This window comes from Amphiura filiformis, chromosome 4, assembly GCF_039555335.1.
Source record: "Amphiura filiformis chromosome 4, Afil_fr2py, whole genome shotgun sequence".
NCBI lineage: Eukaryota > Metazoa > Echinodermata > Ophiuroidea > Amphilepidida > Amphiuridae > Amphiura > Amphiura filiformis.
In genome coordinates, this window is record NC_092631.1 from 27,270,587 (window position 1) to 27,803,017 (window position 532,431).

At 37.2% G+C, this 532,431-nt stretch overlaps 9 protein-coding genes, 1 long non-coding RNA gene and 2 pseudogenes across 11 annotated transcripts; 9 read left to right on the top strand and 3 right to left on the bottom strand.

The window, feature by feature from the left end:
- Positions 1 to 4,693: 4,693 nt before the first annotated feature.
- Positions 4,694 to 42,253, top strand: LOC140150759 (ATP-binding cassette sub-family B member 6-like). Its single transcript, XM_072172861.1, has 20 exons — positions 4,694 to 4,805; positions 7,233 to 7,932; positions 10,513 to 10,717; positions 13,068 to 13,166; positions 16,406 to 16,505; positions 25,438 to 25,527; positions 26,192 to 26,313; positions 27,131 to 27,240; positions 27,855 to 27,920; positions 28,347 to 28,472; positions 30,180 to 30,256; positions 31,290 to 31,353; positions 32,360 to 32,445; positions 33,490 to 33,547; positions 34,153 to 34,257; positions 36,580 to 36,653; positions 37,752 to 37,852; positions 39,543 to 39,655; positions 40,692 to 40,855; positions 41,371 to 42,253. The coding sequence occupies exons 2-20, from the start codon at positions 7,285 to 7,287 to the stop codon at positions 41,507 to 41,509; spliced, it is 2,547 nt and encodes an 848-aa protein (XP_072028962.1). The 5' UTR covers positions 4,694 to 4,805; positions 7,233 to 7,284; the 3' UTR covers positions 41,510 to 42,253.
- An 11,039-nt stretch (positions 42,254 to 53,292) lies between these two features.
- LOC140150095 (zinc phosphodiesterase ELAC protein 2-like) lies at positions 53,293 to 81,892 on the bottom strand. Its single transcript, XM_072172100.1, has 24 exons — positions 81,428 to 81,892; positions 80,939 to 80,989; positions 80,264 to 80,337; positions 79,764 to 79,828; positions 78,769 to 78,823; positions 77,927 to 77,995; positions 76,691 to 76,834; positions 76,132 to 76,193; positions 75,493 to 75,554; positions 75,114 to 75,174; positions 73,616 to 73,667; positions 72,445 to 72,505; positions 71,547 to 71,645; positions 68,487 to 68,655; positions 67,010 to 67,086; positions 66,122 to 66,343; positions 64,450 to 64,591; positions 63,003 to 63,041; positions 60,975 to 61,090; positions 60,174 to 60,276; positions 58,134 to 58,254; positions 57,524 to 57,602; positions 55,346 to 55,490; positions 53,293 to 54,746 (listed from the first exon to the last, which is right to left on the bottom strand). Exons 1-24 carry the CDS (start codon positions 81,778 to 81,780, stop codon positions 54,591 to 54,593), a joined length of 2,577 nt encoding a protein of 858 aa, XP_072028201.1. The 5' UTR covers positions 81,781 to 81,892; the 3' UTR covers positions 53,293 to 54,590.
- A 4,960-nt stretch (positions 81,893 to 86,852) lies between these two features.
- Positions 86,853 to 98,087, top strand: LOC140150760 (uncharacterized). The gene is made up of 6 exons (XM_072172862.1): positions 86,853 to 87,007; positions 89,647 to 89,759; positions 90,136 to 90,243; positions 90,914 to 91,050; positions 93,158 to 93,309; positions 94,625 to 98,087. Exons 1-6 carry the CDS (start codon positions 86,995 to 86,997, stop codon positions 94,663 to 94,665), a joined length of 564 nt encoding a protein of 187 aa, XP_072028963.1. The 5' UTR covers positions 86,853 to 86,994; the 3' UTR covers positions 94,666 to 98,087.
- Positions 98,088 to 102,429: 4,342 nt separating this feature from the next.
- Positions 102,430 to 119,688, bottom strand: LOC140150762 (electron transfer flavoprotein subunit alpha, mitochondrial-like). Of its 2 annotated transcripts, none has more exons than XM_072172864.1 (9): positions 119,529 to 119,688; positions 117,910 to 118,059; positions 110,949 to 111,113; positions 110,406 to 110,505; positions 108,980 to 109,090; positions 107,184 to 107,288; positions 106,087 to 106,238; positions 105,233 to 105,379; positions 102,430 to 104,564 (listed from the first exon to the last, which is right to left on the bottom strand). In XM_072172864.1, exons 1-9 carry the CDS (start codon positions 119,571 to 119,573, stop codon positions 104,526 to 104,528), a joined length of 1,014 nt encoding a protein of 337 aa, XP_072028965.1. In that variant the 5' UTR covers positions 119,574 to 119,688; the 3' UTR covers positions 102,430 to 104,525. The 2 variants fall into 2 exon arrangements, with proteins under 2 accessions (XP_072028965.1, XP_072028966.1); XM_072172865.1 differs by lacking the exon at positions 108,980 to 109,090 and adding an exon at positions 109,127 to 109,237.
- Positions 119,689 to 121,319: 1,631 nt separating this feature from the next.
- LOC140150761 (dynein beta chain, ciliary-like) lies at positions 121,320 to 210,921 on the top strand (annotated as a pseudogene).
- Positions 210,922 to 215,156: 4,235 nt separating this feature from the next.
- Positions 215,157 to 307,358, bottom strand: LOC140150763 (dynein beta chain, ciliary-like; annotated as a pseudogene).
- Positions 307,359 to 321,075: 13,717 nt separating this feature from the next.
- LOC140150764 (dynein beta chain, ciliary-like) lies at positions 321,076 to 464,144 on the top strand. The gene is made up of 65 exons (XM_072172866.1): positions 321,076 to 321,817; positions 360,716 to 360,924; positions 361,544 to 361,733; positions 362,499 to 362,598; positions 365,671 to 365,882; positions 371,397 to 371,627; positions 371,834 to 372,001; positions 373,257 to 373,373; positions 374,013 to 374,281; positions 380,571 to 380,585; positions 381,285 to 381,353; positions 382,163 to 382,289; positions 383,434 to 383,934; positions 384,587 to 384,772; positions 385,383 to 385,529; positions 386,929 to 387,183; positions 388,685 to 388,854; positions 389,445 to 389,667; positions 391,259 to 391,576; positions 392,479 to 392,766; positions 393,174 to 393,419; positions 395,228 to 395,544; positions 396,163 to 396,289; positions 397,714 to 397,866; positions 398,588 to 398,821; positions 399,753 to 400,045; positions 400,510 to 400,666; positions 401,082 to 401,186; positions 401,404 to 401,561; positions 402,120 to 402,258; positions 402,682 to 403,047; positions 404,106 to 404,238; positions 405,032 to 405,159; positions 406,130 to 406,278; positions 407,514 to 407,647; positions 409,061 to 409,209; positions 409,826 to 409,999; positions 411,382 to 411,586; positions 412,181 to 412,281; positions 412,547 to 412,714; positions 417,690 to 417,929; positions 419,487 to 419,648; positions 420,386 to 420,582; positions 421,175 to 421,337; positions 421,658 to 421,924; positions 424,492 to 424,653; positions 425,817 to 426,050; positions 427,257 to 427,517; positions 429,221 to 429,364; positions 430,853 to 431,134; positions 431,349 to 431,544; positions 432,189 to 432,301; positions 432,986 to 433,344; positions 434,146 to 434,350; positions 435,236 to 435,541; positions 435,907 to 436,077; positions 437,140 to 437,262; positions 439,323 to 439,516; positions 440,904 to 441,180; positions 453,930 to 454,113; positions 454,498 to 454,733; positions 456,221 to 456,340; positions 459,281 to 459,523; positions 460,691 to 460,879; positions 461,256 to 464,144. The coding sequence occupies exons 1-65, from the start codon at positions 321,443 to 321,445 to the stop codon at positions 461,871 to 461,873; spliced, it is 13,452 nt and encodes a 4,483-aa protein (XP_072028967.1). The 5' UTR covers positions 321,076 to 321,442; the 3' UTR covers positions 461,874 to 464,144.
- A 14,034-nt stretch (positions 464,145 to 478,178) lies between these two features.
- On the top strand, positions 478,179 to 487,697 carry LOC140149760 (uncharacterized). The gene is made up of 8 exons (XM_072171812.1): positions 478,179 to 478,330; positions 479,226 to 479,350; positions 480,608 to 480,906; positions 481,461 to 481,778; positions 482,342 to 482,469; positions 483,016 to 483,316; positions 485,946 to 486,244; positions 487,638 to 487,697. The coding sequence occupies exons 3-7, from the start codon at positions 480,786 to 480,788 to the stop codon at positions 486,152 to 486,154; spliced, it is 1,077 nt and encodes a 358-aa protein (XP_072027913.1). The 5' UTR covers positions 478,179 to 478,330; positions 479,226 to 479,350; positions 480,608 to 480,785; the 3' UTR covers positions 486,155 to 486,244; positions 487,638 to 487,697.
- Positions 487,698 to 491,645: 3,948 nt separating this feature from the next.
- LOC140149761 (uncharacterized) lies at positions 491,646 to 493,657 on the top strand. Its single transcript, XR_011858726.1, has 3 exons — positions 491,646 to 491,846; positions 493,235 to 493,294; positions 493,603 to 493,657. It is a non-coding gene; the product is annotated as an uncharacterized lncRNA (long non-coding RNA).
- A 1,570-nt stretch (positions 493,658 to 495,227) lies between these two features.
- On the top strand, positions 495,228 to 504,224 carry LOC140150096 (uncharacterized). The gene is made up of 12 exons (XM_072172101.1): positions 495,228 to 495,379; positions 495,737 to 496,015; positions 496,138 to 496,404; positions 498,506 to 498,544; positions 499,033 to 499,086; positions 499,183 to 499,227; positions 499,999 to 500,054; positions 500,183 to 500,245; positions 501,347 to 501,544; positions 502,110 to 502,240; positions 503,408 to 503,502; positions 504,073 to 504,224. The coding sequence occupies exons 1-12, from the start codon at positions 495,310 to 495,312 to the stop codon at positions 504,222 to 504,224; spliced, it is 1,449 nt and encodes a 482-aa protein (XP_072028202.1). The 5' UTR covers positions 495,228 to 495,309.
- Positions 504,095 to 508,149, top strand: LOC140149762 (uncharacterized). Its single transcript, XM_072171813.1, has 5 exons — positions 504,095 to 504,404; positions 504,955 to 505,181; positions 505,943 to 506,104; positions 506,445 to 506,767; positions 507,441 to 508,149. Exons 1-4 carry the CDS (start codon positions 504,395 to 504,397, stop codon positions 506,481 to 506,483), a joined length of 438 nt encoding a protein of 145 aa, XP_072027914.1. The 5' UTR covers positions 504,095 to 504,394; the 3' UTR covers positions 506,484 to 506,767; positions 507,441 to 508,149.
- Positions 508,150 to 510,923: 2,774 nt separating this feature from the next.
- Positions 510,924 to 511,856, top strand: LOC140150097 (octopamine receptor beta-2R-like). The gene has a single exon (XM_072172102.1). It carries the CDS (start codon positions 510,924 to 510,926, stop codon positions 511,854 to 511,856), a length of 933 nt encoding a protein of 310 aa, XP_072028203.1.
- Positions 511,857 to 532,431: the final 20,575 nt, after the last annotated feature.

Here is a 532,431-nt window from a genome sequence, read left to right on the forward strand (position 1 = left end):
ACCTACCATGGTTGGATCATATCACATATTATTGTAGACTGTAATAGTAAACACTTATGAATTATATGACGGTCATTAACATCCTGAGAGATGCTAAAGGACCTTGTGGTAAGATGTAACTTCATCCAAATAAGGTTAGGTTATGTATCATGCACAAGAACAAATAATAATGGGGAATAATTACTTCTTCTTCTTCTCGGATACTGCTTAACGTCCCAAGTGGAATAAGGCAAGCAGGAATTTGCGCATGCGTGTGATTTTCTTAGTCTCTTATGTTGCTTTCCTTTGCTTTGAAGAAGCTGTGTAGTGCTTCCTTGAATTGTTCAGTGCTGGTGATTTCAGTTATGTTGTGTGGGAGGTCATTCCAGTCTCTCACAGTTCTCGGCACAGATGAGTACTTGTAAATGTCGGTGCGTGTTTGGTGCTGGGTGAATGATCGTGAATTAGATCGCCGAGTAAGCCGTTGAGCCGGTAACAAATACGAGTGAACTGGCAGTGCCAGGTGGCCCCCTCATGATTTGTGCAAGATGGATAAGCGTTGAATCTTCCTGCGTGTCGACAGCATCTCCCAATCAAGTTCCTTCATCATGTCCGCCACACTAGATTTCCAATCGTAATTATTGGAAACCATACGCTGCTGCACGCCTTTGTATCTTGCCAACCTTCTTTATCTGTTCAGCGGTGTAAGGGTCCCAGACCCCAGAACAATATTCTAGGGTGGGTCTCACAAGTGCCTTATAGGCAGCTACCTTGGTGTCTTTGGTGCATGAACTAAGGTTCCTGCGTATAAACGCTAAAGTTTTATTTGCGGAGTTCACGGTTCTGTCAATGTGGGTATTCCATTTTAGATCCTGGGTGATATCCACGCCTAAGTATGTGTGAGATGAAGTCTCTTGAAGTACTGAGCCCCCGAGAGTGTACTGAGTAACTAAGCTTGACTTTGAAGCCGGTATCGTAGCACATAACATTTTGCAATATTGAAAGACATTTTCCATTTCTTTTGCCAAGAAGACAATGTGTTGAGGTCTTCTTGCAATGACATAGAATCAGTTTGTGAGTGTATGGATTTATAAATAATACAATCATCCGCAAATAAGCGGGTGGTACACTGGAGTTCATCAGGCAAGTCATTGATATAGGCAAGGAACATCAGAGGTAAATAAATACATTATAGGAAAGAGTAAACATTTAAAGGAGCATTTTGTGATCCACAGCCTCATCCCCCCCCCCACTTTTCTCAACAAAAAAAGATAGATATACCCCTGGAAACCTCTGGCTACATAATGTTTACGTACAAACAATATCTTGCAGATTAATTTGTTTAGCAAAAATATGGTCAAATTTGAATTACGTAGAGCAGTGCAATACACATAATCATGGATAACTCGCAAACACAAAATTGGAATCAACTGAAATTTTGCGAATAAGCTTTTTTTTTGGGATATCTACTGAAACATGTCATAAAAAGAGGATGCTAGGATCACAAAATACATGTACTCCTTTAATATATAATATATTCAGTTACCTCTTGTAGTTGTAGCAAGCAATCATTCCCTATTGTGAAAATCAGAGCATTTTTTCAGGGTTCATGAAAAACTGCCAAACTGTCGCTATCATTGTGCTTATTTGTGACGTGTCATGTCAAAAGGAGACACTTTTGGGCAGGATCGTAAATGGAGAAATAGCCAAAAATCTGCCGGTGGGTGATTTTTTCACAATTTAGGTTTGTTGCGAATTAGTGATGTTATTAATGTTAAAAATATTGTCTGATAGTTTCAGACCAAAATATAACTGGCATCTTGTATTTTTGAGCCATTTTTAAAGTTAATTCCTACTCTCAACATTGCCAATAATAATTTTAAAGGCCGATATCTCAATTTCCAATTTTGTAATACCATAACTTCCGTACTCATTGTGGAGTAAAATATCTCTATATTTAAGATATGTAAAAACCTCAAAATTGATAACCTGCCCAAAAGTGTCTCCTTTTGACATGACACGTGACGTCACATTTGTTCTTGTTCGTAACCACATTACTTATTTGATTAATGCTGGGGTAAAGATTTTAATCACAATCTATCAGTGTAAGCTGGTAGTCTGGTTCGAATCCCATGGCGTCACATTTCCTTGCTTTTTTCAGTTTGGTTGTGCACCGGCTGGGATTTCATTTTTATGTTGCCCAGTTTAATTGTAATACTTTGGGTTGGTTAACTTTTCTCTCTTCCAATTAATTCTTTTTGAACTAATTACTAATTACATTTTATCATCTGTATGTCATTTTATAGGAACAAGCTTCTTGGTACAATGTAGAGTGGAATAAAGTTAATTTATTACAGAGTGTGGATGTGTAAACTGAGAAGTATCATTTTGTTGTGACTATTTCAAAGTGGTACATGAAATCAACAGAGCTTTTGTGATGTGAAACGTCGGGTATTATTAAATAATATAAAATGTTTGCCTTCAATGAGTCTGTTGTGCCTTGTGGCCTGTTACTTAACGCGGCTGTGTACTCAAGACATTGTTTCTTTCGCGAAATTGAGCTTTTTTGAAATGTATTTACTTTGTTATGTTTTTTATAAATACAAGGAAAGAAAATCCAGATTTGTTAACTCTAACTGCTTTATTTTATGGATTTTATCTTACTATTTCACTCGCTTCCGCAATTTAAAAGGAAAGAAAATCTTTGTTGTACCACCGGTTACACGCTAAGCAACAACGCATCGCATTTTGTAGTCACGCAATTTGTTAACGCACAGATACGCTACGCATACGCAACGCTTATCTGCATGCGCGGCGCATCTTATGGAAGCACCACGGAAGCACTGATTTCACAAAAACCTAGCGGTCAAATGGCTCCGTTTTAGCTGATAAAATGTGAATTTTTTCAACTTCTTTCCCCCGATTTAAATATGAAGATATAAAAAGATTTCGCCCAAACTTCTCAAGGGGCTGTGGATTTACCCGATGTTCACGTAATGTAAGGTAGAAAAACGAGAAATGCCGCATTCTCCTGTGAGCTTCAATCAAAGTGCAAAATGTAACCACTTTAAACTTCAACGGCCTTTATTTCAATGTTCATTTTCTCGGTAAAATGACGATTTAGGTACACGATAACTCAATAAATACAGCATCTATAGGTAAGCAATTATGCTCATCATAAAAAGCATGATCGACTTAAGAAACGGTTTTCTCATTTTTTTTATATTTTGGTCTATTTCCGATTTTAGGCATCATTTTGTGCAAATAGGCGTTTGTGAATTTTAAAAAGTTCATTTTGATGCCTTATATGGTCAATATCTCAAAAAATAAGGCCAATATCAAAAAACTAAAAAAAGGTTTTTGGAATGGTGCCTCAAGACTAAGATAAAAACAAAACAAACATTTTTGGAAAAAGTATTTTTTTTGTTATGATGTACCGAACAAAAATTCACCTTTTTGTGATTTTCTTCATAATTGTTGTTTTTACATCAAATCTGTATTTATATTGAGACTCATTGATGTCTTGCCTTTATAAAAATGTATACTTTTATACGTCTTGCGTGAATAATTACGAAGTTATGGCACTTTTACTACATGCATGTCTGAGAGTACACAGCTGCCTTAAGATTTGCAGTCACAGGCTAGCACTGATTTGCCTACTTGCCAGTGGGAGGGAGTGATCGCTCGACTTTAGCATCCACTGGGCCTTGCCTTATCACATACGACTGACACAAGCTATCAAGAAACCTTTTTTTCAGGCAAAACCCCCAAAATCACATAAATTTCCACTTTTTGCTGCAATTGTCGCTGGAATGGTAAAAGCTCTTCAATGATATTGGTTGATGGTAAATATTGAATGTTATCAACCTGAGCTGTCTGCTTGATGAATAATAACAATCCCAGATAATGCAGGTATGAAAGAATTAAATTAACAATAAAATTCAATAAAAATTATCAATAAAAATCTTCCTTTATGTCCTAATTGGTTATGAAAAAGATTGGAAAATGTGTTTTCCAAAAATTAGAATGCATAACTTGATCAAGTCTTTGGGCTTGACAGTGGCGTAGCTGCCGGGGAGCAGGGGCACGATCGCCCCCCACTATTTGGGTCCCCGCCTTGTGCAAGGGAAAAGGAGGAGAGAGAGGATTAAAAGAGAGAGGGAGAGGGGGAAAGAGAGATATTGGAATCCATACGATATGCAATACCATACGATTATTATCAATAAGCCTGGCAAAATTGTCTATTTGGGCCCCTGCCCCCTAGTTTGGGCCCCTGCCCCATACAGGCTTGCCCCCCCCTCCCCGAGCTTGATTGTCACAGAATACTGAAAAGGTCGAAAAACGCCCTAAAATGCATGTTTTTGGCCCTTATTTCCAAATATTGACCAAATATTAAAATTTTACTAGCTTTTACTTCCAGTTAGGACTTTCTAAAGGATTAGGATTTAGCAATGTTTCATTTGGTAAAACAGGATAATATTTTTTAAATCAAAAAATTAGTTCTGTATTTTTCTGGGATGGGGAACAGGCTGAGACGAATATACCTAAAGGTACCTTAGGTATATTCGTCTCAGGGAACAGGGGAGTAGATCACAGCACTGAGATCCTTGAGCAAAAGAGCATGAATACTGTATATAAATCTGCAGGGCCGGTCTAAATAAATAGAGGGCAGCAGATCAATTTTGCGGTGTGATTTGTATCCAGGGCTTTGTATAGCAAGTTGAAGGTCACTGAGTGAATTCGTGTTTTTGAGCATAGAAAGTAATGTTTTCTGTAATTGCAAGCATTTCTTTCGCATAGTGGAAGTGCTAGTTATTCGATGTGAAGTGAGTATTTTTTTTCAAAGGAAAATCAAGGTATGGAAATACATTTTCAGCCTTGTGTGTTGCTGTAAATTTCATAAGCTTACTGACGACAAATGTTGATACAATGACCATGATGACATGCATGCATTGACATTGACAATCAATCAGACATGGCAGAATCATTCACATGAATATGATTCTACAATGTAATATTTTGTAAACCATTGAAGAGCTAAGTTAATTCTTTATAACTCCGTGGTCCGAGCTGTGCGCCAAGCGTAGACAAGCGTACACACAGAAGAAATAAACAATCCCGCTGCGCTGATTGGCTGATCAACGGACTTGACAACAAGCTGGTTGACCCATCGGTCGTCGGCGTGGCGCGTAGTAGGCAACCTTGTCACTTTTACGCGATCGCAATTCACCAGCGCGTACCCAGACCACGGAAGTAATAAAAAATTAACTTTAGATGCCCACATGATCATCAAACTTTAGTATCGTCAGCACTTTTATTTTCTACTATCATACTGATGATACAATGTTTAAAATAAATTCAAATACACTTTTTTTTTTTTTTTTATTATGTTATATTGCATTAAAAAAATGTATTAGTATGGTATGATATCCCGGGGGGTCACTCAGCTACATTGGTGTGCACATGCGTGAACAAAAAAATGTGTAAAAAGGGGTCTTTTTTTTTCGACGAACGCGTAACGCGCGTTCCGTGTTTAGGGGTCTAAAACACTCAACGGTGAAAATCAGATATATTTACCTTAAAAGTCCTGCCAAAAGAGTTATTTTTGTGATTTCAGTCATTTTAAAAATGTTGTAAAGAAGCAAATATAGCAATTATGACCCTGGATTTTTAATATTTGCATAAAATGAACATTAAATAAACAAAAACAATACACCTCGTGTCTTCTTTGGCTTTATTCCCACAATTATCACTACGTGAAATATGCAAATTTATGACAAAATCAGGATTTTCCTAAAAATGGGGTAAAAATAGCCAATTTTGTGAATCTTTAAAAGGCTGTATCTTCGCAACGGATTGTCCGATTGAGTTGATTCAAAAGGTTTTTTAAATCATTTTGCAGCAGGAACAATCCTGACAGAAAAAGTAATTCCAGGGGTGGGTTTGAAATTTTCATGTGACCACCCTATTACTATATAGTATATTACCAATGAATAACCCTAACCCTAATCATAACTACACCACATTTCGCCATAATTCATTCTAGAAACGCTTGCTGTTAGAATAAGAAAACTTTTAATGCTAAATTTTTGCACATTCTAGGGAAGCGTGGTTACCGTTTTGCAATAATCGAGTGAGAGGGTTTTCAAGAAAATATTTTTCCTGTCAAAACTGAAGCATCCTCTGTATAAAAGAAAATATGAATATTAACTGCACATCATATATAACGATTCGTGATACCCAATTGTGGCACATTTGATGTCGTTTATGAGGCAGAGAATTTTATTTCAATTTTATATACGCCAAAATATTTTTTAATTGAGCAAGAATAAGGATGGAAAAACGTTGAAAATTCTATGTATAAATAACATTAGACCCGCAAAAGATTACTGTTTCGTTTTTATGGTAATCTAATCTTTTATTTCCTGAAAAAAACATTAGGGGTCTAAAATGGATTTTTTATGTAATTGATAAAAACATCGAACGACATACAAGAAAAATGGTAGGTTCCTCTAGATAGTATTTTACTGACCATGCTAATGTACTGACACCGTGCGAGCACATGTCAAAATCGATATAATGTATTGTCCATATAGACGCGCATTTATCACGTTTATTGTCGGATTAACAACAATTGAGCGCTATTAATACACATTAATGTTTTTAGGAAATAAAATAAAATATGGTACGCTTTTCTGCTTTTGCTTGTCACGTGGTAGGCCTATATTGAAGTTGCGATTATATCTTCAGATAAGTTTCAAATGGATTCCATCAAGACAAGTGGCCGAGTGGTCTAAGGCGCTAGGCTCATAGAGCGTATCCAAAGCGGCGTGGTGCGCCGTGAGTTCGAACCCCGCCTCTGCCAAACTTTAAGTAAAATTAAAATTAAATTTTAACTTTTTTAAAATTTCATATTGGGGAAATGTGACTGGGAGAATTTATGTATGGCGTGGAGTGGTGTGAATCATAACCATAACCCTAACCCTAATGCTAACCCTAACCCTAATCTTAACCATAATCCTAACCCTAATCCTAGCCCTAACCCTAATCCTAACCCTAATCCTAATCCAAACCCTAATGCTGGTCCTACTGAGCTGCGCCAGGCTGAATAGGTAAAACAGGCACCTGCTGAACACTTGCAAGCAGGTTAGCCAGTGCTAGCGCTTATAAGCGATAAAAAGTGTGACAGCAGGGTGTTGGGTACCCAGACACACATTTACCTGTTCTAATACATTTTCTATTCTTAACTATAGATTATCAAGTGAAATTCTACACAGACCAGACCAACACTGACAGATCTACAAGATGGCAGTCGCACCATATTGCCCAGCCAACACCACCATGGCAAATATCTGGATTGACAACGGTTTGTCCAGATGCTTTCTAGAAACACTGTTTGCCTCCTTTCAAGCATTCATCATGCTTGTTCTCGGAAGCATCCAAATCCTTCTCTTCTGGAAAAGGTCCGTTCAAATCGAAGACCGCTTCAAACCAGGTCCATTGTGGTCTCATATTCAAATAGCTGTAACAGTACTAATGATCGTGCAGTATGTCGTGCGTATCATCTTGCTTGCAACGATAGGTGATGAAGAAATTTACGGCTACATAGAGCTTAGTACATGTTTCTACATAGCAACTTACATCCTCTCTGGGTTTATAATATACATGGAAAGATCCTGGACCTTCCTATCCCGACACGCTCGTGGTCACGGCACCATCATTCTTCTGTTTTGGTCAGCTGCGTTTCTGCACGAGAACCTTGCGTTTATCTCGTGGAAGAGCCCTCATTGGTGGTGGAAATTAGACAGTGAAACTCACAAGATAGAGTTTGGATTGTGGCTGTCTCGTTACGTGTTGACATTGTTCTTGTTTGTGGTAGGGTTGAGGGCGCCGGGACTGCCGAAGAAGAGTTACATGTTGCTGGTAAATGAAGGCGATGGAGAACAAAGGGTGGTGAGTAGTAGGAAGAGGTTAAATACCAATTTAAACTAAGCCATAATGTATAATTTCCATCAAATTTTAATTTTGTTATTCATTATTCAAAATGCTGAAATATTAAAATAGTAATTTAACTGTCAGGAAAGGTTTGGAACTGTCCATTTTAAGTCAAAATAACAAGGTAAAGTAAAAGGAACCCTACTGACTCTTTTGGCTGTTTAACATGTAATTAAAGAAGTTCATCCGGTTAATTGTTAATTAATCAGATTTTGAAAATGTGCAATTTGCGCATGAAAAGTTTGAATTTGCAATATTTTAACAAATTTTGCTTTTTTTTCTTCTTTATTTTCTTGCAATTTTGTGCGACAGCCTATTTTTTCATACTTTATGATTGTGTTGCAGATCATTATGGATTCTTTGATATTAGTGAAAACTCCAGGTTTTTGGAAAATGAGTACTTAAAAAATGGTTATTTGTGACCATCCATCTCAAACCGCTCATAAAGTCGGCAAATTGTATTTCGAGTTACAGTGCAAAATGTGCATAAAGGTTGTATTCATAATGTTCCTAATGTTTGTCCTACATGTTTCTCATTTTAGTCCAGTCAAACACCAATCTTTAATCCTATTGTGAAGAGGATAATAAGCTTACACTTATTTATATAATTAGTAAATAGCTTTAGTCTTTGTTTGCTTTAGCTAAATCCTGCTCAAGTGGTGGGTTAACCAACAGTTAACAATGAGAGGACATTCCTGAACCTCGTTGACTTGGGGATGATTTGAAGTGATCGCAAATTATGACCATTTGATATTTAATACCAGCAATGTAGAAAAATAATGTAGCACCAAAATAATGTACCCTTTTACTGAAGGTGCAAAAATTAACAAGCCATAACTCCGCTTCTATATCGTTTGAAGAAAACAAATTTGACCAGGGGCCGACTTTACAAGCATTTTGCCGTGGACGGTCACATTTGTGGATAAACTTAAAATTCGCGGTTGGACCTAAAAATGTGTAATTTTACCCAAAAGGCGCACATTTCATCGTTTTTTGTGCATTATGCATTTTCCCTGTCCTTAGTCAAGACTATAATGAAAAACTTTTCTGCTGACAGTTTCACTAGAAACCTTCTGGTTTTCTTAAAGCATCTATATAATAATACGCTATTCTCTGTTTGTCTGTAGATCTGTTTGTCTGTCTGTGACTGCTAATGTGAGGCCACCGTGGGTCGTGCACGGGCTCAAACTTGGTGGTGGGTGCAGCTTGGTATGAGGAAGAACGAGTTTATATTTTTTAAGGTCAAAGGTCAAGGACGGGGTCAAGTTCAATTGAAGTCTAATTTCAAATACTTAAAATGGCAAATCCAGCCATGCCATTGTGTTGACCTTGGACTATCAAACAAAAGTTTCCACAGTGACCTTTTTGTTAGACCAACGGTTAAGAGGTCAAAGGTCAAGAAAGGTAAAAATTTCAAACTGCCCCTATGAAGCTCAAACTTGGTGGGTGGATGGAACTTGGAATAACAAACAAACGTTTCCACGGTGACCTTTTTGTCAGACCTACGGTTAAGAGGTCATAGGTCAAGAAAGGTAACAATTTCAAATTGCCCCTATGGAGCTCAAACTTGGTGGGTGGGTGTGGACTTTGGACTAACAAACAAAAGTTTCCACGGTGACCTTTTCATCATACCTACGGTTAAGAGGTCATAGGTCAAGAAAGGTAACAAATTCAAATTGCCCCTATGGAGCTCAAACTTGGTGGGTGGGTGGACCTTGGACTAACAAACAAAAGTTTCAACGGTGATCTTTTTCACAGACCCACGGTTAAGAGGTCATAGGTCAAGAAATGTCAAAATTTTCAATTGTCCCTATGGATCTCAAACTTGGTAGGTGGGTGGACCTTGGACTAACAAACAAAGTTTCCACGGTGACCTTTTCGTCACACCTACGGTTAAGAGGTCATAGGTCAAGAAAGGTCAACATTTCAAATTGCCCCTCTGGAACTCAAACTTGGTGGGTGGGTGGACCTTGGACTAACAAACAAAAGTTTCTACGGCGATCTTTTCTTCAGACCTACGGTTAAGAGATCAAAGGTCAAAAAGGTAAAAATTTGCCTATGGAGCTCATACTTGGTGGGTAGGTGGAAATTGGACTAACAAACAAAAGTTCCATTGTGACCTTTTTGTCAGACCTACGGTTGAGAGGTCATAGGTCAAAAAACAAAGATTTCAAATTGCTCATGGAGCTCAAACTTGGTCGGTGGGTGTAACTTTGGCCAAGGAAGCCCAGGTTTGAGATCTGCAAAAGCCAATAACTATGACAGCCGAGAACCGCGAAATACGGGTAACCGCCTAGTTGATAATGTTATTGATCCATCTGCTTGAAGCAGGAACATTGACCAGATGTTTTGTTTTTCCTGGAAGTGGTATTCCTGTCTCCAGCGTTATGCCAACAAACTATGAAAAAAAAAATTTTTAGTTCACCAATTGTTGTACAGATTTGACACCTTTTGGCATCAAAGCTGTATATCAGGATGGTTATTTTATCACACTAATATTTTGCATCAAAACATTGTTTTGTTTTTAATTTTTTACAGCCCCTATTGAACGAAGATCTCAATAGCAGAGACGCACTCACCGAGTCAGCATGGGCAGATTTCTTCCATAAATTCTCCTTAATTTGGCCATACGTGTGGCCAAAGGGTCAATATTTACTCCAAATACGAGTGGTGGTGTGCTTGTTGATCCTAGCAGCCGGTAGAGTTATCAATGTGTTTGTGCCACTGCTGTATAAAGAAATCGGTTAGTATCAAGGACAGTGTTGGCTGGTGGGTTTTTTGAAGTGGTGGGGCTAATTTGCGCATTAGCACCCTTTCGTGCAAAGTGCGAACAGGGAGGTGTCTGAGGGGGATGTGCCTCCCTCAGAAGCAGAAAGTTTTTAATTTTGTAAACTAAATTCATGCAATTTGGAGCATAATTTTGGACAATATTTTAATGAAAATGTGCCATTAAATACTTTTTATACTCTAGGCCCATTTATAAAAGTGGTGACATTTAGAACTCGCTTAATGTCTACGAGAGCTATAAAAAGCCAAAAGCAGACATGCCAACTACTATATTTTGTATGAAAAATATGACAAAATATTGGTGTATGGTTTTCTTTTTAAGAAATATGGTTTTTGCAATAAAAATATGCGGACCTGAGGACTGCTTCACTGTCTAATAGCTTGATCAAAAAGGTCTAGCCAGTCAAGCGCTGGTGAAGCATGTTATCAAGTATCATTTTCACAATCTCTCTTACAAAAGTGTAAATCTGCGACCATCAACTCACAGAATCTGCAGTAATTGGTTATGGTTTTTTTCTTGAAAATATGGTTTTTGAGGTGTGAAAATATGATTTTGTGTTTTTCAAATGGTTAGGTTTAGGATTAGGTCAGGCAGGTTTCCAGATTAGGATAAGGATTAAGAGGTTAGGGTTAGGATTTTTAAGTTGCTCCAAAATATCTTCTTGTTATTTTCTCTCATTCATAATATTGTGTAAAATCAAATTAAGGGGGTACTACACCCCTGACCAATTTTGTGCCTATTTTTACATTTTTCTCAAAAATTATAGTGCATTGGTGACAGGTAAGATATGTATATTATAGGGGCAAACACTGCAACTACTGCACTGAAAATTCAGCAACTTAAGGCAAGTAGTTATTGATTTTTTGATCAAATATTGGTTTTCCCTCATTTTTGACTGTAACTCCACAACTGTTGTCTGTGCTGAAATAAAATTTCCAGTGCAGTAGTTGTAGTCCTTGCCCCTATAATATACATATCTTACTTGTCACCAATGCGCTATAATATTTGAGAAAAATGCAAAAATAGGCACAAAATTGGGCAGGGGTGTAGTACCCCCTTAATGTAAAAAACAATTTTACTATTAAACTGTTCGCCATCATAGCAGCTGAAAGGAGTATCCCATCATGCATTGCAGTATATCAGCAACCTCCATAGCAAATGTATACAAAATATAAACAAGAGCCGCTTCGATATTGAGAGCTATTGATAGATTCACAATACTTTAGGGATGATATTTTTTCAAACAAAAGTCTAAGCTCCCCTGCTTTAAGCAAGTAATTGAAAGTTAAAGTGTGGGGTTTTGTGTACATTTTCTAATAGCACATTCAGTTCTGTCATGGTACCGCAAAGCATAATGGGATACTCCCTTCAGCTGCTGTGGTTCGCCATAGAAATAGTGATATAACAGGATTAATTACCATAGCAATAGGTGAAATTTTTTTTGTATGTATTGCCCTGCACTAGACATATGTCGTAACTCTTTATCGCACCATTGATTATCAAAGAATAGGCATAAAGGTCTAGATCGTAATCTATGGAATTTTCAGTGTACGTCTCACTCACATTGTGTATGATTAACCCTAACACCCAAAAATCTTACAAAATCTTACGATGAAAAAATCTGCGCATGCATGAATCCCAGGGTCTGCGATGGCGCGCAATCACCCTAAGTGTTATATGCAAGCACGGAATTGCTGGCGGGCAGCAATAACCCGTGTAGCTACCGGTCCGTGATCGTGTGCTTGGCATGCGAGGGTCAAAGGTTCAATCCGGGGTGCCAAGTCAAAAATTCTTCTTCTCCTTGACTTTTTCGGATCTTCTTTGACTTCCGATCCCAAAAAGCAGGGTCCAGTGTTAGGGTTAATGTCTTTGAAAAGAGCAATATTATATTCAATCTATGATTGCACACAGACACAGACATGACAGGTGATGAGTGCAGCCTACTTAAAGTGCAGGCAGGGTAATACATGCAAAAATTGTTTTCACATATACCGTAAAACCCCGTCTACAAGCATATAGTGTGCTTCTGATGAAAGCTACATTAATCCAGTCGCCATTATGGAGTTTGAGCAAATAAATTACGGATCCTAGCATATACAAACAAGTATTATTTTAAGACTGATCTATTGTATTGGTATATTAACGCTTGCTTCGAATTAATTAAGCTTTTATAAAAAACACTATATATGCTTGTAGACGGGGTTTTACGGTATCGCTATGGTATTTAATCCTGATACATCACAACTTTTACGGCAAATTCAAAGTGACTTTATGTTTTATCACTGATATATATTTTTGCTTACAGTCAATGCTTTGACGCCACAGGATGGCAGTAAAGTAATATTTCCAGCCAAGCTGATTGGTTTTTATGTGTTGGCTAAATTTGCTCAAGGAGGTGGCTTTGGTAAGTGTGTGTTTGTTTGTTTGCACATGTTCAAAGAACCATTCCTGGCATACTCGGCAGTCCACGCTTTTTAATGTGTGCCGGTTCGAAATTCTGAAAATTGGTAAAAGCGTGGAGGTTTAAACTTTTTGGGTAAAAAGCGTGGAATGGTATAAAGCGTGGGAATAAAATAAAAAGTGTGGGCTTGTTTTAGCTTGCAGTATATTTTTATTGAATGTTAAAACAATCATAATTCCAAGAAAAATCGCCAAACCTGCGCAAGATAAAATTCCATTTGATGCAGGCCCAGCGCCTGTTTACGTGAGTCCAGACCAGCACAATATCCTCCCCGGAAGCCCTTCCGTGATATGCAAATGTCTGATTTTTTCCATGACGTGTTACGATGTGTGGTAGATAATTCTTTACATCGATCGTATGTATGAGTGACGTCATTAATCATATGCATAATTGATTGAGCGAAGAAGGGTAGGATATAAGTCACAGAGCGCACGCGAGATACGAATCAGTTCATGACAAGAACAACATTTGGACGCCAAAAAAGTACAGTTATGCATTAAAATGTTTATTGTACAGTACAGTAGTAGCTTTTCACATAAAATTTGCATTGTTCACATAATGTACAACTTCATGGAGAGAAACACATCGGACTAGCATGTGTGAAATAGGTGCAGAATTCGGCATACTTGATTTACTTCAAATTGCGTGTGACTTCATCAATGGATACAAAAAGTGGTGGGGTCAGGAATTTTCACTATAAAGGGTGCCTCAGTAAAAAGCGTGGGGGTCAGGAATTTTCAGTATAAAGGGTGCCTCAGTAAAAAGGGTGGGGGTAAAATAAAAAGGGTGGGGGTCAAACCCCACTGCCGAGTATGTTGGGAATTGGTGGGACACATTAGTACCATGTAGTGAAATCAGCCCCTTTTTCACACACTATGGACCACAATAGCCTCATCCCAATGGCATAGTTCAATAACCTCAATTAAATAATCAGAGTGCAAAATTTGACATCAAGTTGCAGAGTATGAGTTTTTGTACCCAAGGTCATTCAATGAATGTATAAATGTATTGGGGTTAAAGAACTCTGCATTACATGTAATAGATGAGAATGTTTTGGATCCTAGTGCCATGTACACTATAGTTTGGAATCTTATTGTTAGTCCCTTGAACAGGGATGTAAGACTTTCGGAAATTTCCGGAATTCAGGAAATGGGGCCAAAAAAAAAAAAAAAAAATCCGAAAATGTAAAAAAAAAAAAAAAAAAAAAAAATCAATTTTTTTAAATAATTTTTTAATTGGATGATGATAATTTGTCATAAAAAGAGTAAAAACATTTTTTGTGAGGGGGGGTGAACGCCTACCCCCGTTGCATGTCTCGCCTTCGCCTCGACTGATTGCCTTTGGCTCATGTGATTTTCAGGAAGTGGATCATTACCCCCACTTACATCCCTGCTTGAACATTGCATGGGCTGTTCCACTTGAATTCTGCCATACTTTCTGGAAGATTTAAGAAAAGTCTTCCATAGAAGGGGTGTGTTTTTCAAATGGAATTGGCTAGGGTTTACTATTTTGAAACCCATACTCCCCCTGTATATAGCTTTATACCTATCTCTTCCACAACTGGAGTATTTCAAATGGAAGATATTCAATTGATTGTTCTATTTGAAACTCATACTCCCTCTGTGGAAGAGTTTCAGCTAAATCTTCCTCAGGGGGTGTGGAATTCAAATGGAATAGTGCAATGGTGCAGGTGGAAAGGGACACCCCCTATGGAAGACATGACCTTAATCTTCTACACAGGGGAGTATAGATTCCAAATGGAATCGCCCATTCAGGTAATCTTTGATATTCACACTCCCTATGTGGAAGATTAAGGTTATGTCTTCTATATGGGGATGTATGAATTGGAATTGGAATAGCCCATCTATTTTTTCACCCCCAAATATTTTTTCCCAAATGTATATAATGTGTTTGGGTATTAACATGTTAACCTGCAAGTGAGGGCACGCACACACATGACGAGCACCATCTGGTTTTGCAGTCTGAGGTCTGTAGTAGGTCCCAATTGCATGTCAAATGCATTTGAGACATGTCCACTATTGTGCATTAAAATAGTGACCTGGTAGGTTTATTTTCTATTGTATGTCATACACACAAAAAATCTGCCATTTTGGTCCTCTTTTTGGCAATTAAGTGTTGATTCATAACCTCATTAATATACGCGAAGCCTGTAATCCAATCAAAAGAAATTGATTGCCTGACCGTGCACTAATTGCGAGGTCATTAATAACTCACAATGACTCCGGACGCGCAACAATGACTTCTGCGCATGCGTGCGTGTATAAGATACGCGTGACGGCAACGCACACGCCTACGCGATGCCGTTGCGCTTCTGTGATTGGTAGCTCTTGTTGTCGGGCGCGAATGTTATATTACGCCTGGTTGATTTTTTTTTGTAGGGTAGGTTACAACAATGATTAAAACTGGTTATATTTAACAGCGTTTTATGGCATAAAATAACATAAAATGTCATTTTGATTTCTTCAAAATATTAGATACGACGGTAATGAATGACAATAATAACTTTGCACCATCTATTTTGAGGTAATTGTGTGAAATTGTCGGGTTTTGTTTTGGGCCTCGGTATTTAAAAAAATACCTCAGCCCAAAACAAAACCCTCCGATTTCACACATGACCTCAAAATAGATGGTGCGCAGTTATTATTGTCTAATTAAGACGCCCGTGGTGGTTGGGCTACACACAATAGTGCAGGATAATTTATGCAATTTCTTGTCACTTAAACCTCAAAACATACCCATTTCCCCATTTCTCCAAACAAATTCAGTAACAAAAACTTATTATTTTGTACATTGTACCTCATGTTGTCGTCTGCATCACATAATTGCCTTATCTCAAAAGGCTGCCTTGTATGACTTTTTTCGTAGTGTCATCTAACTGGGATGAGATGCACGGTAAAATTAAATTGGTATATAATTTTTGTGTCCATTAAGAAGAAGCATATTGAAATATAAATTAACAATATGAAATACTGAACAAATATTAATCTTTCCCCAAGTAGGCAAGTGCACATAAATGTTGAAAAAAAAAAAACCAGTATAATAATTTTCAATATGAAATACTACAATGGTAATACAAATCACACAAGGCAGCCTTTTGAGATACGACAGTATGTGATGCAGACAACGATTTATCCAACCACTCTACACCATCCTCATCACAGGTACAAGTTTTCTCAACAACATCCGTGTATTCTTGTGGATCAAAGTACAGCAGTTTACAACAAAAGGCATCATGGTGCAGCTCTTCTCTCATCTTCATAGGTAATACATTCTCATCTGAAAACTAAAAAAGTGTTTCTGTTTTGTTTTCAGATATTGGCATATGTTGTGTTTCTAGTTTATGTTGGTGTTTATAGTTTTTATTCCATTACATATGTTACTTCAATCCATAGATATATGTGACGCGATCAAGAAAAATCAGTCGGAACTCGGAAATATTAAATTTTCTGTTTCTTATAGGATATTAAAAAGTATTTACAAAGCTGGATTTTGTAGAAAACCCCATTTATATTTCCAAAACAATAGGAAACAAAATGAAATATTTCCTTTGTTTGGCTATATCTCAAAATCAATATTTCCGAGTGCCGACTGATTTTGCTTGATCGCATCACATATTGAGAAGTAGATTGGACCGAAACCTGTGCATTATTGATGGGGACCAATTGTCACGTAAAGTGTGTAAGGGCTCATATTGAAATACCCTACCATGCTTTCACACAGAAAGAAGGCAGGATTCCCCTCGCTAATTATAAGCGCATGCCTCATGAAAGCTCGGTCATAAAACGGATGGATTATATGCATCAATGATACACCCTGCCTTTTGAAGTGGTCTGGTGACAAGGATTATAATAAAAGTTTATCAAAGACTGGCAATTTTATTGATTGTTGAACTAATCGGCTCATCGCACAACCCAGGAAAGCGCGCTCCTAATTTAAATGTCGAAGGTTTGCCATGTTGAAAATAAGGTTGGCTGTGTTGAATATGACAAAAGGTTTGCTATGACGAATATGAAATGAGGTTAGATGTGGTTAGGGCTAGTGTTATGCTGGTTTCACATACTTTCTGCCGTTTGCGCAGCATGACGCTTCATCATGCAGCTTGTACTTTTTTGCAAGCGGAGGGGCACACCGCTTAGTGGCAGCAGCATGACTATGAAAGCCAATGTGGCCGTTCAGCACTGCTCCAAAATCGTATTTTGTTCTCATACGTCAGAGCGGTACCGCTCCGAGTTGACTTGAATTCAACTTTTAGCGGTGCTTCCACCGCTGTGAAGTGATCAATATATATCTGCTTGCCGCTGGTCACCGCTAGCTAGGGACAGTATGGCAAAGCGGCAGGACAGTATGAAACCAGCATTAGGACTAGAGTGATGGCTAAAGCATTTTCCACCCTGATGTGACGGTGACGTCAGTGCACATTTCATTGGGCGCAGCTATAAATCGCTAGTGTTCGCTCAAAGCTTAAGATGCCTCAACGCTTTGACGTCACTACCACATCAGGGTGGAAAATGATTTGGGGCTAGGATTAGATTTGATATAGCAAACTTTCGACAAAGTGCATGGGCTGTAACAGAATCTAATAGATGGAGTATAAGGCTATTCCAGTTGAACTGGAAGACATAACCTTAATCTTCCACACAGGGAGTGTGAATTTCAAATTGAGTTACCTTGAATGAGTTACTTCATTCAAAGTCAACACTCCCTGTGTGGGAGATTAAGATCATAGGAGATGTATGGGTTTCAACTGGAATAGCCTATTGATGCTAGATGGCATAGCAAGTGAAATTCAGTGCTGCACTAATGCACCTTGTGTTTTACCTCTATTCCAGTTCAAAACCACAATTCAGGTAACCCCATTTGAAAGTCACACTCCCTGTGTGGACAATAAAGGTCATGTCTGTCATAGGGGGTGTGTGGGTTAATTTCAACTGGAATAGCCCAATGGTCCTATGTGCTTGTGGTACACAGGAGATTTTGTTTTAAACATGTTCAGGGCTCGATGACACATAGGAGGTTTTTCCTGCCCAAAGATTACAATTGATCAAATTATGACTTGAAGCATAGAAAACAAGTGCAAAGGTGTACATGGTTATGGTTAAACATTCTAGAGATATATCTATTAATGATTTTTACAGGTAGTATGGGAGTGTTATCTAATATACGTACGGTAATGTGGATCAAGGTGCAACAGTACACTACAAAGTCCATCATGATCAAATTGTTTGGACATCTCCATAGGTAACAAAATCATAATTAGTGTAACATCTTCATTCAGTCAAATCATATGCAATCTAATTTCAGTAGCTTCAAATTAAAGCAATAATGTGCAATTTCAGTAAAGAAAAGATTCATAATTTGTTTTTCACAAAATGTTAGTTTTCACCATCATATCCATGTATGTCCCCTTTTAATTTTGAGCCGAACAAATCGGAAAAACAGAGAAAATCGCTATTTCATTCACATGCCTATAATAAATGGTCAATATGTGTATTAGCTCACAACTTGTTTATTGAGCGGATTGTTTATTTTATTCCCAAAAGACCTAAAAACATTTTGCGAAAAAATGTATGTCTTCAACAGGAAAGGTCAAAATTTTCAAATGATCCCCAGCTACACACACTTTAAGTACGTATTATTAGATTTTTAAAGTTTACTTTGAGAACTGCTAAATGTCAAAAATTTCAATTTTTAATAATTTGCCAGAAATTTTGTATTATACAAATTTAATAAAATCAAAATTATTTGATATCATCGGGACATTCGTCATATTCAGAATGCCATTTTGTGTGTCTCATGTGCTCTCATGTGCCACAAAAAATACTGTGCACACGTTGCTATCTGTCCCCTTAAAGGAGTATTTTGTGATCCTAGCATCCTCCTTTTTTGACATTTTTCAATAGATATCCACCAAAAAAGCTTAGTCCAAAAATTTCAATTGATTCTGATTTTGCGTTTGCGAGTTACGCATGATGATTTTTACACTGCTCCATAGGCCACTGTGTTGAATTACGTTATGGTACACCAGTGGTATAAAAATCTCAACTTTTTTTAGATAAGGGCAGGGAGAATGAGATGGTCGATCAGGAAATGCCCTTTTAAAGCACTTCAGGCTTAGTCTTTCACATGGTATTTTCGTATACCATTGGACATTACAATCCTGCAAAAAGAACAAATTCAAGTAAAATTGAGGAAATCACACATAGCTTTAAGGAAGGCAGTCTTCAATCTTTAACTGACTTCTACTGCTGTTGCCAACTCTCAACAAAATTGCAGTCAGTTATGAAAAGAGTTATGTAGCAGCTTTAAAATAAGGAACACTGTTTCAATCTTTTATCTGATTCCTAACGCTAATGTAAATTTTCAACACCAAATTGCAATCAGTTTAGAAAAGATTAGGCATTTTGCACGTTACACATTATAGCTTTAAGGAAGGCAGTCTTCAATCTTTAACTGACTTCTACTGCTGTTGCCAACTCTCAACAAAATTGCAGTCAGTTATGAAAAGAGTTATGTAGCAGCTTTAAAATAAGGAACACTGTTTCAATCTTTTATCTGATTCCTAACGCTAATGTAAATTTTCAACACCAAATTGCAATCAGTTTAGAAAAGATTAGGCATTTTGCACGTTACACATTATAGCTTTAAGGAAGGCAGTCTTCAATCTTTAACTGACTTCTACTGCTGTTGCCAAATCTCAACAAAATTGCAGTCAGTTATGAAAAGAGTTGTGTAGCAGCTTTACAATAAGGAACACTGTTTCAATCTTTTATCTGATTCCTAACGCTAATGTAAATTTTCAACACCAAATTGCAATCAGTTTAGAAAAGATTAGGCATTTTGCACATTACACATTATAGCTTTAAGGAAGGCAGTCTTCAATCTTTAACTGACTTCTACTGCTGTTGCCAAATCTCAACAAAATTGCAGTCAGTTATGAAAAGAGTTATGTAGCAGCTTTAAAATAAGGAACACTGTTTCAATCTTTTATCTGATTCCTAATGCTAATGTAAAATTTCAACACCAAATTGCAATCAGTTTAGAAAAGATTAGGCTATTAACAGAGAGCTTTGAGATGTTTGGCACTATCTCTTTACATATTCCACAAAATGTGATTTTTCACTCTTGGATAGACCCTTTTAATTCTATCATTGCCATTTAGGGTTGTTTTGTGGTTTCATTGGCTTCTGTCATTTTTTGTGCTTTGCATTATTGAATACTAAGTAGTGGTAGCATTTCTTCTTAATTTCATAGGCAGAGTGCAAGACCATCGTAAGTGCAGTAGAATGTAATAGCTGCCTTATGTAAATCACCTGTTGTTTGCCGCACAACCCACTCATTGTGAAGTGTTGATGTTCTGTATTACTTTTCTGATGGCCTCTAAGCTAACCCAATATATCATCTTTTCATGTAGTTGGGGTTCTTCATGTGTTTTTGATCAAAAATAAGTACATCCATTAAAATATAGCAAATGGCAGCTATTACATTCTACTGCACTTACAATCTTGCACTTTGCCCACAATTTGAGCTTAGTCATAGACCTAAACAGGGCCTAGATTTCATCTTGGTTTGTGAGAATCAAAATCCATCATAGTCACTGCACTTACTGACTGTATGATACAATGAGAGAAGTTGATTTTTGCATCCAAATATTACAAGAATCATTAAGAGAATTGAATACCTGAGTGGAAGAAGGGCCCAACTCCAATTTGTTTACAAAAATGAGTTAGACCCAGCATTTTATTGCCAGCAGACTGTTCTTCCTTGTGTGTAAAAGATGAGCCAAAATACACTCTCTAAATAGTCTTCCACATACACTTAATCATGGTTTTCATGGAAGAAAGGCCCAACTCCATGGAGTTGGGCCCTTCTTCCACAAATTGTGGGTTAAAGAGGAATTTTGTTCATCCATGAAATCTGCTTCTCATTACAATAATCTTTCTTGCTAACATATTACATGCTTCTACTTGTGCAGTTAATAGATAATTTCCACATTTCTGTAGCTAATTATTACACATCTGCTTACGGAACTTGCACTTGCAGTATATTAGTGGAAGAAGGGCCCAACTCCAGCTCGTATTAAGACCTGTACCGTTGCCATTGAAACAATATATATGATTTCGAATGTATGTAATACTGTATGTTCATGTATTAAAGGTCCCCTGAAGATGAAAAAATTCTGTCTATAAAACTTTTCCAAATATTAAGTTTTTTCTTAATATCTCAAAAACAGTTCTGATGGAGTTGGGCCCTTCTTCCACTCAGGTATTCAATTGATTTTGTAATTCTTGTCGAAATCTAGGGCCTGCTAAACAAAAAGTTCATTATAATTGTGTGACTTGAATGTATGAAACTCTTGAGATGTTGAATTACATTTCCAGTTTTGTTGGTCATAAAATTGGTGATGAACCCTTTAGTAGCAAAGTTACTGGCTATGTGGGAATCAAATAGGATGTTTAGTAAATCGACTATACAGGGTGAGTAAAAAAAACTGCAATAGAGCAAAGATCAATATTTATATAAGAACCAAGTTGAACTTTCCCATTATTGAAAGTTTCTATAAATGCCACACTCAAAAGTAACCTTCTGTGAAAAAAAATGAAGTGAATCTCAACTACCGTTTAATTTTTATGAGTCCTTTTGCTGCGTTACCCAATTTCATTATTTGTCAGGTATCATGTATTTTGAATAAGAGCACACAATGCACGATAAAGGCACCAGCTTTGAAACTGACTTTAACTTAAATAAGGTTGATTTTTGTGTTATTTTAATTTCTTTTTTTTTTCTGTTCAAACTTTCTAACATTACTTTAAGTCCTCCATACCTCACTTGACTCCAACTCCAGTTTTTTTAATCCCAATATGTCCAACTTACTGGATATTTTGTAATTCACTCCACTTCAATTTGCGCGCATTTCATTTCGACATTTGTAAAGCCCGCCTACAAATTTGTATGTTATTGATAGAGAATAAACATCTTTAAAGTAAAGTTAAATGAAAATAATAATAAATAATGTTTCTTCTCCTTAAACAAGACCAAGGGCAATAACACTTTAGGTGCTCCATTTTATTTCAATTGCCATTCAGGTTAAGAAAATGGCAGTTGTTCAAAATGTACCTTACACAGAGTTGGCTGACATTCAAATTTTAGATGTCTCTTGGACAAACATTAAAATTGGGTATCGCTATGAAATGTGTCATAAAAACAAAACGATAAATGCTAATTCCTTGAATCTTTCACACAAGGTCACTAACGGATATATCATTTATAAAATGTTTTAAAACCTGAAAGGTTCAACTCGGTTCTTAAATAAAAATGGATTCTTTTCTCTATTGCACTTTTTTTGACTCACCCTGTAGTAAAATGGTGATGGTTGACCATCTGTGTCCCCAAAGAGCATAAAGAACTTAAAAGAATGGAATATTTGACCAAAAATGCAGCAAAATTTAAACCATTACATCCTTGTAATTTGTTGAAACTGTTTCATAATAGATAGTAATAAACCCATTTTGTCATCCTCATAACATACTATTGAATCACTGTATCACTGTTGTGGTACATATGGTCGCATGTCATAAGTTGGGTATGCAAAAAGGGTGGAGGGATTACACTTTTCTGAAAATTGTGATACAAATTTGATTGGCTTTCCGTAACCCCATATCCTACAGCAGTGGTTCATACCTCATTTTAAGCCTAATTTTATACTCTTTCAATCTACTGAAGCATATAATTATACATTATTCAGTAAAAAAATCACATCAGTTGAAATGAAAAATGCCAGGGGTGGAGGAGCAGGCGGATGTGGAGCAGGCGGATGCGGGAGTGTGCAATAGGGCCTATGTGAAAATTCACATGTCAGCATGTGAAAACTATTGGTTACCTTTTCAAATCTAATGAGGGTATGATGTATTGACAGCTTTGAATGTTGAATTTATACAACTAAAACAATTACTGACTACTTAAGGTGGTACTACACCCCCTGGTAAATTTTGTGACTAATTTTGCATTTTTCTCAAAAAGTAACTACAAAATTACTACATTTTGTGTACACACTGGTAAAGAAAGTTATGTATAATATTGGGGCAAGGAATCCAATATACTTCACCGAAATTTCAGTGATTCAAGACAAGGAGTTCATTATATACAAGTTAAGAAATGAGGTACATTCTAGCGGTACCTCTTTTATCATAAATAAATTATACCGCTTGTCTTGAGTCACTGAAATTCCAGTGTAGTAACTTGATTCCTAATACCCCTATAATTTACATAACGTTTGTTACCAATGTGTTTTTGAGAAAAATACAAAAATAGTCACAAATTTAACAAGGGGTGTAGTACCACCTTAAATGGTGTTATGTTCCATTTTTTTCATTTTTCATGAAATCCTAGTTGAATTTCAGTATTTGTAGCAACATGCTAATGTATATGTACATTTCTCTTCTTGATATATTCATTTCCTTAATAATAGAATACCGTAACTGTCTCGCTAATTACTCCTAAAAAGGTCATTGACCTTCACAATGTAATTAACATACATACAATTATTTTAAATAGTTCATTTGAAGCATTAATGTATTGAGACCATATCCTCCAAATCTGATGACATTCTTGCATAAATTAAATTTTTACAAAAAGTAGGTAATGGTGAATCCAACGGACGAGGACACAAAACACATCAAGGATCAATAAATGATATAAGAGGATACCTTGAATAAGAACAACAGGAAAGAAAAAAGCAATTTTTACAGTCATTTTTGTAATTGAAGTCCGATTTGAGAAAAACGCATTTGAAAATTGAGATTTACATAGACACCTGTGTATTAATTAATTAGTAATTAAGCATTATCTCAAAAATTAAGCATGTGATAAGGTTAAAAATGGTGTTAATTATTAGAGGTTTTCAATGTACACAACATATCAAAAATTTCATTTTTTGTCATTTTTGACCATGTAATGGAAATTGTACCCAACTTATGACATGCGACCATATATTAACACATATTACAATCCTATATCCATTCATAAATAGAAGCATGCTGAAATATAAAATAACAATATGAAATACATCATTGATAATATAAATCACACAAGGCAGCCTTTTGAGATACCACAGTATGTGATGAGGACAATGACTTGTGAGCAGATGTGTCTTGAGAGTTTGTATATTTTGCTTGCACCATGCATCTGTGTCACCTCTTCCTTTTTTTGACCATTCCTTAATATGTTGTACAGACAGTAAAAGAATTATAAGGTGCCAGTTATTTTCACCCTAAATATCCTAAACAAAGACAGATATGTCATAATTAGAACCAGCAGCCAATAGCTGCATCTTTTAGCTCGGATTTAAGACATCATTTGTTGAAATCAGTCAAGAAATATAGACACAGTAATCCAAAATTCAAAAGTTGCAGATTGGTCCATTGGATGCCCTATTCAGGGGCATAGCAAGAGGCGCAGGGGCTCATAGATAAGGAGCAGTGCTGGGTGCTTTTAACATCTCTTTTATCATTTCCTCCTCACCCTCCTTGGGGCCCTGGAATTTTTCCACCCTGTTTACCCACTTGCTATGACCTTTGTCCCTATTGATTTGTACACAAAGCCTTCTCAAACAAAAGAACTAGTGCTGTGATTTCCATTGATTAAAACATCAAAATGCAACTTTTCATTTTGTTCAATCACCGTTTCTTTAATTCTCAACCGATTTCAACAAATGAGACCTTAAATCAGAGCTAAAGGATACAGCTATTGGCTGATGGTTTTAATTTTGACACATTTAGTCTTTGTTAGGATATACAGTGGTAAACATAACTGGTACCTTAATTATTTTGCTGTCTGTATAATTATGTGCATGTTGGGCACAAGGTTACCTTGAACTCAGAGAAGAAATCTTGTACTTCCCATAATGCATTTCTTCCATTTCAATTTTCTGTACTAATTTGCTATCTAGCGCAATATGGGTCGATAGTGACAAAAAGTTCCTCAATGAACAGAGCACATCCAGAACTGGCAAAATATGTTTATTTATTTCTAGTTGTTAAAAATTAATACAAAATATTTTTGACTCAAGAAGTTTTTTGTTATGTGATCTGAAAAAATTTGGGCAAAAAGAGTGTTTGGGATTTTCTCGAAAAATGAGAATTTTTGAGAATTGAATCCACTTGGTTTATATTATAATTTGCCATCATTTTTGTTTCAGTTTGTCTCTTGGCTGGCATCTGAACAGGAAAACGGGTGAGATATTGCGTATGATGGACAGGGGCACAACTAGCATCAACAGTCTGCTCAGGTAAAGTCACACAAATCACCCAACATTCAATTTCAGCGGGTATTTTTGAAGCAAAATTCAGTAAAATTGGGCTAAAATTTAAGTTGTTCTTTTCAAGGCCCAATGTTGCTCAAAAGTCATGAACAAAGGTGGATGGATGAAGGAGTTCAATGATGTACAAATGTGATGGTGCTTGTCTATGTACAGCACGATATATGAGGAAAAAGCTTATGAGTACTGAATTATAATGCCCGTATCATTCTAAGCAATCACAAGGAGCATTGCATTTTTTTATGACTTGGTCAGGAAAGAGACTGCCGATATTTTAGTCAGATGTGGCTAGCATGCACTAGCCTCAAATCATAACTATTTGACTTCAACTAAACTTTCTATCAACATCGCAAGGCAGGAACACTACCTAACATGTTACCATTTTTACCAGCGTTTAAATCACTGGTATATGTTACAATTGATTGTGTAAAAATCAAAATTTTGAAAAACATTGAGGACTTCCTCCTCATCAAATGTTACAATGTGACTTTAAATTCTTTATTCTCAACTTCTCATACAAAAAATGACCACTAAAAAGTAGCATTTAACAAATATAGTATATAAACAGGTAAACAAGCTTGGATTGGGCAAATAATAAGTAAATAATTTCCCTGACTCATTCTTTTTTCAACAGTTACATCGTATTCAACATCCTTCCTACACTTTTTGATATCATCATAGCTATTGTGTACTTCATCACTGCCTTTAATGCATGGTTTGGGCTCATTGTCTTTGTGGCTATGGTTCTATATCTAGGTGAGTCTTATAGGGTGTTTCTTCTTATTACCCTTTGTAAGTAAATAAATGTTGACATTTATACAGTGCCATTCACATGTATCAAAGTGGTTTACATTTATTCAGCTGTTGTTAGAATGTAGGGTGTTTCTTCTTATTACCCTTTGTAAGTAAATTTATACAGTGCCATTCACATGTATCAAAGCGGTTTACATTTATTCAGCTGTTGTTAGAATGTAGGGTGTTTCTTCTTATTACCCTTTGTAAGTAAATAAATGTTGACATTTATACAGTGCCATTCACATGTATCAAAGTGCTTTACATTTATTCAGCTGTTGTTAGAATGTCAGATGCCATACAATGCCCAAGGCAAGCTCATACCTTTGGGCAGCAGTCAATGGACAATATTCCTAACAGCTCCCCATTTCACCCCTGGGTAAAGAGAGGCAAGTGAGGTAAAGCGCCTTGCCCAAGTGCACAACGCAATGGCACCGCCAGGGCTCAAACTCGCAACCATCCGATTGCGCGGTTGAGCCCGTACTGCTGCGCCACCATGCCCCACATCCTTGTGTTGACACACCACTTAAAATCTGTATTATATATGTACTCCTCATTTAATATTTATGACATAACATAGGCAGATAATATTTTCTGTAGTACCTTAGGCTTACACAGATGTATACGCAACATGACACATGTGATATCGTAAGACTTAGTCATACTTCACACGATTTAAATGGCAGGAAGAAATTGGGCCAACTTTTCAGTAAGAGGTGTTTTGCAATGTTGCTATTATTTTTGCCGTGATTTCTAATGTATTAATGTCTCCGAACTGCAGGTGCTACCATTGCTGTAACTGAATGGAGAACCAAGTACCGTCGTGAGATGAATCTGAAAGATAACTCATGCAAGCAAAAGGCTGTGGATTCTCTTCTCAACTTTGAAACGGTGAGTTGTGCAAATTTTGACAAATGCACTGACCATTTAAAATCCATACTCCCCCTGTGGAAGATTTTGGAAATATCTTCCACAGGGGGAGTATAATTCAAACGGAATGAACATATTAGGTGGCTCCATTTGAATTTCATACACACTCTGAATAAGATTCAACCTGAATCTTCTACTGAAGGAGGGTGAGTTTCAAATGGAGCTGCTGATGTGTTCATTCCATTTGAAATTCATACTCCCTCTGTGGAAGATATTTCCAAAATCTTCCACAGGGGTAGTGTGGATTTTAAATGGAATAGCCCAATGCACTAGATTTTACAAAGATGCAATTGGTCATAGCAAATTGTATGACAGTCTTTATTTAATAAGTGTCTTTCTCTTCATCATTGTGATGATTGGAAGTCACATTTATGTTTACAGTTTATGGCTATGCATCAGTATACACATCACAAGATCTAGTTTTACTAAAAAATCTTTGGGGCCCACCTATACAGAACCCCTGCTGTATAGTATCTGAAGATAGAAGCTTGATAGTTTTTCTGCTTGATATAATTTTGAGTAAAAACAGAAATGTTGAAGTGTACTAATGTAGTATTATGATATTGCCTTTATAGGTTAAGTATTATGGGAATGAAGAGTTTGAAGTGGACCGGTATGATGAGGCCATCACAGACTACCAGGTATGTATGAAGAGTGCTTAGTTTAACCCCCTGGACACTAACTGGTCATCTAACAACATTTCTGATGGGTTGATAACTTGAAATGCGCATTTCAATTGCCAATTATGACTAGGCTTTAAACTATTTATAGTCAAACTAGATGATTTTATTAATACCCTCCTTGATTAGTTCAAAATTGGTCACAATATTCATTTTGGCCAATCGGCAGGTAGTTCTCATGGAGTTAGGGAAGAAAGTTTATCTCAGAAGAAAATGGGAGAAAATCCAAGCAGTTTACGATTTAAAAAAAAAAAAAGCAAATAGATAAAAGGTCACAGCCAAAAACACACAACCCAAAACCTGAAAAAAAGTTCTAGTTGAGTTTATTTGTGGGCACAGAATTTTTAATTTATGATAATTGTTCTTTTTTTCTCTTTCTCTCATCAGAAAAGCGAGTGGAAGTCGTTGGCCTCACTGGTGGTATTGAATTCATCCCAGAATGTAATCATTAGCTCTGGCCTGCTGGTAGGCAGTATGTTTTGTGCATATCTCGTTTCAAAAGGAGAACTTACTGTAAGTAGGAATAAGAATACCATCAAACTTATTTTCACATTATTTTTTCACATTTTAACATGGACATGAGAGCACGCGGTGCAATGGACTGGTCACTTCACACATCAGTCTAAGGACATTGATGGCTCATTTGACCATGAGTGGACACTAGTGGCAGTAGCAAATTTCTGCTATTAATTGTCTTACGCTATGGCGGTGGCTTAGGAAAATACAGGTTTCCAAAATAATACAGTAATATAATAACTTTCATTCCCAAAGATATTTGCCCAAGCCACCCTCTTTGCTATTGAAACAGCTCAACATAGTGTTGCTCAAGCCAGTGATATCCTTGCAATACAAAACTTAAATCTTAAAATTACAACTGTTGAGTTAGGCAATTATTGTAGTAGGTGACGATATCATCGTTGGGCAGGAAAAAACCTCCTATGTGTCATTGACCCCAGAACATGTTTAAAGCAAAACCTCCTATGTATCCTGTTGGCAGTTTTGTTTTACACATGTTCAGAGGCCACAAGCACATAGGAAGGTTTTCCTGCCCAAGGACGATATATGGCCACATAAAAAAATAAATTCGTTTCGCGTCCACCTGGTTTTGAAAAGTGAGGAGGGAGGGAGGTTTTTTGTTTTGTTTTTTTTTCCTTCAATATAAACCATGTCTTTTTCGGATGATAGCCAAATGCTGAAATAACCATCGGTTCAAGTGTCAGTAAATACCCAGAGTACATTCACTCTGTGCTTTTATTACGGTACCATTCCTCTCAGTGTGTATCAAGGAATTGCCTCAGGAAATAATTTTACATTCTATTTTGATGTATTTAATAGAGGCCGTCAGCCTTTCGCCATCTTGTGGGTACAAATGATACGCGTGTGCATGCGTTGGACACTAAGCGCAGGGCGCAGCTTGCCACGCAGCTGTTATCGCGCATCGACACAGTGATTTTGCTGTTCACGCATGGAGATCGAACGACCATCGCAGCGTGTACCCACAAGATGGCGGCATATGACGTCACGCTGACGGCCTCTATTGTATGTCACAGTGAATAAAACGCAAATTGAATACCGGTACACTGTAGGCCTATCTGTCTGAATGGTAACGGCACTACAAAATAAAGACGAAAACAGCAAATTTCTCACCATTGTCTACATGTACATGTAGGCCTATTGTATTCTTTTTTTTCAGGCTGTGTATTTTATAATACTGCAAATCATTGATACATCTAAATACGTTTTATTTAATACGTTAAATTCTATAAAACATAATAATCAAAAAGGAAGAATTAATTGACCTGAACCAGTCATCACTGAGTAGTAGGCTAAATGTTAAATTCTATGCATGCGGACTGCATGGTACTTCGATATCGTATTTTCATTATCTAATTCCCACGATCCAGACACGCATTGATCTCGACTGTATTAGGCCTATAGTGTTCTACAATAGCGTAGAGGGTATACTGGATTTAGGCTAGTAAGAAAAAGATCGTCTCAAGCTTCTTCAGAGGTGGCTAGACATGACTTATAGGGTTTTTCCCGTATTTTTCAGCATTTTATCGTACTTTTTGGAAAAAATAAAAAATAAAAATAAATCCATGCGGGCCCAAAACCCAGGCGGGCGGTGGACGCGAAACGAATAATTAATTTTATGTGGCCTATAATTGTGAGTGAAACTAGTGCAGTGTGACTTAATCATTTTATTTATTATCTCTTCAGGGTGGTGACTATGTCTTATTTTCAACCTACATCATTCAACTGTACGGCCCATTAAACTTCTTTGGAACATACTATAGGTAAACTTCAGTTTCTTTCTCTACCCATATCGCTCGCACTCTGTACCCCTTTCGCCTTTCTCTCTCCTCCTTCTCTTTCTGTTTATATCTGTCAGACTATCTGTGTGTCTCCTTTAATAATTATTGTATGTTATATTATTACACCTCATACATATTCATGAGAAAATGACACCAATTCATTGGTCAATCACATCTGGACACAACCCAGGTAGATTGACCTATTCATATGAGAAAATAGGAATTTATTATAGCAACAACAAAAATGGCAGTGTCCATGAACAGATTAAGTACTTCACTGTCCGAAGCAGATATTGCAGAACTAATTCTGCACAAGGATGCTTGAAACAACCAATTTATGATTCGGAAAGCTGTGAAGGAGAAGGGAATCATGTGTGCAGAGCTTAGAAAAGATCTTGAATCTGAAGCTTAACTTCAAGTTAAATAGGTAATTTCCCATAAGTGGGTAGCGCCTATTTTCTTTTTAAATGTTACAAATATTGGTGTCATTCTCTCATAAATATGTATGAAGTGTAATAAAACAAATACTACATGGTATTTTCAGGGAAATAGGGCCACTATTTTTCCCTCGGGATTGACTACAGGCCTACCACTCCTCACCCTTTCGGTTCAGGGTAGTAGGCTTGTAGCCAGTGCCTCTGGTAAAATAGTTTCCCCTATTTCCCTTCAAACCATGTAGTATTTGTACCTAATTCCTAATTGCTGCCACCCCAGAGGTACACTGCTGGGCAGCTACTTTGTGGCTACTCAAAGAGTATCAGTGCAGCACAAGTTCAGTTCCAACACAGGTACTCATAGTACCAATGAAGTAACTGTGCAGTAGCTAGTGTACCACTGGGGCCGTCAGCAATAAAAAAAACCCTCAAAATTACAAAAATTTCCACTTTTTGCTGTAATTTTGTGCAAAATTTGTTGATTTTGCTTCCCCTGAAATTCACCATGCCCCTACCCCCCCCCAAAGAAATTCCTGGCACCGGCACTGATTGTTGTATTGAATTTGTGTGTTTGTTTACAGAATGATACAAGCTGCATTTGTTGATATGGAGAACATGATTGTACTGATGGAAGAAAAGCAAGATGTAAGTGATGAGACTTAAGTATATCCCCTTTGAGTACAGTATACTGCTGAGAATTTGAAAGTGGACCCATCAATCTACCAATTTTTCAAGAAATTTGGACCCAGCGATATAGAGAGCACACAGTGCAATGGACCGGTGACTATTTTGGTGAAATTTCAAAAATCTTGGCTACAAAATTGGGCTATTTAAAAACACCTTTCACAGAACTTGACCTTTGCTCTAGTACTAGAGGTCTGGCTACTTACCCCACTGGGGGTTTATTGTACTAAAATTGTAAAATCAAGAAATGTATTTTTGTTGCTTTGAAAAAGTAATAAATCTGTCAACAGATTGTTTTAGGTAAACATATTTCAAAGCATTTTCTTATCACATTTTTATGCTATGCATTTCAAGAATTGTGTTACAATTAATCAAAAACGAGTAGCATTTTGCAATGCATCACGGGGTAAAGCGAACACTGATGATGACAACGATAATGACGATGAAGTTGATGCCAAAGAGAAAGATGGCAATGACAATCAAATGACAATGATGACAAGAAGAGTGAAGATGATTATGATTAGGTAAAAAAAAAAAAGTTTGTTTCCTGTAGCGCGATTTCGTTTTTTGACGGCTTTTTTATGCATTTAGATTTTTTTTTTTTCACTTTTGAAAAAAAACGGAAAAAAAAAATCGCAAAAAAATATTAAGCATTACTGTAGTAAACATTTACACATCACACAACAAACAAGCTTAGTGAAAAACTACTGGAGAAAACATCACACATTTTTTAATACTTTTTTAATCTGCAGGTTGAAAGGGGATCATAAATATTATTGAACATGTTGAATATGAAGAAATATGATTTTTTGTGTGTGTGTCGGAGAGATCCCCTGTAAATTTTCGTTCCAATTTTTTTTCATTTGAAGATATGGATTATAAAAAAATTTGACCTGCTACAGGAAACAAACATGTTTTTTTTTTGGCCTTAAACTGATATGGTTATACCATATACTATTTATTGTAGGTAGCTGATTCGGGTAATGCAAGAACACTGGAAGTTGTCAAAGGCAGAATAGAGTTTGATAATGTCAGTTTCTACTATAATGAACAGTAAGTATGCAAATGAAGGGGTCACAAGGTCTAAGTTAGAGTGGCAAGTTTTCCATGTCACGGAAAAACAGACAAATTCACGGAATTTAAGAAAAAAACGGAAATTCACGGAAAACGCATATTTTTTTCCTTGAGAAAAATCAAAATGAAGAACAAATAATGAAATGTGAGGTTAAAATAATGAAAATGAAGTCCGTCTTCAAAGATATCAGGCTTAAAACAACTAAAAATATAATGCAAGAAGTACCTTCTTTTTACCCCGATGTGAACATTACATAACGGAAAATCACGGAATTTAGTATTTAAAACCACGCACGAAAAATAGCGGAATTCAGTGTTTTAAATCACGGAAAACTTGCCACTCTAGTCTAAGTCCCCCAAAGACTTTTTAGAATCACTGGGAAAGTTTTCTATAAAATTAACAAATTATAAAAGTATTTGGTAGTAGCACATTTTGTTTTACGCAGCTGGTCATATTTACAATGTGTTTGGTCACAATGGCTCATGTGAGAAAAAAATGCAGTTTTGAAAGTTGCACTTTGGTCCATTCAGCTCTCAAACAATGCATGACGTACTGTACATTACATTCTGCATTTTTCGGCCTGTGTGAACACACCGATTCGGAGTGATCTGTGTGCAAATGCAAAATGCAGAGCCAACACAAAAGATCTGTTTGTCTGACACACTGTGACCTGCGCGTGTGACCATCATGTGACATGCTTTGTGCTCGTTCTGCCACACAATGTAAATAAACATATGATGAAAATGAAGTGTCAAAAAGAGAATAAAACATTTTCATTTATTTTCCATTTTATAGGCTCAAAACCAGTTTAAACAATGTGGACCGCATTTGAACAAACCATGTTGTAAAAATTGAGGCGAAAATTAACAAAAATTTATGAGAAATTATTTACATCTAGAACTACAGGCTGTCTTTTGGTCCAAATTTTGATGAATTGTGATGTCACAGAAAAAAGCCTGCTGTATCTTTTGACAAGTTCATGTTCCATATCATAATTTCATTTCATAATTCTTTTTAAACAGAAAACCAATCTTGAAGAATGTCAGCTTTACTGTTGAGCCAGGACAGACAGTTGCTTTTGTAAGTACAAGGCAATTTATACTTCAAAATAAGCGGAAAAAAACACCCACTGTTCTACAGCCCCAACTAACCCAGTTTTGGAGATATATAACTTATGTATAAATATATAAATTATATTTTATTTTTAGCTATATGCATGTAAAGTTAGCTCTTTTTTATTTTAAGTATAACAATGGAAACTTGCGACTCATCTATGAATTCACTGTTCTTATAGGAAATGAGTCACGGAATATATAATCACATTTATATTTCCATTCCATAGGTCTTGCTGTTCTTGAGTTAAGGTCAACAAAATGTCGTTGAGCAGTATAAACCTCCTACATGTATGTGTCATTGGCCCCTGAACATGTTTAAAGCAAAATCTCCTATGTAATCTGTTGGCAGATTTGTTTTAAACATGTTCAAGGGCCACAAGCAGGCGGTTTTTCCTGCCCAATATCAAAATGGAGAGAAATGACACACCTTATATTAAGCATTGGGATCGTCTATATGGGACCCATATCATTCCTCTTGTGCATCAGCTTTATTTGTCTCAATATTTGAGTTTGTACCATATTTGTATGTTTGGTTAAATTTTATTGGTTATTTTATTGTATTTAATGCAGGTTGGTCCATCAGGTGCTGGCAAAAGTACCATCATCAGACTGATATTCCGATTTTATGACATCCAAGGTGGACATATATTTATAGATGGACAAGATATAACACAGGTTAGTGATTACTGGAAAAGAGACAATTTTTGCGAACATTACCTCCACAATTCAAAGTTACAGTTGACAATGTTGACCTTAGGCCAAAAAAAAAAAAAGTTTGTTTGTCCACGTCCGACCGACCGTGTACTCTGGTCCCGACCGTGTCTTTTTTTATCTTTTTGTTTTAAATTTGCGTTGAATATGCTAGTAAAACAGTGGTTAGTATAAATTTAAAGAAAGAAAATGTAAAGAAAATGAACAGTATAACATGTAGAACCATCTCAAGAGTTAAACCAGTAAAGTGCTGTGTGTTTTGACTTATTTACCAGTCTTCAAATTGTCAGTTTCAAGTGCAATATCTGTAAAAAAATATATAAAAAAATCCGACCTACCGACCCAACTGTTTCATAAGCCTCTATGGACAAACAAACTTTTTTTTTTGGCCTTATTTATACGTGTGTGGTCATATTTGTTAATTTAATAGAAATCTTGGAATGCGTCAAACCCTGGAGAAATGGAAATGATTAATAGCATCAAAGGTAGTCATAAAATTGGTCAACAACACTCACTTTTTCATCTGAATATTTTAGAGAAACCATTTTTCATTACCAGTGGCGTGCGCAGCACATTGAAAGTGGGGGGGGGGGGGGCAGGTTTTTCAGTTCCCCGAATGGAGTCTGATTAGGAGTGTAAGGTTCTTGGTTCTTGGTTCCATAATCCTTAAAAGCTGATCTCACCTATACTAGGATGAAAAGTACATCAGACGTCGACAGCCCGTGGACGTACAAAAAATAACATAGGGTGCGAAGCATATCCAAATAATCCAACGAAAAACAAAATGGTGCGCTATATACAAGGTGCGAATTCATTTAAAGGATATGTAGTCCATAAAGAGGCTGCATCTCCCTTATTGCTGGCGCTGCAACACTCTTGAAAATGGGCACAAATGGTGCGATGTGTAGAACTGCTGCTGGTGGTAGCCTGTTCCAAACTGCAATGGCTCTTGGGTAAAATGCATATTTGTTTGCATTTATAGTAGGAATGAGCAAGTTGACAAATTTCAATGGGTGATCAGTTCTTGCTGATATGTGAGTTGCCCTTTGAATACAAGATGGGGGAGTTATGTGCAGTAGTCCATACTGGATCCTGTAGAACATGCAAGACTGTTGGATTAGTCGTCTAACATGTAGTGAGTCCCAGTTGAGTTTGTTTACAAGAGGTGACACATGTGTTTCTCTGCGGTAATCAGAGAAAACAAATCTGGCTGCATTTCTTTGAACCTGTGCCAGTCTATTGATTTCGTGGTTGTACACGGGTTCCAAACTTCACTTGCGTACTCGATTTGTGGTCTCACAAGTGTTTGATACGATTTGTCTTTGACATCTGTTGAACAGGGGGACAAAGTTCTCCGCAGAAGGCCTAGTGTAAGGCTGGCTTTATTGATGACTTTAGTACAGTGGTCGTTCCAGTTCAGGTTATGCGAAATAGTAACACCTAAATAGTCATGTTGTTGGACTATATTCAAGTTATAATACAGGGTTTCTTTTGCATGTGATGTTTAACACTGCACACTTCTTGACATTAAATTGCATTAACCACTTGCCAGACCATTCAGCTAGGAAATCAAGATCTTTCTGTAAGATTTCTTGATCATCTGAGTTCTTTATCTCTCTGTACAATATGCTGTCATCAGCAAAAAGCTTGATTTTTGATTGTATGAGTTCGTTAATATCATTGATGTATAATAGAAATGAGACAGGTCCAAGAACCGACCATTGCGGGACACCTGAGGTAACATCAACCCAGTTGGAATGAGTTCCATTAACTGAGACAGCTTGTTTCCTGTTTGAAAGGAAACTATTTATCCATGCAAGGGTGCTGTTTCTGATGCCATAGTACTCTAATTTTGAAGAAAGATGTTGGTGCAAAACTTTATCAAAAGCTTTACTAAAATCGAGTAGGATTGAGCAAGTTGACAAATTTCAATGGGTGCGGGCGTAGCCCTCACTGCCAGCGGAATGACTGATTTCCCCTGAATGACCAGCAAAAGTGGGGGGGCCTGTGCCTCCCTGCCCACCCTTTGTGCACGTCACTGTTCATTACCAATGGTGTAATGCTGTTGGTAGACTGACTGATGATCCTGTGGTGTTTCTAGATATATATTAGCAATGTCACTTTTGTCCTTTGTGATGGTGTTTCTTGTTTTTGCCCCATCCCTACTTATCAGTTTCATCTGTTTTCCTTACCAGAAAGTGCTTCTAGATGTTTTTGGTTGTTTCTTTTCCACTGCAAATAAAATGAATGTAGCTATTATATACTGTTCTTCATTATTTTTATCAGGTTTCTCAGAGCTCCTTGAGAAAAGTGATTGGAGTCGTGCCACAGGACACAGTACTATTTAACCAAAAGATCATGTAAGTGTGCTTTAAAAGCCTTAATGTACGATCTTTTTAAATTTTTAGATTTTTCCTTTTTTCTTCCAAAATGATAATATGCAATCATTATGAAAGTTCCCAATACATTTGGACGCGAGAAACAACATCATAAACTTCACCTCTATCACTCGAAATATCTCGCACTATATTTGGATTAGGACAGCGAGTGCGGCCTCAGAGTTAGTCTCCTGACTGGCCAGCCAAAGTTTAGTTCGCTCCTCCACATGTGGAGGGAGCGTAATCAAACTAGTTTTGTAGGAGACTACGGTTTATGATCGTGGCCGACATAAAATCATAATCTAAAAAATTATGATTTTATGTCGGACCAACAGAAAATCATCCCGTTTTACTACAAATAGGGTGAATATGACTGTTTGCCCATAGATTTAAGTTAGAACATGTGTAAGTATTACAAATATGCCAAAAAATCAGGTTTGAAAAAAATAAAGGTAAATTCTGATAAAAGATCGTACATTAAGGCTTTAAGTTGGGATAATTTTGTATCATGAAAAATTATTGATTAAGAAGTCTATTTCTATCAGTAGTTCAGTGTTTAGTAAGTTCTTCCGGTATTTGTAAATGGATGTGTGTGTGGAAAGGGGTGGGGGGGGGGAGTGGGAAGGCATCCCCAAATGTAGAATTACAACTTTACCATGTATATATGTCAAAACTACTTTTAGAAAAAAACATGTTTGTTTGTTTGTTTGTATTATTTCTTCTTTAATCTGGGACACTCAATCAGTTGAAAACACAATTAATTCTCTGTTCTTTCCTTGAGGGTGTTCCAAAAGGCCCAGCATGTTCAAAAAGTGTCAGACAGGAAAAAAAACAGCCCATGGGTGATAGGTTAAATGACATTCATACACAACATCCATGGATGGTGCACAAAACGTCCATAGTTAGATGTTGGAAACATTTATGCTTCACCTTTAGTGGGGCTTAGAGGTAGGTGGGCATGTGTATTTGCCATCAAACAAGGATGAAATCCTACATGAAACAGGTGCAGTCCATGAACCACACACCATAGTCACATTCATATGATTTCTTCAACTTTCAATGTATTTCCTTCTGCTTCAGGTACAACATCAGATATGGTAAAATCAACTGCACAGACCAGGAGGTAGAAGATGCAGCCAATGCATCAGATATCCATAAAAGAATTGAAACATTCCCTGAAGGTAAGATTTGATGAGATGAAAAAATTCATTAGGTTTGTTCTCAAATAACAATTTTCGCTTGACAAAAGCAGATTTTACTTACTAACCAGTAAGGTCATTGGAGGAGTTCATGAGATCTGAACAGCTAACCCACTTTCCTGGGAAACTGGCTGCTTCCAGTTGGGTGTAGTTTCTATTCCAGACTGAGAATATACACAAATATAGTCCAGACTTCAAAAGTGGGCCATATACAGGGTGTCCCAGAATGATCTATACCGGGAAAGATGGAATTTTTTAGGTATGAAGGGCATGTTGAATGGTCATATTGTTTTGCCTTTTAAGTTTGACATACATTTAGCTTTCTCAGATTTTTTAGATTTTAAAAATTGGACGTTTCTAGTAGAAGTTATAGAAGATTGCGTAAAAATGGTGAATTCTAAGTTTTGACAACGCAACCTGGAAATCTGTAACATTACTAACCGTTCAGCACAAAGTTATTTGGAAAAAGTTATGCAGGTATTTTAGTTGTGTCCTGTTCATATTTCCACTAAATAGCCGATATAAATCTATTATTTATGACGTTACGAAGCAATCATTATATGGAATTATGGATTTGTGGCCTAATCCCATTCTCTCTTTGGCGGTAGTTTTAAATATAGTTATTGTGGTGTGAGGTCCATGTCATTTGAAATGCTTGCAGAGATCGAACCGGTTGTGGTACAGAAAAGACGGCTCCTCAATTTAATGCACAGCAGCGTGGATTTCTTTCAAAAACTTACTGGCAAACCGGCAGCTATGTTGAGACGCAAAGAAGATTCATTAGACGATAGTGTATAACGTAAAGAATAGAAGTTTGACGAGCACAGAACTGTCATGAATCGGCAAAGTGAAGCTTCAGGTGCTCGTAAGACTGTAAGAACTAGAGCGAACATTGCAGCTGTCCGGCAAGCTTTAAGGCGCAACCCCAACAGTAGTTGTCGTCGAAATGCTGTGCTAAACATCCCACGTTCTTCATTTAATCGTATCGTGCCATTTTTCAAAGGTATGCGAGTCGTTTTTCATCGATTTTACATTATTGCATGCCACGCCAAAACAAATAAAGGTAGCGTGCTGGGAAATTAACAGAATACGTGGAGACATGTCCAACATTATAATGCTGGTATCAAAAATAGATATACTGCCCGTCTTCTATTTTTAGTTATTTTTGCAAACACGGTACAAATCATTCTGGGACACCCTGTACTAGTATGGGACTTGGGGAACAAGTGCCTTCTTTTGTATTCTTGGATTCAGAGATCGGCTGCCAAAATCTCATTTATGTTTGTGAGACCATACCCCTCGAGGATGATTTTTGGAATTCCAACCAAATTCAACAGTTTAAATTATTTCAGATCTAACCATTTTCATCCATAATAAAAGAGGAAAATGTGTGGAAGATTTTGGAATTCAAAATTGTCAAATTTTATGCCAAATTGTGCAAAATTTAACAGGATTTTACAGATTTCAATAATTTTCAAAAGGAATATAAGAAAACAAGCAACAATTTCTACCTGAATTGAACATCAGGTGGAGCTGGAAATGAGATGGAAATATATAAGCTTCAAGATGGGTGTGGATTTTTAATGGAATACCCCATTTAAAACTATTATTGTCTTTGAAACCACTTTTCCTCAAAAGTTTAAACCACTTTATGCTTTGTATATTTTGTCAGGTTATAATACAGTTGTTGGTGAGAGGGGACTCAAACTTAGTGGGGGAGAGAAACAGAGAGTAGCAATTGCACGAACAATTCTCAAAGCGCCTGAGTTTGTTCTATTGGATGAGGTAAGTGATATATGTTTTTCCTGTTTGTTCTCATCAAAATAAATTATGCTTACAGGGGCTGGACTCTGCCATGTTTGCAAGTTGCTCATGGAAGGCAAAAGAAATTGTATCCAGATTATTTTGCCATGACATCGTTGGGCAGGAAAAACCTCCTATGTGTCACTGGCCACTGAACATGTTTAAAGCAAAACCTTCTATGTTACCTCTTGGCAGTTTCGTTTTAAACATGTTCAAGGGCCACAAGCACATAAAAGAGGTTTTTCCTGCCAATGACAATGTGCCCAACAATCTTTTGTAACATATCATGATTACCAAATCTTTTGTCCTTCAAAAACACATCTTTAACCTTCAAAAACACATCTTTAACCATGTGTTTTCTATTGATATTTGTGACACGATCAAGGGAAATGAGTCGGATGTCGCTAATATTGATTTTGAGATATTGGCAAACAAAGTGTTAAAATTCTTTTGTTTTATATTGTTTTCAGCGATTGATAAATTCATGTAACTTTGCAAAGAAAAGTTGTGTCAACATGGGGTTTTCAGTTTCAGAAAGCTCCAAATGTCCTCTTTAGAAACATATGTAAAACTCATTTTCGACCAGGGTCGACATGTGACTCATTCCCCTTGATCATGTCACATATCCATGATTACCGAATCTTTTGTCCTTCAAAAACACATCTTTAGCCATGTGTTTTCTATTGATTTGTGTTTATTGGACTGTATCTTAAATAAAGCCTTAGTGACTTTTTCCAAGTTTTGTAGTAGCAGGTCTAATACTATACAATTTTGCACTTTCGCCGCTAAATGTTTGAATTTCAATATTTAACACCCATCATGCATATTTTAGCCTTTGGTTGGGTTGAGACACAATTTATGAAAGAATTGATTATTATCATTATTATTTTGATCCACACATGCAGCCTCTGCACTTGATGCTCCACTTTCACACCAAGTGGACCAATCATATCACTTAAGTCAGCTCTTTTCAAAAGTTGTTTACTGTAATCTAATTCTATTTTTCTCTCCTACACAGGCAACCTCAGCTCTTGATACCAAGACAGAACGTAACATCCAGGCTTCTCTTTCCAATGTGTGCGCCAATCGTACTACAATAGTCGTCGCTCATCGGTTATCTACCATCATCAACTCTGATATGATATGTGTGCTACGAGATGGGGAGATTATAGAAAGAGGAAGGTCAGTAATACACCACAATCATTATAGTCTGTATACTTTCCTCCAGTCAGTAAAGTAAAATCAAATTTTGAAATTTTCTCAAAAAAGTGGGGTGGGGGGTCAATCCCCCCAATATTTTGCCAGGAGGGGATGGTCCATACACTCATCCCCCATGCAATGTTGACACCTGTATGTGGGTTTCTGACCAAAATAACCTCATATTTGGCCATTTTAGCCCCATTAATTTTGCTTTTGACCCATATTTCACCAGTTTTGCTTCAATATGGCAAAATGTTTGTGTGCTTCATGCGCATTTGTACCTTATTTTGTCGCCACAAGATGCTGGATTCACATTACTTCAAGAACTTTTTTCCAACCCCGTCTCCCCCAATGTCAAAAAGAAATCTACGCCACTGTTTGGTTGAGCAGTTGGCTTGTACAGAAAAACTGATTTTCCTTCAATTTATTCATTAAAAACAGTTCACATGATTTTGTATGATGTTAACACCTTCTATTTTTACCATTTTCCTTTACAGACATGAGGAATTGCTAGAAAAACAAGGCATGTATTCTGAAATGTGGATGCAGCAACTGATATCTGAATCCGAGGAAGGCTCTAATGGTAATGGCGAAACATCAGGTGTGAGCAATATGGAAAATAAGGATAAGCTATGATTTGTACAAAAATATTGTGAAACAAAAAACTATTTGGTTTTATACATGATGTATATTGTATAAGCATCAGTTCAACTCATGGTGTATATTACTTTTTTTTTAATGATTGTCGGATACAAAAACACATACTATTAATGTACAGCCAACTCACTGCCATCGGTTGCTTAAATGGCAACCAGCACAATTAATTGGAATGCTGCATCCAGTCTTCGAATTAATTTTGTTACCTTGGGGTGTGTTTTTGCACCCCATTTTGAAAGTTGTGGTTCAACTCATGGTGTATATTATTTATTTTTTTAATGACTGTCGGGTTCAAAACACATACCATTAATGTATTGCCAACTCATTGCCATCGGTTGCTTAAATGGCAACCAGCACAATTAATTGGAATGCTGCATCCAGTCTTCGAATTAATTTTGTTACCATGGGGTGCGTTTTTGCACCCCATTTTGAAAGTTGTGGTGTAATTTTATCTGACGCAGAGCAACTTGAAGTGCCGTCTCGGACAATCAACACATAAAGCCAGTACAATCAATGTGGTATCGCAACAGGTGAATTTTGGGGTGCAAATTACGCTGCGATAGGGCTTAATATCATGGTACAAAAACTACCATGTTGTGCTAAATGTGCATTATATATGTACTATGTCATGTTGGATCTATATATAACAGCTAGAAATGGTGATATGCATACTGATGCATGGTTGAAGATGTAACCGCCAGTTACATCGTGTAAGCAAGTCTACTAAATATAAAATGGTGACAAGAAATGACACCCTTTCGGGCAAAATTACAGCATATGTAGGCTTGTAGCCAATCAGCAAACCAGAAGAAATATTTTCCGGACATATCAGACGATTATCTCGGCTATATGGATACTTTACAATATACGTTTCTAATGACATGCCATTGTAAACACGTATGGGTATTAATAATTAAGTCAAACCAAATATGGAGGTATTCTTATTCAATGGGTGCGTCTTGTAAAGAATTGACGTAATTTGATTGGTTTTCTGGTGATAGTGATATTAGTCAGTGTGCGCGCCTCCACGCAACGGCGGCATGCTTGTTGCTTCTCAATGATCGCGCGATATTGCGTTCGCGTAATACAAGTGCGAGAACTAGGAACGCGATTCGGCGGCTTAGATATTCGTGATGGTTTCGTTCATTTAAAACAACAGGGATGTCCTCACAAAAACAACAAAGCAGCTTTTCTCGCAAAATTTACATTAAAACTGAATAAGAATGAGAATAAAAGATAGGATTTTGTCTTTTGCCTATCCAATATCGTATCATAATGGATGGGCTGGCCAATATTTTTATCGTAGTACCGGCTGCCGGCATCCACTACTCAAAATATTGGCCAGCCCATCCATTATGACACGATATTGGATAGGCAAAAGACAAAATCCTATCTTTTATTCTCTAATCGAAACGTATACTAATTAGACAAGGTTCAACAAATCAAAATACGATCCTGGTATCTAAAATTATGTAAATGGGTTGAAGAAGGTGATGTGAACATGGTTCAGTAGTTCACCTTAAGTTGCCAGTTCTTTGGGCTGATATACTCTGATTGCAATTGCAGTGCCAAATATAAGGGATTGTTAACCAGCAAACTTGTCACTGTCAGAGCCTTGTTTTTTGCCCTGCACTGCCCACTTTGTAACTGCCAAGATGTACCACACGATGTGTTGCTCTATATGCTGGTTGAATGGTTCTTAAATTGCCGTACCAAGGGCATAGAGTCACAAAGGACGAATTATTCCTAACCCGCCTGCATACTACAAAATACTACTTAATATATGCGCTGTTCGTGGGTGCATCCCACGTGGTGTGATAACGCAATCGCCCTAAGTGATATATAGGCACGGTTTCGCTTTCGCTGGCCAGTGAAGCCCAAGACCCGTGGCAAAGTGTCGCCGACCGAGTGCTTGGCATGCGAGGGGTCTCGGTTCGAATCCCACCCAGAGCAAACAACTTCTTTCCTTCTTTTCTCTTTATTTTTCCTTCTTTCCCATCCCGTCGCCAAAAAGGTTGGGGTTGGGTTACCACTATCGAAACTCAGTATAGGCTTCCTTAACCCTAACCCGCCTGCATACTACAAAATACTACTTGATATATGCGCTGTTCGTGCGTGCATCCCACGTGGTGTGATAACGTAATCGCCTCTAAGTGATATATAGGCACGGTTTCAGCTGGCCAGCGAAGCCCAAGACCTGTGGCAAAGTGTCGCCGACCGAGTGCTTGGCATGCGAGGGGTCTCGGTTCAATCACACCCAGAGCAAACAACTTCTTTCCTTCTTTTCTCTCTTTCTTCTTTCCTTCTGTCCTTTCCCGTCGCCAAAAAACCCCTAGGCGGTTAGGGTTAGGTTACCACTATCGAAACTCAGTATAGGCTTCCTTAACCCTAACCCGCCTGCATACTACAAAATACTACTTGATATATGCGGTGTTCAACAAATTTTGCAACGAATGAAAATATTCTTTCCATTGCACGAATGAAAAAACATTCATTATTTGTTTTATATAACATCTAAGTAGATCTTTGTCATTTGATTATCATGATTGTAATGCCTTTACATGAGTTTAAAAAATATTGTACTGAATCAAGATGAGTACGATATTTTTAGCAAGTGCAATTTATTCTTGTATCACCCAAAAATAAGCCATTCAATATTATTATTATAAGGGCCTATTATTATTTACTATACTATGCTATGCGGTAAAATAGAATTTCAGTTTACCTAGCCACCGGACCTAACCCTGGCCTAACCAATGCTTATAGAGGCCGTCAGCGTGACGTCATATGCCGCCATCTTGTGGGTATACGCTGTGATGGTCGTTCGATCTCCATGCGTGAGCAGCAAAATCACCGCGTTGAGGCGCGGTAACAGCTGCGTGGCAAGCTGCACCCTGCGCGTAGTGTCCGACGCATGAACACACAGATCATTTGTACCCACAAGATGGCGAAAGGCTGACGGCCTCTATTGTAAGCTTACCTTTTCACCTTTTTGTTTTCTACTTTTTCTTAGTAAACAATACTCCATTTTGATTTGATGATTAAGTGTCATTTTATGCAGTATTTTGCACTTCAAACCAGCTAATGTGTCACACATATCACAAAGGGATTCTTTTGCCTCTAAAAAACAAAGTATATGATCAGTATTAATTTTGAGTGATGACACACACACTGGCAATGGAATGTGTGAAACAAACCATCGTTGGGCAGGAAAAACATCCTATGTGTCATTGGCCCTGAACATGTTTAACACAAAACCTCCTATGTAACTTGTTGGCATTTTGTTTTAAACATGTTCAGGGGCAAAAAGCACATAGGCGTTTTTTCCCATGTGAGATTGCATAGGCCTAATAATAAAGGTCATTATCTATAATGCTCATAATGATCAGTGTTTGTTCAACTGAAAAACAACATTTTTGAATCGTTTATATTTTATTTTATTTTCAATCAAATATAATGACAATCGTGAAATAACCCTGAACTTGCACACCAATCATTGACCATGTTAGTTAAAATATTATTGATTGATGTTTCTTATACATTGCGCATGTGTGTCTTTAAATGTGAAATTGGACTTGAACTTGAAACATATTGAACAGCAAGTGACATTTGCACTGTTTATTACTTTTTATTCTTCCTTTTATTTTAATGGCTTATTTTCCTTTTACTTTGATTTTTTGTTTTATCTTCTTTTATTTCATTTTGGCATTTTCTTTCCTATTTTGTTTTGGTTTTGTTTCTTTGTTTCTTTGTTTCTTAATATCTTTTATTATTATTTTTGTTTTGTGGGGGGTCTTTAATGACTTCTTTTTCTTTTTCTTTGTTTTTGCTTGAATTCCTTGAAGTTTACTTTTATGGGGTCGGGAATTACTGGTTTGGAAGGAGAAGTTTGGCAATGCATTGGACATAGGGTGGTAGATGTCGTTGCATTATTTTGCTATCTACTGCAGATAGCATTGACAAATTTGCATCCCACATCGGTGTGATGTTTGATTGACGGTGCCCTTAGTGTTCTAGCAAATATAAAAGATGGTCCATGATTGTCCAAAAACATTGTCAACTTTTTAGCTATTCAAATTGCTATGTTTTAAAATATTTGGGGATATGTATAAGGTATTCTACGTCTTATTTGACTTAACTTATTCAAAATATGATGAAAATATATGTTTAAAGTGACCGATCCCTGAAATATTTGTTTATTGCCTGTGTTCCTTATTATATATAAACCAACATGTCCGAGTTTCATTTAAATCGCTCTACTGGATCTGAAGTTATGATCCCAAATGTGAAAAAGCAAACACTGATTTTAGAACTCCTCAGACAATCTTAGAAAAAATTGTTCGAACACTTTAAAGGCCTTATTGGAAATGGTCCCCCTTCTACCCCCGTACAATGTTGGCATACCCAATATGCTCATCTTCACCATATCTTCTCCCAATATTGATTGGTGGGGAAAGGGGAGGGGATATGCTTAAGATGAACATTGAGAGAACTCTATTATAATTATTAGTTTCCAGTGACTCATATACTAGCGTGTGCACTATACTAAGACGAACGTGGGAATTACAGTGGGTGTTCGAACACATTTTTTCCGGGATTGTGGTTTTCCGAACGTTTCCACTGTTGATTTGAAAATGTGAATGCAGTGTGAAATATTGGGCATCAATGAAGTGAGTTTGACAACCATTTGCTTGTGATTGTAGTTTCTTTCAAGTTAATATATCGAGGGGTCAGATCCAAAAGGCCCTAAGTACAAAAACACCATTGAATGATACAGGCGTTTTTGTACTTACGGTCTTCTGGCTCTCGCACATTTCATGCATAGTGTTGCACTTAGGGCTTTACATTTTCACTGATAACAGTTTCTGTGGCTACATCTTCATTATGGCTATACAATCATAAGGTGCCAAGTGTTGTAAGAATTATTTTGGTACCAAAATCTCATTTTGGCCGAAAATGCACTTAGGGCCTTTTGGCTCTGACCCCTCAATATATATTGGCAATATTCCTAATGAGTTTGGCAATAGATCACATTAATATCTAGTAGAGATCTGGATTTAATACAGTTCTCTGGTATGTGTGTGATATTTAATTGTATGCAATGTATATATATATGGAATGTGAATATGCATGTGGAGAGGTGCAAGTTCTGTACATAATTTTGCCTGGTAATTTGTTTTTCCAGTATATCGGTTAAAGCCATATTATAACATTTGCTGAGGAAGATGCCCTCACTGAATTTTTAAAATTCCTTTTTTTACACGATTTTAATCGTGTGTAAAAAAAGGAATTTTAAAAAATTGTACTTTATTAAACCAATATAACATGCAAAAATCAAGACTCTAGGTGCTGTAGTTTTGTCAAAATCCGAGATTTTGAATAAAACGCCGAACCGGGCGCTTTATTATTACGATGGAATTATTAGTAGAATGCATACACGATGTTCATAACACACAGTACGTACACGGCGTGCGGGACGGTGATATACACAACAAAGGGTCGTACCACATGACCGAAGGAGTGGTACGTATTGGCGACATGTGCGCTGGTAGTAAATTCCAATTTTCTTTGCTTTGCCGTAGTTGTTCGGCTCAAAAATAAAAGGGGATATATCTGACAGTAAAAGCTAACATTTTATGGCAAATAAATGCTAATCTATTTTGTTTGAAAATGTTATTATATGGCTTTAAAGAGAAATTTTTGATACAGTTCATTCAGACTCTGGGGAGTAGGTGATTTCTTGTAGGCCAAGGGCAAGTTAGTGCATTTTAGATGTTTCAGTTATGAAAATAGGCATATACATGTAGTGTAAAAATGATCATAAAAACATGGCTTGATTTGAAGCATATTCTATAAAATAAAAAGCAAAATTGACATTTTGCAGCATGTTTTGGGTTTGAGTTAGAGACATTTTAGCAGTAGAGATGTGCATTCAAATACTTAGCTTAAAGGAGGATTTTGTGATCCTAGCATCCTCTTTTTATGACATTTTTCAGTAGATATCCACAAAAAGCTTATTCCCAAAATTTCAGTGGATTCCGATTTTGCGTTTGTGAGTTTGCATAATTATGTGTATTACACTGCTCCATAGATCACTGTTGTAATTTCGTTCTGGTATACCAGAACAAAATTCAAATTTGGCGATATTTTTGCTAAACAAATTAATCTGCAAGAAATATTTGGTACATAAACATTATGTAGCCAGAGGTATCCAGTGGTATAAAAATCTCAACTTTTTTTGAGAAAAGTGGGGGGGTGAGGCTGTGGATCACGAAATGCCCTTTTAATATTTATTATACAAATTGTTATTGATAATATTTCTAAGACAGTCTTTTGTATCACTACATTCCTGCATTTTTAGCACCCTTCCCAAACCATGTGAACTTTTTCCAAGTTACATCTGTTGAAGTCCCCTATTTATCCATATATTTTGTGCATTATTTTGGTCAATAATCTTTAATTATAAGGGTTGTGAAATAACGTGGTACCCCAGGGGAATGAAAGGCAGAGGAATTGTCACTCAAATTGATGTTGAGATGTTTAAAAGATTTCAACTTGTGAAAATACCTCTTGAGTCCAATTTAGTTTTCAGCATTTTGTGCCCTGTTAAATGGGTTAGAATATTTGATAGAATGAAAAATTATGAATGAAATATTATGTAATAAACTACTCTATTTGGTTAATCATGTTATGTACACTAATGGTGAAAACTGGTTTATTACACAATGTATATGGGAATGACCATCAACATCCTGAAGATTGCTAAGTACCTTGTGGTTAAGATAAATTGGTTTAACCCTAGAACTACGAAGGGGGTTGTACCAATCACCCCCCAAGATTTTTTATCTGTCATAAAAAATGTGTGTGTTTACACCCAAACGACTTTAGCTAATTGTAGATCCATCCTTTGCGCTCATTTTAGTGATAACATTTTTACCCAAGCACCTTACATGAGGGTAGGACTGGCCATCAAAAATGACCGGGGAGGGGGGGGGGAGGCCCACCATTGGTTTCTACAGTAAAATCCATGATTTTCATTTCGCTCTTGTTAAATTTTTTCAAGAGCTACTGACTTGTTACCTGTTAGTTAGGTTGAAATAGTGATTTCCTGTTATATTAAGGAGAAAATTCAGTGAAAATTGCATGTTCATGGAATTTTTAGTCGAAAATCAATTTTGCCTATACTTTTGTACACGGCCAGAATTCCCCAAATTTGCATGGGCACGCTCACATTATGACGTCATATACAGGCATGAGAATGATCATCCATGAAAAACCCTGAAAAGTTTGAAAAAGCCTGAAAAAGCGCATGAAATGAGGCTAAAAAGGCCAAAAACGGGCTGAAAGTAAAAGAAAGTGCGGAAATGTGGACTACAAAAAGCTGGAAATCCTGCAAAAGCAGGAAAATTCTCATGCCTGCATATAGCGACATTATGTGGGGAAAGTTTGGGAACAAGTATTTCTATTATTTTGGTTGGATCATGTCACATATTATTGTAGACTGTAATGGTAAACACTGATGAATTATATGACAGCCATTAACATCCCTAAAGATGCTAAAAGACCTTGTGGTCAGATGTAACTTAATCCAAGTAAGGTTAGATAATGGGTCTACGCATCCTACACAAGTACAAATAAACACAATGGGAAACAATTGCTCGGAATGCTCGCTACAAGAGGTAAATGCAATATATTCTGTTACCTGCTTTTGTAGTTGTAGCGAGCATTCGTTCCCCATTGTGAAATCAGAGCATTTTTTAGATGTGATGACACTGCTAAACTGTCGCTATCATCATCCCCATTATGTTTGTTCTAGTGCGGATGCGTAACCCCATGACTTACCTTATTTGTTCAATGCTGGGGTAACAATTTTAGCAAAGCTTTATCAGTCGAAAGTGGTAGTCTGATAAGGTATTGGACTAGAAGCTTGTGGGTTTGAATCCCATGCCGGCACATTTCCTTGCTTTTTGTCAGGTGGGTTGTGTGCCGGCCGGGATTTCATTGATATGTTGCCTAGTTTAATTGTAACACTTTGGGTTGGTTAACTTTTCTCTCTTCCAATCAATTCTTTTTGAACTACTGTATAAGTGGTTATTTTCGCGTACAGTTATTTTCGCGAATTGGAGTGAGAGAGACATTTTTGGGATTGTTATTTTCGCGATTGCCTAGTCTTGCCCTATACTTGCAATACATTTCTACATATATTCGCGGATGGCACTACATTCGCGAAATTCGCGAAAATAAAACCCTCGCGAAAATTACCACTTATACAGTAATTACTAATTACATTTTGTTATTTGTATGTCATTTTGTGGGAACAAGCTTCCTGGTACAATCAATAGTGGAATAAAGTTTAATTTATTGAAAACAGAGTGTGGATGTGTAAACTGAGAGTATCATTTTGTTTTGTCAATTTCAAAGTTGTCCATGAAATCAACAGCTTGTGTGACGGGAATCAGAGGATGTTTAAATACATTCCCATAACCCAATCGGGTTTATATGTCTGCATTTTGTACACATGTACAGTTGAAAATACCTTGCATTGGGATTGTGTGCAAATATCTGGTGTTTTCATCCTTTTATTTAACATTCAAAACATTGAGACTGCAGTGGGACATTATGAATGTTTTCTATAAGAAAATCTAATTTAATTTGATAAGTCTCGACTATCAGCTCGTTGGCTGCAATTTTAAAATTACCATTTTGTGTGTGTGGTAATGGGGACTTTGCCTTTAAATTGATCAAATTTCCCAATCATAGTGCATTGTAGGAATGCCTTTAAGCCTCCTCTGGAATAGTCTGGTATTACTTTGTCTTCAATGATTCTTGTGCCATGTGGCCTGGGACTTCACAGGCAGTCACAGGCTATAGTCAAATGCAGCAAACCTTTGATGGGCGCGACTACCGTGATGTTGCAAATTCGGAGCTAACAACGCGTACGGCGCACATTTCATTCATAAATTTCCACTTGGCAACAGCAAATCGCCTCAGCAGCCAATCAGAGACATGTGCGTCCAACGCAGTAAATATGTGATGTATACGTGCTCGTCAAAGGTTTACTGCATTTGATTATAGCACTGATTTACCTACTTGCCAGTGGAAAGGGATTTCTTGTTGACTTTCTCATCCACTGGGCCTTGCCTTATCACACACAAGCTATCAAGAAACCTACAAATTATATATATATATCTTGTGGATTTTACAAGTATGTACTTGCTATTTATTCAGAATCTTTGTAAAAATCTTCAAATATTGTTCACTACTCCATTCCATTATCAACCAATAGTTTAAATAACTTATAAACTATCAATATTTTTAAATATTGATTTTATAATTATGATAATTGCAATAGAAGTATATATGTTCTGAACAATAGAAAAAATAACCTTGTATAAAGTTCATAAGGTGCTTGATATTCTCCTCCACAAAATCAGTTGAGTTTTTATGTTCAAACATACTACTCCATTCTTTTATCAACCAATAGAGGCCGTCAGCGTGACGTCATATGCAGCCATCTTGTGGTACACGCTGTGATGGTCGTTCGATCTCCATGCATGAGCAGCAAAATCACCGCGTTGAGGCGCGATAACAGCTGCGTGGCACGCTGCGCCTTGCGCGTAGTGTCCGACACATGAACACACAGATCATTTGTACCCACAAGATGGCGAAAGGCTGACGGCCTCTATAGTTTTAATAACTTAAACTATCAATATTTATATATTTTTAAATATTGATTTTATAATTATGATAATTGCAATAGAAGTATATAATATGTTCTGAACAATAGAAAAAATAACCTTGTATAAGTTCATAAGCTGCCCAATATATTTCTGCATAAAATCATTTGGATTTATATGTTCAAACATATCTGTGATTAATTTAAAGGCAAGCATAAACAATAGTATGAAAATATGTTGGCCAGCTCAGTGTGACGATTGCAAGATAAACAAATTTACTGTCTATGAGTAATGGTTGAAATAATTATAATACGAGTTGAAAGATGGATTGTTCCCTTTTTACGAGCTGGTACTGGGAGTGAAATGGAACAAACCTTTTTTCCCTAAGTGATTATAATATTTCTACCATTAGGTCCTACACAAATTGTGACCCATCACATCGAAACACGGCAGTTGTCGGAAACCCACATATAAAGATAATAAAGAAAATGTGCCCCGAAAAATAAAGGAAGTAATAAGGAAATTGAATTCATTTGTCCCATAAAATCAACATTCTACATGTGACATCAATGGATGAGGTGTCATTTTAAAGCTTAAAAGCAGTCATTTAGTCTGGTAAAGAAACCTGTAAGTTCATTTTTGACGACAACTGCCGTGTTTCGATGTGATGGGTCACAATTTAAGACAGTTAATATTTGTTTTATATCACTCATAAATACTATAAATTTTCCATAACCATTTCACTTCAGCAGAATACCAAGTTTTGTCATGACATAATTCATACTTACTTAACTACAACTAAATCAGAGAGTCATGCATGCATACGGCACTCCAAGAAGCAACCTCTTCCCTGCTTGTGCACATCACACATACTAATGGTGTTGGTTGATGGTAAAAATTGAACCACCACCCAACAAATTAAACTGTCTGTAATTTATTTATGACCCCATGAGTGATATAAAAAAAATGGCCAAATCTTGTAAAACAATCACAGAATTATTCAGGTATGTACAATGTATGAACAGATATTCAATTAAGAATAAAATTTGGACAATCTTCCTGTATGTCCTATTTTTGCACCCATAATTAAAAAACAACTTTAACTGACCTGAGTTAGTAGGTTTATTTGCTGTAGGAGTAGTGACGTAACAGGATTAATTACCATAGCAATGGTTCAAAACCATTTTGAATGTATTGCCCTGCACTTGACACACAATGTACCTCTGCATCGTACCATTGATTATCAAAGAACAAATTTGTGAGGGCCCTCAAACATTTAAGATCATGGGCCCAAATAGCCCTCAGAAATTCTGGCTTATTTCGAGGCCTGGATATAATGTTCTGTTTCTGATGTACATGAATATATTCGTAAATTGCTTCCCCAATAGAGACCCGATATAGATGTAATTGATAGCCCATGTTTGCAACTGCTTTTACAGCCATAAAAGCGACCATCGGACCATATGTGACCGTACAGCACGAATGAGCCGTAAATGTCCTCAATTGTATTCTGAGTTACAGTGTAAAATGGGCATGAAGGTCGTATTCATTGGTACCTCAATTTGGTGCTACGTGTACCTCATTTAATGAGATACACGTAGCACCAAATTGAAATACCTATGAATATGACCTTCATGCCCATTTTACACTGTAACTCGAATACAATTGAATATATGAATACAAAAGCCACCTAAGTCCATACTTAAACCAAATTGAGTTAAGCATGGGAAAGTGTTCCTTTACATAGGCCTGTCATATGTATGAAAGAACAACTCAAATTCATCCTCTGTGTCTATTGAGCATGTGAAAAATAGCATGTATGAAAGAATCACCCAATTCCATGATTTGAGTCTTGTAACGCATTGATTAAAATCCAGTATGTATAAAAAGTCCACTTGTAACACATTCATTGCTAGAGAGTGACATTTGAAAAAAAATGGGTTTAATAAAGGAAAGTGTGTGGTTTATATTACATGGCAGAATGCTTATCAACATTATACATACCTGTGCGCTTTATTTTGTATTATCTTACTAGTGGTAATCTCATTCTAACATTGTTGTCTTTGTATATGATTCAAAAACCACCTAAGTCCAAAATTTAAAATGAACCCCACGAAGTCCCTGAAATGCTAATCGTCATACCTAATACAGGTTAATCCACTCATTTGCACGTAAAACTTACCATATTGACCAGGTAAATCTAACTGAAGGAATTAAAATGATACACAGGTTTTTCTCTCAAAATCACTTCCCATGGACTTAGGTGGCTTTTGTATTCATGTATTCAATTGAGGACATTTACGGCTCATTCGTGCTGTACGGTCACATATAAGAAGGCATCATAATAATGAGTAATTTGCTGCACAGAGTGATTTTCATTTACTACTTTTGTATATTAAGTCCGGAGTGGGGGGGGGGGAGCACTTTTATTCCGAGATAAATCTCATGCTCATTATGGACTTTCAAAATATATCCTAAACATGTATTTTCTCAGGGTTGCCATATGACCCAAATAGTATTTTGGTAGCATTTTACTAACCAAAACAGCAGAAACAAGGTCCTGTCAAATTCGACCTGTAATGCAAAAGTTTTTTTGACACCCTAAACAATGTATGTGCATAAATCAATCAATCAATCAATCTTTATTTTCATCAATCTCATTACAAACATTATAGCATTATTATATACAATTATTGTGTATTAACAAGATTTGATGAAGGTAGGTACATCACAAAGGTAGGTACATCACAAAGGCAAATCATTTGCCCATGAAAAACTATACCCTTGCATGAGCATTGAGCATGGTATCCACCTCAGAATTCAAGTGACTCTTTGCTGAATAATTTATTAAAATTGGGAGTTTCTGATACGTAAATATTGTTACATTGACCTCTTTTAAAAAGGATGTTTCTTGACAAACAATACATTTTACGCATCACACATGTACACTGTATTTGCACCTACAATCAACTGCACACTGGGTAGTTTAGTAGTGAGGTGCAACTTGCTGTGCACTCACAACAGGTTACACAGACTTGTGCTTATGAATATATTCACATGATCTTTGAACAACGATGTTCACATTATGCAACTTGACTCCTGATCATGAACCAACACCGAATAGACGGTATACAATACAATGTCACTCATGACAGACTCATCATCATTTAAATAATATTCTATCCTCAAGAAGGCATCAACAGGGAATTGCACATACAACAAGCATGTGCCATGTGGTAGGTACAAATGTGATCTAGCACCCTATCTCTGTCATTAGAGACTCAACATGGCTGTCATTTCAATTGTTATACCATTCTGGTTGGTTTATTGCATAGGGTCTATAGCTTCTGCCTCTTTGAGAATGATCAGTATATGGATGTACTTTAAGATGACTTTTCAGCCAGCTTGGCCAGGTTTTCTAGGTATTCCCTCTCTTCTTTCTTATGTCTCTGTTTCATCATGTCACTTATCTTGTCAGCAAATAAATGGTTTAAGACTGGCAGGAACTTGGGTAAGATTGGTAGCTCTGAGAAAGAGACCTGTACATGACAAAAATGAATGGTTATGATTGGTAGGAACTTGGCCAATATTGGTAGCTCTGATAAAGATACCTGTACATGACAAAATTGGACGGATGGTTACATGTAATAGGGCAAAATTGAACTATGCCCAGAAAATACAGTAGTAGATTAATCGATAAAACTGACCGACTAATTCACCAACTGACTGACTAACTATTTGAGGATTTGGCTGTCTGACTGATTTGCTGATTGATTGATTAAAATAGGGAACATTTAGATTTTCTTAACTTATACTCAAAACTGCATGAATCATCAATAAATAGGATTGGCTGATTGATTAGTTGATTGTTAAATTGATAGGGCACAATTAAATATTCTACACAGAAAATACATGAATCTTTGATTGATTGGATAATTACTTGTCAACAGTATACCTAGATGTTAATTTTGATACATTTAGAAGTTCTTACTTCGCTATAAACTAGCCATAATAAAATAAATCATATAATAAAATTTGTTTTTGCAGCCTGCTCTTAACTGGCACAAATCAGGCCTTTAACAACATTTATAGATATATGTAGAATACAAAAAATACATTGTACAGCAGTTTCACTTACTCTCATGTTATCATATGTGATGCCAACTTGCCCTTTGACCTCAGATTTGAAATATGGAATCCTCATATAGCGCTGGCTGAAGTGAGTTAGCAATGTAAACTTGGCATTCATTCTATTACCAACATCAATTGCTTCTGATATCATGCTGCAAATAGAGGATAACAATAACAACATTAATGATAAAATTATTGCAAAAAGTCCAAATCAAAGCAAAATATAGACAAGGGTTTTACACAGGTTAGCTCAATTTTTTTTGCTGGGCCCTATATGGGATGTTATTTATTACTCACTCATGCATTGGTCTTGAGCAAATCTAGGTCACTAAGTACATGTACATAGCAGCCTCAGGCCCCAAACTTGAGGGCCCTTCATGATCTGGTGATAGTTTCAGTAGAAAGGTCAGGGCTCTTCATGATCCAGTGGTAGTTTCGACCCCAGAGGTCAAATGTTGAATGAAACAAGATACGAATAAAGCTCACTATAATGAAAGATAAAAAGACTAGTTTGCGTCTGACGTCATCTGTCAATCAAACTCCGAGCACGGTTTGTTTACAAGTGTCGTGATGATATGAGTTGCTGAACACGGCAGTAAAACCGGTCATTTATTGTTAATTTTGCACCATCAAACATACAAACCATCTCAAAAGTTAGGTCTTTATAGTAGGAAACTTTCTTAACCGAAGGCACCATGTCCACAATGCCTAGAAAAGCTGCTTTTTGCCTTGTAACAGTACGTAATTTTCAATTTTTCGCCATTCACTGCTATTCCTTTTCTCCGATCAGCACCAGCCAGATGAATCGACCTTACTTATACACGCTATTAGCCAATCAAGGATCGTAGAGAATTTTATTGACAGTGACGTCAGACGAAACTAGTCTTTTTTATCTTTGTCTTTCATTATAAGCAGCCTCAATAAGCCTCAAACTTGGCAGGCAGATACATGTGTCTTGGGGGCACTTTATGATCCACTGGTAGGATCAACAGGCAGATAAGAGTGAAAGCCTTCATGTTCAAGCCTACTTTGTAGTCCCTTGTTGATCAATAAATATATATGCCCCTTCTGCACCATCCCACAAAACACAACACATCCACAGTGACTGCTCTCAACCCAGGGTCCAGCTCCAACAGAATACTGGTCTTGTTACATATACATGCAGTAGTATACTGCGCCAATAAAGCATCCTTACATTCGGAAAAATATTCACAGTTTCAAAACTGAACAATATTGGGGTAACTTTGGTGTTTTTTTAATAGATGCATTATCTAATCCTGCACATTATGACATCGCATTGAATCCAATGTGACCTTAAAGGGGCACTTCGTGATCCACAGCCTCATCCCCCACTTTTCTCAAAAAAAGTTGAGATTTTTATATCACTGGAAACCTCTGGCTACATAATGTTTATGTACAAAATATTTCTTGCAGATTAATTCGTTTAGCAAAGATATCGTGAAATTTGAATTTCGCTCTGGTGCACCAGAACGAAATTACAACGCTTTGTCTATGGAGCAGTGTAATACACATAATCATGCATAACTCGCAAAGCGCAATATCGGAATCAACTGAAATTTTGGGAATATGCTTTTTCGTGGATATGTACTGAAAAATGTCATAAAAAGAGGATGCTAGGATCACGAAATACTCCTTTAAGAAGTAAAGTTACAAGCAATTGAATAGACGAATGTCCAGTTTTAAAAGTGACAAACTGGCCTATACAATGCGCAAAAAGATTCCAACAAGGGCAACAAAGAGACAATACAGTTTCTTCAATGAAGCGTTATTTAAAGCTGTTTTTTACTTTTTTTACTTCTCTGTACTTTTCATAACTTTCATTTTATTTGTCAGTTCTTTTGTTTCAGTTTTCTTTTTTTCCTTTTAAAGCCAAACACATAAATTAGCCATTCACCACTCTGAAACCAGATGTCTAGTCTGTGGACTTTTGAATAGGCCAGATTGTCACTTTTAAAACTGGACCTTCGTCTAATCAAATGCTTGTAACTTTGCTTCTTGAAGTCACATTGGATTTTTTTGTAGTGTCATAATGTGCAGGATTAGATAGTGCATCTATGAAAAAAACAAATTTACCCCAATATTGTTCAGTTTGGAAATCATTGGATACTTTATTGGCGCAGTATATCATTCAATTATATATATAATTTCCCTTCAATATTATTACCTGTGTCTTTTTTCAAAGGCTTCTTCATTCATGCCGTCTTCTAGAGTTGCCTCGTGGATTAATACATCAGCATTTTGACCTGAAAACAAACCAAAATAGAATATGCAAACTATAACAACTGGACAAAAATAATAGAAATTTGATGAGGAAAATTGTCCACTTATAAAATAAAATGCTAACACAGTTATAGTGTATTAATCCATGCCCCTTATAATCTGGCCCATATTTTTGCGAAAATCCATAAATTGCACAAGAAAAAAGTTCATGCAGATGTTGCAGTCTAAACTTGCATGTTTATCTTGCACAAATGATCTGACATGAAGGTATTTGTAAAATATTCTGATATTGCAATAGGCTGTTTACTGTGCAGTCTCCTGACTAAGCACACTTCCAACCTAAGCTCTATGTTGAACTACAATATGGGAATTAGTTATGAACAGAGATGAGGGGACATAACAGCTTAGTTACTCACCTACTTGACTAATTTAAGTGATGGCATGCAGTCTCCTGAGTAAGCAAGTTTCCAACCCGAGCTATGGGTTAGTACCATGGCATGGGAATTATTACTTATGAACAGAGATGAGGGGACAAATCAGCTATAGTTACTCACCTACTTGGACTAATTTATGTGATGGCATGCAGTCTCCTGAGTAAGCAAGTTTCCAACCCGACCTATGGGTTAGTACCACAGCATGGGAATTAAAACAGTGACGCACTGGAACTGTGTCAAACTGAAAAATTTACACCACAAATAGAATTTTAATGATTACTCTGAAAACTTTTATTTGCATCCTCACTCTCAGAAGAATGTTTGAAAGTTCACTGTTAAAGCCATATTATAACATTTCTGTAAAAATAGATTAGTATTTATTTTCCATAAAATGTTAGCTTTTATACTGTCAGATATGTCCCCTTTTAATTTTGAGCCGAACAAATGAGGCAAAGTATAGAAAATTGGAATTAACTACTAGAGCCCATGCATGGTAATCCCGCGGTTGTAATACGGTACAATCCTTGGGGTGTGTGTGTGTATCCCGCACGCAGTGTACGTACTGTGCATACGTGTTCAACTTATAATTCCATTGTAATAATAAAACGCCGGTTCCATCGTTTTATTCAAAATCTCAGATTTTGACAAAACTGCAGCACCTAAAGTCTTGATTTTTGCAGAGTATCTTTATTGACTATAAAGTACATTACAATCGTGTAAAAACCAGAATTAAAGAATTTTTTGAGGGCGTTCTCCTCAGCAAATGTTATAATATGGCTTTAAGGGATCTAAAATGGCGTTTATTAACGTTTTAACAGTATTTTTGTGGGACATGAGAGCACCTCAGACCTATCGAATTGCATTCTGAATACTGAAGCATGTCTTTCTGATATCAAATAATTTTCATTTTTGAAAATCACAATATAATACAAATTTTATGACAAATTATAAAAATTTGATATTTTTTTCAAATTTTGATATATAACAGTCCTCGGTAAATTATATAAATCTAATGATATATTCTTAAAGTGTATGTAGCAGGGAGAAAAAGTCGACGGTCAATTGAAAATTTTGACCTTTCATATTGAAGATATGGATTTTTTGGTGTTTTGGTGTTTTGGGAAAAAAAATCCATATCTTCAATACGAAAGGTCAAAATTTTCAATTGATCGTCGGCTTTTCATTCCACATACATACACTTTAAGTATAAATCATCAGATTTATAAAGTTTACTTCAAGTACTGTTAAATATCAAAAATATCAATTTTAATGATTTGCCATAAAATGTGTATTAAATTGCGAATTTCAAAAATGAAAATTATTTGATATCAGAATGACTTTCTTCGTATTCAGAATGCAATTCGATATGTCTGATGTGCTCTAATGTCCCAAAATAAATACTGTCCAAACGTTCATACCCCAGCCCTTAACTAAACTAAAGCAAAGTGATACATAAAAAATACAGATTTAAATGAAATGAACACAATAAATGTTCGAACTAGTTGAACTATGATAATCCCTATTCATTCCTCACTGAATAGATTCATCAGGTTTGTAGATATACAGATTAAATAAATTTCGTTTGCACAAAACCAGAAATTTACTCACGATTGACGGTTTAGTCTATCATGGGCGATAGACATCTTCAGAATGATGATGGTAGATCCTCACCACTGCCGGTTTGCCGGATCCCGACCGTAGATGGTGTATCAGCCAGGAGAGGATCATATACGTGACTTAACCATCATCATTCTGAAGATGTCTATCGCCCATGATAGACGAAACCGTCAATCGTGAGTAAATTTCTGGTTTTATGCAAACGAAATTTATTTAATCCCTATTCATTCCTGTATAAAGCAGGAAACTAACTATCCCATTACTCAGAATAGCAATTTAGCAAAAATATCAAGGTATCATTTACAAAATAATCCATATCTTGAAAAGTATTGATGCTATGTATATAATTTTGGTATCATTTTGAAGCTTATTGACCTGTGTTTACATTTTTATTCAAATCACGGAATGTCAAAAATGCAACTTGTTCCTGGTTTTGTCAGAATGGGTCACATATTCAAAATTGGAAAAAAATGAATAATACTTGATCAATTGAAATATTTATCCAAGATGAAATTGGTCACCAATAAGGTTGCTGTACATTACCTGTGTCAGGCCCAATAATTCCAATAATGATTTCACATGAGGACTGGGAGAATTCCTTACAACATCATTCTCAAAATAGGACAAAGCTCTCAAATCGATAAATCTGAAGAGCAAAACAGAAATGGAAGCTTACAAACAAGTTATGTTTTTGACTGTATTAGCTAATTTCTGATAAATTTCATATAATATCAAATGTCTCTTTTATGTGTTTACAAACGATTAATAGCTATGATGAATTTCATTGGATCCAATTGACCGCTGAGAAATGTTTGAGGGCATTGGAACCTATACCATTGATGCAGAACAATATTAACATAACTTTAGTCCTGGGTTCTATGGAGATCAGTGCTGCGCATTGAATTGAACAAAAACAAAAAAAGAAACAAATAAATGAAATATTACAAAAACAATTTAAATAAACAAATAATTTTTTTTAAATCTCATAAGGTGACATTATAGAGCATGTTTAGGCTTGTGTCAAACCGCTATGCACAAATTGCATTTTGCTCTGTGATTTTTACCATCACTAAATCAACTACCAGCATTTGTCTCTCAATTACTGTAACTGCTATAACGATACATGCATTACTCTGAACTTGTTTCACTTAGGACTATGACACATTGGGCTATTATGACACATTAGTGGGCTAATTGACATCCATATATTTAATCTCTCACACAGGAGGTGCGGATTTCAAATTCGGTAACCTCATTTGAAATTAGCCCAATTTTTACATGCTAAATAAGATTATAACTATTACACACTCAAAGCCAATATATAGAGTTACTTTTCATACATACTTGATACTGCGCCTGAATCTTAATGGTTCACACTCGGCATCGTACATAGCCAGCCAAGGTTTCAACGATGTTGGCCCAACGATGATCAATTTTCTGTCGGACTCTCCCCTCTCATCCTGAAAATAGAACAGAAAATTGTACAGAAGATTCTAAATATTTAGTTGCCGATCTTTTCCCTTTAGACCACCCTCGCTATATAGGGACTAAAATATTACTTTTGCATCAAGGTTTACCTTTGCATCAAGGTTAAACAGTTGCCAAACACTTTGGAGTCAAGGTTTAGGGTATTTCAAGGAGGGCAGGCCTTCAATAAATTAGGGAAATTATGGGGTAAAAAACAAGGTTAAAACAACTTTTTGAAAACAAGTTAAAACAGTTATTCTGCTAGTAAGTTTTTGTCGCAAAAACAAAAATAATTGGAAATGCAAAAAACATACCTTCATAAAATCAGCATCACTTCTGTCACATGAAAACATGATTAGATGAGTGGAAAATGGCAAAGAATTCGCCATCTTGAATTAATGTGGAATTGCGTCACACATTAAAAACTAAATGCGCTTGAAATGCACAGTACGCAAGCATAAATTACTGTCAAAACGAGCGTACATCAAGCACTCGTGCTAGGGGAACGTTTCGGAGCAGGCATCACTTTTTACTATGTACTTTTTACTAGGTCTATTTACTTTGTACTTCTAGGTGGACAGACTATAGCACAGACATCTTCTATTGGGCTATTCCAGTTAAAATCCATACGCCCCTATGGAAGACATGACCTTAACCTCCCACACAAATACTAGGGAGTGTGAATTTCAAATGGGGTTACATGAATGGTTGACTATTTGAATTCCACATGCCCTGACCATGACCTTAACCTCCCACACAGGGAGTGAGAATTTCAAATGGGGTTACCTGAATGTGAGACTACTTTTGAATTCTTTATGGAAGATTAAGGTCATGTCTTCTATAGGGGATGTATGAATTTCAACTGGAATAGCTCATTGGTTTTACAGCTTTATTCCGTAAACTGCTAAATTCCTCAATGGAGTCTTATACTTGGAATGAACACAGCTGTACTTGATCCAACCGTGATCATATATCGGGTATTTCAAACTACAATGCGAATGCATGACCTTGGATACAATGCTAACCAATCACGATTGTGTTGGATTCACTTCCGCGTTACACGCGCACAGTCGCACACACTGGCATACATCGCACAGTACAGGCAATAGGATTTTGCCTGTGTACAATGGCTCTTAAGGGCTGGGGTATGAACGTTTGGACAGTATTTATTTTGGGACATTAGAGCACATCAGACATATCGAATTGCATTCTGAATACGAAGAAAGTCATTCTGATATCAAATAATTTTGATTTTTTGAAATTCACAATTTAATACACATTTTATGGCAAATCATTAAAAATTGATATTTTTGATATTTAACAGTACTTAAAGTAAACTTTATAAATCTGATGATTTATACTTAAAGTGTATGTAGGTGGGATGAAAAGCCGACGATCAATTGAAAATTTTAACCTTTCGATTGAAGATATGGATTTTTTTCCCAAAAAACCAAAAAAATTAGGTCTTTTGGGAAAAAAATCCATATCTTCAATATGAAAGGTCAAAATTTTCAATTGACCGTCGGCTTTTCCTTACATACACTTAGATTTATATAATTTACTTGAGGACTGTTATATATCAAAATTTGAAAAATATCAAATTTTTATAATTTGTCATAAAATTTGTATTATATTGTGATGTTCAAAAAATGAAAATTATTTGATATCAGAAAGACATGCTTCGTATTCAGAATGCAATTCGATAGGTCTGAGGTGCTCTCATGTCCCACAAAAAATACTGTCGAAACGCAATAAACCCTCATTTTAGATCCCTTAACTGTTTTTCTTCTTTAATTTACATATTAAAACAAAAGCAAAGCGAATCTTATAGATCCAACACATTTTTTAACAGCCTCTAAAAACAACTTACTTATCATGGCATAAAAATGAATAAATAATACTCACCATTATCCTGTTCCATTCAAGTACAATTTGAATTAAACCCTGGAAAGAAACAAAATCAAGAAGAATCAAGTTGATTCCAAAAGTTGCACAACTGTGACAAAGTTGCTACAGTAAAATTAAGTATTTCTTTGCCAAACTGGAACACTATGAATGCTATAAACACACGCACACAAACACGCCTTACATTGCGTATACGCTTAATATGCTACATGGACGCAACGCGTATGTTCCAGTTTGGCCAAGAAATACTTCATTTTACTGCCATGATAAATATACACACATAAAGTGGATATGACAAAAAGATGAAGCCCCTATATAGGGACCTGAGTGGGGACCTTAGTGTGTGTGTTTAAAGGAAATCTGTACCATAAACTAATGGCTATATAGTTGCAGTAATAATAAAAAACAGTAAAAGTCCTAAGCTTATATACGTCCAAATAAAGGAGAAATTCTTAATTCCTTACGACGATCAGCGGTCAGTTTGCAATCCATGGTGGCTGCCATATTGATACCCGATGTATTTTTTATTACGCTGTAGCGGTACCCCGATTTTGAAACCAGCGAAATCTGTGCCACAAGCCTCGTCCCTCGTGAACTTTGGTGACACAAAGCGAATACTACCGAAGTTCAGATTCAACATTCGTTCAAAAGAAAACACGACAATTTTTACCCATAAAACTACAGAAAGAACATAAAAAAATGTATTTTAAGTAATATTTATGATCAACAATGTCTTTTGAGAACGAAAAGTGTAAAAACAGCACTAAAAACCAAAATTTGCTGTGGGGGTCGCAAATGCCACACAGCAACACACAATTGATTTGCCCGTCAACGAACCCCAGTGGGTCTGTGTGAAAGGTTACACTACCGTTTCTGGCAGAAAGGATTCGCAAGCAGCTATCATGGCGGCTTCCTTGAATCGCAGAAACGAAGGATTAAAAGTGCTTTTTCTTTGTTAGGAATATTCCGAAATTCATATAGACAGTCTGGAATGTTTAATTTAGAGGTATATAACTATATTAGCCATTGATTAGTTTATGGTACAGATTTCCTTTAATTAGGGATTCAATCATGTTTCACCGTTGTTCATCACCGATTGACAACGATGCGTCTGCATTGTCTGCGTGGTTTACTTCACGGGGGCAACTAAAGCCTGATGGAAGAAAACCATGCAGATGCACCGGACGCGAGTTTGTCATTGCCACTCAACCTTATCAATGCTTTCTCTGTTGATATCAGCAAAAAAAGTAAAGAATAAAGTTGCTGCTACCGCCAACATAAGAGAGTTTTGTACGGATAAGTTCTAGGCATGACGGATTTTAAGCGCTAACGTTGTGTTTGCATTTATGCTACTAGACTGTGGATTCATCACCGATTAACAACGCTTGGCTCCTGTATGTACAAACATATAGGAAGATTTGTTGAACATAATATTACAACTACTTACACTATGGTGATCCAAGTGAATATGAGACACAAAGATGCACTGGAGCTTGGCAATGACATCATCAACATGCTTGCTACCATAGAAACGATATAACTGTCCATAGGTCCCATCTCCACAGTCCAAGAGAAGAGATTGTGTTTCACTAAAAAACACATGAAAAAAGAAATTATAGTTTCTAATAAATACGTACATGCCAAACAGGGGTATATAAACTAGATAATTCCCTACCTTTTGGCATTGAAAAACATGTCAAATCAGGGAAATATACACATCTCTTGAAAATTGAGGTATGGACAAAACAAACCCTTCTGTAAACTATATATATACCCCCAGATGCCAAGAGCTATGACATATTGGGTTTACAGAATTATAAAGTACTAGATTTCGCGGTTCTCGGGTTGGGCGGTTCTCGTGATAGGCCTAGGCTTATCTCTAACTACCCAACACCCGTTACCCATAATAACTGTCCTGACCTTCCAATCTACTACGATATACGTCTCTCAATGATTAAGACAGAACTTACTCAACTCTGTTTTGTAGCTGTGACGCTTACTTCGGTACCTATAATCTGGTAACCCACCGTTCACCTCTTCCAAGCCCTGTCCTGCTACCACATTGGAGGACCCAAAAATACCCAGAAATTCTAGTAGTGTCTGGATGTAGGCCGTTTATTCAATCGGGAGAAATGTAAGGCAAACGGGTTATATAGGCCTTACCATAACTGATGGTTTTATGTTAATCATGTCTTGAAAATAGGCCTATTGGTCCGATGAGATGCACCTGTTAGTCACACTGTAATGCTTTCCGATGCGCGATGCGGTACTCTGCGCACACCCAGTTGTAGACTGCGCTGCATTCCTTTTTTTTTTTTGATAAACAATTCATACGTTTCCATACATGAAACCATTTAAAATCTGTGAGTGGTGTTTAAAAAAAGGGAAAATTTATCTACCAATTCCAATGCTATTTGTGCTTATTGTGGGTTGAGGAATAAGGTTATGTGGTATTGGGGTGGGTTAAGTGGTGTTAGAATGGGTTAGCTAAGTCATGGTGTGTTATGGCGGGTTAAGGGGTGAGAGTTAAGGGGTGTTAGCTTGGGGTCATGGGGCATATATAAACATATCAAAAAAAGTAACTAACCCCCCTTAAATGATGACCATTATTCAAAAAGGGGCTATTGTATTACAAATCTGTCAAATGTGTTGGAAGCAGAATTTATTTTTGCGCATTGTGACACCTCATTTAATACGATAGCCCAGAAAACAATAAACCACCTGTCAATTTAATGTAGTGAGGTCCAGATTTGAAAGTTGCACTTACATGCAAATTTTTACAATACAAAAACACTCAGATATCATTGCACAGATTTTCTTCCATTATACTGAATACAAAATCAATACAATTTACTGCAACTTTCAAATCTTGGGTTACATTGATTTAAATGTACACTGTGACGTCAATATTTAGTCAATTGCTGCAAATGAGGTGTCAAAATGTGCAGAAATACATTCTGCTTCCAACGTATTTTACAGATTTGTAATACAATCGCCCGTTTTTGAATAATGATCATTATTTAAGGGGGGTTAGTTACTTTTTTTTTGATATGTTTATTTGTGTTTGCTCAAACACAGCTATTAAAGCTATTGAATCTAGCCTTATTTAGGTATCTCACCTTACATTAAGCAGTATGCCGGTCACATTTCTGTCTCTCATAGGGACAGCTGATCCAGTACCAGTAAATAAAAGTTCAGGATATTTGTTGTCAATATCACCATGGGAACTAGGCAATATTTCTAAACTATTCTTCAAATCCTCGAGACTGCTATGAAATTCCTGTGGTAACTCTTCCACTTCCTTCAAATATTCCTTGACATTGTCTGATGGTACATGCTCCCTGGAAAGAGACAAGAAATTTCTACAAAATTATATCTTTGTTTAGATGTGTATATGCTACATTTTATATTTCTTGTTGATAAAGTTTGTGTGATTAATTCAGAGGGTGGTGTCAAACTCCATTAACTCAAGAATGCCAACAAGGTTTAAAAAGTACTTTTTTTGTCTATCAAAATTTTGAGAAAATGTTGCCCCAAAAGAAACTTTGCCCCCCCCCCCTTACTACTAGTACCCATCAAAGTCAATTACTTCACTAATTTGAAAAATCTTTGTGCTTGGCACACAAGTCCTTATATTATCTAAGTGGAGATATTTTGTATATACATATATACTGATATAAAATTGGATCGGTTGAGCCCACATTTATTGGTTGAGCTATGAGTTTTAAAATATTGGACGAGACATAGGCGAGTCCAATATTTTACAACTCATAGTGAGACTAATAAATATTGGGTGTAAAGCATCCAATTTTATCATTATTATGTGTTGGATCCAATATTTTCACACCTGGATCCATCAAAACATAATAATGTCATAAACTGCCTTCATTATAACTTGAACTGTACATACCAGCTAGTCAATATCCATCTTTCAAGCAACGATTAAGATTGATTTTATGTGTGAATTTTTCAAACCATAACTCACAGACAATTTTGACCAAACTTACCTGGTCCAGCCAAGGTCAGGTCGTAGATGATACAACATAAATGTCTCACCTTGTTGTAATCTAAACGAGTCATCGCCCTGAGAATTAAAGGCAGAAGGGGGAACAATAATTATTACAGATTGTGGTTCTATCTCATTCTGCCTGTTACCATTTGTTATGTCATTCAATGTTCCCACTAGATTCTGATCAGCTCATAGTAGGCGGGACTCATAACATCTTGGATTGATATTGAATGGTGTACACACACTTGGGCGCAGCACCTACGCAAAATGCGCTTTGCGCAAGGCATGACCAACATGCGCTTTGGTTAACTTATGCGGGTGTAAATTTGGACTTTATTGACTCGTGCAGTAACAAAAACTAAAAAATTCTCGCCTATTACGAGCTGATCATAGTATAAGGATATATGGCACATGAGTGGTATATAGGACTAAGCTTTAATTGTGGCCAAAAATCTCAATGGTCATATTGAGTCAACACCAAAATCCTTAGGGCCGGTTTCTCAAAGCATGGCTAGTGGCCAGGCTTCCTAAGCCATTAGGCTTAAGCCTAATTAGTCCTATACCAGTGCTTACAATTTCACATCGTACATCACCTAGAAATATAAATCAATAACTGGATCCACATTTGTAATGCTAGGCTGCTGGCTTATTATTAGGACGCCTAACCACCAGCCAAGCTTCGAGAAGTCAGACCTTAGAGGGAACATTGATATTCACTGGAAATAAATTTGAATTGAATTCAACTGTTCTTGTTGAAAGTCAGGTCACTCACGAGTCGCGATTAGATGTCAAATTTGGCTTGGTTGGAAACCCATGAACTTATATAATTGATTCTTGCTCAGTGGTTGTGATTTAGCTTGTTAGCTGTAAATTTGATTGGATCCTGGGTATCGTCTATGAGGTCATAGATGATAGTGGACTAGTTTTTAGCGATTAAAATAAAATGTTATCAAAAATGAGAATAAAACATACAAATTCCAAATGATCTTGGGAGACATGAGAAAGGGTAATGGAACATTTGACTTGATCATTGTTTGAAATAGGGAACATAATTAACCTATTAAAATATTATTGATTTCTTCCTAACTTTGTGATAGAACTTCTGCATATAGTGTGTAGTCAATGAGCCCCTCAAATGATAATAGCACCCTGACCAAAAACACAGATTACACTATAAGATTCCTATTGGGGCCACCTGCACAGGTACACCATCGCCAAGGTATGCCAAGTACCTTGGCTGGTACTGTGCAGTACCAGGGGAGTACCAGTGTAGTACCAGTACAGTATCACTGCTGGTGGGTCCTGTGCAGTAACATCATTGGTACCATGTAGGTACTTTGTGTGCACAAGTCAGGTACCTTGGCGACAGCGTACCTGTGTAGGCGGCCGCAATAAGAATCTTGTAGTATACTCCAAGAGAATGTGGAATGAATAATAGGTAACCTGTTGAAAGGGAATCTTGTAATGAACCTTACTTGGTCTGTAGGAGCACACGTCTTGTGCTTCTCTGTACTCGCTGTCAGTACCTGTGGAAATATTCCCTGATGGAGAAGGTTGAGTTTGGTTTGCAGTCTGTGAGCTCCAAAATGGATAGGAGACTTATTGCTTCGGTTTAAGACTACATGCTCTGTTGATGGGCCAAATCTAAAATAAACAAGTGATGGTGAACATATGTCAAAGTTGGTTAGGCTCATATCCAATGATGGCTAAGTAAGTTGAGTTTTAAACACAAAGCAAAGCTCTAGTAAACTGATATAAATTAAGAAACAAATAAATTTAGAACCTGTACACTCAAGAATTCTGGTACAGCACTCATTGAACTACAGCAGATTTCTGGTGAATCTTTATTGGTAGTCATGATCACTTCCTCTCTCAAATATGCCAGTTCCCCCTAACTTTCCTTTTTGTTTAATTATGATTACTGTCTCGGCCCAACATTAAATGTACATCGTAAACATGCACGCACAAAGATTGTTGCATATATGTGACCCGGCAGCACAAATGAGCCGTAAATTCCCTAAATTGTATACTGAGTTACGGTGTAAAATGTGTACGAAGGTCATATTCATCAGTAACTTAAGCTGGCCCGACATCCATCTCATTTCGATAGTCAAAAACTAATCAATTATCCTATTGTTGAAGTGGATAATAAGCTTCTACCTTAGATGGCTATAGAACTTTTAATAGCTCTGGTCTTTGTTTGCATATATTGCTAAATCCTGTTCAAGTGGTGGGTTACCAGGCATTGTATTTTGTACAGGTATGCATAACCAACAATTAACAATGAGAGAACTTTCTTAAACCTCGTTGACTTGGGGATGATTTGAAATGACCGCCAATTATGACTGTTTGAGATTTATTGCCAACAATGTGGAAAAAGAGACACATGTAGAAAACAAAAAAGCTATAATTTTGTTGAAGGAGCAAAGTTTAACAAACCATAACCCCGCTTCTGGATATCGTTTGAAGTCAAATGATATACCATTTTAAGTTTATGATGTTTATTTTTAAACACGAAATAAAACAAAATTGACCGGGAGGAATTTACGGCTCATTCGCCGTGGACGGTCACATATGTGACTCCTCGCCACAACTGAGCCGGATGTCGCCAATCATCATTTTTGAGATATTCAACCAAAATATTCTGCTTGAAATTAGCTTTAAAATGATGTATATCATGTCTATAGTACTTGACATTTAAGTAGTGAAAAATCAATAAAACAGTCAATAAATCCTTTCTTTCCTATTGTTTATTGTTAAGTTTGATGGAGCATATCTCAATAGTGGCACTGGCGACATCCGGGCTCAGTTGTGGCGAGGAGTCACATATGGCAAATAAAAAATTCCTCTTCCTGTGCAAGACACCTACACGGTCGAGTCTGGACTCTCCTAGTCCAAGTAACGACATTGGTTTGCAGTCAATAATTCACCTGGAAATAACTTTCTCACCAATTACTATAACAGGTACCTAACAATCCACATACCCCCTATGGAAGATAGGACCTTAATCTTCCACACATGGGGTGTAGATTTCAAATGGCATCATCCATTCAGGTAGCCCTAATTGAAATTCACACTCCCTGTGTGGAAGATTTTAAGGTTATGTCTTCCATAGGGGGTGTATGGATTTCAACTGAAATTGCCCGATATCTCTGCACAATCTGGTAAACTTGAAAAGATAATGGGTTGATTCCTAGAAATTGGGTCACAAATTCAAATGAAGCACCTAAGGTAGAGTCTTTCATCTTGAAGTGTGCCCAACAACCCACTTGACCAAACAAAAGAGAGAAAGTTTCCTGCAGTCGCCTACAAGAGGGCACGGTGGCTCAGTGGTTCTGCCTTGGACTCATAATCTGAGAGCTTGCTTGGCGTGCGTGGGTTCAAGTCCCGTCCCGCCACCGTGTTGCACCCTTGGGCAAGGCGCTTTGTCTCGCTTGCCTCATCCCACCCAGGTGCAATGGGAAGCTGTTAGGGGTAGTCACAGTCGTTGTACTGATGAACCCTGCGCCATTTGTAGGCAGCAAACGTGGTTCCGACATATTCTAATAACGGCAGAATAAATGTAAAGCGCTTTGAGGCTGTTTACGGCATAAAGCGCTATATAAATATCTACATTTATTTTATTTATTTATTTACACATGCCCTTCTTCATGGAGTAGTTTTGGCATTCAACAAACATGTAAAACTCTACCGGATGATTAAATATTATACAAATATTTACTGCTCATGAGGGATCTGGTGGAATCTATTGTCCCCGAGGTGAACTGGAGACTGTGAGCCTACTATTTTCCCGAGACCGCCAGGTCGAGGGAAAATAGTAGGCTAACGGTCTCCAGTTCACCGAGGGGACCAATAGATTCCACCAGATCCCTCATGAGCAGTAAATATTTGTTTTATATCCTTCATTAATATATTCTTTGTTCATTAATTGGTTAAAATATTAGAAACGCAAGGCCTTTATCATAGTCATAGGCCTTGGTATAAATCTAGGCTAGGCCTAGTCAAGGCTAGACTGGCCTCGATTTGTTTTGATTGAATGCACGTAGGCCTACATGCACAAAACACGCACATAGTTGAGTGGCTAAAGCTTACCGTGAAAATGTTGTAACCTCTCATATATCTCCGTGAAACGAGTAACCATGTTTTCTGTCAGTATTTTGCCGTCAATATTAAGATACTAATCCTGATGTAACTCAGATTATGGCATGAAACCGCCGTATTTTAGTTGCTAAGACAACATGACTTATGACACATTAATACCCCAGAACCGGCTGTGCTATCCCGCGTATGTGGCGAGTTGCACCGACCACTAGGAACTGCGACGCCGGATATGATGTCATACGCGCCAGAGGAGATAGTAAAACTATTTCCGGGAGATAGTACTTTGAATAGTACCTCGTTCCCTCATCAATCGGCTTTTTGACTGTTTTGTAAAATAGCAAAACTATTTTTGGTCACATGATACTCGTTTAACCAATTAACGAACGAGAATATATTAATGAAGGATATAAAATCTGATATCTATTTCTACTTACTTCTTCATCCATTCTTGATATGACGAGTTGTCAATTACCTCTTGTGGACTAATGTGGAAAACAATTTTAGCTGTGCCACTGTCATTCCCTGCATGATGTCTGTGAGAATGACAAGAGAACAGTCTAATGAATAAGTATAAAATATATACATATTTTTTTTATTCACTATATTTCTCCATTCTTTATTACTTTATTGACAGGGATCCCATACCAGGTTATCCCATTCCTCCATGTTTTGAAAACCAAAGTTACCAAAAATACCGCTATAATCCCATCTCACAAATTTTGACTCAAACCCCAAAGTTTGGTCGCAATCTTGCACAAATGCAGGATTTTGGGTTGCAGTATATTGTATGCTTATCTTTGGGTAGACTAGGTATTGTTGGTCAAAGCAGCCCCCCAAAAAATCAATTTTCATTATCTAAATCAATATATTATTGAAAATAACACTTTGATGTTTTGCAAAAGTTCATTCTATCAATCATATACTTTGAAAACTTGCTTGATTTATTGTTGTTATAATGAGTTATGTACGTTTTATAAAAGTGCTGTTGTTTCAGCCCTCTTTACAACATAACTCAAGAACCACAGAACCTTAAAAAGTATACCTGTGATATTTAAATTCTTCTAAACACCAACTATAAAATGAGCAATGCAATTTTTGCCAAAGCTCACTACCATTCGCAAGATGCTGTGAACTACCAAATCGCAACAGTTTAAAATAGTGTTTAACCTTAATGTGATCAGTGACATGTTTCCCAGCATATTTACACCTGAAGAGTCGCATATTCCGTTGGATCTGTGCAGTATGTAATCCCATCCCTATAATACTGAAACATTTACAATCAAAAAAAGGAACTATACCCTGGTCAGTATGGTACAATACTCAATTCCCTACCTTGAAAACACCTCATTTGTGGTCACAGCTTCTACGTAATCTTCTGAAGGGCACTCTAACACTGAAATTACCAAACATAATCATCAAATAATTACTTTGAATCATGCAGCAAATTCAGGTTTGATAGAACATACAAATATGTCTATATAGACCTTTTCGGGGTGTGAAGGGAAAATGATAAATAATGATATTTCTATGATGATACTACAGTAAAGTAGTCATTACAAACTTGTTAGAAATGAGCTAATTTTGGGATTCTGTGTGCTCTCTGTCTAGGCTTAGCAGGTTACATGAATGAAACTATGATTTGTTTAAACATAGAGACAAAACAAAAACATACGGATTCTATACCATACTGTTTCTTGTCTATTGACCAAATGGTGGCAGTGACGCCGAGAGCCATTACAGGCCCGGGGATAACACAAATGTCAGGGCCCCCTTTTTCATGCCCCTGAGGCTTCTTTTCTTTGCTTTTATAGGCCCATTAAGGTATGTTTTCTTTATTTTTTACAGGCCCCTAGGAACCCCGGGCCCAGGGGTAATGCACCCCTTAACCCCCTTGAATTAGAGAATAACGATAGGAATTTTTATTTTGCCTATCCTCTACCGTGTGATAGATGACAGGCAGGTCCAATATTTTGAGTACCGGCTGCCGGCCACTACGATAAAAATATTGGACCTGCCTGTCGTCTATCATAGGTAGAGGATAGGCAAAATAAAAATTCCTATCGTTTATTCTCATTCTTAGTCAGTTAAATATTATTTTAATAACTGTAAACAAATTTTTAAGCAAAAACTAAGTTACCGTCATAAAAACTCCCTCATTATAAAATGAACGAAACTTGTTTACAACTTCACGTATTCTGTTGCGAGTATTGCTAGCGCGTTCGCGTATTCCGCACTAGTCTACGCATCCAGCGCGATACATACGCGCACCTCTACACGCGTGTTACGCAATATCAAGACGCATGATGACGTGGGGTCGTCTACGGCCTGATAGATGGCACCCGAAATCATGCGATTGTCCAATCAGAAATGTGTCTACGAACTAGACCACTCCCACTGACTAAGAATGGTGGCTCTAAATAGAGCTGTTTATAATAAGTAAGTACTTTGATAGGAGTTGCTATTGTAATCCATTGTACCTCCTTGAAATTTGTTACTATCTTACCTATAAAGTATATTGCAGGCTCAGATGGACCTAATACATCTTCAGGCTTCACCTACAAAAAAAACACATAGGCAATTGTTTTTTGTATATAAATATATATATATGTATAACAGGATAATGGTGAGGAAGATTTATTCATTTTTATGCCATAAATCTGCTGTCGTAAAGACTTGATATAGTTAGAACTTTTGCTGTTGTGAGTGGTTATGACATGATATCAGATAGCTGTGTTTAGTATGGTATGTGTGAGGTGAAGGTGAAGTATGGTGTGGTATAGGGTTCAGTACAGTATAGATATGGTACAGCATGGAAAAATATTTGTATGGTATGGTGTAGCAGTGTGTAGTATTTATTGTTTGTATTTACATGAGTGTTGTTGCATCATTACGCAAATATTCATAATGAATAATGATATTATCACAATTAACAAACATCAATTAACTGATTTCATATTTAAACTGAGCTCAAAAAGAAACTTATAATTTTTCACAAGGTCATATCTTAAAATCCTGTCCATCAAAATCAACCAAAATTACACACAGGATTACTTCAATACTCTACTCTAAACACTGGTCAGTAACTAAACAGTTATCCAACTGACACAACAGCAAAATGCACTGACATGGAACAGCTTCCTGGACCACATTCACAGCCCAATAATTGGCACCCAGCAAAAGAAATCTGTGAGAATGAGTACAAAATCCTTGCACATGTGATAAGTCCCAAAGAGTAAGTGGAATAGTGTGGAACAAGACCTGTTTCAAGAAGAAAGTGTGTGAAAAGAAAAAAGCAGCACTGGGTACCAAATATTGGGCTGTGAAAGTGGTCCAGGAAGCTGTTCTGTGTCAGTGCTTTTTTCTGTTGTGTCAGTTGGACAACTGCTTGGTTACTGACATGTGTTTTGAGTAGAGTATTGAAGTAATCCTGGGTGTAATTTTGGTTCATTTTGATTGACAGGATTTTAAGATATGACCTTGTGATTCACAAGTTTTGAAAAATTATAAGTTTCTTTTTGAGCTCAGTTTAGTAAGGATTGACCAAAAATTGATGGTTGATTGAAACATCAAACCAATTTGGTTCTATTGCCTTAAGGGGGTACTACACCCTGTGGTAAATTTGTGACTATTTTTGCATTTTTCTCAAAAATAATAACACACTGGTAACAAAAGTTATGTATATTATTGGGGCAAGGAATCCAATTACTACACTGAAATTTCAGTGACTCAAGACAAGCGGTTCAGTATATATGATCGAAATGAGGTACATCCTAGCGTTACCTTATTTCTTATCATAAATAACAAACCGCTTGTCTTGGGTCACTGAAATTCAAGTGTAGTAATTGGACTCCTTGCCCCTATAAAATACATAACTTTTGTTCCCACTGTGTTATTAGTTTTTGAGAAAAATGCAAAAATAGACACACATTTATTGAGGGGTGTAGTACCCCCTTAATTGTATGAAATCATACTTATGATAGGATGTATTGTGTAGGACTTACCACTCTTCCATCTTCTGTTGTATGTGGTATCCCTTTCTTCAAATCTGTGAGATGTGGACCACTGAACAAATCAAATCACACAAAATCCATTAAAATCATACTCATCTGCCGATATATAGTCAGGATCTTTTGAGTTTGAGGGAGGGGGTTGTCAGGTTTCCTTTGATGGATCCCTTTGAGAGTCAATTTGAGAGCACATTTTAAGATTTACGCCAGATTAAGTCAGCACCTGTTTGCTTCAATTTACACTGTTAATGGCACAAATAAAGTTGGAGGTACAATAAAATGGCTGCCACTGTCACATATTATGATTTTGTTTCGTTGAGGAGCTATCCCAACCCACTCCCTGGCCACAACCCACGCCCTGAACACTACTTACTGTGGTCTCACACCAAACTCCTTAATTTTGTTCATCAGAAGCTTCCCTGGTTTGCTATGCAACTGAAAATAAAATACATTGATTGATTATTTTTAACTGGGACATTGTAACTAGGACATCTCACCTCCCTCCACCACCTACCCATCAATACATGTATATTAAAATTACATTCCACATATTAGAATTAGCATATAACATAGAAAAAAATGGAAAAAGAGAGAAAGAGAACAAGAGATTGAGAGAGATTGAGAGTGGGAAGCAAGGCAAGAGAGGAGGAGACTGACAGGGACATGGGGAACAGAGATAAGGATGAGGGATGAGGGTTCTATGGTATTATGGGAACTTTTGAACACTCATACAAAACATCAGCTTTTGACAGTCTTGAACAATCAGACTATCGGAAATGGAACATGGAAAAAGAGAAAGAGAGAAGGAAGATAGGAACAAATGGTGAAGGAAAGAGAGACGAAGATGGGGGTTTACAGTTAAAGATGTGAATACTCCTACAGAGCATATCATCTGCTTTTGACAGCTTTGAATTTGGACTATCCTAGTATATTGTAACTTCTGAATTTGACAAGATTACAAAAAGTATGTTAATAAATAGACCGTTTCATATTGTTTCATAATTCTACTTACCTTACAAACATATGCAACAGTCAAGTTAGGTGTGGCTACCCTCCTCCTTTTCTTGCTGGGTCCTAAAAATAGAAATTTTAAATAAAATTAGTCAGTGTTATTATGTACTAATAGTCTGATTACAAAATTGGAGATAAAAATCAATAACATTTGTGAAAATCACTGAGGAAACTTACAACATTTCTAGCTATGCAGCAGTCAAATAATCTATATATTACACACACACCCCCACACACATTTGTAACTTGTTGCTCAACTTCACCACCACCACCAGGATGACTTCAAAGAATTTTGAAAATTTCACAAGCCTGTTGGGCTAGTCTACCTAGAAATCCAGCAGTCCATTTATATTTCATTAGCCCTGCTCAGCTTTGGTAGACCATCATCATAATTGACATCTGACAGCCAATATCAGATGGCTGTCAGATGAGCTGGGGCTGAGGCTTGTGGATCAACGTCTAGGCGTTGTGCCTGTGCGTAGCGCACTATAAATCACTGCGCTTTTCTTTTTTTTTTTTTTTATATCTAGCCATGCCACCTTATTACCATGACTACTTACCACTAGGTTTGTCAGACCTCACTTTACGTTTGTCTGTTGCATCTTGTCCCATCTCTGGCTCACTGTCATCACTACTGGCACTACTACTACTCGATTCTGAAGATGCTGCATCACTTGTACCTTCAATTTTTGTCCCTGCACTTGCTAAATAGAAAACAAAAGAAGGTGACCATGAGCTACTGCGGGGATGGCATTTTCTTCCATAGAGCCTCAAGTATAGTAGTATTGAAGTATAGTCTAAGAAGTTGAATAATTGTTGATAGATACACCCCCAGACACATGACTTGTGATGTCATAAGGTTTTGTTCCTTTGGGCAACCTATCGATACATGAAAGCACCCATAATGCAGCTATGACCTAAGTTTGGTTGCAATAGGATTTGAACTGTTCATATGACACCCAAATGTTAACCAAAAGCCTTACATAATTGTTGACGGACACACACACTAAATGACATTGTTGTTGGACACTCACACAGACACACAACTTGTGATGCCATAAGGTCTTTTCCTTCGAATGACCTAAAAAGTCAGGTATTAAAAGCGACTGGTATCTGTGCAGTACCGCGTGCTTCCGCTCACAGTCCCGCATGCGGAACTGCACCTTCCGTCACACACTTCCGCATGCGGTACTGCACATCCCGACGTGCATTCCCGCATGCGGTGATGCAGGTCGGGATGTACAGTACCGCATGCGGTAGTGCAATATTTTTGGTGTATTTCCGCATGGTGAACTGCAATATTTTTGGTGTTTATCCGCATGGGGATGTGTAATATTTTTGGTGTTTTTCCGCATGGGGAACGTGCAATATTTTTGGTGCATTTCCGTCTATTTTCAAATCAAATTTGAGTGTTTGAAGTTTATTTTGAGAGTTTGTAAACAGATGGTTGACAAAACACACATACTTAAATTGGATCTATGCAGATACACTCCTGTGAAGTAAAATCAAATAACACGAACGGAGATGGGAAACAGTTATATTTTAGCAAATTTTCGGTACCAAGCACACCTTCTTCAGGCTTGAAGAAGATACGCTTGGTGCCGAAAATTTGCTAAAATATAACTGTTTCCCATCTCCGTTCGTGTTATAAGTTTATTTTGAATCATGTTCTGCTCCAGGTATTGTTTATGTTAATTAGAACGAGAATCCTAATTACACTGTAAATGCCCTTGTATTCCTTAAAATGAGGATGACTTAAAAATAAAATACATGTATTTACAAGTGTAATGACTCACCAAACAAGGGCACTGGTGTTATAACTCCTGCCTCAATATCTATGTCTCCATCTGTGTGTGGCCTTGTCTCTGCAATGATTAAGATCAATAATGTTTATTGAACAGAGCCAAGCCCAAACATTGTGTTGTGTAACACATACTCCTTGTGTAACACATGCTCCTCAAACATTCATGTTGTGTAACACATGCTCCTCGTGTAACACATGCTCCGCTCCTCTCTTCTCTTTTATCTTCTCTTCTTTTCTTTTCTCTTTTCTTTTCTCTATTATTTTTTTTCTCTTCTCTTCTTTTCTCTTTACTTTTCTTTCCTTTTTTTCTCTCTCTTCTCTTTTTCTCTCTTCTCTTTTCTTTCCTTATCTTTTCTTTTCTATTCCTTTTCTTTTCTTTTCCCTTTCCCCTTTTTCTCTCTCTTCTCTTCTCTTTTCTTTTCCATTTTTTTTCTTTTCAGACTTTTTTCTTTTCTTTTCTTCCATTTCCTTCTTTCTTTCCTTCCTTCCTTTTTCTTTGCAGTAATGTTGATTATGATCTTTTGCATGTCTTCCCCTTTGCGTTGCGTTAGGCGTCGCACTTTCCACTTTTTGTTTCCCCTCACTACTCCTCGCGCATTTCTCTGCTCATATCTTCCTTTGTTTTCCGGCACGCAAAAGGTCCTCACACTTGACAAAGGTTTATGACCGAAAATTTGTGTTTAAATAAATTTTATGTGGTTTGACACCAACTATTTCTCTTGGACTTTATTATCGTTGGGTAACCTGTTGGGTTAGATAAAAAAACATCAGGTTTTTTACTTTGTTTACATTTTTTTAAATGTTGTAGTACACTATCATAGTGTGCATACTTACCAACATAAAGATTTTCATGTTTGACAATTCTCTGAAATGCTTGTGTAAACTGTTCCTGTAAATGATTTTAACATAATTAAGCTAGTTAAACACATTTTACTACATAAAATATTACACTTTTGTATATAATAGCATCACTTTATCAAGATCAGCATTGGGTTCTCCATCCAGAATGGTAACCTTACAGCTAGTGCACATGTGTCTTTGAAAGATGGGCTAAGGTGGAATTGTTTTGTTGACTTTTTCACCATTTTTCATGTTTTACTTGACCAGTTTCTACTTCAATTTCTTGTTTTATTGACCCTATTGATCCTATTGACTTTTGACTTTTTCATCTATCTCCTTGTTTTGTTAACATTCTATTTTTTTATCTTTTTTTTTCTTTTTTAACTTTTTTTATGAATTGATTTATACTGGTAATAGAAATGAAATGAACAAAATTCATTTAATTTGATCCAACATTGTTCTATCACATTGCTATCACAATAAGGCTATGACCTATCGGGTAATGACGTATTCGGGTACCCGAGGTAAATTTCGGGCGGGTAACTGGGTACCCGTATCAAACATAATGTAGTGTCCCTGGACCTAGAGCTAAATGCTAGGATCTTTCATGGTTGACATATTCAAAAAAAAAATTGTAGGCCTATGTGTTTTGAATAAATTTGTACTTGTGTCATACTCTATTAATGATTTCAAAATGGATACAAATTCAATGCATTTTGAAATCATTAAAAGAGTATGACATGAGTACAAATTTATTCAAAACACATAGGCCTACAATTTTGTTTTTGAATTCAACAATAATGATCCTAACATTTAGCTCTAGGTCCAGGGACACTACAAAGTCAAAAAATAAATAACTTTAAAAAAAAAAATCAAATTTGGGTAATCCGTAAATGGAATTTATACCCGGGTAGGGAAAAAACGGGCGGTACCAGAATATCCGGGCTTGAGTCACTGTGCTTTATATCACAATGTAACATTTTACTTACCAGCTGTGGTGGGCCATGTAGGCATACTTTTGGAACTCCCATTGCTTTCAGACCTATTGCCATGCCTGAGGATGAAACATAAATTAAATTTTAAAAAATACTTCAAATAAAAAACTATATGTTTATTTAGAGTTTAGATAGCTATAGAGTTTCAATTTTTATCAAAGCTTTTAATGAAGATAAAACTTAGAATGGTTATAGTGAGATGAAGCCTTAATGAAGATAACATTTAGCAGGGTTATAGTGATCCTGAGGGTAATCTTTCCAATTAAAAGTAATGTCAGCTCTTTTGGAACCAGGATGTGTAAAAGTATTGCCTGGTAGAGTTCTGCATTTTATTATACCAGCATTTAAATTATGTTGCAGTGCAGTACAGGAAACCCTAGTTGCTACTAAAACAGATCACCCCCAGGTAATATCCAGACATGCAGCACACAACTGTCCATCTTGCCATATTTTCATACCTTATTCAACAAAACAATCCAAACACATCAGCTTACCTATAGTGCCACCAACATTGTCCCATGTCAACCTTGTGAAGAATAAATGTTGAAACTTGGACATGCTCTTTATGCTATGAAGAGAAACAAAATTAAGCACAAATAGATCAATCTTGCGTGCAAAATACAATGAAGTTTAAGCATCAATTTTCTTCATACAACTCTCAAATCAAATGTGACATAATATAATAATAATAATATAATAAATTTTATATATATATATGATAAAATTATTATATAAATGTGACATAATCTGCTCCATGGGGGCCAAAGGAGGCATTTTTGAAAATTGAATTACTATAATTATTATCTTGTAGTACCGGTAACATTAGCCTATCATATACTGAAAACCCTAAAGGTCTAGCATACATGTACTTGGTTCTAAAGTTATGAGGTTTTGTGATGTGTATTTTCTTATGTATCTTATTGTTTTTTACTCCATATTTTTGCCTCTATCTCAGTTTCAAATTTGTCGCCTTTGGCCCCCATGGACCAGATTGTGTCACAAATATGCTTTCTCATAATATTCAATTTAAAACTTATAGAATTTTGCTAAATGACACAACAAACTGCTTTTTTATAATTAAAATGTAATAATACATGTATATTGTAATCAATACTCTTCCAACACATACACACAGTCACTAGGATTGCACAAGTTATTTTTATATTTACCCATTTTCCAATAGCAGCCTCTGCATACCTTCTCCACAATTAAATATCATTCTGCGAAATAATCAAAATTAAATAAATACATGTCATCAAGTTTTTAAAATTGTTATCTACATATTTATGAATCCCCATAAATCATGAAAATAATGTTCCTCCTTAAGTTTTGTAGAGAAAAAGGCACAACTCATTTTTAGGATTTTGAATTGCACATTATATTTAACTTGGGACATGCATTGGTTGATGTATTATTTCACATGCTCATTTACTCACAGCGAAACCATGTTCTCTCCAACACCAAAAAAATGTTAGTGCCACGTAAATTTTATATACTTTACGAATTTGAGAGAGAATGGCAGATTGTTGTCTTTCCATTATTTTGGATGCAATTGCAAGAAATAATGTAACCTGAGGTTAATATTTATTATTGGTGTGGCAGACCAATCACATGTATAATAATACATCATAGGGGTTTTAACATTCAAAATACTTTACCTATTTGTCCCAGCAATTATCATCACTGAAGCTGTACTATCTTTAGTTCCGCTACCAATAATCTGTAGCGAAACGGTTGGCCACTTATCACTGCCATATTGCGATTTCTTCTCACGAACACGGACCACCCTCAGCTGCGGCTTTTCACCTTTCTTCTTCCCACTGACAGGAGAAGCCATTTTAAAGGAATTGTTATGAGTACCATACAAACATCGTAAGTTCTGTCGCAGCTTGATTTGCTCAATGAAATTGTCACCAAAAACTTGAGTAAGCTTAAAGTTGTTGCACTGTGTTACGACATATTTTGGCCTGGAAAAAAAGACAAGACACTTTCCAATACTAGTCCTATACATTTGAATATATTTCTTCTATAAATTGATTGTTTTCATGGTACACAATTAGAAACAAATCAATATGAGTGATGAAACTTTCAGAAATCGTGAAAATATTTTTCGCATGCCGAAAACTGGATATCCAGAGCCCGTAGGACCAGGTAGAACTAATTACACGACAAAATTCCTCACTTCAAAAAGAACAAGGTACCTGTTGGGAAACCCGTATGTGGCTGCAGAAAAGCCTGTGGCTGAGTGACCCCAATGGAAATTTATTTATTTATTTATTTATTTATTTATTCTTTCTTTATTGAGGGTAATACTGCTTCAGTGACAAACACTGCTTTTCAAGCAGGCCCTCATTGTATACATGTTATAGCAACAAAATATAGGGTAAATTGGGGTAAATGGAACGGTGGGGTAAATGGAACGCTGAGAATACAATTCCCTCAATCAAGAAAAAAATTGGGCAACATCATACCGACTGTTCCATTTACCCCAACGCCATACGTTCTGCTTTCGTTTCATACCCCAAGTGTGGGTTTACTCGGTATTTGAGTGGAAGAAAATCTCAAATGTTGTCACTGACCTTGAAGTGGTGCTACGGTTCAGTGAACATTACTAATTTAAGGGTATTGATTCCTAAATATTTGAATGTTGTGCTGAGAGTTGTCTTACAATATTGGCAATATGTTTGTTTTCTACAATAACATAAATGTTTTAAACAATAAAATAGCAGATTTTAATGATGAAATTATGCAAATTAATATGCTAATTAGCTAATTAATTAGTTTGGTGTTCCATTTACCCCACAACAGATTTACTTGGGGTAAATGGAACACGGTTGACTGACTTCAAATATATATAACATGTTAATATTTTTTTTACTAATTGGTTTAATTATTATGAAATTATATACTACAAATAACTAATTCATGGTAGATTAGGCCTCCTATTGATTTTTTAAAAATCTGAAAACCATTTTTTCTGTTATGTACCGAGAGAAAGTGTTTTTTTACGTGGTATTTTACCATGTTTATAAAAAAACATGAAAACAAAATTATTTTTGTTAATCTTTTGTTTAGTCACAAAATATTATGTTAAATAAAATATTCTGATGTCTTTTCAATGTAAATATAGCTATGAATGTAGGCTCCTTGCAAGTAATGCCCCTTGTTCCAATTACCCAACCCACTGTTCCATTTACCCCAATTTGTTGGGGTAACTGGAACACCATGACCATGCATGTATTTGGACCGATACAAGAAACAAAGCCATAAAATGGGAGTTTATCTGTTAAAACAAGTTGTAAAAACATATTATCTAGGCCTACTTATTGAAACAAACAAAAATCATATGTAGTTTCATATGTAATTATAGTTGTATTGTGTATTAACCATACTGTATGTTCGGTAATTGTTAATAAAACATTCTGATTCTGATTCTATATGGATACCCTCCTGACCACAGAAAGTGATTTATTGCTTAAGCGTTCCATTTACCCCAATTTACCCTATTATGATACACAATATTTACAAAAATAGCATACAGTATTAACAATGTATTTACAAAATACTAGTATTACAAATAAGTATAATGGTATCATCAACTACAAGATAATTATAAAAACCATGATTCAAAATACAGAAATACAATAATTATATTTATACAAAAATCAAGCAAGCAAATGAACAAAATGTAGATATAAAGACAGGCCTAAATTTCTTTAATTTTTGACTGAAATTGGCCTAAAGTCATATTTTCCATCTCAGCTCTTACTGTCGGTGGCAACGAATTCCATGCATAGGCTGCCCTGACGTGAAAAGTACGTTGACCTGAATTTGATTTAAATTTTGGTACAATGTATTAGAAGTATGATTTCTAGTTATATGATTATGGTTATCATGAACAAAATCAAATTGAGAAGATAAGTATGATGGATATTCATTCTTTAAACATTTGAAAACAGTCATTAATAGAGTATTATGCCATCTTTGATCAAGTTTAACCCACTGCAATGTATTCATTAAATCATTAGTTGGTGTCCTTATATCTGCTGAGAGAATTATTCTAGCTAAATTATTATGAAGTACCTGAAGCCTATTATGGTACTCTACACTAAAATTTGACCAGACCATGCTTCCATAATCAAAGTGGGGAATAACAAGAGCATTGGATAACATTACAGTGGTTTTGTATGGAAGGAAATACTTTATACGTTTTATTATTCCAGTTCTTTTGGAAATTGTTTTACTAACATTATCAACATGAGCTGACCAAGACAGCTGCTATCAAATTTTACACCTAGATATTTAAACTCATCTACTCTTTCAATGTCATTGTTGTTATATAATAAATGTATATTGTTGAACTTTTCAAGCATTTTGTTTGTACCAAATATCATAAACTTAGTCTTTTTAACATTTAAAGTGAGTTTGTTTACTTTGAACCATTCAGCTACCTTACTTAGACATGACTCCATTTGAATTTTAAGATCAGATTCATTTTTAGCTTTACACATTAAAGAGGTATCATCTGCATATAGTTTTACATTCAGACACAGCATTAGGTAAACAATTAACAAAAATGATAAACAGTAAAGGACCTAAAATTGAGCCCTGAGGAATACCAATATCAATTGGCCTAAAGTCAGAAAAAGTTGAGCTAGCATTAACAGTTTGTTCTCTGTTGTTTAAGTATGATTTAAACCATAATAATTCATCCCCATATACCCCATATTGTTTAAGTTTACTAATCAGAATATCATAAGCTTCAATAGAGGCTTTCTTGGGTTATCCAGGGTTTATATCAAAAACCCAAACAAATCACGGGGTGGGATGTACAGTGTGAGTGTTCCAGCCTTGTGGCATAAAATATTCATTTAGATCTGTGAACATCTCAAAAAGACCTACATTTTCACTCAACCAAACCCCCACCCTTTTGGGAAAATGAGCTGTTTTTCAGTTGTTTGGGGGGAAATTAGGCTATTTTTAAATGGAATCCTCCGGCCTTTCACGGACACCACTAGCCCGCCCCCCCCCCGCACTCCGTGCATCTGCGGGTATTCATGCTCGTCAAAAATTTCGCGAAATAAGGGGTGCTTTTCAGATCATAAGAAATGCGATTCGCGAAACACACAAAAAAGGGGTAACCACATTGAAAAAAAGGGTATCGAAATATCACTTCTCTTGCTTTAGAGGTAGCCTAATATTTTATTATATCTTCTGTGGTACCGTAATATCGCAGTTTCAAAATTTTCCGTTTGGCGCATCCGGTGTGCACCCGGCCAAGTGATTGCCATTTAGCCATATGGGCCTTTGAGCCAACCCTACAAGTTTTTGCCAGAAAAGGGTATATTAGAAATATCGTTCGCGTTTTAGCGAAAATAGGGGGATTGTCGAAGGGCAAATAATTTGTGAAATTGCTAAAAAAAGGGGCGTTTTTCCCCTGAAAACTTTGCGAAATGAGACTCAAAAGGGGGTGTTTTAACTGAGTTCACCAACAAGTATGCCTACCTGCCGTCGGATGCATGGAGTGCGGGGGCCGGGACCACTAGGCCTATATGTGGACCAGTGCAGAAGCACATTGCCAGGCACTCATTGCATATCAAGTTGTCTTGAGCAGAAAATCAGTGTGCATAGGCCTAGTTGTATTTAGGGACCGTTCACAAACACTTGTAAGGGGGGGCCTGGTGCAAAAAAATTTCATCACGAAAATTTTTCGGAGCCCCCCTTTACAGACCTCAAAAATTGCAGGCCCCCCCCCCCTTTTGACATGAAAATTATGGGTCAACCCCATAGAAAAGCATAGAAACTCAATTTTCCAGGAAAATTTGTGGTCATTTTTTTCAGGGCCCCCTTAGGAAGGTCAAACATTTTCAGAGCCCCCCTTTTTGCATCAGGCCTCCCTAACAAGTGTATGTGAACGGTCCCCGGCTACAGAAGCGGTATTAGGGACCGTTCACAAACACTTGTAAGGGGGGCCTGATGCAAAAAGGGGACCCTGAAAATTTTTGACCCTCCTAAGGGGGGGGGCCTGAAAAAAATGACCACAAATTTTCTTGGAAAAATTAAGTTTATATGCTTTTCTATGGGGTTGACCCATAATTTGTCAAGTCAAAAAGGGGGCCCTGAAATTTTGAGGTCTGTAAAGGGGCCCTGCAAAATTTTCGCGATGATTTTTTCAAGTTGCATCAGGCCCCCCCTTACAAGTGTTTGTGAACGGTCCCTTAGGCTACAGCAGCTGCTGCCCCCCCCCCCCTCTTCATGGTACAACTGAGTGGATGCCTGTATAATCCCCAGGGTAAACCCTCTACCAGTGCCAGTGGAGGTGCAGAGTTTGATTTGCCCATTGGTAGTCAAGTGATTTTGCCCAGGCCCGTACGCAGGGGGGTGCACCCCCAGGTTTTTTATGCTTTTTGGGGCAAAAAAGTCCAGATTTTGGGAAGAAATTCCACTTTCACAAAATTGCAGTCTTGAAAAAGTCCCCTTTTTCTCCTGCGTACGGGCCTGATTTTGCCCTCGATTGTAAAATGGTTCGGGGAACCTACGCATATCATTCAATTGTCTCTGAAAATCTGTAAAAATCTGTTCTTAAAGCATTTTTTGGGCCTTTTTAAAATTGTATACCGGTAAGTTATAATTCACTTTAATTTCAGGACTTTGTCTTGTAAAAATATGAGGGGAAAATGACCTGTTCTACTGGCTGACTGACCCAGCTTTTGCTTTTTGGAGATTTTTATTTTAATTCAAAATATTTTGAAAATGTGTAATTTTGTGATTTTTCAAGTGTTCAATGAGTTCTTTTTTTCTGTTGTTGTTATTATAGGCTGACTGAGCAAAACTACTTGAAAAGTCTGTCCGGGTTGTTTTTCCGTCCCATTAGTGAAAATATTACATTATTGTGTATAAACGCCGAGACATACTTTTTTACCTATGCTGGATTGGAACAAGCATCGGTACCCCTCTGACCCAGACCTGAGGCTATCTTTGGGTACCTGCGCTGTACCCATAGAGGTACTTAAATTCAGTACCGATTTGCTCATCATCGTATTTCATCATCAAATGTATATCGAATTGCCCATGTTATTAATTTCGCAATAAATTGATGTTGTTGTGTACGGATTGTACCGGGAATTGCTGTTTTCGTGTAATCAAATATTATATTTATTAACACCAAAATATACTGGTGTCAGTTTATTTAGAGGTTCATTGTTTCATTTCAGCGTTTATCAACATGTCTAAAAGAGGTGAGATAATTACTTCCTTGGTGTAAGTTTCGTGTTTTTTCTTTGTAACTTTTTTACGCGAGGAGTAGAATTCGGCAGGGATGCATGGTGATTCACAATGAAGGAATTCAGGAACCATTGGAACAGAAGCAATATGACCCCGGGAATATGACAACTGACTACATGATCACTTATACATGTATACCCCTGTCCGACTTTCCTGCCACTGCGGCAAGCAGCATGACGTAAATAACTATCAGCCAATTAAACATGTAAATGATATGATATTGATAAAAGAAAATAACTTATGATCATCAAATTTTCAAGTATGATATTTCACATTGAAATTGTTTTGTTTAGAAAGGTGATTATTTAACTTAAAAATGAGGGGTCAACCATGTCTGTAGGACAAAAATTAGCGAAGTTATGAGCAAATGTATACCTTACAATCATTCATCTCATTGACATTGTTGACAATCAATGGTCAATTTATATGAATTACTGTACAAAACAGCAAGTACATGCAACATTTTCAGCACGGCGATCCATTTTACAGAAAAGCTACTAAAAAAAATTACTATCACTGTTTGATAACTTCTGTATCAGGGTTATACCAATTGACACTTTTTGACTTTCTACGTAAAGTTTCTGGTGTCCAAAAATGTCAAATTGTTGTATTTTCCTATGGGGATTACAGCCATTTCTGTGGTCACAAGTAGGAGTTGAATGAGGCCCTCTATAATATTAAAGCAATGTGGGCATACCTAACTTAATACTCAGAATTAAAGCCTTGATTCTGTCTTCGCCAGGGGTGTCTGCAGTGTGTGTCGGCATGTGCACGTGTGCGTCATGATCACGCATGCAGCATGACAGTATGAAACCAGCTTTAGTGTTGAGCTTAACAGGAATGATTGCATACTATAGACTAGTAATTTCAATTGAAGGAATGCAGCTTTCAACAGCTAGCTGTACTCAAATTACAACGCGAACACGCACAACCTTCCAATCACAAGTGCATTGGCATAGATTCACTTGCATGCTACTCGCGCACAGTCGCACATGCTGGCATACATCGCGCAGTGTGCGCAAAAAAGTCCCCTATTGAAAGCTGCGTTCATTCAATTGGAATTCCCAACCCTATAAGCTATTATACCTTGAGCTGTCAAATCACTGTGTAAATTGCACAATTTTGTGCCATGCCATGGCGTTCTTGATTATGCATAACAATTTTGGGGTTCATTAATAAATAGAATTGCCCAGAGGACACTTTATAAGTTTTTGCAGAATTCCTTATTATATACAAATTAAGCGCACTGCTAACCATCCAGTGGGTATTATTTTCCACAAGTGACAAGATCCTGTGCACACGCTTGATGTCGCACATGTGTACGCAATGGTTAACGCATAAGAGGGACTAAAACAACTGATGCACAGTCATTAACCTCTAGGCGAATTTGCATTTTGTAATAATTTATGTGTAGATAATAAATCGGGAAAAAAAACAGGGGGTGCCGGACCTCACTTTTGAGCTACAGCCGTTTTAAAAGAGGTGTACATTTCCAAAAATCTCTGTACACTTCAATGGCAAAATCAGCAATTTGCCCAAAATATACCACCTTTTGCTTTGTATAAAAAAAATTGTCGAGACAAAATTTTTTAAATTTTATATATGCTATGAAAAAGAAAAAGCTCTGTAAAATCGCGCAAAAAAAATTGGGGGTACCGGACCTTGTTTTTTCGCGTAATTGACCAAAATAGGTCAAAAAGCCTTTTTCTGCGACCCCATGTGTAGTTAATTGCGTACATGGATATTTTGGTGCTTACCAACGCGTTGGTATACAAGCGCGATCTGATACCGGATCAGCGTCCGTTTACGCATATGGCCACAAAAAAGGAATTGTCTGTTTACGCAGGAAAGTTTTCACTGTAAAAAAAAGTTACCTAAGATACATGTACTTCTTAGGCTAAGAAGTGTCCATATTAAATTGGAACAATTATGATGATGTCGACTATAAAAGACTTATAAATCAAGCCTTAAAATTCTTAGCCTAATTCTAATTCTTGAATATGATAACTATTATCAGTACCGGTACCCATGCCAGTCCTGAGTGACTATAACCGAAAACTAAATAGTGCTTTGCTTTCAAATAAAATAATAAATCCTTATTGATACAACCAAATATCGGTGTCCGACTCTAGTCCACAAACAAGGACGAGTTATAACTTACAAGTGGGGGAATTGCCAGAATTGTATCGCATCAGAGATGCCACTTTTCAGGTTTTAGCCTGAACTCAGGTTTTTTGCGAGTCCAAATTTCTGTGTTTTATTTATTTTCAGCCCGTTTTGGGGCTTTTTCAACAAGGCTCTGCCTGGAGCACCGTAGTGGGAGCGCCACCTATATTATTCCACTAAAGGCAACCTCGAAGCCACGCCTAGGCGCTCAACTCGCGGCTTCGCCGCCCGCCGCCCTAGGATCGCGAGGTCTTTGACAAAGACTAGCTTTTTGGCCATGCATTCACTTGCTTTTTCAGGTTTTTCTCACCAGTTTCGGTTTTTGAGTGAAACTGAGTGGCATCTCTGTTGCATGGAGGACCGTACCCCTGCGTCTGTTCCCTTAGATAATAAAACCCTGTTTACATTTTTTTTTTTTTTTTTTCAGGAGGCCGCGGTGGAGGACGAGGTGGCAAGAAGAGTCACAAAGGAAGAAATAGGCAATTCAATAATCCTGAGGAAATGGAAAGGCAACTAAAGGAAGAACGGGACAACTGGAGGGTATGTGTAATCATGGAAGCAGGTTGTATTTAAAGCCATAATGAACGTCAAATTCTGTCAAATTTTAATTATAAAGTAGCTTCTAAGCAAAATTTTAATTTTGTTATTCTTTACCATGTACCGAAAAGGATGAAATTAATAATACTTTCAGGAAGGTTTGTCCATTTTATGACAAAATAATGGGGTAAATTGAAAGATCCACACTTGCTATCTTAGCCGTTTGACATGGAGCTCTATGGGAGATTTCATATTGTAATTACAACAACAATAAGTCCAAATTGCTCTGTACTCAGGCTAAAGAGGATGAAAAGCAATTACGAACAACAAATACAGATACTTTGGAATCACTTGTTCACCCTTTAACATTTTTTTCCAGGAACCAAAGAAAGATGGTGAAGAAGAAGATCAACCAGCTGCTGCAAGGCCACAAGTAGGAGACCTACCACCATCAGATTCAGATTCAGAAGAATCATCGTCAGATGAGGTCAGAAAATAAACCCTGATGGGCTGGAATACTGGAAGTTCCTTCCTGGGAAATTTTGGCATTTGAAGGGAAAATGGACAATAAATTTGAAATAGAATCACATTTTTTTTAATCACCAGGGATCCTGTCAAAGTGGGAATGCGAAATTTGCACTTAGAAAATTTTATAAATGGTCTGCAAACAGTTGGGTGTTAGTGGCAATGATATATAGTGAAAATACCTGCAAAATATTTAATGTGAACAGCAGTTTGAGTTGACATTGAACTCTGGCCTCTTGTAATTGGATTTTATGGCTAGGGACCAAGTTTATCAACTCATCAGTGCCATTTTCAGGCTTTCACACAAACTAGGCCAAGGAAAGGCTTGTAACTGTATAATGATCAGGTACACCTACAGTAGAAATTCAGTCCTGTGTAAGTTTGGATAAGGTTTCAGGGGCCCCGAGCAAAGGCGAAAATCACATAAGTGCTGATAAAGGAGCCATAAAGGGCCCGCACTGCTCCTTGTCCATGGGCCTCTAGGCTCTTGCTACGCCCCTGAAACTGAAAAGCCAGCTTGGTACTTCCAGAAGAAGTTACCAGCATGACAAGCAATATTAATACTGATCCAACATTTTCAAAGAGAAGAAACAAGTTACCTTTTTTTATATATGGTGTTTATTTGTTTGCAGGAAGATAGCGGGAAACCAAAGGGTGTATCACATTTAATAGAAATCCAAAACCCAAACAGAGTAGTATCAAAGAGTAAAAAAGCTACACAAGTAGATGTCAACCAATCAGGAACTCAAGCACTTACAAGAAGAGAAAGGTCAGTAATAAATCAATAATTATAGACCACTTGACATCATTGTTTATCAACAATGGTGAGGGACTGGTCTATCGATATGCTTGAACGAACCGCTACACTGTTCAATGGCTTTCTTGTACTATTTGAAATATGGTGGGCGATTTAAAATGCACGTGCCCTGAGCAAACTACTATGTGTATGCACATTGCACACTGCAGGGCAAAGAACAATGGAAATTGCCATAATTTGTGCGCATATTGCCGGGCAATGACGTTACAAGTGGTTTATAAAGATAATATACAAAACCCAAACAGTAGTATACAAAATTAAACAGCTAAACAAGTACATGCTATGTCTACCACAGGCAGGCCTCAAAATACAGGGGAGGCCACCAAATTTATCCTTAGGCATGTTAATTGTTTGGTACTCTTAGACATGTTTGGCATCCTTAAGGGATCTAAAATGAGCGTTTATTAGCGTTTAGACAGTATTTTTTGTGGGACATGAGAGCACCTCAGACCTATCGAATTGCATTCTGAATCTGAAGCATGTCTTTCTGATATCAAATAATTTTCATTTTTGAAAATCACAATATAATACAAATTTTATGACAAATCATAAAAATTTGATATTTTTCAAATTTTTGCTATATAACAGTCCTCAAGTAAATTATATAAATCTAATGATATATTCTTAAAGTGTATGTAGCAGGGAGGAAAAGCCGACGGTCAATTGAAAATTTTGACCTTTCATATTGAAGATATGGATTTTTTCCCAAAAAGACCCTAATTTTTTTGGTGTTTTGGGAAAAAAATCCATATCTTCAATCTGAAAAGTCAAAATTTTCAATTGATCGTCGACTTTTCATCCCACCTACATACACTTTAAGTATAAATCATCAGATTTACAAAGTTTACTTCAAGTACTGTTAAATATCAAAAATATCAATTTTTAATGATTTGCCATAAAATGTGTATTAAATTGCGAATTTCAAAAATGAAAATTATTTGGTATCAGAATGACATTCTTCGTATTCAGAATGCAATTCGATATGTCTGATGTGCTCTAATGTCCCACAATAAATACTGTCCAAACGTTCATACCCCAGCCCTTAAGCAAGTTTGTCACCTCTCAATTTTAAACCATTCTTGGCACTTTGCTCACATACTGTTGAAAAAGACCTACAATCAGGTTCTCAACTCTTCTTACAAGAGGAGAGAGGGGAGTGAGTTATAAAATCAAACCCCAATAAGTAGTACACAAAAGAAAAAAAGCTAACCAAAATTTAAGTACTCAAGCGCTTAATAGACAAAAAGGTTAAGACCCTCTGTCCTTGTTTTGGGCTCATTAATTTTGATACTGTGCACTGCTTGATGTCTTGTTCTAACCACCTGTGGTCTCTGTCCACAATCTGGACTTGGCCTATGTTCACAAAGTTAACAGCAAGGGACAAGTTCAAATTTCCAGGTATTTACGAGTCTGTGATCAAGACTAAGGTTAAAAAGATAACAACCTGATGATAAAGATTAAATTCACTAATAAAAGATGGAGTACCCTCTGAAAATGTCACGGTAGGACTATAATTGAAGACCGAATTAAAAGACTAGTTTGCGTATGACGTCCTGTCAACTAGACCAGAAATGCCATACTGCGCAGGTCAGCAACCAATCACGTCGCGCCTCTAGTCTTTTTAATTCAGTCTTCAATTATAGGAATACATTTTTTGTGCTTGGATCAAAAGTTTTAAACTTCAGTCATTAATTATACCAACATTCCAACACATATGAACTTAAAAATGATGACTCACAGAGACCAAGACCTCAACAAAACAACATGTTTGCTGAAAAAGCTATCCAGATCTTTAGACTGCTTCAGAGTGCTCCATAGTGAAGTTGAGTTTTGTTGCTATTCCAACATCCTCAATCATTGCTCCACAGTGAAGTTAAGTGGGGAGTCTAATTAATAAGAGTTTTGTTGCTATACCAACTGTACAATTGGTATTGTGTACATGTATGTTTGATAATTGCAACAGCTCAGGTTTTTCAGGTTTTGTTACTCAGAAACAGAAATAAAAAAATGATGACATTGTTTTAATGTTTGTTTGTTTGTTTGCTTGTTTAAAATTCAGGGAACAAATAGAGAAAGAGCAAGCTAAACAACGGTATTTGAAACTTCATCAGGAAGGCAAAACAACGGAAGCACAAGGGGATCTAGCAAGATTGGCACTTATAAGGAAACAAAGGGAGGAAGCTGCCAAGAAAAGGGATTCTGAAAGGAAAGGTAAGAGGCAGGCCCGATGGGGTACTCAGTATAAGTGTCCATACAGGGATGTGATGCAAACATTGGTCTCATTTTCACGCCATTTGGTATATCAATGATCCCTTTTTTAGGCCAATTTTGATATATGGATGGGTAATTTTTTCAAAATTTCTCATTTTTTTCCAAAAATTTTGCCTAATTGGAACCAAAATTTTCAAAATTCGCTGAAAGTGGATTCACTTTCAAAATCTCAGCGACACATCCCTACCCAAACCAAACTCGAAAACTGTTATCCCGCATTGAGGACAGCCAGAGGAGAATTTGGTATAGAAGAAAGCTCATATTTTTCTCATCCCAGTGATATTTAACGCCCGGGATATTTTTCATTTAAATGGTGTGAACAAAAACAGCAATATGTAGTAACCACACCAGAAGTGTATGTACTATCCTATGGGACATTGTTATGTATACACCTTCTTGCTTATCATATCAAAACCGCTGGATCAATACAACTCAAAATTTGGAAACATATTGTGATAATGGAAGGGCCTCAATCTAAGATTGGACACATTAATTCTTAGCAAAATATAGCTATTACATCACTTCATTTGTCCCAATAAAAGTATACTCACATGTTGAGTCATGTTCCTGCGCACCTCCACTGATTTTCCTGTTTAAAAAATCCCAGTGGAATTCCCCCTGGGGGGATTAAAGTGAAATTTTCCTTTTTTGGCCACAGATTCCATATTACTTACAAACTTTTTACGGGAAAATCAGCAGAGGTCATTTGTGATGTTCTTGAACGATTTGACACCATTCCAATATTTATTTGGACATGTGCAATTTCAACCGTATGAGGGCAGTATCCAGGTCTGAAATTTCTCGGGTCCTGGAGAGCAATAATCAGAGGAGGTAGGGTGCTGAAAACACTGAAATTTAAAAAAAAATAATCTTATTTTGTACCAAAGATGAAAACGATCCATAGATCTTTAATTTGCATTTAAAACCACCTTAACCCTTGTAGTCACAGATGGTGACAGGAAAGAATGCTGATGTGAAAATTAAGTAATTCGCAGTATGATTTACTAATGAACAATATTTATTTTTAAAACAGCCAACTAGTAAGTTACCTATGAGTAGCTTTCTGCTAGCACCTCATTCAGCCCGACTAACCAAGTGAGGGGAGAGGGCACTATGATAGTTTATTGGTAGGTAACCTCACTGCAGAGAGAGAACACCTTCAGTCTGTGTTAGTTGTCCCATGCAGTAGTGACTTGTAGGCTGCTTATTGTGAATTAATCTTACACCCATCTTTTGTACTCTCTTTTCCCAACAGCCAAAGAAGCAGAAGCAGCAGCAAAATCGAAGAAGAAATGATGCCGTGCCACTCGTAGTCAATCATGTAGTCATAGCAGAATGTAGAATTGCAGCAATATTCAGAGATTTTGTCAGCTACTCCATGAATATTCAAAATAATACAGCACTAAATTTTCAGGGTTTAAAAAAACCCTAAGAATTAAATCATAGATCTTGCACTGGAAAGTAAATATTTGACATTAGAGAATGAATTTGGAGAATACCTTCTGATAATTACAAACACTCGCTGAGCAGCAAGACCTTCCCTCTAAGCTTTTAATCCGATAAGCTGATTATCTATCTGTTTTCATGAAATGGAAGACATTCTTTGATGTATTACTGAGCTCAATCATCTGAAATTACTGGAGCGTGAGCATAGTATTTATTAACATAAGGTTTTCTCCAAATTCGTTTCCTAATGAGTTTGACCTAAGTCGGAATAAAAATTAATTTAAATATTTGGTCAATTCTGGATAGGCGCAAAAACCTGTAAAAATGTTTTAACAATAACTTGCAAAATCCAAAGAAAGCATTCAATATTTTGAATATTGTGTATTGTGTATATGATATTTCACCTTTTCTGCTTACTTATCATTATAGAGTATTACTGAGACAAAAAAATTATCAGAGTACATATATCGAAATTATTCTTGTACAAATCCTGTAACTGGATTGTTAGTTATATTAAAGGAGTATTTTGTGATCCTAACACCCTCTTTTTATGACATTTTTCAGTCGATATCCATGGAAAAAGCTTATTCACAAAATTTCAGTTGATTTTTGTACATAAACATTATGTAGCCAGAGGGTTCCAGTGGTATACAAATCTCAATTTTTTTTGAGAAAAGGGGGGTGATGCTGTGGATCACAAAATGCCCTTTTAAAACTGGGTTTGTTTGGTTTTTCATTTGATTATGATATATAGATTCTTGACTTTTTTTCTCAGTTAGGTCAAACTAAAGGATTAGGAATGGATCAAGCTATTTTTGTTTCATCTGAATGAATAAAATTATGTTCTTTCTAAATTCACAAAATTTAGCGCTGAATTTTTCGGAAATCTGGAGTCGATCCAATATGGAACATGTATAAAAGTGGCTATCCTACCAGCTAGTTGATAGTTACATAACAGAATTATAAGATCATGTATTACAAGTAAAATAACCTCAGTCAGGCACTTTGTAGTGGTTGAAGCTTTAACTCGTGTAAGGGGCTTAGACCTTTGATATCTCTGCTTTCATTTTGTGTGAGTTTCCTTGTACTATGCTTCAGTGGTCATGACGGCCAATAGAGAAAGGACTGACTATCATTGAAGACTGAGTTCCGCAGTCTAGTAAGGGGCGGTAAGTTCAAACCATTGTACAAGGCCACGCAGCTGGCAAACAATTTGTAATGGAATTTAATGCATGCGGTGTTCTTACATTCCGACGATTAGTGATTCTATAATGATCACCCTGACTTCAAAATGTATGAACGGTGTGCATCAATATGTAGAGTCGATTTCATTGTGACAAATCTACCTCATTCTAGCACTTAAGCCACCAATATTTTGTAGCAAGTTGACATGTATTATTTCACTCATACACAAATTCTAGACTGTCATTGGTTGATTGCCATTTATCATTTTTACCATCAGCATCTTTGTGTGATAGTCTTGACCATCACAATACTGTGCTATAGTATGTGTGCACCATAGGCGTAGATCCTGGGGAGTACGCCTGTATGTGGTTTCTGACCAAATGAACCTCATATTTGGCCATCTTAACCTAAAAAGTGCCAATTTTTGCACACTTCACACAAATTTATTCCACTTTTGTGCCATATTTCACCAGTTTAGCTTCAATAGATTACTAGATTCACTTTACTTCAACAAATTATTTTTCAATCCCACCCCCCCCCCCCCATGTCAAAAAGAAATTACGCCACTGCTTAAGACTTCCCAATTTAGTTATGGGATAGACCCCAAAATTTGAAATGTGTTTCCTGCCTAGGTAAATAGTATTTTCAAGTAACAGAATTGATGTATGAGTGATATAAAGCAAAACAAAACAAAAATATAATCACTTGGTGATTATGTTAAAACCATCACACACATAGACTGTTGATATTTGTATATTAATGATATTTCCAATAATGATACTGGGTTAAGTGTTAGTGTGAGAAAATCACTCTGAAAGTATGGTTGTAACTTGTAAGGCTACCATGCTTCACTGTATTACAGATATTGGCATATGATCAGCGTACATTATATTCTTGACTATGCCACGTCACACCACCTATACCACAAAAGGTTCATGTCATCGCGTAAGTCATAATTAAATCATGCAATCGATCATGTGTGACTCTGTATTGAGATATATTTGCCGATTTTGCTCACTAGGGGCAAGGCATTTTAGAGAAAGTTTTCTGCAAAGTGCTCAGTTTATTTTAAACCAAAAAAAACCTCAAAATCTCTGAATATAACTAAATATTATGTAATATTTGTCAGCAATGTAATTATGTACAGTATTATTTTACAAATAATACAAAAACTTACTTTAGTTGCAACTAATGTACAGTCTGGTTCTTACTTAACTTGCATGATAGGGTAATACTTGGTAAAACATGATTGGGTTATTCTATTTTAAATCCACACACCCTGTGGATGACATGACCTTAATCTCCAACACAGAGGGTGTAGATATAAATGGAGCCACCCATGTATGTAACCAATTTGAAATTTACACTTCCTGTGTGAGAGATTAAGGTCATGTCTTCCATAGGGGTGTATGGATTTCAATTGGAATAGACCATTACAACAGACTATTTTTTGTTTTCTTCTTCTTGTATATCTGTAACTCTAATGATTTGGTAGTAATAAAATAATGTACCAGTATGAATGACAACTGTACAAAATTGATACAAGAAAGCCATAATCAATTTTGATTATAATTTTAATTATTTCACAAAAACAGTAACTGTCAGAAAGGTTTTCTAGCCATTTAAACCAAAATAGTGAGGTAAAATGAAATAAATCAACTTGCTATCTTAATAGTTGAACTGTGGAGCTCTAATGTAAGATTTATTATGCAGTTATGTATTCCCCACAACCTTAACAGATTTTGCTGATTCCAATTAAAGGCACGATGTACGATCTTATAATATGAAATTGGTTAATTTTTTTCAAACCTGATTTTTTGGCATATTTGTAATGTTTGCATGTATGTCCCAACTTATGAATTAGCCAAATTCAATGTGTTTGTCAGGTCAACAGAACACTTTCACATAATGTTGTATTCAGACATATATTCCCCATAGAACTCCATGTTAAATTGCTAAAATGGCCACCAGGGCTTCTTTCACATGACCTTGTTATTTCAGCTTAAAATGGACAGAAACCTTTCCTGACATTTATTACTAATATTATTTCAGCAGTAAAGTATATCAAAATTAAAATTAAAATTTGATGGAATTTGTCACTGTGGCTTTAAGGGATCTAAAATGAGCGTTTATTATGCGTTTACGACAGTATTTTTTTGTGGGACATGAGAGCACCTCAGACCTATCGAATTGCATTCTGAATACTGAAGCATGTCTTTCTGATATCAAATAATTTTCATTTTTGAAAATCACAATATAATACAAATTTTATGACAAATTATAAAAATTTGATATTTTTCAAATTTTTGATATATAACAGTCCTCAAGTAAATTATATAAATCTAATGATATATTCTTAAAGTGTATGTAGCAGGGAGGAAAAGCCGACGGTCAATTGAAAATTTTGACCTTTACAGTATTAAAGATATGGATTTTTTTCCCAAAAGACCTAATTTTTTTTTGTGTTTTTTGTAAAAAAATCCACATCTTCAATACTGAAAGGTCAAAATTTTCAATTGATCGTCGACTTTTTCATCCCACCTACATACACTTTAAGTATAAATCATCAGATTTACAAAGTTTACTTCAAGTACTGTTAAATATCAAAAATATCATTTTTAATGATTTGCCATAAAATGTGTATTAAATTGCGAATTTCAAAAAATCAAAATTATTTGATATCAGAATGATATTCTTCAGTATTCAGAATGCAATTCGATATGTCTGATGTGCTCTAATGTCCCAAAATAAATACTGTCCAAACGTTCATACCCCAGCCCTTAAGTGTGTAAACATAACACTAATCAGGTATGAAAACAATTAATTAAAAATTAAGACTATATTGTGGCTTTTAATTCTCGGCAACTAAGCTGTTAGTATTAGGGTGGACTTGTGGTTTTCAAAAAGGGAGAGCAGATTTTTTTTTTTTACTTCCAGCCAAATTCAATCTTTAAAATAATAAATTATTATATGGTGACCTCTCAGAACAGCTGGTATTATCACAGATTTATTAAGTGCCATAAGTCCTCAATACGTAGATCCTGGGTTTCTCTACCAGAAGTCAGTTTGAACAAAATTCCTTCCCACAATAAGTGTATTGCATAACATTAACAAAGGAAATGGACTAATCTCAAAGCTGTATCTATTGTTATGCAATATGGCTATTATTATTTTAGGCAGGAATTTTGGTCAAATTGATTTCGATTAGTGAAATCCAGGATCCACAAAGCAGCATACTTAAATTTTTTTTAAACAGAAATAGAGAATTAGTTTTGAATATGACAATATTGTCAGTCAAATTCCCCACACGATACTAACCAATGACAACAGGCCTTGAAATAAGCTGTTTACAAGCAGGGAAATTGTGGGCTATGGGCTAAATCTGTCATTTCCAAACTATATCTTTTGGTGATGGGGTAATACATTGAAAAGGTCATTTGGTAACCGACCCTTGAAAATTATTTCGGTGACACGATTTAAATATTATGAAATATTATTGTTCTATTTGTTGCAAATAAGGACTTACTCTTCCAGAAAAATAGGGTCATTGGGTGATAGGTGTTACTAAACATGGGGTCTTTGGATGACTGTATAGGAACGGTCACTAAAAGATCCATCATTTTGGACAGGGAATTTGCTCCTCAAATGATGGGCAAAAGTAATGACTTTGACAGGTGCTAAATTGTATTTATAGCTGTTGTAAAGTTTTATTAATCTCAGAAATAAATCAAATTGTTAAATGAAGGCCATAGCCAAGTCAAATGGTGGGCAAATGTCAATATCTAGCTTAGGCATTGAAGTACACTGTGAAAATGGTTTTATATCTAATCCTTACAGAGCAAATGTAAACATTTCTGGTAAGTACTGTATGAGTGGTAATTTTCGCAAGGGTTTTATTTCTGTGAATTTCGCTCCGTGAAAAATAACACCTCGCAAATATATGCATTAATGTATTACAAGTATAGGGAGGACTGGGCAATCACGAAAATAACATTCGCAAAAATTTCTCTCTCACTCCAAATCGTGAAAATAACTGTACGCGAAAATTACCACTTATACAGTATTCATTATTGCACAGTATGCTAAAAGACCAAGGTGTTAGAAGCATAACTACTGCTGCTGTTTTTACAGTGGCGTTACTTGAAGCTGTAGATCGTGACTTGGTATGAATTTTTGAAATCTAATGTCATTCTCACTGAAATTTCCAAATTCATTTCAAACTGGATTGTAAGTGAAAACTTGTGCTCAATAAAAACTCAATGGATTCTTAACTTTGTATAGTACATAATACAATTATTGTGTGTTGTTTTGTTTATGTGTGTTGATAGTGGCAGCAACAGAAGGAAATTAGTGACTTTTTGGAACTTTTTACACCTCCCTAATACTTAGTATTGGCGAAGGTCAATCTTAGAGGATAACCAAACGATTGCCAGACCTATGAATGAAACTACAGTGGAAACTCATTATAACAAAGTTGTCAGGGACAGAGAAATTAGTTCTTTATATCCAAATTTCGTTACATCAGGGTTGTAAAAACAATAAATAACAAAAGAATTTTGTATCTTGGTTCTGGAAAAATACTTCTTTATAACAGGGTTTTTCTTGTATCCAATTTCGTTATAATGAGGTTTTACTGTAGTTTCATTTGAAGAAGGGACAGTTGATTTGTATTATCTTTAAAATCATGTGACCCACTGCCAATTGTGATACTTCCAAAGTTATGCGTGGAGGGATGGGCAAGCTTAGTAACAAAACTAACAGTTTTTTATTATTTTAGGCTTTATTCTAATCTTTTTTTATTCCCTGGTCACCAGGCATGCAAAAGAGAAAATCACAGAATGCATTTTACATAAAGCAGCAAATATTTCACATAAGATGATCTCGCCCTTGCACATCATGCTTCATGTTGTTTTCACACATTCTGGCCTGCAATCATAATTTGATGGGGGAGTGACTCAGTGGAAACTTCCCAGATTTTTAAAAGCCCAAGATCGGAGGTGGAGGGGGGATGATATGGGCAATTCCAAGCGCATCATTCCGCAACGTGACCTTTGCATACAAATTTCTTTTAAATGCAGCAGCCAAACATGTTGGTGAAAAGCATAATGGAAACTATTTTTAATAAGCGAATGGTTAAGGGACTGAGGGGTTTGGACAGTATTTATTGTGGGACATTAGAGCACATCAGACATATTGAATTGCATTCTGAATACAAAGAATGGCTTTCTGATATCAAATAATTTAGATTTTTGAAATTAGCAATATAATACACATTTTATGGCAAATCATTAAAATTTATATTTTGATATTTAACAGTACTTGAAGTAAACTTTATAAATCTGATGATTTCTACCCAAAGTGTATGTAGGTGGGATGAAAAGCCGACCATCAATTGAAAATTTTGACCTTTCGTATTGAAGATAGGGATTTTTTTTCACAAAACACCAAAAAAAAAAAGGTCCTTTTGGGAAAAAAATCCATATCTTCAATATGAAAGGTCAAAATTTTCAATTGACCGTCTGCTTTTACTCCCTGCTACATACACTTTAAGACTATATCATTAAATTTATAAAATTTACTTCGAGGACTGTTATATCTCAAAATGTGAAAAATATCAATTTTTATAATTTGTCATAAAATTTGTATTATATCGTGAATTTCATAAAATGAAAATTATTTAATATCAGAAAGACATTCTTCGTATTCAGAATGCAATTCGATAGGTCTGATGTGCTCTCATGTCCCACAAAAAATGCTGTCGAAACGCTCATTCCAGTTCCCTTAAGGTAAGACACAGTTGTTTGATGGCATGTAAGACTACATCTTTTTTAAAGTAAAAGTGACCACTGATGGTGCTATTTATCTTAAATCGTGTTTTCATCTTTACAAGTGGTAGACACTGGTATAATGGCATTAAAACATCAGAAAAAGAGCAACAATTAGCAAGGAAATTTTCAAAAACTTTTTATAATGAAATGTAAGGAATAACTTAAATTATTTGGCATAATTTAATTTAAAATAATAGCGCTCTCAATTTGCACACAAATATACAGTTAATAGAATAAAAATTGCCACAAAAAAGCAGAAAAAGATGAATAAGTTAATTAAGAAACAAAATCTTATGTTAAAAATAGCTAGAAATGTATGCATATATATTAATGTGATAGGTATCGGTAGTTTCCAGGTCTGGAATTGAACATTATATATTTTGTTAGAAAATTTAATAAATGACCACAACAAACACCAGTGAGGAGAAACTTTTCCAAACCACCCTAATTTCCAAATTGAATATGCAAACTTCGCATTGCGGAATGATGCACTTGGAATTGCCCATATACCCCCTGGTGACACAAAATGTTAAAACAATGATATGTGTTGACATACCTTGAGGAGAAACAGGCTAATAAAATTCCACATCACAAGCACTAATTCATAAATACATCACACACTTTTTCTGTGTGCTAATTTATTCACTTTCCACCCTGTTCATGACATAAACATGCTTTACTGGAAGCAAGTTCACAACAAATAATATAAATGTAATGAAAATCATATCATGTTATGAGTGTATCACTCTTTCTTAAGATTTTAAAGAGCAAAACAAATCTTGCTGTGGTGAAAAGTTTTGTAACATTGATACAGAGCAAACTCTTGTATTAGACTTTCTTTTCTTATCTATTCTCAATTTTGATATTCCATTTTTCACCCTGATGTTGCAGTGATGTCAATGTGTTGAGACAACTGTTTTGCGAAAATTTACACGCATGCATCTATGTGGCGTCTTTAAGAGTGTGATTGTGTATGCCAACACTGTAAGCGACCTCTAACGATTTGAAGCTCCAGTGGCGATTTGAAGCTGACCCCAATATAAATGCGCACTGACGCCACTGCCACATCAGGGTGAAAAATGGTATAGCAATGTGTTTGCTAATCAGTAAAAAAGACATGTCTTTCCATTATTTTTCCATTTGATCTGAATCAGAGTGGATTTTATAGAGGTTTACTGTTGACTATTGAGTTGCAAGCAGATTTACTACATGCAGACTTGTGCAGGGTTTTCAACACTTTCAGTTTATCATAATGACAAGATATAGATTATAATTATTCAAATTTCAGGTCACATACTACAGTGAGACCAACAGCAAACATGCTGTACTCACAATTCCAATTATAAAATGAACACAATATGCTATTTTAAACATGTATATAATTCCACATGTCTGCTGTGTCCCATAACCTCCCTGCAGAACTCGATGGGCATTCATTAAATTGAATTGACCTTTTTGGTAATTCGCACAAACCTTTGCGGGTAGACCTAAGAGTAAGATGTCGTCATTTGATGTCACAGTGTGACGATCACGCTGATGTGCACATCGTTTAGCGAACATCGTCACTACCCATTTCTAAGCCGTGAAGCGTGCAGTAACGATGTGCACATAAGCATCAACATCAGAGGTCCCCAGCAAAGGATTATGGGATTTACTGAAAAGGTTAATTGCAGTTTATAATGCTATCCCACATTGAAAGATATAATCCATTGTCAGCATAGCTCATAATGTACTTTTTCCAAATATCCCATCATGCACAATTCTCATCTCTGAACATAAGTTTAAACAGGGTGTGGGAAGTCAAATGTGGAGAATGAGAATATTGCCAGCTTAAGTAACCCCTGGAATGGGGCTTTGTGGAATTTATACGTAAGAAGGTCTCTGCAGGGCATAACCATTTATTATTTTTTATATGTCTGTTCACCTGGACTTAGGCAGTGACATCAGTACTTTTACGTAGTTGTGCCCCAAGCGTGCCCACAAACTGCCCTTGTATATGTGTATATTTGCTTCGCATGGTCAGGTTAATGCAACCAGCGAAATATGCGTGTATGTCCAACATTTCAGACAATGCTCAACATTTAAGACAAGTGCTGTGCAAATTATTGATAATTCTATACAAAATACTGATTTTTTTTGTTGGTGCTACACATTTCCACACTAAATTATGTATAATTATTGTCTGTGTCAATGCAACAGCTTATTCCAATATTCCATCGTTCAAGGCAGACTGACAATGTGACCGTCCACCACAAAGTGGTAGTAAAGTCGGCTCTTGAGCATTTTCTGTTTCTTGCAGATTTAGAAAGAATGCACTTTCAGCTTGAAAATGACACCTCAACCAGCTTCATCAGACATCTGGAAGTGATGTTATGGTTCATCAAAGTTCAAATTCCTAGTATATTTTACATAGAAATCCATATACTATTTTTGATTGTATCTCAAAATGGAAAATGCCGACTTTACGACCAGTTTGTGGTGGATGGGCACATATGTATCATAAACATTAATATGAAATCTGTCACATGACCATAATCTAATAATCATGTTTCATTATGTCAAAATATTGTCCATTCAATATCATTTAAAATCAAATGTTTTGCATATACATGTATACAAAATCTGTATTTTTGTCCTAGGCAAAAATCCCCTCCTCTCATAAGTCAAGTATTTCAATCATATGAATCAGTTCCACATTTACTGCTTGTCCAAGATTGCAGTCATCTCTGGAACAGCCTGTATAGAGAAGAAACAAAATGGAAGTGAGTGAAAGGAATCATCAGGTAGGTTAATTATAGATTGATAAATGCGTATCACTTATTGCAAGTGAAATTGGGCAAAAATAATGCACACGTACTGAGATATTGATCCCCACAGGAAGGAGTGCATAATTAGATGCATCAACATCGTCAAAATTATCACTAAACATCGTCATCAACATTGTCAAATTGTCACATCAAAATTGTCACTAAAATTGTTGGAAAATACAAGTAAAATATAAATGCATCAATCCGCAAGAAAATGAATGCGTCCAAAAGCATTGTGTGTAGTACGTACAGTGCACCTCTATGAATTCATTGCATTATACATTCTAACATTTGCTCTGATTGGTTCTCGCTATTTAAGAGTGTAATGAATCAATATTAAGGTCACTTGAGGAAAAAAAATCAGATGATCCAATCAGTGTTATATCAACCCCACACTACTGCTCTCCTGAACCCCACACATTCCCACATCTTGGATGTCTAACCTGGAGCAGAGTGCTTGCAAACTACACATAGGGTATCTCCATCCAAACCACTCGGATAAGGTTAGTTATTAAGTTGTCTACTTCGATTATAGGGGACATCTTACCTAACATATGATACTTATCACAATACTATTGTGAAGTTAAAGCATCTTACCTTAAACAAATCAGCCACTAGTCCATAGTCGGCTACTTGGAAGATGGGAGCCTCTGGGTCTTTATTTATTGCAACAATAACTTTGCTATCCTTCATACCAGCCAGATGCTGAATGGCACCTGAAATGCCTACTGCTATGTATACTTGCTGAAATGAAACATAATGAAGACATTTGCTTTAAAAAGTGATAAATATTGTAGATTACCAGACAATATTGTGGAAATGTTCTTCCTTAAATGGCTGAAAACCTAACCTTCCATAAAGGATAAACTTAGCAATGTATCTGACACACATGTATGATTCAACACAACTGATTCATCAGCATCAGCATCATCATTATAATTACTGCACTTATCAGCTCCTAATAGGCGGGACTCATAATTTTGTGGATTGATATAGAATGGCATACACACAGCTGGGCGCAGCACCTAAGCCAACTGCACTTTGCGTACTGTGTGACTGATGCGCTCTTTTGTGAATTTACGCGGGCGTAAGTTGGGACTTAATTGAATTGCGCAGTAACAAAAACTGAATAATTCTTGCCAATTATAAGCTGGTTAGGATATATATACATAGAACCCCAGAACAGCTTAACTTTACATGCAACTTGATCATTGGTCAGGCAAAATATCGGTAGAGCGCCCACTCTTTCGACTTTGCCCCCCTTCCCCCAGTCAAAGTAAGAAACTATGAAAATGAACCATTTTTAGGGGGAATATGACAAATTGTAGACAAATGTTTAGATTGATTTGTGCCTTCCCCAATTCACTTCCCCCAAATTTGGTAGCCTACACCCCCACCCCCAAATTTGGTACTGCCATTGAATTTGAAAATGGATGAAATCCCACACTTACTGGTGCCACAATCTTTCCAGTCTGTCCAACCTGCATGTCATTAGGGACAAATCCAGCATCAACAGCAGCACGGGAGGCTCCTACAGCAGCATTCATGTGATCAGCAAGATCGTACAGCAGCTGGAAGTTCTCGCCATTCTTCATACCTCGACCTGGAAAATCAACAGTGTGATAAATTAAATAAGGAAAATGTGTATTAAAGGAAGTAGGGCCACACAGTGTCATCGCCCCGATATCTTCATGGCAGAAATCGCCATGGTAGGTTGAATCCACAGCCACGCATGGCCATTTTGTTCCAACATTTGAGACGCATAATGAGCCGAGGGACATCCGACTAAGGCTACTGACAATAGCCTGGTAATCGACCTCTCTGTGTGTGAGTGAGCATGTATACGCCATGATGAGGTCAATGGTCATCTGCTTTTAGACTGCTTCCACAAGTGAGTGGAGCCAGCCTATACGCTGCGCTATAGTTCGGCACATATAAAATCTGAATTTTTGTAAGTTTTTGAGTTCAAGACGCAAGCTTCTTTCTCAAGACGCAAGCTAACGACTATCATATCCGTTCAACACATAAGTGCAAGGAACAAAATCTGGCTTCTTTAGACTAAATAAATTACGGGAGATATTCACCATTTTCTACCCTGGTATTTATTGTCTGAATATCAAATTGTGCATAGCACATTCACATGTATCGATCCTGGGTATTCATTTTAATGTCTCTACTGTGTAATGTAATTATTAACCGGGCGATGTCGGTGTGTGCCATAAGGTCTCCCTTCGGACAACCTAAAAATGTGCATTTGAAGCCCTATAATTGGGACAACCCACTTGCATTTTGGCTTACAGAAAAACATATATTTCAAACCCTTTATCTCACACAGAGTCATTGAGAAAGAAATTGGTTTACACTGGTAACAAAATTTGTATTATGATGGACAATAAGTAGGCATGATCTAGGGATAAAGATAAATCAGATCATCCTTCATAGCTATTTCAAATCCTAACTTGATTTTACTTCATGGAAAAACAGTGGCATGATTTTACTTCACCTAATTACACATGCATCTTGCATACTGACTCTCATTCAGACTTACCTCCTGATATGACAGCATCGGCACTGGTCAGCTCAGGACGGTCACTCTTAGTCAAGGCCTGACCAACCCATGATGACTGGTCATTGCTAACTCCTGATTCAGGGGCTGAAAATATCAGTAATATGAGTCAACACCAGTGTATTTTAGACAGAATCATATCAATGTCCATAACATAAGGCTGAACAAAAATGTTTATGTGTTTCCAGTAACATATGCTGACCAATGAACAGTCTGTGGCTCGGCTAAATATTTTATTTTACAAAACATATATTCCCATGAATTGTAATATATTAGCATGAAAACAGTATTACATTAAAGGGAGTCTCCGGCAATCATAACATTATGCCTTATATTTTAGAAAAATAATTATAAATCACAAATCACAGGGTTTTATTTAAAACAAACTCATGTTGACCATAAAAACGAATAAAAACAGTCGGCTCTCAAAACGCGATATTCAAAATTCCCGCACCGAAATTGTGCAATGACGTAATGGTTATTTGTGTTCAATTGTCGTCAGCCTTCATTGTAATACTGGGACGTCATTGCACTCGACAATTTCGGCGCCCGGAAAGTTTGAATATCGCGTGTTGAGAGATGGATGTTTTTATTCTTTTTTATGGTCACTATGAGTTTGTTTTAAATAAAACCATGTGATTCGTGCTTGATAACTATTTTTCTTACATATAAGGCATAATGTTGTGCTTGCCGGAGTCATTCGTTAAACATATTTTGAGGTTGCAGGTTTAACCTTCATTACATTTTAAGCAAAACCAATTATCGGACATCATTTGGCAATTGAACCTCTCTATATTTGAGTAGTCATGGATCAAGGAAGTGATACAGATATCATTGAGTGTACTAACATTTTCTGTACTATACTGGTTGAGCAATCACAATGTATTTTAAGAAAGACTCATGTCATGACTTACTGTAAAAGTAGAAATTTTCGCGAGGTTTTTATTTCGCGAATGGACATAAAATCGCGAAAATAAAAACTCGCAAAAATAACCTTTTGCATTAGGTTTTATTGTATCAATATCAAAATCGCGAAATTTAATTCTCGCACAATTGACAAAATCTTCAAAATCGCGAAAATATCTTCTCATGAAAATATTGACTTTTACAGTACTTTAAAACACTATAGCAACTAACTTGGCAAACATTTATAACCATTATGATTTTCTTACACACATTTTGTTTTCAAATGTCAAACTTTCATGAATAAAAGAAAGGTTGTTTGTTTTTTGGTGTAAAAAATATATACACGTACATGGAATCAATACATCTACTATTTTCCCAAGCAATGAAGGTCCAAGATTACACCCTATTGACCCTTACACAATCATCTCAAAGTCTGTGTTGTGTGCATACTGCTATCAAGCAGATGCTTAAATTACCATGTACGCTTGTAAAGTGCAAAGGGGAACATTGTTTTGATGGCAAGATGGCAAATCCATGGAAAGAGTCAAGAGCATCAATAATGTGACCAGTCCCTTACCTGCTTTTGATGCAGCTGAGCCACCTTCTGCTGCTGAAGGCTCAAAAGATGTCCCCCTTACACTAAACACCTTGATTGCATCCTTGGAACGTACTTTAGCAATGGCATTACCAGTAATTGTAACTTAATATGTGACCAGTCCCTTACCTGCTTCTGATGCAGCTGAGCCACCTTCTGCTGCTGAAGGCTCAAAAGATGTTCCCCTTAAACTAAACACCTTGATTGCATCCTTGGAACGTACTTTAGCAATGGCATTACCTGTAATTGTAACTTAATAATGTGACCAGTCCCTTACCTGCTTCTGATGCAGCTGAGCCACCTTCTGCTGCTGAAGGCTCAAAAGATGTTCCCCTTACACTAAACACCTTGATTGCATCCTTGGAACGTACTTTAGCAATGGCATTACCTGTAATTGTAACTTAATATGTGACCAGTCCCTTACCTGCTTCTGATGCGGCTGAGCCACCTTCTGCTGCTGAAGGCTCAAAAGATGTCCCCCTTACACTAAACACCTTGATTGCATCCTTGGAACGTACTGTAGCAATGGCGTTACCTGTAAATGTAATTTACAACAGAATACTGAATACAGAGGAACAGATTATGGTGGAACGTCTAGATTATATGTCTTTGTAGCAAAACCAAAATAATGGTCACTGATCAAAACCGGCTTTTAGACCCTCTTATGGTATATGGTATGGAGGGTGAAAAAGTCTTCCAGTTCATCCATGGAGCAACCAGAAAAAACAGTTCATTCTACAAATCATATACGGTACTTTGAAAACTTGCTTGATTTATTGTTGTTAAGGGGGTACTACACCCCTGGCCAATTTTGTGCAAATTTTTGCATTTACCTCAAAAATTATAATGCATTGGTGACAAGTAAGATATGTATATTATAGGGGCAAGGACTACAACTACTGCACTGAAAATTCAGCAACTCAAGGCAAGTAGTTATTGATTTATTGATCAAATACTGGTTTTCCCTCATTTTTGACTTTGACTCCACAACTGTTGTCTGTGCTGAAATAAAATGTCCAGCGCAATAGTTGTAGTCCTTGCCCCTATAATATACATATCTTACTTGTCACCAATGCGCTATGATTTTTGAGAAAAATGCAAAAATAGGCACAAAATTGGGCAGGGGTGTAGTACCCCCTTAACGAGTTATAATATGCACGTTTTACAAAAAGGTTGTTGTTTCAGCACTCTTTACAACATAACTCAAGAACCACAGGACCTACAAAAGTATATCTGTGATATTTGGATTCTTCTACACACTCGCTATGAAATGATCAATGCCAAAGCTCACTACCATTCGCAAGATGCTGTAAACTACCAAATCACAACAGTTTTTATAGTTGCTAACCTTAAAGATGCAAATTATCGGAGGTACACTATTTGCCCTCCATGAGCGACAAACCAATAGAGCGGATTTACCCAGGACCGCGACACTACGGAAGAAAAAAATATGTGACTCTTGAGCTGGTCTCCTGCACAACCGGTTAATTATGTGGTCCTGGCGGTATGAACGACGAGTGTCAGTGTGGGAGACTAGCGCGAGAGTCACATTTTCTGTCCTTACATCGGTATAGGCCGTTTGCACGTAAATTGTACGGAGTGCCGCTTCTCTATCTTCTTTTTCTCTGATTTACCTTTGCATTACACAAAGGTAAACTTGAATCAGTACTCTTTGGATATATAATCTCTTTGGATTAACCTACCTGCATAAATAGTTCTAACAAATGTCTCTGCGTCTTCAATACCAATAATATCAGAAATAGGAGCAACATCTAGTTTGGCTGCTAACCTTGGTAACAGCGACTACGCAACACAAAAGAGAAATAATAACAATGTGTTAGTCTTACACAGAGTTAAATAACCATTTCAAGTTGACATTTCGACTGCTCAGTGCCAGAAGTGGGTAAGTGCAATAGCTCTTGCACTTACCCACTTCTGGCACTGAGTAGTTGATTTGTGCGATTTTCATCCTTGCACAGGACGGTATATCTGATTTAGGGTGCGCTAAATACTTATCTAAACCCACAATGTCTCTGAATAATTGACATATGCAATAATGCACACATGAAATGCCTCCTACATTCAGTATGCTTATAATGTTATTTTTAAATATAAGTTGAGAGGCTTTCACAACGAGACTCCAAAAGAAGCAACAAGGTATCAACCGTTGCTAACAAAGCTTGACAATGAATTTTTTTAAGCTTTTACACTGAAAACATCAAAACTTACATGTCTAATTGGCTTACCTTTCCAAATGCTGTAGCACCTGCTGTTATATGTGTGAAATTAAATTGCTTCTGTGTGGCCAGTAAAAGCGGTGTTATAGCTTCTGGTAGAAATCCCTTGTAGGCTTCATTATCTGCTACCAGGATCTTAGTGACACCGGAAACCTTGCTTAGCTCTTCTACAACCTGAGATGAGATGAAACGAGAAAATTAATAGTATACATACTTGTAGAAATCAAAATAACTATACTTTAACTCACCCCAAGTTTGGTATAGAGAGGCAAAATAACTAATTCTCGATCATGAGAGCTACTTGGGTCAGCACAGCTATTTGTGTTGAGCGTACTACGCAAAACCACATGCTTATGGAGCAAGCACGACTTTGTAGGATTGACCAATCACAGTCTTAGGTCGCGCAATCGTGTTGCTTCACGCAACAGTACACAGAAGGTACATCCTCTCAAGATCGAGAATTAGATATTTGACCTATAGTGACATCTGCTTTAGTTTTATCCATATTATATTGCGACGAAAGCGCGGCGGCATTAACTTGCCTTGCCCGGTTTGATACTGGGATCAGTAAAATATCGGCTATGTAACAACCAAATTTAAGGCAAAACAAAGTTACTCGTAAGCTGAACATTTTATTTTTGGATATTGGACGCTATATCAGGCGCTATAAAATGAAACAGTCAGATGTGATGGGTTGCCAGTCAGATGAAACCACTTTTGAGCATTGAACATTGAAACTGTAAGATTATGATATATACACTAACTTAGATAAATAATTTCATATTCGTTTTATCATATTCATTTACTTCCATCATAAAAACACAACAAGTAAGCACAGCAAAAACAAAAAGAACAGATGGGAGAGTGCAACTAAAAGCCAAGAAATGCCTAAAAGTTCTTCTTTCGTATACATATCAAAATGTTTACAAACTTATTATACTTTTTTTAATACTATTTTTCATCTAGGCCAGTTTAAAAGCAACATCCCAGCAAACACATGACCTTAAAATAACCTGACGTTTATAAATGTTATTGTATCGTTTCGACCAAAACCCGAAACATATCACATGTTTTAAAACATTACAGGGGACATTTACATTACTGACAAGTTGTTACATAAAAAGGAAGGTGCCCCAATATATTTGGAAAATGGAATTCTTTAAAACTTACGTATAAGTATAGGGACCCCTAACATAAAATGTTGTCCCTTTCAGTTTCAAGCATTCATGCAAAAAGAACACATAAATTCTCCTTGTTAAGGAGGCTGTGTACTCTCCGACATGCATGTAGTAAAAGTGCAATAACTTTGTAATTATTCACGCAAGACATATAAAAGTATACATTTTTATGAAGGCAAGACATCAATAAATCTTAATATAAATACAGATTTGGGGTAAAAACAACAATTATGAAGAAAATCACAAAAAATGAGTTTTTGGCAATATTTGTTAGGTACATCATAACAAAAAACACTCTTTCCAAAATATTTTATTTTGTTTTAGCTCAATCTTGAGGCTCCATTCCAAAAGCGGTTTTTTATTTTTTGATATTGGCCTTATTTTTTGAGATATTGACCATATAAGGCATCAAATTGAACTTTTAAAATTCACAAATGCCTATTTGCACAAAATGATGCCTAAAATCGAAATAGACCAAAATATAAAAAAATGAGAAAACCGTTTCTTGAGTCGATCATGCTTTTTACGATGATCATATTTGCTTACCTATAGATGCTGTATTTATTGAGTTATCGTATACCTAAATCGTCATTTTACCGAGAAAATGAACATTGAAATAAGGGCCGTTGAAGTTTAAAGTGGTCACATTTTGCACTTTCATCGAATCTCACAGAAGAATGCGGCAGTTTTTATTTTTCTACCTTACATTACATAAACATCGGGTAAATCCACGGCCCCTTGAGAAGTTTGAGCGAAATCCATTCATAACTTGATATTTAAATCGGGGAAAGAACTTGAAAAAAAACCCATTTTATCAGCTAAAACGGAGCCATTTGACCACTAGGTTTTTGTGCTTCCGTGGTGTTTCCATAAGATGCGCCGCGCATGCAGATATTTGGGCGTTAACAAATTGGGCGATACGCAACACGATGCGTTGTTGCGCGCGTGTACCCTGCTGGTACAACAAAGATTTTCTTTCCTTTTCAATTTCAAACACGAGTGGAATAGTGAAATAAAATCCTTAAAATATTGCAGTTGGAGTTTACAAATCTGGATTTTCATTCCTTGTATTTATGAAAAACATAACAAAGTACAAACATATCAAAAAAAAACTCAATTTTGCGAAAGAAACAATGTCTAGAGTACACAGCTGCCTTAAAGGGGGGTAACCCTATCGGTTTAGGATATGGATTCTCTTCAAACTTATGTATACAATGTCAAATATTGTCCCCTTTATCAATCTATGTGAGAAAACGGGAACAATTTCAGCATAGATGTGAATAATTAGCATATTAGCAAGCCAATACGCTGGTACGCGTGAATTGCATTCTGGTCAGGCATCCCGAAACAACGGCCGAGCGCATGTGCCGGTGGAAACAGGAAGTGTTCGCCTTGGCACTGAAAACCGGCTCGCCCCTGTACACTTTTATACCCTCTATTCATACTGATTAATCTTAAACAAGAGCACCAATGGCGCTGTGGCTCTGCGCTTTTTGGTGACAGTAAAAGTAATTGTTCTTGGAGTCGTTTGTGCAATGTGACAGATCACATTCAATGGGTACATCTGGTTGGTTGGTAGCTATCTCATTTGCAGAGCATACGAGAATACATCAATCAATTTAGGGAATTACTATTTAGCGACATGGATCGAATCTGGTGGAATTGAATAGAAATGGGTCCAAATGGACCGAAACTGATCAAAATGTATTAAAATACATAAGCCAATGTCAAGAATAGTGTTGTCTGAATAAGGTTTTGGCTATAATTAATTAGTGACTGTACCCACCAAGTTTAATACCTATACGACAGTTTATACTAATTTGATCTCAGTTGACCTCAGGTGACCCTGAAATGGCCTTCCAAAACTTTGGCTCTAAATAGTGACTGTACCCACCAGGTTTCATGCCTATCCAACAGTTTTTACTCATTTGACCTCAGATAACCCATGGTGACCCCAAAATGACCTTCCAAAAATGTGACTGCAAATGTTGACTGCATCCACCAAGTTTCATGCCCGTCCAAATGTTTTTACTAATTTGACCTCAGATGACCCCTGGTGACCCGTAATGACCTTCCAAATGTTGACTGTACTCACAGTTTCACACCCATATGACAGCTGTTACTAAATTGACCTCAGATGACCCATGGTGACCCTGGAATGACCTTCCAAACATTTGGCTCTAAATGTTGACTGTACCTACCATGTTTCATGCCCATATAACAGTTTTTACTAATTTGACTTTAAATGACCCCTGGATAACCTCAGGTGACCCTGAAATGACCTTCCCAAAATTTAACTCCAAATGTTGACTGTACCCACCAAGTTTAATGCTCATCCGACAGTTTTTACTAATTTGACCTCAAATGACCCCTAGTGACCCCAAAATGACCTTCCAAAAATTTGACTCCAAATGTTGACTGTACCCACCAAGTTTCATGCCCATCCAACAGTTGTTATTAATTTGACCTCAAATGACCCTGGTGACCCCAAAATGACCTTCCAAAATTTGAATCCAAATGTTGACGGTATCACTATGTTTCATGCCCATACAACAGTTTTTACTAATTTGACCTCAGATGACCCCTGGTGACCCCAAAATGACCTTCCCAAAATTTGCCTATAAATGTTGACTGTACTTAACAAGTTTCAAGCACATATAACAGTTTTTACTAATTTGACCTCAAATGACCCCTGGATGACCTCAGGTGACCCTGAAATGACCTCCCAAAATTGGGCTCTAAATGGTGACTGTACCCACCAAATGTCATGCCCATCCGACAGTTTTTACTAATTTGACCTCAGATGACCCCTGGTGACCCTGAAATGGCTTTCAAAAATTTTGACTCCAAATGTTGACTGTATCCACCAAGTTTCATGCCCTTTTGACAGTTTCTACTAATTTGACCTCAGATGACCCCTGGTGACCCCGAAATGACCTTCCCCAAATTTGGCTCTAAATGTTGACTGTACCCACCAAGTTTCATGCCCATACAACAGTTTTACTAATTTGACCTCAAATGACCCTGGTGACCCCGAAATGACCTTCCCAAAATTTGGCTTTAAATGTTGACTGCACCCACCAAGTTCCATGCCCATACAACAGTTTTTACTAATTTGACCTCAAATGACCCATGGTGACCCCGAAATGACCTTCCCAAAATTTGGCTCTAACTGTACGGGCAAGTTTCATGCCCATACAACAGTTTTTACTAATTTGACCTCAGATGACCCCTGGTGACCCCAAAATGACCTTCCAAAAATTTGACTCCAAATGTTGACTGTAGCTACCAAGTTTCATGCCCATCCGACAGTTTTTACTAATTTGACCTCAGATGACCCCTGGTGACCCTGAAATGACTTTCCAAAAATTTGACTCCAAATGTTGACTGTATCCACCAAGTTTCATGTCCATCCGACAGTTTTACTAACTTGACCTCAGATGACCTCTGGTGACCCCGAAATGACCTTCACAAAATTTGGCTATAAATGTTGACGGTACCCACCAAGTTTCATACCCATACGATAGTTTTTACTAATTTGACCTCAGATGACCCCTGGTGACCCCGAATTGACCTTCCAAAATTTGACTCCAAATGTTGACTGTACCTACCCCAGTTTCATGCCCATACGACAGTTGTTACTAATTTCCGGAAGCAATCGGGTCAAATTTTTTTTTTTGGTAACTTTTTTCTGATTGGGGAATTTTTTTTAAAAGTGATTCCCCCCCCCCCGGGTGTCATTGATTGCTTGACATTCCTTTTGATTTCTCTCAAAAACTTAACTCATGATTAATATTGCACAGCCTAGAGTAAAACATTAAACATGGCAACTTTCAATCAACATGATCAATGATTTCTGAAACCACTAATTTCAGTCACATTTTAATTCAATAATTATGTACATTTTATTTCAACTTTTCTATTTCTGCCACCCCCCTTATGAATTATTCATTCATAACTGTGATGACCTTGGGACCGTCCAATCAGAATCAACATGATCAATCAATGCGCCGTAAGGTCATGACCCTTGTGTGGTGAAACCAAAATAAACAGTCAAAAATGGCGAGATTGGTCGGCACAGTCGATGTCAAATAAACCGTGGTCTTGAATTTCTTAAGAAGTCCTGGCCTAAAAACTATGTTGTTTTTCAGGAGAAAACATATTAATCTTTGATATTCTGAAGTATAAAATTGTTGGGCAAAGTGGAACATCATTTATTTAGACTGTTTTTGCTATAGAAAAATACAATTTTGCGAAGAGGGGTAAATCCCATTGAAAATATAATTTTTCCTCAGAATCATGTCCACAATATGGTTTATTTTACTGTTTTTAACTATATTCTAACAATTAAATCTACAAAGAGCGTGATGAAATACGAACAGCTTGCATGACTTTTCGGTCCGTGTTCAGATAACAGGTGCCAACTTGCCAAAGAAAAATAGTTCAATCCGACTATTTCCGTCATCTTCTCACAACTTAAATTATACAGACCAAAATAATCTCTAGCACACACAGGGAACCAAGCAAAGCGATTGAAATTGCTCGTTTCTCATGACGATTTCGGACTTTTCTTTCATAAAATAACTACTTTCCCACCTCATTTCAACCCAATATGGAGTGCAATCGATTGAAAAATAACTTTTAGAAAGTTAGAACTCAATTTTAAAAGCACATATCGCACACAGAAATAACCTTAGCATAAAAAGCACCATTGAAGTGGTAAAAATGAAGCAAAATACACCGTCCACTTAGCGCGATCACGATGGCTCGTCAAGCAAGCTTGGAGCCAAAAACATTACATATCACTGCGCTCATTATCATTCTTGACAAGATAGCCCATGCTGTATTTACTTCACTTAATTAATTATTTCTTTATTTTTAGCTATATGATGCACATTTTCACATATTTATGATTTTTCTTTGTTTTATTTTTTAACTAATTTTTTAATGGGGGGGAGGTGCTCTCATAATTTTTTTCATATTCCTCGTATCATGCTTGACAATATAGGTCATGTTTCCTTATTTATTTCGCCTCTTATGTATTTCTTTATTTTTGTTTTTTGTTTTATATCATTATAGCGCCATCTATAGTTTGACATTAGTGGGGCTATTTGATGTATTTTTGCGGACGAATTGGTACTGGGGTGAAGTCATCCGAATCTATTCCGATTTCATTCTATGACTACCCAAAACTCCCGTGTCGTGTAAAATGCGAACAACTGGTAGCCTGTAAAAACCGCTGTGTTTAATGATTTCTCCGGAAATACATCGACTTGGAGCGTCAAATTTCAGAATAGTAATGAGAAAAATAGTATCTATATTGTGATACCAAAACCTCATCAACAATGAAAAAATCGGGGGGATGATGCTGTCGATCGGGTTACGGACCTTTAATGTGACTTATTTCCTTATGGAATTACTGACATACAGATACTGGTAGTCTGTCAACAGCATTTTATTACTAATAATTATATAATAAATTGATATCAAATGAAAGATCCTATTTTTCTCATTAATTAACATAATTATATTGAAATTAGGAGTTCCAATTCATTGTATTTCCAAAGATATCATCAAAAAACTGTCAAATGTGTCTCAAACGTGGTATTGCGTAGCACAGTGAAGACTAATTCCAACAGTTTCTTGATGATTTCTTTGGAAATATACTGATTTGGAATGCCTAATTTCGATCAGGTCACCCACCTTTAAGTTGTTACATTAATACGCTTGTAAACATTCATTGAGATTGTCTCATCAATGATCTTACCCGTTACAGTATGGTATATACCTACCTTACTACACTGTGTCCCAGCAACAAGACATGATACCTCACCACCAATCTTGGATGCAGCGTTGACAGCGCTCAGTGTGATGGGGGTCAGTTGGTCATTGTTGTGTTCTGCTACCACTAATGTGCTGCTGTTACGACTCGCACATGCAATCTGTTTGAGGAAAAGAAATAAAACAAAAGAAATAAAATCTACAATTGAATGCATTTTACTATCCAGTAATGCAAAATTACCATCAAACATCCGCCGAAATTCTGCACTGTTGCAAAGCCTTGTGAAGGATGCAGAATTCAGGGAATAAATATCTCCAATCTTTATATGATCCAAAACACAGAATTACAACTTTGGGAAAGAAACAATTGCCCATAATGCCCAACATCCAACAATATACAGAATAGAACATTCACTGTCAACTTGTCAAAACATATTGAAGAAAATTCATAAAATACATGTATGTACAAAGTTCATAATACAATTCTCATTAAAAGTTAACGCATGGGAGACTGAGAGGGCCCATTAAAGGATTTCTCAACATATTTGTTGATTTCATGCTACCTTCATGACACTGAATAACCCCATGGCTGTGCAAACATGTACCTCTAGGGTGGTGATTCCTTATGGTCTGGCAAAAATTGCCCCCCTACCCCCCCCTCTGCTCTGCCATTTTTGGTCATGCCAAAAAGTCTTCCTCTCCTGATGACATGCCAAATATTCTTTTTGACCTCCTCCTTATGACATACATGTGTCAAAAAATCTCCCCCCCCCCTATTTAGGAATGAACTTTGCGCCAAATGTGTTGTTTCTCTCTGACTAGTCTTAGCAACATCACGGTAGTACGCGCTCATCAACAAAGATTTACTTTACTCAATTACGGTACTGCAAAATATTATCATTTTTTATTTAAGTTCAAAACCTCGGGATACCAAGTACAGTGACTTCTGCTTCAACTTTGTTCATGTGTTCATCTTCTCTCCGTTTCGTTTCTTTAACTTCAGACAGCAAAAAGCAGTGTCCGAGTTAATTGATTGGAAATAGCCCGTGAAATAGCTAGCTGGTATAGCATATCAGTGGCGTAGCGTCATAGGGGCACGTGGGTGGGTGGGGGCCTATAGTCAAATGCAGCAAACCTTTGACGAGCGCGAATACCGTGATGTTGCAAATTCGGCGCTAACAACGCGTACGGCGCACAGTTCATTCATAAATTTCCACTTGGCAAAAACAGATCGCCTCAGCAGCCAATCAGAAACAAGTGCGTAACGCAGAAAATACGCTGATGTATCCTTACAATACGCGCCAAATCAAAGGTTTACTGCATTTTATAGGGCACATTCCCCAATCGATCTGGAAAAAAATAGGAAAATTGCCTGAAAAATGGCTTGTGCCCCCCATCAGACCTGCCTGATGCCCCCCATGTGATGACCCACGCTACGCCACTGTACATGTACTGTAATTAATGATAGATTGGTGCGTATGCATCAATCATCATGCATGCATCATCATGATCATGTCATTTTTCAGTAAGCTTATAAATAAAAAAAATTATTTTGTTCACCGACATGCCAAAACATCACCACTCACAACTTGTTGTGAAACACTCATGACACTGCGATTTTTCTTCTTACCGTTTGGGCAAGTCGCCTTGTCGGTCTGGATATTAGTCCAAACATCTTTGGTCTTCACAGATATTTTCTTTCTGTATAAAACACAAACTTTCGCCAGCGTTATGTATCTGCAAAATTTTTCTCTACGTAACTGACCCTGACCAGCCCTGACCTCCACGGCGCACGCCGACCGGATATTGAACTCAGAGTTGTCAGAACCGGAACCTTGACTGTGACCTTTTTACAATGCGAATACACAGATAGATTCCTCCAGCAAAAAATCAGACAAGAACCAAATGTGGGACATAAGCCTAATAAACAAGCACTACTCCCGATTCTAGAAAAATGCAGCTTCCGGGGTGGGGTGGGGGGGGGTAAATGTACCAAATCTTCAAGAAATTTGGACCCATTGATATACCAAAAGTCAAAATTTTCGGCCGTACCTTTTTAGTGGTTTAAGATAGGTAGGCCGGCCGTAAACGTGCCAAAAATGGCTTGCCCCCCTAAAAAAATATCCCCACCCACCTCCAAAAAAATTACCCTTCTAGGCCTAAGGGGCTGTGCAATAATTAAGAGGCCTGGGGGAGGGTAAAAATTGGGGGGGGGCAATTTTTGGCAAGCCGAGAGGGGGGGAAAGTGATTTTTGGCACACATTCTTGGGGCACCTTTTAAATAAAATGCTAAAGGCTTAGGAAAACCGACCCCCCCCCCAATTTTGGCATGTGCAGGGGGGCAAAGATTTTTTGGCGGACCGAGACTTGGGCAAGCGATTTTTGGTGGGCTGGGGGGCTCAATTGAACAGCCCCTAAGTGGTCCATTTGAAATTCAATTTTTAATTGATCTAATTAACAACTATTTAGACCTATTTTGGTAAGGCGACGAAAAAAAACAAACCCTGTTCTATGGGCGGAACGAGTACCGTAGGGTCGGTCGGTCGGCCCATTTTTTTTTTGGAAATGACCCAAAAATCACTAAAATCTGTAAATAACTTGCAATTTGAGAAAATACAAAACAAAATTGATCCTGAAATTTCCGAAATTTGGGTCGGCATTCATTTGTACAAGAAATTTTTTCCCAATTTGTTCAAAATCTGGGTCGGTCGGGGCCGTAGAACAGGGTTTAGTTTGAATAGTTGGGCGAAAATTTGCTAAAATGTTCTTTACCATGAAAGCAAACAAACTTATCTTTCCATTCACAAACACTTGTAGGCCTAACGGGCGGGGGGAGCTGATGCAAAAGAATTTTTTTTTTTCTGGGCTACCCCCTACCCTTTTGGATCTAAAATTATTATAGGGCCCTACCCCATGCCAACGTAAGTGTGAAATGTTAAAAATGCCAAACCGAAAGATCAACTTTGACCAATATTTTAACTAGTTTTTTTTTACAAATCCCCCCATTAAGACTTTTGTTCAAGACATCGAACTGTTGGTTTGTTCCCTTACAAGTCAATCAATCAAGAGTATCGATCACTCAAGAATCTGTGCGCCGCAGTCGCAGACTCACCCGGGGGAGTCCTACTCATACGCAGCAGTACATTTAAAAAATACAAAATTATGCCTAATTTTTAATAGTTAAAATATAAAGTAAGATTCGTTTGACATTTAATTTAAATTGTTTATAATTTCATGCTAAAAACAACTCAACTTGTCTACGTTTTATCATATTTAGGCGATTTCGAGAGTAAAATACATTTTAGGTATTGAGTTTCCCCGGGCCAATCTGGCTGCGCATTTTTGATGACATTCGCAACTCCCTAGCAACGATATCGGCTTTTCTCACCAAGTATCGATTTCTGTTTACACAGCGAAAGTGGCGAGCGTAGCGGGGCATTCGAGCGTTAAAATAAACTTTATTTGTCGGTTTTTAAGCAGATGGATATGTGTGATAGATTTACAAGAAAAGCAATGTTTTCAAGGAACGATTACGGGTGGTAAAAGTGTCGGTAGCTGCAAAATAAAGGCTGGAATTAATGTTTAGTTGCATGGTTGATAAGCTTAAATTTGCACTTGAACTTCCACTCATGCACGGTCAACAAGTGCACGAGTGAAGAACTTTCTTTCAACTCAGAATGGCTGAAGTAAAAGACCCTCGGATTGACTTTATTGCAGATTACTTGCTGAAAAGCTACAAGTTGAAACCAGACAAGTGGGCAAAATGTATCGGAGTTGAAGAAAATAAGACTCTTATCTTGGAATTTCTTGAGAAGGCCGACAATCCACAGCTTGTTTTTACAGTCAGCTCAGTTGGTTTGATAACTCCGTCAATTGAATTTCCAGGATCGTTGAAAACCAACAAAGCAATATATTTCATCAAAAGAAATAAGGAGGCAATTGGAAAAGAAAATTACAGTAAAAACCTAGTGTATGGCGATCTCTCATATTCACCACTTGAACAACTTTCTGCTCTTGTGGACGAGGTAAATTTTTCTCTACTAATGCAAATTCGTTGCTACATCATATGTATAGCTAAAATAATAATTTCTCAATCATGAGAGTATGAATGTACTGCGTGCACTGCGTAATGTCGCAAGTTTAGTGGAATGACATGATAGCGCGATTGATTGTGCACGCACAGGAAATGCAGCGCTACCGTGTGTGGTAGGCGTTGTACGCCGACGCAATTGTCATTGCGTGCCTATTGAGCTCTTATGATCGAGAAACTATTATTTAGCTATATAGTGTTTCTCGAGCAAGAGGTAGGTAAATAAAAAAAAAGGTTACCTAAGCTAAAAAAAGGTTACCCAAGCTATATAAAAGGCTAAGGGCTCTACTCAAAATTTTATCTTGCAAAATTTACAAAACATAGAAAAGCAAAAACTAAATTTGTCTAAATTAGGGGTTCAATACCTGGTCATACCTGGTCATGGCATTTACTAATAGCTATAGCTAAAATAATAGTTACTCGATCATGAGAGCTCAATAGGCACGCAATGATAATTGCGTTGGCATACAATGCCTACCACACACGCTTTTTGGGTAGCGCTGCATTTCCTGTGCATGCACAATCAATCAAAAAATAACTGATGCAAAGTCATTAACCTCATTCATAACCGTCACTTTTCACTTTTTAAAATTTAATTTACGTCACATTTTCTTCTTTTAATTTGAAAAAACACAATTTTAACTTTAGGCCAAGTAAAAAAAATAACATGTATATCGTCCGGACTTTTTCAAAAATCGGTGAGGGAGGTCCTTATTATTTGTTATTGTGTTATTTTTTTACCATTCATTTCTGTGTAAAATTGCAATTACAAAGTGTTTGTCAACCCATCATCAAATCGGGGAGGCCCCCAGATATTTTTGTTATTTCCCCAAAGCCCCACCCCTAGCTTGAAAAAAGTGTTTGCAATGTGTTTATAAATGATAACCAAGAACTTCTGAACATGTGTTTTCATCACAACAATTTTAGAAATAAAGTAAGGGAGCAAATAGGAAAAATAACAAAAATATTTGAAAATCTCCAAAAATCGGTGTTATTTTTGTTACTTGGCCTTATCTGTCATTTTCCCTGTAAAAAATCGAATAGCCCATAAAGGGAATACCACTAGTGCTGTCGTCGGCACCGTTTTTTGAATGTCGTATACCGACGTCGACACAAAAAAATTGTAAACAAAAATATTTTTGGCCAGAAAAGCAAGTTATAGGCCCAAAATGACTTGTTATTCAAGGTTAGAAATCAGAGAAATACTGCTAAAAAAAATGCCAATTTTTTTTTACAAAGTTGGATAAAGTAAAATGTACGGTAGGCCTATTTATGTTTTTTATAAATGCAAGGAAAGATCCAGATTTGTTAAAGCTCCAACTGCTCTATTTTATGGATTTTATCCAAGTACAAAAACTATACATTTTTTAGAATGGAAACAAGTCAAGGAATCATGGTAACAGTAGATTTAATTTTAAGGGGGTACTACACCCCCCGGTGGGGTCACTCCTAGGCAGGGGGGACACATAGGACCGTTACCACAAGTACAAATTACCCCCTTTTGCAGTCGATTTCAAGGACAAATCATGAAATTTTACCCCCTTTTTTACTCTAAAACAAGGACAAAATGGTACTCTGAAACACCCCTATTTTTTAGATTCCGAGGACACATTTGCTATTTTGACCCTATTTCAACATTTCAAGGATGAGGATTTTATGAATAGTTTTTTTCATCACAAAATTCCAAGTACATATATGTAGTACCCCTCGCATATAAATTGGCTATTGCAAAATTTGGGGTGAGTACGAAGTAGGAAACCAAATTTATTCCTTATTTATCTGGCCAGCTATCCACGTGATTGGGGGAAAACAATAAGAACCCCCTTTTTTCAATTTCGTGGACATTTGTGCGATAAAACACCCCTATTTTTCCAATTTCACAGACAATTTTGTCCTTGGACAAGCCCTAAAAATGACCCCTTTTTTCCGTGATTTTGGTAACGATCGTGCGGTCAGTATTGCAAGTTGAGTGACCCCACCGGGCTACACCCATTGATTTTTTTGTGCATTTTTTTGCATTTTGTGAAGAAATCACAAAAATAATTGGACAAAGTGGTATGCAAAATGAAGGGGCAAATCTTCTCGTTTTATTGGTGGCATCGGTATCAACGTAGCTTACATGCTTTTAAAAGTAGAAGCCAAAAGGTGGTACATCACTGATGATTTTTAAATTCACTTCATTTTGGAAAGCTTACTATCAACGGATTTCGTTAAAATTTTGGATATGTGTTGCTAACACATTAGGGAAATAAAGTTGATATATGTAAAATGGGAATAAGTGGTTCCTGATTTCTTTTATGACTTCATGAACTTGGTGCTCCACAACTATCAAGAAAGGAACTGGTTAAAATGCTTCTATTTTCAATGCTGAGCTATATTTTGTATTTTTAACTTGCGACATTATTTCACAGAAACTTAATTAAGCCATAGGTAACAGGTTACCACAACCATACTACAGCAATGTTGAAAAAATTGTATTTCTTGTCACCTATACCACCATATTGGGTCGTTTTCCGTAAGCTTAACTTTTGTGATTTTGGTAACTATTTTATATTTATTTGTGAAATCCATCTCGACTAAGCATTCTAAATTGTACTCACCATTTACATCCCAAGGTATATTAGTATTTCCACCTTGCACTTCTCGATATATATCCAGTTAAAGACAGAATCAGGGGTAGCGCTAGAACTAAACACTCCAGTGTCCGCAGGGACCCCCAAACTTGCAGAAAATTAAAAAGTAGGGGGTCCTGAGTAGAGTTTGGTGAGTCCGAGTTGCACAAATGCAGCATAAATGGTATGTCTGCAATAGTGCTAGATGGAAAAATCGGGGGTCTGCAGGGACCCCTGAACTTGCAGAAAATTGAAAAACAGGGGGTCCGAACTCTATTTTGGTGGGTCCGGGACCCCAAAAAGCGACCTAGCGCTACCCTTGGACAGAATATCAAAATTATGCCTCATTATGATATCACAGACTCTCACATGTGTATTCAAAATTGATGCTTAAATTTGACCTGAACCAATTGACCTATAACCTGACATACGGTGACCTAATAGCCTTTTCTTCTCCTCACAACACATTATAGTATTGACTAATGACTATGCATCCATTGTGTAAGTGTTTATTTAATTTATTCAGTGTTAATATTAACTGTTATTTTGCATGCACCACTGGATTTTCTATAGAGAGTATAACAAAGGATTTAAATGTATTCTATTCATGTACCCTACTTGAACATGTTGAATGGAATACATTATGGTTTGTTATGAAACAAATATCTGCATACTCGGCAGTGGGGTTTGACTCCCACCCTTTTTATTTTACCCCCACCCTTTTTATTGAGGCACCCTTTATACTGAAAATTCCTGACCCCCACGCTTTTTACTGAGGCACCCTTTATACTGAAAATTCTTGACCCCCACCACTTTTTGCTTTTTCCGCTATTTGTAAACTGACAAAGTCACACGCAATTTGGTTCAAGTATCAAGTACGCCAATTCTGCACCTACACGCGTGAGTCCGATGTTTTTCTCTCCATTAAAAGTTGATACATTACGTGAACAATGCAAATTATATGTGAAAAACTACTACTGTACTGTAAAATAAGCATTTTAAAGAATAACTGTACTTTTATGGCGTTCAAATGTTGTTCTTGTCATGAAACTTGACGTACGCTATGTTCAGCGACTATATCCTACTTCTTCCGTGCTGCTTCGCTCAATCAATTATGCATGATAATGACGTCCACTCATATACGATCAATGTAAAGAAAAATAACACGTCATGGAAAATCGGACATTTGCATATGACGTAGGTGTTTTGGCAGGGCTTCCGGGAGGATATTGTGTACATTGCACTGGATTCACGTAAACAAGCGCGAGCCTGCATCAAATGGAATTTTATCTTGCGACATAGTGTGCAAGTTTTGGTGATTTTTCTTGGAACTATGATTATTTTATCATTCAATAAAAATATACTGTAAGTTGGAAGAAGCGCCACGCTTTATATTTTAATCCCACGCTTTATATCAGTCCACGCTTTTTACCCAAAAAGTTTAAACCCCCACGCTTTCACCAATTTTCAGAATTTCGAACCGGCACGCATTATAAAGCGTGGACTGCCGAGTGTGATCTGAGTTACTAGGATACAGTAAACAAAAAATATATAGGGCTAAAATGATTTACTAAAATAGGTTTAAAAGCACTTTGTATGTAGATATATTTTATAAGTTCAGGACATGAGGTGATGAATATATTTATGTACTTTATAAATTTGCAAGAAAAAAAAGAAGAGGGGGTACTGATGAAAATCAGGGTATTATTCCCCCTTAAGCAAAAATGTTCAGTTTTTGACAAAATCACAAAAATGCAAATTTTTGCCCCAAAAATTTTGTGACAAAAAAAACACCAACAGTTTTGAGTAGAGATGTGAAATTAGGAAAGGTTTTTTATTTTTTTTAAATCCACCTCGTTTTTCGAAATATTGAGAAAAAAGCAATTTTGTCACTCTACATGTATTTTTCATAAATCTTTTGACTGGCTTGTCAGACATGTATACCAATTTAGTTTGTTTTAACCCCCTCTTCACATTTCCAGGTGCTTGTTCCACTGCTTTCTAACCCAAGGAATCATGAACAGTGGCCCACAGTTGTATCCCATGATGTTCTAAGGCATGTCCATCATCTAAAGAGCAATGTCTACGTTGTGGCTGGTCAAGTCAAAGGCAAGACTCTTCTTCCATTACCAGTTGGATCAGAAAGATGTGCTGAAAATGGAGCGTCAGTGGAGGAAAAGTAGGTGTTTTTCTTTGTTCGCAGTTCATAATATAGGCTAGACTCATTCAGGCCTGTATGTGGGATTTTTTTGGAGGGGGGGGTGCTAGTTTTGAAAGAGTTGACTTTTTTCAAGAGGGAGGAGGAGCGATTTTGTGAAAAGTGGACATTCTTTCCAAAATTTGGACTTTTTGACCAAACAAGCGTAAAAAATGATTTTTTTGCTTGGTACGCTCGCAAATTGTGATATTTTGGGACTTTTTGTATACTTTTGCAAATTTGGGGGAGGGGGTGTCCTACGTATGGGCCTGGACTCATTACATTGTAGATTGATATATATATAGAATGGTGTACATGTATGTACACGCAAGTCGGACTCAGCACATACACAAGGTGTGATTTACGTATGTGATCATGCTATGCGAGCGAGTAAGTTAATTGGACTTCATCTACACACACAATAGCAAAAAACAAATAAACATAAATGTGTACATCCATATCAAAACAATGCACTTGTCGGCAGCTACATGTGTCTCATTTCACATTATAGTTAGGAATACAAACCAGACTCATCTCAAGTGGAGTTCACTTCAAATCATCCTCAAGTCACATGGTTTATTAATACTGAGAACATTCCTAAACCATGTGACTAATTGGGGATCATTGGAAGTGACCTCCACTTGAGATGACCCTGGTATTTATTCCTAGCTATTATGTGAAATGAGACACATGTAGCACCCGACAAGTGCGTCGTTTGATATGGATGTACACAAATAAACAAAAACAAATATGCACCCTGAATGTTTTTCTAGGGCTGCAGGACTGAACCTGGACTGAATCTGAAATCATGCCTGCAGAACTACATCTATGTAATGTACCCAAACATCAAGCCTGGAAACAAGCAGGCGCCGAGCGATTTTTACCCTACGGTTACCGAGTTTTGACGCCTGGATCCAACCAGAATTACACGCCCAGGCGCCAGAGAAAATCTGAATTTTGCGCCCGGTATTATTGCTCCATTTTGACAAGTTCAGTGCAGGAAATGACCCAGTAAAACTTCGTCAGGCAAGCTCATTTCCACTCAAAATATCGGCCATTTCCAATGTATTTTCAACAAAATGCAGTGCCAAATCTTATCTTTTACCTAGTATTTTGCCAATTTTCCTTGATATTTGCCTTCAGGGCTCATAATTTTGGCAGTATTTTGCCTTGTTTTCTGGTTAGGTGATCGCGATGATCGCGATCATGAAGGCGGCCATCTTGAATTTTGCCAATGTGTTTCTAGATATTGTTTTTCCTAAAAAAAGACAAAATAAAATAAAATAAAATAAAAATTAAATAAATAAAATTAAATTAAATTAAATTAAATTAAATTAAATTAAATTAAATTAAATAAAAAAAAATCAAAAAATCAAAAAATCAAAAAAAAAAAAAAAAAAATCAAAAAAAAAAAAAAAAAATTAAATTAAATTAAATTAAAATATAAAATAAATAAAATAAATTAAAAGTCTGTTCAGATAACATCTCAGGTGAGCATCGAAAGCTGTAGAAATAACAAAAATAAGCATTTTGAAACTTTCAGAAAAACGACTCCTGGCTCTTTAAAAATGGCTCCTGGTTTGCTAGAAAATTACAGGACCAGGAGCCGCTTTTCCAAATGTTTGGCTCCTGGTTCAGACCGACTTATTTCCAGGCCTGCCAAACATAATAATTGAACTTGGTGCACATCCATCTTATTTCCTGCAGGGATGATTCCTATGATCGCAGCCTTGTGCACGCCATTGAGTCGGTTATCATCGATTGGACGCATCAGATCCGAGATGTACTCAAAAGAGACTCCGCCCAACCGTTGTTAGAAGGCTTGAACCCAGGACCTCATGTGGAGATCCAGTTCTGGAAGGCTAAGAGTGAAAATCTGGACTGCATCTTCCAGCAGCTGAGGGATCCAAAAGTACGGAAGATGAGGGAGCTTCTGGAAAGAACAGAAAGCAGCTATTTGCCATCTTTCAAGAACATTGAAAGAGATGTGGAAGCTGGTGAGTGTTGAATAGCAGAATTTATAATTTTCCTAATCTTAACTTAATGTTGTATAGAATGGTAACAGGTTGTAATATGGATGTACTTGGGACCATACCACTTATACATTCCCCTGTACAATGTATGCTGTTCTGTAATGTGGCAGCTATTCAAATGCAATTTTCCTTGGCTACCAATTTTCTCGGCTACCAACATACGCAATTGCTCTTACGTCGTGTGCTAGGTTATTTTATTTAGTGGTGTGGACTCACTTGCAGTTTGAAGAAAATTATACTTTTTACATATTTGTATACATGCTGTGCCCTGTTATGCAAGAAGAACATAAAGTTCATTACCCTGGCCACTTTATTGTAATTTAAGGTCTTTCAAGTGACATGTTTCAACAAATCACAGTGTGCAATTATTTTGAATAATGGGTCATAGAGGTAATAGAATGTTATTTATTGAAAAGCATAACTTCTTCCAAATGTAATTTGTTAATGGTTCCTATTCAAATGACAAGACCTTTAATAAAGTATTATTTACAAATTTGGTGAATCTTATGTTGCATTTTAATGTGATAATCTTGTCCACACAAATCAGTGGAAACTGATGGCTACCAATTATTGATATAGCCTGTAAACTATAGTGTGCATTGCCTACGATTCTGAATGCAAGTTGAGAATCTTGAATCGCAACTGTCATAATCTATAAACCTCCAAAGGACCACTATTTTTCCTAATTTCCACATTGGAAAAAAGAACCTCACAAGAGTTCACAGGTCTTTCCTGAAAATTTACCAGTGTACTATAGTTACCTAAAAAATGTTACCTTTTTATCTGCATAATAGCACTGACTGAAGCACAGGACATCAACATCCATCTTGCACCTCTACAGCGTTTCATAGATGAGCTGGAGCAGTTGGATTTCCCTGAGTTGGTTAGATACTTATCTCCCATCATGCATGTCATCTGCCTGATCTGGAGTAATTCTGAGTACTACAACACTCCACCAAGAATCATTGTGCTACTTCAAGAAGTTTGCAATCATATCATTGAACTGGTAAGTTATGTGCCCAATACACAATATAGTGATCCTTTCAAAAGCAGGGCTGCCTTTTGAGGGGAGTAAGAACAATTGCTCACTCTACTGCTCTCCTTAAATTTGATATAGGAGAGTGATTTTAGCTCTCCTTGGTTGACCATTCTCTCCTTACATTCTATTGTACATGCTCTAAACAGCTCTCCTTGAAGGCTCCAGAAGAGCTATTTAAATAATGCTCTCGGACTGCAAATTCCCTGCAAATGATCACCACCAACAAAATTCATTACTGACTTTCCTTATTTACATTCATAAAATAAGTACGTATTCATAGGGTGAATATTTTCAGGTAATCCCAGTTGAAATTCATACACCCACTATGGAAGACACAACCTTAATCTCCCACATAGGGAGTGTGAATTTCAAATGGGGTTAATAATCTGAATGAGTGACTCCATTTGAAATCTACACCCCTTTTTTTTCGGAGATTAAGATCATATCCATAGGGGTGTATGGATTTAAACTGGAAAAGTCCAATTTTATGGTACCTGTGAGTCTGCAGCCAACTGGTATCATAATTGTTCTGGTATGCACTTGTGATCACGACTATGCATAGCACATAGAAAACCCGATGTGTGTGAAAAATATTAGCTGGGTGAAAAAGATGTTGTACACATGCGTACATTGTAGGTCCTGCACAATGCACAGCGAATAAATCTGAACGGTTGTGAAAATATGTTTAGTGAATGCATACATGATATGATAAGCCCATCTATTTTGGCATTAAAACTTTTCCAGTGTACCACCTTCCTGGAACCAGGAGAGATCTTCAAACTTGAGCCAGAGGAATCCCTGGAGAAAGCCCACAGTGCTCTCACTGTCCTACATGCATTCAAAGATATCTACCATGAGCACAGGAATAAACTCAAAGATTACTTCACTGATGGCAAGGAACCAGTGGAATGGGAGTTTGCATCACCGCTGGTGTTTGCTCGGTTGGATAAATACATAGAGAGACTGGAAACTACAGAGGTAATATACTGTAGTCATTCCATTAACTGCTCAGGGCACTTAACAAAGTCATTTTGAGTGGATGCTTATTTTTTTATATTGTTAATTAATTGCATACGTAAAAAATGGCCCAAAATATAGATTTTATGTGTAGATAGTTCCATGTTTGATACATGTGTAGTTGGATCTTGCACATAATGATAGAGGATTTAAGTGAAGTAAAGTTGCTGGGTGGGCGCTTCGCCGCTTACTAGGGCATAGAGGATGGTAGTTTAACTTGATATCTAAGTTGAATGAGTGTTTTATTTCCATTGACAAGATCAAATTGTTTTAATGAGCAATGTATTGTGCAATTAATTGGAAAACAAATAATGTATTAATCATGATAACATATTATTTTCAAATGCTTCTTAGACAGTTTGATAGTGAATATTTTGTTTTTAAAAAGTTCTAAAAAAAGTGTAAAGTTGAGCACATTTGCTGGGACATTAATGATTAACTTATATGTTGATGAAAATTAAAAAGTAACTGCGCCAGCGCTCAAAATAAATGGGGCTAAGGGTGATTTTCCCCCGAAAATGTCAAAATAGCTCTCGAAAATTAAATTACGGGTTCGATTTTTAATAGAAAGTAGCCCTAGAAAGGAAATTATTTTGAAGCTTGTGGCTCAAAGTAAATATGGATTTTGGGTATTTTGGGGTTTTTAGCCCCTTCGAAATGGTGAAAGTAGCTCCCGAAAGTCAAATTACGGTGGAAATATTTTGAGGCCTAAACTGCACCTCTTTTTTGGAAGACACTGTTCATTCAAAATAGCGCTATGTTAACATTTGTTAGTCTATTGATAGTATTGATACAATTGAGGTCCATGTGTATCAAAATAATTATGCACAACATATAATTTGGGCTTCTGTTTGTGAATTCAGTCAGGAAAGATTGTTGTTTGAGTTGTCATCTACCTGAAAAAGTAGTTTTTATTTTTATAAGCAGCAATAGGACCTAAATGCTATATATTTACTATTGGTAGGTAGTATTATGATTAGGGATTCAATCATGTTTCACCGTTGTTCATCACCGATTAACAACGATGCGTCCGCGTCGTCTGCGTGGTTTACTTCGCGAGGGCAGCTTTAGCTGCCCAAGCGAAGTAAACCACGCAGACGCACCGGACGCGAGTTGTTAATCGGTGATGAACAACGGTGAAACATGACTGAATCCCTTTCAACAACGAAACAAGCTAAAGATGTCTAATTTACATAATTCTTTCATTCGGAATGTCTGTTTGTCATTGCCACTCAACCTTACAAGAAGATCGCGATATTTCTCTGTTGATATCAGCAATAAAACTAAAGAATAAAGCGGTAATATTTAGCTGCTTCCGCCAACATAAGTGAGTTTATGTTTACGCATACGTTCCAGGCATGACGAATTTTACGCGCTCATGCGTAACGCCAGCGTCTGCCAGTAACCTTGCGTTCACAGTATACGCTATACGCTTACTGCAAAAGTGTGTGTTCATCACGGATTAACAACGGTTGGCTCCTGTACAAAAGTATAGGAAGAGTTGTTGAAATATGATTTAATCTGGTGGTGTTTGTTTGTTTTTGTTTTAGAAATTATTTGAGACCACAGTGGAATTCAGCAAGCTAGAGAAGACCGAGATGGGCAGCATGAAAGGCAAAATGTTGAGTACTCAGGTAGAGAAGATCCACCAGGAGTTCCTGGATACAGTCAAAGTGTTTGGAGAGAGAACATACAATGCACTGGATCCACAATGTCAGGTATGTATAACAGAAGGAGAACATGTCGTCTGTGATTCGTTGTAGTACTTTTGCATATGTGACCCCTCAGCACAACTGAGCCCGGATGTCGCCAGTGCCACTATTGAGATATGCTCCATCGAACTTAACAATAAACAATAGGAAACAAAGGATTTATTGACTGTTTTATTGATGTTTCACTACTTAAATGTCAAGTACTTTAGACATGATATACATCATTTTAAAGCTAATTTCAAGCAGAATATTTTGGTTGAATATCTCAAAAATGATGATTGGTGACTTCAGGGCTCAGTTGTGCTGAGGGGTCACATATTACCAATTCTATCTATCTGCTAGGAAATTTAATTGATACTATTGGTGCATAAATCATGAGGTACATATAACAATCATGTATATTAGTGAATAATTATGTTATTTACATTGACATTGGCCTAATTTTGCCAAAGAGCAAACAGCAATCAAATTAGTAAGAGTAAAACCTTGAAATGTACAAAGAATAAAAAATTTCAAAACCAATCAATTTTTCAGAGTCCACCACAAAGTTGCAAAGTGTTCACAAGGCTGTGCAATAAGAAATTAGGTCTACAGGCTTTTGCAAAGATCTTTCGCACAAAAAAGAACTAGGTCATGACTGCGTCACGCGATGCTACGCAGATTGTAATGATGATGTGATTCAATTGGCCAATGAGAACGCAATTTTATATTTACACCGTAAACTGCGCCGGGGCACTGCGAAAGGTCTTTGCAAATGGGAGTAGAAATGTGACCCAGTGTATTTCACCCATATTTTATGATCATTCCCAGCTGATTTGTAGTATGGTTCATTCACTAACATTAACAAACCACTACACAAGAATGTAATTTTGTTACGACATGTTTTCCTTGTTTTCACAGGAATTTGCTGATGATTATGACCATTTTGAGAAGCAGGTATTTGATCTAGACCGAAGACTGGGCTCCATTCTGTGCCAAGGATTTGATGATTGTGCTGGCTTGGAAAGTGTCTTCAAGGTAGGAATAGGAGTGAAACTATACTATGTGATAAACATGTACTGCAGCTGTGTAGGCTGTTGTACAAATGTAGTGTGTATAATTGCATAAAAACGGAAGTGAGTTGACTGATGATTGAATATCATGAAATGCTGGCACTGCATTAGCTTAACAAGCAGCAAATCATAAGGTATAAACAGGGTATGACACGTCAGAAAGTGCCGTACTTCTCTAGCAGCATGTGTACAATTTTGATGTCCAGGATGACTCTGCCAATCACAACATTATGCATTATATATGTTAGACAAACAATTATCAAGCACAAATCACATGGTTTTATTTGAAGCAAACTCATATTGACCATAAAAAAGAATAAAAACAGCCGGCTCTCAACACGCAATAATCAAAATTCCCGCTAGTGCAATGACGTTATGATTACTTGTGCTCAATTGTTGTCAGCCTTCATTGTATTGCTAGGACGTCATTGCACTGACTCGACAATTCCGGCCACGCAGCTTTTTATGTACCATATTTGTTCCATTAACTGCCCATGCCCGTATTAAGTGCCCACCCAGAGACTGCTACACAAGACCCTCTATCATTATGTGCAGGATCCATGCAACTGTAGCTGTGTATCAAACACAGAACCATCTACACATAAAATCCATATTCTGGGTTATTTTTTACATACAAATATGTAAAAAATATTTAAAAAATTAATGCCTACCCAAAATGACTTTTGTAAGTGCCCTGGGCAGTTAATGGAATGAATACAGTACATGTTTGTGGAAAACCAGAAGACAAGTTCCACAAACTGTTGTTAAGTTTCTTTTCATTTGTGTCTTGATATTAATCTCTTCTTCACCAGATGCTGGACTGCTATGGTCCAATGCTAGACCGTCCAGTCATCAAGGATGATTTTGAAGACAAATATCCACAGCTTCTAGTCATGTACGGTGGTGATTTGGACAGTGCTAAGGATATCTATGATTCTCAGATGGCTGCTATAGAATCTTCAAGTGGTCTACCACCACTCAACAAAAATATGCCAGAGATTGCAGGGGCACTTAAATGGTCCCAGCAGCTGAGAGCTCGTATCGAGCATCCAATGTCGTGCTTCAAGCACTTGGAATATCCGTAAGTATTTATGTCATGTATATAGTATGTTTTGATGACAGGAGCATACATGACATTCTTAGAAATTGTAAGTAAACCTTCTTTCCATAACCCGTGTGAAATCCATAGATCATCATGCATTCATACCTTTTGAATACCATTTGCAATGTGCGATGAAATACAGTAACTGTTGTCATACAGATTAATAACTTTATAAAAAAAATGTTTAAAAATACATCACTGCTTTTGCTGTCTAAAATAATCTTTTGCATATTTGTTATGCTAGTATTCCATAATGTGAATGTGCACGTACAGATTAGGTGTTAATAGCAAGATATTGCTGGATAGCTGATACATGATATGTTAACATATGCAAAAGAGCTGCGATAGAGATTGTACATACACTTGCATGATCTTGTGGCTACATGTAGCATTGTGTGCATTTTAGAATAACCATTTTTTCTTTTCTTTATACTACATGTTCTTTATCATGAATATGAATTGAATCTGAAAAGCTCACTGAACTATATCGTTGTTGGGTAGGAAAAACCTATGTGTTTGTGGCCCCTGAACATGATTAAAACAAAACTGCTAACACTTAACAGACTAGTTTTGCTTTAAACATGTTCAGGGGCCAATGACATATCAGAGGTTTTTCCTGCCCAACGACGATATATAATTCTTGTGTGATGTAAATAATAAAGAAACTTATCAGACTACAGCAACAATTTAACCATACCATAATAATCTATAGTTTTCAGCAACGTTCTTCAGCGGTCTGCCGATTTGGTGCTGTTTACAGCATAAACACGGAAGTAGGTTTCTGATTGGCAAATTGATCATCATTACATCTGCACCTCATTCGCAGAACAATCCGTGTAGCATCGCGTGACCCAGTTCTTTATACGCGATCATCAGGAAGAGCAATCAGGCACTGCTGAAGGAATACTATAATTGTTCAATATTGTACCATCTCATTTTTACTATGACTTGTCGTTTCACCATTGCATGATTCCTTATCTCTTCTGTCATTTTTTACATCCCATGCTCATATTTTTGCAATCGCCATCATCGTCGTATCTTGCCAATGATGCTTTTCTTACCACATAGAACTGGAGTCAAGAGGTAACAGCTTGTTTCTGACTTTTAATGTGATGGGAACAAACTATATAATGATTGAATTTCTTTGGGAATATTAAGTATAGAATAACCTTAGCATCCTCTCCTAGTCTTATGTAGCTCTAATCATGACCATAACCTTGACAAACTTTGATCTTTGACCCTAAAACACAGGATACAAAGGTAATTCTATACTTTTCTTAGAACAAGAATCTTTTCAAGCATTAATTTAGTTTGTTCCTAAAACATTAATATTTAAAATAACACACCTGCTTTTTCATTGTAGGTTGTATACATTTTCGAGTGGATTTCTGTTAAACTAACCATTTCCCTGATTTATTTGACTCAAGTTGTATTAAAAACAGGGAAAATATGACACAACATCCAATGGGGGAGTAACACAATAAACAAAGGGTTTTTAACTTTGTTTTTTGTGTTACTCCCCATTGGATGTTGTGTCATATTTTCCCTGTTTTTAATTTTATCCATTGCTAGTATGACACTGTTGTATCCTTTTGGATCCATCCTTTGGTTCCCTGCTGGTCAGTTGGAACATATTTTCCCTGTTTTTATATCAAGTTGTATTGTTGGAGAATGGAGGTATATTTAGGAGAGGTTTGACACATCTAGGGCATGTTTTCAATGTCTTTAAATGCCTGTTTGTTTTTGTGTTTCTTTGTTTGTTTAAATCAAGTGATAGGCTATATAGGTGAATGATTATTTTTACAAAATTTTATGTTGTAGCAAAACATGTTTTATTGTATTAATTTATTTCTTGGGGTTTTAACTACTTTTGCAAATCACAAAATACAATGAATTTATTCTTGTTATTGATCTAAAACAGTTTCTTACAATATTAATTTCATCTGTAATTATAATGGATCATACATTTTAAGTGGTTTTCATTGGTTTTATGTTGTGTTGGGATGGGGGGGGTGTGTGTGTAGGTCTGGTGAGGTAACTCTCTTGTAATGATTTGATTAATGATATATTGTATTGTTTGATGAATTCACAGGGTGATCCAAACAGACGATGCAAAGGGCGTATTTGCCAAGTATGAAGAAATGATGGAACTGTTATCAAAGTAAGTGCATACTCATTTAGTCACTTAGTGTTTCATAATCATATGTATGCATGTAAAGGGGATATTGCTTGAGGGGTGGTGCTTTCCTGTTTCATGTAGGTTTTCAAAACTCAATGATCACATCACATTTCAAAAAATCTTTGAGAACCTGCTGGGACAAGAGTGTCTATGAAGAAAGGCAATGCATGTCAATCCCTATATCTCATTTAGAAAGAAATTAATCTCTTTTTATAATACTGTAGGCCTATAGGTTAGCAACCAGTGTTCGAAATAAGCACTGATCCTCTTGTCCTCTTGTCCAAAAATCACTGGGGACAACCATATTGAGCTAAGTACTTATCCCCTGGACAACCACTATATTTTACCTCCAAAAGGATGACACATTTTGGGGACAACCAAAATGTAGTGAGGACAAGCAGAATTTATGCTTTAGTTATCCTCAGGATAACCTCCATATTTTCCTTATTTCGGACACTGTAATAGCAACTATTTTAAACTATTGCGATTTGGTTTGGTAGTTCACAGCATCTTGCGAATGGTAGTGAGCTTTGGCAAAAATTGCATTCTTAAATTTTAAGTCACATGCATTGACTGTAATATCCTTTCAATTCCATGATATGTAAACAAGCCATCTATGTGAAAGACAATAAATAAAGCCAATCAAGCAGTACTTATTCATATTTTTAAAATTTACGAGATTCATTTATCACTTTCTCTCTTTCTAACCTCTTTGTCACATAATAGGTATGAAGAGAATGTATACAAGGATTGGATAGCCACGGTAGATGAAACTTGCGCAACAACGCTCAATTTCCCCCTAATCATAAGAAATCAAGAAACCAACCTCATTGCTGTCAACTTTGACCCCAAGGTAAAGGGTTATTATTGTTTTATTACTGTGTACTGCTGGCTTACTTCAAAATTTTTAAAATGTTTCAGCAGGAATACTGTCCAACACTCCAGATGAGGCAGTAACATGAATCCTGCATGGCCTATAAAATAAGATTTTAAGGGACTAAGCCAGCTGCAGGTTGCTACACAGGTTAAGCCAGATGGATATGGTTGATGTGCGCATACAGATATTAGGGTTAGGATTAGGATTAGCTTAGGGATCCTTACACAAAATATTACATGAAGGATTGACCAACTTAGCGTTTGAACCTGAATTTGAATTTGAGTGGTATTGTGGTGGGGTAGGTTATTCAAGTCTATTATGGTTTTTTTGGGGTGGAAGTAGTCTTTGTTGGCAGCTATGACTAGACAAGAGTTCTGATGAGAGTACCTGGAAGGATGTTAGAGTGGCAAAAGAAGGTAGTTAGAGAGCAAGCCCTAGAGACAGTTTGTTTTGTTATTAGTTAGCTTTTGTTTCTTTTAAAAGTTTAGGTAAATAGATTTTTTGTTTTTGAAGCTACAAGGTGGTGGTTGACACACTGATTAGGCCTAAAAATAAAATAAAAAATTTGATTAGCGTAACCTGATAGACCCTAAAAATAGGCCTGACCCTAGACTTTTTTTCTATTTTTTTTTGGAAAAAAAAAATATAAAGAAAAAAATTAATTAAAATTAAAGAAAATTTATCATATGCAATTTATAGCTTAAAATATATGTAAAAAAATGCAGACCAACCTACCCTAATTTTTTTTATGTTACACCAATCATACAATTTTGTAAGCCTTACTCTGAAAGGTCTTGTTGAATTTTAACATATATTGTTATTGTTGCTTTTGCCAGTTGGTAGCTGTACTTCGTGAAGTCAAATATCTGTTGATCCGAGGCAATGAATCCATACCTGAAAGCGCCAACACACTCTACACCAAACATGAAACCCTGCGAAAATATGTTGCCAACCTCGACCTCACAGTGGCGTGGTATAATAAGATCCGCGAGACCGTCCTTGAGGTGGAATTCCCCCTCATAGATGGTCAATTAGCGAATATAGATAGAAACCTGGAAAGGGCCGAAAAACATCTCAACTGGAACGGTGACGGCGTGTGGGATTACATTCAACAGATACGGGATCAGGTGCGAGATTTGGAGAAGAGGGTCCAGCAGGCTAAAGACAATGTGGATATGATTAAGAAGATCATGGAGACATGGGCCAAGAAGTCTTTGTTTGACAGGAAGGAGATGAAGGAGCAAGCCCTTCTTGGACTGGATGATAGGGAGGAAAGATTGGCAAAGAGGTACAAGGAGATCCAAGAGTCTGGAGAGAAGATACATGGTCTTGTTAAGGTAAGATATTGAATAAACCTATCATGCTGAACTTGAGACTGAATCTAACTAATCGTGAAACATTTTCATAATCAGGGTTTGGTTTACTTTGAAAAAATTGCATAGCAATTTTTTATCAAAAACATTATGTTCTATGATAGTATCATACATGTTAACATTGTAAAAAAATTACTATACAAGCTGAAATTCGTGTAACAGGTTGTCCAAAATAGGTAGAATTTTGCTCTGCTACACCAGGTAAATCGAACGTTGTAATCAAAATAATCAAAATTTCTTTATATGTAAGATGTTGAACCGATCTATCTTGGTGAAAATGAGACTAAAACTATCTCTAATTGTGAAATATTTTCATAATATTTAATAATATTAAATATTATATAGGCAAGATATTGAACAAAAATCTATCTTGGTGTAAATAAGACAAAATCTATTTCTAATTGTGAAATAATTTCATTATAATATCAAATTTCATATAGGTATGTAATTAAATACTGAACAAATCTCTATCTTGGTGAAAATAAAAACTAATGGTGAAATATTTTTGTAATAATAGGTAAGATATTGAACAAATCTATCTTGGTGCAATTGAGAAGAAAATTGTTCTTTTTTCAAACTTGCAATGAAAACCTAGAACAAAGACCTGCCACTGTGTTTTACTTTATCCAATATGCACAAAAGTACAAACATTTGTTATCTAGATTTTGTATTTGTGACTTGCTCCCACGAAATGAATGTTAAGTTGCAAGTTGGTAGTTTCGAGACCTTCTGGCCACTGAGAGGATGTTCTTTGTTTGATCTGCACCTGTACAAGCCAGTCCATGTTCTTTGGAATGCCCATTGCGACCCATTCATTAAGGACATATTACTCTACTGGTGTGTAGAATGGCCCATTCACAGGGAAATACTACTGGCTTGTACAGGGGTGCTTCAAACAAAGAACATCAACTCAGCAGACAGAAGGTCTCAAAACTATCAACTTGTGACTTTACACTCATTCCATGGGAGCTGGTCACATGTGTTCATTGAAATTTTTCTTATGTCTATCTAACCTTGGATTTTACACGTACAGAAGGTCAGTAAAATTTTTGTCACTTGTTTTTATTACTGCTACAATTTTTGCACTTTCACTCAAAGTAACATTGTAAAACAAGGGAGTAATGAATAATAGAGGTTGTGCATATGACGTATCATACCCTAAATATGATGGACTACTCAAATGCATTCAACAAAAGCATGATTGCAATCTATCGCGACAGTTCGTCTCACACACATAACAAATGCACTACGATCAAATAAGTTGATGACAACATTTGATTGAATGGACTGCACTGCGCCATGATTACGGTGAAGACCACCGGTTCAAATCCTTTGTTTGGAGCTAATCAATAATTTCACGCACAACCTCTATATATGGGATATGTCGGCAGTAGGTAAATAAAGCCATGTACAATTTATAGTCATGATTATTGGATGCTGGGTATGCACGCTTATTAGTTAGCATACTACATCCAGGTATTCACCAACTGCTATGCACGCTTAGTTGGCACCCTCTATATTAGTATGCTATCGGGACTCCCACACTGTGCCAAGTTTGTGTTATATATGCTATATATGTCATATTGGCACCAATATTTTTCAATCGCCATACCAAATTTGGGGAATTTTACAGGCATGGTTAAACGGCAAATTTGCACAGATAGATCCTGGTAAAACCCATTTTCCATGTTGATACACATTTTACAGGAAAACATGCAGTTGTTTAAAGCAGACGCCGCAATGGACACATGGAAAGCATATGTAGATTACCTAGATGATATGGTGGTAGATGGTTTCTTCAATTGCATCCACTGTAGTCTTAACTACCTGCTGGAGAACTCTGATGTCAAGACGTGTAAATCGCCACTATTTGAAGCCAAGATGGAATTACAGGTAGGAAAGAAATGAGATTATAACATTCTTTTGGTTCGTTAAAGGGATAGACGGTCATGTTGCTGGCAAAATAGATTTCAATTTTGGCATTCTCCAATGAAACCCAAACCTAAAGAGCATTTCACATCAAAAATTTCACAAGTTAATTCAAAGAGAAAGGTGAAAAAATTGCATGTGTATGATGGCAGACTTATACTAAACACACTATGGCACAGTCAGGCACACATGCCATTTATCAGACGATCAGCTGGATCATGTCATATAATTATGGTTCACTTAGGAAGTGTGACTCAAGATATTTTTCAGAACTGGAGAGGATTGCCATCTGTGTTTTTATGCATACTGTATTTTCACATTTTGTTAGCTAGTGAAATCCTGAATTATAATATTTTAGAGAAGATTTTCTTTTACAAATTAAGTGTACCGGTACTGCTAACCGTCCAGCGCGTATTATTTTACACAAAGTCCTATGCACACGCTTAATGTCGCGCGCGTATACGCGATTGTTTACGCTGAAAAGGAACCTTGCAAATGATTATAGTATTCGGACTATATATGATATTTGTATCAGAAAGAATAGGCCTATATAAGGAAAAGGATGTATATGACAGGATGTATAATATGACCCTGAGCATGTCATGAATTCTTGTGAGTGACGTAGATTCACAAAATTTCCACGGTTGCAATTTTTTCTTTTTCCAATAGGCCTTTAAGGCCAGAGTAAGGGGAGACACATTCGTCCACACCCGAATTTGAGATTTCTTGATATTTATCAACACTAAGATGTATTCTTTCACTTGAAACTGACAAAAATACAACTTCCTAATATGTGTACATCCATATCAAAAGGATGCACTTGTCGGCTGTTACATGTGTCTCATTTCACATAATAGCTAGGAATAAATACCAGACTCATTTCAAGTGGAGGTCACTTCAAATCAACCCCAAGTCTTATGATTTAGGAATACAGAGAACATTCCTTAACCATGTCACTTGGGGATGTTTTGAAGTGACCTCCACTTGAGATGAGTCTGATATTTATCCCTAGCTATTATGTGAAATGAGACACATGTAGCCTCCGACAAGTGCATCCTTTTGATATGGATGTACACATATTTACTTTTATTTTTGCTTGATTTATTTCACTCTTTTCAACTCTAAAAAGTCACATGGCTCAAGACAGCTTAGTAAATTGGCGGGAAATAATGAGTCGGCAATGCGCGAATGCGAAATATTGTGATTACGCGCGCGATTCGCGTTGCGTGACCTGGCGCAACTCTGCGCGTATGCCCAACGCAGTCAAGGCGCATTCGGTATGTTGTTAACGCCAGCAAATATGATGTAAACAAAACAAAAATTTGCAGCGAAAAAGCCACTTCGATTTTTTAATTATTTTGCATTTAGGCGCACTAAAAGCAGACATTATAGATTCATTGGTGCAAAAAGATGCATATTTAGACCATGCACCAGATACAGCTTTTACAAGCGTGAAAGTCTTGCCGTTTTAAAATATAAGGACGTTTTGTGCATAATTTTGACATTTTTTACTAAAACATCGATTTCTCAGAGTTCATTTTTAACAATATTGTACGATTTTTGTGACAAGATAACTCGAAAAATATGCAAGCAAAAGGTAAACCTTTTGCACTATCGTTTAGAGCACATCAAAGTCTAGGGAAGGTTTTCTCATTTTTTCAAAATATTTGTTTTGAACAAAAATATACACCATTATGTGCAGTTTTAGCTTAATAGAGTGACAAAATTGCTTTTTTCACATGTTTTTTGCAATATTTCGAAAAATAAGACGAATTTCAAAAAAATTCCCTTCCCTAAGTTCATGTCTTTTCTCCATGAAAAACTAACTCAATTTTGTTTACTCCGAACGGATTTTTTTTAAAGTTGTCACAAAAAAATTGGGTTAAAAAAGTGCATTTTTGTGATTTTTTCAAAAACTCGAGATTTTTGAACAAATCTGACGTCACCATGGGATTCCTTGACTCATTTCCTTTCCAAAAATGTATAGTTTTATATACTTTGGACATACAATTCAAAAATAATGATGCTCGAAAAGGTCCGTGTTCTCTCCCATTACTCTGCCCTTAAGGTGGTACTACACCCCTTGATAAATTTGTGACTATTATTGCATTTTTCTCAAAAACTAATAAAACACTGGTAACAAAAGTTATGTATATTATAGGGGCAAAGAATCCAGTTACTTCACTGGAATTTCAGTGACTCAAGACAAGTAGTTATTGGTTTATTGATCAAATATTGGTTTTCCCTCATTTTTGACTGTAACTCCATAACTGTTGTCTGTGCTGAAATAAAATTTTCAGTGCAGTAGTTGTAGTCCTTGTCCCTATAATATACATATCTTACTTGTCACCAATGCGCTATAATTTTTGAGAAAAATGCAAAAATAGGCACAAAATTGGCCAGGGGTGTAGTACCACCATAAAACAATGTATCAATTTTGTGAAAATGTACACACCACAAAAATAATGGTCAAGTTGCAAAAATGTTGTGTTGTGAAAATATTGTGCTTTACAATTTGCTACATAATTGCCACCAAAATACAACATACTTAATTTGCTTGAGGGTAAATAATGATAACAAACACTTTGAATTGATTTATATATTCTTCTTTACTAATGCTTCAGCTTCCAGATATGGTGTTTGTGCCATCATTGGATTATGGAGTCTCTGATGGTTTCTATGATTTACTTGAGATGCTCGTAAGTGACATCTACAAAATGGCGTCATTGGTGAAGAGACTGGCAGAACACAATGGCGTGGAACATTATCAGGTAACTTGTTTTAGGCATGACTAGGAAGCTAAACTTATAAATGGGATTATTTTAATAACACAATGCTTGCTGTGAATGAAATTTAACAAGTGGAAAATATCAGTATACAAAAAAATGGATGAAGCCATTGATGAGACTTTCTGGAATGGGCTATTATTCCATTTAAAGTCCACACTATCCCTGTGCAAGATTTTGGAAATATATGCTACATGGGGGTATGAATTTTAAATGGAATGAACACATTAGGCAGTTCCATTTGAATGTCATACACCCTCTAAAAAAGATTCAACCTGACTCTTTCATAGAGAGGGTTAATGTGATAATTCCATTTGAAATTCATACTCCCCCAGTAGAAAGTAATTCCTAACTTCCCCAGGGGGAGTGTGAACTTTAAATGGATTAGCCCAATTACTGAAATGGTCTATTACTTGAACTATGATCTGGATGAATTCTCTTGAACAGACTGATCTGGAAGATATGTTAGAACTCTCAGAGATGCGTCAAGAACTGATGGACAGAGTGCAGACCATCATGAGCAAAGCCCAAGAATACCGTAATTCCTTTGACAACTACGCCTATCTGTGGGTGGATGACAGGAAGGAATTTATGCGTCAATTCTTGCTCTATAATCATGTGTTGACGACAGAGGAGATTGAAGCCCACGCTGAGGAAGGAGTTCCTGAGTGTCCGCCTACGCTGGATCAATTCAAGGAACAGGTAAGAGTGATGGAAAGACACATGCAACATATGTTACATGATGTATTTTTTATTTATTTATTTATTTATTTATATTTATAACAATAGGCTAGAAAGCCTAGACAAGCCCAATAGTGAAACCACTAAATTGAAGGGATGCCCATTACATCAAAACAATAAAAGAAATACATTTTAGGACAAAGGACAGGTGGAATGGGGAAATAAAAGGAGACCAAACGAAATGAAAGAAGGAGACAAGGCTACATGAGCTGATGACAAACAGCAGATATTTAAAGGCTGGTAGGGAGGTGCATTTCACAACATCCTCAGGCAGGTAGTTTAATTTGAATTAAAAGTCTGTACTTTAGAGCAAGATCAAATTTCTTGTTGGTGACAATTGCAGCAATTGTTGAATTTCCACATTTGGGTTTACATGATATAAAAGTAATATGTGTACTATTCTGTAAATGTGCCATCATAAAGTACAATGAAATGCAATCACATTTTGTAGAATTATGTACATCAAAATTGAGACAGTGAAAATGCAGACAGTAGCATAATCAATTACTGTACAAGTGGGAATTTTTGCGGAACCTTAATTTCCATGCTTTCAACGTTCAACACAGCTAAGAAACAAAAACTTGCAAATATAGACTGTGTATTGCTATAGCTAAAATAGTAAATTCTCGATCATGAGAGCCAACTTGGGCACGCACTGATATTTGCGTCGAGCTCCAGCGTCGAGCGTGATTCATAAAAGACCACACGCTTCGGAGCGAGCATGGCGTGACTGGAAAACAGCGATGTCCATGACCTCTCCTGTGCATGTACAATCACTCTGTGCCTGTTTGTGCTCAAACGCAAAAAAGCTCCGATTGTACGCAACACGTTGACAGCCTGAGTGAAATTACCGTAAACCACCAAAAAAACAAAACATGGCTCTGCACGTCGGCTGCTCTCAAAACAACAACAATAAAATTACACAATTAACTATCGTTTTTGTACTTCCTATCCACTGTTAAATGAAATAAAATATGTAATGTTTCAATAAAATTCATTATCCATGTGTCCATGTGTGTTTTATTTTAAAGATATTGAGCAAAGGTGATTTAAAACGAAGTTTAAGCAATATTCATGTTAATTGAGCGGCAATACTCCGTGCAAAAAGTACCAGTAACCAAGGGCGAGAGATGACCGTACTGAGTCGCCGCATCTCCCGGTAAACCAGCAGCTTCAAAAACTGGTTTGCTGTGGGTTTACTTTAGTCGCATATTGATGCGAATTTATAGTTTGAAAATACATTTTATTCGTATTTTTAAAATGCCTCAAGGACAAGGTATATCATACAGCCGTCAGGCTAGAGAAATTATCATCAACGTTTGGAATTTCTTCGCAAATAAGGAATATCATGAACGAGCAGGGACGTCAAGACCAAATGCCAGAAAGAATACGCTAGCCGCTACAGGACTCAAATCTCGGTCTCACGCTGTACAACTTGAGAAAAAAATGGACCCGTTTCCCCCAGGAAAAGAGGACCCAAGTGTAAGCGTGTGATAGATAATGTAGACTCTTTTGATCGTGGAGTAATACGTCGATTAATTGCCTCAATGTATGAGCAAAAGACATGGCCTACAATTGCGTCAATTCACAAAGAGCTTAAATCACAAATTGAATTCAAAGGTTCACAATCAACCCTGAAGAACTTGCTCAAGGATATGGGCTTCAAATATGGTAAAAGGCCGACAAGAGACCTAGTAAAGAACGCCCTGACATCGTGCAAAAGCGGCACGATTATTTATCTAAAATAACGAAACTACGACCTACCGGTTGCCCGTTTATCTACTTGGATGAAACATTCCTCAATGCTAACCACACCGTCAGCAAATGCTGGCTAATTGGAGGTGTAGGTGGTTTCAAAGTGCCAACCGGTAAAGGCAGCAGGCTAATAGTTCTGCATGCCGGCTCAAAAGATGGATTTGTTGACAATGCTTTATTATGTTTCCAATCAAAAACTCGCTCGTCTGATTACCATGACGAAATGAACGGTGAGGTTTTCACTGAATGGTTCAAGACGCAACTGCTTCCCAACATTCCCCGACATGCCGTTATAGTTATGGATAACGCTTCCTACCATACAATGCAAGAAGTTAAAATTCCAACCCTTAATTCCACGAAGTGTGTAATGCAAGACTGGCTCACAGAAAACAACATTCAATGGGATCGTAAGATGATCAAAGTGCAGCTATACGAACTCATCAAATTAAATAAACCCAGATGCACCAAGCATGTCATCGATGAATTGGCCCGTGCAAATGGTCATTATGTGTTGCGGTTGCCCCCGTACCACTGCGAACTTAACCCGATCGAGTTGATATGGGGGCAGGCCAAAATGAAGTTGCAAGAAAGAACGACCGTTCAATATTAAAGACGCAAAAATTGCTAATTAAAGCACTCCAGAATGTAACACCGGCGAAGTGGGCCGCAGCTGAACAACATTGTATTAAACTCGAAAATGAGATGTTCGAGTCTGAAGTTCGCCTGGATACAACCCTTTCTGAAGAAAATTTGGACACTTTTAGATTCCATATAAACGACAGCGATGCTGATGATAGCTCCGAGATATCCGATTCTGACATGTCTGATTTATCTGATGACGATTATGACGATGATGATGATTATCACAGTTATGACATTGACAGTATCCCTGAGTTTCCACAGTGGTCAGAACCTTGATCGGTAAGTTGATCATTGCAATGATGACATATATTTCCAAGTATTAAATTCCCATTTCGTTTTGACAAGCGACCATCCATCCAGCATGCGGTGCAATGTACTCGTGTATAAAATTCCATGTACTGTATGCATCATCACATCACTGCATAATAAAGATTGTGCCATCCATGCATTTCAAAGATATTTGGCTGCATTTCAAAGCAATTCAGCAACGTAATCCAGTATTCAAGTATTCCACTATGATCTACGATGTTCCATGTCACATGCCAGTATGATGTCAAGCTGATAAATTTGTTTAAAACCCCGATTTTATGGAAAGAAAATGCTTCTTTCTTGTCTAAAATTGGCACAAAACGCACATGTGAAACACATGTCATGCATGCAGTTCAACTGTACATGCACGTCGCCGTACTCAGTTAGCAATGTAATGTGCATAGCGCCAATGTACGGTAAACAACATTCTGATCTGACCAATCACGGCCTTCAGGGGCTAGTGTCGTCAGGCAGCTGATTTGAGGTCATGGACATACATCACGCTAGCGTGTTATTCCATGAAAAATGCGACATACGCAGTGCACGCAGTAAGTAAACAAGCTCATGATCGAGAATTTACTATTTTAGCTATAGGAGTGGGCAAGTGCAATAGCTGCCATGTGGAGGTGCCATGTGTAGATGAGTACAATATACTGTTTGTAAATTGCCAATAGCAAAAATATTTAATGCCCAAAAGCTCTCAACTTTCTTGTTTGTACCTTGATATACTATAATAATAATTTAGCTCTTTCTTATATGTGATATTATCCCATTAGGTTGATTCTTACGAAAAGATCTACAGTGAAGTTGACGAGCTTGGTGCAATTCAAGTATTTGATTGCTGGTTCCGAGTTGATGGGAAACCGTTCAAGCAAGCCTTACTTAACATCATCAAGAAATGGAGCTTCATGTTCAAACAGCATCTAATTGATCACGTCACTAATAGGTAGGGTAATCAATTATTTCTGACATCATTTGAGCAGAGTGCCCCCGATAAAAAAATGGAAGAGGAAAAATGCCCCTGACAAAAATAAAAGAGAAAATGAGGAAGGCAACAGCAAAGAAAACGGACACAGAGCCTGTTTTCCACCAAAATTAACTCCGATCATGGGCCAAAATAGTGTTATTTTACAAATGTTTGAATGCTGCATGCGGACATTGTCCCAATAAAGCCCATTTTACAGTGATACAGTCTCTCTATAAACAGTGGTATATATATACTGCGCCAATAAAGTATCCTTACAGTTAGAAAAATAATCACCATTTCAAAACTGATCAATATTGGGCTAAATTTGTTATTTTAATAGATGCACTATCTAATCCTGCACATTATGACACCACATTGAATCCAATGTGACTTCAAGAAGTAAAGTTATCTATTAAAAAAACTGATTATTTTTCCAGGTGTAAGGATACTTTATTGGCGCAGTATATATCCCACTGATATATAGGGTGAAAATGATATAACCAGGAATTTCTTTGCCCAAAAATTTGTTATCCCCTGACCAAGAAAGCTGGCTAGGCCCCTGCAAGCAAGCAACATTTGGTCACAGTCTTTCAACTTGTGAGTTCTTCTTTTTTTTTCTCATATAGCTTGAGTGAGCTTCAAGAGTTCATCAAAGTTGCCAACTCGGGGCTGACGAAGGAGGTAGAAGAAGGTGATTATATTGGTCTGGTGGACTGCATGGGTCATCTGATGGAGGTTAAAACTCGGCAATCCAGCACAGATCAGATGTTTGAGCCACTTAAACAGACTATAGAGCTCCTCAAGACATATGATCAAGAAATGTCAGAGGAGGTCCACACTCAGTTGCAGGTGAGAATTCTGCAGTTGCATCATTTTGCTATGAAACTTAAATAAAGAGTGAACAGATTTCAAGCGACATTTCATGATTTTAGCATCCTCCTTTACCGTTCAATAGATATTCATGAAAAAAGCTTATTTCCAAAATTTCAGTCGATTCAGATGTCGAATTTGCGAGTTATGAGTAATTGCTTGTATCACAGTGCCCCATAGTCCACTGTGTTGTAATTTCCATCTGTCGACAGACGGAAAATGGACAATGTCTTTGTCAAACAATTGCAACCAACTCTCTAAGAAAGTTTATGCACACACACATCACATAGTCCTAGGTAAATAAATCTCATTTCTTTGCAGTAAGTTTGGGGTGAAGCTGCCCCTTTAGTTTAGCATGTTCAAGGTATCATAGTATAAACAACTGGATAAGCATATTATGGCCTAGCTGCTCTTGTTATTGCAGAATGCTCTAAGCCAGTTAAAAGATGAGTCCGAATTTATCAAATGATGTTTTCTACCTTACATAAAAACCTATCAAATTGATCCAACAGTTTTGGTAAAACAGAGACACACTCTTGGGGTGGTAGACCACCTTGCTAGATCTTTTGTCCATGGTCACATAATAATCTGTATCTATTTCTTTAATTTTAATTTTTTTTTTTTTTGCTTTAATTTACCATGGTAGGATCTACCTGAACAATGGAACAACACCAAGAAGATCGCCATCACCGTCAAGCAACAGGTGGCGCCGCTGCAAGCCAACGAGGTGTCCATCATCCGTCGCAACTGCACCTCGTTTGATGTCCAGCAGCACACGTTCAGGGAGAAGTTCCGCAAAGAGGCTCCATTCATATTTGACTTCGATGAACCGTATGTCACCATAGATAGATGTCATGCAGAGATTTTTGCCATGGAAACCGACATGAATAAATTACAGGATTCGGCTGGACTGTTTGAAGTGAATGTGCCAGACTATAAACAACTCAAGGCATGCAGAAGAGAGGTAGGTCTGATTAAAAAACAGTATATGATTTGTTATTACCAGTAAATACTTCATTTTACTATGAGAGTAGTAAAATGTAAAACAACAGTCTCCGTTGTGCTATTTTTTACATACAGTATGGGAGCACAAATTGGCTGTGCTCTGACAGGGTGGCTCAGCTTTGTTCCTGTTATTCTATTTAATCCTGGCTGTGCGTTCTACCTGCGACAGTTCCCAGGTTAGCTGCAACCTGGGTGGTCAATGTATTGTGAAGGCTGCAGTCAGAGCGGGCCATTTGGTGTTAGGTCACATAAGGATTATATCTGCTTGGGTAAATAATGTGGTTTGCATATTTGCTGTACAATACTAACCATTATTATGTTTTCAGGGTTATTAGGAGTTAAGAAAACTTAATAATGATAATATTGGATGGCTTATTTCGCATGATACCATAACATATCGGATTCGTCATACAAATATCGAACTCGCCGTTGGCTCGTCCGATATTTTTATGACTCATCCGATATGTTATGGTATCATGCTCAGCCATCCAATATTATATCATTATTCTTATTGTCTACTTTGTAATAATGTTCTGCGTTCCTCCAGATTCGCCTCTTGAAAGCACTCTGGGACATGGTCACAATAGTGCGATCAAGTATAGATGACTGGAAGACCACACTCTGGCAAGACATCAACGTAGAACAGATGGAAATGGACTGTAAGAAGTTTGCCAAGGACATACGGACGTTGGACAAAGAAATGAGAGCATGGGATGCATATGGTGGGTTGGAAGGCACTGTCAAGAACATGTTGACGTCATTGAGAGCTGTGAGCGAATTGCAGAACCCTGCCATTAGGGACAGGCATTGGCAGCAGCTTATGAATGCCACTAAGGTAATTATTGTTGATGTGCATGTGTTCGAGGTTCGATGTTAAGATGTCTAGTGTGTTTGACTGCCTGATGTTAATAGAAAAAAATTAAGTCCACATTTGATCTGATAAGTTATGTTTCAAGTATATGAAATATGTCAACCTACAAGATTTAAATTTTTTTTTTATGAATGAACCTAGGTGAAATTTGCCATGGATGAGAACACCAACTTGTCAGATTTGCTGAACCTCAACCTGCACAACTTTGAGGACGAAGTCCGCAACATTGTAGACAAGGCCGTCAAAGAAATGAGTATGGAGAAGGTGTTGAAGGAACTGGACTCTACGTGGACAACAATGGAGTTTGGCTATGACAAGCATCCTAGGACAAGTGTTTCCATGTTGGTTGCCAATGAAGAGTTAATAGAAACACTAGAAGATAATCAAGTAAGGCAATATCCTTGTAGTATTGTCACACAGATTTATAATACTGGTTGTACATCTTTTCAGGAGGACTTTTACCAAAAAAACTTTTATGAAAAACACTGATTGTGCCCGACCATCAAAACATACTCAACCAGCCAATTGCTGGCTATTTGAGTGTGTATTTGATTACCATATCCAATATGGTGTGTCAAGTAATAGCAGGGTTATACATGATTGGTGTGAACAAGCATACCACACGCCCATAGCCCACATGTCCATCAAACAAGCTATCGCCACTAACCAGTATGTGATCGTTGTGGTTTTTTTTTTTGCTGCACACGACTGCGTCAATATCTTTCCGAACTAAGTGAAAAAATTTCCGATTAGCTGTTAAAATATTTTTTAGTTTATTCTATAATCATCTCTTATTGCTATAGTCCAAGCCACCCATGTGTGCCTGGACATAGTGATGCAGTGGTACAGGATTCAATGATCAGAAGGTTGTGGATTAGAAACCCGGCAATTTCATTGTGTCGTGGACATCACCTTACCAGCTGCCAGAGGGAATGGGGAAAGAGGGACATGAGCTAAACGGGGAAAAGGGGACAGGTGAAACAGGGAAGAGAAACGAGTGGAGGCGATGGGAACAACAAAGAAGAAGATGATACTGTCTTTTTAAATCAAATCATTTATTAGTCTTTGTAATCTCATTCTAACAGAGACTTTTTTTGGAAATAATATCTACCCATTTACAAACTGCCAAAAACATCATCTGACGCAGTTATTGCGACATGTGTATTTTAAGCATTTTTTGCTCATTTGGACTTTAATTGCTAAGATTGAAAAAAATGAGGTGAATATACAGCGTAACTGGGTGAATGATTAGCTTTGCAAAAATGCAGTTTTCAAAAGCATCACCACTCTTCAAGTTTTTATGACGGAAAGTTTTCCAACTCCGTTATTTATTATAGATTCGGTAATTATTGTGTTAAAATGAAACTTTGTACTTTAATTTGTTTTTGACATAACAGGTTCAACTGCAGAATTTGATGACCTCCAAATATATTGCCCATTTCCTGGAAGAAGTATCTGGTTGGCAGAAGAAGCTGTCTACAGCTGATTCTGTCATCTCCATATGGTTTGAAGTACAAAGAACATGGTCACATCTTGAGAGCATTTTCATTGGGTCTGAGGATATCCGTAACCAGTTGCCGGAAGACTCCAAACGGTTTGATAATATAGATACAGATTTTAAGGTATGTATGTTTCTTGTTCACCTATGTATGCTACCATCTTAATTGCTACCATCTCCTTATATGGACATGCATGGGTGGATGCCTATAAGTACGCTTCATGAGCACCCTAATATTGACTCTTTATCACCCTGTGTCCATGTATAAGCACAGGGCTGTATCAGGGCATGGCATCCTAGTATTACGTAACAAACCGGAAGATGTAGTTTAAGTCTAGACAATAGGCGGATTAGCGGCCATTTTGTCTTCTACATGATTTTATTCACGTGTCCTTATACTTTAGTACACAAGTATATAAGTTAACATGTTTACAATTTTACAATTATATTTTGTGTATACAATTATATTCTGTAGTAAATCGATCAAATGACGGTGATTGTTCAGGTATTATATGCTTGATAGAATTAAATTGTCTGACCAGCTAGTATTCTCCTCCGCTGTCATTGTGATTCCAGTCACTCCACGTACCGTGTTGCGAAGGTGGAGGAGACTAAAGCTGTATTAATGGAAACGGAAGGGGTTAAAAATGATGTAGTTTAAGTCGAACAATAGCGTGACGTAGTTTCCGGCATTGTTCCTATGCACTTTCACCCTCCTGGCTGTATGTAGGATTCATGGAATTCCAAAATTGAGGACCTCCCCCCCCCCAAAAAAAACAAACAAACAAACAAACCCAACTTTCATGCAAAAAGTGGACTTCACACCCCACAACAGTTCAATTAATGTGAAAAAGTGGTCCCTGGACGTTTTTATCCTGAAGAGTGGACCTTTTGAGGGAATTTGTGGGGTCCCCCCCGCTAACAGGCATGTATATGCATGCTATGGCAACTGCTATGCTGTGCCCAAGTATGTACAATATGATGTGCTTAGATACGCTTTGACTGCAGTGCTATATGCACAGGATGCATGTGGTATTGTTAACAAGCTGTCATCAGAGCCTTGCTTGCTTACATATCTTGGCCAAATTGTAACAAATTGAGAGTGATGCATGTTTATTGCAGAAGTTTTGAAATGTTCAATTTTGTTGTTTGTCTATATTTAGGAATTGTTGCTTGATGCTGGAAAGACACCCAATGTGGTGGAAGCAACCAATAAACCAGGCTTGTATGACAAATTAGAGGGTCTACAACACAAGTAAGTATTATAACAGGGCTTCAAGCAGCTATATATTTCCTATTTTCCTATATTTTTGAACTCTTCATATATTTTCCTCTATTGTAACCAAATGCCTCATACTTCGTATATTTTTTCAGAATTTACAAAATTAACATATTTTTTTCAATTGCACTAGTAAATTTTATGTAAAATTGACAAGTCTTGTGTGCTGTTGTTATAAGTTGTCAGCAGGTAGATTTTACTGGCCTCTGTTTTTCGCCCAGTATATGTGACGTGTCATGTCAAAAGGAGACACTTTTGGGCAGGTTATCAATTTTGAGGTTTTTACATATCTTAAATATAGAGATATTTTGCTCCACAAGGCCCCAATGAAATCAGACATTCCTAAGCGAAGATATTGAGTTTGTAAATTACAGTATTATAAAATTGGAAATTGAGATATCGGCCTTTAAAAATATTTTTGACAATGTTGAGAGTAGGAATTACCTTGAAAAATGTCTCAAAAAATACAAGATACCAGTTATATTCCGGTCTGAAACTATCAGACAATTTTTTTAACATTTAAATAACATCACAAATTTGCGACAAACCCAAATTGTGAAAAAATCACCCCAGGTAGATTTTTGGCTATTTATCCATTTACGATCCTGCCCAAAAGTGTCTCCTTTTTGACATGACACATCACTTAGACATCATACCAGTCTAAAATGATACATGCATTATGCAAAAGTATCTTTAGGACTTTACCACTGTATTTGACTTTCGCTGTCCAATATGCTTGAAGCCCTAAAGTATAGGCACAGAAAATCATGCAATTTTAACACCTTACAGCACACAATAGAATTCATTTGCAGCCATTTGAAATGTTTTTGATATTTATAACAATTTGTGAGTACTATGGAATATTTATAGCATTGTTCTATTCATGGTTATGTTTTTTGGCTCATAAAATTTAAGAAAAGCTTTCTTGAGAAATCATAAAAAATATGATACTTGTTTTGAAATATGTGTGTATTCATTATTGTGATCAATTTAGTATTAGTGCACTGAATAGGTATGATAGATCTAAAGAGGAAACCAAATCACCTGCTGTTGTATATAAACAAAAGGCATGTCCTTGACATACACAGCCAGAACTCTTGTTTGCTTTCATGCTATCTTTTGAGTATGTTTGAGTACCCATGGTGGGCTTCTGCGGCACCCAATGTAGTACCCCCGGGGTAGTACCATTGAGTACATCAATATTGTGATTGTTTGACTTCATCCGTTGGTTGACCAATTATAGTAGGTGGACTGCAATGTATGTAATCCAAATTCCAGAATAATAGTTACTATTTTTTCATATTCAAAAAGTATTATCCTGTTTTTGTTAAATAAAAACGTAGTTCAATCCTTACTGGCAATAAAAGTCACATTTTATATTTGGCAATTTTTCGGAAATATGGGCCAAAAATATGCATTCTTAGGATGTTTTTTGTTTGCTGTGACAAATGTTGTAAATGTCTAATAACAGTCTATGCACTTGAATTTTGTGACTGCAATTGGCCCTTATTTCCAAAAATTTGCAAGATATTAAAATTTGACTTTTGTTGCCATATTTGGTTCTAACTACAGGATTAGGATTGAAATATATTTTTTTGTGGCAAAACTGAATAATATTTTTTCATCCCCAAAAATTAGTAGTGTATTTTTCTGTGATTGGGAGTAAGCACTGAAGGATAGGCGTAGATACCTCACACCTGATTTCCAGTAACACAGAAGTGATTTTACCATATTATATAGCTTATAACTACTGTAAAAGTGGAATTTTTCATGTGATTTATTTTTTTTGCTTTGCCAATTTTGAACAGTTTCCCTTGTTTTTAAACTTCACACAAAAAAGAATATATTCGCGTGTTGTTATTTTCACGGTAGCAGCTTGGAAAGCGAAAAGTGCGCAAATTAATATACACAAAAAATTGCACTTTTACTGTACCTTTTGAAGAATAGTGGGGTTGTAGCAATATTATCTATGCCCATAAAACATATTGTGATTGACATTGTAATGTGACAATTTCTTTACAGATACATGACCTATTGCAGTGGTGATGTATTTTATTACAGGGTGTTGCCAAAAAGTTAGTTTTGGTCAGCATATCATGCATATCATGCCTAATCATGCATTCATCAATTTATACAGACATACTGGTTCATTGTACTGCATCCATACTCAACCATGTGTGACATGATCTGATCTAATCAGACCAAAGTCAGCAATAATGAAATTGAGATATGGGCAAAAATAAGAAATAGTTGTAGTAGCTTGATTGTCAAAATTTCCAACTTTGGTTTGAGTAGATCATTGATTAGAGGTTGATGATTGTGCATCAGTTGATTTGAGGGTATTGTGAAAAATCAAAATATTTTGCTTTGGGACCGAAAATGTGCCCTGAAGGATATATTCTGAGGTCCAAGCAAAATATTTTAGATTTTTCACAATATCCGAAAAATATCTGATTTAAAGTCATTAATCTCATTCATAACCGTCAATTTTTAATTTGTGTGATTCCATCTGTACATATTATCATATTTTTTTAAAAACAATTTTAATACAATTTGAACTTGATCTTTTATTTTCTCTTAAAAAATTGAATAACCGACATCTGCTAGTGACAAATAAGAAATTGATCAATCATATGAGCTTCAAATACGGTAGTTGCATGTGCAAAAATTGTACATTAGCGTAGGATACATATGCTTGAAAGCAAGCATGCGTAGGATACGCATGCTTGAAAGTCCTTATAGTGCATATTTCCGTACTACGCTTATGTGGAAATCATTAATGTTAAGTGGAGGCCCACTGTTGTTTATTTATTAGTAACTGCTCATCACATTCCCATTTTGGCAGATAATACCATGTAAAACAATATTATTATTTTCACATGGTGATAATTACCCATCTTGCATTCTGATTTTCAAATTCTGTAAAGAAGTATTATAATCATAATGCAGTGCTGACTAATACTTGTAAGCATTCGCTCATCATTGTATCATTATTATCCATCCATAAATGTACCATAATTATAGCATATCCATGATATTATATGAAGATTTCACTCTTTCACTCAAAACTTGTTTCATTCTAGGGAGCATTTTATTAAAACATTCTAACCAACATGAACTTATATGACCTTGCTTTTTAAACACATGAAAGGAACATCATAATATATGTGCCCATCCACCACAAACTGGTTGTAAAGTCGGCATTTTCCATTTTGAGATAAAATCAAAAACAGTATGTGGATTTCTATGTAAAATATATTAGGAATTTGACCTTTGATGAACCATAACTTCACTTCCAGATGTCCGATGAAGGTGGTTGAGGTGTCATTTTAAAGCTGAAAGTGCATTCATTCAAAATCTGCAATAAACAGAAAATGATCTAGAGCCGACTTTACTACCACTTCGTGGTGGATGGTCACATATTATATTTGCAACCTCTACAACCTGGTAGCTTTGACAACACTCATTCAGCCTTTAATGTACATCAGTTTTGTATTTGTGGTACCAAGCAAAAAACCAATTATTTGAACCTGGGACTCAAGAGGTTCAATTCCTGCTCAAGGATAATATTTCTTTGTTTGGTTAACTAGAAGGAAAGAATTAGTTGAAATCATACCATTTATTCTAAGGCCACTGAAAAAACCTTGTTCTGCTGGTGAAAATATTTCTTTCTGGAAGTGGCTTAATGACCTTAAGAAATCAACAAAAGCTTAAAAAATCTGAAAACTTTTTTGCAAACATGTTAAAAATTTCTGATTTTTTTTTCAAAATATATAGGTCAAAATTAATTCACTTAGACCAAAAAAAACAGCTGTTTTTAATTTCTTTCAGCTAAAAAATTCCACACACAATCTGGATTGGTAGGGTTCTTTTTGTCACAAAAGTACAAAATAATCCTCCCTCACAGACCTATGAAGGTAACAGTATTGGTACCATAAAAACCCATTTCTTAAACAAAATACTGTAACAGTGGTCTTGCTGTAACAGTAAGTTTTGTCCAATTATTTTTTTTCGTGCAGCAAAACTTTTACAAGAGCTCAAAATTTGCCTCTAGCTTCTATTGAATCAGATCAAGTTACCTATTATTAGATATCACCAACATTTGCTACTATTACATCTTGTAATTGTCAGTCATTTTAAAACTATAAATAGTAAGGGCATTAGAGTATTCGCCTATTGCACGGTTCCGCCATATGCGAGGAGAGCCTCGAACTGGCAATAGACATGAAAGGAAGTATTACGTAACTTTACGCAATGTTATATGACTGGTTCAATTCCCATTCATGCATGCTGCCAGATCGAGGCTCTCCTTGCATATGGCGGAACCGTGCAATGGGTGAATTGTGTTAACTGACATTAACTTTTGATTTTGACCCTTGAGAAATTTCACCAAGAAAGAGTAAACAATTTTGAAAAATACATGAAACTTTCAGCTTTCCCTTTGGTTTTTAACTCTTGAAGATTGTATTGAGTTTTATATTTATGACCAAAGGTATTGTGTCAACTTTAAAACAAAATGAAGTTCAGTATTTTATGTGTATCTCACCATGACTATTTTGTTTCTTTGTAGTTTGACAGTATGTGAGAAGGCCTTGGCTGAGTACTTGGAAACCAAGCGGTTAGCATTCCCAAGATTTTATTTTGTATCGTCTGCTGATTTGCTGGACATTTTGTCTAATGGAAACAACCCATCAATTGTAAGTAATATTTGAAGCCAGTGCCTCCTTAAAATGACTTTTCTCTTTTGTCTAATGGAAACAACCCATCAATTGTAAGTACTAGTACATGTACTTGTTTAACTTTTGAAGCCAGTGATTTCTTAAAATGACTTTTCTCCTAGAAATACCCTATCCTTTGCTTCTGTTTTATATAAGCAGTCCAGGTATTATTAGTAAACACTCCTGGTGGTGTGAAATTTTTCCAAAGGGGGGGGGGGGCCTTGACAAACCTGGGGATATAGGTAATAACTCTTGCAGAATGAGTTCACTTTTGTGATCAAAATTATGCTTATTGATCATTTGGGGGAGTAGTTACGCAAAAAATATTGTACAGAAAATCTGACTGTCCACTTTAAAAAAAAGAATGACCATACTAAGGCTGTGTTAATAAAGTAATCTTGTTTTGCATAAAGATGACTTCATTGAATAATACTTCTTCCAATATGTGTTCAGACTCAACGCCATTTGTCCAAATTATTTGACAACCTGGCCAGGTTGGAATTCAAGAAAGATGATGAGGACAACGACACCAAGGTAGCCCTTGGCATGTACAGCAGTGAAAACGAATATGTAGTATTCAATGAGGAATGCGAATGCTCCGGTCAAGTCGAGGTGTGGCTTAACAGGCTCATGAACGCCATGAGAGAAACCACAAGGAATAACTTTTCAGAATCGGTGGTGTCGTATGAAGAGAAACCAAGAGAGCAGTGGCTGTTTGATTACCCGGCTCAGGTGGCGCTGGCTGCGACTCAGATCTGGTGGACTACAGAGGTTGGGATTGCCTTTGCCAGACTGGAGGAAGGTCATGAGAATGCGCTGAAAGACTACAATAAGAAACAAGTATGTATAGGGACTCAAATTTCATGCCCAAACTTGATTTAGTCAAGTAGGAAGGGAGTAGGCCCCCCCCCCTCTTAATTCAGCCCAGTACTGATATAATATTGGATGGCTGAACATGATACCATAACATATCGGATGAGTCATAAAAATATCGGACGAGCCAACAGCGAGTTCGATATTTGTATGACTAATCCGATATGTTATGGTATCATGCGAAATAAGCCATCCAATATTATCATTATTAGGTTTTCTTAACTCCTAATAACCCTGAAAACATAATAATGCTATATATTTACATGTCTGTGCAAGCCAGGGGATATGTTTCCCTCCTGTAGAACATCTTGCCTGCCTGTGGGATGATGGCCACCAAATGTTTTAGATTTTTAGGCCTTTTTGGACCATTTTCATCAAATTCCCTCTCCCCTGAAAATCACCTTGCTTCACTTGGTCCCCTTGCAAAAAATCCTGGCTATGCCACTGGCTCTATGTACCGGTACAAAGAGAAGATATACATTAAGCATGAAGACTGTACTTGTGGAGGAAATGAACTGATTCTGATTGTAACCCGTACGAAACTCGGGGAGCTGATCCTGGTTGCGATGGTTATTTGTGGAATGCCTAGGGTGTGCGCTCTTGCAGCAAAGTCCCTGAAATGTTGTTTAATGGTTTGTGGAATGATGTGGGCCGTCCCTGGCTGAAATTTGATACACTTTTGATACACCACTTTTGATGCGTGTGAAAAATGTATGAAATAAAAAGTATTTGAATTGGAACCCTCATTTCATACACTTTTATGTATCAAAACTGTATCAAATTAACATTGCATACACATTTTATACATATCAAAAGTGTATCAAATGCCAAGATAATGTATCAAAAAGTATCAAATGAAATGTATCCTTTCATTTCATACATATTTGATACATAATTATATCAAAAGTGTATCAAATATGTAACTGTATCAAATCAGGGTTCCAATTTAAACTGTATCAAATTAGCATTGAAATTTTTATCCTTTCATTTCATACACATTTCATACATATTTTATATCAAAAGTGTATCGAATATGTTACTGTATCAAATAAGCGTTCCAATTTAAACTGTATCAAATTAGCATTGAAATTTTTATCCTTTCATTCCATACACATTTCATACATAATTATATCAAAAGTGTATGAAATGTGTAACTGTATCAAATCAGGGTTCCAATTTAAACTGTATCAAATTAGCGTTGAAATTTTTATCCTTTCATTTTATACACATTTCATACATAATAATATCAAAAGTGTATGAAATATGTAACTGTATCAAATCAGGGTTCCAATTTAAACTGTATCAACTTTATGCTGAAATTTTTATCCTTTCAGTTCATACACATTTCATACATAATTTATATCAAAAGTGTATCGAATATGTTACTGTATTAAATAAGCGTTCCAATTTAAACTGTATCAAATTAGCATTGACATTTTTATCCTTTCATTCCATACACATTTCATACATAATTATATCAAAAGTGTATGAAATATGTAACTGTATCAAATCAGGGTTCCAATTTAAACTGTATCAAATTAGCATTCAAATTTTTATCCTTTCATTTTATACACATTTCATACATAATAATATCAAAAGTGTATGAAATATGTAACTGTATCAAATCAGGGTTCCAATTTAAACTGTATCAAATTAGCATTGAAATTTTTATCCTTTCATTCCATACACATTTCATACATAATTATATCAAAAGTGTATGAAATATGTAACTGTATCAAATCAGGGTTCCAATTTGAACTGTATCAAATTAGTGTTGAAATTTGTATCCTTTCATTTCATACACATTTCATACATAATTTATATCAAAAGTGTATCGAATATGTTACTGTATCAAATCAGCGTTCCAATTTTAACTGTATCAAATTAGCATTGAAATTTTTATCCTTTCATTTCATATACATTTCATACATAATAATATCAAAAGTGTATGAAATATGTAACTGTATCAAATCAGGGTTCCAATTTAAACTGTATCAAATTAACGTTGAAATTTTTATCCTTTCATTTCATACACATTTCATACATAATTTATATCAAAAGTGTATCGAATATGTTACTGTATCAAATCAGGGTTCCAATTTAAACTATCAAATTAGCATTGAAATTTTTATCCTTTCATTTCCTACACATTTTATACATAATTATATCAAAAGTGTATCAATATGTCACTGTATCAAATCAGCGCCCAATTCTAATGCTGGCCAGCGGGACCGCCCTATTTTTGATACATGCCATTTGATACACTTTTGATATAGTTTTTTGATACACTTTTGATACAGTTTTTGATACACTTTTGATAGTTTTTGATACACTTTTGATACAGTTTTTTGATGCACTTTTGATAGTTTTTTATACACTTTTGATACAGTTTTTATACACTTTTGATACAGTTTTTATACACTTTTGATAGTTTTTATACACTTTTGATACAGTTTTTTATACACTTTTGATACAGTTTTTCAAATATCAAAATTGGTCCAATCAAGCTCAAATTCAACAAGAATTATCCTTACATGATCTAAACATATTTGCAAACATTAATGACCCCAAAGCTCAAAGTGAAGGGGTCAAAGGTCAAATTTTGAAGTCTAATCAAGCTCAAATTCAACACTGCCCTCTACCACGGAATAGGCCTGGAAGCGGCGCTAGAAATTAGCATGAAGCCGCATTCATATGTAAATAGCGTATTGTTATTTAAATTTGCGGCCAGACGTATTGAGGGCGACAGTCATGTTATCCAGACAGAGAATGTCTTGATGCGCCAGGCATGTCAAATTGCTGAGTGAATGTGTATAAATCCCTTTCTGTATAGGTAATAAGCTAGTATATTTCGTGTTCCAGTTTGTTATAACAAAAAATAAGTATTATATTAAATATATTAAGTGTATAAACTTTAAAATTGACGTGAATTTGAAATGCAGAGCTCCAAATCTAGCTAAATCGTGTAGTGTGAAATTATGCTGTGTGACCCCCTGTGCGTGGTAGAATTATATTCATAAAACATTGAATTTAACATATAATATGGGCAGCCAACCACGATTTATCAGCATTTAAAAGATATATTAATTAATATTAATTAACAAAGATAAATAATCAATAGTACAAATGACAATTTAACTAGTAAACAAGTCTGAAATCTTAAAATGTTGCCACGTGATTTCCCGAACATGTGATATGTCTACATGTGACCATTATTCAGATTTACCGAAGTATTCTTCTTCCTTATAAGTGCCTCCCTCATATGTATGAGTATTGTCGCACTGCGTACAGACAAGCTGTACTTATTTTTTACTCTGGAACCTAGAGTAGATGAGTGTATTTTGAAGTACAGTCAACATGACCGGGATGATCCCCTGCTCTTTTCGAATAGCCTGTGACGTTCTTTAACGTGCACACTACATTAATGTGAGAAAATATGCATGTACATCGGACCGACAGCTTAAAGTGCCCTCCAAGCACTAAGCAAGTAGAGTGAAGTGTCTTGCTCAAGGACACAAAGAGCCGGACCTGGGATTCGAACCCTTGACCCTTGGGTTCACAGTCCTATGCCTTACCCGCTAGGCCACGCTCTCCTCGAAAGTATTTAGAGTATGGTGCACGGCTTGCAGGCAACTGTGTATTTCTTTACCTCCGTATAAAATCAATAATTCATGCTGGGAGCCAAGTAACATTCTGTCTGCTTAGTGCAGTTTGGTATTTTATTTTACTTGAGAGCATATAGAAATACATAAAAAAGCGAATAAGGCGCCATGATGGAAAGCTATGGAAGGTCAGGTCGGGTATCAAAGGTTATTTTAACTTCAAATACTACTTGTGTTTCACACCTTGCCTCTGTCACGTATTTCCTTCATATTATTGACCGCAAGTCCTAATTTGGACTTTGCTATTGCAAAATGTCATTTCATATCAAATTAGTAACAATAACTAAAAAAAAAAACATATCACTGGTGCCCGATGGGAATATCCATCCGCCATTTCATTAAACTGGATCGTTTTACCTGGTTTGTGCCCAGATGTATTGGGGGCGCTTATACTCTCATTGAACAGGCAAAGTTCGCAAAACTAACAACGTTGTTATTTGCCAATATCAATTAACATGATCCAAGGGGTCGAACATGAATTATTCATAACGGATCGATAACTGGCCTCACTTTCTAGATAGTAAACCAGCGGAATTTTTCATAGGTTTTGCGTTGCTAATAGAACAACCGTGAATTTAGTGTCGCCCCCTTGCCTCTACTAACAATGCTGACCTCTGGCACTTTCCCCCATCACGGAGCAGCTCAATGCACTTTCCCCTATCAACGTTCAAAATTACAACGCAATACGACAAATGTGTGAGAAAGTATTGCAAAAAAGAAGCAAAACCCAACCAAAATGGAACATACATACATCAGAGGGCCTGCTTGGAAAGTTGTTACCCTCAATAAAGAGACAAAAAGGCTACCAATAACAAAAAGATTCAGCAGGTTTTTTTACTATACAGGCATGTGCTATATTCATGCTTAATACATATACATAGAGGCCCTATATATAGTAAGCTTACCTTATCAGAACAAAGTCAATAAAATATCCTCTTTTATAATCACAGTCCCTGATTACAACTACATTGTAAACCTAATGTGCAGTCTACAAGCATGTTTGTATCTTCATCATGATAAATAAAACACCATAATTTGCTCTAAAATACAGTACATTTCCAAATGCAAATCCTGGTGTAAACTGCATGCATGCCACATGGGCAAATTTGAAAATGATGAGTCATTATCTAGACATGTGACCAGTTATTGATACAGTTTTGATACACTACAAAAGGTCAGTTTATGAAGCCCAATTTGATACACTTTTGATATACCTCTAGCCACCAAAAATTAACTAAGTTCAATTTGATACACTTTACATACACTAAAAAACAGGCAGAGTCCAATTTAATACACTTTCGATACACTGTAGGCAGCCATAATTTGACTAAGTCCAATTTGATACACTTTACATACACTAAAAAACTGCAAAGTCCAATTTGATACACTTTTGATACACCAAAATCATGGCCAAAATTATCTAAGTTCAGATTCGATACACTTTTGATACATTTTTGATACAGTTAGGTGGTATTTGATACAGTTTTGATACCCTATATTTTCAGTTGATACATTTTCAATACACCCTTTGTATATCAAAATTGTATCAAATTGCCGTTTGATACAGTTTTAATACACTTTGATACACTTTTGATACACTTCTTGCTGTATAGAATTTCTGCTAGGGGTAGTGGTCAGCGACAACCTGTAAAGTGTGCTGAGGCGTGTGGATCAACGCTCTAGGCGTTGTGCCTGTGCGTAGCGCACTATAAATCACTGCGCTTTTTTTTTTTTCTTTTTTTTTTTTTTCTATATAACAGAATTGCTTTGAGATGTGTACCACACTTCATGTACTATGAATGTAGTATGTGTGTCTTTCAAGTCAGAATTGAATAATGTTGAAAGTCAGAATTGAATAATGTTGAAAGTTCCGCAGACTTATTTCTCAAATGAAATCATTTACTGTGATACTTTTTCTTTACTATAACCAAATCATCCCAGATTCAACAACTCAACACACTCATCAACTTGTTGATTGGCAAACTCAACAAAGGTGACCGTCAGAAGATCATGACCATCTGTACCATCGACGCACGCCGTGATGTGGTAGCTTCTCTCGCTTTTAAAGAAGATTGACAGCGCCCTCGCCTTCCAGTGGCTGAGCCAGCTTAGACACAGATGGGATGAAGAGAAAGGGGATTGCTTTGCCAATATTTGTGATGCCCAGTTTAGGTATTCCTATGAATATCTAGGAAATACACCTCGTCTAGTTATTACCCCACTCACAGATAGGTAAGATTTGAAAAAAGTAAATGAAATGACTATGATTAACTGTCATAGAGTGTGTTTCTATTAGGACAAATTATGCCCTTGAGGCTTGAAACTTTGTAGCAACTTTTGAGTGCCACATCCCTCCCTTTGGTGGAGGCATCACGGTCGACGCTGTGGGTCGAAAACCGCAACATCCAAGAATCGCCGTCCATCTAGTTCTACTAGAAATATAGTCATAGTAGAAAAATACAGCACTAATTTTGGATAAAAACAATAGTATCCTGTTTTGCTGAATAAACATAGCTCAATTCTAATTCTTTAGTTGGCAGTAACTGGCAATAAAATTTGAAATTTTAATATTTGGTCAATTTTTGGAAATAAGAGCCAAAAACATGCATTTGTAGGGTGTTTTTGTATGCTACGACTTGGCCTAATAATAAACTATGCACACACATTTTCTTTTGTATTTTAACTAATCGATCATTCAAATTTAACATAAAAATGGTAAGATTAAGAGTCGCACTGACTTTCGGCGGCTCCAAAAATAACGTATATAGTATACGCCGCAGCTTATATTCCGAAAATTACGGTAATACCTTATGCTGGTTTCATACTGTCATTCCACTTGCTGCTGAGCGGCATGACGCACACGCTTTGCAGACAAACGCACACAATCAAGGCTTGTCATTGACTGATATGTCATGCCACTTGCTGCTGAGCGGCATGACGCACACGCATTGCAGACAAACGGACACAATCAAGGCTTGTCATTGGCTGATATGTCATGCCACTTGCTGCTGAGCGGCATGACGCACACGCATTGCAGACAAACGGACACAATCAAGGCTTGTCATTGGCTGATATGTCATGCTGCAAGGGGCATTAGCCTCTACTTAAGTTCTGAATACGAAGACTTGTGTCAAGTCTTTGAATTTTGTGAATTCAATTGTAAGAAAACATGCCAAATTCCTAATACCAGTAATAAACTTCCAACGAAAGGAAGGATTAGGATTGGGTTGTCTCTTTTTTGGCAAAATATTAATGAAAGACAGAGATAAAAAGACTAAATCGCATCTGAAATTCTGAAAACTAGACAGAAAATGCTGTACTGGCAAGGTTGGCAACCAATCACGGCGCGCCTTTGCCCTGACATCAGACGCAAACTAGTCTTTTTATCCCTTTCTTTCATTATAGGATATTGTTTCTTTAATCCCCCAAAATACATGTAGTGCTGTATGAGTAGGTAAATTATTGTGATAATTATAAATATATAGAATCCAAATATATGATTTTTTAATTTTGTCTTGTCCAGATGTTACATCACCCTGACACAATCGCTTCACTTGGTGATGAGTGGCGCCCCTGCTGGGCCAGCTGGGACAGGCAAGACAGAAACCACCAAAGATTTAGGACGTGCACTGGGAATCATGGTGTATGTCTTCAACTGCTCGGAACAGATGGACTACAAGGTAAAGGAATATGTGTTAAGAATTTTATAAGAATTTTCTTTATATTATTATAAGTGATATAATTCATTAGTTTTTGCAATGAAAACAGGGTTCAAAGCCGCCATCTATTACTGATTTTCAGTATTTTGTACTGAATTAAGTAAAAAATACTGAAACAATATGGAGGAATACCGAAAATGCTAAAGAATGCTGTTAAGGGGGGTACTACACCCCTGTCCAATTTTGTGCCTATTTTTGCGTTTTTCTCAAAAATTATAGAGTATTCGTGAGAAGTAAGATATGTATGTTATAGGGGCAAGGACTACAACTGCTACACTGGAAATTTTATTTCAGCACAGATAACAGTTGTGGAGTTATACAGTCAAAAATGAGGGAAACCCAATATTTGATCAATAAATCAATAACTACTTGCCTTGAGTTGCTGAATTTTCAGTGCAGTAGTTGTAGTCCTTGCCCTATAATATACATATCTTACTTATCACCAATACGCTATAATTTTTGAGAAAAATGCAAAAATAGGCAAAAAATTGGCCAGGGGTGTAGTACCCCCTTAATACTATAGTATGAAAATACTGATATTGTGTGAAAAATACTGATTCTTATTCATCTTGAGAATGCTGGAAAGGTTGTCTCTTCCCTATTGACACTTTTCAATAGCTGTCACTCGTAAATTTGTACCTTTAGAGCAAAATGGTTCAAAAATTTACCTCTTGGGAATAAAGGTAATATCTATTTGAGGTACTGCATTAGGGAACAAACCAAAAGATCGATGACGTCCTATAAACGTACGTTTAGAGGGGAGGGGGTAAAAATACTTGATTACGTTTGTGCAAAAACATCTGTCTGAAGAATGCGTCATTATTATTATCAATATTTCAACATTTTCAACATTTCGTTATTAAGTTTCTGGCAGGGAGGGAGGGACAAAACTAGTTACGCTTATAGGATGTCATCGATCTTTTGGTTTGTTCCCTTAATAACAGGATGCAGGAAGATGAATCATGCAGAAGATATGCTCTCTACACCCCCCATTACATGGTAAAAGGAGACTTAGAAGGCAAAGAACATCCTACTTGTCTTAGGTGCAAAAACTGTTGGGGGAATTTGACAACTTTTTACTGCCAGATGTTATTGACTCTTTCACAGCCGAATGAAATGAAAATGAAATTAATAACAAGAAAAGGCCGAGTTGTGATAATGGCCAGTATGTGTGCCAGAAAATGACTAGCACTACCAAAAATGGCATTGGTAGCATGTTACTGTTTCAACACATTTAATTATTCATTCCATTTTACACCTTTTCCTCCACAGTCCTGTGGTAACATCTATAAGGGTCTGTCTCAGACTGGAGCATGGGGATGTTTTGATGAGTTCAATCGTATCTCAGTAGAAGTGCTCTCAGTGGTGGCAGTACAGGTGAGTACATGGAGGATAAGTACTGAGATGCAATTGGAAGTCCATCTTTGCCTGTCACCCATTGCCCTATTGTTCACAACATCCTAGAAACAAGGGCATACCAAGTTTAAGGCGAGTAGTAACTTTGGGTTTATCCTTCGTCTAAAACTGCACGGAAATTGCCTAGCACAGAAATCTTCTATCAAAGGATTACACAGCTTTATTCTGTAAGCTGCTTAATTCTTCAATCAATGGAGCCTTTACACTAGGCTACCTCATGAATATCTTACACCAAGGACACAGCTAACGTTGGCTAATTACTTAAATCTGAGACCCATTGACCAGATCTGGGCTAGCATGTATCCCCCCCCCCCTCCCACTATCATAAGTGAAATTTTTGAATAATCCCATCGGAACCTGCAAAAACACAGATTCTCCTCTCGCTCAGGCTTGGTGCTCCTTCCTGAATTGAATGACTCATCATACTACACCTGTTATCATTGCATAGTTGTCACTCTCCCATCTAGTGTGTGGGTATACACCTGAGTGGAAATGGTACACTGATCATCTCATCTGATGCAGTCTCAAGCTCCTGTTTTAATTTCCTTCATGCTTTGTTGCTTTTCAGGTGAAATGTGTTCAAGATGCCATCCGTGACAAGAAGTCCATCTTCAACTTCATGGGTGAGGAGATCAACATGATACCCACAGTCGGTATCTTCATCACCATGAACCCAGGATACGCTGGTAGGACTGAACTACCAGAGAATCTTAAAGCACTCTTCAGGTAAGAAAAAAATGATGTGTTTCATGCTAAAACTACTCAGTGATGTGATTTGCTTTAACAAAACATCTATTTTCAGAATGTGCGTGTATAACAAAGAGATACACATACAAAGATGCAGCAAACAATTTGTTTTGTTAGAGTTAATTAAGTTTTGAAAAACTTACGCTGAGGATACTATTTTTTCAGTCCTCGGCAAGGTCCTGTTACACAGTTGCCAATGAGGGCGCTCTGTTTATCGTGTGAAGGTCATGTCAGGGTCACCTGTTGCTATGTGGCTAGTTCAACAAATGAGGTGCCTATATTTCATGACGTAATTTAATCAGCCAATCAGGACCCCTCTTCCGTGTATTCAGTACACTCACAACATCTGCAAGATACTGCAAATGAACTCTGCTGAAATGTGTTAATACTCAAGAAGTGATATTTGAAGGTTAGAAAGTTTACCCCAAACCATGAACCTATAAATATTTGTAGAACATTTTGTTATTTGCAAAGTTTAAGACAATATCTTTCATCACAGGGGGAGTATGTTTTTCAAATGTAATTGGTCAGGGTTAATCATTTTGAAACTCATACTCCCCCTGTATTGTTGCTTTACCTAAATCTTCCACAACTGGAGTGAGTATTTCAGATGGAAGTTACCCAATTGTCTATTCTATTCAAAACTTATACCCCCTCTGTAGAAGACTTTAGTCAAATCTTCCACAGGGACAGTGTGGATTTTAAATGGAATAGCCCATTTCAACTGAAATAACCCAATTGAGTAGTTGCAATTTCCTACACCATGCTAAGCCACTTACTATGCGTACACCACTTATATCAATTCAAAACCACTCCGTTGTGACTGATTTTCATTGATTCAACTGTCGTATGCATAAGGAATTAGGCATTAGAAGCCTAACCTCTCATATACGAAAAAAAAGTAACTTTCATCATTCTTTTCATTGTTTATATTACAGGCCATGTGCTATGGTTGTCCCTGACTTTGAGTTGATTTGTGAGATTATGTTGGTTGCTGAAGGCTTCTTGGATGCAAGGCTTCTAGCTAGGAAGTTCATCACACTGTACACCCTGTGTAAGGAGCTGTTGTCGAAACAGGTATGGTCAGCTAATTTAAGCAAATTCAATAGTTTTGATGAACATAGTGCATTGTGGGCAATATCCTAGTTTAGTGCATTAGGTGTTTTTTTTTTGGCATCTTATGTTAATATTTCATGTATCAAATTAATGTGTAAGCTAATAAAGTTTTCTGATGGGAAACAGTTAGACAACACTTTTGACCCCACGCGGAGACACTGCCGGGTCGTGCTTTGTCAGACCGGAATTTCCCAGGCAGCGGGATTGGCAACATATTTCGGCCAAAGAGGGCGGTCCTTTCTGCGACGCAAGGTCACTCAGATCGCTGATTTTGTCATTGCTTTTGTTGACCAGCAATCGGGTCGACAAAAAATTCATTTGCCACCCACCTCTCCCATTTTAAAGCTGGATACCCAACTTTTTCCTATCAAAATGCAGGTTTTGGTATCAGGTAAAGCTCATATTTTTCTCATTAACATACTGAAATTAGGCGCTCCAAATCGGTATATTTCCGAAGAAATCATCAAAAAACTGTCAAATTAGTCTCCTGTGGTATACCACATTATTGACTAATTCATCTGTTTTTGATGATATCTTCGAAATACACCAATTTGGAACTCCTAATTTCAGTATGTTAATGAGAAAAATAGGATCTTTCATTTGATATTAATTTTTTACATGATCATGATGATTATCATTAATAAAAACACTGTAGACTACCAGTTTTACGCTGACTTAAATGTCAGTAATTCCATAAAGAATTAGTTGCATTTACAAGGAACATTTACATGATCTTTTTCCATGCTTGAAAGGGACAGCATTTTATGTTATACGTAAGTTTTAAAGAATTTGATTTTCCAAATATATCAGGTCACCTTCCTTTAAGGGAGATTATTGTGTTGCTAGATGCCTTAAGGCAAGGACATGTAGGCAAGCAAGAGAATTATAAAAAAATTGTTATTTATGAAAGCAAGTACTGCTGTTCAACTGCGTGCAATGACGCAACACACAACTGGTGTTAGTGCGGCCCAAGAACTGCGTAGATGATGACCCGCTTTTTTAAAACGGGTCATCACTTTGGAAAACTTCGATATGAAAAGGTCTATTGTTTTGGGCTGTGATCAACTATTGAGTCTTTAGATCATAATCCCAATATCATTTGCAAGAATGGTTATATAGGTGATTCAAAATGAGCAAACACAATAAGAGAAAGCTAACCGTCTGATGCCCATTTAAAAAGGTTTTTTTCAAAATAATGCTTGTAACAAGTGAGATTGAACCTTATTCCTGTAGATTTCAATCTTTCTTCTTCTCCAGAGTGCCTCTTGTTCAGATGGTTAAGGTCGCCAGTTCGAATCCGTCTCGATGTACTGTTTTTATATTCAATGTTTTTGGTGCTGGCTGCTCTGGGTATAAATTTATTCATCCTATCAACTCGGAGAACTAAGTATAATAATTTTAAGGAATGGATCGATTATATTTCAGGACCATTATGATTGGGGTCTACGCGCCATCAAGTCTGTACTTGTCGTAGCTGGTTCACTAAAGCGCGGTGATCCCGGCCGTCCAGAAGACCAGGTGCTCATGCGTGCCCTGCGTGATTTCAACACACCCAAGATTGTCTTTGATGACATGCCGGTCTTCATGGGTCTTATCGGTGACCTGTTCCCTGCACTGGACGTACCACGTCGTCGTGATATGGACTTTGAGAAAGTTGTGAAGCAGTCAACGCTGGATCTGAAACTGCAAGCAGAAGACAACTTTGTGTTGAAAGTTGTCCAGTTAGAAGAGTTGCTGGCTGTCAGGCATTCTGTATTTATCATTGGTAATGCTGGCACTGGCAAGTCACAGGTCAGTACACAAGTTCAAATGATACATAGAGAGTACAATACCTCTGTGAATTAAGGGGGTACTACACCCTGGCCAATTTTATGCCTATTTTTGCATTTTTCTCAAAAATTATAGCATATTGGTGACAAGTAAGATATGTATATTATAGGGGCAAGGACTACAACTACTGTACTGAAAATTCAACAACTCAAAGCAAGTAGTTATTGATTTATTGGTCAAATATTGGTTTCCCTCATTTTTGACTCTTACTCCACAACTGTTGTCTGTGCTGAAATAAAATTTCCAGTGCAGTAGTTGTAGCCCTTGCCCCTATAATATACATATCTTACTTGTCCCCAATGCGCTATAATTTTTGAGAAAAATGCAAAAATAAGCACAAAATTGGGCAGGGGTGTAGTACCCCCTTAAAGAATTGACCGGTTAAAATGGTCCTCAATCAGTAGTAGTAGTAGTCACAAGCCCCATGGCATTTGAATATCACAGAATTATGGTGCATGAAATCTTTGAAAATGGAAGAAACCAAAGAAGCATTATTATTTGCACCAGAGAAGTATTATACCTGTTAGCAGTCCTAAGCCATTCTTATAGATACAGGCCTGTGTACAGGGGGTGTAGTACACACTCAAAATTTAGAAAGGTCCACTTTTTGATTTTCTTTTTCAATAAAAGGGTCCAACAGTGGAAGAAAAATTCACAAAATGGAAGAAAAATTGACAAAAAGTCCACTTTTTACAAAAAATCTGCAATACACACTTTGAAAAAAAGTGTACTTTTTGGAAGTCCTGCATCCCTCCAAAATAAATCCTGTGTACATGTCTGCTTAGGATTATCTTGGTTTCACCACGTTCTATCGTTCCACAGGATATAAAACAGACTCAACTGCAGGTTCTGGCAGTGCACAGGTGGTTGGGTTTTCAAGCCATCCCTTAAACAGATTTTCAAACTAACATTCTTTTATTTTCCTCTATCTGTAAATAGGTTCTGAAAGCATTGAACAAGACTTATGCCAACATGAAACGCAAACCTGTCTTTGTGGATCTCAACCCAAAGGCGGTCACAAACGATGAGTTGTTTGGTATCATTAACCCAGCTACCAGAGAATGGAAAGATGGTGAGTAACTATACCTGTTTCAACCCTGATGTGGCAGTGACATATCAGTTCGCATTTCATTGGCGCAGCTACAAAGCACTTAGTGTTTGCTCAAAGCGCCGGCATATACACACACACGCTTAAAGATGCCACATAGCACGTGCATGATGGGTAAAATCTCTAGAAATAGGAATCCCCCAGAAAGAAAATCGTACCAAACTGACTGTTGACCTATGCATAAAAACGATATATACTGTGCAACTAGTGCACCTATTTGTAATAACTCGTTGAAATAAGGCCTCGGCACATACCATTTCAATAGTGATAAAAACTGTTCAGTGCCCCTCATTAAGCCATAATTTATCTTTTTGTTTCATCTAGGTCTATTCTCTGTAATCATGAGAGACATGGCTAACATCACTCACGATGGACCCAAGTGGATTGTCTTGGATGGAGATATTGATCCTATGTGGATTGAATCACTCAACACTGTTATGGATGACAATAAGGTAAGGACATATGGGATGTATGAGAGAGGGGTTGAAGGGAAGGAAGAGGAACATAGGATGGTATTGTAGATCCTATGTCAATTGAATCAACACTGTCATGGATGACAATAAGGTAAGGACGTATACTCCGTTTACACAAAGGAAATCGCTTCATTCGATGACAATGATTTGAGAGGTTTTTTCTGATGTAAACACATGTCTCTTCATTCGATCTTCATTAACTAATGAAGATCTAATGAAGCTCTTCAAATGCATATTCGAATGAGCTGCATGGCATTTGAATATCACAGATTCGTGTTATGGTACATGAAAATGAGTAGCCTTACAGCTGTGTGTTTCCACTTTGAGTGCTTTGTTACTCAGGTAACACGCAAATGCATTAGTGAACGGAACCATAACTTTATTCAGTCATCATGAAATTTAATGTAAATTATCTAATGACATTTTCATGAAATGAAGGTATTTTCTTGTGTGAATGGGGTATTACAAGGGAAGTAGGGAAAATGGATCAAGGACAGGGGAATGTATAAAGAGAAAAGGAATCTGTGATGGTAATGTACATCCCTAAATATGCAAATAAAGTGGCTAATTTGCATATACCTGCTTTATTGGACATTATGTCTTGTGAAGAGCATTCCACAGCTATAATGGGATAACTGAATTTATTGATAGATTTTATTAGTTTATTCATCCACAAACTCTGTCATCAAATATCCATATTATAAAGGAGTTAAAAACTGTAAACCATGTTTTAACAATGCCCCACAAATATTTTTTTTTTTTTTAAACCAAATTCTTTTCACAGGTGCTGACGCTTGCCAGTAACGAGCGTATCTCTCTCACCCCAGCTATGCGTCTTGTGTTTGAGATCAGCCATTTGAAGACTGCCACTCCTGCCACCGTGTCTAGGGCTGGTATTTTGTATGTTAACCCTACTGATTTAGGATGGAATCCGTAAGTTCTAATTCTTATTATAAACTTGATAAGCCTTACGCAATAAACCAACCAGAATGGTAGTAACAATAATTCACATGGCAGTCATCTTGAATTGATATAGGCTGCATTTCAGACAGTTGACAATTGAATCACCTCTTCAAATGGTTACTTTCTGCTAGTCCTAAGTTTTGCTAGTCCAAAGTTTCACTAGACCTAAATTAAGACTTGTTAGTCCGACAAAAGGCTTGCTTGTAGTCCAAAAGTTACTTCTAAATTTGAGGTGAAGCACAGTATAGAAATGGTAGACCGTTCAAATTGTGCCTGATATATTGTTCACTGGAACCCATCTTGGAGGACATACATGTATACTTAACACTGGTTTGTATTTTATATATACATGTCACACGGTCTGGTACAGTCAGACCAAAGGTGGTAATAATGAAATTAAGATATAGGTGAAAATAAGGTGCAAAAAAATAATAAAAAAACATAAGAAAATGGACATATGATAAGCTTATAACTTGGCAACCAAGTTTGACACAGACTTCAGAGATTTCAACATCGGTAAACTTGGGTACCAAGCAAGTTAGAAATGGAATGTATAACTCAATTTCCTCTGAGTGGATCAGATTTGTGTCATATATACTACACCCAGCATAAGAAAATAACAGATGAGGATCAAGTTGATTATTTTAAAGCAAAACTGTTTGACCTGTCTCTGTTATGATGTTCTTATTTTCTATAGAGTTGTGACCAGTTGGATAGACACTCGTGAGGTTCAATCTGAAAGAGCCAATCTTACCATTCTATTTGACAAGTATCTGCCTCCTGTATTGGATACAGTCAGAATTAGATTCAAGAAGATCACTCCAATTACAGGTGAGAATCAAAGAACATATTTTTTTCAGTTACCGTATTGTCTGTAATAAATGCCCCGGGGGCGTTACATTTTTCCAAAAGGGGGGCATTTATTGGAAGTGAATTGTCTGTGAAAAAGCTTAAAAATCTGGTTTAATTTCCCACTCCTGCTGAAAGGAGGGATTTACGACTATACTAATACTACATGATGGCAGCGCCCACGGAAAATGACATTTTTGTGGGAAATACAACAAAATTACACCTGTAAGTGCATGGAAGTAGTGAAATTCTACCATACTTTAGGCAATGAAATGGATGTGAGTTGAGTCATAATAGGTTTTGTCCATGCAATTTAGCGATTGTGACTGACATGACTGATGCAAGTTTTAAGCTTACCTACACGTTATGGCATGGAAATGTTTGCATTTTTGACAATTTTCACTGAAAAATTGGAGGGGGGCATTTATTAGAGGGGGAGCGTTTATTACAGACAATACGGTATGCAGAATTCAAGCCCCAGTTGTGTCAATGTTCAGCATGTATCAATGTCGAATTTCGTTAAATTAACTCTTTACTTTGTGAATAATTTTATTTTTCAGAACAAAGTCAAGTTCAGATGTTGTGCTATCTATTGGAATGTCTTCTAACTCCAGAGAATACTCCACCAGACTGCTCCAAGGAGCTCTATGAGCTCTACTTTGTGTTTGCCTGTGTCTGGGCTTTTGGAGGTGCCATGTTTCAAGATCAGGTAACATCCTTTGAGTCTGATTCTGCAAGTATCAGGGGCGTAGCCAGCCTTTTTGGTCAGAGGGGGCAAAATAAATTTTCGGGGGCACAGACGGAAAAAAATTGGCTTTATTGGGACGATGTGCACGTGCAGCGCGCAAAAATTTAGTCTTTTACACTATTTTCGTCCATGATCGGGATGAAAAGGGCTTTATTGTGACAATGTGCGCGCACAGCTTGCAAAAAAATTTGAATTTTACACTATTTTGGCCCATGATTGGAATGAATTTGCCCCTTTTCTTTTCCTTTGCCCTTCAGATTTTCTCTTTTATTTTTTCAGGTGGAACTGTTTTCTTTCATTTTTTATCAGGGGTGCACTCTACCCCCTGCCACCCCAGTGGGTGTAGTTTAGTTTGTAAACATTAAATTTAATTGGTTCCTGGGTGTTGTCTATGAGGTGATAGCCTAATGCAGGGACTACCTTTTGAGGAGAGTGAATGCAATCGCTCTCTACTGCTCTCCTTAAATCTGATTTAGGAGAGTGATTTTTAGCTCTCCTTAGTTGACCATTCTCTCCATACATTCTATTGTAAATGCTCTAATCAGCTCTCCTTGAAAGCTCCAGAAGAGCTATTTAATGCTCTCCTGCAAATTCCAAAAGACAGTCCCTGCTAATGTTTGGTAATAATTATAGTAACTCAAAAATGCCTCCTGTGGCCCCCATGGAACAGATCGTGTCACATTTTACACACGGCATAATAATTTACTAATCTACCTGTTCTGTTATGTTATAGCTGGTGGACTATCGTGTTGAGTTCAGCAAATGGTGGATAACAGAGTTCAAGACAGTCAAGTTTCCAAGTCAAGGCACTATCTTTGACTACTTCATCGATACAGAGTCAAAGAAATTCTTGCCATGGACAGAAAAAGTACCTGTATTTGAACTGGATCCAGATATGCCATTACAGGTCAGTGAGCCAACATATTTGGTTATTTTAAAAAATGTAGCTGATAGAGTACTAGAAAAATGTAATTTTTTGCACATTTTGCTAATTGTTGAATGAGCTTACACTTGATGTACATTTTGATTAGGTAAAGCATGGCAATTAGGCAGTAGCATAACCAGGACTTTTTTTCAGAGGGAGGGCAAGGGACAAGGAAACTTTCAAGGGGGGGGAAGTTGACAAAACTTGTCAAAAATGGGCTGAAAAGTATTTTTAAAAAGGCCTGAAAATCTTAAATATCAGGGTGGCTAGCATTCCACAGAGAGGGCAAGAGGGGGAAAGATTTCTCACAGGTGGTAGCTGACCCCCTTCCCTCTTGGCTATGTCATTGCAATGAGGCTGTCAATCTGGTGAAGCACCTTTAAAGTGAATTAAAGTTTTAACTTCAACACTACACTATTTTTCGCTCACCTGGAACGTTTTCACTAGTCCGACTAGCGTCTTCAGCAGATGCTGATGCTGCGATGACATTTTGTCTACTATCGGGATATCTCTCACTGATGAGAAAAATAGTGTAGTGTTGAAGTAATTCATTTTATCTACCACTACGTATGAATATCCACTCGTACACCTTTAAAGTGTATCTTCTCTGAATCTCTGCATACAGGCTGTGCTTGTCCACACTGCCGAGACAACTCGTGTGCGATTCTTCTCGGATTTATTGATGGAAAGAGGGCGTCCCGTCATGTTGGTCGGTAATGCTGGTCTTGGCAAAAGCGTATTGGTTGGCAACAAATTAGCAGAATTATCGGACGCCTACATGGTGACCAATGTACCCTTCAACTATTACACCACATCTGAAATGTTGCAAGGTGAGTAAAATGTCCCTGATCTTCAAGTTTCTCTTTTTCGCTTTTGACCCTTTGTACGGTCATCTCAAAACATGGTTCTACCCCAAAAGTGGGTATTATGTGTTTGTACACCTTTCATATGCATGCGTAATTACCGCTGACACTTTGCAAAAGCATTCTGGCATGTTGATAAAGCACAAAAAACAAAAATGCTCTTTTTGCTCATACGTTTGCAGGGAGAACCTTGTTTTGGGAATAAGATTGGAGATCTGTGCATAGGGTTAATGGTTTCAAATAAGATCAATAGAATATCAAACAAATATTTCCAGAGCTTACTTTGAAAATAAATCCCAATATTACCAAAGAGTAACTGAAGAAAATGTTCCAATATTACCAAAAGTTATTTTAAAAATATGTCCCAATATTGCAACAATTACTGTCATCATTATATTAGTGTCATAATTCATAGCTTCTAACACTTTGCTTTGTAGGAGTGCTAGAAAAGCCGCTAGAGAAGAAAGCTGGTCGTAACTTTGGCCCACCAGGCACCAAGAAGCTCATCTACTTTGTAGATGATATGAACATGCCTGAAGTTGACACATACGGCACAGTACAGCCGCACACACTGATCAGACAACACATGGATTACAGCCATTGGTATGACCGTACTAAACTCTCCCTGAAGGAGATCCACAAGTGTCAATATGTGTCCTGTATGAACCCTACAGCTGGTAGCTTCACCATTATGTCTAGATTACAGGTAAGCAAACAGTGTTGGTCTAGAGTGTATTTTTTCAAGGCTAATCTAGGCATTAATGAGTAATTAAGTAACACTGATGGAGAGGAAACTCCCAATGCTTGGCTTTGGCCCAGTGGATGCCTATGATGCAATTATAGGGAGTGTGAATATCAAATGGAATCACCCATTCAGGTAACCCCATTTAAAATGTACACCCTGTAAGATTAAAGTCATGTCTTCCATAGGGGGTGTATGGAATTCAACCGGAATAGCCCATTGATTCTTCTCCTCCTTAAGTTCTTGGCAAGATTCTTTCGCACTGGCAATGACTGGTCCGGCGCACTCATCCTGGGTATCGCCAAGATTTCATGACAAGATTCATTAGCCAATCAGAACTCCACTTTTATGTTTACACTGTACCAGTTCAGCGGCGTAGCTAGGATTTTTTCCGGGGGGGGGCAAGCCTGTATGGGGCCCAGGGGGGGGCGGGGGCCCAAATAGACAATTTTTGCCAGGCTTATTAATAATAATCGTATGGTATTGCATATCGTATGGATTCCCCATCTCTCTGCCCCTCCTCTCCTCTCTTTTTTCTTCTTTCTCCCTCCTTTTCCCCCATTTTTCCTTGCACTAGGGGGCAGGGGCCCAAATAGGCAATTGCCCCTCCCCCCCCTCCCCCCCGGCAGCTACGCCACTGTACCAGGTACAGTGTACCTAAATTTTTACACACTCAAATTGGAAACAGGTATAAAAGAAAACTGATAAATAGTGAAGCTGAAACCATTTTCAGTCTTATGTTGCAAATTTGTACATCGGTGAAATGATATTAAAATTGTCTAGGGTTGAACATGCGATTCATAATCAGTTGACCGTAGAGCTCATAAATAAAAAGATCGCTAGATGCTGTCAAGTAGTTAAGGCTCTTACCATGTTTACCATCAACTTAGCTCAGGAAAATTTAGAAGTTATGAAACCTTTTCCTTTGACTTTTAACCCAGATCCAACTCTAATGTAAGATCACATTATATATGATACGCTATTTTTATCTCTCTTTCCACAGCGTCACTTCTGCGTTTTCGCCCTTAGTTTCCCAGGAGCCGACGCCTTGCATACCATCTACCACAGTATCATCTCACAGCATTTGGAGTTGATTTCATGCCCCGCTGCCATTCAGAAGCTTGCTAATAACCTAGTTGGGGCAGCCTTAGACCTGCACAAGAAAGTCACCCAGACATTCTTACCGACAGCTGTCAAATTTCACTATGTCTTCAATCTCAGGGACCTCTCCAATATCTTCCAAGTAAGATGTGATGATGATCACTGAAAATGTGTAATATAGCTAACATGTTACACTTTAAAGGAGTATTTTGTGATCCTAGCAACCTCTTTTTATGACATTTTCAGTAGATATCCACAAAAAAGTTTTTATTCCCATAGTTTCAGTTGATTTCAATATTGTGTTTGCAAGTTATGCATGATTATGTGTATTACACTGATCCATAGGTCACTTTGTTGAATTGCGTTCTGGTATACCAGAACGTTTGTACATAAACATGTAGCCAGAGGTTTCCATTGGTATAAAAAACATTTTTTGAGAAAAGTGGGGGATGAGGCTGTGGATCATGAAATGCCCCTTTAATATAACAGTATCATGCTAGCAAACACCCAATTGTGCAATAAGCTTGCAGCAATTCAGTGGTGGCAAATATAACCAATGATCAAGCTGACTTAAAGGCCCATTCAGTGATTTGCTCATCCGGACGATCATAAAAATCATCAAAATTCAGATTTTGGTATCTTTGTCATTGTCATAGATGTGCTAACACAGCCTGCGAGTGGTTCAGCCGAAAGCCGTGTATTTAAGACAAAATAAGACATTTTACACAAATCTGTAATTTAGATACTGACAGTATCTTAATTAGCTACATGTATTTGAATGGGGCTTCAACTTCGCCAGAGCTGCTGTTTTCTTAGTTTTCTGCCAAATTTGTCATTTCAAAAATACCAAATGACAATTTGAATGACTTATCCTTCACTTTTAAGCAATTTATAAACAATTTTAATTATTTTACACTTGGGCTGGGATCACTGAATGGGTCTTTAAATTCAGCTGATAGCGATTTGACACTGGACTTGCTAGAAACTGTATTGCCTAGCCAGTTTTGTGATAGAGTGAGCGAAAAATGTCATCAAAATACACTACGCTGGTAGTGGCTGCTAAGTATGATACAAACTTCTTGAATGATTTTTATCTCTAAACCACAAATTTGTCTGAATGTGGTAGTATAAGTTCACCCATATAGGTCATTTTGATAGTGTGACAACGGTAGTGTTTGTGGGTTGTAACCCCAGACAAACAAGAACCTAGACCTATGACTTTGGTTCGCGTAGTGAAGTCAACACTGCTTAGCAACAACTTTGACAAGGACGCATACCCGGACGCAAGCAAGCAGATATATTCGCGTCTACGGAACATGTCGCATTTGATGCGGGCGATAACGGCGCAGCAATCACGCAAACGAACGCATCAGACATGTATGCGATATTCTCCGCGCCTAGTAACCCGTCAATCCGTCAATATCACCTTGGATACGGGGCTTCACCTCCCGCTGTGGTAAGGGATGGGCAGTAATAGGTCTAGGTGGTATGTCTATGGTTGTAACGTTATAAGCAAAATATCTAATTCTCGATCATGATAGGATGCACCTTCTGCTGTTTCTGTAATGTTTCGTCGAATAACACAATTGCGCGACCTACATGACTGAACCTCGACCTTTCTTAACGACGACCATATTCAAAGGCTGTGATTGGTCGATTCTCAAAACCTTGCTCTGTAAGCGTGTGGTCTTTATGTAGTGCGCTTGACGCAAATATCTATGCATACCCAAGTTGACTCTCATGATCGAGAATTTTGCCTATAGTGCAGGTTAACTGTGAGCTAACACAAATTAAATGCCTCCACAAGCAGTTTTCATTCAAATTGAAATAAAACAAGTAAGCTGTTTCTGATTTATTACAAGCATTTTAATAATTGTAATTGACTAACAAAGGCTTTGTCTTCCATTATGAATGTTGTGTACATAGGGCTTGCTGTACTCCACAGCTGATTGTATCAAGACTCCAGTAGATTTAGCACGTCTATGGATGCATGAGTCAGAGCGTGTCTATGGAGACAAACTGATTGAGGAGAAAGACACTGAGACATTCAACAAGATGGTCGTGGACTTTGCTAAGAAGTCATTTGAAGTAAGTATATTATTTTTTTTACATTTATAGTACACCTTTTCCAATGGCTTCAAAGTAAGTATGTTTTTTTTTACGTTTATAGTACGCCTTTTCCAATGGCTTCAAAGTGCAAAAAAGCAACATCAAAAATGATCAAATACAGAAAACAAAACCAACAATATTATGGAAAAAGATATGTCTTTGATATGTATTTGAATGATTCCAGAGTAGCAGCATTCCTGATATGAACTGGTAAGGTGTTCCACAAATATGGAACTGCCACTGAAAAGGCTCTATCCCCAGCACCCTTCTTGGAAAGAGGCACCAAGAAGGAAATACTATCTGCCGAGCAAGTCTTCATTGCCCTCTGGGATGATCTTTTCACAGTGAGGCAGTTACTTATATACTGAGGAGAGAGCCCATTCAGGGACTTAAACACATAAAGCAACATCGTATACACAATCCCCTTACTGACATTGAGCCTATGAAGTTGACTCAAGAGAAAAGAGGGTGTACAGGCATTACCATGATCAGAACTGGCTGCAAGGTCTTTGTCATTCACTGCATCTGCCCCACAATGCAGTAATAGATAGAGTTAAGGCTCTGAGTGAGTCCCGGGAATTCGAGTCCCGCCCGATAATCCTATTACCCGGGCAGGAAATTCCCTGCCCGGGTACCCAAAATTAAAAAAAAAAAAAAAAAAAAAAAATTTAATTTTTTTTTCAAAGTTTTTTTTTCGGTTTTGTAGTGTCTCTGGTCCTAGACCTAAATGCTAGGATCATGGTTGACCTAAAAAAAAAAAATTTTTTAAATTGAATTTTGCACATTGTTTTGTGTTCATTTAATTTTAGGTCAATTGATAGCATTTAGGTCTAGGTCCAGAGACACTACAAAACCGAAAAAAAACTTTGAAAAACAAAATTTAAAATTTTTTTTTTTTTTTGCAATTTTTTTTTTTGTTGCAATTTCGGTACCGCTTTCGAAAAAAAAAGTTCGGTACCGGGAGCCCGAAAATGAGAGCCTTAGATAGAGTGGATAATAAATTTTTTTTAATTTTGCCTCCATTGGAAATTGAACCAAGGACCTTTTGCATCAGAGTAAAAGATCTTAACCGCTGGGCCATGTTGCTCTCCACGCTCTATCTATACTTATCTACAGCAATTATGTGTCAGTTCAGCAGTTTACACTCAGCGCCACACTGCCTTATCTCCTTTTTGGCAAAATTAGATTTTTGATACCAAAATATTCAGAAAAAAAAACCAGTGATAACAAAGACCAATAAAGCCACAGACCAGTGAAACATAGCCTTATCTCCAACAGGCCTAAGTTACTAGTGCAATAATTCGGACATGCAGCAAAATGACCAACGTGAGAAAATGAGGTAGTATTTTCACTGAGCCCTCAACATGTTTGTTGAATAATATGTGGTGATGACCAGGACCGGTTAATGGTGCATGTACAGTTAGTGGCCAATGGTCACAATTTGAATGAAAAAGTGTTATTACCCATTTGAAAACCAGATATGCTGGTAGTCATAATCTTCAACAGATTGATATGATTGTAATTATATGCAACTTCATGTTAAATATATTTGGGTGTATGGTGTTTGACAAAGACTGCAGCTTCATGTAATGATGTAGAAAATGTATTAGTGTTGAACTGGATAAATTTTTGCAATCGCACAAAATATAGGGACAATATTTTGTGTATTCCTGCATAAAACTATTAGATATGCCATACCTAGATTTAATGATATGTAAGATTAAGCTGGTATGATGCATCTCTCAATGGGCTAATCAAGTTTAAATCCATACACCCCCTATGGAAGACATGACCTTCATCTTTTATATAGGGAGTGTCAAATTCAAATGGGATTACCTTGAATGGGTGATTCCATCTGAAATCTGCACCCATGTGTGGGAGATTAAGGTCATGTCTTCCATAGGGGTGTATGGATTTCAACTGGAATAGCACAGTGCAATAGTATATTATGGCATTAGATGAATGCATTGCATCAAACTGCACATTTTGCAAAAATAATAATATGAGCTACCGTACTGGAAATAGTTGGCTAACAAGTACTTCACTTTCAAATTGTGTGTGTTTTGCACTACAGGACCTGGATGAAGCTGCCCTGACTGCAAAGCCTAACATCTTCTGTCACTTTGCCACTGGTATCGGTGATCCCAAATACATGCCCTGCAATGAAGGCTGGGGCGAGCTTAACAAACTGCTTACAGAGGCCTTGGATAGCTACAATGAAATCAATGCTGTCATGAATCTGGTACTGTTTGAAGCCGCTATGGAACATGTGTAAGTTGTTAACTGATTTTTTGTGTTATGATAGCGTTAGCAAGACTAGAATAATTGCTGCCATTCCAAGAGGTTAGGATTAGGGTTATGTTTTGAGGGTTAGGATTAGGGTCATTGTTAGGGTTAGGATTAAGAGATCAGGGTTAGGATTAAGAGATCAGGGTTTAAGATCATGGTTTTGGTGGTATTATATGTTGCTCCATTATGATTCATTCAATCTGTAATGTCAAGTTGTTCAATCAATCTTTATTGACAAAGCAAGCAAAGTACATACAAACACACAAGCAGCCCAAGGTTGTGCACCAATGCCCAGGTCATGTACCATGGTTAGTAAAGCTGACCTGGAGTTCGGTGCAGGGATGCACGCAAGACAACAAATACCTATCATAATGAATACAAATGCCTAACAAAGCTTTAAACAAGAATGCAAGAGACAAATGAACAGCAAAACATGTTAAAGCTTGAGATAAGGTTGACCAGAGGATCATGTCCTATGTCGGTTCATGACATGCATTCTAGATAGTGGAAAGGATAACAAGTTTGCTTTGGTCCTTGAGTGATCTGGGACAACGGAGAAGATGGAAATCCTTTTGATAGTACCAGGTGTAACTAAACCATGTGACCCGATTTCTATTACTCTTTATAAAATAGAATATGGCATCATTATGCATTTCAGAGCAGGCACCTCAGATTCTGTATTTTTGTTTGAAAAAAAAACATCTATGATTTCAAATGAAAAGGGGGAAAATCAAGATATATTTGAATAATTTTGTCATCTCCCAACATTGATCTAAAAGAGTGAAAGTATCATTTGATACAACGAGTAAAGTTATTCTGTATTTTGTTCCATTGCATTCACCCAGCTTATTATACCTTGTTTATAACCCAATTTTTGAATGGGCCCAAATATCTCCATTTTGATGTCATGGAACAAAGAGGCAGAAATATCTTTCAAAATATTCTAAATTTTTCAATGTTCTCATTAAAAGAAAAAAAATTGTTTACCGGGGTGTGTTGTTTTACAGGAAATGGTGTGTGATTAACGATATGCTCGAACATAAAAATAATAATTTGCTGTTGTTTATTCCAGTTGTCGCATCAATCGTATTCTAGAATCACCTCGCGGTAATGCCCTGCTGGTAGGTGTTGGTGGTAGCGGTAAACAGAGTCTATCCAGATTAGCCGCCTATATCAGCAGTTTAGAAGTCTTCCAAGTCACACTCAGGAAGGGATATGGTATACCAGATCTGAAGGTGAATATAGAATTTAGGTTGATGGCGCTGGCATGGTATTTTGTATTTGAGTTCAACAGTCTTGAATGCCGGACCAAGTATTGATTGATCAGTGGTTTATCTGGGAAAAAGGTCCATACCTTTATTGCTGGCTTTGTTATGTACAACATATAGACAGAAGAGGGTTGTTTCTGTTTTGCTAGAAAAAATATAAATTTGTTTTGTGACCACTTGTTTCCCTTGTTTTCTTAAACAGCTTGATCTTGCCAGCACATGCTTGAAGGCTGGTCTGAAAAACATTGGTACCATGTTCCTGATGACTGACGCTACAGGTGTCCGACGAGAAATTCCTGGTGCTCATCAACGATCTGCTCGCATCTGGAGAAATTCCTGATCTGTTTGCAGATGATGAAGTGGAAAATATTATATCAGGGGTCAGAAATGAGGTCAAAGGTCAGGGATTGGAAGACACCAGGGAGAATTGCTGGAAATTCTTTATTGACAGGCTGAGGCGACAGTTGAAGGTGGATGCGGTAGTTTATTGTTGCATTTCTGCATACGGATGAATACCAGATTGGGGTATTGCAGGTCAAATCCATACATCCCTATGGAAGACATGGAGTGTGAATTTCAAATGGGATTACCTGAATAGGTGACTCCATTTGAAATCTACACCCCCTGTGTTGGAGAATAAGGTCATGTCTTCCATAGGGGGTGGATGGATTTCAACTGGAATAGCCCATGTCTGTGTATAACCTGTGAAGTGCCTTGTGTGATCAGATCACTAAGCACAAATATGGCAAATACAGCTTCACACTCCTAAATTGATGGTGATAACCTCGTACACAACATGATTTTATGATTGATAAAGTTTTGATTCAAACCGAATTGTCCACATGGAAGTTGTTCACTTAGAGAATAAAAGATAGGATTTTGTCTTTTGCCTATCCAATATCGTGTCATAATGGATGGGCTGGCCAATATTTTTATCGTAGTGGATACCGGCTCATTCTTATTCAGTTTTAATGTAATTTTTGCGAGAAAAACTGCCTTTTTCAGAAAAAAAAAAGTTATTTTGTGAGGACATCCCGTTGTTTTAAATGAACAAAACCATCACGAACATCTAAGCCGCTTGAATCGCGTTCTTAGTTCTCGCGCGTGTATTACGCGAACGCATTATCGCACGATCATTGAGGAGCAACAAGCGTGCCGCCGTTTCGTGGCGGCGCGTGCCCTGACTAATAACACTATCAACTATTGTGAGATATTATACACCAGAAAACCAATCAAATTACGTGAATTCTTTACAAGACGCACCCATTGAATAAGAATGTTACTTCAAACCTTACAACAAAGTTTGATCAATATATTAATTAGATTAGGGGTTCATTAGTAGAAATAAGAGCATGATCGACTGTTTTATGCCTGAGACAGAGCCATGGGCAAAATCAATGATCATTACCTGAATTCTATTAATGAACCATTGGTCATACATTTGCCAACATTCTATGTTGGTGCCAGGCATTAACATTGTTAATACCCAACTCTCGGCCGTCTGTGTGGATGTTTGAACAAACTTGAGCAAAACCATTTGAAATAAGCACATCTCTGTGTTCAATAACTGAGTATAATATAAACAAAAAATGTTCCTTTTTCCACAGGTTGTTTTGTGTTTCTCGCCTGTCGGTGTGACTCTTCGTGTACGTAGCCGTAAATTCCCAGCTGTAGTCAACTGTACCAGTATTGATTGGTTCCACGAGTGGCCACAAGAAGCTCTAATTTCTGTCAGCAAACGGTTCTTGGATTCAAATGAACTGCTTCCTGTAAGTTCAATAAAGCTGTAGGGGCACACTAAGCTAGACCACCTATTTAAATAGTGGACCTTACATCCACTGGTTACGGCTTATGTTATAATATCAGGAACCCTTAAATTGAGGGCAGCCTAGATGAAAGTGGTAGTAATAAATGGCCATGAGAAAAGGTACAGCCATATCATAATTTTTCTGGTTGTTAAAGAAGATAAATGGAAAGAAGCAATATTTGAACAAACACTACATTTTGTAAACATTTCTGTACATAACTTGGACTGACTGATTTTAAGACTAAGTTGTTTGTGCTCATATAAATTTTGCTTGTTTTGTGAAATGTTTAACACAGAATGACCTAAAAGGCTCCGTCGCTGAGTTCCTGTCTTATGTGCACACCAGTGTAAATGAGACCAGCAAAGCTTATCTGACCAATGAGAGGAGATATAACTACACCACACCCAAGAGTTTCCTGGAGCAGATCGTTCTCTATCAAAATCTGCTGAAGGTCAAGAGTTCAGAGTTGACTGCCAAGATGCAACGTCTAGAGAATGGTCTGACCAAGCTGCAGAGTACTGCCCAACAGGTGAGTTAGTTGTTTGCAGTTCATATTTGCGGGAAGGTTTTTTTAAACTACAGTTGCTGTAAAGCATCCGAGTCCCTTTGTGCAATATTTGCAAAAGTAATTTACATATGTCACTGTAAATCAGTCATTGTATAAAGCTGAGATTGTACTCAATGTTTATAGCAAAGGGAATCACACGCATGCTCACTGTGCATGTGTGGGATTCAATTTTCTGAAAAAGCGATCAAGTATAAATTCAGCTTTAGAAATGATGGACGAATGCTTGTTCTCAAGCGGATTCTCAAGTGACCTGACACAAACTGTATTAGTTCATTCAAGCATTCTTTTGTATTGATTTGTTCAAGAATTCCATCCCATATTTTGAATGGAAAGTGCCTCTGGCCTTAGTAAAAGTGAAACGGTTATGTTTTCTTCTTTTTTCAATAATTTTTTAATGAAATATTATTATGGCTTAAAAAAAGTTCAGTAAAGCAAATATCTTCATTAGATATCACTCTTGTAGCAGGGATGAAATTCTTCCTCTGATTTAGAGGAATTCCTCCTTTTTAAATTTTTCTTCCCTGTACAAAAGTATAAGAGATTAATTAATTTTCCCCCTTTTTGGTGCTTTTCCTCTTTTTTTTTATTTGAACCTCTTTCTCATGCTTGTAGGTGGATGACTTGAAAGCCAAGCTTGCTTCTCAAGAAGAGGAGTTGAAAATCAAGAATGAAGATGCAGATAAACTCATCCAGAAGGTTGGCGTGGAAACGGAGAAAGTCAGCAAGGAGAAAGAGTTTGCAGATGGAGAAGAAAAGAAAGTTACCAAGATTAATGAAGAGGTGTCCAAGAAGCAGCAGGATTGTGAGAGGGATTTGGCCAAAGCTGAACCTGCTCTTCTTGCTGCACAGGCAGCTTTGAATACCTTGAACAAGGTAAGGGCATTATTTTATTTTAGACCTGGCACGTACTGCGAGCTCGTTTGTGTATTATTATAGAACGTGCTACATACTTGCACTTCAACAACATGTTTGCTTCTGTCTACCGTGTGATACAAAGCATGCAGAAACCAATGAAATTCAGTGCTGACAATCAAGCCACAGCCACTGACTAAAAATGTGTGATTTCGGATCCACTATTTTGAGTAGTGGATACTTGTGCATATTTATTCTCATTCTTTAGTCAGTTAAATATCATATTACCTAAACCCTGTTCATCAAAAATTAAGTAACAGTCTCTTTATTCTGAATGAACTTGTTTATTTACCATTTTAGTTTTGCTTATTGCAGTCTTTTGCTTACTGTGATCTTGTTTGTGCATTACACTCTACAACACGCTACATGAGCGTGCCTTGACAAGCGTGTTCCGCTACAATGTGGCCGATGCCATCCACCGTGTGGTAGACGACATCCTAGAACCAATGAAATTTAAAGCTTACACTCTAAACCATAGTCACTGACTAAGAATCTCAGATCACCTTTTTGCACATTTGCACGAGTCACCTTTAAGTATTGGCCTGCCCTACAACTGTCAATCACCAGTGTCGGAATTAAGGGTAGAAACTCAGCGGTAAAAATGTAAGAACAAATCTTGTGTTAACATTTTGTATTTCTATTCTTTGGTAAACCATTAACTTTGACATGTCATATATATATTTGAATCTATAGGGTAACCTGACTGAATTGAAAGCCTTCGGCTCACCCCCTGCTGCTGTTGTCATGGTTACAAGTGCTGTCATGTGTCTGATGGCTCCAGGAGGCAAAGTTCCTAAAGATAAGAGTTGGAAGGCTGCCAAGGTCATGATGGCAAAGGTAGGTTGCAATATTGACTAGATATGGCTCCAGGAGGCAAAGTTCTTAAAGATAAGAGTTGGAAGGCTGCCAAGGTCATGATGGCAAAGGTAGGTTGCAATATTGACTAGATATGGCTCCAGGAGGTAAAGTTCCTAAAGATAAGAGTTGGAAGGCTGCCAAGGTCATGATGGCAAAGGTAGGTTGCAATATTGACTAGATATGGCTCCAGGAGGTAAAGTTCCTAAAGATAAGAGTTGGAAGGCTGCCAAGGTCATGATGGCAAAGGTAGGTTGCAATATTGACTAGATATGGCTCCAGGAGGTAAAGTTCCTAAAGATAAGAGTTGGAAGGCTGCCAAGGTCATGATGGCAAAGGTAGGTTGCAATATTGACTAGATATGGCTCCAGGAGGTAAAGTTCCTAAAGATAAGAGTTGGAAGGCTGCCAAGGTCATGATGGCAAAGGTAGGTTGCAATATTGACTAGATATGGCTCCAGGAGGTAAAGTTCCTAAAGATAAGAGTTGGAAGGCTGCCAAGGTCATGATGGCAAAGGTAGGTTGCAATAATGACTAGATATGGCTCCAGGAGGTAAAGTTCCTAAAGATAAGAGTTGGAAGGCTGCCAAGGTCATGATGGCAAAGGTAGGTTGCAATATTGACTAGATATGGCTCCAGGAGGTAAAGTTCCTAAAGATAAGAGTTGGAAGGCTGCCAAGGTCATGATGGCAAAGGTAGGTTCGAATATTAAAATGTGTATGTAGGGTCTCCATTAAATTAATATTTGCATGAAAATTATTCAACTTGAAATATCTGAATGTGTATTGAAATTTAAACTATATGATTAGTAACATTGCTTGTGCAAATTATAAAATAATTATTTATAGAACAAATTTGTGCGAAAAATTATTCAATTCAAAATCTCTGAATGGCTCTTCAAGGTTGTTATTTATATATTGCTTTCCAAATCTTGCCCTAGGTTGACGCCTTCTTGGATGCTTTAATCAATTACGACAAAGAACACATCCACGAGAGCTGCCTGAAAGCCATCAAGCCGTTCCTTGCCGATTCCGAATTTGAACCAGAGAACATCAAAAGCAAATCGTTGGCTGCTGCTGGTCTGTGTGCCTGGGCAATCAACATTGTCATGTTCTATGAAGTGTACTGCGATGTGGAACCCAAGCGTATTACTTTGCAGAAAGCTAACGATGAGTTGGCTGCCGCCCAGGAGAAATTATCTGTCATCAAAGCCAGGATTGCTGTAAGTGGATTATTATCATAATTATGTAATGTGGAAAATGTTGGCAGAGTTACTTATGGTATGCAGGCATAGTCGTAAAACTCTTTCAATCATTTGAACTTTCTTTTACTCATGTACATCATATACCAGTATTTCCATATTCATTCTATTAACTGCCCAGGGCGCTTAACAAAGTCATTTTGGATGGGTGCTTACTTTTTATATTGTTTACATAATTACATATGTAAAAAATGGCCCAGAATATGGACTTTGTGTGTTGATGGCTCTGTGTTTGATACACGAGTAGTTGCATGCATGAATCATGCACATAATAATAGAAGATCATGTGTAGTAAAGTTGCTGGGTGGGCACTTATAGGGGTATGGGTGGTTAATGGAACAAAAATACGGTACATGTATTTAGTTTGAGCATGGATGACAAAGTTGCCCAATTTTGCCAAAAATCATGTTTTTTTAAAAGAAAAATGATGCTAAATAGTTCTCAATGTTACTTTTGACCATCCAAATGAAAGAGTCTTTTATTTGTGATGGTGGGACTTGTATTTACAAAAATATCAACAATTTCCAATTTATACAAAGTGGGACTTTGATGTGGAATTAACCTCTACTCCTTTTGAAACTGACTGTGAGGTAAATGTTATGGCTCTCTGTACATGTGACTGACAGCTTGACGTTCCCTCCAAAGGACGGGAGTACTCTCACCATCTCATGGTTCATTTGCCCAATTCTAAATATACCATGGGGAGAGCAGAAATCTGAATTCAATCTACAGATGTTGCCAATTAAAGTCAGGCTTTGCAAAGAAGTTGGAGTACCAATTGACCTTTTTGGTAAATCCCATAAGCCTTTGCGAGTACACTTGAAATGTCATCATTTGATGTCATGCCGTTCTGCACCGACGTGCACATCGTTTAGCGAACGTCGTTACTGCGCATTGCAAATCGGCGTGACGTCAAATGACGAGTTCTCAGGTGTACTCGCAAAGGCTTATGGGATTTACCAAAAGGTCAATTTGTATCTGTATTTCTAACCATGCAGGAATTGGATGCTAACTTAGCCGAATTGACAGCGGACTTTGAAACAGCTACAGCTGCTAAGTTGAAATGTCAACAAGAAGCTGAATCCACTCAGAAAACCATCACCCTTGCCAATAGGCTTGTGGGGGGACTGGCTTCTGAGAATGTACGTTGGGGAGAAGCAGTAGCGGCATTCAAGGAACAAGAGAAGATGTTGCGTAAGTATAGCTGTAATTTTAGCACAATTTGATCTTTTAAGGTTAGGAGAACATTGGATGAAGTTTTGTAACTAGCTTCAATTATTCTAGTATTTTTTTAGCATACCAAACCACTGTAGGATATTCAGTGGGTGGAGGGGCAGGCTTTTACAGAGCAGTCGGAGATGCAACTTTTCAGGAAATTTCTGAAATTCAGGAAAGAATATATATTTCAGGAAATCATTTCTAATTGAAAGCACTTAAAATTTTGCATTTGTCATTTTTGAATAAAGCAGTTTTGAGTACACTACAAATACAATTGTCTTAAAATAGTTAATTGTGGCAGCTCCCTCCCCCACCCACAAACTGAGGTGTTTTCCACTGCTCCTGCTGAATAATCGGATACCAGAGGGATTTTCAGGGTATGGACAAACAACTTTGTTACATTCCTGAACATACACATACACATGTATGTAAATGGTAGAGTATTCTAAAAGATAACCAATTATTGAATGTACTGCAGTATACCTCCCGAGACAAGCGATTTGCAATATTTTGTTTTCTTTCTTTTCATTTTTCAGCTGGTGATGTGCTGTTGATCACAGCATTTGTGTCCTATGTCGGCTCCTTCACAAAGACCTACAGATTAGATTTGATGGACAACATGTGGCTACCATTCATGAAAGGCCAAAAGGTAAAATTATACTAAGTAAATATTTTGACACTTGGTATTTATGACTGATTTAATCATGCATGGTTCTGAATGTTTTTGGATGATAGGTCAAATCAGCAAAAAGTCACCCAATTTTTGGCCTCACAAGAACATGTGTTGTGTGGGGCTTATGTTATTGGGCAGATGGTTAACTGTCCGGTACTCTCGCTGGGCGGGAGGAAGCAAAATCCACTGTGCAGCCTACACGCAGTGACCAATTAACTTCAAATTTGGTAGGGTGTTAGAGTATGATCACCTCTGTGTGGTATAGTGTGTGTCATGTTATTTGCTTATTTATGAATTTTACTGACATCATTTGCATATTCTTTGTATTTACAAGCCTTTGTTCTTTACAAACCATTGTTGTGGAGCCACCGTAATAATTACAAACCACATAATTCTTGTTTTCTTAATCATCAGTTTTTAATTGGGCTCCTAAATCACTGGTTTTACCTTGAATGCCAGCATTTATTTATTTATTTGTTTGTTTGTTTGTTTGAACAAGAACTTGATGATATTCAGAGTTAAAAAAGGCACAGATCTATGTGAAGAAGTGTAATCTTCCCCTTGACGTGATTAATCTGTCATCTATTTCTATTCTATTTATTTCCCAGGTACCCGTTCCTTCAACAGAAGGCCTAGATCCTCTGACCATGCTGACTGATGATGCCACCATAGCAGGATGGAATAACGAAGGTTTGCCGAGCGATCGCATGTCAACAGAAAACGCCACCATCCTCAGCAACTGTGAGCGTTGGCCTCTTATGATTGATCCACAGCTTCAAGGTGTAAAATGGATCAAATCCAAGTATGGGAAACTCTGTGTGTGGTGCGTATTGGACAGAGAGGCTATTTGGATACCATTGAAAGAGCTATCTCCAATGGTGATACTGTGTTGATTGAGAATATGGAGGAATCTGTTGATCCTGTGCTAGACCCAGTGCTGGGAAGAAATACCATTAAAAAGGGCAGGTATGTAACTCTACAGAAGCTCTTTTTTACCAAAAAAGCAAAATCATTTTTATGCAAGATACATTATGTACACATTGCTAACTGTGGGTGGGTTGGGGTATGTACTTGTAGAGGTGTGTGTAAAAATCAGGTTGGTCATTAGCATCTTCTCCGCTAAGAACCAGAAACATGTTAATGTATGTACAAGATGATTTGTTAGGAACTGCGCAATAATTGTCTCTCCTTCTGAGCATATAGGAACTGCGCAATAATTGTCTCTCCTTCTGAGCATATATTTCAAATTGGCCTGCCAAAAAATGCTTGCCCTCCCCAGCATGGAAACAAAACTTTGCCCCACTCAAGGTGCTCCATAAATATTTGTCAAGAATTTCTTGCCCCCCTTTTTTGACTTGCAAAAAATCTCTTGCTCCTTTTTTGACCTGCCAAAATTGCCCCCCCCTGCCCTTTTGTCATGCCAAAATTTGCTTGCCCCTCATTTTGTTCAGGGGGCAGATAATTATTGCATAGCCTCTTAAAAGTCTTGACTATTTAAAGCCACAATGTACAATTTTCATCCAATTTTAATTTGGTTATTCTTTGCTCAAAATGCTGAAATAATATTAGTGATAACTGTTAGGAAAGGTTGTGGAACATTTGGATTAATTAATTTTGAGCATTGTCTAGACACTCAAGGTTACTCGTAGATTGTGGATCAAGATAAATTAATCAGCCTCAATGACACATTTTTCCCCTTCAAAATTAAAAATCCATATTACTATGTTGTCCTTCACAGATACATCAAGATCGGTGACAAGGAAGTGGAGTACAACCCTGAATTCCGTCTCATCCTTCACACAAAGTTGGCCAATCCTCATTACTTCTAAGTAAAATAATCCATATTACAATGTTGTCCTTCACAGATACATCAAGATTGGTGACAAGGAAGTGGAATACAATCCTGAATTCCGTCTCATCCTTCACACCAAGTTGGCCAATCCTCATTACAAACCTGAGATGCAGGCACAGACCACTCTCATCAATTTCACTGTCACAAGAGATGGTTTGGAAGATCAGTTGTTAGCTACTGTGGTAGCCCAGGAAAGGCCTGATCTGGAGAAGCTTAAGGTATGATGTCATTTATTTATGTCAATTACCTAGCCAATCTGGCAGAAAGAATGATTCTAAACAATTAGGTCATGCACACTAATATGTTGTCCGGCCACAGAATTAATCAGGAGAACCAGGACTCCCTGTACCACCACATGCATGCAATAGCATGGTCAGTTATGGGGACAAATTTAGGGGTAATTCAGGTCCTTGCCAACAGTATGTAGAAACTAACAAAAACAATTCTGTGTGAAAAGCACACTATAACACATTGCGCCGCTCCTTAGACGCAGTCAGTGTGTCGTGTCATGAAGCGTGTCTAGTATCGCCCACAAGCACTGATTAGTTTCAGGGACATTTCAAGCAAAAAATACAAATACCTCCAGTTTTTGCCCCATGTGTGTATCAAAATGGCGGTCAAGTAACCGATTCTCTGGTTTTAATGGGTACAGCAGAAAACACCATTGCTCATCTGATCCACTTTCCCGGGAGATGGGTTTCTGGTGATGTTTAAGACTCATTTCCAGTCTTTAGAAGCAGATCATATACGTGGCTAAAGACATAATTTCCTTAGCCACATATATGATCCGCCTCTAAAGACTGGAAATGAGTCTTAAACATCACCGGAAACCCATCTCCCAGGAAAGTTGGTCAGATTACCATATCAGTCATACCTGATAAAGTCCTCCGATGTGAAGGACAAAATATTGTAGTGAATAAAAAGTCACTTGGTTTGTCAAGCTAAAATGTCTTTTTGTTTAGGATGATATTGTTTGTAGACCTAATTGTCATCAAGTTTATTGTCTTTGTTTTTCAGCTTGATCTGACTAAACAACAAAATGACTTCAAGATTATCCTCAAAGAACTGGAGGACAACCTCCTCTCACGTCTGTCTTCAGCAGAAGGCAACTTCCTGGGAGACACCGCACTGGTTGAAAACCTGGAGACTACCAAGCGTACTGCTGCAGAGATTGAGGTCAAAGTTGAAGAGGCAAAGATCACAGAGGTCAAGATCAATGATGCACGTGAGCTGTATCGTGCGGCTGCAGCAAGAGCTTCTTTACTATACTTCATTCTCAATGACTTGAACAAGATTAATCCTATCTACCAGTTCTCACTCAAGGTTAGTAAATACTTGAGATTTTCATCATGGGTGTGTCTTCTATTTACAATACTAACAATTGTACAAGATTAATCCTATCTACCAGTTCTCACTTAAGGTTAGTAAATACTTGAGATTTTCATCATGGGTGTGTCTTCAATTTACAACACTAACAATTGAACAAGATTAATCCTATCTACCAGTTCTCACTCAAGGTTAGTAAATACTTGAGATTTTCATCATGGGTGTGTCTTCTATTTACAACACTAACAATTGTACAAGATTAATCCTATCTACCAGTTCTCACTCAAGGTTAGTAAATACTTGAGATTTTCATCATGGGTGTGTCTAACAATAGGCTGTTCCATTTAAAATCCACACTACCCCTGTGGAAGATTTTGGAAATATCTTCCACAGGTGGAGTATGAATTTCAAATAGAATTGACATTAGCAGCTCCATTTGAAACTCACTCTCCCTCAGTGGAAGATTCAGGTTGAATCTTTCTCAGAGGTTGTATGAAATTCAAATGAAGCTGCCTAATGTATTCATTCCATTTGAAATTCATACTCCCCCATGGCAGATTTTTTCCAAAATCTTATACAGGGGTAGTGTGGATTTTAAATGGAATAGCCCAATGTACTTCTTTTTGACATGGTTAAGGTTAACTTTTCAATTTTACTCACACTTGGAGATTAAAACAATATTACTGTTTTTTGCCATTAACTGTAGGGTACATACTTTAGCAAAGGAAAATATCTCCCTCTCAACTTTGTTCTATAACCGTTAAGGTATAGGACATTTTTGTTTTTGCTATAGCCCCCGAATGAATTGTATTTAATTATGTTCGTACTCACTCAGGTAGCATTGTGTGTGAATTTTTGGCCCCCACACATGTGTGGGGATTATGTTTTTGTCCAGATGGTTCTTTGTTTGGTTGTTCAATTGTTTGTTTGTCCGGGCGGAAACAAAACCATCAATCCACTCTGCAGCTCCAACGCAACAACTGATCAACTTTAAACTTGGTCTGGTGATAGGATATGGTGGCCTGATATGCTGTATAGTTTTGTGTCATGTTATTTGCATATTTATGAATATCTATCTGTGTGCTTATTTGTATATTTTGCCTACATTTTCATTTATCCACTCTGTAGCTTAAACACAATAACCGATCAACTTCATTATTATGTTTTCAGGGTTATTAGGAGTTAAGAAAACCTAATAATGATAATATTGGATGGCTTATTTAGCATGATACCATAACATATCGGATTAAATCATACAAATATCGAACTCGCTGTTGGCTCGTCCGATATTTTTATGACTCATCCGATATGTTATGGTATCATGCTCAGCCATCCAATATTGGTGGCCTGATGTGCTTTATAGTTTTTTTATGTCATTTTATTTGCATTTGGATAGAACTTAGACTGGTCAATGCGGCAGTTGAAATGTTTATTGCAAAATCAAAATGAAATTTATTTTCTGTGCTTCGTAAGTGAAATCAATTCTGACGGAGTGACGGTGCATTCATAGTCATGTGTTTGAATAATTGATACTTTGAGCTTTAAAAATTTACCAGCTAGCCAGGCCTGAAACTAGATTGCAAGTTGGGAAAGTAGCCAGCCCACAGCCAAAAAGTTACAGGCCAATGGCAGGTGGACCGGTGCCATTTCGAACACTGCCGGTACCCATTGATAAACACCTGGGTGGAGAGAGACAATGGGCTATTCCATTTAAAATCCACCCCCCCCATGCAAGATTTTGGAAATATTTTCCACAGGGGGAGTATGTTTTTCAACTGTAATTGGTCAGGGTTAATCATTTTGAAATCCATACTCCCCCTGTATTATGATTTTACCTATATCTTCCACAACTGGAGTGAGTATTTCAAATAGAAGTTACCCAATTGTCTATTCTATTCAAAACTCATACTCCCCCTGTGGATGATATTTCCGAAATCTTCCACAGGGGGAGTGTGGATTTTAAATGGAATAGCCCAATAAGAGGTTATGAGCCTTGTCTAAGGGCACAACACGATAGTACCACCATGTACCGGGGTTAGAACCCGCAACCCTCTCAATTATGAGTAAGAGCCCGCTTGTATGCCACAATGTGCCCTTATACCATACCATAGGTAAAATTGTCAATAATATGCACACCAACTTCTTTTTTCATATTAATCTTATTCTATAGGCATTCAATGTGGTGTTTGCCAAAGCCATAGCAAAGGCCGAGCCTGCAGAAGACATCAAGGAGCGAGTAGCCAATCTAATCGACTTTATCACCTACTCAGTCTTTATCTATACCACAAGGGGCCTCTTTGAGGTGGACAAACTCATCTTTACTACACAAGTGGCCATACAGGTAAGTTGATAAGCAGTCAAAATCAAATCTCAAAGCAGTGCAGAGTAGGTTAGACATACAGTTAGTCTACTCTGAAGTACAAAGTACAGACGCGGACGCACACATTGTGTCGACATTGAAGGCACGCATACCTGCAGCAGAGACGCAGCACTACGCACTGTTAACGCGCTGCATACGCGCGTGTTGTCACTTTGTACTTCAGAGTGGACAAACTGTAGTTATAGATTATAGATTGATTTTTATAGGATTTATTGATTTCATATTGCATAGGCCTATAGAAGAAAAATGTATGAAAAAAAATCTTTTGAAAAATATTATTTATTTCTAAAATTAAAAAAAGAAATGCTGTTTATTGTGCAGTATATGTGGCAATATTTACATGATAGACAGAACCAAGAGATGTAGAATCAAAATGTAAAATATTTTAGTGTTAAAATATTTCTTCTTTGCCATTTTTCCTTTATAGCAGTCAAGTTAGCTCAACCGATAAGGCGTTCGACTATGGTACGAGAAATTGCGGGTTAGAGCGCCTCGTGGAAGATTGAGTAAGCTTGAAATTCCCTTGGACAAGGAACTTACTGCTAATTGTCTCGTTGTAACTCGTACCAAACAAGGGGAGCTGATCCTGGTTGCGAAGATCAATTGTGGAATGTAGGGTGTGTGCTTCTAAGAAACAAAGTCCCTGAGTTGTTGTTAAATGGTTTATGAAATGATGTGGGGCCGTAGTTGTCAGTGACAACTGGTAAAGTGAGCTGAGGCTTGTGGACCAACGTCTAGGCGTTGTGCCTGTACGTAGCGCACTATAAATCACATAAAAGTTAACTTTCTCATCTGGTTTCTTTCTCCTAATCAGGTGATGTTAATGAAGAAAGAGATAAACCCTATCGAGTTGGATTTTTTGCTACGCTTCCCGTCTCAGCCCAATGTCACCAGTCCTGTGGATTTTATTCCCAACTTTTCTTGGGGTGCTATAAAGGTAAGTGTCACATGCCTCCCACTCACTATCTATTATATTGTATGTTGTAAATTGTCACTCAGGGCCCCCTTGGAGATCAGTACCAGTACTGAAGGGGCTACCCTGGTTAAAGAAAGAATAAATAATAAAAAAAATAAAAAAAATATATTTAATGCATAGATTAATCAAAACCTTGGTCCTTTTTTTTCCTTTAAAATAGATTTCATTCTGTTATTTTGTTCTGTTTGTAAAATAAAATGGCACAAAATTTGTTTTTGTTACCAGTCCTTAGCTGCCATGGAGGAGTTCCGTAATCTAGATCGTGACGTGGAGGGCTCGTCCAAACGATGGAAGAAGTTTGTCGAGAGTGAGTGTCCAGAAAAGGAGAAATTCCCTCAGGAATGGAAGAATAAAACTTCACTTCAAAAGCTGTGTATGATGAGAGCATTGAGACCCGACAGAATGACGTATGCCGTGACGTAAGTACCAGTTAATAACCAAATATATATCACACACACTGGCTAACACCACCAAATGTGGTTGTTGTTATAATATATTTTCTTGCCATTTTTGATCTAGTAACACTGTCCAAGATCTGTGGACATCTGTTGCTCTTGTGTATCTGCTGTTACACACAGATTTCTGATGTGTGTATCCTTGTTTGCTGGTATTTACACATCCCCCAAACAAATTGTACCCCTACACACATTGCTAACTATGTCAACACTTTGTCCCTCTCTCTCTCCCTCCCTCGCCAAACCGTAATAGTAGGGACATGGCCAAAATTTGCACAAATTTGGTCTCCAGAACACGCTACCCATAGGTCCTAGAATGTTTTGATGCCACTATTCGATAGAGCGCCCCTATTTGACATACCCTCTCTTTCACCCCGATATACAGTATGCTTCTTTAAAAAGTTGAGTGAGCAAATTCATCCACAAATAGTGGGGATTAGTACTTCTCATCTGCTTTATGAGGGCTTTTTGGATTGTCTCCACTTTTTTAATATGCTCCTATCTCCAAACCCCTCTCCAAAATCACAAATTCCAGTTAAGAAGAAATTCAAAAAAGCAGTATCACACAACTACAGAGAAGAAAAAGCAACCAACAACTAATAAAAGCAGTATGGCATCACCTGCTTGTTTGACCCCTTTCAGGGGTTTTAGGCAGTATAGAACCAGAGCCCTCTCTCTACATGCACGTAAAACGACGAGATAAGCGGGACCCCCACCAATAATAGTCCCCACCATTAAAAACAGCATCTTTATCATTCTCTCACCTACCGTAACTTTGTTACAGCAGCTTTTCACTGATGTCTGGTAATGTTTTTGTTTCAATAGGGCATTCATTGAGGAGAATATGGGCAACAAGTATGTAGAAGGCGGATCTATACCATTTGCCAAATCATTTGAGGAAACCGGTCCTGCTACTCCTGTGTTCTTCATCCTGTCTCCTGGTGTGGATCCACTCAAGGATGTAGAGGCTCTAGGAAAGAAATTAGGCTTCACTTTTGACGACAAGAATTTCCACAATGTGTCTCTGGGACAAGGTCAAGAGATTGTGGCTGAGCAGAGTATGGATTTAGCTGCCAAGGAAGGACACTGGGTCATTCTACAGGTATTTACATTTCCTAGAATATTAATAGTTCTTGTTTTAAACACTCTTTTAAGAATTGGCCATTGAGCCTGGTTTCTATTGTTTTGGAACAATAGAACGTGTTAAACCATAGGTTCTGCCAGTGTTCCTGCAGTCGACCGATGGTCAGGTTTTGAACCTATCCCTTATCACTAGCTTAGTTTGATGAGTGCTCCTTGAGTGTGCTTCAAGAGGTTTCCCATTCTGACAGTATTGCAGTAGTAAGCTAGTAGTAAGCTAGTCACAAAGATAATGAGTTATACATTATGTGTCAAAATGTTGGTGTAGTTTAACAAGAACAGTCGTATGTAAGTTTTGCCGACTGGCACAAAACAGGAATTCTACGTTGGGCTATTCCAGTTGAAACCCATTCAACCCCTATAGAAGACATGACCTTAACCTTCTACACAGGGAGTATGAAGTTCAAATGGGATTACCTGAATTGGGGACTCCATTTGAAATCTATACCCCCCCCCCCTATGTGGGAGATTAAGGTCATGTCTTCCATAGGGGTGTTTGGATTTCAACTGGAATTGCCCATTTTACTTCCCAAGCAGCTACAAAATATATACCAACCAGCTCTAAATTTAAGGCTAGCCACATCACTGGCAGACAAGATGTTAACACCACGTTTCTGTCTCTGTCACTCCATCCAGAACATTCATTTGGTGGCCAAATGGTTGGGTACATTAGAGAAGAAGCTTGAATCAACCGGTATAGGCAGCCATGACGACTACCGTGTGTATATGAGTGCTGAACCTGCTGGCACTCCTGAGAATCACATCATCCCACAGGGTATTCTGGAGTCTTCTATCAAGATCACCAATGAACCTCCAACTGGTAAGGAAAGGGCACATAATAATAAAAAAGACAATGATTGCGGGTTGTGGGTTAGAACCCTGGCGGTACCTAGTACGCTCTCATGGAAAAATTGAGTTAGCTTGAAATTCTCCTGGACAAGGAACTGACTGCTAATTGTCTCATTGTAACCCTGATCCTGGTTATTTGTGGTATGTCTAGGGTGTGTGCTCTTGTAGCAGCAAAGTCCCTGAATTGTTATTAAATGGTTTATGGAATGATGTAGGGCCGTAGTGGTCAGCGACAACCTGTAAAGTATGCTGAGGCTTGTGGATTAATGTCTAGGTGTTGTACCTGTGCGTAGCGTACTATAAATCATGCTTTTAATGAAATAAAACACACAGGAGAGATGATATACAGGAACCAATATGAATATCTGTAATAAATCAGGTAGTTGGAAAGCTTTTGCAAATTTCATTTTTGCAATGCTAATCATGCACTGAGTTACGCTGCATATTCACTTCATTTTTTTCAATCGCAGTAATTAAAATCCAAAAATGAGGAAAAAAATCATAAAATCAGAGATCCATGGTAATAAAAATAGTGTACAGTTACTAAGCTATCGCGTATATCTATGTGTCACTATTTGCTTGTGTATTTACACAATGGCTGTACTTGCACTATACTAAAATGCAGCAAACCTTTGACAAGCGCGACTACCGTGATGTTGCAAATTCGGCGCTAACAACGCGTATGGCGCACAGTTCATTCATAAATTTCCACTCGGCAACAACAGATCGCCTCAGCAGCCAATCAGAGACAAATGCGTGCAACGCAGTAAATACGCAATGTATCCTTACAATACGCGCTCGTCAAAGGTTTACTGCATTTTAGTATAATTTGCTTGTGTATTTGCGATTGACTGCAGTTGCAATACTCCCATTGTTAAGTCTACATTAATTGCATCATAATAAAATGAGAATATAGTAAAGAAAGTGGGTAGAATGTAAACGGAGGAATATCAAAATGAATGAGGAAAGTGGGTGCCATAGGGGAAGCATTGTCGCCATCATTTTACAATTTTACCAAATTATGTATCTTTTGTAATCTCAGTCCAACATAGACAGGTAGAAATGAATATAGCAACTTTTTTCAATTGCTCCTTTTACATTTACATACCGCTGCAAAAATCATCAATTTATTCAATTATATCATTTACGAATCACGAAAGATGGGCGATTGTTAGTTTCAAACGTAATTATGGTTACTATTATTATCTTTTCACAGGTATGTTTGCTAATCTTCACAAGGCATTTAACAACTTTGACCAAGACACGCTTGAGATGTGCGCCCGTGAAGCTGAATTCAAAGCCATCCTGTTCTCTCTGTGCTACTTCCATGCCGTGGTGGCCGAACGACGCAAGTTTGGTCCTCAAGGATGGAACCGTGTGTATCCATTCAATACCGGTGATTTGACCATCTCTTGCAATGTGTTGTATAACTATCTTGAGGCCAACTCCAAGGTGCCATGGGAAGATCTCCGTTACCTGTTTGGTGAGATTATGTACGGAGGTCATATCACTGATGACTGGGATAGACGTCTATGCAGGACTTACTTGGAAGAATACATGCAACCTGATATGGTGAGTGTACTAAATCTGTTTATCAAGCAATGGGTTTGGACTGATTGAGCTCTGCCATCAGATTGACGTTTGACCTTGTTTTCCTTGGTGATGTGATGGGGGAGGGGGATGGTTCAGTGTAGTGGTTCTATCATCGCTTTGCACCACTGAGGTCCCAGGTTTGAGCCCCAGCCATTCCTAGATGACTTAACATGTTTCCAGTCCATTTATTTTTCTTGTTTAAGAAAATGTTTGCTTGTTGCTGGTATTTTGATGAGTTACAAAATGAACATTATAAATGGAAATATTATTTTGTGATGCTTTGCCTTAAATTTTTCCCATAACATTCATGTGTATTATTTTTCACCATTTTCAGCTGGATGGAGAAGTCTACCTAGCACCAGGTTTCGTAGTACCACCAAATTCCGACTATAAAGGCTACCACACATACATAGATGAAATGCTGCCACCAGAAAGCCCATATCTCTACGGTCTACATCCCAATGCTGAGATTGATTTCCTTACCACGACATCAGATAATCTATTCAAGACTGTATTGGAAATGCAGCCAAGAGATACCGGTGCTGGAGCTGCTGGTGGGGCTAGTAGGGAGGAGAAGGTAGGAGCATCTATAACAAATTACCGAGTTGCAAAACTTTTCGTGATAAAAACTCGAACGATGGTGATGCAACTGCAAATTTCACTTTTGCAAACCTAATCATTCACCGAGTTACGCTGCATATTCACCTCATTTTTTTCAATCTTAGTGATTAAAGTCTAAAATGAGCAAAAATACCTTAAAAATATCCAGGGACCTCAACATCAGTTACTATGTCCGCCTAACAACTACATCGCGTCAAACAAAAAATCTTGCGTCTTCGGCGTATCAACACGCCACAATCAAACAAAAAAATGCGTATCATCGCAGTATCAGCACGCTGCCTCTAAAGCAAGTGGGAGTAATAAACACGGGAAAATCAAAATGAGTGAGGAGAGTGTATTGGTGCCATGGGTTGGCGATATTATTGAACAATTGGCGATGCATGGGTGACGATCAAACTTTGCGAACAAATTAATAGCCGTTGTAAATTATTTGTTTGAGCATAGGACCTACCTATACTGACTTAAAAATTGTACTTTTCACTAATTTTTTAGCAGTTGAATAGGAAGAAGTATACTAAAACCATGATACTAGGGACAGATAAGAGGTAGAACCACATGGTAGAACGGATAAGAGGGAGAAGAGGGATGTGCGCTAAAGGGGGAACAGTAGAAAGAATGGGAGGATATGGGACAACACGAGGGGGAGGGGAACAAAGAAGAAGTTGATTAAAATGAATTAAATGAAACGACCGATCAATCGGTAATAAATTGCAATAAAACCTCGGAGGGTGGTGTTGCATTTTTAAAATTGCATTTATTTGCAAACCGCGAAAGACGGGTGACCGCCAGTGTTTATAATTCAAGACCGAATTAAAAAGACTAGTTTGCGTATGACGTCCTGTCAACTGCACCGAAAATGCCGTGCTGCGCAGATCAGTAACCAGTCATGTTGCGCCTTTGCTCTGATGTCAGACGCAAAACTAGTCTTTTTAATTCTGTCTGTGATAATAGTTGTTGGATTTGTTTAGGTTTTATTTTGTGTTCTCCCTTTTTTTCCACTAGTTGAACGTATCAATGTTAAGGTGTTATATATTTTGATTTGTTTGGGTTTACAACCCAGAATAACCATTAAAATCATTAAAAACTCAGCTTTGTTGCAAAGGAAATCTTTTAGTGAAGTAGAGGCAACAATGGTAACACATCAACCGTGTAATTGAGCTGGTAAAATCAATACCCAATTGCCATGATTACCATTTTCTGTGTTTACTAACAGTGTTCGTTTACTAACTGCTCCCGTTTACTCAGCCAATGGGGACCTGTTAGTTTATCCTATATGAGGTCCCGGGTTCGATCCCCAGCGGTGGAAAAATTGCTGGGGTATTGACTTTGAAAAAAAAGTTTGAATTCAATTGACAACATCTGTACAGTGTATTAAATACTCTCCCCATGGTTCATTTAGAATTTGGGAAACAAACCAAGACAGTACTCACCGATTCCTTGAATAGAGTCATACCTATAATACATGTATATCACAGTCAGTTGATATTTCATCAATTAAAAGGATCCATCAAGCATCGCTTGTCGATCAAAAGATCAAACAAATTTGCCTCTATTGCCTAAGTTGAAGAACAAGGTGCATAATATTGTGTGACCCAGTTCTTTTTTACATGATAAATAGGGTTGTGGTGTCGGCAAGTCCTGAATATCCTTGGTAAACAGTGTATGTGTCCATTGTATTATGATCCATGTAACCTTCAAAGCAGTGGGTTACACTGTACCAAAAATACCAAATATGTGACTCCTCGCCACAACTGAGCCCGGATGTCGCCAATCATCATATTTGAGATATTCAACCAAAATATTCTGCTTGAAATTAGCTTTAAAATGATGTATATCATGTCTATAGTACTTGACATTTAAGTAGTGAAAAATCAATAAAACAGTCAATAAATCCTTTCTTTCCTATTGTTTATTGTTAAGTTCGTGGAGCATATCTCAATAGTGGCACTGGCAACATCCGGGCTCAGTTGTGGCGAGGAGTCACATATAACAGTGAATTATTTGGTGGCAAAATTAACGATTTGTAAATGTATTCTGATTTTGTTTTGCAGCTCAAAGGTATACTGGATGAATTTCTTGAGAAGTTACCTGAGGAATTCAACATGATAGAAATAATGGCTAAGGTAGAACCACAAGACAGGACACCTTATGTAGTGGTAGCATTCCAGGAATGTGAACGTATGAATATGCTGTCATCAGAGTTGAGAAGATCTCTCAAGGAGTTGGATCTAGGTCTTAAGGTATGTTGGGTGGGCAATTAAGACTGTAGAATATCTGCCTCCACCTCTTGCCTCCCCTCCAGATTAGGATGAAAGTAGAAAGCAATATTCTCTCTAAAATAATTGGCATTCTTCAGCGTCCAGCAACTAATTTCATATTCTATTACCCCCACGACCCATTATTCAAAATCGCGCACTGTGATTTGTTGGAACGCGTCACGTGACAGACCATTAATTGGCGATAAAGTGTCAAGGGCAACGAACTTTATGTTCTTATATCATCACAGCCTTTGTAAGCGCACAGCACACCTGCTTATGTAGGGAAGAATGGAATGCCAGGGTGTGTTATTGTATGTGCATACCTGCTTATAGGGAGAATGGAATGTTAGGTTGTGTTATTGGAATGTGCATACGCTTTGGCTACGTGTAGGCGCTACACCTTGAGGTAAACAACTTGAAATAGTTGGGCAAAAAATGTGATATTTTCTCTTTAAATCGTACTATTTTGTGGTAATAGAATAGAAATAAAGGGTGCAGCATTATCCTTTACACGCAAATAATGTGTCCTCGGCAGTAAAATCGTTGAAATAATGGGTTCGCTGCGCCTCACCCATTATTTACGCTTTTACTGCCTCGGACACATTATTTTCGTGTAAAGGATCATGCATTACCCTTTATTTCTTAAATCAAACCTCTTGCCTCCATCTCCAGATTAGGATTAAACTAGGAAGCAATATTCCTTCTAAAATAATTGGCGTACATAATTACGTAATCAAACTTTGGGAACTGAAAACTTATTTTTTGGCAAAATTGCGGCTTCTGAACTAGTGAATTGAACTAGGGCCAAATTATAGCTTGTGGAACTAAGAAAATTCAAAATATTTTTCAAATTTGAGCTAAAGAGCTACAATTATTGGCATTTTACTGAAAGTGAAGCCAAGAATTGGAGGATGCCGGAGAGCCCTCTGGGAACATATCTTGAAATGTTGTAACTTTTAATGAACTGTTTTGCATACTAACTCTGTTGTAACAATTTTCTATATTTACCTATCAGGGCGAGTTGACTATCACTACCGACATGGAAGAATTGGGCAATGCACTGTTTTTGAATCAAGTGCCTGAATCCTGGACTAAACGTGCCTATCCTAGTCTCTACCCATTGGCCACATGGTACGGTGATTTACTCAATCGTATCAAGGAACTTGAAAGTTGGACAGCTGATTTTGCCATGCCAAATTCTGTCTGGTTAGGTGGTTTCTTCAATCCTCAGAGTTTCCTTACCGCCATTATGCAGTCCATGGCCCGTAAGAATGAATGGCCATTGGATAAAATGTGTCTGCAATGTGACGTTACCAAAAAGAACAAAGAGGACTTCGGCAGTCCACCTCGTGAAGGTGCGTACATCAACAGTCTGTACATGGAAGGTGCTCGTTGGGACACACAGACCGGTTTGATAGGCGATTCCCGACTGAAAGAACTTGCGCCAATTATGCCTGTTGTATTCATTCGGGCCATTCCGGTTGACAAGGCCGATGTGCGTAATGTATATAATTGTCCAGTGTATAAGACAAAGCAGCGTGGTCCAACATTTGTGTGGACCTTTAATTTGAAGACAAAGGAAAAACCTGCTAAGTGGACTCTGGCAGGTGTTGGGTTACTACTGCAGGTGTAGATAGAATTGAGGGTGTCACAAGAATTATTAACTGGAGTGGGTTATAGAAGAGGAGAGTGATGTTTTAAAAATATCGATGCAGCTTACTTGTTCATAGTTTTATTAATTGACCATATTAGGTATTTCCTGAAATACTTTTCAAAAGAAATCCAAACGTAGACATCATGCTCCATTAGTCAAGTATACGCATTGACGATGTTGCACAGAGTTGACCCACAACATTGTTTAACATAACTGTAAAATGTACTAATGTAACTCTAAATTGCCACTGGCAACTCTAACTCTAAATCAAAGTCTAACATGTAACTTTAAATCGAACTCAAAGTACAACTTTAACTCTAAAATACAACTCTATTTCTAAATCAAACTTTAAAAATGTAACTCTAAAATGCAACTCCAACTCTAAATCAAACTCTAGAATGTAATTCTACATCGAACTTGAAGTACAATACTAACTCTAAAATACAACTCAAACTCTAAAATGTAACTCTAACTCATAAAGAGTAAACGCTCAATGATAATATAGTTTTCAGTTTTCTAGGAATTCTGGGAAATACAAAAATGGTCAATTTGCAAATTGCAATTTAATATATATATTTAAGGGGCTTAAGAAAGAATATCTAAAAGGAAAGGCTAAAAGCAGATAGGCCCCTTACTCACCTTAGGCGAAATGTAGAATGCTTGAAATAAGAAAATTAATGAAATAATGGTAACTATTGGACTTTGGTCTTCATACTATCAAGCTTTACATGATTTGCTGCATGCCTTATCTTAGCCATATATTTATTAGCTTTATGAGCCTCAAGATCCTAATGATCTTGGTGTAGATTTCAATTATTTACTATTTGCGATATATCTTGGCAATATGTATCATACTACCGTAATTGTGCTAGAATTACTCTGCCGTCAACAAATTAATAGATTTAAACTTTGTCTTAATGTCAAATAAAGAATGCAAAATTGTTATATTGCTTCACAATACCTGTAAATGTATATATTATATTCACAATCCATGGTCACTCTTATTAACATTATGCAAATGAATGTTAAAACTGTAATGTAAATTCAAAATTCATATTGACAAGAAGCAGGAATATTGCACAAGAGAAGGGCATGCTTTCTGTTCATAGGACTCGGGACTATATAATCAGTATAGCATTGCAAATGATATTTCATGTTATAATGTAAAGAGGTTAACTCACAACCATTATAAAAGGGGTACCCCTGTAAATTAGGGTACTGTCCCCTTTAAAATATGTGATGTTGAAGTTGTAATGAATGTTTTTAAGAGATTGAAATTTCCATTTTGAATAGTTAATGCATGTACTACAGGAAGTATATCTGTTCATGATAATTGATATGCTGGTCAGCTAAATAGTATATATCACCACATTGTTTTCAGAACATCACACCAGGAACATGCCAAATAACTCCCAAAAATGCCAAATTATTCAGAAACCTGTAGTACGTTTTGTGATTGTATTGAGATGTTTTTGTCCAATTTTGGAGTTTAGTACAGTATAATTGTGGTGCTTTAGACATGTGCTTGTTTTTAAATTTGAAAATGAATCTTAAAATTATAAATTGTAGATAATAAATTGAGAAAAATACTTGTCACTAAACAGGTGTGCAGAGAGATGAAATGAAAACCATTGATTTTTACCAAAAACAAACTTTGTTCTTTCACAATTTGAGAATTTGTTGAAATAGGGTGCAATTAACATAACTTTTTCAGTGTAATGATAGATATTCTATGTATTGGTACTGTGTTATAATAGATGCATGAATCCATCCATATTCCATAGGTGCTTTCGTTTGACAAATCAAAAAATGTGTTGTATTTTAATGATTTGTATGTATAATTAGAATGCTTATAACAATCCGTCCAAAGATTAAGCAATATTCCTAATTATAAATTATCTGTATTATTTTAATTTACTTCCAAATGACACGTCCGTCCAGAGATTTTAATATGTAAAATATTATTATATTTATTATAATACAATAATAATCAAATTTCACCTTGCATTTTAATATTGTAACAAATATTGAGCTTGGAATGAAAAAGGTATACAATTCGTCGTCTGCATCACATACTGACGTATCTCAAAGGCTGCCTTATGTGAATTTTATTATCGTTGTTGTTTTTCATATTGTTATTTTTTATTTCAGCATGCTTTATTTTATGAATGGACATGAGATTGTAATATTGCGATAATACCTCAAAATTATTATAAAAAGTTAATTTGACAGCGTATCTCATCACAATTGAATGACAATAGTAAAAAATCACTCAAAGCAGCCTTTTAAGATACGACGGTATATGGTGCAGATGACAAATTGATCTGTTTGTGGATATTACAGACTTGAGTGTGAGTGTATATGCAGGGGTAGGGGTGCATTTATTTTCATCAAAAACGTGGACCCACCTATGACATTTCACTCAAATACGGACCCAAGGCAACTGTGGACATCCAAGGTCGTAAGAGAGCGGTAGAGGGTGCTAGATGCCATTTTAAGTACCCCTTTGTAGGTGTAATATCGGGTCCACAATTTGGAGGTTATCACAAAAGTCCACACTTTCAATAGTGAAATGTCAGTGCATAGAGGTCCACGGTTACGCTGTTTACTACGTAGGAGGCTCATTGGGTCCATGTTTGTGAAAATGTGTAGGGGGGTGGGGGTGTGTATGTAAAGGGGGTGGGATGTGCATGTAAAGACCTACAAACAAGGACATGCACCTGAAAATATATAGCATGATAACCAAGGACACGCAGCAACCAAGGATGCCCACGGTTCACTGTCCATACCAGCATATTGCAAATAACGTATACAAATGCATATAAGACCATGCCTCATGGTAAAATAAATTTTTAAACAGTTATCTCATTTGTTTGCCTGTGTATACTGGTATCTGTTGGATAGTATAATTAGGTCCATAGTTTGGAGCTTATCTTTGCAAGGTCCTCATGTTAGGTTGGAATAAGTTATAAGTGTATGTGTGTTTGTGAAATGTTTGTGTTTGTTTGAAAAATATGAGAGAAAAATTAATTAAGTCTCTGAGTATTAGAGTACCCTCCGTCCATCCACCAAGCATTCTTGGTAGTATATACCAAATACTAAAAGTAGTAAATGAATTGGAACTATTTTGAATGTTAGTTTGTAAAATTTGTTATATAAAAGATGAATAAAGAATTTATTTGAGCTAGAAATAGCTTTTACAGTTAAATGATTGTGTTTTTGGTCATTTTGTCAATTTATGTGTTAGTGTGACATGTGAAAGGCCCAAATTGGAAATGGTTGCTCCCAGGAAAACACCAGGCCATCAGACCATGGCCAGACAAATATGGGATAACTTTCCCCATGGCCATCCAATATGCCATGAATTAATAGGACTACAACTGGTCAGTTTATTTTCACATCTGTTGTTTCATTCTGTGCAAATGCCCCTCCCTGTGCAATATCTCAATTGACCTTTTTGGTAAATCCCATAAGCCTTTGCGAGTACACCTGAGCTGTCAAATGACGACATATTGAGTGTACTTGCAAAGGCTTATGGGATTTACCAAAAAGGTAACAAAATATATTCAAACTTTCTCAATTTCTCTGTATTTTATAAATAAATACTTTCTTGAGTAGATAGCGGAAAAACTAGCAAACAAACAAAAAAACATCAAAACAAACTTTCCTGACAGACGCTTTTCTAAATTCGTGATTTTTTTTTTGATTTTTTTTATTATTTCTAAATGCTATCTTCAGAAGATAGCTGTATACGCGTTCCAAGAAATGAATGCAGGCCATAAGTGGGCTATGCTCGTGTGTGTTCATGCATGTCATAACGGGCCTATAATGATTGCCAAATCGCACCGTAAATGCTATCTTGAGTAGATAACAAACAAACAAACATGAAATATAAAAAAAATATGCCAAATAACCTTTCTGACTCGTCTCATGCTAAATCTATATATGATTTCTTTCTTTTTTGTATTATTTCATTAGGTTCAAAATGCTATCATCAGTAGATAACAAAATATATTCAACCTTTCTCAATTTCTTTGTATTTTATAAATAAATACTATCTCGAGTAGATAGCGGAAAAACAAACAAAAAACATCAAAAACAAACTTTCCTAATAGACATAAATCTATCCTGAATACATAACAAACAAAGAAACAAACATGTAATATAAAAAATATACCAAATGAAATATAAATCTATGATTTTTTTAAAATTATTTCAAAAGGTTCCAAATGCTATCATCAGTAGATAACAAAAAACATAAAAACCAAACTTTCCTAACAGACGTTTTCTAAATTTGTGAAATATTTTCTGTGTTGATTTATTAGGACCGCAATGCTATCTTCAGAAGATAGCTGTTTGCGCGTTCCAAGAAAATGATGCAGGCCGAAAGTGGGCTTTGGGCGTGTGTGTTTGACAGCAGATGATGCATGTCGCAAAGGCCTATAATGATTTGCAAATCAAACTGTAAATGCTATTCTGAGTAGATAACAAACAAACAAGCAGGCAAACAAATAAACAAACAAACAAAAATATACCAAATGAAATTTCTGACTCGTCTCATGATAAATCTATGATTTTTTTAAATTTATTTCATAAGGTTCCAAATACTATCATCAGTAGATAACAAACTATTTTCAATCTTTCTTACTTTCTTTGTATTTTATAAATAAATACTATATTGAGTAGATAGCGGAAAAAACAAACAAACAAACAAAAATATAAAAAAAACTTTCCTGACAGACGTTTTCTAAATTTGTGAAATATTTTCTGTGTTGTTTTATTAGGGCCGCATAATGCTATTAGACTAAATCCCCAGTCCTTCAACATCTACACGCACGGTCATCGGGTACTTGAGTAGATACGGGAAAAAGAAACAAACAGAAAGCATCAAAAACAATCTTTTCTAATGGCCGTTTTATAAATTTGTGAAATATTCTCTGTTGTTTTATTAGGCCCGCAATGCTATCTTTAGAAGATATCTGTTTGCACATGCCGAGAAAATGATGCAGGGGGTAAGTGGGCTATGCTCGCATGTGTTCACAGAAGATGATGCATGTCTCAACGAGCCTATAATGATTGCCAAATTGCACCGTAAATGCTATCCTGAGTAGATAACAAACAAACAAACAAACAAACATGAAATATAAAAAATATACCAAACTAGAACTTGTGAATGTGATCTCTACTAATTTGAAAAGAAAACGCAAAAAATTTGAGTGATGTTTACGATGATGAGCGCATGAACACACGAGGTCAAAACGCTGTTAGCAGTCGGACGTGAGACACGGGAAAATCGGGCCTTTTATATAGCGCTAATTTTCTCAAAAAGTAGACAGAAAATGTTATGTCATTTTCAGATATGTTATGCAGAATTTTGTTCTGATTAAGATGATATCAAATATATATTTCAAAGTTAGAGGTAACTCGACTTATGGCCTAAAACGTGACCCCTATTTTGCACGTTACAAAGTCTATGGAAAGCTATTTTGTGTTATGTACCCTTTATGTTAATCATGTCTTGAAAATAGGCCTATTGGTCCGATGAGATGCACCTGTCACACTGTTATGCTTTCCGATGCGCGATGCGGTACTCTGCGCACACACCCGTTGATACTCCACGATAGGACACCGCGCGATTGGATATATCGCGGACAGAGGGACGGACGGACGGACACGCCATGATTAGTATTATGATGACCTTTCGGACTCGTCTCATGCTAAATCTATGATTTCTTTCTTTTTTGTATTATTTCATTGAAGCTATCATCAGTAGATTACAAAATATATTCAAATTTTCTCAATTTCTTTGTATTTTATAAATAAATACTAACAAACAACTCACAAAAACTGCATTTTTCAACTCAAATGTACCAGCCCACATCACTTCTCAGAAATGTCAGCCGGGTGATACAGACAGATGTGACTCTATTGATTTATTCTAACCCAGCTGGCACCTTTGTCTACAAATGTTTGTCTGAAAATTAACTAAGTACTGTCTGTTCAATTAGCTTAGATTATATTTTTAAGGTATTTGAAAAAATTAATTGTGGTCAGTCATCAAAGAAAGGTGTTAGCACATCCTTAGACCCAACGTGATTTATACTTTTCAAATTCCAGAGTGCAATTTGAAACCAAATTTCTTTTCAATGTTGGTCTTTTCCCACGATATTTTTTTATAAAAACCCGTAGAACGTCGGGTACCATAAACTTTTTAGAACCAATCCATTTAGTGCAATGGGGACGAATGTCAAATAGTTAGATGCGCTGAGATAGTATTTATTCGACCATCCACATCAGAAAGTATTGTCCAGCAAAATAGCTATATTTGCCAAAAATTGTTGTTGAAACCCCACTGTTGAAACATTACATTATTATAAAAAAATGTGAAGATGAACTAAGGTTTTCAGAATAGGCCCAGCTTATATAAATACATTTCTTGTGTGTATTTATTTATTTATTTATTTATTTGACCACAATTTTTTATTTTTTTCAAATATCTTAAAAATACAATAATCTAAGCTAATTGAACAGACAGTAGAGCAGATAGAGCGATGTGGCCTGGCTGGCGCTGCTAATATGGGCACAGAGCACAGTTAGATATACTTCCTCCCACCAAGCAGCATCTCTGCATTCAGGTCTTAGGGGTCCTCAAATACAGCTTTGGACAGAGGGACACTCGCATGGACGTATGGACAGACAGAAAAGTGGTTACTAAGTCTCATTCTGAACATGGTTCAAGCGAGACCAAGAGCCCATTCCAAATGAATCTAGCAATTGAGATAATTATTGCTATCTTTAAAAAAAAAGATGCACATGGGGCAGCATTTGACAATTCAAATATTTACACACTTAAAGGAGGATTTCGTGATCCTAGCATTCTCTTTTTATGACATTTTTCAGTAGATATCCACGAAAAAAGCTTATTCCCACAATTTCAGTTGGTTACGATTTTGCGTTTGCGAGTTATGCATGATGTGTATTACACTGCTCCATAGGCCACTGTTGTAATTTCGTTTTGGTATACCAGAACGATATTAAAATTTGCCGATATTTTTGCTAAACGAATAAATCTGCAAACAAATTTTGGTACATAAACATTATATTATGTAGCCAGAGGTTTCCAGTGATATAAACTTTTTTTTAGAAAAGTGGGGGGATGAGGCTGTGGATCACTAAATGCCCTTTTAACATGCAACACTTATAAATAAATTGACAAAATTACCAAGAACACAAAATCATTTAATTGTGAAAGCTATTTCTCACTCATATAAATTCTTTATTCATCTTTTAAAATATAACAAATACAAACTAATATTCAAAATAGTTTCAATTCATTTACTACTTTTAGTATTTGGTAATTTATGCTACCAAAAATGTTTGGTGGATGGACGGAGGGTACTAGACTTAATTAATTTGTGTCTCATTTTTTGTTTAAACAAACACACAAAATTCCAACTTCAACATTTCACACAAACACACACACATATCCGCACCCCTGCAATGAAGACCTACAACATTTACCTATCTAACCTGAGGACCTTGCAAAGATAAGCTCCAAACAATGGACCCAATTATACTATCCAACAGATACCAGTATACACAGGCAAACAAGTGAGATAACTGTTTAAAAATTAATTTTACCATGAAGCATGGTCTTATATGCATTTTTACGTTATTTGCAATATGGCGGTAGGTACAGTGAACCGTGGGCAACCGGAGTCTGTGGTTATCATGCTATTTTCAGGTGCATGTCCTCGTTTACAGGTCTTTAAAAACACATTACACACCTCTTTACATACAAACCTACAGGTATTTGCCAGCAAACAGCGACTCTGTTCTTAACTATATCCAAATGGGGACATATTTTTAATGATTTTCTCCACCTAACCGGGGATGTTGACTTGTTTTACACAGATTATACACAATGGAATTTAACCTATCAGCCGGGGACTGATTTTTATATCAACAATAGGGGATGCACTCTTAAACGCATTATTAGGCTGTTTGCAGTCAATGAGCTCATCTCAGCTAAATGGGGATGGTCCCCGGTTGCAGTAACGTCCATGGTTGGATTGTAAAGTTTCATAAAAACATCCGCGTTTGCCAGCAAACACATTATGCTCACACACCCCCTCGCATACATTACACACATTCCTAAGTATGTTATGTGACAAACAGATATGTGATGTGACAAGCAAAATCAGTTGAAACTCGGAAATATTGATTTTGAGATATAGCCATACAAAGGAAATATTTCCTTTAGTTTCCTGTTGTTTTGGAAACTATTTAGTTGCTCTTATCTTTGGAACTGGTTGTTCAGTTGGGAATTTTCTGCAAAATGCAGCTTTGTAAATGCTTTTAACTATCCTATAAGAAACTGAAAATTTAATATTTCTGAGTTCCGACTGATTTTGCTTGATCGCATCACATATACATTTATCATTCCAATTTCAATATTTGTTACAATAATAAAATGCATGGTGAACTTTGATTATTATTATTGTATTATTATAATATAACTATTTTATTAAGTATTAAATCTCTGGACGGACGTATCATTTGCAAGTGAAATAATACAGATAATTTATAATTAGGAATATTGCTTAATCTTTAGACGGCTTGTTATAAGCATTCTAATTATACATATAGATCATTAAAAAATGCGACACATTTTTTGATTTGTCAAATGAAAGCACATTTGTAGGAGTGTGGCGGATTCATGCGTCTATTATAGCACACTACCAATACTTATAACATCTATCGATACACTAAAAATGTTATTGCACCCTATTTCAACAAATTTTTAAATTGTGGAAAAATAAATTTTGTTTTTGGTAAAAATCATGATTTTCATCTCTGCTCATATTTTATGGGGACTCAACATTTCAAAACCTACTTGTCTTGTTTCTTAGTTATGAATGATTACTTGATTTATTATCTACAATTTAAAGATTCAGTTTCCAATTTCAAAACAGGCACACTTGTCTAAATCACCCCATTCATACTGCACTTCAACTCCAAAATTTGACAAAAATATTTTGATCCAAATCACAAAATGTACTACAGGTTTCTGAATAATTTGGCATTTTTGGATGTTATTTGTAAGCTTCATCAATAATTTTAAAATATCAGTCTCCCCTCCTATAAACCACTCCAGTTCAATAATTATTGTGACACCCTCAATTCTATCTACACCTGCAGTAGTAACCCAACACCTGCCAGAGTCCACTTAGCAGGTTTTTCCTTTGTCTTCAAATTAAAGGTCCACACAAATGTTGGACCACGCTGCTTTGTCTTATACACTGGAGTCTGATACACATTACGTATGTCGGCCTTGTCCACTGGAATGGCCCGAATGAATACAACAGGCATAATCGGTGCGAGTTCTTTCAATCGGGCATCACCTATCATACCGGTCTGCGTGTCCCAACGAGCACCTTCCATGTAGAGGCTGTTGATGTACGCACCTTCACGAGGTGGACTGCTGAAGTCCTCTTTGTTCTTTTTGGTGACGTCACATTGCAGACACATTTTATCCAATGGCCATTCATTCTTACGGGCCATGGACTGCATAATGGCGGTAAGGAAACTCTGAGGATTGAAAAAACCACCTAACCAGACAGAACTTGGCATGGCAAAATCAGCTGTCCAACTTTCCAGTTCCTTGATACGATTGAGTAAATCACCATACCATGTAGCCAATGGGTAGAGACTAGGATAGGCACGTTTAGTCCAGGATTCAGGCACTTGATTCAAAAACAGTGCATTGCCCAATTCTTCCATGTCCGTAGTGATAGTCAACTCGCCCTGTTAGGAAAATATAGAAAATATTACAACAGAGTTAGTATGCAAAACAATTCATCAAAGGTTGCAACATTTCAAGATATATATGTTCCCAGGGGGCTCTCCTGCAATTTTGAAGCCCTGCAGTTCTTAGCTAGCTTCACTTTGAGTAAAATGCCAATAGTTGTAGCGCTTTAGCTCAAATTTGAAAAATATTCTATTGAATATTATTGAATATAAAATGAGCATTTGCCATTCTAAAATGTATACTTTTATATTCTTTAGATCAACAATTTAGCAGTTATGTGGCCCAAAAGTTTCCATAATTCCAGGCCTAGACCACCCTTAATCCTAATCTGGAGGATGGGAGGGCTGAAGTCTTCCTTTAGTCTTGCCTACCCAACATACCTTAAGACCTAGATCCAACTCCTTGAGAGATCTTCTCAACTCTGACGACAGCATATTCATACGTTCACATTCCTGGAATGCTACCACTACGTATGGTGTTCTGTCTTGTGGTTCTACCTTAGCCATTATTTCTATCATGTTGAATTCCTCAGGTAACTTCTCAAGAAATTCATCCAGTATACCTTTGAGCTGCAAAACAAAATCAGAATAGCATTTACAAATCGTTAATTTTGCCAATAAATAATTCACTGTTATATTCAGTATTTTGGTACAGTGTAACCCACTGCATTGAAGGTTAAATGGATCATAATAAAATGGACACTTACAGTGTTTACCAAGGAAATTCAGAATAGCATTTGCAAATCATAAGTTTAGCAAACAAATAATTCACTGTTATATTTGGTATTTTGGTACAGTGTTACCCCCTGCTGCATTGAAGGTTACATGGATAATAACACAATGCACACTTACAGTGTCTACAAGTGAAATTCAGGACTTGCCTACACCACAACCCTATTTATCATGTAAAAAGAACTGGGCCACACAATATTATGCACCTTGTTCTTCAACTTAGGCAATAGAGGCAAATTTGTTTGATCTTTTGATCGACAAGCGATGCTTGGTGGATCCTTTTAGTTGATGAAATATCAATTGACTGTGATGTATTATAGGTATGACTCTCTATACACAGGATCGGTGGCTTAATATCCCCTCTGAAGGACGGAGCACTTTCATGGTTTGTTTACCCAATTCTAAATGAACCATGGGGAGAGTATTTTACACTGTACTGATGTTGTCAATGGAATTCAAACTTTTTTCCCAAGTCAATACCCAAGCAAGTTTTCCACCGCTGGGGATCAAACCCGGGACAGGTCCCCGCTAGCTGAGTAAACAGGAGCAGTTAGTAAACGAACACTTTTAGTAAACGGGGGAAATGGTAATCATGGCAATTGGTATTTACCAGCTCAATTACACGGTTGATGTGTTACCATTGTTGCCTCCACTTCACAAAAAGATTTCCTTTGCAACAAAGCTGAGTTTTAAATGATATTAAGGTGGTGTTAAAGGCAAGGTTTAGGGAAATCATGAATTCCAACATTTTTGCAAATATCTCCAAAACCTTTCATGATACAATCTCAAGAGAGTTTGTACTTATGTAGGGATATGTTGGCCATGTTATGAAGTTAATAAAACCGTTGCATGGTAACCAAGCAGTCGCTATTGGCTTCTGACCAATCACATTGAAAGTTGGTTTTTTCGCAAATCACTTCATTTGTCCCAATAAAAGTATATGTTGAGTCATGTTCCTGCGCACCTCCACTGATTTTCCCGTAAAAAAATCCCAGTGGAATTCCCCCTGGGGGTCAAAGTGAAATTTTCGTTTTTTGGCCACAGATTCCATATTACAATCATTTTAATGTCCGTTGATGAAACAATATTTGTGGGTAACTTTCTTTTTATTTATTTGGACATGTGCAATTTTAACCGTATGAGGGCAGTATCCAGGTCTGAAATTTCTCGGTCCCTGGAGAGCAATAATCAGAGGAGGTAGGGTGCTGAAAACACTGCCGAAATTTTTTTAAAATTATTATCTTCTTCTGTGTCAAAGATGAAAACGATTCATAGATCTTTAATTTGCATTTAAAACCACCTTAATGGTTATTCAGGGTTGTCAAACCCAAACAAATCAAAATATATAACACCTTAACATTGATACGTAACAGAACAAATGCTCAACTATTGACAGAAAGGGAGAATACAAAACAAAACCTAAACTACACCACCAACTCTTACCTTCTCCTCCCTACTAGCCCCACCAGCAGCTCCAGCACCGGTATCTCTTGGCTGCATTTCCAATACCGTCTTGAATAGATTATCTGATGTCGTGGTAAGGAAATCAATCTCAGCATTGGGATGTAGACCGTAGAGATATGGGCTTTCTGGTGGCAGCATTTCATCTATGTATGTGTGGTAACCTTTATAGTCGGAATTTGGTGGTACTAAGAAACCTGGTGCCAGGTAGACTTCTCCATCCAGCTAAAAATGGTGGGAAAATAATATAATGCACATTAATGTTATGGGGAAAAATTAACTTAAGGCATCACAAAATAATATTTTGATTTATTACCGTATTGTTTGTAATGAATGCCCCGGGCAAGTTGCATTTTTCCAAAAGGGGGGCGTTTATTGGAAGTGAATTGTCAATGAAAAAAACTTAAAAATCAGGTTCAAATTCCTGATGGTGCTCCTGTAGAAAGGAGGGATTTACGACTATACTAATGCTACTACCATGGCGCCGCCCACAGAAAGCGAGTGAAAAGGACAGTTTTGTGGTAAATACAACAAAATTACATCAAGCAAGAATCTGGTGAAATTCTACCATAATTGAGCAATGAAATGGAGGGAAGTTTGAGTCATAATAGGTTTTGTCCATGCAATTTAGCAATCGTCACTGACATGACTGATGCATGTTTTAAGCTTACTCTCACAATATGGCATGGAAATGTTTACATCTTTGTCAATTTTTCATGGAAAATTGGAGGGGGGGGGGGCGTTTATTAGAAGGGGAGCGTTTATTACAAACAATACAGTGTGTTCATTTTGTAACTCATAAAAGAATTTATAACAGTAACAGCAAACAGATTCTTAAACAAAAAAGAAAAATACATGAACTGGAAATATGTTAAGTCATCTGGGAATGGCTGGGGCTCAAACCTGGGACCTCAGTGATGCAAAGCGATGATAGAACCACTACGCTGGTCCTTAATTGTTACTTGACAAACAGATTTAGTGCACTCACCATATCAGGTTGCATGTATTCTTCCAAGTAAGTCCTGCAGAGACGTCTATCCCAGTCATCAGTGATATGACCTCCGTACATAATCTCACCAAACAGGTAACGGAGATCTTCCCATGGCACCTTGGAGTTGGCCTCAAGATAGTTATACAACACATTGCAAGAGATGGTCAAATCACCGGTATTGAATGGATACACACGGTTCCATCCTTGAGGACCAAACTTGCGTCTCTCAGCCACCACGGCATGGAAGTAGCACAGGGAGAACAGGATGGCTTTGAATTCAGCTTCACGGGCGCACATCTCAAGCGTGTCTTGGTCAAAGTTGTTAAATGCCTTGTGCAGATTAGCAAACATACCTGTGAAAAGATTTTTAATAGTAACCATAATTTGAAATTAGACAAGTATAATTGAGAAGTAACACAATGGACTAATCCATTTAAAATCCACACTACCCCTGTGGAAGATTTTGGAAATGTTCCACAGAGGGAGCATGAATTTTAAATGGAATTAGCACATTGGGTAGCTCCATTTTAAACTCGCCCTCCCTCTGTGGAATATTCAGGTTGAATCTTTCTCAGAGGGTGTATGAAATTCAAATAGAGCTACCAAATGTGCTAATTCTATTTAAAATTCATACTCCCTCTTTGGAACACATATCCAAAATCTTCCACAGGGGTAGTGTGGATTTTAAATGGAATAGCTTTCTCTCTGTGGAAGATTCAGGTTGAATCTTTCTCAGAGGGTGTATGAAATTCAAATAGAGCTACCAAATGTGCTAATTCTATTTAAAATTCAAACTCCCTCTTTGGAACACATATCCAAAATCTTCCACAGGGGTAGTGTGGATTTAAAATGGAATAGCTCAATGGCTCTTGTGTATCATCTTTCCCGCATGTTTTGTTTCATTGTCTTCCCCATTGCTTTGTACCAGAACGTTTCATTGTCTCCTGCATAGAGTTTATAATCAGCAAAAAATAGGCAGGATTTTTTTATATTATTTCTCTGTACAAAAGTAAACTGGGCTTAGGCACGTTACTTTGGTATATACGGTACTGTGCCTGTTTCAATCATGTTCGGTATCAATTGTTTCACCGTTGTTCATCACCGATTAACAATGATGCGTCTGCGTCGTCTGCGTGGTTTACTTTAGATGCCTGAGCGAAGTAACGCGAGTTATTAATCGGTGATGAACAACGGTGAAACATGATTGAATCCCTTTCAACAACGAAAACACGCTAAAGATCGTCTAATTCACATGATTCTTTCATTCGGAATATCCGTTTGTCATTGCCACTCAACCTTACAAGAAGATAGCTGATTTCTTTGTTGATATCACCAATAAAACAAAAGAATAAAGCGGTAATGTTTAGCTGTTACTTTAATAACATATTAAGAAAGTGTTTACGCATAAGTTCCAGGCATGACGAATTTTACACGCTCACGAGTAACGCGTCACGTAACCTTTTGTTCGCGTATACGCTACTGGAAAAGTGTGGATTCATCACAGATTAACAACGCTTGGCTCCTGTACAAAGGAATAGGAAGCGTTGCTGAAAATAGGTTTATCATGCTTTCACTGTATTCATCCTAATTAGTGCCTCTCTCTAATTAGCGATTGCAAGAAAGGGTCTCATTTACTCAGTGGCGTAGCCAAGGGAGGCAGCTCCCAATGCACCCTTGAGAAGTCTTGCCCCACCCCCGAGATGCTGGCTGCCCATATACCATCTTCAAGCATAATGCCTCTAAATAAGAGTTTTTGATAAAAGAGACAAAGGCAGACACCCTCCACAAAATATTATAATAGATTGGTCTTACAATAATACATGTTTGTACAGCTGCCTGTATCAGTAATATAATTGCTCAAACTCCAAAATTTGTGTTTGTAGAGGGTGTCTGCTTTTCATCTCTCTCGTCAAAGAAACCTCATTTAAAGGCGCATATGTGATTAAGATTTTTAGGTGCCCCCTTTTTTTGTACTTTTTAGCCCATTTTTGTCAAAGTTTACTCCCCCCTGAAAATTGCCTTGCCCTGACCTCATCTCAATAAGTCCTGGCTACACTCCTGCATTTACATAAAAAGAAATAATTACATTGCTTTGAATTCTTTAAGATGCTTTGCCATTTCCAAAATCCCCTTTCCTTACCAGTTGGAGGTTCATTTGTGATCTTGATAGAAGACTCCAGAATACCCTGTGGAATAATGTGACTCTCCGGAGTGCCAGCAGGTTCAGCACTCATATACACACGGTAGTCGTCATGGCTGCCTATACCGGTTGATTCAAGCTTCTTCTCTAATGTACTCAACCATTTGGCCACCAAATGAATGTTCTGGATGGAATAAAAGAGAGAGAAATGTGGGGTTAACATCTTGCTCTAACATAATTACCCAGTAAAACTCATGTACCTTCCCCTTCTTAATAACGTATTAAAAGAACTATCACTATAATTCTATATTAAATTAGTATAAAGAAATGGTAACTAATTACCTGTAGAATGACCCAGTGTCCTTCCTTAGCAGCTAAATCCATACTCTGCTCAGCCACAATCTCTTGACCTTGTCCTAGAGACACATTGTGGAAATTCTTGTCGTCAAAAGTGAAGCCTAATTTCTTTCCTAGAGCCTCTACATCCTTGAGTGGATCCACACCAGGAGACAGGATGAAGAACACAGGAGTAGCAGGACCGGTTTCCTCAAATGATTTGGCAAATGGTATAGATCCACCTTCTACATACTTGTTGCCCATATTCTCCTCAATGAATGCCCTATTGAAACAAAAACATTACCAGATATCAGTGAAAAGCTGTGGTATCAAAGTTACAGTAGGCAAGAGAATGATAAAGACACCATTTTTAATATTATTATTGGTAGGTATTTGTGAGAGAATTTGTGACATGATCAAGGGGAATAAGTCACATGTCGACCCTGGTCAAAAATGAGTTTTACATGTTTCTGAAGAGGACATTTATAGCTTTCAGAAACTGAAAACCCCATGTTGATACAGCTTTTCTTTGAGAAGTTATCAATCGCTGAAAACAATATAAAACAAAAGAATTTTAACACTTTCTTTGCCAATATCTCAAAATCAATATTAGTGACATCCGCCTCATTTCCCTTGATCGTGTCACATTTGCTCTCTCAACTTTTTAAGGAAGAATATATCAGTGTGAGAGAGGCCTATGGTTAGTGTGTTCTGGGGACCAAATTTTTGGCCATGTCCCCACTATTACAGAGAGAAAGAGAGACATAGTGTTGACAAAGTGAGTAATGTGTGTAGGGGTATAATTTGTGTGGGGGTGTGGTGTGCAAACACCGGCGGCAAACAAGGATACACATAGAAATCTGTATGTAACAGCGGATGCAATAGAGCAACGGATGTCCACAGATTTTGGACAGTGTTAATAGATTAACAGCATAAAAATATATTATAAACAACAACCACATTTGGTGGTGTTAGCCAGTGTGCGTGCAATTTATTTGGTTATTTACTGTTACTTACGTCACGGCATACGTCATTCTGTCAGGTCTCAATGCTCTCATCATACACAGCTTTTGAAGTGAAGATTTATTCTTCCATTCCTGAGGGAATTTCTCTTTTTCTGGGCATTCACTCTCAACAAACTTCTTCCATCGTTTGGACGAGCCCTCCACGTCACGATCTAGATTACGGAATTCCTCCATGGCGCTAAGGACTGGTCACAAAAAGCAAATAAAATTTTGTGTCATTTTATTTTACAAACAGAACAAAATTAAAGAATAAATATATTCTATTGTAATAAAAAAATGAAAAAATGAAAAAAAGATAATTGAGGACCAAAACTTTGATTAACTCATGCTTTAAATATATTTCAGCAAAGTTTCAATGAAAAAAAAAATCAATATTGTTTATCCCACCCTTCAAAATAATATCTATAGGCGGACGCGGACATCCGGGTGCTTAGCAACAAATTGAGCTAATTCCCTAGCAACAAGTGAGTCAAAATAAAAACATTCCATGCACGCACTCAACTGCGCAATGTGCAGTGGCCTTTATTTGATTATTTTCATTGGCATGACGTAGCTCCGCCCTTGGCTTTATGCTGTAACTACAATAGCAAAGTTTTAAATGCAGAGAAAAATTAATATGCCCTTTTTACTGATTATACAGTAATTAAATTGAAAAGAATCCTTTTTTTTTTCAATTTGAAGGGTTAAAATGAAGTATTAATAACCAAAAGCTTGCACTGGTAATGAAACATTTGATAGTGAGTGGGAGGATTGTGACACTTACCTTAATAGCACCCCAAGAAAAATTGGGAATAAAATCCACAGGACTGGTGACGTTGGGCTGAGATGGGAAGCGTAGCAAGAAATCCAGCTCGATAGGGTTTATCTCTTTCTTCATTAACATTATCTGTTTAAGAGAACAAAAAGATGTGAAAGTTATAACTCTTAAAAGGCCAAAAAAATAAATAAAAGGTTTGTTGGTTTTACCAAGGATTCATGTTTGTATAAATTCCTGGGGATTAAGATGTACAAAGGGGAACATATAAAAAGTAAATGGCAAACAATGATTCTGCCCTGAAGAATGCTACAGTTTGACTATAATATCTCTTGGTTCTGTTTACTAGGTAAAGAAGGTAAAGATTATACCGCATAAATATCACACTCATTTAGTTTTTACAGCAATTACCAGCATTTCATACTTTTCTTTGAGAAAATAAAAGAATATTTTCCAAAATATTTTTCTTGTACATTTTTTTCTTCTACAAGCAATACTGAAATCAAAAATGCCTATGAAAATCAATTTATAATTTTCCTAAAACTATATCTAACCTACTCTGCACTGAAATGACATTAAAATATTCGGGGCATATATTGAGGAATATATTATCATTAAAACTAAAAAATATAAATAAAAAAATTAAAAAAATTTGTATTTTGGTTTTCAGGTCACCTATGAGAAGCAAACTTTTTTTAAATTTTTTAAGCTTAATGTTGGGATTGTGATATTGTTAGACCAAGTAAAATAAATAACATGTATATCGTCCCTGCCCTCACCGATTTTTGGAGATTTTCAAACATTTTTGTTATTTTTCTTATTTGCTTCCTTACTTGTTTCTAAAATTGTTGTGATGAAAAGACATGTAAGAAGTACTTGGGTATCATTTATAAACACATTGCAAACAGTTTCTTCAAGCTAGGGGTAGGGCTTTGGGGAAATAACAAAAACGTTAGGGGGCCTCCCCGATTTTATGATGTGTTGACAAACACTTTGCAATAGCAATTTTACACAGAAATGAATGGTTAAAAAAAAACAACATAATAACAAAGAATAAAGACCTCCCTCATCGATTTTTGAAAAAGTCTGAATGATATACATGTTATTTTTTTACTTGGCCTTAAATGTATAAACAAAGAGCTACAAAGTGAGTCAACAAATAAAATCACACGGAAAAATTGAAGCATTGATTTTGACTGCTTATCAACTTACCTGTATGGCCACTTGTGTGGTAAAGATGAGTTTGTCCACCTCAAAGAGGCCCCTTGTGGTATAGATAAAGACTGAGTAGGTGATAAAGTCGATTAGATTGGCTACTCGCTCCTTGATGTCTTCTGCAGGCTCGGCTCTCTCTATGGCTTTGGCGAACACCACATTGAATGCCTATAAGATAAGATTAATATGAAAAAAAATTGTCCATATTATTGAAAATTGTATGTATGGTATGGTAAGATGGCAAATTGTAGCCTACGGGCATGCTCTATTCATAATCAGGGGGTTGCAGGTTTGATTCCTGGCGGTGGTGCTATCGTGTTGTGTCTTTAGACAAGGCTCTTAACCTCTATTGTCTCCCTCCACCCAGGTGTTTATTCACCGGCGTAGTGTACGTTAGAATATGACCGTTACTAGGTCAACTGGCTCATGCTTTCTTTGTTACGAACCACTGATCGAAATGATTGCAACACAAAGCCTATGGCATATCAAAATTTGGAACAGGTGTATGAGCCCAGGCTTGAACCAGCAACTAATGGCTACTAACATGCACTATGGCAGCGAATAAATAGGTACTGGTATAATATAGTACTGGGATGGTAGAATAGACTTGTATGGGAGGAGTGGCAAATCCCCACAAGAAGTTACTTCAGGGGAGTCTGATCTAAATACTATATAATGAAAAAGATATGGGTACTTTGGCCTGTTAGTAATGCTCCAGCATGACTTTACATTTACTTTACAAACCAAAGAAATGTAAAGCCAGCCCTTAAGGGTAGTCTTAAGGTTGGTCTGAACCCTGGAATTATGAAAACTTTCGGGCCTCATAACTGCTAAATTATTAGTCTAAAGAATATAAAAGTAAACATTTTTAGAATGGAAATGACTTGATGAATTCATCTGTGAGGTCCAATTTGGGCCAAAATGCTCATTTTGGAGAAAATCACAAAAACTGTTTTTTTTGGCCCAAATTTTTCGTGCAACGTAACAAAAAAATAGTCTGGCCAAAAAAAATGTTTTTATTAATTTTTAAAAACTAGATAAAAATATCTAGGGACCGTTTTTTTATTTTTTTGAATTTTGACCTACTTTGAGAAATTTGCACCAAAATGGTCAAAAATGCAAAATTTTCAAAAAATCATAAAAAAGCCTGATTTTCGCCCAAATTTCAAATATTTCATATGGAGGTACACTTTTTTGCATTTTTTCATCTCTGCTAACATAGCCTTCGTCCGTAGCTTTTGTCAACTTTTTTAACGACATGGTAAAAGGCTTGTAAAGACAATAACAGGAAGATACAAAAAACAGTAACATTGGGCTATTCCATTTAAAATCCACACTACCTCTGTAGTAGTTTTAGCTAAAATCTTCCACAGAGGGAGTATAAGTTTTGAATAGAATAGGTAATTGGGTAACTTCCATTTCAAATACTCACACCAGTTGTGGAAGATATAGGTATAGCCATAATACAGACGGAGTATGGGTTTCAAAATGATTAACTCTGATCAAAAATACATTTGAAAAACATACTCCCCCTGTGGAAGATATTTCCAAAATATTCCACAGGGGTAGTGTGGATTTTAAATGGAATAGCCCGTTGTACAACCTTTTTTCCATTCCACAAATTGAAAAGTCAACCTTAACCATGACAAAAAAAGTACAATGTTAGTGTTAAAAATAAGAGACACACCCATGATGAAAATCTCAAGTATTTACTAACCTTGAGTGAGAACTGGTAGATAGGATTAATCTTGTTCAATTGTTAGTGTTGTAAATAGAAGACACACCTATGATGAAAATCTCAAGTATTTACTAACCTTGAGTGAGAACTGGTAGATGGGATTAATCTTGTTCAAGTCATTGAGAATGAAATAAAGCAAAGAAGCTCTTGCTGCAGCTGGGCGATACAGCTCACGTGCATCGTTGATCTTGACCTCTGTGATCTTTGCCTCTTCAACTTTGACCTCAATCTCTGCAGCAGTACGCTTGGTAGTCTCCAGGTTTTCAACCAGTGCGGTGTCTCCCAGGAAGTTGCCTTCTGCTGAAGACAGACGCGAGAGGAGGTTGTCCTCCAGTTCTTTGAGGATAATCTTGAAGTCATTTTGTTGTTTAGTCAGATCAAGCTGAAAAACAAAGACAATAAACTTAATGACAATTAGGTCTACAAACAATATCCTACATCAAATTCATCTACTTTGCTTACACCACTACTTCTACACTTACCCATCATAAAATCTTCTACACTTACCCATCATAAAATAAAAAGGGTAACAAAGACATCAAAGACTATAAGAATAAAAGTCATAGATAGGTCAAACATTTTCTGAATCTGTGTGACAAGAGAAATTTTTATCCCTATGTAAACTTTGACCTTGAAAAATTTTACACCCTCCTGAATCTTATTTGTACCGGTAAAAGAACAATAATCAGCAAAGAAACAAACTGTAACTGACAAGACCAAATAACCCCCCAAAAAAGGTGATTTCTGCTGTACCCACAGAATTAAAACCAGAGAATCAGTACTTGACCGCCATTTTGATACACACATGGGGCAAAAATTGGAGGTATTTGCATTTTGCTTGAAATGTCCATGAAACTAATCAGTGCTTGTACGCGATACTAGACACGGTTCATGGCACGACGCACTGACTGCGTCTAAGGAGCGGCGCAATGTGTTATAGTGTGCTTTTCACACAGAATTGTTTTCGTTAGTTTCTACATACTGTTGGCAAGGACTTGAATACCCCTAAATTTTTCCCCATAACTGGCCATGCTATTGCATGCATGTGGTGGTACAGGGTGTCCTGGTTCTCCTGATTAATTCTGTGGTCGGACAACATATCAGTGTGCATGACCTAATTGTTTAGAATCATTCTTTCTGCTAGATTGGTTAGGTAATTGACATAAATAAATGACATCTAACCTTAAGTTTCTCCAGATCAGGTCTTTCCTGGGCTACCACAGTAGCTAACAACTGATCTTCCAAACCATCTCTTGTGACAGTGAAATTGATGAGAGTGGTCTGTGCCTGCATCTCAGGTTTGTAATGAGGATTGGCCAACTTGGTGTGAAGGATAAGACGGAATTCAGGATTGTATTCCACTTCCTTGTCACCGATCTTAATGTATCTGTGGAGGACAACATTGTAATATGGATTATTTTTACTTTGAAGGGGACAAATGTGTCATGGAGGCTACTTAATTTATCTTGATCCACAATCTACGAGTAAACTTGAAAACTTATCACTAATATTATTTCAGCATTTTGAGCAAAGAATAACCAAATTAAAATTGGATGAAAATTGTACATTATGGCTTTAATAATCAAGACTTTTAAGAGGCTATGCAATAATTATCTACCCTTGAACGAAAAGAGGGGCAAGCAATTTTTGGCATGACAAAGGGGGGGGGGCACAATTTTTGGCAGGGTGAAAAAGGAAGCAAGAGATTTTGGAAAGTCAAAAAAAGGGGGGGCAAGACATTTTAGGCACACATTTATGTAGCACCTGGGGGGGGGGCAAAGTTTTGTTTGCATGGTGGGGAGGGCAAGCATTTTTTGGCAGGCCATTTTGAAATTTGCTCAGAAGGAGAGACAATTATTGCACAGTTCCTAATAAATCATCTTGTACATACATTAAAAATGTTTTTGGTTCTTAGCGGAGCAGATTCTAATGACCAACCTGATTTTTACACACACCTCTATATGTACATACCCCAACCTACCCACAGTAAGTAATGTGTACATAATGTATCTTGCATACAAATGATTTTGCTTTTTTGGGACAAAAGAGCTTCTGTAGAGTTACATACCTGCCCTTTTTAATGGTATTTCTTCCTAGCACTGGGTCTAGCACAGGATCAACAGATTCCTCCATATTCTCAATCAACACAGTATCACCATTGGAGATAGCTCTTTCAATGGTATCCAAATAGCCTCTCTGTCCAATACGCACCACACACAGAGTTTCACCATACTTGGATTTGATCCATTTTACACCTTGAAGCTGTGGATCAATCATGAGAGGCCAACGCTCACAGTTGCTGAGGATGGTGGCGTTTTCTGTTGACATGCGATCGCTCGGCAAACCTTCGTTATTCCATCCTGCTATGGTGGCATCATCAGTCAGCATAGTCAGAGGATCTAGGCCTTCTGTTGAAGGAACAGGTACCTGGGAAAAGAATAGAATAGAAATAGATGACAGATTGATCCCGTCAAGGGGAAGATTACACTTCTTCACATAGATTTGTGCCTTTTCTCTATGGGACAAATCATCAAGTTCTTGTTCAAACAAACAAACAAACAAACAAACAAACAAACAAACAAATAAATAAATAAATAAATAAATAAATGCTGACATTCAAGGTTAAACCTGTAATTAATAAATAAATAAATAAATATAAATATAAATAAATAAATAAATAAATAAATAAATAAATAAATAAATAAATAAATAAATAAATAAATAAATAAATAAATAAATAAATAAATAAATAAATAAATAAATAAATAAATAAATAAATAAATGCTGACATTCAAGGTTAAACCTGTAATTTAGGAGCCCAATTACAAACTAATGATTAAGAAAACAAGAATTATGTGGTTTGTAATTACGGTGGCTCCACAACAATGGTTTGTAAAGAAAAAAGACTTGTAAATACAAAGAATATGCAAAATATCATTAATATTCATAAATGAGCAAATGACATGACACACGCTATACAACACATTGGATGACTTTTTGCTGATTTGACCCGTCATCCAACAGACATTCAGAACCATGCATGATTGAATCAGTCAAAAATACCAAATGTCAAAACATTTGCTTAGTATCATTTTACCTTTTGGCCTTTCATGAATGGTAGCCACATGTTGTCCATCAAATCTAATCTGTAGGTCTTTGTGAAGGAGCCGACATAGGACACAAATGCTGTGATCAACAGCACATCACCAGCTGAAAAATGAAAAGAAAGAAAACAAAAAATAGCAAATTGGACTTTTCCACTTAAAATCCAGGAAGATGTTAGAAATATGTTCCAAAGGCTAGGGAGTATGAATTTCAAAAGGAATGAACACATTAAGCAGCTCATGGAATGAACACATTAAAGGTGGGTAACCTGATTGACAATCTCATCCCCCACTTTACCTCATCAAAATGCTGATTTTGGTATCAGATGAAAGATCATATTTTTCTCATAAACATATTGAAATTTGGCGTTCCAAAGCGGTATATTTCCGAAGAAATCATCAAAAAACTGCCGAATTAGTCTCAAATATGGTATACCATATTTGAGACTAATTAGGTAGTTTTTTGAAGATATCTTCGGAAATACACTGAGTTGGAACTTTTAATTTCAATATGTTTATGAGAAAAATAGGGCCTTTCACTTGAAATCAATATATTACATGATCATGATGATTATCATTAATAAAAACACTGTAGACTACCAATATCACGCTGTATAAATGTTGGTAATTCCATTAGGAATTAGTCACATTTACAAAAAAACATTTACATGTTCTTTTTGCATGAGTGCTTGAAAGGGATGACAATTTATATTATATGTAAGTTTTAAAGAATTTGATTTTCCAAATATATCAGGTCACCTTCCTTTAACGCGGCTGTGTACTCTAGCCATTGTTTCTTTCTCAAAATTGAGTTTTTATGATATGTTTGTACCTTGTTATGTTTTTTATAAATACAAGGAATGAAAATCCAGATTTGTAAACTCCAACTGCAATATTTTAAGGATTTTATTTCACTATTCCACTCGTGTTTGAAATTGAAAAGGAAAGAAAATCTTTGTTGTACCAGCAAAGGTACACGCAGCAAGAACAACTCATCGCGTTGCATATGCACCGCGCAATTTGTTAACGCACAAATCACGCGACGATACTGCCGACGCTTATCTGCATGCGCCGCGCGATCTTATGGAAACACCACGGAAGCACTGATTTCACAAAAACCTAGTGGTCAAATGGCTCCGCTTTAGCTGATAAAATGTGGGTTTTTTCATGTTCTTTCCCCAGTTTTAAATATCACCATTTTAATTGATTTCGCTCATACTTCTCATGTGGCTGTGGTTTTTCATGATGTTCACGTAATATAAGTTACAAAAAACGAAAACTGTCGCATTCTCCTGTGAGATTCGATGAAAGTGCAAAATGTGACCACTTTAAACTTCAACGCCATTATTTCAATGTTCATTTTCTCGGTAAAATGACGATTTAGGTACCACGATAACTCAATAAATACAGCATCTCTAGGTAAGCAAATATGATCATCGTAAAAAGCATGATCGACTCAAGAAACGGTTTTCTCATTTTTTTATATTTTGGTCTATTTCCGATTTTGGGCATCATTTTGTGCAAATAGGCATTTTTCATTACTCGTTGACTGCCGATAAAACGCCCAATAAAGACTTAGTCACCGGACCGCGCCGGCCAGTTAAAGTACATGCCCTATCACACCACTCCACACCATACATAAATTCTCCCAGTCACATTTCCCAAATATGAAATTAAAAAATTCAAATTTTAATTTACTTCTTTTAAAGTTTGGCAGAGGCGGGTTCGAACTCACGGCAAACGCTTAGTATTCTATGAGCCTAGCGCCTTAGACCACTAGGCCACTTGTCTTCTTGTTATTCATTTGAAACTTATTTAAAAATATAATCGCAACTTCAACATAGGCCTACCACGTGACAAGCAAAGGCAGAAAACGTGATTATATTTTGGAATTTTATCTGCTTAAAACATTAATGTGTATTATAATAGAGCTACCATTATTTATATTGTTGAATTAGCAGTTTATAGAGACAATTAATCTGAAAGGTCCTATGATACATACACAATACATAAAATCGATTTTGATCTTCGGCATTACTCGGTGACCTCCGATAAAACGCCCAATAACGCCGGTCAGTTAAAAAAAATGCTTAAGTACATGCCCTATTGAGATAAGCAATCCTTTTGTGATATGTCCATTCATCCATATAATAATAGCAATCAGATTTTTGGATGGATGTTTTACACAGTGATTGGAGAACACACCACTCCACGCCATACATAAATTCTCCCAGTCACATTTCCCCAATATGAAATTTTTAAAAAGTAAAATTTTAATTTTAATTCAAGTTTGGCAGAGGCGGGGTTCGAACTCACGGCTCACCGCTTTGGCTAGTATCACGTATACCATACGTCCAGCGCCTTAGACCGCTCGACCACGAAGAACTTGATAGTGTCATCGTGAAAATTTATACATATAATATTAATAAATCGCAACTTCATTACTGCATCATATTTTGGAATTTTATCTGCTTAAAACATTAATGTGTATTATAATAAAGCTACCATTATTTATATTGTTGAATTCTCAAGCGCATAGAGACAATTAATACGAGGGTCCTATGAATAGGCCTACATACACAATACATAAAATCGATTTTGATATCGGCCACGTGCTCTGCTGTGCATGTGGTTTCCAGATGGCGGAAGTTGTATTACGAAGTGCATCCGAACTCCATTTTGAAGCAAATTATTTTGACAAGGCATTGGAATGTTCCAGTTTGCATCCTAAATCCACATTAGACCCCTAATTTTATTTACAAAATCAAAAGATTAGATTATCATAAACAACAAAGCGGTAATCTTTTGTCGGGTCTAATGTGAAAATTACATTAAAAAAATACAGTTTTTACAGAATTAATTTTCACTTAATTCCAAAAAAAAAATGGCGTATATAAGATTGAAATAAATTATCTACCTTCTATACTAGATCAATTGTGACGCAAGTTGTTATCAAAAATTGTTGTGATAGATGTACAGTTAATATTCATATATTCCATTACCTATCTGATGGTACAGTTTTTACACAGAAAATATTTATTTGAAAAACCTGCCACTCGGCTTTTTCCGGAAAGGTCACATGGTCGCCGTGACCTGTGCAATAATTACAATTAAATTTTTCTTATTCTAACAGCAAGCGTTTCTAGAATATATTATGGCGAAATGTGGTGTAATTGGAGAAGAAGCTATGTAAATAATCAAAAGTACATGTCTACAAATTGACAAGGACAACTCCTTTTATCAAAATTGTTTTCACCTATTGCTCAGTATGTTAATTAATCCGATTAATTACGTAATTTCGCCAGCGTATGATATATCAGTACTAATATGTAGGCCCAAGGAGGTTAGATATAGAAAGAAGAGGAAATAGATTACGTATCGCATATTGGTCCTTTGTGCCTATTAGAGTTTCCGCCAAGGGAGGAAGAAAAAAAGGAGGAGGGGGGGAAGGAGAGAGAGGGAGAGGAGACCGATGGAGTCATAGGGCTCTAAATTACATAGGCGTAGATCGGGGAATAAATGCCACAATATTTTGCCAGGGGGATGGTCAATATAATCACCCCCCCAATATTGACGCCTGTGTATTGGTTTGTGTCGAAATTAACCTCATATTTGGCCATTTTATAGCCACAAAATGCCATTTTTAGCGCTTTTCTTGTGCGAATTTATTCCACTTTTGTCCCATATTTCACCAGTTTAGTTTCAATAGGCCTATGCTAAAATTTTCACAAGATTTGTACCATAAGGTTCACTGTACTGGGTACTTTTAAAAATCCTAACCTAACCTAAACATAACTTTAACCCTTAGATTGGAGCTCTACTAGAAGTAAAAATATAGATAGTGAACGAATTTAGTATTTCTATATCTATGTGAGAATGATACAATAGAGGCCCTGCATTGATTGGCTCCAAACAAAGGTTTTCAACCGGTGTCCTTCACCGTAGTTATGGTGGAGTGCAGTCCATTCAATCAAATGTTGTCATCAACCTATTTGATCGTAGTGCAGGATTATGTGTGTGAGACGAACTGTCACACGGTAGATTGCAATCATGCTTTTGTTGAATGCATTTGAGTAGTCCGCCATATTTACGGGATGATACGTCGCATGCAAGGCCTCTATATGACATGATGAACATAGTCATTGATGCATCAGTTTTAAAATAGACTAGGCGGTTACCCATATTTGGCGGTTCTCGGCTGGGCGCGATTACCAGGCTGATGGTGACATGCCCATATGACAATTTTTACTAATTTGACCTCAGATGACCCCAGGGTGACATTGGATGACCCCAAAATGACCTAAACTTATAACTCTAAATGTTGACTGTACCTACCAAGTTTCATGCCCATATATGAGCTTTTACTAATTTGACCTCAGATGACCCGTGGTGACCTTGGATGACCCCAAAATGACCTTCAAAAAATGTTGCTTTAAATGTTGACTGTACCTACCAAGTTTCATGCCCATACGACACCTTTTAGTAATTTGACCTTAGATGACCCCTGGGAGGGGACCCCGTGGTCAGATGACTTAACGAACATAAACATCTTCTTGCCAGCACAGAACTATACCCACCCACCGAGTTTGAGCCCGTACGACCTAGTTTCATGCCCATATGACAGTTTTAGTCATTTGACCTCAAATGACCCCTGGGAGGGAGCCCGGGGTCGGACGACTTAACGAACATAAACATCTTCTTGCCAGGACAGAACTACACCCACCCACCGAGTTTGAGTCCCGTGCGACCTAGTTTCATGCCCATATGACAGTTTTTAGTCATTTGACCTCAAATGACCCCTGGGAGGGACCCCCGGCGCCTTACAACTTAACAGCCATGAGCAGCGTAAGGCCCTGACACAACGTGGCCCACGCACCGAGATAGAGACCAGTACGACCTAGTTTCATGCCCATATGACAGTCTTTAGTCATTTGACCTCAAATGACCCCTGGGAGGGGGCCGGATGACTTAACGAACATAAACTTCTTCTTGCCAGGACAGAGCTACACCCACCCACCGAGTTTGAGCCCGTGCGACCTCGACGGCCTCACATTAGCAGTCACAGACAAAACCTAAATCTACAGAATATATCCATTACTCGTCGATACTCGAAAGAGCTCAAAATAAATAACTTAGAAAATTTTCTGGATGTCCTTTAACATGTTTTCATAGTTAACCATCGTTAGCCATGGAAATCTATCATGAGAACTGACCGGTGACTAAGTCCGATTTATTGGGACGCGTTTATCGGCAGTCAACGAGTAATGTGAATTTTAAAAAGTTCATTTTGATGCCTTATATGGTCAATATCTCAAAAAATAAGGCCAATATCAAAAAAATAAAAAAAACGTTTTTGGAATGGAGCCTCAAGATTGAGCTAAAACAAAATAAAATATTTTGGAAAGAGTGTTTTTTGTTATGATGTACCTAACAAATATTGCCAAAAACTCACTTTTTTGTGATTTTCTTCAAAATTGTTGTTTTTACCCCAAATCTGTATTTATATTAAGATTTATTGATGTCTTGCCTTCATAAAATGTATACTTTTATATGTTTTTGCGAATAATTACAAAGTTATTGCACTTTTACTACATGCATGTCTGAGAGTACACAGCCACCTTAAGCAGCTCCATTTGAATGTCATACAAGCTCTGAGAAATATTTTTCCTGAATCCTCCACAGAGTGCAAGTGTCAACTAAGAGTTGGTTAATGTGTAAATTCCATTTGAAATTCATACTCCCCTTTTGGTCAATATTTCCAAACTCTTTCACTGGGGAGTGTGGACTTTAAATGGGTTACCCCATTGCTTGTCTCAGTAGGTACCAAGTAGTACATTCAATAATTGGTTATCTTTTACTGTACTCTACCATTCACATACATGTGTATGCACTCTTCAGGGATGTATGTAGCAGAGTTGTTTGTCCATTTCCTAGGCATTGGAAAACTCTCACTTTGAAGGTGGGGGGGGGAAGGGGAAGTTAAATCGCTGACTGTTCTATAAAGTCACCATTGAATATACTAGTAAGTAGTTGGGTATTCTGAAAGAATTCAAGAATAATTAATTAAAGCTAGTTATGTAGGACTCCCTATACCGCCACGTACAATCGCGCAGTCAGTTATGGGTTGAAAATTGGGTGTATTCGGGTTCTTCCCGAGGATGTGCGGAGACGAACAAAACTCGCATGCAGGTCGCATCAAGTGCATCTCTCATGACAACAAATGCCTCGAGCGTATTCCAATGTTAACCGAATACCCCCGATTTTTACTCCATGCCTGTATCAAGATGGTGATTGAATCCAGGTTCTCCTTCACTAATTCTGTGCGTTGTACTAAAATTACAGCTATACTTACGCAACATTTTCTCTTGTTCCTTGAATGCAGCTACTGCTTCTCCCCAACGTACATTCTCAGAAGCCAGTCCACCCACAAGCCTATTGGCAAGGGTGATGGTTTTCTGAGTGGATTCAGCTAAAATTACAGCTATACTTACGCAACATCTTCTCTTGTTCCTTGAATGCAGCTACTGCTTCTCCCCAACGTACATTCTCAGAAGCAAGTCCACCCACAAGCCTATTAGCAAGGGTGATGGTTTTCTGAGTGGATTCAGCTAAAATTACAGCTATACTTACGCAACATCTTCTCTTGTTCCTTGAATGCAGCTACTGCTTCTCCCCAACGTACATTCTCAGAAGCAAGTCCACCCACAAGCCTATTAGCAAGGGTGATGGTTTTCTGAGTGGATTCAGCTAAAATTACAGCTATACTTACGCAACATCTTCTCTTGTTCCTTGAATGCAGCTACTGCTTCTCCCCAACGTACATTCTCAGAAGCAAGTCCACCCACAAGCCTATTAGCAAGGGTGATGGTTTTCTGAGTGGATTCAGCTAAAATTACAGCTATACTTACGCAACATCTTCTCTTGTTCCTTGAATGCAGCTACTGCTTCTCCCCAACGTACATTCTCAGAAGCAAGTCCACCCACAAGCCTATTAGCAAGGGTGATGGTTTTCTGAGTGGATTCAGCTAAAATTACAGCTGTACTTACGCAACATCTTCTCTTGTTCCTTGAATGCCGCTACTGCTTCTCCCCAACGTACATTCTCAGAAGCAAGTCCACCCACAAGCCTATTAGCAAGGGTAATGGTATTCTGAGTGGCTTCAGCTAAAATTACAGCTATACTTACGCAACATCTTCTCTTGTTCCTTGAATGCCGCTACTGCTTCTCCCCAACGTACATTCTCAGAAGCAAGTCCACCCACAAGCCTATTAGCAAGGGTGATGGTTTTCTGAGTGGATTCAGCTTCTTGTTGACATTTCAGCTTAGCTGCTGTAGCCGTTTCAAATTCCGCTGTCAATTCGGCTAAGTTAGCATCCAATTCCTGCATGGTTAGAAATACAGATACAAATTGGTATTCCTACTTGTTGGCAAAGTCTGACTTTAATTGGCAACATCTGTAGATTAAATTCAGACTTCTGCTTTCCCCATGGTACATTTAGAATTGGGTAAATGAACCATGAGATGGTCAGAGTACTCCGTCCTTAGGAGGGAATGTCAAGCTGTCAGTCACATGTACAGAGAGCCATAACATTTACCTCACAGTCAGTTTCAAAAGGAGTAGAGGTTAATTCCACACTAAGGCCAAAAAAAAAGGTTTGTTTCACATTTGCTAAAAAATGCCAAGTGCTATGTGATTTTAAAATTTATTATCGAAAAGAGTTATGTTAATGCGATTTTTTTTCCCTCCAGTCGGCGAATACTATTTTTTGTAAAGGAAATCGCACAACATAGTTTGTATTGAAAAAATGTATTCCCACTGCTGCCGTCCAAAAGACGCTTGACTATGTCACTCAATGTTGCGTTCCCCAACACTTTATGCAGAGCCAAATTCCGTAATATTCCACGCCCCCTTTTCTGTGATTCTAACCCGTATGATCATCTTCCCAAATGTGTAATAAAAATGACAAAAAATACAAAATTTCACCCATACTATTACTCAATACCGCATACAATGTTTACCAATGCTGTCATGTCAAATCTAATAGACTCATTTGCATGCTTGGTTGCTTGGTTTGTTGTGATGTATATGTGACCAGTTCCAACAAAACCTGGAACAAGTCGCCAGGCATGTTTTTGAGTTATACGCCTTTAAATGTGAATTTATTTTCATGGTATTTGACCTTGGGACTGAGTGGACTTTCAAATCCTTGAAAGTTCTTATTACAAAGAGGATTATTTAATCAATAATTGACAGTTGAACTATGATAATCCCTATTCAATCTTGTGTAAGGCAGGAAACTAATAGAGGTTATCCGTGTTCTATAAGCTGCATATCCTATCAGCGACTGCTATACCTTGTTTAGGACTTTAAAAAGAAGTACCTGAATGTGCAACCATAACTGTTTCAAAATAGCCGGCCAAAGTCATGCAGGTAACTCCAAGGTCATACATTGAATTGGTTTGAATGAGGAATACTACGGGAACCAGCGCCTTTTGTTAGAAGTCACACATGAGTGAAGTGGATAACCTCTATTAGCACATTACTTAGACTAGCAATGTTGCAAAAATATCAAGGTTTTATTTACAAAAGTATTGATGCTATGTATATAATTTTGGTATCATTTTAAAGCTTATTGTCCCGTGCTTACAATTTTATTCAAATCATGAAATGTCAAAAATGCGCCTTTAATTGTTCTTGGTTTTGTCGGAACGGGTCACATATGTACTGTCCTGCGAGTATGAGGATATGATCCTGTGTCATATACTGGGGTACCCAAAAAGGGTGCAAAAAATGTGCAGCTTGGATATCAAAACACTGTCTCTTGAGTATTCCTTCACTTAGAAAATTCAATTAGGTCTTAAATTGAGGCTAATTTATTCTAGTTTACTCATGTTTTTATCCTGTTTTAAAATATTTTAAAATTATTTTCTTATGACGTTTGGCATGAAATGTGCCAAGGGTGGCTGAGGATTAGGGGAGGAGGATTAGGGGAGGATTCATATCAGTAAATTTGATTTAAAACCCCATTAAAAATTTGAATCTAGTAAAAAAATATCTAAATGGACTCCCAGACATCTAAACCAAGTAAATAAATCCAGAAGTTCATTTAAAAGACCAATACTTGCTCAGAATGATTGTAAATGTAGCAAAAAGAGGTGGGGTTACATCCTCCCTACTTTGTGATTGTTTTTGCCCGCACTCTCTCATTTTTTTAACCAATTTCCATAAAAAATGTGTCAAAATGCTCAGGAGGATGAACCACTTCAAATGAGATGTGTAGGTAAAATGTTTGAACCATTTAATTTTTTTACTATGTAACACAAAGGTACCCCAGGTTGTGACACAGGACCATATACAAAGGCGGTGCAAATGACTAGGCATTGCGATGGGCTTTGTAAATTTACCATACCACAAGTAAGTCTGCCAACATTTTGCACATTTGTGGGAATGGGTCACATATACATATGATAATAATCCTACTTACAGCAATCCTGGCTTTGATGACAGATAATTTATCCTGGGCAGCAGCCAACTCATCGTTAGCTTTCTGTAATTGAATACGCTTGGGTTCCACTTCGCAGTACACTTCATAGAACATGACAATGTTGATTGCCCAGGCACACAGACCAGCAGCAGCCAACGATTTGCTTTTGATGTTCTCTGGTTCAAATTCCTTATCGGCAAGGAACGGCTTGATGGCTTTCAGGCAGGTCTCAGGGATGTGTTCTTTGTCGTAATTGATTAAAGCATCCAAGAAGGCGTCAACCTAGGGCAAGATTTGGAAAGAATATATAAATAACAACCTTGAAGAGCCATTCAGAGATTTTGAATTGAATAATTTTTCGCACAAATTTGTTCTATAAATAATTATTTTATAATTTGCACAAGCAATGTTACTAATCATAGTTTAAATTTCAATACACATTCAGATATTTCAAGTTGAATAATTTTCATGCAAATATTAATTTAATGAAGACCCTACATACACATTTTAATATTCGAACCTACCTTTGCCATCATGACCTTGGCAGCCTTCCAACTCTTATCTTTAGGAACTTTGCCTCCTGGAGCCATATCTAGTCAATATTGCAACCTACCTTTGCCATCATGACCTTGGCAGCCTTCCAACTCTTATCTTTAGGAACTTTGCCTCCCGGAGCCATATCTAGTCAATATTGCAACCTACCTTTGCCATCATGACCTTGGCAGCCTTCCACTCTTATCTTTAGGAACTTTACCTCCTGGAGCCATATCTAGTCAATATTGCAACCTACCTTTGCCATCATGACCTTGGCAGCCTTCCAACTCTTATCTTTAGGAACTTTACCTCCTGGAGCCATATCTAGTCAATATTGCAACCTACCTTTGCCATCATGACCTTGGCAGCCTTCCAACTCTTATCTTTAGGAACTTTACCTCCTGGAGCCATATCTAGTCAATATTGCAACCTACCTTTGCCATCATGACCTTGGCAGCCTTCCAACTCTTATCTTTAGGAACTTTACCTCCTGGAGCCATATCTAGTCAATATTGCAACCTACCTTTGCCATCATGACCTTGGCAGCCTTCCAACTCTTATCTTTAGGAACTTTACCTCCTGGAGCCATATCTAGTCAATATTGCAACCTACCTTTGCCATCATGACCTTGGCAGCCTTCCAACTCTTATCTTTAGGAACTTTACCTCCTGGAGCCATATCTAGTCATTATTGCAACCTACCTTTGCCATCATGACCTTGGCAGCCTTCCAACTCTTATCTTTAGGAACTTTACCTCCTGGAGCCATATCTAGTCAATATTGCAACCTACCTTTGCCATCATGACCTTGGCAGCCTTCCAACTCTTATCTTTAGGAACTTTACCTCCTGGAGCCATATCTAGTCAATATTGCAACCTACCTTTGCCATCATGACCTTGGCAGCCTTCCAACTCTTATCTTTAGGAACTTTACCTCCTGGAGCCATATCTAGTCATTATTGCAACCTACCTTTGCCATCATGACCTTGGCAGCCTTCCAACTCTTATCTTTAGGAACTTTACCTCCTGGAGCCATATCTAGTCAATATTGCAACCTACCTTTGCCATCATGACCTTGGCAGCCTTCCAACTCTTATCTTTAGGAACTTTGCCTCCTGGAGCCATCAGACACATGACAGCACTTGTAACCATAACAACAGCAGCAGGGGGTGAGCCAAAGGCTTTCAATTCAGTCAGGTTACCCTATAGATTCAAATATATATATATCTCAAAGTTAATGGTTTACCAAACAATATACAAATACAAAATGTTAACACAAGATTTGTACATTTTTACCACTGAGTTTCTACCCTTAATTGCGACACTGGTAATTGACAGTTGCAGGGCAGGCCATTCCTAAAAAGGTGACTCGTGCAAATGTGCAAAAAGGTGATCTGAGATTCTTAGTCAGTGACTGTGGATTAGAGTGTAAGCTTTGAATTTCATTGGTTTCTTGATGCCGTCTAACACACGGTGGATGGCATCGGCCACATTGTAGCGGAACACGCTTGTCAAGGCACGCTCAAGTAGCGCGTTGTAGAGCGTAATTAATGCACAAACAAGATAGCAGTATGCAAAAGACTGCAGTAAGCACAACTAAAATGGTAAACAAGTTCATTCAGAATAAAGAGACTTTTCATAACAGTTACTTAATAATACACAAACGAGCTTGCAGTATGCGCCGGGTCTAAAATAAAATAAGAACCCTTACCTTGTTCAAGGTATTCAAGGCTTCCTGTGCAGCAAGAAGAGCAGGTTCAGCTTTGGCCAAATCCCTCTCACAATCCTGCTGCTTCTTGGACACCTCTTCATTAATCTTGGTAACCTTCTTTTCTTCTCCATCTGCAAACTCTTTCTCCTTGCTGACTTTCTCCGTTTCCACGCCAACCTTTTGGATAAGCTTGTCGGCATCTTCATTTTTAATTTTCAACTCCTCTTCTTGAGAAGCAAGTTTGGCTTTCAAGTCATCCACCTACAACCATGAGAAAGAGGTTCAATAAAAAAAGAGGAAAAGCACCAAAAAGGGGGGAAATTAATTAATCTCTTATACTTTTGTACAGGGAAGGAAAATTTAAAAAGGAGGAATTCCTCTAATCAGAGGAAGAATCTCATGCCTGCTACAAGAGAGATATCCAATGAAGAAATTGCTTTACTGAACTTAACAAGCCATAATAAAAAATATTTCATTAAAAATTTATTGAAAAGAGAAGAAAACATAACCGCTTTTACTTTTACTAAGGCCAGAGGTACTTTACATTCAAAATCTGGGACAGAATTCTTGAACAAACCAATACAAAAGAATGCTAGAATGAACTAATACAGTTTGTGTCAGGTCACTTGAGAATCCGCTTGAGAACACACAATTTTCCGTCATTTCTAAAGCTGACTTTATAATCTATCGCTTTTTCAGAAAAGTGAATCCCACACATGCACAGTGAGCATGCGTGTGATTCCCTTTGCTATAAATGCTGAGTACAAATTCAGCTTTATACAATGACTGATTTACAGTGACATTACTTCAGCAAATATTGCACAAAGTGACTCGGATGCTCCATAGCCACTGTAGTTGAGAAAACCCTCTCTGCCACAAAATAGATATGAACTGCAAACAACTAACTCACCTGTTGGGCAGTACTCTGCAGCTTGGTCAGACCATTCTCTAGACGTTGCATCTTGGCAGTCAACTCTGAACTCTTGACCTTCAGCAGATTTTGATAGAGAAACGATCTGTTCCAGGAAACTCTTGGGTGTGGTGTAGTTATATCTCCTCTCATTGGTCAGATAAGCTTTGCTGGTCTCATTTACACTGGTGTGCACATAAGACAGGAACTCAGCGACGGAACCTTTTAGGTCATTCTGTGTTAAACATTTCACAAAACATGCAAAATTTTTAAGAGCACAAACAACTTACGTCTTAAAATCAGTCCAAGTTATGTACGCAAATGAATGTTTACAAAATGTAGCCTTTTTTAAAATATTGCTTCTTTCCATTTATCTTCTTTAACTAGAAAAAATGATATTTATTTTGTTTCAATATGGCTGTACCGTTTCCCACGGCTGTTTATTACTACCACTTTCATCTAGGGCACCCTCAATTCAAGGGTTCCTGATATTATTACATAAGCTGTAACTATCTACAACCTACGTACAATAATATATAAACCTAAATTCGTAAATTTTACACCTACTAGACGCTACATAAGTTCAGATAAATATCCAAGATGAATTGATAGGTACAGCTTAGACACAAGAAACACATTTATTTGATCTTTTGATTGACTGTCGATGCTGCTTCGATGCTTGTTATTAATGAACTATCGACTAATTAATCAGAATTAAAGGTAAATTGGTCAGACCATTCATTTAGGTAAAAGTAAAGGAATCAAACCTGCTTTTTTTAAGAACACAGTGTCCATCTCTCTTTTGTTAGCAGTTAGGCCAGACTCCACCGTGAAATGTTGCTGTGGGGGAATCACCACACCTCCTCCACAGCGAGTCTGTTACTTTCCCAGCATTTAAAAATTTATACACTTGGGTGAAGAGAAGTAATTGAGATAAAGTACCTTACTCAAGGGCACAACACAATGGTGTTGCTGGGGCTTGAACCCTCAATCTACTGATTATGAGCCGAACCTGTTCCGCTCGGCCAACGTGTACCAAATTCTCTGGTAATATTTATCGTAATAATAACCAGTGGCTGGATGAACCACTATTTAAATAGGTGGTCTAGCTTAGTGTGCCCCTACAACTTTATTGTACTTACAGGAAGCAGTTCATTTGAATCCAAGAACCGTTTGCTGACAGAAATTAGAGCTTCTTGTGGCCACTCGTGGAACCAATCAATACTGGTACAGTTGACTACAGCTGGGAATTTACTTTCTACGTACGAAGAGTCACACCGACAGGGAGAAACACAAAACAACCTGTGGAAAGAGGAATATTTTTTGTTTATATAAAGATGTGCTTATTTCTAATGATTTTGAAGTTTGTTCGAGCATACACACTAAGGGTTGAGAGCCGGGCATAAACAATGTTAATGCCTGACAGCTTTAGCATATACTAAAGAAGAAAATGGCATTTTGGGGAATGCTACAGAGTTTTTGTTGTTATTTAATTAATACAATCACCAAAAGTTGGCAAATGTATGAAGAGGGTTCATTAATAGAATTGAGGGTATGATCGTTGTACATGCCCCCGGTTCTATCTCAGGCATAAATAATCAATTGTGCCCTTTATTATATTAATGAACCCATAATTAATGAGATGATCATACTTTGTTTTAAGTAAGTAACAGTGAGCATTTATAACTTCAATGTGGATATTTTGGTTTGAACCAAATCTTTGTTTAAATCATTAAATCATTGTTGTGTACAACATAATCAACATCATTTTGGGAGTGCAAAGCCGTTTTTGCCATATTTGTCACCCATGCTCAGTGAACTGCACAAGGCACTTCACGGGTTATACAAGGACAGTTGATAGCAATGGGCTATTCCAGTTGAAATTGTGATGTGCCCTCAGTAATTTAATTATTTAACTTGTTTACAAGCTGAAAGTATGTCATGAGAATTATGAGACCAGGGGAAGCACCTTGGAAGTGATCATGCAAGAGTTTGTGTGTTATGGCATGTTCTGGGGGAATTCCCTTTCAATCATCAGGTGATCAAAACAAACTGAATCAGAGTTATTAATATCATAGGGGATTTTCCATAATACTCAATATTCTGTGCACCATCAGAATATTCTGTGCACCATCAGGGGGAAACCCTTGGATTGTGAAATTGAGATCATTTTGGAAAGTCCCTCCAGGAAGTAAATGTGACAAAGTAGTCTATAAATAGATTTTGGGTTTTCTGGTGTATAAAAGCTGGAGGCTTGAGTTTGGACTTTACAGAATGTCATGGGGGATTGTAAACTCCACATGTGTGTGATGGTCTTTGTGCTTCAAAAAAGAAGTACATTTTAACCTGTTTATATAGCCAATAATTGAGCTACTTTAATACAGCAACGAAGGAGATTGCGAGCACACAAAAGTGCTCTTCCTCATCAAAAGAATAAAGTTCTTCTGTCGAATTGCTGGAGTTTGCTGGGTTTGTGAAGGCCACGCATCTGTCAAAACAGCGGAGCTGTGTTAAAGAAACTTGTTCCCTGGAAAAAGAGTGATTAGTGAAAGAAACACCATTTTTGGAGAAAGCAGCGCAAGGAGATATATTTTGGAGAAAGCAGCGCAAGAAGATAAGTAATAGGAGAAAGCAGCATCATTTTCGTGTGAAGATTTCATACGCAAGGATATTTATAAATGCAAGTGTACACTGGACTTCGCTGATTTTCGCAGGACAAGTGAATAAGGATAATTATATTACATCAGTCATCCAGAACATTGCAAGAACTCTAGGATCACCAACAAGAAGACCGCTGGTTAAGTACCGATAGAATAAAACTGATTGTGTGATTTTATTGTAAATGCAATATTGTTGTTATATGTACCAAGCATACTTTGTTTTCAATTAAAGATTTTGTTAGCTTAATCAAACAGTGTATTTGTGTTGTGCATTCATGTGAGTTCGGGTAAAAGGTGATTTTGGCCTTGAGTCGGTACGACTCGTAACAAAATCCATAAACCCACTCTATAACACACACCCCTATGGAAGACACAACCTTAATCTCCCACACTTGGGGTGTAGATTTCAAATTGAGTCATCATTCCGGTAATTCCATGTGAAATTTGTATTTCCCGTGGGGAAGATTAAGAGCATGTCTTCCATAGGGATGTATGGATTTGACCTGCAATACCCCAATCTGGTATTCATCCGTATGCAGAAATGCAACAATAAACTACCGTACCCACCTTCAACTGTCGTCTCAGCCTGTCAATAAAGAATTTCCAGCAATTCTCCCTGGTGTCTTCCAATCCTTGACCTTTGACCTCATTTCTGACCCCTGATATAATATTTTCCACCTCATCATCTGCAAACAGATCAGGAATTTCTCCAGATGCGAGCAGATCGTTGATGAGCACCAGGAATTTCTCGTCGGACACCTGTGCGTCAGTCATCAGGAACATGGTACCAACGTTTTTCAGACCAGCCTTCAAGCATGTGCTGGCAAGATCAAGCTGTTTAAGAAAACAAGGGAAACAAGTGGTCACAAAACAAATTTATATTTTTTCTAGCAAAACAGAAACAACCCTCTTCTGTCTATATGTTGTACATAACAAAGCCAGCGATAAAGGTACGGACCTTTTTCTCAGACAAACCACCAATCAATCAATACTGGGTCCAGCATTCAAGAATGTTGAACTCAAATACAAAATACCATGCCAGCGCCATCAACCTAAATTCTCTACTCACCTTCAGATCTGGTATACCATATCCCTTCCTGAGTGTGACTTGGAATACTTCTAAACTGCTGATATAAGCGGCTAATCTGGATAAACTCTGTTTACCGCTACCACCAACACCTACCAGCAAGGCGTTACCACGAGGCGATTCTAGAATGCGATTGATGCGACAACTGGAATAAAAACAACAAATTATTCATTCATGAGCATATTGTTTTATACAATTCATTTCATGTAAAATAATACAAACTGGTAAATAATTTGTTTTGTTTATATCTTTGACCCTTTCAAAAATTGGCTGATAAACAAAGTGTGAGCTGTGTGAATGGAAAGGAACAAATCGTTGTTGGGCAGGAAAAACCTATGTGTCATTGGCCCCTGAACATGTTGAAAGCAAAACCTCCTATGTAACCTGATGGCAGTTTTGTCAGAGGCCAAAAGCACATAGGAAGCTTTTCCTGCCCAGCAACAAAATTATACTTTTACCCTAGTAAGTAAATCAATGTTGGGAGGTGACAAAATTATTCAAATATATCTTGATTTCCCCCTTTTCATTTGCAACCATAGATATTTTTTTCAAACAGAAAATACAAAATCTGATGTGGGATACTGCATACTCCGACATGAAATGGATTTCCAATATCTATCGTCTGCTTTGTCAAAGCCAAACCACCCAGATCACTCAAGAAGGACCTAAGCTATCCTCTCCAGTTATACCATTTGGAATGCCCGTCATGAACCCACATGGGGCTCATCTGGTCAACCACATCTCACGCTTCAAAATGTTTTGCTGTTCATTTGTCTCTTGCATTCTTGTTTACAGCCTTGTTAGGCATTTGTATTCATTGTGATAGGTATTTGTTGTCTTGCGTGCATCCCTGCACCGAACTCCAGGTCAGCTTTACTAACCATGGTACATGACCTGGGCATTGGTGTACAACCTTGGGCTGCTTGTGTGTTTGTATGTACTTTGCTTGCTTTGTCAATAAAGACTGATTGAACAACTTGACATTACATATTGAATGAATCATAATGGTCATCACTCAAACCATAACCTAAAGTTACACCCAAATCTCTTAATTCTTATCCTAACCCTAACCACGACCCTAACCCTCAAAAAACCTAACCCTAACCTCTTGCGATGGCATCAATTATTCTCAAGTCTTGCCAATGCCATCATAACTTACACATGTTCCATAGCAGCTTCAAACAGCACCAGATTCATGACAGCATTAATTTCATTGTAGCTATCCAAGGCCTCTGTAAGCAGTTTGTTAAGCTCGCCCCAGCCTTCTGCGCAGGGCATGTATTTGGGATCGCCGATACCAGTGGCAAAGTGACAGAAGATGTTAGGCTTTAAAGTCAGGGCAGCTTCATCCAGGTCCTGTAGTTTTGAAATTTCAAAGTGAAGTACTTGTTAGCCAACTATTTTAATACAGTAACACATATGATTAATTTTGAACAATTTGCAGTTTGATACATTGCATCCATCCAATGCCATTGAATATCATATCACTCATACATGAATTCTAGACAGTTCATTGATTGATGGCCATTTTTTACCATCAGCCTCTCCGTGTGATAGTTTTTACCATCATAGTGCTGCGCCAAGCCGTGCGCTGACTCTTGGACTCGCCAATTTAGTTATGGGGTGTACCCCAAAATGTGAAGTATATATATCACGGCAAAACATGGTGTTATGTTGATGAAAAAATGTATTTTAGTAATAGAATTTATGTACGAGTGATATAAAACAAATATTTAACTGTCTTAAATGTGTGTAATTGTCGAAATATAATCACTCGGTGAAAGAAGTATTGTTCCATTCCACTCGCCGTTCTGGCTCGTGGAATGGAGCAATTCATCTTTCACCTCGTGATTATATTTCACCATCACACTCATAGACTGTTAATATTTGAACACTATTGCACTGGGCAATTCCAGTTGCAATTCATACACCCCTATGGAAGACATGACTTTACAGGAAGCGTACAGCAATCACAACATGATGTCTCATATGTTAAAAAATAATTATCAAGCACGAATCAGTTCCAGTTTAAACAAACTCATATTGACCATAAAAACGAACAAAAACTGTCGGCTCTCAACATGCGATAATCAAAATTCCTGCACCAAAATTGTCTAGAGCAATGACGTCCTGATAATACAATGAAGGCTGACGACAAATGAGCACAAATAGCCATGACGTCATTGCTCTAGACAATTTCAGTGCTGGAATTTTGAATATAGCGTGTTGAGAGCCATCTGTTTTTATTTGTTTATATGGTCAATATGAGTTTGTTTAAAACAAAACCATGTGATTCGTGCTTGACAATTATTTTTCTAACATATAAGACATAATGTTGTGATTGCCATACACTTCTTTTAATCTCCCACAAAATATCAAAAATTTATTATCTGCTCTATCCATTACTGCTTGAATTGTGGACCAGATGAAGTGAATGACAAAGACCTTGCAGCCAGTTCTGATCAGGGGGTCAAAGGAAAACAGAGTCTGACATTGAGTGCTTTTTGCAGATTTGTCCGCATTAGGAATGTTCATTATTATTATTATTATTGAGCTATTCCAGTTAAAATCCATACTACCCCTGTGGAAGATTTTGGAAATATCTTCCACAGGGGAGTATATAATTATTAATGGCAAGAACACACTTGGCAGCTCCATTTGAATTTCATACACCCTCTGAGCAAGATTCAACCTGAATCTTCCACAGAGGGTGGGTGAGTTTCAAATGGAGCTGCCTAATGTGCTAATTCCATTTGAAATTCATAATCCCCTTGTGGCAGATATTTCCAAAATCTTCCACAGGGGGAATGTGGATTTTAAATGGAATAGCCCAGGTTCCAGGTTAAATAAGAAATTAAAAAACAAATAAATACTTACTTCAAATGACTTTTTAGCAAAGTCCACGACCATCTTGTTGAATGTCTCAGTGTCTTTCTCCTCAATTAGTTTGTCTCCGTAGACACGCTCTGATTCATGCATCCATAGACGTGCTAAATCTACTGGAGTCTTGATGCAATCAGCAGTGGAGAACAGCAAGCCCTATATATACACAACATTGATAATAAAGACAATAATTCACGTAAGACAAATACTTGGATAGTCAAAATCAATAATTAAAACGCTTGTAATAAATCAGAAATTGCTCACTTGATAAACATTAGTTTAATTTCAATTAGAATAAAAACTGCTTGTGGAGGCGATTAATTTGTGTCAGCTTACAGTTAACCTGCACCATAGTCAACGTATCTTAATTCTCGATCATGAGAGCCAACTTGGGTATGCACAGACTTTTGCATCAAGCATACTATGCAAAGACTACACAGTTCCGGAATAAGCACAGGTTTTGAGAATTGAATTTGAATACGGTCATCGCCAGGCAAGGTCGAGGTTAGGTCATGTACAGGTAGCACAATCATGTTATTCCACAAAAAGTATGCCGATGCAAAATTACACAGAAGATGCATCCTCTCATGACTGAGAATTAGATATTTTGCCTATAATATAACAACCCAGAAACACTACCGTTGTCACACTATCGAATTGACCTATATGAGTGAACTTATAATTCAGCAAAAATTGTGGTTTAGAGACAAAAATCATTCAAGACTTCAAGTTTGTAATCATACTTAGTAGCCACTACCAGCCTAGTGTTTTTAGATGATGTTTTTTGCTCGCTCTATTAGACTAGGCAAAATTTCAATTTATAATTCAGGTTTCGTAAGGCAGGGAGTAAGCGTTATTTTAAGTCTACATCCCACAAAATGACCCTAGAAATGACCCCATAGGGTTATACAGGGGTCAAAAATTAAAGATGCTCCGATTTCACTCATTCGCATATCAAATTAACCAATATATACCAGCTGAATTCAAGTCGACTTGATCTTGGGTTATTTTTGCCACCACTGAGTAGTTGCAAGCTTTTTGCTCAATCAGTGTGCAGTTTGCCTCTTGATGGCTTCATCTGCTAGTATGATGCAGTCATTATGTAACGTAAAAAAAAAAGTAAAGGAGACGATCCTGTATAAACAGTGATCGGAGTGCCCATCTCTCTTTATTGGCGATTGGGCCAGACTCCTCCATGTAATGTTGCTATAGGGGATCGCTACACCTCCTCTACAGCGAGTCTGTTACCTTCTCAGCATTTAAGAACGCCGGTACCCATTTAAACACCTGGATGGAGAGGAGTAATTGAGATAAAGTGCCTTACTCAAGGGCACAACACGATGGCGTCACCGGGGCTCGAACCCACAACCTTCCGATTATGAGTCGGTGCCCGTTCCGCTAGGCCACCGTGCTCCCATTATGTAACGTATTATTCATATTCACTTTGTTTTTCATGATCATTATCATATCTTACTTGGAAGATATTGGAGAGGTCCCTGAGATTGAAGACATAGTGAAATTTGACAGCTGTTGGTAAGAATGTCTGGGTGACCTTCTTGTGCAGGTCTAAGGCTGCCCCAACTAGGTTATTGGCAAGCTTCTGAATGGCAGTGGGGCATGAAATCAACTCCAAATGCTGTGAGATGATACTGTGGTAGATGGTACGCAAGGCGTCGGCTCCTGGGAAACTGAGGGCGAACACGCAGAAGTGACGCTGTGGAAAGAGAGATAAAAATAACACATAAATAATGTGAGCTTACATTTGAGTTGGATCTGGGTTAAAAGTCAAATGAAAGGGCTTCATAAGTTCTTAATTTTCCTGAGCTAAGTTGTAAGATGGTACATCACAGACAAGAGCCTTAACTACTTGACAACGTCTAGTGATCTTTTTTACTTATGGGCTCTACGGTCAACTGGTTATGAGTCACATGTTAAACCCCACACAATTTTTACATGTATGTTTTACGCAAAGCACCAGAACTATTCACCCAGAGCTTCATACAGTTGACCCTCGCCTAAGGCGCTCTATCAAATCTCATAACCTTGGTAGTAAAAATACTATAGTCCGACTTGAACTCTGACAGAAGATCATTTGTCTCATACTCTGCAGGCATATGGAATGCCCTGCCATCACATATAGCTTCAAATCAGGATTAGCAGAGCTAGGAGGAGGTTAAAACCTATCTAGGTACCAACCGGTCAGCGTTACCTAACTGGGCTATTCCATTTGAAATCCACACTACCCCTGTGGAAGATTTTGGAAACATATTCCACAGAGGGAGTATGAATTTTAAATGGAATTAGCACATTAAGCAGCCCCATTTGAATTTCATACACCCTCTGAGGAAGCTTCAACCTGAATCTGTCACAGAGGGAGCATGAGTTTCACATGGAGCTGTTATGTGCTAATTATATTTAAAATTCATACTCCCTCTGTGGCAGATATTTCTAAAATCTTCCACAGGGGTAGTGTGGATTTCAACTGTAATAGGCCATTACTTGTTAATTAGCCTTGACATAAAAAACAAATAAATCAAAAAATACGCTCTATACCAACAATGTTTGCTTACCTGTAATCTAGACATAATGGTGAAGCTACCAGCTGTAGGGTTCATACAGGACACATATTGACACTTGTGGATCTCCTTCAGGGATAGTTTAGTACGGTCATACCAATGGCTGTAATCCATGTGTTGTCTGATCAGTGTGTGCGGCTGTACTGTGCCGTATGTGTCAACTTCTGGCATGTTCATATCATCTACAAAGTATATGAGCTTTTTGGTGCCTGGTGGGCCAAAGTTACGACCAGCTTTCTTCTCTAAGGGTTTTTCTAGCACTCCTACAAAGCAAAGTGTTAGAAGATATGAAATATAACGATGAAAGTAATTTTTGCAATATTGGGACATATTTTTAAAATAATTTTTGGTAACATTGGGACATTTTCTTCAGTTACTCTTTGGTAATATTTGGATTTATTTGCACAGTAAGCTCTGGAAATATTTGTTTGATATTCTATTGATCTTATTTGTAACCACTGACCCTTTGCAAAAATCTGCTATCTTATTCCCAAAACAAGGTTCTCCCTGCAAACTGTATGAGCAAAAAGTGCATTTTTGTTTTTCATGCTTTTCCAGCAACATGCCACAATGCTTTTGCAAAGTGTAAGCAATAATTGCGCATGCGTATGACAGGTGTACGCACACACAAAACGCACTGAGGGTAGAACCTTGTTTTGAGATGACCGTAAAGGGTCAAAAGCGGAAAAGAGAAATTTGAAGATCAGGGACGTTCTACTCACCTTGCAACATTTCAGATGTAGTGTAATAGTTGAAGGGTACATTGGTCACCATGTAGTCATCCGATAACTCGGCTAGTTTGTTGCCAACCAGTACGCTTTTGCCAAGACCCGCATTACCGACCAACATGACAGGGCGCCCTCTTTCCATCAATAAATCCATGAAGAATCGCACACGAGTTGTCTCGGCAGTGTGGACAAGCACAGCCTGTATGCAGAGATTCAGAGAAGATATGCTTTAAAGTTGATTGACCAGATTAACAGAGTCATTGCAGTGGCATAGCCAAGGGAGAAGGGGGTCAGCTGCATCACTGTGAGAAGTCTTGCTCCCCCCCCCCCCTCTTGCCCTCTGTGGAATGCTGGCCACCCTGATATTTAAGATTTTAGGCCTTCTTTTATACTTTATAGTCAAAGTTTTGTCCAATTTTGCCCTACCCCCTTGAAAGTTGCCTTACCCCATGCCCTCACTCTGAAAAAGTCCTGGCTAAATATGCTACTGCCTCATTGCCATGCTTTACCTCATGAAAATGTACATCAGGTGAAAATTCATTCAACAATTGGCAAAGTGCAACAAATTAAATGTGCAAAAATTTCCATTTTCTAGTACTCTGTATCATCTACATATTTCTTACATGTTGGCTTACTTATCTACAAGCTACATATATTTTACATAACCAAATATGTTGGCTCACTGACCTGCAATGGCATATCTGGATCCAGTTCAAATACAGGTACTTTTTCTGTCCATGGCAAGAATTTCTTTGACTCTGTATCGATGAAGTAGTCAAAGATAGTGCCTTGACTTGGAAACTTGACTGTTTTGAACTCTGTTATCCACCATTTGCTGAACTCAACACGATAGTCCACCAGCTATAACAGAACAAAAAGATTAGTAAATTATCGTTGTTGGGCAGGAAAAACCTTTTGTGTCATTGGCCCCTGAACATGTTTAAAGCAAAACCTCCTATGTAACCTGTAGGCAGTTTTGTTTTAAACATGTTCAGGGGCTGGCACATAGGGAGGCTTTCTGACTTTCATGGTTCTTTTAAAAACATAAAATGAATAAAATAAATAAAATAAAAATCCAATAAAAATGAAAATAATAGCAAAATGACCTCAAGTGACCCCTATATGACTTTTGTGGTTCTTAAGAAAAATAACATATTTGCAGAAAGTGACCCATTATGATAGATGACCTTTGTGACTTCACACCTGTAGACATGATTACAATAATGGTGTCAAGCAGTTATTACACCAATTTATTAAAATTCTTGCAGAATCAGATTCAAAGGATGTTACCTGATCTTGAAACATAGCACCTCCAAAAGCCCAGACACAGGCAAACACAAAGTAGAGTTCATAGAGCTCCTTGGAGCAGTCTGGTGGAGTATTCTCTGGAGTTAGAAGACATTCTAGTAGATAGCACAACATCTGAACTTGACTTTGTTCTAAAAAATAAAATCATTCACAAAGTAAACAGTTAATTTATGAAATTTGACATTAATGCATGCTGAACATTGACACAATTCAATCCTGCACAAACAGGGGTCGAAATAAGTGATAGCTCAATCACCAATGCTATCAAGTTTTCTGTCGCGCTATAAGATTTTAAGCCCATGTAGCCCAATGTGCTATTGATACTCAATGCCATGTTTAAATTTCACATGCATGACAATATTTAAGTAAATGACAATTTAAGTAAAATGTGTGTTTGTGTAGTGGAATAAGACAAATAGAATATGTACACAAATTATGTGTTACTCATTTCGACCCTAACTGAATACTTGGTGAACGCTTGGTTCAAATAATTTTGCGAACACAAAGTCTTTTCTCTTGGGATACTTTTGGCTAGATAGCCCGGATGGCTATCAGAGAATGTTACCTTATTTCTACCCTTACAAAAATTATGTTCTTTGATTCTCACCTGTAATTGGTGTGATTTTCTTGAATCTAATTCTGACTGTATCCAATACAGGAGGCAGATACTTGTCAAATAGAATGGTAAGATTGGCTCTTTCAGATTGAACCTCACGAGTGTCTATCCAACTGGTCACAACTCTATAAAAAACAAGAACATAATAACAGAGACAGGTCAAATAGTTTTGCTTTAAAATAATCAACTTGATCCTCATCTCACTGTTATTTTCTCATGGTGGGTGTAGTTATACAACACAATCTGATCCACTCAGAGGAAATTGAGTTATACCATTTGTAACTTGCTCAGTACCTAAAGGGTACTGATGCTGAAATATCTAAGTCTGTGTCATACTTGATTGCAAAGTTATCAACTTTTCAATTACGTCCATTTTCATATGTTTTTCTGCAGCTTATTTTCACCTATATGACTCAATTTCATTTTACTGAATTTGGTCTGACTAGATCAGATTGCGGATACACTCTAAGTGTACATGTATGGCAATGTAATCCTAAAACCTAAGTGTACATGTATGAAGGGGTATCCAAAAGTTTTTGAAATCACCCAGCAGGCCTACTGCTCATCTAGCGCCACCTGTAAAGAAAGTAAACATACTTATGAGACCATTTTTGGACCATAATGTACATAAGGACCAGTGATTACAATGACAAAATTTCATCGATATAGCTCTGCCACTTCTGGGTGATTTCAAAAACTTTTGGATACCCCCTCGTATGTCCTCCAAGATGGGTTCCAATTAATATATCAGGCACAATTTGAACGGTCTACCATTGCTATACTGTGTTTCACTGTAAGTTCAGTAGTGACGTAGTTATAAATTTCACTGGTTGCCGTATCCAAGTAAAGCGTACATGCACATGTACCAGGGTGGTTTGTCGCAAAAAAGTATTGAAATCACTTCAAAACTTGAGGTAAACCACAGTATTATTAGTTCTAATGTCCGCTAGTACCAAGGTACACTTGTGTGAAAAGTTTTCTAACCCTAAAACCTAACCTACCGACTAGTGAACCCTTTTTAATTTTCGGACTAGCAAACCTTTTTTCGGACTAGCAACTAGCAAGCCTTATTTTTGGACTAATGAACCTTATGACTAGCAGCAAGTCCCCATTTAAAGAGGTGATTCAATTGTCTGTAATACATGCAGCCTATATATATAGATCCAAGATGGCTGCCATTTCAATTACTGTTCTAGTTGCTTCATTGCATAGGGCATAAATTTCATGATAATAATTAGTACTTACGGATTCCATCCTAAATCAGTAGGGTTTACATACAAAATACCAGCCCTAGACACGGTGGCAGGAGTGGCAGTCTTCAAATGGCTGATCTCAAACACAAGACGCATAGCTGGGGTGAGAGAGATACGCTCGTTACTGGCAAGCGTCAGCACCTGTGAAAAGAATTTGGTTTAAAAAAATTGGTGGACCATTGTTAGAACATTGTTAACAGTTTTTAGCTCCTTACTAGGGACAACAGATGACAGGATTCGTGGATGAATAAACTAATACCATCTATCAATAAATTCAGTTATCCCATTATAGCTATGGAATGCTTTTCACAAGACATAGTGTCCAATGGGCTATTCCATTTAAAATCCACACTCCCCCTGTGGAAGCTTTTGGAAAATCTGCGCCAGGTGGAATATGTTTTTTTAATGTAATTGGTCAGAGTTAATCACTTTGAAACCCATACTCCCTCTGTATTTTGGCTTTACCTATATCTTCCACAACTGGAGTGAGTATTTCAACTTTCTATTATATTCAAAACTTATACTCCCTCTGTGGAAGACTTTAGCTAAATCTTCCACAGGGTAGCGTGGACTTTAAATGGAATAGCCCAATAAAGCAGGTATATTCAAATTAGCCACTTTATTTGAATATTTAGGGATGTACATTTCCATCACAGATTCCTTTCCTTTTCACATTCCCCTGCCCTTGTTCCCTTTTACTTACTTCCCTTGTAATTAAGACCCCATTCACACCAGAAAATGGCCTCATTTGATGAAGATTATTTAATCGTCATTAGTTAATGCACATTACATTAAATGATGATTGAATGAAGACACAATTCCATTCACTAATGCAAAAGCACGTTATCAAAGGTTGTTTAGCAACAAAGTGCTTGAACTGGAAACACACAGCCATTGAGCTACTCGTTATGTGGTAATAAGCTTAATCAAATGAAGCTTGCGTTCACACAACAAAATCGCATTGTGTTCATATCAGGAAAACACCCTTTTTAATCTTCATCAGATCAAGCGATTTCTCCGGTGTGAAGGGAGTATATGTTCTTACCCAGTGGTGTGTCCAGGGGGGTGCTTTGGGGACTGAAGCCCCCCACACTTTGTTAAAAATCATGTAAAATCAGCTGTTTTTTTGGCAATTTTAGCCATTAAGCCCCACGCATAACTCTGAAAGCCCCTCTGAGCCCCCCGCAGGAACAGATCCTGGACACGCTGGTGTTATCTTATTGTCATCCATGACAGTGTTGAGTGATTCAATCCACATAGGATCTACATAACCATCCCATGTTCCTTTTCCTTCCCTTCAATCCCTCTCCCCTACATCCTGTAAGTCCTTACCTTATTGTCATCCATGACAGTATTGAGTGATTCAATCCACATAGGATCAACATAACCATCCCATGTTCCTCTTTCCCTCCCTTCAATCCCTCTCCCCTACATCCTGTAAGTCCTTACCTTATTGTCATCCATGACAGTGTTGAGTGATTCAATCCACATAGGATCTACATAACCATCCCATGTTCCTCTTTCCTCCCTTCAATCCCTCTCCCCTACATCCTGTAAGTCCTTACCTTATTGTCATCCATGACAGTGTTGAGTGATTCAATCCACATAGGATCTACATAACCATCCCATGGTCCTCTTCCCTCCTTTCAATCCCTCTCCCCTACATCCTGTAAGTCCTTACCTTATTGTCATCCGTGACAGTATTGAGTGATTCAATCCACATAGGATCTACATAACCATCCCATGTTCCTCTTCCTTCCCTTCAATCCCTCTCCCCTACATCCTGTAAGTCCTTACCTTATTGTCATCCGTGACAGTATTGAGTGATTCAATCCACATAGGATCTACACAACCATCCCATGTTCCTTTTCCTTCCCTTCAATCCCTCTCCCCTACATCCTGTAAGTCCTTACCTTATTGTCATCCATGACAGTGTTGAGTGATTCAATCCACATAGGATCTACATAACCATCCCATGTTCCTCTTTCCTCCCTTCAATCCCTCTCCCCTACATCCTGTAAGTCCTTACCTTATTGTCATCCATGACAGTGTTGAGTGATTCAATCCACATAGGATCTACATAACCATCCCATGGTCCTCTTCCCTCCTTTCAATCCCTCTCCCCTACATCCTGTAAGTCCTTACCTTATTGTCATCCATGACAGTGTTGAGTGATTCAATCCACATAGGATCTACATAACCATCCCATGTTCCTCTTTCCCTCCCTCCAATCCCTCTCCCCTACATCCTGTAAGTCCTTACCTTATTGTCATCCATGCCAGTGTTGAGTGATTCAATCCACATAGGATCTACATAACCATCCCATGTTCCTTTTCCCCTCCCTTCAATCCCTCTCCCCTACATCCTGTAAGTCCTTACCTTATTGTCATCCATGACAGTGTTGAGTGATTCAATCCACATAGGATCTACATAACCATCCCATGTTTCTCTTTCCCTCCTTCAATCCCTCTCCCCCTACATCCTGTAAGTCCTTACCTTATTGTCATCCATAACAGTGTTGAGTGATTCAATCCACATAGGATCTACATAACCATCCCATGTTCCTCTTTCCCTCCCTCCAATCCCTCTCCCCTACATCCTGTAAGTCCTTACCTTATTGTCATCCATGCCAGTGTTGAGTGATTCAATCCACATAGGATCTACATAACCATCCCATGTTCCTCTTTCCCTCCCTCCAATCCCTCTCCCCTACATCCTGTAAGTCCTTACCTTATTGTCATCCATGCCAGTGTTGAGTGATTCAATCCACATAGGATCTACATAACCATCCCATGTTCCTCTTCCCCTCCCTTCAATCCCTCTCCCCTACATCCTGTAAGTCCTTACCTTATTGTCATCCATGCCAGTGTTGAGTGATTCAATCCACATAGGATCTACATAACCATCCCATGTTCCTTTTTCCCTCCCTTCAATCCCTCTCCCCTACATCCTGTAAGTCCTTACCTTATTGTCATCCATGACAGTGTTGAGTGATTCAATCCACATAGGATCTACATAACCATCCCATGTTTCTCTTTCCTCCCTTCAATCCCTCTCCCCTACATCCTGTAAGTCCTTACCTTATTGTCATCCATGACAGTGTTGAGTGATTCAATCCACATAGGATCTACATAACCATCCCATGTTTCTCTTTCCCTCCCTTCAATCCCTCTCCCCTACATCCTGTAAGTCCTTACCTTATTGTCATCCATGACAGTGTTGAGTGATTCAATCCACATAGGATCTACATAACCATCCCATGTTCCTTTTCCTTCCCTTCAATCCCTCTCCCTACATCCTGTAAGTCCTTACCTTATTGTCATCCATGACAGTGTTGAGTGATTCAATCCACATAGGATCTACATAACCATCCCATGTTCCTCTTTCCCTCCCTTCAATCCCTCTCCCCTACATCCTGTAAGTCCTTACCTTATTGTCATCCATAACAGTGTTGAGTGATTCAATCCACATAGGATCTACATAACCATCCCATGTTCCTCTTTCCCTCCCCTCCAATCCCTCTCCCCTACATTCTGTAAGTCCTTACCTTATTGTCATCCATGACAGTGTTGAGTGATTCAATCCACATAGGATCTACATAACCATCCCATGTTCCTCTTTCCCTCCCTCCAATCCCTCTCCCCTACATCCTGTAAGTCCTTACCTTATTGTCATCCATGACAGTGTTGAGTGATTCAATCCACATAGGATCTACATAACCATCCCATGTTCCTCTTTCCCTCCCTTCAATCCCTCTCCCCTACATCCTGTAAGTCCTTACCTTATTGTCATCCATGACAGTGTTGAGTGATTCAATCCACATAGGATCTACATAACCATCCCATGTTCCTTTTCCTTCCCTTCAATCCCTCTCCCCTACATCCTGTAAGTCCTTACCTTATTGTCATCCATGACAGTGTTGAGTGATTCAATCCACATAGGATCTACATAACCATCCCATGTTCCTCTTTCCCTCCCTTCAATCCCTCTCCCCTACATCCTGTAAGTCCTTACCTTATTGTCATCCATAACAGTGTTGAGTGATTCAATCCACATAGGATCTACATAACCATCCCATGTTCCTCTTTCCCTCCCTCCAATCCCTCTCCCCTACATCCTGTAAGTCCTTACCTTATTGTCATCCATGACAGTGTTGAGTGATTCAATCCACATAGGATCTACATAACCATCCCATGTTCCTCTTTCCCTCCCTTCAATCCCTCTCCCCTACATCCTGTAAGTCCTTACCTTATTGTCATCCGTGACAGTATTGAGTGATTCAATCCACATAGGATCTACATAACCATCCCATGTTCCTCTTCCTTCCCTTCAATATCCCTCTCCCCTACATCCTGTAAGTCCTTACCTTATTGTCATCCATGACAGTGTTGAGTGATTCAATCCACATAGGATCTACATAACCATCCCATGTTCCTCTTCCCTCCCTCCAATCCCTCTCCCCTACATCCTGTAAGTCCTTACCTTATTGTCATCCATGACAGTGTTGAGTGATTCAATCCACATAGGATCTACATAACCATCCCATGGTCCTCTTTCCCTCCCCTTCAATCCCTCTCCCCTACATCCTGTAAGTACTTACCTTATTGTCATCCATGACAGTGTTGAGTGATTCAATCCACATAGGATCTACATAACCATCCCATGTTCCTTTTTCCCTCCCTTCAATCCCTCTCCCCTACATCCTGTAAGTCCTTACCTTATTGTCATCCATGACAGTGTTGAGTGATTCAATCCACATAGGATCTACATAACCATCCCATGTTCCTCTTCCTTCCCTTCAATCTCTCTCCCCTACATCCTGTAAGTCCTTACCTTATTGTCATCCATAACAGTGTTGAGTGATTCAATCCACATAGGATCTACATAACCATCCCATGGTCCTCTTCCTTCCCTTCAATATCCCTCTCCCCTACATCCTGTAAGTCCTTACCTTATTGTCATCCATGCCAGTGTTGAGTGATTCAATCCACATAGCATCTACATAACCATCCCATGTTCCTTTTCCCCTCCCTTCAATCCCTCTCCCCTACATCCTGTAAGTCCTTACCTTATTGTCATCCATGCCAGTGTTGAGTGATTCAATCCACATAGGATCTACATAACCATCCCATGTTCCTCTTCCTTCCCTTCAATCCCTCTCCCCTACATCCTGTAAGTCCTTACTTTATTGTCATCCATGACAGTGTTGAGTGATTCAATCCACATAGGATCTACATAACCATCCCATGTTCCTTTTCCTTCCCTTCAATCCCTCTCCCCTACATCCTGTAAGTCCTTACCTTATTGTCATCCATGCCAGTGTTGAGTGATTCAATCCACATAGGATCTACATAACCATCCCATGTTCCTTTTCCTTCCCTCCAATCCCTCTCCCCTACATCCTGTAAGTCCTTACCTTATTGTCATCCATGACAGTGTTGAGTGATTCAATCCACATAGGATCAATATCTCCATCCAAGACAATCCACTTGGGTCCGTCGTGAGTGATGTTAGCCATGTCTCTCATGATTACAGAGAACAAACCTAGATGAAAAAAAAGGTAAATTACAGCTTAATGAAGTGGCACTGAACAGTTTTTTTTCGCTATTAAAATATATATGCCAAGGTTTTATTTCAAAATCTGTGCACTACTTGCACTATATATTTATGTTCTTTTAAACATAAGTTCAACAATCAGTTTGTTACAATTTCCTTTTCTGGAGGATTCCTGTTTCTAGAGATTTTACCCATCATGCAAGTGCTATGTGGCATCTTTAAGCGTGTGTGTGTAATATGCCAGCGGTTTGAGCAAACACTAAGTGCCTTGTAGCTGTACCCAATGAAATGTGAACTGATGTCACTGCCACATCAGGGTGGAAACAGGTATAGTTACTCACCATCTTTCCATTCTCTGGTAGCTGGGTTAATGATACCAAACAACTCATCGTTTGTAACCGCCTTTGGGTTGAGATCCACAAAGACAGGTTTGCGTTTCATGTTGGCATAAGTCTTGTTCAATGCTTTCAGAACCTATTGACAGAGAAAAATAAAAGAACATTAGTTGGAAAATCTGTGTAAGGGATGGTTTGTAAACCCAACAGCCGGTGCACTGATAGAACCGACAGATGGGCCTGTTTTATATTATTTGGAACAATATAACATGGTTTAACCACAGGTTTGAAGATAGGACAGTAACAGGTATAATGCCATATAAGTGATGGTTTGTAACCCCAACTGCCGGTGCCCTGACATACCCGGCAGTTGAGACTGATTTATATTGTTTGGAAGAATAGAATACAGCTAAACCACAGGTTTGAAGAAAGGACAGTTAACAGGTATACTACTGGTGCAACAATTAAAATGCATACAATATTTCTTCCATTTTAACAGATTTAGTCAGTTTCATGCACCATAATAACACAGATCTGTGATATTCAAATGCCATGGAGCTTGTGAATACTACTGAATGATGACTATTTTAACTCATAAATTCTGAAATTTACAGAGGTATATAATAAGTATTGAACTCTCTATTATCTGAAGTTGTGTACTAACCTGTGACTTGCCAGTGCCAGCATTGCCAATGATAAACACAGAATGCCTAACAGCCAGCAACTCCTCCAATTGGACAACCTTCAGGACAAAGTTGTCTTCTGCTTGCAGTTTCAGATCCAGTGTCGACTGCTTCACAACTTTCTCAAAGTCCATATCACGACGACGTGGTACGTCCAGTGCAGGGAACAGGTCACCGATGAGACCCATGAAGATTGGCATGTCATCAAAGACAATCTTGGGTGTGTTGAAATCACGCAGGGCACGCATGAGCACCTGGTCTTCTGGACGGTCGGGATCACCACGCTTTAGTGAACCAGCTACGACAAGTACAGACTTGATGGCGCGTAGACCCCAATCATAATGGTCCTGAAATAAAATCAATCCATACTTGTTACAAGATTTACTTTGGAAAAAACTTTTGAAAGCAGAAACTTGCATTCATACATGCAGTTAGTGTTCTCTTATTGTGTTTGCTCAGTTTGAATCACCCAAATACCTTTTAAACAAAAACAAAAAACAATACAATGCACCAAACTAGGATATTGTCCACAATGCACTATGTTCATCAGAATTATTTAATTTGCTTAAATCGGCTAACCATACCTGTTTTGACAGCAGCTCCTTACACAGGGTGTACAGTGTGATGAACTTCCTAGCCAGAAGCCTTGCATCTAAGAAGCCTTCAGCCACCAACATAATCTCACAAATCAACTCAAAGTCAGGGACAACCATAGCACATGGCCTGTAAAACAAATGAAATACTAGTGAAAAATTGCACACTGTGGCCACAGGAGCCATTTTGTTCCTTGTAAAATATCAAGTATTTAGATTAAAATATTTATGAGAATTTACTTTGATTCATACTCAAAGAATCTTTGATTGAATCAGATTCCAGTCGACATTGGGCTATTCCATTTAAAATCCACACTACACCTGTGGAGGACTGAGCTTAAGTCTTCCACAGAGGGGTATGAGTTTTGAATAGAATAGAATAGACAGCTTGATAACTTCTTTGAAAAACTCACTTTATTTATGGAAGATAGGTAAAGACTTAATACAGAGGGAGTGTGGGTTTCAAAATGATTAACCTTGACCAATTACAATTGAAAAACACACTCCCCCTGTGGAAGATATTTTCAAAATCTTCCACAGGGGTAGTGTGGATTTCAACTGGAATAGCCCATTATAACCCTGTTTAAAATAGCTGGTTTTCCGTGCATAAAACCTAAAATATGTTTCTTTATGTGTTTAAAAGATCAACATTAAAGTAGTTGTCCTTTCTTACCTGAAGAGTGCTTTAAGATTCTCTGGTAGTTCAGTCCTACCAGCGTATCCTGGGTTCATGGTGATGAATATGCCAACCGTAGGTACCATCATGATCGCTCTACAAAATCATAGCATTGTGTGGTTTTAGCATGAAACACATCATTTTTTTCTTACCTGAAGAGTGCTTTAAGATTCTCTGGTAGTTCAGTCCTACCAGCGTATCCTGGGTTCATGGTGATGAATATACCGACTGTAGGTATCATGTTGATCTCCTCACCCATGAAGTTGAAGATGGACTTCTTGTCACGGATGGCATCTTGAACACATTTCACCTGAAAAGCAACAAAGAATGAAGGAAATTAAAAACAGGAGCTTGAGACTGCTAAAGTCCTTCACAAGCCGTCAGATGAGATGATCAGTGTACCATTACCACTTAGGTTTATATCCACCCACCCATTATTCATGAGTTAGACTAGAGTACAGACTCCATTGCGGAATTACCGTACTGACTCGAGTATAGTCCCACCCTGTTTTTGGGTGAACATTTTTCAAAATTGGGGGGTGGGACTATACTCGAATTTAAATTTTTTTTTTAAAGTTATTTATTTTTTCAGCTTTGGAGTGTCCCTGGACCTAGACCTAAATCATTCATGGTTGATTTAAAAAAAATAAAAATTGAATTTTGCACGAAGTTTTGTGTTTTTAATATGAAAATTGATACTTTGTTTTCATGTCATACTCTATTAATGATATCAAAATGCATTCAAATTCAATTCAGGGAAAATTTGGGGGTGGGACTTTAATAATAATAATAATAATAATAAAACAGCATTTATATAGCGCATTGTGAATCTCAGATTCCTCAATGCGCTTTACAGATTTAAAAACTACCAAACTTAATTTACAATATATGATTTTAACTTAAGAATTATACAAACAATACTATGCATAAAAATAGCAGACCAGCTGCAAGCAAACAACTTTGAATGGCAAGAGTAACACTAACACCAGTGAGAGGCCCACCGACAAAATCCCCAAGGGGGATTGTCGGTGCACCTCACACCGGCATCATCAATACATCAATATACAGCAAGATAAAAATAGAGTTTTGCATAATAAAAATTACACTAATAATCTCAAAGGTGGGACTATACTCGCGTCAGTACGGTAAGTAGCTTATGGATTAAAGCTGTATAACCTTTCAACACAAGATTTCTGTTCTATGCTAATTCTGTGCCCTTGTTTCTAGGATGTTGTGAACAATAGGGCAATGGGTGACAGGCAAAGATGGACTTCCAATTACATCTCAGTACTTATCCTCCATGTACTCACCTGTACTGCCACCACTGAGAGCACTTCTACTGAGATACGGTTGAACTCATCAAAACATCCCCATGCTCCAGTCTGAGACAGACCCTTATAGATGTTACCACAGGACTGTGGGGGAAAAAGGTGTAAAATGAAATGAATAGTAAATGTGTTGAAATAGTATGCTACCAATCACATTTTGTTGGTAGTGCTTGGTAGAGCTGCTAGTCATTTTCTGGAACATACTGGTCATGATCACACCTCAGTTCTTTCATGTTAAAATGCAGTGCCTGCTATTAATAGAACAAACTGATACTGCTTTTAATCTCGAGAGGAATTTTTTTAAACCAGTTTGCTCTAAAGGTACAAATCAATAGGTGATGACAATTGAAAGTGTTAACAGAGGTGCCAATCTTCTAAAACACTTTCCAGCATTCTCAACACTAATAAAAATCAGTTATTTTCCATATAGTTTTTTGACAATACTTGCATTCTTTAGCATTTTCAGTATTCTTATTTTTTTCAGTATTCTTGAGTTAAATCAGTACAAAATACTGAAAATTAGTACTATAGTCTGTCTCATCTTAAGTAACGCCATGTTGGATTTCGTACTGGCAGATTCGAATCAATGCTTTTATGCGGTTGCTTCGCCAGCGTACGGACAAATCACGCTTCTACACGTATGTATACATCCTGCAGAATTAGGTTAGCACACAAGATTCAAATCTGCCACTGCAAAATCCAACTTCAGATGAGACACACTATAAATGGCGGCTGTAAACTTTCTGTTTTCATTACAAAAACTAATGAATGATTTGTATCACATATAATGATAAGCCTCATAACACATATTCCTTTACCTTGTAGTCCATCTGTTCCGAGCAGTTGAAGACATACACCATGATTCCCAGTGCACGTCCTAAGTCTTTGGTGGTTTCTGTCTTGCCTGTTCCAGCAGGCCCAGCGGGGGCGCCACTCATCACCAAGTGAAGCGATTGTGTCAGGGTGATGTAACATCTGGAAAAGACCAAATTAAATATCATTAAATAATATCAATAAAATGCAATTTTGCATTTTTTCTTAGAAAATTCAAAGACTTGACACAAGTTTTAGCATTCAGAATCTTAATTTAAGTAAAAGATAATCAACCAATGACAAGCTTTGATTCTGTTTGTTTGTCTGCAGTGTGCGTGTGCATGCATCACACCCCTCAGAAGTAAATTAAAATTTCAATTTTATTGTCAGTTGGTTCCAACTAAAGAATTAGGACTGAGCTATGTTTTATTCGGCAAAACAGGATACTATTTTTTAATCCCCAAAATTAGTGCTGTATATATCTGGAATAGGGAGCAGGTAATTTGTTCAAAACAAATTGTCTATACAACTATAACTATATTTCTAGTAGAACAAATAATAATTTGTACCAATTGAAACATGTTCTATGACAGTTACTACTCTTTTTTCAAATCTTACCTATCTGTGAGTGGGGTAATAACCAGACGAGGTGTATTTCCTAGATATTCATAGGAATACCTAAACTGAGCATCACAAATATTGGCAAAGCAATCGCTTTTCTCTTCATCCCATCTGTGCCTGAGCTGGCTCAGCCATTGGAAGGCGAGGGCGCTGTCAATCTTCTTTAAAACGAGAGAAGCTACCACATCACGGGCGTGTACATCAATGGTACAGATGGTCATGATCTTCTGCCGGTCACCTTTGCTGAGTTTGCCAATCAACATGTTGATGAGTGTGTTGAGTTGTTGAATCTGGAATGATTGGGAATGATTTAGTTACAGTAAAGAAACAGTATCACATTAAATGATAACATTTGGGAAATAAGCCTCCAGAACTTTCACATTATTAAATAGTAACTTGAAAGACACACATACTACATTCATAGTCCATGAAGCGTGGTGCACATCTCAAAGCAATTCTGTTATAGTAAATATCACAATCAGTTAATCCCAAAGGGGGGCAAAATGTTCTACAGGAGGGAAGCCTGCCCCCTGGCTATGCCGCTACATAGACATATGAATATCTAGCAGTACTGGGCTGAATTTAAATAGTTTGAGGGAGGTAACGCCTATTCTTTTCTGAAAATTATAAACCAATGACATGAAATATCTGGTTAGAAATTGTTGAACTGATTCCTGAATTCCCTTCCTACATGACTAAATCAAGTTTGGGCATGACATTTGAGTCCCTATACATACTTGTTTCTTATTGTAGTCTTTCAGTGCATTCTCATGACCTTCCTCCAATCTGGCAAAGGCAATCCCAACCTCTGTAGTCCACCAGATCTGGGTCGCAGCCAGCGCCACCTGAGCCGGGTAATCAAACAGCCACTGCTCTCTTGGTTTTTCTTCATACGACACCACCGATTCTGAAAAGTTATTCCTTGTGGTTGCTCTCATGGCGTCCATGAGCCTGTTAAGCCACACTTCAACTTGACCGGAGCATTCGCATTCCTCATTGAAGACTACATACTCGTTTTCTTTACTGTACATGCCCAGGGCTATCTTGGTGTCGTTGTCATCATCATCTTTCTTGAATTCTAACCTGGCCAGGTTGTCGAATAATTTGGACAAATGTCGTTGAGTCTGGAAGAAATTATGTTGAGTATTATTCAGAAAAGTCATCTTCATGCAAAACAAGATTACTTTATTAGCACAGCCTTAGTATGGTCATTCTTCTTTTAAAGGACACTGTCAAATTTTCTGTGCAATATTTTTTGCATAACAACTCAACAAATGATCAACAAGCATAGATAATAATATTGATCACAAAAGTTAACGCTAATTTAATGAAATATTACAAGTAACTCATTCTGCAAGAGTTACCTATCCCCATGTTTGTCCCCCCCCCCTTTGGAAAATTTCACACCACCAAGACCGTTTACTAATACCTGGACCGCTTATATAAAACAGAAACAAAGGATAGGGTATTTCTAGGAGAGAAGTCATTTTAAGAAAGCACTGGCTTCAAATATTACTTACAATTGATGGGTTGTTTCCATTAGACAAAATGTCCAGCAAATCAGCAGACGATACAAAATAAAATCTTGGGAATGCTAACCGCTTGGTTTCCAAGTACTCAGCCAGGGCCTTCTCACATACTGTCAAACTACAATGAAACAAAATAATCATGGTGAGATACACATAGAATACAGAATTTCATTTTGTTTTAAAGTTGACACAATATCTTTGGTCATAAATATATAAACTCAGTAAAATTTTCAAGATTCAAAAACCAAAAGGAAGGCTCAAAGTCTAAATACAGAAGTGTTAGAGCCACATAAATGTATTTTCCCATATTTTTTATTTTTTACTCTTTGGAGAAATCCTCAAGGGTCAAGGGTCACTGACCCTTTGTATGTGGTATGAAATTGATGGTTGGGTCAATTAACGCAATGCTCTAGATTAGAGCAGTATGCCCTTACGTATGCCCTCACTATTTAAACACCTCCAAAAAAACAAGTCCCCCTCTGAACATGTCGTCATAACATCGTAAGGTTTCATTTTGTACCAACAAAACTAACTTTGAAATAATTATATGACTGTTTACTAAGTGCTGTGTGAAAATGAGAGATTTCCATGACTTCAGGGCTGAATGAGCCTAAATTGAAGACAAAAAGTGCCCTTTCCAAAAGTCACAAAGTAGGCCTATGCTTGTCACAAAAGTTGATTCATGGCTTGTTACTAATGGAAAACCCCATGTGTTTGAGTGCAGTTTAAAATCCTCACCAAGTGAACATTTACTGTAATGTGTATCGATTCTTGATCATTCAGCCATGCATATCCCCTTGGTGCAGAGTTCAGCACATTGAGTTGTGTAAGATGGTCAGTTCCATTCCTGTCCCAATACGCCTTGCAGTTAACAAGCATAGGCCTACTTTGTGACTTTTGGAAAGGGCACTTTTTGTCTTCAATTTAGGCTCATTCAGCCCTGAAGTCATGGAAATCTCTCATTTTCACACAGCACTTAGTAAACAGTCATATAATTATTTCAAAGTTAGTTTTGTTGGTACAAAACGAAACCTTACGATGTTATGACGACATGTTCAGAGGGGGACTTATTTCTTTTGAGGTGTTTATAATTGTAAAATGACTGATAATTACAAGCCATAATAGTAGGAGATGTTGGTGATATCTAATGATTATAAAACATGAAAACATGATTTGATTCAATTAGAGGCATGTTCTTTATACTGTAAAAGTGGCAAATTTTGAGCTCTTGGGCTTGCGCACAACTGTGTGCATAGGTCTATATGTAAGTAGAAAACTTAATAAAATCAAGTAAAAAGTTTTTGCATGAAAGAATAATTGGGCAAAACTTACCACTGTTACAGTATTTTGTTTCAAAAATGTTTTTTTTTATGGTACCAACATACTGTTACCTTCATAGGTCTGTGAGTGAAGATTACTTTGTACTTTCATGATGAAACAGAACAGCTGTTTTTGGCCTAAGTGAATTATTTTTCACTTATATATTTTTAACATGTTTACAAAAACGTTTTCAGATTTTTCAAGCTTTTGGTGATTTTTTAAGGTCATTTAGCCACTTTCAGAAAGAAATATTTTCGCCAGCAGAACAGGGTTTTTAGTTTAGAACAGGGTTTTAGTGGCCTTAGGATAAATCTTTCCATCCAGTTAGCCAAACAAAGAAATATTATCCTTGAGTCCCAGGTTCAAATAAGTGGTCTTTTGGTTGGTACCACAAAGACAAAAGCAATGTACATTAAAGGCTGAATGAGCTTTGTCAAAGCTACCAGGTTACAGAGGTTGCAGATATAATATATTATGATGTTCCTTTAATGTGCTTAAAAAGCAAGGTCATATGAGTTCATGTCTGGTTAGAATGTTTTAATAAATGCACCCTTTCATGGAAATGTTAAAGCAATATTTGCCTTTTCCCCCTTGAATGAAATAGGTTTTGAGTGGAAGAGTGAAGTCTTACATAATATCATGGATATGCTATACTTATGGTACTTTTATGGATGGATAATAATGATACGATGATGAGAGAATGCTTACAACTATTATTCAGTACAGCATTATAATTATAATACTTCTTTACAGCATTATAATTATAATACTTCTTTACAGCATTATAATTATAATACTTCTTTACAGCATTATAATTATAATACTTCTTTACAGCATTATAATTATAATACTTCTTTACAGCATTATAATTATAATACTTCTTTACAGCATTATAATTATAATACTTCTTTACAGCATTATAATTATAATACTTCTTTACAGCATTATAATTATAATACTTCTTTACAGCATTATAATTATAATACTTCTTTACAGCATTATAATTATAATACTTCTTTACAGCATTATAATTATAATACTTCTTTACAGCATTATAATTATATTACTTCTTTACAGCATTATAATTATAATACTTCTTTACAGCATTATAATTATAATACTTCTTTACAGCATTATAATTATAATACTTCTTACAACATTATAATTATAATACTTCTTTACAGCATTATAATTATAATACTTCACAACATTATAATTATAATACTTCTTTACAGCATTATAATTATAATACTTCTTTACAGCATTATAATTATAATCCTTCTTTACAGCATTATAATTATAATCCTTCTTTACAGCATTATAATTATAATACTTCTTTACAGCATTATAATTATTATACTTCTTTACAGCATCATAATTATTATACTTCTTTACAGCATTATAATTATAATACTTCTTTACAGCATTATAATTATAATACTTCTTTACAGCATTATAATTATAATACTTCTTTACAGCATTATAATTATAATACTTCTTTACAGCATTATAATTATAATACTTCTTTACAGCATTATAATTATAATACTTCTTTACAGCATTATAATTATAATATTTCTTTACAGCATTATAATTATAATACTTCTTTACAGCATTATATTTATAATACTTCTTTACAGCATTATAATTATAATACTTCTTTACAGCATTATAATTATAATACTTCTTTACAGCATTATAATTATAATACTTCTTTACAGCATTTGAAAATCAGAATGCAAGATGGGTAATTAACATCATGTAAAAATAATAATATTGTTCACATGGTGTTATCTGACATTCATACCCTCATGAATATATGCGATGCATGAGACCAATTAAACTTTTTTGCACGTGCAACTACCGTATTTGAATTTTTTAAAGGGAAAATGAAAGATAAAGTTAAAATTGTATTTTGTTTTTAAAAAAATATGGCAATACATACAGATGGAATCACACAAATTAAAAATTGACGGTTATAAATGAGATTAATGACTTTGCATCAGATATCTTTTGGGTATTGTGAAAAATCTAAACCATTTTGCTTGGACCTCAGAATATATCCTTCGGGGCGCATCCTCGGTCCCAAAGCAAAATATTTTGATTTTTCACAATACCCTCAAATCAACTGATGCACAATCATCAACCTCTAACTTTCTGATCTATTCAAACCAAAGTTGGAAATTTTGAAAATTGAGCTACTACCATTATTCCTTATTGTTGCCTATATGTGACCCGTTACAGCGAAAGGTACCTTATGTCGGCTGCTACAAGTGTCTCTTTTTCCCCAATGTTGGCAGAAAATATCAAACAATAATGACAATCTGAAGTGGCGGTCATTTCAAATCATCTACAAGTCAACGAGGTCAGGAATGTCCTCTCATTGTAGGTGGGTGGCTAATACATACATATACAAATACAATACAATGCTTTTGTAACCCACCACTCATGCCACTTGAACAGGGATTAGCCTTAGCAAATAAAGACTAGAGCTGTATAACAAACAGTTCTATAGACAGGTACAAGCTTATTATCCTCTACAACAATAGGATTAATGATTGGTTTAGAATGCATTTGTTACTAGCAAAATAAGGCATATGTAGCTCCCGACTTAAGGTACCTTTTGCTGTAAGGCTAATGAAAGTTGATCCCCAGTTTCCCGTTACATAGTTTTTCATGACTGGGTAGGTGACTGTTTCATTATTCATTATTCATTATTTTCAAACTTTCATTATCGGTGCAAAGTTAATTACGCCAGTAGGGGAAAGTAAATTGTCACAGTCAAAATGAACAAATAACAAAATTGAAAGCAGAAATAGGCCTAAACTAAATTTGACAATTCGAACGTTCACATGGAGGTTGCTGGTAAAAAACAACCATGCAAGAAATTGACAAATAAATCATTTTATTTATAAGTTTATTTTATTAAATACATATATTTGTAAGAAAAGCAGAATAAATTTGACTTCAAATTTTATTTATTTTATTTATTTTGATGCTGTCTATATATAGCGCGCTACATAGTGCACGGTAGACATGCTTTCATATTTGTTCATACGCTGGTTCCCGCGAACTTGGCTGCCTCTCTTTGTGTTCGGTCTATCCATTTAGTGGTAGGAGAAACTTAGATGCAGGGAATTGCTAGTCTCCAGTAAATGCGCCCTACGATATCGCCATTTTACCACGTAGTTTAACCCAGCGTTGCAAAGACTATTCGGGCGGTCAGGGTCGGCGTAAAAGTGCTTAAAATACGTGTCGGACGTGAAAGATGACATTAAAACTATCCTTTTTTCTTAAAAACTTGAAAAATGTGAAATAATGAAATAATGGAAAATAATGAAATATTTGATCGGCATTTTTTTCTGACCGGAGTCGGGTAACGGGAAACTGGGAGTCAACTTTCATTAGCCTAACGGGTCACATATCTCAATTTCATTATTACTGACTTTAGTCTGATTAGAGCAGATCATGTCACACATGGTTGAGTATGGATGCAGTACAATGAACCAGTATGTCTGTATAAATTGATGAATGTATGATTAGGCATGATATGTTATGCTGACAAAAACTAACTTTTTGGCAACACCCTGTAATAAAATACCTCACCACTGCAATAGGTCATATATCTGGAAAGAAATTGTCACATTGCAATGTCAATCACAATATGTTTTATGGGCATAGATAATATTGCTACAACCTCAGTCTACTTCATAAGATAGAGTTATAAGCTATTTAGTGAATTTTTGCCATCGTGAACATACCTGTCTCATACAATGTACGCCCTGCATGTAGCGGGCTAAGGATGCACCATTTTGTACACAGTGTGCGATGTAATTGTATTGTTGTCGCAGAGCTACATGACTACCAAGTGTTTTTTCGATGGCCACAATTGATTTAAAAGAGACAGCTGTAGGTATATTTCTTAGCTTATAAAATATAAGGATAACTTTCTTGGTAAATAAAATAAATATGTTTCTTGTTTTGAAACATTTATCAATATTGTGTATTTATTATTGTGATTTAAAAGTGCACCGAATAGGTATGTATGATAGATCTATACTAAGATCTATTTATTTGAAATTACTGGAACATAACAGTTCATTAACCAGGTAAAACAAAGCTATAAATATTCCATGATACTCAAACAAATGTTAAAAGTATCAAAAATATTTCAAATGGCTACAGCTATTAAAGTTTGATTTTGTATGTTCATTTTGAACCTGTGCTGTAAGGTGTTAAAATCACATTTTCTGTGCCTATACTTACTTCTGTTGTAGACCCTCCAATTTGTCATACAAGCCTGGTTTATTGGTTGCTTCCACAACATTGGGTGTCTTCTCGGCATCAAGCAACAATTCCTAAATATAGACAAAGAACAAAATTGAACACTTCAAAACTTCTCCAATTAACATGCATCACTCTCCATTGTATTTGTTACAATATTGCTTAACTTGGTCAAGATATGTAAGTACAAGCAAGCCTCTGATGACAGCTTGTTAACAATACCAACATAATCCTGTGCATTTAGCACTGCAGCCAAAGCATAACATGGTATATATAGCACAGCATATTGTACACTATCCATGGGCACAGCTTAGCAGTTGCCATTAGCCTTTTCGAAGCATGGCAGTATAAGCCCTCATAAAAATGTCATTTTTTGGAGTAAAATAGGGTCCCAATTAGAAACAAAAATTAACAAAGAGACCACTTTTTTAAAATGTGACACAATCTGGTTCATGGGGGCCAGTGTGCTAGACCTTTGGTGTTTTCAGTATATGATAGCTTAATGTTTGTGTAAGTAATAATTATAGTAACTCAATTTTCAAAAATGCCTCCTTTGGCTCCCATGGAACAGATCATGTCACAAATGTTAATTAACTGTTCAAAATTGACCTGGGGGGAGAAGGTCCTCAATTTTGAAATTCTGCAAAAGAATCCTACGTACAGACTTATACATGGACACAGGTTATTGAAGATGCAATATCAGGTGCTTATGAAGCCATGCCCAAATTTAGGGGAATAGTAGCACAAAAATTGTTGCATACATAGGTGAATAAGAAACATTATACAGGGTGTATCAAAATGATTGGTACCCATCACTTTTGATGTTTATTGAAAATCCTGCCTCTTCCAAATACATTTTTGGATACATTTGAAATGTCCAGAATGTATAGTTTATGACTTGTTTTTGCAATTCATTTACAAATTATTTGGATCTTATGTTGAATTTTGATGTGTCAAGCTCATCCATTATCGATGAAAACTGATGGGTACCAATCATTTTGATACAGCCTGTACGTACCTTAAAATCTGTATCTATACCATCAAATCGTTTGGAGTCTTCCGGCAATTGGTTACGGATATCCTCAGACCCAATGAAAATGCTCTCAAGATGTGACCATGTTCGTTGGACTTCAAACAATATGGAGATAACAGAATCAGCTGTAGACAGCTTCTTCTGCCAACCAGATACTTCTTCCAGGAAATGGGCAATATATTTGGAGGTCATCAAATTCTGCAGTTGAACCTGTTATGTCAAAAACAAATTAAAGTACAAAGTTTCAACACAATAGTTATCGAATATAGTAAATTACAGAAAATCTCATGCAATTGAAAGAGCTTTTCAGGATAACGTGGACAAACATATAGCTACATTTCCTTGTAGAATATACAGCTACATAATTACAGTAAGGTGAAGTGGCTTGGACTGTTATGTAGCACAAAGAGATGACTAAAAAATATTATCTGTAATAAACTAATAGAAAATTTCATCAGATAATCGGAAATTTTCGAAAATTAGTTCGGAAAGATGTCGCATGCAGTAAACAAAAACACCACAACAAATCACACACTAGCGACAGCACGTCCGATGAGAGCATGGCATGGTATGATTGTTCACCCCAATCTTATACCGTATTGCTTTTACTTGACCCCGGGGGGATCACTCACATAAATGGTCTGTACGCATGCGTGACCAACAAAACAAGTAAAAGGGGGTGTTTTTTTAGGCAAGGCAAGTTACGCGCGTGACGCGTTTAGGGTCCAAAAAACAGTGATTTTCAAGAATAAGGGTAGTTTTCTGAAACTGGACAACTTGTTTAGGGTACCTTTTCAAATATTTGGTAAATTATGAGTCCAAAAAGGGTACATTTGTTGCATTTTCACCAGCCAAAAACTCATTAGGGGGTAAATTCTACACTAAATTACCTTATTAAGGGGCTAAATTTGCTGGTAGGGTAAAACTCGTTTAGGGGGTGTTTGAAAAAAATTTGGTCATGCATGCGTACACTGTCATATTTGAGTGGCCCCCCCGGGTACTTGACACACCATATTGAATGCGATGTCCACTGCGTGATCAAATACACAGAAATTGGTTGGCTGAGTATGTTTTCATGGTCGCGCATTTTCGTAAAAGTCCTCCTGAAAAGATAACCAGTGTTATAAATCTGTGTGACAATAATACAATGATATCCCCTTACTTGATTATCTTCTAGTGTTTCTATTAACTCTTCGTCGGCAACCAACATGGGAACACCGGTCCTAGGATGTTTGTCGTAGCCAAACTCCATTGTTGTCCACGTAGAGTCCAGTTCCTTCAACACCTTCTCCATACTCATTTCTTTGACGGCCTTGTCTACAATGTTGCGGACTTCGTCCTCAAAGTTGTGCAGGTTAAGGTTCAGCAAATCTGAGAGGGTGGTGTTCTCATCCATGGCAAATTTCACCTAGGTTTATTCATAAAAAAAACTACCATAATTATTATCTTGTGGGTTGACATATATCATATAACTGGAAAGAAAAAGAGCAAGGTACACCAACTTGACGTGGGAAAACAAGTAATATACAGACTAGGCAGTACGCAGAGGGAGACAAAAAACAACAAATGTAGGCATAGAAGTAGGTAAAGTTTGAAAGTCAAAAATGACCAATTCCAAGGCCCACGGAAGTGTTAAACCTGCAAAAACAAGGATCAATGGGAATACAAAAGTGCAATAGAACAAGTGATGAAAATCACTGTGCACATAAGCAGACGTAATAAACCAAACAACCAATTTAGGCACAAAAACAGGCAAAGTTCGATGGCCAAAAATGGCCAATTCCAGAGCACACAGAAATGTCAGGAAAACAGTATAGAGTTTGCAATTGGTTGGTTTGATGATACAGATGGCTGCAGGGATGCAAATTTTGTGGGAGCGGGGAGCACCGCTCCTAGGATATGAGAGTCAAAATTGAGGAAATAATGCCATGGGAAGAAAATAGAAAAAGATGAAAAAGGAGGGAGAGAGAAGAAAAGTAAAGGGGAGAGGAGAGGAAGGGGGGGGGAGAAGAGGAAAGAAAAAGAAGAGGAGTGAGGTACAGAATAATAGGGGAGGGCTGTGAGGCAGTGAAGCTACTGAATGGAAGAGAGGAAATATTTAAAGACACTGGTTGTGCAAAACTTAGAGGAATTCACATTATTGTTCAAGAAATTAGAGCAAAAAAGAAGGTGTTAGTGTTAGAATATATGACAAAATTTACAATTCATCACCATAGGAGGTATTCAATGTAATTTAACAGGAAAAAAGAAGTTGGATGAAGGCAGGTGGAAACAGGGCACATATCTGAGGAAATTTACTGAGAGGCGGCAATCATATCTGAGGAAATAAATATAGAGGCAGCAATGAGGATTTCTTGGGAACAAAAGGCATGAAGGAATTCAGTGTATCAATACTAATGCCACTGAGAAGAGGACAAACTGGAAAATATTTGGGAAATTTAAAAAGAAGAATCATAAAGCATTGAACAAGTTGTGCCCCCTCTGACAAAAATAAGAAAGATGAAATGGGGGGGGGGTAAAGGAAAATAAAAGGGGAAAGGAGCCTCTGTTCCACCAAAATTGACCCCAAACTAGTGTAAAATACAATATTTTTGTGCGCTACGCGCGCACATTTTCCTCATAAAACCTTTTCCAGAAGCTCGAAAACATAGAGTCGTTCTAAAAATACACGCTATGTTAACATTCTCATCTTTTGAAGTGCAGATCTATTTTATGCATGGTATTATTGAGGAAATCTTGAGCCTAAAACTTTGCTCCTGAGGAAGAAATCACAATTTGCACCCCTGGATGGCTGTGTGAGGATGTCAGATTACCAGTCTCCCCATTGATAACCAAATTTCCTTTGTCGGAATCAATCATAAATCTGAAATCTTACTACAATGTTTCTATTCCTTATTTTTGTAAATCGTAACAAGAATATTCTGAAAAGGGTATGATCTCCCATCAACATTCTGCATTGTTACAAGCTTCTTCATTTTTGACTGAAGATAATTGTACTTTATCTCGCTAATGCTACAATCTAGTGTAAATCTTGGATTAAAATCAATAATTACCTTAGTGGCATTCATAAGCTGCTGCCAATGCCTGTCCCTAATGGCAGGGTTCTGCAATTCGCTCACAGCTCTCAATGACGTCAACATGTTCTTGACAGTGCCTTCCAACCCACCATATGCATCCCATGCTCTCATTTCTTTGTCCAAGCTCCGAATGTCCTTGGCAAACTTCTTACAGTCCATTTCCATCTGTTCTACATTGATGTCTTGCCAGAGTGTGGTCTTCCAGTCATCTATACTTGATCGCACTATTGTGACCATGTCCCACAGTAATTTCAAGAGGCGAACCTGGAGGAACGTAGAACATGTTAGATTCAGAATCATCGGGGCTAGTGCATTAGACGCATCAACATCAGCGCGCATGCATTATTTTGTCTAATTTCTCTTCCAACAAGTAATACGTGTTCATTAACCTATAATTGATCCCAAAATTTTAGCCTTCAGCATATAGACTCTTCGCCGTACACTTTTTTCATCTTTATGATTACCTAGAGCTTGGTCTTTAAAGAAAATGTACAAATAAAGCAACTTGTCTCTTTATAGCTGAGAGAGATCAGACCTACCTCTCTTCTACAGGCCTTGAGTTGTTTATAGTCTGGCACATTCACTTCAAACAGTCCAGCCGAATCCTGTAATTTATTCATGTCGGTTTCCATGGCAAAAATCTCTGCATGACATCTATCTAAGGTGACATAGGGTTCATCAAAGTCAAATATGAATGGAGCCTCTTTGCGGAACTTCTCCCTGAATGTGTGCTGCTTGACGTCAAACGAGGTGCAGTTGCGACGGATGATGGACACCTCGTTGGCTTGCAGCGGCGCCACCTGTTGCTTAACGGTGATGGCGATCTTCTTGGTGTTGTTCCATTGTTCAGGTAGATCCTACCATGGTAAATTAAAGAAGCAACAAAAAAAATTCAAATTGAAGAAATCACATACATAAGATTATTATGTGACCATGGACAAAAGTACTAGCAGGGTGGTCTACCACCCCAAGAGTGTGGCCCTGTTTTACGGACCTCTGCAATACACATTTTTGCTTCTAATACCCAAACTATTGATTAAATTTTACTCAAACTTGTAATAAAAATGTTTGGATGATAAGTTTTCATGTAAGGTAGAAAACACCATTTGTTAAATTCAGACTCATCTTTTATCTGGCTTACTGCAATAAGAAGAGCAGCTAGGTCATAATATGCTTATTCAGTCGTTTATACTTTTATACCTTAAAAATGCTAAACTAAAGGGGCAGCCTCACCCCCAACTTACTGCAAAGAAATGACATTTTTTACCACCAGAAACCTAGGACTATGTAATGTTTGTGTGAATAAACTTTCTTAGAGAGTTGGTTGTTTGACAAAGACATTGTCCAAATTCTATTTTCCGTCTGTCGACAGACGGAAATTACAACACAGTGGACTATGTGGCACTGTGATACAAGCAATTATGCATAACTCGCAAATTCAATATCTGAATCAACTGAGATTTTGGAATTAAGCTTTTTTTCATGTATATCTATTGAACGGTACCTTAAAAAGAGGATGCTAAAATCATAAAAAGTCCCTTGAAACCTGTCCACTCTTCATTTAAATTTCATAGCAAAATGATGCAACTGCAGAATTCTCACCTGCAACTGAGTGTGGACCTCCTCTGACATTTCTTGATCATATGTCTTGAGGAGCTCTATAGTCTGTTTAAGTGGCTCAAACATCTGATCTGTGCTGGATTGCCGAGTTTTAACCTCCATCAGATGACCCATGCAGTCCACTAGACCAATATAATCACCTTCTTCTACCTCCTTCGTCAGCCCCGAGTTGGCAACTTTGATGAACTCTTGAAGCTCACTCAAGCTATATGAACACACAACACAAATTAACACTCTGTATAGTAATGATGTTCTCTACATTTATTAAGACAATAGATTCCCTGCAGCTATACTGTAAAATTTTAGAAACCATATATGTGACGTGTCATGTCAAAAGGAGACACTTTTGGGCAGGATCGTAAATGGAGAAATAGCCAAAAATCTGCCCAGGGGTGGTTTTTTCACAATTTGAGTTAGTTGCGAATTTATGATGTTATTGTATGTTAAAAATATTATCTGATAGTTTCAGACCGGAATATAACTGGCATCTTGTATTTTTTGAGACATTTTTCAAGGTAATTCCTACTCTCAACATTGTCAATACTATTTTTAAAGGCTGATATCTCAATTTCCAATTTTATAATACCATAACTTACGAACTCAATATCTTCGCTTAGGAATGTCCGATTTCATTGGGGAAAACGGCGTTGTAGAGCAAAATGTCTCTATATTTAAGATATATAAAAACCTCAAAATTGATAACCAAAAGTGTCTCCTTTTGACTTGATACGTCACATATTGTACTGAAAATCCATAACTTTTTAGGAATGTACAAAAATCTCAGTAAGATATAAGTACGTAGAATTTTAAACTTTTTTCACCTAATCCCTAACTGCCCTGAATGCAACAAAATACTACAGGCTGAGTGTCTCCTCCTTCAGCAGGCAGGGGCGAGCAAGGGCACCTCCGATCAAACCCCCCCCCCAAGGGCGTTATACACCCCGTTGAGTTGCAGCGGCATGACTCGTATTTTGTTCTCATATGTCAGAGCGGCACCGCTCCAAGTTGACTTGAATTCAACTCCCATCAGTGCAGCCGCTTGGGCAGAGCGGTGGAGTGATCAATATATCGGCTTGCTGCTGGTCACCGCTAGTGTTTCTGGTGCGACTGCGCAGTGAAGCAAAATCATCTTCAGAGCGGCAGCGGCAAGAAAGTATGAAACCAGCATTAGGGTTAGGATGCATGGTGACTTCATACGGTCATGATTAATTAAATAAAAGCGTTAAAATAGAAACCAAAATGTCAATTCTTTGTCACCTGACGTTTTCATCTGGCTGCCAAAAAGAAATAAAGAAGACATAAAAAGTTGAAAAACTGTAACAAAACATTGCTTGCTCGATTGATATCAGAAATAAATTGATTACCCTACCTATTTGTGACGTGATCAATTAGATGCTGTTTGAACATGAAGCTCCATTTCTTGATGATGTTAAGTAAGGCTTGCTTGAACGGTTTCCCATCAACTCGGAACCAGCAATCAAATACTTGAACTGCACCAAGCTCGTCAACTTCACTGTAGATCTTTTCGTAAGAATCAACCTAAAAGGATAAAATCACATAATAAAAAAACACAAAATTAGTACCAAAAATTACAGGTTAGAATTCACAGATGCATCAGTATGTTATCTCAAAAATCACTGTAAATTTCAGATTAAATATGACATTATTGGCGATCTTTTCTTTTAGACCACCTGAGCTATATAAGGTTAAAATTACGAATTTATCAAACTAAACTTTCGCATCAAGGTTAAACATGTTCTTAGCTATACAAACATACCTTTTATTTTGTCGAACAAGCTTTATTTTGTTCCAAAATCCATGTTTTTATCGCAATTTTTGACGTAAAAGAGCTGAATGCAAAACCGGTGATGCAAACTCCAAAACTTTCGCGTAGCACAGGCGCTTGATGTACGCTCGTTTTGACGGTGATTTACGCTCGACTCTGTGACGCAATTCTGCATTTATTCAAATACAATGTATTTTTATTTACAAAATTACTTCATTTCACAAATTCTTTGCCACTATCCACTGATCTGATCATCTTTTTATGTGACGGAAGTGATGCTGATTTTATTAAGGTATGTTTCTTGCTTTTCCGATAATTTTAAATTGTTTTTGAGGCAAAACTTTCCTAGCAAAATGGCCGTTTTCACTTGTTTTCAAAAAAGTTGTTTTAATCTTGTTTTTTACCCCATAATTTCCCTCATTTATCGAAGCCCTGCCCTCTTTCCACTACATTAAACCTTGACTTCAAAGTGTTTGGCAACTGTTTAAGCTTGATGCAAAAATAAACCTTGATGTAAAAGTAATAATTTAGTCCCTATATAGCGAGGGTGGTCTAAAGGAAAAGATCGCCACATTATTACAGTTGTACAAAGGACATTGGCATATACACGACAGTTGAGAGCTTTTGCACATTTAACTTTTTTGTCCTTTGCCGATTTTGAACTTAAATTCATGAGTTTTCATCCACAGACCTTTCATTTTTCACAATAGCTGTATTGAACATGGAAAGCGTGAAAAGTTAGCTTTTGCGAAAATTTTCACTCATACAGTCATTGATTAGGTTAATGTCTGCCTCAATAATAGGCTCAACTTATTCTACATGATTCTACAAAAATGCTACTGGATTTCATGGTATCATTTTGATGGCAAATTTACATAATACTATACAAACATGTTTCAAAGATAGAAATTCAACAATTGCTGACACACAAAAATACCTATATAGTTGACAACAGCAGACTTGATCTCACTCAACAGACTTAATCTTTATCATACCGCATTAATTAGAGGTTAATAACTGCGCATCGGTTATTTGGAGGGCATTGTGAAAAATCTAAACATTTTGCCTTTGGAACCGAGGATATTCCGAGGTCCAAAGCAAAATGTTTAGATTTTTCACAATGCCCGATATATTACCGATGCAAAGTTATTAACCTCATTCATAACTTTCGTCACTTTAATCTCTTCACCTTACAAAATTACACAAAATTTTGCTCAAAAGTTTATAAAAATAGATGATTTTTACATCTTCCCTTGCCAAAAATCGATCAGGCTAAAACAGAACGACCAATAACAAAAGTGCGTATCACAATCTGTGCAAATATGGTAGCGCCATAATCCAAATACGGCAGCCAGCGCGCGCGCAGTTCGTTGGACGCACAACACGGCGCACGCAGAAGTCAATTGTGTGCGACATTGGAACAATTACGCATTTTGCGGTCAATTGTGAGCTATTAATGACCTCGATTTGCGTTCGCGTTTTCACAAATAATAAAATATGATTGGATCGCACGCATCGCGTTTATTAATGAGGTTATGAATGGTCTGTAATAAACACCCTGGGGCATGAAATTTTTTGAAAAGGGGGTTATTAGAAGTAAATTCTCAGCATAAGTTAGAATAGGTTTTGTGTATTTAGTGATCATGACAGCCAGCACTGATGCAAGTATTAAGCTTACTCACACAAAATGGCATGGAAATGTTTGCATAATTTCGGTCACTTTTTTATTGAAATATCGCAAGGAGGTGTTTGTTTATTGGAGGAGGTGTTTATTACAGACACTACGGTATGATGCTGTTCTGTTTTCCATTTAGCGTGTGACACTCACCTGTTCCTTGAATTGATCCAGCGTAGGCGGACACTCAGGAACTCCTTCCTCAGCATGGGCTTCAATCTCCTCTGTCGTCAACACATGATTATAGAGCAAGAATTGACGCATAAATTCCTTCCTGTCATCCACCCACAGATAGGCGTAGTTGTCAAAGGAATTACGGTATTCTTGAGCTTTGCTCATGATGGTCTGCACACGGTCCATCAGTTCTTGACGCATCTCGGAGAGCTCTAACATATCTTCCAGATCACTCTGTTCAAGAAAATTCATCCAAGATTATAGTTCAAATAATAGACTATTTTGGTAATTGGGCTAATCCAGTTAAAGTTCACCCCCCCCCCCCCTGGAAGATTTTGGAATTATCTTCTACAGGGGAGTATGAATTTTAGATCTTTTTAGAGAGTGTATGACAGAGCTGCCTAATGTGTTCATGCCATTTAAGGTGGCTTCATCGGCTACAGTATCATGCACAGAATTCCTTGAAAGTGATATAGGATGTATGTGTCAAAGAGAACACCTTCCTTGCTAAGTTTTCATTTTTTCCAAAAAAGCATTTTCTCAAAATTCCATTGAATTACTACAGGGAAGGGGTTTTGGCACTTTGCTAATTTCTCAAAATATCCAAACTTTTGAAAACAAAAATTTATTAAAACTTAATTTTCTCTCCTTTATAGCAGTTGTATATAAAAGTTTGAAGTTGCATATTGCTGCCAATATATCACAGAAACTAAGGTTATTTTCTAACTTAGTGTTACTTAATTATATAAAGGAATGTTGGTACTTTTTGGTGTTTTCTTGATTTTATTCTAGAAACACTAAATTACCCGAATTCTAGGACTTTTTTTAGCCAACAGAGAGGGTGCTATGGTTACCAAACTTTCAGGGGTTGTAAATAAGATTTTTTTAAACACTTTATCCAAAACTCCTAGCAAGAAAAATTTGATATTAAGCTTATTTACAACCACTGAAAGTTTGGTAACCATAGCACCTTCCTTGTGGGCTAAAAAAAAATCAAAAACTGGCAAAATTAAGAATGTGTTACAATTCCAACACGACTCTTAATATAAATGGGCAAAATACTTTTCTTTATATGATTAAGTTGACACAGGAGCAATTTTCCTGCAAGGGTGTAGCATCCGAGTCAGCTCCCTTAAGAATGAGAAATAATGAAACTTTTTAAAAGTTTTATTTCAAAGTCGTGTCTAGAACAAGAATTCTACCTGATAATGTTCCATGCCATTGTGTTCTGCCAGTCTCTTCACCAACGACGCCATTTTGTAGATGTCGCTAACAAGCATCTCGAGTAAATCATAGAAACCATCAGAGACTCCATAATCCAATGATGGCACAAACACCATATCTGGAAGCTGAAGCAGAAAATAATAAATAAATTTAAAGTGTTTGTTATCATTATTTACCCTCTAGCAAATTAAGCATGTTGGTGGCTATTAGGAAACCAATTGCAAAGGAAACCAATTGCAAATTGTAAAGCACGATATTTTCACAACACAACATTTTTGCAACTTGACCATTATTTTTGTGGTGTGTAATTTTCACAAAATTTATGTGTACATCCATATCAAAATAATGCACTTGTCAGCTGCTACATGTGTCTCTTTTTACATAATAGCTAGGAATAAATATCATCTCAAGTGGAGGTCACTTCAAATCACCCACCAAGCGACATGGTTTAGGAATATTCTCTGTATACCTAAGCCATGTGACTATGGAAGACCGTCTTTCCCTTTAACGAACCTAAAAATGTTGTGTTCTCATTTCTTTCCTACCTGTAATTCCATCTTGGCTTCAAATAGTGGAGATTTACACGTCTTGACATCAGAGTTCTCCAGCAGGTAGTTAAGACTACAGTGGATGCAATTGAAGAAGCCATCTACCACCATATCATCTAGGTAATCTACATAGGCTTTCCATGTGTCCATTGCAGCGCCTGCTTTAAACAACTGCATGTTTTCCTGTAAAATGTGTATCAACATGAAAAATGGTTTTACCAGGGGTCTATCAGTGAACATTTACCGTTTAACCATCCCTGCAAAAATCCCCACAATTTGGTATGGCAATTGAAAAATATTGGCGCCAACATAACATAGCATATATAACACAAACTTGGCATAGTGTGGGAGTCCATAGCATACTAATATGTGGATGGAGGGTGCCAACAAAGCGTGCATAGCTAATTTAAATTATGAACACGGCGAGTGAGTGTTGATCTGTCATGCTATGAGCAAGTTAGAATAGCCGGTAGGAATGACCCTGAAGGAGGAAATACCCAAAATTTGTCACTTTTAAAATGCTCTCTTTTTTCATTCAATTTGGTATAACTTGGGGGAGGGGGGAAATAAAGTTGAATCATGCCAAATGAGATATCAAAATACACAGAACAAAATTAACTATCTAATGATAACTTTATTTGGTACTTTGGGTTGAGTGTCTTTAAGATATTGTTGTGTAAGTATTTGGATACATTTTGAGCACAGTATACAAATCATCAGAATCAAAATCATTTGGAACAAAATCCCATTCAAATGATTAATATTGCTCTGAAAATATTTCACGATTAGTTATAGACTCAGTCTAATTTTCACAAAAATAGGTTTGTTCAATATCTTACCTACATAAAATTTAATATTATTATGAAAATAGCTCACAATTAGATATAGATTTAGTCTAGTTTTCACCAAGATAGGTTTATTCGATATCTTACCTTAACAAGACCATGTATCTTCTCTCCAGACTCTTGGATCTCCTTGTACCTCTTTGCCAATCTTTCCTCCCTATCATCCAGTCCAAGAAGGGCTTGCTCCTTCATCTCCTTCCTGTCAAACAAAGACTTCTTGGCCCATGTCTCCATGATCTTCTTAATCATATCCACATTATCTTTAGCCTGCTGGACCCTCTTCTCCAAATCTCGCACCTGATCCCGTATCTGTTGAATGTACTCCCACACGCCGTCGCCGTTCCAGTTGAGATCTTTTTCGGCCCTTTCCAGGTTTCTATCTATGTTCGCTAATTGGCCATCTATGAGGGGGAATTCCACCTCGAGGACGGTCTCATGGATCTTATTATACCACGCTACTGTGAGGTCGAGGTTGGCAACATATTTTCAGAGGGTTTCATGTTTGGTGTAGAGTGTGTTGGCACTTTCAGGTATGGATTCATTGCCTCGGATCAACAGATATTTGACTTCACGAAGCACAGCTACCAACTGGCAAAAGCAACAATAACAATAATAACATATGTTAGAATTCAACAAGACCTTTTAAAGTAATTTGTGTGATAACACCTTGTTGCTTTAAAGAATCAAAAAAGCTATTTAACGAAATAAAAAGAAACAAAAGCCAAAATGGACTGTGTGTGCATGCATGTGTGTCAACCAACATGATGCTGCCAAGAGATTGTGGGAATATCATCCATCTAAATTCCTAGTTTATGTTTAAAATGGCAGTAAACTGTCTCTATAATTTACTCTCTAACTATACCTCAGACTACGATTATGAAGATTATCATTCATCCAGGTATAAATAACTATGAAATTATTATAATCATTCATTTGACAACAAGGACGTCAAGATATTAGATTGCGAAAGCAGATGGTTTGAGAGAGGAGTCAAGGAAGCGATTTATGTTAAACGGGAGGAGCCTTCACTTAATAAGGGAGGCGGGCTACTGACACAACTTGGCAGGGGCCTATTGTTCAGCGATCACGAGTCTCCCTCAGAGGTTGGGCTCATCTTCGACGTGTGACGTAACATCCTCTTCACAGGTCAACAAACTTTTGCCGCTTTAACATCAGTTGGCCTGATGATGCATCCGAGATAGGATGTGAAATATTGCCACTCACAAAAACTTAAGTCCAGTAGATCAGGTTATAATAATTTCATAGATACCTCAGACTACCTTCTTATGCTGCTCCAAGACCTTTCCAGGTACTATTACCTAGATGTAGCTACCAACAAGACTGCTTCAAGTATTCTCTCTGGCCCAAACAGTAGTAGACTTGTTTAATAATCTACCCTACCACATTACCAAAATACAGGATTTCAACAAATTCAAGTAAGAAGGATCGTCCACATAAAGCATATCCATATGCGCACATCATTCCTATCCAGGGATGTAAATGGCAGGGGTGTGAGTGACCACAGATAAAAAAATCTGAAAAATTCTGAAAAAGTCTGAAATTTGGAAAGCTCCCTTACTTTTGTACAGAGGATGTGCAGAAAAAGAGATAAAAAGCAAGATCAAAAAATCTGAATTCAGATTTTAATCTTAACTCACACACCCCTGAATGGGTAACCAATTCCTAAAAATCAATCTGGCACTTTGCCAAGTGGCCGAGCACTTACATCCAACATTGAAAATATATGAGGGCTTGTCAGGGGAATAGACCATGGTAGGGAATAAAGCCATGTCACCCCTGCCCCCCCAAAAAAAAACCCAAACAATTTGTTGCACTTTTTATCCTGAAATACCATCATCCAATTCCGTAAATAATGTTTTTTAATTGCCCCATTTGCGGAATTCCAAAAATTTCTAGAAGATTTACATCATTGCCTGTCCATCTGGCTTCACCTGGAGCATTGAAAAGAATCCCTGCTGAAACATATAAATACCGTAAAAACTCGATAGTTAGCATATGTGCTTAATATCGAGCGCTTTTGAAAACATGAAATTGTATCAAAGTCCGGTGCATTACCAACTGAGCTAATGGGGTTGACACACACATTTGCAGGTTTACTTGTTCCTATATAACTGTGTGTATCGATGATTTGCTCAAAACCCTTTACACTTTTGTGGATAGGGCTCTTCATGTTTGCATGTTTTAAAAGCGCTCGATAGTATAAGCACATATGTTAACTATCAAGTTTTTACGGTACTTTGCAATAAGTCCAGCAGTGCATAGGCCCCATTGATAAAATAATAATAACCCTTTACCTTGGGGTCAAAGTTGACAGCAATGAGGTTGGTTTCTTGATTTCTTATGATTAGGGGGAAAATGAACGTTGTTGCGCAAGTTTCATCTACCGTGGCTATCCAATCCTTGTATACATTCTCTTCATACCTATTATATGACAAACAGGTTAAAAACAGAAAAAGTGATAAATAAATCTCGTAATGTTTAAGTACTGCTTGAATGGCTTTATTTATTGTCTTTCACATAGATGGCTTGTTTACATATCATGGAATTGAAAGGATATTACAGTCAATGCATGCATTACCTTTCGCAAGATGCTGTGAACTACCAAATCGCAAAGTCAGTTTAAAATAGTAACATTGCTAACCTATAGGCCTACAGTATTATATCAAGAGATTAATTTCTTTCAAAATGAGAAATAGGGAATTGACATGATTTTGCCTTTGCCGTTCTCCATAGACACTCTTGTTCCAAGGATTTTTTTTGGAAATGGGATGTGCTCATTGAGTTTGTAAAATGCAGTTCCGCTATCTCTACCTACATGAAACAAGAGACCTCCCCTCAAGTTATATCCCCACTACATGCATGATATATGGTCACCAAACACTAAGCGCTACTAAGTGAGTACCAGGGTATGCACTTACTTTGATAACAGTTCCATCATTTCTTCATACTTGGCAAATACACCCTTTGCATCTTCTGTTTGGAGCACCCTGTGAATTCACCAAACAACAAAATACCATTAATCAAATCACATATTATCATCACTTCAGTGCAATAACTAATGACATTACCATTAGGGAGACAAGGTCCCAATATAGAAACATTGTTCCCTGATACCCCCAGTTGATACACAAAAGGAGCTGGCAGTGTATGTGTGTTACTGGCAATGTCTTAGCTAGACATTGAGTTTATTACACATCAAAAATTACCGAATTAAATACACTGTCCTACATTTGGCCCTATATTATATACAGTAACCAGGCTAATGGGGATTATATTGTATACAGTAACCCAGCTAATGGGGATTATATTGTATACAGTAACCAGGCTAATGGGGATTATATTATATACAGTAACCAGGTTAATGGGGATTATACTATATATAGAAACCAGGCTAATGGGGATTATATTATATATAGAAACCAGGCTAATGGGGATTATATTATATATATAGTAACCAGGCAAATGGGGATTCAATGAGTTAAATTGTGTTACTAAGACCATCATTTGTGAATTTATTTCTTAGTTTAATAAAACTTTTTCAACAGCTATAGTCCATTGTCTATTATTAAGCATTTATCGATGGCATTATTATAAATTTGCCTGTAAGAGGGAAATATCCAATGTTACTCCTTCTCACCCATGTCAGCTCAATCCATTCCGTAAGTCTTACAAAACGTTACAATTCTTAAACATTGAAAAACATGCCGCCCCAAACACATCAATATAAAAATGCAAAAATCTGAATGTGGCTTTTGGCCACTGTTACTTGGAGATTTGTCATATGCATGTCTTCATTTGACAGTGTTAAAAAACAAGCATACACCCCCCCCCCCCACACACACACACCCCCACCCCAACACAACATAAAACCAATGAAATCACTTAAAATGTATGGTCCATTTTCTATAATTACAGATGAAATTAATATTGTAAGAAACTGTTTTACATCAATAACAAGAATAAATTCATTGTATTTTGCGATTTGCAATACATGTAGTACTTTTAAATCATATAGCCTATCCCTTAATGAAAACAAACAAACCAACAAACAAACAAACACACAAACAAACAGGCATTCAAAGACATTGAAAACATGTTCTAGATGTGTCAAACCCCTCCTAAATATACCCCCATTCTCCAATAAATACAACTTGAGTCAAATAAATCTGGGAAATGGTTAGTTCAACAGAAATCCACTCAAAAAATGTATCGTCGTTGGGCAGGAAAACCTCCTATGTGTCATTTGTCCCTGAACATGTTTAAAGCAAAACCTCCTATGTAACCTGTTGGTAGTTTTGTTTTAAACATGTGCAGGGGCCAAAAGCACATAGGGGATTTTTCCCGCCCAGTGACAGTACACAAGTCAAACTGCAATAAAAAGAAGGTGTGTTATCTTCAATGTTTTAGGAACAAACTATATGCTTGAAAAGATTCTTGTTCTAAGAAAATCAGTATCTGTGATGGAATACTGTTTGTATCCTGTGTTTTAGGGTCAAAGATCAACGTTTGTCAAGGTTATGATCATGGTTAGAGTTACCGTCATGGATAGGACTAGGAGAGGATGCTAAGGTTATTCTATACTTAATATTCCCAAAGAAATTCAATCAATATATAGTTTGTTCCCATCACATTAAAAGTCAGAAAAAAGCTGTTACCTCTTGACTCCAGTTCTATGTAGTAAGAAAAGCATCATTGGCAAGATACGATGATGATGGCGATTGCAAAAATATGAGCATGGGATGTAAAAAGTGACAGGAGAGATAAGGTATCATGCAATGGTGAAACGACAAGTCATGTTACTAAATGAGATGGTAGAAGCCTTAATTGAACAATTAGATGATTATGGTATGGTCAATTTATTGTTGATAGGTTTCCTTACTATATGCATCACACAAGTACATGTAGTATAAAGAAGAAGAAAGTTATTCTAAAGAATGTTTATAACTTATCAAATGATGCACACACATTGTTATAAGTAAGGTGAATGTTTTAGTGTATCACAGCCCTTGTGCATGTGCTGACTGCTGATAGCTGTGCCCTGCTAGGAATTTTCTTGATCACCAATATGTTGCTATTTTAGCCTACTTCAATCAGTGTATCAGGACACCACTTCTATAAAATATATAAAATAAAATAAATTTTGGATTTATAAAGCGCCTTTCTCCAGATCTTAGAGGACTCAAAGCGCTGTAATTTCGCTGCAATGGTGAATCATCACAATCAGATCGCATCAACTAGGTTGCTGCCGAACGGCGCACACCTATCCGCATTTAGATTGTAACATCCACCAATTATCAGTGCAGCTCCCCAAATTCCATTGGGTGAAGGAAGTTTTTGATAACCAAACAACTAATCACCGATTTTTGCGATACAGGAGGAAACCGGAGATCCCGGAGAAAACCTGCAAGAGCGAGCATGGAATCGGGATAAACCAAGTGCACATGAGTCCTTGGACCGCGCCGGGGCTTGAACCCGGGTCCTCAGTGGTGCAAAGCGAGGGAACTACCGCTGCGCTAACTCGCCCTCTCCATACTTGCACACCCACATTATGGCATATTAGCACAGTATTATTACTAATGGAATACCGTAAAATATCGATAGTTAGCATATGTGCTTACTATCGAGTGCTTTTGAAAACATGATTTTGTCCGGTATTTTACCAACTGAGCTAAGGGGTTTGAGACACAAATTTGCAGGTTTACTTGTTCATATCGGTGATTTGCTCAATACCCTTTACATTTTGTGGATGGGGCAATTCATGTTTGCATGATTTAAAAGCGCTTGACAGTAAGCACATAACTATCAAGTTGTTATGATATTAGCATAATAATGGAATATTAGCATAATACTGCTTTAGAGTTGTGACAGCAACAGCAGTAATGCATCCTTTTTTTTTTATTTTCTATTTTTTAAAGTTATTAATCTTTATTACAACCGCACTGAATAAACATTGCGCAAATTGTATACAAAAGGCATGAATGGCTGATGAAGGAAGAGGGTTTTACTCACAATTTGTAAGCTTAATGTCATGTATGCTTCACTGGCAATTTTGGTGAATTATAAATACTGTCATCAAAACATACTCTACATGACATATATACTTACGGATGTTCTAAGTGCTTGAAGCATGACATTGGATGCTCGATACGAGCTCTCAGCTGATGGGACCATTTAAGTGCCCCTGCAATCTCTGGCATATTTTTGTTGAGTGGTGGTAGGCCACTTGAAGATTCTATAGAAGCCATCTGAGAATCATAGATATCCTTAGCACTGTCCAAATCACCACCGTACATGACTAGAAGCTGTGGATATTTGTCTTCAAAATCATCCTTGATGACTGGACGGTCTAGCATTGGACCATAGCAGTCAAGCATCTGGTGAAGAAAAAATATGAAATTAGAACAGGATTCGAAATAAGAAGGGTCCTTGCTTCAAATACCCTCAAAAGTAAGTAAAGACCCTCAACATTCCTATCATAAGGGAAGGGTCCCTAGGACCCACAAAGATTTGAGCAGACACAGTGGATTATGTTCTACTTTTGTTGTTCCATACTTTAATATTTTGGCAAAAAAACAAAAAGACACCTTTCACTTTAATCTAGTGTGTAATAATTGTTAACATGAACTGGTGAAGTTGTTTACATTTTGTAACATGTTCTAAACAATAAAACATTTTGTAATTAAAACCAGGAAAAAGTGTTATGTTATTTTCAGACCCTTAAAATAAGTGTAGACCCCCAGAGTTTCAGAGGCAGGGGCCCAAAAGACTCCTTCAATTTTTTTCTTATTTCGAAGCCTGAATTATCAAAACACAAATGAAGAGAATTTTAACAACACAAGACTGTGGAACATTTCACTTGGCTTCTGGTTTCTTCACAAACAGTGGCGTAGATTTCCTTTTGACATTGGCAGGGATGGGGTTGAGAAAAAATTCTTGAAGTATAGTGAATCCAGCACTTTTAGTGACAGGATAAGGTTATGGTACAAATGTGTGTGAAGCGCTCGAATTTTTTTGCTATTTTGAAGCTAAAAAATTGATTTGTACTTTTGGGGCTAAAATGGACAAATATGAGGTTGGGCAGAAACCCAGGCATCAAACATTGGGGGGTGAAGATTGTATGGACCATCCCCCCTGGCAAAATATTAGGGGGATTTATCTCCCCTCCACCCCACCCCCAGAATCTACGCTTATGTTCACAAACATACTAACATGAAAACTGCATGGTGTCTAAAAATACAAACCCTGTTTGATATTAATAATTCTACTTTACTATTTTTAAAAAAAAAGTAAAGTAATATGTGATGTGATCAAGCAAAATGAGTCGGATGTCGGGAATATTGATTTTGAGATATAGTTAGGCCCCGGCAAAAAACGCAATTTTTAAAGGCAAAAAACGAGATATAAAAAAATAAAAGCGAGATTTACCCCAAATTTGCTTTAAAAACCGAGATTTTATCTAAAATCGCCTCCAAAAAACTGAAAAATACCTGAATATTAAAAACAAAATACTGCCCTCTGGAAGTCCAAGCCATCCAATGTATGTAAACATGTGCCAATTCACGATCGAAGGATGAAAACGTAAACAGAAGTTCAAGTATTTCCACCTCAATATGTTGTTTACACAATAAATCCTTTCTCAGTTTAATAAATTTAACTATAAACTACTACAACTTAGTATTCAATTACCTTGACATGACATTTTAGAGACCAATTAAGAACTGAAACTACACATGATGACATGAATTGTCAACACGGCATGGAACTCAATGATTTTGGGAAGTTTTTACGGCCTTAAACACCTTGTTTTATTGTTTGTAAAAGCGAGATAATTACTCAATAGCGAGAATTGCGGCGAGAAAACCGAGATTGCGTTTTTTGCCGGGGCTTAGATATAGTCTATAATAGTATTCAACTTGAATTTGAAAACTATAGGCCTCACATACGTGCAATACACGTACAACATCAAGTGTATGCATCAGACCTTGTGCACAATATTACGTCCTGGAAAGGTAGTAGTATGTTTAATTTGTAAACAAGATTTGGCATTTTATAATATCATGTACGTACTATTAACATGCACATATATCAGGTGCTTTGGTAGGATTTGAACAAGATGTACTCCAGCAAGCTAAATGGCTGTATCCAAGGGTTACACTTAAAATTGAAATAATAAGATGATAATCACTCTTCCCAATCTTAATTGGACATCGTCTATATACACATACTGCTAGAAAAATACGGCACTTTCCGACGTGTTATACCCTGATTATCATAAAGTCACACAATGCTTTGCTGCTTGTTCAGCAAATGTGGTGCCAGCATTTCACGATATCATTCAATCAGCCAACGCACTTCTGTCTTTACACTATTATACACATTACAACAGCCTACACAGCTGCATAATGCATGTTTATCACATTCTATAGCTTCACTCCTATTCCTACCTTGAAGACACTTTCCAAGCCAGCGCAATCATCAAATCCTTGGCACAGAATGGAGCCCAATCTTCGGTCTAGATCAAATACCTGCTTCTCAAAATGGTCGTAATCATCAGCAAATTCCTGAGAACAAGAAAAACATGTCGTAACAAAATTATATTCTTGTGCACCATTGGTTTCTTAGTAAATGAACCATACTACAAATCAGCTATACCAATTTTCACTCGGATATGGCAGTGACGTCAAGCTTTAAGGCAGCTGTTTCGCACATGCATCTTTAAGTGGGTGTATGCATACACCAGCGCTTTGAGCGAATGTTAAACTGCACTAAATGAAGTGCACACTGACGCCTAAGGGTGTGAGTGAGTCCCACCGAGAATCCTGTTACCCGGCAGGAAATTCCCTGCCCGGGTACCAAATTTTAAAAAAGTTTGTTTTGTTGTATCTGGACCTAGATCTAAATGCTATGATCATTCATGGTTGACCTAAAAATTTTTTTTTTTTTTAATTTGCACGATGTTTTGTGTTTTTAATAAGAAAATTGATATTTTGTATTCATGCCATACTCTATTAATGATATCAAAATGCATTTAAATTCAATGCATTTTGATATCCTTAATAGAGTATTCATCAACTTATGATTTGCGTCCTCTACCCATCAGATGAGTAAAGGCTTAACTTCAATCACATGAATACAAAATATCCATTTTCTTATTAAAACACAAAACATTGTGCAAATTTTTTTAATTCTTTTTTAGGTCAACCATGAATGATCCTAGCATTTAGGTCTAGGTCCGGGGACACTACAAAACCGGAAAAAAATAACTTTTTAATGTTTTTAATTTTTTTTTTTTTGCAATTTGGGTACCGGTTACCCGCTTCGAAAAACGCACCGGTACCCAGGCACAAAATTACCGAAAAAAACACCCCTACTGACGCCAATGCCACATCAGGGTGAAAATGGTATAGGAATATGATTCATATAAATACACTGGGTCACATTTCTATAGACCTCATTTCTTATTGTACAGACATGTGAATACTTCGCAACTTTACGCTGGACTCTGGAGAATTGATTGATTTTGACATTCTTCATTCTTTGTACATTTTAAGGCTTTATATTACTATAATTTGATTGCTTGCACATTAGATCTGTTTGCTCTTGGGAAAATTTGGCTTATGTCAATGTATTAAAATAACATGAGGTCCATGTTGGCGTATGCACCAATATTATTAATTCATTTTCTTAACCAATATTGGTAAGTGTGTTACAAGTACTACAGTGCATCACAGACTACCACTGTTTTCCTTCTGTTATAAATACCTGACATTGTGGATCCAGTGCGTTGTATGTTCTCTCTGAAAACACTTTGACTGTATCCAGGAACTCCTGGTGGATCTTCTCTACCTGAGTACTCAACATTTTGCCTTTCATGCTGCCCATCTCGGTCTTCTCTAGCTTGCTGAATTCCACTGTGGTCTCAAATAATTTCTAAAACAAAAACAAAGAAATACCACCAGATTAAATCATATTCATAATACCTGCCAATGGTAAATATATAGCATTTAGGTCCTATTCCAAATTATATGTTGTGCCATAATTATTTTGATATACATGGACCTCATATGCGTCAATAGCCTAACAAATGTTAACATAGCGATACTTTGAATGAACACATTTGAATTACCTACATATAAGTTAATCATTAGTGCTCAAGCAAATGTGCTCCATTTTACACTTTTTTTAGAACTTTTTAACAACAAAATATTTACAAATTGTCTAAGAAGCATTATGAAAAGGGTATGTTATCATGATTAAAACATTACTTATTAAAACAATTTGATTTTGTCAATGAAAAAATACTCAACTAAGATACCAAGTCAAACGGCTATATTCATTCCATTAAACACCCATGCCCCCAATATGCTGCCACCCAATTACTTGACTTCACATTATCCTCTATCATTAGGTGCAGGATCCAGCTACACATGATCCACTATCATTATTGTGCAGGATACACGTGTATCAAACATGGAACCATCTACATATAAAATCCATATTTTGAGCCATTTGTTACGTATGTAATTATGTAAACAATACAAAAAATAAGCATTCACCCATAATGACTTTGTAAGCACCCTGAGCGGTTAATGGAAGGAAAACAATACACTACCTCTAGAGTTTCCAGTCTCTCTGTGTATTTATCCAATCGAGCAAACACCAGCGGTGATGCAAACTCCCATTCCAGTGGTTTCTTGCCGTCTTTGAAGTAATCTTTGAGTTTATTCCTGTGCTCATGGTGGATATCTTTGAATGCATGTAGGACAGTGATAGCACTGTGGGCTTTCTCCAGGGATTCCTCTGGCTCAAGTTTGAAGATCTCTCCTGGTTCCAGGAAGGTGGTACACTGGAAAAGTTTTTAATGACAAAATAGATGGGCTTATCATATCAACATGTATGTACAAATGTATGCATTCACTAAACATATTTTGTTAAGAGTTATTCGCAGTGCATTATGCAATATGTGCGTGTATGACATCTTTTTCGACCAGCTGACCATTTTAGAGTACTGCCCTCATTCGTCAACCTTTTGGATTGACTGAGAAAACTACATGGAAAAAACTTTCACTAAGACTGTACAGTTGTGTCAAAGACCAAGTTTATTGTTTTTAGAACTAAAGAGCGTGATCTTGTCACTGCATGCGGTGCGGTACAAACAACGTGGTACACAGGCGCCGCTAGTCAGTTGCGCTATGGCGCATAACCAAAGTCGCAAAAAAAATATTTTCTTGAGTCCGCCACAACATGAACTGTAAAGTTATAGACCTTTTCATATCAAGATCAGAAAACCGCGATATTTATTTAGTAAGCTAGGGGTCAAATTGTACCCAAACTGGCAGACAAGAAATGTCATGAATTACGACACCCTTTTGCGCAAAAATACAGCTTATTAAGCCAATTTGAACATGGGTCATCGCCCAGAAATATTTTCCTAGCATATTGAGCTAACACCTCAGCTACTTGGTTTTTCACAATAAGATACTAATGGAAAGAAATGGATAATGTCCGTAATTTTTCATCAGTTAATTTGTTTTCCAGAACGTGTTTGTTTACGTGCATCACCTCTTCCATAGTCAGTCTCTTACACAACGCTACAATTGCACGTTGAGTATCATTGGCAAAAGTACGTCTCTCGTCCCTAAATTGACAATCGAAAGTTCATCGTAGTTATGATGCCTGTTACACATTGGAACTTCACACTGTACATGATGCTGAAGAGGTACTTTTATGCGCGCGCGACAGACTAGGGAAATTATTTCATGCTTCGGGTTTTATCGGAATTACTCAGTATGAAAAGGTCTATTCAGTTGTCACTATGAAGCATACAAATACATGTGTAGTGTAGATGACTGATGGATTTAGTCTACGACCTTTTGCACATACATCAGGTTTTCTATGTGCCATGTAGGGGTGTGATTTTCGGGTAATTTTGTGCCCGGGTACCCGGCGCATTTTTCGGGCGGGTAACCGGGTATCCGAAATTGGAAAAAAAAAAAAAAAATTGCAAAAAAAAAGAAGTTATTTTTCCCCAGTTTTTAGTGTCCCTGGACCTAGACCTAAACGCTAGGATCATTCATGGTTGACCTAAAAAAAAAAGAAAAATTTTTTTATTTATTATTTTTTGGATGGGTAGAGGACGCCTGGTTTAGGGTTCCAGGACGTAAAAAGTCCCCCATTTATCACAAAATATCAATTTCCTTAATAAAAACACAAACATCGTGCAAAAAATTTTTAGGTCAACCATGAATGATCCTAGCATTTAGGTCTAGGTCCAGAGACACTACAATACCAAAAAAAACTTTAAAAAAAAACTTTTTTTTTTTACATTTCGGGTACCGGGCTGGGAATTTCCTGCCCGGGTAACAGGATTCTCGGGCGGGACTCGAATTCCCGGGACTCACTCACACCCTTAGTGCCATGCATAGTCGTATTCACAAGTGCATACCAGAACAATATTAATTATGATACCAGTTGACTGCAGACTGACGGGTACCATGTCAAAACAAAACATATCTTTTTAAATTGCTGACCAGAACTGTGATACATTCCAATATATGTACAGGAAAATTTTCACCTTGTGAACTTTATGAATGTAAAAGTAATGCATTTTGTTAGTGGTGATGATTTTGAAAGGATATCACTACACATATATTGTATATTGGGCACATAACTTACCAGTTCAATCATATGATTGCAGATTTCTTGAAGTAGCACAATGATTCTTGGCGGAGTATTGTAGTACTCAGAATTACTCCAGATCAGACAGATGACATGCATGATGGTAGGCAAGTATTTACCCAAATCAGGGAAATCCAATTGCTCCAGCTCATCTATGAAACGCTGTAGAGGTGCCAGATGGATGTTGATGTCCTGGGCTTCAGTCAGTGCTATTATGCAGATAAAAAGGTAATATTTTTAGGTGATTTTAGTACACTGGGAAATTTTCAGGAAAGACCTGTGAACTCTTTGAGGACCTTTATAATCCAATGGAAAACGCGATCACAATATTCGCTGCGTTTCTGGGGTGCAATTGGGTGGGTTTTTTTTAAATTTATTTTTTATTTTTTTATTTTTTAAATTTTTCTTTTAAGTTATAGACCCTAACTTTATTGTTATTCAAGGTTGGAACCAGAGAAAAACTGCTATTTTAAAAAAAAAACCTAAAAGTTCTGAGGTTTTTATTCAAAGCTGGATAAAGTTGTACATTTTAAATACTTTTGCTTCTATTGAACAACTAGCAATGCATGTTAGTTCAATATATCCCAATAATTTTGCATTTTTTGGGGGGGAAAATGTGATTTTCATGTTTTTTTGGAAAACAGTGGTGCGTTTTTTGGCTTCCCAAATCGTGTTTTTCTCCGGTGCATATATTAGTCCTTTGCAGAGGTTTATGTAGATTGTAACAACTGGGATTCAAGATTCTATATCTTGCATTCAGAATCATAGGCAATACACACTAGAAATACAAGCTATATCAAATAATTGGTACCCATCAGTTTCCAACGATTTATATGGACAAGACCGTCTCACTGAAATGCAACAAATTTGTAGATTAACATTATAAAAGGTCTTCAAACATGCAAATTCTCATCATTTGAAAAGGAACCAAAGTCACATTTGGAAGTAGGCTTTTCAATATCAAAACTAATGGGTACCAATCATTTTGATGCAGCATGTATATTACAAATATGTGATAAGTAAAATTTCTTCAAACTGCAATTGAATTCACACCACTAAATAAAAGCACATGATGTGAAAGCGATGATACAGCATGTATATTACAAATATGTGATAAGTAAAATTTCTTCAAACTGCAATTGAATTCACACCACTAAATAAAAGCAGACGATGTGAAAGCGATGATACAGCATGTATATTACAAATATGTGATAAGTAAAATTTCTTCAAACTGCAATTGAATTCACACCACTAAATAAAAGCAGACGATGTGAAAGCAATCAAGTATGTTGAAATTGTATTTGCATTTGAATAGCTGCCACATTACAGAACAGCATACATTGTACCCACATGGGGAATGTATTAGTGATGTGGTCCCAAGTACATCCATACTACAACCTGCTACCATTCTATACAACATTAAGTTAAGATTAGGAAAATTATTAATTCTGCTATTCAACACTCACCAGCTTCCACATCTCTTTCAATGTTCTTGAAAGATGGCAAATAGCTGCTTTCTGTTCTTTCCAGAAGCTCCCTCATCTTCCGTACTTTTGGATCCCTCAGCTGCTGGAAGATGCAGTCCAGATTTTCACTCTTAGCCTTCCAGAACTGGATCTCCACAGCAGGTCCTGGGTTCAACCCTTCTAACAAGGGTTGGGCGGAGTCTCTTTTGAGTACATCTCGGATCTGATGCGTCCAATCGATGATAACCGACTCAATGGCGTGCACAAGGCTGCGATCATAGGAATCATCCCTGCAGGAAATAAGATGGACGTACACCAAGTTCAATTATTATGTTTGGGTACATTACATACTGTAAACGTCTCCTTTGCCTTGGGGTAAATTTCTTGTACAAATAAGAGAACTCCCTCTGCTAAAAATACCAGCAAGAATTATGGGTACCTGCCCTTATTTGCTGGTGGGATTTTTATGGGAGGGCACTTTTAGTTAATATGTCTAAAATTCCAGTTATGTCAAGGGAGTCCATAGCGCCATTAGGCACACGTTTACGGTAGATGTACATGTTAGTCCTGCAGGCATGACTTCAGTCCAGGTTCTGACATCCACACCTGAAGTTCTGCAGCGCTAGAAAAACATTCAGGGTGCATAATTGCATGTTTGTTTTTGTCTAGTTTTACAAAGCCAAAATATTAATCAGCAACCTTCACTACTTTTTCCTCTAAAAAAAAAAACAAAAAAAAACTCCTGAACTTTATTCAACTCATAGGTGAAAATTATTTGTTTTTTGTATGGGTCAATGAATTCCCAACTCACTCCCTAAAGTAGCATCTAGTAGACATACATAGCAAAAATCACAGGCCAGCTAGGAAGGTTGTGGGCTGGCCCTAGGGCAAATCCACTGGCCCAGATTCTACTTCATTGTGTTTATTGTAACATGTTATAAATTCATAATTATGCCAAAATCCCAACTGAAGCACCGGGCCATCCAGGAGGAAAATCTCCTGGCCTGACGAGAAAACTACTGGCCAGGGCCAGTGGCTAAATTTCAGTATGTGGCTAAATTGACCCTGAATTTGTTTGTACATCATAATGTTATATGAGTCTAGCATATTATGAGCTGAACAAAAAAGAACACCTACTTTCCCTCCACTGACGCTCCATTTTCTGCACATCTTTCTGATCCAACTGGTAATGGAAGAAGAGTCTTGCCTTTGACTTGACCAGCAACAACGTAGACATTGCTCTTTAGATGATGAACATGCCTTAGAACATCATGGGATACAACTGTGGGCCACTGTTCATGATTCCTTGGGTTAGAAAGCAGTGGAACAAGCACCTGGATATGTGGAGGAGGGGGAAAATATAAAAAGCTGAGTTAAAACAAACTGTATGTCTGACTAACAAAAAATTTATTCGCAGGACGAACAACCAAGTTTGTTTTAAAATGTTCACATAATTATTACTGCCAGGGATACATTGCTCTTCACTTTTGCACTTATACTTATCACAGCGATTGTGATTGCAGATGACAATTGAAATATTCAAAAGGCCACAAAAAACATTTTTAGGACATCCATTTGCTGTCAAATATTATTGCTTTGAATTAATTCATTTCTGAAAGTTAATGATCGAGAAAAGTAAATCAATTAGCAAAATAATAGATCCAGTTGATAATAGGAATAGATTGGTTGATGCATTCACATTTCAAGTGACATCACCAGGGAGTTGAGATTTCTTCAACATCGCTTTTGCCTCAGTGATTTGTATCACTTGATCGGCCTGATGCTCTGAAAATGAAAGTAATTAAACACTGAGCATGCGTGAGAATTGCTTTTCTGTAAAAGCAATCAAGTACAAATTCAAATAGTGTTCATGCCATCTATTAATTATTATTTGGGCTTCCTAGAGGGTATCATGACATTGGCACTATTGTAACAGGACTGAGCATCCCCTGGATCTTCCTGCAACCGAATGATGGAGAAAAACCGTTTCTTCTAAAACTAATTGGTAGTGTAGTCTCAAGAGCTAGAATTCTTTCAAAGTGTGATGGAAGAGTGAAAAAAGAACAAAAGAATGACACTTGGCAAAATCAACTTGATATAATTTCTTTTAATTAGAATGTCATGATGTATTGTTATTTTGCTTCTTCATTTGTTCTATATTTAATATATTTGTTATATTATTTCATAACACAACATTAACACGTGCATACATAGACCCGGTACATAGAACTTTCTGCAATAGTCTTCATAATGTTTATCATCACAGTATTCTTTTATATCTCCTTATAAATGCATATAATATTGCTAATAAAATACAAGCAATACTTTCTGCATCAATCTCAAATTTACAAAATTTCTAACAGTAACAATACGATATTCTGAACTTGCTTCAAATGAGCAAAAAATGCAGAAATTATTACTTTAAATGCATAATAATAATCAAACTACTATGAACACGCAAGTATCGTGTACTTTCACTAAATATTGACATGAACATTTGCTATGCCAGTACACACTATACTAAAATGCAGCAAACCTTTTACGAGCGCGACTACCGTGTCAGATGTTGCAAATTCGGCGCTAACAACGCGTACGGCGCACAGTTCATTCATAAATTTCCACTCAGCAACAATATATCGCCTTAGCAGCCAATCAGAGACAAGTGCGTTCAACGCAGTATATACGCGATGTATCCTACAATACGCGCTTGTCTAAGGTTTTCTGCATTTTAGTATAAACCAATGATGCATATGCATGCAGATCAGTACTGTGAGGTAAGCTTAAATTCTGAAAATCGCATTTGGCTTCCCGTTTCACTACTCCTCCTCAAAACATTTCGTCCCAAAATGATACATATCTCATAGTTATGACTTAGCTACTTACAAACACAAAGTTTAAACAAATTTAGAGCATTCTAAAACGCTAAATCACACATATGACATTCTAAATCCACTCACGTCACCAGTCATTTATATTTATACGAATTTTGTTACACCACTAAATCCTTCCGCATTTGGTGTAACCCTTGATAGTCCCGGTAAACATAGGTCGGTAGTGCAAACAAGTGGGTGTCCCTTGGGAGCAAGATGAGTAGCCATGATTGTTTATTATATTTAAATTAAAAGATATGCAATTGGTAAATGTTCAGAATATCACAAAATGGTGCATCTTGATCTGGTCAAAAAGTTTGGCTCCCATAACTAATCCGCGTACGGACATGGTAAGGAGGCATTCGTGCAAGCTGAAAATAAGGGTGGCGCTGTTCAGGTCCCCGTAGCTTAAAAGTTAGTCTCAACTTGTGTCAAACAACCCATTTTAAATTAAATTTTAATCTTTATTTAAGACATTGGTGCTACCAAAATATGAAAAATGGTTTTACATGGGGTAGAAAAACAAACTTACTTTCATGTATATTTACACGTATTTCAATGGGAGTTTATTTAGTGGTGTGCGCCCGTCACATGGGGGCACACCACTAAATAATCGTCCCATTGAAATACACGTGAAAACACAAGAAAGTAAATTCGTTTTTCTACCCTTTTGCCTAAAGTTGAGAAAATGTCGTATGGATTTTCTAAAAGTATAAAGTCTGAAATTTAATAAAATTTATTTTTGGGGTCCCTTCAGTCGAACTTTTGAGCTACGGGCACCTGAACAGCGCCCTCACGAATTTCAGCCGATAATTTCGCCTCTTTACCAGTTCCGGCCTTGATATTATTCCGACAGCCTGTCACTAATTCACAATCGATTTGAAACATTTTTGGAACAGATTTTTAATGTTGAGGTCCTACTCTATTCTTTTCATAAAAACAAGCACGATTCACTTAAAATCAGTACCCTCTAGAGGCTGATATATTTCGCCCAGGCGCTATTTTTACCGGGACTATACAAGGTTACACCAAATGCGGAAGGATTTAGTGTAGTGCCCCCACATGAGGCCATGAGGTCAAAAAGTTTCGAAAATGAATTGCCTATTTTTAGACAACTTTATAAACTGTTCGTTTAGCCTCAAATGTTGTGATCATCTGGTTGATGTACAAAAAATATCCAAATTATCCTAAGTAGCCATAATATTAATATCCAGATTATTTAAAATATCCATAATATTCTTAATACTATCTTTTATCTGAATATCCAAATTATCCGCAATAATATCCAAATTATCTAAAATATCCAAATTATCTGAAATATCCCAATTATCCTAATTAGGCCTATAAATATCCTACTGATATAAAATATCTAAATTATCCTAATTAGCCTTAATAATATCCAAAATATCCAAATTATCCTAATTAGCTACAATAATATCCAAATTAGCCATAATAATATCAAACTAAAATTTATCTAAAATGTCATAATTATCCCCCGCGAATTATCCTTAAGTAGCCATAATATTAATATCCAGATTATTTGAAATATCCCAATTATCCTAATTAGGCCTATATATCCAACTGATATAAAATATCTAAATTATCCTAATTAGCCTTAATAATATCCAAATTATCCTAATTAGCCACAATAATATCCAAATTAGCCATAATAATATCCAAATTTATCTAAAATGTCCTAATTATCCCCCGGGAATTATCCTAAGTAGCCATAATATTAATATCCATAATACTATCCAAATTATCCTAATTAGCCATATCCAAATTATCTAAAATATCCAAATTATCTGAAATATCCAAATTATCCTAATTAGGCCAATGAATTTCCAAATTATCTAAAATATCCAAATTATTCTAAGTAGCCAAAATATTATTAGCATTTATTCAAACATTTATAATAGGCCTATCCATATCTTTATAAATACTATCCAAAATATCCTAATTAGCCATATAATATCCAAATTATCTATATCCAAATTATCTGAAATATCCAAATTATCCTAATTAGCCATAGCAATATCCAAATTATCTAAAATATCCAAATTATCTGAAATGTCCAAATTATCCTAATTAGGCCCATGAATATCCAAATGATCTCAAATATCCAAAAATATCCAAATTATCCTAATTAGCCACAATAATATCCAAATTTGCCACAATAAGAATATCCAAATAAGAATATCCAAAATATCCATATTATCCTAGGTAGGGCCTAGCAAAAATATTGATATCCAAATTATTTCAAATATCCATAATATCCTTAATACTATCCAAATTATCTTAAGGGGGTACTACACCCCTGGCCAATTTTGTGCCTATTTTTGCATTTTTCTCAACAATTATAGCGCATTGGTGACAAGTAAGATATGTATGTTATTGGGGCAAGGACTGCAAATACTGCACTGAAAATTCAGCAACTCAAGGCAAGTAGATATTGATTTATTGATCAAATACTGGTTTTCCGTCATTTTTGACTGTAACTCCACAACTGTTGTTCTGTGCTGAAATAAAATTTCCAGTGCAGTAGTTGTAGTCCTTGTCCCTATAATATACATATCTTACTTGTCACCAATGCGCTATGATTTTTGAGAAAAATGCAAAAATAGAAAATTGGACAGGGGTGTACCCCCTTAAATACCCTAATTAGCCATTAATAATATCCAATAAATTTTTTAAATATCCATATATCTGAAATGTAAAAATATCCATTATAGCCTTGATAATATCCAATTTTTTTATCCAAATATCTGAAATATGAAAAGGTGTAACTATTATCAAAATTATCCATCCAAATATTTTTAATGGTGTTTTGAAGCTCGTTGTTTAATATGGCCGGTTGTCGACCAATCTGATAGCGCGTATGTTGGCCTATATCTTATGAAACCCAGACAAATGAAATCATTGAAATGCCCTTAATTCTATTTCAATGAACCCTTAATTTAAATAGTTCATAGTTATTTTTTTCCATCATTAAAAAACAATAAGATGGAGGTACAACGAAAGGCAATAAGTGCAAAGTATTGGCCCCATACAAAACCGAGAAAAAATCTACCTCAGATAAATACAACCAAAATCAAATTGCTGGGTTTTTTTCAGTGCGTTTTTTTGTGTGCAAATTTTGCAACAAGATTTTGGGCCGCTTTAGCCTTGTTTTATTTACCTCGTCCACAAGAGCAGAAAGTTGTTCCAGTGGTGAATATGAGAGATCGCCATACACTAGGTTTTTACTGTAATTTTCTTTTCCAATTGCCTCCTTATTTCTTTTGATGAAATATATTGCTTTGTTGGTTTTCAACGATGTTGGAAATTCAATTGACGGAGTTATCAAACCAGCTGAGCTGACTGTAAAAACAAGCTGTGGATTGTCGGCCTTCTCAAGAAATTCTAAGATAAGAATCTTATTTTCTTCAACTCCAATACATTTCGCCCACTTGTCTGGTTTCAACTTGTAGCTTTTCAGCAAGTAATCTGCAATAAAGTCAATCCGAGGGTCTTTTACTTCAGTCATTCTGACCTGAGTCAATGGAGTCGTCACCTGTTGATAGTAGAAGTTGTTATTGTTAATGCCAGTTTAGGCTAACCACCACATTAATTCCAGCCTTGATATTGCAACTACCGGCATTTATTCCACTCGTAATTGTTCCTTGAAAACATTGCTTTTCTTGTAAAAACTTTCACACATATCTCCATTTGCTTAAAAACCGACAAACAAAGTTTATTTTAACGTTCAAATGCCCATATATGCCTCCATGATACTTTCGCTATGGACGCTGTGTAAACAGAAATCGATACTTGGTGAGAAAATCCGATATCGTTGCTAGGAAGTTGCTAATGTCATCAAAAATGCACCGCTACATTGGCCCGGGGGAACTCACTACTTGTAATACATTTACTCTCAAAATCGTCCAAATTATTTAGGTAACGGGAAGTAGACGAGTTGAGTTGCTTTTTAACATGGGAAAAATTCAACTTATTTAAATTAAAAATTATTAGAAATATTTATAAATGTCGAATGAATCTTACTTTATATTTCAATTATTAAAAATCAGGCCGCATGATTTTGTAATTTTTTAATTAAAATTCCGTATGGATAGAACTCCCCAGGGGAGAGGGGGGGGGTCGGATCATCGGCGATATCGCCATTTTGACGTCGCCATTGGATCTGAGACGAAGATTGGATTAACATGTAGGTTAATCATGAAATCTTTACAAACAATTCTATAAAATGTGTTATAAAAGCAAAATTATGCTATTCTAAAACCCTCCATGGTTCGACTAAGTACGCCCACCGCACTGTAAACTTGTCAGTAATTATAGTTCAGTGTTTTTCAATTATAGATAACTGCTAACCGTCAGTTTTGAGCGGGCCTTGTATGTTCTTGTATAATGTAGTTTCGTCAGTCTAGTTTGTCGCATGCCCGCGCCCGCTCTTTGGCCTGCCCCCGGGTGAGATAATTGATTACAAAAAAGGTTGCGAGAGAGATCGATACTTTTATTTGATCAAATTACCGGCGCACCATGTAAGGGAACAAACCAAAACTCCGATGAAGTTCTCAAAGGTCCTTTCGGGGGGTGAGCGGGTAAAATACATTGAGAATACCAGAAAGTTGATTTTTTTTTTCGGTTTTCAATTTCAAAATTGGACATTCCAGAAAATAGGTGCACACCCACCATAGAGGAGTAAAAGAAATGTCTGGATTTCCAAGTTTGCTCTCTCAAAATGACTGGAATTCCAGTTGCCAATGTTATACTCAATCTTGGAAATGCAATAAAATGCATGAAAAAAATCACGGAAATGTCCAAAATGAGCTGTCAAATTGTGGATTTCTGATGTTGAACAATTATGCTGGATTTTTTTTACTTTGGACACTTTAAAAGTCTGGGTTTCCAACAATCACGACTAGAAATCTGAACTCCTCTATAGGGGGTGGTGTGCATCTACTTGAATAGCCCATTTCACACGTATACGTTTCAGGCAGAGTGTCCTCCTCCAACAAAAAATTAAAGAGAAAAGTGCCATGTCCCTCAAGCCGGCGAAAAGTGAAAGAGAAAATCGGAAAAGAAACATATAAATTTGTAAGCGCTCTTTAGCAAAATCATACCGGTAGTTCATTGAATTTACAACCGTATGACACAGGCGAAAATTATCACAAGATTTGCAATTTTGAGAATTAGCTCAGTCTAATGAGACCGATGTACATAAGCGTGCTCTTTCATTTAATGACATAAAATTTGAAAAATATTGTAAGGTACACTTGAGGTTTTGACTTTTAAACCCTACATTTTGGTCAAAAATTCAGTTGTGCTGTGATAGGTCGTTTTCAACAGATTTACCACATTCGACATTGAATTGCGTTATCTGCATGTTGAATGACCTAATAAGAAAAAGTGTTTTTAGGGGGAGTGTTAGCTTTCGTTCGATAACAAAAAAATTCTTATTGGATGAAGGGAACACTTGTGGTTTTTCAGTGCCCCCGAATTTTTTATTTTGCCTCACCTGACCAAGGAAGCTGGCTATAAACGCCTCTCAGCCTGCTAACAAAAGCACTTAATTCATTTAACTTTTGGTTTATTTCCCATATTACTATTTAATTAGTATTCAGCGCAATATAGGTCTACACCCCCCCCCTCCGGCCCGCCAAAATCGCTTGCCCCCCCCTCTCTCTCTCTTTCTCGGCCTGCCCAAAAATCTTTGCCCCCTCCGCCCCTAGGCCTTGCACATTTTTGGATTCCCGATCTCGGCTTGCCAAAAATGTCTTGCCCTCCCCCTTTTTGGATTGCTAAAAGTTTCTTGTCCCCTCTCCATTTTATACTCCCCCAGGGCTCATAATTATTGCACAGCCCCTAATTTTATCAAACTAGCTTTTTAGTCTGACTTTCTCACTTTCTGTAATCTCAAAATAGTGCCCTCTATTGAGGTATGTGGGATTGCTGAAACCTGTATTCGCCAAGGAGGCAACCATGTAGAGCATGTAGAGGGCAGAGCAGCACAGTAAACTCACTTCAGAAGAACCAAAGACAAACCAAACAGCCTTTTAGGGCTACCTTTTATCCTAAAAAGAGAAATGGCTTATGTTGTAAATAAAAAAAAAAGAAAACAACAAAGTAAGAAACATAATAAAACAAAAAGGTATAAATAGCCAAGAAAAAATAAGTAATTGCAATTTAAGCAAAAGAACACTATTAACAAAATCCATTGTCCATAAACCCACCGGTAAAACCCATTCCATAAATAAAGTTATTTTATAAAGTTATCATTGAGGAATGTTTGATATTCATGCATGGTATGTGTACTCCTTTTCAATCGTTGAAGTAGCCAAACCTTCTCCATGGACAGAGTGAAAAACGGGTACAATTCTTTAAAAGAGCATATCTTCAAAAGTTGTGAGCCGATTAATATAATTGTTTTGGTTTAGTAAAGCTAACGACTGAAGGTTTCTTTACATACCAAAATATATTTGATCAATTTTTGAGAAATAGGAGAAAACCCCAGCATCATCCTTTCCATACTTCTTTGTGTATTCTGAAGTTTCCTTTCCATATCTTTGTTTATGTCAAAGTTTCACTTCCATATGTTATGGCATGCGCAGACCTATAAGATGCATTGATTGAAAAACTTCCTTTTCAGACAATTTGCCATGTTTGTTTTGCGGTTTTTTTTATCCTGCTTGTGTTTTTCTCTTTATTCATGTTATTTCCTGCGACTGGTTCCCATCTGGCAAAATCTCTTGTCCTAGGTATGTGCATTTGGATATTATGTAACAGTATTTCACTTCCAATTTTGATTCCCTTGTTATCTGTATACATGAACATGACCTTCGATTTTGACATGTTCATTTTTAGCCCAACTTTCTTACTCTAGCTCTCATTGTTCAAATCAGTTAACCAAATCGGCTGACTATCTCCAGATATGATCACTGTGATGTGCCCTGAGTAATTTAATTTGATTATCTTTGTTTACAATTAAAATCTATTTTATGAGACATTTAGGGATTCCCCTTTCTTGCATCAACTTGATCAAAAACAAATTGAATCATTTCTAATTTTGGATCATATGGGAATACCCCTAGAGATTGTAAAGTAAAGATGACATCATATATGGATTCCCCTCAGGAAGTGATGTAATGAGAAAGGTTAATGTTATAATTAAGGCTTGGGAATTTCCAAGTTCTCATCATGTGTATTAATACTTGGGATTTCCCAGGGCCTGAGATATAAGAAAAGGTAAACATATTTCTTCACAGTTTATTATGTTGATCTGGGCTAGCTAGCTAATATGCTTACAGTCCAATTCCTTCAAAGAAATGAAATTGCGAACCAGAATTAATTTAAGTAGTCAATGCACTACTACCTGCCAGTGTTGTCGGAGAAGATCTAGAATACGTCAAAGAACGTACTTCTTCCAAGAAAGGAAAATATATTCTTCTGCCGATTTGCTGAAGTCAGTGGTTAAAGGAGCAACACAACTGTCAAAATAAGTGGGGACAATTGACTGCATCGCAGTCCTGCTTCCTGAAGATATTGTGTGAAAGGTGGAAATAGCACCAAGTTTGGAGAAAGCAGCGCAAGGAGTTAAGTTTAGAGGGCAGCACAAGGAGATAGCGCAATGAGAAAGCGCAAGCAACGCCATATTTGTGTGAGGATTTTAAGCGCAAGGATATTTATCAATGCAAGTGTACAAAGGACTTCGCTGATTTTCGCAGGGCAAGAGAATAAGGATATACATCAGCCGTCCAGAACATTATAAGAACTCTTTATGATCACCAAGAAGAAGAATGCTGGCTAAGTACTAAATAGTTAAATAGTGATTATATTTGATTATTGTATATGTGCATTTGTTGTCATTTATTGTACCAAACAAAACTTGCTTTCAATTAAAGACGTAGATTTTGTTAGCTTAAATAAACAGTGTATTTGTGTTGTGCATTCGTGTGAATTCGGGTAAAAGGTGATTTTAGCCTTGAGTCAAGTACTACTCGTAACATCACAATGTCATTTGCAAACCTGAGATGGTTTAATTGCTTTCCATTTTAGTTTAATACATTGATACCTTTATCAACCCAGTTCAATATCTTGAAGATTTCCTATAGGGTTGCCAACTTGGTTAACATCACAGATATTGGAACACATTTGTGTTCCAATATCTGTGTTCCAAATCTGTGTTCCAATATCTGTGTTCCAATATCTGTGTTGACATGGTATCTCCCTGACGAACTCCCCTTCTGACAAAAATGGATTCGCTGCTTATGAAGTCTTATTGTAGCTGTGGCATTGGTATAATATTTCCTGGATGGGCTAATGTAGAAGCTTGTAGATTTTGTTTATGCCTTGTTGCTGAACCATGAAATGGTATCAGCCTACAAGTGTGTATGTTACTAACTAACCATTTGGTCTGAAATGGACATATCTCTAAATGCCACGAATGTATGACCCCATGAGTGGTGTCATATGAAAGAGGAAAACATAAAGAATATAATAAAAATATTTCCAAACGTCAGAGGTCATCCAGGGGTCACAGGGGTCAAAAAAGGTCATTTTAACCAAAAATGCTCCGATTGAGCTTAAATTTAAATGCAATGATCCTTATGACATTCTAAACATGTTGCAAATATTGTAAAATTCATTTAAGGTCATTAAGGGGTCATAAATGGTTCAAAGGTCAAGTTGTTCAAAATGCTCCAATTGAGCTGAAATTTAAACGCAATGATCCTTATGACATTCTAAACATGTTGCAAATTTTGTAAAATTCAATTAAGGTCATTAAGGGGTCAAAGGTCAAGTTTTTCAAAATGCTCCAATTGAGCTGAAATTTATATGCAATGATCCTTATGACATGCTAAACATTTTAAAAACATTTTAAGAATCTAAGAATCATTTAAGGTCATTGAGGGGTCATAAAGGGTCAAAGGTCAAGTTTTACAAAATGCTCCGATTGAGCTGAAATTTAAACGCAATGATTCTTATGACATTCTAAACATGTTGCAAATATTTTAAAATTCATTTAAGGTCATTAAGGGGCAATAAAGGGGTCAAAGGTCAAGTTTTCAAAATGCTTCAATTGTAGGTATAGGCCTACCACAATATACTGCCGAAGCCACATGGTTCAGCTATGGTGCGGTTATCGCTCTAGTTTTTTGAGTACTTGGATGACTGCATTTGTTTCCACCGAAATCAAAAGCTTTTTCGTAATCCACAAAAGCAAGGCATAAGCATAATAAGGGCAGCTGGTATTCCCTAGATTTGATTCACTGCCAAGTTGATTCACTGCCTGTAAGTGGTTAATTGTGGAGACATTTCTCCTGGATACAGCTTGTTCTGCAAGTTGATTTGATTTTCGTCCATTCTGCTTGTGATCACTTTGGTGAAGAGTTTGTATGTGTGCGAGAAAAGGCTAAATAGCCGGTAGTTTTTATAAGATTTTTAATGTCGCCTTTTTTGTGCAGAATAATAACATTAGCATGCACTCTTCCAACTTAATGGTTTAGTATTCGTTCTTAGACATTTCGTAAGAGTTTTTGCCAATGCTTGGATGACTGTCTCCTACACACATCAGCATTTCTGCCACGATATCGTCTGGTCCTGGAGATTATAATGCATATTCATTGACTTCAAAGCTGCTTCCACCTCATCTGCTCCCACATCAAAAATATCTTCCTCTTCATGTTCTGGATATAAATTTGCATCAGGTACTGGGGTTGTACTGTCATATAAGTATTGGTAAAATTAATCTGCTCTTTTGATTATTCTATCTCTGTCATGATGGCACCACCTTCTTCCTTCATTTGAATGATTTGATTTTGATCCCGAGTCTTTAATATCCGAAGTCTTCCAAAAACCTTTCTTTGGAGTAGTATTTGAATATTTCGCGAGGATTAGAAATAGGACGGCCCATAAAGAAGTATTATAAGCCCTGAGGTCTGTCAATTTTAATCCAAAGAAGCTCAAAGACCTGTCTCATGAACTCGAGAACGAGACTCATGGCGGGGTATCACCAGTGTCAACGAAAGCCGAGGAATTAGAAGCCAAGACCTAAAGACCGGACCTAAAGACATATACGTAATACCCAGGGAGCAAACCCGGGGAGCAAACCCCCATATTTTGATGCAAACTGACTTGGCAAGATATAAAAACGTGTCACTAGATGGATTCTATGGACTATAGGCAACATTCCTAGGGTGGACACGTTTTGAAATCAGCTGCACAGGGGGTGTTATGGGGGGTCAAAGTTTGCCCCCCGGAAACCCATTTTGCAGCGTAATACCTAATATAGTGCACTATAATGTGACAAAATCACCTTTTATTTGCACAAAGATTAGTAAATTAATGCTTAAAATTATGCCATACATTTGATTGGACTGGGTCACCATGTTGGGGTGTGTGTGTGGTTGGGGCGGGGGGCGCTCTGGATAATGGGTAAGGGGGGTTCAGATGAAGTAGAGCTGCGCATATATATATGGCATGTGTGGTATCATATTTCATTAAATTTTGCAATCAATACACTGATCTGATGTGCTGTTTCACATTCTTTCCATGTTTTTGGATAGATAACAAGTAGCTAGATCCTCTTCACGATTCATGTTCTTGTAGACCCATTCCTACTTTAGAATTGACACCTTTTTCTATCCTGAGTACCCTCTGCCTAGTAACAGAGACCCGACGCCATTGACCTTACCCAACCGTCCTTGACACAGCTAGCCATCATCAGTGGCGTGTCTGGGGGTGCTTTGGGAGGTTGAAGCCCCCGCACTTTGTTAAAAATCAAGTAAAATCAGCCGTTTTATGGCGATTTTAGCCATTAAGCCCCCCGCATAACCCTGAAAGTCCCTCTGAGCTCCCCGCAGAAACAGATCCTGGACATGCCGGTGACCATATAGCCTAATGTAGCAATGCAGCATCATATCTGCGTCTCTCAGTATTGTTCACCTCTCTCCACAAGCAAGCATGGACCCTGAGTTTGAGTCTGGGTTTAAGAGCTTGGGTCAATACAGAAAATCCTGCCTTGTGAAAGCCCTGAAGGAGTAGCCTGGAGTGCAACCTGCTGAAGATATCTGGCGTCCCACAGATTCCATTGTTAGCACCAGTGTGATTGTTGATGCAATGTCTGATATTCGCAAGTGGTCATTGACAGAGATGCTCCTTCCAGATATTGCTGACCAATACAGACGATCACTAATGTCCAATCTATCCCAACGTACACTCTTGTTCCGGCAGTTAACAGTCGCCAAGTATAAGAAGAAAAGTTTAAGATTTTTAAAAAAAGGCGTGATTTTGCGCTTAATCTGCAAAGTTTAACGTATGTTAAAAGACTGTTAAACTCGAGCGTATAAAGGTGGTTATTTTTTGGTAAGTTAAAAGGCGTTAAACTGTGTAATGTTTAGTGGAATTGTACTTTACCTGTTTAACGATACATCTCGCGCCACGGAATTTTAACCAATTATTGTTTAAAATGACAAAAGCAAATGGCGGCCACGAGTGAATGCTGGTCGTGCTGCTTATGGTCTCCTGAAACTTCGTTCAAATAGGTAGGTTTGAGTCAATCAGGTTGCACCAAACTCGAGATTCGTTTGATAAGTTATGCATAGACATCGTTGAGACATAAATGATGGATATTGATGCGTTCATTTGCTAGATTTAACAACGTCATTGGGATTGACATTCTAGCGATACTGTACTGTACTGTTCTACGTGCACGGTACATGTATATCACCAATGTGTGTACCGCGATGTTCAGTTTTGGGCATACGCACAATAGCTTACAATGTAGACGAGATGCATTGAAGTATCGGTATGCTGGATACCGTATCAAGTGTGTGAATTTATTAGCGTTGATGTATTGTATTTTAGCATTGTATCGTAATGCATGCGAGAGAAAAGGCTTACTAGATTTTAATTTTTACTCGGATACATTGCCCGGATACATAGCGGGTTGAACTGATAAAAAACACCCAAAATACTTTATGCATGAAATTGTATTTTTGAACGAATCTCACAGTTGACCAAGATCTGATGACTTCAAATCTATCATGAATTATGTTTCAGTATAAAATTTTTAAAAAAGAAAAGAAAGAAAGAAAGTCCCAATCATAATTAAATCCAATACAACCATTGATTAAGCAGTTGTATTTCTTAAACAATCCTTAGATAAAATAGAACATATAAATCATTATCTGTTTAGAGTTATTAAGCAAATATTGATTAAAAGACCTTAAACAACCTACTTGGTTAAGCACTTAAACTTGAAACTGGTTAAAGTGATATATGCATTTATTGGTTAAAAGTTTTAACCAACTATTGATTTGAGCCTTAAACAACAAGAAAATTAAGGGCCCTTAACCAATATTTCGACGAGAGGACCACGTAACTAACACGAGTTTAAGATTGATTAAGATTGTTTAAGACTTTTTTAATTGGCGAAATAAGAGTGTACAGAGAGCATACTCTTCTGTTGCGACAGATATTATACCAACAGCCTGAAGTCTGCAGAGCGTATACCAGATGGGCTGAAACAGGTGGAAAAGTGTATGAAGTGAGCAGCCAATTTTGTGCGCCTGATCCCAAAGCCTTTCAGCATATCTAACAACAAATCAGCATTGCCTGTATACCTCTGTGAGAAGTGGGTCAGTGATGAGATGGTCAACCCATGTCTAGGAGCGATGAAGTTGTTTCTTGCGGGAGGTTTCCGTGTTGAACAAAAATGCACCCTGTTGACCAATGGAAGTAAGATTGCAGTTGAGCAGAGAAGTTGCTTCCTTACATCTTCTCTGAGTTAAGCAACTAATGTCAACTCATGAAGAAGCGGATACGCGGATGTTGCTACACGCTGTCTATGCTATACATGTACTCAAGTGGGAGGTGTGAAGCAGATAGTAAACTACACCAATGACACTGATGTTGTTGGGTTATGCATCTACCACTATAAGACCATGCTTCAGGAAATGGGGTTAAAGTTATGAAGACCAGGAGAGCTATCTCCCTATCCATGAAATAGCAGGCAAACTAGATACAGCTGTGTCGGGCAGGGGTAGCGTTAGGTTTTCAACAAGGGATCAAAAATTGCATCCAAACTATGGAGCCAAACCAATTGACCTTTTCGGTAAATCCCATAACCCTTTGCGAGTACACCTGAGAACTCGTCATTTTACGTCACGCCGACTTGCAATGCGCAGTAACGATGTTCGATAAACGATGTGCGCATCGGCGCAGAGCAGCGTGACGCAGAATGACGAGTTCTTAGGTGTACTCGCAAAGGCTTATGGGATTTACCGAAAAGGTCAATAGATACAAGGGGTTAAATTGAGCAACCTCTAAATGGTAATTATGTGCGCCAAAAGCTAAAAGAATGCGCCTATGACCCCATGGCGCAAGTTAGCGCTACCCCTGGTATCAGGCCCTTCCACTGATCCACAGTCTCAGTGGACGAGACATTACGACCATGCAGCTACCGTTTCTTCATAGGAAAACCTACATGGTTAGAGGAAAGTAAGACTGTTCCACTAGCACTGGATCATCTTGCTAGTTTTTCTGAGGCTGATCACAACCTGATGACAGATGAGTCATTGACCAAGCACGGCAGTTGTTCATTTCAGTCCACTCTTCCAGCAATGACATCGCCCGGGCTCACAAATTCAATGATACTACTAACTTACTAGAGATTACCACCAACCGAGGATGCATTTCACCTTCACCTGGAGAGAGCAGCATATGCATGCATCATAGACAAGACATACATCGCAAAGGAATGCGGGTGGCCTTTAGAGGGTGAGATCGTAGTTCCACCAGCAATGTGAAATCCACCATGGCCGCCAAATGTGTCAAAAGGAACCAACTGCTCCTGCAGGAAATGGTGCCAAAGAAACTGCAAGTGTTCAAAAGCATCCAGACGCTGCAATATCGGCTGAATCTGCAGAGGACATCCTGACGGTAGTCGAGCAAAGCTGCAAGAAGACTTGGAAATGGAACTGGCAGGTGAACTGGTGTTCAAAAGCATTCAGACGCTGCAATATCGGCTGAATCTGCAGAGAACATCCTGACGGTAGCAAGAAAAGCTGCAAGAAAACTTGGAAATGGAACTGGCAGGTGAACTGGAGTCAAGTGATGAAGAAGAAATTGGATCTGAAGAAGACATCCAATAGGATATCATTGTATGACTTCAACATTTGTCATGATAACACAATGTAGCTAAGCTTAGTACGTTTAATGGACTCTAAGACAAGAGGTACAAAGTTAGCTTTGATGTGCATGTGAATGTACATGTAGTATCATCCATATATATTATAGATGATGGTCATATTGACAAAGGATTTACAGAAAATAGTTCCTATAAGAATGAAACATTCCACTGAAATAGCTGGAAGTCTTAAGGCACCTTTAGCATTTTCTAGTATTCTAGATAGGGACAGTATATATACACGATGTATAGCCTCATTAACCATGTTAGCGTTTCAAGCATCCGTTACTATATATAGTGTAGGCCTACGTGTACACCTTAAATCAAGTGTAACTCTTTGCAGGATAATAAATTGACAAAACAAACACCACCTTCTGCGTTTGAAATTAAATTTCCTTTCATTTGACACCAAACACGATATACTTTGAGCAAAAATTACTAAAATGGACCCCCACATGAATTCTACATGTACCCCTTATTTGTTAATGTCAGAAAAAATCGGAAAAATCAAATTTTGCGCTTTTCTCAACATAAATTGCTCATTTTTGCAGGAATCCGCCATGCTAGTTGAATTCCTTGCATCTGATACTTTTATATACTTAGGCTGCGTTCACATAGAAGTATACTATTCGGGTATACGGTGCACGTTTTGCAGGTGCACGCGTATAGCTTAAATCGAGCAATGCAATTCCATAGTACCGGGTCACATAAGGCTACGATCAGATAGAAGTATACTATTCGGGTATACGGTGCACGTTTTGCAGGTCCACGCGTATAGCTTAAATCGGGCAATGTAATTTCATAGTACCGGGTCACACTAAGGCACTATTCGAAAAGGCCATATACCATACCTGCATATAGTATAGTATAGTGGGAATCGTGCGTGCTCGATTTTAGTGCAGTGTATACCGTCCTAATTTTAAAACTAAACCATATGTGGGTAAATTCATTTTTTTGTAATAGATGCACTATCTAATTCTGCACATTATGACACCTCATTGAATGCAATGTGACCTCCAGAAGTAAAGTTACAAGCATTTGATTAGACGAAGAAAATTGGTAAACTGACCTACAAATGTACACTCGCTATTAGCTATACGAAATACGCTCATTTGACCAGGCTGAGTTCACATAGTATACTCCTATATGAACTCAGCCTGATCGAATGAGCGTATTTCATATAGCGAATACCGTATACCGTATACTTCTATGTGAACTCAGCCTTAGGCCTATCATCATTATTTTTGTCGAAAATTTCCCACTTTGAGTGAACCTGCGTGTCGCCTTAAGACATGTAAGAAATAAATTATCTTTTCGGAAACCTTGGAGGGGAACTGCCACTTTAAAGTGCCAGATCCCTTAAAAGCCATAGTGAATATGTGTGTTTTCCACCCGGGGGGCACATCAAAAATTTTCGTGGGTATGCTCCCCGGAATTTTGAGGTGGTGGGTCTTTGGGAGCTGACGGCGTACCGGTAAAAGGGTCTTTCGGAGCTGCGAACCGGGCTTTGAACAAGTAAAATGGGGTCTTTTGGAGCTGCGAAAAGTCAAAATCAAGGGTCTTTCTTGACTTTTTGGTTGAAAATCGCCTAAAAAAACAAGAAATATGAAGAATGAGCAATTTTTGGGTTTTTTAGAGCTGAATTTATCAAAATCAAGAGTCTTTCGGAGCTTTATTTTGGTCAAATATAGGGGTCTTTCGAGCTGCGAAACCCAAAAGGGGGGGTCTTTCCGGGGAGCATACCCGTATGGTCATTTGTGTTGAGTGCCCCCAGGGTTTTTCAACCAGACAAGTAGAATTTACACCACACGTTTTAGGGTTGAGAAGCACATATTTTCAATAGAAACATTTTGTTTTTCTGATCATGCTAAACTTCTATTCTTCAAAGTATTTGTAAATTTAGTCAAAAATGTGATCAATTCTAGATAACTTGCTTTGGGTGTAATCTTTTTTCTTGCTGGTAGCCAAATAATTAATAATAGCTCAGAAGTGATTTTATAACAATTTAGGACGTGTACATGGAAAAATTAGTCACACCTTGTGTGTATACCATCAGAATAACCAGAGGTGTATAGAACGGAAGGGGGGGGGGTAGAGGTACCAGTAGGTTCTATAAAATCAAATTTAAAAAAAGTCCTATAGAAATTAAGGATCTTCTCTGTTGTCTATATTCAACCGCCAAAGCTGTTTATAGATTCAATGTCAACACATCAAAATAAGCGAAGCCTAACATTGCATGGTACGACGTACTTGTGTACTCAATGGTCTGGTTAATCGATTCACTCCAGTTTAATCGATTCCAGTAATCGATTGATTAAGTTGTACTATTATTATCTCAAACTACAAAGACCATTGATGGGGTCCAATAATAAACATTACGGTAATGCTAATCGATAAGTTCTCATAATATTGCGAATTGTCAACATGACGTTTGGCCTTCATTTGGATATTACTTTTTATTTTAGTACAGCCCACCGCCGCCCATTATTGGAACATTGGAAAATAGTGAGAAGAAAAGAAACAACTAATTAAAACATTAAAAGCAATTTAGTTTACTTTTCAAACTGCATTCAACTATTTTCAATAAGCGAAAAACGGGAGAGATAAAAAGGCCCTATGTCACATGGTCGATAACACAATATAACCATGGTAGGTAATATATAATACCTACCATGATATAACTAAACATCTTTAAAAAACCTAAGAAAACACAAGAATATTGTAAAAAACCCACAAAAATTCACAACATTCTCTAAAATAACGGAAAATATCAGTAGATATTCTAAGATAACACTGAATTTCAGGAGATATTCTAAAATAACTTTAAGGATACTTTGCGTTATCGATCAAGTGACAATTTTGTTTTGTTTTATTATATTTAATGAGATTTTTGCATCGATGAATTAAGGTATAAAGGACAAAGAAATGGAAATATATAGGCTTGGAAAAAAATGTTACAAAATAATTAACTTTAAGTTTAATTTGAACGTCTAAACTGGAATATGTTTTCATGGATTTACAGATGTCTCATCTTCTTTGACGGTACGTCACAGCAAATTATTTAAAAGTATAAGAGTGCTTGTACTTTGTTTCTATTTAAAAAAATTTAAAGAATTTTGTTTTATATTATCAGAGAAGATGTACATTATTCACAATGATATGCAGTTATCAAATTTTACGCCAATTATTTTTTATTTGCACGCTTGAAATCACCACCAGCAGCGCATCTTAAGGGTTGAAAGGTCCAGGTCGATAAGTCAACACTCTAAAGTTAATAAATGCCTGGAGCCATGGCAACGATACACAGAACACCGCACTCGACTCGGAACCATTAGCAGTAGGCCGATACCAGCTATCGATTGGACTTCTTTTGATCGAAATTGCATCCGAAATTAACGCTTCAAACATTGATTTATTGGAATCAAAGCCTACCAGGAATGTCAATCGTAAATAAAGTAAACATTACCAAAACGTCATGATCAAAGTTAAGGAGTGTTAAGGGCTGGGAGAGGAGCATCTGCATGAAACTTGGAACATATTTTTTTCAGTTCACTCTAGTTGCTGGTTGTTTTAAGTTACGCTGCTAAGACGAAAATCTGTTCAACAAACACAAGCTACCTGATACCAATGCTGTGAATAGGTCTTGTTGTTTTACATAGCAAAGGAGTGTGAAACGGCCGCGTTTTATAAACAAAAATGGGAGACGAAGACGGACCGCCGGCAACTCTCAACGAAAAAGATGAACGAATTCGTTTCATATCTGAATATATCTTGCAAACCTACAAATTAAAACAAGAAAAATGGAACAAGTGTGTTGGATTGGCAGAAAACAAGATCATTGTATTGGAATTTCTTGAAAAACCCGACATACCGCAGTTGATTTTTACCGTTTCGTCGGCAGGAGCGATAACACCATCTTACCAATTTCCAACTTCGTTGAAAAACGCAAAAGCGGTGTATTTTATAAAGAGGAAAGGGGAGGCTGTGAGCAAAGAAAATCTCAAGACTAATTTGGTTTATGGCGATTTGTCATATTTACCTCTGGAACAACTATCTGCCCTGGTTGATGAGGTAGGTCAACACACACTCTTACCTAGACCAGGAAAATAAGTATAGGCCTACATGTAGAACCTATAAGGTTCTTGAGCTGTTCTGTATATAATGGATCCTTTAAATGGGTCTGTAAATTAGAAAAAAATGGTTATGGCTTTAGAACTAACTATTTTAGATCTGCAAGGGTTTGAAGGCCTGGGCCGTGTGAGGCGGGGAAAGGCCAGAAGGCATGAACAAGTAGGCCTACCCTTTCCTCGGCTCCTCTTGAGGGTTCTATACATTACAGGACAGCCAAGAACCAAATTTCTAAGAGCGTGTATACATAATATAACTGCATATTGTTTCATCATCACCTTATATCTTATATTGAAATACGAAACTTAAAAATGTATTAAGACACAGATAAAACAACATGATAATTGAATCGGAAACATGAATAATTCGGATGAATCTTACTAACTAAAGAGCCTACTTACTATAGTATACTATCCATAAAGAGTATAAGAAACAACCTGAAAGCCGACTGAATTGAGAAAATAAAATAATAGTCAAAAGAAAGTAATGATAAAATCTTAAAAATAAATGTTTGACAACGTTGGAGTCAAAGAAGAATTAAGGTTTGTTTTTGAATGAAAAATTATGCTCCAAAAATGAGAGAAAAGTACTTTGAGGTTCTATAGAAGGTTGTCAATTTATAGGTGTCAAAAGTTTGGAAACACAAGCAAAACCAAGGGCATATTTGGGGTCAGGGCTTCATGGGGGATGAATTCTTCTTTGACTCCAACGTTGTCAAACATTTATTTTTAAGATTTTATCATTACTTTCTTTTGACTATTATTTTATTTTCTCAATTCAGTCGGCTTTCAGGTTGTTTCTTTCGTTTTAAGAAACGAACTTTCGTTTTAAGAAACGAAGCTTATCCTACAGAGGTGCAATCATTTGGAATAACCTTGATAACAATGTCAGAAATTCCCCAAATTTAAATACTTTCAAAAATAAGCTGAAGGAGGTTTTGTTCTAATTTATTATTTTAGTTTAAATTTATATATTATATAAATTTAGTTTTCTCTGAAAATAATGTAAATAATTTTAATTATTTACATTATTTTCAGTCATCACCTATGTGTATCTGTATTTAAGTAAGTTTCTGTAAAAATGTATATATTCTATGCATGTATTGTATTTATGTCCACGGCTCCAAGGAAGAACAACCTTTGGGTTGATTTGGGCCCTCCGTGGTTAAATAAAGTTGAATCTGAATCTGAATCTGAACTTGAGCTTTAAGGGGGTTAAACCCCAACCCCAAAACGAAATTGGATTCTATAGCGGGCTGCCAAATAACACACTGATTGTCACTCTCTGAATTGTAATAAAGGGATTCGTTTTTCTTTGTTGTTGTTGTTCCACATTTTCTTTCGATTGATTCATCGAGTGTAGTTTTGAAACCTATATTTTTTGTACAATAATTTGCAGAAATTGACTTGTTGTTTTACGACAACTACAGTAAGATTTTATGTTTGTATTAACGTGTACGTCCTACATTTAAAATCATCGTTTTCACATGAAGCAAAAAAACACCCAATTACTTTGAACGTTTTGAGTATTTTTGTCTCTTTTTTTCCATCAGAACATGGAAGTGCTCCATGATCAGAAACAATGTTGTTTTATATTATATCCGCTATTCTGCTGTAGTATTAAAAATATAAATTGTATGAATAATGTGGATAACACATGCCATGATGTCCTTCACGAATATTGATATAGTAATTTTACCTTTACGAACTACTTTTTAGTTGCATGTAGACTTTTTAGTTGTCCAACTCCGTATGAGCTCTGGGTTATCATTACTATTATGGAAGATTTGGTATATCGGCATTTTTTTCTCATTTTAAAGACTCAAGGATAATATGATCTAAAAATCATAACACGCACGATTTGAGTTCGTGATCCTAGCATCTTCTTTTTATACCATTTTCAGAAGATATCCACGTAAAAACTTAGACCTATATTTCCCAAAATTTCAGTTGATTTCGATTTTGCGTTTGCGAGTTTATATACATGATTATGACTCGTGTAGGCCCATTACACTGCTCGGTTTGCTCTTTTCATCTATCAAAAAACTTTATATACAAATATTACAATTTCATCAAGAGTAAACGTAGGCCCCTCCTATAACAAAAAATAAATTTGACGGATATTATACAAAATATGGCAATCAAACTTGAATTTCCCGGGGAATTTTCACAGTTGTTTCTCGGTCTTCTTTTCAAAACATACAGTGGCTAATGATGACAACTGCCCTGAAAAAACATTTTTTAAGGCGAGTTGGGGCCTGCAGACCATATTTTTCCAGTTTTGGTAATCTTGCTTTATAGTTCTGACCAAGGGTGAAAATAAGAGAGCTTGAACCAGGGACCACTTGGCAAAAAAGTGGCCCCTGGTTTACCAAGATTTGGAGTGAGGGACTTTGGATGAACCAGGGACCACTTAATACCAGGGGTAGGGGGGCCTAATTACAGTAAAAATAAGGAGTGACGGACCAGGGACTACTTTTACATAAAAATGGCACCTGGTTCAACAAATTTAATTTGGAACCCATGAGGGTTCATTTCCAATCACCAAGGGGCCAATAAAAATAAAGATGTGCTGGAAGAGTTAAATATATACTGAATTTGAAGTTTTGAACATTTTTGGTTCACTGCCCATGCAGCTAGGGGCCAGTTTTGAGTTGGAACCAGGGGCCATTTCAGAGTTTCTGGGGGACAAACGACTCCCGTCTCCTGAGGGGAAGGGGGAGGGGAAATTTTCATACATGCTGCCCAAGTAGGCCCTACCCAAACCAATACGGGCGCACGCCACCAAATCACTCCGCGTGCGATATAATATGGATGAGTTCCTGTGGGCGTTTTATATGCACTGTAGCCTAGTAGGCCTAATCAAAAAGAAAAGCATGTTAAATAAAAGCATGCTAAATAAAAGTTCGAGACCTATACATGAACTTGGATCCAAAAAAAGTAGGCCTACAACCCAATTTTTGAAGTAAAAAAGTAGGCCCTCGGATTGAAAAAAATGGCCAGGAATGGGTTACCAACGTGAAGTAAGCCCAGCCCACTGATCAAAATACACGGTGATCAATATTTTCATATAATTAGGTGTAAAATTGGGCGCACAACTAATTGAGGCGTAATCACCTTGAAGATCGCCCAGGGAAGTGCATAGGGCCTGGTATCGCACCACGTTTTATGTACCAGCGCAATTCGGTTCAAGTAAAGCGTAATTTGGTTAAAAGCTGTTAAATAAGGTCCTATACGGCCCGGTGTTGAAATTCAAATATTGTGACCAGAATAAGATTAAGAAAAAAATTTTGGGGTCCCCCAATAACTGGAGTTAATCTTCATAGACTAAATCAAGGGATTGTCTTCAATAAAAAAGCCGAATGTTGTTCGGCTCATAGCACGTAAACCTATATAGGGTACGTAGGGGGCCTTTAAAATCCCTTTCCCCCGCTATTATACGGCCCGATGTGTTGAAATTCAAATATTGTGACCAGAATAAGATTAAGAAAAAATTTGGGGGGGTCCCCCCAAAAACTGGAGATAATCTTCATAGTCTAAATCAAGGGATCGTCTTCAATATAAAAGCCGAATATATCGAATGTTGTACGGCTATAGCACGTAAACCTATATGGGGTAGGGGTCTTAAAAAGCCCTTTCCCCGCTATTAGATAGCCCAATGAGCTGAAATTCAAATATTGTGGACAGAATAAGATTAAGAAAAATTTGGGGGTCCCCTAATAACTGGAGATAATCTTCATAGTCTAAATCAAGGGATCGTCTTCAATATAAAAGCCGAATATATCGAATGTTGTACGGCTCATAGCACGTAAACCTATATGGGGTAGGGGGTCTTAAAAAGCCCTTTCCCCCGCTATTAGATAGCCCAATGAGCTGAAATTGAAATAATATGGACAGAATAAGATTAGGAAAAAAATTGGGGGGTCCCCCCAATAACTGGAGTTAATCTTCATAGACTAAATCAAGGGATTGTCTTCAATAAAAAAAAAAGCCGAATATATTATGTTGTACGGCTCATAGCATGTAAACCCATATAGGGTAGGCCTTTAAAATCCCTTTCCCCCGCTATTATACGGCCCGATGTGTTGAAATTCAAATACTGTGACCAGAATAAGATTAAGAAAAAATTTTGGGGTCCCCAATAACTGGAGTTAATCTTCATAGACTAAATCAAGGGATTGTCTTCAATAAAAAAGCCGAATGTTGTACGGCTCATAGCACGTAAACCTATATAGGGTACGTAGGGGCCTTTAAAATCCCTTTCCCCGCTATTATACGGCCCGATGTGTTGAAATTCAAATATTGTGACCAGAATAAGATTAAGAAAAAAATTGGGGGGTCCCTCCAATAACTGGAGATAATCTTCATAAATCAAGGGATCGTCTTCAATATAAAAGCCGAATATATCGAATGTTGTACGGCTATAGCACGTAAACCTATATGGAGTAGGGGGTCTTAAAAAGCCCTTTCCCCCGCTATTTGATAGCCCAATGAGCTGAAATTCAAATATTGTGGACAGAATAAGATTAAGAAAAAATTTGGGGGGTGCCCCTAATAACTGGAGATAATCTTCATAGTCTAAATCAAGGGATCGTCTTCAATATAAAAGCCGAATATATCGAATGTTGGACGGCTCATAGCACGTAAAACGAAGCTAACCTATATGGGGTAGGGGGTCTTAAAAAGCCCTTTCCCCCGCTATTAGATAGCCCAATGAGCTGAAATTGAAATAATATGGACAGAATAAGATTAGGAAAAAATTAATCTTCATAGACTAAATCAAGGGAGTGTCTTCAATAAAAAAAAAAAGCCGAATATATAATGTACGGCTCATAGCAATTAAACCCAAATAGGGTATAGGCCTTTAAAATCCCTTTCCCCCGCTATTATACGGCCCGATGTGTTGAAATTCAAATATTGAGACCAGAATAAGATTAAGAAAAAATTTTTGGGGGGTCCCCCAATAACTGGAGTTAATCTTCATAGACTAAATCAAGGGATTGTCTTCAATCATAAAAAAAAAGCCGAATATATAATGTTGTACGGCTCATAGCATGTAAACCTATATAGGGTACGTAGGGGGCTTTAAAAATCCCTTTCCCCCGCTATTATACGGCCCGATGTGTTGAAATTCAAATATTGTGACCAGAATAAGATTAAGAAAAAATTTGGGGGTCCCCCCAATAACTGGAGATAATCTTCATAGTCTAAATCAAGGGATCGTCTTCAATATAAAAGCCGAATATATCGAATGTTGTACGGCTATAGCACGTAAACCTATATGGGGTAGGGGGTCTTAAAAGCCCTTTCCCCGCAATTAGATAGCCCAATGAGCTGAAATTCAAATATTGTGGACAGAATAAGATTAAGAAAAAATGTGGGGGGTCACCTAATAACTGGAGATAATCTTCATAGTCTAAATCAAGGGATCGTCTTCAATATAAAAGCCGAATATATCGAATGTTGGACGGCTCATAGCACGTAAACCTATATGGGGTAGGGGGTCTTAAAAAGCCCTTTCCCCGCTATTAGATAGCCAAATGAGCTGAAATTGAAATAATGTGGACAGAATAAGATTAGAAAAAAAATTGGGGGGTCCCCCCAATAACTGGAGTTAATCTTCATAGACTAAATCAAGGGATTGTCTTCAATATAAAAAAAAAAAGCCGAATATATAATGTTGTACGGCTCATAGCATGTAAACCCATATAGGGTAGGGGGCCTTTAAAATACATTTCCCCCGCTATTATACGGCCCGAAGTGTTGAAATTCAAATATTGTGACCAGAATACGATTAAGAAAAAATTTGGGGGGTCCCCCAATAACTGGAGATAATCTTCATAGTCTAAATCAAGGGATCGTCTTCAATATAAAAGCCGAATATATCGAATGTTGTACGGCTCATAGCACGTAAACCTATATGGGGTAGGGGGTCTTAAAAAGCCCTTTCCCCCGCTATTAGATAGTCCAATCAGCTGAAATTCAAATATTGTGGACAGAATAAGATTAAGAAAAAATTTGGGGGATCCCCCCAATAACTGGAGATAATCTTCATAGTCTAAATCAAGGGATCGTCTTCAATATAAAAGCCGAATATATCGAATGTTGTACGGCTCATAGCACGTAAACCTATATGGGGTAGGGGTCTTAAAAGCCCTTTCCCCGCTATTAGATAGCCCAATGAGCTGAAATTGAAATAATGTGGACAGAATAAGATTAGGAAAAAAATTGGGGGGTCCCCAATAACTGGAGTCAATCTTCATAGACTAAATCAAGGGATTGTCTTAAATAAAATAAAAAAGCCGAATATATAATGTTGTACGGCTCATAGCATGTAAACCCATATAGGGTAGGCCTTTAAAATCCCTTTCCCCCGCTATTATACGGCCCGATGTGTTGAAATTCTAATATTGTGACCAGAATAAGATTAAGAAAAAAAAAATTTTTGGGGTCCCCAATAACTGGAGTTAATCTTCATAGACTAAATCAAGGGATTGTCTTCAATAAAAAAAAGCCGAATGTTGTACGGCTCATAGCACGTAAACCTATATAGGGTACGTAGGGGGCCTTTAAAATCCCTTTCCCCCGCTATTATACGGCCCGATGTGTTGAAATTCAAATATTGTGACCAGAATAAGATTAAGAAAAAATTTGGGGGGCCCCCCAATAACTGGGGTTAATCTTCATAGACTAAATCAAGGGATTGTCTTCAATAAAAAAGCCGAATGTTGTACGGCTCATAGCACGTAAACCTATATAGGGTACGTAGGGGCCTTTAAAATCCCTTTCCCCGCTATTATACGGCCCGATGTGTTGAAATTCAAATATTGTGACCAGAATAAGATTAAGAAAAAATTTTGGGGTCCCCAATAACTGGAGTTAATCTTCATAGACTAAATCAAGGGATTGTCTTCAATAAAAAAGCCGAATGTTGTACGGCTCATAGCACGTAAACCTATATAGGGTACGTAGGGGGCCTTTAAAATCCCTTTCCCCGCTATTATACGGCCCGATGTGTTGAAATTCAAATATTGTGACCAGAATAAGATTAAGAAAAACTTTGGGGGGGGGTCCCCAAAAACTGGAGATAATCTTCATAGTCTAAATCAAGGGATCGTCTTCAATATAAAAGCCGAATATATCGAATGTTGTACGGCTATAGCACGTAAACCTATATGGGGTAGGGGTCTTAAAAGCCCTTTCCCCCGCTATTAGATAGCCCAATGAGCTGAAATTCAAATATTGTGGACAGAATAAGATTAAGAAAACATTTGGGGGGTCCCCCTAATAACTGGAGATAATCTTCATAGTCTAAATCAAGGGATCGTCTTCAATATAAAAGCCGAATATATCGAATGTTGTACGGCTCATAGCACGTAAACCTATATGGGGTAGGGGGTCTTAAAAAGCCCTTTCCCCGCTATTAGATAGCCCAATGAGCTGAAATTGAAATAATATGGACAGAATAAGATTAGGAAAAAAATTGGTCCCCCCAATAACTGGAGTTAATCTTCATAGACTAAATCAAGGGATTGTCTTCAATAAAAAAAAAAAGCCGAATATATTATGTTGTACGGCTCATAGCATGTAAACCCATATAGGGTAGGCCTTTAAAATCCCTTTCCCCCGCTATTATACGGCCCGATGTGTTGAAATTCAAATACTGTGACCAGAATAAGATTAAGAAAAAAAAAATTTTGGGGTCCCCAATAACTGGAGTTAATCTTCATAGACTAAATCAAGGGATTGTCTTCAATAAAAAAGCCGAATGTTGTACGGCTCATAGCACGTAAACCTATATAGGGTACGTAGGGGGCCTTTAAAATCCCTTTCCCCCGCTATTATACGGCCCGATGTGTTGAAATTCAAATATTGTGACCAGAATAAGATTAAGAAAAAATTTGGGGGGTCCCCCCAATAACTGGGGTTAATCTTCATAGACTAAATCAAGGGATTGTCTTCAATAAAAAAGCCGAATATATAATGTTGTACGGCTCATAGCATGTAAACCTATATAGGGTACGTAGGGGCTTTTAAAATCCCTTCCCCGCTATTATACGGCCCGATGTGTTGAAATTCAAATATTGTGACCAGAATAAGATTAAGAAAAAATTTGGGGGTCCCCCCAATAACTGGAGATAATCTTCATAGTCTAAATCAAGGGATCGTCTTCAATATAAAAGCCGAATATATCGAATGTTGTACGGCTATAGCACGTAAACCTATATGGAGTAGGAGGTCTAAAAAAGCCCTTACCCCGCTATTTGATAGCCCAATGAGCTGAAATTCAAATATTGTGGACAGAATAAGATTAAGAAAAAATTTGGGGGGTCCCCCCAATAACTGGAGATAATCTTCATAGTCTAAATCAAGGGATCGTCTTCAATATAAAAGCCGAATATATCGAATGTTGGACGGCTCATAGCACGTAAACCTATATGGGGTAGGGGGTCTTAAAAGCCCTTTCCCCGCTATTAGATAGCCCAATGAGCTGAAATTGAAATAATATGGACAGAATAAGATTAGGAAAAAATTAATCTTCATAGACTAAATCAAGGGAGTGTCTTCAATAAAAAAAAAAAAGCCGAATATATAATGTTGTACGGCTCATAGCAATTAAACCCAAATAGGGTATAGGCCTTTAAAATCCCTTTCCCCGCTATTATACGGCCCGATGTGTTGAAATTCAAATATTGAGACCAGAATAAGATTAAGAAAAAATTTGGGGGTCCCCCAATAACTGGAGTTAATCTTCATAGACTAAATCAAGGGATTGTCTTCAATAAAAAAGCCGAATATATAATGTTGTACGGCTCATAGCATGTAAACCTATATAGGGTACGTAGGGGGCTTTAAAAATCCCTTTCCCCCGCTATTATACGGCCCGATGTGTTGAAATTCAAATATTGTGACCAGAATAAGATTAAGAAAAATTTGGGGGTCCCCCAATAACTGGAGATAATCTTCATAGTCTAAATCAAGGGATCGTCTTCAATATAAAAGCCGAATATATCGAATGTTGTACGGCTATAGCACGTAAACCTATATGGGGTAGGGGGTCTTAAAAGCCCTTTCCCCGCAATTAGATAGCCCAATGAGCTGAAATTCAAATATTGTGGACAGAATAAGATTAAGAAAAAATTTAGGGGGGTCACCTAATAACTGGAGATAATCTTCATAGTCTAAATCAAGGGATCGTCTTCAATATAAAAGCCGAATATATCGAATGTTGGACGGCTCATAGCACGTAAACCTATATGGGGTAGGGGGTCTTAAAAGCCCTTTCCCCGCTATTAGATAGCCCAATGAGCTGAAATTGAAATAATGTGGACAGAATAAGATTAGGAAAAAAATTGGGGGGTCCCCCCAATAACTGGAGTTAATCTTCATAGACTAAATCAAGGGATTGTCTTCAATATAAAAAAAAAGCCGAATATATAATGTTGTACGGCTCATAGCATGTAAACCCATATAGGGTAGGGGGCTTTTAAAATACATTTCCCCCGCTATTATACGGCCCGAAGTGTTGAAATTCAAATATTGTGACCAGAATACGATTAAGAAAAAATTTGGGGGATCCCCCCAATAACTGGAGATAATCTTCATAGTCTAAATCAAGGGATCGTCTTCAATATAAAAGCCGAATATATCGAATGTTGGACGGCTCATAGCACGTAAACCTATATGGAGTAGGGGGTCTTAAAAAGCCCTTTCCGCCGCTATTAGATAGCCCAATGAGCTGAAATTGAAATAATATGGACAGAATAAGATTAGGAAAAAATTAATCTTCATAGACTAAATCAAGGGAGTGTCTTCAATAAAAAAAAAAAGCCGAATATATAATGTTGTACGGCTCATAGCAATTAACCCCAAATAGGGTATAGGCCTTTAAAATCCCTTTCCCCCGCTATTATACGGCCCGATGTGTTGAAATTCAAATATTGAGACCAGAATAAGATTAAGAAAAATTTGGGGGTCCCCCAATAACTGGAGTTAATCTTCATAGACTAAAGCAAGGGATTGTCTTCAATCATAAACAAAAGCCGAATATATAATGTTGTACGGCTCATAGCATGTAAACCTATATAGGGTACGTAGGGGGCTTTAAAAATCCCTTTCCCCCGCTATTATACGGCCCGATGTGTTGAAATTCAAATATTGTGACCAGAATAAGATTAAGAAAAAATTTGGGGGGTCCCCCCAATAACTGGAGATAATCTTCATAGTCTAAATCAAGGGATCGTCTTCAATATAAAAGCCGAATATATCGAATGTTGTACGGCTATAGCACGTAAACCTATATGGGGTAGGGGGTCTTAAAAAGCCCTTTCCCCCGCAATTAGATAGCCCAATGAGCTGAAATTCAAATATTGTGGACAGAATAAGATTAAGAAAAAATGTGGGGGGTCACCTAATAACTGGAGATAATCTTCATAGTCTAAATCAAGGGATCGTCTTCAATATAAAAGCCGAATATATCGAATGTTGTACGGCTATAGCACGTAAACCTATATGGGGTAGGGGGTCTTAAAAAGCCCTTTCCCCCGCTATTAGATAGCCCAATGAGCTGAAATTGAAATAATGTGGACAGAATAAGATTAGGAAAAAAATTGGGGGGTCCCCCCAATAACTGGAGTTAATCTTCATAGACTAAATCAAGGGATTGTCTTCAATATAAAAAAAAAAGCCGAATATATAATGTTGTACGGCTCATAGCATGTAAACCCATATAGGGTAGGGGGCTTTTAAAATACATTTCCCCCGCTATTATACGGCCCGAAGTGTTGAAATTCAAATATTGTGACCAGAATACGATTAAGAAAAAATTTGGGGGTCCCCCCAATAACTGGAGATAATCTTCATAGTCTAAATCAAGGGATCGTCTTCAATATAAAAGCCGAATATATCGAATGTTGGACGGCTCATAGCACGTAAACCTATATGGGGTAGGGGGTCTTAAAAGCCCTTTCCCCGCTATTAGATAGCCCAATGAGCTGAAATTGAAATAATATGGACAGAATAAGATTAGGAAAAAATTAATCTTCATAGACTAAATCAAGGGAGTGTCTTCAATAAAAAAAAAAGCCGAATATATAATGTTGTACGGCTCATAGCAATTAAACCCAAATAGGGTATAGGCCTTTAAAATCCCTTTCCCCCGCTATTATACGGCCCGATGTGTTGAAATTCAAATATTGAGACCAGAATAAGATTAAGAAAAAATTTGGGGGGTCCCCCAATAACTGGAGTTAATCTTCATAGACTAAATCAAGGGATTGTCTTCAATCATAAAAAAAAGCCGAATATATAATGTTGTACGGCTCATAGCATGTAAACCTATATAGGGTACGTAGGGGGCTTTAAAAATCCCTTTCCCCCGCTATTATACGGCCCGATGTGTTGAAATTCAAATATTGTGACCAGAATAAGATTAAGAAAAAATTTGGGGGGTCCCCCCCAATAACTGGAGATAATCTTCATAGTCTAAATCAAGGGATCGTCTTCAATATAAAAGCCGAATATATCGAATGTTGTACGGCTATAGCACGTAAACCTATATGGGGTAGGGGGTCTTAAAAGCCCTTTCCCCGCAATTAGATAGCCCAATGAGCTGAAATTCAAATATTGTGGACAGAATAAGATTAAGAAAAAATGTGGGGGGTCACCTAATAACTGGAGATAATCTTCATAGTCTAAATCAAGGGATCGTCTTCAATATAAAAGCCGAATATATCGAATGTTGGACGGCTCATAGCACGTAAACCTATATGGGGTAGGGGGTCTTAAAAGCCCTTTCCCCGCTATTAGATAGCCCAATGAGCTGAAATTGAAATAATGTGGACAGAATAAGATTAGGAAAAAATTGGGGGTCCCCCAATAACTGGAGTTAATCTTCATAGACTAAATCAAGGGATTGTCTTCAATATAAAAAAAAGCCGAATATATAATGTTGTACGGCTCATAGCATGTAAACCCATATAGGGTAGGGGCTTTTAAAATACATTTCCCCGCTATTATACGGCCCGAAGTGTTGAAATTCAAATATTGTGACCAGAATACGATTAAGAAAAATTTGGGGGTCCCCCAATAACTGGAGATAATCTTCATAGTCTAAATCAAGGGATCGTCTTCAATATAAAAGCCGAATATATCGAATGTTGTACGGCTCATAGCACGTAAACCTATATGGGGTAGGGGGTCTTAAAAGCCCTTTCCCCGCTATTAGATAGTCCAATCAGCTGAAATTCAAATATTGTGGACAGAATAAGATTAAGAAAAAATTTGGGGGATCCCCCCAATAACTGGAGATAATCTTCATAGTCTAAATCAAGGGATCGTCTTCAATATAAAAGCCGAATATATCGAATGTTGTACGGCTCATAGCACGTAAACCTATATGGGGTAGGGGGTCTTAAAAAGCCCTTTCCCCCGCTATTAGATAGCCCAATGAGCTGAAATTGAAATAATGTGGACAGAATAAGATTAGGAAAAAAATTGGGGGGTCCCCAATAACTGGAGTCAATCTTCATAGACTAAATCAAGGGATTGTCTTAAATAAAATAAAAAAGCCGAATATATAATGTTGTACGGCTCATAGCATGTAAACCCATATAGGGTAGGCCTTTAAAATCCCTTTCCCCCGCTATTATACGGCCCGATGTGTTGAAATTCTAATATTGTGACCAGAATAAGATTAAGAAAAAATTTTGGGGTCCCCAATAACTGGAGTTAATCTTCATAGACTAAATCAAGGGATTGTCTTCAATAAAAAAGCCGAATGTTGTACGGCTCATAGCACGTAAACCTATATAGGGTACGTAGGGGCCTTTAAAATCCCTTTCCCCGCTATTATACGGCCCGATGTGTTGAAATTCAAATATTGTGACCAGAATAAGATTAAGAAAAAAATTGGGGGGCCCCCCAATAACTGGGGTTAATCTTCATAGACTAAATCAAGGGATTGTCTTCAATAAAAAAGCCGAATGTTGTACGGCTCATAGCACGTAAACCTATATAGGGTACGTAGGGGCCTTTAAAATCCCTTTCCCCGCTATTATACGGCCCGATGTGTTGAAATTCAAATATTGTGACCAGAATAAGATTAAGAAAAAAATTGGGGGGCCCCCCAATAACTGGAGTTAATCTTCATAGACTAAATCAAGGGATTGTCTTCAATAAAAAAGCCGAATGTTGTACGGCTCATAGCACGTAATCCTATATAGGGTACGTAGGGGGCCTTTAAAATCCCTTTCCCCCGCTATTATACGGCCCGATGTGTTGAAATTCAAATATTGTGACCAGAATAAGATTAAGAAAAAAGTTGGGGGTCCCCCAAAAACTGGAGATAATCTTCATAGTCTAAATCAAGGGATCGTCTTCAATATAAAAGCCGAATATATCGAATGTTGTACGGCTATAGCACGTAAACCTATATGGGGTAGGGGGTCTTAAAAGCCCTTTCCCCGCTATTAGATAGCCCAATGAGCTGAAATTCAAATATTGTGGACAGAATAAGATTAAGAAAACATTTGGGGGGGTCCCCCTAATAACTGGAGATAATCTTCATAGTCTAAATCAAGGGATCGTCTTCAATATAAAAGCCGAATATATCGAATGTTGTACGGCTCATAGCACGTAAACCTATATGGGGTAGGGGGTCTTAAAAAGCCCTTTCCCCCGCTATTAGATAGCCCAATGAGCTGAAATTGAAATAATATGGACAGAATAAGATTAGGAAAAAAATTGGGGGGTCCCCCCAATAACTGGAGTTAATCTTCATAGACTAAATCAAGGGATTGTCTTCAATAAAAAAAAAGCCGAATATATTATGTTGTACGGCTCATAGCATGTAAACCCATATAGGGTAGGCCTTTAAAATCCCTTTCCCCCGCTATTATACGGCCCGATGTGTTGAAATTCAAATACTGTGACCAGAATAAGATTAAGAAAAAAATTTTGGGGTCCCCCAATAACTGGAGTTAATCTTCATAGACTAAATCAAGGGATTGTCTTCAATAAAAAAGCCGAATGTTGTACGGCTCATAGCACGTAAACCTATATAGGGTACGTAGGGGGCCTTTAAAATCCCTTTCCCCGCTATTATACGGCCCGATGTGTTGAAATTCAAATATTGTGACCAGAATAAGATTAAGAAAAAATTTGGGGGTACCCCCAATAACTGGGGTTAATCTTCATAGACTAAATCAAGGGATTGTCTTCAATAAAAAAGCCGAATATATAATGTTGTACGGCTCATAGCATGTAAACCTATATAGGGTACGTAGGGTGCTTTTAAAATTCCCCTCCCCCGCTATTATACGGCCCGATGTGTTGAAATTCAAATATTGTGACCAGAATAAGATTAAGAAAAAATTTGGGGGGTCCCTCCAATAACTGGAGATAATCTTCATAGTCTAAATCAAGGGATCGTCTTCAATATAAAAGCCGAATATATCGAATGTTGTACGGCTATAGCACGTAAACCTATATGGAGTAGGGGGTCTTAAAAAGCCCTTTCCCCCGCTATTTGATAGCCCAATGAGCTGAAATTCAAATATTGTGGACAGAATAAGATTAAGAAAAAATTTGGGGGGTCCCCCTAATAACTGGAGATAATCTTCATAGTCTAAATCAAGGGATCGTCTTCAATATAAAAGCCGAATATATCGAATGTTGGACGGCTCATAGCACGTAAACCTATATGGGGTAGGGGGTCTTAAAAAGCCCTTTCCCCCGCTATTAGATAGCCCAATGAGCTGAAATTGAAATAATATGGACAGAATATCTAAACTCGTGCCCAAATCAAGGGAGTGTCTTCAATAAAAAAAAAAAGCCGAATATATAATGTTGTACGGCTCATAGCAATTAAACCCAAATAGGGTATAGGCCTTTAAAATCCCTTTCCCCCGCTATTATACGGCCCGATGTGTTGAAATTCAAATATTGAGACCAGAATAAGATTAAGAAAAAATTTGGGGGTCCCCCCAATAACTGGAGTTAATCTTCATAGACTAAATCAAGGGATTGTCTTCAATCAAATAAAAAAAAGCCGAATATATAATGTTGTACGGCTCATAGCATGTAAACCTATATAGGGTACGTAGGGGGCTTTAAAATCCTTTTCCCCGCTATTATACGGCCCGATGTGTTGAAATTCAAATATTGTGACCAGAATAAGATTAAGAAAAAATTTGGGGGTCCCCCAATAACTGGAGATAATCTTCATAGTCTAAATCAAGGGATCGTCTTCAATATAAAAGCCGAATATATCGAATGTTGTACGGCTATAGCACGTAAACCTATATGGGGTAGGGGGTCTTAAAAGCCCTTTCCCCGCAATTAGATAGCCCAATGAGCTGAAATGCCAATATTGGGGACAGAATAAGATTAAGAAAAAATTTGGGGGGTCCCCTAATAACTGGAGATAATCTTCATAGTCTAAATCAAGGGATCGTCTTCAATATAAAAGCCGAATATATCGAATGTTGGACGGCTCATAGCACGTAAACCTATATGGGGTAGGGGGTCTTAAAAGCCCTTTCCCCGCTATTAGATAGCCCAATGAGCTGAAATTGAAATAATGTGGACAGAATAAGATTAGGAGAAAAAAATTGGGGGTCCCCCAATAACTGGAGTTAATCTTCATAGACTAAATCAAGGGATTGTCTTCAATATAAAAAAAAAGCCGAATATATAATGTTGTACGGCTCATAGCATGTAAACCCATATAGGGTAGGGGCCTTTAAAATACATTTCCCCGCTATTATACGGCCCGAAGTGTTGAAATTCAAATATTGTGACCAGAATACGATTAAGAAAACATTTGGGGGTTCCCCATAATAACTGGAGATAATCTTCATAGTCTAAATCAAGGGATCGTCGTTATAGCCCCCCCCCCCATTTTTTTCTTTACATTATTCTGTTCACAATAATTGAATTTGAGCTCATTGTGCTATCTAATAACGAGGAAAGGGATTTTAAAAAGAGCCCCCCCCCGCTAAGTTTATGTGCTATGAACATACTGACATATAACAACACATCGGGCCGTATAATAGCGGGGGAAAGGGCTTTTAAAGGCCCCCTACCCTATATAGGTTTACATGCTATGAGCCGTACAACATTATATATTCGGCTTTTTTATTGAAGACAATCCCTTGATTTAGTCTATGAAGATTAACTCCAGTTATTGGGTGGACCCCCAATTTTTTTTCTTTATCTTATTCTGATCACAATATTTGAATTTCAGCTCATTCATAATAGCGGGGAAATGGCTTTTAAGACCCCCTACCCCATATAGGTTTACGTGCTATGAGCATAGGCCTACACTAATTTGATAAAGGTTTTTTTTTGATGAGCCTTGATTTAGACCATGAAGATCATCTTCAGTTATTTGCGGGACACCCCCATCTTTTTAATCTTATTCTTTTCACAAAAATATTTGAATTTCATGTCATTTTGGGGCTATCAAATATCGAGCGAAAGGGCTTTCAAAGATCCCTTACCAACACCGCGCCGAATTCAATGAAGTTTTAGAAAAACGCTATTAACACGTTTAAATATGCAATATTTCCTGCTCATTGCCCTCGCATTTAGGGAATAATCACAATACGTCAGGGGTACGGAGCATTTTAGGGAGATGCGACATTTTTGATTGACTTGAGGGAGGGACATGAATTATTGACCTTGATAGGGGGGACATAAAATGGTGAATTCAAGGTGGGGGCATGACATCTTTTTAAAAGTATGTGTAAAGCAATTTTATGTTATGTGGACGAAGTGAGATATTGATTAAGAGCATGTATGCAATAAATAGTTCAAGCAGTGAACCTATTCATCTTAACAAGTGTGTAAGTAAAACCATGATTACGTCGATCTTCGTTTAAATGACAATATCTCCCAGATGCATCAACCTAGTATTATCTTCATATTATCAGTAAGTTAACATATGCCCCTTCTATTTATAGTACAAAAAATATATTAATTAGCCATTTTATATTTTTGATATATTGTTTTAAAATGTCACATATCCCGGTACCAATCATTTTGATACACTATGTATGAGCCATACAACATTCGATATATTCGGCTTTTATATTGAAGATGGTCCCTTGATTTAGACCATGAAGATCATCTCCAGTTATTAGGGGGGCACCCCAATTTTTTCTTTATCTTATTTTGATCACAATAGTAGAATTTTAGCTCATTGTGCTATATAATAGTGGGGGAAAGGGCTTTTAAAGACCCCCCTACCCCTATAGGTTTACGTGCTATGAGCCGTACAACATTCTATATATTCGGCTTTTATATTGAAGATGGTCCCTTGATTTGGACCATGAAGATCATCTACAGTTATTTGGGGGAACCCCAATTTATTTCTTTATCTTATCCTGATCATCATCATCATCATCATCATCATCAGTCGGCTGCGGATTTGGCTGCAGCATCCCTTCAGTGTCTCCCAGGAGGTGCTGGACATACTGTAAGTACAGTGTGCGCGGCCGTCCCGGTTTCCTCTTCCCATGTGGTGGAATATAAAGCGCATAATTCTTTCACAGGCTCGCCAAGACGCAATATATGGCCGAGAAATTTGAGTTGATGAATCTTGACTCTGGCAACCAGTGGAGTGGTGTTGGTCAGGTTGTAGATGGTTTCGTTTGGAATCCGATCCACACGCTTGATGTTTAACATGCCTCTGTAGCAAGATGTTGCAAATGCATTGATCTTGTTTTCCATGTCCTTGGTAATTACCCATGACTCGCACCCGTACAGAAAGACAGTAACACACGTTGTCTGAAACAGCTTGATTTTTGTTTCGATTGGCAGGGACGGGCTTCTCCAAAGGCGTTCCAGTTTCCAGAAAGCTGCCCAGGCTAGTGCTTTTATTCTTTTAGGTCTCCAACACTAGAGCCCATCTTGGAACCCAAATACCTGAAGTCTGTGACATGGTTGATGGTACTACCATAGACTTCAAGTGCTGGTTGGGCGTTACAGTTTGCAGTCATATATTCTGTCTTAGGTGCCCTGATTACAAGGCCTAGATCTGCTGCTGCAGTTGCAGTCCTAGTAAGCTGTGACTGGGCCCGGTCTATGGAAGATTCCAGCAGGGCAATATCATCAGCAAAATCCAGGTCATTCAGCATCTTGGCAGGATACCTGCTTGACCGACGGGTAGGTAACAATTCCAGCGTCAATTCCAGAAGTTGATTTCATCAGAAGGTAGTCTACCAGGATAATAAACAGGAATGGTGCCAACACATCACCCTGAAGCACTCCAGTTGTTACTTGGAAAGGCTCTGAGATACTGCCATCTACCACAACGGCACTATTGGAGTCTTTGTAGAGCACCTGGATGGCATTGACCACAACCTTTGGTATTCCATAATGCCGCAGCACTGAAAACATGACGGACCTGTTGATGGAGTCGAAGGCTTTTTGAAGTCCACAAAAGTGACTGTTAAGGGAAGTTGGTACTCCTTGAAGCCTTCCATGATCCTCCTCAAAATGTGTATTTGCTGAGCACAGCTGCGACCAGATCTAAAGCCAGCCTGGTTGCTTCTCAGTAAAGGATCAATGTGGGGTCGGATCCTGTTCAGAAGGATCTTGTTGTACACTTTTGCGGCAATGGACATAAGCGAAATACCACGGTAGTTTGTCATGAGAGAGAGGTCACCTTTCTTTGGTAGAGGAATGATTACATTCGTAACCCATTGACGTGGTGGTGTCAGCGTTGAGAATACTTCCATACAGAATTCGAGAATCATATCAATGATGCTATCCCCTCCTCCCTGAAGTGCTTCTGCAGTTATAGCACAGTCCAATCCTGCTGCCTTGTTGGTCTTCATGGCTGCTATTGCTTTGACTACTTCTTCACGAGTTGGGGGCTCAGTGATAATAGGAAGATCTTCAACAGCTGGTGCAGGAAGTTCTGAAGCTGCTGTGCCACTGTCGTTGTTAAGGAGTGAGCTAAAATATTCCTTCCATTCTTCAAGCAGTTCATGGTCACTGGTTGGAGCTGATCCATCTCTCTTTTGACTTTCACCCCTTTCCTTGAGTTCTTCCCAGAAAGTGAGTGTATAATTTTCCAGGTGGTGGTATAATTCCCTATCTCGTCGGCAAGCTTCAGGTCTTCCATCTGCTTATTGAGGGTAGCAAGCTCATCAGATTTATAGGAGTTGTTAAGGCTGGTGTTCAAGTTCCTCCATCTTTCTCTAGATTGACGAGACTTTGAAATGGAGTACCGCTTTTTGGCCTCATCCCTTTCAAGTTTAAGTCTGATGGTTGCATCTGATACCCAACTTGGTAGTCCGCATGGCTCTTGCTTTCCAATAACTTTCTCGGCAACTTCACGGACCGCTGTTTCGAAGGTCTCATACCTGTCAGAGATGGGTGTGGTGTCATCCATGCTCAAGACCTAGAATCTGTTTGATAGCTCCAGCTGAAATTCCTCCTTTGTATCAGGATCTTGCAACTTCTTCCAGTTGAATTTTGGTCTCTTGCAAGGTTTTCCTTTGCTAGTTCGCAGACTGGCAGCTAGACGGATGCTCACAATACGATGATCGGAGTCCACTTCTACTGAGTTGTATGCTCGACAGTTGCGGAGAGAATTTACCCACTTGCTGTTTATTAGAATTTCAGCTCATTGGGCTGTATGATAACGGCGGAAAGGGCTTTTATAGACCCCCTACCCCATAGGTTTACGTGCTATGAGCCATACAGCATTCGATATAATCGGCTTTATATTGAAGATGGTCCCTTGATTTAGACCATCAAGATCATCTCCATTTATTGCGGGTCCCCAATTTATTTCTTTATTTTATTCGATCAAAATATTTGAATTTCAGCTCATTCGGCTGTATGATAACGGCGGAAAGGGCCAAAGACCCCCTATCCCATAAAGGTTTAAACGTGCTATGAGCCGTACAACATTAGATATATTCGGCTTTTATATTGAAGATGGTCCCTTGATTTAGACCATGAAGATCATCTCCAGGTATTGGGGGGGGGGGGCAATTTTTTTCGTTATCTTGTTCTGATCAAAATATTTGAATTTCAGCTCATTGGGCTATATAATAGCGGAGGAAGGGCTTTTAAAGACCACCTACCCCATAATAGGTTTACGTGCTATGAGCCGTACAACATTCGATATATTCGGCTTTTATTGAACATGTTGAAGATGATCCTTTTATTTAACCACAAAGATCGTCTTCAATTATTGGGACCCCCCCAATATGTTGCCCTTTATTTTATTCTGTTCACAATATTTGAATTTCAGTTAATTCATTGGGCTATATCTAATAGTGTGGGAAAAGGGCTTTTAATCCCCCACCATAGGTTTATATAGCGGGCCTAAGGGCATGCAGATGAAGTTGATTTAGACCATGAAGATCATCTCCAGTTATAGGGGGGACCCCCCCCTTAATTTTTTTTTTTTTATTTTATTCTCTCCACAATAATTGAATTTGAGCTCATTGGGCTATCTAATAGCGAGGAAGGGGCTTTTAAAAAGAGCCCCCCCCCCCCCCATAAGTTTTTGTGCTATGAACATACTGATATATATGGGTTTTTTGCAGATGATCCCTTGATTTAGACAATGAAGATCATCTGCAGTTATTGGGTGGACCCACTCAATTTTTTAAAATCTTATTCTGATCACAATATTTGAATTTCAGCTCATTGTGCTATCTAATAGCGGGGGAAAGGGCTTTTAAAGATCCCTACCCTAAAGCCATGATTTTTCCGTGTTACAAAATTTAAATTCCGTGTTACAAATTGGACGATTCCGTGATTTTCCGTTTTACATTATAAAGCACTGAAAAGTGCATACATTCCCATACAAGCATGTTTGTAGACTCCCCTCAACATCCCCATTAAAATTAAGCATCATCAATTCTCGCTATTCGCCCAGACAAACAATAAGGGCGCCGCCAGCGGTTTGCGATGTAATCGTGATGTATCATGGGAAAAGGTCGACATCAAGTCCGCGCAATACGAATATTACCATGCTATTACATAGGAACACGTGACAATATTTTTTAGTTTGTCAAAATAAAGGTGTTACACGCGAATCGATACTCAATAATACTTAATAATGTGATTTGAAATGTGCACAATTAATTTTTTCTCTATCGATTTGCGTGTAATACCGTTATATTGACAAACTAAAAATATTGTCACGTGTTCCTATGTAATAGCATGGTAATATTCGTATTGCGCGGACTTGATGTCGACCTTTTCCCATGATACATCACGATTTTCCCATGATACATCACGATTACATCGCAAACCTTGTGTGTACTTCCGATAGCTGTATCGGACAGAATCTTGCATCGTAGGCCTAGAATAAATGCTAGAATGGATTGTTTAATGGTTGATTACTGCTAAATTATCACTTTTCTTTGTTGTTTTTTTGGAAATCAACACAAAAGTTAGACATTTTACACAGATTTTCACTATACTTTGTGGCATTTTCAAATTTCCGTGAGCAAACCCCGAATTCCGTGATTTTTTTTTTTTTTTCTTATCACGGAGAAATCATGGCTTTACCCTATCCCATATAGGTTTACGTGCTATGAGCCATACAACAATCGATATATTCCGCGTGTATATTGGAGATGGTCCCTTGATTTAGACCATTAAGATCATCTCCAGTTATTGGGTGGACCCCAATTTTTTTTTTTATCTTATTGAATATTCTGATCACAAAATTTGAATTTCAGCTCATTGGACTATATAAAAGCGGGAGAAAAAGGCTTTTAAAGACCCCCTACCCATATAGGTTTACGTGATATGAGCCGTACAACATTCGATATATTCGGCATTTATTGAAGATGATCCTTTTATTTAACCACGAAGATCGTCTTCAGTTATTGGGTGACCCCCAATATTTTCCTTTATCTTATTCTGTTCACAATATTTGAATTTTAGCTCATTGGGCTATCTAATCATGGGGAAAAGGGCTTTAATCCCCCCTAGGTTTATATAAGGGCTTTTATTGCAGATGATCCCTTGATTTAGACCATGAAGATCATCTTCAGTTATAGCCCCCCCCATTTTTTTTTTACAATATTCTGTTCACAATAATTGAATTTGAGCTCATTGTGCTATCTAATAGCGAGGAAAGGGCTTTTAAAAAGAGCCCCCCCCCTAAGTTTATGTGCTATGAACATACTGACATATAACAACACATCGGGCCGTATAATAGCGGGGGAAAGGGCTTTTAAAGGCCCCTACCCTATATAGGTTTACATGCTATGAGCCGTTGTGATGTGCCCTGAGTAATTTAATTTGATGATTTATCTCTGTCATGTCTGTGTAAAATTAAAATCTATTTTATGAGACATTTTAGGATTCCCCTTCTTGCATCAACTTGATCAAAAACAAATTGAATCATTTCTAATTTTGGATCATATGGTAATACCCTAGAGATTGTAAATTGAAGATGATGTCACGGATTCCCCTCAGGAAATGATGTCATGTGAAAGGTTAATGTTATAATTAAGACTTGGGAATTTCCCAGACTGCAGGATAGTGTGAAGGTAGTAATAGCCTATTGATAGGATGGGGTTTTCCCATTGCTTGATATATAAGAAAATGTAAACACAATTATTGTCACAGTTGATAGTGTTGATCTGGGCTAGCTAGCTAATATGCTTACAGTCCAATTCCTTCAAAGAAAGGAAATTGCAAACCAGAAATATTTTATGTAGTGAAAGTACTACTATTTGCCAGTGTTGTCGGAGAAGATCTAGAATACGTCAAAGAACGTACTTCTTCCAAGAAAGGAATATATATTCTTCTGTCGACTTGCTGAAGTCTGGTGTTTTGATTCAACGCAACTGTCAAAATAAGTGGGGACAACTGCATCGCAAGGAGATAACGGCAAGAGGAGAAAGCAACACCATTTTTGTGTGAGGATTTCATACACAAGGATATTTATAAACTCAAGTGTATCCTGGACTTCGCTGATTTTCGCAGGACAAGTGAACAAGGATATATTACATCATCGTCCAGAACATTGCAAGAACTTTATGATCACCAGGAAGAAGAATGCTGGCTAAGTACTAAATAGTTAAAGAGTGATTATATTTCATTATTGTGTATGTACATTTGTTGTCATATATTGTACCAATCATATTAGGGGGCTGGCATTTTCTTCGGAAGGGGGTCACAAATATGTCGGTGACCGGAGTCAATTTTTTTATGACCCCCCCACTATGGCGGGCAAAAATTTTTTACGACCCCCCTATCGCGGGTCGAAAAATTTTATGACCCCCCCTTCCAACTACACAGACTCAAGAAAAATTATTCATTGCCGGAACTAAGGCGCGGAGCGCGTCAAAACTTAAAAGTGAAGAAAGTGTGTGGAGCGCGTTAAAATTTTTATTGTAAGTGTAAAGAAGGCGCGCGGGCGTGTAAAAAATTTGCATAGATTGTATGCACATTTCGATTACGAGATGGGTGTGGTGTCATCCATGCTCAAGACCTAGAATCTGTTTGATAGCTCCAGCTGAAATTCCTCCTTTGTATCAGGATCTTGCAACTTCTTCCAGTTGAATTTTGGTCTCTTGCAAGGTTTTCCTTTGCTAGTTCGCAGACTGGCAGCTAGACGGATGCTCACAATACGATGATCGGAGTCCACTTCTACTGAGTTGTATGCTCGACAGTTGCGGAGAGAATTTACCCACTTGCTGTTTATTAGAATTTCAGCTCATTGGGCTGTATGATAACGGCGGAAAGGGCTTTTATAGACCCCCTACCCCATAGGTTTACGTGCTATGAGCCATACAGCATTCGATATAATCGGCTTTTATATTGAAGATGGTCCCTTGATTTAGACCATCAAGATCATCTCCATTTATTGCGGGTCCCCCAATTTATTTCTTTATTTTATTCGATCAAAATATTTGAATTTCAGCTCATTCGGCTGTATGATAACGGCGGAAAGGGCCAAAGACCCCCTATCCCATAAAGGTTTAAACGTGCTATGAGCCGTACAACATTAGATATATTCGGCTTTTATATTGAAGATGGTCCCTTGATTTAGACCATGAAGATCATCTCCAGGTATTGGGGGGGCAATTTTTTCGTTATCTTGTTCTGATTCAAATATTTGAATTTCAGCTCATTGGGCTATATAATAGCGGGGGAAGGGCTTTTAAAGACCACCTACCCCATAATAGGTTTACGTGCTATGAGCCGTACAACATTCGATATATTCGGCTTTTATTGAACATGTTGAAGATGATCCTTTTATTTAACCACAAAGATCGTCTTCAATTATTGGGGATCCCCGTATATGTTGCCCTTTATTTTATTCTGTTCACAATATTTGAATTTCAGTTAATTCATTGGGCTATATCTAATAGTGTGGGAAAAGGGCTTTTAATCCCCCCACCATAGGTTTATATAGCGGGCCTAAGGGCATGCAGATGAAGTTGATTTAGACCATGAAGATCATCTTCAGTTATAGGGGGACCCCCCCCCCCCTAATTTTTTTCTTTATCTTATTCTCTCCACAATAATTGAATTTGAGCTCATTGGGCTATCTAATAGCGAGGAAGGGGCTTTTAAAAAGAGCCCCCCCATAAGTTTATGTGCTATGAACATACTGATATATATGGGTTTTTTTGCAGATGATCCCTTGATTTAGACAATGAAGATCATCTGCAGTTATTGGGTGGACCCACTCAATTTTTTAAAATCTTATTCTGATCACAATATTTGAATTTCAGCTCATTGTGCTATCTAATAGCGGGGGAAAGGGCTTTTAAAGATCCCTACCCTAAAGCCATGAGCTGAAATTCAAATTTTTCCGTGTTACAAAATTTAAATTCCGTGTTACAAATTGGACGATTCCGTGATTTTCCGTTTTACATTATAAAGCACTGAAAAGTGCATACATTCCCATACAAGCATGTTTGTAGACTCCCCTCAACATCCCCATTAAAATTAAGCATCATCAATTCTCGCTATTCGCCCAGACAAACAATAAGGGCGCCGCCAGCGGTTTGCGATGTAATCGTGATGTATCATGGGAAAAGGTCGACATCCAAGTCCGCGCAATACGAATATTACCATGCTATTACATAGGAACACGTGACAATATTTTTTTAGTTTGTCAAAATAAAGGTGTTACACGCGAATCGATACTCAATAATACTTAATAATGTGATTTGAAATGTGCACAATTAATTTTTCTCTATCGATTTGCGTGTAATACCGTTATATTGACAAACTAAAAATATTGTCACGTGTTCCTATGTCATAGGGCCTGCACTTTGGCTCGTTTTTTGCATGTTTACATGGTCCAATAATCACAAGATGACTGACATGTGGTAACAAAGGAAGCAGTCACTGCAATTTGATTATGTCCCATATGATTGGCCATTCAAGACACCCATGTGAATATACTATAGCGGCCTTTTCAAAATATAATACCGGTTTGCTTGATTGCATTGACAATACCCGGGAACAATAGGCCTACACACAGTATATGCATTGGACAAACTTTTTACAATAAGCATGATAAGTGATGATGTGCCCTCCAGATTTATACATCGTTCGTCTCGCACACTGACAACATTTGATTGAATGGACTGTTACGCTACTGCGCCGTGATTACGGTGAAGGACACTTTTCAAATCCTTTGTTTGGAGCCAATCAATAAAAGCATGCAGGGCCTCTATACCCATGTACAGTTTATCCCTTACATAACCTATGTCTTGAATACGCTGGCAAAGTTATGTAATAATCGGATTAATACTATATATATAGCAGTAGGTAAAAACAAGTTTTGAATAATCCGCGCTACAAAGTCCCATTCAGTGATCCCAGCGAAAGTGAAAAAAAAATCAAATTGTTACGTTTATAAAATTTTTTAATGAAAAACAAATGGCAAAAAAACAAAACAGGAAAACGACAGTATTGACGAAGTTGAAGCCCCATTCAAATACATGTAGCTTATTTATATACTGTCAGTACCGGTATATAAATTACAGACTCACGTAAATGCATTATTTTTTGCCTTAGACACACGGCTTTCGGCTGAACCACTGCACTAGCAAGCTTTGTTAGCACATCTATGACAATGACGAAAGGTACAAAATCAGCCATATAAGGCCTTTAGATAGCAGAAGACACCAAATGACCAAATTGGTGTTTTATGACCTTTGACATTCTTTTGTGGCGAGTGACATGGTCTTTCAATTCACGGCGAGTGTCCTTGACAGGTTTGACTATGCTTCAGTGGTCATGAAAGAATTCAAAAGATAACCTCTGCCCCAATAATCCCAAGCAATTGTCTGAAACTGCTCCTCGGATCATAAGAACTCAGTCCTCAAATGATAGTCATAGTAATGTCCAAAATATAAAAATTACTGACTATCATTGAAGACCGAGTTCCGCAGTCTAGTATCCAAAATCTGAATTTTGATGATTTTTACGATCGTCGGGATGAAAAAAAATCAAAAAATCACTGAATATTCCTTTAGTTCCCTCCTCTCCTTACCCTGGCAATATAAATCAAAGAAAAATAAATAAAACAAGAAAAGAAAAAAAAAAAGACAAAGAAAATTAACCAAATTAAAGACTTAATGTACGATTTCCTTCAAATTTTAAATTTGTCATTATATACTCAAAATGCTGAAATAATACTAGTAATAATTATCGGGAATGGTTTCTGTTAATTTTGAGCTGAAATAATAAGGTAAAGTGAAAGAAACACTGCTTGTTATTTTGGCCGTTTAACACGCAGTTCTATGGGAGGACATTATGACTTTATGTCGAACTTTGCTCTATTTACCTACAAACACAAGCAAGTTGGCTGAGTCCATGTAGGTGCAAGCTGTAAACATTACAAATATGCTAAAAAATCAGGTTTGAAAAAATTAATCAAATTCATATTATAAGATCGTACATTATGACTTTAAGGGATCTGGAATGAGCGTTTTGAGCGTTTCGATAGTATTTTTGTGGGACATGAGAGCACATCAGACATATCGAATTGCATTCTGAATACGAAGAATGTCTTTCTGAGATCAAATAAATTTCATTGAAATTTATGATATAATACAAATTTTATGACAAATTATTAAAATTTGATATTTTTCACATTTTTGATATATAACAGTCCTCGAAGTAAATATCATAAATCTAATGATATATTCTTAAACAGTCCCTGTCATACCATACATGTATAGTCCTATGTATAGTAATTGTGCTTTATCTGTTTTGTGCTGTTTAAACAAATAGTTAAACATAATTTCCATAAAATGTAAGCTTTTACTGTCAGATATGTCCCCTTTTAATTTTGAGCAGAACAAGTGAGGTAAAGCAAAGAAAATTGGAATTTACTACTACTACTACTAGCGCCAAAGAATGTTATACGATTGTAAAACGGTACGATCCTTTGGGTGTGTGTGTGTGTAGGTGTACGTAGGTGTGTCCTGCACGCGTATTTTTTTCTGTAACTATAATGGGACGCAATACGATACCGGTATATTATAAGAATCAAACTTACAAGAAAAATGGCTCTTGTCAAATCCTACAATTCTGTCAGAGAAAATATGCATATTTGCATTAAATTTTTAATTAATTGACATAATTGATTAATTAATAAATATTTTATTTAATGATTTACCATAATTCCAAACATGTCAAACAATGTGTCAAATTAAAGCTAATGAAATGCTTTATAAATTGGTCAGATAGAGCACATTTTGCAGAATGCATTTAGTATTTTAGTTACATGACTCCAAACATAGGCCTACTATTCCAATTTTTTGCTATACAAGCATAGGAGCTGTACTTTTAAAATCCGCGCCTAATCAATAATAATAGTCTTTCACTCCATTGTCAAACCTAGAGTGTGATGGTTTTGTAGCAGATGACAGTGCTCATTCAAGCCTGTCAAGGTCAGTTAGTAGCCACTTGCTGAATGGATGGCCATTATCAGCTATCAAAGAGATGCCTTGTGCAGCTGCCAATCGCAGTAGAGGTTTGATAACATTTTGTTAAAAACCAAAATGTGATATAAGGACAAAGCTGTGCATGTTGGTACTTAATTGTTTGGATTCTTATGTTGAAATGCCCTTGTATTAGTATTTTTATGTGTAGTGTATATTGTTCATAAATTATATAGCTTTTAAATTATGGGCATTTTTGCTCTGTTGCACTGTACCATTATGGAATATGAGCAAATCAATTACCGACACAAGCAGGTATACAGTGTATTATTTTATTTTTATTTCGTATCTCAGGAGCATAGCTCACTTGGTAAGGCATCAGAATTTGGTACACGAGCGCTTCGAACTTTAAATCGGAAGGTGGTGAGTTCGAGCCTCATCACGGTCACATTAATTTTATAAACCAAATATTGTTCGAACTTTTCATATTTGTTTTTCTTTTGTTGTTCCTTTTTTTTGTCTTTTTTTTTCTTGTTTTATTTAATTGTTTCTTTGATTCATATTGCCAGGGTAAGGAGAGGAGGGAACTAACGGCCCATTCAGTGATTTTTTCATCCGGACGATCGTAAAAATCATCAAAATTTAGATTTTGTACTAGACTGCGGAACTCATTCTTCAATGATATAGTCAGTAATGATCATTTGACGACTGAGTTCTAAACTGAGTTCAAAACTTGTATTCACCTACTGTTATAGCATTAGTCCGATTATTACCGTACACAACTTCGCCAGCATATTCAAGACATCTAATGCAAACAATCACCATAGATTATGACGTATCACTGAATGGGGCTTTGTAACGCGATATATTCAAAACTTGTATTCACCTACTGTTATAGCATTAATCCGATTATTACACAACTTCGCCAGCGTATTCAAGACATCCAATGCAAATAATCACCTAGATTATGACGTAGCATACCGTAAATATGGCGGAGTACTCAAATTCATTCAACAAAAGCATGATTAGAAGCTATTCAGTATCGAAGTTACGTAATGTTACTATGTCAACGGGATCACGCGCTAGAGTAATGAACCACGATCGAAATGATCACCACATAAAGTATATGGCACTCGAAGGCATACCAAAGTAGCGTGATCCGGTAACCAAGAGAATTACGTAACCACTTCGATGCTGAATTGCAATCTACTGCGACAGCTCGTCTCACACACATAACAAATGCACTATTATACGATCAAATAGGTTGACGACAACGTTTGATTGAATGCACTGCATTGCGCCATGATTACGGTGAAGGACACCGGTTCAAATCCTTTGTATGGAGCCAATCAATAATTTCACGCACATCCTCTATTATTGCCCAATTATTGCCCGGGATGATTGCACACTGTAAAAGAGCTATTGTTATAATGTTTGATGAAATCGTGTTTAACTATTTGCTTAAGAACGGCACAATACAGATAAAGCAGACAGATTTACTACATGTGGTACATGTATAACCGTATAGGGAATATGTGTGAGTCGAGTATTACCTAAATATAATAGGGGCGTATCCAAAAATGAATTCACGCCCATTTCAAATGTCGAGCCAAAGTGCAGGCCCTATGTAATAGCATGGTAATATTCGTATTGCGCGGACTTGGATGTCGACCTTTTCCCATGATACATCACGATTTTCCCATGATACATCACGATTACATCGCAAACCTTGTGTGTACTTCCGATAGCTGTATCGGACAGAATCTTGCATCGTAGGCCTAGAATAAATGCTAGAATGGATTGTTTAATGGTTGATTACTGCTAAATTATCACTTTTCTTTGTTGTTTTTTGGAAATCAACACAAAAGTTAGACATTTTACACAGATTTTCACTATACTTTGTGGCATTTTCAAATTTCCGTGAGCAAACCCCGAATTCCGTGATTTTTCCGTTTTTCCGTATCACGGAGAAATCATGGCTTTACCCTATCCCATATAGGTTTACGTGCTATGAGCCATACAACATTCGATATATTCGGCTTTTATATTGAAGATGGTCCCTTGATTTAGACCATTAAGATCATCTCCAGTTATTGGGTGGACCCCAATTTTTTTTATCTTATTCTGATTACAAAATTTGAATTTCAGCTCATTGGGTTATCTAATAGAGGGGGAAAAGGCTTTTAAAGACCCCCTACCCATATAGGTTTACGTGATATGAGCCGTACAACATTCGATATATTCGGCATTTATTGAAGATGATCCTTTTATTTAACCACGAAGATCGTCTTCAGTTATTGGGTGACCCCCCCAATATTTTCCTTTATCTTATTCTGTTCACAATATTTGAATTTTAGCTCATTGGGCTATCTAATCATGGGGAAAAGGGCTTTTAATCCCCCCCCTAGGTTTAAATAAGGGCTTTTATTGCAGATGATCCCTTGATTTAGACCATGAAGATCATCTTCAGTTATAGCCCCCCCATTTTTTTTCTTTACAATATTCTGTTCACAATAATTGAATTTGAGCTCATTGTGCTATCTAATAGCGAGGAAAGGGCTTTTAAAAAGAGCCCCCCCTAAGTTTATGTGCTATGAACATACTGACATATAACAACACATCGGGCCGTATAATAGCGGGGGAAAGGGCTTTTAAAGGCCCCTACCCTATATAGGTTTACATGCTATGAGCCGTTGTGATGTGCCCTGAGTAATTTAATTTGATGATTTATCTCTGTCATGTCTGTGTAAAATTAAAATCTATTTTATGAGACATTTTAGGGATTCCCCTTTCTTGCATCAACTTGATCAAAAACAAATTGAATCATTTCTAATTTTGGATCATATGGTAATACCCCTAGAGATTGTAAATTGAAGATGATGTCACGGGATTCCCCTCAGGAAATGATGTCATGTGAAAGGTTAATGTTATAATTAAGACTTGGGAATTTCCCAGACTGCAGGATAGTGTGAAGGTAGTAATAGCCCATTGATAGGATGGGGTTTTTCCCATTGCTTGATATATAAGAAAATGTAAACACAATTATTGTCACAGTTGATAGTGTTGATCTGGGCTAGCTAGCTAATATGCTTACAGTCCAATTCCTTCAAAGAAAGGAAATTGCAAACCAGAAATATTTTATGTAGTGAAAGTACTACTATTTGCCAGTGTTGTCGGAGAAGATCTAGAATACGTCAAAGAACGTACTTCTTCCAAGAAAGGAATATATATTCTTCTGTCGACTTGCTGAAGTCTGGTGTTTTGATTCAACGCAACTGTCAAAATAAGTGGGGACAACTGCATCGCAAGGAGATAACGGCAAGAGGAGAAAGCAACACCATTTTTGTGTGAGGATTTCATACACAAGGATATTTATAAACTCAAGTGTATCCTGGACTTCGCTGATTTTCGCAGGACAAGTGAACAAGGATATATTACATCATCGTCCAGAACATTGCAAGAACTTTATGATCACCAGGAAGAAGAATGCTGGCTAAGTACTAAATAGTTAAAGAGTGATTATATTTCATTATTGTGTATGTACATTTGTTGTGATATATTGTACCAATCATATTAGGGGGCTGGCATTTTCTTCGGAAGGGGGGGGTCACAAATATGTCGGTGACCGGAGTCAATTTTTTATGACCCCCCACTATCGCGGGCAAATTTTTTTTACGACCCCCCCTATCGCGGGTCGAAAAATTTTATGACCCCCCTTCCAACTACACAGACTCAAGAAAAATTATTCATTGCCGGAACTAAGGCGCGGAGCGCGTCAAAACTTAAAAGTGAAGAAAGTGTGTGGAGCGCGTTAAAATTTTTATTGTAAGTGTAAAGAAGGCGCGCGGGCGTGTAAAAAATTTGCATAGATTGTATGCACATTTCGATTACGAAGTTAAAGAATGCGCGCGCAGCGCGAGAAAATTTTGAGTCACCAGCCCTTAATAATTCTATAACCCCCCCTACTTTGGGTGTTAAAAAAATTATAACCCCCCCTATTTTTGGTCTGAAAATTCTATGACCCCCCCCAGTATTTTTGGGACCCCCCCCCCCCCTTCCGAAGAAAATGCCAGCCCCCTTACATGTACGTGCTTTCAATTAAAGACTTAGATTTTGTTGGCTTAACCAACCAGTGTATTTGTGTTGTGCATTCGTGTGAGTTCGGGTAAAAGGTGATTTTGGCCTTGAGTCAAGTACGACTCGTAACACCGTACAACATTATATATTCGGTTTTTTTTATTGAAGACAATCCCTTGATTTTATAGTCTATGAAGATTAACTCCAGTTATTGGGGACCCCCAATTTTTTAAAATCTTATTATGATCACAATATTTGAATTTCAGCTCATTGGGGCTATATAATAGCGGGGGAAATGGCTTTTAAAGACCCCCTACCCCATATAGGCCTAGGTTTAGGTGCTATGAGTATAGGCCTACACAATTTGATAAAGGGTTTTTTGAATTTTGATTATCCTTGATTTAGACCATGAAGATCATCTTCAGTTATTTGCAGGACTCCCCCACCCCATCTTTTTAATCTTATTCTTTTCACAAAAATATTTGAAATTTAGGGAATAATCACATTGCAATACGTCAGGGGTACGGAGCATTTTAGGGGAGATGCGACATTTTTTGATTGACTTGAGGGGAAGGACATGAATTATTGACCTTAATAGGGGGGACATAAAATATAGGAATGGTGAATTCAAGGTGGGGGCATGACATCTTTTTAAAAGTATGTGTAAAGCAATTTTATGTTATGTGGACGAAGTGAGATATTGATTAAGAGCATGTATGCAATAAATAGTTCAAGCAGTGAACCTATTCATCTTAACAAGTGTGTAAGTAAAACCATGATTACGTCGATCTTCGTTTAAATGACAATATCTCCCAGATGCATCAACCTAGTATTATCTTCATATTATCAGTAAGTTAACATATGCCCCTTTCTATTTATAGTACAAAAATATATTAATTAGCCATTTTATATTTTTGATATATTGTTTTAAAATGTCACATATCCCGGTACCAATCATTTTGATACACTATGTATGAGCCATACAACATTCGATATATTCGGCTTTTATATTGAAGATGGTCCCTTGATTTCTCTTTGATATGGCGGGGGGGGGGGGAATTTGTGTGTGAAAATATAGTGAAAATCCTAAAATTATAAATCCGAAAATTATAATATTAAAATATAATCATATTATTATTATGTTTATTTTTTTCATGATTTTTCTTTCGTATTTTGTTGGTTGTTGGTAACTAAACAAAACCAATGATTTTCGATTTTTAGCCTCAAAATCAACAATCAACTCATTCAATAGGCATGTTCAGTATTAATTTTTGAGCTTGTTGGCGCAACATTAGGTCCTATAGGGCTAATTATGCAATTTAACGTATTAATTTAATTTTGTTTTAGTTTGTTTTGTTTTTGTTTCTATCAACAACACATTTAAAGAACCACCGTCCCACTTAACCCAAGTGGATTTGTTTGGGGTAAGTGAGATTAGGCCTACATTAATTTGCATTTAAGCCTATTTTCATCATGGTTTTCTGCTATCAGGCTTGTAAAAAACATTCTTTTTTAAATAACAATAAATAATTTAAATATACTTTATATTATCTCTCAATTTGTTCATAATTCTCAACAAAGATCTTTAAATATTTGTAGCACTTCCACAAACGTGTACATCAACTCCAAAACTGTTTAGTGTTTAGCCTATTGAACCTGGAAATAATGTGTTATGAACTCCCCTCGAACTCCCATCGCGTACGCGTTGTGTGGAAGTTTGTGCCGGAGCTTGCCGATCAGAATCAAATGTGGCATTGTTCGAATGGAATAAGTGCACCCAATAGTTTTCCTATAAATTGATTATCGCAAGTGATCACTGGGCTGGGCTTACTTCACACGGGTAATGGGTTTTCAAGGTAGAAACAGGTCAAAAATGGTATTGGTGCTGTTTTTAAAAACGCCCGCCTATATCCCACCCGTAGGCCTACGATAGGCCTACATTGAAACATATTTCAATGAAGACTACCCATAACATATGTTAAACTTGCATCGATTTGCAATCGACTGGTTATCATAAAATATCTCAAAAGCGCCGAAAATGCCTAAAAACGAGCAAAGAAATCCGGTGTTTTACACGTATTTCAATCTACCAAAAAACGTTTCAAAACGTAAAAAGGGGCCAAAGTTTAAAAAATCTTTCCTGTGTGGCTTTTCACCCTTTTTTAAACTTGGTCCCATTCAGTATAGTAGTAATTTAGGTTTAAGACTGTTCAAAAGCATAGGCTATGTATTATCAAAATCATTTGAAGGTTTATGTTTTATTATATTGCGTGTTCATAGAGAGTAGTAGATTATTATATATACTTAGCAAATTGACTGTCTGTCAACTTGCATATAGGCCCTACATCTGTACATGAGGCGCAGAATCGCACAAGACGATGAAGAATTTAACAAAGTGAGTATTTGCTACTTATGCTTAAATCAAAATACATTATAACGTCTTTACGGAAAAACTTCAATCACGCACGAACATTAATTCATTTACTCTACAAAATTAACAATGACAACTAAGAAAACAAACAAGTATCCTAAAGATGACTTCATATGGGTCTTTCATAAATTTCATAAATGGGACCAAGTTTAAAAAAGGGTGAAAAGCCACACAGGAAAGATTTTTTAAACTTTGGCCCCTTTTACGTTTTGAAACGTTTTTTGGTAGATATTAATTCTTTTTTGAAGTAAATGGTTAATGGTTCTTTGTAGCCCTGCTGGGCAAACTAGTTGGATATCCATATTTCGGGATGAGTGGTTTTTTTGAAGCTTCGATGGGCAAACTAATTGGATATCCATATTTCGCGGTTCGTGGTTCTTTTTAACCCTGCGGGGCAAACTAGTTCGATATCTTCATTTCGCGGTTAGTGGTTTTGACGACCCATAACCACCCCAATCAGCTGCATGGGGTAAGAATTATTTAAAAATTAATAGCTGAACCCAATAGTTCAGCGAGGGACTGAAACGACATATTGATGACTATATATAGAGTGTATTCAATAAACCCAAGCAGAACGAGAGCTGCTAAGTAACCGTTATCCATAACCATAAACACATGCATGATCAGACAACGAGTGTTCAATTTCCTCATAGCTTCCCACGTTGTACACACGTCAGTCGAATTTGGCGGTGTTGGTTTGTTAGCCCTCAAAGCTATAACATCGTTCACTTTTTGTGAGGCCTCACTGTAATAACATAAAGATCAGTCTGATCAGTGTGATATCATTTCAAGAGGTCACTTCACATGATTAAGCTAAACAGCCTAATTCGGCCCTGATTTGGTAAAATGATCTAACTTGAAATTAAAATCGCTGTTTCGAGAAAAAGAGCTTTAAAGTTTGAACACTTGACGTTTTTCTTTTTGAATAAAATAAATTATGAAACAGATCTAATGTCTAGAAAATATATAAAGTCACTGGCTTTCTCCAAACCTCAGGTTCAGATCACTAGCGTTGGTTGAAGGAACAACATACAATCAATCAATCAATTTAAACATACTATATGCCATTACGGCACCCTTGCTTGCCCTGATAGCATTGGACTTAATGTCCAATTTTCTGCATTCAAACTTTAATTTCCTTTCTTTCTCCCCTTCTTTCTTTCTCTCTTTCTTTCTTACCTCCTTTCTTTCGGTTTTCTTTCTTTCTATCATAGGCCTACTTTCATTATTCCTTTCCTTTTTATTTCTTTTTCTTTTCTTTATTTCTTTCTTCTCTTTTCATTTTCCTTCCTTGCTTTTTTCCTTTCTTTCATTCTTTCTTTCTTCCTTCCTTTCTTTCTCTCCTTCTTTCTTTCTTTCTTTCTTTCTTTCTTCCTCTTTTTTCTTTCTTTTTTCTTTTTCGTTCTTTCTTTCTTTCTTTCTTTCTCTCTTTCTTTCTTTCTTATTTTCTTTCTTTCTTTCATAGGCCTACTTTCATTCTTTCCTTTCCTTTTTTCTTTCTTTATTTCTTTCTTCTCATTTCTTTTCCTTCCTTTCTTTCTTTCCTCCTTTCTTTTTTTTTCTTTCTTTCTATTTTCTCTTTTTTGTTCATTCTTTACTTTCTTCCTTTATTTTCATCAGTCTCTCTTCCTCTTTCTTTGCATTTCATTTAATATCTAGAGTTTGTCTGCGACTGCTTTTGCTCGCGCTGCTTTAATTTGCGTGTTGCGCCATTTCTAGTACGCACCTTTTAACATCGCGTTTCTCATTTTTATTTTCCGCGCTCGCAGACATTCTCTATTTTGCTTACTTTGATAAAGTACTTTTGTACGAAATGTCAGTGTATAATTTTATATTAAAACATCGTTGAACAACACGATGTTCCAAAGGTTAATGAACGAGAATGAAAAGTACAGATTAACTTTATCATGTTTGTCTCCCTATGCATGAGTGCGTATATTTATGGCCTTTACAATATTTCCTTATGTTCTTGTTAGGTATGGGGTATTATTAAAATAAAAAATAGTTATATTAAATGAAATCCTGGCATAAATAAATCGTCTTCATTCAATTGTGCTCTCTCTAAAGCAAGTAGAAATAGCTTGTACACTTTCAACATGGGAACACGTTTTGACGTATCTATAATTAGTAAAAGATGTAGCTCAGCGGCCAGCCAACAAAAAGAAAATGTCTATAGTAGGCCCTTAGCTGGCCCTATACGTGAAACAAGATTTTCTCTCTGAATTGGCCGTATTTTACGTGTAAGAAAATCAATCGCATTATCGTGTTCACTCCAAAATTTAGAAAATAAATGGGTACTTCTGGGTTGGGTATCTATAGATTGTATAGAATTTAAATATGATATATTTTCGATGGTAAATATATTTCACTTTCAAAGTTTGTAGTTTTCCGAATTGCAATTTCTGAATATTATAAAAAAGGTGAGAATAAGACTATAAATGTAAGAGTATGGGATAATTTTGATTGTTAATAAATGCGAAACGCCGGCGGTAGACATCAGCAATATCAGGGATTGCCGCGATTCTTGCAGTAGCTTTTATGAATAGAATACAATAGTGGATACAATAGCGGATACAATAGCGGAACAATAGAGCTCTCTTACGGGCAAATAAACCTCGTCGCGTTTTGCTAAATTTCACTTCTTCTTTTTCATGAACTAACCGTTATTTTTTTAAACTTGTGGCAAAACTTCGACCGACGTTTTTAATGGGGCGATTATTTAGTAGTGTGCGCCCATAACCAAGATTGACGGGCTGTATATAACAAAGTCCGGCAAAATTGGAAATTTGAAGTTCTGAAGGCCTATTTATATTATTTTATTATGATTTGTAAGTAATTGCTCTGTTCCTAATCAGAATTGTAACTTATGTAAGTGTATTGTATAATAATGCTGGCGAAAAGTGTGCATATCCATGGTAAAAAAATAGTGCATTGACATTACAAAGCCGGGATTACAAATTTGCTGGTGGTGTGGTGCATAATTCTGAAGACTGAACCGTGACCCGTCTATAACTATGTCATGCCTAGACTCGCTTGCCAGTCCTATACGCCGTACCTATGTATATTGAGGACTGGCTTACGCCATTTTGGATGTCAATGGGAAATACACACTTAACGATTTATACGCCGTTAGAAACTTGAAAAAAATCTTTAAAATTTCATCAATGTATATAAAAGTGGTACCAACCGTATAGTGCTTGCTAATTTAAGACTCGGTTGAAACAAAATTAAGGATCGAAAGCATTTTAGTGTCCAAAAGGCAAAATTATCGTCAAAGTTATGCGAAATCGGCACCCTTGCGAAGGGTTCAGAATTCGAATCGAACGAAAATATCCGATCTTTGCGATCAAAAACACAAAATTACAACTTTAAACATACCATTGGCAAAAGACATTATTACCAAACAATACAGAATAGAAAATTTGACATCATTTTCTCAAAATATTGAAAAAATTTGCTCACTAGACATCGAAAAAGTCCGCAATCCAATTCTCGTTCAAACGCGTGGGAAACTGAAAGTTTGATAATCGTGACTAGTCATGCCTGTATCATCATGCCATGGAACTGAGTGATCATGGTGATGAATCATCATGAATGCATTGCATTGTATTGATTGACTGTAAATGCATTGTATTGCATTGATTGCTGTAAACTAGGGCTTTTGTCTAGTAAAATTTCCATTGTCGACAATTGTCAAATCTGAAGATCCGGCAAGTTGCAACGAACATGACAAAGCAATATATACACCACTGACCAGTGAATAGACTGCGGAACTCAGTCCTCAATGATAGTCAGTCACTATTTTTTGGTTGTTATATGACTATCATTTGAGGACTGTTATATGACTATCATTTGAGGACTGAGTTCTTACCATACATCTTCCGAGGTGCAGTTAAATTCAGACAGACAATAGTTTGGGATTATTGGGAAAAAGCTAGGTTATCTTTTGAATTCTTTCATGACCACTGAAGCATAGTCAAGCCTTTCAAGGACACTCGGGGTGAATTGAAAGACCATGTCACTCTCCACAAAAGAATGTCAAAGGTCATAAACACCAATTTGGTGTACTTCCGCGCCTCGGAAAATGTTAAAAGGTTTAGGACTAAACTGTCCAAATATTTTATAAGTTCAGAAACCACGTTATGCGTCATTATTTACATCAAAATATTACTGTGAATTACATGTAAATGACATTTCCTGTCCTGTTATCTTGTGCTCAATTATTCCTTTTTTTATTTCATGGTAAACAATTGTGATCAATAAATTTTAAAATATTATATGCTGTGGTTTTTTGTTGTCTTTGCAGATCCTGCTTGCTTGATGTGTTAATACAGCCCATGTGTTACTGGGGGTGTGCTAATTTTGAAATATTTTTGATGACTAATAAAGAGTGATTGAACAATTTATATTATAATTTTCTTCCAATTTTCAGGTTCTTGTTCCACTGTTGTCAAACCCAAGAAATCACGAGACGTGGCCCACCGTGGTGTCCCAAGATGTCCTACGTCATGTTAACCAACTCAAAAGCAACGTGTATGTGGTCGCAGGACAGGTGCAAGGCAAGACGCTTCTACCGCTACCTGTTGGCTCAGAACAAGTGGAAGAGAATGGAGCTGCGGCTGAAATGGGTCATAAATCTGGGTAATTGAAATTCCAGAAGTTATTTATTTTATTTAAATTCATTTCCAAAGAATTAAGGTACCAGTTGTGTTCACATCCTGTATACCTAAACAAAGACGGATGTATGTCATAATTGGAACCAGCAGCCAATAGCTGCATCTTTTAGCTCAAAGTTAAGACCTCATTCGTTGAAATTGTTTAAGAAATAAAGACGCAATGATTCAAAATTTAAAAATGTAAAATTTGCAGTTTGCTCCATTGCATGCCATATTGATTTGTACACAAAGCGTTTGTGAAGAAGGGAACTAGTGCCGCGATTCCATTGATTAGCATGTTAAAACTAGCCTCATGCTTTCATTGATTAGAACACAAAAGTGCAAGTTTTGATTTCGTTTCTTCATTAGGTTTCAGATAACCATTTCTTTAATTCTCAACCAATTTCAACAAATAAGGTCTTGAATCAGTAAAGAGTACAGGTATTGGCTGCTTGTTTTAATTTTGACATATTTTTCTTTATTTAGGATATACAGGGGTGAACAAAACTGGTTCCTTAATCCTTTTTTGGCTTACTGTATTTCTGTGACAATTAAATGCCATATTGTATGATTTAACATTTGATATTTCTCATCCAATTAAACAGAGATCACTTCTGTGATCGGAGTCTTGTTCACGCTATAGAGTCTGTCATTATTGACTGGAGCCATCAGATCCGAGATGTCCTCAAAAGAGACTCAGCCCAACCGTTGTTACAAGGCTTGAACCCAGGACCTGAAGTGGAAATCCAATTCTGGAAGAACAAATATGAAAATCTGGACTGCATATTCCAACAGGTATTTAAACAATACAATTAATTTGTGTGACACATTTATTCTATACTTGCAGGGCTCCGGGGGCTGTATGATACTATCAAATGTTGCCATCCTTAAGCAGGTCCTCACATTTCCAACCTAAAACACTGACCTACTTCATGTGAAAATACCAACCCTATTATAATTGCTGACCTTTTAGGGGTACTAAACCCCTGCACAATTTTGTGCCCATTTTTGCATTTTTCTCATTTTTTGCATTGATCAATAAATCAATAACTATTTGCTTTGAGTTGTTGAATTTTCAGTACAGTAGTTGTAGTCCTTGCCCCTATAATATACAGATCTTACTTGTCACTAATGTGCTATAATTTTTGAGAAAAATGCAAAAATAGGCACAAAATTGGACAGGAGTGTAGTACCACCTTAAACCGTCTTGAAGACATATTAAAATTATGACATTATTGTTACAAAAAAATGGGAATCTATGCATAGATAACTATTCAAAATACAGTGTACCTGAAGTTAGAATCATCATACTAATTTATAGTATATAATGACTCCTGTCCTGCATTGCCTTGCTGTGGGTCCTGTTTCTTTTTGGATACCTTGAGTTCTGATCTCTTTTGTTGTTTATATTTATTTAATATGTGTTATATAAAATACTTTTATCATTGTTGTTTTTGTTTATATTTTGTGTGCAATGTAATTTGGCCTCCGGGCCGCAATTTTGTGCTAATAAAATCATATCATACATAAACAATATTGATATGTTTTATGCCTCTACAGCTTCGTTGTCCCAAGGTTTGTAAGATGAAAGCGATTCTTGAGAGGACAGAGAGCAGCTATTATCCATCCTTCAAGAATATTGAGAGAGATGTGGAAGCTGGTAAGTAACTATTACTATACCTCATAAATATTTATTAGGTAATCCAGACATCTTATTGGTTAATAGCGCCAGCGTCCGAGTACGGTATTTTGACTACTTCCCCGCGCCTGTGCAATTACGCGAACGCGGGAAGTAGTAAAACTTCCGCACTTTACTACCACACGGTGTCTCGACCCAGCGTCACCGTTCCTTCAGACGTAGCAATATGCTACACACGGCTATTCTGCAGATGCGTTTATCGTGAAAATGGCGTCTGCTGCAGTTATTTTGCCGAGATTACCGATGGATAATAACACACGAATTTGACGTTTAATGAAACAAAATGTTATTATGGAAAGTTCAAAAGAAAATTTGAATATAGGTCAAAATGTAAATATCAATTGAACAGAAATCCTGCAATAAAATCAGGTAAGCAAAATATTAAGCTTATTTACCATGCCGGCCGGCACGTTGACTAGTGTGTGTTTTGACTTTTGTTTACGATTTTACCGTGATAGTGAAGATATTTATGAGGTATAGTAAAACAAAAAATAGTCAAATCATCCAACACCTCGGGACCAGTAGTTTTGACTACTTCCCCTCAAAACATGTTGTATTTGTATACTGCTCAGACCTAAAAAAAATTGTTTGATTGGCGTAACATAAATAAGAATTTGGGTAGGTTGGTCAGCTTTTTTAAAAGGTTTTTTTACACACATTTTAAGCTTTAATTGTGTTTGATAAAGGCCTTGGAACTTTTTTCTTTTCTTTTTTTAACTTTAATTTTTTTAGATGTTTTTTTTATAAATTTTTTGCATAAAAATAAGAAACAAAGTCTACAATGTAGGGTTGGGCCTATTTTTAGGGTCAGTTGGGTTACGCCAATCAAGCAATTTTTTTAGGCCTCAGTGCCAGAAGTAGGTAAGAGCAATAGCTGCCATGTGTGGCTGCCATGTGTAGATGAGTACCATATACTGTGTGTAAATTGCCAAATGTTCACAGGGCAGATATTACACTTGCCACTTATGGCACAGAGCAGTCGATAGGTGCTATAGAATAAGGCTGCTCACAAGGTAACAATTCAAGTAAATAACATGGCAAGTGGACATATTGTACGTCTAATATTTTCAAAACTAATTTCAAATATGACTTGATGTATCTGAGTGGGTCTTTGAGTGAAAAGATCAAATTAATGTATTTAAGACAAGTCAAAGCAATACATTGACCTTTTAGGAAATGAGTCAAGGAAATGAATCAAGGAAGCCACTGGTCACATTTATAGTTATATATTTATATGTATTGCAATTATTGAGTTATGACAAATAATGAGTCAAAACAAAAGTTTTCACTGTTATCCACATCCCAGTGACATCATGCACATGGGGGAAAATAAAACCTGTCAGGATTGGACTGAAATTCCCAACCGACGCTAAGCTAAGCCACGCAGCAATAATGTGAACAACAAAGAAACGGAATAATGTCACGCAACAAAAGGATTGTAATAAATACTTTAAAAAAAAGTTCTCTTGATACACATGAAAAATAAATACATATCACAATGGCAATAACGGTTAAATATATTATGACTAGTCAGATGAAACTAATTAATGAGTATACTCAATTTAATCATTCGCGATAAAAAAAATATACCATAGTGCACTTGGAAAGGATACGTTTTAAACGTCGTTACATGACTAGAGTTCCATCACAACGTTGGCAGTTATACAGTGCGTTGAATCCATTCCCAATTATGCCACAACATGTAGCCACGCCTAGTTCAACCAACATGGAATTACATGGAATGCAGTATGTCGACGAAAACAACAGTTCCCAACGTCCAAGTCCAAGAGTAGAGTATACACACCCATGTACGGCTGTATAAATACAATTAATGAATCCGTGACTAGGATTTGTTTTCAAGTTCATATGATAAACTTCACACAATATTCTATCTGGAAGACTTTCATATTTCCAAATGAGCCACAGAATTTACTACTGACTTCTTTCTTTGATTAATGAAAGATATGGAACTTCTTTACAACATTCACACAAGGCTAGTTCCACAAGATATATTTTAAATTCCTGAAGTTTATGGCTCTACAGCAGGATGATTTAAATTGTCAATCTCGACACAAAATTACATGATATGTTGAACACCAATTCAACTATTTTTAATTTGGAACTTTATACTGAATGCAGAATTTATCACACTATGAAAATCTAAATTTGATTTTCCCGCCAAAAAAATAATTTAAACTATCACAAGCCAAGCTTTCTTTAAATAACTAATTCATCATTAAATCCACTGTATAATTTACAAACAATATTATTTTACTTACACGAACAATGTCTTAAACCAGCATGGTTCTCACAAAGTTGGAAAAGTTAGAGTGTCAGCTTCAACCATGACGACCATTTTAAACTTCGCCAAACCCGACTCAAACACAAGGCACAAATTAGCTTCTATTGCTGATTCTAGCTTCCATAAGACCTGGTATATCTTTCTGTATGAAGCATCGCAAACTGGTAAAGCCTTTTTAGCCATACGATGTTAGTATAGAGAAATATCCATCATGCTGAATAAAACAACATTTCACTTCCTCAGTGAAATGGGCAGCAGATCTTATCTCAATCGGATGTTAAAATTGAATGCCCAGATTTTCTGTGAAAATGCATCCACCAAGCCAGAAACTAATTTACATGACACACAAAAAATCTGAATATTGACAATACCTAAAGAATTGTCCACAAAAGAAATGGACTGACCTAGAATCCAGGTCTTACCACTACATACAATACACACACCACATCTAGATTGCAAGCTTCAGTGCACATACCTGCAACTAGATTTAAGGGATCATGACATTAAGGTGAATTACCCAGAAAACAATCCACTTTTATTTTAAGGGATCAACTCCAATTATGACAAAACCCATTACAATGAGCCTTGGGATCTCTTGTATTGAACCCATACCTTTCCCTGATGAGTGTAGGCTTTATTTTTCTCAATATTTTAGCACAAACACCGCTAGCACAGGCACCACTCCGACTTGCCATAATGTACTTACCATGTGGTTTGTGTATTGTCCGTAGCTCTGACAGAGGCCCAAGACATCAACATCTACTTGTCCCCTCTGCAAGGATTCTTAGATGAGCTGGAACAAGCTGACTTTGGAGACTTACACAAATTCTTGCGTCCCATTATGCATGTCATCTGCCTGATCTGGAGTAACTCTGAGTACTACAACACTCCGCCAAGAATCATTGTGCTGCTGCAAGAAATCTGCAATCATCTCATTGAGTTGGTAAGTTCAAGTTCAAAGATTAATTTTATGGTTTTTTGGCTCCAAGCTTGCTTGACGAGCCATCGTGATTGCGCTAAGTGGACATTGTATTTTGTTTCATTTTTCGGCCACTTCCGATGGTGCTTTTTTATGCTAAGGTTATTTCTGTGTGCGATATGTGCTTTTAAAATTGAGTTCTGACTTTCTATAAGTTATTTTTCAATCGATTGCACTCCATATTGGGTTGAAATGAGATGGGGAAAGTAGTTATTTTATGAAAGAAAAGTCCGAAATCGCTATGAGAAACGAGCAATTTCAATCCCTTTGCTTGGTTCCCTGTGTGTGCTAGAGATTATTTTGGTCTGTATAATTTAAGTTGCGAGAAGATGACGGAAATAGACGGATTGCACTATTTTTCTTTGGCAAGTCAAGTGCACCTGTTATCAAAACACAGACCGAAAGTCATGCAAGCTCTTCGTATTTCATCACGCTCTTTGTAGATTTAATTGTTAGAAACAGTCAATTAAACCATATTGTGGACATGATTCTGAGGAGAAATTATATTTTCAATTTGATTTACCCCTCTTCGCAAAATTGAAAATTTTTTGTATTTTTCCATAGCAAAAACAGTCTAAATAAATGATGTTCCACTTTGCCCAACAATTTTATACTTCAGAATATCAAAGATTAATATGTTTTCTCCTGAAAAACAACATAGTTTTTAGGCCAAGCCTTCTTAAGAAATTTGTTTATTTGATCGATGTTACATCGACTGTGCCGACCAATCTCGCCATTTTTGACTGTTTATTTTGGTTTCACCACATTGAGGTCATGACCTTACGGCGCATTGATTGATCATGTTGATTCTGATTGACGGTCCCAAGGTCATCACAGTTAAGAATGAATAATTCATAAGGGGGGGTGGCAGAAATAGAAAAGTTGAAATAAATGTACATAATTATTGAATTCAAATGTGACTGAAATTAGTGGTTTCAGAAATCATTGATCATGTTGATTGAAAGTTGCAAAGTTTAATGTTTTACTCTAGGCTGTGCAATATTAATCATGAGCCAAGTTTTTGAGAGAAATCAAAAGGAATGTCAAGCAATCAATGACAGCCAGGGGGGGGGGTGGATGGGGAGGGGAAATCACTTAAAAAAATATTCCCCAATATCAGAAAAAGTTACCAAAAAAAATAATAATTTGACCCGATTGCTTTCGGAAATTAGTAACAACTGTCGTAAGCGCATGAAAATGGGGTGGGTACAGTCAACATTTGGAGTCAAATTTTTGGAAGGCCAATTCGGGGTCACCAGGGGTCATCTGAGGTCAAATTAGTAAAAACTATCGTATGGGTATGAAACAGAGGATGGTTTAAGCACTTCCCAGCAAGTCTTGCGGTTAGCACAGCTGTGTGAGTGAACATGACACCACTGCCGCCCACTGCATACACACGTGCATGGTTAAATTTGAATTTGGACAGATATATTTACAATAAAAACACCTTCTAAAGGTTGGTCGATTTCACATTTTATGTTATCTACAGAAGGTGTGGATTGTCATTCATGCATACATCACTTTAGATCTGAAATCGACCAACTAATAATGACACACGGGCAATTCTAAAACAACATCTTTTGCACAGAGTTCAATGAGAATTGAAAAGTAAAGTGGCAGTTGAAACTCTAGTGATAACACTTTTACAGTGCATGATGGGGCTTCCTTAAATCATCCTCTGGGTATGAAACTTGGTGGGTACAATCAACATTTATAGCCAATTTTTGTGAAGGTCATTTCGGGGTCACCAGAGGTCATCTGAGGTCAAATTTGTAAAACTGCCGGATGGACATGAAATTTGGTGGATACAGTCAACATTTGGAGTCAAATATTTGGAAGGTCATTTCGGGGTCACCAGGGGTCATCTGAGGTCAAATTAGTAAAAACTGACGGATGGGCATGAAACTTGGTAGCTACAGTCAACATTTGGAGTCAAATTTTTGGAAGGTTATTTCAGGGTCACCAGGGTCGCATCTGAGGTCAAATTAGTAAAACTGTCGTATGGGCATGAAACTTGGTGGGTGCAGTCAACATTTAATGCCAAATTTTGGGAAGCTCATTTCGAGGTCAAATTAGTAAAAACTCGTATGGGCATGAAACTTGGTGGGTGCAGTCAACATTTAAAGCCAAATTTTGGGAAGGTCATTTCGGGGTCACTGGGGGTCATTTGAGGTCAAATTAGTAAAAACTGTTGTATGGGCATGAAACTTGGTGGGTGCAGTCAACATTTAGAGCCAAATTTTGGGAAGGTCATTTCGAGGTCACCAGGGGTCATGTGAGGTCAAAATAGTAAAAACTGTCGTATGGGCATGAAACTTGGTGGGTGCAGTCAACATTTAGAGCCAAATTTTGGGAAGGTCATTTCGGGTCACCGGGGTCATCTGAGGTCAAATTAGTAAAACTGTCGGATGGGCATGAAACTTGGTAGCTACAGTCAACATTTGGAGTCAAATTTTGGAAGGTTATTTCAGGGTCACCAGGGGTCGCCATCTGAGGTCAAATTAGTAAAACTGTCGATGGGCATGAAACTTGGTGGGTGCAGTCAACATTTAATGCCAAATTTTGGGACGGTCACCAGGGGTCATTTGAGGTCAAATTAGTAAAAACTATCGTATGGGCATGAAACTTGGTGGGTGCAGTCAACATTTAGAGCCAAATTTGGGGAAGGTCATTTCGGGGTCACCGGGGGTCATTTGAGGTCAAATTAGTAAAAACTGTTGTATGGGCATGAAACTTGGTGGGTGCAGTCAACATTTAGAGCCAAATTTTGGGAAGGTCATTTCAGGGGTCACCAAGGGTCATTTGAGGTCAAATTAGTAAAAACTGTCGTATGGGCATGAAACTTGGTGGGTGCAGTCAACATTTAGGGCCAAATTTTACGAAGGTCATTTCAGGGTCACCAGGGGTCATTTGAGGTCAAATTAGTAAAAACTATTGTATAGGCATGAAACTTGGTGGGTGCAGTCAACATTTAGAGCCAAATTTTGGGAAGGTCATTTCGAGGTCACCAGGGGTCATGTGAGGTCAAAATAGTAAATACTGTCATATGGGCATGAAACTTGGTGGATGCAGTCAACATTTAGAGCCAAATTTTAAGAAGGTCATTTCGGGGTCACCAGGGGTCGTTTGTGGTGAAATTAGTAAAAACTGTCGTATGGGCATGAAACTTGGTGGGTGCAGTCAACATTTAGAGTCAAATTTTTTGGAAGGTCATTTCAGGGTCACCATGGGTCATCTGAGGTCAAATTAGTAACAATTGTGTCGTATGGGCATGAAACTTTGGGTACAGTCAACATTTGGAGTCAAATTATTAAAAGGTCATTTTGGGGTCATCTGAGGTCTAAATCAAAAAAACTCATATGGGTATGAAACTTGGTGGGTACAGTCAACATTTAGAGTCAAATTTTAGAAGGTCATTTTGGGGTCACTAGGGTCATTTGAGGTCAAATTAGTAAAAACTGTCGGATGAGCATGAAACTTGGTGGGTGCAGTCAACATTTAGAGCCACATTTTACGAAGGTCATTTCGGGGTCACTGGGGGTCATTTGAGGTCAAATTAGTAAAAACTTGTATAGGATGAAACTTGGTGGGTGCAGTCAACATTTAGAGCCAAATTTTGGGAAGGTCATTTCGAGGTCACCAGGGGTCATGTGAGGTCAAATTAGTAAAAACTGTCGTATGGGCATGAAACTTGGTGGGTGCAGTCAACATTTAGAGCCAAATTTTAAGAAGGTCATTTCGGGGTCACCAGGGGTCGTTTGTGGTCAAATTAGTAAAAACTGTCGTATGGGCATGAAACTTGGCAGTCAACATTTAGAGTCAAATTTTTAGAAGGTCATTTTGGGGTCACTAGGGGTCATTTGAGGTCAAATTAGTAAAACTGTCGGATGAGCATGAAACTTGGTGGGTACAGTCAACATTTGGAGTCAAACTTTTTGGAGGTCATTTTGGGTCACCAGGGGTCATCTGAGGTCAACTTAGTGAAAACTGTCGGATGGGCATGAATCTTGGGTACAGTCGTCATTTAGAGCCCAATTTTGGGAAGGTCATTTCAGGGTCACCTGAGGTCATCCAGGGGTCATTTAAAGTCAAATTAGTAAAACTGTTATATGAGCATGAAACATGGTAGGTAGGGCTTACAGTCAACATTTAGAGCCAAAATTTTGGAAGGTCATTGCAGGGTCACCATGGGTCATCTGAGGTCAATTTAGTAACAGCTGTCACATGGGCATGAAACTTTGTGGGTACAGTCAACATTTGGAGTCAAATTTGTGGAGGGTCATTTCGGGTCACCAGGGGTCATCTGAGGTCAAATTAGTAAAAACGTTTGGACGGACATAAAACTTGGTGGATGCAGTCAACATTTGCAGTCACATTTTTGGAAGGTCATTTTGGGGTCACCAGGGGTTATCTGAGGTCAAATGAGTAAAAACTGTTGGATAGGCATGAAACCTGGTGGGTACAGTCACTATTTAGAGCCAAAGTTTTGGAAGGCCATTTCAGGGTCACCTGGGGTCAACTGAGATCAAATTAGTATAAACAGACAACACTATTCTTGACATTGTCCTATTTATTTTGATCAGATTCGGTCCATTTGGACCCATTTCTATCCAATTCCACCCGATTCGATTCATGTCGCCAAATAGTAATTCCCTAAATTGATTGATGTATTCTTATATGCTCTGCAAATGAGATGTACCCATTGAATGTGATCTGTCACATTGCACAATCGACTCCAAGAACAATTATTTTCACTGTTACGAAAAAGCGCAGAGCCACAGCGCCATTGGTGCTCTTGTTAGTAATTCTATTAAATTTAGATTTGCACTTATCTAGAATGTCATTGTCTAACATTTGAAAATAGTGATTCCTTGTCTTTGTGCCTTTACAAACAGATATGGTGCATTGGGCTATTCCATTTAAAAACCACACTACCCATGTTTAAGATTTGGGAAATATCTGCCACAGGGGGAGTACGAATTTCAGTGGCAACTCCATTTGAATGTCATACACCCTCTGAGAAAGATTCAATTTGAATCTTCCCCCGACGGAGAATGAGTTTCAAATGGAGCTGCTAATGTGTTAATTCCATTTTAAAGTCATACTCCCCCTGTGGAAGATATTTCCAAAATCATCCACAAAGGTAGTGTGGATTATAAATGGAATAGCCATATTTTCAGGCTTTGGTATAGATTTGGGCCACAATTGTCAGAACACTGGTTTAGTGATGGTTTATAAAAAAAATCTTCTCCAAATAAAAAAAGTGCAGAATTGTCATATTTACCATGATACTGAACAGAAATAGTAGAAAGAAAATGTTTGGTCTCTTTTTGCTTTTTGGTCAAATATGATACATTTTTGGGGTTTGTTTTTGGAACCGCAGCTGCACATCTCTGCACAATCCAAAATCAAGAACACCTCAGAATTACAACTTAATTTACCTAACTTAGATAATATAATTTTTCTTTCCAATTTCAGTGTTCCAATTACCTGGAGCCAACTGAGCTATTCAAGCAGGATCCTGAGGAAGCTTTGGAGAAATGCAGCACTGCTGTCTCCATAATGGAAGGCTTCAAGAAATTGCACCTTGAGCATAGAGATAAGCTTCAGGATTATTTCAAGGAGGGTGAGCCAAAGCTGTGGGAGTTTGCTACACCGATGGTGTTTGCAAGGACTGATGCCTATGTAGAAAGACTGAAAATACTGGTGGTAAGTAGTCACACAATTAAAATAGTAGCAAAACTTTAAAAGTGACGAAGCAGTATGGCCCAGCGGTTGAGCTTTTCGATTCTGGTAGATGTCCCTGGTTCAATTCTCAGTAGGGGAAGTGTTGGGAAGAGGCAAATATAGTAATATAATGATGTTTTGTTCAAACTCATACCAAAGCTTCATATACTCTTGGCATCCTTTTGTAGAAATTCTTTGAGACCACTGTGGAATTCAGTAAGCTGGAGAAGACAGAAATGGGTGGCATCAAGGGCAAAATGTTGAGTGCACAAGTGGAGAAGATATTCGAAGACTTCACAGAGTGCGTCAAGGTCTTTAGTGAGAGATCGTATAATCCACTGGACTCACAGTGTCAGGTAAGAATAGTAGCTATTCCTTTTAAATTCCACACTATCCCTGTGGTAGATAGTCGAAATATCTTCCACATGGGGAGTATGAATTTCAAATGGAATGGACTCATTAGGCAGCTACATTTGAATTTCATACTCTAAGAAAGATTAAACATGAATCTTCCACAGAGAGAGGGTGGGTTTCAAATTGAGCTGGCTAATGTTCTAATTCCATTTGAAATTCACACTCCCTGTGGAAGAGATATATCTTCCACAATCTTTCACAGGGGGAGTATGGACTTTAAATGGATTTGCTCAATTTGTATTGTGCCTATTATAGTTCCATTTGCTAGTATGTATGTGTGTAGAGCATTGTTTCCAAAAATTAAGACTTTCACTATTTTTGCCAAAATGTTTGAAAATCAGGTTTTTGTAGAATAACTTTATAACAATAGATATTAGATAGTGCAAACTACACATTTTTGAAACACTTTTGTTCAGACAAATAATTTGGTGTATCTTTCAACAAGATTAGAGCATTTGCTAATTTTTAGCCCTGTATGACCTTTCTTGACCTCTAGTGGTCACCAGGGGTCAAATCCAAAATGGCTCCATGTGTCTGGAAACGTTTAGATGCTTTTTATCAAAAAGGGCACAATGTTTGAACAGGCTAGGTATGGTGGATGGAAGAAAGAGTAGTTTGGCAGTGATGGATCTATGAGTGTGGCATTAATCACCTGTGATAACACCTTGGTCTGGGGCGGACATTTTAAAAATGAATTTAGAAGAGCAGCAACGACACCACTTGCATTACATTCCAGATGTTAAATCTACATCATATACAAAATTTGAGGAAAAATGAACGAGTCCGTTTTATTTTAGGGCCATTTGTCTATAACTGGTCTTTACATGTTGCCCTCATGGAGAGAGTGCCCGGTGAGGGCGCTATAACCCCCAATTTAGGAACAAAAATGTGATTTAAAAAAAACGGACTCGTGCAAATTTTCTAAAATTTTCAGAGTATGTAGTATTAACATGTAGAAATATAATCAAGTTGTTGCCCTACCTGCTCTTCTCCGAAAAAATAAAAAGTCCTATACCTCAATGATAATGAAACCTAGGTGATATAACCTCGTAAATTTCTAACAATGTCTTTTTAAAAATGAAAGTAATTCCCAGATGATTTTGACAGGTTGTTTAAAATAATATAGATCCGCCAGAGGATGCTCGACATAGTTTTGTAATAATGGTTTACTTTGATTTTTCCCATTCTTTACTGCAGGAGTTTTTAGATGACTACGAGGTGTTTGAGGGACAAGTCCTGGATCTTGATCGCAGGTTAGGGTCTATCATATGCCAGGGATTTGATGACTGCGGGGGACTAGAAAGTATTTTCCAGGTATGATTATGTATCTGTTTGTTACAAAACATGTCAGACCAGGTCTAACTTTAGAATCTAGAACTATGGAGGTATAGACTTAGGGAGGGATCTTTTCTTTTCCCTTAATCGTTTCTTTTCCTCCTTAACTCCTGGCAAAGTCCAAAAATTAAACTGCAGCCATCTAATATAAAGCTACATTTGTTTGTCCTTATACAGGATTTCCAATAACATAGGATAAGGTATGTAAGTCTCCTTAGGACTTATCTCCATAGTTAGACCAACTCTAAAGATAGACCTGGTCCAACTTGTTTTGTGCATATGGACCCAAAGGTTTTTTGCTCCATATGATCATTTGTCCAAAAGGCATTTATTCTGAAGGGTTGTTGTACAAACAAGGTGGCCATTGCTCCACATGGTTATTGTTACAAAAGATTATTTTTCTAAAAGTTTGTTACTCCAAAAGATTTTTTTTGACAGAGCATTAGTCCATGGTATACAAAAGCATGTTCGGACAAACAACCTTTGGAATAAAAACCGTTCGGAACATAAAAACTTTAGAAAATCACCCTGTTCCCCAGCAATAAATTTATGTAGTGAAGATGAATAAAAAAGATAAATTTATAAAGTTTCCTTACAACCTGTTTGCCTATATCATAGCTCCTGGATTGCTACAGCCCTATGCTGGACCGTGAAGTCATCAAGGCAGATTTTGAATACAACTATCCTACAGTTATAAAACTCTTCAGCGTTGATATAGATGATGCAAAGATGATCTACGACAAACAGATGGAACTGCGAAAAGAAACGGAAGGCAAACCGCCACTCAACAAGAACATGCCCGAGATAGCGGGCGCCCTCAAATGGTCACAGCAACTTAGGGCACGTATTGAAAGGCCTATGTCACACTTTAAGTATATTGAACATCCGTAAGTATGATATAGTACTTTGGTACTCGGTTTTTAAAGTCTTATTGGTAGAATAGATTGAACATACAATATATGATCTCCTTTTATACAACCAATATTTATTACCAACATGTCGTCATTGGGCAGGGAAAACCTCCTCTATGTGTCATTGGCCCCTGAACATGTTTAACACAAAACCTCCTATGTAACCGGTTGGCAATTTTGTTTTAAATATGTTCAGGGCCACAAGTACATAGGAGTTTTTTCCTGCCCAATGACGATGTGTAATTCATACCCTACCACGCAAACACAAAAATGTTTTTAAAATGTAACTTGTTATTATCAAGTTTTGGTTATGTTCAAAATGTTTAATGTCGGGTTGTATTTTAATACCTTAAAAGGTCCTAAAAATGTTTTATATAAAAAAACACTACAACAACATTTTATAAATATTATCAAAATGTAATTGTAAAATATTTTTTGGCAAACATTTTTGCAAAAATTTTTGTCAACACTTAAATGACATTGTGTTATTATGTTTTGCAGCAAGTTTTCAAAAATGTTCTTGAATGTTTTAAAAACATTTTATACCCTTTATATAACCTGGCATTTAAACCTTTTCTGTAAAACATTTCGTGTTCGCTGGGTATATAATCAATGTTCTTCTTGTATATATATATTTTTCATTATAACATTTCACTGATTTTATCCTAATTCCTGATCTATTTTCTCAGCTGCATAGTAGTTTATTAAACTATATCCTTATATTAAAACTGCATATGATCAGCATTACACATGAAGTAGTGAACTATTTTAGTATTAGTTGTCAGTAGTTTTAGTATTAATTTTTATTCAAGCAAATGAACCCTCTATCACTAAAAAGGAAAAAAATACAAAAAACTAAAACAAAACAAAAATTTCAGAGCAGGGCCAAAACTAGAACTAGTTCTAGTTCCTTCGCATGCATTGGCCACGAAGCGGCCAACGAGGCGCTTGCACTGAGGACTGGTGGATTTTGTAATGTCAGAGGGCCTGTCATTGTCCCCTATGCACTGAACAAACTGCTAGGCCAAAACATGTGTGCAGTATTATACAAATGTTCACATGCACTCCAGGGATTATACTTCCAATGTTGTCAACACTCTAGGAAAGTGCAGGGGTGTGATTTGTCTGGATTTTCTGGATTTTTTGTGGCCAAAATTTACGCAATTTTATTGATTTCCAGCCCATTTTAAGGTATTTTTGCCCAATTTCATGCTGTTTTTCTGATATTTTTTTTACTATTTCCTGGATATTTCACAAGCTTTGAATCACATCACTGAAAGTGTTTGATGACTGCTTGTGAATTGGCTCATATTGCTTGGTCACATTTCTTAAAGGTGCTTGACCAGATTTAAAGGTGAAAGCTCATATTTTTCTCATAACCCCAATGAAATTTTAGGCCTGGAATATATTTCCTTTTTGGTGATATGAACAAAAACATGGTAATTTGGGGTTTACTGCACCCTGGCCTGAAGTCATTTACACATTTTTACTTTTAGAATCCAAATTCAATCCTTGGAATAAGAATTTTTTTGTGATGGGCCTCAATCTGGGCACAGTCTGGTCACACCTTAGAGCCATGGTTGAGTGTATAATGTATGCCCCCTATCTTTGATTATTTTTTAACTTTGATTTCACATATGTGGTGTGATCAAGCAAAATCAGTTTGAAGCATATTCAATTTTCAGATATTTACATGATTGTATAAAGCATTTGCAAATCTATAGTTTGCAGAAATCCCCATTGAAATTAAACATTTAGTTCCAAAGATATGAACAGTTGAAGTGTTTCAAAAGAATATGCAACAAAAGAAATGATTGTCATTGTTTGGCTATCTGAAAATCAGTATATCCAACTTTCGACTGATTGTGCTTGATCACATCACATATATTATATTTTCCGCTTATATATTCCATTAAATATCATTCTAGATTGTCAACACATTGGGCCAGATGTAGTCACATTTCATTTTTGCCATGAAAATATTGGGGCACTTTTGATGCATTCAATTTTAGTTGGGGCATGTGTCACACACAGAAAAGGTTCAAACAAGTGTGTTGATAAGTTTAAAAAATACTTTGCCTCATGTTGTGTGTCTGTGTTATGTTAGCTAATTGTTCCTGAAAATACTCATTTCAAGAAACAATGGGCTATTCCATTTAAAATCCACACTACCTTTGTGGAAGATTTTGGAATATCTTCCATAGGGGGAGTATGATTTTTAAATGGAATTAACACATTAACCAGCTCTATTTAAAACTCAACCTCCCTCTGTGGAAGATTCAGGGTGAATCTTTCTCAGAGGATGTATGAGATTCAAATGCAGCTGCCGAATGTGTTCATTCCATTTTAAATTCATACTCCCCTGTGGAAGATATTTCCAAAATCTTCCACAGAGGTAGTGGATTTTAAATGGAATAGCCCAATCAGTATACTGAACCAGAACACCCTGAAATTAGTCAAATCAGAGGCATTTTTGGAATAGTTCATGAATGTGCTAACAAAGTATTCTAACGGCGAGCAAAAAAAGCAGAATCTAATATTTGCACTGAGGGTAGAAGTAAAGTATGCACATATTGATAACTCTGGCATGAGCGAGGCTGCTGAATTTGGACACCATGGTTATCATTAAATAAAAGGTGAGCAGTCAATGCTGGAGATGAGCTATTAACTTGCAGAAAAAGTTGTTTACAATGGGACTTCAGTAGAAAAAACATTTTGATTGCTTTTAAGATGATTTGTTTGTTTGTTTGTGATTTCAATTTTTTTATGGGAAATTTTTTCAAGAAACAGTTAAATGTATAACTTTTTTGTCACTTTGATACCCAATCCAGTAGGTCCCCCCACTTTAATGCTAGTTCTGCAATTTTTTATAAGGAGCATTGTAACAGACTATCAGTGCCTTAGCTAGCTATCCGTCTGCTAGTCATTTTGGACAGGAAGTTTGCTCCTTGGAAGGGTAAAATTAATGCCTTTTATAGTCGCCAGATTATAAATAAAGCTATTGAAATGTCTACTGAACTTTTACGACCAGTTTTAAAAAACAAGGACAAAACAACACAAATTCTAATTTTTTATGCCCACAATAGTTGCAAGAAGTCTGATTTTTTGTTTTGTTTAAAAGTTCAAATTAGAACAGGAATTTTTATTAAAATGATGGGCAAATCTAAATTTCTAGCTAAGATCCTGCTGACCATAATCCAAAGGTAATCCATAAAAGACCCATGTTCGAACCCATATCTTGGAAGTATTTAGTCATATAGTTTCAAAAGAATGACTAACAAAAAGAATGACTAACAAAAAAAATGACTAACAAAAAGAATGGCTAACATAATGCAGCAATAAAATAGTTATTACATATAAAAGGAGGAAAAGAATTTTATCAAATTTTTTGAGGTTAGCCTTTTTTTGGACACCAAGTATTTTCACATTTTTGATACCATTAAGGGCTGGGGTATGAACGTTTGGACAGTATTTATTGTGGGACATTAGAGCACATCAGACATATCGAATTGCATTCTGAATACGAAGAATGTCATTCTGATATCACATAATTTTCATTTTTTGAAATTCGCAATTCAATACACATTTTATGGCAAATCATTAAAAATTGATATTTTTGATATTTAACAGTACTTGAAGTAAACTTTATAAATCTGATGATTTATACTTAAAGTGTATGTAGGTAGGATGAAAAGCCGACGATCAATTGAAAATTTTGACCTTTCGTATTGAAGATATGGATTTTTTTCCCAAAACACCAAAAAAAAAAAAAGGTCTTTTGGGAAAAAATCCATATCTTCAATATGAAAGGTCAAAATTTTCAATTGACCGTCGGCTTTTCCTCCCTGCTACATACACTTTAAAATATGTCATTAGATTTATATAATATACTTCGAGGACTGTTATATATCAAAAATTTGAAAAATATCAATTTTTTATTATTTGTCATAAAATTTGTATTATATTGTGATTTTCAAAAATGAAAATTATTTGATATCAGAAAGACATGCTTCAGATTCAGAATGCAATTCTGATAGGTCTGAGGTGCTCTCATGTCCCGCAGTGTGTTAGGGCTTTGAAGTTCATTGTCACAACAGAGTGAATTTTAAAAGGATTACATTATGCATAAATCATAATGCTGTTACTACAACAGCAAATTGCTATCTAAAAGAAGGGTAATGCTGTACACCAGGCACAAAAAGAAACTCGTCAGTTATATTCATCATTGCTGTTCAATAACTTGATAATTTTGGATTATTCTGAAATATACATTTTGTTAATTGGACTTTGCTTTCTCATTTGACACCCTGTTCATGAAAAACAAACAAGAATTGACCAAGATATGCGCCTCAAAGCCTCAAACCCCAAAATCAAAAGTTGCATTTTCAACGATTTTCAATGTGAACGCATCATTATATTGCACACAAGCACCACGGGCCAATCAATAAAGCACACAGTGTAACAGGCACAATTGAATCGTTAAAATTGCAACTTTTCATTTTGGGGTTTGAGAGTTTGGAGGAGCATATCTTGGTCAATTTTTGCTCAATGTTCACGAACATGGTGTCAAATGAGAAAGAAAAGTCCAATTAACAAAATGTATATTTCAGAATAATCCAAAATTATCAAGTTATTGAACAGCAAGGATGAATATAACTGACGAGTTTCTTTTTGTGCCTGGTGTATACTTTGCACCCAATTGTTGTGTCGGAGGCACTAAAAATTTAATTAACGTATCAAAACCCATTATTTAACCATTTTTACTGCCGAGGACACATTATTTGGGTGTAAAGGATTAGGCAGCAACTGTTATTTTAATTCTTTAGCTGCAAAAATAGTTTGATTTAAAAAAGAAAATATTTTTTTGCCCAAATAGTTAAGTTGTTTACATCAAGGTAAAGCATGAAATGTGTTATCCACGGCGCAAGTGACAGTACATATCATGGGGGGGTGTACATAACCTTGCATGATGTTCTGTGCATGATGTTCTGCATAGAATGTGCACACTTTGCTATACGTTCCATATGCATGTTATTTCAAATAGGCCTATAATATAATGCACATTATTTCAAATATATGTGACATGATCAAGGGAAATGAGTCGGATGTCGCTAATATTGATTTTGAGATATTGGGAAAGAATGTGTTCAAATTCTTTTAATTTGTTTTATAGTGTTTTTTGCGATTGATAAATTGATGTAACCTTGCAAAGATAAGTCGTATCAACATGAGGTTTTTAGTTTCTAAAAGCTCTAAATGTCTTCTTTAGAAACATATGTAAAACTCATTTTCGACCAAGGTTAGACATGTGACTCATTCCCTTGATCATGTCACATATATATGCTCTCACATGATGCGTTTGACAAATCAAAGTGCATGATTTTCAATAATGGGCTGGGAGGGTAAAAGAATAAATTGGCTATTACAGTTCAAATCCATACAGCCCCTATATGGACGATATAACCTTATTCTTTCACAATGTGAGTGTAGATTTCAAATGGAGTCACCCATTCAGGTAACCCCATTTGAAATTCACACGCCCTGTGTGGAAGATTAACGTCATGTCTTCCATAGGGGGTGTATGGATATCAAATAGACTAGACTAGCCCAATATTACTGCAAAATCTGCTCCAGCCACTTGAATCTATCATTTTGTTTCCTCTCTAGATATCAAGATATTCAATGGGCTTCTTATTGGGCTGCATGTAGACCTCCATTGGATAATTAATGTCATTTTAGCAAAGACACAGATCAACACTTTAAGACAGCGGAAAATACAATTTATAGAACTGCTAAGATTTTATCGTAAAGGTTCGCCTAATGGCACACATGGACTCCTTTGCCTTGGAGTAAATTTCATGTACAAATAGATAGCTCCCTCCTCTGAAAATTCCAACAAGAATTAAGGGTATGTGCCCTAATTTACTGGTGGGATTTTTATGGGAGGGCACTTTTAGTTTGTGCCTGAAATTCTAGTTATGTCAAGGAACCCATAGCGTCATTAGGCGAATCTATACGGTATAGGCCTAATGTGCCCTGATAGAAAGCAGGCTTACCTACATCATGTATCATTGAACATTTGGAGTACTTGATCTGGGTCTTAATCTCCATTGTAGAACCCTTCTTTTGTAGAAAACTCTGTAGAATATTACTTTAACCATTGCATGATTCATTATATTGAATGTTTTCTTTCCTTTCATAACATTCTTTCTTGTAATTGCATGCTTTCTCCTCTCCAAATTACCCATGATTCCCTGTGATACAGGACAGCGATCAAAAGGTAAAGTTTCTGTGTGGTTATATTTTAAATGTTTAACTTCTTTTCTAAACTTTTGAATTATCCATTCTGTCCTTTTAAAAGACCATTCTTGTTAAATTGCATATAATGTACAACTACACATTACATCTTCAGTATCTATGGTTTTAGATAATTTATAAAAAATAATTTAAATTGGTTGCTCAAAGTGTTTACCAACTATATAACAAACCCAACATGACTTACAAAATATGATCACATGACAAAAAAAAAGTTTAATAAAATACACGATGCTACTTTCAAAATACTATTGTACTGTTTGTACATGTATGGTACAGCAAGTTTGAGTGTTTTAACCAGTCATGATGGGACTAAGCAATGGCTGCTTTAGGGGAACCCCTGGTTAACATAATTATATATAATTTGACATTGATAACAAAATATTGGCTTTTTGCATAGAAAATTAAGGAAGAAAGATGTTAAAAGTATGTTTTGAGCCATATAACAGAGATCTGTATAAAAAGGTCTGTATTAAAGATAGTGCACTGTATTTGAATGAAATGTACATGTAATGACATATGTGTATGTTAAATACAAACCATAGTTGAATTTCTATCATAAGATCTGTATGTGTAAAGCTGGCAACTCTAATAAGGACAGAGTTGTTGTCGTAGCCCTGTGTGCAGCTTTTAAATGACTTGAACCTTATACTTCTATTTGCAGAGTGATGCAGACAGAAGCAGCAAAGAGCATATTTGCCAAGTATGAGCAGATGATGGCACTGTTATCCAAGTAAGTTCAAATGAAATATTTAGAGAATAAAGGTATTGTTTTTAGCCGCTGGAGTGCATCTATCGTCTCATATAACACGGGCGACATCATTATTTTAAGTAAATGCTAAAAATAATGATGTCGCGTGTTATATGAGACGATAGATGCACTCCAGCGGCTAAAAACAAAACATTTATTCTCATTCTTAAACATTTCAATAAAAATAAATCATAAGTATATACCAAATTTTAATCAAATCAAACCTACATTTTACAAGGAATTACCTAGGGCTTAGAATCGATCAGTCCTGTTGTTGCTATGCACAATCCGATTGGTTCAAATAAGCGTCACGAGTATCAGCGTCGACACGCACGCAGCGCTTAAGGTGTGTGATATCGTGTCATATCACACGGGTAAGAACCAATAAGATTGCAAGAACATTCTCAAGTGTTTAAGAATTTACATTGCATGTATATGAGACTTAATGCTCTAATATCCATTGGCACAGTTCATGAACCTCCATTCAATAATCATAGATTAGAATTTGACCACAAGTTGTAGAGTATGAAGTTTTATACCTAACTCATTGAAAGGTCTTTCTATGAATGTACAAACAGAGTATGTTAAGTGTTTCAGGAAAAGGTTTCTGAATTAAAACTTGATGTTGTCTGTGTTGATAATAGGTAATAAATTTTATGTGCAATTTATCATCTAAATTTGCTCAGGTAAGCAAATTTCCTCATTGATTAATGGTGCGAGAATTGCTTTTGTTGGAAATATCTTCTAGTACGTACATGTATATAACAACTTCATTACTTATTCTTTATCAGATATGAAGAGAATGTGTACAAGGAATGGGTTGCTTCTGTGGACGTAACTTGCTCAACAACGCTCAATTTTCCACTGATCACTAGAAATAAGGAAACCAAACTTATCTCTGTCAACTTTGACCCCAAGGTATGTTGTCATGCTAATAAGGACACTCTAATCAAATAGTCAAAGGAATGTAAAATGGGCTATTCCATTTAAAATCCACACTACCCTTGTGGAAGATTCAGCTAAAGTCTTATACAGAGGGAGTACGAGTTTCGAATAAAATAGACAATTCGGGTATCTTCTATTTGAAATACTCACTCCAGTTGTGGAAGATAAAGGTAAAGCGATAATACAGGGGGAGTATGAGTTTCAAAATGATTAACCCTGACCAATTATATTTGAAAAACAGACTCCCCCTATGGAACATATTTCCAAAATCTTCCACAGGGGTACGGTGGATTTCAACTGGAATAGCCCAATGATAGAATAAACAAGTAAATAAAATTATAGTAATTTTCTTGCTATTTCAGAATCATTAAGTTTGTTTGTTAAAAACCAATGTTGATTTGATTCCTTACTGTCTTATTTGTTGACAGAGTCCTAGCTACTAGTTTGAGTCCACAGAACTTATTCAAACATTATTTTCAGATTAAACATATGTCCCTGGCCTTAATTTTGCCTGTCCCAGGAGCAAACTGCCTGTCCGAAATGATGGGTGAACGGTTGGCTTGCTAACACCCTGTTGGTTGACCTCATCAGAATGATTCGCTGATCCACTTTCCCAGTTGCAATTTGATTCCTTTCAATTCTTCAAATGTGGATCATGACTTGGCAAATTAGTAATTTTCCTTTAGTTTCTGGTGAATGGGTTTTTCCTTCTCATGGTTTCCATTCCTTCTGCTACCTCTGTAGTCCTTTTTTCAGGGATGAAAATTTTCAGTGTTTTAGCAGATTTCATGGTTTTTATTGTTTTCAGTGTTTTTCAGCCTCTTTCTGAATCAAATTCACAGAAAATGGCAAAAAACATGATCAGTGTTGTTTTTTCAAGAACAATTCTCATGCCTGTTTTTTACAGTGCTCTCTGCCAAGGATCTTTGCATCCTTCTAATTGTGTTTTTTGCCCAAGCTGAATGGTCCGATATAGGTGACTTAGTTTGTTCATATTTAAGTTTTTAACTTTCGCTTTGTGTTCTTAGACTTGTGCCATGTGAGCATAACTTCAGCCGATCCAAATAATTCTACATAATTTACCAAATTATTTATTTTACTTGTTCTTATTCCATAGTTGGTAGCTGTTCTTCGTGAGGTCAAATACCTTCTTATAAGGTCAGAGGAAGATATACCTGAAAGTGCCAACGCAATCTACGCAAAACATGAAACACTACGCAAATACGTTGCCAACCTAGACCTGACGGTCGCTTGGTACAACAAAATACGCACAACTGTCTTAGAAGTAGAATTTCCCCTTATAGAGGGACAGTTAGAGGACATTGATAGAAACCTGGAAAGGGCCGAAAAACATCTCAACTGGAACGGTGACGGCGTGTGGGATTACATTCAACAGATACGGGATCAGGTGCGAGATTTGGAGAAGAGGGTCCAGCAAGCTAAAGACAATGTGGATATGATTAAGAAGATCATGGAGACGTGGGCTCAGAAGTCATTGTTTGAGAGGAAGGAGATGAAGGAGAATGCCTTACTGGGATTGGACGACAGGAAAGAACGATTGAACAAACGATATGGGGAGATAACTTCTTCTGGCGTGAAGATACATGGACTTGCCGAGGTAGGTAGCCAAGTGAAATCAAATTTGAATCATTTTCAACTCATTAGGCACAGGATTGGCGTAATCTGACCGACCCTAAAAGTAGGCCCAACCCTAAAAGTAGGCCCGATCCTAAAAGTAGGCCTGACCCTGACTTATTTTTTTTTTTTAAAAAAAGAAAAGAATTAAATTAAATTAACTTTAAAAAAAAAAGAAAAGAATTTGCAAGGCCTTTATCAAATGCAATTTACAGCTTTAAAAGTAAAACAAATTTAAAACCCTACCTACCTACCTACCCTAATTTTTTATTATGTTGCGCCAATCAAACAATTTTTTAGGCCTTATACATGCAAACTGTGTATAGGAATATCAGCGTATAAATATCAAAATTGGACTTAACTGTCAGTGTTTTTATTGTGAACAATATGTCAAATTTGTCCAAGTCTTGCAGACTCTTTATTTGGGCAAAATTAGTTCCTCAATTTTCTGAAATCAAGAGTAAGGTGTATTGGTGTATTTGTGGTTATTGTAATATCATGCATAGTGTGCAAGTGAACTTTAAAAGATATATAAGGTTTTTCTGTGTATGATTTGCAAATGAAATATTTCATTTAAACCAATATCATGACCTTTGACATATGGTTTCTTTTTTCTTTCACAATCACATCAACAGGAAAACATGGGACTGTTTAAAGCGGATGAATCTACTGACACATGGAAAGCCTATGTGGATTACCTGGATGATATGGTGGTCGATGGCTTCTTCAACTGTATCTATTGTAGTCTGCACTACCTGCTGGAAAACACAGATTCTAAAGTTTGTAGGATTCCATTGTTTGAAGCAAGGATGGAATTACAGGTATGATGCAAGAATGTCAAATTTATATAAAACAACTGCTATGGACAGCTTATCAATTGTCAAAGGAACTTTTCAATTTGTTTTTCCCTGATCCTTTAATGTCTACCAGCAGGTGCATGTGAGAAATAAACATGAATGTTCATCCATGTTTGTGAGATACATGAAGTTCACCAAAAGATAATTGAGTTGATCATTTGAGAAAAATGCCCAAAATGTTTCCGATTTCTTTTTTGGCTTTTTTCATGAATCTTATATTGATCTTGTAACCTCTCAAAATCATAGAATCCATAGATTAAGATATAGACCATTCACAAACAGGCAAAGTCCCTGTACTTTATATGCTGAGAATTATCGCATAGTCACGAGGGCCTATCTTTCGATCTTGTGTGTCTACAAATCATTGCCAGCATTGCGTGCCTTCCCATGATGCAATAGAATATGTGGTATTTGTGTTGTCCTTCACACTGCTCAGAACAATTGGCCCTCATTAACAGATGATGCCAGGACTTTGCCTGTTATTAGTCAATAGTCTGTATATCATCAGTTATAATACAATCAAATAAACTTGATCACATTCTTCACACCAATTATAATTTTATTTTATTTGCAGGTACCAGATATGACGTTTGTACCATCATTGGATTATGGAGTCTCTGATGGTTTGTATGATTTAGTTGAGATGCTTATTAGCGACATCTACAAGATGGCGTCGTTGGTGAAGAGACTGGCAGAACACAATGGCACACAACATTATCAGGTGAGAGGGTAGGGAATATATTATCAGGTGAGAGGGTAGGGAATATATTATCAGGTGAGAGGGTAGGGAATATATTATCAGGTGAGAGGGTAGGGAATATATTATCAGGTGAGAGGGTAGGGAATATATTATCAGGTGAGAGGGTAGGGAATATATTATCAGGTGAGAGGGTAGGGAATATATTATCAGGTGAGAGGATAGGGAATATATTATCAGGTGAGAGGGTAGGGAATATATTATCAGGTGAGAGGGTAGGGAATATATTATCAGGTGAGAGGGTAGGGAATATATTATCAGGTGAGAGGGTAGGGAATATATTTTTGATGATTTGAAGTGAAGTAACATATTTATTTGGGGGTTGGGGAAACAAATCAACTCACGATTAAGCAATATTTCTTAACTTAAAGTTAGTTGTCTTTGATTGTTGGGACTGAAAGACAGTCTGTGTAATTTAGCTCCTAAATACTACTGGATCCTGTTTGGAAAAATGAAGACCCTGTTTATAACTTGATGTATTGCATGACCCAATGTGACAAATTCAGCAGCTTTTTTTCAGGCGACAAAACTTCAAGACGAAGAACAAAGGCACAAGAAAGAAAACCATTTGATCAGAAAATCTCGGGAGAACTGAGAATAGCAGTGGAAAATGGAAAACTTGTTGTTTGTTGCAATGAGAAAATGCACACAAAAATGGCACGCTATATACTTGCTCCTATGGCTTTTGGCCTATTGGATCATTCCCGTTGAAATCCATACAACCCCTTTGACAGAAATGACCATAATCTCCCACACAGGGGGTGTAGATTTTAAATGAAGTCACCCATTCAGATAATCCAATTTGAAATTCACACTCCCTGTATGGGAAATTAGTAAGGGCATGTGTTCCATAGGTTTATGGATTTCAACTGCAATAGCCCATTGTACTTACTGAGTTGTATCCAGAATGGGGTAAATTCCCAGGGGGTACTCAGTCCAAATTACCATATATAGGGGACATGTCGCAAACATGGGTAGCACTCTCAGCCTTTTGGTATATCAATGGCCCCTTTTCTAGGCCAATTTTGGTATATGGAAGGGTCTTTTTTTCAAAATTGTCTTGTTTCTTTTTTTAGAAAATATCCTAATTTTACCTCATTGTGCCAAAATGTTTGACATTTCTCCAAGATTTGGGGAAAATGTTGTAAAAACTATAAGAAAATTTGTGTTACATTTGGCTGAAAATTTTGATTTTTGGTATATTGTTGGATCCAAATTTTTTGAAAATTGGTATATTGATGAGTCCACTTTCAAATTCTGAGCAGCACACCCCGGGGTAAATTAGACCACCATGGCCATCAAATTTATGAAACATGCTCTAAATTAATCTTTTTTTCACCCATTCATCACCATAAAATGGCAGACTGACCTTGAGGAAATGATGGAACTCTCTGAAATGCGTCAAGAACTGATGGACCGTGTGCAGACCATCATGAGCAAAGCCCAAGAATACCGTAATTCCTTTGACAACTACGCCTATCTGTGGGTGGATGACAGGAAGGAATTTATGCGTCAATTCTTGCTCTATAATCACGTGTTGACGACAGAGGAGATTGAAGCCCATGCTGAGGAAGGAGTTCCAGAGTGTCCGCCTACGCTGGATCAATTCAAGGAACAGGTGAGTGGAAAGAATGCGTGATTTATTGCTCTGCATGCTAGGCGTAGGCTTCAACATCCAAGTTTTGAGATATTTTCTCAAAATATCAAGAGCTATCTCAAACTACTGAACTAATTCTAGGCTTGTTTGTACTCATTTTAATGCATTTTTTCATGCTGTGGATTCCAAATATGATCATGAAAATGTACAATTCTTAATTTGTTTTAATTTTTAAAAGAAATTTTGAAACATATCGTCTGCAGTGGAATGTGACCATTTTGACCTTTCGTATTGAAAATAATAATTTGCATTTTTTTTTCCAAAGGACATACAAATTTGAGGTCTTTTGGGGAAAACAATGTATATCTTCAATACTTCAATGGTGTTAAGTTTACTTCAAGGACTGTTAAATGTCCAAAAATATCAATTTTTAATAATTTGCCATAAAATTTGTATTATAGCACGAATGTCAAAAAATCGAAATTATTTGATATCAGAAGGACAGGTATTTAGAATGCAATTTTGTGTGACTTGTGTGTGCTCTCAGATCCCACAAAAAATACTGTGCAAATGTTGCTATTTCATTTCTAAGGGCATATCATACTATCAGTCACAGTGAGCGATAATCGCTAGTAATTAAAGGCTTAACATTTAGCGTTTTCACAGTAGCTACCAGTGTCCAGTTGCAACTAGTAACATAGCCACAAAGTTGCCATCAAGTCAACCGGTTGTGATTTGACGCTAGGGCATGCTACACAGTGACATCGCCCCGATATCTTCATAGTAGAAATCGCCATGGTAGGTTGAATCCACAGCCACGAAAGGTCATTTTATTCGGACCTTATGAGATGCATATTATTAGCGAAGTGACCTGACTAAGGCTACTGACAAAAGACGGGTAATTGATTTTTCGCTCTGTGAGCAAGCTTGTATACGACATTGCGGTCAATGGTTATACTCTCTCCACTTGAGTGATCGTGAGTGCCGCTATAGCCTGCTGGGCGCTGTAGTCCATATACAGGACCAACGCAATATAAAATTGATAGTTTTGGTGAAATTTCGAGTTCAAAGCGCACGGCCAATTTTCAAAGCGCACGCTAACGACTATAATATCTGTTCAACACGTATTTTCAAGTGTATGAGACCACATCTGGTTTCTTGAGAAAAATTCATTTACGGCAGAAATTCATCATTTTCGAACCCAGTATCCGAAGATTTTCGTCTGATATCAAAATCGTGCATAGCAATTCACGTGTATCGATCCCGTGTATTCGTTTTAATGTCTCTGCTGCACCAAATAATTATTAGCCAGGCGATGTCAGTGTGTGCTAGTGACTTATTGATCAGATATCGGCAATCACTTTTCCGATAAGCGGTAGAAATTGTGTTATAAAACAGTGATTGCTTAGTATAATATGGCCTTTAACTTCAAGAAAGCTGAAAATAATGTGGCTGAAAACAAAAACATGGTATTTTATGAGTAAGCTTAAACCAAAATTATTATTATTTTTTATTTATTCAGGTTGACTCGTATGAGACGATCTACACAGAAGTCGACGCTGTACAACCAGTTGCAACATTTGATAACTGGTTCCGAGTTGATGGTAAACCATTCAAGCAAGCCTTACTTAACATCATCAAGAAATGGAGCTTCATGTTCAAACAGCATCTTATAGACCATGTTACTAACAGGTATGATTAGTGATGTTCCACAAGGATCAATTTTAGGCCCCCTGTGTCAAGAACAATATAAATATTTGTCTGAGTCACCTCTATGGTCAATCTCAAAAACTTAAAGATAAAAATATCAAGTGTAGCACTCAAATGGTCAATATGAGGTGCTGTCTTGGGGGTGCTTAATTTTATTTTGGGTGGGATCTGCTTCTAGGAGTGGGATTCTAAAAGCTAATTCCCAAATTATACCAAATATAGTGAAAAAAAAAACCAATGCCCTAAATATGCTAATTATTATCTAGATTTTAAAATGATTTCTGACTAAAATTAGGCTTCTTTTGCCGAAAAATTATGAAATTTCTATGATAAATGTTGTTACATGATAATGAAAATCAGTACATTTCAAATTAGTGTAAAACTTTGAAAATGCATGCTTCTCTAAACCAATTTTTGCAATATTGCAACCATTCAAACATAAAAGCCTGGTAATTCAACCCTTTTCAGCCATACATTCCTGTACCCTCCTATTCACTCAAATCCTCCAGAGGGTGCCGGGCATCATTTTGAGCTAAATATCAACCAAACAATTTACTATTCTGTTCTTATAGTTTGAGTGAGCTGAAGGAGTTCATCAAAGTGACTGATGAAGGTTTGAGACAGGATGTTGAGGATGGCGATTACGATGGTCTGGTGGACTGCATGGGCCATCTGCTGGCGGTCAAGGACAGACAGGATTCCACTGATGAGATGTTTGAGCCACTTAAGCAGACTATTGAATTGCTGAAGACTTATGAACAAGAAATGTCAGAGGAGGTCCACACTCAGTTACAGGTGAGTTGGCAATTATTAGGCCACAAAAATAAAGACTTTAAAGAGTTTTTGATTTGTCAAAACCAATTGAAGAAACTTGTTTTTGCCAAACAACATTTGAAAATAAATCAAAATAAATTTGTCAACATATTACCACTTCCTTTTAGGTACTTTCTTCTTCTTCTTCTTCCTTATAAGTGCCTCCCTCATATGTATGAGTATTATCGCACTGCGTACAGACAAGCTGCACTTATTTTTTACTCTGGAACCTAGAGTAGATGAGTGTATTTTTGAAGTACAGTCAACAGTACCGGGATGATCCCCTGCTCTTTTCGAATAGCCTGTGACGTTCTTTAACCTGCACACTACATTAATGTGAGAAAATATGCATGTACACGGGACCGACAGCTTAAAGTGCTCTACGAAGCACTAAGCAAGTAGAGTGAAGTGTCTTGCTCAAGGACACAAAGAGCCAGCCGAGCTCAGGTGGACCCAGGATTCGAACCCTTGACCCTTGGATTCACAGTCCAACGCCTTAACCGCTAGGCCACGCTCTCCTCTTTATGTTGGAATATTCATACAACTCAATGAAAGGGTGTCAAAACCCCATAAGTTGCTGCTTTACAACTCAATGAAAGGGTGTCAAAACCCCATAAGTTGCTGCTTTACAACTCAATGAAAGGGTGTCAAAATCCCATAAGTTGCTGCTTTACAACTCAATGAAAGGGTGTCAAAACCCCATAAGTTGCTGCTTTACAACTCAATGAAAGGGTGTCAAAACCCCATAAGTTGCTGCTTTCAAGGAGTTTTGGCATCATTTTAGGCTAATTGGAATGTGTTTAGGTCATAAGAAAATGGCAAATTCTATTACTTTTACATTTCCCATTGAGTATGCAGGAGAGGCAGAGAGTATTCACAGCAAATACACAAAGGTAAAGCCACAATTTCTCTGTGATACGGAAAAATTCACAGAATTCGGGGTTTGCTCACGTAAATTTGAAAATTTCACAAAATAATGAAAAATTGTGTAAAATGTCTAACTTTTGTGTTGATTTGGAAAAGAAAACAAAGAAAAGTGATAATTTAGCAGTAATCAACCATTAAACAATCCATTCTAGCATTTATTCTAGGTCTACGATGCAAGATTCTGGCCGATACAGCTATCGGAAGTACACACAAGACAATTGATGATGCTTAATTTTAATGGGGATGTTGAGGGGAGACTATGGTAAAAAGCTACATAGACAAATTACACTTTTAAAAACATGTTTGTATTCACTTTTCAGTGCTTTATAATGTAAAACGGAAAATCACGGAATCGTCCAATTTGTAACACGGAATTTGAATTTTGTAACATGGAAAAATTGTGGCTTTACACAAAGGGTTCGTCTCGATTGATGCCAACATTTGTGATACCCTTAACATTCTATCAACCACCTCTATGGTTTGAAATGCAAAAATAAGTGTAAATTTTGATATTTTATCGCACATCCCTATTCTTATGATAGGGATTGCAGTATTGTTTGATTTCGCTCAAAAGTGGTTCCAGCCAGTATTTTAAACATTTAGACTGCTATTCAACAGTATATCATGCATGTCGTATAATTTGCAGGAATTACCAGAACAGTGGAACAATACCAAGAAAGCTTCAGTAACAGTCAAACAACAAGTAGCGCCCTTACAAGCCAACGAGGTCGCCATCATTCGTCGCAAGAGCACATCATTTGATGTCAAGCAGCATGAATTCAGGGAGCAATTCCGCAAGAAAGCACCATTCATCTTTGATTCCACCAATCCGTATCCATGTCTCGATAAGCAGCATGCTTTTATTACAAAGATGGAAGAAGAGATGGTGTCGCTGAAGGAATCGGCTGCACTCTTTGAGGTCAGCTTGCCCGACTATAAACAACTCAAAGCTTGCAGAAAAGAGGTAAGTTTGTTTAACCCCATGAGAACTACCTGCCTATTGGTCAAAAAGAAGTTTTCATTATCAATTGGACCAATCAGCAACATTGATAGAATAATTTCACCACACAATAAAATTGGGGTGAATTATTTGCAAAGCTCCATTCTGATTGGTGATTAAAATGAAGATATCATGTAATTGACCAATCAGAGGCAATGATAGATCGGCAGGTAGTGCTCAGGGATGATGTCAAGCAGCATGAATTCAGGGAGCAATTCCGCAAAGAGGCTCCATTCATCTTTGATTCCACCAATCCGTATCCATGTCTCGATAAGCAGCATGCTTTTATTACAAAGATGGAAGAGGAGATGGTGTCGCTGAAGGAATCGGCTGCACTCTTTGAGGTCAGCTTGCCCGACTATAAACAACTCAAAGCTTGCAGAAAAGAGGTAAGTTTGTTTAACCCCATGAGAACTACCTGCCTATTGGTCAAAAAGAAGTTTTCATTATCAATTGGACCAATCAGCAACATTGATAGAATAATTTCACCACACAATAAAATTGGGGTGAATTATTTGCAAATCTCCATTCTGATTGGTGATTAAAATGAAGATATCATGTAATTGACCAATCAGAGGCAATGATAGATCGGCAGGTAGTGCTCAGGGGGTTAAGGCAGATAACATTTTGAGGACTTTTCTTAAAATTAATGCTTATTGTCATTTTTGTAAAAAGAAAATTCCCAAAGATGTCTCTATAGTTGGATGATGTAAATCCACCTTGTGGCCACCCCCTTTATACTCTGAATGTACATGTATTGTCCTGTTTGATCTATTGTAATTTGACCTATGACCTTTGTCTATATAAACCTGTCAAAGTTGGTCACATTTAATACAAACCATCTTCAACATTCCTTGATCTTTAAGGTTCGTCAGCTGAAGATCCTGTGGGATATGATCACCATCGTCAAATCCAGTATAGAAGACTGGGAGAAGACGCTTTGGCAAGCAATCGATGTGGAACAGATGGACATGGACTGCAAGAAGTTTGCCAAGGACATCAGGAGCCTGGACAAAGAGATGAGAGCATGGGATGCGTACGGTGGGTTGGAGTCCACCGTCAAGAACATGTTGACGTCACTGAGAGCTGTGAGCGAATTGCAAAACCCTGCCATTAGGGAAAGACATTGGCAGCAGCTTATGAATGCTACAAAGGTATGATTTGCCACCATTCATTTCATTCGGCCGTGGAGCAGGTGACTACAAAGTTTCTTCAAGCACCATGTTCCATCAGTTCATAAGCTAGTGAGGCAATACAGGCTGATTTATAATGAAGAAACATTCTCGTTGCGCTTTTGTACAAAATCTATAAAAATCCACTGTAAAATAATAATATCATTGAAAAGAGGAGAACCTGAACCTGTAAATTAAAAAGAATTGTTGTATATACTTTTACCAAACTCGAGATATACTCATTTGAATATAACCACCCTTGGAATATCGTTCGGAGCTTGGCCCCTCAGGATATTCCTTGGTTCCAAAGCAAAATGTTTAGATTTTTCATAATACCCTCAAAATAACTGACGCAGTCGTTAACCTCTTACCATTGATTCCTATTACAGGTGAGGTTTGATATGAACGAATCCACAACCCTTGCTGATCTACTCGCGCTCAACCTGCACAACTTTGAGGATGAGGTGCGAGGCATCGTTGACAAGGCTGTCAAAGAGATGGGCATGGAAAAAGTCTTGAAGGAGTTAAACACTACGTGGTCAGGGATGGAATTTGAATACGAGAAACATCCAAGGACTGGGGTGCCACTCCTGAAATCAGATGAGGAGTTGATAGAGACACTCGAGGATAACCAGGTAACATTCTTTTGCAGTTTGGAGCAATTTTAGGATAGTGAATAGCACACATTTAGTTCAAAAGGTCTCTTTAAGGCAGCTGTGTACTCTAGACATTGTTTCTTTCGCAAAATTGAGGTTTTTTTGATATGTTTGTACTTTGTTATGTTTTTTATAAATACAAGGAATGAAAATCCAGATTTGTAAACTCCAACTGCAATATTTTACGGATTATATTTCACTATTCCACTCGTGTTTGAAATTGAAAAGGAAAGAAATTCTTTGTTGAACCAGCAAGGGTACACGCGCGCAACAACGCATCGCGTTGCGTATCGCGCAATTTGTTAACGCACAAATACGCTACGCATATACGCTGACGCTTATCTGCATCGTGGCGCATCTTATGGAAACACCACGGAAGCACTGATTTCACAAAAACCTAGTGGTCAAATGGCTCCGTTTTAGCTGATAAAATGTGGGTTTTTTCAAGTTCTTTCCCCGATTTAAATATCAAGTTATGAATGGATTTCGCTCAAACTTCTCAAGGGGCTGTGGATTTACCCGATATTCACGTAATATAAGGTACAAAAGCGAAAACTGCCGCATTCTCCTGTGAGATTCGATGAAAGTGCAAAATGTGACCACTTTAAACTTCAACGGCCATTATTTCAATGTTCATTTTCTCGGTAAAATGACGATTTAGGTACACGATAACTCAATAAATACAGCATCTATAGGTAAGAAAATATGATCATCGTAAAAAGCATGATCGACTCAAGAAAAGGTTTTCTCATTTTTTTATATTTTGGTCTATTTCCGATTTTAGGCATCATTTTGTGCAAATAGGCGTTTGTGAATTTAAAAAGTTCAATTTGATGCCTTATATGGTCAATATCTCAAACAATAAGGCCAATATCAAAAAAATCAAAAAAACGTTTTTGGAATGGAGCCTCAAGATTGAGCTAAAAACAAAATGAAATATTTTGGAAAGAGTGTTTTTTGTTATGATGTACCTAACAAATATTGCCAAAAACTCACTTTTTGTGATTTTCTTCATAATTGTTGTTTTTACCCCAAATCTGTATTTATATTAAGATTTATTGATGTCTTGCCTTTATAAAAATGTATACTTTTATATGTCTTGTGCGAATAATTACAAAGATATTGCACTTTTACTACAGTACACAGCCTCCTTAACATCACATTACTATACAAGCAGCCATATTGCTTTTACCGTAATAAACACATGACATGAACACAATGTATGATTACGTGTCCACAGTTGTTATCGTTTCTATCGATAATTCTACAGTTACCACCTGGTAACCGTATCCTTAACCTAATCCTAACCCTAATCCTAACCCCTAATTTTTAAATGTAACCCTAACCCTAAATCCAAACTCTAATCCTAATATTTTGGGTGGCAGCAGTTATTTATAAAGTCTTGCCTGAGTAAAGCAGTGACTTTTGTAAGTTCCCTGTGGAAAATATGTTGAACTCATTTGTAGAAATATTTCAGAATTTAAGATATTGAAAAATTAAGGAAATATTGGGAATTTTTTTTCTCAACTGCAAGCAGTTAAACATCCATACACATCCTATTGAAGGCATGAACTTCATCTCTCACACAGGGAGTGTGAATTTTAGATGGTTACATGAATGTGTGACTCTGTTTGAAATTCACACTTCCTGTGTGGGAGATTAAAATCAATGTATTCTACAGGAGGTGTATTTATTTTCACTGAAATAGCCCAATATTTCAATCTGTGTAAGATGACCAACAACACACTCATTTATTTTTTTTTTGATTTTAAACAAAACTCATCCAGGTCCAACTGCAGAATTTGATGACCTCCAAATACATTGCCCATTTCCTGGAAGAAGTATCTGGTTGGCAGAAGAAGCTGTCTACAGCAGATTCTGTCATCTCCATATGGTTTGAAGTCCAAAGAACATGGTCACATCTTGAGAGCATCTTCATTGGGTCGGAGGATATTCGAAGTCAGCTGCCGGAAGATTCCAAGAGATTTGATAACATTGATACGGATTTCAAGGAGCTTTTGTACGACATTGAGAAGACACCTAATGTTGTAGAGGCAACCAACAAGAGTGGCTTACATGACAAGCTAGAGGCACTACAACAAAGGTAATGTTTGGGTTCTAATTTATTTAATTTAGATCATTTTTAAAATCTTAAACTTTTTTTTTACAGTTATGATTCATGAATGTCTATTCTGGTCATTTTTATGGAGTTACTATGGCAACTAAATTAATATAAGTTTACCTATAGAAAGTGTCTTCAGCTCAGTCTTGTCAGTAACATCTACAGATTTAATGAATCTTTTGCAAAGATGTAAAAATAAACTGTCTTTAGGTGTAGATGTGTGTTTTTGTCAACACATAGAATTTCCTGGAAGAGACATAAGCCACTGATTTCACAAAAAATTCTATATACATTTGTTGAGATGAATCTTGTAGAAATGTCTTATGTTCTTAAATTTAGTTTGTGTAATGTAACTTTATGTTCTGTACAAACTTTTAAGCTCATTTAATACTGTGATATATGCATTTTATGAAACAAAGCAGTGTTAAATGATTTTAAACCAATTATCAAAGCAAAATTTGTTGCTTAACTGCTTGGATTGGTGAATGAGATGATTTTTGTATCAGATGTCATTAGAAAATAGGTGATGTACCAGTCCACTAACTACCAACTGTGTAAAAGTATCCTGTTCATCTTAGGTTTGTTACTTTTCATCTGCAGTTTGACAATATGTGAGAAAGCTTTGGCAGAGTATCTGGAAACCAAGCGCCTGGCTTTCCCAAGATTCTATTTTGTATCTTCATCTGATCTGCTGGACATACTCTCCAATGGAACCAACCCATCAAAGGTAAGACAAATAAATAAGCCAAATCGGCATTGGAAGTTTGCAATGCATTGTGGGACAGTTTTTGCAGTTTTGGGACACTTTGCCCTCTGACCTAATGTGAAAATTCAGAAAAATTGTTTTTTGTGCGTACAAAATATAATCTAAAATGTTTTACAAGAATAAAAACAAACCCCCAAAAAACCCCATTATTATTCAACAAATTATTTATTTAAATATTTTTTTTGGAGATAATATTATGACAATAATAAATAAATTAATAATAATTACAGCAATATCCCCCGATATGTCAGAGGTCAAAGTGTCCAAAAAAAGTTACAATAGCGATTGGGCTTATTGCATACACATTTATTGCAAAAGATGTAATTTATATTATACAGCAAGTGTATTATTTTTAACTGGTGAGAAACTTATCACCCCCATCTTTTAATGATGGTATTTATTTTAATGAAGAAACATATTTGCACTTGTACATTATCAGTGGATAGAACACTCCTGTTTATAGCAGCACTCTTGAAAATACCATATGTCATATCCCCTTTTCATCATCTTTTTACACTAACTAAACTAGCACTTACCTTGGGGTGTCTCATTTAAGATTGTTTCATCTTGTTGGTCATTGAGCTTGTTGGATTAAAAAATATATTCTTTTACTGCAACACCAAAATCTAGCAGAAGCTCCCCAGTTTTAGTTGGTGGTCACCCATTTTCAAAAATGTCATTTTAAAAATAAGAGAAAGTTGGGAATATCTTACAGAGCTAACAGGCCAATATGTACTCTTTTCCTTACAGTGTGATAGCAATGTCAATGTCAATGTCAATCTTGTAGCCTGTTATCATGTATCATAATACTAATCATGGCGTGTCCGTCCGTCAGTCCGTCCCTCTGTCGCTAATGCGTGTTCGCGGTGCATATCGCGTGCGCGCGGTGCATATCGCGTGCGCTCGGTGCGCTATCGCGTAGCGCGCGGAGTACCGACGGGCGCAGTGCGAGCATCGGAAAGCATTACAGTGTGGTTAATCGTGCAGGTGATTGGGTCTTGATCATTGAGAGACGTATATCATAGTAGTTTAAAAGGTCAGGGCAAGTAGGCCTATATATGGGTAACGGGTGTTGGGTAATTACAGATAGTCACAAGACCCACCCAACCCGAGAACCACGAAATCTAGTCTCAAATAATGGCAAACATTTTTGTTCATAGCGGGTATGTGCCGGGGGGATGTTGAAAGTTTCTTGCCACATCCCTGCATAATGTACAAATTGTGTTATTGTAGCACCCGGTCTGTCTAAGTTAACATAGATCTCATGAATCTGAAGATTTACTATTGCTCAACCAAACTACTACTACCTCTCTTTTGAATGACACCCCATATTTAGTTGAGTAACTCCATCCATACATATTCCTATATCCTCTTACTTTTTGTAGGTTCAACGTCACCTGGGCAAATTGTTTGATAATATGGCCAAGTTGAAGTTTGAACAAGATTCAGAAGAAAATGACACCAAGGTTGCTCTTGGCATGTACAGCAGTGAGGGCGAGTATGTTGACTTCAAGGAACCCTGCGAGTGTGTGGGCCAGGTAATATATTATGTATATCTATATATTTAAAAATAATATGTACAAAAGTTAATTACTGTAAAGTGATAATAAGCCAAAGTTTGAGAACGTCCTACTAAAACGTAAGTCCTTTTGTTAGGGGAGGCATTAAAAAGATTATGTTTGTTGAAAGAGTAGTTAAAATATCTTTAGCCAAAGTTGATTTGTTCGTGTTGGAATTGTCAACATTTCACACTTACGTTTCAGGGAGGGGAACGGGTCAGCCTCCTAACGAAAATGCTTTCGTTTATAGGACGTCATCAAAATTTTGGTTTATTCCCTAACTTTTGCTATTTGTATAACTATTTTTCGCCCAAATGAGACCTATCAATATATATTAGAATTTGTGACAATTTACTTATAGTCTGTATACCTTTCTCGAATCAGTAATTATAGATATAGTAAGTATAGAAATGTATACATTTTCAGAAAGGAAATAATGCAAGGAATCCAGCTAGCGTAGCAGATTCCTACAAAAATTAACAGTATCTCACAATTTGATTTTACTTTACCAACTCGAGAAAGGTATAAGGACTATATACCATAATTTCTTGTAATACCTCCTGACAACCTTTGTACATCCTCGTATGTCATGCCTGATGTGCGTCAGTTGGTGGAGAATAAAATGAAAGAAGAAAAAAGAATCCTGAAATATTACTTTAATAGTTTTCTAAATACTTCCTATATCCTTCATGGCCATCAGGTGGAAGCATGGCTCAACAAACTCATGGACACCATGCGAGACACAGTCCGTGCCACGTTTGCAGAATCTGTCGTAGCCTATGAAGAGAAACCAAGGGAACAGTGGCTGACTGATTACCCTGCTCAGGTTGCCTTGGCAACGACACAGATCTGGTGGACTACAGAGGTCAACATCGCATTCGCTAGGTTAGAAGAAGGTCATGAGAATGCAGTCAAGGACTACAATAAGAAACAAGTAAGTTTTGGCTACAAACCATATAGGCTATATATAAGATTTTATTCTTATGAAGCAATGTTACCAGAATAGTTCAATATTTTCAATGCTTTTTAATGAGCTATCATATTACTGTGAGAGTGTCATTTGCATGAACACAACAGTACACAAATGCAGTCGTATTTCAAATGACAAAAAAATGTGGGTTGAGCAGAAATATTGATCTAACCAAAAGTCATCGGAAATACCAACCAATCAAGTGTTCGCAGGCATTCGTCATGTTGTGTTCAATCAAGTGAAATTCTTACTGTGAAGTAAGGCCTGTTTACATTTCACAGCATTTGCAGTATGTTGCATTAAAATTGGCTATCAAATCTTTCACATGTACTGCAATTCCAACATTTTCTACAGGTAATGCAGGCCATAACAGATCACTGCATCATCTGCATGGAATAAGTTGCATCCTAGGTGTAATTCATGTGAAATGGGAAAAAGTAAACATTTTAAATGATACCTAAGCAGCTGAGATTAGTCGAGAATATTATTGAACAAAATGACTTCTAAATTTTTGGTCAAATGAAACTTTAAACAATTCTTTAAAAAAACAGTGACTTGCTTATATATTGGGCTATTCCAGTTTATTATTTGGGCTAAATTATATGTGATTTTATTTTAGTTCACCTTTTGGGCCAAAATTTGCTGAATGGGCCGTTTAAAGTTAAAAAAGTGTACACATACAAAATATGTGGTTAAATCTTCTTAATATCCGTAGGGCTATTCCAGTTGAAATCCATTCACCCCCTACAGAAGACATGAATGGGTGACTCCATCTGAAATCTACACCCCCTGTGTGGGAGATTAAGGCCATGTCTTCCATAGGGGTGTTTGGATTTCAACTAGAATAGCCCATTTACAAAATGCTTCTAAATCTTGTTTCATCCGGTCCATATAGGTTCAACAACTCAACACACTCATCAACATGCTGATTGGCAAACTCAGCAAAGGTGACCGTCAGAAGATCATGACCATCTGTACCATCGATGTACACGCCCGTGACGTCGTAGCCAGCATGGTGACAAAGAAGGTTGAGAATGCCCAAGCCTTCCATTGGCTGAGTCAGCTTAGGCATAGATGGGATGAGGAGAAAAAGGATTGTTTTGCTAATATCTGTGATGCGCAGTTCAAGTACTCATATGAATATCTTGGGAACACAGCAAGACTTGTGATTACTCCACTTACAGATAGGTAAGCTTAAAGCAATTTCAGTACAAAATTGTTTTTGCCAAAGAGCTCCATTTATAAGTTAATATTAATGTGTGTCACTTGTTGAGAGAGAGAAATTGGACTCAATAATGCAGGTGTGCTGTAATGTGGATGCATCCAGTGCATGAGCCTGAAGGGGGCAAGTGCATTGGACACCATCAAGATTCAGCACATTATTGTGTCCAATCTCTCGAGCAAACATTTATTAACTATATCAAACACATCAAAGAATTTTTGCAAATGTACAAGGGTAATCAAATTAGCTATGATAGTGATGTCATCAGATGATAATAACAAAACATTCAACCGTCTGGATTGTTAGTTTATTTTTCACCAAATGGGAATGATTGATTAATAGGCATACAAAGTTGATTGTTTTTTTTTAAATTTATGGTTTCTAAATCACTTACTTCAAATTAAAGCAAAATACAATCTTCCTATTTCAGATGTTACATCACCCTGACACAATCGCTTCACTTGGTGATGAGTGGCGCCCCCGCTGGGCCAGCTGGGACAGGCAAGACAGAAACCACCAAAGATTTAGGACGTGCACTGGGAATCATGGTGTATGTCTTCAACTGCTCGGAACAGATGGACTACAAGGTAAAGCAAAGATTAGGAGTTGGCGCATATCCACTAAATATTTTGATAGCATCAACATTTGTGCAATTTTGTATCCTCTGTGGCCAGCACACAGAAATGTTGAAAAAAATCAAACCCAACATGTGTACTCAGTTGGATCCAAACTGGTTACCTTTGATCTTTAGACCAACCCGTTAAGCACTAAATCAAAAATACTGAGTGAACATAAAAAGCAAGGGATTAAATCTCCGGTTAAGGCTCCGGTTTGATTGGTGTTCATCTCATTCCTAGTGGTTTACTTTAGAATGGTATTTTGATATAATACATGTCACTAGTATCTCCCAATCCCGTGCCCTTGTGTTGACCTCATCTTGGGGATGATTTGATGAGGTCATTCACATAAATTAACTGATTTGTGTATTGTTCTTTTCCACAGTCCTGTGGTAACATCTATAAGGGCCTGTCTCAGACTGGAGCATGGGGATGTTTTGATGAGTTCAACCGTATCTCAGTAGAAGTGCTCTCAGTGGTGGCAGTACAGGTGAGCTTGATAATATATTTTCTTGTCACATTTTATATGTTGACATGTAATTGTAAATGAAAATATTAGATATTTATGAACTTGGGTAAAGTTGTGTTCCGTTGAAAATGATTGCTATAAGTGGCAAATTCTCATTTGTATGATATAATTTTATGCATAAACTATTACCATCCATCAGTCTATTCACTGAATCTTGAATATTATGCAAATGTTTCAGGTGAAATGTGTGCAAGATGCCATCCGAGACAAGAAAGAGCGGTTCAACTTCCTTGGTGAGGAGATCAAGATGGTACCTACGGTTGGGATATTCATCACCATGAACCCAGGCTATGCTGGTAGGACTGAACTACCAGAGAATCTCAAAGCACTGTTTAGGTAAGAATAAAATGATGTGTTTCATGCTAAAACCCCACATTGCTATGATTTTGTTATGCAATCAAGATGGTACATATGGTTGGGATCTTTATAATTATAAAGTCAGGATATGCTGGTAGGACTGAACTACCAGAGAATCTCAAAGCACTCTTTAGGTAAGGAAGGACAACTACTGTAATGGGCTATTCCAGTTGAAATCCACACTACCCCTGTGGAAGATTTTGGAAATATCTTCCACAGGGGGAGTATGTTTTTCAAATGTAATTGGTCAGAGTTAACCATTTCAAAACCCATACTCCCCCTGTATAATGGCTTTAGCTATATCTTTCACAACTGGAGTGACAATTGCAGATGGAAGTTACCCAACTGTCTATTCTATTTGAAGCTCACACTCCCTCTGTGGAAGACTTTAGCTAAATCTTCCACAGGGGCAGTGTGGATTTTAAATGGAATAGCCCAATGTTGGTCTTTAAACACAGAAAGAAACATATTTTAGGTTCTACTAGCTCGTGTGGCCACAGTGTGCACTTATTCACTAGTATATCATTTGTATTGCAGACCTTGTGCCATGGTTGTCCCTGACTTTGAGTTGATTTGTGAGATTATGTTGGTGGCTGAAGGCTTCTTGGATGCAAGACTTCTGGCTAGGAAGTTCATCACACTGTACACGCTCTGCAAGGAACTGCTTTCAAAACAGGTAAAATCTTGCTGTTTGAATGATGTTTTTTAATTCTCACTTCTCTGTGTACACTTTATCCAGTGCTAATATGTAACAAGTTTAAGGCAATCATTTTGAAACCCATACTCCTCGGAGAAATTGGCCAATTTATTTTTGTTCCCAATTTTTTTTTAAAGCGTTTGTTGGAAGAATTGTATGATTAACATTTTATATTAGTGAAGATATTTCATTATGCATTTCAGAATGTTAGTTTTGAAAGTTCCGAGCATCTCAAATTTTCTCAAGCTTAATTTGATTTTGAGTTTGAGTCAGGGGGAGGGAAGGGGAAAATGGCATCCCGTATTGGATTTAAAATCCTTTGCAAGCTTTGAATCATAGTATTTATGTTGCTTAAGAAGTTACACTATAAAGTTAACAAGTGATCTTCACTTTTTCATTCAGGACCATTATGATTGGGGTCTACGCGCCATCAAGTCTGTACTTGTAGTGGCAGGTGCACTCAAGCGCGGTGACCCTGACCGTCCAGAAGACCAGGTGCTCATGCGTGCCCTGCGTGATTTCAACACACCCAAGATTGTCTTTGATGACATGCCAATCTTCATGGGTCTCATCGGTGATCTGTTCCCTGCATTGGACGTACCACGTCGTCGTGATATGGATTTTGAGAAGGTTGTGAAGCAGTCAACGCTAGATCTGAAGCTTCAAGCGGAAGACAATTTCATTCTGAAAGTTGTGCAGTTGGAGGAGTTACTAGCAGTCAGACATTCTGTATTTGTTATTGGCAATGCAGGAACTGGCAAAAGCCAGGTAGGTTGGCAAGAAATAATACCGTAAAAACTCGATAGTTAGCATAGTTTGCGTACTATCAAACGCTTTTAAAACATGCCAACATGAAGTGCCCCATCCACAAAAGTGTAAAGGGTTTTGAGCAAATCGTCGATACACATAGCTATATACGAACAAGTAAACCTCCAAATTTGTGTCTCAACCCCATTAGCTCACTTGGTAAAGCGCCGGATTTTTCATGTTTTCAAAAGCGATCAATAGTAAGCATGTATGCTAACTATCAAGTTTTTATGGTATAATCTCTAAGTTCAAGGAAAGTTTAAAATTAATTGATTTGATAGGTGTGTCAAATAGCAAATTAATGCAAACTACAAACGGCACGCCAGCAAAAGCAAGATTACAAGGAAGAACAAATAAGCCCAGGAAAAAATCTGGACTTTTTGCGGTCTTTAATGTGTTGTGTTGATAACATCAGTTAAACACTACACATGCAAACCTTTATAACTTTGAAGCTTAAAGCTGCCAAGTTTGGGCCTTTGTGTCCGGCCTTTTTGTTGATTAATGACATTGATACATTATTTCAGTCACCATCCATTACAATCCAATAATGATGGATTTATCGTAGTGTTACTTGATGGACTATTGGGAACCCAGACTCTCTACAGTAGTAATTTCAATTAAATGAACACAGCTTTCAACAGCTGTACTTGATCCAACCATGATCGTATATCACATATTTCAAACTACAACGCAAACACACAACCTTGGATACAATACTTACCAATCACAAGTGAGTTAGCATGGTTGGATTCAGTTCCAGGTTACGCACGCACACCCCCACACACTGGCGTACATCGCGCAGTGTACGTGAAAAATTGTAAACGCTATGCCAGGCTATGTTCATTCAATTAAAATTTCTACTGTTGTTTTACCTCTTTGTTAAAAACATTAGAAATGTACCTGGAACAAAATACAGTGAACAAGTTTAGTCTTTTGTCAAGTCTCTCTTGATTCTAAAAAAATGTAATGCAAACCTTTAAAATGCTTAAAAGTTTTGATTTTATAATTTTCCTCCCCAGGTATTGAAGACATTGAACAAGACGTATGCCAACCTGAAACGCAAACCTGTCCTCGTGGATCTCAATCCCAAGGCTGTTACCAACAATGAGTTGTTTGGTATCATTAACCCAGCTACCAGAGAATGGAAAGATGGTGAGTCATCCTAACTGTAACCTAACAGAGATGTAACTTTGCAGGAAATTGCTGGAATTCAGGAAATTGGGCCATAAAAAAGAAAAATTTCGGAGATGTCTGGAATTGGATGATGATATTTCAACATACTTTTTGTGCAAAATCCTGAACTGGAAACTGTCTCATCTCAATCTCAATCTCAATGTGGTTTTGTCAGTAACAGTGCTGCTGCAACGCATCTAAACCAACGTTGACCTATCAGTCGAATGGAGGATACAAATTAATTTTGACTCCTATTTCCTGTGATATGCTCCGTAACACTATTTTTGAAAATCCCTAAGCTGACAACAGATACAAGCAAACTATTCCACATCTTGGATGTGGCTGGAAAGAAGGATTTCTTGTAACTATTTAGCCTGGTTGATGTTTCTTTGAACTTGAGTTGGTGCCCTCTAGTGAGCCTGGTATTCAAACTGAAACTGAAGCATGTCTTTGTGGACAAAGCTGTCATTTCAATTCCAAAATACAATTAGAACTACATTTTAAACACTGTTATATAGATTTAGGGTTTCAACAGGTTTTCTGTCAGATGTGTATGAAACTCTCAGGATTTTGTCAGGATTAGCTCTGACTTCATCATCTGGATAAAACTATTAACACTAATACACATAGACTGGCCTTTGTCTACAGAGTATCATATATAGTAGGTCCAATGATACACACTGAGATTCCCCTTATCTGCTTAAGAAATAATGGTTACTCTTTAAAGAGTTGTTCTAAGCTTTTAAGACTCGTTTCTTGGATTCACTTGCAGGTTTGTTCTCTGTGATCATGCGAGACATGAGCAACATATCTCATGATGGACCCAAGTGGATTGTTTTGGATGGAGATATTGATCCTATGTGGATTGAATCACTCAACACTGTTATGGATGACAATAAGGTAAGGTGTTAAGGGATGTAGGGGAGAGGGATTGGAGGGGAGGGAAAGAGGAACATGGGATGGTTATGTAGATCCTATGTGGATTGAATCACTCAATATTGTCATGGATGACAATAAGGTAAGGTGTTAAGGGATGTAGCGGAGAGGGATTGGAGGGGAGGGAAAGAGGAACATGTGATGGTTATGTAGATCCTATGTGGATTGAATCAATCAACACTGTTATGGATGACAATAAGGTAAGGACCTACGGGATGTAGGGGAGAGGGATTGAAGGGGGAAGAGGAACATGGGATGGTAGGTACATTCCATGAGGATTAAATCAATCAATGCTGTTTAGGGTTGACAATAAGGTAAGGACTAATTACCTAAGGACTAAAGAGAAAGAGGAGAGAGTTCCTTGGGAGGTAGGGAAAAGTGAGAGGAAATAGGAAGGGAAAGGAGGGAGTAGAGGTCAGAGTAATAAATGAATATGATGGAGATTAAAAGCAAACATGCACAGTCATTGAAGTCCAAAATTGCTATGCCCATTCAGGGTGTTATCCATCCAGGCGTCCACCCATCATTTTGGACAGGCAGTTTGCTTCTGGGACAGGCAAAATTAATGCTTGTGACATAATGCTAAATTCTAAAAATAATGCTTGAATAAGTGCAGAGAACTCAAAACAAGACCAGACAGATAAATCATATAAATCGAGGCTATAGCAATAGCTATTTGAACTGACTGAATCGCCCAGAAGGGGCAGAGGGCCTGGTTTATGTTTTCAGGGTCAAATTTTGGACAGGCAGGTTTTTATGAAAATGAGGGGCACTTGTAAAATTCTAGCTAAGACCCTGCGTGCATTTTACAGCTCTGTGTTACCACATATTTTCTATTTGTAGTCATGAAAATGTTAATACATGTACATTTCCATCTAGTCAAATGTTTTGAAAGCAAGCAGAGTCTTGAATTCATGTGTTTCCTGATTTGCAGGTGCTGACATTGGCTAGCAACGAGCGCATTCCGCTGACACCAACTATGCGTCTTTTATTTGAGATCAGTCATCTGAAGACGGCCACTCCTGCCACTGTATCTAGAGCTGGTATCTTGTATGTTAATCCTACTGATTTAGGATGGAATCCGTAAGTGCACATTCTTTTAGCAATCCTTTTTTTCTAATCCTGACCCTTTTTCAAACTGTACAAAGTACAAATCAGGATCCACAATTTAATAATCCTAACCCTAACCTGTTCTATGTGACCACCATACAGATCTAATTAAGGGACCATTCATCAGTTTACCGTATTTCCTTGAATAAACACCCCTGGGGGCATTGCATTTTCCAAAGGGGGGGCGTTTATTAGAGGTAATTTTTGGCACGACAATTCCCGTTAAAATCATTAGGTAAGCTTAAAAGTCATGCTAAAATGACGAACCATGAACTAGAAACACTGACTTTTGGTTCACTTCCGGGTTTTCGATGCAGATTTTCGCCAATTATTGCTGCTATTATCGACCATGTGAGCAACTTGGTAAGCTTACTACACAAGATAGCATGGAAATATCAGCATTTTTGAAACATCTTGGTTGAAAAAAGTGATGGGGGGGGGGGGCGTTTATTTGATTGGGCGACTATTCAAGGAAATACGGGATATGCATAAATGCTTGTTTTTGCCTGAGATGTTAGTCATGGAAAATAATAATTGAAAAATATATACCTATTTGTTTCTGTGACATTTACTTATCAAACTGACAGCCAAAACTTTTTCCTATGATTGTCATTCTGACCAGTAGGCTGTGCATTATCATTATTTTGGACTGGCTCTTGATCAATCACAAATGTTGAGAGCAACATGGTCCAGTGGTTAAGGTCCTTGACTCTGGTGCAAGAGGTCCCTGGTCTAATTCCTGGTAAAGTATTATTCAGATTTCCTTTTACATATTAACCATCGCGTATACGTGCGCGACGTCAAGCGTGTGCATTGAACCATGTGCAAAATAATACGCGCTGGACGGCTAGCAGTACGCTTAATTTGTAAAAGGAAATCTGAATAATACTTTAGAGGCATAGAGTAAACTTTATTTTCTGCTCCCTCCATTACTGCATAATTTTGAATTGCGGGGAAGGTGTAGAGAATGACAAAGACCTTGCAGCCAGTTCCGATCATGGCAACTCCCAGCTGTCTGCACACCCTACCCTGGGCATCATGGGAGAACAGTGTCTGACATTTAATGATTCACCCAGGTTTAATAAAAATTCACAAATGCTGTTATATATCATATGTATGTATTAATCCCACTCTAATCCAAATGTTAATATGCATCCTATAAAACCCACCCCATTAATCTGTGTGTGTAATTTTGTTTGAATCTGCAGAGTTGTGACCAGTTGGATAGACACTCGTGAGGTTCAATCTGAAAGAGCCAATCTTACCATTCTATTTGACAAGTATTTGCCTCCTGTTTTGGATACAGTCAGAATTAGATTCAAAAAGATCATTCCCATTCCAGGTGAGAGAAGCAAGGAAGATACCGTAAAGATTCGCCTAATGGCACTATGGGCTCCCTTGACCTAACTGGAGTTTTAGGCACAATCTGAAAGTGCCCTCCCGTAAAAATCCAACCAGCAAATAAGGGCACATACCCTTAATTCTTGTTGGGATTTTCAGAGGAGGGAACTCTCTATTTGTACATGAAATTTACCCCAAGGCAAATGAGCCCATGTGCGCTATTAGGCGAACCTTTACAGTATTGCATTAGTTGCTTGATTCAAGTCCCAAAAGTGTGTCACATCATGCCTTAAAGTGACAATCTCTCCAATTAGGTGTAAAATGGGTACCGGCATAATATAATGCTAGGAATGTAAAACAGACTTGTCATACAGGAGGAGTGGCAAACTCCCCAACAATAAGTTAATGCAAAGGAAAAGGAGTTGGGCACTTTGACAGGTGAGTGTTGCGCCGGCATGACTTCACCTTACCTTACCTTTTTCATCGTAAATATCAGATTTTGTCGTTATTATCTTCATCCATTGGCACATTAAAGGTGTGTGACCAGATCAACAGCCACATCCCCCCACTTTATTCTATAAAAATTTTGACATCAGAAGAAAGCTTATTATTTTTCTCATAATCTTTGTGAAATTTTAGATTTGAAATATACACCATTTAGATATTTCGAATGAAAAAGTTATAGCCTCATCATTACCACCTGTACCTTTATGAAACATGTTATTGCCTCTTTGAACAAGTTCATTAGGAATGTTGATATATCGACTGTGAATTTTGTTCATTTTGAACAATTCCAAGTAAAAACAAAGTTGTTTTACTCACGTTTTTAGTGACGTTTCACCACTACACTAGTGGCTTCATTAGACTGGCAACTCATCACATCTGACTGCTTGCTTTTATAGGCAACAGGAAACACCGTGATGATGAGTTGGTCAAAATTTGTTGAGTGAGTACAGGACACTCTAAACAAGCGAGGGGCTACTCACTCAACACTTTGACCAACTCATCACGCCTTCACTCACTGTTGCCTATAAAAGCAAGCAGTCAGATGTGATGAGTTGCCAGTCTGAAGAAGCCACTAGTGTAGTGGTGAAACGTCACTAAAAACGTGAGTAAAACAACTTTGTTTTTACTTGGAATTGTTCAAAATGAACAAAATTCACAGATGTTATTGCCTCTAATATCAACACCGAGAGTGTATTTAACTTAAAACTTTGAAATCAGATTATTTTGGTACACATATAATATGAAAAAAATCTGACCACCCACCTTTAATGCTTGTTCCCAAAATGCCAAAATCTGACGTATAATGAACCCTAGAATGTTCTGACTTGTTTTAGCAAATCACTGTTTGTCACTTTAATGTTGACCTTCTTAAAAAGTGACTGTTTACTTTGTCTATAATATCTTGCAGAACAAAGTCAAGTTCAGATGTTGTGCTATCTACTAGAATGTCTTCTAACTCCAGACAATACTCCACCAGACTGCTCCAAGGAGCTCTATGAGCTCTACTTTGTGTTTGCCTGTGTCTGGGCTTTTGGAGGTGCCACATTTCAAGATCAGGTATTTTGACTGTTTTCTTTTATGTCCTTTTTATTTTATTATGGACTACAGGGTTGTCTATGTAAACAGTTGATTTTATGTCTAATACACAGTGGTGTAGCCAGGACTTTTTCAGGTGGGGGGGGGGGGGGGAAGACAACAAATTTCCAGGGGGGCAAACTTTGACAAAAATGGTCAAAAATAGAAGAAAAATTACAAAAGAGGCTTCCCATAGGGGGGAGGGCAATGAATGGATCAGATTGTGTCACATATGTTCTTTGTCAGGAATATAGGAAATCTAGGGGACAAAAAATGAGCTCTGGTGTATGTGTGGCTGTATGTGCAGAAAATGTTAGCCTGTGCAAAAAATGTTAATCCTTGGCTTCTGTTGTTGATTTATGGATTGGGACATGGACTCAATGACATTGACATATGTGATGTCAACAGGTTTACGGTCAAAGGTCATGTAATGGCCACATGAGGTTGTTTAATTTGTGCAAATATGCTGTTTATTTACTTTTCGTACCAACCACAAAAGCCCAAGCAATAAGGGGGACACATTTTACGCACAGTGTAATTTACTAACCTACCTGTTTTCACACTGTGTAATTTACTAATTGACTCATTCTCATTTCAGCTGGTGGACTATCGTGTTGAGTTCAGCAAATGGTGGGTGACAGAGTTCAAGACAGTCAAGTTTCCAAGTCAAGGCACTATCTTTGACTACTATCTTGATCCTGAATCTAAGAAGTTCCTGTCGTGGACAGAGAAAGTGCCTACATTTGAGCTGGATCCAGAAATGCCATTACAGGTGAAAAATTGGATAATATTGTTGCTGCTGTAAAAAGCTTTCCAGTTATAGTCCCTATTTGGTTTTTAGAGTCTAGAGAATAAAGGTATTGTTTTTAGCTGCTGCCGTGAGTTTATCTATCATATCATATAACACAGGTGGTTCCGAGTTGTTCTACACCAAAAATAATGGTATTGTGTGTTATATGAAATGAAAGGCAGCTACACCAAAATTAATGGTATTGTGTGTTATATGAAATGAAAGGCAGCTACACCAAAATTAATGGTATTGTGTGTTATATGAAATGAAAGGCAGCAGCCTAAAATAATACCTTTATTCTCATTCATTTACACTTCAATTCCAATAACAAGTGAACAGTATTAGTAAAAGTAAAGTCTGATTTTATCCAAGTAATTATTTGAGGTTTGAATTGATCGCTCCACTTGTTACTATGCGTCTTCCATTGGTTGTAGCAGTGTGTATGCGTATCATGCCGACACGTACGTGCTGCAGCTGTGTAGCCTGTGGTATATTGTCCCATATAACACGGCTAGAAACCAATGAAATTGCAGGGATTTTCTCAAGTGTTTAAGAATGATAAATAATTCAACAGGAGCCTTTTAATTTTCGTTGTGTATGCCTATTGTCTAGTTCATGGTGATTAACCACTACATGGTAGTGTTTTACACACAGCAACATGAAGGTCAGATACTTAGTTAAAAGTTGTTTTGAGAATTGAAAAAACAACAGAAGTTAGTGAAAATATATATTAGCCAAGAATTAAGGATATTGGAGCAAACAACCATGCAAGTAAAGAAGAACAAGACTGCACAAAACAGAAGTGAATGACAATATTTTCGGAAAGTTCAATGACCTGAAAGTGGCATAGGAGCTGAACAAGATTGTGCTTCATTTATTTTTATAAGACATACTTGCAAAACATTTGGGAGTTACATACTTAACGGTCTAATTTCTCGAAGCTTGGCTAGTGGTCAGGCTTCCTAAGCCAGAAAGCTAGCCCTACCAATGTGGATCCATTTTATTGATTTATCTATCAAGGTGATGTATGATGTGAAATTGTAAGCACTAGTTTATTGGACTAATTGGGCTTAAAGATGAAGCCCCACTTTTGGTCTAAGTTCCTTAGGGAATTAGTCAAGGTTAAAATGTATCCATGTAAATTCTGTTCTGTCTGTCATCAAAGTAACAGGTGTAAGCCAGTTCTTCTGTGAAGAACTGGCCAAGCGGGGCTTCCTGTTTAAGCCTAATGGCTTAGGAAGCCTGACTTCTAGCCTTGATTCAAGAAACTGGCCCATAATATATTACCACACTATGAAATTCTCAAAAAATTTAAAAAAATTTTTAAAATCGTATTTGTTTGCAATATCTTTCTCTTCACTTAGGCTGTGCTTGTCCACACTGCCGAGACAACTCGTGTGCGATTCTTCATGGATTTGTTGATGGAAAGAGGGCGTCCCGTCATGTTAGTCGGTAACGCTGGTTTGGGCAAAAGCGTACTTGTTGGTAACAAGCTAGCGGAATTATCGGATGAGTTCATGGTGACCAATGTACCCTTCAATTACTACACCACATCTGAAATGTTACAAGGTGAGTGTGAAGCTACATGTAGTATAGATACTTCTGGAAAAAATTTCCCCCAATTATATCATAATTTTAACATTGCACAATATGGGAAAACATTCCACTACAGAAGAGACAGGTCCAAACTTGAACATCTTGGCCCAGATTCTTGGCTGAGCAATGACCTCATTGTACAGACTGATGCACTGACAGAATGCTTCAAACTAGTATTTAGATATTGCTCAAAGAATTGATGAACAATGTCAAAAGATATGTAATGGTTGTAAAACTAGTATAGCTAAAATAATAGTTTCTCGATCATGAGAGCTCAATAGGCACGTAATGACAATTGCGTCGGCGTACAACGCCTACCACACACGCTTTGGGTAGCGCTGCATTTCCTGTGCGTGTACAATCGATTGTGGTATCGTGTCATTCCACTAAACTTGCGACATTACGCAATGCACGAACCATGAAGTACATTCATGCTCTCATGATCGAGAAACCATTATTTTAGCTATAGGAGTGTCCACTTTTTCTGCTTGTGTGTATTTTGCATTTGGCTTAAAATCATTGATATTGTATAAATTGTACACATTGTTTGTTTGTATTATTTTACAGGGGTGCTAGAGAAGCCACTAGAGAAGAAAGCAGGTCGTAACTTTGGACCACCCGGCACCAAGAGGCTGATCTACTTTGTGGATGATATGAATATGCCCATGGTGAGTAGAATGGGAATCGGTCTTTATTTCTTTTTGCATGTTCTTATGAAGTGATATGTGAAAAGCTATACAATTAAATTTATCAGGTATTGCTAAATTCCATCACTTTTATAGTTGGAATATGAGTTCCCAATAATGTAAAGTCTTTAATACTGACAAAGCACGCAAGCTACGTGGAACCCAAATCACATGGACACAGACAGGCATATCCTTGTACTGACCTTTTCCTAATGTCTTTTGTTGTTGTTTTATTTCATGTGTACAGGTCGACACATACGGCACAGTACAGCCCCACACACTTATCAGACAACACATGGATTACAGCCATTGGTATGACCGTACTAAACTCTCCTTGAAGGAGATCCACAAGTGTCAATATGTGTCCTGTATGAACCCTACATCTGGTAGTTTCACCATTACACCAAGGTTACAGGTAAGGGGGTACATGATGAATCGTCTTCTGCATCGACCGTCGTATCTCAAAAGGCTGCCTTGTGTGATTTTTGTTATCATTGTTGTATTATATCATTATTTTATATTTCATCATGCTTCTTTCTTTTATGAATGGACATGAGATTCTAATAAGGCAAAAACAAAAGAGATTGTATGCTCGTCCTCCACAACTTTTTCAGAATTGTGTTGGTAGGTTGGGATTAAAAAATTAGTGGTCATAGCCAAAACATTACTGTATGCCTTTAATTAGCTTAATAGATAGCCCAAATAGTTGTGAATTGGGATATTTCTCCTGTATATCACTTCATTCATGTTTTAGAACAGTTTAGAAGTGTGTAGATACTGTAAAAAACTTTTCAGGATGTCAAAAATGTTGAAAGAAAAAAATCTTTTTCTGGTATTTCCAAAATTAGCGTCGGTATTCATTCCCTAGCAGAAATTCTATACAGCAAGAAGTGTATCAAAAGTGTATCAAAGTGTATTAAAACTGTATCAAACAGCAATTTAATACAGTTTTGATATACAAAGGGTGTATTGAAAATGTATCAACTGAAAATATAAGGTATCAAAACTGTATCAAATACCACCTAACTGTATCAAAAATGTATCAAAAGTGTATCAAATTTGAACTTAGTTAATTTTGGCCATGCTTGTGGTGTATCAAAAGTGTATCAAATTGAACTTTGCAGTTTTTCAGTGTATGTAAAGTGTATCAAAGTGAACTTTTTGGTGCTAGATGTATATCAAAAGTGTATCAAATTGGACTTAGTCAAATTCTGGCTGCATACAGTGTATCAAAAGTGTATTAAATTGGACTTTGCCTGTTTTTTAGTGTATGTAAAGTGTATCAAATTGAACTTAGTTAATTTTTGGTGTCTAGAGGTATATCAAAAGTGTATCAAATTGGACTTAGTCAAATTCTGGCTGCATACAGTGTATCAAAAGTGTATTAAATTGGACTTTGCCTGTTTTTTAGTGTATGTAAAGTGTATCAAATTGAACTTAGTTAATTTTTGGTGTCTAGAGGTATATCAAAAGTGTATCAAATTGGACTTAGTCAAATTCTGGCTGCATACAGTGTATCAAAAGTGTATTAAATTGGACTTTGCCTGTTTTTTAGTGTATCAAAAGCGTATTAAATTGGACTTAGTTTATTTTGGGTGGCTAGAGGTATATCAAAAGTGTATCAAATTGGGCTTTCATAAACTGACCTTTTGTAGTGTATCAAAACTGTATCAATAACTGATCACATGTCTAGATAATGACTCATCATTTTCAAATTTGCCCATGTGGCATGTATGCAGTTAACACCTGGATTTGCATTTGGAAATGTACTGTATTTTAGAGCAAATTATGGTGTTTTATTTATCATGATGATGATACAAACATGCTTGTAGACTGCACATTAGGTTACAATGTAGATGTAATCAGGGACTGTGATTAAAGAGGAAATATCTGACTTTGTTCTGATAAGGTAAGCTTACTATATATTATATATAGGGCCTCAATGTATATGTATTAAGCATGAATATAGCACATGCCTGTATAGTAGATGTTATTGGTAGCCTTTTTGTCTCTTTATTGAGGGTAACAACTTCAGTGACAAGCACTGCATTCCAAGCAGGCCTTCTGATGTATGTATGTTCCATTTTGGTTGGGTTTTGCTTCTTTTGTGCGAGACTTTCTCACACATTTATCCTATTATGCGTTGTAATTTTGAGCGTTGATAGGGAAAGTGCATTGAGCTGCTCCGTGATGGGGGAAAGTGCTAGAGGTCAGCATTAGCAGTAGAGGGCAGTGTTGAATTTGAGCTTGATTAGACTAATTTCAAAATTTGACCTTTGACCCCTTCACTTTGGGGTCATTAATGTTTGCAAATATGTTTAGATCATGTACGAATAATTCTTGTTGAATTTGAGCTTGATTGGACCAATTTTGAAATTTGAAAAACTGTATCAAAAGTGTATAAAAAACTGTATCAAAAGTGTATCAAAACTGTATCAAAAGTGTATAAAAAACTGTATCAAAAGTGTATCAAAAAACTATCAAAAGTGTATCAAAAAAACTATCAAAAGTGTATAAAAAACTGTATCAAAAGTGTATCAAAAAACTATATCAAAGGTGTATCAAATGGCATGTATCAAAAATAGGGCGGTGCAGCTGGCCAGCATTAGAATTGGAACGCTGATTTGATACAGTGACATATTTGATACACTTTTGATATAATTATGTATAAAATGTGTATAAAATGAAAGGATAAGAATTTCAATGCTAATTTGATACAGTTTAAATTGGCACGCTGATTTCATACAGTGACATATTTGATACACTTTTGATATAATTATGTATGAAATGTGTATGAAATGAAAGGATCAAAATTTCAACGCTAATTTGATACAGTTTAAATTGGAACGCTGATTTGATACAGTAACATATTCGATACACTTTTGATATAAATTATGTATGAAATGTGTATGAAATGAAAGGATAAAAATTTCAACACTAATTTGATACAGTTTAAATTGGAACCCTCATTTGATACAGTAACATATTCGATACACTTTTGATATAAATGATGTATGAAATATGTATGAAATGAAAGGATAAAAATTTGAACATGCAAATTTGATACAGTTTAAATTGGAACCCTCATTTGATAGAGTAACATATTCGATACACTTTTGATATAAATTATGTATGAAATGTGTATGAAATGAAAGGATAAAAATTTGAATGTTAATTTGATAGTTTAAATTGGAACGCTGATTTGATACAGTTACATATTTCATACACTTTTGATATAATTATGTATGAAATATGTATGAAATGAAAGGATAAAAATTTGAACATAAATTTGATACAGTTTAAATTGGAACCCTCATTTGATACAGTAACATATTCGATACACTTTTGATATAAATTATGTATGAAATGTGTATGAAATGAAAGGATAAAAATTTGAACATAAATTTGATACAGTTTAAATTGGAACCCTCATTTGATACAGTAACATATTCGATACACTTTTGATATAAATTATGTATGAAATGTGTATGAAATGAAGGGATAAAAATTTCAACGAAAATTTGATACAGTTTAAATTGGAACCCTCATTTGATACAGTAACATATTCGATACACTTTTGATATAAATGATGTATGAAATGTGTATGAAATGAAAGGATAAAAATTTCAATGCTAATTTGATACAGTTTAAATTGGAACCCTCATTTGATACAGTAACATATTCGATACACTTTTGATATAAATGATGTATGAAATGTGTATGAAATGAAAGGATAAAAATTTGAACGTTAATTTGATACAGTTTAAATTGGAACCCTGATTTGATACAGTAACATATTCAATACACTTTTGATATAAATTATGTATGAAATGTGTATGAAATGAAAGGATAAAAATTTGAACGCTAATTTGATACAGTTTAAATTGGAACCTGATTTGATACAGTAACATATTCAATACACTTTTGATATAAATTATGAATGAAATGTGTATGAAATGAAAGGATAAAAATTTCAATGCTAATTTGATACAGTTTAAATTGGAACCCTCATTTGATACAGTAACATATTCGATACACTTTTGATATAAATTATGTATGAAATGTGTATGAAATGAAAGGATAAAAATTTGAACGCTAATTTGATACAGTTTAAATTGGAACCCTGATTTGATACAGTTACTTATTTGATACACTTTTGATATAATTATGTATCAAATATGTATGAAATGAAAGGATACATTTCATTTGATACTTTTTGATACATTATCTTGGCATTTGATACACTTTTGATATGTATAAAATGTGTATGCAATGTTAATTTGATACAGTTTTGATACATAAAAGTGTATGAAATGAGGGTTCCAATTCAAAGCCTTTTATTTCATACATTTTTCATACGTATCAAAAGTGGTGTATCAAAAGTGTATCAAATTTCAGCCAGGGAATTTGTACAGTAAAACAAAAAAATGTTTTTCCAGATTTCCAGATTAGGGTCGGTCGGTGGAGGACAAGCAAACAATCTTTTTTTTTTGCCTAATCCTGTGATGATACCTCAAAATTAATAAATGAAGTAAATTTACAATGTATCTCCACACAAGTAGATGACAGTAATAAAACAAATCACACAAAGCAGCCTTTTGAGATATGACAGTATGTGATGCAGACGAATGAAAGAATTGAATACACACACAAAAGTTAACAGTGTACTTCTTCTTCCATTCTCAAGAAATAAATATGGTTCAGAACTCACTCTTACATTGCTTACATATTTCGGGTGGTTTCCCTGAGCCTTGAAAGCTCTCCATATCCTCCTGTCCTGCATCACAGTTCCCAAGTCAGATGCTTCCAGTCCCGTGTCCTGCTTGAGCACATAATACATGTACATCTATGTCAGGGGCAGTCTACCAGGGTTTCTTGCACCATGCTTTGGTGTCCAATCGATCAGATAGTCCTTAATTGATTTATAGAAATTCAAAATGCTCATGTGTCACTAAAATAATAATTTCATTTGAATGAACACAGCAGAATGTGATCATATTTCAAAGGATGTGGGCAGGTGAAAATACTGATCAAAACAGATCAAGCCAATCAAAAGCATTAAAAATGCTTTCCAATCAGAATGAGCTGGATTCACTTCCGTGGGTGTATACTCACGCGTTGGTCACGCAGTGTATGCAGGCGTCCATCATGTTATGTTCGTTCAAATGAAATTTTTAATATATCGTCATTGGGCAGGAAAACCTCCTATGTGTTTGTGGCCCCTGAACATGTTTAAAACATAACTGCCAACCAGTTACATAGGAGGTTTGCTTTAAACAAGTTCAGGGGCCAATGACACATAGGAGGTTTTTCCTGCCCAACAACGATATATAATTTGCAGAATTTTGCCAATGATAACACCAAATTTGCTATTTGATCTCTCCCCACAGCGCCATTTCTGTGTGTTTGCCCTGAGTTTCCCAGGAGCTGACGCCCTGTCCACAATCTACCACAGCATCATCTCTCAGCATCTGAAGCAAATAGAAGCACCAACGTCTATAAAGAAACTCTCATCAAATCTAGTCAGGGCAGCGTTGGATCTCCATAAGAAAGTTGCACATACGTTCTTACCGACGGCTATCAAGTTTCACTATGTGTTCAACTTGAGGGATTTGTCCAACATATTCCAGGTAACTCATCAATCACCAATTCGATATATACTGGGCTCAAAAAGAAACTTATAATTTTTCACAAGGTCATATTTTAAAATCCTTTTTTCACATGTTTTTTTCAATATTTCGAAAAAAGAGACGAATTTCAAAAAAATAAAAAAACCTTCTCTAAGTTCATGTCTCTTCTTCATGAAAAGCTAACTGAATTTGTGTTTCTCCAAACGGATTTTTTTCTAAGTAGTCACAAAAAATTGGGGTAAAAAGTGAATTTTGTGATTTTTAAAAAACTTGAGATTTTTGAACAAATCTGGCGTCACCATGGGATTCCTTGACTCATTTCCTTTCCAAAAATGTATAGTTTTATATACTTTGGACATACAATTCAGAAATAATGAAGCTCGAAAAGGTCCATGTTCTCTCCCATTACTCTGCCCTTAAAGATATGACCTTGTGAAAGATTATAAGTTTCTTTTTGAACCCACTGTAAAACCGAAAGAGCACTTACTCATGGAGGGCAAAATAGTGTACCTCAGGATTATTTCGCCAAAAATTTCAATTTATGTACGCGTGTGAGTTCTGGGTGTAATGCCAACAACGCATGCTAAACGCTATGGGTGACAACCTGTAACACTCAAGCTTATAGATGCAAGTTATTGTTCAATTTCGGGCTTGTGCTGATTATAGTCTCGTAAATTTGTGGTACTTTAAACTGGTCGTCCATGTTGCATGATGTCTAATTATAATATAACCAAAATATTTATATAAGAGTCTACGAGTCGAAACTGCAATCAACTCTAAGAGCAAAAAGGTCAATACCTCATGATATAGTTCACAGTCTTGCTCTCGATGATGAAGAATTCCATCTGAATATCCCAAGTAGGAATAAAATCTCTTTGTTTGGATCAATTATTTTATGAAATGAAAGATACAAAAAGAACAGAAGAAAGATACCGAATCATGTTTGGATCAAAAGTTTTAAACCTCAGTCATTAATGTATAACAGATTCATTTCCTACAATCCCATAATTTATTGTCTGATTTACCTTCAGTCAGGTCAAGTAAAGTAAAAAAAGTGGCTTTGAAGGGGAAGAATACCCTGTAATCTACATGGAGTAAAATGAACAAAATCCCTAGAATCTTAACAAACCAATATGGCAGATTTATTATAGGGCAATTTTGAGTTGGGACTCATTAGGTCTAATCTCTTTGTCAGGTACAGATTACATACATGTTGGCAGTCCGTATTTATACTTTGATCAGCTCCTAATCGGCGGGAATTATTAGGCTTTTATCGCTACACCAAAAAGTAGACCCACGTATAGTCTATATTTTGCGTGTTAAAGAAAGTAGACAAAGTACATGACTTCAAATAGTAATTTGTAATACTTCTGGCGAGATTTCACAAGACAATTCTCCAAATAAAATATATGGATATTAATCTTTGATTACAAGCTGATCAAACTATATAGGTCAATATACAAGAATAGTGAGATTAAAGCACATTTTACTCCTTGTTGATAACATAGGTTTGTAACAGTATAATATTGTCATTACCTTTTTGCCTATTTTTTTCAGGGATTACTATTCTCCACCCCAGAATGCCTGAAGGCTCCAGTAGACTTGGTGCGTTTGTGGATGCATGAAGCACAGCGTGTGTACGGAGATAAACTTATTGAAGACAAGGATATGGAGAACTTTGATAAACACCTCGCTGACTATGCCAAGAAATACTTCGAAGTAAGTGTGCCATTGTCAAAGTGAATATCAGAGTTGCCAACAAATTGCAGCCCAAATCACAGGACAAATGATCAAAAAGTCACCCAATTTTTCTCTTAACCATTAGTTTCTATGGGACAGGAAACTATCGGCAGTCGCTGGAGCCAATATTGAAAAGTCACCTAATTTTTTTTCAACAGTTAGTTTCTATGGGACAGCAAATTATCAAAAGCCAGGGAGAAAATATTAAAAAGTTATTGGGCTGCTGAAACCCCACTTTTCTCAAAAAAAGTTGAGATTTTTATACCAACAGAAATCTCTGGCTACATCTACATAGTATTTGTGTGTAAAACATTTTCTTGCAGATTCATTCGCTTAACAAAACTATCTTCAAATTTGTATTTATGTTCCGTTAACAGAACACAATGGCCTATGGAGCAATGTAATATATGTAATTATGCATAACCATTTAAACAAAATTTGAATCAATCAAAATTTTGGAAATAAACTTTTATCATAGATATCTATTCAAACATACCATAAAAAGAGGATGCAAGAATCACAAAATACTCCTTTAATGAAAGAATTAAATATTTTTTATATATTTTTTTTCGTTAAATATTTTTAACTCTTGAAAAAGAGTTTAAATGGATTGGCTGTTTTTTGAAAATATTTTGTCTTTGTTTTCAGAGGTAATTGCATGAGTAAGGTAAGGCTAGTATTATTGATAATAATTGTGATATTTTTTAAACTTATAGGATGTGGATGAAGAAGCTCTGTTAGCCAAACCCAACATTTACTGTCACTTTTCTAATGGCATCGGTGAGCCCAGATACATGCCTTGTACAGGAGGCTGGCCTGAGCTGACCAAGATACTCACAGAGGCCTTGGATAGCTACAATGAAATCAACGCTGTCATGAATCTGGTGCTGTTTGAAGATGCCATCAAGCACATGTAAGTTTATCAGTCAGTCAGTCAGTCGATCAATCAGTCTGTCAGTCAATTAATTAGTCTGTCACTATATTAATCAACCAAGTCAGCCAGTTGCCCCAGCAATCAGTCACATATTCGAGTTGATCAAGTGATCAATCAATCAATCAATCAATAAAGTCAACAGTTGATCAATCAAATAAGCCAGTTATTCAACTTGTCAAATTTATGTGTCAAGTTAATGAGTCAATTTGTTAGTCAATTAATTGTTCAATTATAGTTGTGGCTTCATAACTTATTAACTTTTTGAGCAAATGTTGAAATTTGGAGTAGTTTAACTTGTTGTCTTGGAGGAGTAGTCACAAAACCATTTTTCAGTCCTTCCTTTTATTTATATAGATTGTTTCAAATCATTATGGAGACTATTTTCATAGCACTGTGTACTCTTGAGTGCTTGTAGCATATTGCAGTTGGGGACATTAACACATTTAGACAGTTGTTTTGCACACCCATCTGTGTGATGTCTTGACATGCTTGTATGACTTCACTGAGAGTAAAAGCACTACACTCTGAAAGATTTTGATTTAAATCACCAAGTTTTGATTTTCCTTTCCAGATGTCGAATCAATCGTATCCTGGAGCTTCCCCGTGGTAACGCCTTGCTGGTAGGTGTTGGTGGTAGCGGTAAACAGAGTCTATCCAGATTAGCTGCCTATATCAGCAGTTTAGAAGTCTTCCAAGTCACACTCAGGAAGGGATATGGTATACCAGATCTGAAGGTATGTTAGTCTATTTTTCAGATGTATGAGACTTAATTCAACTTAAAAGGAGTTAAACTTTTGTAACATATCGCATAATAAATGAGTAGAAATAAATTTGTCAAATTATGATATATTATATATTTGAAAAAAATGTTTTTATAACCTTATTAATCAGATGTGCAAAGAGTATATTTGTTTGCACGTAATGAAGCATGCATTCCGCCGTGTTACTTATTTGTAAGTTAATCAATACTACTTGGCAGGCACAAGTTCAAAGCAAACAAACAAAAATGCAGACAAATGAATCAACAAGACTCTCTCCTTCTTCTTCCTTGCAGCTGGACCTTGCATCAGTGTGCATCAAGGCTGGTCAGAAAAATATCGGCACTGTATTCTTGATGACTGACGCCCAAGTATCAGATGAAAAATTCCTTGTTCTCATCAACGATTTACTCGCATCGGGAGAGATTCCCGACCTGTACCCTGACGATGAGGTGGAGAATATCATCGGTGCTGTGCGGAATGAGGTCAAAGGTCTCGGGATACAAGATACTAGAGAGAACTGCTGGAGTTTCTTCATTGAAAGGTTAAGACGGCAACTGAAGGTGGGTGTTGTACTATGGGCTATTCCAGGTGAAATCCACACTACCCCTGTGGAAGGTTTTTGAAATATCTTCCACAGGGGGAGTAAGTTTTTCAAATGTAATTGGTCAGGGTTAATCATTTTGAAACTCATACTCCCCCTGTATTATGGCTTTACCTCTATCTTCCACAACTGGAGTGAGTATTTCAAATGGAAGCTACCCAACTGTCTATTCTATTCAAAACTCAGACGGCAACTAAAGGTGGGTGTTGTAAAATGGGCTATTCCAGGTGAAATCCACACTACCCCTGTGGAAGATTTTGGAAATATCTTCCACAGGAGGAGTATGTTTTTCAAATGTAATTGGTCAGGGTTAATCATTTTGAAACTCGTACTCCCCCTGTATTATGACTTTACCTATATCTTCCACAACTGGAGTGAGTATTTCAAATGGAAGCTACCCAATTGTCTATTCTATTCAAAACTCATACTCCCTCTGTGGAAGACTTCAGCTAAATCTTCCACAGGGGTAGTGTGGATTTTAAATGGAATAGCCCAGTTATGCAGATATGTTTCCCGTGTATCAGACAATTAGACAATGCACTATTCCAGTGGGTACTATGATAATTTCAGTGTCTGCATTTCACTGTTGGGATTAGTATATCGCCTTCAAATTTGTCAGTGGTTATGATAATACAGTCCAACCTCCATTGTCAGGGCCTCTGTAATCCAGATCTGTCTGTTACCCAGCTGTGTGATCCTCAGGAAAATATGTTTTATTGCTCTGACACCTTAATTAGGCTATTCCATTTAAAGTTCACACTCCAAATGTGGAAGATTTTGGAAATATCTTCCACAGGGGGAGTATGAATTTTAAATGAAATTAGCACATTAGCCAACTCTATTTGAAACTCATCCTCCCTCTGGAATTTTTCTCAGAGGGTGTATGGAATTCAAACGATCTGCCTAATGTGTTCATTCCATTCGAAATTCGTACTCCCCCTGTGGAAAATATTTTCAAAATCTTTGACAGGGGTAGTGTGGATTTTAAATGAAACAGCCCATTTCATGCTCTGAAGCATAAGAAGGACATGTCTATGTTGCCTACAGCTGCAGCACTAACAGTAACATACCATTTTTCACTGTTATTACCCCATATTGAGTAATATTTTGATGTCCCAATTATAGTATACAAATATTTACTGCTCATGAGGATCTGGTGGAATCTATTGTCCCGAGGTGAACTGGAGACCGTGAGCCTACTATTTTCCCGAGACCGCCAGCCCAGGTCGAGGGAAAATAGTAGGCTCACGGTCTCCAGTTCACCGAGGGGACCAATAGATTCCACCAGATCCCAAATTTAGAGCAGTAAATATTTGTTTTATATCCTTCATTAATATATATTTTGTTCATTGATTGGTTAAAATAAATGTAGGCTAGGCCTAGTCAAAGCTAGGCTGGCCTTGCTTTGTTTTGATTGAATGCACGTAGGCCTACATGCATGCATGCACAAAGCACGCACACGGTGGCTAAAGCTTACCGTGAAAGTTGTAAACCTCTACTGTCTACAATACCGCAGTGAAACGATCGAGTAACCATGTTCTCTGTTATTTTACCATCAAAATTAAGATACTGATCCTGATGTAACTCAGATTTATGCCATGAACCGCCGTATTTTAGCTGCACTTCTGTGCTGCTTGTGCTTCGCAGGACAACATGACTTGCTACACATTAATACCCCGAACCGGTACTGATATCCAGCGTATGTGGCGAGTTGCACTGACCACTAGGAACTGCAACGCTGCTATGCGGTCATCTGGCGCTCAGAGGGAGATAGTAAAACTATTTCCGGGAGATAGTACTTTGAATAGTACCCGTTCCCTCATCGATCGGCTTTTTGATTGCTTTGCAAAATAGCAAAACTATTTTTGGTCACATGATACTCGTTTAACCAATTAATGAACGAGAATATATTAATGAAGGATATAATACTTATTAACAGTCAATGATTACACATAATTCAATTATCCAGAATAATGTTTGGTCCCATTATTTATGGCCGGATAAAAGAGCTTTGACTATGCAATTCTCTGGAATAGCACATGATCGGATTTTTGGGCAAGGTCTAAAGTTTGCCTTTGTACTCTCAAGCACAGAATTAAAACCAGAGATCCTGAACTCCCTATACCACCACATAAAATATAGCGCCATCAGCTGGGGTGGGGGTAAAGTGGGGGGTATTCTGGTCCTTGCCGACGGTCCACGGAAATGAACGAAAATAATTCTGCGTTTCTTCTGAAGCAATTAGGTATTGCGCGTAGGTTGCATCAAGTGTGTCTATCAAATTTGTCTAGTATGCAATGTTGCGCTCTTATGGCAACAATTACCTTGAGTGCATTCCGAGCAAAACCAATTATCCCCAATTTTTGCTCCAGACCATGCGTGTATCAATATGGCAGTCAAGTTCAGGCTTCAGTCAAGTTCTTTGCCCTCAAGTTATATGTAGCTGTCAAAGACACACAGATTAGATAGATGCCTATGAATCTGGCAACAGCTGTCAACTTTTGTATTTTCAAATTTCCTTTGCAGGTGGTTTTGTGTTTCTCCCCGGTGGGCACCACTCTTCGTGTACGTAGTCGTAAATTCCCAGCTGTGGTCAACTGTACCAGTATTGATTGGTTCCATGAGTGGCCACAAGAAGCTCTGATGTCTGTCAGCAGGAGATTCTTGGATGATAATGAACTTTTAAAAGTGAGTAGCTATCTTTAGTTCTAACAATAAATGAAGAGCTTGTTTCCATGTCCACAACCACATGTTTCTTATTTACTTGTGTGATACAATCACAATTACTTTGACAAGTTTGATATTAGCAACAATGAGTTGTACCATCAACAAGCCATTGTTTACCACAAGAATGCTGCTTTACAATATGCAGACTATTGTTCTCATTTGGGAACCAAAGGCCTCACATAATATTGTGCATCCATCCACTGTTTGCTTTGTAATGGCGCATCCAACTGAAATGACTATACCTATAGCATCATAACCCATTGCAATATCGCACAGGTAAATCAGAAAGATGTGTTTGTAGTCTTAACATGGTTTGGAAACAAGCTCTTCAAATGTGTGACAAAGAAGTTATTTTAGTTGCTCTGTCAAATATATGAGCAGATTCGGAAGTCAGTTTGAGTAGATCAGTACTATTTCCACCTCAGTGATGGATATTAAATTTAACATTGTAGAACTGATCTATTGCCCATTTGGCTTCCCTGAGGCTGTGACATCAGTGGGTGCTCCAGTGGTTGCAGTATGAATTGTGTGCATTGACACAAAGAACTGGCATGTTTACATGCAATCAAAGGCAGTGCATGTGTACACACATGAAGTAACTGCAACAAAGTACTGATTTCACTCTCTTAAGGAAGCCAAGTGGACTATTATAGTGCTTGGCGACATATCTGAGAATGACATCTTGCTCTTTTTAACTCTCTCCACGCAGGTGTAGACTGCAGACGACAAGTTTCAAATTGTTTTTTAAAAATTAAAACATTTCAGAATTGTAATTTTTCATGACCATATTTGGAATCAGCATGACAAATGCATGAAAATGAGTACAAACAAGCCTAGTATTGGTTCAGTGGTTCTTAAGATAGTTCTTGATATTTTGAGAAAATATCTCAAAACTTAGACTTTTTATGTTGAAGCCTATGGCTAGCACGCATAGCATTAATGATGTTAAGCAAAGTGATGTCATCTACATATTTTATTTATTAACATTTATCAGACAGTTTGTAGCACCACAAAATTGATCTAAGGTTGCACAAAGTTCTTTGAAAGTGCTGTGAGTAAGAAAGATGAATATGAATAATTGATTTGACGGAATTCAAATATCTTCTGTTTCAATTTAATTCCAGGCTGAACTGAAAGGCTCCATTGCGGAATTCATGTCTTACGTACACACCAGTGTAAATGAAACCAGCAAAGTTTATCTGACCAATGAGAGGAGATATAACTACACCACACCCAAGAGTTTCCTGGAGCAGATCGTCCTTTATCAGAATCTACTGAAAGTCAAGAGTGGCGAACTGACTGCTAAAATGCAACGTCTAGAGAATGGTCTGACCAAACTGCAGAGTACTGCTCAACAGGTGAGTTGTACTACAGACTGTGCTTTTTAAAAATATTATAGAACATAAAAAAATCTGTTAATTGGACAACATAATCCAATATTGTCAAACAGACACAGCTTTTGATTGTAGATTAAGGAAGGTCTTAACCCTGATATTATTGAAATCTTTAGGCCTCATAACTGCTAAATTGTTGGACTAAAGCATATAAAAGTATACATATTTAGAATGGCAAAGACTTGATGAATTCATCTGTGAGGTCAAATTTGGGCTAAATGCTCATTTTCGGAGAAAATCTCCCAAAATATTGTTTTTTGGGGGCCAAATTTTTTATTTTTTCGGACCACATAACATATTTTTTCATTAATTTCTAAAAACTAGATGAAAATATCTAGGACCCATTTTTTGTATTTTTTTTTAATTTTATGGTTGAAAAATGCTAAATTTTCAAAAAATATCATAGAAATGCCTGATTTTTTCCCCAACTTTCAACCATTAAAGTATTTTCTAGCACTCTACCAATCTATCAATATTTGATATGGGCAAAACCTTAGAATTATCTGCCACCATCCAAAGAGATTTAGGAATAGGTTTAAGGTTACGTTTTAGGGTCAGGGTTAGAGATTATAGGTATACATAAGATTTTGTAATCAATGAATGTACTTGATAACAGCTTCCTACACCGTTTGTCTGTACTGTCAATAAATATTTTAAGTTAACCATATGCATAAATCATGGACGAGAATGTGGAATTGTAATAGAAGAGGTCTCAACCTGATATCATATTTACACTAATTGTTTTGTCCACCACCAGGAATAAGATAAGTGACATGATCAAGGGTTATGAGTCGGATGTTGCTAACATTGTTTTTGAGATATTGGCAAAAACGATGTTCAAATTCTTTTGTTTTTTCTTGTTTTCAGCCATTGATAAATTGCTCATAACTTGGTAACCAGATGTTTGATTTTGATGGGGTTTGCATCAAAATGTAGCATTCATAAACTGCCAGAAAATGATGTAAAAAACTTTGAAAATTGTCCACATGTGACTCATTCTTCTTGATCATGTCCCATTGTGCATTTATGGACTGGAGCATCATTTTAATAAGGTTGTACACATATGGACATGACATTTTTTGCTGAGTTCCCATCCATATAAACTCTGCTCTAAAAACCAGGAATGATCAAATCAGTAAGTTATATTCGTTTACAATTTACTTCTCCTAGGTGGATGATTTGAAAGCCAAACTGGCTTCCCAAGAAGCCGAGCTGAAAATCAAGAATGAAGATGCGGATAAGCTCATCCAGAAGGTTGGTGTGGAAACGGAGAAAGTCAGCAAGGAGAAAGAGTATGCCGATGGAGAGGAGAAGAAAGTGGAGGCCATCAATGAAGAGGTTTCCAAGAAGCAGCGGGATTGTGAGAGAGATTTGGCCAAAGCAGAACCGGCTCTTATTGCTGCACAGGAAGCCTTAGATACACTGAACAAGGTAAATTATGCACGAGGCATAACCAGGGCATGGCAGACTGCCCCCTTAAGAAAATAGATTTGGGTGAAATCGGGATGGGAAATATTAAATTAGAAACAATTTTCTTCATTAATTTGATGCGTGTGCTTGAGAAATATGAAAAATTTGGGATTTGAGGTGCACAAGGGTTTTCAAGTTATATTAATTATAATGTGTGCATGGGTGAAAACAATTTTCAGTGTGCACCAGTGTTTTTTGAGCCGTGCTAGGGTTTTCTGAATAATGGTTGATTCTCAAAGTTTAAAGAGCCAGGCCCTGGTAATGGACATAGATATTCATATTTTTCCAAATACAGCTGCAATGTGTAGTTCCTTTTTTCATATAAATCCACCAATGATTTTCAAGTATTTGCTTATCATTAAATATTTGTCAAAAATATGTGTTGACGGCAGTTTGGTACATGAAAATAAAGCACTATTCAATGATCAGCTCATAATAAGCAAGAATTATTAGTGTTTTGTTATTGTGAGCATCAATAAGTCCAAACTTACGCCGGCGTAAATTTACAAAAGTGCTTGTTAGTCATGCAGTACGCAAAACGCAATTCGCTTAGGAACTGCTCCCAGCTGTGTGTATGCCATTCTGTATCAATGCTAGACTATGCCATAGTCGATTTTTGATAAATAAAAGCATGTTATTAATGTTAATCATGATGAAAGCATTCAGTTGAACTCGAAATTATACTGATATTTATTACATCAAAATACTAGTATAAAATTGTTATGAAAAAGTTTCTATAATTATATTAGTGACAGTAAAAGTAAAGTGTACGTAGGCTTATATTATTGATTGCAACATATCATAATGTCATCATTGTATTGGCACTTCAATACTGAACAATTCTGATTTTAGAATCTGCCAGTTTATTAATCGCGAAATTCCAGGTTAAAAATCGGCTATGGACTTTCAATTTTGAACGGGCAAAGTCCCTAATCATACTTGTTTATCAATCAAATTTAACCGCAAGCAAATACAAGACGCGCTCGTGCACTTACTGACACGTTCATGCAATTACACAACACAATTGGCCGCATACTTATGTACCATGTAGTTATTAATGGTAATGACAGGTATCCGGAGGATTTAAACCATAACGAGATCTGGGCGACCAATCACAAGCTAGATCCATTTAAAGATGCATTATATATAATTACATCATGGCCAATTTTAATAGGCCAGATTTCCGACAATCTCATCCATAGAAGCTCATAGACAGCCGTGTTAAGCATGTAAACCGCAATCCAAAGTCAGTAGTCCACTTGGGAAGGTAACGAACAGAGGGTGTAGGGTGACTGAAAAGATCAGATGTGAAAATCTATCAATTGTGCACACATTAATTAAATCACGAGTTTTAAGCTTAAATACAATATCCAGAGTATGCACAATGGGCAAGTGGACTACGGGTAGTCTATATCAATGCATGATGCTATGAGTTCCGCTTATTACGAGCTGATCATAGTATAATCACTTCAAACATGTAAAGAAACGACAGGATCTAAAATAAGTTTTACTTTACCATGAAAGGCAACTTGGTAATCAATTCTTTATTTATAATTTATTGTGCTAATATGTTACATGTTTATTATAAGCCAGTAATTATAAAATCTATCATCATTTTTGGTATGTTTTTCATACAATCAATTGCATATATGCTTCAATTACAGAACAATCTGACTGAGTTGAAAGCTTTTAGTGCACCCACTGCTGCCGTCGTCAAGGTTACGGCTGCTGTCATGTGTCTGATGGCTCCGGGAGGCAAAGTTCCTAAAGATAAGAGTTGGAAGGCCGCCAAGGTCATGATGGCAAAGGTAGGTTGCAATATTGACTAGATATGGCTCCAGGAGGTAAAGTTCCTAAAGACAAGAGTTGGAAGGCTGCCAAGGTCATGATGGCAAAGGTAGGTTGCAATATTGACTAGATATGGCTCCGGGAGGCAAAGTTCCTAAAGATAAGAGTTGGAAGGCTGCCAAGGTCATGATGGCAAAGGTAGGTTGCAATATTGACTAGATATGGCTCCAGGAGGTAAAGTTCCTAAAGATAAGAGTTGGAAGGCTGCCAAGGTCATGATGGCAAAGGTAGGTTGCAATAATGACTAGATATGGCTCCGGGAGGCAAAGTTCCTAAAGACAAGAGTTGGACGGCTGCCAAGGTCATGATGGCAAAGGTAGGTTGCAATATTGACTAGATATGGCTCCAGGAGGTAAAGTTCCTAAAGATAAGAGTTGGAAGGCTGCCAAGGTCATGATGGCAAAGGTGCGTTGCAATATTGACTAGATATGGCTCCAGGAGGCAAAGTTCCTAAAGATAAGAGTTGGAAGGCTTCCAAGGTCATAATGGCAAAGGTAGGTTGCAATATTGACTAGATATGGCTCCAGGAGGCAAAGTTCCTAAAGATAAGAGTTGGAAGGCTGCCAAGGTCATGATGGCAAAGGTAGGTTGCAATATTGACTAGATATGGCTCCAGGAGGCAAAGTTCCTAAAGATAAGAGTTGGAAGGCTGCCAAGGTCATGATGGCAAAGGTAGGTTGCAATATTGACTAGATATGGCTCCGGGAGGCAAAGTTCCTAAAGACAAGAGTTGGAAGGCTGCCAAGGTCATGATGGCAAAGGTAGGTTGCAATATTGACTAGATATGGCTCCAGGAGGCAAAGTTCCTAAAGATAAGAGTTGGAAGGCTGCCAAGGTCATGATGGCAAAGGTAGGTGTTGTCAATTACCACAAAATACACAAAACCATCAAATCATATTAACACACCATGCAATGCAACAAGCAGAATCTTAAACAATTATCCAGTTACTACCTCATGGAATAAAGCAATTCTATCGTGGTAACTTGGTAGAAACTGGATAATTATCCAAGATTTGGTTTCACAAGTTTCTGAATTTTGCAATCAATATTATATAATTGAAGACCTAATTAAAAAGACCAGTTTGCGTCTGATGTCACGGCAAAGGTGCGGCATGATTGGTTGCTGACCTGCGCAGTACTACTTTTTTAGTCCGGTTGACAGGTCTTCAATTATAGTCTGCATAGTGTATTATATTTTTATCTACTATATATATATATATCAACATATCAGTATATGCTTTTAAATTTTTTACTCATACAAGTGTTGAAGTGTACAAAAAGTGTGGCTATTTTTCCTTATCAAAGTACACATTTGTAGTCAGAAGAGATACCCGCTCAAGCTTGTCCATGCCTCGCCATGCTCTCACAGTACTACATGTAGTACTAAGTTTCAACAGCAATATTTGTAAGCATAGTCTTAGGATAAAGTGATTTTTTTCCAATTCCAGGTGGATTCGTTCTTGGATTCCTTGATCCATTACGACAAAGAAAACATCCCGGACAGCTGCCTGAAAGCCATCCGACCATTCCTAGATGACCCCGAATTTGAACCGGAGAACATCCGTTCCAAGTCGTTGGCTGCTGCCGGTCTCTGTGCCTGGGCTGTCAACATTGTCAAATTTTACGAGGTGTACTGCGATGTGGAGCCAAAGCGTATTGCTTTACAAAAGGCCAATGATGAGCTGAAGGCTGCTCAAGATAAACTAGCAATCATTAAAGCTAAAATTGCTGTGAGTATGAAATATGTTTCAATGAAATATACCATAAACCAGTATATACCCTAAACCTTGCCTGTGACTACCAAAGTGATGATGTTAAGATAATATTTAACTGACGACTAAGAATGAGAATAAATGATATAAATTTTTGTTTTTACTATCCTCTACCGTGTGATGGACACATTTCTATTGACTTTGAGTATTTTTTTTTTAATCTCCTTTTCAGGAATTGGATGCTAACTTAGCCGAGTTGACAGCAGAATTTGAAACAGCTACAGCAGCTAAGCTGAAATGTCAGCAAGAAGCTGAATCCACTCAGAAAACCATCACCCTTGCCAATAGGCTTGTGGGTGGACTGGCTTCTGAGAATGTACGTTGGGGAGAAGCAGTAGCGGCATTCAAGGAACAAGAGAAAATGTTGCGTAAGTTTTGTCATGCTTTACTATAGAGGGTATTCAATACGACATCACTCATGGCAGAGTCATCTTTATGTAAATAAAATATTGTCTCCTCCATGAGGTAACATGGGGCAATTCACATGATAATACAATAAAATAGGTGATAGGTATGAATGGTTGTGGAATCGATCTAGAGACCTGTCCCTCTGTCATTTTTAGATATCTTAGAACTGTGCTCCAACATGGCTGCCATTTCAATTGTTATACTGTTCCAGTTGGTTTATTGCATACACTTTATTGTGTAAAGGTCTGTTGAGTCCCAATGGGAAGGGAGACATTCAATTTACATTTTGGCAACCATGTCTGTTTGTTTGTGTTCAAGGTTTTTATGTGCACAATATTTTTGTAACTTTCTATTACTTTGCCCAAAATTACTAGAGATACACTGTTTGTCATGGTTGACAAGGCCATCTTGCAAAATTCTTTGCATGTATCAAAGGTGCTCTGGAGGAGCTATGTGCAATGTTATCTTAAAAACACGTAAAAAGTATCAAAGGTAGATTTTAAAACTGGTCAACAACACTCACTTTTTGAACCAAATGCTTTTTTGTTATTTTGTAATCTTTCTTGTGTTGAATCATCATAGATTTTTTACTTTTACTCCTCAGCTGGTGATGTGCTGTTGATCACTGCATTTGTTTCATATGTGGGCTCCTTTACCAAGGTGTATCGCCAAGACCTGATGGATAAAATGTGGCTACCATTCTTGAAACAGCAGAAGGTATGGTTAAATGTGGATGTTGGGCTATTCCTTTTAAAATCCTCAACCCCTGTAGAAGATTTTAGAAACATCTTCCACAGAGGGAAGTATGAATATCAAATGGAATTATCACTTTAACCAACTCTATTTGAATCTCACCCTCCCTCTGTGGAAGATTCAGGTTGAATCTTTCTCAGGGGGTGTATGAAATTCAAATGGTACTGCCTAATGTGTTCTTTAAATTTTAAATTCATACTCCCACTGTAGAAGATATTTCCAAAATCTTATAGTGTGGATTTTAAATGGAATAGCTCATTTTTGCAAAAGATGATGTGTAATTTTGCTACTATAATTCTTCCTTGTAAATCTGAGGAGATGAATTTTCAGGTTATTATGAATGTATATTAAATGTTGACTTTATTAGAAGTCAAAATCACTGAAAGAAGTCAGTAAAAGTGCTCCTATGTGCAAAATATTGTATTGTGAAAAGTCTGAATTTTTAAAAATATATTTTTGGGGTCAAGTGTCCAAAAGGTCAAGGATCCCTAACTTGGGTTGCCAGTCCCCTGTTGTTGTGTTGAGATCAAAGGGTTTTAGACTTCATAATTTAGTATCTAAAAAAACCAGTACTAAAATATGATTTTTAATAACCATCAAACCATTATTCATTTAGACTAATGCTGATTATTTGATCTTTTGTTTTAGAACCCTATTCCGACAACAGAGAACCTTGATCCACTGACCATGCTGACAGATGATGCCAGCATAGCAGGCTGGAATAATGAAGGTTTGCCGAGCGATCGCATGTCAACGGAAAATGCCACCATCCTCAGCAACTGTGAGCGCTGGCCTCTCATGATTGATCCACAGCTTCAAGGTGTCAAGTGGATCAAGTCTAAATATGGCGAAGATTTGCACGTTGTGCGTCTTGGCCAGAGAGGCTATTTGGATACTATTGAAAGAGCTATCTCCAATGGTGATACTGTGTTGATTGAGAATATGGAGGAATCTGTTGATCCTGTGCTAGACCCAGTGCTGGGAAGAAATACCATTAAAAAGGGCAGGTGAGTATATTAGCACAGACCATATGTCTGTATGCACCAAAGAGTTAGACCCGGTCTAAAGTTAGACCGGATCTAAAGTTAGACCTGGAAGTGGAATTTAGTCCCAGGAGGAGGGACATTTTCCTTCACATTTGCTTAATATATTTTGTATTCTTTTTGAACTTGCATTTAAATCTTTTGAATTTGTTAGCTAATCTAGGAAGGAAATAAGAGTAAAGGACCATTCCTGCATGGAGCTTAATTCCACTTTATAGACCAGGTTTAACTTTAGACCTGGTCTAACTCTTTTGTGCATACGGACCTTAAGAGTAAAAAAAAAAAAGAAAAGCAAAATGAATCTGATGCATACAAACATTATTGTATCTTGAGAGTAAAACAAATGCATAATTGCCAGTGCTATTTTTAGAAAATCATAAATAAATATACAGATATGCATAGCACAATTATCTAAGATCATCCTGTTGTACAGCAAATATCTGAACACATTGGCCCATGACTTATAAACCATTAGGCATCATACAGAGATGCAGCTCTGTACATGTACCCTAACCAGCCTATATCCAGATTAACCATCACATCCAGTATCAGATCTGTACTAGTAAACACAGACAAAATATTAGCAGTAAGTTCTTTGCCCAGAAGAATTTCAAACTTGATCAAGTGTCAGGAGAACAGAATAAGGACACTGCATGTACTGTCACACACCAGAGTCAGCATTAGTTAATCAACTTGAAACCAATATTATATATTTTATAACTCGTAAATTTAACACTGCAATTTCAATGTTTTCATTTTTAACAGATACATCAAGATCGGTGACAAAGAAGTGGAATACAATCCTGAATTCCGTCTCATCCTTCACACCAAGTTGGCCAATCCTCATTACAAACCTGAGATGCAGGCACAGACCACTCTCATCAATTTCACTGTCACAAGAGATGGTCTGGAAGATCAGTTGTTAGCAAGTGTGGTAGCCCAGGAAAGACCTGATCTGGAGAAACTTAAGGTATGTTGTGATCTGAAGGTAAAGGGCCGATCAGATATTTTCTGATCAAAATAGTTTGCCTTGCTGCTGCTCCATGGAAAGCAAAATCAATACTTTCGCTGAATAATAAATGGGCAGATCATGTCTCAAACACCATCATATGAAATGACCGACACTGCTGAGCCCCTTATCATCAACTGTGTAAAGCTGAATTTATATTCCATCACTGAGTGACAAGCGATTGGTTTCTAGCCAATGAAGTAGTGCGCTTTTTGTTGCTGTGAGAAAAGCACACTACCTCATTGGTGAAATACCAATTGCTCTTTGCTCCGCGATGGAGTGTAAATTTAGATTAAGAAATCACCAGCTGAGAATCCTAGGGCATTTCCTTCGACTACCAGAGGAAGGGCTTGCTAGAAAATATGCTCTCTACATACCAATTTGTGGCATAAGGAGACCCGGATGCTCCCGCACCTCCTATTTAATCTACATCCAATGTGCACTAGGGTACGATGAAGGTATGATTCAAACAGAACAGATAGCTGCACTTGCCAATGATCGCTGTGCATGGAGAAATCTTGTGGTTGCCTACTCTGCAGCCGAAGGATGGTGATGCTGCGGCTCCAAATGAACTATTTCATTATAATAGTTGATAATAGCTAACGTGGAGCTCATAAAACATTGCATAGCTTGTTCTGTAAGCCTGAATGACTATCCCAATCATTGGCTGCTCATGACACACTGAATGTGAACAATGGTTTCTAAAATTGATAACCTCACTAGTCGAGAATAAAAATACTCCTTACAATTATCCTATCTTCATTTTAAAGGTGCGATATTGTATTTATTAGGTTCAAGCACTAAATAAATCTAATTTATTCTTTGATATCATATTATTTCTCATAGTCTGATTTGACCAAACAACAAAATGACTTCAAGATCATCCTGAAGGAACTAGAAGACAATCTCCTGTCCCGTCTGTCTTCAGCAGAAGGCAACTTCCTGGGAGACACCGCACTTGTTGAAAACCTGGAGACGACCAAGCGTACTGCTGCAGAGATTGAGGTCAAAGTTGAAGAGGCAAAGATCACAGAGGTCAAGATCAATGAAGCTCGTGAATTGTATCGTCCGGCTGCAGCAAGGGCTTCTTTGTTATACTTCATTCTCAATGACTTGAACAAAATCAATCCGATCTATCAGTTCTCTCTCAAGGTGAATTTTTTTAACATATCTATTTAAGTTATATGAAACAGATTTGCACTAGAGTAAAACATAAATTCAGAACCAAGTGGATGTTTATTTATGCCTTGAAGTTTTGCCACAGCACATTCTGAACTTAATTTACTGGAGAACTAAACCAAGTGTTGGCATATTTAAGGCTTACCACTCACAAATTTCCCAACATTTTCGGACTGATTTTTAAAAATACTTTTTTCATATGGGGTGACAGAGTGAGAGTTTATATTCAATAATTGTATTTTTCCAAGTTGGATTGTACATAAAATTTTTCAGGCATATTAGATCATGTCACATAGTATTTACCATAATAATTTCTTATTTATTTGTCAAAAAAACAGGCTTTTGACATAGTGTTTGCCAAAGCTATAGAGAGAGCCGAGCCTGCAGAAGACGTCAAGGAGCGAGTAGCCAATCTAATCGACTTTATCACCTACTCAGTCTTTATCTATACCACAAGGGGCCTCTTTGAGGTGGACAAACTCATCTTTACCACACAAGTGGCAATACAGGTAACTCCATTTTTCTTCTTGCATACATCAAACATTTGAATTTCTTTCCATAGAATTTTAGGGACAATCAAAAATTTTAGGGACAATCAAAGATTTTTGTACAAATCAACAAGCATATTTCATAAACATTGCGATTTGTTCTGTAAATGTTAATGGTTATTCCCAGTGTTGACTGCTCGAATTGGTATGTTACCCATGGTTTTTGTAGTTGACCATATTTGCATGAGAATAAAGACTATTTTGACTGTGTTTTTTTAGTAAGTCACTGATTGTCCTTTTGTTCAAATTATGAGTATATTTTTTAGATCAGCTTTTCAAAAACAGCATTAGTGAGGGTGATAAAAGCAAAGTACATATTTTCTGAGACAGCTTAGATGTAATCACACTTTTTGACCCCCTCCCTATAGCGAAACTAAATGTACAATGGTAGTCAATATATTTCAATAGGGTAATGTTAATAAGCCCCCATTCCTCCTAAACAATGTTGAATCATATCATGTTGCTCATGTGCGCCTAGCGATACCGAACATTGACTGGTGGGGAAGGGGGAGGTTTGGGAGGTTAGGAAAGGGTTTTGGCTTGACACCAAAAAAGTGACATTTCAGCAAAAAATGAAAAATAATGGAAATTATGCCATAACAAAGTAGGATTTTTCCATCCAGCACATTTTTACGATGGTTCCAGTTCCGTTTATAGGAGGTCATCTGGTGGTGGCGGATGCGATATCTCCATTTTTGACATCGCCATTGGATTAACACATAATCATGAAATCTTCACAAACAATTCTAAATTTGTTATGTGGTGTCAAAACAAAATTATCTTACTCTAAAACCGTTGGGGTACGACAAAGTACCTCACTGTAAATATGTTGTTCTTCAATTTATAACTGCTAACCGTCTATTTTTCGCCAGCCTCGAACGTCACATGTCGCATGTCCTATACCGGCTGAGGTCATCAATATTTTAATGTGGAAAGGAGCCCAGTTTCTCACCGCAACATTGGCCATCTCCAAATGTTTGTGCATAGTACACGTAGTAATCCCATGTTATTGTGATGTTTCAGGTTCTGTTAATGAGGAGTGAAATTGACCCTGTGGAGTTGGATTTCTTGCTGCGTTTCCCATCGCAACAGAATGTGACCAGCCCTGTGGATTTTATACCCAATCAATCATGGGGCGCTATCAAGGTTAGTATTGGAATGGGCTATTCCAGTTGAAATCCATACGCCTCCTATGGAAGACATGACCTTAAACTTCCACACAGGGAGTGTGAATTTCAAATGGGGTTGCCTGAATGGGGGAGACTCCATTTGAAATCTACACCCACTGTGTGGAAGATTAGGGTCATGTCTTCAATAGGGGGTGTATGGATTACAACTGGAATAGTCCAATGGGTATTGGGTAGCCGCAGTCTGTGGCCCTCACGGACTTAGCGAGCGCGTGGCGCGAGACGTTCAATCGAGCGTGTGAGCAACCTCTCTGGATAGTATACTAATAGCAACAGAGCCCGAAAGTAGCCCGAAAGTAGTGCTAGGTATTGGGAAGATTTAGCCACATGTTTTGTGTGTATATAGTAGCAGCTTCTTCATCTTTAACTTTAAACGGCCCATTCAGCAATTTTCTGCTCGCATTATTTTGTCTAACTGCACCACCAAACAACCAACAATTAATTACCTGAGTTAGATTGATGTCTTATACTGTCTTTAAACACAGCTTTTGACTTAACCACTAGCAGACCTTTAGCACATCTGTGATACTAACAAAGGTGCAAAAATCTTGACTTTTTATGATATTTACAATCCTCCAAATGAACAAATCGCTGAATGAGCCTGTAATATATTTTTACTTGAAAAACATAAGCTCTAGTGACATGTGTTGCATATAGGGAACTCAGAACTCGGGTGAAATTAGTTTTCCGATAGTAGTTTGTCCTGACCAAGAAAAGATGCTTTATTTTTCTTGTTGTACACATACACGTCATCAGAAATTTGTAGCGAAATCTTGATATTATCTTACTTGTAGGGACATATTTTTAAGATTTGTTTACCATCATTATGGAGATATTGTTAACATCACATTATGGAGATATTCAAATGTGACCGTACAGCACGAATGAGCCGTAAATGTCCTCAATTGTATTCCGAGTTACAGTGTAAAATGGGCATGAAGGTCGTATTCATTGGTACCTCAATTTGGTGCTACGTGTACCTCATTTAATGAGATACACGTAGCACCAAATTGAAATACCTATGAATATGACCTTCATGCCCATTTTACACTGTAACTCGAATACAATTGAGGACATTTACGGCTCATTCGTATGTACGGTCACAAATGGCTTAGAAATTGGGCCAAATAGTTGACTAATATGACATAGAATTTGGCCCATATAGTGAACTAAAATGACATAGAATTTAGCCCATATAGTAAACCAAAATGACATAGAATTTGGCCCATATAGTGAACTAAAATGACATAGAATTTAGCCCAAATAGTAAACCAAAATGACATAGAATTTGGCCCAAATAGTAAACCAAATTACCAAAATGACATAGAATTTAGCCCAAATAGTAAACCAAAATGACATAGAATTTGGCCTAAATAGTAAACTAAAATGACATCGAATTTGGCCCAAATAGTAAACCAAAATGACATAGAATTTGGCCCAAATAGTAAACCAAAATGACATAGAATTTGAATCAAATTGTGATCAAAAATGACATAGAATCTGGCCCAAATAGTGAACCAAAATGACATTAGAATTTGGCCCAAATAGTGAACCAAAATGACATAGAATTTGGCCCAAATAGTGAATGCAAAAACTTGACAAATGTTTATTACATGAGGCATTGGGTTTTGTGGTTGCTCCTGAAAGTATCCAAAGTCCCACTACCCACAGACTTGACACCTTAATAACAGTGCTTCAAATCACAAAAGGCAGCTATTGCACATACGGCTTTCTTGCACGCATTTAGGGCTATGTATTCTCTAAACTGATTATCACATTTACATTTCATAACAAGGGATTAGAACCAGAATGCCCGATCGTCTGCAATAGCTGCCATGAGCCATACTTTTAAGATGTGTACAATATAGAATGCAGGAATTGTCCAATATCTATAGGGCAGCTATTGCAGATTTAAGGCTTTCTGGCACTAATATTTGAATCCTCTAATCAAGCCTTGACCAATTGAACTATATGTTACATTATGTTTTCAAACCATGTTTTGAATGCACACACATACAGTCCTTGGCAGCCATGGATGAGTTCCGAAACCTGGACCGTGACATAGAAGGCTCGTCCAAACGTTGGAAGAAGTTTGTTGAGAGTGAATGTCCAGAAAAAGAGAAATTCCCTCAGGAATGGAAGAATAAATCATCTCTTCAAAAGCTGTGTATGATGAGAGCATTGAGACCCGACAGGATGACGTATGCTCTGACGTAAGTTTCAAGTTGGACTAGTTCACTTTATGATGTAGACTGTTCAGTCCCAGAAGTTGGTAAGTGCAATAGCTGCCATGTGAACATTTGGGCAATTTACACACAGTATATTGTATCATCTACACATGGCAGCTATTGCACTTACCCACTTCTGACACTAAGCAGTCAATATATTGGGCTATACCTTTTGAAATCTACCATACCCCTGTGGAAGATTTAAGGAAATTATTTCACAGAGGGTGTATGTATTTAAAATGGAATTGGCTTGGGTTAATTATTTTGAAATCCATACTCCCTCTGTATATAGCTTAACCTTTATGGTGCACAACTGGAGTGTGCATTTCAAATCGAAGCAGGAACGATAGCACCATCCCTTCAAAAAACAGTTGTATGTAAACCATAATTTTCAAAAAACTCTGTAATAAATTTCGTTTAAGCACATTTATCTGTCGAGTTCATGGAAATTAGTTGGCAGATTACCTCTATTGTTACAACAACTAAAGAGCTCCAGCACTGAGATATTGAGATGAGTGCCTTTATAATAAACATTCAAACTCAAGCTGCTTAGAATTATCATAAAGGTTTCAAAAGGTGTAAGTTGGAAAGTTGTTGATGATAGTAAAGAATTATAAATGTTATGGGTAGCCTATTTTGTTTCATACACCATGTCCAATTTACAATGTCACACATTGTTGCGTTCTGTCACACTGGATCATTATGCATGAAAAGATGCAGTTTTAAAAGTTGTACTTTTGCACCTTTAACTGTAGATTACCTGTAGATTATTGAGAGAGTTGAATGGACCAAAGTGCAACATTCAAAACTGCATCTTTGCTCACATTACATGCACATATTTTGGGGGGCTTTGGGGCGCCATCTCCCCAGGGTAAAAGCAGGGGTCGGCCAAAATGACGGGGCGGAGGATGAATAAGGGGCAGCAAAAAAAGAAAAAAAAAAAACGAAGGGGCGGCAAAAAGAATTAGTAAATAAAAAGGGCGGAAAAATTTGATAAAGCATAAAAAATTTTGAAAAAATGGTACTATACATCAAAATGTGCTGCTTTTAGGGCGCTTGCGCCTGAAACCCTTTTTTTTTCTTCACTTTTTCAAACGACCGAGAAAAAAATTGGGTCAACCTTTTCGGCTGTTAAGGAAGGGGCGGCAAAATTGAATTTCCTTCAGCCCCCCGGGGTTGGGGCGGCCACGGTACGCCACTGCATTATAAGCCATTGTGACCAAATACAATGCCATCTGACAGTGTAAACTGGACAGGTGTATAATACAAACTAGGCTACCAATATTTTTATAGTTTTTTTAATTTCATAAAAAAACTTTTTTGATTTCTTGAAAAACAAAAATTGTGATCATGATACTTTTCTAATGTGCAGGAATTTCATCGAAGAAAAACTGGGTGCCAAGTATGTTGAAGGCCGTACAATTGAATTTGCCAAATCATTTGAGGAAACCGGTCCTGCTACTCCTGTGTTCTTCATCCTGTCTCCTGGTGTGGATCCACTCAAGGATGTAGAGGCTCTAGGAAAGAAATTAGGCTTCACTTTTGACGACAAGAATTTCCACAATGTGTCTCTGGGACAAGGTCAAGAGATTGTGGCTGAGCAGAGTATGGATTTAGCTGCTAAGGAAGGACACTGGGTCATTCTGCAGGTAATTAAATTGGTGGATAATTTTGAAATCCTGGTAATTTTATCCATGTGTATCGCCAGTGGCATAGCACATTTTTTTTGTCAGTGGGTGCAAGTTCTTGGGGCATGGAGTAGGGGCACAACTTAGTTCCCAAAATTGACAGGCAAAAATTTTTTAAAAGTTTTTTCTTTTGCCTGGTCCTATCATGACCCAAGTGTGTCTCTGCACAGAGTGACCATTTAAACAAGCAAACAATCTCACACCCACCACATAATACCCACGCTTGAATATATATACATTATTTTATACACACATTTATAAAATTATCTTATCGTCGGTTTTGTGATATCAATAAAGCTTTTAACCTACTGATGGTTTCTTAAAAATTGTGTACATATTGTGGCGGAATTGTATTTGCAATAATCCAACCCTTGTCATCAATAACATTACCTGATATCAACTATCACGGCTGTTTGTTTACATCTGGCAGTTTGTTGACATTCGACAATCACAGCCCGTGGGCTATCAATTATTTTTGCTCAGACAGCTCGTCACGGATTCGCTTTGTTTTTCGCATTACTGGGAGAGTCTCGTTATGTAGATGTATGCGTGCATGAGCAGCGGTCTGTGTTACCGTATGAATGAACCAAGGTACCGACTGAACTTATGCCTAAGGGATCGTGGTTATTTTTACATGCGGCTGTGTTGAACTATGTGACCTTCGAGAGATTTAAATTGGGAGATGGCAGGATGAATTCTGGAGGAAGATTTTCTTCGATAAATTGAACATTTTGTGCAGTCATTTAGAGAGATTTGTCGTCTTAGCTGCAGTAATATTGGTCATGAAAGTCATCAATCGCTGTGTGTGACCTTTGCCATGGATCTAGACTAGAAGTGGATAGATTTTTGCTGCCAAGATTCACAGATTTTCTTCGCTAAATGGAACATTTTATGCAGTCATTGAGAGAGAGTTGTCGTTCTTCGCTGCAATTATGCTGATCACGAAAGTCATCAATCGCTGTGTGTTGTAGGTCATGCTGGTAAAACGATTTATTTATAAATAAATACATGAAAGATGGGCCCATCTCCTAGTAAGCATACTGAGGGGAAATTATGAAATATGAAACTTGAGTGATAAATTCGTGTCCACTAGATCTAGTGAAAATCAAGGTGCACCTTCGTATAAACAGAAACATAATGAACTTAATGGCCATATAAAACACATACATACCCGGGTTTACACACATATTTCCATTTGATACAACATTGGTTCCAATATATTGTGTATGTTTTTTTTTATATTTTATTATGTGCCCCAGTGATTCTATTTTACTGATTTTTCTCTAGGCTGGAACCAATCAAGTCCCCATATAATGAATACTGGTTGATGGATTACAGGTGATCCTTTATACAGTAATAACAGGATGTTGTGAGATATTTATTATGTTTTATTGATATATTTATTGATATTATTGACCATCGGCACACCTGCGGAGTCAAGTTCCCCTTCGATGCCTTTTTCGGTACCAGTTACATAAAAGAAACCAGGTTTTCACTTTGAGATTGTGCACATTGCAAAAATTCATACCAAATCTATATTGATCTGAGACTTGACCCTTTTGTGTCAATGATAACATGTGTGCTGTTATTTATTATGTCTTATTGATATTTTATTATGTAACCCTACCCTTTTATTGGTTTCAGTGATTCATTGGCCCACCTGCTGAGTCAAGGCCCTACCTTTATTTTGGCTTTTCGGTACCACATTGTAAGAAACTCAGTAGGATTTCAATTTGAGATTAATTTCATTACAAAATTTACACATACCAAAATTATTTGGATCCAAGGCTTGACACCCCACCAGTATCAGTGATAACATGTTGTGCATTATTTATTATGTTTTATTGATATTTTATTATGTGACCTTGACCTTTTACGGATTTTATTGATTCACTGACCCACTCATTGAGGCAAGCCATACCTTTCAGTGCATTTGTCAAATAATAAGAACCCAGGCCTTTAAAACCAATCAGTACCATAACATTTGTTCACATTGAAGTTGATTTAATATATTTGCTATCCAAGGTGTAAACAAAATGTGTCTTGTGTGATTTTCTTTCTAAAAAGTAGTATTAATCAGTAATAAGTATGCAAGCGTCCTTTTCCGCATTGTTTCAAGGTGCGTATTGGCCCCGCTTCAATTATTCAAATTAAGTAGCCCAATTTTGGCACATTCACTTTGGTACACGCTACCGCTTTTGAGTACGCCCATCGTGTTTCGATACGCACATGTAAATATTATCCATTTATTGCGCTAGCTCTGCTCACTCACTCTGGATTGGCCAGGTTTCTGCACCTGACCCTAACCCCGCCTGCCAGACCGCATCGGACCAAATTCTGTTACATTGGTGTCAGAAGTGGGATCTTCCGGTGTGAGTCCAGGTCTAGGTTATTGTCATCATATTTGTTTAAGTCAACATGTGGTCTGACGACGAGAACGCTTGTCTGCTGGAAGACCACCAGCCACACCATTCGCCGGCGAATTCCTTTGTTACAAGGTCAAATGTGGAGAGTGAGTCGCCGTCTGCAGTGGATCCATTTGTATTAAGTCATGCTCACTCGTCGCCGTCTGCAGTGGATCCATTCGTATTAAGTCATGCTCAATCGTCGCCGCCTGGAGTGAATCCATTCTTAACACATTCACCATCGGTACCTGCTGCGGTTGTGAACAATCCATTCATGGCAGCGCCGGCGCCAGTAGTCCCCGTTGCCCATAGTCATAGAAAAACAAAGGAACCAGACCGTTTTGACGGCAGCAAACCTTGGAGAGAATATGAATCGCATTTCAGGGCCTGCTGGCAACTTAATGCGTGGACGGATAAGGAGGCTGCGGCTTACTTGGCAGCAAGTCTGCGCGAGATTCTGCATGCAAGGTACTACAGCCCGTCCCAGTTGACTATTACACGGGGCGCAGAAGGGCACTCACAATAGAAGAACTACTACAGCGGTTGGAAAAGCGGTATGGCCCCGGGAAGTTAGCAGACTCGTTTTTATTGCAGCTGAAGGGTCGGCGGAGGAGACCAAAGGAGACACTAAGAGAGCTTGGCGAGGCAGTGTCGGAGTTGGTGGACCAAGCATATCCTGAGGCGCCACCACACATGCGAGAAAGACTGGCGAAAGATCAGTTCAAAGAGGCAGTAGATGATGGGGAAATGCGATACGCTATACACCGGGCCCACTGCCAGACATTGGACGACGCAGTGGAGGCGGCCTTAGAGGCCAATCATTTATCGCCATGGAAGGGCGCCGCAAGCGAAGTGCGGTCCATCAAGTCAGCCAACCTGTACCAATGGCCACACCTGCGCCAGAGCCAGAACTGCCACAGGAGCAGCCGCCATGGACACAAGCCCAACCTGTACAGTGTTGCCAGTGTGGCCATGAAAGTCATGAGAGGTCACAAGCTCCACAGCAAGGTCCGCCAAACCAACAGCCACCGTGGATCCGAAGAGCACCGCGACCACCTATGGTGCAGAGTTACCAGTATGGCCATGAAGGTTATGAGAGATCACAAGCTCCACAGCGAGGTCCACCAAGTCAACAGCCACCGTGGATCCGAAGAGCACCGCGATCGTCTATGGTGCAGTGTTACCAGTGTGGTCAGGACGGCCATATCAGACCAAACTGTCCGCAGCGGCGTGTCACGTGTGCGGCAAAGAAGGACATGTAGGCCGTCGCTGTCCACAGCGTGGACCATGCTTTTGTGTGGGAATTATGGACATCTGCAGCCTGAATGTAATGAAACACAAATGCAGGGAAACCTGCCACAGCCGAATCAGGAGCCCGGGAGGAGGCTGTAGGGAGCGAAGGGCGACAGAAACCAATCAAAGTCAATACAACAATAAATTTGGGGGCGGGATTCTCGTAAGGGCTTTATTCGGGGTGAGTGGGGATTTTCTGGTAGACTCTGGGTCAGAGCGCACAGTGATCACGCCAGAGATGTATCACTCACTCCCCAAATCCTGCAGACCGGAACTCACCACGGACTGGGAGATTGTGCAAGCAGATGGGTCACCTTTGCAACACTTGGGATGTGCCCGGATGGATATACAAATAGGGCCAGTATGGAGGTGTGTCCTGGTAGTGGTGGCCAAACTGGAAGGTCCAGCACTCCTGGGAATGGATTTTCTACGGGCCACCAATGCCGGGATTGATGTCTGCAAAGCACAGCTGATGCTTGATGGTATCAAGATTCAGGGGAGATTCTCCCAGCGTTCTTTCTGTGGCAGAGTGGTCGTTAAGCAAACCACCCAAATACCCCCCGGAAGTGAAGCAATTGTGTAGGGAACATTGATCAAGCAGTCTGAAGAGGAGCCCAAAGGTCCTGCGGTGATAGAACCAAATCCTGTATTAAAGAAAGAAGTACTGGCTGCAGCATCTTTAGTCAACGCTGCTGATGCCACTTGGCCCATCCGAGTTTGTAACCTGAGCACTGAAGTGAGAGTGGTGAAGGAAGGAGTGGTGATAGGGAAGGTTGCAGCCGTGAAGGAAGAAGAGATTGGTCATGCTGATGGTGAAGGGTCTGGTGAGGATGAGTGCAGTAATGCAGTACCAGAGTATTTACAGGATCTTTGGGCAAGAAGTATTGTAGACCTGCCAAGGAAAGATCAGCAGCAGAAAGTGGCAAGACTGCTAAATGAATACCAAGATGTCTTCTCCAAGGACTAATATGATATTGGCGAATAAGATGGTGAAGCATCGTGATTGACACAAGAGGTGCCCAGCCAATCAGACAACCATTGCGACGATCTTCGCCACAACAAAGAGCAGAGACTGAAAGACAAGTGAAGAAGTTGCTGGACAGGAAGTTGATTCAACCCTCAGACAGCCCATGGAGTAGCCCAGTAGTACTTGTAAAGAAGAAAGATGGCACCCAGCGCCTGTGTTTGGATTATCGTAAATTAAACGAATGCACCGTCAAGGATGCGTATCCACTTCCCCGAATCGACGATTCACTCGACGCCTTAGGTGGAGCACGATTCTTTTCAACGCTGGATTTAGCAAGTGGCTACTGGCAAGTGGAGTTAGACCCAGATGCTAGAGCAAAGTCAGCCTTCTCTACTCCTAGTGGCTTGTATGAGTGGAACGTCCTTCCATTTGGATTATGCAACGCTCCATCAACATTCGAGAGACTGATGGAGAGAGTCCTTGCAGGACTCAGATGGGAAACACTGCTGGTGTACCTCGATGACATTATTGTGGTGGGCACAACTCTGGACGAATCAGTAGAGCGCCTGGCCACCGTGTTGCAGAGATTACGAGGAGCTAACCTGAAATTAAAACCCTCCAAGTGTCATCTCTTCCAGGAAGAAGTACATTATCTGGGTCATGTGGTCTCCGCGGCAGGAATACATACTGATCCTAAGAAGACAGCAGCAATCAGAGAGTGGCCAACACCAGTTACGACAACTGAAGTACGAAGTTTCTTAGGGACAGCGTCGTACTATAGACGATTTGTACGTGGGTTTGCAAATATCGCCAGACCATTGCACCGGCTGATAGAGAAGAGTTCAAAGTTTATATGGTCAGAAGATAGTGAGGAAGCATTTCAGAAGCTGAAGCAAGCTCTCATTAGTGCCCCAATCTTAGCGTATCCACGGGACGAAGGACAGATGATACTTGACACTGATGCTAGTGCATTCGCCATTGGTAGTGTGCTTTAGCTTTCGGGTCCAGGATGGACAAGAAAAAGTTATAGCATATGCTAGCCAGGCCCTGAAGAAGGAAGAGCAGAACTACTGCGTAACTCGTAAGGAGTTGCTGGCCATTGTGGACTCCGTGAAGAAATTCCGTCATTACTTAGCAGGGCGGAAGGTGAAAGTGCGAACTGATCATGGGTCGCTCCGATGGCTACTTCACTTCAAAAACCCAGAAGGACAGCTGGCTAGATGGTTAGAGTTTTTGTCCAACTTTGACATAGAACTAGAGTACAGACCAGGGCGTCAACACCAGAATGCAGACGGGCTATCAAGACGTCCCTGTCGCCAGTGTGCCAGATGGGAAGCACAGCATGCAGCGGAAGAAGAAGAGGCGAAAAAGATGGAGCTGCAAGATGATGAACAGAAACAAAACCCGTCAACTGGAGAAGCAAAGGTGATGACGAGCGAGATAGGTGTACAGACAGAAGACACTCTGCAAGTAAAGGATGCAGACGAACTTATGTATCTTGGGAGAATAAACATGATAGTAATCGGTCAGGAAGATACAAGCCATATCAATGAGGAAGATGATAATGAGTCTATGGGGTTTAGCCCACAGTTAACTGATGAGTGGAGCCTGCAAGAGATGTGCAGGGTAGATGCCACAGTGAAGAAAACAAAGGCTTGTGACCGATCTAAAGCAAACAACAGTAAACCTGCCCAAGAAGCAGTATGTCCAAGAAGTGTAGAGACAGGAAGTGCAAGAGTGAATGTTGTCACCGTGGAAGCAGAAATCAACCCAAATGACATCCGGGAAGCTCAGCTAAAAGATGAAACCATGGCTGATATTCTGAGATGGAAGGAACAGAATGCACCACGACCAGTATGGGAAGATGTCGCACCAGCTTCACCAGTCCTGAAAACCTACTGGGCGCAATGGGACCTGTTAGAGGTCAAAGGCGGCATACTTACCCGTCGATGGGAAGCAGATGATGGTAAATCAGCACAATGGCTTACTGTTCTACCTGTGGGACTCCGACCAACTGTTCTTCAAGAGTTACACATGTCCAACACAGCAGCACACTTCGGAGTGACCAAAACATTAGCCAGAGTAAAGACCAGATTCTACTGGAATGGCATGGCTAAAGATGTAAGATCCTGCATCCGACAATGCAAGACCTGTGCCCAGAAGAAGCAACCTGTGAGGAAAAAGAAGGCACCGTTACAAACAGTACCATGTTGGGGCCCAATGGAACGATCGCACTTGATATACTAGGTCCACTCCTGAAACTGACAATGGTAATGTGTACATTTTGGTCGTAGGGGACTACTTTACCAAATTTGTGGAGGCCTATGCGATCCCTGACCAGACAGCGGAGACCGTTGCTGATAAGTTGGTGCAAGAGTTCTGTCTGCGGTATGGGTTTCCCATGGAAATTCATAGTGACCAAGGGAGAAACTTCGAGAGCAAGGTCTTTCAGGAAGTGTGCAGATTAGGAGGTATGAAGAAAACTAGAACGACACCGTATAATCCCAAGTCGGATGGCTACATTGAGCGATTTAACCGGACCATGGTGAATGCGTTGGCAATGATGATCCAACCTATGCAGCGACAAAGAGATTGGGACACCTACCTTCCTTATTTCGGCTTTGCCTACAGATCTTGTGTGCAGGAGACTACTCAGGAATCACCAAATATGATGATGTTTGGTAGGGAGTTGAAGTGCCCACTAGACCTGATGTTTGATGGACCACCACATGAACAAGAATGTCAGACAGACTATGCTGAAGATTTGCGTGAGAAACTGAGAGAAGCCTATGAACGCGTCCGTCATGCCATACAGCTTGGGGCTCGGCGGCAAAAGAGGAATTATGACCGCAGTACGAAGCAACCAGAGTACTGGCGTAGGCCAGTTTGTTTGGCTCCATGAACCCCAACGGAAGCCGGGTATCTCCAAGAAGCTTAGCCTGCCATGGCAGGGCCCATACCAGATAGTCAGCGTTCTAGCAGATGTAGTACGGCGAATTCAGAAGACGCCCCGTTCCAAGCCCAAAGTAGTGCATGTGGACAGATTAAAGCCATACCTAGGACCACCACTCCAGCCTTGGAAATATGAGACTAAGGAGCAGTGGGAGGATCCGAGGAAAACACAAACAGCTGAAGCACAGAAAGAGCACATTAAAGAACCAGAAACTAGTGAAAACAGACTAGAAAACCAAGAAAATGAAGTTGTAGATACCCCCAGCAAAGAACCAGATTCTGATGAGCCTATCGGAAGTGCAGATAGCCAAGCAGAGCTGAAGAATGCCCCAAAGAGCAAAACCAAGAAGACTAGAAAAGAAAGTCCGTGTCAGAAGGCGTCAAGTAGCAGCCAGCAAGAAGTAGTAAAACTGGCAGAGCCAAGTCGCCGCAACCCAGAGAGGACAAGGAAGCCACCAGTTCGGTACCTGTAACCAAACTGTGTATCACCAATCAGATGTAAATATGAAGTAATTCTGATCAAGGAGCATCCACTGTGAACTAGTCAGTACCCCCTCTTGCCTGGTAGATGGGAAGTCATGCACTTTTCAAGGGTATAGAGCAGGGACATACAAGAAGAGAAATCTAGGCACATATGACATATAACTGCGGGACTGTAGAGTGATGTGAAGAGGACAATGTCTAACCTTGTCTAATGGATCCTTTTGGCCAGCCATTGCAAGATGATCCCAGTTTTATTAGACAAGCACTATCTGACATATTAACTCCTATTGTAATAGCCTCAGCAGAGACAATATGATGTCAACAGTACTATGTGTGCTGGCATTTTCTTACTAGACATAGGAATGTATTACTGTGGATGACTCCAGATGTTTTGTGAACCAATAAGATCATCGTATGCCAGCAGAGTAGATTGCAACCAGAGCAATATCCAGAAGTCAACAGAGGGAAGTCCAAATGACTATGTGTACGGAGTACCCGAGAAGAAGTAATCTCCCGAAGAGATTGTGACAGAGGTTCAACGAAGGATTCTGATGGATCTGTGTGATGGATACATGTATTACCCTGAAGACTCCCAAGGATGGATACTGTGAATACTGGACAGAATTGGCAATTACCAGCTGCACTAATTTTGTATATATATAGTGTAGGAAAACATACATGTAACTGAACCAAGTCAAGGAAAAAAAAAAAAATAGCAAGCCAGCCAGTGACAACCAAGCAAGCCAAGATGAGATCACCCTGATAGCCTCCTGTGTGGTGCCAATCTCGGTTGGATCGGAGGACAGGTCTGCTGACTTCGTGAGGTAGACCCTGTTTTCTTGTAGGTTGGGACCTTTCCGGGCCGTTGCTACTGCGTGCCACATGGGAGTGTTATTGTGCTGAGAATGAGGAAAAAAAAAAAAACCCTGCAGAAGCGGAGTTTACCATATGTTACAAAGCACTGATGTTAGGATTTTGAGAGAAATTAAAATACATGTATGGGCAGTAATTACAGAGACAGAAATTCAAGAGGCAGTAATTCTAGCGGAAGTAATTCAACAGTTCAAGTTATCTATGACAGGCTCGTGCTGACCAGGAAGGACCATTTTGCTCCCTGGCTCCGGTAGTCCCAGTACGACCCTGGAGAGTGATTATATATAGAGAGAGTAAATCATGTGACTAATATCAAGAGAAGTAGCAGACAAGTATAATCATGAGAGAAATCAGATGTAACAATCAGAAGAAATGGATCAAGTGTGAGTCAGTGAGAAATTTTGATGCCCATGACATCAGCTGCAGTATGCTACATGTAATTTATATACATGTAGAGGAATCAGTCAGTGTGCAATTCAGCAGAAGAGGGTGATGATGATGAATATTGCTGTAGAGAGTCATCAATGAACTAAAGCAAACATGATGTGACTTCCAAAGTTAAGAATGGTGTAGATGCATATATAGACATTTACCTGAAGATTACAAAGACATGAAGAATTTACTTTCACCTATGTTTACAAGTTGTGGATGTGATATTTCTTCGACAGAACTTTTGGTGTGATGATTTGGAAGTGCATTATTCTCAAATTTGCTGTTGACATGAGTTGTATCTACAGTGGAGGATAACTGGTGTCCAACTTGGTTATTTCCAGAGTGCGGAGTGCAGCGCTGGCTTGCGATGGTTATGCTCTGCGTTTTATTCGCGTAATTTCAAGTTTTATTAGTTTCCTTGTTCTATCTTCGCATTCTCATTTAGTTTACACCTTGGATAATCAGTGTTAATGTGTATTTTTGATCTATGCAATAATATTGATTCTTGAGATTGTGCATTCCAGGTCATGTTCATTCATTCATTCATACATTCATTCATTCATTCATTCATCCATTCATCATTCATACATCCGTCCATTCATTCATTCATTCACTCATTCATTCATTTTTCCATTCCACTCGTGCCTTCATTTCATTCATTTTGCCTGACATGAATATGTGCCTTTTGCTGTTATAACTAAAGTATCCAATGACAAAGATAATAATTTTGTATGCCATTATATACATGTTGTGTGCTATGCAGGTGGAAGGTGCTACATGTAATTATCTACATTCCATGTAATGTTTACCAAATTTGCCAGTGTCGTGATGTATATAAGGCAAAGGATGTTCAAGTCTATAGTTATGAATCAAAGGGAAAACCTTTTGTGCCAACAGTGAACGTTGTGTGCTGATCTTTACACTGAAAATAAATGCCACTGTTATGGACACATACCAAGGAGCGCTGTAAAGCAGCTATTAATTAATCTATGTACACTTGCATATATGTTACCTTTTTGTGCTGGCAGCGAACATTCAGTCTCCGAACTAACACATGAATATACATGTAATGCTACTGCTATGGACACATACAAAAAGAGCAATGTGGAACAGTTATATGTGTACACCCATTATGCCTGACAATTTGTCAGCGCTGGGACAGCGCTTCGAGGGAGACGGGGGTTGTGTGGCGGAATTGTATTTGCAATAATCCAACCCTTGTCATCAATAACATTACCTGATATCAACTATCACGGCTGTTTGTTTACATCTGGCAGTTTGTTGACATTCGACAATCACAGCCCGTGGGCTATCAATTATTTTTGCTCAGACAGCTCGTCACGGATTCGTTTGTTTTTCGCATTACTGGGAGAGTCTCGTTATGTAGATGTATGCGTGCATGAGCAGCGGTCTGTGTTACCGTATGAATGAACCAAGGTACCGACTGAACTTATGCCTAAGGGATCGTGGTTATTTTTACATGCGGCTGTGTTGAACTATGTGACCTTCGAGAGATTTAAATTGGGAGATGGCAGGATGAATTCTGGAGGAAGATTTTCTTCGATAAATTGAACATTTTGTGCAGTCATTTAGAGAGATTTGTCGTCTTCGCTGCATTCATATTGGTCATGAAAGTCATCAATCGCTGTGTGTGACCTTTGCCATGGATCTAGACTAGAAGTGGATAGATTTTTGCTGCCAAGATTCACAGATTTTCTTCGCTAAATGGAACATTTTGCGCAGTCATTGAGAGAGAGTTGTCGTTCTTCGCTGCAATTATGCTGATCACGAAAGTCATCAATCGCTGTGTGTTGTAGGTCATGCTGGTAAAACGCATTTATTTATAAATAAATACATGAAAGATGGGCCCATCTCCTAGTAAGCATACTGAGGGGAAATTATGAAATATGAAACTTGAGTGATAAATTCGTGTCCACTAGATCTAGTGAAAATCAAGGTGCACCTTCGTATAAACAGAAACATAATGAACTTAATGGCCATATAAAACACATACATACCCGGGTTTACACACATATTTCCATTTGATACAACATTGGTTCCAATATATTGTGTATGTTTTTTTTTATATTTTATTATGTGCCCCAGTGATTCTATTTTACTGATTTTTCTCTAGGCTGGAACCAATCAAGTCCCCATATAATGAATACTGGTTGATGGATTACAGGTGATCCTTTATACAGTAATAACAGGATGTTGTGAGATATTTATTATGTTTTATTGATATATTTATTGATATTATTGACCATCGGCACACCTGCGGAGTCAAGTTCCCCCTTTCGATGCCTTTTCGGTACCAGTTACATAAAAGAAACCAGGTTTTCACTTTGAGATTGTGCACATTGCAAAAATTCATACCAAATCTATATTGATCTGAGACTTGACCCTTTTGTGTCAATGATAACATGTGTGCTGTTATTTATTATGTCTTATTGATATTTTATTATGTAACCCTACCCTTTTATTGGTTTCAGTGATTCATTGGCCCACCTGCTGAGTCAAGGCCCTACCTTTATTTTGGCTTTTCGGTACCACATTGTAAGAAACTCAGTAGGATTTCAATTTGAGATTAATTTCATTACAAAATTTACACATACCAAAATTATTTGGATCCAAGGCTTGACACCCCACCAGTATCAGTGATAACATGTTGTGCATTATTTATTATGTTTTATTGATATTTTATTATGTGACCTTGACCTTTTACGGATTTTATTGATTCACTGACCCACTCATTGAGGCAAGCCATACCTTTCAGTGCATTTGTCAAATAATAAGAACCCAGGCCTTTAAAACCAATCAGTACCATAACATTTGTTCACATTGAAGTTGATTTAATATATTTGCTATCCAAGGTGTAAACAAAATGTGTCTTGTGTGATTTTCTTTCTAAAAAGTAGTATTAATCAGTAATAAGTATGCAAGCGTCCTTTTCCGCATTGTTTCAAGGTGCGTATTGGCCCCGCTTCAATTATTCAAATTAAGTAGCCCAATTTTGGCACATTCACTTTGGTACACGCGCTCGCTTTTGGTACGCCCATCGTGTTTCGATACGCACATGTAAATATTATCCATTTATTGCGCTAGCTCTGCTCACTCACTCTGGATTGGCCAGGTTTCTGCACCTGACCCTAACCCCGCCTGCCAGACCGCATCGGACCAAATTCTGTTACAATATAACTTACTATGATCTTTGAATTTACATTGTGCATCACTGCCTAAGTTTGGAAAGAAAAATAATCAAAGGTAAACTAAACAGTGTAGTCTTGATTACCATCTTGTTACAGAATATCCACTTGGTTGCCAAATGGTTGAGTACACTGGAAAAGAAGCTGGAAGCAACCAGTGAGGGTAGCCATCCTGACTACCGTGTGTACATGAGTGCTGAGCCTGCTGGTACACGGGAGTCTCACATGATTCCACAAGGAATCCTGGAATCTTCCATTAAGATAACCAATGAACCGCCAACAGGTAAGTGTCGTAAGATTGTTGCTAGGTGATGGCATATAGTCACACTATTAGGATACACTCAGGATTCCAATATTTGTTGTCAAAATTCTGTAATCGTTTGTGGTTACTACCTATAATATTTTATTCTGATTTCCTTGATTATATGATATTGTTTAAAATGTTGTACTACAATTAAAAAAAAATTGTCATGTCACAAATTAATTAAGATATTTTAATGATTACAATAATACATGAATGAATAATTATTAAAGCAATTTCCCCAATAGGTCAGAGTTCAGCCTGCCCTGAAACGGTCCCACAATGCATTGCAAATTTAATGCTGAATTGGCTTATTGTGCATCCATATTTCATGGGTTTTCTACCCCTGTGTTTTTCCTTATGTAGGCATGTTTGCCAATCTCCACAAAGCCTTTGACAACTTCAACCAAGATACGATGGAGATGTGCGCCCGTGAATATGAATTCAAGTCAATCCTGTTCTCTCTGTGCTACTTCCATGCCGTGGTGGCCGAGAGACGCAAGTTTGGTCCTCAAGGATGGAACCGTGTGTATCCATTCAATACCGGTGATTTGACCATCTCTTGCAATGTGTTGTATAACTACCTGGAAGCTAATACGAAGGTAAGATCCCAAGTTCAAAAGTAAGCATGGGGATTAAGATCAATGCCTTTGCAACATCTTGCTACAAAGTCATGTTAAACATCAAGCGTGTGGATCGGATTCCAAATGAAACCATCTACAATCTGATCAACACCACCCCACTGGTTGGCAGAGTCAAGATTCATGAACTGAAAGAATATGCCCTTTATATTCCACCACATGGGAAGAGGAAACTGGGACGGTCGCACACACTATCAGACCTGCCAACTGTCCCTCATTTGGGTTTACCAAAGTGAAAATGAGGGACAGTCCTGTTTTCTGAAAATTTCAGTGATGGCTAATTTAAATGTAAGAACAGCAGAAAATGATGAAAATGTCTCTTTAAAATTTGCTATAGCATTCTCTTTAGTCTATTGTGATAAATTCAGACCTGCAAAACCTTCTCTGAATTCTGAAAGTATTGCACACCTTAAGTCTTTGAATTTGTTGGAACTGGTTTGTGTACATGTACAAGGTTTTGGTCTCAATGTCCCTCATTCTGACTTCGGTAGGTTGGCAGGTCTGCACTATACTTACAGTATGTCCAGCACCTCCTGGGAGATACTGAAGGATGCTGCAGCCAGACAAAATTGTTTCGCTTGCCCAAGATCACAATAGTTGGAGAAAGCTTGTAGTCGCTTGCTCCGATGACTGATGCTGATGATTAAGGACTTTTATTCTTACATTGTCAGGGTTGGTTGTGGGAAAAATGGAGGTATTTGACTCCTTGGAGAAAAGAATAAATATGATGATTAACTTTTGAAGACTACAGTGGAAACAGTGCAAATTGAAAGAAAATATTTCTCATGAAAAAAAGTGGGACGAATTTTAAAATAAACGCTGTGGATCAGAAACTTCACTCTTTTTTTGTTTTAAAGTTGTGATGTTAACTTGTGTCATTTTCATCTATGCTTACAAGCATTTTAAAGATTGGACTATTTTATCTGTAGAACTATTCCTAAACACTTTTGTACTTCTTCCACAAACTGAGAAATTGAGCTGTTGAACCCTGTGTTGCTAATTCTGGCAAGCGATGCTGAAAATGCAGGTCAAAGCACATGAACCAAATAATAATATGAGCAGCTTGAATTTTATTCTGTATTTCCATACAAACTTAGTTACCTCAGTTGTATTTTATGAGCAGTAACCCATTACGGTAAGGTCTTCAAATTCAACTATAATTAAAGTTGTTGTGTGAGATGCCCATAAGCTGTAGATATTGTAACATTGTAGTCTTCCAGTTGAAATCCATATACCCCCTATGGAAGACATCCATCTCCTACACAGGGGTGGAAATTTCAAATGAGATTACCTGAATCAGTGACTCCATATGAAAGGTACACCACCTGTGTGGGAGATTAAGGGGTTGTATGGTTCTCAACTTGATAAACCCATTTACTTTTCTCAAAGCTTGTTTTCATTGATAAATTTCTACACCGCATAATGTTTAATCTGGGATATTTTTGCAGGTGCCATGGGAAGATCTCCGTTACCTGTTTGGCGAGATTATGTACGGGGGTCATATCACCGATGACTGGGATAGACGTCTATGCAGGACTTACTTGGAAGAATACATGCAACCTGATATGGTGAGTGTACTAAAAAATCTGTTTGTTTAAGGGCATTTCATGATCCACAGCCTCATCCCCCCACTTTTCTAAAAAAAAGTTGAGATTTTTATACCACTGGAAACCTCTGGCTACATTATGTTTATGTACAAAATATTTCTTGCATATTAATTCGTTTAGCAAAGATATTGTGAAATTTTGGGAATAAGCTTTTTTTGTGGATATGTACTGAAAAATGTCATAAAAAGAGGATGCTAGGATCACAAAATACTCCTTTAAGGGATCTGGGATGAGCGTTTATTGCGTTTCGACAGTATTTTTGGTGGGACATGAGAGCACCTCAGACCTATCGAATTGCATTCTGAATACTGAAGCATGTCTTTCTGATATCAAATAATTTTCATTTTTGAAAATCACAATATAATACAAATTTTATGACAAATTATAAAAATTTGATATTTTTCAAATTTTTGAATATATATAAAACAGTCCTCGAAGTAAATTATATAAATTTAATGATATATTCTCAAAGTGTATGTAACAGAGAGGAAAAGCCGACGGTCAATTGAAAATTTTGACCTTTCATATTGAAGATATGGATTTTTTCCCAAAAAGACCTAATTTTTTTTGTGTTTTTTTTAAAAAATCCATATCTTCAATACGAAAGGTCAAAATTGTCAATTGATTGTCGGCTTTTCATCCCACCTACATACACTTTAAGTATAAATCATCAGATTTATAAAGTTTACTTCAAGAACTGTTTCAAAAATATCAATTTTTAATGATTTGCCATAAAATGTGTATTAAATTGCGAATTTCAAAAAATCAAAATTGTTTGATATCAGAATGACATGCTTCAGATTCAGAATGCAATTCGATATGTCTGATGTGCTCTAATGTCCCAAAATAAATACTGTCCAAACGCTCATACCCCTTCCCTTAAGAATTGGATAAAGATCTGATGGACGGGGTTGCACTACATCAGCTTTATTAGCTTTTTCATTACTACACTAGTCACAGTAGTTGACTAGTCAGCACAAATAGTTGATGACTATTTGGAGGTCAAAATTTGATAAAAACTAAGTAACTTTCATGCCCAAATCAACAAGCTATGTTTAACATGTTTAAGGCAATATATATATATATTATACAAAGACAAAAGGTATTGATGCAGACACTTTAAAACATGTTTCAACTTTTCTGGTACTTAAAATATTTACTCAATATGATCAATGTTTGCTCGTATTGAGTAAATAAGTTTGGCTAAATTCAGGGTTCAGGCTTTAAAAAGTCTGAACCCTAACACAGATTAGCCAAACTTTATGTAAACTGGCCTCAAAAAGAAACTTATAATTTTTCACAAGGTCATATCTTAAAATCCTCTCCATTTTATTAGCTTGTATTATATTTGTCTTATTTCTATATCTTGAGGACACAAAGATAGTCGTCATTAGTCAACTTTCACCAAGTTTTAGTCGAAAGTCATTACTGTCGCTAATAGTCGCGACTATGACTTATGTCAACTGACAGTAGAAATTTCAAAATGAACACAGCTGCCAACCTCAATCGTATGTGCGTACTTCAAAATATAAGGCGAACGCACAACCTTGATACTTAATGAAAATAATTACCAGTCGCAAGAAAGGTGGCATAGTTGGATTCATTTCTGCGTCACGTACATGCGGGAATGCTCATTTCATTTCATTTCATTTCATTTCATTTCATTTCATTTCATTTGTTCTTATTTTGCCTGGGGAAACCCCATCAGTGCAAGCACTGTTTTTCAGGGGTGCCCAGGGGTCAAACAAAATACATCAAAATATTTTAAAAACACATACATTAAAATTAAATATGAGAAATATAGATAATGACATATGAGAAATACAGATAATGACATAAACACCTCAAAAGAAATAAGTCCCCCTCTGAACATGTCATCATAACATCGTAAGGTTTCGTTTTGTACCAACAAAACTAACTTTGAAATAATTATATGACTGTTTACTAAGTGCTGTGTGAAGATGAGAGATTTCCATGACTTCAGGGCTGAATGAGCCTAAATTGAAGACAAAAAGTGCCCTTTCCAAAAGTCACAAAGTAGGCCTATGCTTGTTAACTGCAAGGCGTATTGGGACAAGGAATGGAACTGACCATCTTACAACTCAATGTGCTGAACTCTGCACCAAGGGGATTTGCATGGCTGAATGATCAAGAATCGATACACATTACAGTAAATGTTCACTTGGTGAGGATTTTAAACTGCACTCAAACACATGGGGTTTTCCATTAGTAACGAGCCATGAATCAACTTTTGTGACAAGCATAGGCCTACTTTGTGACTTTTGAAAAGGGCAGTTTTGCCTTCAATTTAGGCTCATTCAGCCCTGAAGTCATGGAAATCTCTCATTTTCACACAGCACTTAGTAAACAGTCATATAATTATTTCAAAGTTAGTTTTGTTGGTACAAAATGAAACCTTACGATGTTATGACGACATGTTCAGAGGGGGACTTATTTCTTTTGAGGTGTTTATAATTGCACATGTATACAATATACTTTATAAAAACACTATGTAAAAATACATTTAAATACCCATGCCAGCTGGGATTACATTAGATGCGCATAATTATAGTAAAGGAGCATTTTAAATAGCAAAATTGCACGAGGAAAGGTAATGAACTAAAAATCTGTAATCATTACCTTAATTTATTATCACCAAGTAATGATTTTGTGCTTGATCATATAGTGGAACATTCAGGCAAATTATTTTGTACAGAAATCCAATGACTTTCCCTGTAAATGATTTAGTTTCATAAAAAATCGCCAACTCAATATTATTATTTAGCGAACCTGTTTTGTTGCCTGAAAAAGACCACTGGGCATGTGGTGTGCAACATTTTTTAATACAGCACTTTTGTATCATTTTTCTTATTACAACACAATTTTTTCATTATTTTTCAGCTTGAAGGAGAAGTGTACCTAGCCCCAGGATTCCCAATACCACCCAACTCAGACTACAAAGGCTATCATACCTTCATAGACGAGATGCTGCCTCCAGAAAGCCCCTACTTGTATGGTTTGCATCCTAATGCTGAAATTGGGTTCCTCACAACCACTTCTGATAATCTCTTCCGGACGGTGTTGGAGATGCAGCCCAGGGATACCGGTGGCGCAGGTGGCGGGGCATCAAGTAGGGAAGAAAAGGTAAATAGTTCTACTGGTTGGAATATGTATCAAATAAGTTAGACGGGGAGGGGGAGCTTTATTGATTTGTGTGTCCCTCATGGAGTGAAAAATAATGTACTTCTGGATTATTTGGCATTGCACCCACATCTTAGACAAAATGTGTTCGAACACTTATCTAATTCCCATGTTCTTCTTATCATAGTGCGCAATACTATATGAGTCACTGGAAACTCAATGTTCATGTTCCATATACCACTTTCCCCACCAATCAATGTTTGGAGATGATATGGTGAAGATGAGCACATTGTGCAGTCAGAATTAATAGGTAAATTTTCACTGGAAAATTTTCTGGACACGTGACACTCATGGGCGCAGACATATTAGCATTATGGAATGTGACCCCGAGCACAGCGGGTGGTCTTCCAATGTATTTGAATAGGAAGAATTCCTCATTTGATGCAAAATAAGTAACTTGTCGCAAGTTAAAAATATTATGGTAAGAGTTTTCGTAGATAAATATTTTTTTCCGTAGGTAGATATTATTGAAATTACGTTTTGATGATATTGTGAAGAAATTAAGATTGCATGATATTCAATAAATTTGCAATACACAATTTCTATCGAAATTATGCGACAAGAATACTATTCCAATTCAAAATTACTAAGACTTGAATAGCGAGGTCACCACCGGGGGTCAGAGATCAGGCTCGAGGTTACACTTACATTGATACGCATTGGTCATGTGTCCAGAAAATTTTCCCGTGAAAATATACCCATTAATGTTGACTGTTGTGCATTACAACATTGTGCGGGCATAGAATAGGGGGGACTCTTTCCAATTGGCCTTTGAAATGTTTGAACAATTTTTTCTAAGATTGTTGTTGATTTAAATGCATGCTTATTTGCATGTAATGGGCTATTCCTGTTGAAATCTGTACACCCTCTATGGGAGACATGACCACAACCAATTTCTCATGGCATTATGAACAGGAATATTATGGAGTCCATGCTTCCTGGACTAACAGTGTTGGTATTTGAATATGACTAATAGCACAGGCACATAGTTATATTTTTAACATAACTCTTCATGACCGTCCTTCAATAATTCCGCAGCAGCAGCTTACTTCAAGATATTTGTATTAACTTTTGTTTAATTTGTTGCGTTCTATCTTTATTTTTCGATAGATCAAATCAATCTTGGATGAAATTGTTGAGAAGCTACCCGAGGAATTCAACATGATGGAAATAATGGCTAAAGTAGAACCACAAGACAGGACACCATATGTAGTGGTAGCATTCCAGGAATGCGAACGTATGAATATGTTGACTTCAGAAATCAGGAGATCATTGAAGGAGTTGGATCTTGGCCTCAAGGTAAGGTTATATCTATAAATTATTTATGTTAGCCAAAATACTGAGGATTGATCTGACCATCCAGATTTGAACCAGATACCTTCGTTTTATACATGTAATACATATCAGCTGCTCTGCCTATTGTCAATGAACCTATGACCCAAGTAAATGATGCATTTTTTAATATGCTCATGAAAATTTACAATTCTGATATTTCAGAATTTTTTAACAAAATTGAAACTTGTCGTTTGCTGTCGACACCCACGTGGAGAGAGTGAAAGGATATGGTAATTATTGATGAGATTCATCAGCATCGTTAATATTAATTAATATTTTCATTGCATTTCAATAGTTTTGTTTATATCTGTACAATTTCTATTATATTTTGTTCTTCCAGGGGGAGCTGACCATATCTTCTGACATGGAGGATCTCAGCAGTTCATTGTTCCTGGATCAAGTACCGGAAACTTGGAGCAAGCGAGCCTACCCCAGTCTGTTTGGTCTCGGTGCATGGTACGCGGACTTGCTTCTACGTATCAAAGAACTCGAAAGCTGGACGGCTGACTTTGCCATGCCCGTTGCAATTTGGCTGGGTGGTTTCTTCAATCCTCAGAGTTTCCTTACCGCCATTATGCAGTCCATGGCACGTAAGAATGAATGGCCATTGGATAAAATGTGTCTGCAATGTGACGTCACCAAAAAGAACAAAGAGGACTTCAGCAGTCCACCTCGTGAAGGCGCGTACATTCACAGCCTGTTCATGGAGGGTGCACGTTGGGATACGCAAACAGGTATGATTGGAGAAGCGAGACTGAAAGAGCTCACGCCAACGGTGCCTGTGATTTTTATTCGCGCAATTCCCGTAGACAAAGCCGACATGCGCAATGTGTATCAGTGTCCTGTGTATAAGACAAAATTCAGGGGACCAACGTTTGTGTGGACATTTAATCTGAAGACAAGAGAGAAACCGGCTAAATGGACTCTTGCTGGCGTGGCTCTCTTATTGCAAGTGTAAAGTTGTAATGCATCTCAAGGTTTTTAAAGTTTTTTAAAAATGTGATAAATGGCGTTTTACAATATTTTTCATTCCGTCCTTTTCTAGTTTTTAGAATTTTTGCTTTTACGCAAGTGTAAATATGTTACACATCTCAAAAACTTTTATTATGATAGTAGAACACCGATGCACAGTATTTGATTCCGTCCTTTTAAGTTTTTAGGATATTAGTTTTTATGAAGTAATTTTGAGGAAGATAGTACAAAAAGTATGTATATATCTCCAAATTAATAGAGCAGGTGAACAATGTGCAGTTATTATTGCTATAAACAATGAAGTTGTTAAGCCTTTGGCAGTATTGATAGATCAATATAGTGATTGGTGGGAGTATGTGCTGCACTAATGTGGTAATTTCAAACAGATTTAGACGATTCAAATTTTTTCAAGTTACATCTGATACAGAGTGATTTTGGCTTCTTGTATAGACAGCAAACACAAAACGTTTTGAAAAATATTTGCAGAAGATTAGAAAATGTTGCCAGAAAACATTTAAATATCGGGTGTATAAAACATTTTAATAACAATCAAAAACACTTTTGAAAACTTGTTGCAAGACATTCTGACATAATGTAACACTTAAAAGTGTTGACAAAATATTTAGCAAAAATGTTTCTAAAAAATATTTTACAATAGCATTTTGACAACACTTTCAAAATATTGTTGCAGTGGTTTTTTCATGACCTTTTTTAACCCAACATTATAATGTTATTAAAATATTTTGAACAAAACTAAAAACAAAAGTTTTAAAACGTTTTAAGAACGTTTTTATATTTGGTGGGATTAGTAGTGCATGGTGGTGTGTCATTTTTCAAAGCAGCTGATCAACTTCTCACTCACATTTTATACTAATTTCCAGCGATCAAACTTCAAGCTGTTGCACTGCGTAGGATATTTTTATGCAAATTTTATCAAAACTATTTCAAACACTACAAAGTACATTTTAATGACATCCACTGTAATTGGTGTGTCTTGTTTGAAATTAACTCAGTGATCAAGATTATAATCAATTTGCAAAATAATATTATATAATTATGTTGTAGGCATTAATTGGCCAATGTAGTCTTAAGAATTTTTAAACTAATCTTTGGGTGTTACATGTGATATTTTTAAGATAACCTATATAAATACTCCCCCATACACATGGTCTGTATTTTTTTTAAACTCCAAAATGAATTTTATATAAATAGCTATTTTTATATATACACGACAGTATTTTGTACGGTAGCATCTTTGTATATAGTATAGTATATTGTATTTTGATAATGTTAATAATGTAACATTAACTGTAACATTCCATCTTTGAGATAATTGCAATAAGCAACGTTGTGTGTTAACCTGTAATAAGTAAAATATGTAAAATTATTAGGTACTTTTATGTTTTGAGATGCATGTCATGATGTCAAATAATCTAAATTATTGAAGCAGGCCGGTTAACATGGTTAAAACGGCGAAAAAAGGTTAGATTGGTAAAACAATTGTTTTAGTTGTAATATTTTCTCCATCCCATTGGAGAATTTTTAAAATGAATCCAATTTGTAATTTCCTGGAAAAGAAGATCAGCGGGTCACTGCAGATGACACCCTTAAGGCAAATTAGAAACAAATAAAGCTGACACACAAGATGAATGGAATGAGTTGTTTATAAAGGAGATCCCAAGGCTTAATCTAAGAGTGTCATTTCTGCGCCATGTTCATGATTTTTCATTGGAGGGGAAAAATGCACACAATTTTCATTTTGGTATATTATTGGCCTTAATTCAAGAACTGCATGACATTATAAATATGATTATTGGCTTCCTTGACTAATTCACTTAAAAAGTTAATGCATGGCTATCAAGAAGTACACAGCTGGTTTTTGGTTACGGGGGCTGTCATTTTCTTCGGAAGGGGTGGGTCATGAATATACTGGGGGGTGGCATAGAATTTTGAGACCAAAAATAGGGGGGGTTATGATTTTTTAACACCCAAAATTAAAGAATTATTAAGGGCTGGTGACTCAAAATTTTTGTGCACTGCACACGCATTCTTTAACTTAACAATCAAAATGCGCGCACACTATTTAATTGTATAATGCAAAATTTTTGCGCGCTCCACATGCCTTCTTTCCACCTACGATCAAAATTTTAATGCGCTCTGCACACTTTCTTCGCTCAAAACTTATATCAAGTTTTGGCGCGGCTCCGCGCCTTAGTGCCAGCAATGAATAATTTGTCTAGAGTCTGTGTAAGCAGAAGGGGGGTCATAAAAAATTTCGATCCAAGATGGGGAGGGGGTCGTAAAAAAATTTAGCCCGCATAGGAGGGGGCATAAAAAAATTGACTCCGGTCACCGACATATTCATGACCCCCTGCCGAAGAAAATGTCATCCCCCTAAATGGATAAAACTGAACAAATATGGGTAGCGGCATACCAGTCGCCTCCATGAGTAAATTCTCTTGTATTGTAAAGTAATTTTATTAGCAAACCTGAATCTATTAGGGAAAGTATCAAGTTACCACTTTACCATTGAATCTTTTCATTTCAAGTTTAAAGCAACTTGTATTTTGAACAAAATTATATTTAATAAACTTTTATGCTAATTAAATAGTAGTGGTTTTCTGTGTATTTAATTAAAAAACATATTTTGCAATATGTATCATACTTGTTGTCCCCCAAATAAGTGACATGTAGAAAATGAACTGTATTTTGCAGTGGTACAACAAATTGATGTCAATTTTTCAAATGTTATTTATTAATCCTTGTTTGCTAAGTGTCTGCTAAATTTCAACTACTTATCCACAGTCACTGTGGATACTCAAATTGGGCTTTTAAGCAAAGGAAAGAAAAAATGGTGAAGAATCAGACAAAGAAACCCAAAAGAAAAAGGGATGATGACATCCAAACCAATGGACTTGTAGTTATTCCATACGTGGTAGTGCTTGCTAAAAAGGCCAATAGGATATTACCAACAGCCATGAAGCCATCTTGACCCCATTAGCAGCACCAATTGTAACCATTCTTATATTGATGAGACTGGAAGAAAGTTTGCAAATCATCTGAAAAAAATATCACAAAGACACAGACACTACAAGGGTGGAAAAGACAAAACAAAACCACATTGACGCATTTTACTTCCATGGTTAAACATTTAGGCTTATATAATTATGATGTCTATGCCTAAGACACCCTCTGCGCCGCGCCTGCCGCGATGGCCGCTTCATGCTATTTATTATATTTTAAAAACATGTCTCAAATTGCTGATATAAACTCTTGCTAGCCGGGGAACCAGGTTACATGTAGGCCAAGGTGTAAAAAGGCTACCAATAGGCATATCACCTCAAAAATAAGTGCAGCAGAAACACGTTATTTAATGTTTCTACATGAATGAGCTTTATTAAAGCATGAAAAATCAAAAAACGGAATTGAAATCAGTCAATGCATTGTGATGTAGTGTCAAATTTAAGATGCTCGTAAATGGAATTAAAACCTGCCACAAATGGCTATAATGACAAAATTGGCACATTTCGAGATTTTGAATGATTATTTGGACGCTTGCTTAAAAAAGCAGCGGTAATTTAAGTATCACAGGTTAAATGCCTATCTTTCCTAATTTAAAAATCTATCACTGAATAATTATAGTAAATTAACCAAATATACTATTTTACCAAATTCAGCCAATCTGCAGAGAAATTAAAGGTGATTAATTAATATGCAAAATTAATGCCAATAGAAAACCATACATAATATCAGGGTGCCTTTTTTGTTTGCACACATATGTATGCAAAGTTATTTCAATTGATAACAAAAAATATACAAAAAGTAATTAATTATGCAAATTAGGTAATTGCAGGTAATTATGTATTCATGATATTGTTATGTAAATTAGGCATGAGTAATTTTGGTTTTTTTCAATATTTAATGAAAGTCTATTCATTCACCATAAATTTGTCAAGTATGAACCTGTTATGATGTTGAATAAAGAAACTGCAGTTAATTACTTAAATATAATACAAAACATACAAAGTTTGACATTTTGACGGTGTCTGGAATAGAATTTTCATTTTTTTTTGTAAACATGGTAGGGGCCCTATGTGTCACCATTGCTCAAAGCCAAATCCGAAAAGTAAAAATAAAAATTCATTTGCAATGAGACTTTAAATTAACATTTTGTTATCTGGATTAACATGGGAAGACAGATGGTAAAAGGAACAGCCATTCCACTGTACCGCGTAAACAAAAATAGTATGGCCTTGGACACACACAATGGCTTAGAGCTATTGTGGTTTGGAAAAAATAATCCCTAAAAAATATGTTTGATAATGTTTTGTTTCAACTAGTTTTCCTCAAGTGTTTCATTCGTTGTCGACGGAAATAATTTACATGCTAAGAAAGATTAGTATTTCAGCTAAATGGTGGTAGGTCCCTTTACTTCAATAGGCCTATATTTACTGATTTATGAGTGATCTTCAAAAATCCATAAAAACAGGCAGTAGCTCTTAAACAAAACAATTTTTAATTTTTGAGGACCCGATGGTAGCCTCGGAAAGGCTTCACACACCATATATTAAAATTCAAACAATTTGGATAAATGAAGCAAATGAGGAAATTCATTTATCGACATGGATGGTTTCTAAAATTGGCCAACTTTGAAGCGCGCTTTTAAATTCACTGTTATGCTTGCATGCACAGTGTAGCAGAATTATTGTGCAGCCACTGTGACATACCTACTACCAAGTATCATAAACCCACATTATTTTCAATGGATCATAGGCCTATGTCACAACAGGCATCTATAACTCCAGTTGGGGCTGTGCAATATTTATGTGTACACCCGGGGTGGTGAATTCTCCAAATGGTCTGCCCAAATCGCTTGTCACCCCTCCCCCCTCTTTGGCCATGCTAGAAAAAAAATAATTTCCCCCACCCTTTTGACGTGCCAAAACCACATTATTGTGTCCCCTCTTTGGATCCAGCTTTCATACGGCATACAGACTGTAACAATAAAAATGATATAATTGCAATTTCGCTATTCAAAATAAAACAAAACAAAACGAAAGGAAACGAAATGAAATGAAATGAAATAAACAGGGATGCAAATTGTGCGGGAGCGGGGAGCACCGCTCCTAGGAAATGAGAGTCAAAATTGAGGAAATAATGCCATGAGTAGAAAAAGGAAAGAGAGGAAAAATGAGGGAGAGAGAGAGAAGAAAAGAAAAGAGAGGAATGAGGAAAGGAGGAAAGAAACAGAAGTGGAGAGTGAGGTACAAGATAATAGGGGAGGGCTGTGAGGCAGTGACGCTACTGATCACATTATTGTTCAAGAAATAGGAGCAAAAAAGAGGAAGATGTTGTTAGAATATGGAAATGGGATATGAGGAAATTTACAATTCATCACCATATGAGGTATTCAATGTAATTTAACAAGAAAAAAAGAAGTTGAATGAAGGCAGGTGGAAACGGCACATATCTGAGGAAATTTACAGAGAGGCGGCAATCATATCTGAGGAAATTTATAGAGAGGCAGCAATGAGGATTTTATGGGAACAAAAGACATGAAGGAATTCAGTGTATCAATACTAATGCTGCTGAGAAGAGGACAAACTGGAAAATATTGAGGAAATTTAAAAAGAAGAACCATAAAGCACCGAACAAGTTGTGCTCCTTTGACAAAAAAATGAAAGAGGAAATGGGGGAAAAGGAAAGTAAAAGGGAAAGGAGCCTCTGTCCCACCAAAATTGACCCAAAACTAGTGTAAAATACCAATTTTTGCGCGCTAGCGCGCACATTGTCCGTGTAAAGTCTTTTTTTGAAGCTCGAAGACTTAACATAGAGTCGCTCGAAAAATATACGCTATGTTAACATTTTCATCTTTTGAAGTGCAGAATAAAGGTTTACTTCAGTGTAAATATTTTGTATTTTTCATGTTTGAAACGTATCATTTGTATTTACTGCTGTTTAATTTTAAATTAATTTAATTTTGTTTTATATATTTATTCACATTGTTATTATTTAAATGTTTTTGGATGCACCATCATATTGATGAGTGCCACTGATGTAAAAGTGATATCCGAATAAAAACTAAACTAAACTAAACTAATAAAGCTATTTTATGCATGGGATGATTGAGGAAATCTTGAGCCTAAAAACTTTGCTCCTGAGGAAGAAATCACAATTTACACCCCTGGTCAAATAAAATAAAATAGGGCCTAGATCCTGGTAACAATGTTACATGTTATATGCAGTGGAATCAGTATAACATTAACATCCCAGCAAATGCAAACGTTTAAATGTCGGAAAGGCTATAAAAACGTTTTAATAACAAAAACATTTTTGAAAACTTGATGCAAAACATTCTAAACAGAATGCGTGTTGACAAAATGCCCAAAATAGTTTAAAATAAATATTAAAGCTTATTAAAAACGTTTTCATGACCTTTATATAACCCGACGTTTAAATGTTATTAAAACGTTTTAGAATAAACGTATTAAGAACATTTTGTGTTTGCCGGGATCTTAGCTAATACTAGTTCGGCTCAAACGCTTTGCTACATTAACTAAAATCGTCCAGTTCAAGTTAGTTCAATAGGATATATTGCTTTCAAACCAGGTCTCACAAGTGCACGGGTGTATCAGGGGCGTAGCCAGCTTTCTTATGTTCAGTGAATAGATTCATCAGGTTTGTAAGACATATGGAGGGTCAAAACTTGTTGACTCCCTGGAATTTTCCAGCCCCCACCAAAGTATTTACGAACGTTCCCTAATGCAAGCGCAGCGAGTAGGATTTTTTTAAACGTGTTCTCAACGTTTTCCTAGGGCGTAAATCGGGCCGGGAAATCGGGAAGTGCCCACTATCTCCCCCCCCCCTATAATTCACCACCACACATAATTATTGCACCGCCGTCTGGCTCTGGCCTAAACGCTTTTTTCGCATGTGTGCTTCTTTGATGTACAGGGTGTCCCCCCAAAAATGAGGCCCCTCATTGCGCCCTCTTTTTCTCCTATTTTGGAAACGTTGATCAAATATATTTTGGTGTGTGAAGAAACTTTGACTCGTTAGCTTCAATAAACTAAAACAATTATATGAATCGGCTGACAACTTTTGAAGATATGCTCTTTTAAAAGCTTTTAAAGAAATGTACCCGTTTTTCACTCTGTCCACGGAGAAGGGTTGGCTATTTCAAAGATTGAAAAGAAACACACATACCATGCATGAATATCAAACATTCCTCAATGATAACTTTATAAAATAACTTTATTTATGGAATGGGCTTTACCGGTGGGTTTATGGGCAATGGATTTTGTTAATAGTGTCATTTAATTTGTGGGTAAAATGGATGCCGAATGGGACTTCTTTTGCTTTACTTGCAATTACTTATTTTTCTTGGTTATTTAATGTGCCTTTTTGTTTTATATTATGTTTCTAACTTTCTTACTTTGTTGTTTCTTGCTTCTTTTTTTTAATATAATTTACAACATAAGTCATTTCTCTTTTTAGGATAAAAGGCAGCCCTAAAAGGGTGTTTGGGTTGTCTTTGGTTCTTTTGAAGTGAGTTTACTGTGCTGCTCTGCCCTCTAGCTGGTTGCCTCCTTGGCGAATACAGGTTTCAGCCCTGGTCCTCATTAGCTCTCATTGCATCAATTGCGTTGCGTTCCATCCTTGTGCGCCGGATACTTGCGAATGCATTCAGTAATACGTTTACGAAGATCTTAGAATTTGGAAAAAGGAAAAACATCAAGTGGTGTGAGGTCTGGTGATCGTGCAGGCCCCTCCACAGCATGAGCCATCCCAACCACTCTGTTTGCTATCCGTGGACAGAGTGAAAAACTGGAACTTTTTATAATATTCAAAAGGGCATATCTTCAAAAGTTGTGAGCCGATTGAAATAATTGTTTTTGTTTATCAAAGCTAACGAACGATTACAGGTTTCTTTATATACCAGAATATATTTAATCAACCTTTTAAAAATAGGAGAAAAGGAGGCTGCAATGAGGGGCCTCTCTTTTTTGGGACACCCTGTATTATAATGACAAATTTATACTTCTTCATTCACAACAAACAGCGCGACCCCGGGGCCGGGGGTCAACTATTATTAAGCTATAAAAAATTGAAGGTCTAGCCAGGTCTAGCTGGTAGAGTGGTATAGTGGTAGGTATAGTAGGTAGTGTGGTAAAGGATTGCATGTGTGGGCAGTGCATGTACTTCAATCTACTGACCACTGATTTCCGACGTGTTCGAATTGCATACCTGTTCATTGGCATCAGTTTGGTGAAGGTGAGTATTTTTCCCGGTATTTTTATTATCACCAAAAGTGAAAATACTATTAAGCCTGTTAAATTAGGTACTATCTTCACATTGCATTGTCTAGGCCTACTAGTACTGAAAACTAATCACTTCCTTTACTATAAAATATCGTATATTTTATGCCAAGTTTTGTTTGTTCTAGAGTATTTCAGCCTCGATCATGATTGTATGCTATTGTATAGGCCTACCCTTTTTGAAGGCGATTGTATATTATTTTCCGATTATTTTTAGACTAGTCATCCGCAAGGCCATTATGATAAATGCTCATTCGAGCCTTTCATGGTCTGGTCTTATTTGTTTTTTTACTGAAAAAGCTAAAACTGCAACAGTTTTGGTTATTTTCACCCCCCGGTTTTTCACCTCAGTCATGTTAGTTTTATTAAGGCTATTCGTCCACGTCCGCCGCCCTTCCTGGTTCCTTCCTCCGGGATCAATTCACTTTCAATTTTCATATTAAATATTAATACTTTGTATTAAAATGTTAATGCTGATATTAAAATCTATGAAAACAAGTTTATTTGTCCGTATAAATCAGAAGTGTTTTTGTGGCAGTAATCTTCAATTCGTTTTCCTCCACTTTTCCTCAGAGACTGATGCTGAAAACTGAGAGCTGGCAATGTAATGTTACATGAAAACCGTGCTGTATCAATGTCAATTCCCCCAATCAAGACCCCCCAAAAAAAAAACACCCAACAACAACAAAAAAAAAACAACCTAAAACACCTTCCTCCCTCCTCACTTTTTTTTCCAAAAATGTGGGGAAGTGAAACGAATTTTGAATTTTATATGGCGTTTCCACGGGCGTTTCCATCATGATTGATAAGGGAGTGTTCAGAAATACTTTGGTGGGGGGGGGGGGGTAGGCTGGTAAAAGGAGGGGGCAAAAAAGTTTTGAACCCTAAAAGAGGGGGGACCAAAAAGTTTTAGGTGGTAGGAAAAGGGGGGTCAAAAAGTTTTTTCCGCTTTAAAACCAAACATTTTCGCGCGCTTCGCGCGCATTGACACCCTCTATATCACTTTTAACATGGGCAAGTTTGGGTTTTCAGTGCTTTTGTTTGAAAAAATTATGGCACTTAGTCAGTGTAGGGGCCTACACATATTAATTTAACATTAAAGATGATCAGCAACATCTGGGTTGGTCTAAGAAATACTGGCACTTTTTATCATAGAATCTCTTCATAGTACGCTACAAACATGATTCTGTACCAATCTGATCAAAATACAACTAATTCCAAGAAAATTGGATTTCTTTGCACGTAAATTAATTTTACATTGAAAAGGTGTAACTCAAAATTTCGCTCATTTTAACACCAAATTGGATCGTTTGTATTGCCTCATTAAATGACCGAGTGATCCTTGTACAAAAATAGCCATCGGTTGACTAGAGTTCTGAGTGTACATGGAATCATAGGCCACTCTTCTATGCATGGAATGTATATAAACGCATCCCAAAAAGAAAGTATCCAGTTTGATTTTGGTCCATAAGTCAAAGATGGGGTCTTAAATCAAGACCTAGCAAAAGTATGTTACCGGTACCGATAAATTTATTTCGCACATTTTGATACCTCATTTGTCTAAATCGATGCAGAATTGATGACACAATGATCTTTTGAATGCAATCGCCTCAATTTTAAAAGTTGCAGTAAATTTCTATTGATTTGGTCCTGCTACTCAACATGGGCAGCGATAGATCAAGGCCAGGGCGCATCAGGCGTCTCACTAAAAGCATGCACCGCAGATGTCTGTTTTTGATGCAGCAGGAGGACATACCAGATATTGACCACTGTGAAGAGTAAAGCATTGAGGAAGGAGTAAAAGAGTATCTGTATTGAATAAAACACATGAAGTGAAGTCAAACAGTCGTATACCGTCTCTGTTATTGTGTACCTTTAAGAAGAATCTCGAGAAGCAGGAAAACCACATCAATAGGGATTACTGCAACTTTTAAAATTGAGGTGATTGCATTTAAAAGGTCACTGTGTCATCAATTCTGCATCGATTTGGACAAAATGAGGTATCAAACTGCGGAATAAATTCATCTGTACCATACTTTTGGTAGGTCTTGATTTAAGACCCCATCTTTGATTTATGGATCAAAATCAAACTGGATACTTTCTTTTTGGGATGCGTTTATTATTCTTCTACTGTACCCTTTATGTACTCTTTATGATTAGGGTTGGGTTATTCAACCATGATATTTTAGATTCCTTAAGGGGGTACTACACCCCTGTCCAATTTTGTGCCTATTTTTGCATTTTTCTCAAAAATTATAGCGCATTGGTGACAAGTAAGATATGTATATTAGGCCTATAGGGGCAAGGACTACTGCACTGGAAATTTTATTTCAGCACAGACAACAGTTGTTGAGTTACAGTCAAAAATGAGGGAAAACCAATATTTGATCAATAAATCAATAACTACTTGCCTTGAGTTGCTGAATTTTCAGTGCAGTAGTTGTAGTCCTTGCCCCTATAATATACATATATATCTTACTTGTCACCTATACGCTATAATTTTTGAGAAAAAAATACAAAAATAGGCACAAAATTGGCCAGGGTTGTAGTACCCCCTTAAGCTTATTTGATGCAGGACATTCCCCTGAGCATTTTGACACCATTGTCATTTTGCATCAAAAATATTATTCTATGCATTATTCTATTGATATTGCTTTTATATGTTATTGGTGCCAAAGAATCCATTTCGTATAGCATCCGTATTCTTGGAAACTGCCGTTTTATGTCAAAATTAGGGGATGAGGGCGCTTTGCTCTAGCACGTAGGCTACACTTTCTTTCAACTGTAAAATTTGTAAAACTGCCGTAACTATGAAGATAATCATAGGTGGCATCTGTATGATCTGATTTGAAATTTGAGCTTTTAAATGATACGGTTTTACTTTAACACCCTCTCCCTCCAGCCCAGCACTCATTCATTTTGGGTGAGTCACGAACTTTTTGAAAAAAAGAGACTGACTTTTAAAACCTACATCTTGGTCAAAAATTGTGCGTGAATAGGCCGTTTTCAACAGTTTTACAACATTCTTCTTGCTATAAATATTGAATTGCGTCATCTGTTGATGTAATGAAAAAAAAAGTTTTTTTAGCGGGAAATGTTAGCTTTCGTTCGATATAAAAAACTTTTCTGATTGGATGAAGGGAACATTCGGGGTTTTGACAGAAACAATCACAGATGCCGTATTTTCCACTAGTCACCAGCTCACACAGCTCTTGTGATGCTATGCACTCAACCGTGTAGTTTAAACACAGACTGTGTAGAGAGTAGACAAGGCATTGCTGGGCTAACTTTGCTTGGACACATTTGTGTGCTCAGGTGTATCGAGGTGGAAACTGTGCATAGATGCGTTTATAAGACAATCATTTTGTAGCCAAACCTTTCCTTATAAAAAGTATACGAGACTAAATTCCACGGTGTTCTGTTTTATAACACGGATTTATTGCCAGACCTTTTCCCCGGGCTTTCCTACACATTCTTCCTGGTGACGAAGAAATCCGGAGAGTGGCGTCCCATCTAAACTTGAAGCCGCTTAAAACGCATAATAAAGGCCCCACGTTTTTACATGGAGACACTACGGTGGCACTATCCGTTCCTCTCTGCCAGTCTCATATCCCGAAATATATTAGTAGTCAAAAGTGGTTATAAAATGGCCGCTATTTTGAACTTATGCAAATTAAGCATGAAGATATTACCCAGTGATATAACTTCTGTTGTAGTTGAAAAACATGGGTATTAGGTCTCTATCAATCTCAGATCCTGAGATATAAGTAAAATTAGCAAAATCAGTTTCAATGGCGGCCATTTTGAATTTATGCAAATTAGGCACTGTTCCACTACTCCAATTTTGGTAAACTTTTGATTTGTTGTTTGGGGAGCTTTTCCAAGTAAAATGCAGGTAAAATGGGTTTCTGTTGCAATTTGTTTTGGGTTGACCCCTATTTTTTATATATATTTTTACTGGCCTAATATCTCTCCTTAAGGGATCGGATAACAACGTTTGCACAGTATTTTTGTGAGACATGAGAGCACATGAGACATATCGAATTGCATTCTGCATACGAGGAATGTCTCTCTGATATAAAATAATTTTGAAATTGGCGAGAGTGCCACATCAGTGGAAAGAAGCCACTATGATTATTCTGCACAAGAGAGGTGACAAGCAAGACCTAAAGAGTTATAGACCCATCAGTCTCCTCTCAAACCCGTATAAGCTGTACACAAGGATACTAACAAATCGACTAGAAAACATCATAAACGGCAATCAACCATGGGAACAGACAGACTTCAGGAAAGGCTTTCAACAATGGACCACATCCACACCATCAACCAACTAAAGGCGGAATGCAAGATACAACATACCACTAGATTACGAAAAGGCATTTGATTCTGTCGAAACCAGCTCAGTTCTGAACGCACTTAAAGACCAAGTAATCAACAATACATACCTGAAGATCTTCAAAGACATCTACTCAGATTGTTACAACACAGTCAAAATGCACAAAGACAGTGACAGAATCATGATAAAGAAGGAAGTGCGCCAGAGAAACACTATTTCACCCAAACTCTTTACAGCCACCCTAGAAGGAAATTTCAAAATACTTGACTGGAGCAAAAAAAAAAATCAACATTAGACGAAGAGCACATATTACGCTTTGCAGATGACATTGTCACTATATTGAACAACCTCAATGAACTTGAGACAATGCAAGAGTTGACAAAGGCAATCAGGGTAACCGGACTAAAACGAATATGAAGAAAACGAAGGTTATTACAGGAACAGAAACAGTCCCAAAGACAGTGCAAGTAAAAGGGGTTGACATCGAGCAGGTCGAGGAATATACATGTATACCTTGGACAACGCTTCGCTCTTCGAGACAAAAACCAAGACACTGAAATTCGAAGGAGAATTAAAGCCGGGTAGCAAGATTTTGGAAGATACAGCATCATCATGAAAGGCAATCTCCCAATATGCCTTAAAAGATAGATCTACAACTAATGCATCCTCCCAGCTATTTCATACGGAGCAGAATCATGGACATTAACCTCACAAAATGGAACGAAAACGGGCAGCAGCTCAGCACAACATGGATAGACTGTCCCACAGTCTGGGTTCCATCTGTGGGTAAATAACTAGAGCTAAAACCACCTTCTCCTTCACTCCAAAGATTAAAACAACACGCCACTAAGCCCTAATTAATTATAAATTAAAACAAAGTTATAGTGCTCCTAGAGCACTGTGTGTCGACGAAAACTCAATTAATCTACAGACCAACTTGTTTATTTTTTTATAATAGCTCTCCTAAACCCAGACTGTTCCGTATTGATAGTAAACTCCCTTCCAAATAATTATCAAGCTATGTAACGTGACTGTGGCGTCAATTATGATAGCCCCGCCTCATTGTCAATTCAAATATGGTAGGCACATAACATGCATTAGTCTCCTCCGCAGCCAGTTTGGTTACGCTCCCTCCACACAAACAGTCTGCCAATGGCCACTTATAACGCCGTTTCTGATTGGCTACACGTTTGTAGCCGTAGAGCTGTACATACTGGAACTTGATTGACCTCAGTCTAGCTGGCGAGATGGCGGGTCAAACTTGCTCATGAATAATAAAGTAGCCGTCTAGCCGATCGACCAATTGAAAGCTTTGTTTGACGTCAAGCTGGATGACGTCGGCAGAAAACCGTTAGCGAATCAAAAAGGACCAGTTCGTGACCATTGGCAGACTGTTTGTGTGGAGGGAGCGGAACCAAACTGGCTGCTGTGGAGACTAAACATGCATGACCCAGTTCTATTGTCATTTTGCGCGCGCGTTGGTTATGATCAATAGACTGTCAATGAAAACCTATTTCAAATATCGTCTTGCTTGCTGAGATCTACATTGATTGGTCAGGCTAAGTAGCCGCTTGCACAACGCCCGCGCAAACGGCAAGACAGTGAGACCACGGACGTGATATATAGAAAACTCGTCTGACCCAGGATCGGTAAAATTGAACTCCCACAAAATGCTGGGAGCTGAAAGGCAACTTGCCTACACATTGGAAGGGTCCATGTATCGGGTTTATTTAATGTTGTATAAGCTACATTACCAGTCGTTCTCCATGGACCCGAGGGAGGGTCTACTAAAATGGGTACTTTGATAAGTAACCTTACTTAATTTTTCAGTCATTATCAATCCACTGCAGGATGAAGGCCTCAGCATGATGTCTCCATGTGTCTCTGTTTTGTGCTTGTTGATACCAGTTCACTTCTCCCCACAAGTAATGTTGCAGCTCATCCCTCCATCACTTCCGTTGGTTCTCTATTTCTCTTCCTCCCATAAGGTGTCCAATGTGTGAGTGTTGATCTCCAACGATTGTCTTGTCTGCGGCTGATATGGCCGGCCAAGGTCCATTTTCTGCTTTCAATGGTTTCCAAGATGTCTTAAACTTGGGTCTACTCCTTGATCCATTTATTGTTTTTTCTGTCCTTGTGATGTTTAATATACTTCTTTCCATGTTTAGACCCTCCCTCGGGTCCATGGAGAACGACTGGTAATGTAGATTAAACAACATTAAATAAAAAATGCTGAGGCCTTCATCCTGCAGTGGATTGATAATGACTGAAAAATTAAGTAAGGTTACTTATCAAAGTACCCATTTTAGAGGACAATATCTCAGTTGGTAGAGTATTGGAGCGGTAGACTAAAGGTTCCAGGTTCAAACCCTGGATAGTGAGATGAGTTTTTTGGTTTTCGCTGGCTATCATTGTGTGGTGAGAAGTTTTAATCAATTGATATTATTTAGCACGTTTGAGCCACTTTTCTCTAGTTGACATCTTGCCGTTTGTGCGGGCGTTTGTGTAAGCGGCTACTACATACCTTATATTGTACTTTTATTTTGCCGTACCTCAATTATGGAATTCGATAAACTGACCAAACTCCAAAAATGGGCAATAAGAACAATTTCTAATAGTCATTATAGAAGTCATACCAGACCTTTATTTGCCAAATACAACATTTTAAATATAGAAGATATATATTCTCTTGAACTCGGTGTATTTATGTCAAAGAATTCCATACATGAGTTACCCAATTCTCGCTATTCACAATAAGGGCGCCGCCAGCGGTTTGCGATGTAATCGTGATGTATCATGGGAAAAGGTCGACATCCAAGTCCGCGCAATACGAATATAGTGTGAATATTACCATGCTATTACATAGGAACACGTGACAATATTTTTTTAGTTTGTCAAAATAAAGGTGTTACATGCGAATCGATACTCAATAATACTTAATAATGTGATTTGAAATGTGCACAATTTTTTCTCTATCGATTTGCGTGTAATACCGTTATATTGACAAACTAAAAAATATTGTCACGTGTTCCTATGTAATAGCATGGTAATATTCGTATTGCGCGGACTTGGATGTCGACCTTTTCCCATGATACATCACGATTACATCGCAAAATCCGCTGGCGGCGCCCTTATTGTGAATAGCGAGAATTCATTTAATGAGTATTTTACAAAACGTTCTGACATCCATGAATACCAGACAAGACGAAATAATGATCTCCAGTTAACAAAAAATAAAAGAGTTTTTTCCGACCATTCCATTCGAACGAGCAGGCCCATATTTTGGAACTCTCTAGATAAAAAAATTAAAGACTCAAAGTCCATAAAACATTTCCGCAAACAGCTTAAACAAAAACTTATCTCTAAGTACAATTAGGCCATTCTCGAGCACTGTAATTTGTCATGTCTGTTAGCCTCATTTTTATTTTTATTTGTTGATTTCATAATCTTTGTTTTGTTTTTTCGTCAGGGAAAGGCAATGCTCAGGCCTTATTGGCCTTCCTGCCTTTTCCGCCATATTGTGTTTCTTTTGTACTTGATTGTAGTTTATATATTTTTGATGTAGTTGTATATTTTTATATATGGAAATAAATGAATGAATGAATGAATGAATGAATGCTGTGGCATAATTTTGATTAAATATTTGTGTGAATCTTGTCAGTTTTACAGTAAATATCAAAATGGCTGCCGCGTTGACATGCAGTGATACTGATAGCGGGGTTACTCGGGTTAGCAGCAATTATACTTTGGATAAAGGAAATAAGACCGAAGATGATGTGCGCTATTTTGGTAGGTTGATTGTCACATTATTATTATCATTATATTTACATGTAACATTATCACTCTACATTACAAGGACTTAAAAATGAATCCTTAAGGATGTAATTAGGGACCAATCAATTTTTAATTTTTAATTAATTTTAAAGATTTGAATTTTAAAGTTGTTAAATCTAATACTTGATTGAAATTAAGATTTAATTTAAATCTGGTCAACCAGACATACCTATTTTGACGGACGAACCGACGTTGCGACAGAAACCTTCAGTCTTCAGCTGGGTTGTGATGCCAATGACCTTGAGTACCGGACACTTCCGGTATTGATGACAATCGACGAGGAATGTCCTTTATGATTTGGTCCCAGCCGTGTGACAGCTTGGCCCGGTCATTTGCATCACAACCCAGCTGAAGACTGAAGGTTTCAGTCGCAACGTCGTCGGTTCGTCCGTCAAAATAGGTATGTCTGGTTGACCAGATTTAAATTAAATCTTAATTTCAACATACCCAGATGAATGAGAGTCTACACAGTTTTTAATCAAGTATTAAAATACTTGATTGGTCCCTAATCACAATCCCTAAGGATTTATTTGAAATATAGTGTATGGAAGATGATGCAAGGTAGCCTATAGTAGACAAGTGCAAGTGGCATGGTTGAGCTATGTATTTGTGAGAGAAGAAGTATAGACCGGAATTTAATAACCATTTGATGATATTTGACAAGCTATACAAAACATGGGTCTACCAATGTTGACAACTACGGCGAGTTGTAGAATTTTTCATGAATCAAGGTCCCTTTCACAGTCCTGGATCCGCCCTTTTAATATCGTTCCCTTACGCAATTGTCAAAGACCCAAAATCACCAGTCAGTGCTTTTGAAAAACTGAAATTTTTTATTGTTTCTCTCTAGATCTGGAAATCAAAATGTGGATTTCTGATGAGAAAGGAACTAGGAAGACGAAAGAGATGCAGCAACTTGTGCAAAGACTTCAAGAGGAAGTAGCAAGATTAAATGCTCCTAGATTTGAATTTAAGGTAATGACATTAAAGTACCATATAAATAGCAGGGGTGGCGCCAGGGTTTTTCGAACAAGGGTGCATGGGCGGGGGGGGGGTCTAGGGGCATTTATCTCATAGAGAGGCAAATCTACTTGTTACTGGCGAGATTTAAACAATCTTCATTCCATTGCAAGTGGCCAAGCTCTCTTCTCTTCCATATGCCTCATTTTAATATTGATGGAACTTTGCAACCTGCTCCTACCTCCCCACCCTCTCTGTCTTAACTTCCTGTCTCCTGTTTCTCTTTATTGTCTTCTTCCCGCTCTCGTTTTTTTTTATTTCCTCCCTTTTTTCCCACAGCTATACTGTTATTAAAAGAGAAGTTGACCTTCCTATAAAATGACACACAATGCGATAATTTGCACATTCAAGGTCATAAAGTTTGGTAGTTTAACCTAGGCCTATACATACTAGGCGGTCACCCGTATTTGGAGGTTCTCGGCTGTCGCGATTACCTGGCTGTTACACTTAACAAACTGCGCAAGAACCTATACCCATACCACAGTTTATACTAATTTGACCTCAGATGACACCAAAATGACCTTCTAAAACTTTGGCTCTAAATAGTGACTGTACATATCAAGTTTCATGCCCATACGACAATTTATACTAATTTGACCTCAGATGACCCCGAAATGACCTTCTAAAATACGACAATGTATACTAATTTGACCTCAGTCAATGACCCCGAAACGACCGTCCAAAAATGTGGCTCTAAATGGTGACTGTACCCACCAAGTTTCATGCCCATACGGCAGTTTATACTAATTTGACCTCAGATGACCCCTGGTGCCCCCGAAATGACCTTCCCAAAATTTGGCTCTAAGTGTTGACTGTACACACCAAGTTTTATGCCCATGTGACAATTTGATCTCAGATGACCCCTGGTGACCCCGAAATGACCTTCCAAAAATTTGGCTCTAAGTGGTGATTGTACCACCAAGTTTTTACTAATTTGACCTCAGATGACCCCTGGTGACCCGATACGTGTAATCAAACGTTTAAATCCTGTCGCGAGTTGTTCTGCAGTTCGGTGGATCAAGGTTTTACGAGTCCGGAGTTTGTACCTTTTTCTGCATGATGTTCGCTTCAAGACTTTCTGCTAGTTGCGACTAAATCGGTCGCATTTGTATCCAAAAATGTTCCAAATGCGACCATAAGGCTAAATTCAGGGAATAGTACGTAATCATAATTCTTGTTTATCCCAAAACACTTTCTATTTCTACAATCTAGACTCCTGATACACTCATCACTGCTCTATTACAAGTTTTTGCAAAGGCAGGAGGCACAGTGATGCCAGATATTCTCTGGCTCTAGCCCAGCAGGGTGCATCGTGTTTGTTGTCAGGTACGACACAAGGGATAATCTACAAAACCTCTGGAAAAAGTGCAAGAGCCAGAAACTTAAGGACATGCTGAAAACCGACGTGATCAATGAGAACAATTTTTCCAAGCGTCTCTACAAGAAGATCGATGTCAGTATTGAAATCGAAGAGAAAGAATATAAAAGAGGACTCAAATACTTCCCCAAAGGTAAATTTTCCTTATTTTGCACTCTCTATCAAACCATATGCATAATAAAAGAAAACGAATTAGACCTCCTACCTAATTTGCACATTTTAACTATGACATGTGATTAAATAGTTTCTCTACACCTAAATGAACTTTCCAAAGCTGGAGAAGTGCGCGAGGAAAGAACGATGATTGCTGGTGCTACATGATTGGGTGCTAAACTTTGATCAGCTCGTAATCGGCGGGCCTTATAACATCGCGGATTAATATCAAAATAGTTTATTTTGATAAATGTCTTGTGATATCTCGCCAGAAGCATCACAAATTATTATTTGACAGGTTAACTAATACTATAGCACTCTTAACGTGGGTCTACTTTTCGGCGTAGTTGTATTAAAAGCCTAACATTTCCCGCCTATTAAGAGCTGATCAAACTATACATGAGTTTGGGTCAAGTTAATTGCTTTGGCTTAGCCCAGCCTATTATGTTTTTCTGTCCATGCGGGAACAACCCAACATCATCATATTATGCGATATTATGATAATTATGATACCTTTTCAAAATATCTCTGCAGACACAGGGAATCAAGCGGCGGCGGCTACCCAGAGCACCGAAATAGCAGAGGATGAAACGACCATGTCCAGCAAATCTCCAGAACCTCCACTGGTACCCGGGACACTAGTCCAGTTCCTAACGCATGCAACAAAATCAGTTGCTGATGCTGACAAAGAAATCGAAAAAATCAAAAAGCAGATTGAGGAAAACTGGGAGCAGTCACAAGAACTCAGTAAAGACCGAGAAAGCCACATGAGTGCCGTCAAAAGGAACTTGGAAAGTTTTGCAGCGAAAATTACATTCGAAAATCCCGCTGATCAAGTACAAGGTAATTTAGGTAAGGCGTGTTTAGTGTTTTCTCTTTGTAGACTTGTTATAGTCCGAAACCACATGTCGCTGAGAGTTTGGGGCCTCCAATTTTTGCTTGACCCAAGGCGCCCAAACAAGTAAATCCGGCCCTGCGTGCATTTATGAGAAACCGTGATTTTACTGAGGCAAAGTAGAATTGAATAACGACTTTGTCATTACTTCATAGATTCAGAACGGCAGATACAAACTCCAAGTGAGTTAGGTTGAAAATAAGGATCAAAATGCCACAATCTTAAAATAAATCTTCGGTATATTATTAGGGCTACATAATAAATAGATTTAAGATCACCAAATGTTTTGGTTGGAATGTTGGTTGAAAATATTAAAAACATCTACAATTGTTTGGAGGGTTAAAAAAATATTATCGAAATGTCCAGCCCTAGTGTCTGAGGAAATGAGGAAATAAATAAAAATGAAATGTAAATTCTGCCTATGCATTTGTGGCTGAGGGGGTCAGGGTGTAGGTGCGTAAATTTACTCATAAAGTTTCCTATAAAGGTGTTCAGTTTTTCACTAATTATTTTTCTCCAGATCTGGAAATCCAAACGTGTATTCGTGATATAGAGAAAGGAACTAAGAAGACGAAAGAGATGCAACAACTGGTACAAACACTTCAAGAGGAAGTAGTGACGTTAAATGCTCCCAGATTTGAACTAAAGGTAGGCCTACAAAAAGCACCGTATTAGTAGACCTATTATCAATTCATGGGACTGCCATAAATGCGATAATTTGCAAATATTGGCTGAACCCATAAAATTGCTCTAAGGTCACAAAATTCAACAATTGTGGTAGTTATAGCCAAATGTGTAAATCATGTCGCGGGTTGTCCTGCAATTCGCTAGATCAAGGTATTACGAACCCGAATTACGAAGTTTCTGCCTTTCCTTCATGATCTTCAGGACTGTTAGTTGCCACCAAAATTTGCATCCAAAATTGTTCCAAATGCGACCATGAGTTCAGCTAAACACGTTATTACAATTCTTGTCATCATTTCATATTTGCCTGGTAGGATTGGTCCTCTGTTCACTTAACTGGAGGGGTACGAAAAGTAGCACTGCAACGCTTGTATTGATTTTTCAAAGTAAAATGCTAATACATATTTCAATGCATTCAAAGGTCCAGGGAAATTAACGAGGTGTCACCGGAGCTGGAATAGATATTTTGTTAAAAATAATCTGAAAACACTTTCCATTTCTTCAATTTAGTCTCCCGATACGCTGATCACTGCTCTGTTAGAAGTTTTTGCGCAAGCAGGAGGCACACTGATGCAGGTATTATCTGGCTCCACCCCAGGAGGATACATCGTGTTTGTAGTCCATTTCCATTCAAGAGAGGATTTACAACATTTCTGGAAAATGTACAACAAAAGCAAGACAATTCATGACATGCTGAAAACTACACTGATCAACGAGAAGAATTTTGGCAAGCGTCTCTGCAAGAAGTTATATATCACTGTGGATATTGACGAGAAAAAATATAAAAGAGTACTCAAAAACTTCCCCAAAGGTAAACTTTTTCTTATTTTGTACTTTCTGTCATATCATCTGCATGTCAAAGAATATCAATGACCTAATTTGCACATTTTAACCACCATGTGATTAATTGGTCACTCTAGCACCTACAATGAACTGTTAGTTGGATGGGTGTCTTCTGTCCATGCAGGACTGCCCAACCCCCATTAGATATCATGTGAGAATTAAAGCGTTATTGTACGATCTGTTAGTTTTTTCTTTTTTCTTCCAAAATGATAAAATAGTTAATATGCAATCATTATAAAAGTTCCCAATACATTTGGACGCGAAAAACGCTGGTAATTTGCAAAGAAACAACATTATAAACTTCACCTCTATCACTCGAAATATCTCGCACTTTTTGGATTAGGATGCCGAGTGCGGCCTCAGAGTTAGTCTCCTACGCATCCAGTTTGGTTACGATGTGGAGGGAGCATAACCAAATTGGCTTCGTAGGAGACTAAGATTTTTGATCGTTCCGACATACAGACTTGACATTTAGTATGGAATATTTTTTCGCAAAATTCCAAGACTGGTCTGGAAGGTGTCTGCATAAACCACACGGGGTAAATATTAATTGGGGTGTGTCGGGAGATGGTGTAAAGTAATTATTTGATAGAAAATGTACTTTCCATGAGTTTACATTATGGTTCTCATAATGTAGCGAATCTGCCTAAAATGGCGGATTTAGGGAGGCTGAATTTGAGGTTTGTGGAGGACACAATTTCGAACTTTCTGCAACATTGTTCTGTTATTATTAAATTTATGGGTTTGAAGTGGCATTGCCTAAACTTCGTCAGCCATTGGCATTCATCACAGCTGAAATACACTTGCAATGTACCAATTTTTTGAACATGGGAAGAGCTTAAAATATGGCCCTTAAAAGTGGTACGTACTCAGAAAGTTTGAATGGCCCCCCTGAGGTCAAATGTTATAAACTTACGGTACAAAACAACTGCCCAGATTCCTGGTTGTCTAATGAACTAACGTTGTTTCTCTGTGTACAGTAAGTTTATAACATTTGACCCCAGGGGCCATTCAAACTGTCTGAGTGTGTACCACTTTTCAGAGCCATATTTTAAGCTCATCTCCCACTTTCAAAGCTGGTAAATTACAAGTGCATTTCAGGTCTGACGAACACCTAAATTGGTATTTAGGTTCAGTAAATATCACCTCAAACCTCAATAAATATGATAATATCAGAATAATGCTGCTCAAATTCAGAAAATTTACCCGCACAAAAATCAAATTCAGTCTCCCTAAACTTCGTCAGCCATTGGCATTCATCACAGCTGAAATACACTTGCAACGTACCAATTTTTTGAACATGGGAAGAGCTTAAAATATGGCCCTTAAAAGTGGTACGTACTCAGAAAGTTTGAATGGCCCCCCTGAGGTCAAATGTTATAAACTTACGGTACAAAACAACTGCCCAGATTCCTGGTTGTCTAATGAACTAACGTTGTTTCTCTGTGTACAGTAAGTTTATAACATTTGACCCCAGGGCCATTCAAACTGTCTGAGTGTGTACCACTTTTCAGAGCCATATTTTTAAAGCTCCTCCCACTTTCAAAGCTGGTAAATTACAAGTGCATTTCAGGTCTGACGAACACCTAAATTGGTATTTAGGTTCAGTAAATATCACCTCAAACCTCAATAAATATGATAATATCAGAATAATGCTGCTCAAATTCAGAAAATTTACCCGCACAAAAATCAAATTCAGTCTCCCTAAACTTCGTCAGCCATTGGCATTCATCACAGCTGAAATACACTTGCAATGTACCAATTTTTTGAACATGGGAAGAGCTTAAAATATGGCCCTTAAAAGTGGTACGTACTCAGAAAGTTTGAATGGCCCCCCTGAGGTCAAATGTTATAAACTTACGGTACAAAACAACTGCCCAGATTCCTGGTTGTCTAATGAACTAACGTTGTTTCTCTGTGTACAGTAAGTTTATAACATTTGACCCCAGGGGCCATTCAAACTGTCTGAGTGTGTACCACTTTTCAGAGCCATATTTTTAAAGCTCCTCCCACTTTCAAAGCTGGTAAATTACAAGTGCATTTCAGGTCTGACGAACACCTAAATTGGTATTTAGGTTCAGTAAATATCACCTCAAACCTCAATAAATATGATAATATCAGAATAATGCTGCTCAAATTCAGAAAATTGACCCGCACAAAAATCAAATTCAGTCTCCCTAAATCCGCCATTTTAGGCTAATTCACTACACTATGAGCACCATAATGTAAACAAATGGAAAGACCGTTTTCTGTCAAACAATTGCTTTACACCATCTCCCGACACACCCCAATTAATATTTACCTCGTGCGGTTTATGCAGATCCCTTCCAGACAGTCTTGGAATTTTGCGAAAAAATATTCCATACTAAATGTCAAGTCTATATTATCATAATCTGAAAATTATGAGAATATGTCGGACCAATAGAAAATTATCCCGTTTTACTACAAATTGGGCGAATTTGACAGTTTGCTCATAGATGTAAGTTGGAACATGTGTAAGTATTACAAATATGCCACACAAAAAATCGGTTTTGAAAAAAAAGGTATATTCTGAAAAAGATCGTACATTAAGGCATACCTTCAAAATATCTCTGCAGACATAGGAAAGCAAGCGGCTACTACACAAGGCGCCGAAGCAACAACCGAGGCTGAAACAAGCAAACCTCCAGAGCTTCCACCGGTCTCCCAATCACTTGTCCAGTTCCTAACACAGGAAGGAGAATCAGTTGCTGATGCTGACAAAGAAATCAAAAAATCAAAATGGAGATTCAGGAAAATTACGAGCAGTTACGAATACTCAGTATAGATAGTGCAAACCGCGCGTGTGCCGTCAGAAGGAACCTGGAAAGTATTGCGGCGAAAATTACATTCGAAAATTCCGCTGATCAAAGACAAGGTAATTGAGTAAAACGTGTTTAGTGTTGTCTTTTAATTCTTCTTAGACTTACTATTATTCCGAAACCGCATGTTCCTTTAATGTCCCTTTAAAATAACTGTGTTGCCAACATTCTACCGTTAAAATACACTGTACATTATACGAAATCGAATTTACACACTCAGGACAATACGGCTAAGATTCAACACTTTACACCCACCCCAACACATAAAATACAGTCTAGTGGTACTAACCAGTGGACTTCGGTTGTATATATAAATGCGCATATATAAATGCGCACGTGACCAGATGGCCAGTGCCATGTTCGTGTTACCTCACTGTCAATCACTGAAATTGCGACCACAGTTCCAGGTGGTGGCCGCATTGCATTCTCTAAATTCAGTAAATTTTCATCGTCAACCGTGTAATTGAATGGGATTATTTTGAAATTTTAAAACGCTTGAAATATCACAAACAAATAGGCCTATGTTGATAAATAATATAAATACAAGCTAAAACCGTTGGGGTTCGATAATGAACCCCGCAAAATTAACCGGGCGGTTTCACAAGTTGCCGGCTCGATCATGTCATCCGCCGCCTGCACAGTTCTGACCTTAAAGCCAATCATGTCCCCTTTCATACTTTCATGCCGTTGCGACAAGAGGCATGACTTATCAGCCATTCACAAGTCTTGATTGTGTCTGTTTGTCTACAATGCGCGTGTGTCACGCCGCTCGGCGGCAAAGCAGCATGATAGTATGAAACCAGCACTACGTCATAGATATAGCCAATTGGCACGCCCATTTAGTACGGAAATTATGAAATATAAGTTTGTAAATCAGCTATATCTAGCTTTTCTGTAGTTAATTTTTTTTTCCGTGATGGAAAACGTTAATAAAGAGTTTATCTTTCGGGTCAAGTTATTTTACCCTTTGCAATCAATGCCACTATTTTGCAAAAGCAATTTTCCTTGCGACCTGTCATTTTCCCCTATACTTGTGCACGGGGAGTTTATGTACATCCGGGTACCTTATATCGTTTAATACGGTATGGCGACTTGTAGATGTCACGTGCGCATTTATATATACAACCGAAGTCCACTGCTAACATGCCTATATTCCGTAAAATAGTAATTAAATTTTACGGTAAATAACAGTCAAGTTTATGGGAAAGTACCAAAATATCGTAACGGTGATATTTGTCAGTGTGTGTTCAGAAGTACAATAACATGGTCTTTCCGAAATTCTTGTTTTCTCTCGTAATAAAGTTAAAGTAATATCGTAAATTTGTGTGAAACCGTGATTTCGGTCTGACACAAAATAGAATAGAAAAACGACAGCTTTGTTAAAAGATTTTTTTATCCAAGCCGCATTTATGGTAACAACAATAAGTCCGTTGTCGTTCATTTATATAGATACACCAACTGTCTCCAAGAGAGCTTCAAAACGGAAGGCACAAACTTCAAATGAGTCAGGTATGTTCAAAATAAGCATCAAAATCTTATATGTTTGGTATATTACTAGACTTCTCCGTAGCCCACTTGCCCATTTTGTATACTCTGGCTATTACATTTAAACATAAAACTCTAATTTGTATTAATTTGTGTGCAATTGATAGATTTTCACATCTGATCTTTTCAGTCACCGTACTCCCTCTGTTTGCTATAGCTTCCCAAGGATAAATGTGCGTCCGGCCGCAGTTGGTATGATGATTTCTCGAGATAGGAACGTTGTTAATTGAAAGGGAAAATTGATTCGTTATGTTTTTTGCTAATTAAAATACAGGGCCAGAGAAGCAAAAGGTGAAGAACCCATGCAAAGGTAGGTTTAATAGTCAAAAATGATGATCGAATAATTTTTAAAGCTATCTTCACACTACACACATCTTCGGTTGATTCTTTGGCCTCTTCCAACCAGTCTTGACAGGGAATGATAGGCGGTATTGTCTTTCAGATCAGAACTAGACTCATTTTCACCCAATGACTCGACATCTTTAGACTCGGAGTCCTCTTCCTCTGAATTCTGACGGTTCACAATACGATGCGCCGCCAGCGGTTGCTCTTGTCAGTCCAAATTTTGACCTTCAGGTCACCGTTCCAGCCACCATTGGATTTTCACGCAAGTGTGATAATAATCATGTTGGAAACGACTCTACGAAGGATTACGTGTGACCAATAGTTGGGAAATGGATCTACTAAAATTGTAAATAACTGTTTTACTGTGCGTTCATCATTATATTGACATTTAAACACACAATGACATTTACGTTACTGTGTTGTATATTTAAACGCGGGCTATGGATGTCGACGTTCTCCCATTATGCACTGCGTATTTTGACCTCTCCCCCAGCAAACGCTGTAGGCGCATCGTATTATGAATCGACCGAATTGTTATCTTTATCCGGAGATTCACTTTCAGAATCTTCTACTTCTGAATCTTCAATCCTATGCTCTAAACAAAGGTTCATAATTGTTTCCCATAGAATATTCTGGATCATCGTCAACAAGATATCCGGTTCATCGTCAACTTTTTCATTCATTGTAGTTTCCTTTTCGGTGTAGTATGTACACTTTCTTTTAGTCTACTTTAAGTTTAGTCTCGGTCCCAGCCGATTTGTGCTCCTTCGTCACGGAGGAACACAAACCGGCTGGGACCGAGACAACTTTAAGTTATACATTCGACCAAAGTGTTTGTCACACAGGTGCCAAGGTAGTGACTGATCACTGTGGAAATAATATCCATGTTGACTCTTTGAAGGTAAATCTTCGAATGACAAGAACTTAGTGAAACAGTTTTCTTAGTGTTATCAATATTATCAAACTCACTAATGGTCGTTTCAATATTATTCTTTTGCTTAATTGCTCAGTCCTTGCTCATTTTATTAAGGAAATGAGTAGTGAAATGAGCAAGGATATGAGCAGTGAAATGCGCATATTAATGAGCAAGGAATAATAATAAGAACAATTAATGTTATTGGAGAAGCCAGTGAAGAGGAAAATATCCTTTTTTGGACCCCGTGTCTCCTCGAACTGAACTGTGACAAAGTTCTTAACGAACAGACCTTTGCCCCAGCATTATTACGTCCCTGGGTAGTATTGTCGTGGATAGGGGCTTCCATTAAAATACATTGTGACGTCATCTAACACCCAAAAGGTTATACCAGTTAGTCAACCAATCCAAGATAATGATTCGAGATCGTTTCCAAATCTCCTACTATCATTGACAACGCAGATTAATCACAATTTAAACTATAAATATGGTCTACATTTTATTTATTTTTATTACGTATCTGCCTTAAAATATTTATATAATTTATTATATTATATAAACTTTCTTTAACGTTCATCAATTGATTGGGTACGTTCGGCTCGCCTCTTTACAAATGCGCACAACACATTTTAATAGTTTCAGACACTGCCAAATCTGGTGCAGATGTTGCTTCTGACAAGCCTACAGAAAGCAAGCAAGTAGCTGCGCCCTCACCTCCGCATATGGATTACAATTCTACTTCAAGTAGACTTAACGAAGATGTCAATAAGAATGGCTCAATTCAAAATAAAGGTGAGTAACAAACAGTTCGTATGGTCATTGATACTGAGGATATACCGTAAAACCTCGTCTACAAGCATATAGTGTTTTTAATGAAAGCTAAATTTATACGAGACATTGTTTTTATACGCTTATATCTGTAATTTATTTGCTCAAATTCCATAATTTAGCTTTCATCAGAAGCACTCTATATGCTTGTAGACGAGGTTTTACGGTAATTGCTCAGTGGCGCAAAACAGTTATTAGTCTTGAGAAGCGAAAAGACTCAATCATAAGTACATTTGCTGCGTTGTCGCTGCAAATAAAATCCAAGATTTATCTGTTCCCGTATACAAGCTCTCTATCTTTGTTTCGCATTTATTAAATTTAGACTCTGGAAGTACCCATCCATTGCCAAAGCCTTTATCAACTGAGGAGGCCATTAAGCTTTTGGAAGAATATTTTTCTACTGCTTTCAAAGATAATCGGCTCCACAGCTTTTACACTTGTTCAACGACTTGTTCAGACATACCAGACACGGAGAAGGAACGAATTCGCCATTTGAAGACAGTAAGGTCAGAAGAAGGTTCCGCTAAGAAGAAGCGTAGTGCAGACATGTTCAAACACTCATGGATAACAGCTAAAAAAACGTCATTTTGCGAGAAAACCGGTAATTGTATTTAATTTAACTATTTATACCATAACTTTGGGAAGTAGAAAAAAATGGAAGTTGAAAAAACAAGTCCATATACATTTTTATACTTACATGATGTTTTTCATGATTATGTTTTCAGGAATATGGTGGCTGGTCTACGTTGAAGGTGAGGGTATGTTTTGCCTTCTGTGCCGTATTCACCGTGACGTCAAGAACAAGCAGAGTACTTTCAATCAAAATCCTTGTCTGAGCTTCAAACATAGCGCTGTCACTGGTCACGGCGAGTCATCTGGGCATGTCCAGGCTATTAAATGTGAATTAGACAGACGATATGGCCCTTAAAAGTGGTACGTATTCAGAAAGTTTGAATGGCCCCCCTGAGGTCAAATGTTATAAACTTACGGTACAAAACAACTGCCCAGATTCCTGGTTGTCTAATGAACTAACGTTGTTTCTCTGTGTACAGTAAGTTTATAACATTTGACCCCAGGGGCCATTCAAACTGTCTGAGTGTGTACCACTTTTAAGAGCCATATTTTTAAAGCTCCTCCCACTTTCAAAGCTGGTAAATTACAAGTGCATTTCAGGTCTGACGAACACCTAAATTGGTATTTAGGTTCAGTAAATATCACCTCAAACCTCAATAAATATGATAATATCAGAATAATGCTGCTCAAATTCAGAAAATTGACCCGCACAAAAATCAAATTCAGTCTCCCTAAATCCGCCATTTTAGGCTAATTCACTACACTATGAGCACCATAATGTAAACAAATGGAAAGACCGTTTTCTGTCAAACAATTGCTTTACACCATCTCCCGACACACCCCAATTAATATTTACCTCGTGCGGTTTATGCAGATCCCTTCCAGACAGTCTTGGAATTTTGCGAAAAAATATTCCATACTAAATGTCAAGTCTATATTATCATAATCTGAAAATTATGAGAATATGTCGGACCAATAGAAAATTATCCCGTTTTACTACAAATTGGGCGAATTTGACAGTTTGCTCATAGATGTAAGTTGGAACATGTGTAAGTATTACAAATATGCCACACAAAAAAATCGGTTTTGAAAAAAAAAGGTATATTCTGAAAAAAGATCGTACATTAAGGCATACCTTCAAAATATCTCTGCAGACATAGGAAAGCAAGCGGCTACTACACAAGGCGCCGAAGCAACAACCGAGGCTGAAACAAGCAAACCTCCAGAGCTTCCACCGGTCTCCCAATCACTTGTCCAGTTCCTAACACAGGAAGGAGAATCAGTTGCTGATGCTGACAAAGAAATCAAAAAAATCAAAATGGAGATTCAGGAAAATTACGAGCAGTTACGAATACTCAGTATAGATAGTGCAAACCGCGCGTGTGCCGTCAGAAGGAACCTGGAAAGTATTGCGGCGAAAATTACATTCGAAAATTCCGCTGATCAAAGACAAGGTAATTGAGTAAAACGTGTTTAGTGTTGTCTTTTAATTCTTCTTAGACTTACTATTATTCCGAAACCGCATGTTCCTTTAATGTCCCTTTAAAATAACTGTGTTGCCAACATTCTACCGTTAAAATACACTGTACATTATACGAAATCGAATTTACACACTCAGGACAATACGGCTAAGATTCAACACTTTACACCCACCCCAACACATAAAATACAGTCTAGTGGTACTAACCAGTGGACTTCGGTTGTATATATAAATGCGCATATATAAATGCGCACGTGACCAGATGGCCAGTGCCATGTTCGTGTTACCTCACTGTCAATCACTGAAATTGCGACCACAGTTCCAGGTGGTGGCCGCATTGCATTCTCTAAATTCAGTAAATTTTCATCGTCAACCGTGTAATTGAATGGGATTATTTTGAAATTTTAAAACGCTTGAAATATCACAAACAAATAGGCCTATGTTGATAAATAATATAAATACAAGCTAAAACCGTTGGGGTTCGATAATGAACCCCGCAAAATTAACCGGGCGGTTTCACAAGTTGCCGGCTCGATCATGTCATCCGCCGCCTGCACAGTTCTGACCTTAAAGCCAATCATGTCCCCTTTCATACTTTCATGCCGTTGCGACAAGAGGCATGACTTATCAGCCATTCACAAGTCTTGATTGTGTCTGTTTGTCTACAATGCGCGTGTGTCACGCCGCTCGGCGGCAAGCAGCATGATAGTATGAAACCAGCACTACGTCATAGATATAGCCAATTGGCACGCCCATTTAGTACGGAAATTATGAAATATAAGTTTGTAAATCAGCTATATCTAGCTTTTCTGTAGTTAATTTTTTTTCCGTGATGGAAAACGTTAATAAAGAGTTTATCTTTCGGGTCAAGTTATTTTACCCTTTGCAATCAATGCCACTATTTTGCAAAAGCAATTTTCCTTGCGACCTGTCATTTTCCCTATACTTTTGCACGGGGAGTTTATGTACATCCGGGTACCTTATATCGTTTAATACGGTATGGCGACTTGTAGATGTCACGTGCGCATTTATATATACAACCGAAGTCCACTGCTAACATGCCTATATTCCGTAAAATAGTAATTAAATTTTACGGTAAATAACAGTCAAGTTTATGGGAAAGTACCAAAATATCGTAACGGTGATATTTGTCAGTGTGTGTTCAGAAGTACAATAACATGGTCTTTCCGAAATTCTTGTTTTCTCTCGTAATAAAGTTAAAGTAATATCGTAAATTTGTGTGAAACCGTGATTTCGGTCTGACACAAAATAGAATAGAAAAACGACAGCTTTGTTAAAAGATTTTTTATCCAAGCCGCATTATGGTAACAACAATAAGTCCGTTGTCGTTCATTTATATAGATACACCAACTGTCTCCAAGAGAGCTTCAAAACGGAAGGCACAAACTTCAAATGAGTCAGGTATGTTCAAAATAAGCATCAAAATCTTATATGTTTGGTATATTACTAGACTTCTCCGTAGCCCACTTGCCCATTTTGTATACTCTGGCTATTACATTTAAACATAAAACTCTAATTTGTATTAATTTGTGTGCAATTGATAGATTTTCACATCTGATCTTTTCAGTCACCGTACTCCCTCTGTTTGCTATAGCTTCCCAAGGATAAATGTGCGTCCGGCCGCAGTTGGTATGATGATTTCTCGAGATAGGAACGTTGTTAATTGAAAGGAAAATTGATTCGTTATGTTTTTGCTAATTAAAATACAGGGCCAGATAAGCAAAAGGTGAAGAACCCATGCAAAGGTAGGTTTAATAGTCAAAATGATGATCGAATAATTTTTAAAGCTATCTTCACACTACACACATCTTCGGTTGATTCTTTGGCCTCTTCCAACCAGTCTTGACAGGGAATGATAGGCGGTATTGTCTTTCAGATCAGAACTAGACTCATTTTCACCCAATGACTCGACATCTTTAGACTCGGAGTCCTCTTCCTCTGAATTCTGACGGTTCACAATACGATGCGCCGCCAGCGGTTGCTCTTGTCAGTCCAAATTTTGACCTTCAGGTCACCGTTCCAGCCACCATTGGATTTTCACGCAAGTGTGATAATAATCATGTTGGAAACGACTCTACGAAGGATTACGTGTGACCAATAGTTGGGAAATGGATCTACTAAAATTGTAAATAACTGTTTTACTGTGCGTTCATCATTATATTGACATTTAAACACACAATGACATTTACGTTACTGTGTTGTATATTTAAACGCGGGCTATGGATGTCGACGTTCTCCCATTATGCACTGCGTATTTTGACCTCTCCCCCAGCAAACGCTGTAGGCGCATCGTATTATGAATCGACCGAATTGTTATCTTTATCCGGAGATTCACTTTCAGAATCTTCTACTTCTGAATCTTCAATCCTATGCTCTAAACAAAGGTTCATAATTGTTTCCCATAGAATATTCTGGATCATCGTCAACAAGATATCCGGTTCATCGTCAACTTTTTCATTCATTGTAGTTTCCTTTTCGGTGTAGTATGTACACTTTCTTTTAGTCTACTTTAAGTTTAGTCTCGGTCCCAGCCGATTTGTGCTCCTTCGTCACGGAGGAACACAAACCGGCTGGGACCGAGACCACTTTAAGTTATACATTCGACCAAAGTGTTTGTCACACAGGTGCCAAGGTAGTGACTGATCACTGTGGAAATAATATCCATGTTGACTCTTTGAAGGTAAATCTTCGAATGACAAGAACTTAGTGAAACAGTTTTCTTAGTGTTATCAATATTATCAAACTCACTAATGGTCGTTTCAATATTATTCTTTTGCTTAATTGCTCAGTCCTTGCTCATTTTATTAAGGAAATGAGTAGTGAAATGAGCAAGGATATGAGCAGTGAAATGCGCATATTAATGAGCAAGGAATAATAATAAGAACAATTAATGTTATTGGAGAAGCCAGTGAAGAGGGAAAATATCCTTTTTTTTGGACCCCGTGTCTCCTCGAACTGAACTGTGACAAAGTTCTTAACGAACAGACCTTTGCCCCAGCATTATTACGTCCCTGGGTAGTATTGTCGTGGATAGGGGCTTCCATTAAAATACATTGTGACGTCATCTAACACCCAAAAGGTTATACCAGTTAGTCAACCAATCCAAGATAATGATTCGAGATCGTTTCCAAATCTCCTACTATCATTGACAACGCAGATTAATCACAATTTAAACTATAAATATGGTCTACATTTTATTTATTTTATTACGTATCTGCCTTAAAATATTTATATAATTTATTATATTATATAAACTTTCTTTAACGTTCATCAATTGATTGGGTACGTTCGGCTCGCCTCTTTACAAATGCGCACAACACATTTTAATAGTTTCAGACACTGCCAAATCTGGTGCAGATGTTGCTTCTGACAAGCCTACAGAAAGCAAGCAAGTAGCTGCTCCCTCACCTCCGCATATGGATTACAATTCTACTTCAAGTAGACTTAACGAAGATGTCAATAAGAATGGCTCAATTCAAAATAAAGGTGAGTAACAAACAGTTCGTATGGTCATTGATACTGAGGATATACCGTAAAACCTCGTCTACAAGCATATAGTGTTTTTAATGAAAGCTAAATTTATACGAGACATTGTTTTTATACGCTTATATCTGTAATTTATTTGCTCAAATTCCATAATTTAGCTTTCATCAGAAGCACTCTATATGCTTGTAGACGAGGTTTTACGGTAATTGCTCAGTGGCGCAAAACAGTTATTAGTCTTGAGAAGCGAAAAGACTCAATCATAAGTACATTTGCTGCGTTGTCGCTGCAAATAAAATCAAGATTTATCTGTTCCCGTATACAAGCTCTCTATCTTTGTTTCGCATTTATTAAATTTAGACTCTGGAAGTACCCATCCATTGCCAAAGCCTTTATCAACTGAGGAGGCCATTAAGCTTTTGGAAGAATATTTTTCTACTGCTTTCAAAGATAATCGGCTCCACAGCTTTTACACTTGTTCAACGACTTGTTCAGACATACCAGACACGGAGAAGGAACGAATTCGCCATTTGAAGACAGTAAGGTCAGAAGAAGGTTCCGCTAAGAAGAAGCGTAGTGCAGACATGTTCAAACACTCATGGATAACAGCTAAAAAAACGTCATTTTGCGAGAAAACCGGTAATTGTATTTAATTTAACTATTTATACCATAACTTTGGGAAGTAGAAAAAAATGGAAGTTGAAAAACAAGTCCATATACATTTTATACTTACATGATGTTTTTCATGATTATGTTTTCAGGAATATGGTGGCTGGTCTACGTTGAAGGTGAGGGTATGTTTTGCCTTCTGTGCCGTATTCACCGTGACGTCAAGAACAAGCAGAGTACTTTCAATCAAAATCCTTGTCTGAGCTTCAAACATAGCGCTGTCACTGGTCACGGCGAGTCATCTGGGCATGTCCAGGCTATTAAATGTGAATTAGACAGACGAATGTCACCCCTGGCACAAGAATACCAGGAAGAGCACGACTTTGCCGACAACATCACAGATAATAAACCTGGCGCTGGTGAGTATCTTTGCGATGTGATATCATAGGCTCAACCATTTTAACAGTTGTATTCATCTATTGCTATGATAGTTAATCCTGTCACATCATCACTTCGAAAGCGAATAGTGTCTATAGACCTTTTCAAATCAAGATCGGAAAATATCGGAAACCCGCAGTATTTATTCAGTTAGCGAATTGGTGCACAATGAGTCAAGCGGAATCACGTACCCTTTTGAGTGAAAATACAAAGCCAAAATCAACATGAGTCATCACAGAGAAATATTTTCTAAAGGTATTGAACTAACACTTACACTATTTGGCACTTCATAATGTGACAGTAAAAGAAAGAAAAAATGCAAATGTTTGTCGTCTGCGGCACATTTGATTTGGTCTTCGTGTGGTCAGAGAGTTGATATTCTTGAGAGGGCACTCTATTCACGTGGTTTCTTTTCCAACGCTAAAAGATCACGAATTTTGGTGGTTTGCAAATGAAAAGTGTCCGCACTATCGATTGATTACGTAACTGTTATGAATAATTTATTAGGTTTTTCAATGCAATCGCCTCGACCCATTTATATATATTATCTGTATTATCAAAGTACTTGGAATAGCAATCCGGTGAGTTCACTGAACTACGCCCTAATACTGATGGAGTTTTAATGGCGTTAATTCTCTCCATACACAGATGAACAAATACAATAGATGAAGGTCAACACGTATGACCTCCTATGTAACATGTTATATGTGATGTACAAAAACCTGAATATCATAAAGATCAGTATTCGTTTGTGCATATGAACTGCACATTTACGTTGCTAAATATTACTCATTATATATAATGACAAATATTGGTATTATGACAATACGGTATATACATTGTATATAAAACGACTAATAGATCCTACTATCATGGCGTCAGGTCAATGTTCATCATATCCCGTATGTTTCTTAAAATTCATTCATATTTGAGACAAATTGCTGTGCCCATTTTATAGGTGCACAGGTAGATCCGTGTTTTTTTTTAATTTTCATTTCTTTTTAATGAAAGAATTAAGGTTTTCCACTGCACGGGGGCCACAAGGGTGATACTAATTTTAATGCTATATTTTCAAAACGAATACGTGTTCCCGGTTGGCTCTATAGCGATTTCACAGAAAAGGTATTTCTAGTGCAATGCAGCGTCGGACTCTAGCTGAGAGCGTAGCCTAAGTCATTACGGACTCCAAGAAGGGCTCTCCATACACAAATGAACAAACACAAAGGAGGGTAGTCTCCTCCGTGACCAGCTTGATTTCGATGGAGCGGAACCAAATTGGCTGCAGAGGAGACGGGTCATTTTGCTATGCAAATGAGTTGAGTGCCATAGCCCTGGTGTGGTCTTCGCAATTCGCTGTCGTAGTGCACGGTATAATATGGCCGTTGCTAGGTCAACTGGATCACGCTTTCTTTGTTACGAACCACTGATCGAAATGATCACAACACAAAGCCTATGGCATATCAAAATTCGGAACAGGTGTATGAGCCCAGGCTTGGAGCAGTAACCAATGGTTACTAACGTGCACAACGACAGCGAATACAAATATCAATCTCTTGCACAAGCCATACCCAACGTTTGACCGTGTCTTTCACGCAGATTTGTGTAGACGAAAAAGTTGCGTTTGCGTTAGCGTCGATGACCCGAAATTGTAAACGGGGTCACCCATAACAAACTTCAGAAAACTTCGCTTTGAAAAGGTCTATTTTGTGAAGTAAAGACGACGCACATTGACAATGTTGATCACGGGTATTGGCTCTGGCTGATCGTATCGGTGGTACAAGAGTTGTGGGTGTTAGTTCATCCGTAATGTCTCCAAACGAAGCGCGATATACTGTAAGATTTTATTAATTATGATGATATTGATACTGAACTATTTACAATATTATTCGTAGAGAAAGGTGTACCAAATGTGAAAAACATAGAGAAGGAAGCGAACATTCTACCAGGAATGTGTCGCTTTTTTGCTTCGTTCGCATGCAACGTTACTTTGAAAATAGTTATTATTAGATTTTTCTGTGATGATTTAATGAATCCAACATCTTTCATTATATTCAAATTTTAAATATTAAACATTTTCCACAGATAATGAGCCAACGATGGAAACCAAACAGGAAACAAAAGGTAGGTAAATGAAGCGGACAACACCAACTTAACTGCATGTTACTTACGATCTTGAGTTTTCAGGCGAATGTGGATTTGGTTGCCATCCGCAGAGATGATGTTGCGATATTGCAAGTACAATCCGAATACAGAGAAATTCCACGGGGAGGTACAGCTGCCTTATAATATATTTTTCAAGTGCAACTGTTAAATTAGTGTTAATGTAACTCTTTTTTGATTCACGTGCTTCTCTCCAACGGTGACAATTAAAGGCCGGCGACAAAGTTCTTAACGACCAGGCTTTTACCCCAGACTTACTACGCCCTTGTGTATCATTTGTCGTGGATACGAGCTTCTATTAGTGAACATAGTGAAAGTCATCTAGCACTCAACATGATTTATTGCCTTTGGATTTATCAGCAGTGATCATGGTGATCAGGCAATGACTATTTTGAAGTAAAGGCGACGTAAATTGACAATCTATACCATCACCTTATTTCTTTTTATAGAGAAAGGAGTACTAAAAGTGGAAAACAAAGAGATGGAAGCGAATATGCTATCAGGTAAATGTCCCTCGTTAAGCTACGTTCGTTACGTTACAATGAAATTAGATTTTTCTGTGATGATTTAATGAATCCAATATTAAACATTTTCCACAGATAATGAGCCAACGATGAAAGTGGAAGTCAAGCAGGAAACAGAAGGTAGGTAAATGAAGCGAACAACACCAACTTAACTGTTTCTTACAATCTTGAGTTTTCAGGCGAATGGTTGCCATCTGCAGAGATGATGTTGCGATATTTCAAGTGCAATGCGAATACAGAGAAATTCCGCGGGGAGGTACAGCTGCCTTATGATATATTATTCAAGTGCAATCAACATACAGAGAAATTCTACGGGGAGGTAAAACTGCCTTATGATATATTATTCAAGTGCAATCCGAATACAGAGAAATTCCACGGGGGAGGTAAAACTGCCTTATGATATATTATTCAAGTGCAATCCGAATACAGAGGAATTCTGCGGGGAGGTACAGCTGCCTTATGATATATTATTCAAGTGCAATCCGAATAAATACCGAGGAATTACATGCAAGGGGGAACTGACACTGACTTATATTGAGGTATTTAAAGTTCAATCCGAATACAATTCTGAGGGAAGAAAAAAACAACTTCCTATATACTGAGGTATTTAAAGCAAATAGATGAGGTAATACAGGGAATTCAGAGGGGAGGTAGAACTACCTTATGATATTTGTTGCTTTTGAATTTTAATTTTTAGGCACAGGTTATTTCACAATTCGAGAGTCGTTATCCTATTACTTTTTGAGCTTTTATTGGTTTCATTATTGCTTTATACGTGAAATTTACTGATTGTTTGTACGTAAAATTTACCCTAGGCAAAGGAACCCAAGTTCGCATCAGACGAATCTTTACCGTATTGCCTAATTGGCATGTTCATTTTTTTCTTTTCAGGAGTACACCAACAGCAAATTACTGCCACGCTTCTGAAAGCCACGCGTCTAAAGGAGGTTTGCTTTCTTCAATGATCACTTTCGTAATTTTCGTCTAAATAATAAAATTCCACAAACCAAATATACCTGTGTTTGTTTAAACGGTGGTGCACATATAACTCCCTTTACTCCTTTTTTACATACAGAAAGCTCTAAACACAATTTTGAAACAAGGAGACGTAAGCTTGGCTAAGGAGCAATACGACGATGTGAGTAAATTCTTAATCTTTAACTTTGTCAACATTTCGGTTCCAAATGGGACCAAAATTGAAAAATTATCTGATTTTGATTTCTCAGATTGCTCCATCGGATTGCTCCACTTGCAAAAGCATTTAAAAAGGAATAGTTTGCAATACCACATGGTTTGTTACCTTGTTAACATGGCACAAAAAGCTACAAAATTAGTCAATTGAACCCTGTTGACCTTGACCTATTTTGTGATGTTACCTATATAAGAAAACTTCCAAAACAATGCAACCATTCTCATTTTGATTTATGTTTGCCAAAGGAACAATTTGAGACCCATTCAGTGATTCCAGCTCAAGTATAAAAAAAATTAAAATTGTTTATAAATTACTTAAAAGTGAAGTATAAGTCATTCAAATTGTCATTTGGTATTTTTGAAATAAAAAATGGCAAAAAATAAAGAAAACAGCAGTATTGACGAAGTTGAACCCCAATTCAAATTCATGTAGCTAATTTATATACTGACAGTATATAAATTACAGATTACATGTAAATGCCTTATTTTGTCATAAATACACGGCTTTCGGCTGAACCACTCGCAGGCTATGTTAGCACATCTATGACAATGACAAAGGTACCAAAATCTGAATTTTGATGTTTTTACGATCGGCCGGATGAGCAAATCACTGAACGGGCCTTTAAGATCGGAGTAGTTTTGAATTGTAGACGCCTGTGGACGCCACAATTTGTCATTTGACCTATAACGCTGGAACTATATGTCGGAGACAGGTCAAACTCCGGGGTCAAACTATACTTTTACTGAACCCTTATGATGAGAGAGATACATTGGTATGGATTCTAACCAGAGTTTACCAACTTTGAAATTTCACACCTACGGTCATTTGGAATTCGTGCAAATAGGTACTCTTCCACTACTTGGATTTTCGGGGACTTTTTGTTATTTAATGTGCTTTTCTGAAACGACTTGTGATTAAATGGATTCCGTTGCTATTAGTGGTGGGTTGACCCCTTATCTCCCTTAATTTGAATGGGCTATTGTGTATTCTGCTAGAGTGCTGGATAAATTGTGATGTGTTTATTTTTCTGTCTTTCAATCCATATAGGCATTACAACTATTGGATACAATTCAACCTTCATCTACCAAAGATATCCAGAAAAAAGACGACATGCTTCTGAAGATATATTCACATATTGCCGAGTGCTTTCTTCGGTTAAAAGATCCTGGAACGGCGTTAATTTACAGTGGAAAAGCGCTGCAAATAAACCCGCTTGATACCAAGACATTATTTAGACACGGTGTAGTAGGTGACATTTCTATAATCAAACGTGCATGTATCATTCTAATGTAACACAAAGAGATTTTGAAAATGCTGTTTTTCAGGCTAGAACCTCTCATTACACTCAGAAATGTCCTTTCATGGCTTTTGGGCTTGTAAGTACAACCTATTCCATTAAGCAAAGCCACGCTTTTGTTGAGTTAGTCAAAACGTTTAAGCGAAAAAGGATTGATGCTTGATGCCTGTAAATTAGTTACAACTCAAGAAACTTACCCACCAATTCAACTCAAAGAAAGAGTCAATTTTTAATTTTTAAATTGAATACATGAATATAAAAGTCCATGGAAAGTGATTTTGAGAAAACTAAAAAAAGCCATTATGTATCATTTTAATTCCGTCAGTTAGATTTACCTGGTAAATAGGGCAAGTTTTACATGCAAATGAGTGGGTTAAACTGTATTAGGTATTAGAATTTCGGGGACATGGGCATTTTGTATGCCAGACTTTTTTTTTATCACATTGTCTATTCTTTTTAGTATATTTTGTATACATAGAAATGACATGACATTTTAAGGTGTATTTTATCTAGGCAAGTCATCGGTTGCAGCAGCTAGACACGTCGGAGGAATATTTGAAACAGGCACTTGTGAATTGCTCAACAGGTGACACAATGGATGAGGTGATCATTAGAGAACTGACAGAAGTAAAGAAGAAAAAAAGGTCGGGTACATAAGTTTTTATCGGTGCTTAATTTAAAGTATAATAATTATTATATACTTCATTAATATATTCTTGTTCATTGATTGGTTAACAGTGGATCACATGACCAAAAATAGTTCTACCATCAGTACTCCTATCCGCAAATAGTACCTTTAAGCCGTAAATAGTATTTGCAATGTCCCGGATGAGCCGTAAATAGTACCTCCACCGTAAATAGAGGCCTTGCATGTGACGTATCATCCCGTAAATATGGCGGCCTACTCAGATGCATTCAACAAAAGCATGATTGCAATCTACTGTGACAGTTCGTCTCACACACATAACCCTGCACTACGATCAAATATGTTGATGACAACATTTGATTGAATGGACTGCACTCCGCCATAACTCATGAACTACGGTGAATGACACCGGTTCAAATCCTTTGTTTAGAGCCAATCGATAATTTGATGCAGGGCCTCTATAGTACTTTTGACCATGCCTTCCGCGTGCGCGCATTTGATGCGACGGAACAGTTAGCGTGATTTCGCGCTGCTGTAATTGGTTAGCCCGATTTTAGCCTATTCGATTTTTTGAAGGGCAAAATCTCTTAGATTATTAATACACAGATTGGAATTTTCCATGCCTGTGCCCTCTAAGCGTACTCAAATTTAGCTGACGCCGGTACAGCGTACAGACCTGGCGACATCGCTTATCAATACGCGAGAAGTTTCTTTTGTGTACGCTGGAGTTTGCTCACGCGGCACGTGACTTAGCGTCGATCCCCTGAGGCAACATGCCATGTTTCCGCTGTATGCAAAATATAGGTTCTGCTTAAATTGGTCGCGCTGTTCACTCAGGATAGAAGCTGGAGAGTCAAAACGTCAAATAATTTTCTTTTAACCAATCAATGAACAACCAATTAATGAAGTATATAAAACAAATATATACTGCCTTTATTCGAAGTTCTGGTTAAAACTATGGGCCCTCGTTGAGATCAATTAATACTATTTTCCTGAGGGGCGCAGTACTATTGATCTCACCTCGGGCCCATAGTTTTAACCAGAACATCTCATGGCAGTATATATTTGTATAATAATAATGATAATTAATGTGCTGCTGTTGCTGCTGCTGCTGCTGATGATGATGGTAATGATGATTTGTAACTGATTCTCTTGCCTGTGTTAGGAACTGGACTAGTGATAGTGTTACCGGTGGAAGCTCTGGAGATTTGTTTGTTTCACAGCCGTCGGCGAAGCAAGAGGTTAAACATTCTCACAAAGGTAGGATTTATGTCAAAAACAATGATCGTATTACATATCATTAGTTACAAATATGGTGCTTTGTAGGGTAAAAAGATGTGGTACTCCCACGATGTGGTACTTCCGCGATACTATAAGCGTAAAAGACGGAACAGAGATTGTATGGTTAGACGGTAGATGTTACACCTTAAACGGTAGTCATAACATTATGCCTTAACAGCCAGCTCTCAACACGCGATATTCAAAATTCCCGAAATTAATTGTCTAAGTGCAATGACGTGATAGTTATTTGTGCTCAATTGTCGTCAGCTTTCATTGTATACTAGGACGTCATTGCATTAGAAAATTTCAGCGCCCGGGAATTTTGAATATCGTGTGTTGAGAGACGGATGTTTTATTCGTTTTTATGGTCACTATGAAACCATGTGATTCGTTCTTGATAATTATTGTCCTTATGTATAAGGCATAATGTTGTTATTGCCGATTGCCGGAGACTTAGTTTAATGACTTGTTTCTTATCGTGTCGTTTAAAACCACTATTATGTTTTAATATTTTCCTCTTGGTCTCGTGCATTTTTATGGATTTCGCAGTTATTGAAACACCAAGAGATAATTTCGAAGTAGCAGAAAATTTAGATCAAATATCTAAACTCATCGGACCTGAAGGAGGCACTCTATCCTTTGATGACAACATCGCACAACTGAACATTCCACCAGGAGCCTTGGACAAGCAATACAGATAACGCTATCTATCGTCTCACCAGGGACCGACCATCCACCACTAGGCGACAAGTTCATTATTGCACCAATAGTGCGATTAGAACCTGATGGGCTTCAGTTCTTGAGACCTGTAACATTGACTGTGAAACATGCGGCAGTTGATTTGGCTCTGGAGAACCTCGAAGTCTGGACAATGGCAGCAGGTAGGTGGTTATGGCAAAATGTTTTAAGATATCGAAGCAAATAATATACATAATTATACAAAACATTAGAAGTATATATGAAACAGCTAGAAGAGCCTTAATAAATCATGATTTGTAAATTATATCACCGCGTATGACAACTCTGATTTCTTATCTGATCGATGTTCGAGCATGTCGACCAGTAGTATTCAGATTTTCTGCAAGTACCCCTTTGCTCCGAATACCGCAGATTTCTTACACGATTGGTTCCAATTGGGAGCTGTTGCGAACGTGTTTCGGAACACAAATTTAATATGAATATAAAAGTGAACTATAAAAGCATCTTATTTTCTTCATTTCATATAGATAGGTGTGTTGTTTTTTAATATTTAATTTAATCATTTGAAGCGACAAAGGCAAGCTGGTATTAAATGCCGCCCTCTATAGTCATACAAAAGAACCGATTCGTCAGTATGCAACGATCACGATGATCATAAAAAGTGATAAATGACCTTTGACCTACTGATTGAGATCCTAATACATGTGACAAACTACCTTTGACCTCTTTCAGGAGGTAATGCAAAATGGCACCCATACTTTGACGGTCAGAGAGGTGTCAGTCCAGATGTACTGTTAACAAAGGATGTAGTGAAGATACGAGTTACCCATTTCTGTGTCTGGTGCTGGCTGGGAGGGGGTAAACTACGAGTACAGATTCTGCCGTTTATTCCTGTTGACTTGCAAAGGTCAAAGGAAATTGGATTGACAGTATATGCACTGAAAAGCTTTGATGTAAAGGTAACTGAATGGGAAACACATGGTCTAAAAGGCAAAGCTAAGGTTTGAGCTATTTCGGCCTATATTTTGGGGTGATTGTATGGGGGGGGGGGTGATTGTATGGACCCCCCCATGTTGACACCTGTATGTGGGTTCTGACCAAAATAACCTCATAATATTTGGCCATTTAAACTCCAAAAGTGTTACATTTTTGCTAAAAATTCTCTTGCTAAAAGGTGCTGGATTCACTATACTTCCAACTTCCAAAATGTCCAACCCCATCCCCCCAATGTCAAACAGAAATCTACGCCACTGACTCTCAGGGAGGTTGTACTGTGGTCAAGATGGAGATTTTTTTTATTAAGATTTCCGCTTTGGGCTATGTTGACGTCTGACAATGTCGGGAATAACGCAAAAAAAACAAAAACAAAAAAAACGGGAGTTTTTACTGATGCGCGCGAGGGCTTAGAGACGAATTATTAAATCAAGATTGCCTTAGCACTCTGGCTATACTAATAGATCCTCTATTGATATTTGAATCCGTGGAAAGGCTTGAAAATGAGGGACTTTCGTAAAATTATTATATTTCAAGAACGGTACGGTCAATTGTCAAAATTCAAAAAGTATGTGATAGGGGACTTATTCTTCAACTACAAATGCCCAGACAATTAAATTTTCGACAATACAGTTGTTTCAGGGACATCCTGTATACGAATATCAAAATAAACAATAACTTTGTAAACTAAAATCATAACTCGAGAATGTTTTTCTTTTTTACGCAGTTTGTGCAGGAATATATGACAAAGGCAAATAAGACACTTTGCCTTGATAGTGTGGTAAAGGTGTATGATATTTGTAGATACAATGATAAGCTGGAAATTGACCTGAGAGATGTCAAGGATAAAAACAGTACTGATGTATGGGAAATACAAGAAACACCTAAAGTAAGTTTCCTTTATAACATAACAATGCGCGTATGTGTCTCTATTTGTCAATGATGATGATGATGATGATGATGATGATGATGATGATGATGATGATGATGATGATGATGATGATGATGATGATGATGCTAGTGACGATGATGAAAATGAAATTGATGATGATGAAATTCATGGAATTGAAACAACTCTTTTGTTTTTGTATATGTCTGTTAGTGTATTTCTATAATCTGTGCCTTACTATCTCTCCACATATGGCACAAGCCATCGCTCGTCTTCAAGTCCTTCGAACAGCTGGAAACACACAAGTTAATTCTCTGCCTTTGTCATATTTTTCGTTTAGAACATAGACGGGGAGAGTATTAATAATGGTTTCAGGTAACGTAAGTTGTCGGTTTGTTCTAACTCCCAAAGCCGACAAGGTTGATAGCATTATAGCAACCCTTAGCGTCCAAAGGGAAGCTAATGATCCACGTGCTATGGATGTGTATATTACACACATCATGGACAAGTCATCTCCTCATGTCAAACAACTGCAAGGAACCACAGGCGCCAAAACTACGGCAAAACTCATCAGTTTCAATGCTAACAACGCAGATACCACCGAACATAGCTCTGCCAATGTACCTGGCACTTCTACAGCATCATCACCCTGGTATAGGAGTGGTAGGTATCAGAATCCTTTTCCTATTATGCGGGATTACAGCTGTAGGAGTTTTCGTTTAGAAGACATACTATTGTTTGCAGATATAATACTACCCCTGATTCCAGAAAATTATTTTTGGGGATTGAAAAAATATTGTCCTGTTTTGACAAATAAGAGATAGCTCAATCCTAATCCTAAAGTTGGATTGGAACTAACTGGCCATGAAAGTCCGTTATTTGGCCAAAATTTGGAAACAAGGGCAAAAAACACGTGTTTTTATGGTGTGTTTCGTATGCTGTGTCAATGAAGGGGTAAAGACTTGTACAAAGTCTAATTTAAGTTTTAGCAAACACATGTTCTATTCGATTCTATAAATCATTATTAAAATTTACATACAATAGTAAGATTAAAAGTATTTTTTTCGCTTATACTTTGAATTTATGCTTAGACTTGTGGCAAGTCTCTGAATTGTGTCACTGCAATTGTAAGAAAATGTGCAAGTTTGCACATTTTTGTCCATTTTCCTCAAATAATTCTCAAAAATATAGGCCCCCTACAAATTTGATTTTATTGCTACTTAGTTTCAACTAATGGATTGGATTTGGCTATAGATGTTCATTTGGCAAAACAGGAAAATATCATCATCATCATCACCATCGTTGTGTTCTGTTATTTATTTTAATTGTTTTCCAGATGACCAGACACCAAGTTCCAACCCAATTCAGTATCATTTAATTCTGGATTACGCTATGGACACCCTACACCGTAACCTAAACACAAACAATATTCTGATAAGGCTCAGGTCTAGAGGTGTTCTGAGCTCAGACGAGGTCGCCGAGATTAACAATATCCAAGGACTTGGAGAAAGGGTGACGAGGTTACTCGCAATTCTCAAAAGCAAAGATGTACACGCCTACGATGAATTCATGAGTGCCTTGCGTGAATTCGACCATGATTTATTTTGTGAAGTAAAAAACATCGAAACTTGGAGGTATCCAAATCGGTTGTGAAAAGCAACGCAGATAATTAGTGCTTTTAAACTTGTTAAACATGTAAAACAAGGTTAAAAACGTAAAAGAAGCACCAAATTTGACAAAAATATTCTTCGTTGAGTCTTCACCCTATTTCATGTGTGAAATGTAGAGTTGCGTGCCAAAAATTACGCGCGGTAGTAATCTCTTCATACTTGTTTGATGATAAGAGTCATCAGACAACAAGTGCCGACCCAATTCAGTATCATTTAATTCTGGATTACGCTATGGACACCCTACACCGTAACCTGAACTCTTAACAATATTATCATAAGGCTCAAATCTACTGGTGTTCTGAGCGATGACGATGTCGCTGAGGAGAAAGGGTGACGAAATTCATGAGTGCCTTGCGAGAATTCGATCATGATTTATTTTGTGAAGTAAAAACATTGAAACTTGGAGGTATCCAAATCGGTTGTGAGAAGAAGCAACGCAGATAATCATTTATTGATTGAATACAATGCCACTCTTTTCAAAGATACTAATTACGATCCAGGTCTATATCCCTCTTCTTTGACATCTGTGGTTCAATGCATCAGTCGTAGGGCGATATATTCAAAAATTATATTCACATTTCATGTATTGATAAGAATATTAAAAGCTATCAAACAAGCACCCGAGTAAGCGTAAAACGGAAATGACGTTGATGGCTCTTCAATCGTAGTGACCAATAGCTAATTAACGTCCAATGTAACATGTGACATTCGCGAGTCGCCGAATGAGGCTATTAACATGACAAAGACGACTTTCCCACTAAATAAAGAGAATGTCGCCCTCATGAGTCCATATAATGCAAGGGGTGGTTTATTATAGTATTAACGGGTTCGTCACTATGCAAAAAAACACGGATGATGTTAACAACACCTGTCTGGTTAGACCTATCGGGTGACGTCCATCAAAATATGACGATCAAAGAGCCCGGACAAAGAGATTAGGAAAAAACACTCTATTCAATTAAATTTATTCATGCTGAGATGAATTTCCTTAAGGAACATCAGTGTGTGTGTAGTGTACAATTTATAATAGTAGTGTGTAAACTCCTACTTGAAAAATTGGTACCCAATAATTATTGTTGTCAAGCATCCCAACGTTGTGTTTGAGCGGTCTCAAGCGTACAAAGTAGACTTCAACCGCCGATATACAGTTGAATAAATGTCATACAAATATTTTGTATTATGATTGCCAATCCCTTTCACACTGAACTTGCTGCAGCTTTTGCATTAATAAGTCTTACTACATTTACTCGGAGATAGATCTATTAAATCCCCATCAGATGAACCGTATTTTATGCACCCTCTTGTACCCAGTTTTTGTTCCCCTCCTTGACTCCTTCCATTTTATTTTATTTTTACGAAATTTGTCCTGTTTTTTCATCTGTGTTTTTCTCATTCATACTTTTAAGAGTTCTTTATTATACATATTTCACACTTCTTGCGCCTGCTTCTTTTTATTAACTCCGACTCCTCTATCCACTTTTCTATACATTTCCTCCTCCCATATTTTGCTACGTGTTTTAGCCTGTATATCCCACTTTACAATCTTCTTCCAATATATATTCTTGTTATTTTCATTCTTCTGTTTTTAATTACGTTAAAAAGAACTCCCGCCCTTAATACTAACCTATTGCGAACCAAACATTCAATTAATGAAACTCTTTTTTGTAAGGAGTAAAGAAAACAGGGTCGAAAGAACTACAGAAAAACAGTGCAATTGGGTCGGTGTGTTTGTTTAATTGTAAACGAGTGTTAAATGACATGACAAACAATTAAGAGGTTCTAAAAAGACAACCATACGCATGCGGTTTTTGTTTGTATTGTTATGCTTTGTTGTGGTGTGTGTTTTAACACAGAAATGGGTGCTAAAATTTAATTATAGGTCTTGGACGTGATCAGGTACAAATGTCAGTAGTTGCTAAATTCAATTAGAGCTTGACCAAATTAATTTCAGCCGGTGAAACTTGAACAAATGGGCTGTTCCAGCTATGTGCTCAAATCCCACACCCGTTCCCATACAGGGGGAGGGGGTGTAGATTTCAAATGGAGTTCAATTCAGATTACTTTATTTGAAATTCACACCACCCGTGTGGGAGATTAAAGGTCATGTCTTCCATATGGGGTGTATAGATTTCAACTGGAACAGCTCAATTGTAGCCGGTCAAACTTGAACAAAATGATCCAGGCCCGTGAAAGAATGTTCTTTTAATATGTAATCACGAAATTTTCACAACCAATTATACATTTGCAGTAGGTTATGGTACCATAGAATGCCATTTATAAATTCGGATTATTTTAGAATATTTTTTGCGTGATCAACGGTTAAAATACATAACCGGCCGACGCGATCTGGATCACTGCCAAACTGTATGAGGCTACCGTGTTGGTTAACGTCGTCTGTTTCAACTGGTGGCGAAATAAATCCGACTAACGATTTGCTCAATACTGGAGAGAATAAAGTAACATCGCCGGGACAAACACAAGCATCATCTGTTGTATGTTGGGACAATTACCATTTAGCAGATGAGACCAAGTAAGTTGACGGCTGCCGTTCACGGTGAAATAAGATTTCATCCTTTTTTCTAACCATAATATTCTAGAAATATCCCACTTACGGAAGTATTCCCGATGATCTGTGCTCAGTGAGAGCTATATGAGACTAGTATGTTGGTGATCAGATAAAAACGGTGACATTTTAGAGACTATTATTAAACACTCTGCAGTTTGCCCCGGTGTAAATTGATTAAAGTACAAAATTTATTTGGTTACAGTTGTGTTTTAATTATAGAAAACAGCAAAGGGTCAAATCTAATACGCGGATTTAGGGTTTCTCTGCCGGAAGTCAATTTGTGCCGAAATTCCTCCCACAATGCAATATGCGTATTGCATAACAAAGAATATTGATTAACCTCCGAACTGTATCTATTGTTATGCAAAACGCTCATTGCATTGTGGGAAGGAATTTCGGCACAAATTGACTTCCGGTAGAGCTGAGACAAATATATTCGTCTCAGGGGTAGAGAAACCCTAAATCCGCGTATTAGATTTGACCCTTTGCTGTTTTCTATAAAAGTTTGAAAGACGTAGAACATGGTGCAGAAGTTTTAAAATATGCATTTTCTTTTCTATATCAATAAAAACAGTCTTTGGTAATGGCGAGTATGGCAACTGAAGAAGAATACTTCGAAGGAACTGGTATTCCACTGACATCTACCGATGATCTTAGCAAAGAGGAAAACAACGAAAGCATCGGTCTGACATTCACCGAAGGTTTCAAGATAGTCGTTGGTATCATGGGACTATTGGGGAACATGACGGTATGTCTGGCGGTAATCCAGATGCGTTCTAAAGAAGTGAAATTCTTGATTGGTTCGCAAGCAGCAATTGATCTGCTGACATCCATCGTGTTACTTGCTGGTACTTTCACCAGTCGATATACGTTTACTCAGTTGGTATCTCCTGATAGCTACTTTTTTGGTTATATTTATTGCGTGTTTTGGCATTACGATGGACTGCTTTTCTATCTCTCTACTATGTCTACTTATAATCTGGTGGCCATCTCTGTTGAACGTTACATTGCTGTTTTGCATCATATGTGGTATAGAACAAACTTTTCGAGGAACAAAGCCATCGTTCTTGGAGCTTCGCTGTGGTTGATAGCACCAACCATGCAACTTGTGACCTGCATTGGCCAGACGTACTACATTGACGGGCGTTGTCGTTGGATAGGTTTCACGCTGATCGGTGAGGCCATCACAGGCATCCTCCTCTTCATTTGGGATTTCTTCGGGCCTTGCATTGTTATGGGATATTGCTTTGCGAGAATAATATTCGAACTGATGACGCAAGATGAAAGAGCGAAAGAATTACAAGCTGATAACGAAGTATCAACCGTATCGAGAGTCAAAGAAGAAGGTCACAAGGAGTCGGGGAAAGCTGTCATCGTCACTGGAACAAACCGAAGCCGAAACGTAACCAAAACGTTCCTGCTCGTGTTTATCGCCTTTGTGTTATGTTGGGTTACCAATCAAGTGTTGTATTTGCAAAAGAATCTGGGTGGTATGGATACCATGGCACTTCATTGAATCACTTTGCCAATGGAATGGCTATTCTAAATTCGGCTATAAATCCATTTATTTATGTTTTCCGTTTCAAACAATATCGAGAGAAAATGAAAGCTATGTTCTGCTTCCATTAAACAAAGCTTTAACCTTATAGACGAACCGATAAATTTAAAATTATTTCTTGATTGACCCAAAAGAACATTAAGGTTTTAGTTAGACCTTTCAGACGAATAGAATAGTCTTAGAAAAATTCTTACAGTTAAATTTGCACTTTCAAATGGTAAAAGTGTATAGTAAAGATAATGTATGAAATAAATTTTCTCCAGAGAATTTGAATTTTTTTTCCAGTATTATTAGGAATGACCTGGTTCCCATTTCTCATTTAAAACTCATAAAACTAATACGCTGGCGAAGTGATTTAATAATCGGATTAACTACCATAGCAGTAGTTGAAAACAATTTTTGAATATACCGCGCTACACTAGTACGTTCACGCGGCACCTATGCATTGAACCATATCATGTGGATCACTTGCACCTGTAAGATTATTATGGAGTGACCGGTTTTGTATTCAATCTATGATTGCAGACATACACAGGTGGTGAGTGCAACCTGCTATTCAAAAATTGTTTTCACCCATTGCTATGGTAGTTAATCTGATTATTACATCACTTCACCAGCGTATTTGCATAGATGAACTCCTGGATGGGGCAGCTTTAATTAGCATGAGGCCGCATTGATATGTAAATAGCGTATTGTTATTTAAATTTGCGCCCAGACGTATTGAGGGCGACAGTCATGTTATCCAGACGGAGAATGGCTGCATATGCCGGGCATGTCAATTTGCTGAGTGAAGGCTGATAATCACATTTCTGTATAGGTAATAAGCTAGTATATTTTGTGTACCAGTTGGTTATAACAAAAAATTAGTATCATATTAAATATATTAAATGTATAAACTTAGAAATTTACATGAATTTGAAGAGCAGAGCTTCGAAATGTAGCTAAGTCAGGTGATGTGAAATTCTGCTGCGTGACCCCCTGAATTTAACAGATATCATGGGTAGCCAACCACGATTTATCAGCATTTAAAATATATGTTAATTAACAAAGATAAATAATAAAGAGTACAAATGGCAATTAACTAGTAAACAAGCCTGAAATCTTAAAATGTTGCCACGTGATTTCCCGAACACATGATATGTTAACATGTGACCACTATTCAGATTTACCGTAAATATTTGGAGTATGCTTGCACATCATGCACATACACTGTGTATTTCTTTACTTCCGTATAAAATCAATAATTCATGGTGGGAGCCAAGTAACATTATCTGCTCAGAGCAGATTGGTATTTTATTTTACTTGAGAGCATATAGAAATACATAAAGACGGATAAGGCGCCATGATGGAAGGTCAGGTCGGGTATCAAAGGTTATTATAACTTAAATACTACTTGTATTTCCCACCTTGCCTCTGTCACATAATTTCCTTCATATTATTGACAGCAAGTCCTAATTTTGACTTTGCTATTGCAAAATGTCATTTCATATCAAATTAGTAGACTTTCTTTGAAAAAACATATCACTGGTGCCTGATGGGAATACCCGTCCGCCATTTCATTAAACTGGATCGTTTTCGCCTGTTTTGTGCCCAGATGTATTGGGGGCGCGCTATACTCTCATTGAACAGGCAAAGTTCGCAAAACTAACAACGTTGTTATTTGCCAAACTCAATTAACATGATCCAAGGGGTCGAACATGAATTATTCATAACGAGCTATAACGGATCGATAACTGGCCTCATTTTCTAGCTAGTAAACCAGCTGAATTTTTCATAGATTTTGCGTTGCTAATAGAACAACCGTGAATTTAGTGTCACCCCCTTGGTATTTGTCTTATATTCACGAGCTCTTAATTTCGAACACTTATAATGAATACACGAGACCCCACAAACTATTTTCAGAATTGTCTTGTGACATCTCGCTAGAATGATCACAAATTATTAATTGATGTCCTGTATTTTGTCTACTTTCTTTAACACATAAAATATAGACCAGACAGGACAACTCTATCAGTCTGGTCTACTTTTCAGCGTAGTGGCAAAAGCCTGACAATTCACGCCGATCACTTATAGGTTAATGAACGCGTATTACTTGTTGGAAGAGAAATTAGACAAAATAATGCACGCGCGCTGCTGTTGATGCGTCTAATGCATGAGCCCCGAAGGGGAGAGTGCATTAGACGCATCAACATCAGCATTTCTCGAGCAACAAGTAATACAAGTTCATAAACCTATTTCATACACGAGAAGAAAACAAACACGTGATATTTGCTGTTTTATAACAAAATTATCACTAAAAATATTGGAAAATAGAACCAAATATAAATGCATCAACCCGCCCGAAAAATGAATCAAGCCTACTAGACGCGAACGCGCGCGAAAACACTGCGGCGCGTAGTACGCGGAGTGCAATTAGACACAATCAATGCATGGTTTTGATTTTTCTAACGCTTGCTCTGATTGGTTCTCGCTATCTAAGAGTGTAGAGATGATCAAACTAATACCAGTATCCAAATCTATGATATATTGTAAACATGTACGTGTTTGAAATCTTTAGAGTGCACACCTGTAAATAGGAATCTCCTATGCCCATTGGATTAAAAATCAGTGTTTCGAAAAATGATTAAGTGGCATGACACTTAAAGTAATACATTAGGAAAGGCTTAAAAACTACCAATTAGTGTGACTGTTATCATTGTCAATCCCTTTCACACTGAACTTTCACACTAACTTACCAACAAGAGTTACTGATCACAGTGCAACAATAATTGATCTGTTTTTCACCTCTCAACCTGATTTGTTCGTGGACAGTGGAGTTATTCAAACATCCATTAGGCTGAGTTCACATAGAAGTATACGGTATACGGTATTCGCTATACGAAATACGCTCATTCGATCAGGCTGAGTTCATATAGGAGTATACTATGTGAACTCAGCCTGATCGAATGAGCGTATTTCATAGCGAATAGCGAGTATGTCAGTTTACCCATTTTCTTCGTCTTATCAAATGCTTGTAACCTTACTTTTTGAGGTCACATTGCATTCAATGAGGTGTCATAATGTGCAGAATTAGATAGTGCATCTATTAAAAAAATGAATTTGCCCACATATGGTTTAGGTTTTTAAAATTTGGACGGTATACGCTGCACTAAAATCGAACACGCGCGATTCCCACTATAATATACTATACGCAGGTATACGGCCTTTTCGAATAGCTCTTATGTGACCCGGTACTATGAAATTACCTTGCTCGATTTAATCTATACGCGTGCACCTGCAAAACGTGCATCGTATACCCGAATAGTATATTTCTATGCGATCGTAGCCTTATGCGACCCGGTACTATGAAATTGCCTTGCTCGATTGAACTATATACGCGTGCACCTGTAAAACGTGCACCGTATACCCGAATAGTATACTTCTATGTGAACGCAGCCTTAGTGACCATTTTATGATATATGCAGTAAGAAAGAGTAAACCGATTAAAGGTATGCATAAAACTATTGAGTATCGGTCTTATAAGAATTTTGATGAAAAGTGTTTTCTTGATGAGCTTTTAAATGTTCCGTGGAATGATATAAAAAATTGTGAAAATGTTAATGATGCATTGTATATGTGGCAGAAAATGTTTAATAATGTTGTAAATAAGCATATTCCTAAAAGATGCAAGCGTGTTAAAGCTTCCCCCCTCCCCATGGCTTAATAGCAACATCACAAAGCACATGTCAAAACGTGATTATTTACATACATCGTAAAGCTATTCGATCTAAACCAACTTCTGACTGGGAGGCGGTTTAACGCGGCTGTGTACTCTAGACATTGTTTCTTTCGCGAAATTGAGCTTTTTTGAAATGTATTTACTTTGTTATGTTTTTTATAAATACAAGGAAAGAAAATCCAGATTTGTTAACTCCAAATGCTCTATTTTATGGATTTTATTTCACTATTTCACTCGTTTCTGCAATTTAAAAGGAAAGAAAATCTTTGTTGTACCATCGGGGTATACGCGCGCGACAACGCATCGCGTTTTGTAGACGCGCAATTTGTTAACGCACAGATACGCTACGCATACGCAACGCTTAACTGCATGTGCGGCGCATCTGATGGAAGCACCACGGAAGCACTGATTTCATAAAAACCTTGCGGTCAAATGGCTCCGTTTTAGCTGATAAAATGTGCATTTTTTCAAGTTTTTTCCCCCGATTTAAACACCAAGATATGAATAGATTTCGCCCAAACTTCTCAAGGGGCTGTGGATTTACCCGATGTTCACGTAATGTAAGGTAGAAAAACGAGAACTGCCGCATTCTCATGTGAGCTTCGATCAAAGTGCAAAATGTCTTTAAACTTCAACGGCCTTTATTTCAATGTTCATTTTCTCGGTAAAATTACAATTTAGGTACACGATAACTCAATAAATACAGCATCTATAGGTAAGCAATTATGCTCATCATAAAAAGCATGATCGACTTAAGAAACGGTTTTCTCATTTTTTATATTTTGGTCTATTTCCGATTTTAGGCATCATTTTGTGCAAATAGGCGTTTGTGAATTTTAAAAAGTTCATTTTGATGCCTTATATGGTCAATATCTAAACAAATAAGGCCAATATCAAAAAACTAAAAAAACCGTTTTGGAATGATGTCTGAAGATTAAGAAAAAACAAAACAAAACATTTTGGAAAGAGTGTTTTTTTGTTATGATGTACCCAACAAAAATGACCAAAAACTCACTTTATTGTCATTTTCTTCATAATTGTTGTATTTACACCAAATCTGTATTTATATTAAGATTCATTGATGTATTGCCTTTATAAAAATGTATACTTTTATATATCTTGCGTGAATAATTACAAAGTTATGGCACTTTTACTACATGCATGTCTGAGAGTACACAGCTGCCTTAAGTCATATCGGAATAAGATGACTGCAATGATCCGTGAGTCTACGAAGTGTTATTTTACTAATACTGTGCAACAATGTATGGGTGATTCTGGTAAGCTGTGGAAAACGTTGAAAAATATTTTTCCATCTAAACCATCCACAAACCCTTCGTCTATTGTTGTTAATGATAATGTTTTAACAAGTGATAATGACATTTCAAATGGTTTTAACGAGTATTTTGCTAATGTAGCAAAGACATTGATTGAGTGTGTTGATGAGAGTAATGATTGTATTCCTAATGTTATCACCCATAGTATCGATGTGAAGCCGCAATTGCATTTACCTTGTATTTCGCATGATTTTGTAAATAATGAAATTCTTAACATGAGTCCAGCGAAAGCTACTGGGCTTGATGATATAAGTTGTAAGCTCCTCAAAATTGCTAGACCTGTCATTGTTGATAGTTTAACATATATTATGAATATGTCTTTGTATACAGGTGTTTTTCCAAAGAGTTGTTCCCCTTCACAAAGGTGGCGATTTAAACAGCACTAATAATTATAGGCCAATTTCCATTCTTTCCTGTGTAAGTAAGATAACCGAAAAGGCTGTTCATAAACATGTTTATACATTTCTCAGTAACCACAATTTGATTAACCAACATTAATCAGGTTTTCGTCCATTCCATTCAACAGAGACGGCGCTAACTGAAATGACAGATTACTGGTTGAGCAATATGAATTCAGGTAAAATGACTGGCGTAGCCTTTGTTGATTTGCGTAAGGCGTTTGATACAGTCAATCATGATATGTTGTTGAATAAATTAAGTGAAATGGGCCACAAAATGGTTTCGTTCTTATTTACATGATAGAACACAACGAGTGTCTTTTAAGGGAGCTTTATCAAATGAACTTCCTGTAAATTCAGGTGTTCCTCAAGGTAGCATACTTGGGCCGCTATTATTCATCATTTTTATTAATAGCATGTGTAAAGTAATTGAGCATGGTTATATTTCAATGTATGCTGATGATACCACACTGTCTGTTAGTGGGGATGATGCTCGTGATATTGCAAGTAAATTAAGGTGTGATCTTGAAAAGCTTATGATTTGGATGCGTACGAATAAGATGTTCCTTAACTCTGATAAGACAAAAATCATGCTAGTTGGTACTAGTGCAAGACTTAATAATGTGCATGAAAATGATTTTTCTGTTAGAATTGATGGTAATGATCTTGAACGTGTTGATAATTTTAAATGCTTGGGTGTTGTAATTGATAATCCATTAAAATGGCATAAGCAAGTTAATAATGTTGTTCGAAATGTGTTTTGTAAACTTGCTTTGTTACGTCGTGTTAAACCATATCTTAATGTTGATACTTTAAATGTTCTTTATAAAAGTATGGTTCAACCTCACTTTGATTATTGTAGCTTAGCATGGTATGGTCGTTTTAAAGAAGATTGTCATAGACTTGATGTAATACAAAAGCGATGTGCGCGAGTGATCTTAGGTGTTAATTACTACACTCCATCTAATTATATGTTTCAAGAGCTAAGGTGGTCACGACCAAAGAGCTTTTAAATAGAAATAGAGTCGCAATAGATTATATAATCTTTTGTTCGTTTGATGCCGATTAGAAGTTGCGACAGGCTATTCATAAAAGTGGTACCATTGTTTCGAATAAAGGGTTCCGCCATTAAATTGGTCACTGATCCGGCATCATATTAACGCTCTACACAACAGGCGAGTATCAATAAGTGACCACACTACAGTCATGTGTAAGGGCAGTCATGTGTAAAGTGGTACCATTGTACACAATGTATCCCAAATGTGTGCTTGTGTGGGTCTGAAGACTATAAGGAGGCTTTAGCTGTCGATGCAATCATCTTTACCACCCACCTGACGATAGGTGTTTCATTTAACTAAATTGAATGCTCTTGGTGATCGATTACACATTAGAATGTATGAAGGCTGCCATTTCCAGTCCATATATCTATATTACACTATAATGGTAATCGCTATACGTATACATGTAAGTATAAGTATAGGCCTATAAAGGTTGTTTTTAAGAAATTTCCATTTAATGTTATTTTAAGAAGGAGATTGGTATAGAAATAGTGGCGTACCCAAAGAGGGGAGGGGGTTGGGGAGGGACAGATTCACCTCTGTGAGAAGTCTTGGGAGGGGGAGAGGGGAGGAGGGGATATGGAGAATGAGAGAGGGCTGGAGGAAGGGATAATAAAGGCAAGTAGATAAATAGAAATATAAGGAAAATGATGGGAATGAGAGAGGGAGGGTGAGAGGGGACAATGAGAGCGAGGGAGTGATAAAATGTAGGCCTAGGAAAAACTAAGTACAGAGAAGGGAAAAGAAAGGAATGATGAATACATTTAATTATTAGGCCTATATAATAACTAAACACATAACAGCACTGGGCAGCCATTCGACGATGTCAATGCCTTTATTCGTTACGTAATTAAAACGCCCAGTCAGATGTATTTCACACCTACCAAACACAACTCACCCAATTTCGCAAACTGGACGTTGAATGTACACTCTCATGAATATTGATTGGCAACATTTTCCAATATGTCAGCGCTCTAATCGGAAACAATAGAACAATAGACCCTGCAGAGCGTCGGTCACGACTATCAGATCGTAATGATTATTTCAAAGCTCTAATGATTTATAAATGTCTTAAGGGTTCCAAAATGAGCGTTTATTGCGTTTCGACAGTATTTTTTGTGGGACATGAGAGCCTCAGACCTGTCGAATTGCATTCTGAATACGAAGCATGTCTTTCTGATATCAAATAATTTTCGAAGTAAATTATATAAATCTAATGATATATTCTTAAAGTGTATGTAGCAGGGAGGAAAAGCCGACGGTCAATTGAAAATTTTGACCTTTCGTATTGAAGATATGGATTTTTTTCCCAAAAAGACATAATTTTTGTTGGTGTTTTGGGAAAAAAATCCATATCTTCAATACGAAAGGTCAAAATTTTCAATTGATCGTCGGCTTTTCATCCCACCTACATACACTTTAAGTATAAATCATCAGATTTATAAAGTTTACTTCAAGTACTGTTAAATATCAAAATATCAATTTTTAATGATTTGCCATAAAATCAAAATTATCTGATATCAGAATGACATTCTTCGTATTCAGAATGCAATTCGATACGTCTGATGTGCTCGCATGTCCCAAAATAAATACTGTCCAAACGTTCATACCCCAGCCCTTAATGGTCTTGCTCCACAGTATTTAAATAATATGTTCAATTATGTGCGTGACAATCACGATCGTGTTACGAGGCACGCTGCAGCTGATTTGCTAGCTCTTCAACCCATTGTTCATGGTACTGACATTGAGTCTGTTAAATTTTCGTTTAGCTATAGTGGCGTTAAGTTGTGGAATAATATTGACCCGCCTACTAGAAATGCTGTTAATGTTCAGTCGTTTAAGACAATGTATAAAAGTAGCCATCTGAAGTAGATTGCATATTCGCATGATTTGATGTTTTAAAAGTTGTATATACCTATGATTATATGAAATTACGTGCCATAATTGTTTGTATCTAAATGTGTTTTATGTATAATTACTATATTTTATATGAGTGTCTTTTAATATTGTTGTAACTTAATTGTATATTGCAGGGCCCGGTTAGAACAGCTTTAAGCTGATTCGGGCATACCCTGGGTAAAGATAATAAATAATAATAATAATTATTATTTGCATTGATCAGTCTTACTATATTTACTCGGAGATAGGGCTATGAAATCTGCATCTGGTGAACCATAATTATTTACTCACTCTTTTGTCCCGTTTTTCTTTTTCCCCTCCTTCCATTTTATTTTTGCCTGCTTTTAATCTGTGTATTTTTCTCATTCATACTTTTCTCCTTATCAGTTTTTGCCTCCATATTTAGCACTTCCTGCTCCCACTTTTTTTTTAAAGATTTACTCCCACTCCCTCTCCTTCCACTTTTCTATACTTTTCCTCCACCATATCCTGCTACGTCTTTTAGTCTGTATCTCCCGGGCTGTATCTCCCAATTTCCAATATTCTTCCCATCATGCCCATATAGATTCTTGTTATTTTCATTCTTTTGTTTTTAATTACGTTAAAAAGAACTCCCGCCCTTAATACTAACCTATTTCGAAACAAACATTCAATTAATGAAACTCTTTTTGCAAGGATTTAAGAAAACAGGGTCGAAAGAACGACAGAAAAACAGTGCAATTGGGTCTGTTTGTTTGTTTAATTGTATTAAATGAGTGTTAAATGACAAACAAGAAGAGTCTCTAAAAAAGACAACCCTACTCATTCGGTTATTCTTTGTATTGTTATGCTTTGTTGTGTGTTTAGACACGGAAATGGGTGCTAAAACTTAATTATAGATCTTGGGCTTGATCAGGTACAAATGTCAGTAGTTGCTCAATTCAATTAGAGCTTTTCATAGTTTGAATGGTAAAAATTACGTAAATGGTAAGTTTTGTTGCATTTTCATCCCTGTTTACAGGCGGTATAAAAATAAAGATATTGGAAAACTTAATTATTTTTACCCATCTCCGCTGATTACATCGGGCCAAGGTTACATACAGGTTGATCAACACGATGCTCGTTCCGTTTGTTCCAATATTTGTATATGATATTAGAAATAAGGCATTTCAGATACTTTGGCATAGAGGGCCATAGGGACAATAACTACGCATGCTCAATACAATTAGTGTGGCAAATACGGAACACGCATGCTCAATACAGGAGCTTACATAGGCTTTGTCCAGAAAACAAACTCGCATTTTGTCTAAAAAAACACTATTGTCTCTAAAAAATAGTGAAATTTGATATTTTATATATTACACATTATCATCGCTTGCATATTTGTTTTGATGAAAGTGTCATAAATATTTAAATTAAGGTAAATATAATTTAATTTATACAGCTTTTTCTTCAATTCCCCATCTTCGATTCAGAAGTAAACACTACTACCGCGAGCCTCCCGGGGCGAGGAATGATAACAGTTTAAATTATTTATAGAGGGCGTTTGTTTGGCAGGTGCTTGAGGCATGCGCATGTCAGCTTGAGGGGCGGTCTGCCAAGATTTCTAAACTCGCCATTGGTTTAACACTTAATCACGAACTTTTCCCAACCAATTATAAATTTGCAGTACGTAGGTTATGATACAATACTATGTCATTATAAATTAAATTAGGAGAGTGGCCTGCAATATAAGGACGTTTTTGAATACTTTGCGTGACCAACGGTTTATCACTTGGCCCTCGCGACCTGGATAACTGCAAAACTGAACGAGGCTGCTGTGTTGATCACCGTCGTCTGTTTCAACTGGTGGAGAAATACCTCGGACTGACGATTTACTCAATACTGGAGAGGATAAAGTATTAAACATCACCGGGACAATCATAAGTATCAACTGTTATAAATTGTGCGTCAAATGTGAATGATTTCCATATTTTGATGTTCATTGCAGATGAGAAAAGTAAATTGACGACGTTCACAGTGAAAATGAAGAGTTCAGCCTTTTTTTCTAACCATGTCTTTCTAGAAATATCCCCCTTACTGAAGTATTCCCGACGACCTTTCCTATGAGGTGAGACAATGTTGGTTATCAGATCAAATCGCTGAAATTTCATTGAAAGTTCAAAATACGAAGAACACAGTGCAGAAGTATTAACATATGCAGTGTCTTTTCTATATCAATAACTTTGGTTATGGCGAATAATATGGGAACTGTAGAAGACAACTTCGAAGGAACTGGTATTCCACTGATATCTACCGTTGATCTTAGCAATGAGGAAAACAACGAGAGCATCGGTCTCGCATTCACCGAAGGTTTCAAGATAATCGTCGGTATTATGGGAATACTTGGGAACATGACGGTATGTCTGGCGGTAATCCAGATGCGTTCTAAAGAAGTAAAATTCTTGATCGGTTCGCAAGCAGCAATTGATCTGCTGACATCCATCGTGTTACTTGCTGGGACTTTCACCGGTCGAAATACGTTTGTCCAGTTGGTATCTCCCGATAATTACATATTTGGATATATCTATTGCGTGTTTTGGCACTACAATGGACTGCTTTTCTATCTCTCTACTATGTCTACTTATAATTTGGTGGCCATCTCTGTTGAACGTTACATTGCTGTTTTGCATCCTATGTGGTATAGAACAAACTTTTCGAGGAACAAAGCCATCGTTCTTGGAGCTTCGCTGTGGTTGATAGCTCCAACCATGCAGCTTGTTGTCTGCATTGGACAGACGTACTACATTGACGGGCGTTGTCGTTGGATAGGTTTCCCGCTGATCGGTGAGGCCATCACAGGCATCCTCCTCTTCATTTGGGATTTCTTCGGGCCTTGCATCGTTATGGGTTATTGCTTTGCGAGAATAATATTCGAACTGATGACGCAAGATGAACGAGCGAAAGAATTACAAGCTGATAACGAAATATCAACAGTATCGAGAGTCACAGAAGACGGTCACAAAGAGTCGGGGAAATCCGCCGTTGTCACCGCTGCTGGAATAAACCGAAGCCGAAACGTGACCAAAACGTTCCTGCTCGTGTTTATCGCCTTTGTGTTATGTTGGGTTACCAATCAAGTGTTGTATTTGCAAAAGAATCTGGGTGGGTATAGATACCATGGCACTTCATTGAATCACTTTGCCAATGGAATGGCTATTCTGAATTCGGCTATAAATCCATTTATTTATGTTTTCCGTTTCAAACAATATCGAGAGAAAATGAAAGCTATGTGCAGCTTCCGATAAACAACGCTTTTGCCTTACAGACGAACCGATAAAATTACAATTATTACTTGGCTGACTCGAGAGAACGTTTTATTAGTTGGATCTAAACGTTATTCGCCAAAAATGCAGTGAAACCTTAGAATCCTTACTGTTAAATTTGCACTTTCAAGTTGTAATGTATATTGTAAAGATAATAGTGTACGAAATAAGTTTTCTAAGAGAATTTGAATCTTTTAAACTCCGCATTCCAGTATTATTAGGAATGAAAGTGGTTCTTGGCTGTTTGGCAGGTTTTTATTTTTAAAAGCCCAAAGACCACTCTAGACCTTAGAAATGGCGTTTTTAATTTTTCAGTTTTTCTTCTCAATAAAATACCAACAAATTTTGTCCAAAATTGATTATGTTAAATGGTGGTTCCCAAAGTGTAAGCAGCTGACTTTTTTGTCGGAAACCACAGCTTTCGGATATTACACTCAGTTTGAACTATACTGCTCCAAGAAAGTATCCTTACACTTGGAAAAATAATCACAATTTCAAAACTGAACTATTTTGGGGCAACTCTGTTTTTTAATAGATGCACTGTCTAATCTGGCACATTTTGACACAGCATTGAATCCAATGTGACTTCAAGAAGCAAAGTTACAAGCATTTGATTAGACGAAGGTCCAGTTTTAAAAGTGACACACTGGCCTATTCAAAACTCCACGGACAAGACATCTGGTTTGTGAGTGGTAAATGGCTAATTAGTGTGTGCCTTTAATTTAAAACAAACGAAAACTGAAACAAAAGAGCTGACAAATAAAATGCAAGTTATGAAAAGTACAGAGAAGTAAAAACTGAAATAAATACTGCTTTAAATAAGGCTTCATTGAAGAAACTGTGTAGTCTCTTTGTTACGCTTAAGGGTACAGCCTATAGGAATAAAGACCAATCGAACATATTCTTGTTTATGCCATAATATTGTAGTCTTTCAACCCTTTCATAACTTCAGCTGTGTAACTTACGAAAATTCCCGCTAAAAAGTGGTTCTTTTAATTTTTGAAAATCTGGATTGTTCGTACTGATCATACTATAATGATCACCAGACAATAATGTTCTAATCACACTATAGACTGTGTTGACATGAGACGTCAATTGCTAGGCAATTTCGGTCATATGGCCCACGGATATGTTATGTTCAGTACGGTGTACCATGAGGAACATGCTAACTTAAAATAATTTTTGCAAACTTTGATAATTTTTTACAAACTCAAATGATTTTTTACAAACTCGAATAATTATTACAAACTTTAATTTTTGTTGTTGCAAACTTTAATATAATGTATTGTGCATGTAGAGGCCCATTTATTGTCGGATTTCTGTATTTAGATCACGCAGGGGACGCACCATTAGATTCTCAGGGGTGCATGGGAGTTTGGGTCAGGCAGAATTGTTTTTGTATTTTTTTATCGCCTCCAAAGGAAGGATTTATTTTCACCGCCTTTTTTTATTTATTTATTTTTCAATTATAATGTATACCTTTATACAAAGTTGGGTGGGAGAAATTTGTTTTACTCACCAGTGAGGCAAACAAAATTTCCATCTCACTAGTGGGCGAAGTTGTTTTTTCGTCTCACTAGTGGGCGAAGTTTTTTTTCAAAAAACTCCCATGCCCCTTGGAAATCAAATGGTGCGCCTCTTAACGCGGCTGTGTACTCTAGACATTGTTTCTTTTTTTATGTTTGCACTTTGTTATGTTTTTTATAAATAAAATGAATGAAAATCCAGATGTGTAAACTCCAACTGCAATATTTTAAGGATTTTATTTCACTATTCCACTCGTGTTTGAAATTGAAAAGGAAAGAAAATCTTTGTTGAACCAGCAGGGTACACGCGCCCAACAACGCATCGCGTTGCGTATCGCGCAATTTGTTAACGCACAAATACGCTACGCATACGTGACGCTTATCTGCATGCGCGGCGCATCTTATGGAAACACCACGGAAGCACTGATTTCACAAAAACCTAGTGGTCAAATGGCTCCGTTTTAGCTGATAAAATGTGGGTTTTTTCAAGCTCTTTCCCCCGATTTAAATATCAAGTTATGAATGGATTTCGCTCAAACTTCTCAAGGGGCTGTGGATTTACCCGATGTTCACGTAATATAAGGTACAAAAACGAAAACTGCCCTATTCCCCTGTGAAATTCGATGAAAGTGCAAAATGTGACCACTTTAAACTTCAACGGCCATTATTTCAATGTTCATTTTCTCAGTAAAATGACGATTTAGGTACACGATAACTCTTATATAACTTTTTTATATTTTGGTCTATTTCCGATTTTAGGCATCATTTTGTGCAAATAGGCGTTTGTGAATTTTAAAAAGTTCAATTTGATGTCTTATATGGTCAATATCTCAAAATATAAGGCCAATTGATATAAAAAAAATATAAAAAAAACCGTTTTTGGAATGGAGCCTCAAGTTTGAGCTAAAAACAAAATAAAATATTTTGGAAAGAGTGTTTTTTTGTTAATATGTACCTAACAAATATTGCCAAAAACTCACTTTTTTGTGATTTTCTTCAGAATTGTTGTTTTTACCCCAAATCTGTATTTATATTAAGATTTATTGATGTCTTGCCTTCATAAAATGTATACTTTTATATGTCTTGTGCGAATAATTACAAAGTTATTGCACTTTTACTACATGCATGTCTGAGAGTACACAGCCTCCTTAACAACAATTGGGCGCTATTAATACACATTAATGTTTTTAAGCAAATAAAATTCCAAAATATGGTACGTTTTCTGCCTTTGCTTGCCACGTGGTAAGCCTATGTTGAGGTTGCGATTATATGTAAAAAAATTCAAGATGGATACCAACAAGTCGTGTGGCCGAGCGGTCTAAGACCCTTCTTTAAAAAAAAAATCATATCGCATCGCGCATAGACTCAATCTCGATAGCCTGAGTCTCGCTGGGAGTCTTGCTCTCTCGTGAAAGTCGAAAGTTTGCAAAAAAATATTTCAAGTTTGTAAAAAATTATTTGAGTTTGTAGAAAGTTATTTGAGATTGTAAAAAAATTATTAGAGTTTGTAAAAAAAATATTTGAGTTTGTAGAAAATCATTTCAGTTGAAAAATTATTTTAAGTTTGCATGTCCCTCATGGTAAGCTATGGTACACCGTAGTTCAGGGACCGTGCTTTTAAAAAACCCGCCAGATCGCAATCAGGCCATTGACCTGTGTAGTGGTCATACGTTGCTCGCTCAACCATAACATCATGACTGTCCCTAGCTGAATAGCTACTCATTAATAATGCGTTGCGTCAGGTCATGGACTCTATTCAATAATTTTAATCCTTTCTTTAAGGTCAATAGATGAAAGGGAGACCTTGAAAAACAGATGCGTGTTTCTAGATAATATTTTATCATCCAAGCTGGTGATCTAGGATATTTCTAGGAGGCGACACTTATTAATTCATACCGCTCACATCTTTCTTCATCCAATGGACTTTGGGGAACTGCTGAGATAATAAGTGGACGTTACAATCTAATCGGTTACAATCGGCATAGTTGATGATATCTGATTCTGATAATTCACTAGTAGCAGCGAAATTACAGCGCTTTGTATCCTCTGGTGCACTATATAAATCTTATATGGATTCATGTTATTTATTTATTTTATAAATATTTCTTGCAAACACAATCTAATGTGGTGCTCACTACATGTAGAAGGCCTTGTCTGCAAATGTTCAGTGCATAAATCTAGTAAAGATAAAGCTTCATATGTTTAGAGTAATCAAATGAAATACCAAAGCTGGATATTATACAATCGTGATGCATTCCTTCTTGTTATGGACGACAAGTATTAACTTTGATATTATTATGGCAATATCCATTCCCTTCTCAATTGATTATGCTTTCTTTTCGAAAAATAAACCATGAGGCCTAGAGGCCATGATATAAACCTATATTCGGTATGCGGAAACCTTCCACGGTTAGGGGTGGTGCAATAATTATGTGTACCCCGGGGTGAATTATAGGGGGCAAAGATTTTTGGCAGGCCAAAAGGGGGGGCAAGCATTTTTGGCAGGTCAAAAGGGGGGTCAAGCGATTTTGGCAGGTCGAAAGGGGGGAAGCAATTTTTGGCACAGATATTTTGGGTACCATTTTATATTACGCCCTAAAAAGGCGTAGGAAAACGTTAGGAACACGTTCAAATATGCAAAATTTCCTGCTCGCTGCGCTCGCATTATGTAATATAAGACAATTTAAGGTTTTAAATTCGGGTTCCCCAAAATCTTGCATGTGTAAGGGGGGGGCAAAGATTTTTTGGCACGTCAAAAGGGGGGGCAAAGGGTTTTTGGCACGTCGAAAGGGGGGGCAAAGGCGTTTTTGGCACGGCCAAAGGGGGGGGGCAAGCGATTTTGGCAGACCATTTTGAGAATTCACCCCGGGGTACACATAATTATTGCACCACCCTTAGGGCGGCGCTTGCACTCGCATATTCGCTAAACTGCCGCCTCCTTCATTTGCCAACCTTTATCGAGGGGCGTGTTTGAGGTTTTATATTCATACATGTAGGCCTACCATTTTTCACTGATGTGGCAGTCAACGTCAACGCGTTGAAGCAGCTGTTTCGCTCGCGCATCTATGTGGCGTATTAAGCGTGTGCATGTGTACACCAGCGCTTTGACCGAACGCTAGTAATTATTTGGCTGTGCCCAATTAAATGCTCACTGTACTGACATCACTACCACATCAGGATGAAAAATCGCATATCGCAAACCAGCCAAATTTGTCATAGGTTTGAATTGTAATAGGAAAACCGTGAATATAATTATGGTCTCAAACTCTGAAACATCTGAGCAGAAACGTGTCCTTTTTACTGGTTTAAAGTGAGTCTGTAGCTGTCGCCATCTTTGGAATATAATACAACATTCTCTGGCCAAACATCGGGTTAAATGTAAGTAAATAGTTCAAATCGTCTAAATTCAATAATATCAAACAGTCACGGACATTAAGTCAAGGCTACATGAGAAGTTTGGGGTAGGTCACGCATTTCCTTGGTAAAAAAAACAGCCAAAAGGATGTCCAAAATTCCTCTTTTTATCACAACGCGATTTATTACGAAACAGCATTTTCATAGGGCATACGCTGGTTCTTTCAATTCTAGTTTAAAATCTGTTCGTCACATGCAGTCTGATTTGGTATCTATGTTTTCATCAAAGTCTTGGGAACTAATGTGGCCAGTAGTTTCGTTTAAAAAACGGATACTGTTTAAAATATCAGTATTTACGCGAGCGACATTTTGAGTGTGTAAAATGCATTGAAAATTGTCGGCCAAAGAATGCATAAATTAAAATCGCGAACAGTAATAGCAACAATAACTATCTACATTCCAAGCGGAAACGCTTTTCATAAGCATACCACCTATTTTTGGGCAATCGCTGCAACCGAAATATGAAATTCCAGGCCATCTGTAAAAAAGAGCGTGAGCATATTTTACTATGAACTTGGGACATCAAAACACATGTTTTAATTGGTGTCAGACCTATTTTAATGATACGATAATTATGCCCCCAATAATGGCTTTCATTTGAACTATTATTTGTTAAACTGCTATTTTTACTTTTTGAGAAATTAATGAATTTATCGAAAAACTCGACGGAGAGTGTCACCTTGACAGCTACCTCCCTTAATGCGATTCTTTTTGGGCCTTGTATAGGCCAATTTGTCACTTTTAAAACTGGACCCTCGTCTATTCAATTGTTTGTAACTTTACTTCTTGAGGTCACATTGGATTCAATGTGGTGTCATAATGTACATGATTAGATAGTGCATCTATTACCAAAACAAATTTACCCCAATATGGTTCAGTTTTGAAATTGTGATTATTTTTCCAAGTGTAAGGATACTTATTTGGCGCAGTATAGAAATTGTCTTGTCAAAAACAATGGCGACAATTACGAACAGAAATATTTATGATTATAGAAACTGGATGACTCGCGTTTGAACGAAATTGAAATACACGACACTAACCAGTTTCAGAAAGTCTTGCGTTTTTTAATTATACTCAAACGTAGTATTATTTTGTCAAAGATCTATAGCGATCCGATCTATACCGTCTCAGATATATACCGAGCGATGCGCAAGGCTGAGTGGCGAACGCCCACACCGCATGCACATGTTTATAAAGAGTTTCTCATGCTCTGGTACCAAAGAAGATTTTCACAGCATCTCAGGAATGCTTATGTGAAATTTGACATTTTTCAGTCAAACCAAACCATGACATATCTTTTATGCACACATGCGCTATAGGAAAAGATTATAATGTATGTTCTTTCATGTGTAAATAACCAATTTCACACTCTAATGGATTTGTGCATTAATCAGGAACTATCCGTTTGTTATGCTAGGTTGATCTCCGTGTCAACAAATGACCGGTCTCATTTGTCATTTCAAAATAATTACATGCTCATGCTGTGGTTATTTCTAGATTCCTAGGAACAAATCTAACTTTGATTAAAAATTCTGAATCTAATGGGTTAAAAATTCAAATCCATTAGCATGGATTAATCTTGGATTAAAATACACACAAATCTAAGAGATCCAAAAAATCACATACAAAAATATATGTACAAAAGTCAGTGTAATTTGTTTTTGAAAAATGTGGATGAAAATAATACAGCCTCTCCATCATTGCACAAACAATAATATTCTATAAAACAAAAGACTATAAAAAGATTTTTGTATCATCAAAAACCTAGGACTATAAAATTATGTCTGTGTCGAATTTGTATTTTCTGTGTGGCGACAGCCCAAAATTACAGTGGCATATGGGACAATGTAATATACTGAAGTATGCGTAACTCGCAATTCAATGTTCGAATAGATTGACAGTGGCATATGTATTACATTGAAGTATTGATTAACTACGATACCGCTCTTTTCAAAGACATTAATACTTCAGGTGCGAGTGATCAGCATGATGTAAAAGTTCTATAGAATTATACGATCCAGGTCGTTATCCCTGTTCTTTGATAATATATGTGCAATGCACAGTGTACAATGCAGATGAACGGCGGGAAGTCTTAGTGCAGGGCAATACATTAAAAAATAGTGTAAACACATTATTATCTACGAGTTGAACCATACTCAGCAAAAGAGGATCCTAAAATCACGAAATGAGTTGTTAATATACTGCGCCAATAAAGTATCCTTACAGTTGGAAAATTAATCACAATTTCCGAACTGAACAATATTGGGGTAAATTTGTTTTTTAAATAGATGCACTAGCTAATCCTGCACATTATGACACCACATTGAATCCAATGTGACTTCACGAAGCAAAGTTACAAGCATTTGATTTGACGAAGGTCCAGTTTTAAAAGTGACAAACTAGCCTATTCAAAACTCCACAGACTAGACATCTGGTTTGAGAGTGGTGATGGCTAATTTATGCGTTTGGCTTTAATTTAAAACAAAAGGAACAAAAGAAAATTGAAACAAAAGAACTGACAAATAAAATGAAAGCTTTGAAAAGTACAGAGAAGTAAAAACTGAAATAAAAACTGCTTTAAATAACGCTTCATTGGAGAAAGTGTGTTGTCTCTTTGTTTCGCTTGTTGGAATCTTTTTGCGCCTTGTATAGGCCAGTTTGTCACTTTTAAAACTGGACCTTCGTCTATTCAAATGCTTGTAACTTTACTTCTTGAGGTCACATTGGATTCAATGTGGTGTCATAATGTGCAGGATTAGATAGTGCATCTATTAAAAAACAAATTTTCCCCGATATTGTTCAATTTTAAAATTGTGATTATTTTTCCAACTGTAAGGATACTTTATTGGCGCAGTATATTTTGTCGTCTTTGTCTTTCTTCATATGGTGATCGACATCACCCGATAGATTTAAAAAGAAAGGTGTAGTAAATATTGCTGGAGTAATGATGTAATCTGAATAATTATAGCAATGGGTTTACACTAATTTTAATGCATTACCATGCACTAGACGTTACACCGTTCCCCTGCATTGTACATAGATTATCAAACATGGATAAAGACCTGTATGTTAATTCTATATGCTGATCACTCGCACCTGCAAGATTTGTGTCTTTGAAAAGAGCGGCATCATCGTAGTCTGAAGTCGGGCATATTCAAATTTTAGTTTTCTACATGATTGTATAAGGCATTTGCAAAGCTACATATTCAGCTGATATAGCAGAAAACCTCATAAATATTGAACAGTTATAGTTCCAAATATATAAACAGTTGAACTGTTTCCGAAACAAAAGATAGCAAAAGAAATTATTTCCCGAGTTGAGCTGTATCTGAAAATCAATATTTCCGACTTGCGACTGATTTATCTTCATCATATCACAAATGGTCTCATTTCCATAGCATAGTTCATTATCCAACAATCACAGCACAAAATTTGACTTCAAGTTGCCGAGTATAAGTTTGTGTACCCAAATTTTCAAAGGTCATTATATGAATGTACAAACATATTGGTGTTAAAGAACCATGTCCTGACCGATGAGCATAATTTAGATTATATAGTACATGACGATTAATGTGCCATATCGAGGTCATTTCCAATCGTGCTTACAAGCTCTTACACTGGTGGCTGCTTACTGAAGATATTCTTAGAGATGAACATACTGGGTGAGAATAATGCTTCCTGCGATTCTTGGAATATCTGACGTGTTTGAGATACGATATCTGTAATATAAAATTACCAAAAATTGTTATTTCGTTTGAAGGAATATAAAGTATGTCGTGGAGGTTAAAGTGATTACCAACAGGGGCGTCAAGCTACTCTATCTTCAACTTAATCCTACAGGGCATCGATTCTTTCGGTAATAGTCCCGACTTCATTTACATACCTTCTGTTTCCTGCTTGCA

Bases quoted from the DNA above. Each gene is read 5' to 3' on its own strand.
- LOC140150759 (XM_072172861.1), top strand. From the start codon at position 7,285: ATGGCAGTCGCACCATATTGCCCAGCCAACACCACCATGGCAAATATC. The intron at 26,314-27,130 runs GTGAGTCTTATA...TCCGAACTGCAG, and splicing joins GGCTATGGTTCTATATCTAG to GTGCTACCATTGCTGTAACT. The intron at 27,241-27,854 runs GTGAGTTGTGCA...TTGCCTTTATAG, and splicing joins CTCTTCTCAACTTTGAAACG to GTTAAGTATTATGGGAATGA.
- LOC140150095 (XM_072172100.1), bottom strand. From the start codon at position 81,780: ATGTATAGGACTAGTATTGGAAAGTGTCTTGTCTTTTTTTCCAGGCCA. The intron at 71,646-72,444 runs GTAGGGAATTGA...TCATTCTCACAG, and splicing joins ACAAATGAGGTGTTTTCAAG to ACATCATGCAGGGAATGACA. The intron at 54,747-55,345 runs GTAAGTGAAACT...TGTCATGTACAG, and splicing joins TCACATATGATAACATGAGA to GTCTCTTTCTCAGAGCTACC.
- LOC140150760 (XM_072172862.1), top strand. The intron at 90,244-90,913 runs GTCAGAAAATAA...ATTTGTTTGCAG, and splicing joins AAGAATCATCGTCAGATGAG to GAAGATAGCGGGAAACCAAA. The intron at 91,051-93,157 runs GTCAGTAATAAA...TTTAAAATTCAG, and splicing joins GCACTTACAAGAAGAGAAAG to GGAACAAATAGAGAAAGAGC.
- LOC140150762 (XM_072172864.1), bottom strand. From the start codon at position 119,573: ATGTTTGGACTAATATCCAGACCGACAAGGCGACTTGCCCAAACG. The intron at 118,060-119,528 runs GTAAGAAGAAAA...TTCCTCAAACAG, and splicing joins CAAGGCGACTTGCCCAAACG to ATTGCATGTGCGAGTCGTAA. The intron at 111,114-117,909 runs GTAGGTATATAC...ATCTCATCTCAG, and splicing joins CTGGGACACAGTGTAGTAAG to GTTGTAGAAGAGCTAAGCAA.
- LOC140150764 (XM_072172866.1), top strand. From the start codon at position 321,443: ATGGGAGACGAAGACGGACCGCCGGCAACTCTCAACGAAAAAGATGAA. The intron at 421,925-424,491 runs GTGGGTGTTGTA...TTTCCTTTGCAG, and splicing joins GGTTAAGACGGCAACTGAAG to GTGGTTTTGTGTTTCTCCCC. The intron at 460,880-461,255 runs GTAAGGTTATAT...TTGTTCTTCCAG, and splicing joins AGTTGGATCTTGGCCTCAAG to GGGGAGCTGACCATATCTTC.
- LOC140149760 (XM_072171812.1), top strand. From the start codon at position 480,786: ATGCTGAAAACCGACGTGATCAATGAGAACAATTTTTCCAAGCGTCTC. The intron at 480,907-481,460 runs GTAAATTTTCCT...ATATCTCTGCAG, and splicing joins ACTCAAATACTTCCCCAAAG to ACACAGGGAATCAAGCGGCG. The intron at 481,779-482,341 runs GTAAGGCGTGTT...ATTTTTCTCCAG, and splicing joins TCAAGTACAAGGTAATTTAG to ATCTGGAAATCCAAACGTGT.
- LOC140150096 (XM_072172101.1), top strand. From the start codon at position 495,310: ATGGATTACAATTCTACTTCAAGTAGACTTAACGAAGATGTCAATAAG. The intron at 495,380-495,736 runs GTGAGTAACAAA...TATTAAATTTAG, and splicing joins TGGCTCAATTCAAAATAAAG to ACTCTGGAAGTACCCATCCA. The intron at 502,241-503,407 runs GTCGGGTACATA...TGCCTGTGTTAG, and splicing joins GAAGTAAAGAAGAAAAAAAG to GAACTGGACTAGTGATAGTG.
- LOC140149762 (XM_072171813.1), top strand. The intron at 505,182-505,942 runs GTAACTGAATGG...TTTTTTACGCAG, and splicing joins TGAAAAGCTTTGATGTAAAG to TTTGTGCAGGAATATATGAC. The intron at 506,105-506,444 runs GTAAGTTTCCTT...TTTTTCGTTTAG, and splicing joins AAATACAAGAAACACCTAAA to AACATAGACGGGGAGAGTAT.
- LOC140150097 (XM_072172102.1), top strand. From the start codon at position 510,924: ATGGCGAGTATGGCAACTGAAGAAGAATACTTCGAAGGAACTGGTATT.